General features: G+C 38.6%; 4 protein-coding genes and 1 long non-coding RNA gene across 22 annotated transcripts in view; 3 read left to right on the top strand and 2 right to left on the bottom strand.

Moving 5' to 3' along the window:
• Nucleotides 1-171,088, bottom strand: part of AKTIP (AKT interacting protein) — a 1,131,926-nt gene extending 960,838 nt beyond the window's left edge. Inside the window, exons 1-10 of one of the 5 annotated variants that reach the window (XM_030227469.2) lie at nucleotides 170,937-171,088; nucleotides 166,649-166,764; nucleotides 165,176-165,381; nucleotides 163,594-163,658; nucleotides 163,410-163,510; nucleotides 162,108-162,196; nucleotides 161,938-162,036; nucleotides 161,615-161,722; nucleotides 160,998-161,058; nucleotides 157,500-158,418 (exon numbers count right to left, since the gene is read on the bottom strand). In XM_030227469.2, coding sequence (XP_030083329.1) covers nucleotides 158,311-158,418; nucleotides 160,998-161,058; nucleotides 161,615-161,722; nucleotides 161,938-162,036; nucleotides 162,108-162,196; nucleotides 163,410-163,510; nucleotides 163,594-163,658; nucleotides 165,176-165,381; nucleotides 166,649-166,690 — 879 coding nt within the window. In that variant the 5' untranslated portion in view covers nucleotides 166,691-166,764; nucleotides 170,937-171,088 and the 3' untranslated portion in view covers nucleotides 157,500-158,310. Of the gene's footprint in view, nucleotides 1-106,718; nucleotides 106,762-157,499; nucleotides 158,422-160,997; nucleotides 161,059-161,614; nucleotides 161,723-161,937; nucleotides 162,037-162,107; nucleotides 162,197-163,409; nucleotides 163,511-163,593; nucleotides 163,659-165,175; nucleotides 165,382-166,648; nucleotides 166,765-170,936 lie in introns of those variants that run through there. The other 4 variants (XM_030227467.2, XM_030227468.2, XM_050978824.1 and 1 more) reach the window with 4 other exon arrangements.
• On the top strand, nucleotides 49,288-134,556 carry CHD9 (chromodomain helicase DNA binding protein 9). 7 transcript variants are annotated; one of them, XM_050978811.1, is made up of 41 exons: nucleotides 49,292-49,392; nucleotides 56,558-56,633; nucleotides 58,094-58,182; nucleotides 63,631-65,233; nucleotides 82,757-83,091; nucleotides 92,174-92,285; nucleotides 95,469-95,618; nucleotides 96,754-96,822; nucleotides 96,908-96,963; nucleotides 98,290-98,407; nucleotides 98,926-99,012; nucleotides 100,356-100,493; nucleotides 102,658-102,779; nucleotides 104,008-104,251; nucleotides 105,345-105,521; nucleotides 106,363-106,506; nucleotides 106,610-106,865; nucleotides 107,673-107,883; nucleotides 109,870-110,065; nucleotides 110,809-110,976; nucleotides 111,548-111,727; nucleotides 113,019-113,129; nucleotides 113,811-114,007; nucleotides 114,784-114,983; nucleotides 115,433-115,592; nucleotides 116,433-116,522; nucleotides 117,340-117,443; nucleotides 117,564-117,681; nucleotides 118,360-118,417; nucleotides 118,766-118,808; nucleotides 118,968-119,187; nucleotides 119,309-119,511; nucleotides 119,740-120,648; nucleotides 122,771-122,934; nucleotides 123,862-124,134; nucleotides 124,898-125,039; nucleotides 125,975-126,114; nucleotides 126,590-126,811; nucleotides 127,604-127,732; nucleotides 129,739-129,843; nucleotides 131,105-134,556. In XM_050978811.1, the coding sequence occupies exons 4-41, from the start codon at nucleotides 63,797-63,799 to the stop codon at nucleotides 131,966-131,968; spliced, it is 8,652 nt and encodes a 2,883-aa protein (XP_050834768.1). In that variant the 5' UTR covers nucleotides 49,292-49,392; nucleotides 56,558-56,633; nucleotides 58,094-58,182; nucleotides 63,631-63,796; the 3' UTR covers nucleotides 131,969-134,556. The 7 variants fall into 7 exon arrangements, 6 of the variants coding, with proteins under 6 accessions (XP_050834768.1, XP_050834767.1, XP_030083589.1 ...); XM_050978810.1 differs by having other exon boundaries at nucleotides 122,774-122,934; nucleotides 124,871-125,039; XM_030227729.2 differs by having other exon boundaries at nucleotides 49,293-49,392; nucleotides 124,871-125,039.
• RBL2 (RB transcriptional corepressor like 2) lies at nucleotides 138,117-156,132 on the top strand. Of its 2 annotated transcripts, XM_030227466.2 has the most exons (22): nucleotides 138,118-138,401; nucleotides 139,700-139,830; nucleotides 140,632-140,832; nucleotides 141,518-141,582; nucleotides 143,447-143,575; nucleotides 144,376-144,536; nucleotides 144,641-144,705; nucleotides 145,362-145,548; nucleotides 146,250-146,416; nucleotides 146,905-147,014; nucleotides 147,896-147,999; nucleotides 148,375-148,512; nucleotides 148,721-148,885; nucleotides 149,423-149,534; nucleotides 150,112-150,384; nucleotides 150,673-150,944; nucleotides 151,503-151,679; nucleotides 151,851-151,922; nucleotides 152,313-152,427; nucleotides 153,457-153,659; nucleotides 153,877-154,041; nucleotides 154,445-156,132. In XM_030227466.2, the coding sequence occupies exons 1-22, from the start codon at nucleotides 138,207-138,209 to the stop codon at nucleotides 154,613-154,615; spliced, it is 3,378 nt and encodes a 1,125-aa protein (XP_030083326.2). In that variant the 5' UTR covers nucleotides 138,118-138,206; the 3' UTR covers nucleotides 154,616-156,132. The 2 variants fall into 2 exon arrangements, with proteins under 2 accessions (XP_050834771.1, XP_030083326.2); XM_050978814.1 differs by lacking the exons at nucleotides 153,877-154,041; nucleotides 154,445-156,132 and having other exon boundaries at nucleotides 138,117-138,401; nucleotides 152,313-152,448; nucleotides 153,457-153,594.
• A 40,785-nt stretch (nucleotides 171,089-211,873) lies between the features above and the next one.
• On the bottom strand, nucleotides 211,874-241,248 carry LOC108962086 (uncharacterized). Of its 2 annotated transcripts, XR_001990588.3 has the most exons (5): nucleotides 241,181-241,248; nucleotides 237,985-238,124; nucleotides 224,751-224,933; nucleotides 215,274-215,391; nucleotides 211,874-212,891 (listed from the first exon to the last, which is right to left on the bottom strand). It is a non-coding gene; the product is annotated as an uncharacterized LOC108962086 (long non-coding RNA). The 2 variants fall into 2 exon arrangements; XR_003944780.2 differs by lacking the exon at nucleotides 224,751-224,933.
• A 16,387-nt stretch (nucleotides 241,249-257,635) lies between these two features.
• Nucleotides 257,636-479,846, top strand: FTO (FTO alpha-ketoglutarate dependent dioxygenase). Of its 6 annotated transcripts, XM_050978819.1 has the most exons (11): nucleotides 257,636-257,782; nucleotides 282,095-282,156; nucleotides 286,832-286,919; nucleotides 296,721-296,798; nucleotides 301,701-302,358; nucleotides 307,330-307,473; nucleotides 313,548-313,627; nucleotides 313,949-314,092; nucleotides 319,910-320,029; nucleotides 352,501-352,625; nucleotides 476,451-479,846. In XM_050978819.1, exons 3-11 carry the CDS (start codon nucleotides 286,893-286,895, stop codon nucleotides 476,602-476,604), a joined length of 1,530 nt encoding a protein of 509 aa, XP_050834776.1. In that variant the 5' UTR covers nucleotides 257,636-257,782; nucleotides 282,095-282,156; nucleotides 286,832-286,892; the 3' UTR covers nucleotides 476,605-479,846. The 6 variants fall into 6 exon arrangements, with proteins under 6 accessions (XP_050834776.1, XP_050834778.1, XP_050834774.1 ...); XM_050978821.1 differs by lacking the exon at nucleotides 286,832-286,919; XM_050978818.1 differs by lacking the exon at nucleotides 282,095-282,156 and having other exon boundaries at nucleotides 257,693-257,782.
• The last annotated feature ends 96,870 nt before the right edge of the window (nucleotides 479,847-576,716 follow it).

The raw sequence follows: 576,716 nt of genomic DNA on the forward strand, positions 1-576,716 counted from the left end.
GCAGGGGGTTGGAACAAGGGAATGTTCAAGATCCCTTCCAAACCAATCCATTCTATGATGCTATTACATACTGGTTTGTGTATATAAAAAAAACCAACAAACCACATCCACACACTACACTTATCCCAGACACATTCCTCTTCCCAACCCCTAGAACCTGTTCAACTCCTGAGGGTGGCTTTTTTCCTCTGAAACTGAAACTTCAAAGTTTCAGTCCTCAAAACCTCCACTGTCTCTTTGGGAGGTGGGGGAGGAGAAGTTTGCCCTCAGAATTCCACAGTCACTTTGTGTACAACTTCAGTGCTGGCACCCAGTCCCACCACAGAAATGCTGAGGCTGCACTGCATGCCACTTCTTCTGTACAACTGCAGCTCCACTTTTGTCTGCACACAACTAGAAGGCTGAAATTCATGTCCTGTGGGACATCTGTGGTGGGGAATACTGTGGAAACTGGAAGGAAAGTGAGGAGGGCAGAGACGTGCAGATCTTGGTTTAGGTATCATTATAATCTCACTGAAAGTCCATGGAAAAAAAAGTAGATTAGCTGAAAGTGTTATCAAGCCTGCATTACTGCTTTGCATTTAGTCCACAGTAAATAAAAACTCTTCAGGGCACATGAAGGATTTTATTCAAGTATTCCCACACCCAGACATACACTAGATAGAAAAATGACAGGTTTGGTTTTTCTTTTGTAACACAACACTAACAAAGTATTTCACAAGCATAATTGCATCTTCCAAAAACCATCCACTAGAGCCTTATAAAAAACCCACAGGCTTATAAATTTATTTGTCACTCAGGAAACAGTTTTCTCAATGTCTGGTTTTCTCTCCACCCACTCCTTGAAGTTACTTTCTTGAAAGACAATTTGTGTATATACAATAATGGTTCGCTCACCATTACTTCCTAGGCAAATCTAATCAGGTATTCATTTTCACCAGGTAAATTTCTGAACATGTACCTCTTTTACCATCTTTAGCAGTTATGTGAGTCAGCACAAGAAGCAGCCATCTGAAGTGAGTTTCTGTATAATTTATGGCACTGATGTCCAGGAAGGCTCTGAGCCATTGACCACCACCAAACCCTATGGATTCCACCATCCAACCACTCTCTTAACCAGGATCTTATCTACTCATCAAATCCATCTTGCTCTTATTTACAAACAAAAGTGCTGTGGGGGACTGTGACAAAGGCTTTACAGAAGGCCAGTTAAAATGGCATCTTCCCTTGCCCATGGGTGTGGTCACTCCATCCTAGAAAGCCACTGGGTTGGTTATTCCCCCACAAGAATCAGCAGCAATGATTTTAGGGACAGCTCACCTCTAACACTGATCTCATGTGCTAAGGACGGACAAACATAACTTGCAAAAGGATCTTAACCACAAAACATTTCCTGATTGGTCATGACACACACCACACTGCAGTATGGGATCATAAGACCAGCACGAGAAAATCTGTAATATCGATTTAAGGGCACTGTCCAGGGTTCAGTGAATAAAGGGAATAACTAATGAAAAAGGTGGGGAAAAAAATACCACAGAAAAAAGGCCACAATTAGGGCTACCTTGTGGAATGAAGAATAAAGGCTCAGAAAGGGGTATGTTTAAAGCACATTTATAAGTGTTTGAAACTTTTTTTTATCCTGCTCAAGTCCCAGTTTTTAATGAGACACTACAGACTAAAAGGGAGCAGAAAAAAATTTGAATGAAAAAAATCAGAGGAGTGCTTAAAAATTGGCAACATCTGAGGGGGTTTAGGGAAAATCATTTAACAGAAATCTCAGTAACAAAGGTTGAAAATAGCTTTCACACTTAATATCACTGTTGAAAAGCTATGATTTCAGCTGGATGTTTCAGACAAAACCATGCAAAAGAAAAAGGTAATATTGATCTGATAGCTAAAACACATACATCTCCCTAGAAATAAAAAGACAATATTTGCTTTGGCTCATTCAATGTGATAAGAAAGTACCCTAATGACTTGTAGCAATTATAGAAACGATACTGCAATTTCAAATTACAGAGAAATAATATGTACTTATTTATCAATTCAGCTTCAAATGTTGTCCCATTTATTTGCTCCCTGAGAAATGTAGTTTAGATATTGTATGTGCATATATTTTTCCACAGGTATTTCATTTGAAATGTGCCTTGCCTTCATTAGAATACAGCAGAGGCATGAAGTGCATAATCTACAATTCTTATAAGGCAAAGGGCACCTCAGAAGGAGATATTTCAATAGCAAATTGAGCTGGAAGAAAATGTGTCAGTTCAATTCACCAAATTGAAGAGATTTCATTTTAACCTACTTATCTCAATGCTCCATGAGAAAGATTTAAGAACGGATATAACAATAAACCCACCAGTAAAAAAATTAGATTCTCACATGTTAAGCATTCAAACCCAGCTCTCATGGTATTATTTATCAGCAATTTTAAAAGATCTGAGCTCTTTGAAACTGTTCCCTACTTTAAATCAGAAAATCTTAAAGAAAACTTATCCTCAGACCTCAAGATCTTGGAGATACTTGATATCAGAGTTGAAGGCTTTGCAAGCAAAGCCAGCAGTAATATCTAGTCATGATATCCAGCATTTCTCATGGTATCACTTCCAAACTCTCTTTAGGCAGTGTATTGAGAAACTTATTCACTATACAGGCTGCTTCTAAATTCTGTATTTGAATCATACTCAAATCAGATATCACTCCCATTCCCAGAATGTAGAACAAAGCTTAACCCTACCTAATCTGGCAAATGCATTCCAAGGCTCTACCAAAAATGCTCATTGACTATAAACAGCACCCTGCTCCTCTCAGCTGGCCAGCACACACAGACCTGTGCTGGGAAGCCATGGATTTTCTTGCTTGGCAGAATATACAGTTCTGGGAGAGGAAATACTGCCAACACTGCCTGAAAGAGTTTGGAAGGGACAATAACCAGGGAAGACTTAGAAATATACAAGTTTCTCAGTTAAAGACCTTAAATTTTTGCCTTGTTTTTAGTAAATAACTACAAATTGCAGAAGTTATGGAAACAAAATTTTACAATGTGTGACCTAAGGTGGAAAGATTCTCAGAAGCTCCTTGAAAAAAGCACATTAAACAGAGATTAAAAGAGAAGAGAGCCTGGAACATAAATACAGATCATCACAACTGTAACACCAACTCTGCCAGTATTACAATTTTGCCTTTGTAGTGTCATTTAACTCCCACTTGGAGAAGTGTCTCTACTTTTTATGGATTCTCTTCCTGACTTCCAATGGTTTTAAACACTGCCTGAATTTGTGTGAAGCCCACACAATGCAATCACTGTGCTGCTATACTGCCCCAGAGTTCACAGCAATGCTATTTTGTGCATCTCTTGACTGTTGAAAGAATGTGAAGGGAAAAAAGCAGTCCCAGAAGACAGATTTTAAAAACATGTTGAACACCACTGGTTACACATTGTGAAAAAACATCCCACAAGCATCAATCTCTATTAAAATTCTAGTCACAGCTCACCTTAAACCAGCTTATTCTTTTCTATTAAATAAATAAATTACTTGAACTCAGGAACTGTTGGTAAATCTAAATACTATTCCTTTGCAGAAGCTTTTTTATTGTTACTACAAGGGTTGGTCCTGACAAAGACTAAATTGCAGTGTTTGGTAGGTTTTTCCTCTTTCCATTGGGAACAACAGAGATCCAAGGGAAAGGGAAACAGCTGTAAGAGAAGTCTGTAGTTGAGTCACTCCAGAACTTGTTTTTGTCTTTATTCTCCAAGTTCTGTCTTTTATGTTATTAATTATGTGGCTGTATGATCATGGTAATGGGCTATGGCATTTCATTCCAAGAGACCAACCACAGAGCCTGCTGAAGACACCTGTGCAGTCTGGGGGTTGCTCAGAAAAGCCAGACTTGACTCACCAGTGCTGCCAGGTTATTGAAAACTGGTCCAGATTCAACAGAAAACCACCATTCATTCTCATCACAGAAAAAATAATGAACTTATCAAGTGCCATGAATTATGGAGTAGATTTAGTTCCTTCTACAGCTTAAACAAGAATTGAAACACTACCTCTGCACAGATTTGTAAGGGTCTTCAGGACCAGTGGAGAGCCATGACACAAACATCCCTTTATGCAAAGTCTGGTAGATAAACTTTCACCTCCCTAAGCTGAACAGGTTAAAAGAGTGCATCCCCTGTTATGGGCATCATCTCAATTCATTCAGAAATCAAAAGCTGAAGAACAGATGCCAAAAACTCCTGCATAATTCACAAGTGTGGAAACATAACTATGCATTGTCCATCCCTCCATGAAAAACAGATTTAAACACAACAATTCTGCAACATACTGTAAGAAGTATGAAGAACTGAGCTACCTTTTATAAGCCATATCCTATTTATGAAAAGGTAGATTCATATTTTGTTAACTGAAAGAAAACACAGTTCAAAAAGAAGACAGAAAAGGAAGCAATAAAGGAACCACTTGCCAAAGGTGCTAATATAGTTCTAATGTGGTTCATCAACACAGAACCAATTAGTAAATTACCTTCACTAAAATAACCTTTACAACTTCAGCTCACAAAAAAATAACTAAAACATACCAAGAGGGTCAGAGTGAAAAATCCTAGTGACTTTGATGAGAATCTTTTATTTTTCATAGTATTTTCTGAAGAGAATAGTGGAGGAGTCAGTAGCATTTGAACACGTAACATAGCATTTAGCAATAATTCCAGATAACACAAAACAGTATAAGAACTCTGCAGCACACAAAACTTAAAACAATTCTTTTCTCTTAACAGCTTTTATAGATTTTCACACCTCTGCTTCATCAGAGACACAACAGATACACAAAAAGCAGAATAAAGTGAAAAATGGAACACAAAGACATCCTGTTATGTTTTGCATTTAGTTTCGGGAGAGAATGTGCTTGCTTTTTTAAGATTCAACAATGGAATAAAGATAAAACTTAAATACAGCTTCTTTGTTCAAAACCACTAGCAAGTGCTATTGCAGTAACACAATGCAAATATGCTGGCTGGCAGCAGGAGACAGGGTTTCCCCAAACCTGCAGTTTTGCCATACCTCATTCAGATGTATGTTCTTAATTCCACAGACAGAGTTCTTTTAAAAATTGTATTTAAAGTTCCTTGTGAAATACAACCTTATTATGAAATCCTTCTTGTTCACAAGATATAGAACATTGGGCCCACTGAAACATTCAGAATTATAGCCCACAATTCCATTCTGTTTGTAGTACAGGCTTTCTGACACATTCAATTTTTTTTTAATTATTTTATTCTGAGGAACAGAATTCTCAGATTTATTGCTAAGGTGGACTCCAAAAGCAATATTATTATAAGGTGAATAAACCAATAAATTTCTTCAATCCATAAAGCAACCAGTAGCTCCTGGAGAAAATAGATCTGAAAGGCTGAAGCAGATTTCAGAGCCTCATTCCAGAAGTAGAGTAATAATGCAGAAAGAAAAATAACTATTTATAAATGTCTGCTCTGGTTCTAGAACATACCACCACCTGAAATACGTAAGATTATGTTCTAGCCTTGAACAATCAGACTTTTTGTAGTATAATACTCAACCTTTTCTTTAAACATTAAACATTGCAATTTCTTGTTTTCCTCCAGTGACATAGGAGTACAACTTTAAATGGCAGATCAAAGGGCTTTAATTGATCTAAATTATAATAGCAAATATTCTTGCAAATACTAATACTAATAGCAAATACTACACAGCAAATACTTCTTGCTCAAATAATAGAATATATTGAGTTAGAAAAGGGAGGATGGTTAATAAACTGGCAACATTTATGTGGTTTTATCACATCCAGCTACTATTTAGTATAGATAACAAAGGTACCACCATAAAAGGTACCAGCATAAAATCAATGTTTCATATGTTATAACAGCTCAACAGCTTATACATCACAAATTCAAAATATACCCTCAGAATCCCAGAAGAGGTAGGTATAAAATAATTCTGCATATGAGTAAAATGGAGCTACTTCTGGATTGAAATACAGCAGCAATTGAGCAGCACACATCAGTTTTTATGACAGGACATTAAAGATTACTGTTATTCATTTCAAATTGCTGTAGATAATTACAGAACTTAATTGCAGAGCTGGAAATACTCCAGACATGAAAGGTGCTAATACCTTCCATCTTACAAAAACTGCTGTGCTCTCTAATGATTGTAAGTATTATCCACAAGGTTTTCATACTGTACCTTCCAGCACTAAGATAAGGCACAAGTTTACAGCCCATTGGAAGAAAAGAACAAGGCACCTTATGACAGTATCATTACTGACTGTGAGGAGAATTTGCTGAGAAGTATTCCACCTCAGCAGATCTAACACCTAAATGCTCACGTGGATAACAGCAGCCCAGAGTACATGGCTGGGTTACACTGTCTTCATTCATAAGATAAGTAAATATATATTTTAACTGACCACAAAAATTGCCATTGACATCATGAAATTAAAAAGCAGCTTCTCTTGTTTGTTTGTGTTTTGGGTTTTTTTAAACTGAATTAATCCCACAGATTTCCAAATCATTCTATATATTCAGAGAACATCACTAAAATGCAATACTGAACAGTATTAAAATAATTGATTATTCTAATTACTGTAGAATATTAACCAAAAAATTAGATTATGCCTCAGCTTCTCCTGCAGTGCTACCTGCATGATCCCAGCAAAGCTACTCAGCCTATGCTAGAAAAAGCTATTATACCCCCTGTCATGAAGGACAAACCATGCATCTCTGCTTAGTCTTTTGAGGAAAAAACAACAAAAAAAAAAACTAATAAACCCAACCCTACTATAGGTACTAGAAGTTATGATTCTCCAATGCTTCCTCCAAGTTTGTATCCAAGGTCTGAACACTATCATTCAAATAGCAACATGCTGGTATATTACACTAACACCGTTTCTCTCTGGTCATGCTGTTGGGACCTATAAGAGCAGTAAACCACTACAGAGATATTCTGAAAGTAAATGAAATAAATACATAAATAAACCGCCCAACACAAACACAAAAAGCCTGCTAAAAGAAGCAATGCACTGTAAGAACTGACAGGTAGCCAAGTAGCCAGGAGATATGCTAAATTTAAGCAATGAAGTTCAACTTCCTCAAAAAGAAAACACCTTCACATGCCCAAAAAAACCCAAACCACAAACAAACAAAAAACTAAACACAGAAAACTTTAAATCATACATGTCTGAGGCAGGAAAACATAGACAACAAACACAACAACATTGCAAGTGATGGGTTACAAACTCAAGCCTCTAAATTAGTAAACAACTGAGTTAATTAATATCCTGCAGAGAATGGCAGTTTGAGAAATGAGCAGATCTTCAATATTTTGGTTCATTGACACTAAGCCCAAATGACTCCTACTTCCTTGATCACACACTATTTAAAACACCATCCTGGCAGCAGTTAGTTTTTCCATTTCATTTTTCTTTAGCATTCATCAGTATTCTGCCTTACAATTCCATAAGTGTGGATTAGTATTGAATTCTCAGAATTTTCCCATGAGGCATGGGTTGGGATTTAACATGAGACTATTCTTTGATTTCTCATCCCATTCACTGTAACTTTTCCAAGACAAAACCCTTTCTAACTACCCAGCCCTGACTCATCACCAAAGGAGGGGTCCTGAGAGCGTGGCACAGGTCTGGATGAACCAAGAGTGGGATTGTGGGGTTAAGGCAGTCCTGGTGCAGCATCACTCCAACACCCAGCTGGGCTGTCAGCAAAGGTAGAATTGTGGAGCCAGTGAACAGCACCAGCAAACCATCCCAGCAGAGAGACAAAACACACCTCAGAGGATTGCACCATTTTTCTGCTACCAACCATACCAAAACTCTTATTTATCACCCAGTTCTCCCCATGTTTTCCCTTGTGGTTGTGATTGCAGGTTTCTCTCATGAGCCTTCTCAGTTCTAAGTATCCAGTCCCAACAGGCAGGACTGATAACACCAGTTGCAGACTGTTCTGAAAAAAGAAGTTGTCTATCTGGTTAACAGAAGTGGAATCAACTTGAACAGGCAGGATTTTTTTTTTCTGTAATTCAAGAAATAAAACATACAATCAAATCTCACACACATTTCTACATGGCAGTTGAACTCACTGAACAGTAATGGTGAGCTCCAAAAAGCCAAGGGAGAGAAAACCAGCTCTGGTATTGAGTCTGCCTCTCTTTTATACAGAAATAAGTGGTCAATACCTTAACTTGACTGATATCAGTAGAAAAGCTCCTATTGACCTATGCAGAGCATGGATTTTACCCATGGAGTCAAATAGTGCATTAAGTCTCATTTGTCTTGAAGAACTTCACTGAAAGGATTATCAAAAACAATTAAAGCAGCCTGGCAACAGGCACGTTAAAGATCAAGTGTGGATGTAGCTGACATGTCTGCAAAGCCAGATAAAGCCTGGTATTGTAGGAACCAAAACCAGCACAATCGAGCAAGTGTATCACAGAGATAAGAGCATAATTTGAGTATCAATACTCTCAGGGAAGAAGCAAATAACCAAATACCAAAGGTCTCAAGAAACAGCTTTGTGAATCCTTATACAGGATGTTTAAAAAAGAAAAAAAAAGGGGAAAAAAAAAAAAAAGGCTTTTACTGCCCACAGACAAGATCAGTTATGGTGAGAAACCAGAAATTAAGCTATGATATCATCTTCAACATCTAAATACTGCTCTGGATAATATTTCAGAAAACTAATCCATGCTAGGCTCTTTAGTGCAGAAGACATTGAATTCTCAAAAAACTGAAACATACTCCTTTTCTTTTAAATAACAGTATATCAATTATTTCTATCAAAGCAAACACTTCATTGTTTCTGAAGGTATGACTAGCTGGGTGCTGGCACAAAAAGGAGATAATAAACCAAACAAACTTAAAGCTTTCAATTCATTGAAAACAATGTTCTGTGTACCACTTCCTCAGGCTTGTCACTGGAAAAAAAATAAAAGATGGTTAATTTTGGTTTGGGTGGTTTGTTCTGCTGGTTTTCTGGACTATTCAAAAGAGATTATTCACCTCTTATATCTTGAAAACAGGATCATGAGCTCTCCCCTATTTAAAAATTTTTAGGTATATTACATATACAATTATGAGATTTCTGTGAATAATCAAAATACTAATTGCCTTAATGGATTGTAGCTGCTTCCTTAAGTACTCCTATCTCTATTTGTCTATGAGCATGCTCAAATGAAGGCCTTATACTGCCGTTGGATAAGGAAAAACTGCAACTATCATTTACCTACAGCAATTTATTCAAGGTTTCATCACCATGCTGCTTTGAAGATGAAAATGAAGGCGTTTATGTTTAATGAAGACCATCTGAAGTGTCTCCACTGCAGCTGCAGGCTCTGTAGAATCTGTCGTGCAGGAGGCAATGTGCTGCATTGTAATGCAGATTTCCTTAAGAGTGCATCTGCAGCAACAAGATCATTTCCCATGGTCTTCACTGTATTTCTTCTATTATTCATAGAACACAATGTAAATGAAGCTATAAATTTTACCACACACTAAATGTAGAAAGCAGATAATGGCAATTGTGAATTATGAATGAATCACTGTTATTGTGATTCCTCAAGGATTCTGATGTAGATGATTACATGCATGCAAGGACACTGTAGCTAAACTTCTTTATATTGATCTTGAAAAATGATTCTAAGAATATTATCATTAATATACAGAACTCATAGATTTGTTTTTCATGACAATGCCAAATACAACTAACTGTCAAAGGCAATTACATATCAATGCTACCTAGGGGCAGGCAAACATACTTGTATTTGGAATTACTGAATTGGGGAGAGAAAGATAATAGCTTGCAAAAATGTGTTTCCCAGCTACCCACATGTGTTCTTTCACATTTAAATAAGCCACAGGCAAACCTTGTGGAGTATTCTGTAGTGAGCACATTCAAATGCCAAGTAATAAGCAGTGAGATAGAAGCTTGTCTTTTTTTTTAGGGAGGCTGAAAATGAAATAGTTTCTTCAAATGAAAGAAGTATTCTTCTACAAATTGCACAATCCAAAGAACTCTACAAGTATGAGCCTGTCTTTGCCAGTTTTATCATGACAGCAAGAGGCAGATTATTACCTTCTTACCCATTAAGAATAATTCTCTTAGTGATACGATCAAAGTCAGGAGCTGTTCTGGTTTGATAATGTTTATAAATTAGTAAAATCATTCACTAAAATTGGCCTAGCTATAATTAACATCAGCAAAACACTTACTAAATCCCACAAGATATAGAGAGTAGGAAATGTACATTAAACTTAATTGGATACAGAAATTCTCACCCACTGAAACCTCTGGAAGTTTGTTGATTTCTCACAGCCCCCTTTGGTCTGTTTGCAGCTACAGGGTAATCAAGTGGCTCTGTCACCCCTTCAAGCAGACTCTTTGACTTAAACACTCATCCAGGAAAAGGATGATTAAGACATTGCCAATATGCATCTCAGATGTTCCTGAGTTCATTATTTGGGTATCATAGGCAGGGCCCCTGAGTCCTTGTCCATTTTTTCCACATTAGAATCTGCAGCAAAAAGTCAACTTTGAAGTAGTGAAAGTGAGGGATAATAATGGAATTTGCACACCCTCTTTGTATTCAATACAGCCTCTTTAAGTTGGCAGCAAGGCATATGGTGTCAGCATGAAAAAAAAGACTTTGACATAGCCTTCTCTCCAATGGAAAAAAGAAAAAGACAGGAAATAATGAGGGTTCTTAATCTAAGTTAATTTTGAATAACAGAAAAAAATCCACCATAAAAACAGAAAAAACAACTACTGACACAATTATTTCTAATCAACTTAAAAATACTTTAATGGACAAGACAGAAAAACTTGAAAATGAACCAGTACAAGTCTCAGGATATATTTTTGGCACATTCTGTATTTCCATACAGGACAGCATCAGCCTACCATAATTGGGACTTTGAGGGTACAAGCTGATTTTTACACTTTCTATGATTTCTAACCTGTATTACTCATTCACTAGAACACCATGCTACTCATGTGCTTATATTCCTGTAGCAACTTTGTTCCACTTTACACCAATACAGATGAACTTTCTTTTATTCACTGCTATCATGTTCATATTCATTATCTCAATAATTGAAAAAGAAAAAAAAAAGCAATAACCAAAACCCCATGTTAACACACAGTATCACAAGTTATTACAAAAGTCAGAATTTCAGAATGATTTGTTACAGGATTCCTGTTGTGGCATGAACAACTTAAAAAAAAAAAAAGGTAGCTTATGTTTGTTAGTGTACCATTAAGCTGAAAAATAAAAGTGATTAAATAGATTTGAGAGCCTTATATATAGCAATATAGAACCACTAGTTGCTGCACTGCAGCAGGATCTCACTCAAACACATCATGAAATTCACTCAGCCAGATGCATTATGTGGAGTCCACAGGCTTTCTCTGCAATAGATTTTCTGGAAAAATAACCCCAACACACAAACCAACTAAAAAAACCCCAACAACAAAACAAGACAACCCAAATGACAAAGTTTAAGAGGCATCAGCCCTAAACTGCCCTGATGCCCCTCAGCATGCCGTGTTCCTAAATCATGGAAGGTACAGATGTAAATTAATAATACTCTCTCTTTTCAAGGTTTCACTCATTTTTATGCCTAGGTCATTACAGGTGAAACAAGACAAACATTGCTTTTCTACAGCATGATCAAGCCAATGAATTCCATGGATTCCAGGGATGCTAACCAGGCAAAGTGACAAGGAGACTGCACCCCCCAGCATAACCATCCTAAACTGCAAGCAGAAGATAGCTATTTGAAAATTATTATTACACAGACAAAGCTCTGAAGTCAATATTGCAAGACTTTGAAAGTGCATAATACAGGTTGTTCAAATCCTTCCAAGCCTGCTGACATCTAGAAAAATGAAGACACCAATCCAACATACCAGGATTCACTGTGAGCACAGAAAAAACCTTCTCTTCCATCACACATTCCACAGAACCTCTGGAAGCACAGCAGAGGATCTGCTCTGTCAAACACAGCATCTGGAGAGACAAATGGGGAAAAAGAAAGTGGAAGGTGCCCAACAAGGAGCTGCATACTGGAATTGGAGTTTGCATGAAATTATGGGAGTTAATTCCCATAACTGTAGTCTGCCATCTCTTCTGACAAACATCAATGACATAAAAGAAAATTTTGAACTGCACTGGCAAGAAAATCAGTTTGGCTTACAGGCAAAACGAAAACAAATAAAAAACCTCCCACATCTATCTCGACTGCTTTTTTATGTCATATATACATGAAGTTCTATAAGAAAACATTTCAACAATTGTTTGAGGTTGCTGAGTTACAACACATGAAACTAGCACATTTTTAAACTTAAAGCAAGGAAACTAATAAGTTGGGGACATCAATCATTAACTGTCAATGTCACACTAGTCAGTGTAAATGTGCATGTAAAAAAATCTTCAAGAACACATAAATCAGAGTTATAAAGGTTTTCTTTGTCTAAGAAAAAACTACTTTTCACATAAATAGCAAATCAACATATGCAGATCACCCAGCAACAAACAGTCAGAAGGGTCATGAGCCAGCACTGACTTAGTTTTAGTAACTTACAGGGTGTGGAAGGGGGAAGAACTTACTGAAATCTACTGTCAATTCAGCACATCATCTACTTTGCACCAGCAATCATCAGTCCCCCAGTAACTCAGGAGTCCTTAACCCTTTCTTCTGAGCATAGAATGAGATAACCACAACAACCTTTAAAAATGTATTGCAATATAAGATAGTTATCAAATACAAGTTGAGTTTTCAGATACTGACCCAAATGTTTGGAGAAAAAGTAAGAGGAAAACTAAAAATAAATATATATAAGTAAAAAAGCAAAATGAAATTACATGGATAAAACTTTGAGAAAGTATTTTTAGTAGCTTGTAATAGGAGCCAGTTCCTAAGATCCTTATTTTCTCCTTCGCTGTGATAAATGTTGAAAAGTTCTCTGTTTTGAAGCCAAATAAATCTCCAGTACAGCACTAACCCAGAGAATGAACACAGAAATTGGAAGGGCAAAAGCCTAAATATACAGAACCCTTTCTTTTAAATTTTATTTTAAAGTAGTTCCATCTTGATAATGTCATCAAAATGAACATTGCAGAAATCCCAAATACTCTCTTTGGAGCTCTGAATTGAAGCACAAGGATAGCATAACAGTGTTATTCTTTCACCTTGCTAGTCAGATGAGCAAACTGGAATTGCTGAAAAACCACCAAGTGTCTAAAGAGTTTATTTCTAACAATCCAGTATTTGCAGCTCTCAGTTTTGGAGGAAAAGGCTGTGAATGAAATATCTTCTCATGAGCCCCCTCTGTCTTCTAGAGGATACTTCAATGAGCCTTGTTCCTCTGACTTCAGCTAAAGCAGCTGAGCAATGGGAAGCCTGTGCAGAGCCATTGCCTCACATGTTGTAGGTCTCTTAATGAGTTAACATTTAGGTCACATCCTGCACAATCATGAAAACACCAAAATTCACAGGTTGCTCTTCAGTGGTGCTCCTGTTCTTTGTCTCCTTACCCAGCTGTAACTTCTATATCTGCTTCTTGCCTCATGACTGGTACTCCCTATTAGGCCACATTAACTCCTGACTCCAGCTCTATCCCCAGCTTTCCTGGAAATCATCCTGTTGTGTTCTTAGGACTAACAAAGGGTATAGAACATGTATGTGATGTGGAAACTCTACAGAACACATACACAAAAAACCCCTCCTTTGTGCCTTGTCAGTGTTATATGGACATGGAATAGCAGGAAGGCTGAAGACACTCTAGCTTGGCAATATTTGCAGAATGACTGAATGACAGCTAGAAAACTTGAAAGCACTTGACATCTGGTTAAAAACTTACATTCAATAGCTTTGGAAACAAAAAACTGCTTTTACAAGGCTTACAACTTCCCCTGTCCTGTGGGATACTATAAAAAGTAGCTGCAAGTCATATCATCCAATGCATTCTCTGAAAAATATTTTCTACTTCTGCTGGTTTTAAATCAAGTGTCAAAGATATTCTAGTATCTTTCTCAAAGTACCTTTTTTATGATGTTACTCACTGGTAACAAGCTACTCAGCTGGGAGGATTAGAAAAACCCTTCATTTCCATCTCTTGGTCTTCTTATCCTTAAGAAATATTGTCAGGCTAAGAAATAGCAATGGGGAGCCCCCTGTTAAAATTCTAGCAGTGATAATGCACATTAATTTTCACCACTGTCTTGTGAGTATCTTCATGCTGGGAAGGGAATCATTGTTTACACACTGATGAGAGCAGCAGAAAGATACTTCCCTGTAGTTTCACACAGGCAGTACACAAGAATGGGACTGCAGGGTTCTCAAACTCTTACCTGAAGTTTCTGTACAAAAAGGGACACATTTATAACCCCCAACTGCTTTACAAAGAAGAAGATAATCTGTTCTCCATGCCCGTTGTGAACAAGACTAGTAATGGGTTTAAATCACAATGAGAAAGATTCAGCTTAAACACAAACAAAACCCCTTCTATTAACAGAGACTGGAAGACATTGCTTGGAGACACCACAGTTGCTTTCATTTCTGTTCAAACTTGAACAGAAGCTTAGACAAACACCTGTTCTAAATCTTGAGCTTGCTGAGCTTTGAATTGTCCAGCACACCAAGCATGGCAAGGTTCCACAGGAGCTCTCCAAGGATTCACAGTGCAATGCTATTCAATGAACATTAACAGCCACTTAACAGTAGGTACAACATCAAAAACCACATGTTCTTTTACTCTCCTCCCTAAGAAAAGAGAAATACGTTAAAATAGCGCTGTGGGTTTGATTAAAACCTGGTAGTACAGCAATCTATCACTACTTCCTTTAATTTCCCAAGCCGTGCCTACAAACTCAGTATCTGTAACTATGTCCATAAACTCCATCAATGGAGGCATATTTTGGTCTCATTTGAAAAAACCTGAGTTTGACTTATGATGACATCAAAATTGTTATGATCTCACCACGTATTCACTAATGAACACATTGGGCAAGAGACAACATCAACTCAGAAACTTTATTTTAGGGAAAAACAAACATATTCAGATTTTCTTTTTTACATATGCTTCTGAACTCCCATTTTCTACTTTATGCTCTGTTGCTGAGCACAGTAATTATTTAGACAAACACACAGAGCACAAGAGGAGTTTGGAAAAAGCATGAAGTAAATTGTTGGGTGGAATCTTGGATTCTCGATAAAGTAATACTGGAGTTTCTTTTGTACTAAAAAGATAAAAGATAAATTCATTTAAAAGCCCTGTTTCCCAGCTACTCATAGCACATCTGAACACCCAGTTCACCAACATCCTTTTCCAAGTTTTAACATCAAAACCAGACACCAGCATTCTTCTTTTGGTTTCAGTAATGCAATCTGGAAAGGAATATTAGCTAGATATTTTCAGTACCTCTGCTTACTCATTGAAAAACATCCTCCACTTCCTTCAGGGTTGGTTTCATTTGAAAAGAAGCTTAGGGATATCTCTCAGCATTATGTGTTTGGTCCTCAGCAAGCAGTAAGTGGATTGAGTTCACTAATCAAGCTTACCATCTTTCTTGTCCTTCACATTTCCACTTACCACAAAAGTAACAGAAAAAAGGGAGAACAAAAAGTATTTTGGTTTTAAACATGTGGGTCTCTTTTTCTGACCTCCACTGAGGTTCTTATGCTGCCTTGGGACCATATCTGAAATTCCTATTGACCTTTAGATTTACTTGACACATTAAAAAGTGTTTAACTCCACTTCAGCTCATTATTTAATTACTCAGACATACACCCACATGCACAACTAGCTGAACATGACTTAAGAGCCTAGCCTAGAACTTGAACTTCTGAATTCATGTTCCCATTCTAATCTAGCAGTAAGAACACAGGAAGGGCAGTGAAGTCAGTAATGTGCATCAGCTGCTTGAGGCAACCCATGGTAAATGTGAAACCAGGCAGAGCTGCAGCTCTGCAGGACAGTTAAAAATGAGCATGGCCAGCTGGGAAAGGGGTTACCTTGTGTGCCATAAAAACTGCATGCACTATCTCCAAACACAAGTTGGGCAGGCTTCAGAGTACAGCTACTTGGCTTCATCCCTTTTATTTTGGAATTTAGGAAGGTGGAAGGATTAGTCAAGAAAGTCTGCAAAAGCTCCTTCATTGTTTGAACCAATCCTTCATGACTTGTAGACCCCTGACAGCATTCCAGTCCCTTCTATTGAAACTCTATCTTGTCATCAACTTAAAATAGACTCAATTCCATTCAATCCACACTGCAGGCACCAACTGTTCAAACAAATTATTACAGTTCATCACCACCTTGCATCCTTTTGGAAAAATTGATGTCATTCTCAGTAAGTAAAGCACAAGTGTTGTAAGATAATTTCCAACTTAGTTGTTACACAATACTTCAAATGGCCTTTTTACCCAAAAATGGGTTTTTTCCCCAGCTATGCTCTAGATGCATCTCTCATTCTGCATTTAAACAGGGTTTCAGGTGAATTAAAAAGGACAGATATGGCAGCCCTAAAGTAATATATGAAAGTCTTATTGTATTAGTCATTTTTCCTGTCATTTTGTATTAGTGTCATATTAGTCTAATGCAATACTAACATGATACTGAAATGTTAGCATATCACAGATTACTCAGTGTGTCAAGCTTGAGTCTGATCATATTACTTTACTGTGCATATTCCAGTGATGAAACTCTTCCTTTCCATGCCCTAAAACTGAGCAGGACTAACAGAAAACATGAAGCAGAGGCTATACAAGAGCCCAGGACTTGCATAACAGGTATTAACAGCTCTTGTGCCAAAGGAAAGAAGCAATCTGTAACAGATCAGATAATATTGATTGAGTCTAGGATTCTGTCAACACAAGATAGTCCTTCTCACTTTAAGAAGCTTTTTATTCTCTTCACACAAACTGAAGAACCCCCATCAAAACAGCAGCACTTCCAAGGGTTCCTATGATAGGAGATATCCCTTTTGAATCTTCTTTGCAGAACCAAGAATGGTTAAAAATATAAAAAATCTGCATTTTTTTAAAGTCTATTTTATTCCAATGGCCTATCATCAAACAGGAAGTTAATCACATAACTGAGAACTGGGAACTGTGTCTGGGTCAGGTCTGGAAAAACAGCAGAAATGCAGAGGAACTTCTGACCTAGGCAGTAATCATACCGGGGAAATAGCATGTTAACAAAAACAGAACAAAAATCCCATCCAATCCATCTCTATTACATTCTCTTTGGTGATAATTTGTTTGTTGAACCACTAATTGAATGTTTCTAATCTGGGTGAATACTACAGCCATTACAGTGTTCTATTTCCCCTTCAGATGAAGAGGTGCAATCTGTTTCAGTGGTCCCTGTGATTCTGTAATTTAAGTAACTACAGCATAAGTAAAATATTTAAATAAAGGGTTTAATGCAAACAAACACAGAACCCAAGAAAATAGACTAAAGTCCCATTCTAAAGGCCTTTGGAAATGCAGCTTCACAGGCATCTACAGAAGAACAAGTAACTTTCATAATTTGAAGTGGTCCTATGTGAAAACACACATTGTTAAAAATTAGGAAACAGTTTGGCCAAAATAGAGTCCACTTATTTAGGAATCAACTACTTTGATTTATTCCAAAACTGCAGTTAACTAAGGAAGCTTTCAGGGAAAAGAAAATAATTCTTCTCATAGTTTTGCATAGTGATTACCCTGCACTGCTTTTGCAATAATTACTATGGATTACATTTCAGTGAGATTACACAGCTTTCCTGTCTCATTAAGTTTCTTCATAATATTCTTTTACACGTCATCTCTAACTACCATATGATGACAATTAGTGCTGTAGAAGTGTACTAGCTGACCAATAATTATTATCACATGAGGTTTACACATGCAGATATCCACATGCACCCTGGCAAGAGGCACAAGAACAAGGGTTATTTCTAGTTTGTTCTTAAATAAGTGGGAAACGATGGATATAAAATCATTAGGTAATAACAATAACAAATAGCAGAACCATAATAACCCATAAATGCAGAATTATGCTGCAGTATTTAACTACATGTTGCAGTTGAATTTTTTTTGTGTTTTAAGTGTGCATATTACACTCACCTCTGTTCAAGTATAATAGTATGGTATAAAAACTTCTGTTCACAGTACACTAGAGAGATGTAGGCATGGGCCAACTTACTGCTCTACTACCATCAATTTTACTTTTCCATATGCACACACATGCAGTTATTTCTACATAAGCAATAATAAGCCCCTCACACATCACTTCCCAGCTACCCCAAATATAGACAGGCTTCTGCACAAAAATATATTATTCACAAATATCAAGTACAATACAACATAAAATCGCTGCTTATTGCTTCAATGTTTTTTAAGATTATTTGGGGCTCCCTGTTTACTGCAAGAACTGGTAAAGTTCCATCCTAATTTTACAGGTTTTAAGTCAAGACTCAAAAAAACAGATTTTACATAAACAAGCACCATAGAAAGCTAGACTGCCCGTTTAATGCATTTCAATGTACTGAAAATACTGTAAGCATGTGATTTGATGAACAGAGTTGTATTGAATTTGGTTAAATATTTAAAGCTTTTTAGAGTCCTATGTAAATTGAATAACACACATTTGATCAAGCTGCCATCTGCTGGGTATTCCTGGCATTTAAGTTGTTTGTTTAAACACACACACACTAAATTTGTCTGAAAATTTGTAATAAAAACGATGAGAGATTTTTACATTTTAATTATATATATATATATATATATATATTTATGGGGTTTTTAGCTTGGTTGGCAATAACCAATTGCCCTTGTTCCAGCAGAAATCTTGTCTGCAGTAGCTGTGTTACAGACATCCTGTAACCTTGCCCAGCACAATCCATCCTCCTCACACCAAAACTCTCATTCAGCTTGCTGGGCTCAGGGAGCTTCACCTCTGCAGCCCTTGAATAGAAGGGAGGATACAGCTAAATCCACATTGCCTGAAGCAACCCTTTTCTGTGACCACAGAACTCAGTAGAAGTCCTGACTGTTCAGAAAAAAAAGTGACAAGAAAAAATAGAAATTAATAGTAAAAGAATAGGAGCAAATTACTCCAATGAAAACAAGATGTATAAAACAGAATGCCAAATTTCCAACTCACTTTTCAGGAGTTTAAGGAAGCATTTCTCCTTGGAACCATCCAAGGTTATATCCATCAAGAAGCCAGGCCACTTTGTACCACTTGTGCTAAACAAGTTTATCAATCAAGTGCAAACAGTGTTCCCAGAAAATTCATGATAAGAAATAATGGCTATATGCATAACATAAAAGTAAGGTTTCAAAAACTGAGGTCCTGAAGACAGAAGCAAAACTAAAATCTGAAAGCTTCCAAAAACCACTAACAAAATAGGTACATTGTACAGAAGAACAATTTATTGCACTCATCTTCCATCTAAGAAGAGGATAAAGTTATGAAGCACAAGCACAGAACCATCAGTGGGGAATTGGGCTGATCTGAGAGGCACAGAGGTGTGAATTGAGATATGACTTTAACTTCTCCAAAGAATCTTGGTTATAGGCCCTGAGGCTTATCTGTTTTGCAAACCCACTGTGTCACCAGTGCTTCTTTCCTTGAGTCCCTGACTACATTTTAAAAATCCTAAGTCACCTTACTAAACACTTAACTTCTAGGACATTCAGAAGAAAAAGTTCAGGTACCACAGCTTTTCCTACAAGTGAAAAATCACCTCTAGGACACTGGAAGGTAGCAATGCCTTGCTATATAAAGTGTGAGGTGCTTGGGGGCACAGTTCAGAAGCTCTGCTTGGGAGGCAGGACTGCAGCTGACACAGTTCAACCTCCCCCTTGAGGCAGGACTACTCAGCCAGCTCAGCTGGGGCTTCACCTTGCTGATAAACCCAAGGTTCCAAAAGTCCATATGCACCTAAGTCTGCACAAAAGCATCATCAATAAGAAATAGAAATAGCCATGGTAGTTGTTGGGGGCCTTTCAACTGCAGAGGCTCTGATCTTCAGAAGGCAGGACATCAGCCAAGATCAGGTACTTGGGATGGGACTACACTGAAAATCATCAACCACAAACTCATTTAAAGCCCATCCTTAGACAATCCTTATTTCTATCTACTGTAAGGCTCCTTTGGGGGAACAGAAAGTGATGAATTGCATGCACATAGGATGGTAGGGCAGGACCTCAAGCTTCAGAGATTTTCCTCATCTTCCACATGAAAGAGGCAGCTGGAAGGGTAAAGGGAAAGGAACACCAACTCAGTTGTGTCTCATATCCTTCTGGAGCACAGGCAGGATTCAAGTATAGGAGAGGATGCTAAAATCACTCAAGACAAAAGGATGCTGTCTTTCCTTGGGTAGCCCTTAAAATTTTGCTACTTTACCTGCATTTGGACAATGTATGTCTAAATAAGCTAGAATTCACTGTTATTAAAAAAGAAAAAAAAAAAAAAAAGAAAAAAACCCCAAACAAGTCACATGCTTAGCTTTCCTGTATAGGGAAAAACACAGGAAGAGATGTAGACTTTCCTACTGATGCAACTCTTCACAATAAATTGTATTGATAAAAGTATTCTACACTAGAAAAATCATCTCCACAGTCAAAGTCAAGAATAATGTACACATTACAACAAAATAGAAATCAGTGTGAATCAAGCTAAAGCAATTTAACTGAATTCAGAACATAAGGTCAGGTGGCACTACACTCTAATCCTACTCAGAACCAAGGCATCTATGCATACTTGCTGGTTTTCAATAAAATGAAGCAGCCTCGTGGGGATTTCCACAACATTTACAAATGTTTGGGGATCCTGATGGGTGAAAATTACACAGAGACATTACTGTAATTTTGCTTCTATTTCTCTAGTATTTGTATTTTAAATCCACATATTCTGCAAAATTCAAATAACTAAGTAGGATACATTCAGAGAGGTGCTCCCTCATTTCATAAACTACTCCCACTACCAAGGATTAACTAAGAATTTTTTGCAAGGTGTACTGCTGGATTGTGTTGGTCCTTTGACATTTTTGTAGCCTGTTTGAAACTGCAGGCTCTGGCATTTTCTAAGAATTACAGGATCATCATCTTATGACAGATGCTTGCAATACCTGCACTTAGTTTAGTCATTAAGTTTTTTGGCAACTGCAGCAGGAGAAAATGCACAAATTGCAACTAAAAACACTCACTCAAGAAAATCAGTGCACAAGTCAGCCATGCATTCAGGCACCATATTTCAAAGGCCGATATGAAACAGAGCTTTGGCTTTGTCTAAGTGAGGCAGATGAAATACCTGGGTCAAAATTAGTCATTCCTTAGGGAATGCTGTCAGGGGAAGGGATGGTGGAACCAGCCAAAACCACCAGACTGCTATGAGAAGAGGATGATGCCATACCTGCATTATGGTATGAAGCAGAGGATTACAGTTCACTTATTAACCCACTTTCAACTATTTATTTATTTTATATCTATAAAGACTTAAATAGTGACTCAACACAGGCAGAAACAGAAGTGATTACAAGTATATATTATATACAATACTTTTCTATCTTTATCTTGTCATATTGAGGCAAAAAAATGTAAGAAATGTAAAAAAACCTCTAAAGCTCTGAAGAGGTACAAGCTACCTATGAAAATTGTAGCAAGTTGCATGGATCTTCAAGTTACTGGCAAATGTCTGCCTGACCCTGAGAAAAGGTAAGATTAATCAAAAGAACTAGAAAAGGAGATGTGCAGAACAGCAAGTAGAGATGCTTTACTTTACTGTTAGTCTTTGAAATAACATTCTGTGAATTAAGAACCAGTTTTACACAAGATTATCCAAGAGACATGGCTGTTACAACAATATCCTAGATCTGACCCTTTGTTTATCAATGTTTTAACATCAACATAGAGCCAGAGTTATCAGTTTACCTTCTCTGTAAACAGTGAATGCTTAGTGCTTGGCCTTCACATCACCCACATTGCATTAGCACAGTTCAGAGGATTATAGATCACTAACTATATTATATTTCACAATACTATATCAGCACTGCATTACAAAGTGTAAATTTAAGATGTATATAATATCAGTATTTCTAAACACTGTAATTGCCTGTTTTCCTCAGTTTGAAGGAGATGAGACAGCTCATTAGTGTATGGATCAGCTTACATAACATTAAAGAATCTGAAAGCTGTGACTCTGGAATTTGAAAATTACTAAAGCTTGAAAACCTGAAAATTTAACAGCTGTCCACAGCTGAAAAATTAAACAGTTGCTTATTAGACAGTTGTCATGCATCCATTTTAGATGCTGTAATACACACTAACCTGAACTCAGTGTTCCATCAGTTAAATACCTTCCTTCAAGTCTAACAGCATCACTGGAAAGATTGGCCAGGAACAACTTCAAAACACCACAAAATAGCATTCTCCTACTCTGTGTCATTTGTACTGCCTGTCAATTTTCTTCAGATCATCATTTTAGTGCACATTTTTCTTCAATTATTACAACAAAAGCTCCTTTCAAGTCATATCAAGTGATGTTATTTTCTTCTTGCAGCAAGCAGCTCTAACAGAAAGTAGCAGTGATACTAAACATTGTCTACAATTGTTATGGAAATATATTTATCTGTATCCTATTGTCAAAGAAGCCAAAGATCAAGGCACACAAGCTCATGCAATAATTTATTCTGATTTGAAAGAACATTTCAAGGAAACATTCAAATGTATAGCTCTAGAAAAATCAGACTAGTTTCAAAGGCACTAGTTACCCAAGGCATGATTCTGAGAGAGTGGTGTTTCAATCAATATCAAATTCATTACTTACATCCTCTAGGTTCTATTAATATCCACAGTACATCCAATTTAACAGCTCAGGCACTCTCAAACTTCCAGCACTTCTCTATCCTGGCATTAGACCAATTTTAGCAATGTTCCAAACTGCAGAAAAGGCCATTTGCTGACATTCCACATTTGTTTCTTTTTCATAAGGCAAGGCTGTTTACTCAAGTCTGTTGTTCTGCAGTTGACCAATCTTCTAAAATGGCAAATTCATGTGCAAGTTTGATTTCTCACAACATGGACCTGCTACTCTTTTCAAAGTTACCTTCAGTTTGTCCCATTTTTGCTCCTCAAAAAAGGAACACTACCAATTTTTATGTACTAACAAGTCTGAACACTTCCTTACAGCAAAATAGTGTTTTTCAAGGTGTGAAACACAGTTTTACCAGTCCACATGCATAATCACTGTTCCTGGAGAAACACTGAGTGCCACGTAGCATTGTATTTTAGAATCTTTATGCAGAGCAAAACATCATACAAATGCAGTTTTGTGAAATAATAATCCATCTATTTTGTTTCACCTGCTAGTCAGGAAAAAAAACCCCAATCATTAAGTCTCCTAAACCAACTTTAAGATTTTAAAAAAACCTCACCAATGGTTACCTTTATTTCCTGTATTAAACCAACTCCTTAGGGCTACTAATAAAGCAGAAATTATTTTGTCTCTTCTATTATGACTATTATGCCATCATCCAAATGAGAAATATTTCACAGACCTGCATTAGAAGGGCATCAGCACTTTGGTTAAGTCTACTTGTCACTGTGACTACATCTGATAATTGGAGAGACATAATTATTTGATCATCCCCCCATGCCCTGTCACTACCTGCCCTTGTGGAAAGTCCCTCTCCAGCTCTCTTAGAGAAGGTCCACACAAGCTCTTCCCAGAGAGGTCTCTTCAGGCTGCACAGCCCCAACTCTGAGCCTGTCTGCAATGAGAGCTGCTCCAGCCCCCTGAACACTTAACAGAGAAGGGCAAAACCAATCTAACAAAGCAGCCTGTCATATCCCAGTGCCAGATGTAACTACAGGCAGCTGATCAGTTCCCCTGTTGTAGAACACATAAATTGCCATATAATGGGAGGATGGGTGAGAATTACCACCTACTTTGTTGGTTTAGTCACTGACACTTGCCAAGATTTACCAACTGTTCTTTTCAAGCAAGAAGTAAATATTGTATTTGGTTTGTATTTCAGCACAAATACTCACGTGCAAATGTATGCACACATACTAGAGGAACACTGGGTTACTTACATTTGTTCATGTTCTGTAGTAACACAAACAGCAATATTGCACCAAAACAGTCAGACTAAGGAATAAACTCTATATCCTTCACATTTTTCATATGAAATGAGAAAATAACAAAGTTTTGCTATAGTACATTGCTTTCATCCTTGAGCTAGAGCATTGTTTAATTCCTACTCAGATACTGCATTAAAAGCAACACATAAGAGCATTTTAAGAGGGAAATCTTCCAATGAATTCTCATGAACTAAGGCAGTATCACCTTCATGTCTTTTAAGCCAAGCTGGCTTCTGATCTATTCACATGAAAAACTTCTGGGGCCTGATCATCTCAGACACAGAGCTGGTAGGAGAGTAAACTGCAAGGTTTGAGCTGTTGAAAAACAGACTCATAGCAAATAAGGAAAACACTCAACTTATCTCAACATCTGCTCATCAATAATCTAGTTTTACAGAAAGGCATATATCATCTGTAACATGAAAACTACTGAAAAGGAGGAAAAACGAGGGAATTGACAATTCTAGATGGCATGACCAAATCTTTTTTTCTGCATCCTTTTACAGCTGATAGTCTGTTAACTAAGAAAGAACGGAGAAAACTGGGACCAACTTAAAAAATAAAGCCAAAGTTCAAGTTATTCCATAAAAAAAAAGGAGGTATTTATTAGGGAGAAACAGGCTTTAGTAATTCCTAAATGCAAGCAAAAATTACTTTATTACCCTTACAGTAGTTTAAGAACCCAATACAATAACACGAATTACCAAAACACATATTTGTCTATGCTGAGAACAGAAAAAAAAAAAGCTGAAGGCTGTCTCAGTCCAGCTCACTGTGACCCTGATCCCAGTCCAGCCAGGGGGAGTGTGCTAAAAATGGAGGGACAGGAACCATGGAAGTTGCCTGAAGAATAAAGAACTTTAATAGCAAAACAACAAATGCAGAAACCACATGATCTGAGGGGCAAGATCCAAAGACCAAGGGGTGTGCTGAATGGAGTAATATATAGGGGTGTTGTGAGGGCAGGGCTCCAGTCAGGAACATGAACTCAGAACATGACCTTATGTGTGACAGGTCATGAACCAACTGAGAACAAGACCCAGAAACATGAGCTATTATAGAATAATCCCATTAACATACCAACTCCCATGGCCACACTCTTCCCACCATGACCTGACCAGATATCTCCCTTGCAGTACATCCCACTTGCCATGGTCTCAGGTTGATGCCACCAAGGCTAAACCACCATTCATCCCAGCAGGTTCCATTCCCATAGAAGAGATGAGAGAAAATGAGAAAATACAGAAGCACATTTGCCATAAAAAGGAAATATCTAAAGAAAATAGTTAAATACAATTCAGAGCCTGAGATTACAAGTCAGAGCTGATTAGACAACTTGAAATGACAATTCTTCAAGCTTGGCTCCAAAACAGGCTTTCAACTTTCATATATCAAGGACAGCAATTGTTTTTCTTCCTCTACAGGAGCCTTTTAAAATCAATAATTTTTACAGCACATCTGAAGCACCACCGCAATACACAATGCTCAAGTATAGGGGAAAACTGAATTTATATCATATCCCTTTATGAAACTCATCCACAGGTCCCAGAGATCTGTTGATTTGTATTTAATTGTGCTGGTACACCCTTAGACTCAACTAACTCAGGCTTTATCATCACTATTCCATACCTACCATCTACCCTACATCAGCAATTTATGTTAAATGAGATTAATTGAACAAAGAAGAGATGTTGCTTCCTGTATTACTTTTCATTCTCTTCCTTCTTTCTACTTTAGAGGTTCAATAGAGGGGGGATCTTTACATACACACACATACCATTTATAAATGCATACTTATTCTACATATTATACATAAAACATTTTATACACAGGAGCTTTTTTCTTATACCTGAACCTTGACTTTCTTTAAAAAAAAGCTCAAGGTAGTTCCAGGTGCTGGTTCCCAAAATTCAGACCTTAGTTAATTCCTGTCACCAGTTTTATAATTATAAAAACGTCACCAAGAATAGACAGAAACATTTCATGTGCTGATTTAACTGTCCAAGAGTCAGCCACAAGATTTTTGCCAGTATCAGTTAAAAATCCATGGCCACATCAGCTAATTTGTCAAAGCAAGGAAAATTCTCATTGAGTTGCAGCAGGTCAGTGCCCAGCTGCAATGCTCACTACAGCTTGATTCTGCAGCACTAACACAGCTTGTACAGCATTTCATACAAAGCTCCAAAGGAGAACATGCACATTGCATTACTAGTTAGAAACTGGAGAGGAATATTCAGTACCACAAAATCTCTTCTCTATGATTAATTCTCATAACACTGCACATTTTTGGGGGTTTTTTCCCTTTAACACATGCCATGGATTTTGGCAAATTCAATGTTACACAACAGAACTTATGGGCTCTGGTATGATGTGCCACAACACGAACTGTCAACCACTACATCTAAAAAGGTGCTTTTACAGAAATACTCAAGACAGCAGCAAGAACAGAAAGGGACAGCATGGACCAGGACAGAAAGGGATTTCAGAATACCTGAAGGGCTTCTAAAGTTTCCCACTGACAGCTTTAACCCAGATATGATTACAGCTCAGAGATCATTAGATCAAAGGATTTTCTGGCCATGCTGAATGAACAGTGGTGCCAGGCAGCTGCCTTAGCTTGTTCCATGACAGGCTGAACAGAAGGCACAGGCAAACACAGAACTAAATGGATGTGGTACTGAGTCAGTGATCCAGTGGCCTGTTGGGGTGGCTGCCTGGATTACATTTTCAGGGTGCACATACAGGAAAGCTTGCTCAGCATCTGAAAATAGTAATACTGGAAATAATTCTGTCTCTCCAACCACCAAAAAGAAATCCACCTATAAACCATAGAAGGAAAAGTAATTTCTGCAGTATAATCTTTATTTTCAAAGTCTCTGTTCTGGGCTCCCCATTCCCAAGTGAAAGATACTAGAAATTCTCAAAAAGGGAAAAAGTTGGCTTTGTATAATTTACTTGTTTGGGACATTTAACTGACTGGGGCCAAGGGCAGATGTGCTGTTATGTCCCCAAGCTCCTGCTGTCAAGAGAACCTCATCACTATTTATTTAATTCATTGGGTAGTGGTGGGGAAATTACTGGAACATCACTATGAATTACAAATAGATGCTCAGTAATATAATAACAAGGATATTTCCTTTGCATTTAATTGAAAATATAAACAACCTCAAGAACTCTGGAATCAAATAGGTACAAACAAGTTCTCACACTGCTGCCTCGTTAATGAGAGCTTTTAATTAGTACACAAATATTAACTATTTTGTCTTAGTCTCTTGTTTTTGTGTCAGATTCCACAAAATGACACTGATAAACTCTTAAGGTAGAGGAATGTAGAACTGGTATTTTGAAGAAAAGATAACAGAGCAGAAAAGAGAAAGAAATCTAGACATTCAAATCTAAATATGACCATATATTAATATTTAATACTGTTATTTCAAAAATCACTTTAAATGCTGATGTAAAAGAACAATAGCCTTGTTCAGAACACCCTACTCAGCTCATTTTCACAACTGTGGAGTAACTTTGAATATTTAACTGTAATTTTCAAGTGTTCAGCTATTTCCAGGCAGGCATAGTCACCTGATCTAGCCACAATTTTAAGACACAAGGCAGGAAATGGAAATTTGAACAAGGTATAAACATGCTATGCACAAGTCAGTCACCAACAGGATACTTTGTTTTTCTTCTCCTCAACAGATTCAGGTATCAGAATCAAATGCAGATCAAAGATAATGAAGCCTTAGGCTGGAAAGAAAAAAAAAATGACAAATCTCTTGCAGAAGATTTAGCTCCCTCTGACGAGCATTCAATAGAGCTACAGAGTGTGAGGAATTTCAGATCAATAACTGGATTTGCTACAGCAATTTAAAAAGCAAGAAGCTAGGGAAAGCATCAGTAGTAATAGTTTCCCTAAGCAAATGCCTACAGAGGTCATCTCTAGGAAGGACTGTAATGAGTTTACTCTTACTCCACCTAGCCCATCCATAGGGGTAGGCTACTAATGATTGCTTGGTCCTTTTGCAGCAGTTAGTGTCTTATGCCTCACTAGATTAGATAAATGAGATAATTAAGCATCATGGGGAAAAGCTTGCTAGTGATTAAAGCAGACATTGAACCAGCTTTCTGTTTATTCCTCTTCTATACATTTCAGTTCTACCCAATCTACATCTGCAGTTGTATAGCTGGGAATGATCAAATATCAATGGGCAATTGGCCTCCACCTCAAATTCTGTATTTGTCATACACAAGAAATGTAACTAACTCCAGGGTATATGGCTTGGCAGAGATCAGGTATCTGCTCAAATAATGGACAGTACAACTGATACTTGATTAGAAGGATGTGTATTTCTGAACAATCAGAACACTCCAGAGAAACAAACAGGTAGCAATACACCTGTAAGCTGCAATGGCTCAAGAGCATCACACACCAAAACATATTCCCTTCAAGGCAGTAAGTTGTTACAGGGTCACAGAACTCTTTCCTCATAAATTCTTTTTGTCAGCTGCAAAGTCTCTTCTATACATGAAATGCAAGACTGTGGCTTAGAGCATATGGCCAAGATGTTGTCCTGCAAGAAGAATGTATGAAGTTAGGTGACAAGTTCATGACAGTGTCTGTGGAGGCTTTCCAGCCCATCACCCAAAGCACTGAAAGCACTGCAGCAGTGTTAAGGGAACTCCTAGTTAATGCCCAACCACCCAGAGCCCACTCTGGCAGTCACACGTGCTGGGATTGCAGCCCCTGGCAGCTACACCAGCCCCACTCACATGGTCACACCAGGTTTCCTTACCAGCTTGACCCTGGATTCCCACAGCAAAGTCCCAGATCTTCTATCCCTTTTAATAGTTTCATCTCAGTGCAACAACCAAATAAAATTAGAGCTGAAGTTGGTCTCTGAGGAAGGACTCTGAGCAAAGGAACCTCTGAGCCCACATTCCCTCAAAGTTTGAGCATTTTGTATGGAAATCTCTTCTGATTTCCAGACAAGTCTGTCTACATTCTGAATATTAAAACATCTAAATGTAGAGGTGTACCAGTAGTAAAACAACTCAAAGTAAATTTCAATACAATCAAAATGAAAGTTTGCTTCAAACAAGTATCCATTTAAAGCTCTGGAAACACTGAAAAGATTTTTAAATCCCTAACTGAATTACTAATTTTTATTTTCTTCCCCCCTACATGACCTCATTTAGCACAGCAGAAGACTACTTTTCCTCATCTATTAAGACTTCAATGAAATAATTCATTTACAGTTAACAGCCACAGTATTCACATTTAAACCTGAATATTAATTGACTGATAATGAGATGATAAAACTGCTTTTCTCTGCAGGTGCACCAATCAATTTCAATTAAACTGAAGGAGTATTTTTCCTTACTGCATCTACAGTTAAAAAGTTATTTCCTAATAAAGTGCTTTACATTGATCTTCTGGAAAAGTATGGTTTCATTTTCACCTTTTTTGAATTATAATAGTTTTTTGGCATAGAAATTATTTCCCAATACTACTTTTCTCCAACTGGTGATTAGCTTCCATATGATTAGCTTTATAGAATTCCAAAATCACTCCAAAAAGCTCTCTAACTGCTGTTAAATTTCCTTCTATTGTCTGGAAATCTTAAACTTTATAAAAGACACAAAAGCATCAGAATAATTTTTAAGCAATATTTCTCTTGGACTTCTCCATTTGTACCAAATATTTACTGCTGGCCAAAGTGTCTCCAAGACTACTATATTAAAGACTTGTCACAGTCATCAATAATAGAATCCAGCTTGCAGCAACTCAAAGTGCTCATTATCTATCAACATTTTCTAACACATGTTTGAACAGAGCAATCAAATTTCACTCCAATAATATGATTTTCTTTCAAGTGCTAATAACTAAGGAGCAATGAAAAGAACACTCTATTCTGAACATGCTTTCAGATACCTGACTCATGTAGGGACCATGAAAATTTGGTATAAATTCTTTCAAAACCAGGAGAGAACAAGAAGGAAAATATGTGCTAAGTGTAAAACACATACAACTCTAGGCATAAACATTACTATCAACTTAGAGAAACTAAGCACAGAAGCTTGACCAAAGTTTGAACTTCAGAGGTCTGACACCTTACTGGGCATACCCAGTCAGGTTACAGATAACCTGACAGGATTACTTGGATAACCAAGTAACCCTCTGTCAGGTTACTTGGATAACCAAGCTGCCACTCATGGTATGTGTAAACAACATTGGTACTTGATTAAAAATAAAAGCTTAATGTTTCAGTATGTGCAGACATAGGGTCATTGATTATTAAGAATGGTCTGAGAGAGAAAAATGTTTTTCTTCATTGAATGAGAAATCAAAGCAAGAGACATCATCTCCAGCACTCTCTGTGACTAAAATGACTTATCACATGGGATTAACTGCTTCTGAAATTAGAAGCAATGTTAAATTCCTCTGTGATCTGACAAAACTTTTTAGAGCAGCAAAGACTAGACACCAGAGTCCTAGATCTAAACTCTGGATCTTCAAGTGACTGCCATCCCAAATCTCTCCCCAAAACAAATACCTCAAAACACAAAACTAGCTTTAGGTAAAACATGGAAGTTAAACAAGCCCATAATGCCCAGTTCTAACATTGGTTCTACCAGATGATTGAAGCCTGTCCAGATGGGATTTGATGTGAGCACTGTAGACAGCAGCTACCCCCGAACAAACAGAAGTGAACAACCAAGAAATGGCATTCTCCTGATCAACACTGGGTAAGGAGTCTGATAGATAATGGAGCAGAGACAACACAAGCTCTGGAAAGTTTAAATAAAAGCAAATAACATTTACTATGACGGCCTTTAAGAAGACTTTTACACATAATTTGCAGGCAAAAAACAAATACTCTCTTTGATTTGAGATCACTTCCACTAACTGCAGAACTGCATGATAAATACAGGAAATAGCTTTCAGTTAGAAAATCTCCTTTACAGAATTTATTACATTTCAAGTATTCTCAAGCTACATGCATAAACTCATGAATAAACCATAGTTAATTTTCCACTGATCTAAGTATTTCATTTGAAGAATTTAGTTTTTTTATGGTATCATCCAGCTATACCACACCTCTGTTCACTGAAAAGTAGTTATTTTTCTCACTGCATTGTAAGAGATTGAAATATGTTTAAATTAGAATGGATTTTAATTCTAGTATTTTCCATTACACACCCAAACTTATGTTTTCATTTTAAAAATCATCATCTAAAGACAGCAAGCCTAAACTCATTACCATTTAAGTGTACATACAGAATATTTTCTTCTCCCATTGAAGCACACAGCAGTTTGAAACATTTACTATAATAAAAACTTACATATCAAGCATTATTCTCAACTCTCCCCAGAGTGCCACCATCATATTTCTATAAATCAAAAATAGGTTTTTTCATCCACTGAAGAACAAAAGAAATGGTAAGCTCCAAGTCACTGTAGTTAAGAGGTAGCATGTGTTTCCTCAAAGGTTTCCCAACAGGATTCTCCACTGAGCCACTGACACTATCTTTCACTACTGCTTAGTTCCCAATTTAGAAATAATTTGTACCCTTTCAGAGTCATAATTGACACAACTTCAAAAACAATTTTAAAGAGCTCGACATATTGGAATCACAGAAAAAAAAAAAAAATAAATCTCAGCATAGTTCCCATGGCAGTGCTAGAGGTGCCCAAAGGTGACCAACAGGCCCTGCTCCCACCACAGCAAGAATGGCCACAGAAAAGTCTTGAGCACATAAGCACAGAAAGACTTAAAAATCATCAATTCAGAACCATGGCAAAAAATTAAATCAACGCCCTGACAGTTAAATCTACCAGTCTGAATGGCTCCATATTTTCAGGGAGCTATGCAAGGTTGGTGTTCTGCATCCTTTCTTCCCTGCTGACCCTCAGCAAGGATTCCCTAAGGTCGGACAGCTGTTAGAACTGCAATTCCTTTTACACCACTGCCCTCCAGTGGGCTTTGCCTGCAGAGATTGTCTTACCCAGCAGATAAATTTCTTTGTTTCAGAAACTCACAGAACAGTGAAGGGAGTCAGTAGGAGCATCAGGTCCATGCAAGGCCCACATGGGGATGGAACACACCACCTTGGCATCATTAGCACCACACTCCAACCAACTGAGCTCATCTCAGGGTCATAGCACTTTGGGAAAAATCTGAGAGGGCTCACCAAGTATGTTTGGAGGCACTAAGTGTCTTACAGCTAGGAGAGGAGAAGGCTATGGACATAAGATTTCACTTTTTTTAATCCACCTTTCATGGGATTTCAGTTAATTATAAGAAGTATTTTTAAGGGAAGATGGCAAGACTTAATTCAAAAAAGCCTACCACACCCATCTTGCCACCAATTTCAGAGTTCAACTGCTATTTATACCTAAAAGCCATTGCAAAAGAAACCATTTCAGATTCAGGGAGTTAAAACATATAAAAAATGTATATTTTGGGTTTTGTTGTAAAACAAGTAATGTCCAAGATTTAGGGCCCCATTGATTTCTATGAGATGACTGCAGCACAAGTTCCCAGGAGGATATGTTGATGGCAAGGCTTCCCATGCAACTTACATAGGCTTCCTTCATATTCTTGCAGTGAATTCACCAGCTGAGCTAGCAGATCTCACACCAGTGTCTGTCAATGCAGATTTCCTTAAGCTCCAATTCAAAACCTGCCTTTAGCTCCAGTGTCAGTAACATGAAGATCAATCCTTTCAAGCACAAAAAGCCAATAAACAAGCTGCTTACTTCATAGTTGCAGTGTGTATTTGGAGCACATCAATAACCAATTTCAGCCTGTTCAGTCACATGCACTATCCTTTACAGCATCAGCAGTTGTTTTTGTGCTTAATTTTTTTTCTCCTCCCTCAGGCTGGCCTCCAGACTTCTGGACAGATTCCACAACTCTTGTGCTCTAACTGGTATTGCAGCCCATTTGGTCTTAAGCAGTAAATGAAAAGATTTATTTTCTTTTGCAGATGTCTACAGAAGGCTCCCTGCATTGCAGGAATGAAGAACAAGGAAAGGATCTCCAAGCTAAACAGCTTTCAGTACTGAATTAAGATCAAGTATCTCAAGGTCCTATAACAACTCACTGATCCTGCCACTCAAACACCAGCTATTAAAGAGCCATGGTTTACTGCAGGTTGCAAAAGAAAAGTTTTGAGAGTAGGAAACTGTTCTTCATTAATATTTTTTCCCAACAGGGTAACTCACAATTTCCTTGCCTAAGAAAGCATATTTTAACTTTTAAATATTCTAAATCTCCATACTAGGAAACAGTGTCTGGAAAAGGGGAAAATGCATGTTGTCAAATTAGCAAGCCTGTACAATCTTGCAATCATCTTCAGCATGATAATTTATACTGCTATATCATTACAAGTTATTTTAAATGCACAGTAACACCTTCATGGTTTTGTTCCTGTTGTTTTAATGGCTTTGAGGCCAAGTCTTTCAAGTTGCAGTGCATGCTTTAATAGAACACCTTGACCCATTCATGAGGGATAAATAATTTGCTCAAGTCACTTATAAAATCTAATTTACTCAGTTAAGTCACAAAATCAGTGTTTCTTTATAAGTTCTTTAGGAAGAACCTGGGCTATTGGCATGTCTTTCCCATTGAAAAATTAGGCTTCCTTTTTGACACAGCTGTGAAGTAACAGTAGCATAGTGATTACTAATCCCATCACTAAGTAGATGATTTTCTTGGTTTAGCACCATGTACCAACTTGTGATTTTCTCAAGCAAACTCAGTTTTTTTTGTTGTTAACAGCTCCAAGAAAAAGCCTCAAGAATAGGGAGACACCTTGCTTGAAACATTTGTCTCTCAGAAGTGAGAAAAGTCCACATGCCCAAGCCCTCATTAAATATAAGCCTGAATCTTAGACTTAAATGCAAAAAAAAACATACAGATAACCCAACACCCCTCCTTTAAAAAAAGAAGCTTCTTAGCTCTGAAGTATCATGAAGCTTTCGGTTGAAAACAAGCCTAAACACATATACTTAAAACCCAGGCCTGTCAAATAGCTCATCTCTACCAGATTCTAAACCAAGAAGCTAACTTACATGGTAACCCACAAGAAATTTTCTAGGGAGTGATACACAAAGAAATCAAAGGGGCTGGCCCATACTGACATCCATCCATACCAACTAGCTACAAGCCAGCAGTACCCTCACATGCACATGGACCTCTAGTGTTTGGTTTGCCATGAGTAAACCTCTCTTCCCCATTTTTTAAACAGTTCACTACAAAGGTGTATTCCTCAGCTCTCTGTCCTAGATAAATGCTCAACAATACCAGAGCTTACAGCCACCTACATATCCCATGTGCTTCCACACACAAATTTAATTAAGAGGATCCTCCCTCCTACACAGCTCTCAATCAGCAATGCATTGTAGCTGAGCTGCAACTCTCCATAATATACCTGGGAATCTAGAGAGGACAACCTCTGACAAACCTTGATCATAGTAGGAGATCCCCCTCCCCCCCCATTAAGTCATTAAAGGATTTAGGAGGAAAGTTACAGAACCATTTCCCTCCTCCAGCTAGATTCACCTCTGACACTCAAAGGGCAAGCAGAATTCAGTTGCTCCAGTTCAGTTTTGTGTATACAAAGTTTTGTGTACACAAAGGGCATTTCAGCCAAATCCTCTAAACCAGGATGAGTTTCAGCTCACTTGAGTCATCTTGGCTATACTGGTAATACAGGAACATCCAGCCTAAGGGGCTTTTGGAGTGGCTTAAAATTACATGTAGTCATATATGAGGTCCACACAATCACAAGCAGAGCCTCCAGGGTTTTGATCTGCTGAACTGACTTAACCCAGCATGTCCATTTTGAAAATACAAGACTGGACAATGGAGGCATTCAAACACTAAAGTAGCACATATGGAGTTTTTGTTTTTAAGAAAACCCCAAGAACACAATTCTGCATTTCTGTTTCACCATTTGTATGCTTCATCCACTTCAGAATCCTTCCTCCTTTTAATTCAGGTTGGCTTTAGTAGTCAATATCGTCTCACTTGTAAGGACTACAGTCCAACAAAAACCTCAGCAGCTCCCAAAAGTGCAGCACCTGGACAAGTACTAATTATTCCAGAGTTTTTACTGGTCTGCATTTTCAGAACACTGTCTCAAATCCTCCACTAGATGGTAGCTGAATACTGTGTTGATGGTGCAATATTATAAAATCTGTGATAGCCCCAAGAGCCACACCTGGTGACTCTGATTTTTCAGGATTAATCACAGTATCTTAGGTTAAATATAAAACATGCTCAGAGATGACACCATCTTAAATACTTAAAAGGTAAGAGATGCCTTTAATTACACCATTCTGCTTTCAGTTCAGTTTTGTGTTTGCCCACTTTTGCAATCATGTTTGCCAGCCTTCAGGGTCATGCATTTCTTTCCAACATCTATTTAACACATTTACTTCCCTCATCTGTTGAAAGACGGTGGGGTTTTTTGTAAGGTTCTTCATTAGATCCCTGATAATGCTGAAAAAATTCAAAGCAGATCGCTGCACATTAGGAAATCATTCAACTGAAGTACTAATGGCCTGTTTGTCTCAGTAGACACTGAAAAAAAAATGCAGAAGCTCTTTACATCTGAGTATATGAAAATGGCTTAAGCTGTTATTGATTATACTTATGGCCCATTCTCTAAGTTTCTGACTCTCTCCACTCCAGTCTAGCTACACACTGGTTTAGCACCCGGGCAATAGTCCAGGTACTGATGTGCTACAAACTCCAAAAGCAACAACTATTTTCAATTGCACAAAGTTACTGTTCCCATAGCAACAATACTAGGTTTTTTTCTATCCTCTATTTCCTTTCCAAAACTGGAAGTACATAACAGCCAGAGAAATTAGAAAGTATTCCAAACTTAACCATGCAGTGGGCCACTTCACTAATTTTTAATAGATTAACTAAGACATTTTTTGTAAATGAACTAAAAGAAAACTTCTTTCCTTTGTCTACTTATTAGACAGATTATTACTTGCCAAGTACTTTTACAGAAGCATGCTGAAGAGAAAAGTCTGCACTGAAACACATTATTCATTATATTGTGCTGTTCTAATTAAGTGGTTTTGTACCCTTTATTTCTCCTGACAGCAAGGGAGATCATCTAATTAAGCTCATAACTAGTCCATCATCTCCAATATTTCAAGGCTGCCTAGTAGACCCCATTTACAAAGCAGTCTCAGGCTGACTGTGTTTCTCCCAGTTTGAATGGACAAGGTTTCATCTATCTCCCTCAAAAGCAGAAGAAAACCTTCTCTCAAACCTTTTGCTGCAAGTTCCATGCAAAGTCTAAAAATGAAAGCCAAATGCACTTCTAAACCATGCAGGCCACAAGCATGGCAGATTAACCCAGCAGAGGAGTTCCAGGGTTTGAGGAAGCCAAGGCACAGTGACTACTATGCTACCAGGTAGCCATGAAGAGTCAGCTGCATAAATTTCAAATATTCAGGCCAGTAATTGAAGAAACATTCCAAACTCTTAAAAGGAATTTTCCAGCACAATTTTTGAATAGCATCCAACACTTGAAAAAATTATAATTTTAATGATAAAGCAGTAATTGTACAAACAACACCTTGAATCTAACTGAACAATTTTACTGTAAAGACGAGAGAACAAAGGGGTTTGGGGTCCCAATTTACTTAGGATAGACTGAGAAAAGTTACAAGAAGGAAGAGAGACCAGCCAAAGAAGTCCTATCACCCCTAAATGTGAGCATTCCCAATTCCCCTAGTACAGCCCTTCTGCAACAAGTCTTCACAGCTTTAGCTAGATTCCATTTCAGAGGGTCACAAAATTATTTCTATTACCCTGTTCATGCTTTCTCTAGATCATTTCTATCTTTATCCCAACTTCTCACAGGAATTTGTTCTAATAAATTGCATATTTTTTACAGTGAAAAATTTATACAAACTTGGAGACTTCTAAAGACTTCTTCCTATTTCTTCATTAAAGAGGCCCACATTCATTCAAGTAGCATAGAAATGTTCTCCCAGTCTTTTTTTTTTTTGACAAAGAGGTGAATTTACTCACATACAAGGTCCTAAGTCAAGCATTTGACTGACTAGCTAAAATGTGGAATTGCTTTGGCACTAACAGTAACTGATCCACTTGGTCAAACCAAATTGTCTAATATGCCAATAGGCATAGTAAGCCTCTCCACCAACTAATCCAACAGCTAAACTGAAATAGCTTTTTGTCATTACCACAGGAAAGGAAGTAGGTTCTGCAAACATGACCCCTAAAAACACATGTCTGCTGGAAAGCCAAACACAGTGTTTAAGCATTTCAGGCTACTTCAATGAATCATACAGGAGCACATTATTGATTTCATGCTATGACTACAGCACACAGTAAGATATTAGACCTACAATTGGTTTTGAGCAGGAAGACTCAACTTCTTATAGAAAATCCAGCCATCTTCAGTTTCAACACCTATGTGGAAAGATTTTGTATCACAAAAAGCCACATCTTCCCACAGCAAGAGGATATGCTCACTGTATGCTTAGCACATCTGAAAAAGATTTCCATAACATGAAATAAGAGCTGTCCTCTGCCCCAGTGACAATGTTTACTCAGCACTGCACATTGATGACAAGGCCCATTGACACATTCTGGAGATTCACTTTCTCTCATGCATTCAGCTAATGCTTTTATGTGTGTTACCTCCTAGTGACCAGAGTTTGATAGCCAGCAGCCAGATCCACTGGTCAAGCATTTCCAGGCAAGAAGAAGAAACTAATTACTTGGCAGGTACACAAGATACTTGAATTTTGGGTGTACTTAATATAATTACTTCCTTCCCCACTACTGTGGCTCTGCATTTGCTGTGAAAATGCAAAGGAAGCATTAAATCTTCCAATGGCACATAAAGTATTTACTGTCATTCCTGCAGTTGTCAGATTTTTTTTTCTTATTTGAATGGCTAAACAAGGCTTGTAATATTCTCCATCTACATTGTGCTTCTCTAAGAAGTTGTCTTTCTACCTCAGCTAAGTAATCTTAAAAGATTTTTTAAAATGAAATTCATGTCAAGTACAAGTTTTTTAAGTTCCAAATCACAATAGGAAAAGATATCATTTCCTAATTATTTTTCATTAGTAAATGAAAGGATTAATTTAGCAGTATGCTCTTAAAGGAATGTCTATTTGCTATTTATTAACTCGTAGGAATAAAAAAGCATTACTGATGAGTGTTCTCTCAAGCTATCTTTGTGCCTCCATCCTAACGTGCTGTTCTGCTGCTGTCAAACACGCCTGTGTTTCTGTACACTAAAGGAGAAGGAACCACGACAATCTGTTCTCTCTTTAAAAACACAATCTGTGTTTGGCTGGCTGAAAGAAACAACAAGAACTAAATATGTTACAGTACTTGAAAATTCCACTGAACTAACTTTACGAACTAAGCTTTTAGAATTCCTAAGAGTTGTTGCTCCAAGATTTGTGTGCATGCTTTTTCAGTATCAGTAAAAGGTCTACTGCACTGAATTGTTAAACGCCAAATTTCTGCCATTTGTCAGGTAAGGGAGAAAGAAATAGTAAGCCTACAATATGAAATATTATAAAATCCTGAGATTCTAAGCTTTTGTCTATTTGCCAAAGATGTTACCTAATTGGTGACATTGTTTGCTGTACATACACACACTTGGTCAGCTCACAATCATTCTCCTGAAAACTATACAAAAACCCTCTGCTTAATACATGTTATAAATCTCACAAGAATCCCATTCTGACAAGAGAGAATAAAAGTTCTACACATTCCAGCAAGATAGGGCAGACAGTAACAACAGCCTGACCCAGTACCTCAGGAATCAGAAGCTGCAGAGCAAAACAAGGAGAAAGCCAGATGAAAATCCAGTGCAGGTTGATTGCAGTCTAAAGCCTTATTTTTATAAGTATCTAATCACTTAATTACAGATCTTACCACTTACTTTCAAAGAAAGACTGACCTGGGGTTTTTGTTGTTTATCTAGACATTCCCATTTAAAAATTATTGCTCTCCCTCTCTTTTAAAACTGCACCATAACAAGTCTGTCCCAATAACACTGTCTGCTCAAAATTCAAAATTTTGCCTACCTCTCATGAATCTGAAGTTCTTATTGTTTAAAACAGAAATTACCTTCCTTTTTGACATCACCTTTAGACCACTGTATAAAAACCAATTTTGAATTCTTTAGCTAAATCTTGTCCTGGAGATCCTCAATTCTTTCTGTTATCTGAAGCTTTCCTTGATCTACTGAAACACCTCACACCATTTCTTGTACTAATCTTTTTTTCTCACTGTACATTTGGGTGTTTCCTGTAGCTTTTATCAGCTCCATGCACCTTCTTCATAATCCTCTAGTATATGTGCTTTTCAAAAGCATAAAATAAATTACATCTAAGAACAGACTTTTTTCCATAGCTTTTTACAGACCCTTCAGCTATTTGCCACGTGGCTCCAAATCTACCTTGTCTATTCAGTGACAGAGACTTTTACATAACCAAGTTTTTGAGTGTCTGTGCCATTTAGTGAGAAGTAATATCAGAAGAGAAAGAGCCATTATGGAAAAAAGTAAACCTAGCTTCTTATAGGAATTTCTTCAGCAGGTAGACACTTCAAGCCCAACAGTCTTTGTGTTGCCAGTCTTTCATGTTTCCTCTGAGAAAAGACATCCTAAAACAAAAATTATTCAACAATTGTTCTTAAATACAATAAATGCATATATTAAATACAAAAAAAAAAAACCAAACAAAACAAAAAAACAAACCCACAAAAAAACCCCAAAAACACAGAAACAAACAAAAAAAAGCAACCAAAAGAAAACCAAAACCCCACAGTGCTTTACAGTCCATGCACTATTAGAGTTATATATTCACAACTTTGGCATCCAATCCAATACTTAACTTTGTTTCACTCAAAGCACAAAATTAAATACACACCAAAAAACTGTTTGCAGAATTAGAAACAATTCACCCACATCAACTAATTATTCTTCCAGGAGTCAGACCTTGAGGCAAGAGAATGCTATCAAGTGTAAAGACAAACATGTTCCTCCAGCTGTTTGACATACTTATTGGACATAATAAACTTGATATGCTAGAGGCTATAATTAATCTTTACTAAGTGAACACTCCTCTCATGATGACTTGCCTACTGAGCTGTCTAATGACACTTAAGACTTTGATAAGTAAATAAATTAGTTCATTACGGTCAGACAGTCTTCTTTTTTTTTGAATGAGATCACAGCTTTCTTTATCTTATTTGTCTCTCTCAGTCACCACCAGCTACAATACTCTGACCCTGAAGCTGACAAAAGGACATTCCATTCAAAGCTCCCAACTCTAATTTAAGTTCCGTATGACTTCCATTTCTGCTTAAATTAAAAAAAAAAAACAAAACCTGGCAATCTATACTTTCATTTTACAGGCAGCTTAAAATAACTGATAATATAGAAAATAAAGAAAAAATAATATAGAAAATAACTATATTATTTGCTTTTCTCATGGCTCACAATAAGATGTACAAAAGTAGAGCTGCAGTGCCCTCTTGTGAGCAGTCAAATCTCTCTTTTGCAGAAGTAGATTTAAAGATTTTATGAGGTTTGGAAGAATTTGCACTACAAATTGTCCCTTCTGAAGGCGTGGCACTGTATGTATACACTTTACATATACCCACCTTCTCCATCTAACTGTTCTGAAACTGACAAAAGAGGCTCATAGAAAAAAGCCAAAGACAAGTATTTTCCTTTTTATTAAGTTCCGTAGAATCTAGACTATTTCTTTTTTCCTAACTTCCAAATAGGGGAAGCAAAAAACCAGTTTCTTCAGAGCCATAATCATGGGGCACATTCTTTTTAAGTGCTACTGGGGAAAAAAAAAACCCAACAGAAAACTCAACAAAATAAAAAAAACCCACCAAACCAATAGCAAAAAATTCTTGAAAAAACCCACCAAAAAACTAAAGCAAAAAAACCCCACCAAACCACAAAACCCATGCATGTGCACACATCCACAATTCAAGTAGCCTTCCAATTTAGGCATTAAATAACTCAACTGACAAGGACTGGAGGGGAAAGTTTTAGAGGAACTTTAAAAACAAAAATAAAATAGTGAGCAGTAGGGAGAGCAAAAGCAATAAAGCAGCTAAGCAATCAAAACCAGTATAGCAAAAATGCAATCCTAAGTCCTATATGTCTGTGGGGAGCAATTAGATTATGGTGATAAAAGTCTGTACAGGTTTTGCATACCTAGTCAGGTAGAACAAGTATTTAAGATCTCAGTTTTTGTGAATAACAGAGGTTCACTAAGCAGTTAAGTCTATTACAAAGGTCAATTTTAGTGTCCCAAAGCATTACAAAATATAAGATCAGTTACAAATACCTGAAGAGTTACTAAAGTTTAAAGCAGCAATAGAAAACTAAACAAGTAACGGAGAAGCAGTACCTCACATTGATTCTGCTGTACAGGAACCATATTAGAATTCATTTTCTAAAAAGTGATGGCATATTATCTCCCAGGCAATGTTTTGCTATGACTCAAATTTCTCATTTCCTTTGCACAGATCTAGTTTGCTGTATGCAGTAATCCTCAACCATTGAGCAGACAACCACTAGTTACACACTTAGGCTGCACATTACTGCTGCAGTGATGTTTCCACAGGTAACTATAAAGCCCTTGAAGTTTCATTTCACCATATTTTTCCAGTTTGTGATTTGTAAAGAACTTCTACAGAAGGGAAGCTGAACATTTGCACCTCTTTAAAAGTTCATCTTACCATATTAACCAATCACTTGTAAGCAGATGTTAAATATTTGACTTCAGCCCAGAGAGTCAAGGTCCAAAGGAACTTCATTTGTTTAGGCCCAGATTCAAAGAACTATCTCAACTAAATTTAGACAGATAGGTCCAAATTACCACAAAAGACCAACAAACAAAACCTCTCTCCTAAGGCTCCCTAAAATCCCTGGCAGACAGATACATCTCTGTTCTGCCTCCACTCCCTCTTGGACAGCGTCAGTCCTGCAGATGGGCAGAACAGCCACAGCCTGTTTGTGTGGCTCTTACAGCACTCAGGATTGCCCAAAGCACTTCAGATTCAGCACAAAAGACTGCTGAATCCCACAGAGGTCACCTTGAAGCAATACTCAGGAGAAGAGACTTTGGGGCACATGCACACAAACTTCCTAGGCTCAGAAGTCTTACAATCAGTACCCTACTGCAAACCCTATGGCAGGCACAGCAGTCCCACAGAGCCACTCTGGAGATGCACTGCACAGACCAGGGAGATTCCTGGTCTGGAGAAGAGGATGCAAGTTAAAATATATGTGCTGCAGTAATCAAGTGCTCAGCTACACCATTTACTGAACTCAGTAACATGAGCAGTTACTCCATCATACCTCAGAAACTCACAAGACAACCTTTGACACAAGCTGTATGGTACTGATAAAGTTAACAGCAACAAATTTCTTTTACACGAGTGCTGAACTACAATCTTTCATCTACATGTACTCAGTTAAAAACAAAGAGAAGAAAGTTCACTTTAGAAATTATTAGTATTACTGACACCAAAAAAAATTTTTTTCAAACTTGCCAGGTGAGTTTTAGTCTCAGTTAGCAGTAGGGAATAATAAAAGAATTGAACTCATGAACTCATTTTCAGTTTCATGATTACTTGGTTATTACCTCAGTGGAAATTTGAGGTTTACTCATTGAAGCCAACACTGACAAGAGACTGAATCATGGGTTTATAGTTTCACCACAAATTTTGTGAAGCAACAAATTATAACCCATGTTTTTCATTAAATAAAGACTCAACTAGTTGGCTTGGCATATTACGTTATTTAGATTTATAAAACAGATTTCTCAATATGTTCAAGATACCACAGGAGATACCAGATTCCTAGAATGGGTTCAGATATTAGAAAACAAGCTTCAGGAAAGCATGTCCCTGCCAGTCTTGTCTAGGTCTGAGTGGCAGCCTTGCCATCCAGCATGTCACCTGGCCCTAGCCCCTATTCTTGTCACCTGCAAACCTCTCTAAGTAGCTAATAAAGCTGTTAAACAGAACTAGTCTCAGTGTGGATCCCTGGGGTATTTTTTCTGTTACCAGCATTTGTACACAGTATTAAACACTCTCCCATGCCTGTTCATCCAGTTTTCCATTTGTCTGATTACTTTCCCATTCAGAGCATGAAATCCTAACTTGGACAGATGAATACTGGACACGTGATGAAAAGGTTTACAAAAGTTGGGATAAGTGACAGTCACTGCTGTCCTGTCATCTACAAAGGTAATTTTACCACAGAGGAACATTCCATATACTATAAATAGCTCTTTCATACAGAATAAAGGCACCTTTCATTTTACAGGCTGTTAAAAATTCAGCTTTAAAGAAAATCAATGTTCCAGCAGCCTCAGAACAAAGCCGTGTCACTGGGAAGGACCACAGGAGGGCAGCAGGACCTTTCTGCACGGAGGAACAACGAGTGGGTTGGGCGCACCGGGCACACTCATTGCTCGGCCATACTCTGCTCTGCCTCGCCGGCACACACAAGTACTGAATTTAAACGTAAGGTTTTAGGGATTTATTTCATATGCTGCTCACATATTGGTATATGGATACCCACTTTATGTAAGACAGTATTTCCAGCTCAATTTTCACAGGCACTTAAATGAACTCTAATAACCAAGGAGAGATTCTATGTTTTCCCTTAAGTTTAAGGGATTCCAATGTTGCTTAGTTTTACAGCTAGCTGTGGACTGACTGAAAGCAGTCCCCAAGCTACTAACTCAAAAAGTTTAGTAGAGCTATAGGCACAAATCTTCAAAGTCTATTGTTTATTATTTACAATTACTCTCAACTATCTAAATCATTTTTCCTTTAGGAGGGTTCCCTCCCTACTACAGTACAAGAATAAGCAACTGAAAAATTAATAACTTACCTCTATTTTGTACATTCAGGCTCCTGAAGAGTTGTTAAACCTCTTTTTTGTCACAGCATACATCACAGTTGAGATGGCCACAATACACAGAGTATCGGCAAACAATTTCAGAAAGCTTCAAGCCATGCAGAATAACACCATACCGCTTCAGAAGGCTGCAAGCATCTACTCCTGTTGTTCTTCAGCCCAACCTTTTATACCCTCATATGAATGCACTGCACCTGTGTGCCCCTGACTGTTAATGCCCTGCACCTGTGTGCCCCTCATTGCTGATGCCCTGCACCTGTGTGCCCCTCATTGTTAAAGCCCTGCACCTGTGTGCCCCTCATTGTTAAAGCCCTGCACCTGTGTGCCCCTCATTGCTAATGCCCTGCACCTGTGTGCCCCTCATTGCTAATGCCCTGCACCTGTGTGCCCTGTGTTCCCTTTGGTGGTTGGTCAGTGCCCCTGGGCACTCCATGGCTCATTGCTATCAACGCTGCTCACAGCTGGAGCTCATTACAGATGAGGCTTGGCAAAGCCCCACTCCCAATGACCACAAACTGTGCACCTACACTATTCAATTATTCTGAAGTGTTGTGTGATCTGGTATTCAGAATTGGGTAATACATTGATTTTGCCCCACTCTTTACCAAACTTTTACTAGAGGCTTTTGTATGGAAAATCACACAATGACAAGCCAGTGTCCACAGTGGAGACAGAGGAGTCCTGGATCTTGATTTGAATAAAGGGAGAGAGTCCACTGGGGCACATGTCCAAATGGTTCTCTCTCTCGAGGTTTCAGAGGGCACACCCTCCTGTTATCCTAAACTCCTGGCCCCATGGTGCTCTCTTCCTTTTCCCATTGGCTGCAGCAATTGGAAGCTGTACAGCATCCTGAGCTGCCTACTCCATATTCCCCCCTCAAACCTGTCATTTTAGCGTGAAGTTCAGAAGCTCAGGCTTGTGCAGACCCAGCTTGTCTGTTTCAGCAGCCAGGCTGGCTGGGCTCTGCAATGAACCTGCTGCTTGAAGTTACCAGAGACTAAGCGAACAGACGTGAACACCCATACTTGCACCCACATCAGCATACATCTTCCCTCTCACAGACTGTAGAAACAGCAATAAAGCACATTTCTACAGCTATAATTGATGTCTTTCTCTCCTGAAAACTCCCCCCTACTAAAATCACTCTAAAGAAAACTGCAACGAGGCCTCAGTGCTGCCTTATGGAGACCAGAATCAGGTGACATGAGCTCCACGTGGTCATCAAAACTGTCAGCTGGGCTTAATTGGCCATTTTCTTCCTAACACAAGTCTAGAGGAGCTTCTGTATCACCCTTCTTCTTTGAAAGTGACCTTTACAGACTACACTTTAAACCCCAGCTCACAAATCTCAGCGTGCCTTGTTTCACAAACTGACCTCAGCCTATCAAGATACAAATTTCTATTCTTTCTAAAGACAATGCAGAAAACCTTTGCTAAAAGTTTTAGCAAAGGTTTAACTCCTGGCAGTGCCCAATTTTAGCACTGCCAGGAGTTACCCTAAAAAAAGTTTCTTAATGAAAAACATGGTGTGATAGAAAAATAACATTCCAGTAAACTCAGTTTTAAAATATTCTCCTTTCATGCCTCCTATTTCATGACGAATTTCAGTACTATCATTAGGGTTTCATCAATTGACAATGTACTTGTGGCTGTCATGGTGGTAAGCAGACACAGATGTAGGTGTTTGAGGAAATAGCAATGAAAATAGTTTCAGAAACCAGCATTTTGATGCCCTAACTGCAGGTTTACTCAATTTACATCACTGGTATCCAGCTGCCAGGTAAACTTTTAGGATATAGTAAAAGTAGAACATTCTAGCAGCTTTCCATTTTATAAAGCAGATTATTTGCATATATAATTAGCAAAAATTAGATCTTCAGTTGTAGTTATCACATTATGAAAGGTTTATATGCAGAATTCTAGCTTCTCTTTCTGATCCATATATCCTTGGATGCAATTGTTCTCAAGCACTGTGAAAAAATTAAATTCAGTCCTAATCTAAAAAGATTCATAATGATATCCTGGTTTACATCTGCCTCTGCTAGGACATGAGAGAAACCATCTGCTTCTGGGTACTTCCTTTGCATCTGCAGTGTTTCAGATGTGCAGGTGCACAGCTTAGCTGCTCCCTGCAGGAGTTCCAGTGTTCATTCCAGCTCACGCAAACCCACAAACTGCCACGTGACAGCAGAATGAAACAAGCAGAGCTCCCCATTTGAACCTTATGGGAACATGTGACTTTGAATATATTCACGGGCAAAATGGTGTGAGCAGAGCCCCTCACCTTGCAGAGTTGTTAACAGCTCCAGAAGCTATCTGGAGAAAGTGTTCTGTTCCCTGTTCATGCTGCAGTTTGCAGAGGCACAGACTGAGCAGCTGAACATCTCAGCAAGGGCTTGTTTTGTGTGGCACTGCAGGTCTTCAGCTGCATCCCAGACCCCAATCAGGCTTTTAGAGCACATCAGCAAAGACAGGGAGAGCTGCTCCAACACAGCAATCTGTGCACTCACTGCTCTCTGCTTTCCCAAGTCACACAGGGTGGCTACTGGAGAAGGATCAAAGCAGTCACTGTGGCAACAGCAGAGTCTCAGCAGCACAGTCAGTGAAATAAGAACTTGATTGCTCTCCCCAACTACCTGAAGGCTGCAGCCAGGTGGGGGGAGGTTTCTTCTCCTCAGTAACAAGTGATAGGACAAGAGGAAATGGCCTCAAGTGCCAAAGAAGGTTTAGATCAGAAACTAGGAAAAGTTTGTGTAACCTATTTGTTTTCTAAATTCTGAAAGGATTCATCCAAACATTAAGTGCTTGTGAGTTTCAATGTCCTTTTGAGCAGCAGAATAACCAGTCACATGATCCTATTTTTGGTCATTCATGTGATTTATGATTCTAAGCTTGTGCTCTCAGCGTATGACACTGCCATTCACACTATCCAGAGCTGAGAGCCCTTCACAGTGTTACACTGCTGTTGATAGCTTTATTAAGGAAGTACTACCACTGGCTGGCTAATTCTAATAAAAGGGTGAAGGCCAACTTTTTTCCATTAAAGTAGGTGCTTATTTCTCTGTGGGGGCTAGAGGAGCAGACATATAAAAGCCTTGGTTTAGAAGCCATTAAGATTAAAAAAAACCCTACCAAACAAAACCACAACTTTATTTATTTATTTATTTTTACATTGCTAATGAGAGAAAAGGAAATTAGAAACAAAAAGTCTCTAGGCCTGGCTAAAAGGAGAGTAAACATAGAAAGTTTAGTGTAAATATTAACAATAGTCTTCTTAATAGTCTGAGAGGAAGGCTGAAGTTTTTGTGATGAAGGAATTGAGAGATGGGGAGAAAGATAAATATACTGTAAAGCTAAAAGACTGAAGTAGCTTGCTTAAAGGCTTGTCTCTCTAAATTAACACTGAATAAGACCTTACCTTATGCTTCTAGCTACAGAATCTCAGTAGAGAAACTGTTTAGAAATTTTGTAATAAATTAATGAATTATAATATATAATTAAGCATATAAGATACCCAACCAATCTGATATTTTATATAATGACAAAATTTGCCTTAAATAATATCCTAAGGATAGAAGCAACAGGTTGGTGAGAATCAGAAGTATATCCCTCATTCCCTGCTAGCAAGGAATGGAAGACTTAGGGTGAGACTTCTGATTGCCCCTGTGCCTGTAGTCCTCACAGGCACAATATCCAAGTGCATATAATTCTGACAGGGAATTTTCTTGTATTCCTGGAATTCCTAATTTAGTCTTTAGGTCAAGTCAGAAGAATTATGTAACTGTTCAACTAAAGTGAGGTATTTTTTCTTTTTCTTTTTTTTTTTTTTTTATCTCTACTTATTTGCCACAGTAGATAAAGCTGTAGGAAAGACCCATAAAGGTTTCTCACTTCAGCTGTGCTAGAAACTCCCTCCTCAAGCTTTTTACTCTGCTGTCCTGCTACACCGAAACGAGTCCTGTAGCAGCTTTGTAGCTTGACACTTCAAAAATAAAAGTTATTTCAGATAACACTGAAGTGTCTTTGGCAATGATTGCTTCTAAACTTTGATTTTGAAATCAATCCTTGTGGTTTTATGTACTTCATCTTACTAAGTCTGAAAAAATATTATGTAAAAGGAAAGGCTTACAGTTAACTTTGTTGGAATGTATGTGCCCTGTTAGCGTGTTCACGAAATCTATTCCAAAGTGGCTAGATATGTATACCCGAGGCTACACTCGTCCTGCCTGGCATCCACCTTTGCCTTTAACAGGCGGGAATTCCCCTTGCTCTCCCTGCAAGCCCTTGGCTTTCAGTGGAAGACCTGGTGATGCCACCGCTGGTCAGACGAACTGAGCTGCCAGCCCACGGGCTCTGCCTGGAGAGAGGGAGGGGGAGAGAGCCTTGGCTAGCGAGCACCATCCCCAGCGCCGGTGTCAAACGCGCCCCCGCGATTTCCTCGAGCGAAGGCGGCATTCCCGCTGCTCCGCGCGCTCCCACGGAGGCACGGCCGGGGCGCCCAGAGCGGCTGCGTGAGCGCCTCGCCAAAACGCGCCGGAGCGCCAAGTTTCCCTTTCCCAGGGAAAATCCCCGCTCCCCCCGCCCCCCGCCGCCGCCGCCGCCCGGGGCCTGCCCCGCATCCCGGCCCGGCCTCCGCCGGAGCCTCCGGAGTAACCGCGCCCGGGATTGGCTTCTCCCAGCGCAGGGGCCATATTGGATGTGCCCAGCCCGCCACACACACCGCTCCATCGGCTCCGCGCAGCCCGCCCCCGCCCCGCCAGGGCTGCCCCTCCCGCGGGGGCTGCGGCGGGAGGGCGAAGGTGTCTCGGGAAGGAAACTCGCACGCTCCCGGGTCCCCTCTCCGCCCCCCGCGCATCCCCGCCCCGCGCACGCCCCTTCCCGCGCCCCGTCCCCGCTCCGCCCGCCTCTTCCTCCCCTCACGCCGCTCCCTCCCTCCCTCCCGAGCCGAGCCGCCGTGTCAGCGCGCGGCGGCGGCCCCCGCGCGGGCGGCCAATCAGCGCGGGGGTGACAAATATGCAAATGCGCCCCCCAGCCCGTCCCCGCGGGTTCGCTGGGGCCGCTGGGGTCGCGGCGCGGAGCGAGTGAAACTTCGCCCCCCGCCCTGCTCCCCCCCCGCGCGGGGCCCCTCCCGCGCAGCGCCCGCGGGGAGGAGCGGGGAGAGGCGCGGGGACAGCGCCGAGCACCGCCCGCGCCGCCCGCACCGCCCGCCGGCCTGCGACACCGCACGGTGAGTGCCGCCCTCGCCCGCCGGCTCCCGGGAGAGGGGGGGGACACGGAGGGAATCCCCGCGGGGGGGAGGGGAAGCCGTCGCGCCCGCCCGCGGCCGCCCCGGCGCGGAGCTGTCACAGGCGTGGGGCATCGCCGCCTCCTGCCGGGCAGCGGCGGCGGCTCCGTAATGGCGAACCGGGCGGTGAGTACGTGCGGAGGGACGGGCAGGCCACGCTCCAGGTGCCGGAGACACCGGGCGGCCCCGCCGGCCCTGCCCGCCCCTGCTGCCGCCGGGGTCGGTGCGACGCGGCCTGCTCGGCACCCGGGCTCTCCCCGCCGCCGCCCCCGCCCGCTTCCGCCCCTCGCCGACACCGCCGGGCGCGGGGCTCCGCGCCGGCCCCTCGCACCTCGCCGGCGGAGGTGGGAGGAGGAAGGGGGGTGGCGGCGAGGCGAGGCGAGGCTTTTCCCGGGGGCGGCGCGGATGGAGCGGGCAGGATGGAGTCGGCGGGGGCGCCCAGGGATGCGGGCCCCGCCACCCGGGGCCCCGTCACGGCGCCCAGGGGTGGCCGGGGGTGGGGGTGAAGTTTGAGGGGAGGAATTGGGCCTTCCCGGGGTCTCAGGGTGGGGGAGAGCCTGAATGTCCTGCTCTCTTACAGGTAAGAAGATGGCAGGGCGAAGGGAAGAGGGCTGGTCTCCTTAGGGAAGTCAGAGGAAAAGGCTGCATGTCCCTCTCCCCCACCGAGGAGGTGGCAGTGGGAGAAAAGGGTTGGGTGCATGAAGATAGGGAAGGCAAAAATATCCCCGGCCACCTTGTGTCGTTTAGGAAGGGAGTGCGAGGTAGGGAAGGGACGCAGAGCCTCCCAGGCAGAACAGTGGGCATGGCAGACCTGGCTTCTCATCACACAAGAGAATAGAGGTGGGTAGAGGGAGGAATTAAAATCATTTCCCCGGGTAATAAAGCAGTAAGAAAAAGAGGAGCTGAGTTTGGCAGCCCACTGGCTTGGATTGACCACAGCATGATCTGTGGGAGCAGGGGAAAGGAAGGTTGCAGGGGAGGATTGATAGGGGAGGGTTGACAGTGTCTGGGAGAGATGGAAATGGACATGCAGTCTGCTGTCCTTCTGGGCTGCAAAATTTCTGGGCTGAGGAGAGTTGGTGGTGCATGGCCACAGGTTCCCACTGCATGGGTGGAGACTTAAAAGGGGATTTGGCTGTCAAAATACAAGGTTAGAATTTATAGACTGGCATTTTCCAGGAAGGGGCTGCAAGCTGACCTCCACCTGGGATGTCGAAGAGAGGATTTTGAGGCCAGCTCGGGGCTGTTGGTAGATGGCACTGGGTAGATAGGTGGCATGCATCTTTATTCCAGTGAAGTGGAGAGATTGTCACATTTCTCACTGAAGCTTAACACACTGAAAGGTTAAAACCTCTTAATTTCTTCTTTACACACAATTTTTTGTGAACAGGGATAAAAACCAACTGGAAAGGATTCTGAATTCTCTCATTTTGGCTGGATAGCTTTGACAACAAGCTTGATGCACACACTTTCAGTTTGTAAGAAATGGTTTGCTCTCCTCACTGTTGTATCATAAGTGCCTTGAATCTTTAGCAGCTGAGAACTTCCTTCAGTTATGAAAGCCATTTAACTTCATCAGAGTGAGAAAATACAGCTCAGTCTACCTCCATTATGTAGAAGAGAGCCAGACCCTTCAGTGTTACAATCCCTGCTCATGGGGACAAAGTAACAATATGTGTGACAGGATAGGGTTTCTAGTTCTCTTGTGTATTTTTTGAGACTTTTAAGAAGTAGCCTTAAAAAGTAACTCTCCTCTCTCAGGAGAACTAGGCTCCTCCTGAAAGCGCACTGCAACTGTTTTTAAGCCTGGATCATTCGACACCATCAGGTTCCCAGTTGGCAGGTGTGAGGTAAAAATAATTATTTCATCTTGTTTTACATGTAATCATTTGTGTGCAGTTATACATGTGTTTATAATTCAAGGCTGAATATTAATATATTTTATAATATATTAAAATATATTAATATATTTTGCCAATTTTTGAGCAAAATCTAGATTTTTATCCTATCTCTGAATTTTAGTTTGTTGTTGCCCAGGTCAATTGATTGTTAGTTTCACAAAGTAAATATTTTTAAGTCAATAATTATTCCTATCTTAGACTTTGTGAACTGTTAAAGAAAGAGTAGAAATTAATAGCTTTTTGGTTTACTGGTTTCTAGACAGCCTCAACACCTTATACTTGTAACTAATAATGACTTTTTCATTCTTCCCACATCTGTCAGATGAGGCTTCCAACGTGCCATGGACTTCAATGCCCAGATTGTGTAAACCAAAGAGCAAAATTTAGTAGACATGTTTTTGAATGTTAACCAATTCAGGGATCAGTGTGCCAGGCCCTTTGCCCATAACTCAGGCTCATGGAGAAGTTGGTGGGAAGCAAGGTAGGATGTGAACTTCAGTTATCAACAGCTCTGTGGTTAAGGGCCATTGTGGACTCTCTTACCTTAAAGTAAAAGTGAAGGAACTTTTTTCTTTTCCTGTTAGTTAGTAAGCTGCATCAATTTCCTTTGCATTTATAAGATGACAAGGGCAGGCACCTAAGGAGTTACAGTGCATCTGTGCTGGTTTACTTTGTGCTAACTTACTTATTTGTATTTAACCAAATTGTTCTATTTATGCAACTTTATGCTGCTTTTTGTGGTGAAGCCATACTAATTCATGCCACTCAGAGTAAGGTTATCATTTTTACTGTAAAAAGAAGGGGAATTTGAAGCTTAAGAGTTCTTCAGGAATTTTGAGGAGTCTCAGCACATTCTCATTTCTCATGAACTCCTTGTTCTAAGTGCTCCTGAAGATTAGTCCAAGAATTCAGTATGCTAAAATGATGGTGAAAGTGGAGTGTGGCTTTTAAAAAGTGGTGTTATCTAAAAGATGTATGACATGAACCACTACTGAGAGACTATTGAGACCCCTAATCAGACAATTTTATTTTATTTGCTTTTATGAGTGAGATAAGTTAATGATGCAGGCAGCTTAAACCCAAAAGATTGACCTGCTGCTTTAAAATTGCCTTGTTCTGAAACCCATGAAGTAAGTATGTGTACATTTGTTCTCACTTGGTTTATAGGTTAGTTTTAAGGGTTTTTTTTAAATGTATCTTACAATAAAAATATTCCCTATATTTATGGTATATGTGTCCTTCAGACACTTTAAAAGTACAGGTAAGCTGGACAATTACATATTTTATAAGTTCAGATTCCTTACGGTGCATTTTTTTTTCTTCTGTATCAGTCTTGTAGAAAGAAGTGCCCAAAGTGCATTTCTTTGAAAATTTTCATGCAATTTAGGATGAACTCAAATGGCATATCCTAGTCATCACTGAATAGGAACTCATTCTCTCTGTTTCCACAATTATAGATGAACTGAATTCTCAGTAATGCTTGGTACTTGTGTTTATAAATCATCCAGCTGAGACATTTCTGTGTTTAACTGAAGTCTGGTAGCCCATCACACCCAGATTCTTTCCTAACCCTAATTTTGTCAATACTTTATATTCTTCCATCCACCTATCTAGAGTTGTCCTTTTAATGGCCTTGGTTCTATCAAACCCATTGAGCTGTGAGCTTAATGCAGACTTTGAAATCTCACACTTACTTTGGCTCCCATTCTAGTTCCCAGTGCTCTTCCTGTAGTCAGAAGTGGAGCCTCAGGAACTTGGGGTATCCAAGTACAAGGGAAGAGGTGATGGAGAAACCAGCTGTTTGTTTAGTCAAACCTCCAAGAAGTGATAGTTAACATGATTATATTGTTGAAGTATTCTCTTTCTCCTTCAGCAAAAGAAATTGTCATGATATGAAGTGATTATTTTGCTGATGAAATAGCAACTGAAAAGTATTTGCAGCTTTGGCTTTGGCTGAAGGAGCAGCAAGATTGCCATATTTAATCTGACCAGATCTTAAATGTGAGAGTCAGCTGAACACACAACTTTCTTATTTACAGTAGTGCAGGGAGGAAAGATAGTTTTTAAGCAGTATTTTTTTCTACAAGTGTTACAGGAGAAATGCATAATGTGGTTTACAGTGACTATGTTTTTAAGTAACTGCAGTGTTGAAAACTTGCAGAAGATCAATTCTAAATATTTTTTAACAGTGTGGGTAATGAAGATTTATCTTGACTTCAGAAACACAAGGACCTTAGGACTACTTTTTAAATGTGTATGTAACAGAATTCAGATGTGTGCTCTGCTACCACTAAGAGTGAGCTCTAGTGATGAAGTAAAAGGCTACTTTTGGAAGCACCTTGGATCCAAGTTCCACTTGCAGTGCTGACTCTACATTACATTCACTTTCTAAGCTGCAAGAAAAATGCTACAAGGTAGGAAGCATTTCTAAAAGTCAGAATTCAGCAGAAATTCATTGGTAGTTATGGAATCTGTCAGTGAACAGATGTGTTGAAATGTTCAACTTCATTCATGCAGATTATCCAGGTGCTGCCAAATATTAATGTCTTTAGGCTGGCAGTGTACATGCATCTTTCTCTTTGGAAGTGATATATTTCTGTTTTAATCTTAAATCAAGAGTTAGACTTTGCAAGAAGATGGAAAAATGTTCCCATCCTTTTTCTGGAGACAAATAGTAATTTTGACTTTGTTCTTTATCTGAGTCATATTAGAAAATGTAACTCTGGTTACCAAATTGTTTCCGTCTGCAGTGTTTTCTTGGGCACTTTCCTTGTACTGCATGAGCAGTATTGAAAAGTTTGTTCTCTCTTTCATACTGGTCACTAAAATTCAGGAATTCCTCCAAAATCTGTACTGAAAATAGCTTTTGAAGAGAAATGGTTTTATTATATTTGATACTTAACACCCTAGTGAAGAAACTTTTAAGCTTCAGCAAGACTTCATTTGTGTAATGCCATGAATATCTGATATGCCGTGCCCATCTGATATTCCATATGTTATCAGAAATCTGACACTTCAATACAATAAATATGTGTTTTCAATTACCCTGTAGTAAAGCTACTGTAGTTATGGCTCCCACCTACATGAAAGACTTGAAATTGTGCTTTTTTTTTCCCAATGCAGATTTCTGTCAATTTCAAGCCTTCACAGCTGTCTCTACTCATCAGTCAGGACCCATAGGCATCTGTAAAATAGGCACAATCCTTTGCATTGTTCTAGTTGGTGTTTCCAGGTTATAAACTTGCAGTAGTTCACTAAGATGCTTATCAGGGTAGAACATGAGAATTATTGGAAGATATTGTATTATCAGATTGTGAATTGAAAGAGGGCTGTGCTCTGAAATCTTCTCTTATGTTTTGTAATGAAATCATGATTTAGGCCACATGTGAAAATAAAAAGGTTTTTTTCTGATTTTTAATGCAAATGTTTCTGTCAATCTTAAAATGGCCTAAATGTTCCTGAGGAAAAATACTAGAATTCAGAAACGTATTTTGTTGGTCTAATTGCTGAAATTGATATTAAAACAATAGGAAGCCTGTAATGTTTACATCTGAAATCTCAGCAGCACCAGAGGATTTTTTTAAACTTACAAGGAAGTTTATGTAACTCTTGCTAGTGATCAGAAGTAAACTGCAAACTATAAATACATTACACTGAGTATGTGACAACAAAACTTTCAAAAGAGACATTTGTATTTTGTACATATACACTAAAAGGAAAAAAAGTTAGGTGTAGTGGAATTCAAACCTGAGGAACAAAACATGGGAAGTTTTTGTTATCGATATTAAAAAGAAAGTGATTAGAAGGAAATCACCAAAGTCCTGAAATTTATGAAAATCTCCACAGGTACACTTTAGAGAAACAAAATTGCAATATTGTGTGAGCAGTACTGGTTACTAATACAGATTCCTTCAGTAGTCTGGTGGCCAACGACATTAACTTCTTAACAGTCATATTCACTGAAATAAACTGACTTGGGGATCAACTTTGTTCTTTGCAATAAGCTATTCCAAACTCCTGGTATATTTCTAGATTTCTATCAATAGCAGGAGATTAACATGTTGTCATTCTCTGTATTATTATTGTCCCTTTATTGCAATTAATGTCCAGAAGATATAAATGACAAAATAGAAGGTATATATACACTTCTGTTTTCATGCAAAGTCTAATGGGTTTGTTAAACAAACAAGACAAAGGGTTAAAACTAAATTGGGAGACTAAATGCTGAAGCAGTAGATGCACACCTACATGTTTTGTTCTGCAGGTGTGCTTTGTGGGCAATAACCTTTGGCAGAAAGGTGAAGAAGGTAGTTGAAAATAATAATGTCTTCAGCTGGTGATGTTAAAGGTATTTGCCAAGACTGAAGAGATAAAAGCACACAAGGATGTTGTGCAAAACTAAACTGTTTTATTTAAATTTACATGATGTTTTTAAAAATAGAAATTTGTGTAGCTATTCTCAACTAATTGAAATGAGTTGTTTGTTTCCTGTTAGAAAATGTGTATAAAAATCTGTGGCTTATTGTCCAAAATAAGAATCACAGTTTGACAGAATGGGGCAGGTCAGAAGGGACCCCAGTGGGTCACCGGGTCCAACCTCCCTGCTCAAGCAGAATTCCCCAGAGCTCAGACACAGGGTTGTGTCCAGACAGTTCTGGAATGTCCCCAGGGAAGGAGACTCCACAGCCTCTGGCCAGGCTGTTCAGTGCTCGGGCCCTGCACAGCAGAGAACTCCTTGCTCATGTCCTGGGCACCATTCCTGCCCCTTCCTCCTGTTCCATTGCTGGGTCCCTCCTCTGGCACCTCCTGCAGATATTTAGAGAAAAAGCCAAAATATTGTTGTTTGCTTTTTTTTTTTTTTTTTTTTTTTTTTTTTTTTTTTTTTTTTTTAGTAAGAGTAATGCTTAACATTTAGAGTAATTTTTTTAACATATGCATATCCCATGTAACAGATACATATATATGTATATTTAAAAGTTCACATGCAACATAGCTTATGTGAGAATATGTGGAGATAGAACCCATTTTGGAGCTTATAAAAACTGTATATTCCTTATGTGTGGATTTCTATTTTGCACATCATATAATCATTAGTAAATCTTCTGTTTTCAGAAGTATTTTTTGTATTTCACATTTAGAATAATGTATTGCAGACCTGGTGAATATACATCTAGTCACATATGGTTTTTTTCTTCCTTTCAATGTAGGATTTTTCAAACTTAAGTATTCCAAAACTGTCTCCATATTGGAAGCTGTTCAAGCAAGTGGACACTGTTCTAAAGAGTAAGAAACATCTTTTTTTTTCTCTTTATTTTGAGGATTCAAGAACAATCCAGTTGAGGAAAGATACACAGCTGTTTTAACCAAGAACTTAAGATAGCATTTGTCTTATATGGTAGCTACAGGTGAATAAGGTTTCTTCTTTTACTGTTGAGCTATTACTCTGTTTGTATGATGGGATTTCCAGTATAGAAAAAGGAAACATCAGGAGCTAGTTTTCTGTCTGTTTTGATACAAAATTAATATCAGTTCACATAAATGGTAAACAAATATAAAGGTGTTTTAGCAACTTTCCCCTAGGTAAATATTGGTATGTGCGTATCTCATATGAATTTTATAAAATACCTCTCTGCATGAAGTGTCCCTATTGCAGAGCAGAGACATTTTATTTAGCAACCTTGGAAAAAGTCTTGGGAAGTTACTGAATAATAGAAGAAGGATAAATGTAGCAATTTATGTACCAAATTAGTACCAGATATTTTTTTTTCTGTAACATTGCAGGATTTGGTAGCTGCTATAACCAATTTATATCTTGCACATAGGTTACAGCGTTGTTTCAAAGATGTAGGGAGAGGAAATAATTGTGTTAAAATGTGCTTCTCAATGCAGTATTGCATGCTGTGTTATCTTTTAACAAGTTTAAAGATTGAGCTGCAGTAATAGTTCTGCAAAAGTGTTAAAGACTTTGATATCACAAACCTGTATTTAGGGAGAGGAATCTTTGTATTGGAATTGGAGGATGTTTGGTGCCTTGGACACAATAATCATGTTTTTGAAATGGAAAGACACACTGGTGTAGAATATCAGTTCATATACAAACTTTCTGTCTGTCTTTCAATGTTAGAGGGTAGTTTTGTGTACTTTGAGGCTTTTACACAGTGGCCCTAGGACCCCCCCCCGGCACTTTTTCCCTTAAACTTTGTAATGTTTTGAAGCCTCTTTAAGATTTCAAAGAAACCTCTTGAAATTGAGCTCCTCTACCTACTGCCAAGGCAAGGAACAGGATAAAACTGTCATGCAGGTATTCTCTCCCCAGAAGGCACTGTCAGTTCCCATTGAAGTCCACTGTCAGAGTGGAACAGCTCACTGCTGTTGAAAGACATGTACAGGGCTTCTCAGACTGACAGGTTTAAACCTAACCTCAAAACTTTTCTTTTTGCTGTTGCTGGTTTGAAGTACCTACATCCCACCTTAAAGTTAGCCTAAATCTTTTGGTATTGTGGCACAAACTGCCCTTCATCCTAAGGGGTTTGTAGACTTGGGTTATTTTTAGTAGTCCTACAAAATGAATATGTACCTATTCACCAGAAACGTACAAAATCATAGCTACTAGTGATTGTGTATTAATTTTGGTGTTCTTGGTTCTAAGCTATCTAGTGAGTTTTGGAGTTTCAGGTATTGCATTTGAATGTACACTCCTGAAGTTGGTTATTGGTGACTTGTTTGACATGCTTCATTTTCAGGTCTCTGATGATGAGGTATCCATCTGGATTTAAAACACAGCTCTGAGCTTTTCAGTTCTTCATTCAAGAGATGTGTTCTATATTCATGGGTAAGAATATTTTTTATTTTGACTTGGGCCATTTTCTTAATTAGCTAGTAATATATTTTTAATTTAGAAGATTTCAGCACCTTAGATTTCTCTTAAAGGTTTATCAGGAACTTTTACAGTATAGGGTTCATTAGGTGCCTGTGCTAGCTCTTAATTTTGACCCAAGCTAATAAGTAAATTTTGGAATTCATATGTCTAAATATTAATGCTCTAATTAAATCACTAATTCCTACTATTACAGACAGAGAAACAGTGGTATATAGGTAAAGAATTTATTAATAGGTCTGTAATTTGAGAGTAATTTTCTGATATATGTACAGTTCTAATGGCTTTAACTGTGCATCTTGCCATGCATCTTTGGAATTTGGAGTTTTGGAAAGAAAGTGATTCTAACTTGGAATGCAACCAAAGCAAAGGGCCTGAATTTTGTGCAATCAAAACAAACAACAACACTTCTTCCCAATAACACAAGCCTTATTTAGTCTGAAGAAACTTTGTGGTATTATACACACCTGCACTTCAAAACAACAGGAAAAAAAAGCCCCACAAAAGATTCTCTAGAAAATAGAATTTTTTCTAAAAGCTATTGGTATTTTTCATTTTTGTAGGTCTCTGAAGGAAACAGCTAAGTTAAGGCTATGTTTACTTCATAAATTACAGAATTTGTTGTTATGTCTTCTCTCCATATATTAAGTACAGCTTGCTGAAATATCATTTTGAGGCTTCATAAATTTACCTTGAGTTAAAAATTAATGTTAATATGGATCTCTTAATGAAGTATAGTAAGTAGCCTAAGCATTGCTGTGGGGCTTTTTGATACCTCTTGTTTTATAGAGTTCTGTGATCTACTTTCTCTTTGGGTTTTGCTCTAGTCAGCTTAAGTAAAGCTGTGCTCATGAAGGAAGACCTGCCATTCACAGTGAAGGCAGACATGGTTGAGAGTGGTAGAAATTTGCCTTCAGTTGCATTGGAAGATGGATTTTCTTCATAACTAAAATGTCATTTGTATTGTTTGCTGTTTGAAAATTCCATGAACAACCTTAACAAATAAATAGCTACTAATGTCCTTTTTTCTTATTTACATTTGTTATATTCATTTCCCAGAGTCTGAAAGGAGGAGAGGGGGAGGAAGGGAGTTTGTGCATGTCTGGGGAGTAGAGGAAGGGAAAGTGTTACATGGGGTGTTTGGTGCAAGCAGGATCAGTGTAGGTATGGCAACAGACTGCTGTGATTAGTCTGACAAGCACACACAAGCCAGTGTGCTCCAGTTCTTTGCTCTTACTTGGAGCTGGAACTGTAGCCATGGACTGGAACTCAGTTCTGAGAATTTAGTTTAAGCCTATATGTTTCAAATCTTCATAATCTTCAAATTAAAATTCAAGGTACTTGAGTGATCTTTTGAATATTTAGCATGATGTCTGTGAACTCTGTAGCAGAAAGAGAATTCTAAACAAAACCAGTATGTTGAGGGTATAATTTTACTAAAGGGATGGCTCATTACTTAAAAATAGTTAGAAATGCATAATTAGAAATTCACAGCAATGAAGAGTAATTTTAATCTAAAATAATGCATATGTATGTATACAATTGGATGTAAGGGTTTTTATTTGGGCTACCCAACCAAGTTTTATCCAAATTTTAGTGATAACAATAAGAAAATGCATCTTTTAAATCCATATTTAGCTACAAATACCATGACACTCCAGTAAAGACAGTCCTTTCTGCTAGGGAATAAAAGAGTTTATACCTACTAAATGTTCTTTTTTAGTCTTCTATATGACTGGGATATGTCCCTCTGTGCCTTTTAAATTTAACATGTACATTGATCTTTAAATCTGTGATAGAATATCAATTATATTGGCACATCAGCAGGAAGTAGCTTTGGTGTTATTTAATTAACTCAGCTTTTTGAACTTGGCCAAAGCTTTTGTTAAAATCTGACAAGTAATGACAGTGTAATTGTCTTTTAATATGGGGAAGGGAATATCTGATTTCTAAATATTGTGCAGAAGTGTTCAGTTTTTTGAGTGTCTGGGCATGCACCTTTTTTGATGCAGTATTCCATCTGCTAATAGATGGGCAAATCACAGCAAGCCACAAAGCTGTCATGCTGTTGCATGTTGCATAGAATTTAGCAAATACAGTGATTTTTTCAGTCTCTAGCAGACTTCTTGTTTGTTATGCCTGGTTGCATTGCTTCCCTAAAAAATCCCCAAAACTAAAGCCTTTGCAAGCATACATGTAAAACTCTTCCCTAACTATGACTGTGTCCTTTTCCCATAGGCTGGATTTCTGTTATGTCATGCTTTTACGACTTGTTTTAATTCCTTGTGGTTGCTAACTTGTCCCTAGCTTCTCTCTGAGATGACTTCTATTATTTTTCTGAATAGCCATGGTTTCAACTTCTTTTGAGAAAATATGGCCACCAAAGTCACTGATTTCTTTTATCTTTGGTACTGTCACACATCAGTCATGTGAAGCAGTGCTACCTCGTGTATCAAAGTTTGAATGCGTGGCTATCATAGTAAAGTGCTTAAGCTCCACCTGACTTACTTGGTTAAAACTAGAGTAGCTTGTGTTCTGTTGTCACTTCACCAAAAGTTGTCAAAAATGCCATAAAATAAATGAAATAAAACTCATTAGAATTTTTTATTATATTCTTTTTACTGCTATCTCCACTTTGTTTTCAGAGTGAAATTTGCTTTCTGTTCCCTTATGTTTTCATATGAGTTCAGGTTTTTTGATGTATTCTGTGAAATAGATCTTGTTTTCCTTTTCTTCTTGTATAAGACAGACATGAAGTTTCCTTGTAGACTATGAGTAAAAGTACTTCCCTGGTCAAAACCCAAACTTCTTGCAGCAGGCTATTGATAGTGGTATTCTTTCCAAAAGAAGTTTGGGTGGCTGGTTGGTGGGGTTATTTTGGGGTGGTTTTTGTCACTTCACAATCTCCACTTTACATAGAAGCTGTATTTCAATAAATTTATGTTGGTCTAATTAGCTGGGAGAGGTTTCTCGTGTATCTAGCCTTCAGATTTCTCAGTTTGGAAATTCATCTGTGCTATCCAACTTGCTTGGATCCTTGAAGCAAAGCTGACATCTTCAGGTTATATTTCCTATTTGTACCTGCCAAGATTTATTTGTTTTATAAAACCTTAGCATTTTAAAAGGAGAGTTCATATTATTTGTTCATTATTTCCTCTTTTGTTTTCCTTATACTGAAAGGAAGTAGGAAAAATGAAGATGGAAAGTGTTTCTTGGTTTTTGAGCCAAGAGGCCAGCTCTGAGTGTGCTGCAATAATTCCAGCTGTTTTGCAAGCTTTTCTCCATTTCCTTACTGTAAAGGGACACAGTCAGTAAAACAGGAAGAGATTGTCTGGTGTATATGACTTTAAATACAGCATTCTTTTAGTCCTGTTGAGTAGTTCTAGACTTCTCTAGTTAAGAGCATGTATACTAGTTAATGATTGTACATCCTTGGTATCTATAGATAGAATAAATATCTCTTTTTCCCTCTGTTTTTTCCACTTAGCAAAAATTGATCAGACTCAGTATGTAAACTTACTGATACAGACTTCAAATTTGAGATTGTGAGTAGTCCTTGATAGCCTGGAACATGACATTTTACCCATGGCTCCCACAATTTCCACATTTTTCTCCCTCAGGTGGGGTTTCTTGAATTACATTTGTTCTGTGATATTTCTTTCCTTGTACTTAATCTGAATTGGTTTTCTTCAGAGCTAAAATAGCTCTCTCCTGACTTATCTTTTGTGTTGAGATAAATTAGGATGAGATATCATTATATTAGCAGTGTTATAACCCATGCCAGACTTTCTGCCTGGATCCTGCTGCTTGTTTATCATCTATTGGAAGGTGTTCGATTCTGGGAAAGTCATCATTATGTTGCTTTTAATTGTAAGTAGACAGTGTAATCAGTGTTAGAAGATAATGAGGTCTAATTTATATTAATGCTTTCTTTAACTTGGGACTTTAGGAGATCCCAACTTTAAGCAATAACTTGCACATATATAATCTAGGGTCCACAGCAGCTTTGCTGTGCTAAGGTGTCATCTCCCTAAGCTTCTGTCAGTTCTTCTTTATCGTGCTTGTTCTCCTCCTCACTGACACCATACCTGATCTGTGTCTCAGGACGATACAGGATCCCTCTGCCCTACTCTGTACCAGAAGTCTCATATACTCAAACCCTAAAGGAGGTTTGTGGATTTAGGTCTGGCTTTATTCTGACTATGGCCACACCACCCTCAGTGGCCTAGGAGTATATGCAGAATGGGTTCTGATCAGCTTGCCAAGAAGTACTGTGGGTTTAGTTGGTTCAGCGTGAACCTTTTCCATCAGAGACTATTTCAGATTTACAAGGTGTTCATTTCTTCAAGGATCCTATACTCATTTTATTCTTAGGAAGATTCGTTAATGATGAATTGCAATTGAAGGTGAGCTTTAATGGGAGGGTCAGGAATTAAAAGTTGTGTTTGGTTTTTTTCCCTTTTTTTCCTTTTTTTTTCCCTATGTCAATACATATGTCTTTAATTAGACATATGTATTGACAGGATAATGAATGATTATTCCATGAAGGTGCTCATGAAGTGATTGCTTCCCTATTCTACAGAGTTACCAGTTATCTGGGGAGGTACATTATCACAGACACACATTTTCAGTCATTTCCCATTCTGTTTGATTACACTATAAATGTGGGAGGTTTTAGGCTAAAGTTAAATTTACCACGCTTTTCAATTCTCCTTAAATCCCTCACTGTAAATCAATTAATTGGTGATCACTCAGTGATACTATGAATAAATAGTTTCAAATGTTTCAAAACTAGGTGTGCAAACTCCTTTGAACCAAAGCTTGTTCTTTTTGTGTTTTCTTTGTATCACTGTATTCATTCTCTTGTCTTTCCTTCTAAGAAAAGTCTGTTATGTCCAACGTGTGATAAAATACAGTTTCTCAGGACCTTGTATAATGCAACTTAAATAGAAGAAACAAAGTATCCCACTTTCTCCTAATGAAATTAAGCCTGACTTAAATGTAGTTTATAACTTTCAAGGTTTTTTTTAAAGTATACAGAATTATTGCATATATCTCACATTTCTTTGCTATAAACAAATTCTAATCCTGGACCACTAAAATCCAATTCTGGTGCAATTTGGTAATTGCAATGAATATGACCGAGGAGAATCTAAAACTCTGCTTTGAGTGAGTAAAACAAATTAAAGCATTACATTTAAAACATATTTTTATGAGGGGCAAAAATTATAAAACCTTCACAGAGTATCAAGAATAAGCAAAAATAACTTACTTGATTTTTGGTGTAGCTTAAGTTATAAGCAAAGTATAAAATAACCTTAAAAGTGTTGGGAAGGAAGGATGAGGAGAGTAATTAAATTAAATTTTTCCTTTTTTTTTTCCCCCCTCACTCCTCTCCCTCAGGATGCTTTAACACCTGAAGACAGATGTTTCATGAGAAGCACTAATGGCTGTTGGCATGCCTTGGATAAGGTGGTGACCGCTGGATGTCATTTGTTTCTGTTCACTGTGGAGAGACAAAATTGACTCCATTTGGAGTTGAGAGCAAAAGCAGAACAGACCTCTCAAGATGACTGATCCTATGATGGATTTTTTTGATGATGCCAATCTTTTTAGTGAGACCTTAGAAGGTTTGTCAGATGATGCCTTTGTTCAACCTGGACCTGTTTCACTTGTTGATGAATTGAATTTGGGTGCAGAATTTGAACCTTTGCACATAGACTCACTGAACCATGTGCAAGATGCTCAAAATCAACAAAAGATGAGTGAGTTTGATCAGCTGAATCAGTATGATTCACTGAAGCTTCACTCAGTAAATCAGTCTTTTAATAGCTCAGCTGACAATGTCTTATCACCACACTCTCAGTTCAATTGTTCACCAGTTCATCCGCAAAACCAGTCCAATGGGATGTTTCCAGATGTGGCTGATGGTAGTCCTATGTGGGGTCATCAAACTGCCACGACTGTTTCGAATCAAAATGGGTCCCCTTTTCACCAAGGACATTCTCAGTCTATGCAGCAAAACAAAAGCTTTGTAGCACACCATGACTTTGCCTTATTTCAGGCTAATGAACCACAGCATCAGTGTGCCTCGCTACGGCCGCAGCAGAGCAGGAACAACACGGGGCAGGATGCTCTGAGTCAGCCAAAAGACTTCATGGAAGTTAACGTGTCTACTTCCCTCAGAGTCAGTGTTAACCACCCACCTTCAGTTTCTAATCCATCGACTTCACAGCAGCCTCTGTCTGCTCAACAGTTTTCTCAAACTGCAAGTGCTTCAATACATTTTTGTGGGAATCAAGAAGGAAATTTTGATGGACAGTCCCCAACTATTACTCCATGTTCTGTCAGTAATAGTCAACAATTTTCATCTCCGTATTCCTACTCTAATAATCATATTTCTCCTACCAGCCTTCTTCAGCCTACAACAGCTCTTTCTACTAGCCAGCAGACACACTCTATCTCTGACTTCACTGGAAGCGATGCCTTTACATCTCAAACAGGGACCAAGCAAGAAACAACCGAGCACATGTTGAATCCTAACACAACTTTGAATTCAAGTACTTTTCAAATGTTGCATTCTGCGCATCCTCAGGGCAACTTTAGTAGTTCGAAACTCTCTCCTGTGAATATTAATTTTCCAGCTTCTACTGGTTCTGCTTCTCAGATAAGCCATTTCACCGACCCTATTGAAAGCAACGGTTTTACATCTTTAGATGACAACTTACTTCATCAAGTCGAGACTCACAGTGAACCATTCACAGGACTTGACCCGGATGACCTCTTGCAGGAAGACCTTCTGCCACAGTTCGATGACTCTGCTTTTGTTCAGGATAGCACAAGCCATGTTTTAGAGCATGACCTAGAGCACCACATAACCCCGCAGCAAGTGACACCGTCATCCGAACTCATTCGGGCACCGTCTCAGACTCAGATCCATCCCTGGCATTCTTCAGTTTCTAATCAGCACCTGCAAGGCAGAAGTCGTGCAGCCTTACAAGGACAGGTATGTAGGGATTTGGGGAGTGGGGGTTTGAACCATCTGATTTGGTTGATGGGGTGAAATGAATAATAGTGACTGGTGCTTGAGTCAAAGCATGATAACTGAAATCTCTGAGCTGTTATTTGACCTTGAAGAAGTCTAGTTAACGAGGGAAAAAACCTAACCAGTTGATGCAGACATTGCTTTCTCCTGTTGTTTTCCTATCACTTCAGAAAGTAAGACTATGTGATCTTATTCAGATAAAATGGTGTTTCTCCTTCTGCTGCTTGTACTTCTGAAGTACAACAGAGAAAATTTACTGGTTTACGGTTTCGATGCAAATATAATGACTTATTGTCTTGAAAATTACTTAGAGAAGCATGTTTTTAAGACCTTTGGTAAGGTTTGTATGGCTAATTTCCTGCAAGAATTGCGGTGGTTATGTTGTTGCTCTGTCCTTTGCTTTGTGTCTTTGTGCTCACGTTCATTGCCTAAAAATACAGACTTATTATTCTTGATTTTCATGTGTTCAATAATAATAGAAAACATATAAAAAGCTGTGTGTATGTTGGATTTTGTTACTTTTGGCTAAACCAAAAAAATCAGCAGTTGTTTTAGTATAATGTGCCCATCTACTGCAAGTATTTGAGTCCTCCATGAGGAGGACAAGATGACATAAAAATTGTTCGCTATTTTTCAATCTGTGCATTTCAAAACAGATGCAACTCTGACAATCAAACATAATTTGCAGCAGACAGCTTTAAAAAGGTTTTAAGTAGCTGTTACTTTTGTATTCTTGCTACCAATATTCTCTCTACCTGAGAATATACAATGTTGTCTTTCTGGAAAAAAAATTTGGGAAAGGCAAGAACCTTAACTACTGACTTTTGCTTCTCTTAGTTTGTAGGACACGGGTCTGTGAAGGAGACAATGTAGCATTTTTCTTTTCCCCCCCCCCCTGTTAATTTTAGATCGTTAGTGTAGAGATAAGAGCTTAACACGCTTAATCTTTGGTCTTGGTTCAGTAGATTGCTTCTCTGTTATAACTTCTGCTTATGTTTATGGAGCGTGTAATTGTCAATTCCTACCAGTGAAACTTTTCCTTCAAACTGTGGGGTGATGTTAATGGAACATGGATATCCAGCAGTGCGGTTCAGATGAGCTTGATTAACTGAATGATGCAGTAGATGCAATCTGTTGGTTTTGATAAACATTTCCTTTCTCCTTCCCTGCCTACAAAACCAAAAGACAGTGCACCCAAGCAGCCACTGTTGTCAGAGGTCTCTGTAAGCTGAAGACACAGGCTGCAGCAGCTGGCAGGGGAAGGTGATCCTATCGGGGTGGGTGTGTGTGTGTGTGTGCAGTCCTGCCGTGGGAGCAGCGCCCCATTCCCTGCCAGGCAGCAGCTCAGGGGCTGGGAACAGGGGTGTGCAGGCTTTTGGGCTCCCTGAGCATACTTGGGGTTAAGGGTGAAGAGGAAATGGATTCCAGGAAAAGTGGGGGTGGTGAGAAACCCAGCAATTAGTATCATTTTTGAGGAGCATGTGGGATATAAGCCAGGCAGTGAAAAGCGGCTCTAATAAAACTTTCTGGTGCTGTGACTTCTGTGTTGTATTTGTCAGAACCTTTTCAGACTTGCTTCAATCTCACTGACATTGGTTCTAACATTTTGCTTTGTATCAAAAAATAGAGGGAAAGTTCTGAGATCCGTGGAGAGCCTTTAAAGTTTAGGGGTTTGGTTTTGTTTTTATCGTGGTGTGAAAACAAAACAACTTTGCAGTATTTGAAATTTTAATGTTTTTCCTCTTTGAAATGAAACAGCTGGAAGCCAGATAGTTATAAAACTGCTTGGTTTGTTTTTATTATTTTGGGCTATGCAATAAATTGTATAAATTGGATTCTGACCTTGAGTTTATCTGGTTGGACAGATGTTTAATGTTTCCTTCAGAAACTGGTTGTGAACTGGTAGCTGTCAAACTGTTGAGGAATGCACGGAAGCAAACCATGCAGAAGCCTCTTTAAATCAGTGGAGTATGTAGTATGAATAGTAAAGGAAAAGTATGGCAATTACTGAAGTGTTTCAGATCTGTCCTTTGACTGACTACAATTCTATAGAAGGGCTTTAGTTGTAATTCTCACTTCTATTCTTTGATCTCTTTTTAGAATTTCAAGTTCAAGATGAGTTTGTTCTGTTAGAGCTTTTTACAAATGTGTGCAGTTTAACCAGGGAGGAAAAAGATGGGGTAAAGGGGGAAGGAATTTTGATCTTCCTAAAACTGGTTGGCTTTAGGTAAGAGTCAGTTGGGAAGGGATTTTGATAAGCTTCATATGTAGTAGTTAAGGTGAACTTTAAATTTTTTAACAAGACAGTGCTTCACACTGGCTTTAGTACATATTGAGGAAACAATTAATAGTGAATTTAGTTGTTTTTTTTTTGACAGCTTGATAATGGTTGATGTTTTCTCAGAAAGAGTAACTTTATTTTATGGAATAGTTAATGAACTGTAGATATTGGAGCAGACCCAATATTAGACAACCAAAGATCTTTAACTGTATTTAGGCTGAGGTTATTTAAATTAAGGAAGAACATTAAATACTTGTTTCAGGATTTGAGAGCAAGCATACTCATAACATTTTTACTTGTATGGTAATTCTTTTGATGGAAATTAATTTAAAAATTAATACAATCTGCTCGATGTAATAATGCTGCAGAATTAAAAAGAGTGTCTTATAGTGCTAATATACTTTCTGCTGTAATTAGATCAGAATTGTAAATAAATTGCACCCTTAATTTTACATCATGCATTTTTCATCAGTTAGTTTGAGACCAGAAAGTAAAGTGAAATGCTGAAGACTCCTGCAGTCTTAACTTTGACTAATACAAGACTTCTGTTTTTTTAACTCCACTTAAAACTAGTTTGAGTTTGCTAAGGCTAAATAATCTATTTGCTTCTCAGAAGGATATAAAAAGACTTCAACATTGTTTTACATCTTTAGAAGAAAAAGGAAGTTGAAAAGATAATGTGAAGTATAAACTGTTGGAAAAATAATGTGAAGTATAAACTCTTGGAAAGATAAGTATAAACTGTCCTTAGGGAAGATTACAGCTGTCTCACTGTGTATGTTGTCTTCTGGTTGCACACATGAAAGCAGAGGAATTGAGATTAAAAATAATATGAAAATTAAAAATATACTGATGAAAAAATATGAAGTGCTATAGGATGAGGTGGTAGTCTTAGTTCTTAAATCACATAATTAATTTTTTTCCTTTTTGTGAGTAAAAGTTTGGCACCTAACTTGACAATTCAGTGCATTCATGAATTTGTGTAAAGACTGACTTGAAGCATGCAGATGCTTTTATGCCTGCAAGCCTGAGTTGTCCTACCACTTCTTTTATAGAAATAGATGACATAATTTTTTTTTGAAAGAATTTGTCTTGCCCTTGTTGAAAGTTTGGCAAAGTCTGAACCTCATGGATGATTGCTTGGGTGGTGTTGTACCCCACTTCATCTGTATATATCAGAGTGGCATAACCTCATATATGAGCTTATCATCAGAGAGGGAATTAACTCTCACCAGATCCACATCCAGATTTATGTGCTGCTGAGATGTCCTGAATTGTCACAGGCTGTTCATGTCTGACTGTGCTATCAGATGGCACTTTTATAACAACTCTAAATTCATTGTAGACATTTGGATTACTTGTATCCTTTGGATTACTCCACTTGTAAAACTCTTATCCTGCTATTGGTTGCTGCTCTACTTGTACATACAATCGTGGACTGTGAAGTTTTTCTGAGAGATACACATGGTAAGCAGTGATGTGCTTTCTTGGCTAACTGTGAGATCTAAGTCCAGACTGCTGCTTGATATATAAGCAGTTATGGAAATGTATCAAAACAAAGGATACAGGATTTGTGTGTATATATATCCACTATATTGTATAGATATAATATTGTATTGGAGTGTATTTCTTATATCCTGTGTGGATCAATTTTAAGTAGGCCTGTAACAAGGAATATATGAAATTAAGGAATTGATCATACTACACAAAACTTCTTTGTAGAAGAGACTGGCTATTTTGCATAATAAGTTTATAGGTTATGGCTCCTAAGTGTTGGTACAATACAAAATTTTTAAATTGTGGTGCTTCTATGTGCTTGGGAAGCAGTGAAGTATTCAGTGAGACTGAGCATAACAAAATACACATCTAAAAATCTGTTCTAGTTTGCCTCATCTCACATCTTTGCATCTAGTCAAAAGTTGGACTTGATGATTTTGGGAGTCTTTTCCAACCTTAATGATTCTGTGATTAGAAATCTAGATGTCTGTTCCAGTAAGCATTTGGGATCATTACAAATCATATCTTGTAATTTTGATATGTGCAAAACCTCCATACCCCTAACATGGAATGTTCTTCCTAAAGTGCTGATTAGTGCTGGTATAACTCCCACTAAGCATATCCAATGTTCTTATAATTTTCCTTTAATTAGGGTCAATTTTATGGGTGACATCATATTAACAAATGTAAATCTTTGCCTGAAGTTTCTTTTTAAGCATTTCTAAAAGTTGTGTGCACTGGATTTAATTTTCTGTGCCTCAAGAACATTTTTTACCTTCCTCTTAGGAATGTAAGTCCTGTGCCACAGTGAGGCAGCAGAATTCCCAGCACCTAATAAGTTTATCATCTATGCTGAAGTAATGAAAACAATCCCTTCACTGATCACCTTCATGCAATATTTCGCAGGGTTTTTTGCTTTATTTCTGTGATTTGAAAAAATCCTGCACAAACATGGGGGATTGACCATGGCAAAGCTGTGTCGAATGCCCAGAGTAAATGAGAAGAGTAGGGCAGCATCTCTGAGTCTTAAGTAGTGCAGTTCTTGGAATGAAGTTCTAAATTATAGCTGTATATAATATAATGTTTTCATTATTAATCTATGGCTTTTTGCCAATAACATATTAATCATTTAAAGAGAAATATTTTGATAGCTTTATTTATAGTTGAATGTAAAGCACTTGCTTTTGTATATATTAAATATGTTTTATGTAAACCTTTTATACATTTTATTTTTTTAAATTGCAAATTGCATGGGTTGGGGAAAGAAAGTACATATTTGTGAGATAAATTTGTTACACAGTTATTGATGAGTATATTATTGTCTCCATTTTCATTTCCCCTGTTTTGGCTTTCAAAATTAAACTTTGCAATAAGGGACAGACCAAAATTTCTGGGCTTTTCAGAACACTCAAAATGTGCCAGAGTTTCTCTTTTGCAGTTTTAAATGCTTTATGAGTTTCTTAGTAATTTCTGTTGAGTGGAATTAATTTTTTTCACAATTTTTTGGATCTTTTTGCTATCATGAATGGTTTTCTTAAACCTTTCTTGAGAAGGTCTCTCTCAACCTTCATCACTTGTCAAATAATTGGGCTGTCCAATTCTTTGTGTGTGTTTCCTCTTTAAAATTAAACACTTGCTGTTTTAATGATTGTCATAATATAATATTTTTTTCCTGAGATAATTGCACACTCATTAAATAACTACTATAATTGTCTTTGAAATGTGCCAAAAGAGAAGCATTTTTGTAAAAATTAGTTAACAGATGGCAGGCATACGAAGAAAGCTTCTGGCTGGGTCAAATTGCAGGAGTAAAATAGCAAGGTGAGACTAGTTGATAAAAATAAGTTAAATTGATATTTTTTTAATGACAATGCAGGGTAAGTGTGGTTGAATAATCTAATTATTTGGAAATAGGTGTCTTGTTAACATTGAAAAACTACAAAGCAATTCATTAATATGAGATACTGATACAAAATATTTGTGATTCGGCCTGCAGCATTAAATGCAAAGAGAGTGCAAGTGGACTCGTCGTGGCACTGTCCATTGGCTCCAGTAACCTGCTTTAACTAACACTGTCATCTAGACTCTGCATTTTTGAGTGGCTAAGAACATACCATTGCCTGTAAAACTTCCAGAGCAGCATTTTCTCTTGAGACATTTTATAGAAAATCAACACTTTAGGAAGTGTTATTACTGAAAGAGCAGCAGAACTTGTAAAGATGTTAACCAGTAGTGTGGTTGTGAAGCCAGAGAATCTATACATTTAGAATTCATGTGGCTTTTCTTCAGATGTCTGTGTGTTTTTTGCACTCAGGTTTTGCAATATTTTTTTAGCTGTTGTGTTACTTCTAAATATATAGATCAAAATTATTTTCAACACTTTGTTTCCCAAACAGCCTCCCACATCTGGAGAGGTATTGTTGTCTTTGTTTATTATTTGGCTTAAAAAAAATTGCTCAATTTCCTAGTTACACAGATTTCTAAGAGAGTGTTTATCGTCAGATGCTGAGTGGATTGAATTTGGGAACTCTTAAAGCTAATAAATATAAATTAGTGGGATTCTTAGGATGATGAGACCGAGAATTCTAATGCTGATTTCAGTAAGCATGATAAATGAAGCTAGGAATGTAGCTTTAGGCTAGAAAAGATGAGAAGTCTTACACTTTTGAAAGATGTGTAATTTGTAGCAGAGATTGATTTTTCTTTCATAAATGTGGCAGGTTTTCTTTTGTGTGGATTATTTGGCTTGTATTTGGACTTAAGTTTTTTGTTCCCTTGATATCTTACTGTGAAGGCAAGCATTTTAATTTATATCTCCTGAAATTGTTCCCATCTTTTACATACTGCCTGCTCAGGAGTTAGCCTGTATTTGAAAATAATTTCCATGTTAGTAGCATATCATGTATGTGTACATAATGCTGTTGAGCAGCATATTGAATTGCAAACCAGAATTAGTTTCATAGATTGATAGAAAGGCCTCTTTTAAGAGATACTCATGACCTCACAATTTAGTTTCAGTTGATATCCTGGAAAGGAAAGAGAAGCTAGCCTTAGCCTTAAAGAAGCCATTGCAAATATTGTGGTTCTGAGATTTTTGTGTATTTTCTTAGAGTTTGAAACATTGTTTCAAAACAATAGTCCTCCTGATAGGTTTTTAAAATAATCTTAAATAATCTTAAAGGGAATTGTTTTACTGTACCTTACTTTTTTAATGAACACTGCAACACAGAGATTTCTTTACTCATATTTTAGGCAAACTCACAAGAAAAGCATAACTCTTATGCTTTTTGAGACTTGCAACATGCTATGGTTTCCAGTACCTGTTTGTATTCCTCAGAAGGATAAGAAGATGCAGTACATGTGCATTGTTTTTTGAGTCATTGCAGCAGCTGTCCATGAGGCCTAGGTATGGCTCAGCCTGATGTGTAAACTTTATTGTAGCAGGAACTTTGGTCCTTGAAACTCTTGAAAGCAGAAACCAGCTGTTAGAGAACCCAAGCCATCACAGGGAAGGCAGGTAAATTATTTAAGGAACATCTGAGTGACAAAAACAGACGTCTTACTGTCTTTGAGTTCAGTAAGAACAATTTTTAAAAAAGATTAGGCAAATTTATTTTGATGTGTCTGTATTGTAGCTCTATTTCTATCATCCTTTGGAGGATTCTTTGACATGCAATCATGCAGTGTTTGAAATCTGATCAACTCCAAACACCACACAAGAGATGTGTTTTCTGGTGCCAGCCCAGTGTGCTTTCTGACCCAATGTGGTTTAATTGCAATGGTGTTCAGGCTTTGAGTGATTTTAGATTTCAGAAATGGTGACCCAGCCTTGCTTGTTGGGGACAAAGGTACCGAGGGGCCCCTGCTCATGATGGTGCTTGGGGATGCCCTTGGCAGCACACTGGTCTCTAACCAGGCTGTCACTCTGCTCTGTGCTGGTGACAGTTTCTGCTGACTTCAGCTCTGTTGAAGGTAAGAATTTCTCTTTTCTTGGCCTTTACAGTGGGTCTGCCAAAAGTCTTGCCACATCTGCTAGTAGGCTGACTCAGCTGAGGTTAGAAAAGTAACCATAGCATTAACCTTTTCAAAACCTGTCTTGCAACTTTTTTTTTTTTTTTGGTGCAATTTTTTCTGTTTGATCCTTACCAAAAGTTATTTTATGGTTTTTACTGTGAAGCTCTTGGATGCTATGTTCTTTCTCTAGAAATCTTAGAGATATTTATTTTGGGAAAAAAATAGTTTGGTTTGTTTACTTTTTGGGTTTCATTTACCTGAAATCAAACTGTTGTTTTCCAGTAGTATCCTCTGACTTGGGACTTTTTATTTTTGAACCATCTCCCTTTTTAATAAATTCCTTTTCTTTAGGCATCTTGTTTTACTCCTTAACTAGGGGGAAGGATTTTGTTAATGAATATTTAATTGAGAAAACTAGATTGAAGGGAAGTAGTTTCATTAGGTTAGCTTATATGCTAAAGGACTCTTTTGAACTGAAGATTCTGGCATAAATAGCTGTTAATGTAGTCCATTGAAGCTGAAACAAAAAATATGTAAGTTGTTTTGAATTGAAGTGGAAGAACTATGCCCCCTCTTTGATTTAAATGGAAATATGCTGTGCAGTCAGTACTGATATTAGTGACTCCCCAGCTGTTGATGTTAAAAATAATTTCCCCAATTTCTGTCATATATGTTTTAGTGTTAAGTGCTGGGTTTAACGTTAAGTGCTGGGGTTTTTTATTAATCTCACTGAATTTATGAATGCTGAAAACATTTTGGATATTCTGTAAGGTACTGAGTAATACTAAAAAAAAAAGCCATTTTCAAAGATTAAGTAAACTTTTAAACTTAACTGCTTAACTGCTTCTAGGGAATAAAATTATTGTACAGAGAGATGTTACATGCTAGCCTTTCTGAATATACAGTCTGTTTTGATTTAAAGATCTTTCATGATTGGTATTTCCCTCTTAATCAAATTATACCTATTTTACTTCTGTCATCTTGTCAACAATACTTCATTGTTCTGCTACAAACAAGCACTTAAAATGCATACTTTAAAAACAGGAAAAAGTTAAAAAGAAGGCTGCCAATACTATCATAGGATCATTTCCTGGGGACTGACCAAGACAGTGATCCATTGCATCATGTTTTTCCAGTAGCCTTTATACTTTGAATGAGCTGGTTTACTTACCTTCTAATTGAATTGGTTTTTACCATTGCACTCAATGTATTATAAAATGTGAACAGAATTTGGTAAATTAGGCTGTTGAAGCATGCTGTGGAAGAAAAGCTACCCCTGTGTTTTGTCCAATGTGTGGTTGTTTCTCTGACCTAGCCTGACTTCCCTTTCTGTAGGTATTTGCAGAAGTGAGGCACTGAGAAAAAAGGCTGGCAGCTTCCTGCTGTTTCTGGAGAGTTCTTGCCCACTTGCCCTTCCTTTGATCCCTTCAGCAGGTTCAGTGACTCCTCCAAGCAGCAGCAGAATAGAATAGACCATGGAAGGTTGTGCACTTTACAACCCTTCACACCTTGAATGTCTTATCAGTCTGGGCTGATAACAAACTGATAGAGAGTGCAACAACTGGGGGACAGTGGAAGGAAGTAGTGACAGCAGTAAAATTCCTAAGGATGAAAGTGGGTTTTGTTTAAATCAGAAAAATGTGTTCATACAAGGCCACTTCCATGAGAGATGTAGAGGGAACACTGTAACTGAAATTTTGACAAGAACCAGTGACCATTAAGGTCCTGTTGCTTTTTCTTGCTCAGAGATGGATGCTGTGCTGCTTTTTAGTGTGATTGGGACATGCATGCTGAAGCTATCTTGGATGTTGGGACTAAAGGGAAAGCTCTTCATGTGGTGTTCTTTCTGAAGGTAGTTTGGGTGGGTTTTTTCTTCTTGTCTTCTTCTCTGTTTGGTAAGAAAAAACCCATGAGAAAATAACTATCTCAGTGGCACTCAAAAGAGGTGGTCATATAGAACATGGGTGGGTAAGTGGCAACTTTTAAAAATTCAGTTTAATTTTGAGTTTTTGCAATTTTGCTTTCTGTTCTGAAGACTTCTGCAGTCAATTCTTCATTATTTTACCTCTAAATCATAATTTAAAGGGATTTTGTCCCCTTAAATTAGAGCAGTTTCAACTCAAGTTGTGTTTTTCAGGAGTTTAAAAGGCCATTAAAAGAAAAGCTGGGGATAGAAGCTATCTGGCTTTACGTGTTAAATAAACTTTTCCAATTGTAAAATCAGGCATATATATGTGCATGTGTTCCAGAAGAAGCAAATTCTTATCTGTACTGTCCAAGAAGGTGTTGGATGATGTTAGATTCCAGTGGATCAATATATTTTAGAGCTTTACCTAGGGATTTTGAACCCTAATGACTACTTTTTTAAAAACAGAAATATTTGTTTGATTTTTCTTGTCTGTAACTATTTGTTGAAGTATTTTACAGTTTTATTTCCAGATGCCCACATAAGACTTGTTTCAAACAGTGAACTGAAACCTGAATTGCCTTTTTATAGAGTAGAGAGTTTAGTCATCCTTGTTGTTTAGGAGTCAAGTAATTGCAAAATTTGTACAGTTAAGATTAGGCAAGAATGCAAGAAAGAAAGAGGTTTTTGCTGGACCATTTTGGCCCTTAGTTTAAAGAAGAAAATCTTAAAGTAGAGGTAGAGATATTGCATGACTGTGAATTTGGTCTGAGCTTAGGAACTCAAGGGTGCTGCATCCACCAGGTGCCTTGGATATGATGATAACATTTTTTTTCATAGACAGGAGCCCATGGTTTTCTCATGGTAAGTGTAGTGCTACTGCCACAGTGCACCACAAGGTGTGCCCTTAGGCATTAGCCTTACGTGCAAGCCTGTTCTGGCTCTGCCTGCGAAAGAGAACACTGAGAAGTTTTGCTGAGGCAATGGCTTGTGTTGGCATTGTCTGCCATTTTCCAAATAGCTCTTACATTACAGACTGGAACCCAAGAGAAGTGGGTACCTGATGGGCACAGAACACCAAGCCACTGAGAACTGAAACACATTAAATGCAGCAGCTTGGCAGAGCAAGCGGGATGAAGTTCTCAATTTCTTTCATTTCCTGGAAATTTAGCATGCTCCAGTATATAGAGCCTCCTTTAAGAGTTCCCGTGCAAATTACACACAGTTTTCATACCACTACTAAATATTCAGAAAAAGATTCTAACTGTAGTTGGCACTGAGCCCCAAAATACTTTCTTCAAACAATCTCTTCCAAATGGAAGCAAAATGTGTGCTGCAGACTCATCCTGTAACTTCCGACGCTGCCTCTGCTGCACACCCAGCTTAGCAGCTGCTTCCATGGACATGGCCTGATCTTCCCCCCATGAATGACAAGGCAGGTCACTGGTTAAGAAGCTGCTACTAATGACATCTATGGTATCTTCACTATATTGGTGGCAAAACATGATTAATGATACTATTACTGGGTTCTGTAGCACTGAGATGTGAAACAGCACATTATGTAGAGAGAGTGTGATGTGCCAACAGGTGCGTGTTTCAACTTAGAAACATGACTAGTTTAAGGTTGCTGACCCTTCCATTAGTGTTTTCATTTCCACAGAAATTTAAGATTTGGTTATAAACATGATGCTGAGTGCCTCGTGAGGCACAAACCACATTCACATCCCAAATCACAGATGTATGTTCTGAAGTGACTGTTACACAGATAAAAACTGTTGTCCGGCCACAGTACTGTAATTGTTAGCCATTCATTTGCCAACACTATAGAAAACAAGTATGGAAGATGAAAAACACTCTCACCTGGTATTTTTTTTTTCAATCTATCTGTACATGTCTATTTTATATTGGGGTAGGTTTCATAAATGTGTGTCCTGAAATTGTGTATCCATTAAACACAAGCAGATGGTGTGGGGCAACTGTTGAACAAGAAAATAAAAAGCAGTTCAGAAGGAACTCTGAAGGGAGCTGTCTCTGGAGAAAAGAAACCCTACTGTATATTTAGGTCATCTTCCTATTAGTTGTGCAGAAGTAGCCTGATTACTGAAAATCTCATTTCAGTTTACTGTCTAAAGAAAACTACATCTTTTGCTGGGATTGCCATTCAGCAAAGGTGATGTCTTTCTGCATGCATGTGGGGTGATACACATGGATATTGTAGGTCATCTTCTACAAATGGACTCTGTTAAGGCTGTGAATTTTTGGGATTTTTTAATAGATAACCTTTATAATTATAAATCCACATTAAAAGTCATGAGACGACGTATTTCTGCAGACTATTCTAGAGGAAAGAAGTTTAGAGTGCTAGTATGGAATTCCGAAGTGACTGAGTTGAGTTCATGCTTTGGGGGTTTTTTAAAGTTGCATTCCTAAGTACAATTTTATAATTCAAATGATGGATATACCTTTAAGATTTTTCACGGCAATGAGAAAAAGCAACTACAGTTTTGATGTGATTATAATGTGAAAAAATGAGAAGCTAGTTTGGACAAATTCTCCAAACTATTGATTATTGTAAGTCATGAAATTTATTTATCTGTACTATGGTTCTGATATTTATGCTGTTTTGATGACTCGACATGCACAAAGAGATGCCTTGTTTAGTAATAAACATGAACAAAGGTGATGTAGTAATGCATGAAGATCAAGTTTCCAGGTGGCTAATTTAGCTGCTTTTAGTGCAGTTGATGTCAAGGTCATCTTGATTTCTTGAGGACCTGACAGACTGTCAAGAACTTATTAGGCTTTCAAGGCAGACAGTACTTGGTGTGAGCATCATCCTGCAGGTGTGTACTGCTACGAGCAGGAGTGAAGCAGTCACTCAAGGCATGTAAACTTTAGCTTTCTGTTGTTAGACTCCTTAGGGTCATAATTTAGCCCTTAATGCTCTTAGCTCATGATTTAGCTGTTAGGTAGCTAATCTAAGTGGTTGGTAGATCCACAAGTGAAAAACATTATTTCAATGAAGTGCCTTGTATAATTCAATCACAAATGTGTGACTTGTTAAAATTTCAGAGAAAAGCATTGTTAGCTCCTAGAATATATCAAGAATAGGTGCGACTTCAGGGAGATACTTAGTCTGAAAGGTTTTGTGCACACACAGATTGAAAGTAATGCTACTCTATTGTGAATGGCCATACCTACTGTAGGAAAGGTATTCTTACAGTGGAAGCCATCTTTTAGTATTGGAACAGATAATGCAGGATATGGGAGGGTTTTCTAGGAGGTAGAAGTAGTTTTGGTGTTAAACTCGCCTTCTCCTTGGGGCTTCCTCTGTAGTGATATGCAGAGGATGTGAAGGAAGGACTTGTGGAACAAATGAAAATAGGTTTAGGCTTTAGAGGAAAAAAATCTGATGTCTGTAAGTTTGGAAGATGATGGTTTGTCCTTGCTGGGGGAAGGACTGTTATGCCAGTGAAGGTCTTAAAATGCATGTCCTAAGCAACCACAACAAAGTGTTGGAGGAAATGACTTTCTTTGAAAAGCCTACTCAGCAGAGTACTGTTTGCTATTGGAAAGATGCTGTCACAATTCTGCTTCTTGATATTGCCTGGTAACTTGACTGCTTTTACATTGTTTAACTAAGAAATCATTCATATATGTGTAGGGTCTACCTTCTACTCCTGTGAGACAGCATGTCAAATTCCCTTGAATAGTGCCAAAAAGCTGCTCCCCTGGCTGGGGATCAGGGCATGTGTGGGGAATTCTACAGCTGTTGTCTGATCTGTTCCCTGAGTATTTTTTGGGGCCAGCTCTGCGGTGTGAGCACCACCAGGGCCCATACCTGCTGCTGCTGCTAATGGCTTTTGCAGGCAGCAGCAGTGGTGTGAATTTGAGGTGATTCCTGCCAATTTCCCTGCTGCCCAGAGGATTGTGTGGAGCAGCAGGGAACTGACAGGAGGCTTGTTTCCTGCACTCTGCTGCTGCTTGGCAAAGCCATTAGCAGCAGCAGATACCCTGGAGCTCCCTCTGTGCAGACTCAAAAGACAACATTGCATTGCTTTGCATTCGCTCATATTCGGATGATTATCTTTGCAATCGTGAAAAGTATAAACCTATTTTTCCAAATAAAATCTTCAGGTTTTAAATATGTAGTGGCCTCAGGGTTTCCTTTTCACCTTCACCTATATGTTTGTCAGATAAAAATTTATTTCTTATTTGAGATGGAATAGGTTCGTGAGCTATTGGTGAGAGAGAGGATATATTCCTTTAGGATGTTTTATCTGTGTTCTGTCTCACTGAGGGGGAGGGGTGTTTTCAGCTTGCAAAAGGCTTTGCCCTTTTTTTCGTAGATGCTCGAGAACCTTGGAAATGGTTTTCATGTGCATGCAAGATTCACAACTATTCAATCATTTTATAGCTGTGCATGTTTTCAAATCATGAAATTATTAGCAGAATAAAAGAGCTGCTGGATTAAATGGCTTTTGTTGCTAAGTACATACAGATCCTGTCCTCTGTAGTGCAAGCATGTTTCACATTCTAATCTCAAAACACTTGTGTTGCTTTCCAGTTTTAGTTTTTGTGACAATGGTGACTTTCTTGATGAAGGTTTCATTACAGATTTATTTGGCTTAGACTGGCTGGCTGGTGCCTTCCTGCATCTTCATCAATGTCATTTCCATATAGTTAGAAATGTCATAGCAAAATCTAAAAACCCCATGGTCTGGGATTTCTAACAAATAATGTTTGTGCAGTGCAGGAGACAGAACTCAGAAGGGATAGTACAGAGCAAGACGCAGAGGAATTATAACATAGAGGAGCCTCGTCCAGCATACTCACAGTTCTACAGTAAGAGTGTAGTAAATGTTGCTGAGGAATAAATTGGGAAGCAGCTTTGAGCTCTGGGAAATGCAGCAAAGAAACTTTGTTTTAAAAGGATAAAATGTCTAGAAAGAGACTGTAAAAGGATTCATGAAAAAGCCACCATTTCTGGATTACCTACTTAATTATTAAGCATTTTTTGTTTGTTCGTTTCTGGCCCAGGAATGTTCAAGAACTGACCAATGTAACACTATTGACTTTAGCAGCATTTGGCTTTTAGAGCTAAAATTATACCCAGGGTACATTAGGAATACTTTTTTTTTTTTTTGTTTAGCTGATCTCAAAATGTAAAATAGTTGATGAGTTACCGTTTTTACCAAGATATAATCAATCACCCTTAATGATAAATCCCTGTAATTTACTGTAGTGACTGTAAGCAAAATGTAGAAACATCTTGGCTAGGGTTCTCAAAAGTAAAATTAAAATGTGGTAATTTTCCTTGTGATGCTGCTGCATATTTACAGAAATGTCCTTTAATTAAAGTCGTATTGTTGAAGAAATAATCAATTTAAAGTATTGGTGCCACTAGTGTTTCTACTGGACAAGGAACTTAATTTTGAAATTAATCTTAAATGGAAGTGAAATTACCCTTTAGAGTAATGATTAATCTTAACAATCTCAAAATCTTTGCTATATTTTAAATTTTCTATGGAAAAACATATATCTTGCAAAATGAAGTTATATGTATATATTGAGAAAAACAGAGATAGAGTCCTGATCTTTCTTCATTCTTCTTGAGTGGGCTTTTGAGAATCAAGGGTATTGCTAGGATGGAGCTATGCTGTCAAAAGCTTGTGCTTGGTTTTTTGTTTTTTGGTTTTTTTTTTTTTAATAACCTTGCAAAACCCCCAATCTTCTTTTTAGATTTATTTGATATGTTCACAATACATATTTTAAAACTTTTCTGTTTTTTTTAAAATAGCAATTTAACCCAACCTGGGAATAAAGAGGCGCTTACCAGAGAGCCGTGTCCCGAGGAGGTGTCCACCGCAGGGTCCCGCAGATCTGGACAGAGGCAGAGGGATAAAACCGAGCAGTTCTTCCATTTTCTGTAGGAAGCAGGGAAGCCTGTCAGCAAACGATTTATAGTCACTGTTACCATCGTATAGTAATGAAGTAAATGCAAGAAAAATAATATTTAAAAAAATCAAAAAGTATATTGGAGAGCAAAATCTGTTTGTAAGGCCACAGGCTGGGATTCGGCCGCTGTCCCCCCGTGCCCTGCCCGGGGCTTGAGCCGCAGGGTTGCGGTGCAGCGGGGTCCAGCGCAGCACAGCTCCCGGTTCCCACGGTTTTCCGAGGGAGCGAGCAGCCGCTGTGGGCGGCGCTGCGGGCGGGGAGCGGCAAGAGTTAAAGCCGATCCCCGCGGGGGTTAAACGTGGAGCCTAATGGAATAATGACGGGTAGCACCATCTGCTGGCCTAGTTCCGCGGGGAGCGGGTCTAACCAGCGCTAATATTGGCGCTGATGCCTTTTGATGCTTTGTGCGTTTCTTTCCGCGCTTTGTTGGGATCCGGCGGTCCGCGCACGGCGGGGCCGGGCCGGGCCGGGGGCGGCGGGTGCGCGCCGGGCAGGGCGCGGGGATGCTGCTGAAGCGAACGAGCGCTCGGGGAGGGCTGTGCGCGGCCCGGCTGCCGCTCGCTAAATAGGCCATTTAGCAATCTTCTCCCCATGCTTTTCTCCTGAGCACTGCCGGGGGTGCTGGAAAAGCGGAGGGCAAGTCTTTGTCTGACGCCAAAAATGTCTTCAGTGAAGAGGCCAAGAGGAAGGGTAAGTGAGAGCCTGAATGAGTGGGAGGAGGAGGGGTTCTTTGGGCTAAAAGGCTAATGGGATTGAATAACCTTCCTTATTACTGGCTGCTGCTGCGGGAGCCGCATCGCCATCTTGAGCTGTTCCCGAGCTGGGTCCGGCTGTTTGTTCCAGCCCCGGGGCTTTAAGGTGGCATCGGGAGCGGCCCCATCCCTGCCTCCCGCCCCCACCGCCCATGAGGCACCTCTAGAACATGTATCCCGGGAAGTGCGCGGGGTTTGGCCAGAAAATGTGTTTGGAAATTCCTGGTGGCTTTTCTTCCTGCTCTAGGCAGAGGCGCATTTACGGGTGAGAACGTAACATAACTGTTATCTGCTGGGGTTTTGTGTTTGAATAGGAAATTCTTTCCATTCCTCAAAGGGGGAGGGGAGGAAAGCAAAAACATGTCTTCTGGCTAGCTGCAGGAGAAGCTCATCAACCCCGTAAACAATTCTGCGTCCATGAAACTGGCATTAAAATCCCGAAGATAAAAACAAGTTACATCTTTTATCCGAGGCATGGAGTGTATGTTGATCTAAATAAAATAAACGCTGCTTTTTGATCCGTTTATGGATATAGAGCTGTGTAATTTTAGTTTTGGTTTTATCTTTTGTCTGTTTTTTAATCTTGATGTTGTTCGAGCATCTGTTGTGTTCATCACCGAGTTAGTCCTGTAGATCATTCATCTGCTTGAGGGGAACTGTGATCCTGGTATCCTACCAAAGGCAAAACACTGATGCTGTTACCTTCGGGACCTCTTTGCTTCTTCATATTTTACTGGAGGTGTTGTATGTGTCTGTCAAATGTATGGGAATGCTGCAAAGGTTAAAGATTGGCTTCTTTAATTATAGAGGTGGAGAGATGGCTGAGAGAATTTCAGAAGGATAATTTTTACTGACTTTGAGTACTTGGATTGGTTGTTTAAAACCAACAATTGATGTAGTTATTTTGAAACCCACGCCGTTCTGTGGTATAAATGGAATTCCTCATTTTTTGTGTCCACATAAGTCCCTGGCAGTTACATTTTTAAAAAATGCATATCCCTATCAAAAATGTTTGCACTTTTTCTTTCTCTTTTTAAAATAAGGGAATTTAATTTACTTTTTGTTTCTTGCTACAGCCTCCTTCCAAGAAGACTGATGGTTCAGGATCATATACTAAATTGCAGAATACCCAGGTGAGGGCAATGTCTGAAAAGAAGCAGAAGAAAAAAACAGACTCGGAAAGTAAACAAGAGAAGGCGAATCGCATAATATCCGAAGCGATTGCAAAGGCAAAAGAGAGAGGAGAGAGAAACATTCCACGAGTAATGAGCCCTGAAAACTTCCCCAGTGTTTCAGCTGAAGGAAAAGAGGAAAAGAAGGGTAGAAAAGTTAAATCAAAACCAAAGGATAAGGAGACTAAAAAGCCGAAAACTGGTTCCTCATCCAAAATTAAAGAGAAAACAAAAATTGGGTAAGTAGATTAAAACATTGTCTTCTCTCCAGACTGTATATCCTTGATTAAAATGGAAACTGCTTACGGATAATAAAATGTTCTCCTCTGCTGCCTACACAAAATTCTTCCTGATTAAGTCCATGTGTGGACTCTCTCATTCAGGAACAAGAATGCTCTGTTTTCTCTTTAGATAAAATCACTGTAGGAGTGTCCTTTTGAAAGGAATTATTTTAAATGCAGATTCTAAAATATTCTGTACTCACTTTGAAGCATAGACCGAATATCTTCTATCTAGTTTTGTAACCCATTCTGACTCCAAACTGAGTTTTTCTGGATTATAAATGTTGTCTTTATCAATTTTGGCATGTAGCTTCAATACAATGTGCTTGATAAACTACACAGGGAGAAATTGGAAGTTTAATGAACTTGTAGGCAAGAGAATATTCTTACAGATATCACATGTATCAAAAGCAAAGCATGTACTGGAAAAGTTAAATTCTAAGAACTTTGTAGTCTTCACTCATATCAGTTTAATCTGCCCCCTTAAATATTTTGCAGACTCAGCTGGGTCAAGCTGGGTCGATACCTTAGGGTGAGGAGCTTATGGAGTGATCCAGGGGTTTCAGGAACTGGCTCATCGTGGGATTCCCGAGCTAACCTATGTTGCCTGTTTACTTTTAAAGGAGAGTGTGTGATTTCCAATATTAAGTATGTCAGTCAGAACTTGAAATAGAAATCTTAGTTACAGTCTGATTTTTAGTTTCTTAAATCTGCTCTTTTTGCAGTAGCAAAAATATTAACTGGCATATCTCTGAAATTTAAATGTCTCATATCCATATGTATATTTTAATGTATGGAGCAGAAATGAATGTTCTTTTAATCAGCCTGTATCTCTGCCTTTTCTTGTTTTCTTGTGGAGATCAGTGCTTTTCTTACAGGTTAGAAGTAAATAGTTTTGAGTTGTTATCCTGTAGTTTGAAGGTTACTGCTCTATACACTACTGCATTCTCAATGTGAAATTTCATGGTGTTAATTTCTTTCTGTTCTGTTTATGTGTTGGCATTTGATGCTGCTTGTAAGCATCAAGTAGTGCTTCCTTTTTTTTTTTCTCCATCTAGTTTAAGACGGGATTTCAGATGTGTACTCTTGTGAAGTTGATTTCACTTTCATGTTTCTGAATTTACTCATGTTCTGTAACAAATATTTTGTGGGTCTGTCTAATCAGAAAACTTGCACTGTTGTTCAGGTAGTGTCAGTTTCATGAAATATTGGGATTTGTCCTTAGTGTGCTTTTTATTTGTTCTTTTGGGTAATTGACAAAGCCTGCCAAAATAACATCATTATGATATACTACATAGTTTCCATAACATTTTTACTTTTTTAAATGAAAAAAAGTAAACTGTTACCTACAATTTATGATTGTGCAGTCAGTTTTGTCTTGGTGAAATGCTTTGCTGTGCACATCACTTAAGATCACTTTTCAGGATTTCATCAGACGGCGTCAGTTGAGAAAGAGACGTTTCTCAAACTGTGTCTTTAACTGTGTTGTTTGTGTTTGATGCAGAGTACATGCCAGCTGCTAGAGGAGCTCCCATTTAATTATTGTCAATGTTTCATCATTTTGCATTGAGCTGTGAAGGTTTGTCTCCCCATTAGTTACCAGTTTGATCAGCTGATGCCCAGTAGCACTCTGCTAATGTAGTCATGCTGCCAGGTATTGCTTTCATTAGGAAGGAAGCATACCTAAAGATGGAGCAGTCAGGTCCTGGTAAGGAGCTGTAAAGAATCTTCTAGAACCAGCATGTATTACAGATTTCCATTCATTTTCACAGAATTCCATTTTATTTAGGTGGACAGCAGCAAATCAAATGCTTTGAGACATCAAAATACTTCATTTTTGTATTCAAACAGATTAATATGTTGTGTTGAATTAGCACTGTTGTATATTATTGATATAAATACACAAAATAATAACTGTTTAGCAAGGAATACCCCTGGGATTTTGCAGAGCAGCAATTGCAATAAGGCCTTGATTTTTTTAAAAAATAATCTTACCAAACCCTGCTTTCTATGCAAATCGAACTGCTGATAATAAAGCAGAATAATTACTATAACATCACTATACTTGTCTTTTCAACCATGGTTCAAAAAACTTTGTGATTAGTAATATTTTTATTTAGAGAAAACTAAAATCAAACAATAAGTAGTTTAAAAGACTAAACGGCTCTGGTAAAGGTTTTGTCCTATCTTTTGTTCTTAAAAAATATTTCTTAATGAATCTAAGCACATCCTTAGAATCATTAAGTCAGAATAGGATGGGGTTTTTAAGCGTGTGGGTTGCTCCATTGATTTTTCTCATTACCCTAAAATAAACTTTGGCGGAATCTTGGGAGAAAATTTTACTATGCTAAAATAATACCTATAAAAGACAAGAGCTTTATTGGGCAAGAAGGGAAGATCTCAGTTCAATGAAAATGTTTTTGGTTTTTTTTTCTGTGGATGGAAAGATTTTTGAGATCGGTTTAAAATGGGATAAAAAAGAATTTAAATTCTTTTTCAATCAATAATTAGAAAAACTTTATCATATAAATATATACATATTTGGTAAATATTGCGTTCCCTACATTTAATCAGAAAACAAAACCTGAAGTCCCTTCATGTTTTAAAAAGATAAGCAAACAGTTTCCAACTGTTAGAAGCCATTATGGACTAATTTTTCTGCAAGCAATATAGTTGTGAGTGAAACCTTGAAACCAGTGAAGTTTTACAACAAAATAAAATTTTAAAAAAGATAAATATACCTTTTTAACAGTAGTGGAGAATTTTTTTGAGTGTATCTCCGTTCCATTTTAGAAGGAGGTCTCCTGCAATATGTCCATCCCAGATGAGTCAATTTCTTTTCAATCAGGATTTTCTATAGGAAACTCATCTAACTTCCAGGAACTGTGAAATCTGTAGCTTCAGTTTGGATTTGGAGTGTCAGAGCAATGCAGGAGGTGATTGCAGAGTTGGGTGTGTTTGAGATCTGAAGTCACATGTATGTTTTGGGTGTCTCCTGTTTCATTTTTGCAGGCCAACACAGAGCTGAGTGATCTGAAACTGTAACAAATATATTGATTTCTTCTTTTTTTTTTTTTCTTTTGAGAAATGTTTGAGAAACAGTTTTAATCTGGTCCTTCATATCTCTGCTCGCAACAAGCACAGCCTGTTCAGTAAGAGCAGAGTTGTACTCTCTGTAGCCCAGAACTCAAACAGCAAACTCTTATTTAGATTGTCATCATAGACTTTGACCTCTTACAGGGCTTTATTCTGTGTAGCAAGTGCTGTGTTGCTCTGGAGGAGGATTTTCAGAGTTACAATTGAACTGTGGAGCTGGAACACTAATTGCTGAACAGACCTTGATAAAATTGCCTGATAGCCATCAGTTAAAAAAAAAAAGGTGCTTTAAATTGTAGTACAGCACAGCTTTTAGTGAAATTGAATAGCCCTCATCTGGGATCGAGATGAGTTTTAACTACTGTGTCTAGATTTAGGAGCAGAATGATATTTCAAGAGTTTCTGGTTTTTTGCTGCTGAGACAATCAGTTTGTGTTTGGTGGCTTCATGTTAACTGTTTATATTTTCCTTGGTGATGCTCTGAGATCTACATGTAGAGGAAAAATTTATAGCACAATTCATGCGAGTTTATCATTGCTCGTTAAAAATTGCTGGCAGCTACTTCCTAGGCAGGCTGTGGTTTCTTTCTAAAGGTGGGGGTTAAGGTTTTATTTCTTGGAGCTATAAAGACAGAGAAATAATGCTGATTCATTTCAGTCAAGTCTATTAGAACTGGATTCTGTGGTTAGCAAAGTTTCTGTGCCATAAGAATTGGTGAAGATAAATGACTAAATTATATTATTACCAATAACAAAAGGGTATGACAGAAATTATTAGAAGAATGTATGTATGACATATTTAGTGTTACCAAAGCAAGTTAACTAATTTGCCTTATGCACTGATAACTGATTAAGTTAATTCTTCAAAGTTTGCTTTACAATTACTCTGCAGACAGCAGAACCACTTTTTGCATCCTGCCTATTTACCAAGGTGTGTTGACATTTAGGAATCTATTTAAACCCTTTCATATTTTTGCACAGACCTTGTTTCTATTTATAAGCTCTTTCTAATTGATTCTACTTCTTCCATCTAAGGTGATGCATATTTAATCTAAAAAGTCTACTTCTTACCACTTGATGTGAAGATTTATGAATTTGTGAACATTCTCTTGTTCAAAAAAGTAGATTGGCATTTAGGTTTTATAGCTCTCAACGTATTCCCACCTACTCAAACATAAAATTAAATATCACAGCCCTGATGAAAAGCAACAGCTCTGCACTGGTGATGTAAAGGACAATATCGGTTGAATACATTTAGGTAATTTTTTTTTTCTCAATCACTGCATAGTTAAAATAAATAAGTCTCCCAAATTCTAAGAACTCAATTTACAAATGCTTGAGTCAGAGTGGTAGTCCTTCAGTTCCAAAGTGCTGCCAGAAATGGCTGTATTATTTCATGTGTTAAAAAAGCACTGGTGGATTTTGTTCATTAATCCTTGAATTATGTAGCAGTGAATCCAGCAAGTGGGATGTGATCCTGTGCACTGCTGAAATGACTAACTGTCCTTGTTGCCTTGGACCTCGAAATAGGTCTCACAAATACTGTTAACAAGCAGTTTTAGAACCCAGCACCCTGGCAGATAATGTTTGCTTGTTGATCTGATAGTGTTCAGATGGTTTGAAGCCCTTACAAACTCAGGTACTGCCTTGGGAGACCCGGGGAGAGAGGGGTGGAGAGGAGCTGCTTCTCTGTCACTGGTGCTGTGGAGGTGCCTCCAGCTGGGATGTCCCGGGGCAGGTGCTGGCACTTGTCCCCCTGTTCCCTGCCAGGAGGCAGGTGCTGGGGAGCAGCTCTGTGCTCAGAAAGGAGGGATTGCTGAATCCTGAGTTCTGTTCGATCTGTTAAGGTCATTATCTTGTGTCCTGATTAAAATGGCAATAAATTCAAGATTTGGTCATCCTTCTGGGATGTCATTTTGTTTATTATTTGACATTATTGTTTCAATGTAGTGTGAGCTGGAACTGACTGATGGTTCCAGAAAGACTATTAGGAGTTTTTTAAAATCCGTGCACAGTCCAGAAGTTAGTAATTTGAAATACAACTGGAGAAGGAGACAGTGGCTAATATTACTGTGTTAGCATTATTTATTAAACATATAAAAGGATAAGAGAAAATGTTCATATACCAGCAAATTAACTCTCATCCACGAGGATACAGTATCCTGTTAATGAAACTTCTACTTTATATTTTTAGCAAAGTTTCTAGTGATAAAGAATTGCTAATACTGTTAATAACATAGGAGTTTTATTGTTAGTAATTTAACGAAGTGCTTTGGCTACAAATGATAATATCTGAGTGGTGACTCTGGACATTAATAATTAGTTCCTTGGTGTTTTCTGTTTTGGAAAAATTGAAGTAGAATGATGTATTAAAGGCCAGCTGTACTTCCTATTCTTGATGTGCCTAAGACATATTTGCTGCCTTTTTCTTTCTGTCCTCTTTAATATTTCCTTTTCCATTCTTTGGAAGGCTTTGGAAAGTGTTTATCACTTTAAAGCTGTTCAGAGTACTGACAGTGTTTCCATCATGTTCCCTGCTATGAAACAGAAGGGGACTGGGCACATTCTTATTGGTTTTCATTTAAAAGAAGCAAGTTGCAATGCTCTTCAAATACTGGTTATTGGTAGTTTTAAAGCATGGTAGGAGTCCTATGCTAAGGATCAGAAGTAATACTGGCTCATGAGAAATCTTCTTTTTAAACCTTTTTTGTGGTGTAAGTTTCTCTACATCTTTAGTTTGTAATTATAGAAGAATAAAATATATAATGAAAAAATCTACAATGTCTAATTGTTGAAATATTTATGGATGTTATGTAATAAGATAAATATGAATTGAAAAAGGCAAGAGAAAGTGAAATTGGAGTGGAGTCTGGTGATATTATTTATTCCATGTCTACAGTGTGCTGTTAACTTTTCATAGAAACAGAATAGATAGTTTCTGTTCAGAACAGTTTGTTTCAGGGTGGAAAAAGGGATTTCAGCCAAGGATCTTTATGCTTTCATGCAGAAATTTATAAACTGGCAAGAGAACTTGTTCGCTCAATGAAAATTTCTCACAGAATTGATCCAGTTTACAAGCTTCTGAAAATCATTGTTTTCACATAGCAGATTTTTTTTAGAAGTTTTTGGCCAAAATATGAGCAGATTGCATTTTTACTGATAGAAATGTATGACTTTAGCACCATACTGTTGTGCAGCAACTTCTGATAGCAAGGAGCATTGTGATTCTGGGCACTGGATCAGAAAGAAGTAAAACTGCATTTGTTCCTGTCATTGGCACCATATCCATCTAGAGGAAGAAACATTCTGATCTACAGCATGCAGAGATGTGCAGAAAATTTCAGGGAGAAGCTTGTGAAGTACTGGGGATAGGGAATGCAAGCTCAAAGAAAGACATGAAAGCTGACAAACGGAATATTATGGGTAAGGCTGGAGGGGCAGAGCAAGAGGGGAACCCAAGGAGGGAATAAAACTGAGAAAAGGAGGGGAACAAATCTGCAAGGAAAGATGTAGCTAGAGCAGTCTAATCACAAAATACCCCATGATCTAAAACAGAAGGTCCTTAAAATCCTCAGTTATTCAGAACCCATAGAAACCCTATATCCCTTAAGATTGTGTTTCTGGAATATTAAAGGGCTCTTGAGCCTAAAATAGTAAACAGTGCATGAAGTGAGAATGAGCTGTGGTTGCACAGATACAAATATTTAACACAGCAACTTGCATTTAGGAATTGTTTTAATCTACCATTTCACAAAAGAGGATCAAAATTTGGAACAGATTGCCCAGGTACCTACCAGCTGTCAGCCTTGGAGATAAGTGGAACTTAACTGGGCTGAGCAACATAAAAGAGCTCTGAAGTTGGTCTCGAGTAGGAACCACAGGTTTTCCTGAGACTTCTTCCAGCTTGACTTATATCTTAACACTTGCTTGATTAAAGAACATTCAGTTATCCTTTTTCTTTGAAAGAATTTAAGAGCAGGGAAAACATATATTGGTACTTCCTGCCATTTTTCCAAACCCTGAAGGTGCAACCCAGGGACCTGGGGGTGTGGATATTGTTTCATGAATGATCTTCTAGGAAATTCTCACTCAGAAGTTTACCAGGTTTCCCTTTAAATGGATGTTAAATTTTAGCATCCAGAATTCCTTTTAACAACAACTTCAGAAGGTCAATCACAATGTGCCTCGTCTGCATCGTTTTGGAATATATTAGCTGATTTGACATATTAGTGACAAGTGCTAATGTAACACTTACATTTTATGAAACAAAGTGAGATAAAAATGGAAAAAGTGATTATCCAAGTCCATCACTAGAAAGTGTCACATTGGACAAATACCCCAGAATACAAGTCTTAAAATAAAAACCAAGAAAAAAAAGAATGATGATTCCTAATCAGAGCTTGAAAAATGTGGGGAAAAAATGCTCAAACTAACCTTGAAGGCAGTAGGGAAACCAGTGTGTTCATTGCTGAAATTATTTCCTGTGATTATGAAACCTGTTTTCTAAGTAATAATTAAACTGAGAACACCTAATGAAAAGCCAAGGACCAGAATTTACTTGTGAACAAGAAGCTCTGTGATTATGCTGACTACAGCTTCATTTCAACCTGCATCCATCAGTGCTGTTCACTTTGTGCTAAAAGTAAAAAAAAAAATTGGAGTGGAAAATCTTTTTTGATTTTGGGGTTTTTTAGCCTTTCCACTGAACATACACAGTGACTAAATATGGAAGAGCCATGCCAATATTCATTGCTTCTGAAGTTAGACCTGCAGTCTTTTGTAAGCGATGTTGCCTAAACTTTCCATAATGTTTTGGTAATTTAACATGCTTGTCTTCCACATGAGCTGTGAGTCTGGCCATAGTAAATATGTATGTGTTCTCTTGTTTGAACACGTGCCAAAAGAAGTTAGTTTTGTTTCAACAATTACATTCCCACCAACAGTGTTCTCATCAAGTGACCAGTTTATTTGATGTTATATTGCTGTAAAATAACATGTATTGTGTGTACAAAGACTAAAATCTTGTGCTTAATTTGTTTGTAACAGGGCAGAGGCACTTGTATGCTGGAACACTTCCCTCATTTTCTGTTACAGATCTAATCACAAGAGACCATATGAAATATATATTTTAGGACAGCTCTCTGTGATTTTCTTGAATAGTTTGTCATTCTACAATTATGCCACTGTAAACACATTTAAAAAAGTGTGTTTGGCACATTTCAAATATGGAAAAATATTTTTACACCCTTTAGTTAGAAACAAATCTGATGATTTACAGTGTAATTTCTAATCCAAACAGAGGAATAATTAGTGCTTTTTCATTAGAGTTTAGCTAATTTATTCAGCACAATGATGGTTCTTAACATGCTCTGATAGGTTCTAAGATTACTTGCAGATAAAACTACCAGATTTTGGATATAGCTTTGTTGGGTTTTTTTCCCCCCTAAGGAAAAAAAAAGATTAGTTCAATTCCCTTATTTTTACCACTGAGTAACTTATTTAAGCATAAAAGTTTTGCATGTCAGACAGCTTTGGGTGATTTTTAGATTTTCTCCACATTTGATTTTTCTAAGTAAAAGTAAGGGAAACTACATTTTGCAGTGGTAAATTTTTATGATAAATCATTTAGTGTTGTCGTCTGCAGATGGTGTCTCTGCTAACTTAGTGTAGTTTACCACTGTTGGTTGGTTTAAATGTTGGATTTTGTATTTCTGTTTGTCATGTAAAGATTTAAAATGTATATGATACTTAGGAATTTGTGATAGAGAAGCTCACTAACACTAGTGAACTGCTGTAAGGTATTTGAGAGCCTTTACTCGTTTTTCAGACAGTGGTGCTGTCTGAGTTTTATGTTGAGAATATGGTAATTGCTCGTGATTTGCTCCTGAAGTTACACACACTGGTGTGCAGCATTCACTCAGGAGCTGGGGTTTTGTTTCTGACAGAAAGCTGATCATCACACTGGGCAAAAAGCAGAAAAGGAAAAACGAATCCTCAGATGAATTGTCTGATGCTAAGCAGACTCCGCAGCGCCCACTGAAAGATGAAGACTCACAGGTAAGTAGTTGATACTTTTCCTTGATAAATTTCTGTGTTATGTCTACAGATCTTTTTTCACCTGTCTCCAGAAAGTTACACTTCCTTGGCTGCAGTGACAGTTCCTCTCACACTTCCGTGTATCTCACAGGTAGAGCTTTTCATCAGCAGCCACTTCTCTCAGTTTAAAATCAGAACATCCTCTAGGGTAGAGTCCCTTTTCCATAACAGGACATCAGTGCCCTGCTTGTGTCTGTTTCATTGCAGTACAGAAGCCCATAGATTGGAGACTGTAAGTTCTTACACTGAGCTGGCAGTTAGACCTGATCCTTACTTTGGCTGAGTGGAAAATGCAGAGATTGCCTAACAGACAGGACTTTTTTCAGTGAAGCTGGCTCTTTGAGAACTTTTAAAAGGGTTGTTTCAAGCTTTAATGTGTTTTTTTCTTTCCTGAGCTTTGCTTCTTTAGAAACTTAAAGAACAGATTTCTTGCAGTGTTGGATTTGAAGGAAGCAATGATCAATATGCTGATAGGCTCTAGTTGCTTGTGGAATACTTCTGAAGGAAGTGCCCAATGAAGAATTGAAGTGGTCAAGTCATTCCCATGAGGAATAGCTCTCTTGTAACTTACTTTCTGCAGTTTTTTCATAGATTGCCCTGAAATAATAGTAACATAGCTAATTATTCCTAAAACTCGTGCACAAACACACATGGACTGTTGATAAGAGATTATATTCTATTTATATTTGCATTAGTAACAGAGTTAGAACTTCTTGCTTTAGGGCAGTCTCCAGTAAGGTAAGGTTATGTATTGGAACTGCACAGATTTTTATCCTGTGGCATTTCATCCACAGAGGCAAAATCAGTATTCAAAATAAGGTGCTGTTGAATAAAAATTAATTGCATTAGTTGATGATAGTTGTCAAGAAACAATTATGAGATACTGAATTGCCCTCTGGTGTTTCACAGATAGTAATGCTGGAGGGGAAAAGGGATCAGGAGCCATTTCCCAGAATGACTTCTCATTAACTGAAGTGATAGCTTGTCCTAGGGAAAGGTTACCTGAAAGGATCTGTAACTTTTCAGTCGTGTTCTTTTATCAGGTAAACATAAATTTATAGGCCAAGAAATGTAATATGAAAGACTGAAGATCAGTTCTTTCCTGGGTGTATCATGAAATCACCTGCTCCTGGTGTGAAGGGAAAAGAGGGTAGGAATAATCAGGAGTGGCATGAGAGGGAAATAACTTTTATTGCAGGATGTCACAGCATTGCCCTGCTCTCTTTGAAGGAACTGGGGAGAAGCAGGAAAGACATAAATTGCTCTACTTCATTAATTCATTTTCTCTTTAGTTTTCGAATATGTTCATGATTTTATATTTAAAGAACTGTTTCAAATTTCTGTTGCAAATAGCTGCTTCCAAGCTCTGGGGGGCAATTTTAGGCCTTTTTTCCCCCTAATTCATTTTGCGTGCTTAGTTTCATATCAAGTGTCTTCCTTAAATAGATGTATTTTTCAAACTATTGTTTTCATTTTTAATATGTGGTGCTACTTCATTTTTTGTCTTAGAGCCATTTGTTAATGGCCTTAGTTCTCAACTCAGGGAAATACAAAAGTTTTTTTCCAAACAGCTCAGATTATGTATTAATGTGTTGGAGAACATATGTTGATGTTTTGCTAATCACTTCATACTTTAAGAAAAGACATAGTGAGAAGAATTGAAAATGCCAGTTACATAATCTTGCATTGCTCATGTTACCTGGCTTTTTTTTTTTTTTTTTAAACCTACTTCTGTCAGCAAACTGTTATTGATTTAAGTATAATGTGACATTAGTGTGTCCTTACATTAGAAATTCCTTATGGTGATAACACCTAACACCACACACATTTATGGAAGAACAGCTGATCTACATAACTGTGGAAGGCTCATGGAGGAGCTTCATTTTTGCAGCTTCTCTGGAGGAATGGTCACGGCCCCTCTTGAACTTGTGCTTACCTGTAGGTTACTGCTCAGTTTCTGCAATGTAGTTAAAGTACAGCTGTGTCATTTACCAGATACCAGCCAGAGCAGGGGCTGAATTAGCAGTCAGGAAGAAAAGTTCCTGTGCTGCAATCTCACTGTTACTTAATAGCTGCTCTGCAGAAGCCATTGTGACCACAGGATTTAGGGTTTTGTCCTCTTCACTACTTGTTCTCCCATCTGAGTACTGCAGAGTAATATAACATTGCAACCTGCAGTGGATTTTCTTGCACAAAAATACCCCTTTCTCTGTAGCTCAATATAATAAATTTGTTTTGTAGAGACTGGTTTTTTTTTTTGCTGTTTTCATTTTTGTGATGATCAGTTCTCTAAAGCAGATTATAGTGTTTTCAAATGTTAGCTGCCTAGTTTGATACTGCTATTTTTATCCAGTGAATCCAATTTACAAATTAATCTTACAGTTAAATAGACATTGTCTCATGTTGGTACTGAGGGCTAGGAAATGTTATGCAATATCCTAATAATCTTAAGTATTTGAAACTGTGAGTGAGAAGGAATTATTTTGTTTGACTGAACATTATTTCTTCAGCTGGAATTTGTTGTCCTCAGATTCTTGCAGAAACCAGAATGGAAGGTTAGAGAGAGAAACTGCAAAGTAAGCTGTGTAATGCTGTTAAACAAGCCTCGATTAAGATGAAGGAGAAAATACAGACATGAACGAAGTGACAGACTTTATTAGCCATCATGTCAGATTTCATCAGCAATCTGACCAATATGATCTAGTGAAAACCTTCATAATTTTTTGTATAGCACCATTTAGTAGAGACACATCAGCTAATTTTATATCTTCCCTTCTGTTGCTGGAGTGGATGGTAACACTCTGCTGTTACACTGCATTGGGAAATCACTGTTGAAATAGTAATGCTCGTGGAAGATCTGTTATGTATCAGCTTTGCTCCTATACCCTGAAAAGAGTGTTTCATGTTTGCTTTTGAACCCTAAAAATAAAAGTATTGTATGCTTACATGAAAGAGAAAATAACAATTTAATTAATTGAACATAAGTGGATTACAGAGGTATTTTATTTCATGTTTGTTATCAGATGTTGACCTTTGGCTGTAGGTACAGCTGAAGTATTGCTTAGAGTGTCCCAGAACATGCAGCTCAGGTTAGGGGAAATTTTGGGTAAAACATCCATCTCTTTCCTTTCTCCTGCATGGCAGAAGAGAAGATCAAATCGTCAAGTTAAAAGGAAAAAATACTCTGAAGAAGGAGAAGGGAAACAATCAGAAGAAGAAGCAGCTAAAGTTTCTGTTAAAATCAAGAAGAATTCTGCCCCTTTACCTGCTGAGCAGCCTTTACAATTATTTGTGGTAAGTAAAACTTGGCTTGGTCTGTGGGAACTTTGTCTCAGGCAGTTCACTGAATAAAACTCCTACCTTGGAATACATTATTATTTCTAAGCCACAGTTTAGTGTGACATTCTGCTAAGATCTTGAAAACTGGAAGAAATTACTTCTTACTATTTTTTTGTGTTCCAAACATCTGTTGACTTAATTGAAATTAAGAATAAGACTAAGGATGGGTATAGTTCAAGTAATGTTTTATGTGGCACAGGCATATGAAAAAGCTCTGTTCTAATGTTACCATGACTTACAGGAGCATCAAATTATTTTGGGGATCTCTGCTTTCTGAGGTATTTAAAAGGACACTCTTCCTCTCCCCACAACCCTTTTAGGTTTACACTTCACTGTTCAACTTGGAGACTCAAACTTACTGTCGAGCCATTCAAGGGAAACAGAGTGTCAGGGAAGAAACAGGAAAAAAGTGTTTATGAGATGCTTGAAAGAGTGCCAGAAGTTGTGAGGGAAGGAGAATGATGATATAATTGGGAACAAATCAGACAAGAGGGAAGGTGACTGACTATTGCAAGCAGCTTGTACAGATCACCTCTGTCTCTGGGACCAGAGCCCCAGTTGTGGCAGAGCCATGCAATCCCATCTGTGCCTCATCTCAGCCCTGCTGCAATTCTCAGCCACAGCCTCCTCTCTCTGATTCCACAGCATGTTTGTTGCCTGTGTGCAGAGTGGGTGGATCAGACTGAGTTTGTCACATGCAGGGTTTCTTTTCTCTTTTTCCACCCGTCAGAGTTCTTCTCCAGCTGTGTCTAACTGAGTTCTGGGTATGTCCAGTGCATCAGTTTAACTCAGCAGGGCATTCACAGTGTCTGGCAAGCAGCAGAATCCCCAGTGCTTGCACTGAGGGTGTTTGCCAGGTGAGCATTGCAGCTGTTGCTGTTTGGAAGTGCCAGACTTGCTGTAATTCTGCACATAACCCTTTCTGGATTTTTAATTTTACTCCCAGCCTGTTAGGGAATGCTGCTGGTGGAGGTCAAATTTACCTTTATTGCTCATCTTCTGACAAGCCACATGTGGTTGAAGGTTTTAAGCCTAGGAGAGAGGGCACGTGCTGCAGTTTTATAATATCATTGTTTTCATGTGTTTGTAGGAAAATCCAAGTGAAGAAGATGCAGCCATTGTAGACAAAATCTTATCCTCCAGGGTAATAAAGAAAGAAGTAAGTGATTGTCATGGGATCAAATAGTTTATTTGAAAAAGGGGGTGTCTGTCATTTTACATTTCCTCTGAATTTCCTTTTCCAGATATCTGCAGGGATGACAGTAGACACAGAGGAGTTTTTTGTAAAATACAAGAACTAGTAAGTATTAAAAAGTTGTTTCATTGGATGTGTTGACTGACTGTTTAGTATCATATTTATGTACTCAGGGTTTGTATTGCTTGAAGGTTATTTTGTCATGGATTGAGATTTTTCTTAACCAATTTAAATTTCTAAGAATCTATGATATGGTAGTGATAATTTTAAAACTATGAGGATTGTGGAACCAGCACTGTCTAATAAGCTAGCAGCCTTTATTTACCAAACAACAGAATTTTTTAGAGAAGCAGAGACTACATGCCTGAGGCAAGTTTTAATTTCATGAATTAAAATCAGAGGTGTTTTGTGAACCTAGATTAGATTTACAGTGTCATGAATTTAGGAGATGCTGATGTAGTAGTTGGATTTATTGTTTCAAAAAGAAAGAAAAACCTGTGATATAAATGAATTTACATCAAAAGCAGAAAACAAAAAAAATTCAGGAAGAAAAACAACTTTTTCCATATTTTATTATAAATTTCATATCTATTTTTCTGTCATTACTTAATTCTTGATGCTGAAAATCCAGGCTTATTTGAAATTTTACATATATGAATAATTTAATCTGATTTTTACTATAATAAATGTAATTTTTTTTAGACTGCATCCACATGTTGTTGGATACCATTTACCTTGTATTTTTCTGAAAGGGCAAAATCTATCTTTTTTTCTGAGAATGAGTAATCCACAGCTGTGCCTTATTTCTAGCATATCTTTAGAAAGCTTAAAAAATGATGGAAATATTCTAAAAAGGGGGTGTGAGGAAGAAATATGTGTACTTCTGTGATGTAATTTCAGTAAGTCTCTCCTGGGGACAGATAGATGCTGCAGCTCCTGGTGCTGCTGGTTCTGCCTCAGAGCTTCTGTCCCAGCCCAGGCAGGGCAGGTTCCTCTGCCTCGGGCTCTGCTGCTCCTCCTGAGCTCCCCCTGGGCTGAGCTCTGTGCTCCAGCACTGCCTGGACAGATGGTCCCAGGAGAGACATGGAAAAAACTGATCCAATATATGAAGTCATTTATATCTCTGGGTACTGTCTGGTAGAGGGGTCAGATTTTAAAGTTGACTTGTTTAAGCTCACTTGAAATAAGCTTGTTTCTCTTCTTGGGACACATGAAAGAAATTTGTCAATCTGTGGAGTTTCACAGATTCCAGCTCAATCTGTGGAGTTTCACAGATTCCACCACTGCCTTGACTAGGTGCTGCAAGATGATTATTTGGAAGACTACATCTTTGATCTTTGTGGTGGATTCTGTTATTTTAACTGTATATTAAAAATAGATAGTAAGCTTTTGCTTTCACCAATGTGTTAATGTCAATCTCTGTGATTTTAGCTCATATCTCCACTGTGAGTGGGCCACAGAACAACAGCTTTTAAAGGATAAAAGAATCCAGCAGAAAATAAAGCGATTCAAAGTAAGGAAAGCACAACGAGCTCACTTTTTTGCAGATGTGAGTATGAAATGAAAATTAAATTAGCTTTTTTATTTTCCCCCTTCTTGTAAAATTGGGAGTAGTAGTTTGCTTTTATATGGAAGAGGTGATTGTTAGAAACTAAAAATGAGCCATTGGTGTTGTTTGCAGCAGGGGGTGGGTTATTTAATGTAATTTAAAGAATAAGTCTTCTGGAGTCACTGAACTAACCTGACTTGTATGGTCTAAAAGTGAATTGGTTGAGTAACTACTTAGAAGTGGTAAGGAGGGAAGGATTGTGTCAGTGTGGCTGGTTTCTCTAGGACTTCCACAAGACAGCACTTTATCCCAGAGATCTGGTGTCAAATCCCTCTCCAGTGAGGGTTGCCCAAGAGAACCAAGGGGGTGTGTGCAGGGGCTGGTGTGCAGTTTAAGGTCTGTGCAAAAACCTCAGTAATTTCCAACTACCAAATTAATTTTGTGTATGATGAGACCAAGTCTTACCAAATACCAACTGGTTTTGCCTCTATTCTGATTCTATTCATCTTTCACTGCAGATGGAAGAGGAGCCTTTTAATCCTGACTATGTTGAAGTAGACCGGGTATTAGAAGTGTCTCTTTGTGAAGACAAAGACACTGGTGAGGTACGTATGTCTTAAAGCAAGTCAGGAAGGTACAGCTCCAGGTAGTGTTTGACAGTTGTAATTTTATCAGATCTCAGAGTAACACTGTAACAATTTTAAAGCTTCAGTAATATTTGTAATGAGACATGACAGTCTTGTCCTTTACTGTGCTACCTGTGGATTTGAAAGACAAGTCAGCATTTAATAGCTTATATTTTTATTAGTATTAATAGGTCACAGTAGGCAAAGCTTAGGTATTGACTGACATAAATGCCAGGTTCAATAATTGTCTTGTGAGTTCCATCAAAAGGCTGATCCCATATACTCTCTTGTCTCTCTGATGTTGGCATGGGGTCACTGGTAATAAAAGCTTTAGACAGCCAGTGATTTGAAGTGCATTGATAGCCACCAGTGAGCCATTCCTTCTGTATTTTTCAAAACTCATTTTTTTAATATAAAAGTACCTCTTCTGGAAAGCTGTTACACAACAAAAATATTCTGAGATAAAAAAGAAAACAGAAAAGCAAGTCAAGCAATTAAATTGCCAAAATTCAGAAAGACTTAGAAAAGTGGAGATCAAAGACTGAGAAGAAAGTTGTTGATTAAGGCTGTTGGAATATCTATCATGCTTATTCTGCTTGTGTGGATAGCAAAATGAGCCCACTTTTACCTAGTGATTTCTGCATTAATCTTCCTAAGAGTCGAGAGTTAGAATGACTTTTTATTGTATGCAGCAGATTTGTCATTATTAAATTTTTAGAAAAAAGGTGTTGTCATAAGACTTTCCCCTCAGCTTCTGAAAGGATGACTCTTTATTTGGTTTTTAAATATTTACATATTTTAAATATTTTAAATGTTTATTTCGTCTTGAATCTAAGTAAGATGATCTACTTTGGTTCCATTTTTTCTGTATGTTGTTCATCAGGCCTGTAAAGCTTCATCAGTTTTGTTGATAAGACCTCTGGCTTAGGAGCTCTAAAGCTCTGGTTTAGGCCTAGGTAGCATGATTTGGAGAGGGGAGGAAATATCCTGAGTGTAGCACTTCTGTAGTTAGTTCTGCCACCCTGCCCAATTTCCACAAATAACACAAATACTGCAATTTATCTTTCCTTAGACTAAAACAAGATTTACTTGTGGGTAAAAAGGATTGAAAAGCACTCCAGAGGTCTGTAGAAAGTGGCAGAGTGTTGGGAGCCAAGAATAAATAGGTAGATAACAGGAATCTGCATGGAACATTAAAAAAATTGTCAGAAATGTGATTTTGATTCCAGTTCTTGTGTAAGCAAGCTAATCTAATAGTAAGGCATATTAACAGTCTGTATACTAAATTAAAAACTGATAACATTCAGAATTTTCTTCTGCAGCCTGTTATTTACTATTTAGTAAAATGGTGTTCGTTGCCATATGAAGACAGTACGTGGGAGCTGAAAGAAGATGTAGATCAAGCAAAAATAGAAGAATTTGAACAATTGCAAGCTTCCAGGCCTGACTCAAGGAGATTGGTAAAATTATATCTAATTTACTTGTCTGTCTTGGTAAATCTGACTTAGTTTTCCCAACTTTAAGTTCCTGTGTTAAAACATAAGGCTTATTGACATTCTGTGTAAAGTGTCTGTGTGCCCTGTTACCTAGGAATAATAAAACAGTCAGGTAGGCATAGATAAATATTCTTATCTTAGTTGTTACTCTGAAACAATACAGATTTTTGCTTAGGGAAAAAACCTGAAGTGCTGTGACTTTCTGAGTTTCTAACTGAGCAGTGAGCCACAGGTTGAAACTGGCTGTCACAGAACTGAGCACCTTTAAAATGAGCAGAATCCAGGATGACGTGTTAACACCCTTTTATAGAGAAGAGAGTTAAATTTTGTGCTTCAGCACTGAAGGGAATTGGCAAATGAGATCTGTCAAACAGGTTCTGTATTTTTTTCCTGCTTTTATGTTTCTTGTTGTTAAAGAGCTAGATGAAGGGAAGAAAATAAATGTAATTGGGAAATGTGTTTTATCTTGAAATTATCAATCTTCTGTCTCTTAGAGCAGGAGAAAGCAAAATAGTTCTATTTCAAGTCCTGTATGTCATTGTCAGAGTAGGACATGTGTCCTGCGTGGTGTAGTACAACACTTGTTCTTACTTCTTTTACATAACTAAATATGCACAGTGTTTTAATTTGGAGGCTTTGGAATTTATTTTAATGGTTTTTCCATCTACAGATAATGACAGTAGTCACGATTAACATCTTCATATTATATTGAGTTCATTTTTGTAGTATTTATTTAAAATCCTGACATTTTGGCATGTGGGAAGAAGAGCTGTTATACCTCTCTTACCATATTTGGCTGTGAGAGAAAAAGATGATTAAAGCGCAACTGTACGACTGACAGTCATCTCAGCATCAGCAACAAGTATTTTTGCTTCAGGCTCCAGCAGCTACAAGAAATTATTTGCTGACTGCAGCCCTGCAAGCAGGAGCATGGCTGCTCCAGGAGTGGGGGAGTGGACAGATGGCAGCTGGTAGGAGAGGGGAGGAAGCCACAGCTGCTGGGGAGGGACAGCTCCTGCTGCGCCCAGACCTGGGCTCAGGTGATGCTGACGCTGGCAGTGCAGAGAGGGAGAATTCACATGGAAAATTCAGAGCTGCCACATAAGGCCACATGAGTCTCGAGTGAATGCAAGCTTTTATAAATGCTGGGAAATGGGGAGGGAGGGGGGGAAGTACAGCTGGTGAGAAAAGCTCCTGCTAAAATTACTTCACTTGAATGTGTGAGTTTGTTCACGTTGGGATGCAGGAGCTGTCAGAAGAGTTTTCTGCTGGAATCCTACCTAGTATCAGTCAAAAACTGCTTGATTCCACCTGTTAAACTAGAGGCCAGGCTGTTTTGGCTCCAGGCTTGGGAACTTGAGTGTTTGTTTGTGTATATATGTAAATATTTTATATGCAGTCTCCCAGCTTTCCTTAGCTCGTGAGGGCCCTGCAGGTGATACACCTTGGTACTCTCTCTGTTTTGCCTTGGCCTTTGTCTCCTGACCCTGCCTATGCTGATGCTGTTCTGATCAGATCCCTTGGGGAAATCTATTCAGGACACTAAAGCTCTCACAAGTTCACTTTTTTGTACTGCTGGTCCTGGCTTCATGCTTTGGCAGTGGGCCAGAGTGATCAGCAGTGCAGGGTGAGTGCAGGAGGGAGAGGACAAGATCACAGTAACTGTGTATGTCCAGACTGCTTCAGCATCAGCTTCCAGAGCTGCCTTAGACTTCAGGGATGTTGTTAATCCCAGTACTCAGTTGGCTCTCTTGTAGGTCAGCTGCCTGTTCTTAGAGCTGCCAGACGTCATGTGGTCTTGAAATTTCATATATAAATGATTTTGTGTGCCCTATTATTCCTGCCAAAGTATTTGTATTCTGTTTTTCAGAAATCAGTTGCCTAAATTAATTATCATATAGACTTAAATAAATTTTAAAAATAGCAAATCGTAGAGAAAAATAAATACAAATTTCAGATTTTTGCAGACTATTAATTAGTAAGTGATGTTAACAATGACATTTCACTTTTAAAGTTGAATAACAACATTTTAAATCTAAAGTGATACACTCACAAAATGGTGGGGTTAGATATTCTAGAAAAATAAAGCAAGTATCAATCTGTACCTATATTTATCTTTCCCTTAAAGGACCGACCACCTCCAAACTCCTGGAAGAAGATAGAACAGTCCAGGGAATATAAAAATGGCAATCAGCTCAGGGAATATCAACTGGAAGGACTTAACTGGCTCCTGTTCAACTGGTACAATAGGTATATGCATGGAATATTTTTTAATGTAGATTTTAAACAATATGGAGTGAATCACTTTTACTGGGGATGAATACTCTTTTAACTAAATTTATTGCAGCTTCTCTGCTTATAGCTAAAAGGATGTAACTGGAACAAATTTCTCTACCTTTGGGTGTGCAAGGATGTTTTATCCACAAAAATTAACAGAAATATTAAAATAATGCAGCTCACATAACTGAGGATAAATTTTCAATGGCTATGAGGAAATTAAAGCAAAACCAACAAAAGCACAAGCTTTCACAGTTTTTGAAACTAGTAGACGCTTGCATCTTTCAAAATGATTGCTAGAAATAGTATAATAAAGTTACCTCTCTTCAAAAGTAAGACTAGTAAATAATTGCATTATCTGTACTTTAAGCTGAAGTTAACTGCTGTGCATTAATGTTATGTGTTATGAACAGAAGTATGGTCACTTGGAAGACCTTTCCCAGAATGATGTATTTTCTCTAAGTTCATTTTCTGTTAATGTATCTTCTGCTTGCTGTATTTCCAAAGGACCAGTTGCACATCCCTCATAGAGATGATGGCAGTGAGTGTAGCATTTTACCATGTGTTTTACTGATCTGCAGAAGGAAATCTGATTTTAATTCTCACTGGAGCAGTGCAGAGCTGTGTGACATCTGCAAACAGAGTGAAGGGCTAGAATGTATGGCTGAGGGCAAGCATGGAGTGGTGCTTCATGCAGTAATTAAGTTATAGGCATCTGTGTAGCTCTGGAATCAAAAAGGGAAATTTGTTAATGATGCTCTGATGCACTCCTTTCATGTGGGCGTAGCTGGGATACTTCCTGTGTGTGATTTCTAGGGATTCTTCATTAATTTCTAGCAGTTTTGTCAAGGTGAATGTGCATGTAGGAAACCTGCCTAATTTAAATTCCTTTAATTAGGGCAAAGGTAGTCCCAAAAGAATACTTCTGGAATATTTTTGTAGGAGAACTTCACGGAACATTCTGTTCTCAGGTTTTGACAGTGCTAAACCTGATGCAAAGATTTAGACCAAGGTTTTGTGCACATTCTTTCACCGTAACCAGGGAATGCTTTCAGGGATCTTTTTGCAGTGCCTCAGCTTTGACTGTTTTTGTAAACTGGTATATTTGAGCTTTGTTTCTGTAAATTGTTCATTTTACTAACAGCGTTCGACTCTGTACTTTATTTGATGATAGTAACAAATATTTTTTTTTTGCTTTCAGGCGAAATTGTATTTTAGCAGATGAAATGGGCCTTGGTAAAACCATTCAGTCCATTACATTCCTGTATGAAATCCTCCTGACGGGTATAAGAGGCCCTTTCCTGATCATAGCTCCGCTTTCCACAATAACAAACTGGGAGAGGGAATTCCGCACGTGGACTGACCTGAACGTGGTGGTGTACCACGGCAGCATGATCAGCAGGCAGATGATTCAGCAGTATGAGATGTACTTCAGGGACTCCCAGGTATGGGAACCTCCCTGGTGTGCAATAACTCACCCTAAACATGGCTCAGGTGGCGGCAGTGACAAGGACACTTGACATTATCTGTCTTTTTATCTTGGTGAAAGTCACTTCACGTTCCAGGATGTTACATTTGAGCATCTTCAGCAAATGCTTACCGGGTAAATTTAGTGGCAGTGTTAGCAGCAAGATGTGTGTGTTGTTTCACTGTGCTGAGTAATTTTGCAATTGAATGGCAGTGACGCTGGTACTCTGGTGGAGATTAAAGTGTACACAGATGGTTGCAGTTGGGTCCTGAATTTGAAGAGCAGGGAGAAAAAAAAATAATACTGATTAAGCTCTGCTACCTTGATGAAGCTGTTAATTTCCTTTTGCTGGTGTTAACTGTGTGCAGTCTGAACTTGATTTTTTGAAATACACACCATTAAATGACATGAGAAAAACTTGAAACCTGACTATTTAAAAAGGGTTTTTTTTCTTTTTTTAATGTATTGTGCATAAATAATTCTGTTTAATTGTCATGGTATTTCTTCAGAATTTATAAAGCTGAGAACTTTTTATTAATTAGTGCTAAATATCAAAATAACATCTTGTTTGCCTAATGAGTTATTCTGTGCTGCCTTGCTGAAGGCCTAACATGTTCTCCTAGTGAGATCAATGGAGTAAAAAGTTTTCATTTAGTTACCCTGTAATACTGTGATTACTTACTGTATGATTGCTAACTGTATTAACATCATGTATTGTGATTGATCAACTGTAGAATTTTTCCTGTCACTCTTTCAGATTTTCTTAGCTTTAAAAATGGGTTTTTATCTACATGCACCTTTCTAACAGAAACAGTTCTGTTAGATGGTTATATCTGTAATTTAAAAGGGGTTACATTTTTTCTGTTGCTTAGATAATACTGGATTTGGGTCCATGAATAATTACTCCTCAGTATTAGTTACGGAGTTACAAAGATTATTAAGTGTCATGACAAAGCAATTTATAATGTAAAATCCAATGTCTGGCTCCTGGCAAAATTTCAACAAGGAAATGTGTACATTGAGCAGATGGGAGGGAATGTAACAAATTGTGTGTGTTGATGAATTTCTAGGGCCGCATTGTTCGAGGTACCTACAGGTTCCAGGCCATTATCACAACATTTGAAATGATCCTGGGTGGCTGTCCAGAGTTAAATGCAATTGAGTGGCGCTGTGTTATTATTGATGAAGCTCACAGACTCAAGAACAAAAACTGCAAACTTTTGGAAGGACTAAAATTAATGAACCTTGTGAGTAACTATAGTTCACTTTTTGGGGTTGATTTTAGTTCAGTATAGTATGGTAATAAATTAAAAATTTTATTTACATGTCCAAAAAGACTTCTCAAGCAGTGTTTCTTGAGGGATAACTATTCCTGATACTCTTCAAACATATGTGGTTTTGATAGCTTATGCTGGTATATTTGTGATCAAACAAAATGTGGCAAGTTCTCACTGTTAGCACAGTCTATTTCTGATGATACTGTTGTACAGTTTTTGTTTTGATTAGGATGAAAATATCGTTTAAAATTTGCTTTAGTTTTTGTGCAATGTGTTAAAATTTAGCAAGTATTTTAAGCAAGTTATTTAACAACAAAAGCATGCAAGTGGTAGAATTTTAAATAGACAGATTGTCTAGGCCAGTAGTTAAAATTTTATTTTATACAGCTAAAGATTTTTAAAAGCAGATACTACCATGTATCAGATGCACCATGACTAGTTTTGCATTTTTTTATTGCTTCATTATTACTTTCCAGTGTGTTCTCAGAAGTCCTCTGAGTTGCTTTCTGATGCATGCTCAGTGTATATTTTTCACACTGTAGAGAGGGAGGATTATAAATCTGTGAATATTATGGGCTAAGTTGAAGTGTTCACTCATTCCTTCATTACAGATGTAGGAAGAGAAAATTTAAAGGAAAGCTACTAGAAATACTTACTGGTGTTTTTTTAATAAATCTGCTTATTTGAATTACCTGTGTGCTTAGTGACACATACAACTGGTGTTTTCAGGTTTTCATGCTCAGACTTAACACAAACATTTTTGCAAATGTGTGCAGATAAGGTTATGCAAGGTTTTTTTGTCCTTTTCTAGGAGCATAAAGTGCTGTTAACAGGTACCCCACTGCAGAACACAGTAGAAGAATTATTTAGCCTCCTCCATTTTCTGGAACCATTGCGTTTTCCCGCTGAATCCACATTCATGCAAGAGTTTGGAGACCTTAAAACAGAGGAACAGGTATGAGTTCATCTGAGCTTTAGAGTTCAGGAGGGACTGCCTTTTCACTGAGCTACAGTATTACCTTTTTTCATGTTCCAACAAATGGTTGTGCTTCATTTAGGTTCAGAAACTACAAGCTATCCTGAAACCCATGATGCTGAGGAGATTAAAAGAAGATGTAGAAAAAAAGCTGGCTCCCAAGGAGGAAACCATAATAGAAGTAGAACTAACTAATATTCAGAAGAAATATTACCGAGCAATTTTGGAGAAAAATTTTGCCTTCTTATCCAAAGGAGCAGGGCAGGCGAATGTACCCAATCTGGTTAACACTATGATGGAACTCAGAAAGTGTTGTAATCACCCTTATCTCATCAAAGGTAAACACAGGATAAGGACTAGGGATTTTTTTTACGTATTTTTTTACTTTTATTTAAAATAAGTAAGAATTTTGTAATAATTCTTCAATGTTTTCTTCAGATTTTCCAAGGGTTGGATTAGGTGGAAACATTTTTTTGATAGATACAAGACAAAGTTGTGAGATATTTGCATATTTGAGGCCTGAAGCCTGAACTTATTCTGTAGGTTTTCACAGAACATTTAGAAGCAATTATCTCATGGAAATGGTACAGCTCTTTAAAAGCAGTGCAAACAAGAAGTTGTAGGTCTAATGAATGGTTCTTTCAAGTGATATGATCTCTGTCAGTCTTCATTGCTTTTCTCACTTACTATTAACTGATTTTTTTCCTGACTTGCAAGAAAATACACTTTACACTCCAAAAGTTTTGGCTGTGATTTCAGAAGTAGTATTAAAAATACTGGGTTTTTTTGCAAAGACTCATGACCCATTTAAAATATCACAAAGACATAAGAACTTTTTTTTAGTAGTTTTTTACAGTACTCTGGAATAAGTATTTCGGTTTTTGAAATTTGGAGGATGAGGGTTCACCTCATTCAAGGTGTTTTTCTGTGGTGTTCTGCTTAAAAACTTAAGACTTGTTTCCAAAGCTGAAAAAATAGATATTGCTGCTTAGGCTTCAGATCCATCCAGATCTCTGTTCTGTCTCCATCAGTACCTAAAGGGGGATATTTAGGGTACAGCACTGACCTTGGTAACTTAGATTTGAATGAATGTGGAGATATTTGTGCAGATACATCCATAGATATGAAAATACATTCTTTGATAGGTGCTGAAGAGAAGATCCTTGGAGAGTTTAAGGAAACATATAGTCCAAGTGCTCCTGACTTCCACCTGCAAGCAATGATCCAGTCTGCTGGTAAATTGGTTCTTATTGATAAGCTTCTTCCAAAAATGAAAGCAGGAGGCCACAAGGTCCTTATCTTCTCTCAAATGGTGCGCTGCCTTGATATTTTGGAGGATTACCTTATACATAAAAGGTAACATTCATCTTCTCTATCCTGTGGTATATTGCTCTGTGTGAATGGTAGTTCAGGATTAATGACAGCAGCCCACCAAAGCTGGGACTTCTGTTTTCTTTGTTTCTTAAGCAGTGTGTAACTGTGTTCTGGGATCATTTGTTCACAACTAATTGAAAACTTCATAGAAAAACTAATGAGAGCTTGTCCAATTTGAGTGAACCATGTGCCTTCAGTCTGTTACCTTTTCCATTAAGCATTCAGTTATGTATATACTGTTTTTACATCTGTCAGAAGCCAGGCAAGTTCAAGCTTACCATTGCTTGTCCAAACCCCAGGAAGCCCTGAATGTGTTCTTTACTTACATAGTGTTGATCTGGGACCACATTGGTCCAAGATACAGCTCCTTGCTTCCAAAGGAATATAAACACAAAGTAATAAACAACTGAGGATGTGGTTTTTATTAATGTAAAAGTGAAAATGTTCTTCCTATCTTTGCTAAATTGTCTGCTTTGAATTTTGCAGCAGAACTGAACTGCCAGCCATAAAACCTGCTCCTTAGGCTGGCTTTTGCCACCATGTGTAATTGCACCCTCCTATTATTACAGACTATTGACTCCATGGAAACTAAATGCTTTTTTGAGCATGTGACTAAATAATTGCGTAAAACCTTAAACTTGGTTACAATTAGTAGTTGCTGTATCAACCTGAAAATCCTTAATAAGGCATAGTTCTTGTTTTACCAGTGTTGCAATGTACAAACTGCTTTGAAGTATGTAATTGTCAGTGAACTACATCATAGTAATGCAGAGTTAACATGTTGAAAACCAAAAATTATTAATGTTAAGCCTTCTTGCAGTGGATACTGGAATACTGGATATTAGGTTCTTTTAACATTTGTTTCAGTCATAGTTTTATATTAAAGCTGTCTGTTTGAACTGGGAGTGCAACAGTTTCTGTTTGATTTTAAAAGATTAATTTTAACTTCATAGTGATACTTATAATTCTTCATGGAAAATGTTCCTTTTTCTGCAACGATGTTACATTTAGACCAGTGAATCATATCTACAGGTGGAATCTTTTGAAATCCACAGAAGCTGAAATTTGCTATGTGCTGCCATTTGATTAGAAATGTTGGAGTGCACACATGATCAGACTCAGCACTTAACAGAATTCAGGCCTGTAGGAGATAGATGGCTGCCTGCCAGAATGCCTGTGGTCCTGTGGATTATCTGCTGTGCCATTTTATAGCTGATGAGAAGAAAAATGGTTGTGAGGCTTTTTGACTACTGGGTGCACATTCAGCTTCTTACTCAGTGTAGAGTACAGAAGTATTTGCTCCCTTTTTAAGCATTTTTCTTGATTTCAGAAATTTCAAAGCAGTCTTTGTAATTGTCAAAGGTAACAAATGACAGTTTTACTTCAGGCTTGGAAATTTGCTTGGTTGAGTTTAGGAGGCCTTGATAAAGACTTTTAAAGGTGCTGTTATGTCATTTTTGTTCCATTTCTCTTAATCTTTACAGAATCAATATGCAGTTTGTCCAATGACAGCTCACCAAGTTCTGGTTTCTGCTGATTTCTTGGTTATCCTTAATGTGTTCAGGCAATCTGGTATATAATACAAGAGTCCACTGTCCTGCTTATGTGACCCTAGGCAGGGATCCAAGGATAATACATGAAAAGCTTGAGTGTCCACAGAGGACTTCAGGTTAGGGTGTGTTTTAGTAAGTAATTAATACAGGCATAATCAGGTAGTTGCTTAGTGGACAAATGCAGAAGAACTTGTCTTAAAATGCTCAGTGTTCAGATTTGCTGATGTGCCTTGGTACTACAGCTCTGCAAGTTCTGACATGATTCGTGGTTATGTTACCTACTGCTAATCAGAGTTTGTCTTTTATCACTTTCATTCTCTGCACAGAATAAGTCTGTGAGCAGCAGAGCTGTTCACAGCCTCTCAGAGCTGCAGACCCGTTAGTAAAGGCGTGTGCTGTGTCTGGCTGTTTGCAGGTACCTGTACGAGCGCATCGACGGGCGCGTGCGGGGCAACCTGCGGCAGGCGGCCATCGACCGCTTCAGCAAACCCGACTCGGATCGCTTCGTCTTCCTGCTCTGCACCAGGGCCGGGGGCCTGGGCATCAACCTGACTGCAGCAGACACCTGCATAATTTTTGATTCTGACTGGAATCCCCAAAATGACCTGCAGGTAGGTTTCTTTGAGAGTGGTAGAGAGCCCTAATTAAACCCGGTGGATAAGAATTTAATCTCTTTGAATATTGTCTCTGTTTGAACACACGTAGTTTTGACACGTTCATGTTTTTAAGGCATGTGTTTCAAGTTTTTTGATACCTTCAGTTCAGAAGAGATTTCATTTGGTTGGGAGGTTTTCTTTTAGTTACTTTTGAGCAGCATAGCATAGGTGAAGTCAGTGATAAAACCCTTAAGAATTGATGACACTGTGAACCCTGGGGCTATATTTTGCATGTACTGACTAACACAGTTTATGGAAATAGAGGTGTTCAGTTGAAACACAATATACAGAAAAGGATTAATATGCATTAAGAGAAAGTGAATTAATAGAATCTAGGAATTGGATGCTGAAATTAAATAACTCTCAAGTTGCAACTCCTTTACTGTTTGTATCAGGAGATCAGCTAACTTAGGAGCTAGCAGGTCTTTTTATCTGGTGTTACTGCAAGGGAAGTACCAGTCAGGAGCATTTAGCACAGGCCATTCATTTGCATTTTTCTTGCTACACTGTGTTTAGAAAACTGTTCACTTTGTGGAAAATGTCTAATAGCTTCTCTTTGCTTAAATGTATGTTGAATCCTTCTGAGTTCATGCTCCTGTTTTTGGATTGGGCTACAGCAGAAACAGGTTTTTAAAAGATCAGTATGCTATTCCTAGGCAAGTCTGAATTCTAACTGCTCTCTTCCCTTCCTTCCAAAGGCTCAAGCCCGATGCCACAGGATTGGTCAGAACAAAGCAGTGAAGGTCTACAGACTGATCACACGGAATTCCTATGAGAGAGAGATGTTTGACAGAGCAAGTCTGAAACTGGGACTGGATAAGGCTGTCTTGCAGAGTATGAGTGGAAGAGAAAACAGTGTTGGTGGTGTATGTAGATTTATTTCCTGAAATAACCTTCCTTTTGCTTTTGTAATCATGTGGGAATTACTTTAAATTACAGAAGCTGCCACTTTTCCCTTTTTCTGTCATTTGCATCTCCATTCTGTTTTCTGATGTGAACTAGCTGTATAGCTGGTATAATTTTAAATCCAGTCAGTTACTCTGATAAATCTTTCACTATTTCTTGCCTCATAAAGTTCAAGGTAGATAATGTCAAAGTATTAAAACAAGGAAAAAAGTTTGTTTCCTTGTATTTTCTCATACTAAGATAATGTGTTACTTTAATATAAGTATGAACAGGTAATTTTTTAAAAAGTGCACATCATGGTGTTCAGAATATTCAATTTAAAAAGAGGCATACTTTCAAAAATGTGTACTGTAAGCACCTAATTTATTATTTCAGCTACCAGCTAGACTTTTCTCATAGCTTTTTAACACTCCAGATTTAGGCTTACAGATCATAAGGCACAGTTAGGTTGTGGAAAGATGGGAAAGAGGAAGAGAAAAGACTTCGGGGATTTTTTTTCTTGACTGTCTTAACCTGATTTTATTTGCTCAGATCCAACAACTGTCCAAAAAAGAAATAGAAGATTTGCTTCGAAGAGGTGCCTATGGTGCCATAATGGATGAGGAGGATGAAGGCTCCAAGTTCTGTGAGGAAGACATTGACCAGATCCTGCAGCGTCGGACCAAAACCATCACGATCGAGTCCGAGGGAAGAGGCTCCACCTTTGCCAAGGTGCAGAGCAGCAGGGTGTTCTGTGACAGTGAGGAGCTGTAAATGTGACTGCATGTTGTAGAGCTTTAGGCCTTACTTTTAAGTTCTGTTTTCTTGTGTTTCATGGGGCTGTGTGTGAGGTGCATATTCTGGGTTCTTGCATCTGTACCCTTCTGTTAACATGCACATAAAAAGTCAGATTGCCACAGACAGAATCTGTAAAGGCCAGGTGCAAGGAGTGTGCTTGAGCAAAGATGAGTAATGGATCTGTGCTGCTTTGGGAAATGCTGGGGGTTGTGTGAGATATGATCAGCTGCATTAGCCAAGAATATTGAAACAAATTTGCTTATAGATCTGGTTGTATTTAGATACATTAAGGGCAGGGGAAAACATATATGGCAATAATTAATAATGTTAAAAATGCATAAACAAAGGATATATTTTGAATGTTGAGCTTTTTTGGTAAGAATTGGAGAAGGAAAATAAGAGGTGTCCTAAAATAGCAGTGAGTGGAGATACATATATGTACATGGGAAGGGGGCTGAGAGTGTAAAATATCAAGCAGTAAAACTGAGCTTGGGGTGTGGGCACTTCATGAATGCAATTGTGAGAATTCCAAAAGAATTAAAAAGGCAAAGAAAAAAGATGACTTAAAATATTGTTAATGTATATTTATATTCTTAAATGGCAATATTTAAAATATTATTTATTTATATGTTTATTTAGGTTTTCTTATATCTTGCTGATTATGCCTTAAATAAGAAATAGATTTCTAAAGATCATCATCACTGTCTTTTTATCAGAAGAGTTAGAAATTTTTATATGTATTTACTCTTTTCCCAAATGCAGTGTATCAGGGTTTTTTAAATGCCTTCTGAAATTAAGCCTATTCCATGCACTCAGGCTTTGATTGTTGGCAGCTTAAACACCCCTTTGAAATTTCCCTCCAGTGAGTACTTCTGCCTGAGATGAAATCCCCAAATGCTGATAAGCCTCTTCAAAAGATTCTTTTTTCTTCCATTCAAGTAATTTAGATTCAGATTTAGAAGTAGAAAAATCTTGCTGCTTAATGTTCTTCTCTCCTGATGGTGCATAAAAGTTCATTAGATTTTCAGATATATTATGGATCTGATTTTTAAAAATTAAGGGGGAGGAGAGCTTTTGAGTTGCTTTGCAGTGTAAGTAACTTCTAAAGTCCTAACAGCTGCTTGGGAGATTTTTGATGAAATAAGGTCATGCAATCTTTGCAGCAGAGACAAACTACAAACTTTTGATGTATGATGTTGGTAAGCTTTAGTTTTATGTATTACAGGCTAGTTTTGTTGCATCTGGAAACAGGACTGATATTTCTCTAGATGATCCCAACTTCTGGCAGAAATGGGCCAAAAAAGCAGAAATTGATATTGATGCTATCAGTGGTAGAGTAAGTATTTCTTTAATGTGTATTTTATTTCAAGCATGTGCTGCTGTTGAATTCTGAAATTCCAGGTATGGGATTTCTGGTGCTTTTCAATTAATATTTCAACAAATCAGACTTTTTGTGCTGGCTTATTTGTGCAGGAGCAGTAGGCCTGCTGATAGCTGGAGTATTTCCGGTTTCCGTCCTGTCCAATAAAAAGTTTGGACATTTCTGCTTTTTGTTAAAGACCTAAACATGATTGAAAGTGTGGAATTACTCTGATTGCCCCATTTCTTTGTCTGTAAATCTTGGACTAGAATCTGTAAAATAAGTGACTAAAACCTGCATAAATTTTACAATACTGAAATCTGCATTCTGTACTTGAAGACATTCCCCATGCATTTGATTTATAAAAGCTTCAGTGCCCCCTTTCTCTCACAAAGACTGCAGAGTAGTCTGTGTGAGTGTTCAGTTCAGATGACATACACTGTGTTGTTTGTAACAAGTGTACTGACATCAGCATATGAAACTCATTTTTTGTTGCCTTGAATACCACAGAGTGTTTTACTTGCTCCATGGGTGTTGAGTGTCCTCATGAAATAGCTGTGAATGACAAGAGATAGGAATTGTTTCTGAACTGGAGCTGTGTACTTGAGAAAAACTCACCAACCGTTTCTCTCACAAGGTTTGTTTGCAATTTTGCAGAACAGCCTTGTCATTGATACCCCAAGAATCAGGAAGCAAACCCGTCCCTTCAGTGCCACAAAGGATGAGCTGGCAGAGCTGTCTGAGGTGGAGAGCGAGGGTGACGAGAAGCCCAAGCTGCGCCGGCCGTGTGACCGCTCCAATGGCTATGGAAGGACAGAGTGCTTCCGTGTGGAGAAGAACTTGCTGGTCTATGGGTATTGTGCACATCCTTCTGCATTCTCTCAAGGCTTTTCAAAATACTTCCATGTAGTAAATTGGTTTTGTGGAGTAACAAAACTCTGTATTGGCAATGACCTGGAGTGTGTGCAGAGAATGTTTATAGAACAGGAATTTATCTTGCACCCTGTAATAAATCTTCCTGACAATTTGCAGTTAAAGAAACATTAAGAAAGAAGGGTGAAAATCTTTCTTCAAATGAGATTACAGCATTTAACATGGGCACTACAGGAGTCTCTCTAAAAATCATTACAGTAAGTGCTGCAGGGAGGCTCAAGGCTCCTTAAAAAATGTCTGAAATAATGCTTTCGTAGGTAACTTGATTTTCATAATTGTAGAACATCTTGCACGTCTGTGAGGCACAAATAGGAACTGAGAATCTAACCAGTTATTTTAAGCATACTGAAATCAGATAACTTGATTTGGAAATCAAATCTTAGGTGTTCTGTCACCCATCTTAAAAGAAAAATAACAGCATACTTGTCAGAATGAGTTCCCGTCAGTTTTGTGTCTTTGAAGTTAAAAACAATCATCCATATTTTTTGTCAAGAGGCACTTCTTGTTTAAAACTCTATTTTAATCAGGTGGAGTAATGTTGCAAATGTTACTTTATTATTTCTACTCAGTAACTTAAGCTGAAAGAAAAAGTTTAAAAGCTAAGTATTTCAGAGAAAAATTCTCTTTTGTAAGAGAAGTCTGTAGCTACCCCAGTGTTTCACTTCCAGGTGCTGATTTGTGTTTCACTTTGGACTAGGTGGGGCCGATGGAGAGAAATTCTGTCCCATGGCCGCTTCAAGAGGCAGCTGAATGAGCAGGATGTGGAGATCATTTGCCGAGCCCTGTTAGCCTATTGCCTTGTTCACTACAGAGGGGATGAGAAAATAAAGAGTTTTATATGGGATCTCATCACCCCAACAGAGGATGGGCAGACACGAGAGCTACAGAACCACCTTGGTAAGGACTTCATGTGTTTCTCGATTTAAACAGCTTCACATGTGTGTGCCTGTGGTACTAGGATAAAAAAAAGCAAAAAGCCCTCTCTGCTTGAAATAAATGGGGTTTATTTCGAGCACACAATTCAGCTGATGGGCAAAGAAATGTCATTGCTGCTTTGTCTTGGATTTGATGGCTTACCCAAATGGTGTTTGGTGTGAGCTTTCAATCCAGTTCAGAAGAACCTGTTCTGTTTCATGGTAGGTGACAGCCCACTCCTCTTTTCCCCCTCTCCACTTGGTCGTTACTGGTGATGTGTACTCCAGAGATGCTCTGAGGCACAAGAAGACTCACATACAGACTGACCTGTATGTGTGTCTGCACTGCAGATTCAATACCTATATAGGATATGGGAACTATCAATATTGTTGGCATCTATATCTATACCTGTAATATTTTACATTATATAGGCTTATCAGCTCCTGTGCCTAGAGGAAGAAAAGGGAAAAAAGTGAAGACCCAGGCTAGCACTTTTGATATACACAAAGCAGAATGGCTTCGAAAATACAATCCAGAGCATCTGTTGCAAGATGAAGGCTACAAAAAGCACATAAAACACCATTGCAACAAGTAAGCTGTAGCTGAAGTGTGAATGTCTTTCAATGCTTGTTTTTTCTTCTAGTTTCTCATTGTCTTAGACTTTAAAATAGTTGTGGCAGTAGGAAGACAGAAGTTTTAATGGTGTTAGTTTGATTAAAATAAATAGGTTATGGTGTATTTGGAGGAGAACAGATGATTTCACATGTAGAATGATTCTGTTAACAATTTTTGAAGAAACTGTTTTTCTCTAGGGAGGGATCTCTTGCTAACATGTTTGGGATGCCTTGCAGCAGCCAAGGGACTAAAGAGTGGGAGTGCTAATCAAAGAGACTCAAAGCACTGAAGTTGTTGCCCCTCAATCTCACATGCTGTTTCCCTGGCATGTTTTCTAGGCTTCAGAGAATCTGAGCTACCAGTTTGTGAAGGCTTAGTCATTCATGGCAGGGAATGTGCTTGGTTTAGATAAATGATTTTTCTGTAGCAAAACTTGTCATATTCTGCTTGGACAATTCATACAACTATAGTCAAGAATTGAGGTAAAGCATGGAGAAGTCATTGGGGTTCTGCACCAAATTGTGAGTGAGAAGAAAAGGAAAGGTTAAGGGGAAGATGTTCATTGTCAGCCCACTTGATCCTCTCTAAGGACATGTTCTAGGCAAGAAAAGGGAAATAGCACTTTGTTCTTATCAGTATCTTATGAAGCAAGTGAAGAGTGTTCTGCTGACCCTGGTCTTCAGGATTTGAAAGAAATAAGTATGTTTTAGGAAAATGACTTGAAATGTCTGTGATATAACAAAGAACAAAACCATCTACAATTATTTAAAGCTTTTTGAGTCCTAATATTTGTATTTCTCTTTTTTCTTTATTTAGAGTCTTACTTCGAGTAAGAATGCTATATTACTTAAAGCAAGAAGTCATTGGTAATGAATTCCAAAAGGTCTTTGATGGAACTGATGCCAGGTGAATTATAGAGAGAGAATTTTTACTTGTTTATTTCAAATGTCAGATGAATATTCAAGAATCTGCCTAGACCTAAATAAGAAATGTTAAAACTACATGTGTTTATCCTTAGGCTGTGAGGAACATGTTTTTGTTTTCTCTTTGTTTACTAAACACTTCATCAACTTGACATGAGGAAGTCCTGATTCCTCTTCATGAGTCTAGCTATATAAAGCAAAATAATATGAGTCAAAATGACTGAAAAAGTGAGTGAAAGATAGAATTATGTACTTGACATGATAATTGGCAGGTTTTCCCCTGCTTTTGATTATGTGCTGTGTATTCCATTAATGCCTTCAGGTTTTCTTTCCTTTTTTTTTTTTTTTTTTTGTTTTGTTTTTGTTTTTGTAAAGGCAACTATTGCTGTTTGGAAATTCTTGAACTCACTGCTCACAGGAGCTTGTGGCAGATAGAAAGTTGTAATTTGATTCAGAAATACTAGTGAGGAACAATCCCTCTTATGCTATTAAACACTAACAGAGATAAGCCTTGGTTTGCAATGTTGTGCAAGCACAGGCTGCTTGGGAATTGGTGAAGTTCACTTAGAGAGGAACAATGTTGTATACTGGTTTTGCTTTTGTATTCTTTCCCTGTTACTGGTCTCAAATACTAAATACCAAGCTGTCTGGGTGTTTTGTATTGCTGGCTTTACTGTATTTGTGTGCTGGAAGAGAGAAGTTTAAAGTCCCACATGAAGTCGAAATTACTAAAAATTTTAAAATATATTTCTTCCTCTGAATTCTATTGATGTTGGTATGCTCTTGGTGGTTGTCTTTAGTGAAATTGATGTTTGGGTTCCTGAGCCAGACCACTCTGAAGTTCCTGCTGAGTGGTGGGATGCAGATGCAGATAAATCTCTTCTAATTGGAGTTTTTAAACATGGTGAGTAATGAGGGTCACTGTGTATGTACTTCCCCACAGCCCAAAATAAAACCACTCTACACTCAATTTTTTTTGGTGTACTCTGGAAGTTGAATTTTTGCCACTTTTTTTCCATTTTAGGTTATGAAAAATACAACACTATCAGAGCAGACCCAGCTCTTTGCTTCTTGGAAAGGGTTGGAAAACCAGATGAGAAAGCAGTTGCTGCTGAACAGAGAGCAAATGATTACATGGATGGGTATGGAAGTGGAAGGGAATGTTTTGGGGCCTTAAAGCAAACAAATCTGAATTTACTTGTCATACCTTATTCTCTTCCTCACTGATTTTACATGAGTTGGGTGTCACTGTTGTAAGGGATACTACTTTGATTTTACTCCCATAGGGGGGAAAAGAGGATTGGTATAACAACTACTGAAGTTTGAAATTTCACTGTTAAGGGAAAAATGCAGCAACTTGTTATTGACAAGGATTCTACCTTGTGTTGATATGTTAAAAATACTAGTTAGACACTGAAGTGCAAAAGCATTCAGGGGTGGAGTGCTACAGACCTGTTCAACTTGATTTCAGGTCAGCTTTTGATGTCTTAGTCTTGTGTAGCTGACCAGTGACCCCAGTAGATCAACGTGACAATTACTGGTGACTGCTGGAAGAGAAAGCTGCTTTTATTCATTGCCTCATCACTGAGGTGTTTAGTTGTAGTCACAAAGAATATCTTTGGATGGTACAGTGACTTGGGGGGAGCAGGATTCAAGCCAAATCTGCCATGAAATACTTCCTTAATTTCAAACAGAAAATTAAATGCAGTATCTTATTAAATTTAAATCAGTTTTGCTTAATTGAAAAGAGCATAAGAACTTTTCAGTTAATAGTGTAAAATATTACTAAAATGGCTTCTTTTGTGTTGAAATTTTAACAGGGATGTAGAAGATCCAGAGTATAAACCAGCACCAGCACTGTTTAAAGATGACATAGAGGTATAGTAGGCACCAATTAATAGCTCCTTTTAACACTCATTCACTTAGACACTTCAACATACATTCACTTGTAATGTAATACTTCCACCTTTTTCTTGAGCAATTTTTTTTTCCTGTATTTCTCTAAACTGATAAAGCTTACTCCATGAGTTTCTGAAGGTGTCTGGGTGGGTGGGAATGGTAGGGAATTGTTGCATAGTTCTTTTGTATGCCCTGTTAGCCTTTTATCCAAACTATTTGTTACTTTTGTTCTTTGTCATATTCAGAAATAGTTGTAAGATGTATGTTTAACCTAAATCTCTGGAGGGGGCTGTGTTTTAAATTGTGCTTCACTTTTTTTTTTTACAGGATGATGTTTCATCCCCAGGTGATCTCGTAATAGCAGATGGAGGTAAATCCATAAAACTAGAAAATCTGAGCCAGTTGCTGTTGTCTTTTGAATTGTTAAATTCTTGTGATTCTTAGGTAAAATATAATTACCTAGTGTAGAACCATAGACACCAGCAGTAATCAACTTCTTTCTTTTTCCTATGACTTGGTTTTCAAATAGATGGACACATGATGGAAGGGGACAAAATCTATTGGCCCACTCAGTCTGCCTTAACAACGCGGCTGCGCCGCCTGATCACCGCTTATCAACGCACGAGTAAAAACAGGCAGGCCCAGCAGATCCAGCCAGCATTCCCAGTACAAACCAATATGATGCAGCTGCCGTATGAAGAGGCTGCACTAAATCCAAAGATGGCTGCTAAGATTGAAAGACAGCAAAGGTATGTGCAGCATGCAAATGTACTTTTCCAGTCTGCCCTTACATAAAAAAATGGTAAAGACATAATGTGTGAAACAGTGAAGAAATTGACAGAATCTCACATCTTTTTCTTGCTGGTCAAGATGGACAAGAAGAGAAGAAGCTGACTTTTACAGAGTCGTGTCCACATTTGGAGTGGTGTTTGACCCTGAAAGGGGACGGTTTGACTGGACCAAGTTTCGAGCGATGGCTCGGCTGCACAAGAAAACTGATGAGAGCTTGGAGAAGTACCTGTATGCATTTATGTCAATGTGCAGGAGGGTCTGTCGCCTCCCCTCAAAAGAAGGTGGGTTTGTATGTTTTTACTTTTTAAATTTGTGTTGTCAGTGCCTACCTTGAAAAGGTTTTTCTTTCATGTGTTGGAAGATAAAAAGGGGGAGGAAGAATTAAGGAAACCTGTTGAGGGTAAAATTGAAAGCTTATACTGGGGAGACACATCTTAACTCATTAGTCATCTACTTAAAGTACTGATAGGTTGGTTTTGGCGATTCTCATTTGTTTTGTTCTAATCCAGAACTCGTGGACCCAAACCTTTTCATCCAGCCCATCACAGAGGAACGCGCTTCCCGGACTTTGTACCGCATCGAGCTCCTGCGGAAAGTGCGGGAACAGGCCCTCAGGCACCCCCAGCTGTTTGAGAGGCTAAAGCTGTGCCAGCCAAACCCTGACCTGCCTGTCTGGTGGGAGTGTGGGACTCACGACAGGGATCTGCTTATTGGAGCTGCTAAGCATGGAGTCAGCAGGACAGATTATCATATTCTTCGTGATCCTGAACTCTCATTTATGACTGCCCAGAGGAACTATAATCAGAACAAAGTGGCTCTCTCAAGGACTTCTACTCCACTCTTGCACCAGTACCAGATGGCATTATCTGCTTCTCCTCTTACGCCTCAATCAAGACTGTCAGATGCTAAAGTGAATGCTTTTGAGGACACAAAAGCTAAAAATGAAAATCTGAAAGAGGACCCTCAGTCTTCTGAAGAGGAATCTATGTCTACAGAGGAGACACAGACAATACTGAAATCTGAACCTTTAAGTCCCAAAAATGGCACCCCAATACAAATGACAGACCACAGACCTAGCGTGAAGGCTGAGACAGACAGGCGCATGGTGGCAGCAAGGACAGAGCCTCTAACTCCAAACCCAGCTTCCAAAAAACAGAGAGTCAGCAAAAGGGGGTCTGACTCCAGCTCTGACTCAGACTCTGACTCAGATAGATCATCCTGTTCTTCCAGGTCATCATCTTCATCCTCTTCGTCTTCCTCATCTTGTTCCCACTCTCGATCTGGCTCTAGCTCTTCGTCATCCTCATCTTGTTCTTCAGCATCTTCATCGTCCTCCTCGTCATCCTCATCATCGTCGTCGTCATCATCATCATCGTCTGAAGAGAGTGATAGTGATGAAGAGGAGGCACAAAAACGTGGTATGTGTGTAGTCTTACTTCTGCAGTATAATTCTTTACTGAACTAGTTTATTCTTAATGGAAAAATGTCTTTAAAAGGCTATTAAACTCCACAGAAGTAAACTTTATTAAACATAATGTTAATGTAAATAAGCATATTTGCTTGATTCTTCCAAGTGAGTTGGAAGAATTGCAGGAATACTGCTTTTTGTTTGCTCCATATCAGTGTCTTGGTGAGGTTCTTAGGATCTGTTGTGATTCCTAAGCAAGGTTGCTGTGCATGTGGTTTGTGTGTAGGAGAGTGGAATGGACAGCATTTTCTGGAAATATGCTGTGTTTTTATACTGTGTGTATTCCCTCTTATGGGTTCTTTTTCTTTCTGAACAGATCCTTTAGATTTCCCTGTTTGTTTTTTCCACTCTTGCTCACCTGTCTATGTAGCTTCCTTGTATGTTCTTTCATAAAACCTGCAACTTCCTTCTGTCCAAACTTGAGTCATGTCAGCTGATTTCTGTCGTGAACTTTGCAGTGCCTGAACAATGTTTTTACACTGAAAATTTTCAAACACTTAAAAACTTTTCAAAAAATTCACTTTAAAAAAAATCTGCTTAGCCAAAACTGCGGTGGCTGCAGCACGTAAGACCATGTAACAGAGACACAGTGAAAGCTTCAAACTAGAAGCAAAAACCTCTGATAAAGTGATTTAGAATTTTTAATAAACCAACTATTCATTATTTAATACACTTCTTGCTTTGCTGCTGTGATGTGGTCTCTATTTTCTCCACTGAAACTCAATATAGAAAGATTTCTCTGGGTGGTACAAATGGTAATAGAGAAGGGAAGAAAATGAAGGCAGGCAGTGGGATTAAGAACCGGTGTTTTTCCAGGACCTTAGGGGAAAAGGCATTGTCTTAATCAGAGCGATCTCCTTGTCCATGGAGATGACATATGGGAACCATGGGGTTAATTTACTGGGGAAATGCTTACTGAGCAAGTAAAATTCCACTTAGAGAAAATTACTAATATGCTGCTGCCTGTAGCAGGGAAAAGACATTTTTAGAGGAAACAGTTGGTATGCAAACAGTAAAACAATGAGAGCAAAGGAATGCTTATATAACATAAATATTCAGATAGAGATTGTGGTTAGCATAAGTGTGCTACACGTCCAAATATTAGGCTTGTTTTGTATCAGCTCAGTCTGTTCAGGCAAATAATCCTGACTTCCTCAGACTGCAGAATCTCATAAATCAGTTGGCCTTTTTGTTTTGGAGGGGTTTTTTGGTGGTTTTGCTGTTAGTTTGAAGAGATGGGTATAGGCTGGAAAGTTCACTTAACTGTATTTGTATTTTAATTTTAAACCTGGGTTTTATTTTATTGCTTATTCAATGGCAATGACCCTTTGGTATACTTTCCACATTTGAAGCATCTCTGAAGGGAATGCTGGATTCCATTAGATGACTCAGTACAGAGCTATTGTTAAGAAAAAATCTAATTTCTGAAGAGCTGCCCCTCTTACTCCTTGTGCTACTGTAGTAGTTAGGTTTTCAGGCAACACTTTATTTTGTTGTTTCAGACTGTTTCCTCGTGTCATAGTGAAACTTCTGTTGTTGTCTGAATGGAGGCAAAAATGAAATACTAATGATGAAATTCAAGAAAGTCAGAGGACACACTGGAAAGATAATAGGGAAAAATGCTCAGTGATCAAAAATTGAACAACTGAATTATGCAGGCACACATGTTCAAGGCATGGAGCATTCAGTATTCCATGCAGTAAACAAAATGGTTCTTTAAAAGTACTCTCCCAGTGGATTTGCCATGTGCTGGTGATAGACACCTCTGCTTTCAATTTCATTCTATGCTTTACTGAATGTTGTCTTACCAAATAAATATGTCAAGTAAAGACTGTCTGTTTACAAATAGCTAAATGTTCAACATCTTAGGCTTCGAAATACTAACAGGAATATGTGTGCAATTTACACCTCTAGAAAAGGATCAGCCTGAAAAACCTAAGAGATTAATTCTTCAGTTTAACTTTGTGTTTGGACTTTCTCTGAACATTGTTGTGTGTGTTTTGTTCACCTGAACCTCTTACAGTGAGTGTTTAATTCCCTTACAGCATAATGATTTTGATGATTTTATTTAGCAGAAGGAACTCCACATATAAAAGCCTATGATGAAGAGAGTGTGGCTTCTCTGAGCACCACACAAGATGAGACACAAGACAGTTTCCAGATGAACAATGGGACACCAAATTCTGGTTATCTCCTACAAGGTGGATACATGTTGGCTGCATCCTACTGGCCAAAGGCAAGTTCATAATGCAACCTTGAAAACCAAAATAGCAGTTGAAGGTGGGCTTTAAGATGAGTATTCTGTTAAATATGTTAGAACCAAGATGCAGGGGAAATAGCTGTAGGATTTGAGCTTCAGGCCCTTTTAGATGTTATGTTGACTCCTGAAACATGCATTTAAATCTAGGTACTGCTTTTCTTAATTTTTGAAGGGGAGTATAACTGTGATGTCACAGGTCCTTGGCACACTGTGAAAAATGACATTCAAAGTGTAAAAAGTTTACTTATATCAAATATAGCAGAGAGCCTTGAACTCAGAAATAAGTGTTTGCTTACAGAACTTGTACTTTCAGCAAATATATTTGACAAATAACTGTGAAATTATCAGAAAATCCAGTAGTTTCTGTAGTCTTCTTGTGCTTAGCTGAGTTTATTGGGACTTGAGAACTATGTATTATGGAGGTGTGTGATTATCTGTGTTTGGTGCCCAAAGGATGGGAATGAGGTTTTGAAAGCTAAAAGGAGACATAAATAATAATCTGTAGGTTTAGTTTTATAAATGCTATTTGCTGTGTCTTACGGTGCTGCTCACAGGTTCAGATCCTGCTAACAGTGAGTCAAAGCCACACATACAAATACTGCTTTGGTATTTACCGTATCTTTTTTAATAATCAGGGAGATTGTGCTTTTCAGTCTTTTGCCAGACCCTGCACAGATGAGAGAAATTGCATAGTTGTTTGGAGGTACATAGTGAAATTAAATACAGAAATGCTTTCACAGATTACAGCGAATCAGTACAAATCCAGGAACTTCAAAATCTTCAAGTCCAAGTCCAGTGATAAAAATGTTGTCATTTCTCTTCTCTGTAGAATTAAGAGCTAATATACAAATATAACAGTGTTGGTAAGCATTGGCCTCACAGAATGACTTTCTCATCTTTTAGGATCGAGTTATGATTAACCGACTGGACAGCATTTGTCAGACAGTGCTGAAGGGTAAATGGCCTTCAGCCCGCAGGAGCTACGACAGCACCACGGTGGCATCGTTCTACACCACCAAGCTCCTGGACAGCTCAGGGGCAGCTGCAGAGTACAGTGAGCCCAGTGCACCCACACCCCCTCTGGCAGCTGTAAAAGAAGAATATGACCAATCACCCCAGCTGTCAAAGGTGAAGAAGCATGTACGAGAAAAGGAGTTTACAGTGAAAATCAATGACGTATGTTTATTTTTATTGCCCTAGGACCTGGTTGCGATTGCGGTGTGCGGCATGCTTTACCTGCAAGTGGCTGCCTGCTCTCACTCTCACTTCTTCACACACTTGTTTGTGGGTATTTGGGTCTGCTGCTTCTGGGCACTGAGTGTTTGGGGTTTGGGTTTGGTTTTTGGGGAGGGGGTTTTTCTGTGTTCTTTTTTTCTTTTATTTGCTTAAGCCCCTGAAAGGAATCTTTTTTTTCTTTTTTCTGAATTGAATTTTTGCCATGCTGATGCTTCCTCAGACAGCTTGTTTTATGCTGTTTCTAACAAATCTGATTAGTATAAAAAGGTATTTCTGCTGTTCAGCTTTTTTTTAACATTTCAACAAGCGCTTTATTATTTTGTGGTCTTTTAGAGGATTACAGGAAAATTTCCTGGTTCCTGGTCCAACATTTTTTTATCTGTAGTTTGAGACCTGTTTGTAGCACATGAAAATATGTGAGTATTTGCTCTTGTAGTTGGGTCTAGGACTGGATTCAGGAGGTAAACACCTTACCAGTGTCTGGATTTTTCTGTTCAGATGAAATTTCTGTTCATATTCGGGTTTTACATGGAAGAACAAGATTGTACAAGGTCTAACACAGTGTTTTCATTCTTTCTCAATTCTGCTGGAGTTAACTGTTTGTGAAAATCCTGATTGTGAAGTAGTTCTTTCTGCTTCAGCAGAAGCTCTTCTAATCCTGGCATTTATTTAACAGGAAGGTGGTTTGAAATTGACTTTTCAGAAGCAGGGACTGTCTCAGAAAAGGCCGTTTGAAAGCGAGGAGGGTGCATTGGGTCAGCAGCAATATCTGGCTCGTCTCCGTGAACTCCAGAATGCTTCAGAAACCAGCCTTGTCAACTTCCCAAAATCACTTCCCAAATCAGGTACAAAAAATGTCAGGAAGGAGAAGGGCAATGTAGTATTAAATCTGCTGGGTTCTTCTGTTGATGTCCATGAGTTGGCAATGGAGAGAGATGTTTGCAGTGTTGTTCTAAACTGCAGTCTGGAGAAATTCTCTCCGGTGTAGAGACATTCTCCAGTTTGGAGCCCCTGATACTTTATCACAGTGTCAATTACTGTAATGTTAATTTAGTAGAATGATGCCGTTATACACTGTCAACCCCCTCCAAAGAAGGTTTTAATAATTATAAAGTGCATCACTGTACACTGACAGTAATCAGTTTAACTCAGAACTTAATGTGGCTACTTTGTAAATATAGACGAAGAGTTCCAGACTTATGCCTCTGCCAATTTGGACTCTTGGTAATCTTCCTTGTGGCTCATGTAAAGAGGCTATGGAGGATAATTAGAATCAATTTTTGATTTATAGCCAAAAATTTATTGCTTGTTTCATAACTGGGTAACGGTATACTCTGAAAAATACAAATGAGCCTAAAGTAAGGAGTTAACATTTGGATTAAAATATTGAAAATTAATAGAAATGGGTGCTTAACTTAGACCAGCTTCTGCTTAAATTGCGCAACAAACCATTAAGGTCTTGCTAAACATTTATTTAGGGATGTCTGCCTCTCTGTGTATATGACATCAATAGTTTTCAATGGCTACCATCCCTGTACAGATAAATTTGGAGGGGGTGCAGGGGCAGTAATGAAATTTTCATAGTAAAGTGGCTTTCAGAACCTAATATTCATGATGCTTTAAGCAGTCATAAAACAAAGGGCAATTTATCTTATCTGTTGCATGTAGAAATTACATGCACTCGCAATAATTAAAATAATTTTAATTCCTTTTTGTATTCAGACATGTTTCTCTTTATAAAACAAGCATCTGACACAGGTTTGATTGCATCATTTATTAGGTACTTCCAGTCACTTAACAGCCAGTGCCAATGGAGTCATCGTTGACAGTCAGCCTGTAGTCAAAAAGAGACGAGGAAGAAGGAAGAATGTGGAGGGGGTTGATGTCCTCTTTATGAATAGAAATAAACAGCCTAACCATGTAAGTAAACTTCATACTGTATCCAAAAAATAAGATCAAAATTATTGTTATTATTAATGCCTTAACTGAGTATAACCAGCTGTCCCTGCTCCACAAAAGCTTGTAGTCAAAACTTTGAGGTTTGGGATATTTTTTGCTGATAGTTTATGATTACACAGATGAAAACTGGTGGAGTGTCATTAAATATTAGATGTATACAATATAAGTAACTGTTTTTAAAATGTAGCTTTACTTCTGATGAACTTTAACAATGTATTATTAAAAACTTGTGGCTTGATATAGCAACCTTTGGACGTACCTGCTTATAACATCTGTTGTGGGGCCTCATTGGGCACTGACTTGAAGGGATTTCTTTGGCATATGAGCAAGTCCTGGAGTGTGATCTGCAAAACTGTGCCTTTCGTTAAATCATACATGAAATAATTGTGATGGCTTGTTTTCAGTGCAGTAAAGCAGATGTTTTTAATTTCTCTAGGTTAATCCAGGTATTAACTCCTGCCAGGTTGCTGCAGGAATAAACCCAGCACTCAGTTACACACAGTCCCAAGGCATGCTCGATGCAGAGAGCCCAGTTCCTGTTATTAACCTAAAAGATGGAACAAGGCTTGCAGGTGATGATGCCCCTAAAAGAAAAGATTTAGAAAGGTGGCTTAAAGAACATCCTGGATATGTTGAAGATTCAGGAGCTTGTATTCCTGTGAGTATTACTTTCACCTCTCCCTAGCCAAATAGTACAATATTTCACATATTATGTGTTTTGGTTTGTATTCTGTGTTACAGGGAATTGTTTCTTTGTTCTCCTGTTCCACACAGGAAAAGGAAAATGTCCGTTTCTTTTTCCAGTGTGAGGACTCCAAGCCTTCCATTCATCTCACAAATGTAATTGTCCAGAAAAGCAATACCAAATCAAGACATTTGATCTTTGTATTATTTCACTTACTATTAAAAAAAATATTTAGGATAAGAGAACTCATATACCAGGGTACTGATAATAGGAGCTGAAAATATGTAACAGCGTGTTTAGTGATGTGCAAAAGGATTAAAGAACTTAACTGTGGAATGCATCTTATACCTACAGTACAGTGCTGTGGTAGTGGTGTTTGTGTGGGTATGATCTTTTCATACTGTTACTTCTGAATTTGACTTTTTTAATGTAATAAAATCATACGTGTGGTATCTGGAATAACAACCTTCCTTCTCAGTGAAGATGATACAAAGCAGTAGCAATCTTCCAGACAGTTAAAGCACTGTTTAAAACTGAAAATTAGTAAAGCAATGGGCAGAGGCATCAGAGAGATGATGTTCTGCTATTTACTGGGCTGCTTATGAAATGATTGTGATTAGTGGATAGGTACTGGTATTAAAATATTTCTGAAGTTGAAGTTGGCTTCAAATTTAATGCCTGACTCAACAGAATGCACAGAGATCTTACTGTTTTTAAAGCAGTTATATCAGAAGGATAATTGGCTTTTTAATTCCTTTGTAACAGAGGATGCAGCTGCACGATGGGAGGCCCAAACAAAAAAGACACCGTTGTCGAAACCCCAATAAACTGGATGTTAACAGTTTAACTGGTGAAGAACGTGTTCAGCTCATAAATAGAAGAAATGCAAGAAAGGTATTCATGATACTGTTCTCATATGAACATATGATTCTCATACTCTCCAAATGAAAGATGGAGATACTCCAGATGAAGAACTTGATATACCACACTTGCTAAAATTTTCCCGGTGTACAAATGAAAGTTTTTTGTTTTAAAGTTTTGGCACAGAACAAAAACGTCAATTCCAATCTTCTAGTGATTTTTTTTTTTTCTACTGTGAAAATACATAAGATACAGATAGAAACTTAGCCCATGGTTTATAGAACTGAACACTCAGTATGGTGCAGTGTTTGTGCCATTGACTCGGACAGAGGCAGGGCACTAAAATACATGTTAAAGATATGTGATCAAAGTGGCAACTTTGTCAGAAGTTTGAGATTTTTTTGTGATCTTCTCATTACTGTTTTTGACACAATTAAAATTGTTTTGGTAGTATATCTGGCATAGAAACTTGTCCTTTGGAATTGAGGCAATCCTCTGTACTGGATGATTTTGCTTTTTGCTGTTTTCAGTAATGTCTGCCATTTGCCCTTTATGGATCCACCAGTAGTATTGGCTGTCAGTCACATTTTTGGGGGAAATGGTAGGGGAACAGGAGAATAAAAGGAGAAGGGGAATTCTTGTGTGAAAAGGCAGCAGTGGAAGATGTGAGAGCAGGAGTTGAATTGAATTTTTGTGCAGGTGGTCAAAGTTTGGGAACAGCACAGTGCACTTGAACAGGCCCTGGGGAAGGCTAAAGGCAATATTCACGAAAAGCATGCAGAACGTTAGTGGTGTCTGTTGGACAGATCTGGCCAGATGTTTTTGATGGTGTCTTTGAATGTCTGTGTAGCACCAGAGCAGCAACCCAGGAGGAATCTTTGAGCTGTTGTGCCCATGTAAGGAGCATTTTCCCTTTCCCTTGTGGCACTGCCTGCTTCTCTTTTTGTTAGAGCAGCTACAAGGGAAGCAGGATGGGGTTTTTTTGTCCATCTGTACAGGAGAGTGAGGCAGAATTTGAGTCTTTAATCTCTTCAGTGTATTGAAACAGCAGCTCTGAAGGGGAACCAGAATGGTTGTGAGTCTCTTGAAACTGAGATCTTTGGCTGCTCTTCAAGAGCTGTGCCCTGAGGGATGTTGTCAAAGTTGAAGATCAAGGAGTGAGAGTTATGATCTCTGTTTACTGTGAAAACCTGTGTTTTTATGGTGGCTTTTTTCCTCTCAAATTTCCACTCCATAGTTGGTACTTGGATACTTAATTAAAACCAGTTTTTCCATATATAAGTTGTTTCCAATTTCTGTGTATCACCAAACCTGTTTTTTCTCATTTACTTTTTTAGTTCTGTCATATTTTTGAGTAGCAGGGAGTGAGGGACCAAAAGTAGCCTAGAAAATATGAGTTTAAGTTGCAGTTTATAGAGAAAGTTAAGCAGAAACTGGAAATTTTTATTTTTTTCTTTCTGGATCTGAATAATACCTCTCATTAATTTAAAAGCTTACTTTCCTGCTTATATGCTTTTATTAAGATGTGCTGTTTAGTAACTTTAATTTGGCCTTTTTTGCATGAAAAAAAATCTCAGGAACTTAATTCATGATGGTAGAGCCTCCTAAATATTTTTAGAAGTAGACTGAGATGAGAGAATAGGATTTATATACTGAGTAAAGGAAAAGCTTAACAGGGTTGTACTTACAACTTTCTTGGTACTACTTGGACCACTGTTCTCTGTTCATGTGGCTGCTCTTCCATTCATTGTGTGTCTGAATAAATATTAAATATTATACATCAGTGATAATGTCAAATATTGAAGTCCTGAATTGAGTTCAGTAGATGAGTTTGAGTTTAGTAGATTTAGAACAAATCACATACACATCACCAGGAGTCAGCCAAAAGCTGCATCATGCTCTGTGGTAATAATTTTAAGTGAAGCTTTATTTGTACTGTGTTATTCCAAAGGTAAAAATGAAACAGTGTCAGGTATTAAAGTTGCCTTTTTTCTTATCAGTTGCCACATATTCACTGACTTCTATCTTCTGCTTCTCAGGTTGGGGGTGCATTTGCTCCCCCTCTGAAGGATTTGTGCAGATTCTTGAAAGAAAATCCAGAGTATGGAGTGGCTCCTGAGTGGGGAGAAGTGGTAAAACAGTCTGTAAGTATTTGCAGAATAAGATAACCATGACATGAAATGTATCTGAAAGGAAACAAGGCAAACAGAAAAAAAAGGCATGCCAAGAGGTGTGATTTTCATATCTGGTATTACATTAACAGCAAACATGAGTCAGTGTCAGCTTTCTGCCAGCTTATTTATGTAAATGCTTTGCTGGCACAACTGGAATAGGAGAAAGGAGTGGAACAGTGAGTGGCAACCCCAAATTAGAGATTTTGTTGAAGATGCTGTAATACTGTGACTTCTCATGTCTTAAATATAGCCCAGTGGCTTTTAGGAAAGATGTTAGCCAAGAAATTATGCTTAATTTTAAACACTTATTTTACTTTTAGCATGCACCTCTGAGAAATCAGGATAGTGAGGATACTATCAGTCTTGCCTTGAAGATAAGGGCATATTTTGAACTTCAGGAAGTTGTATTGTATAGTGTATACCTCTGAATAGAGGTACATATGCTAGCAGAATTACTGTAGATAACTACTACTTTCTCACAGTAGAGAAGAACAGAACTTGAGTTCTGAATTTCTCTGGTTGCATTAAGGTAATATAAATCAGAGTTATTTGCTAGGAAAAAAGGCAGTTGTACTATGGTGTTGAGTAATATTTGATCTTATGGTAGCCTTTTTAAAAAGGAAATTTCAAGACAATGCATTTTGAAGGGAATATTGGTATTCATTGCAATTCTTTGTTGTTAGGTAGGAGGTCTTAAAGTGGTGAAGCAATACTATACAAATCCCAAATACAAGTACTGAAATTTAATTTAAATTCAAGTTGAGTCGTTATTGCTTTTTCCTCAGTTTATGGATGAGATGAAATATGAGGACATTAAAGAGACGCTAGCAAAAATAAAAAGGGCTCAGATTGTTGGTCTGTGTGCAATCACACATATTTAACTTTAAATTGAAAACTAATTAAACTGTCAAATGATTGCTGTGTGATAATATTTCAAAGCAATGCTGGTTTAGATCTTAGATTGAGCTTGCTCCTATAATTAGCTATATTTGGCTTGATGTGCCAGGACGCCACGAAGGGTGGGTTAGCAGAGGGTGTGAGAAGAGCCGTGTGTAGCCCTCACGATGGAGATGAGCCTTCAGACATTTGGGATGTGGTAGCACAAAGTCAGCCCAAATTCCAGGGAGCTGCCTTTGGCACTGCTCTGTACACTCGAGTTCTCTGTTTGCTTTTCCTTTGCCATCCCCAAGCTCCCAAAACTCACACTGAAGTGCGGCTGTGTCTCTCGCAGGGCTTCCTCCCTGAGGGAATGTTTGAGCGCATCCTGACGGGCCCGGTGGTGCGGGAGGAGGTGAGCCGCAGGGGGAGGCGTCCCAAGAGCGAGATCGCCAAGGCCACGGCGGCCGCGGCCGCTGCCTCAGCCCACAGCGTGTCCGTGAACCCCTTGCTGGCCAACGGGCTGCTGCCGGGGGTGGACCTGCCCGGCCTGCAGGCCTTGCAGCAGAACCTGCAGAACCTGCAGTCGCTGCAGGTGACGGCGGGACTGATGGGAATGCCGGCCGGCCTCGCTGCCGCAGGAGAGGCCAAGAACGTGGCTGCCATGTTCCCCATGCTGCTGTCAGGGATGGCCGGGCTACCAAACCTGCTGGGCATGGGAGGACTCCTGACCAAGTCCACAGAATCCGTTTCGGAGGAGAAAAAGGGAAACGATGCAAAGGAGATGGATGCAAAGAAGGAAAGGACAGAAGACCAAAACACGGACACTGGTGGTGAAAACTCTGTTTCAAGTTCTCCTTCGACATCCTCTGCCGCCGCAGCTGCCAATCCTCTCTCTCTTAACCCTTTACTTTTGTCCAACATACTTTACCCAGGGATGCTTCTCACTCCAGGCCTTAATCTTCATATCCCAGCTTTGTCTCAGTCTAATATTTTTGATGTACAGAACAGTGAAAGCAATGACATGGGCTCAGCCAAGCCCACAGAAGCAAAGGAGGAAAATTCTAGGGTTAGAGATCAGGAAGACAAAGGGGGAACAGAGCCAAGCTCTCACAATGAAAACAGCACAGATGAGGGTTCAGAGAAAGCCGATGCTTCATCTGGATCTGACAGTACATCGTCTTCATCTGAGGATTCGGATTCGAGCGATGAAGACTGACCCCAGACTCTGCACTTAAATTATAAACTGATTTTGAATTTATTCTTTAATTATTTCATTGTAAATAACCCAGTGTTGAGTGCATCAATGATTTACTGACCGAACATTTCAGTATTTGTTTAGAAGTGCAAACTGCTTTCAGAGACATTTTGCATGTAATATTTCTTGAAGTTCATAAGTTTCTGAACTTGTATGTACTATCAAATACACAATGGTGTAAAATTACAACAAAAGGCATTATAATTTTGTTGGGGGGTTAATTTTATGAAAATAATGCTCAAGTAAGAGCTGTATATTTAATATATTTGCAGTGAACACAGAATACTTTATGCATATTATTGATTTAATTTGAATATAGTTTTACAGCCTCCTTGACACTTATAATTTACAGATCAAAACTCAGCAATAATTTGGGCAGCTAATGAATGTCATGAAAGCTGTAGAATCTACATCACCATCCATTGCTTTAATTACATGAAAATGCTCTAGTGTTGTGATGCACTGCTGTTTCCAATTCAGGTACAAGTGTGTTTAAAAGAAGATAAATTTTTCCCAATTAGCCAATTAAACTGGCTACCTGTTACCTCAGCTGAGTTAGTTTAGGAAGTTTACATTGGTTTCTATTACTTGTTTTCAGGTTTTGTTTTGTTTTTTAAAGACATCCTGTATAGCATGTTAAAATCTGAGTTACTTGAGATAAGACTGTTGGGGTTTTCTTTCCCCCTTATTGCAGCTGTTCTCTTTGACAGCAGTAAGGGGGAAAGAAAGCAAAAACTGTCTTTTCTCATGCTACTTGGCACCATGTAGGTCTATTTAGTTTACACCTTGCAAAGTTTTGGGCTCCCTCTGCAGAATTAAAAGTCCCAAAATGAGGAGTAGTTTCCCCAAGACTCAGAAGAGGCAAACTGTCATAAAGTGCCACTGAAAAGACCTTTCAACACTGCATAATTCATGTAAAAATTGTTTGTTTGCTTTGTTTGTGTAGATTTCTATTTGTGTTTATGTCATAAAACCTCCTGGAGTTCCCAGTTAATAATGGTAAATAAAGTACAGATAGTTTTGAACTCCTTTTGAGTTTAAACTTCTCTGCACATTTAAATCCGACTAAATATTATCCAAAATCATTATTGGGATATCACTTCATATATTATGCTGAGTTACCCTCTAAAGAAAAAAGCACTTTGACTAGTAAGGAAAACAAATTATTCCTAGAAACCACAGTAACAGGGCATAAGGCATCTTGTTTCAAGTCCAAATCCTTAGAACCCTTTACTATATAAAATCTGTCTAAGATTTGATGTGTGATATGATTCCTCCTTCTTCTTAAGCTGCTATTACTCTGACACAGTCGAGGCCCAGATTCACATTTACAGAACTTCTGAACTGACTGAGACTTCAGGTGACCTTGGTTACATCATTTGCGGTCCAAGAATAGGCAAGTGTTAATAGAAAATAGATACAGGTACTAGTGAAAGTCATGGAAAAAGCTTTACAAAGGGATAAATTTAAAAATAAAAAACAAAACTGTATATTTTGATATAGTTCTGTTGCTTGCTTGTACAGTAAAACAACTGTGTTGTTTTTTATCAAGAACTTTACCAATGAAATATAAGTTTCTATGTGCAAAATAACTAGCCCCATGATTAGAAGCAGTATTAGATGTAATTACACAAATATACAAGTACCATTTGGATTGTGCTGGTTACGTATTTTCCCAGATAGTATTCTGATTTTTGGCCCTTCATGCAGTGTCTTAGCAATAGTGAAAATCAAAAACTGCCAAGAGAAGGGGGTAGCCAATTCTTCGTCATTAAAAGAAAAAGTATTTCATATTTAATATTTTGCCCTTTGTGTAATATAGCACTTTTATTTAATTAGGATGCATCTATGAAATAGCCAAAGTTTTACAAGCAGTTATTAACTTCGTTTGCTGATGGAGTATGTCAACAATACCATCACTTCCCACCCTTCCCCCACAAAACAAGTCCTAAATCTTGTGGCTAAAACCTAATTTATATCAGATTTATGAAATAAAGTATTTTCCTATTATGGTCAAGTAAGTTTGGTTACTGTTCTAGTGATTCTTTCTATGTAATAAGGCAATTACAGTTTCAAGTAATGAAGGCTGGTGTAGACTTGAACATAATTATATTTGGGTTATTTTTCATCAGTTTGGTCCAGAGGGGGAAAAAAGTGTCCCACTATCAGCTAAACTATATGCAAATACGGTTGTATAAAGTTAAGGGTTATAAGGAAACCTCAGTAGAATTACACTAATACTGAAGTTAAAATTAAAAGGATATCCAAGGTGATGATAAAGTGTGTGTTGGTAGTTACTAAAAAAACCTTAGCTGTTATTGCCTTGTATTTCTATCCCTTGTTTCAGGCTTCATGATCCAAGTCTTAGTCCAGGTTTTTTTTGGACATTTGCAATATTTGCCAGTTGTGTTCTGTGTAGTCTGAATTTGCTTTCTGTAGTTGAACAAGCGTCTTAAAAAGTCATTTGTAATTTATTGAATTACTTTCTATGATGTTCTATAGAGCAAATGGAAGTTTAATTATTTTTTATTAAACATATTCTTTGACTACCTGTGATGTCGGCCTCAGTATGTGAAAGTAATGCTGTGTAAGGATTAAACATGGATCTTCCAGCAGGAAAACTCAAGTTTCAGTGCTAAGTTTTAAAACTGAAATTATTCTTAAGACCTTAAAAAGCCCTGCAAACAAGCCAAGGACATAACACACCTACTGCCCAAGACCATGGTTTACTCTTGTATAATTTTACTGGGAATCAGTTGTCTCTAATTCTCTTATCTTACAATCAAACCACCCTTCAGTACTTATGGTTAGAAAAGAATGTATGGTCTAGGTTCTGGGCCAAAAGTTAATTTTAAGTAAGCATGTTGGCAGTGAAGTAAGTACCTTTCCAGTCTTTAAAAAAAAAAGCAACTTTGCATTACTTTCCACATCTTTATTAAAGCTTTTAATTGTGTACACAGCACTCAACTATTGCATGTATTTCACACAGGACACAGACATTGCTCCTGAACCCAAGTTGTCTCCTGCTTGTCATGTGCCACCTGGCATTGCATTTGAATGATTCAATGGTATCCTTATTTATTTCAGTCTGAATTTTGTCTTCATATCCTGATCATCCTTTTTGAGCTTCTGCAGATGTGTACACAGGTGATAGAACTTCACATATACATGAGCTCTGTTCTCAGCTTTTCCACAGAAATCCTGCAAAATCCCTAAAAGTTTTTTTTAAAATTAGTTTTAGAATCCAGTCTTCTTGGTCTATAAATTAAAATCTAAGGATCTATTTTTCAATGGAAATATTCCCAAGAAAGGTGATCTAGGCCCTATATTGGTGGTTAGTTCCTGACATTCCTTTGAAATTTTTCCAAGCAGTATGTAGAGTATGATGATTAGATAAGACTCTTAACAAGGTGTCCAGGGAAAAGTCTTGTCCTATTTGTTTTATTTTGTGTCTGAGAAAATGATTTGTGCCATGTTATTTAGTAATACATTTTTCATGGATTGCTCAGTTGACCGTGCTGATCACCCATTAAAATGAAGGTTTGATGAAGGTCTAATTCAAGCTGCAGCAGGATGAAATGTGCCTGGTGTGCAGGGTTAATACAAAGGGATCTACAGCGTAGTGTTACATTAACTTATTTGTGATGTGCAAGTTACTAACAGCTAGTTTTATAGGCAGTTTCTGATCTAGTTCTATTACACCTATCATTACCTTCCACATGAGCAGGCTGTTTCAGTGCAGTATGGGATTTACACTGCTGTAGCTGACCAGCATTTAAAATTTTACATTGCGCATTGTTGGACCTTGGGCTGATTGTGTTGTCTGTAGAGCAGATTAATTGTACTGGTGTAGCCACAGGAGTTTACAAAATAACTGTCCTGGCTTATCTAAATGTCCCTAATGTTACACAAACAGGCAATATAATTCCTTTGTTACATTTAGAGGAAAAGGAAATAAAGATAACAGCTTTCCAAGTTCTTTTTATGATTTTTTTTATTGAATGCTGCCTCCTTTCAGGTTCTTTCATGCAAGGAAGGAAGGAAAATGTAATGCCCAAGATCTTTCATGAAGTTAAACTGGAAAATGAGGATTTGTTTGCTCTGCCTCCTGTGTGCTTCCAGTGTGAACAAGACCTGACAGTGCAGTGTTCCAGGTAAGGTCTCATGAATCAAAGGGAGGCTGGTTTGAGAAATTCTTGGGATCCTAATGACAGATACAGTGTCATCATCTCTTTCCCTAGTGCTCACCAAAACTGGTAACAGTCCTCACACTGTTTTCTGCTCTCAGACAATAAAAACATTTCATTGTCAGCTCCTCTGCTTGACAGTGTTTGACCTGTGTGCAGCAGCTCAAAGCAGGGGGCAAGAGCATGCTCATGGAGAAGATTTCTGAGACTACAGGACAGTAAAAAATGTATGTTACTGGGGGGGCAGCCAAGCACCTGTGAGGGACTGGGGCTGAGACGGTGTTTGTGGCTATTACTTGTCATACTGGTAGATCTAGCATCTAGCAGTAGTCAAAATCATTCAAATAATGAACATGCCATATGAGGGTAACTATTATTCTTGCATCTTTTTAATGGGGGATGAGCAGGAGGGAAAGAGGGGAGAAGTGGAGAAATAAGTGAAGCTAAGTCCTCAGGAATAAAAAAGATTTCACTGAAATGTTTCTTGTCTGAGTTTTCAGTACACCATTAAATGAAAACTTTTCAAAAAGGTTTTCCACACAAGAGCAGTCAAGTTAAACCACTTCTTCATGAAGTCCCAATGCATGAAACCACAGGGAAGTACACAGGTGTAATCACAGCATAATAACCTTCCCTTTAACTTCAGCTTTATCTTTCAATATTGTGAGGGTTTGATCTTTTTTTTTTTATATGAGGGATTTTTAAGGAGCAGATTAATATTTCTCAGTAGAAATTAAATGCTGTAATAAGTTATTGCTGCTTTGTGTTTTAGTAGATACTGTAAATTTAGCTAAACAGAAAAGCCTCACATCATTTATATAATCTTCTGGGTGGCAGAGAGCTTCCCATCAATGCTCTGCATAACTCAGAGCAGGAACTTGGCCTCGCTGCAAAGTTCACAGGTCCTCTGTGTTATAAAAAAAGATGTAAGATTAAATACAACTTAATCTCTTGTTTTTAATGTTGTAAGTTGTTATGGTAGTCTGGGGGCTGCAGGTTTGGGGAGGGGGAGGACCCTGCTGGCAACACCATCTTCCAGTGCCAGCTCGGGCTTTCTGCAGTTCTCAGTGCTGGCTACCAGTGTGTATTTGTGTCCTGAATCACATCTCAGGTCAGTCAGATCATTTTTCTTAACATCTTTCCTTAACGTTTCTTTTATTTTTTTTTTCCCTGAAGCTTTCAGCGTTCATGAAATATTAGTAATACAAAATCAAGGTGACAGAGTCAATAAATCCTTTTAATCAAGTACAGCCCGTTTTACTGATCACTTAATGGACATCTACCTACACGAGGACTTAAATCTTATTTTTGGCAGCCTCCTCCCTGCTCGGCTGGGACTTGACCAGTGGGAGCTATTTCTGTCTCTCTTTCCTACCCCTCACTGCCTATGTACAGCCTGTACCTCGCACTGTGTGTGCACAGCCTGTACCCTGTGTACATATTTGTGTATATATTTGTGTACAGCCTGTACCCCGCACTCTGTGTACATATTTGTGTACATATTTGTGTACATTTTTGTGTATATATTTGTGTACAGCCTGTACCCCGCACTCTGTGTGTGCACAGCCTGTACCTCGTGTATATATTTGTGTACAGCCCATACCCCGCACTGTGTGTACATATTTGTGTACATATTTGTGTAGAGCCTGTACCCCGCACTGTGTACATATTTGTATATATTTGTGTATATTTTTGTGTGTATTTGTGCCCAGCCCCTCCCGCTCTCTGCCCGTTCCGGGCTCCCCTCACGGCCCCAGCCCCGCCCTGCCCAGGGCTCGCGCGCCAGGCGCGCTCCCGCTCCGCGCCGCGCGCGCGTCTCGCGGTGCGTGGTAAGAGCGCGCGCCGTGCGCCTGCGCGCGGGCGGGGCGGGAGAGCGCCCCGCGGACCAATGAGAGGGCGCGCGCACGGAGGGGGCGGGGCCCGTCCCTCGGTGTTTGGATTCGAACGCGCGGGGCGGCGGCGCAGGCGCGGTGCGCGGAGCGCGGCGCTGCCCCCCAGCGGCGGGGCGCGGCATGGCGGGCGAGGACGCGGCCGGGGCCGAGCCGGGTCCCGCGGGGGGCGCCGCCGCTCCCCCGTCCCCGCCGGGCGAGGACAGCGAGACCCGGCAGCGCTACGAGGAGCTATGCAGGAGCCTCAACATGGACGAGCGCGCCCGCGCCGAGGCCTGGCTGAGCTACCAGAGCATGAGGCGCAACTACACCCTGGAGGTGAGGGGGGGGTGACGGGGCCGCGGCCGGCCCGGGGGGAGCGCGGCGGGACGCGCGGGTGAAGTGCGGAGGGAAGGGACGGCGGTGGAGGCGCGGCGGCCTCTCCCTCGTACCGCCCGGGAATAACCATCGCAATTGGGAGTCATAGCGGCGGAAAGGTGTTAAAAATGGAAGAGCCCCCGTCGCTGGGCTGCTTCGGCTCCCCGCAGCTCGGCCGAGGAGCAGCGCAATGGCCTCGGCCAGCGCCGCTCCGCAGCCGCGCGGGGCCCGCGGAGATGCCCCGCGCAGGTGTGATCGCATTTGTTCGTTGTGTTTTGGACTTGGCACGGCCCGGGCTGGGGGGTGAAGGGTAAAAGGTAAAGGGTTGTCGCGTCGTTCTTGAAAACAGGAACACGCGGTGACGTGCCCGGGAGCTTCGGAAGCGCCTTTTATCGCTGCCTTCCTATGGCAAAGGTGGCGCTTGTGATAAGCCCCGGCAGTTCCCGGGGTCCCCAGCGCTGCCCTCCGGTGACCGGGCGGCTCTCGGGGCAGAGCTCGCCGCTGCGGGGCCGGGGCCGCCCGTGCGGGAAGGAGGAGCCGCTCGGGCAGTGCCGCTGTCACATCGCGGGCGGGCGGCGATGCTCGGGAACGAGCCCTGCCTTGTCCCCGAAGGTGTGCGCTCACCCGGGCCCGTGGCATCACGGAGACCGACGAAACCACAGCGTCGGATTCAGTTTGGCCCCTTGTTTTACCCGTCCTTTTCCCACTGAGGTGTTACTCTTTGATCAAAGACGGAGAATAAAATTTCAAGTGCTCATTAGAATTAATTTCTGTCTTTAGGTACCAGATTGAATAATTGTTCTGCTGTGTAACGCGGAGCAAAATAGAAGTGATGTTTTTCTTTTCCTACTGTCCGTTCAGGGCATAAGAATGTTTTGGCTGCAAGAACTGTGGCCTTCTTCTTTTTTTGTTACCTTTTGCTTTTAAATTCAAGCAGTATACAATGCTGCAGAACAACACTAAAATATATTTTCATATACTCAAAATATATTTCACACTTTGAATCAAATGTGAAATTTATAATGGTAGCTAGTAAGTTTAGTTTTGATGCAGTTCAGTGTTTAGTGTCTATTTAGCACCTGTTTTGTTGCAGTTAAAAACCTAAAGCACAACAGAAGTCTGAAACAGCGAATCGACTTTCTCACTGGTTGGACTTCATTTGTTCAGGACACAGTGCTTTTCCCTGATGTTGGGGTAGCTGAAAAGCATGTTTTTGTTTTCAGTGCAGTTTTTTAGATGCCTGATGTTTTGATTCACAGGGAAATGACATGCATTGGCTGGCTTGTGCCTTGTACGTGGCTTGCAGGAAAGCGATTCCGACTGTGAGCAGGGGAACAGCAGAAGGAAATTATGTATCCTTAACCAGAATCCTGCGCTGTTCAGACCAAAGGTAACTTTTCTTCTTGCTGACACTTTTATTCTTTTTAGACACTTATAAAATCTCAAAGGGTGCTTATCACCTTGTGAAATTAGAAATGGAGAATAAAAGCTAAATGTGTTTCTTGTTTCGTGCTTTTGAAGATAGACTTTATATCCCCAGAATGTTTGTGTTATAGCTCACTGCCACAGAAGTAGGACAGTTCCTTTGGCTCAGTACTGTGTTCATGAAAACACTGGTTTTCAAAATAAGAAATTGACTTCCTTCACTCAAAGGAGAAAGAAGCCAGTCACTGAAGAACAGTCAGTTTTGGGGGTGTGCAGAGAGTGAACTTCTCACACGAGAAACCATTTGTAGTTCACTGTGGAAATGTTCACAAGATTTATGCATAAGAAAACTTCACCTTTCACATGGTTTTGCTAAAGTCACTAAATGAGGTCAGAATCTGATGAACAAATTTGTAGATCTTACAGGTTGTTTTATTTAAATTAATAAATTATTCAGAAAAATGAGACAAGTGTGATTTTACATTAATCTAACTGCTGGAGTTGATTTTGTCTCTGTGAGAGTATGCCAGACCTGGGCGTACATAGATAGTTAATGTGGTTATCAGCCCAGGATCTAAAAATATTTCACGAGCTGTCTGAGCTCAACCACGAGAAGGACTGGCTCTGAGTTCATTGTCATGTTTGCAGTGCCACCATTTCATCAGTAGTTTGGGCAGTAGAAATTCCACTTCTGGTGAAAATGTAGAGTTTATTTCTGCAGGAGAAACAAGCGGCCTTTCTGATCTAACCCATTCGTTATTTGCAGCTTGATCGAGTTTTTTAACAAGATGAAGAAGTGGGAAGACATGGCAAATCTTCCATCCCAGTTCAGAGAGCGAACTGAGAGACTGGAGAGGAACTTCACCGTTTCTGCAGTCATTTTTAAGAAGTATGAGCCCATTTTTCAGGACATTTTCAGGTATCCTCAAGAAGATCAACCTCGTCAGCAGAGAGGCCGGAAACAGAGGTGGGCTTCTGTTATTTCCAGACTGATTGTAGAGCATTACTTTAGTGAAAATATAATCAAGTTGCTTGGTCGTCTTAGTTGTATTTTGACTGTATTTTCATAATATAAGAGTTGGTTTGTTCTTGCCTGCAGTAAATTTTTAATCTCTTTTTCAGTTTCAGATCTGACAGGGGCAGGAAATCCCAAAGCCGCTGAGTTTCTGATGATTTGGGGGATGGGGGAGAAGGGAGAGATTTCAATCAGCCTGTAGGCAAGGGAAGCACTAGTGTTGTAAAGATGGGAAATACGGGAAGAATCTGATCCTTGGCTTTAGTAACTCGTAGTACTGCTCAGTCTGTTTCATTGCCCAGTAACTCCCATGGATTTCTTCATAGCTGCAGATCTTGTGGATATTTTACTTTTTAGTAGAAGCTTTGTTTCTTTGTTACTGTTTCTATTTGGGGTCCTGTGGAATTGAACTTACAGACTGAAACAGGGGTTCCAGTTGTGCCTACACTAAACCTCTTTGAGGTTTGGTGCATCTTCCTGTATTTACTTTTGTCAGGCCTTTGTGGGAAGGGTGTAAGATTTTTGCCACATTGTAGTAAAGCTTAGTTTTCTTTTTGAATTAGTGACTCTTGTGTGATGTTTTATCAGTTCTGATTCATTGAGCTCATTGTCTTCTTGCTGTATTTTCCTCCAAAAGACGACAACCATGTACTGTGACCGAAGTTTTCCAGTTTTGTTGGGTCCTGTTTGTCCATGCAAAAGGTAAGGGACCTGAAAGGGATTAAGTGCATCAGACATAGTTTTGTTAGTCATTATTTTATATCAGTCCTTAAAACACCCAATAGGAGCAATGTAGATATAATCTCTATTGTAAGAGCAGCCTTAAAGCTTATAGGACCAGTAGAGAATTTCAGATGTTTTTCTTGATAGTGACTGTTGGGAGAAAAGGGAAGGAACAGGAAGGAACTCATTTTAGGCTTCAGTTGTTCAGTCACAGCATGTATAGTCTAAAGTCTTTCCTCCATCCTGTGAGGAAGATGCCTTTTTGTAAGGCTGCAAATTCCACCTTATTGGGCAAGAGAAGTCTTTCCTAAACAAGTGTGGTGCTTTCAGCCTGAAACACAGCATTATTTCATCCACTGATCCAGCAGAGTTTGTACTGAACTTATTTCCAGACAGTCAGGACTTCACTTCCTTAGCACAGGTAAGCAGCTGAGAGTAAGTAGGTCGGTCTGGAAAATCACAGGTTTTTATTTCCCTTCTGTAAACTCTGCACTTCTGTGGGAAGATTGGATGGTTGACAAGGTGCAGAGGGACTTTATGGTTCTTCCTGTTGCTAAGTTAGTGACTGATATGTTTGAGTAACTGCATCATCCATTGACTACAAGAAGTTTCAGGTATGGTAACTAACCCTGTGGAGAATTCCATGTTGATAACACATCCAAGTGAATTTTACAAGGAAAATAAAAAATTACAGTGCATAGAAGCTGTAAAGTTACTAAATGATTATTGAAGTGTGGCAGCACTTTAAAAATGGAAACTATTTGTTTGTGAAAGTGTTGACTATTAAGGCATTGTGTGTTGGTGTGAGGTTTTTTTTTTGTGCTGTGTGGTTTGGGGGTGGGCAGTAAATCCTTATCACAGCAACCACACAGCAGTGGCAGGCCCAGGCTTGTCTGCTCCTGCAGCCCATTGCCTTCAGTTCATGCACTGCACACTGAGGGAGCCCCTTGTTCAGTGGGACTGCTCTTCAGCACACTGTTTGTAAGGACTGCTCTTCAAACTCTTTCATTTCTTTCTTTGAAATTGATGGGGGAAGAAAATCTCTGGGTTTTTTATTGTTTGGTAGGAAGTCGTGAAAGGGAGCCTTGTTTGAAATGTCAGCAACAAAAAATTACTATGGAACTATTGGTACTGTGAAATTGTATTTATTTCTGTGCTGAAAGTAAGTTGTCATGGTTGTGGAATTGATCCTGTGTTATGACAGTTACTTTGAGAATTTTATTAATTAAAGGTTTGCTAATAGTATTTAGGATTTTCATTGCTTGTGCTGTGAACCATTAATGATTTGGAAATAACTGATAAGTGGATAAAGTTAATTAAAATTTCATCTAGGATCCATTATTTTAAATAGTTTAAATTATCTGCATTTAAATAATTTTTCTTTTAACAAACATGGAACCAGAAAATAGCACAAATTTGAACAAACTGATATGTCACTGGTAAAAAAATAACAGGATAATTGAGAAAAATTCCTAATCATATATCCATTTCAATGTATTCTAAGTGAGTTTACTATATGATAGATTTCTTCAAGAATTTAAACCTGTTCTTTATAGTAGGCTCAGCCAGGTAATTTGGAGCTTCCCTGAGAAAAAAGGGAGGGTGGAAAGAGTAGAAGAGTCATTAGTATTTAAGAAGGAAACATCATGCTGTGCATAAAAAGTGAATTGTGATTTATGTTATTGATTAATTTTATAATTTATTTTACTAAATTGTTTAAACTACGGACACTCCTCTAGAGGAATATCATAAACATAAATGAGTTCAGTAAAGAGTCACATAGAGTCTCTTGGTAAAAAGATTCTTAAATCCTTGCTAATTTTATGTCTTTCTAATATTGCAGGAAATTTTCCTATGATCAGTGATGACTTGGTCAATTCCTACCATCTCTTGTTATGTGCTTTGGATCTCGTGTATGGAAATGCTCTGCAGTGTCCTAACCGTAAAGAACTCCTGAATCCTAATTTTAAGGGTATGTTGAGGAAAAAGAACTTGATTTGAAATACATGAGAACTAATATTTTCTGTATCTGGCTACACAGTTCCATTCCTGTTAATGAAGTATGTAATAACAGACTAGTGAATTTTGTAAATAATACATTAGGTCAAGAATTTGATGTGCTATGGAAATACCCTTGAAGGAAGTTCCAGAGTAATACTTTGAGTTAATGAGGGTTTATTGTCAGTGAAAAAGTGCATAAAGACACAGCCATCACTGGACACAGTGAGATTGGAATGTTCTGTGGTGCAGCAGTTTGGAAAGACCCAAGGCTCAGATAGGAGATTTGTTTCTCTCTCATTTCTGGATTGCTGCTGTTCTCTTTGTGAAGAAAGTGGAAGTATAGGTTGACTTGATAACCACAAATTCAAATGAATGGTGAGAAGTTGCCTTTGAATCTCTGATGTAACTCTTCCCAGGCTTGCAGTTCATTTTCAGTTCTGTACAGGACTGGGCAAGTGTAGTGCTTCGGATGTAATCATTATCTCAAATAAATATTGTAGTTCACCAGTGTTTGATTTTTTTTTTCTTATTAGAATTGATATATGTAATTTTTATCACTCAGTAACTAATGTTTTTAAATCTCTAACTCAAAATTTACTTTTGATAACATTATCCAGTTAGTGGGCATTGTGTAGTTCTTTCTAGAGAACTAATTAGTTTGTTTTTTTAATTTCATATTACCTTGACTACACAGCATTGAAGAATTTAAGTTTAATGAGAAAGCAGAATATGGATTTGCAAAATTAAATCATACAATATTCTGAATTGTAGGTCTACCTGAAGACTTCCATAGTAAGGATTATAAAGTATCATCTGATCCTCCCTGCATCATTGAAAAACTGTGCTCTTTACATTATGGATTAGTTTTAGAAGCAAAAGGTATAAAGGAACATTTTTGGAAGCCGTATATTCGGAAGCTTTTTGACAAAAAGGTTGGTCAGTAAATTTGTAATTAGAAAAATCTCTCCTTATTTGTTACCTTCAAAACCTTTATAAGAAATGAAATGCCCATCCTTTGTTGTTAAATGTCTTACAGCTTTTGAAAGGAAAAGATGAGAACCTGACGGGATTTCTAGATCCTGGGAACTTTGGAGACAGCGTGTAAGTCCCTGTCTGTGGTTTGGTTTGCAGGAGTGCCCCTCTGTGGCCCAGCTATTCCCTGACCTGAGCACTGGTAGCAGCCATGCCTTGTGTGTTCACAATGGCCATCCAGCACTGCCTTTCTGTTCTGGCAGTGCTGGGGCCTGCTTGGAAGAGGAACAGTGCTTCAGGGTGGTGTTACCTGATGTCTGCCTTTATTCCTATGTTTCTCTTTCCTGGATTTTTTGTTTGTGTGTAACTCAGAGTTATTATGAAAACGTGGTTGGGAGCACATTGAGTAGGAAGTGGGAGGGAAAAAAAATGGGTTTGGTGTTTATGTGTAGGACTCACTTTTTTTTTAATTATATAAAAATGGTTCAGTGCATTTTATGATACAATGAGGAGTTTCCAGGAAATAGGAGTTCTCAGTGTTATATTATGTTCTTCCTGCAGCTGGATAAATGGCAGGGCTGGATATTTTCTCATGGATACATGGAGAAAATAATGTCCTTGCCACTGTCATGTATAAGGTACTGTAGATCTTAAAAGAGCTTCAGTGAGGGTCAAGAGAAATTTGAAGTAGACTTCCCCCAGGCCAGAGCAGTGTTCAGTGTGTGAGCAGATGAACAAAGCAGTCTAAATGAAGGGGGTTTGTGTGCCTTTCCTTTGTGGTGTAGCAAAGCCATCAACAAGGCCTATGAGGAGTACGTTCTGTCAGTGGGAAACCTCGATGAGCGAATATTCCTTGGCGAGGATGCGGATGAAGAGATTGGAACTCTCACGAGGTGCTTGAACACACCTTCAGGACTGGAAACAGCTGAGAGGGTACAAGTGAAGCATAATTTGCAGCAGCATTTTGACAGGGTGAGTATGGCATGGTCTGTGTTGCTGTTTTTATATGCCACCCTCCCTGGCTGCCATTAGAGACAGAAATAAAACACACGTCAGAGTGTGGGGAGAAAATGGGTGGAGTATTGGGAGCTGGACTTCATGGTGAAGAATGTAATGTATTTGTAAAAGAAGTTACTGTGTGGTTAGGTAATTAGAAGATGCATTGATTTTGCTGTGTTCTAATTGAAGGGATATCCTTGATGTTACATTATTGTAATGTGATATCTTGATCTGATGCAAATAAACTAAAATGCTGATCAGAAGGACTTCTCATGTAGAAGGTTAAACTTGCTGAAAGGAAGGCCTGGCAAGTATACTTTTGCTATGAACTACAGCTAGCTTTGTTGCTTAGGCTAGGAAGAGATACTGGGATTTAGGGGGGATTTTTGAGATTGGTCTAATTGTTTCACACTCAATTCCAGCACCTGCATTTCAGCATAGATCACGTCCCCTCTGTTTATACACTACTGTTTGATACAAACATCTGAGCACCACAGACAAATTCTTCGTTGCTCTTACCTGAGTCATGGTCTGGTTTGGGCTGTTTGATTAGGAGCCATTTTTTTTCCATAACACAGAGTAAGAATTCTGCAGATTGATGTTTCTAGGTTATGACCTTTATCAAAGTTCATAACAGAGTGCATATGTATATGTGCTTATTTTTTTATTTTCAGTCCAAATCACTGAGGATCACAACCCCCCTTACTGGCCGCAAGTATATTAAAGAGAGCAACCCATACGTGACACCTGTTTCCATAGCAACCTACAGCCTGAGCCGCCTGCACACGATGCTGGCAGGGCTAAAAAATGCCCCCAGTGAAAATCTGGAGCAAATACTCAGGTAAATTTGGTGTTTAGCCAAATAATCCTGCTTGCTATTCTAGTTTTAATAGCAAACGTTAATGCTGAAGAGTGTAAATTAAAAGGTGAGCCAGTCTTTTACTAATGGAGTAAAATGGAATCCAGAGAGACATTTACATTTTGAAGGACTGTTCTCTTTATTTAAATTCATCTGTCCCTAGAGATTGATGAACATCCACCATTTAAAACCCAGCAGATCTGGGATTCTCTAACTGCAAGCTGCCATATAAAATTTTCAACACTTTTCTTCTTGCTTAACAAATGGTACTACCTAGAAATCACTCCATACTGTAGGAGATGCAAACCAAACTTTATTCTCTAAACTGATTTGCAGTTAGATACATTTGGGTCTGTTTGTATTGCTGTGCAATATATTTCCATTTTTTATGCTTTCAACATATAAAAGAAGAGGGTGGTTTTGGTCTTTGTAGGAATAGTATATTGAAAATGTTTAGTTTTTATTTTCAGGTCATGCTCCAGAGATCCTTCTCAATCCATTGCAAACAGAGTTAAAGAAATGCATGATGTGTACTGTCAGAGCACTCAGTCTGAAGGAGAATTCAGTAATTTTTCCAAAGGTGGGAAACATTTTACTTACCCATAAAATGCATACACATCCATCTCTTATAATGAATTTTTACATACAGGTTATGCTTTAGCACAAGTGTCTTTTCTACTTCTCTTGCCTTTTCCTGTGTTCTTAAGACATAGCAAATTTCAATACTCTGTAAAATTTTATAATCAGCCTTAGCTTGAATCTCTGGAATTTGATCATACTTTCAGCACTAGAGAAGTGAAATGAAAAGGACTTTTAAGTGTACCACTTTTTCTCTCAAGTATAAGGTTATTAGTGATGGCATGGATTTCTCTGCTGGTAAGGAAAATCTGAGTAACTGTAGACTTTAAAAACCCAACAGCAACATTGGCTTACATATGAGGATGGATTAGTACAGGTATTAAAATCCTGCCAGTATAAACACAAAAACATGATTTGCAAAGTTGCCTTGATAGCTGAAGTTCCTGAAGATGTATTGAATATAAGGAAGGTGCTCTTGACCTTGTTTCTTAATAAGGCCTTCCTTTGTTCTTGTCAGCTTAGTTGCTTCACTGCTTTTTGTTGCACAGTGCAAGGTGGATCCATACAGGTGCATTTTCTGAATTTGCATCGTGTCTATTATAGCAATATTAAGGATTTTTCTTATTCATGGTGATGTAATACTGATACCCAAAATCTGGGTTCAGAAGCAAGTTACTCTGCTCTGCATTCATAAGTCAGTGCAGTGTAGGAGAAGGATTCCTACATTAACTTGAAATGTACTGGTTTAGTCCTGAAAATATTCTATCCACAGCAGCACAGAAATCCACACAAGCTACTGTTGCATTTCTGTATCTGAAGATGAAGAATATAATACTTCTTTCTTGCATTTTACAACATTGCTTCTATTTAAACTTCCTGCAGATGTTGCTAGTAAACATTTTCGCCTTGCTGAGGTGCTCTACTACAAAGTCTTGGAGTCAGTCATTGAGCAAGAGAGGAAGAGGCTGGGAGACACTGACTTATCTGTAAGGAAAACTAATCAAAGGGTTCCTCACTTTTAAAGTTGGATCTGCAAAAAAAGAACACAGATGTAGAGCAGAATTGTCAGCTATTTAAAATGAGGGTAAATCTCTGAGAAGAACCCTGTAAGTACACCTGAATGGAAGAAAAAAGGTTCAAGAAATTGTGTTTGCAAACACAAAGATAGATGAAATTTTTAATGGCTCTTTAATTTTTAATGAGCCATTTTAAAGACGGTTCATTTTGAACTCAGTTCTGTCCCTTAAAAAATAGCTTTACTTTTTATTAGCTTGAGAATCTTGCTGTTGACACAGTAAAAATTGTTTTATTGTTCTATAGTTACACTGTAAAATGAGCTTTAAAATTTGCAACTCTTGCAGGCAATACTGGAGCAAGATGTGTTTCACAGGTCTCTGCTGGCATGTTGCCTGGAGATCATTACCTTTACGTACAACCCACCTGGAAACTTCCCTTTCGTCACTGAAATATTTGACATTCCAGTTTATCATTTTTACAAGGTAATGTGTTTGATAGCTAGAAATGCTTACAAAGTCATGAGTGCTCATTGACCTGTATGACAACCTAGGATTGAGTCATAGTAATGCAGTCTTCATGTTTCTAATAGTCTCTTCTTCCTTAAAAATCAAGTATTGGAATCAGAGCTTTGTTTAAGAACAAATCTATGAAACAAGTACATTATGTTGATCCTAATTATCCACTGCACAGGTAATTGAGGTTTTCATCAGAGCAGAGGATGGCCTTTGTCGGGAAGTGGTAAAACACCTGAACCACATTGAAGAGCAGATCCTGGAGAGTATGGCATGGAAACAGGGATCTGTACTGTGGGACAGGATCAGAGAGAATGAAAACAAAGTTCCTACTTGTGAAGAGGTGAGCACATCTTTCTGTGTGTTACATAGCTTTCATAATCAGACAGGATGGCAGAGAGACAACTGTGCCCTGAAGGAGAGGCCTTACATGTCCCAGTAGCAGTTCCATCAGCGCAGGCAAAGCATCAAGCGCAGTGAGCTCTGACCTGGTCAGAGCCATCTCTGTGGAGACATCTGCAACAGAGACAGGCAGCAGAGATGATTCTCATCCAGTATTTTATTGATGTAGCAAAACAGTGAACAAAATGGTCAAGCAGGGAAGGTTTGGACCAGTAACTCTTGGAAAGATTTTTAGACAAGAAATGTGGTAAAAAGTACACACAGTAGCCATGGAAAGACTATTACAGTGTGTATCTTCCAGAGCAGCATCATCACAAATCACTACTGGTTTTGTTGGGCTTAGGGTAAGTTTGTCACTATTCTTGTTATTTTTCCACAAAGTTTTGCTGTTCAAAATATGTAGTGCAGCAGCTCTTAAAAATTTGCTATGAAGTTAATATGTGATACAGAAACTCTAACAAAAGGATAAATATTTTAGGTAATGCCTCCTCAGTACTTTGAGAGATCTGCTGGGAGCAGTGTTGTGGGCTCACCATTGACACCACGGCGAATAAATGAGGTTCGTGCTGAAAGCGGAGGGCTGGGAAAAGGTGAGATTTTCTAGAGCAGAATGTGCTGTACATTGCTCACTTGGATTGAATCATGTAAGGGAGGGAGCTGCTTTAATGCCACTGTAGAGTTAGCTGTTAACACACTGGTAAAGGGTATTGCAGCTCATAGAGTTGCATCAGAGGTCTAAGACTGATGGATTGATCATATCAGTGTGAACAGTACTGCTTTGATAGGGTGTTATCAGGGGATGGATATGAACAGCATGTGTCTGTGTGTGTTAAACTGTATTTATACATGCACACACACAGAGCTTCCACTCTAATTGGTTTGCTTTATTGTTCTACTAGAAAAGAAACCCTGCTATATATTATGTGACAACTCAAATGTTTTCCACTAGAAAAAATAAAATATAATGTATGAACTTAGAAAAATATTAAATACAGCATTATTGAAGATTAAGTCATCTCTAAAAGCCATCTGTATTTTTAAAAATTTTTTCCTGAAGAGCTTTGCATGACATATTTTGGTTTGCATTAGATTTCCACTGCCTTGTAAAACAAAGGATTATAAACCAAGAGTTAAATAGCTATCTCTGTGTGTGTTTTTCCTCCCTAGGCCTCTCCTCCCCTCCAGCCAGCCTGTATGACAGGTACAGCTCTCCCACAGCCAACCCCACGCGGCGGCGCCTGTTCGCTGACAATGACGGTGCCCCTGAGGGTGGCACGGCCGTCAGGGTGCCCCCACAGCCCGTGGTGAGCACGGTGCCAGTGCAGAACATGAGCCCTGAGGCTGTGTCCGTGACCCCTGTGCCTGGCCAGACCCTGGTGACAGTGGCAACGGCCACCGTGACAGCCAACAACGGGCAGACGGTGACAATACCTGTGCAAGGTGAGGGAAATGCTGCTGCTCAGCCCTTCAGGCTTGTTCCCATCAGGGGATTAGAACACAGCCAGGGAGAACTGCATTAGTATGGAAACTTTACTTCAGCTTCATTATCTTCTCATCTCGTGATGAAGTTTCCAAAGTATTTTGATTAAACAATTTCATGTATAATATACTAAATGTCTAGTTATAAGTAGCTAATAAAAGAAGTACGAAATTATTTTTAAAAACTCAACCCCCCCCCCCCCCCCCACAAGCTTGCTCCTATTTCAGACTCTTTTTATTACATTACAGGTATTGCCAATGAAAATGGAGGAATAACTTTCTTCCCAGTCCAGGTAAATGTAGGTGCCCAGCCCCAGGCTGTGTCTGGGCCCATGCAGCCTCTGAGTGCCCAGACTCTGGCTGGCACCCTGAACCCTCAGATGGCTGGAGCAGCACTGCAGCTGCCAGGCCAGCTAACAGTGCAGCAGATCTCCCCTGGAGAGCAGAGACAGACCCAGCACCTCAATGCCACAGCCGTCAGGCCTCGCAAGATGGGCTCACTTGCACTCTTCTTCAGAAAGGTACTTTTTGATCTAAGTTTGCTTTGCTTAGTTCTTATTTTGGTAAACTTGCAGTAATTTTAAAAATACACATTTACTGGCTGTAATAATGAGGGCATATTGCATTTAATATTCATACACACCTGAAGAGTGGTTTTCTCCTGCCACTTCTCACTAGCAAAGGAGTGTACTGGCACACCAGGATGTGGAAATAGATTCTGTACTTGGCCAGCAGGCTCGTAAAGGTGTCCCTTTTCTTGAAGGCTCTTCCAAAGAGAGGGGTTAACTTCTGAGACTTTCTGGTTTACTCAATACCGGGGTTGCTATGGGCAATGCAGTGCCCTTTCCGTGCTCAGGACACCTTGGAATTTAAGCTTCAAACAAATGTTTTCTTAGGTCTGACATCAGTACTGAGAATGTCTGTGCCTTGTAAGCAAAACAGTTAAATTTGAATTTAGTTATTCTTCTCTTGGCTTAGCCTTTGCACAAACTCTACAGGTGTGCAAGTCTGAGCTACTCTTTTGCTGGGTGAGAAGAGCAGCGTTGCTGTGGCCCTGAGCACAGTGTCCCATGTCACAGGTGTATCACTTGGCCAGTGTTCGTCTGAGAGACCTCTGTGCCAAACTGGATGTGTCCGATGAGCTGCGCAAAAAGATCTGGACTTGCTTTGAGTACTCCTTGGTGCACTGCCCTGAAATCATGATGGACAGACACCTGGATCAGCTGCTGATGTGTGCCATCTATGTCATGACTAAGGTAAAGTGGGAGCAAAGAAAAAGCAGACAAAAATCTCCTTTAATACTTAATATTCCCAGTACTCCTTCCTCAAAAAGCCCCAAACCAACAAACATACACAACCACCCCAAGCCAAACAAACAACCCAATAACCTGCAGAAAAACTGAACCTTTTCTATGCATCCCCCTTAGGTCACTAATGAAGACAGATCATTCCAGAACATCATGCGCTGCTACCGGACACAGCCGCAAGCCAAGAGTCACGTGAGCACAGTCACTATTTAACCTTGTGGGATCTGGTTTATTAAATGCCATCATTCTATTTTAGGAACAGACCACTTGGTAAAGCAGTATCTTGTGTTAAGGGGATGCAGTCTGTGAACCCTTCTCAAAAGATAGTGGTCATATCCAAAATCCTGCGCTACTGAAAGCTTTTTATACTAAACTGTACCTAAAATAGAAAATGTTCTTTACTTAAAACTGAAGGAGGCAGTGCCCATGGGCTATTACTCCTCTTAGGAGGCTGTATTTTGCCCTGCAAGAAGCAGTTTGGTACGACAGTGAAGTTCTGGCAGCAGACATGTGCAGGCAGTAGTTGCCTGGCGGGGTGACTGCTGCACCGTGCCCTGCTCACGCTGCCCCCTGTCCCTGCAGGTCTATCGCAGTGTCCTCATCAAGGGCCGCCGCCGCCGCCACTCGGGCAGCAGTGACAGCAGCAGCCAGCAGAACTCCCCCACAGACAGGAGCAAGGACAGGAACAAAGAAAGGAGTGAGTGATTCCAAATGCCAGGTGGTTGAATTTAATTCCATTTCCAAACTGTGTGTGTAAATGAAGAGTCAGATTTTGTGTTGTTTCACCAACAGTTCCATCCTTTGGTAAATGTAGACACAATTAAAAATACATTGATAACATTCTTGAGTTGCTCTAACTCAAGGTTTTTATTGCACCCACTCTTGAGACTTTCAAATCATTCCCCAAATGCACTTACCTTGGGAATTTGCTGTGCTGGCCTGAGCTCTGAGTTCAGCTCACACACCAAAGAACTTTGGAGTCTTTGCAGATTGAGGAAATCTGGGCTAGCCCAGGTTCACAGCTACTCTTCTGACAACCAGAGAGCTGCAGCAGTTTCTTTTGTAGCACTGACTGTCTGCAGAAATAGGAACACCACCCACAGCATTGATTTCAGTGAAGTTGACAGCTCTGGGGATTCTTCCCTTGATATGTGAACTGACACATTTTCCTTGAATTAACTTTATAAAGGAAACCGAAGAGGTGATGCTGTGTATTCCTACCCGCAGTTTTCAAGGTATTTAATAGATGATGGATGGTATATGCAGTAGGTATTAATATTTTCTGTCAGAGGGAGTGGCAGGGAGGGAAGGCAAAAAAATACGTAAATTTTGCAACTTCCCACATTAACTTAGCAGGAAGTATGGCCAAGCCAAATATTTCTCCTACTGACAGAAAAAGACTACCATTCTTTACTTGAAATGGAGCCAGGCAGCAGCAAGAAAGAGCTCCTGCTGAAAGTATAACACAAATGCTGAAAAATGGAGTTTCATCTCTTTTTATACCATCATGCAACCGAGCTCCTACAGCAAATCCCTTGCAGTTTATGCAGTAAGAAGTTAGAAATCAGCAAAGTTTTTGTGTAAGGGATAACGCTCAGGGATCAAAGCAGGCCGAATGCTGGTGGCAGCGAGTTCTAGTCCCTGTTTGCCAAGGGTGGCTGGCTGTGTGCCCGCTGGGCTGGCAGTGCCCGAGCGCTGAGCCCTGAGCTGTGGCTGTGCCCTGCAGGCAGCCGTGACTCCAGCCCGGTGATGCGCTCCAGCAGCACCCTGCCTGTGCCCCAGCCCTCCAGCGCGCCCCCGACCCCCACGCGCCTCTCCGGCCCCAACAGCGACACCGAGGAGGAGGAGCGCGGGGACCTCATCCAGTTCTACAACAATGTCTACATCGAGCAGATCAAGGACTTTGCCCTCAAGTACACTTCAAATGCAGTAAGTCATATTCTCTGCTTTTTCCTAATAAACAGAGCTTTATCTTCTGACCACGCAGTGAACTTTCCTTAAATTAAAAAAAACTAATCTGGCCGAATAACACAACAAAACTTGCATTTGTTGTACATTGTATGGTACCATCTGTGTGGAGAAGCCTTGCTGCAGTGAGCCCTGAGCTCAGGCTGCAGCTGCAGAGGTCTCTGTTCTCTCCGAGCAGACAGACTCCCCCCCGCTCTCGCCGTACCCGTTCGTCCGCCTCGGCTCCCCCCGCAGAGTGCAGCTCTCCCAGCACCACCCCCTGTACATCTCGCCACACAGAAACGAGTCTGCCCTCTCTCCCCAAGAGAAAATATTCTACTACTTCAGCAGCAGCCCCTCGAAGGTGAGACTAAAGGGTTTCAGTTTGATTTTTTAAATCCTTAACTCTGCTTGTTGTTTTTGGTAGTGAAATTAGAGCAGACTCTGCAACACGAAGTTTTGTTTACTTTGCCCAACACACACATCATCACCTAATGCTCATCAAACTGCCAGTGCAGCTGCCACAGCTGTAGGGCTGGATGGGCCTTTGAGCTCCGCCTGCAGTTACAAACTCCCTTGAGTTTAAGACTTACTTTGGTAAGGGAAAGACCAGTACAGTGATGAAAACAATACCTTGGTACAGTACAGATTTCCACAAAAGAGCCTGTCCAGTGCCCGTGCCATGCATCTAACAACAGTTCACATCATATTGGGGCAGTGACAAAATAGTGAGAGCTAATCCTTCTTCTGCCCCCTCCTCCCTCCAGAGGCTAAAGGAAATCAACAGCATGGTTCGAACTGGAGAAACGCCCACAAAGAAGAGAGGCATCCTCTTGGAAGATGGAACCGAAGCCCCAGCCAAGCGAATCTGCCAGGAGAATCACACAGCTCTGTTAAGACGACTCCAGGACGTAGCAAATGACCGAGGGTCCCACTGAGCCTGCACAGCTCCTCCCTCCCTGCCTGTGCTGAGCCTGGGCCAGGGCATGAGGGAGGAGAGCTCTGGGGACAGGCAGGATCCACCTCAGACCTGCAACACAACCCCAGGCCCTGCTTAACCTCTTCAGAAGGCAAGTGACCCCTCCCCAGCCTTGCCTGGAGAACACATCCCTAACCCAGCCGTGGACCTTGCAGCAGGTATTTACAGCTTTGCTTTGCTCTAGTCAGTGCTTCACCCTTGTCAGCTGTGGCCAGACAGGTCCAGGTGCCTCAGCATGGAGCCCTGCACCAAGGCACCCACAGACAGTGTCAGGGTTCCTCACTAACCCCCTCACAAACTAACAGCTTAGGGGTAACATTCTCACACAGTCCAGTTCTTCTTGCAAAGAGACAAGGGGCACATTTTGAGCCCTGCAGGAAGGTGGATGGATGGACTCTGTCCAGATTCAGGATGTTCCATGTACCTTTGAGAAGCAGCACGGTGTTGAGCTTTAATGTGTGGTCCTTTGCTGTACCAAGGGAGGTGATTGTGTTGATTGGTTTGAGCTGTGCAATGTTTGAAAGTGAACTCATGTTCCCAAGGTGACACTTGGGATGGGGCTGTGAAGCATCATGTTTAGAGCAGATGAATTTTGCTGTATATTTGCAATGGCACTTTCTAAATGTGAATAGTTTTTTCAAAGGCCAACTTCAGCTGTCTTTCTGTACTGAAACAATTTGACTTTTGTATTTATTTCAATCTGACATCCCATTGCTCCTCTTGTCAGCAAATGGCATTAAGAATTCATTGTAACTCAGCATATATGCAGCAATGAATGCAGGAAGCCAGGGATGTGTGCTTTTTTTCAAGGAATTTTATATACTCGTTGCTTTTCTTGATAGTCAGGCACTGAAGTCCTTGCTCACTCAGCAGCAGGAACCTGGTGCCCATCTCTTAAAACATACACTTAAATATTTTGTTGGTTTAAAGGACAGGGCTTGGCAGATTGCTTTTGTGTTTTGGTTTTTGTAAAAAGCCTGAACCAGGCTGCCTGGGAGAAATCCCTCCCCTCCTACCACAATCAGCAGGTGCTGCACATAAACTTATCACTTGCTTTCATTTAAAATAGGTCCAAAATACCAGACTTGTTAGGAAAGCATCCACCCTCTCCCACAGTACAGGATGCCAGTCCTCTGCTGGGGAGGGGATGTTCTTCATGTAAAATGTGGCACTCTCAGGTTGCAGAAGGCTTTCTGAGGCAGCAAAAGCTAAAAGCCCTGTTTTCAGTCATTCCTGCCCATCTGAAGAATAGGAAAATATAAGACTTAACTCCACTATAAATTCAGCTAAAGTAAAATAAAACCATGTTTTTCTTACCTTCATAACAAAAGCTGAAGTCCAGAAGTTGTGTAGATGTTTCTGTAAAAATATTTATGGAAGTGTCAGACAATTCTTGTTGTTACTATGTTCCATTAACTTCACTTTGTATGAAAATATTGCAATTGTATTTTTCAATAAAGACTTTATAGACTCTCAGTTTCCTGTTTGTGTGTGAAAAGCATTGTATGTGCAAAGTTAGAAAGTCTGCAGCAAGGACTTCAGTCCTTCACTGCAATTAAAGGTTTCAAAATAAATAAATTATCACATCTTAATCACACCACAAGGGAAAGGATTTACTCCTGCCCTGGTTTAGTCACTGTGGTTGTTCCATGTGTGTCCCCTCGGCTGCTCCATCAGAAGGCACCAGGCAGGGCCTGGGAGTGCCAGCTGGAGCTGCCCTGCAGCCGAGCCCAAAGAGCTGCCCAAGATTGGAAGGGATTTAACTTCTCTGCCAGTCCTTCACCTAAGCAGCTTAGGAAATGTGCAAGTCAGTAATTTATAACAGAGGCTTCTGAGCATTCATAAAAGTAAATAAATAGGAATGGTCACAGCCCAGTTTAGCTCCAGGCCTGCCCCTGTCCAAGCAGTTCATGTGCTCAAGAACAAGAACAAGACCAGCCTGATTGCACCAGGACTCCTTGAACTATAACCTTGCCCATGATAAATATGAAGCATTTCAGTTTCACAGTTTCAGCATTCCCAAAAAAAAAAAAGAGAATAGCAGCAACAGAACTCATTTCACACTATTTTAGTGGCAACACTCCAGGCCAGTACATGCACCCTCAAATTTCTCCCACATCCTTTCCTTGAAAGGCACACAGCAGCACTTTTCCAGACAATACAAACTCACCTTTGAATCAGTTCCTCCGTTCCTGTCCTCTACTGCAAATCTGATCAGGCACATGGCAATTCTGAGGCACTTTCAATTCCTCATAACCTGCCAGGTGTCCAGAATACTGGGGCTATTGGGACATATGCCACTCAGAACACTGACAGAGACAAGTGCCACAAAGCCACCTGGTCTTCCTGTCATTGAGTGTATGACACTACATGGGAAAGTCTCTATTTCCTTAGAAGCCAAGGAGTTGTTCTCAAACAGAACAGGTTGCAAATGACAAGTGAATTTAACGGTCAGATAAAAACAGAACACAAAAGAACTCAACACAAACCCCACATCACTGCCCACCCTCCTGAAACACCTCAAGTCACCACAGGCTGTTCCAAGGCAGTTGGCTGGCACTAATGCCACCAGTACAGGCAAAAGGAGTCAAAGGAAACGCAGCCCAGCTCCAAGGGGCCAGCGCTACAGGTTTTGATAGGACACTCCAGGGAGGCAAGAAGAGGCATCACACCATGCTGTGGCATTAGGAAAAGTAAGAATCTGTCCCAAGTCCACTTGAACTTCGGAGCTGCTCCTGGCATCCTATGAGCATCACAAACACCCGTGCAGACAAGTCCCTGTGCAGCCAGGTACTCCCACTCTTCACTAAGTGTCCACAGTAGAGACTAACAGGGACAAAAGCTAGAGCACAGTTTCTTTTTATTTTGTCACTATTAACACACATCAGTCAACTATCCTAAGAAATCCCCTAGACACCTAGGGAACCTAAAACCCTCTAAGATTTTATTAGCTCAAGAGACAACCATTAAAAGCTTTGATTTTAGTGTTTCTGTACTAAAAAGTCTAACAAGCCTGACATTCTGCTTTCACCCTGCCAGACTAATGTGCGCTTTAGTGACAGTATCCATTTACAAATCAATAATACATCATACATCATCCCCAGCTTTACTTCTGGAAAGTGCTAAATGGGGTCAATGAACCGTCTATTTACAATTTCAAATCCTAACATATTTACAATAGAAACCAAAAGTATTTAAAACCATTAAATATAGTGTTTAACTCTGCTATATTAGTTTACATGAACACAGCTTAACTCTGGCATCGTATTTCCAATACTAATATTTCCGCCAGTAATTTAAGATTCTTCTTTAAAAAATTGCTATTCCTGGAGGGAAAAAATAAAAGCTTAAAAACCAACCCAAAACCTCCAGGCATTCCAGAGCCCTGAGGAATTACCCATCCTAGACAGTCTTCAGGGAGAAGTACTGTAGTGTTCAAGAGAGACTTCCAAACTCCAGGCAAGCCTTTAAAACCTAATGCATATGTAAAACATTAAGAGTCAGTAATCCATTGAACAGGTTTACTGGAGTCACTGCTACCATTCGGGTTTTACTAATCCGTAGTCAAGAAGGAAACTGCTGCTTTGCCGTTTCTCCCTCCGTTACATTCCCTCCACCCCCAGAAAGTGTTTTGTGCACCAGTGTCCAGGACAGCTAAGTGGGCATTGTCTTCTCTTCTTTGCTGAAGGGCTGGACTGAGCCAGGCTTCACCCAGGACAGGCCAGAGACGTGCATGCTTTTGCAGTGCTGATCTTCCGGCTTCTTCTGGGGAAAATAAAGCTAAAGTTACAATTGTAAGATACCCAAACCCTCTCAGCTCCCCCTCCATCTATTTTACCTTTAGCAAATACAAGCACAAAAGAGACTTGCACCATTTCCTCTCCTCAAAGGGGAATAGTAAGACGGCCACTGGCTTAATTTCTAGGAATGTGTGTGGCATCTGCAGAACTACCCTGACAAGAGAGGAGTTTTAAGGACTTAACTTGGGTACAGCTGCCCTATCCCACCATAAAGACTCAAGGATACTCCTCTTGCTTAGAGGCCCCAGCACTGCACTGCTCTTCAGCACATTTCTTGGTTCTACAGAAATGTCAATCCAAACCTCGCCCAGCACTGCTCCTGGAGTTCTGCCGGCAATGCTGGGCATGCTGGGGAGGAACACCGCACTCCACAGGTGGTAAGGAACCCAAATTAATGTGCCAAAGTAGCAACTAATGCCTTTGCTAAACATCAGAGTTTCCTAATGCTTTCCAAGGATGGTCCTGTCCTTCCCTTCCCTGAGGATTTGTCACAGTTAAAGGCTTGAACAGCAACTATTACCCCACAGTGCAACATTTTGAACTCAGTATTGCAATTTAGAAGAAAAAAAATTAAAAGGCTTGAAATTGAAGAAGAAAGATACAACTTGGAGCATCTGTAGATTCAAAGTAGTTAGATATTAGTAAATCAGACATCTCCTCTAGCTGGCCAAAGCAGCAGAAGAGCTTGCAGAATTATTTTAATACCAGGAAGTGTACAACAACTACATCAAACCTGGAATGGTGTGCTGAGCTCTAGAAAGTGAAAACTGCATGAGCAGACTTGGTTATAACATGGAAAGTCTTTTACTTGACAAAGCAAATTAAGGCAGCAAAAGAGAGAACCTGCACTTCTGCCCCTCCCCATGCTTTGTGTCAAAGGCGACAAGTGTGACAGACCTGCCACAACACGCTGGACAACAGCAAACAAGAGGGATGAGTTAAGCCTGAGCCTGGCAGTGGCAGCTGCCTCTCCCATGCTGCAAAGGAACCACACCTTGGAAAAGCCAAGTGTTCAGCAGGGAACTGGGACATCACTGCCCTTCCTAAATGGCCTAGCTATTTCCCAAGGAACAAAATTCCGGGGTAATGAATAAGCATCCGGGGCTGTAGGAAGATTTTGGTACTTGTTTTTACAAGGAATGTTCTCAGCTACACTGACATTCTGGGACACATCTACAGCACAGAAGCTGGGCCATTCCTATCAACAAACAACTGGAGCAACACAGTACCATGCATGCAATAGTTACTGAAGATGTTTGTTTTCACCTAAAAAGAAATCAACAGGCATCACCAAAGAAAACAGGACAAAAGAAAGGTCACTGTTGGCTATCAGTCTCTGAGACAATATCAGACCCTTTCCATTTCAAGCACTCTAACCTATTATTTGTCTTTGATTTAAGGATAAGAAGGAAGAGAAGAATGAAGGAGAAAGGTATGAGAAAAAGAAATATCAAAAGTATTTCTTATGTTTTGTATGAACATCAAGAAGTCAATCTGGCCAAAATATTTTCATGTCTGTTCTAAGATTCTGATGTGACTCTGGCAGCTGCGAGTACTGCCACACTGAGCTCAGGCAGCATCCTGTATTAAGATCAATTTAAAAACTTTGTTCCTGCCAGAAGACATGCAAGAACATGAGGTAAAGCATGCAGTGTGGAAGACAAGTTCAAACTGACAAAAAAAAAAAATTTTCCTTACCCAAAACCCCAGCAAACAATAACACAGCTTTATGCCAAGTCAGTAACCAAAACACTCAGAGTGCATTTCCTTGCCAGTCCAGCTATGACAGCAGCCACTGTTTCAGAATCCCTTTGTACTACAAGTGGATTGACTTGTCAGGCCACTCAGTACAGACTCAGAATTGCTGTGTGCCTTGTCAAGTGCAAAGCAGTAATTAAGAAAACAAAACACATGAACAGTCTGAATGTCTCACATCCCATCACCCATCAGGTGAAAGCTCTATGAGCCAACACATTCTTGCTCTGTCAGAAAGAGCACTCAGTGATGGAAGGAACTCCCAGCACCTCGTGGTGAACTGATGTTGCCTCATCAGAAATCTGCAGCATTAGAGAAGTGAGCAAGAGACTGTGCTTGTCTTCTCTGCTTGAGAATCTTTGCAAGGAGAAGAAAGTGCTGAAGCTTTGATTCAGTAATGAAAGATCTCAACAGAAGAGAACAAAGAAGCTGGGGACTGTCAGGTAATGGAGAAATGGTAACAGTCATGACAAGTGCAGAACAAGCAAACAGGCTGCCAGTGAATCTCTTCATCCCTTCCATCCATAAACAAACAAACAAAAAAATCTGCTCTGTGCCAAGAGTTGTACTAACAGAGCTTTCTGGCTAAGTGACTAATTACCTCACATGCTGAAGTTAGAGCAGTGACATAACTGCTTCATTAGGAGACCATGGCAGCTCCAGCACTGCTGCTGAGCCAAAAGAGGGATGGGAAAAGGTCTCTCTAGTACACAGAGACAGAGAATCTTCCTTCCTGTATCAGACAATAAACCCTTCCTAGAGTGAGAATGGGAACTTTGCACGTACCTTCTGAGTCAACATCTTCTCTCTAGCTTCATCATGTATAGCTGGATTCCATGGAGAAAAACTATGGAAAAAGCATAGTTTCCTCTTACTTGGCATTTAGGCACACCACAGCACAGAGAGAGCAGAAAGCAGTGATTTTCCTTTGTTTAGTTCATTGAAATTTAAGTAAATAAGTGGTGTTAAAGCATATAGTTAAGAACTAAATTCATATTGTCATGGATCTTTTCAACAATAAATGTTTCGATTTTAATTTCTAAGAACTGGAAATTCAGCACACGTGACATGATAAACCACTCATATTCCCCATGAAGCTGATTATTCCATCCCCCATGCATGCAAGCTTTAGAAGAATTTTAAAATTCTGACCAAAGCTACAGTAATGCAAACTGAGCTCAGGAAAGCCAGAAAGCAATATTAATTCATGGGCATTTCTGCCTGAGGGAGGTGGGTGTTTAAGGGCTTTTTATTTTGTTCAGAGGTTTGTTTGGTTATTATTTTGAGATTTTTTTTCTATAACAAAATCAGGTCAGCCTGACAGAGAAAGGTTGCCACCAGCAACTACACCAAAACTTGCTCTCAAAACATTAGGACAGGGTGATTTTACTCAGAGTACTCACATGATTGCATAGGGGTCCTCTATTTTGGGCTGATCAAATAAATGACTACTGCATAGTTTGACACTGTCTACCACTTTACTTTTGAACAGCTGAATATCCTTTTCATACCTGCAAGACAGAAGTAAGTAGTGCTAGGTAACTGCAAGGAGCCACAAGTTTGCTCTAGAAGCACTGACTTAGCAAACCCCAGCTTGAGTTCCTAACACAACCAAGCCTGGAGGCAGAGACCACAAGTGAACAGAATTTTACAAACTTCTTGATTCTGTAAGTCTATGCTAAAAACATCTTAATAGGCCATGCCCATACACACGGAGGATACTCACAGCACTGCAGCCTCAGGGTTCAGAGGACTGGTTGTATCAATCTTGTAGAAGACTCTGCGAGCGTACATTAACACTTGCCATATGTGATTATGATTTCTCCTAAAAAGAACAAAGCACCATGAAGAATGGACCAAACTTGTCAAATTATCCATCAAATTGTCAGCACTAACCTCCATTTTGCAAATGCTCTTTTCACATCCAGTTCACCAGATAAAGGGTCCACTAGTGGGTGGAAGACCGGCAGGTCAAAAACCAAGCGCTGTAATAGAAAAAAAAATTCATTATGACAGCTTCAATCCTAATGCCAACACCAGTGGGTAAAGGTCAGTCAAATGTTGCTTCCTAATAGCAGTTAATTGATACTTTATTAAAAGACAGCAACTGCAAGTGAGTTCTACCAGCTGTGAAACTAACCCAACACACCTGTGTAACATGCAGGGTCTTGTCCTCTGTCACATGCTATCACCAAATAAGGAAACTAATCCAGTTAACTGCACAGGCACTAGTGCCAACACAGGTAATAATATCAGATAAGAACAGATTAAAGGAGTTTTTCTGGTTTAGCTATTTGTGACTGAAAGCTTTTTACATACCTGAGCTACAGTCAATAATTTTTTTTTATCCTACACACTTCAGTAAACTGTGCAGTAACACCTTGGTGTCTTCAGCTCTGTACAGCTTATTTCCTCCAGTGTTCACATGCTCTTCCAAAAGAAAACTGAGTTTCAAGAGAAAGGTTTCCTACTAGTTCTCTCATTTTAAAGATGAGAACTTTACATAAAACTTGACACCAAGCAGGCAGCTACCCAACACAGCAGTTGTGTGCACCTGCCATCAAGTCTCCCTCTTAAAGAAGTGTGGCCAAGAGGGTAAGCTGCTCTGAAGAGTCTGACAGCCACAAAGCATTTTTTTTTTTTTTACTTTAAAATTGGTCTAATAACTTGGAATATTTTCACTAAAGGGAAAGTAGAGATGGAATATAATACCATACTACCTATCTCCTTCTCCCTTTGCTTCACCTTGTTCTCCTCAAACTTTTAGTTCCTTGTTTCAATGTAACTTAGAAGAGACAATTAAGAAATCCTGCAGTATTATAGCAAGCACAGCACAGGTGTCTGGATTTTACATTCCATTATATCACTACTCAGAATTCTGATACTTCTTTAAGGGCTTCAATTTCAAGTTCCTGCAGAGGAAGTAGCAAATCAAGAGTGGAGGGAAAGAACTGGTTGATTACTTAACACCCTAACACATCTGACCTCAGGAAGTTCACTCCACACCAGTGTCAGTAATCAGAGTAATGCAATTCCTCCACAGTGGTTTGCAAATGTGTACAAGACATGGCAAATGAGCCCAGTCAAGTGAACAAAATGAGTTCAAGAAAAAGGGAAACTAACTGGTGTATCAGCTTTAACAAAAAGCTATACTTACACCACCAGGAAAGAAGAAAAAGCCAAGGCACAACCACTTACCGGGCAGTCTCCATCTGGGTAATTATCAGGAATATAGACAGTGAACTTGAACACACCATCCTGGTAGAGCCCATGTCTTATGAATATCACACCAAACCACACTGCAAGTGAGAAAGATTGCTTGAGTGAAAGAATTAACAAATGTACATATATAAAACAATTTAAATTTAAAGTTCAAACTTACTTAAAGCCGATCTGTACGAGGGCTGCACGTAGACACCTGGCAACTTCTGCTTCACCACCAAGGTACTGCAAGCAGAGTGAGCACTCAGAGAGCTCCACAGCACACTGACACAGCAAACTCAGCATGCACCACCCACAGCCCAACAGGGCTTTCTCCCACAAACTCACTCCCAATTCCCAAGGCTACTCACAGAAGGAGCTGACAAATATAGTGAAATCACACTCTTTTCCCCTCTGCTTTTTGCACCACTCCACCTGAAGACTTACTAGCAGAGAACACTATTCCTCCTGACAAAACTAGAGAAGCAGAAAAACTCTTCCCTCAGTTCATGCATTTAATATACACCAGCACAGAAATTTACAATTTTCTACTGAATCCCCAGTCTCAAAGTAAGGAAGAAAAAATAAATTCAATTTAGTAATTTTGAACACAGATTCACAATCAATTGTAGTTGCTACTGAAATGTGACCAAACTTCAACCTCAATTTTAAACAAGTATTTTTTTCAGTTTTAGATGACACTATGCTGCAGATCAAGCTAAGATTACACTGACAATGGCCAAAACAAACCAAAAACCAAATTAACTTCACAGGTTTTCCAGTTACTTGGCGTATGGGTTCATTAAACTGAACTCTACACGCTTGCATAAATAAGCAACAATCTTAAAGCAAAACACTAACACAGTTCTCTGCTTACCATTTCCCTAGTATTTGTTATTAGTTCCCCAATAATGAATTTGCATTTTAGTACCAATTTATTTACTCAGAAGAAATATATCTTTCCTGAATTAAAAGGCAGGGTCAATTCCTTGAAAAATAAATAAATGTCTTGAAAGTTCTCGCTTTCAATTTAACAGTTAAATACAAGAACTGAGACTCAGCGTTGCATAAGGACTCCAGGGATTTCATTCCAAAAGGAACCACATACTTGGGAATCCAGTATGTCTATTACAGAGGAAGTCCCTCCAGCTCTGTAGCACTAACCAGTTATATAACTAGAAAGTTCTCAAGACAGATTGTTATGCTCCCACAGCAGCCTACAAATCACTAGATGGATGAAATGCAACTCCTCCCTCATAAGTTTCACAATAAATATCACAGAAATGATTGCAGACTTCCCAACATCCACTTGGATCAAGGATCAGGCAGTGTTCAAGTGTTTCATGTGACTATTGAAGGAAGGTCCCACATCCTAACTCCATTAGATAGCACCATATATTCATGAGCATCTTCCCACCTGACATCTGCTTGCTTCTATTTTAATACTTGTTCCAAATATTTGGTATTTCTGATGAAAAAGCCATTAGGATAACTAAACTCACAACGTTCTTACTTCAATATTAAGAAATGTAGTAACTCAGAGAATGACATCTAAAAGCATCCCTTAAAGTCTCATCTTTCTTCTCCCTTCCTGTCTCAAGAGATCTAGGTTGCTGCTCCAGAGAAAGAACTCTGCAGACAATGTTTTCCTGCCTTCAAGGACTATGACAGATATCATACAAGAACTAGGCCCCTGCAGGGTGTTTTCCCCACTGAAGCATAAGCCCAGTGACCTAAAAAAGATGAAAAAAGTGAAAACCTACAATTCTGCAAGTAGTGAGTACTCCAAATAAAAAGGCCCATAGGAAGCATGTGTTCCATTAGTGGACTGGGAGGAGGTGGCAGGTGAAGCAGGCTTGGTTATTGGCACAGCATTCTTTGGGATAGAAGGCAACTGTTTCTTTGCAGATCCTCGCAGGGGACTGGTTCGAAGCTCTCCACTCAGTGTTTTCTCTTCAGTGTCAGATCTCTGTCAAATCAAGGGAGAACCACGAGATCACAGACCATATTTCAGACACATTTAAAATATGAATATATTTTAACACAGGTTTAAACCAAATTATGGTAATTAGAAGTTAGGCCGATGAAACATATCTTGGGTTTTGGTAATCTATTGCTTGAGGAAGGGCATGAAGGGGTGTCCCTTTGCATTTTATTTTTATATAGACTTTTGTTTAACTGAGCACAACCTACAAGTACAAAAGTATTCAATGCTGGATAGGAAATCTGCAGATTAGGTCAAATGCTTAAGGAGGCTTACATTTATTTAGAACCTGAAACCAGACAGTATATAACATCAGCTTACAAGTCAATCTATTTCTAGCACACAGTGCATCAAGATAAATCATTTTTACTGACAAACACCCTTACACTGCAGACTTCAAAGACTCTTTAAAGTAGTGTAGTAAAACTGAGATGAAAAAACAAGGTTTCATGTATTTCACTTCCTGCCTGTGCTTAAGACATCAACATTACACTTGGAACTGATTCTATAGCTCACTCCTACACTCAAAGAATCACCCCTTGGCAGTTGCACCAAGTTTAAATAGTTTTACTATAGGAACCTTTTTATGCCTTTGCTGTCTTTCCTTGGAAGAAAAGAACAAACCATTGCCAACAAACACTGTACTATTCACAGACCTCAAAATCATTCTACAGATTGCCAGGACAAATGTGCAGGCTACAGACTTGTGCTTAGGCAACCTGTGTTGACTAAAGCAGGATTTAAGCTGCGGTGCTCTAACCTGCCCAAGACCTGGACTAGTAACAATATCTCATGATCCATGTTACATAATTTGCTCTAGTACTAAACATCTGAGAAGTGATTAACCCTAGAACTCCCATGTTTTTATTACTGCTAAAACGTCAAAAATCAAGAGCACTACAGAGGTATGTTTTGTCAAAGCTCATTGCACGTGCTATGGCCAAGCTCTACACAAGACACTAAAATGTCTTAAGAAAAAAGTGTTTCCACCATTTGATCTAATTTGCTTCACATTTCCTATTTAAAGATGCTTCAGATAAAAAAAGCCAACAAATTCTGGAGTAGACTATGCACAGGCACATTCCAGTTAACACAGCTCAAAGCTAGTTTACACTTTTACTGAAGGTGATCACAACCCTCAGGATAAATGCACAATAAAACACTATTTGCAGATCACCTGATGTTTTTTCCCAGCACTGCTACCACCCCTCCCAAGCATGACAACCCTTCCTGGCATCCATTCATTACATACCTTGCGCACAGAACCTGTAGACATGCTCCAGAAAGGGTTCATAACGTGTATTCCAAATAAGGGGCTGGAACTTCTCGGTGTCTTTGGAGTGTCCTCAGGCCCTTTGGACTTGTACCCTAAAAGTACACAGAACAAACATGCATTTAACAGATAAACAGGACTCAATATGTAAATAGGATTTAGATCTAATTCTGCAGTCAGCATTATCTTTAACTTCAGAAGAAAACTTCATGTACGTAAGACCGACAAGAATTAAAAATGCCAAAGCTCTATTATATGCTCCAGAAGAACAACATGTCTATTTTTGCACCTGAATCTCTGCCTTCTTTCTGATAGAAAAAGAACATTCTACGTTCATTTTGCCAATGACAAGAAAAAAAAAAAAAGGGTCATCTCTTGGCTCAGCACAGTTTAGGAAGACTCTCTGCATGGGCAAATTTTAAGCTTATCACCTCCCCATTTCAGTCCAGCACCAGACAGAACCATGACCCTGCTAAGAACTGCCCCTCACAGACACTCTTAACTTTGCACATTTCTGAAGTGTCCCAGTTAGAGAAATTCTCTGTCATTCCCAGTGACAGAGATGATCCTTTCATAGAGTTTGCATCATGTATGTGTCATTTTGTTTTCATCGGCATTGGAACACCACCAGGAACAGACAAAGCCATAGAACACAGAAGTTTCTCTGTGGCTTATTTAATGGTTTCATTATTAGCACTAAGGCTTAGTGCTCTTTAGATCAGCAGCCCAATAACAAGGACTTCAGCAACATTTAGGGTTTCAGTGTCATCTACTGTGTATGTACTTACTTTCCTCTCTTTCTCTCTCTTTTTTTTTTTTAAGTCTTGCTATTCCTTGTTCAAGAACTCTGATCCATAGCACCTCTTGTCTGGCACAGCCTACTGCCTCCACTCTTTTTTTCCTCTTCAGTCTTCCTACTTTCCTTCCTCATCTCACCCTCCCATTTTTGACTCCATCACCTGAGGTTTTGAGGCACTTTACTCAGTTTCTTAAACAGAAAGTTGCACAGCATGGATCAAGAAAGCTAAAGTGGGTGAGAAAGACAGAGCCAGTGGCACAGGTTTCTACTGTGGTCAACACTACATTCTTAATACAGTAAGGAAGGCAGCATCTGTTCACCATTGGTCTGATTAGTTTATAGAGAAAATGGGAACCAAAAATAGAGAAAATTATGACCAAAAATCTTCCTAAAATTAACATAAATGTCAATTGTATTGAAAGAAAAAAAACAAACCCACAAACAAAACAAACCATACCCAGACAATTTATCCAGAGAAAGTCTAGGAATTTTAAATATTTAAGAGAAACATCAATCTCAATTCACAGCCTTCTAGGCTATGCAGCAGCTAACCATTAAGAAAAAATGCAAGCACCTTTCAGAAAAGTGATGAAAAATAATTTCCCCACCCAAAATCATCTCAAACATTCCACTATACAACAGGTTCCTCCAGGTGTTTTTTCCTCTTCAGCAGCCAGAGTTTCACATCATTCTGAGCCACTGAAAAGACAAAGTCAAAGCACAGGTCCTGCCCTGTGAGAGCAGGGAGAAGATGTTTTCACTTTTCCCCATCTCTTGTCTGGAAAGCAGAGTCATGCCAGAGGGCTGTGCCACAGGCCTTTTCCATCAAACCAGCCAGACTAAGGAAGGCAGGAAGACACTGGGCCAGGAAGGTAGGAGACATTTCCTCGGGAAACTCCGGTGTAACCAGAGGGTGGAGGAACTGACGCACAAAGAGCACCTGAGCTCCAGCCCTCACAAGAGGGAAAAGTGCTGCAAGTTGAGGTACAGGCTGGAAGACAATCAGCTGGAATCTGGTGTGATTACGGGATTGGGGTGGGATCAGTGTTTGTTTTGGGCTGGAGTTTTTTTACAACTAGGCAATACAGGTTGCATTATCCCGGAACCAGAGATAGGAGAAAAGGAGTCAGCAGGACAAAGAACAACACATGCATGTAAAAGCCCACCCAACCTACTCCCAGGGAAACAGGGAACTTCTCTAGCAGCTTGAGAACAGATGTTAGATGCAGCTCAGTCACCAGATCCACCCTTCAGAAAGCATCTATGTATCTCAGTACACTTCCAGCTTTGCCTACTTACATGCTATTAAAAGCAAATAAAACATTATTTGAGCTTTAGTTAAGCTCAGGAATAACTTCTACAGGTTGTCTTGCACAGATGTCTTTTATCCAGTTGCTTGCCAGTTATAAATCATACACAGCATCATCCTAAATTTATTGTTAAACTGCCTCCAGTCTCATACACCTGCTAAAATACTGTTTACAGGGGAGCACTCAGAACCTCAGAGTACAAGCTTCCCACAAGAGGGCCATTTAAGCAGCCTTTCAGGGTGTTTTAGAAGTTTATTTCTAATCACACTGACTCCTATGCAGCATGAAAGTGGAAAACCCTAGCTCTAAAGGAAACTTATCCACAACTGCTTATGATCTCTAGTACCTTCACCTTGCAATTTACCACCCATCACTAATCAGAGAAATTATTAAAATCAGTATTAAAAACAATAACCAAGTAACAGCAAATTTACATTTGACTGTCTATCCTTCTTCTCACTCTGTCTGCAGCAGACAAAGGAGAGCAAAGTTTTGATATTATTAAGTGGAATTTCTAGGCAGTTTAGCCATTCCCACCTACCCAGGGCACAGTGTCTACTCCAAGGCACCCACCATTATGGCATCTTCCAGTGCTGTAACCACTAAAACCATCAGCCTCCCAAAATAACTCAATACTCTCTCCTCATTTTTAGGGAATAAAAACATTCAAAACCATCCCACTCTCTCTCCTTTCACACTGTCAACACTCACAGTACCTCATCCAGAAGAGTTCAACAGTGTGCCACTCAGTAGTACATTCTACTGATTTCCCCTGCTTTAAGATAGCAAGTGACAGCAACCCTCCTGAGCTGTCCTCCCATGGCTACCTTCTTCTCTAGTGCTTTCCCTTCAGTAAAACACCAACTAGACAAAGACAAAACTTCTGAAGAAACACTACTTCAAATATTGCTTCTTGCAAAGGCCTTTTCAGTTATCCACAGCATCACACTGGGACCAAAAGCCATCTGCTGCCAGGTATAACTTCACATCCACACTCTCCAGGTATGCAATACACACCAGCAGTCAGAGCAAGTGTAAAGTCATCTGATACTTCATCAGCACTCTAAAGACTTCAAAAAACTGAAGTTATCACTAGCAAAATCATAACATTTAAATTCTTTGCTTTTGCACCTTTTCCTTCTCCACATTAGATATTCTCATAAAAAAAAGTCTCATTTTACCCACTGTTGTAGTATGTGTCATATTTTTCTCCTCTCACCAACTGAGTTATTTGATCAAACACAACACTAAAGCAATGTGGGAAAAAAACTTTATCTGCCTGGAACAGAGCACTCTTTTAGGAAACGTCAAGAAATCAAAGAGAGCCACTCCCACACCTGAGAGCAAACTGAGCTACTTCAGCAGAGCACCAGAGAACAGTGCATATTGCACACACAGTATTACACGCTTGTCCAGCAACCGTTGCCGTCAGTTCACACTGGATCTCATTTCTCCCCAGCACAGCCACTCCTGACCTCCTTTGGACCCGAGGCCCTCTTTCATCCACACTTAACCTGCCGGACAACACGGGAGCGCTGGTGGCGGCGAACAGGAGCACTGACCAGTCAAGCCTGTTCGCCAACTCTTCTTCCACAGGTGGGTTACACGTTCCATACCAACACCTGCTGCTACGAGCTCACTCCACTAGGAAACTGCAATCTACGCCAGCGACACCTGCTCTTAGACAGCAGCCTAAGGGACACGGGGTGTTGGCCGGCTGAGTGCCCCGGCACAGGACGCTCCAGCGGGAGCTGTCAGCCGGGGGTCACGGCAGGTTAAGAGCACTCCTGCGAAGCCGGAGCGGGCCCCGGGGTGTTTCCAGCCGAGGCCGCGGCCGTGCGGTAGCGCGAAGCCGCTCGCAGGGCGGGGAGCGACGGACAGAGCGCCGGCACCGCCGGGCCGGGCCTCGCCTGCAGCCGCCGAGCCCGCGGTGTCGCTCGCACCCGGCGCGGGGCAGCCCCAACGGGCCGCGCCCGCCCAGCCCCTCCCGGCGGCAGGTGACGGCACCGTGGCCGCAGACACCCCGCAGCCCCTCAGCGACAGAACAGCCCCGCTGCCCTCCCGTGCCGCGGGGACGGGACCCCCTCGCCCACCGACTCGGTTCCGCCCGGGAGGCTCATCCCGGGCAGGGCCGGGCGCTGTAGCCCCTGTCACTCACCCACCGAGGCTCCGCCGCTCCTCCCGCGCGGCCCAGGCCCCGCCGCCGCCGCCGCCGCCGCCGCCGCTCCCGCTACCCCCGGCACAGCCCCATTTACCGCCCGCCCCTCGGGCCGCACATCCGGGCCGCCCCCCGCGGCCAATCGGCTCCTGCCGCTCCCGGTACCGCCCCGCGGGGCGGGCGGCGCGGCCGCAGCCGCCACTCACAGCACGGGACGGGCCCTGACGCGCCGGGGCCGCCCCGGCTCCGTCACAGCGCGGGGCCGACCGGCCGGGAGCTGCGGGCCCCGCCTCGCGCACGGCGATTGGTCTGAGAGCCTGTCGGTCTCGTGGCGGGCAGACCAATAGGACCGCGCAGGTGCACCTGTCACTCTCTCAGCAGGCTGAACGCGCCCGAGGTGGAGCTTAGAGAAAAGTGCAGCTCTCATTGGTCGGTAGGCCGCGCAGGAGCGCACGCTATTGGCCAGCGGGCCCGAGAGGCCGCCTAGGGCGTGGCCTGAGGCGCGTCCGGCACTGCCCCGTGTCCGAGCTCCGGTCCCAGCGGGGCTGCTGAGGGAGGACGCTCGGGCTGAGCGAGCGGCGCGGCGGCTGCCGGGCTGCCTGGGAAAGCCCGGGGGAGGGCAGGAAAGGCGGAGCTGTGGCGATGCCATCCGCGACAGCCGCGGGGAAACGTTCCCGCACCGGACAGCGAGGGGCAGCGGAACAGTGGCACAGCGCTGCAGCGCGGTGAACACCGTGTGTGTGTGCCCTGAGGCAGCCACTCAGCCTCTCCAAAATTTTGCAGCTAACGCTGCCTGTATGAGCCAAGAGCTCCGACCTCCTGATGTCGGAGGTGACGCAATCAGTCATTGAACTTTCGTCACTCCTCGCAGGCTACTAAAGTGGACATTTAAAACACATTTTCAGTTTAATTTTTTTGTGGTTTTTTCCCTCACAGACTCACAGAATGGGGCAGGTCAGAAGGGACCCCAGTGGGTCACCGGGTCCAACCTCCCTGCTCAAGCAGAATTCCCCAGAGCACAGGCACAGGGTTGTGTCCAGACAGTTCTGGAATGTCCCCAGGGGCATTCAGAGACTCCACAGCCTCTGGCCAGGCTGTTCAGCGCTCGGGCCCTGCCCAGCAGAGAACCTACACAAACCTACATAACTTTACTTGAAAATTACTGATATTAACATGACTTGCTCATGTCCAGGTGCAACTTCTGGGCACCATTCCTGCCCCTTCCTCCGGTCCCATTGCTGGGCCCCAGGAGCAGAGCCTGGTCCCTGCTCGGAGCCCTCGCTGCAGACAGGACAGACAGGGCTGAGGGTTCCTCTCAGCCATCTCCTCTCAAAGGCGAGCAGCCCCGGCCCCCTCAGCCTTTCCTTGGAGGAGAGGCGCTCCAATCCCTTGGTCACCTTTGTTGGATGGAGCCGCTCGGGAGCTCCGTGACTCGTGCTGAGGAGCCCTGAGCTGCACAGCACTCCCGACGTGCCCGAGCAGCGCTGGATAGAGCGGCAGCATCCCCCCTGACCTGCTGGCAATGCTCTTCCTGATGCACCCCAGCATCCCGCTGCCCTTATTAGCCACAACAGCACACTTGCTGGCACATTTTAAAGCTCCTTTTTAAATTAATAATACCAGCTTTTGATACTATTGCTGAGCAGGTACACAGACACACAGTGTAAATTTATATTAACAATATGTAGACACAGATATACATACAAAATATACCTCTAAAATCTGCTGAAGAGAGGAAAAAAGAACCAACCTCAGGAGTTAGCTTTTATTTGTAATTAGACTTTTTATGAGCCCAGTAGAACAATTACAGAAGTGCTATACCAAAACTGAAGTCATTTGTCAAGGTTTGGAAGGTGACAACAAAATCCATGCTATCTCAAGTATAAAAATTACAGAAAATTTTAAAAATCAATGCATGTAGGGTGGATTTATTTTTGTTCCTAAGCTATGAGCAAAAATACCATGCTAAGGTTATCACTTTGTCTCAATTATTGTAACCTTCTCCTATCCCCCTGTCCTCAAAATGCCACTTTAAAGTCTTCAGTCAGTTAATAACGTTATTATTCTGGCTAAACCGCTGTCTCAAGTTTCTAAAACCCTTTGGCAATTTCCTGTTCTTCAGTGTTTCAAATGCAAGCTCTTTGCCCACACCACTGAAGTGCTGCACAACTTCCCTTTAGGCTCATATCCTAAATTATCTGCCTTCCACTGCTACATGCAGTAGTAGCAGTCACTTGCTACCTCCTTTTTTTCTTAATCTCTTTCCTGCTATTTTCTTTTTCCTCCTCTAAATCTCTTTCCACCAAGTCTCCTTTGAAGGCTGTGTGTCCAGAAATCTTTTTTTTTATGTGTTTACCTCCATCAGAGGGCTTTTCAGACCCAGCCATTCCTCAAAGTGTCTTGCTTGTATCAGGTGCTGTCCTTGCTGAGGAATGAAAGGTGATCATGAAATCCTCACTTACATGCTTTGCAGATGTCATAGATCTTATCCTACAAAATTCTGTGGCTTGAACATTTTGGTGTTGATTGCACATGCTCAGGATGTTGCAGTGGGAATAACATTTAAACTTTGGTATGAAGGATTGTGAGAAATACTTTATCAGGCCTTTGAACACATTATTAATTCTCCAAACTCCACTACAGTCCAAAGTTTCCTATTTTACTAACTAGAGGAACAATATTCTGACAAGAAAAAAGCCTTTGTCTATTAAATGTTCATAAAATCTTTTTACATTCCTTTCCTAGTCATACCAAATGTGAAATAATTCTACTTAATAAATCTTTTTATTTTGACCAGTCTAAGAGATTAATCAGGCCTAGAATGCTTTTTGTATATTATTTATCTCAATAAAGACTTCTTTCATTATGGGTGGTACCTGTAGCACACATTGTAAGATTAATGCATGTCTAAATAACCTTTAGATAGCCTTTTTCCTGCTTTTAGATACTCTGTATCTGTTTCACCCAGAATTCTAAATACTGTGAAAATTCTAATAAGGAATTTTCCTGCAATACCTGTGTTCATACCCCAAAACCATACATACCCATAATCCAAACCCCAAAATTGCCAAGCACCTTCCTGTACCTCTGTGGAGGAAGGAAGGGAGCTGTGGCTGTATAAGGCATGGTCAATGTGATGCTGAATTTTTCATTGTGGGAAGTCTGGATAGTGCTGAACGGACCAGAATTTCCCCTTGTGGTGGCTGTGGTTCTGAGAAGAAATCTGAGCTAAAAAGAGATAAAAATAAATCTGTAATTATCTGGGGCTCGGCACCACTAGATGGTGTCCTGCAGCTGCTCTAGTCACACATGGCAATCCTCGGGCAGGTGGAGGGACACAAACCCCTCCTGGCAGGAGCTCAGCGTGGGCTGCAGGACAGACTCGGGCTCCCCGCTCCTGCTCACCTCCCACTAAGTGCCGGTGCCTCTAGAGGGAGGCTGATAAAAGAGTTTTGACAAATAACCTACATAACCACACTAAGCGACACAAGCTTACTGGATAATTACTGATATTAACATGACTTTTTATTCCTACAATGCTAAGGTGAAATATGGCATTTTCTTTTTTTTCAAAGCTAAGAGCAGAATTACAAACATAGTTAAAACCCTGAACATCTTTTTTTTTGTTCTTTCAAGCAAAATTTGTTTGCGATTTCTGCACTACAAGAACAGGCTATCAGCACTTTATAAAGCAATCAAAGTAAAAATAAAAGCAGCTAAATAAAGAGTTTAGATTTTTGTTTCCTTTTTTACCATGGTAAAAATAGTGGGTTGCTTTTTCATAAAGAGATTGTTTTCAATTTCTCCATACTGGTCTCTATTTGCGTAATTGCTAATAACAAGACATATCCTGTCAGTAAACAAGGAGAGAGAAATTATCAGATCTGTAAAATTTGTTGAGAAACCAACAAAAATATTTAAAAAATGAGTGTTTTCAATTAAAATGTATCTGTAAAGCAGTGGATGGAAGGAGGTGATTCACAGTGCACAGCAGTGCAAATTATCCTTAAGGAGGAAGACATCAGGTCACAGTTCTCCCCTCATTCTGAAGGACAAAATACAAACAATAATTAAACAATCTGTGTGGAATGGGTACCTGCTGGTGAGGCTGGAGCTGCTGCAGGGCTCTGAGCCTGCAATGGCAAGGCCAGGCACAGGCCAGAGAGGCATTTGCTTTGGGAAAGCCTTCCTGAGACTCTGCCTGAAATGTGAATTCCCAGACAGGCCTTCACAGCTTGGCAGAAAATGCTGCCCTGACTCCTGCTACCTGTGCTGAGGCTTCAGCTGCTTTGGCACTTTGCTCTCTTTGGATTTGAAATTAAGTTAACAAAGTGTAAGAAAGAAAACATTCATTAGAAGCTCATTTCTTTTAAGGAACGCTATTGGAAACTCACAGCAAATCTAACACAAACCCCTCTTCTAGTTTACACCTAACAGTGTGGTATTTCTCTATTTTCTTTAAAACCAGCATAAAGATGGAAACTTTTTCTACTAGTAGTGTTGATCCAAGATTATGTACTCATTTTTCCTATTTTCCTTTTTTTATTACAATGGAATTGCTAGAATGGATGCAGCTATAACTGCACCAATATAAAAATGCTTTTGACTGCATATCTGTTTTCCCTGAGGAAGAGGTAAGATGGAAAAGCACTAACTGCATCAAAATTTGTCATTTAGGTCTGAGGGTAGAATCTCAGGACCTACTATTGGTCTCTGCTCAGTCAGCAGCAAACTATTATAACGAGGACAAAATATTAAATTTATTTATTCCCCCTAGAAAACCTTCTGTCTTCCTAGTCTCACTTAATATAAAAAGAATATATTTGTTTATAATATTCAGAGACTTTTGTATTTGCATGGCTGCAGTGTGTTTCACAACATGAAGGATTGACTGCATTAATGGCTCCTGAATAGCAGAAGCTCCTATCAATGACTAATTAAAGATCAGATCATACCCTTCAAACTACACTTTCTTCAACATGTCTCACACTGAGGAAAAAATACATTAAACATTTAAATCTGAATGTATTTCAGATTCCTTAATTTATGAACTAGAAACCTCAGTCACTGTGAGTCCAACTGTGCAGAATTCAGAACCATGAAAATTGTAAAACTGATTTACTGTACTCTTCTGTTCTTTTGCATTTGCTTTCCTAATAGCTCTTATTTGAATGGTGAGAAGCACAGTTCTAAGATGAATTTTGGTTCTGCACAGTATGATTTTGAAAGTAATTTCCTATTATAAGGAGAAAAAGGACTATTTTGTCACTAATTTTTTAAGAAGTTGAACACTTGAATCTGACTAGAGGCTTATAATGTCAGAATAAGTCCCAGAGGAAGACTTAGATCCCAACTGCACTGGTTATCTACTTATGGGAGTACTTGTTTCTAGGTGAAACATCCCAGGAAAGATAGGTCAATGAAAAGCACTCAATTTTTAGTCACACATTTTGAAAATATGTTCTTTAGCTATCAAAATTATATAAATCCTGCTTGTAAATGCTAAAATGTAAATTTAGTCTTTAAACTATGTATCCATACAACTTGTAATAGAGGCACTGTCAGGATAAAAGCTTGTATATTTAATTCCTAACTTGGAATGTGTACTGATGAATTAAAATTCCTCCTTTTAAAATTTTCACAACCATTCATTGGGAACTTTTTATAAGTTGTTAAGTAGACTGACTAGATTTACAGCTGTAATTAATATTTCCTTATGAATAACTCAAATCTTCCTTTCATGGAACATTTTGAATCATAATAATGTAGAACAAACTTTTAAACAAAAATGAATGTAATCCCACACTCTCAAGGGTAACTAAGATTACAGAGTAATCAGAATGAAGAATCTTTTTGAAAAATCAGTTTTGCAGAGAATAGTTATTAAAGTGCATCTGTATGAGACAACTTTGGCAAATCAGTGAACACAGTCCATGTAAACAAGCTTTGATCAGCAGTTTCCACAATATCATTATGAATTCCAGTGTTTGCTGTAATGGTATGATATGATAAGTGAAAGGCAGACAAAAACCAATTCATAATTTTCAGATGGAAAATCACAGTTAATTTGTTGACTGAAAAATAACTACATAATTTCAGAGATGATAAGACATAATAAAGTAGGACTATTCTTTTCTCCACTCACACCTTGAGCCATATTTCTACACAAAAGTCACTTTCCTCCTTTCATCTTCTTATTACTTCCCTGGTAAAGTGACATATTAAGCAGGTATGTAAGTGGTTGGTAATTTTAAAAAGCTGAATATTTAAAAAACTTAGTGGGTGACTGATCAAAGAACTGAATATGAAGAGTAAAGACTGGGAAGAGAGAGGGTGAATATGCAAAGGAAGTTTTCACATTCAAAGGGGAACAGCTACAAGCAGCTACCAAGGGTTGTAGCTCAGTTATTAAAGTTCCAAGCAGAAATGATGTTGGGCTTGAATCAAAGGCTGCCACTGAGCACCTTAGAGCCCACACTTCCACCCCCTGCCATAACATCCTGTCTCCAGGGCTGCTCCACCCTGGCTGATCCAGTCCTCATTTCCAGCTGCCCTGCCCTGCAGTCTGACCTTGCTGACCTCAGTGTTCCAATCAAGGAAAAGTTTGTGAGAAAGACACCTTCTCTTCCCTCCATCTCTCCAAACACAAACTGTAGCTGATGCTACTGGCTCAGAGTTTATAACTGGGAGCAGAGGAGTTACTTTGGCAAACATACAGGGCTGAATGGAAACTCAGAAACACCCTTCTGCCTCACACACCATTTTTTTTTCAGTTCTATATTCTGTATATACATTTCTGACTCAAACTAAACCGTGGAGTAGAGAGTATATATTTAGAAGATTGCATATAAAGAAAACATTTACCACATTAGGTCTTTCTAGAGCCAGACTGAGCACACAGGGCAGAAAGAAAGACCAGCAGCTCAGCATCTTCCCACAGGCTGCACACCTGGCACCTGGGGCAGATGTCAGTGTGGTAGGGTCATTCTTTCACTGGAACAGGCAGTTGGGAACTGGTTATGTCTCAGATTTGTTCTCAAATTTTTAGGCAGCACAAGCTGAACACAAAGCTGGGTAGTGCAGGGAAGTATTTGGGTTCCACTGCAAATGGATCCCTTCAATGAGCAGGAAGGGAGCCAGAACACTGGCTCAGATAACTGACTGTCTTGGAAATGACTCTGGACTCAGGATCTGGCCATCCAGTTATAGCTGAAGAACCTCAGAAAAATGAACACTGCTAGATGGAAAATTAAATATTTGCTCAGTAGGAAGGAATTTCAAGTCAAATGAGATTACTGTTGGCTTCTTCCACATCATAGCCAGGATATAGGAACCTCAGTCTGCCTCCCAGTTTGGACTATTCACAACCAGTTTGACTAGTCACAAATTAATGTTTTAGGGACATTACAGAACAATTTTAAAGAATCAACAAAATTCTTGTTAACAAGACTTCAGTTGAGATATTTCATCTATGAATAAGAACTTAGGTTGGCAAAAAAAAAAAAAATCAATAGAACATCTGTCCCCAACTGTTTCAAGTGGATTTTTTTTTCCTGATTTTTGGTATCTTTTTTATGCCATCTGCAACGTTTTCTCTGTGATTTAGTGTACTTTTGTATCTCCCATTCAGTTCTATTTGTTTCCTCAAAGTAGTAATTTAATTCAACCTTATCTTTATACATTTGTCAGTTACTAAATCCACAAGAGGTTGGGAGGTCTAATTTTTCTTCCTTTTTAAGGGACACAAGTAATATCTCTGCAGTTTTGAAATCTGGCTTGGCTGTTTGTGGTTTTATTACACAGCATTTCATTCTAAAAGCAATAGTGTGAACTGAGATTAGATTTAAACTCAGTCTTTCCAAACATCATGAGAATTCTTCTGTCAAATGAAACTTTCATCTTAATTATCCTTAATAATTTCCACTTTGCAAACATAAGGTCCCTTAATGCCTTTGGAAAATGAAGATTATGAGAAAGAGACTATAAAAAGATAAACGTCTCATTTTGCAGAATTTTAAATACCTTCTTTCAGATAGTAAATCTAATGTTAATTAATACTAGGGTATAATATTAGATTTCTCTCTTTTATGAAAATCCTGGATAGAATGTTCCCTAGTGTAGTATTTTCTGTGTTATTTTATATATTGGTTCAAATTTAAAGCCAAGAATATTGCTGAAAAATGTCAAGTAAGTTATTCAATAGTCAAGCAAAGAACTACTGTCACAATTTAATTAATTTTCATTATTTAATTATGGAGTATGTAATTATAAATCAATTTTATTTTCAGTTCTTCTGAAATCGTGCTCGTCAGAGTTCTGAACACAGGCATGTGGTTTGGGTATTTTAGCTGGACTGAAATTTCCCATTTTGTTTAATTTATGGCAGGCTCAGTGTGTATGTCTGTGTATGCAAATGCGCAGAGTGCTAATTCAAACACATCAATACCTTTCTTAAGCAATTGTGGCACTGCATACCAAGGCAAGCACTGTATTCTTAGATAAACTAATATTATGTTTCCTCCTGCAATACACAATTCAATATGCTAGTTTTTCTGAAACTGAGATATCTCTACAAAAAACACAGGCAACATTTTTGTTTTGTAACTGTTGCTACTTCCTGTTGTAAATTGCAGAAGGATGCTCTTGGAAAGGAACATGCAATGGGTTGTGTACAGAAAGGAGAACACGAGCCAACATCCAGACAATAGCAACACAGCAGCTGCACTTCCACGTGGGAAAACCATCACCCACACAATAGCCAACATTGCTTCCCAACACTCATTACATTTACAGAGCCACAGCAGCCACCATGACAAAATAAACATATTTAAAATTAAGATGTTTTTAATATTAGGGATTAGGAAGGATCAAAACCCACCATAAAGACAGGAAAATGAAACTCTCCTTCCTTCCTCTCTGAGTGTTTTTGTGATTAATCTGAAAGAAGGATTTTTTTTCAGGGCAATCTTTAGGGCATGTTGTTGAAGTTTTCTGTGGCTACAGCATGGCCTAAAATTAGCTAAGTAGATGTGCATTTTTTCCTTCCCTCATCAAAAATAAAGAGAATCAGCTAAATATACCAAACACAAAACAAAACAACAACAAAAACAAAACCAAAAACCTCATAGACAAAAAAATCTCCAAACCCCAGAAACAAACTAACAATTCCCCCCACAGACACATGATAAGGCAAAATAAAGTTCTTTACCACTGGTAAAGCAGATTAATAATTTGGTCTCACTGTAAAGTCACTTCCTACCAAACTATGACAATAGATAATTTTCTATGTTTATACCCTTTATATAAAAAACTTTTGCAAGTCATATGGCCCTTGTGCATCCTTGAATTACAGAAAGGATGAGTTTGGAATGATCCTCTGGAGCTTGTCTGGTCCAGTCCCCTGCTCAGCAGTGGGGCCATCTGGAGCAGATTGCTCAGGATCACATCCAGCTGTGGTTTCAATATCTCCAAAGATGGAGAGACTCTAAAACCTTTCAGACCAACCTGTTCACTGCTTGGTCTCCTTCACAAGACCTCAAGCTTCATGACCTGTCTATACATCCTGCTGTGTGTTTCCAGCAGCAGCAGGTCTGCAGTGAACAGCTCTTTGGGACAGAACACAATATGAAAGCAAAGATAAATTACGGGAGAGGACAGGATGGGAAACTGCTTTCAACAGAAGAAAAATATTGTGTAAATTGTAACAGCTATGCAGACTGCTGCAAAGATCTTTAGTTGTCTCAAGCTGAAGAGAGAAACTCTCATCTCCTTTTCCTGCTCACTCAGTCTCCAGCTCTGGGTGTTGAACTACCTGAAGGAAATGTAGGTGCTTTTACCAATTTCCTTTGCTGGACATTCTGTTATCCAGGAGGGATAATCAGAGTCCTGAGTTGGAATAAATCTGTACTGCTACCTGGAATGCACAAGGGGAGCATGCAGGACCATTCATAAGCAGAAGCACCTAGGCAAGCCATGTTGTGGCACCTGGCTGGAGTGTGCTTCTGATACCCACAGCACACATGGCATGGCTGGGCTCTGAACACAAGGCCCAGCTGAACTCCACTGTCACATCTGGAATGTTTTATACCATGGGTTGGTAACAGATCTAGTTCATTTTTCCCTAAGGAATAATTTACAAGCATACTTGGATAACAGAAATGTCTAATCCATTCACAGTGGCAAATAATAATCAAGACATGTAGCTAAAGGATGATCACAACTGCTTCACAGATATGCTTTAAAAATCCAAACTAACTCCTAAATGAAAAAATAAATGAAATCTTTACTTATAATTAAAAATACCCAACCAAGACAGAACTAAACAGAACTAAAAAAGCCCAGTATTAGCTACTCTTTACAACAGCTATGCCTCTGTCCCCTGGAAAAGAGGTTAACTTTATACAAAACACTGCCTATATAATTTATATCATTACTTACCTGTGAGAAAAGCAGAGAGCCCTGTACACATAGAAAGCTGGTAGTGACACCAGGGATGTGTTAAGGGATCTATTAATTTTGCTAAACACTACTGAGAAAGAACTCAATTACAAAACAATTTAAAAAGAGCAAAAATTCTGGGAGATAAATATTTTTAATCTAGTGTGGAAAGCCGTAACATGAACTAATTTTGAATAAGACATTCAGTAAATATTTTAATAGTGAGAGTGATTAGCCACTTTAGCTACTGAATGGAGTTGTATCTCTTGATTTCTATAAAGTGAGCTTGAAAATCTCACAGTATAATACATTTTTAAATCTTGCTACTTGGGTTCAGTGTCCCATTGACTGGATGAACTGCAATGGCCTACCAGAAAGGTTGGAGGTGACTTATTACCCCTTTTTTGGACTTCTGTGAATTAATGGGCTCCCCATTAACTGTCACTATTTTAATATTACAGCTCATGACTCTCTCTTTCTATATCTGAATGCTATTAGATTGAGTTTATACAAATAAAAATATGTGCTCAAGTTCAACAGCTTTAAAGCATTAGCACTTCCTCTGGCCTACCAACAGATCCAGTTAAGCTCAGTGCAGGACTTTAAATAAAAATAGGAAAGCTGAACATAGATATGGTCTCTCATATGGAATTTTAGCCTAGTTTTTAATTTTCTTTAAAAGAAACACTAAGCACTTGCTATTTGGAATGCATTTAAATATGAAGTATTTTAGGCTCCTAACAAGTATGCCACTGAGGTGGAATCACCCCAGAAGTATGGGCTGGTAATTATTATCACATGGCAGTGACTGAGTTATTAGCTGTGCAATGAAGGAGCCAAGGTTTGTGTTGGAGGCATAGATTCCTCATTTTTACTTCCACCATCCGTCATAATAGAATCTACTGGAAAATGGAGTACAAATCATTCAGGAATTTACAACAGTCAGTCGAGCTAGTTCTGAGCTATATCATTGCTGGAAGTGAATGCCTTTGTTTTGCACCCTAAGGGCTGCTCATACGCATAAATAGCCCCCCTTTTTCTGTTTCTGAATCACAGTGTCCAGCCAATACAAAAAAGATTATGAGGTATGAAAACCGCACATATCTCCACCACAGAACAATAACAAGATCTATACTTTGATTTCCTGGGAAATAAAAATTGTAGCTATACTTCCTGTCAGCCCATTCCTTTGAACGTGTTCTCTTCATAATTTGGATTTTGAATCAAGTTTAAATGGCAGTTAAAAATCGTATGTGGCAGTACACAATGAAATTTAGCTTGACAGCCTGGACATCAAAACTAAAAATAAATGACTTCACATCCAAATAATAAGTAATAACAATGTTAGCCTGCATAAGAATAGCAGGACTGGATTCAAATACAATATTAATTTTAGGGATATGAGTGACTAGGGAGAGACAGAGGCAAAGAAACAAATCCTTCATATAGCAATAGTCTCTTCTTATCCCCCAGGCAACTGGCTGCCTTTCACCTCGGCGGCGGAGCAATTATGTGGCATAATGACTGCAGTGCAAATAAGCAGAGAGATTTTATTAAACCAAATGAGCAAATCAGCTGCGTATTATTGCCATTTGATTGACAGTGACAAGTGTCGAGCAGACACGGATGTGAATATGATAAAGAAGCTTGCAGGAAAGCTCTTGATAATGTTACTCTTGATAAAGTTGCTCTGCAAACCTCTCTAAGTAAATAAAGGGGAAAGAATATGATGCATATTAATTCGCATAGTTTGCAACCTGCCACAGGACTAGAGGAAAAGTTGCAATAGGTTCAGCACATGGCATTTCATATGAATTCTAAAATTGCATTTATGAGTCTCATAGACTTTACAATACTATATTAATATTAAAAGTAAAGGTCATTCCACATAACAGTTAAGCTGCCTGAGCTGCAACCTTTATATCAAGAACAGACTCGGGCTGGGGGCACGAGGAGGAGGAAAACAAGTGGAACGATCTGAATAAATGTAAAATGTTACTCAGAAAGATTGCTGCCTTTTGCTGGGACGTCCATTTACACGTTTGCACTTCCAGTGGACAATTACATTCCTGACAGGCCTGCCATCAGAAGGATTAAATCAATACCTTTCATATGGGAATGGGATTCATTGGCATGGGCCTTCAGGCCGCCAGGTAGCCACTCTCACATTAATGACTGCCTTATGACATCATACTGCACACCCTCCAAAGCCTCCCATCATGGCAGGCAGCGTGGAACTTTGGATAATTACTTCTGGCACACAGAATGAATTAACCAAGGTGACTGGGAAGCTTTGACAGCAGCACCCATGGAAGAAAAGCAGCGGGGATGAAATCTCCTGGGCTGCAATGCCACTAACATCATGAATAAATTTGGGCTTACACGTCGAAATTGTTTAAGTGGATAAACCATGTGATAAATAGATCCCTTTCCTCCACTCCTTCATATTTTTTATTACTTTAAATTTGAATGTGAACAAGCCACAGCATTATGCCACACTTCAGTGAACATTCTTTTGCCATCAAGCACCATCAAGTTGAAGATTTCCACTCTTTGAAAAAGAATCATAATTGAGAGGAAATGTTCTTGTCATATGAAGTACACTGTAAAATGTGGAAAGCATTTTTGATTTATGTTGTAATAGTGATTTGAATATCTATTTGGACATATTTCAAAGAGATCAGCTTTGCAAGGTTCTGCATAGTCTGAGCTGATTCTTGTGCTGTGCTTTAACTGTGCAAGTAAACTTCAGCATTCAAGAGCTGACATGCTCAGAATAACTGTAGCCTGATAAAAAAAGACTTAAAGGATATCAGGATGCAGTATTTTTTACCACAAAGCAGTTGAACAAGTCTCTAAAGAAGTTTAATCATTTCATCCTAAAACTAAACTTTTTCTATAGAACAAAGTCTGAGATTTTACAACTAAATTAATTTTTAGAGTCTTAAGTTTTAAACATGAAGCAAAGTCTTTGATATTTAAACTAACTATTAACTACATAAAACAGTTTCAGAATTTATCCTAAATTACTTGTGAGACTTCTGGTGTAAATTATAGTCATATCACTGCTTTCACTTCCAAAATCGTGCATCTTATGTTGTAAAATACAAAATTTCTTTTAAGATAAAAAGACTTTTTAAGAGACAATTTAGACCCGAACACCATTGGAAATAAAAATATTAATAATGTATTCAAAGTTAACTGATATAGTGATGTCTGCTGAGACTACAGAGAGTGGATTTGAGAACACAGTGTTCATTTTTGCTCATTTTATTGGGATGCTGCTAATTGCCAGCCAAAAAAACCCCTTAAAGTCATTATAGAATATTAAAGCCTGGAAATGTATTAAAACATCTTACTAATATGTTTTCCTGTTGCCACCACAATGTGGAGAGATATTAAGCTGGAGTAGGAAAGAGTTTCTAGGTTTTGCCAGCCATTGAAAAAAAACCAAATAAGTATAAAATGGAAGGCTTTTGTATTTTTATTCTGTCACTTCCATCCCACCTCAGATGGAGCCCCTTTTGTCCAGAGTGGTGAAGCACCTTCCACTTTTAGTGTGTGGCTGGATCTGCACATGGCCCTCCTTGACCTAGAGGTAAAAAGCCCAGATCCCTGCACAGCTCAGTAAATGTACAGCAAAAGCCAACCACAACTTGCCAATATCTCTGCCCCCAGATCCCCAATATTTTATTTAGGCAAAACCTTTCACTGTTCTGGAGTTCTTTCAAACCTTCTTGAGCAATCCCAAGCAGTCAGTGCACTCTTACCGGCCTTGGCCATTGCTGGTAATAAAACTGACTCTGCTAGGTTGCAACCAAAATAACCTAATTTTAATTAAAAAGTCTGAAAGAAAGCACAGTGAGAAAAGAAGTACTAAATTGGTGTTAGAGAAAGCTACATATTGAACTGGACCTGGCCACTAAATCCTGGCCTGAATTCAGCTTCCCTGGAAGTATCAAAGAGGGGCAGCATTTAACACAGTTCTAACAGTAGATGGGAGAACTTGGCTACTGTTATGTAGATAAGATAATTAGCTACCAAAGTCATTTTTGAATGGCCTTTCTCACCATGCAGGCTGAGCCTGTTCTCACTCACAGTTTGTGGACTAATCTTGGCCACAAGAAAATGGAAATATAAATGCATTTCAAGTCATTTATGCATCATACTATCCAAGCTTAGGATCACATACCATCAGTCATAATCTGCATTATTATGACAGTCTGTCACCTTGCTGTATTCATTGTGAGAACTAAGAATTATGTCTATAATAACAAAAAAATTGCCACTGAAAAAATAGCATAGAAGCATTCAAACCAAATCTTCCACTGCACTTCAGAAATAAGGAGATATTAGACAGAGGAGGCACTGACACGAATCCCTCTGAGGGGAGGATCACAGTATTCATTAAAGTAGGCAACAATTTAGAATTAAAATAAAAACACTAAACAAAAACAAATTAAATTACACTTTAGGCCAGTAGTGTTCATCTGTTCTGTGAACTGTAGCTCTGCATCAGCTCCAGAGAGTTCAGTAATTTCTCTAATGATAAGTCACGATTAGTTTCTGTTTTCCATGAGAAACTAGGAAAGAAAAAAAGGGAAGTGCTGGCTCAGGGGGTGCAGTGATGTCACCTTCTGGGTGTGCCATTGCTCCCTGCTGGCTGTGAGCTGGGAGCTGCTGGGCTCTGCCAGGAAGGGTGGCAGGCTGCAGGCACAGCCCAGCCCTGCAGCCATGGCCCTGGGCTCAGCACCCTGCTGGAACAGCTGAGACAGAGCTCACAGACCACTCGAACCCAAACCCCACTGGAATTCATCCTGCACAACACAGAAAGTCTGTACAACTGAAGGCAGTCACAAAACAAACCACGAGATTGTCTCTCAACACATTCATCTGTCCCAATTCAAATAAATACCTGTAATGTAAGAATCATCCTTTAAAGAAAACCCCCTCAACCCTAACCTATCATTTATCCTGGTACATTCTGTGATACCAACACTATTGAACTTCAAAAGGCATGAGATTTTTCTATATTAATATTTTTGAAAAGCAAATACAAGGTTGTCACATAGAACTTTTGATAAAGTAGGAAAGCTGAGAACTCAACTGCACAAAATATAAGCCACAACTGCCTCTTTTTTAATTAAATGGTAAATATTTGGGGAAAAAACCTAGAGAAACAAAAGGATAAATACATGGCTCAAAGCTTCATTAAAAAGCAATTAGAGTCCTAGAATGGACACTAATTATAAGTATTTACCTCCAGCAGAAAAAAAAAAAAAAAAAAGAAAAAAAAAAGGGAATAATCTGAGATAGCAGAAATCCAACAGATTGTGTCAGAATGCCAGCATTGCCCCTATATCCATTTGGGACACAGGAAGGATCCATGCTGTGGCTCTCAGGCACACTCACACTCCCTGCTCTGCCCAATAAACCCCTTCACAAATTGCCCAGCTTGTGGGATGAGAACTTAGACAAGTAAATCCTGTTTAGATAATTCCATGTCAATGTATTAAACTTGTGTTCTGCACCAACCCCCCCCTAACTATTCCCAGTAATGTCTCAAAAGAACTGAAGTAGGTGGCTGGCAATAACAGTAAAAGGGTGTTGGATTTTTTTTTCTTCCTTTAATTCAAACCCTCAGAAGGAGGAAAACATGCCTCCAAACCAATGAACATGCAAACCTACTAAGCCCAGCATGTGCTCAGCCACTGGATGCATTTCTGTTGCTCAGGGTGGCACCAGAAGTTACATGTTGTATTTTTCATCCTCTGCAGTGGTAATTTCTTGGTCATTTACCTCCTCAATAATAATGTTTAGCTGAGTAAAATAATGCTTTAGGCTTTAAGTCTTAAAGGCTCTTCCCCCTTTGCCCCCCTCAGTAGGATGACTGATTTCAGCCCTTTAGAAAAATAAGCTTACTTATGAGACATTAGTGGCATTATTGCCTCCTTTAATATTCGTGACAGTCTCCAGCAAATGTATCACAAGTTGGCATTTATTAGTGCTAGGCACAAGTAAGGGGCATGTTATTTGATTTGAATAACAGCTTGGAGCTACAGTTTGAGTCCAGAAATATATTAGTCAGAAACAATCTCATTTAATAACACAGAAACTAATAAAAGAAAAGTATTCCAACTGATTCAAAATTGAATTTATGAATATTGCTTAGCAGGATTAATGATCAAAAACTGAACCTGTTTGTCATGTTATAACAGAGTTTTCGATTTAAATGCAAAACCAGGAGTCAATGAGTCCAATGGATTGTATATTGCTTTGAAGAAAACCAGTTCATTTTACACATAAGCTTTGAAATTGGCAATAAACTTTAATTACAGGGTCAGATAATCAAATTATAATCAAATAGCCTCACATAAAATCTGTGTTTGAAATTAATGAGATACAATTCTACTAGTCTGTAATATTGTACCTCTGAAACTTACTAAAAGACATTTCATTTTCATTTAAAAGTCACCTTAAGGACTTCTCCCTCAATTTCTTCTGCATAGCTCAATTTTATTTGGAAATGTCTCATTTTCAGACCACACATTTCTAAAGATTTTTGCATATGGAAAAATCATTTGCTGCTTCACAGATTTTTTTATTGATAGTAAGAATTTTAATATAGCAATATTAGAAATCCTTCAAGTAGATGCATATTTATGCATTTTTAGAGAAAAGCACAGTTCAGATAATAAAGTTGTATAGTTGTTCAAATGCCCATAATTATTAAAATTTTCATTTAAGATGAAATTTTTGATGACTGATCTTAACTTGCAAGTGCAAACATATATGCTAATGTACACTACTGCATAATCTACTTCTTTCTGTATATACAACCATGATAATTTCTCCCTGCATGTCTTACCTTATTTGGAAGAAGAAATATATCTTATATTTAAAACAAAAGATAGGAAGAATAAATCCAAACCTGCTCTGGCTTTCTTAAAGATTTGCTGCTGTGTGGCTTCAGGCAAGTCATATTATATTTTATAGCTAAGATTTCTCATGAAAAATGCAGTTACAGCTTAGTACAGCTTCAGTGCAACTTCAGTGGGCTTATTACAGGACCTTATTAATTGTGCAATGATTATCAAAATGAAGATGCAAAATTGTTGGATAGATAATGTCAGACCTCATTAAACATGCAATGGTAAAAGTACAGAAAAAGTCAAATGCTTCTAATTTGGATCTAATGCTTTGATTTGAATAATTCTACTCAATGGCAATAGAAGTGCTTGATAGCACACAATGTAATTTAAAAAACCACTATGCCTTGTACTGAAGTACAATTGTAAAATTTTACTACTAAGCAAAATATTTTTACTTTTAAAAATCAAGTTATTTCAAGTTAAAAAATAACAGTTGCCAAAAAAACCTTTTTAATACAATTTGTCATCTGCTTAGATGGACTACAGCAATGAAAACAAGATCCTTGCACAAGAAAACCACCACTTAGTAAACTTGGGCATGGCCTTCTATAAGAGTAGTTACCAGTAGTAACTGGTTACCAGCAGTAATCTCAGTTAGCCCCAGTGGGGCACTGTAGTGTGGTTACCTTCATTTGCCAAGAACTAAGGCCATTCACACACTCTTAGTGTGCACAGCATCTCTTCCTGTGCTCATGCCCTAAAACTCAATACTGACTGTTTTTTTGGAGTACACAAATGAATCTCTAGATGAGGGAACATTACAATTGCTTCTGTGCATTTGTCCCATCTAAAAAGCAACAAAGTCGTCTCCTTTGCATCACAACAGAGATTTTTAATGAATTGTCACAGTTGCTCAAAATTGTTGGTATCACTGATTATTACAGGTGATACTGTGGATAATAAACACTGAGATAGGGTAGGAACTTTATTCATTCATTGTTCAGCCTTGTCTGTCCCAGATTATGCATCATATTTGGGAGAGTTTTAAAATCCCTGAAGCAGTGGGCACTCCCTAACACCATGTGAGAAGTTAACCTACAACTTTACCCATCAGACCACTACCAAGTTTCTTGTTTTTCATGATGTGATCTTTTTCTGTCACTCGGTATTATTCAAATCAGAACTTACTTCTGTTTGCTCATAGGCATGGTTGAAAATGAACACATTTTACATGGTGTCTCCACCTGCCACAGATGCAAATGGCTTGTGGCTGCAGCCACTGTAAACATTTGTCTCCTTTATTTTCTGTAAGTGCATTTGACCAGAAAAGATCAATTACAGTCAAATTTCTGTCTGTAAGACACTAGATTGGAAATGAGGGAGAATATAAGAATGCTAAAATTATGCTTCCACTATGGCATCAATACAAATTCAGAGTAACAATATCAAGCTCAAACATGCAACTACTTTAATTCTGGTTGACATCTCCACATCATAAAACTTTTTTTTTAAACTGCAATGTTTTAAAGCTGTGTGTGTTCCCCCATCTCTCTCAGTTTCTGAGAGTTTTATTTCCTTGCAGAGGACAAAAGCCAATAACAGCAAATAACAGCTTATCTAGTAAACACCTAAGCTGCAAACAACTCAAATTGAACTTGACAAGACAACAGGTCATGAGAAGAAAAGAAAGAAGAGACAAAGTCAAGGACTGGCCTTGCTCATGAGACTTTTATGAATCCATTTACACAGCAGCACTGCCCTGGATGCTTTACAGAATGGAGAGAAAGTCCAGTCAAACACTACATGTGAATGCCTCAAACCTCTGCAGATGGAAGGTTTCACTCTGACAGTGACAGTGGAGGCTGCTTTGAATCATGGTGGCTAAAGTGGGAATTCTGATGGGGATTAGAATCAGCAAGACACCTCAAGTAAAAAAGTTTTCCTGCTTTTTCAACTCTAGCCTCTTAATTTTCAGCAAGCAGTAAAACTGATTTAGTGGCACAGTTTAGCATTAGCAGCAGTTGATGGTATATAGAATTTGCAAAGAAATAAAGCTGGAGTAGAAAGGATTTGTGAAGATCTCCTGTACCATGGTGATCAGGTGAAACTGCAGCTTTATGCACTGCCTGTCACACACTGTAAGAACAACCTGGAGCTTACAGGTAACTCTGCCAGTTGAAGACACCAACTCGTTCATTCTGCACAACATTTCTTTAGCTTCAAAGTTTTGAGGGTTTTTTCACATCTTAGGACTTTTACAGGGAAACACATGTTTTGGATAGGAATTCAAATTATTTCTTTATGGACACAACTCCAAGTTGTTATTATTGGACATACTATTGCCCCCCTTTTTTACTTTTTTCGCCTCAGTTTTGAAAAAAACATACAAGCAAAACTACCCCACCAAAACCACTCCAACAACCAAAAGTTTACTAAGTTTACTCCATTTATTTCCATCTGAGAAGAAACAGATGCCTAAATCAGGTGTTTTTTTCCTTTAATCCTGTATTTTTAAAGAATGCTCAACAGTGTTGAACAGATGGAAATTGTTTCTTTGCTTCTTGCTTCAAAGTCTTTTTTAGTCAGCAATTCATACAATCATTACATGGAGGCAATTTTACTGAAATCCTTGTTATCACATCATCTATTCCTTATGAACAGCTCCTAATAAAGTCTTGGGACTCAAGGTATCCCATCCATTACTTCTTATATGTGTGTATCAGCATTTTAATGGACTCCTCAAAGGAGTTCTGCTTTTCTTTCTCCTAGGATTGTCAAGTCATGCTTGGAAGCATTACACAGAGTACAGCTAAGAGTTCTTATCTGCTGCAGTGCTTCAATTCTTGCAGAAATGAACATGAAATTTATCTGCAGGTTTTAGACATAAACCAAATTATTTTCTTTTAGGAACTTCATCCATGAGAATAGTGTTTTTTCTGGTCACTACCTGACAGTGCATGAAACCCCCTGAGGGTATGTGCAAAGGTTATATCCAAGCTCTCTAGATTTCCTGTCTCTAGCAAATGATTCCATTGAAAAGGTGGTCCTTCAGGGTTTGCCTTAAATTCCTGATCTGAGTAATTTTGTAAATAACCTGTCTTTCTCTACAGACTAGAGAATTCAGAAAACTTACTAAAATGTTATATCTCTCACCTCAGCCCAAGTGCAACCAGTTTCACCTTGCTTCTTAAGGGCTCAGTGGTGAAAATATCCAGAGTTGGAAGGCTGTGGGAACCTCTCCCAGGTCCAAGCATAATGTGCAAAATGCCAAAGTTCCTGCAGTCCAGCAGCTTAAAAATCATGTTATCTCTTTATCTCCCCTGAAGAAATACAGTCTGATGTTACAGGAGCCCATCAGTGGAGAGGCCAAACCAGCATCATTAAAGTGAGCCCACTCTCAGAGGGGCCACACCCTGCCCATGGTTCTGTGACCTGGCATTCCAGCCCTGCTCAGCTGCACAGCACTGCCCTGGCCTGGCCATCAGCAACTGCTTTTCATCTCCTGTAGGATACTTCCTATCTCAAATAAGCCTTTTATTGTTATAGCTCAAAAAGATACTTTTCCAAACAAACAGGTTAACAACTGCTTCTTCATAGGCAGCACAAATCTCAACATCTTACTTCCAGTTTCAGCAACTCCTGGGTCTAAAATAGAACAGGCCTTTTTTTTATTTTTTTTTTAACATCAAGTTCACTCATTCTTGTCTATGGAAATACTGCAACTAGCAATCCAAATCCTACATGAATGCAAAAGTGGCATTGCCATGACTGTGCTCCAGTTTGTGGCAAAGTGTGGTAGATTTGCAACTGCTTGGCAAGTTTCCCTGAGAATACCTAAATCTACAGAACCATTGATGAGAGGCAAGGTCTACCCTGATCATAAATTTCCAATGAAGAAAATATTCCTTAGCCATAGTCACAAGTTAGTTTGGCAACGATTTTGATTTGGAAAACTCCTACCCCCTTGTGTCCTGGCCCTGACCTCCCACCCTGGTAATAAGTGAGCAATATCTCAAGCCCTTTGTGTTCCTGTGTCAACACTCCCCCAAACTGTAAGTGTTAGCAGCTGTGCACAATATGGAAGGGGGCTTGAAACACACAGCCTGAAACAGGAGCAGTCACAAGAGCCTCTTTGACTCTCAGAATGCTCAATCACACACTGCTGATCACTGGAATGGTTTCCTCTCTGTACCCAACTTATGTAGTGGTTTTGCTGCTCTGGCCAACCTACAAATGAACTTTTTATAACAGGAGGCCTAAAAACTCTGAGCATATGTGAGCATCCAAATATTTTGCAAGTTTGGACCAGTCTCAGCTTTCCTTTCTTTGTGAAATTTCTCTTCACTGAGTGTATGCTCGAAACAATTCATTTGTTTTAAAATCTATTCACCTTTCTTCACATTGAATTTTAAATTCAAATTGTAAGGTTACTGTGTTTGTAAATGTATTGGTTGCTGCTCACTAAAATTTTCCATGCTTCAAAATACATTTTAGGTAAGCTGAAAAAAAAATTAAAAAGAGTACAACAATGTTCTATAAGCCAGTAACCTGTGGTGACACTTAGAAAAAGCCATCACTTTAAATGACCAGAGGCCAGTCCTTCTCTGTAAGCAGGTTCTTTCTTGTCTTCCAACTTTTCTTCTATTTGTTATCATTTTTCTTAAAAATCCACTCCAGATGAGCAGGAGAAAGCTGCCACAGTGTTAAGGGTATTATCTGCTCATTAGTTAAAAAAAAACCAAAACAACCTGAAACCCAACAGAAAACCTCTTCAAAATTGTTTTACAGAATTCCCTGTAATTCACAAAACAACCAGTACTACGAGATTTGTCTTCAGCTGAACTGTTTATTTTTATATTATTTTTATGCCTCACTGAGTTGCAAAGGTATTTCCCTTCCCTCTGCTGGAAAATGCTGAGATACCTGAGAAATAGCTACTTCTGCCATATCTTCAAAGTGCCATTAGCTTGGTCTTGTTGATTTGGAGCACTGGTCCTGATTTTTAACAGAACAGCTTCTTTAATAACTTTCTGTTCCTCATTTAAGGGGGGAGCACTGCAGTGAAACTTGTCTAGAGAAAGATTTTTGTGCCAACATCCATCACTCTTTTCTTTACAGCACTTCCTTATTGCAGTACCTGCTCGAGCTGCTTTTCTAATTGGAAAGTTCAGTGTTAACAATTGGTAATACACAGTCCCACTTTTTAACACTCCTTTTGGATTTTGAAACATGCTTGGTCATGCTCAAGCAAATGCCTTTCTTAGCTGCTATGAAGTGGTAGCTAAACTGTCATTAGTACAGATTAATTTTACATTAAAATTCAGGTGTGATCTTTGTACCTTGAAGCCTTGTCCCACCCCCTTGATGTGTCTGTTTGCTTAAGTATGACACTTTCCAGTAAATTATGTCAATGCTTTGTATTGTCCCATTTTTAGCCCTTTTTATTGCTATTTTTGATATTTAAATATTTTCCCTGATGAACTACCTCCTTCTATTTGTTACACAAGTGAAGAACAAGATTTGGGTATTTTTGTTTGCTTGTTTTCACTTACACATGATCAATTATTCAATAGATTAACATAGAGACATAACAGGCTTGCACTTACATATTGCTCAGCTTCCACCTTCCTCACAAGTGGCTGTCTTCAATTCTTCTTGATTGTGTCTAAGTGGAAGACCTAATTCAAATTCCAATTCATATGTTGAGAGCAAAAGGTCCCAAATATGAGAGAACTATTTCAGTTATTTAGTTATAGTGCCCTAACTGTTTCTAAATGTTATTGGAAATCGAGGCTGAGGATTACATCCAATCTATTTTAACTCAAGGTCAACGGTGGCTGAAAATCAAAAGGATACAAGAAGTCCCTTAAATACACTTAGGCTGTCAGTGCTGGAATGGTGCTCATCATCTGAGGAATGATGGTCTTGAAGAGCCTCTCAAACTGAAATAGGGAGGAGGCAAAAATCCGAACTATTCAAAAAATGGAATGTGTGAGTGGGATTATATGATAACATTCTCTGTGCCTGTTAACCTTTTGATAATAAAATTACTTGAAATTTAAGCCAAGCCTACCAGAATACTGGCATATATAGTCAATGGAACCCTGCCTGCTGCTTTACTGGGAATAATTAGAGATCAGATACTTTGACTGGGGCTGCAAAGCAGCCTGAAGTATGCTGACCCAAATAAAAGGAGAGTTTATTATGGTAAACATGGCAAGATCACTACCATCCATGATCAGATTTGCTTCCTCATGACTGTAGATGGAGCCCTAACATAAGAAAATTCTCTCTTGGCAATACAAGTTTGGAATTTCATCGAATATATTGAGGCTTTTCAGCATTTTTACATATTGAGATTTTAATTTGCAGAACAAACAATGTGAGAGGCCCACTGTTTTTCTGGTTTCTCAATATGCCAAACTGGTTCAGCTCTCCTCAGAAATCCAGGAAGAGAGAAAAGCAGTTCAACTTTTATTCTCTCCTGCAATTATCACCTAATATAACCTTCTCTAACAATTTCTGTGCTTAAGGGCACCTCTAGGGTTGTCAGACCAGCTGAATTCATTTAGAAAATGAAATCCAAACCTGGCTACTCTTATTCATCCCCTGCACCCATTATTTTTTTCAGAATTTTATGCTACTGTACTAAAAGGCAAGGCAACACACATTTTGTGGATTTTTTTGTATTACATATGAAAGATACTGCTGAAATATGACTGTAAGTTTCTTGGTGAAGAAGGAGGGGTCTCAGCACCATCTGACTGAAAGATGTTAGATAAAAGAGGAGCTATTTATAGCAGTAAAATTTGTCTGCAGTTTTTACTGTGGCTAACAATGCAGGGTTCACCAGTATAATTAATCCTTTTCTCCCTATAACTAACTCATTTGTTCAAAAAACAAAATATTTTGTGATTCCTTGCTGCAAAACAAAGAAAATCTTTCACAAAACAAATAAGCAGAAATATCAAAGCAATGTATTCTTTCATGGTTCTCAAGATACTTTGTCTGTTTCATGCGTTAAGAAGCAATTGGTGTCACAAATGTTCTGGAAGTTAGAGATGCAAGGACTGTTGGTGTTGGATTGGTACTTGGCATCTAGGACTGAAAATGGAGAGCTGTAACAACCACAAACAGCTTTAGAATACTACTGCTTCTTTATTGTTATTTCATTTTTAAAGCTAGTGAAAGAGCTCCATTTTATATCATGGCTGGCAAATCTCACTGGTTTTAAAAGCTGCAGATCAAACAGCTCACATGGCCACAGGTCCCTCTGGAGGGTCAGAGAGAGAGAGAAAGGAAGGACCAGCAGAGTCACAGGTACAAAGGAGGTGTGAGGAGCCTGTGCTGCACTGTGGGAGGGGACTGGGGCACTTCTCCCCTCTGCATTCCCAGTTTAAGGTCCCTGAGATCCCACTGCCCTCTGCAGTGACATGGCACAGCTGCTGGCCAGCCCTCCAACACAGGGGAACCTCGGGGGATTGAAAAGACACCTATGGATTGCAAATACTTTCTATCCCTTCAGTCATATGAAATCCTAGGTGCATGAGTTTATTCTGAGACTGAGCTTGATTCTGGTAAGCATGTGTCAAACTCACAATTTTACATGCAGAATCATCAAAACACAATTTTTTTAGCACATGTTCATGAAAGCAAATTTCTAATTGTGCAGTAAAGTTGTGCAATTATCAGCTCATGCTAAAGTACATAATGATGGAACCAACACACAAACACTGAATTTAGACACAAAACTTGAATACAAACTAGAATTCAAACTAGTGCTTAGTTAGGTCAATTACACTTGCTATGCATTTCATACAAATTGTATATTTAATGTCAGTAATTGCCATGAAGATGATTTTCAGACAGAAAATTATTTGCTGATTCAATTAACATGTTATGTTAATATTAAAAGCTCTTGGGAATATCTAGGTTTATTGCATGCTAATGGCTTCTCAGACAATAAATATGATATATCTGATTAATTATAAATAGTTTCTTTCTGTTGGACTTGGACAAACAAAGGTACTTAAGTACCTAAATGTACTATACAGATTTGCAGCTTAATTTTGTTAATTTGTCTTATTTTGGAACCAAATACTTTGTGGTCATTTATAAAAGACAGAATTGTCTAAAAGTTTGGTTTCTTTTAGCCAGGGAGCTAAATGTTATTTTCTCATCACTCAGGAAATTTGCCTAAATGACTGATAATAACACTCCTCAGCTTCTTTAATTTCTGTATTCAATCATAAGACAGAAGTATCTTTTTACATATAATTCTTTACAAGTAATTTTTACATATAATTCTTTTTTTAACTCAAGGAAAAGCAGCCTGTGCAGAAGAATGAAATTGATTTTAGTCTATCCAGATGCTGAACTCTGCTCCAAGCTATACTGTATGAAATATCAAACATGTCTGTATGTTCTAGTTAAGTACAACTTTTCAGATTCTACTTGATTAAAATAAAATTAAGTTGCTTTTAAAAGCTAACCTGTCCAAAAGATGCCCAGTAAATTCCTGTGTGAGCTATTTATTGTATTAATCTGTAATCACTTCTGCAATACTAATAGAAGTACATACTGTTTAACATCAAGAGGTCTATTTAACTCTCACTCTTTATAAAGATAAATACAGAAATGAGCAGAGAGAAAGTGAAGACAATAGGTTAGATCTGTCCTCTGGTGACAGAATCAATATATTTAAGCCAGCATCACAGTTCAGAGAATCTCCCTAAGAGCTCCAGTGTTTCTGAGCAGCTATTTCAGCTGCTGCTTCACTACATGGACCACATATGGGAAGTGAGGAAACTGGATTTACCTGCAGCATCTTGGGGTACCTGTTGACCCCCAGACTGATTAATTTATCTGCAGCTTTTAAACCCTGCAGCTTTTAAACCCTACAGTACATAATTAGGTGCAACAAGACAATCTCCTATTTGAAGAAATTCATTAGCCAAGTAAAAGAATCCTCAAACTAAAACAGAGCAATTCATTTTATTAAGATCAACATGCTATTTATTTATTTCATAACTCTGCTAAGGCCTTTTTAAATATATGACAGTATAATTCTTTTTCTGGAGTTCTGGCTTACATTAGATAACCACTTTTGGATTTTATGCAAGACAGATGGAAAAATCCATCACTGATTTACTGCACATTTCCACACACAGTCAAACTAATATCTGATCACTCTTGAAGATGTAAAACCCTGCTTGGCAGTGAATACTTCAGCAAATCTCCAAACACATGGGTGTGCAGAGTCTTGTGGAAGAAAGCTTCTGATAGTCAAAAGGCAAACCATTACACTGCAGTATGTACTGGGAAAGATAACAAAAACCAAATATTTGGGATTTATTTTCACTTCAGAAACTACTGCAACAGAAACAATTGCAATAAAATAAAAGCACTGTAATAGCTACCTCCAATACTATGTATAATTCTGAGTTTCATAATGATCCATATGAAACACCTTGAGAACTTTTTCTTTTTTTCTAATAGCTCTAGAAGACAGCAGTTCTGAATGTTAGTCATGAATATGAATCTTTGGGTGTCAATTAAATATTTTTAATTCTGTTCATTCTTTTGGGTCACTGTTTGCAGATGCCTCCAAGAATAAAAGGTGAATACTCTACCTCAGCATTGTTGTCAACTTCTTGTCCTAAACTCCTTTTTTAATATATTTCAGTTAGGTCCTCAAAGCAGTTTTAGTGTTGCCACAGCAGGTGGAATGATCTGTACCCTGCTCCTATTTTACAATGTGTTTTGACAAACTCTTGACACTTTACTTCAGACCCCATTAAGAGGAGTACAATGCAGAAGTGATTGTCTTCTAAAAGTAAGATTGAATTATTTTCACATTTAATTACAGACTGAAAACTGAATAATTTTCAGTTAATCAGAAATGAAATCCATCCTCTCTTTAAGGACACAAGCATTTTTTTTAATTGGGGAAAAAGTAAAAAAGAAAACAAAACAGAGGCTGCTAATCCTAATTTGGAAATTTAACTGCAGGGCATAGTTCACAGATGATTTTGCATCCACAACAGTTTTGTGGGCAATATGGTTGATTTTGATTATATGAAAATGTCAAGACAAATTATCAGGGCAAAAAACCATCAAAAGGTTTTCTGAGGTTAAATGGCAATAAGGAGACACCTTTCTTCAAGAAGCAGAAGCAAGTTTAAAGCATTTGGATGAGCAGAGTCCCCTTGAACAAGGAGGAGCCCACTGGAACAGAGCATTTGAAAACCAAAATCATGCCTTTTGATGGATGCTTTCTGTCATGAACATAGGAGCTAATCCATTTTTTTAGCAAGATTAGCTGTCAGATTAACACACCACTGAGGGAGCCAGAGTTAGTCTAAACCCAGGATGTGCCTGAAGAATGATGTGCACCCACATGAAGGAGGTGTCACAGAGACTGGCTTACAACACCATGGTGGAATGCAAACTCTGCCTTTTTTTATTTCTTTTTTTTTTTTTTTTGCTAATGCTGACCAGAGCTCTGCAAACAGCCATTCTCAATTGCTGCATCATGTTGAGTTGATATAAGCCTTGATGTGGATTTTAACATCCAAGTGCAGCCTTTGCATCTGCCACACACATCCATGCAGTAACTCCAGGGCCTCTATTGTTCTGGACAATAGATATTTCTGTGCTTAAGAATTTACTTCATCAAAGTGCTTCTGAAATATACTGGTTTTATCCATTCAGGAGCATTTGACTTCTTCTGGAAAGCCAAGTTTAAGTAAATTTAATTTCATAATAGAACAGGATATGATCTGTGAACAGCATGTTTTCCAATCAATCAAGGGATCAGAACATTTCTCAAGCAGCTGATGGGTGTCAATATTCCATTTAAAAAATACATCCTGAGCATAGGGACCTATAGTTAGATCTCTCAGACACCAGGTAAAGAAATGCAATAGGATTTATCTCATCTGCATTGAATGATGGCCCATTTGGAATAACTTGCTTTTGGAGAACTCATCTTCTAAAACATTGCTCTATGACATGTGGCTGCACTTTAGTGGTTAAGGCCTTTCCTCCACAAATATTTTGTTTCACAATTTTATTTTACTCTCCACTCTTACTTAATCTGTGGCTCTATTTTACACCCCTCAGCAGGCCAGCCAAGCCCCTTTTCTGCACAGCCTGTAGCTGCATCTTTTTGTAATCTTCCAAAGTTAATAAGCAAGCTAAAAGAAGGCAAAGCCTGCTCTGGAACAAGCTTTGTCCCAATACAGGAAGATTTGGCAAGAAAAGGAAACCTTCCTGTGGAAGCTCCTTGAAGACAAGTCACAGCCAAACATTCCCAGTGGTGTCTGAAGGATTTGAGAGTTCTGTGCAGAGTCAATATTTGCTATCTATGGGAGCAGCTAAAGGTAAAGAGATAAAGTTTCATTTTCTTGCCTCAGCTCTCTGTGTTTGGTCATGAGCTCTCTAAAGAGGCCTGGCTTATCTTGCACATGGGCCAGCTGGTCTCTGAGGGCAGCCCCACATGTGTGACAGAGCCCAGGACAGAAAATGAACATTGCCTTTAAAATCTAAGGACACTCAGCTGGCATTTGAGCAGAGCTCACAGCTACTGAGCACGAGAAAAACTGCAGGAGTTAGCAGATTGAGCTCTAAAAAGAAGCAGCAAAAAAAAAAAAAAATCCCCAAACAACCCAAAAAAGTCTGTATGAACAATTTCATTAAGGAATTGAATTCACTCACAAATGAGCAAGCAGCAGATTTTAGACCTTGGGACACAGAACAGATGATGTCTCATGGTCTTTTGTATCAAAACACACTTCTTTTAGACAATTTACCTACTCAGGTCAAAAAATATTCTAAAACTAGATTTTTAAAAAATTGAGGCAAAGAACATCTTAAACAAGCAATTTGAATATAGAAAAAGTATTTTCAAGTGGCACATCTGGTTGTGCTTTTAAATTGAAGTACACGATACGAACACAACCTGGCATGTTCTTTGTCAAAGCAATGAATTCTTGATTGCATGAGAGTTACTTCAAGTCCTGAGTCTCTTCAATGTAACTAAAAAACTTCATAGGAAGAAGCAGGGGAAATTCCAATTGAGTATTAGCCTAATCATCCACACCCAGTGCACTGTAACAGGTAAAGAGTGTTAGAGGCACTCAGGGAACAGGTAAGCTGTTAGAGGCCAAGTGTTTCAAAGGAATTTCTATATGCTGCACAGTTTGTAAAATGCTTTAAGAAGTCCTCGTTGGAAATTGCAATCTTATTAGTAACAGGTCATTCAACATATCCAGCTAATTAATACAGATGCCTCACCTGTTTTGCATTCTCTCCAACACTAACAGCATGCCAGAGTCAATAAATTCAAAAACAATAACAGAAGCAGCAAGCAGGGACACAGGTTATGTTTGAAGATTTCCTGAATTCACCAGGAAATTCTAATCCCTTTTAGATCAAGATGAGATTCAGTATTGCCCTATAACTTAAGACCAGTAGTTCCTACATCAAGCATTTCTCTCCACAGAGAGAAACAGTAACTACTAATTCTATTCATTCTTTGTTCTAAAAATGAATTATTGACAGAAATATTATCTCAGTACAAATGCTGATGTTATTTCAGGTTGATAAATGAAGATAGTTCCTGCCCTTTATTTTATCTCCAAAGCACCAGTGTAAAGGTGGGGAATCATCTGATTTAATGTAGAAGATAATGAAATAGGAGAACAACAGATGAGTAATGAAAACTGACAGGTTTTGTATGTGTTTGAAGTAAAGGATTTTTTTGTCCAGTAGAAATGTTGTTTGAATTGTTTCCCCTTATTTCATTTTAAATTTCAAAACAACATTCTTTTCTAAGTAGACAAAAGGAACCAAAGCAAGAAACTGCATTCAATAAATCTCTAAAAATCTATCAGGCTTCAGGCTATCTGTACTTTTTCTTTCAAATATTTCCACGTAAAATCAGATGTTAACTCTCTGAGTGAACCCATGTGCAAACTCTTTATTCATCAGATTAATGGCTGTGGAGCAACAGGCAGCTGAGCACATTTCCACACACATAAGGTAATCATGACTTTCCAGAAAACTTCACATTACTGCAACTACTTTTCAGCTAAATATGTTGCATCTAGTGAAGAAGAAAATAAATTGCAACAAGGTTTAATGGGAAATGTATTGACACTAGTAGAAATTTGTTTCTTTAAACAGGACCTTGTTATTACTCTGACAGATGGATTTTTGCCTTTCCATACATTTGAAAAGGAAAACCAGCCTTTTCTCTGAGGTGCTTCAGATTGCCCAGGGTAATATCTCTCTCTGTTCCTGCTTTTATTCTGATCCAAGGCACAATCCATAGAAGAATTTAGTCAACTTCTGTGCTGCAGCAGCTAAGGTAGATGTGAAGGGTAGAAGAAACACAGAAATCAATTCAAGACTCTATTTCACATTTACATTTATACTGCACATTAGTACAGGCTTCTAAATTGATCCAACTCATGATCTCAAGTACACAGAGGGATGTCCAGTACTGATGGAAAGGTTCCACTGCTGGTCCCCTGGATCAGCAGGAAGGTGGCAGATAAAGACAGGATAAAACAGGCTGGTAATGATGCTGGTGTCAAGGGGAGAGCAATGAACTCAGTAACACTTGATGCAAAGGGGACAATATTAAAGAGGGACTCAACATTTGCACATGTGATAAAAGTGAAATACCATAGAAAGGTCAAGAAGCAAATCCCAGGAAATTTGGAAAAAACTCCTTTACAAATATCTGGTCAAGCTTCCTTTAAGATTCTAGGATTAAGTAGTTATTTTTATAATTCTTTCTGTGAGAAAGACATCTGCAGTACTGCAGGATGCCTGGTTTTTAGGTTGATCAGTCCACATCCTTTCAGAAATAGTGAATCAGATCTGTTACTTGCTCTGACCCTGTTTGTGGATTCTTATAAATATGATTGTTATGTTGTTATTTTTGTTTTTAAATTTAGCACAGATAAATTTACAGTCTGTTGGGATACAGTAAAACCTTGCTAAACAGAACATTTTGGGTTCACATCAGTTTGGATGAGAGGAAGTTCCAACTTGTGCAACACAGTGGTTGCTTGTTCAAGTATGTGTTTTTGCATATACTAAAAACTTCAAACCTTATGCAGGAAACATGCAATTCTTGAAATTATAACAGTGGTTAAGGAACAGTGAGAGTGGCAAGTCTGCAAACCACTGAGTGATCATTTGTTTACTGGGTGACAGAATGGTTAAGTCCCATTGTGACCCCAAACTGAAAACTGTGTACAAAATGGACTGCAAGGAATTCAAGAACAAAGAACCTGAGCTTTTAGAACCCATGACCTGCATCGTGCCTCAGCTTTCCTAATCTCAGTTCCTAATTTCTTTTTGCTCTTTTTCCAGTTTAAAAGTCTCTGCTGTACTGCTGTCCCAAGCAGGACAGAATGCAGTATATACCATTAAAAAGCTCTTTTGAGCGATGAAGCAGGAAGCCTAACAACCAGGACAAGGCTTAATTTCATGTTCTGATGTGGGGAAGTCACTGGGAGTGCCTAAATAACAACAGCAGGGAAAGAATATAGAACACATCCTCCTATCACTCTCTCACCCCCTACCCTTTTTCAGCTTGGGGCATTTCTGAGCCACAAGTGCCTTCTAATACTTTTAAGCATTTAGTAAGCCTCCATGGATTTCTGTTCCTTAAGCTTCTCCTGTTGTCCCCTGCAGGCATACAAAGCTTAACATTTAGAGCAACATCCAAGGAGAAGCTGCCTCCTGCTTGACATCTCCCTGACAGCACCAATAAATCCTCAAAAAGAGAAATGGGTTTTCCACAGAGGTGAAGTAGCACCAACAGGAGCACCAGGTACTGGGACTGGGAGGAAAGAGGGTGTGCCTTCAAAAATGGACCATTAGCTCTGCAATCTCATCCTTGCATGGTTGTGTTGCCACTTTGCCATTGACAGATCCTCAGCTCTCACCCACTGCCTTGAGGAAGGGGTTTTTCTGTTTCTCTTTCCAAAGTAATTTCTATATGCTACACAGTTTGTAAAATGCTTTAAGAAGTCCTTGTTGGAAATTGCAATCCAGAGATTGTATTTGAAAAAAACCCTGCATTTCAGTATCAAACAAAAATGGTATCTAAGACTTAATAATACAGTGAAAAAAAAGTTAATAATATCAATGTGATACCAGTCACCATCTGCTGCAAAGTTATGTTTGGCATTTATTACTGAATCATTTAAGACCTGTACATGCAAGTTGTTCTGACAGACAGAATTTGAAAGCACAAACATTGGCAGTTGTTTTGTTCCCACTGTAGCTGTTTCCAAGCACCATTTGTGCAGTGTAAGTAGGGACATACATTTACATTGTGACTGGGACAATGCTTTACAAGCTTCCCAGAGGTTTGGCATTTGTGATTAATGTCTTCTCAATCCCTAAATTATTTATGCATGTCAGGATTTTGACCTGCTAATTTTCATTGCTGACAAATTCTCAGAAAGTCTCCTTAGGTAGTGAAGCTGTACTAACTACTCTTTAAGGGAATTTACACTATTCAGGAAATAGTTTTTTTAAAACTTAAAAGCTTGTATGTTTGTTTCTTATTGTCTACAACTATTTGAACAAAAAGTATTTCTCAGCTAAACCATGTGTGCTTGGTGCATTATGAAATGATACTCTGCAATTACTGTATAATTGAAATAAGAGCTCACAAAGGGGTAGTCTGCAACAACTAAATAGACCCTGAAAATGAATATTTTAAACAAATTTGCTTTAAAGATTCAGGATACTATCAAGGACAGAGAGTCCCTCAAAATTACAAATGAAGCACTAATCATTATGTCAATAAATGTTTGTTAGCAAATGCTAGAACCAGGCTTTCTCTAGAGCAGCCTTTCAGCCCATTTTCTTCCTGTAACATTTGATCTTCTATGCACCATATTTCCACATCAAATTCTAAAATTTAGAATGAAAACATGCTCTTTTAAGAAACAGTGGACAAATGAGCCTCAAGAGTTGTGAATAACAATTCTGTATGCACAAGTCCCATCAGACAGCAGGGGGCAACTTCCATCCACCAGAGGGGCTCTGTTCCCTCTGCTCTGGAACACCCTGACATGCCCTGGCTACTTTCAGCACTTGCCTAAGTTTGCTGTGTGGTCTGTCTATATCAATTCTGAAAAATGGAAGGTTTCACTCTTAAATTTCCATTTTCTTCTCCAAGCAGTGTGCTGAGGAAATATCTGGTGTATTTACTAGAAAAATGCTGCAAGATAAAATAACAGCCTAGTCCCAAAGCTGTTGAGAAATGAAAGAGAAGGACAATTCTATTCCTCTAGTTTGCTGTCAAAGGATTTCTGAGAGACCAGTCTCAAAAGGATTGTTTTTCCACACATACATTTTGATAAATAATTCTTCCCTGAATAAACAATTTTTAAAAGCAATAATTTAACACCCTAAAAATCAGAACATGGATTGATACAGAAGTTGACATAAATAGAAAAATATTTATTAGTGATTTTAGCATGCATAATGAGATTTTGTTTAAGAATGAATTCATATTTAAGAATAAAGTCCTGTTCTATATTGTATATCAAGTTAGAATCAGCTGAAAAATGAGAGTTTTGCCATACATTTCCCCTGACAGTAGATGCTAAAATGAAGCATGTTAACAAAGGAAAAAAAAGTCAGACATAAAATAGTATTTTCCAAATATGCCTCACTATATTATACAACCATAATTTTAAATTAAAATATTATAAAATTGATATCATTTAATATGCAACAAACTGATTTACCTTTCAAAGTTATGTCAAATTGTTTAAATTATCAGATTGGTGAAAGTAAAGAAGTAGAGTAGCACTGAAAATATTTTTACAGCAAACCTTGTAAAGTAGAGCAGTAACTCTTGTAATAAACCCCCCAAACTAGGGCTGGTCTTGCTGTGAACTTCACACAATGAAGTGGCCAAACCTCAGGTGAGTTTTCAGTAAATTTGGGTGGAACCATGAGTTGAAATGAAGGATAATAATGGGAACCAAATCAGACAAAATATCACACTCAAGCTTCAGAACTGAGAGTAAACCACCCTGGATGTCAAAGTGCAGAAACAGAGTCAGAAAGTGACTGCAGACCTTCCTCCTAAAGAGGCCTGAGATCCCTCAGCAATTCAGGCAGGTAACTAAATTCTAAATTCAAGAGCCTCTGTTAGGGAGTCAGAATAATTCACAACAAATGTCTTGTCTGGCTTTAAACCCAAAGAAAATGAACTATATATTTGCTTTCCTCACTGATGCAGCTAAGAATTATTTCTTTAACATAATCCCACCTTAAAATATAAATCTCCCATTTCACTTACTGCACTTAAACTGTTTTACTTAATAGACAGAGCATAACATAAACAAGGATTACAAGATGTGAATAGCATCCACCCTCCAGCAGTTCCCAAAATGAACTTACATTTTCATGTTAATACTCAGAGCATGTGTGTAACTGGTATCAACAGGACTTTACAAGAAAAATTAATCATAAAAAGCATAGTAAAAAAAAAGCAGCCCAGACATTTTACCACAAGAGATTATCTCATGATCCCATAATTTCTGTTGTTTTACAAATTACTGGGTGGGTTTTTTTGGGTTTTGCTTGTTGTGGGTTTTTATTGTTTGTTTGTTTTTCTTTTTGTATTTTTTTTCTTTTTGTTTTTATTTTGTTGCATTTTTGGTTTTTTTTTTTTGTCTTTTAACTAATTCTGAGAAGCATCATGCTGCCTTTTTAATGTGTTTTGACAGGAGTGAATTCCAGGTGAAACCCAGCAGCTGCTTTCCAGCACTCTCTTTGTGTCCCCCTAAGGTGTTCCTGTCCGTGTGTCCTTCAGGAGCTGTGCCAGGGCTCCAGTTCATCTGCCTGCTCACCTGGATCCAGAGCTGGACTTAACAGGACAGGGGAGGATGTGCCTGGGGAGGCCCATCCTGGAGGGACAACCAAAGAGACTCTCAAGTTCAGTGGTGTCCTGCACCTTCCCCTTGCACAGAATAACCTCTGTGAGACAGACTTGCTGGTGAAGTCCTGGCAAGTCCAGACTTGCTGGTGAAGTCCTTTGTGCTTCCAAGGCAAAAATCCTGCAGGCATTTCTGGAAAGCTCTTTTTTCTCTAATGTAGAAGCTTCAAGAAATCAGGCTCAAGAGTAAAACAGGCAAATGAGCACATTCAGACCCCTCCAGGATCCCCACCTGGGCCATTCCTCCTCTTTGCATCCAACCCAGGCCTGCTAGAGATGCCGAGGAGAAGCTCAGTGGGAAAGCTCCCTTTGGATAGGACACCCACTTCTTTACCATGTTAACTTCTCTCTCCATTTTCCTTTTCATTTCTTCATCTTATTTTTTCTTGTTCCTTGTCTCCCAGGATGTCTCCCATGTGTAAATTCCTCATCCCCAGACCCACCTTTTCCCTCCCTTTCCCCACTGACATGCAGCAACCCCAAGAAGAACCCACGGTCCTTGCAGGCACTCAAAAATCACCAAATCCTTGGCAGCTACTGCAGTTACTCTCAGGGGGACATAGCTCTTAAATCTCTCAGGTCCCAGCTCTGCTTTCTCCTGCCCAGGTGTTCCTGCACAGCCAGGCTGGCCCTGGTGCTCTGTGGGTCCAGGGATTTTCCTCTTCCTCAGCAGAGGTGGGAAATGTTCTGAAAAGATTCCCAGTGCTTTCTGCTTCCTCCCAGATGAAAGGCACTGATGTGTAGGAATTAGCTGAAATACAGCACAAGGGTCACAAGTAGTTCTGCTTCTCCTTCATTAATTGTAAAACCTCATTTCTCACATGGCCAGAATGGGGGGAAGCTTCCAGTAAATGCCTAAATAATTTCAACTCTTATTTGAATAAAAGCCTTTCTCTCAGCAACATCACAGCTGCTTTTATTTGGGACCTTTTCAAGCATTGTTTCTGTCAGGAAGAAACAATTCTGTTGGATTGTCAAGCAAATCTGTTGCCCTCTTAACTATAAATTAATTCAGAGCTCAATCTCTTTTCCCTACATCTTTCTGTGCTCTGTTTTTTTTTCTGTCACCACTGCAACTTGCCAAAGTTCCCCAAAATTTACTATGAACCAAGTGCAAGAATTAAGGTTATGGGCCTGATAGAATTTGGACTTCCCACTTACTGCAGAAGTAACAAAAACAGTATTTTGGTTTGTAGCATCTAGGAAGGTCTTGTCAACTTTCCCCAGAGCCTTTCTTTTGATTGATTTTGAAACAAAACTCACCATTAGTAGGAAATCTGCCTCCCACTTCCCTGCTGTAGGGAGACTGTCCTTCAGAGAAGGATGGAAATGCAGAAACAGCCTGTCCCACATTTAGAGGCTTCCTGACAGCCAAATCCTGTGCTCCTCCTGAGCAGGCCAGCCCAAAAAGAGAAGGCACAGAGCAGAGATCCCAGAGTGAGTGCTCCCCTGACACAGAATGCTGCAGGATCCACAGAGAGCTGTACAGGGCCCCCATCCTATCTGATCTTGTGGGGGGAAATACAATCCCTCAGAACTTTCACCAATGTCTGCAAAAAGCTCTGTTACTACAGACTTTGAGTCAATCACTGCAAATTCCATCCTGAAATAAATGACAAGTTACACTGGCTTGTTTGCCTTAACTATAGCTGGGCCTGCCAATAGATATTGCTGCTGAGGTTGGATCTCCTGCATGGTGATACACAAGTGGTTCTGTTTTGGAAATAGATCCATTTTTGTGCATGGCATCTAAGATGTAAATTATACCACTGACAATACCAGCTGGAAAGTTTCCAAATGGGTCTGATTTTGGTCTACTAAAATAACTGCCTATTACAGAGGAAAGGTTAAGGAATATTTTCAAAATGTGGATTTTCTGTAAAGATTTTCTGATGTTTTCTTAAGTTTGCTATTTTCTCTTTATTGTTCCTGTACTTTGTGTTTGGAATCAGATGCTGATTGGTGTCTCCTCCTTTCATTTCTCTGGGAAAATTGCCCTGTATATCCTAGAACATCTTCTGGTTTTCATCATCATTGAAGGCAAAGACTATCAGCTACTGTGGCTATTTATACTTAGGAGTGGGTAATCAAAATAATCACTGGTTGATAACACTTCTTCATGAAAAAGAAACTTCACTTTAGTGATTTTTTTGTTGTTATTGTAGTAATAGAGGGACCTCATTTTTTCCAATAGTTTTTCAAGGAGACTTCAGTTCTTGCTGCTTGAATATGTAGGAAATAATTTTGCATGCAACAAGAATGACATTTTGTCTAATGAGGAAATAAATTATTTTCCAAATCCACGAACAGGTCATTGCTAGATCATGCTCAAGCCCTGTTCTTGCAGAGTTGCAGATATTGGAGTACAGAAGTAAGGCATATTTTGACAGCAGCAGTGGTCAGCTGTTGATGTTAAACCCCATTGCTCAGGGCTGCATCCAGCCTGGCCTGGAACCCAGCTCAGGAAAGGGCACCCAGACAGAACTGCTCCCTGAGCCCAGACTAACCCTGCACAGGCTGGACTAGAGACCCCCTGAGGTCCCCTAGGCCTGAATGATCCTATCCTGACATAACCTTGTGACAGAGCTACTGCTGTTGAGATCCATAAGCATTTCTGTTTAAAGGTTTGTAATGCTAATTTCCACAGACAAAACATCCTCAGCTGGTCATTTACAAGCTGCTCATGTTGGAGATGAAATTTTGCTAGGAGTTAGACTTTGATGCTGCCAGATGCTGAAAGCTTGAGGTATGATTCAGCAAGGACCTTAAAAATAAAAAAGAACTTTTAAAATGCTTCTAAAACCCACAGATTCATGATTCAAGCTCCTCAGAAGTTGCCTCGTCCCATTTCAAAAGATGGAAAAAGAATTAAAATTTTTCATAAATATCAAAGAGAAACAAAAAGCAAAAATCAGTACACATTTGGCTTACTGTGCCAAAAGCAAATTTTTATCATGTGAGTACTAAGGTACTAACCTGAATTCACATTCTGCAATTAATTTCATACAATTTCTTCCAGTATCAGTTGCAGTATTATTTATCCAGTATTAATTGCTAAAAGCTATAACATAAACAGTAACATGGGTGAAGTTGTATAAAAATGTTTGTTATCTCTTGCAGTATCTCAAAAAATGATGGATAAGTCACTGTGATCACCTGCAGAAAGACCTGCCTGTAATTAAAACATGTAATACTTCTCTGGCTCTGGAATTTGAAATATGGTTTGTAGCACACTTTTAAACCTTTATTTTAATTATTTCTCAGTTCCGACACAAAACAAAAAAGATAAACTTAGCAGCTAATATTTAATCTTGATATATCTGAAGACTTCTTGAACTAAGATAATGTCTCACTATGCCTTGAAAAAATAAGAAGCATTTTAAAACAATATTACTATTAACTTTATTATTGATATATGACAAAAGTAATAAATTTTGTTGTGTTATATCTACTCATATAATGAGATAAGCTTTGACTTACTCTACAGCAAGACTGATTGACTTTACAGAGCTGTTACCTGGTTCATGATGTATTTATTCTTACAACTTCTGTTCCTAGGTTAAGGTTATAAAAGGTTAAAAGCAACATTTAAAACAGATGAAGTTTATTTGAGCTAAAAATTTTCCATCCTGATGAGCATTCCTGGGAACCTGGAGAAGAGCAGTTATCACATCACACAGAAGATATCACAATAAAGCTATAAGCTGTAACAATAAATGGGAAAAGATCTAACAGCAAAACTGATCATTTGACACTGTCATTTCATTGTGTGCAGAACCACTGTGGTGGCCAAGTTACAGCACAGTGAAAATTCATCTAATCCACAAAAATGAATGTTACTGAGTGACATTTTAAAGCATGGTAGTACCCAGCTTTTATATGGCTCCTTTGTGCCTTAGCCTAGATATTACACAGATGCATGTTCTCTTCAAGCTATTCATTGCTAAAATCTAGACAAAACAGTACTAGGTTACATCTCCCAATTTCCCTGCACAAAGTAGCATTTAGAATTAAGATTTAAGAGCATTTTGGAAATACAGACTACTTAATGCAAGAACAAAACTTTCTGGTATGATCATATGTTTATGTTGCACAAGATAATACAATCCATCTGTTGGGAAAATCCTTGCTGAATATTATATCTGTTTTAGCAATAAACTTGAATAGAAATCAGGATTATTTTCTTAAAATCTGAAACTGAGTAACAGTGAGCCTTACGAAGAAATATGTCTAGGAACCTGAGGCAAATTATACATGTTAATGTTGGAGTCACTGAGAGCAGTTAACACAATGTAACCAAATGTCAACTGGAATATTTTGCAGTAACTTACTGAAGAGATCTGTGTTTAATGAACATATGAACCCTTGGTTTCTAAGTTTCCAACTTCAGATGGCGAAGATTAAGTGTTAAGGGTGTTACTGTAAATGTTTAAGTGAGATGAACATAGCTGATTTTCTAATTTTACCACATGGTTTATTTCAGAAGAAAACAAGCACCAGTTAACATAGTTCTCCTGCAAGTCAGTAAACAGTCACACACAAAAACTCAATACAATTTGCTTCTTTGTTTATGTGCAGGATATTTAGTTTGGTTTGCAAAGTATTAGAGGAATAATAAGAACCTCCTGACAGAATACCACAACTAAATTTCTAAAAAGCCACTCAGTTAATCTCAGTGTTGAATCTGGCTGTTTCAAATTATTGTAATGTATAATAACAGTCTTATTGACAATATGGATGCACAGAGCCAAAAAAAGCTAGAAAGAGTGGCCAAAAAGATGAACTAAGTGCCAGCCCAAATGACAACAAACATATGGCCATTAACTGAAGAATGGAGGGGCTCAGGAATGCAGCTGTCTGTGGTCTCCTGAAGTTGCAGAGGAATGAAACGCTGCGAGGATTGGCAAAGCCTGCCTGAGATGAAGCCCTACTGAAGATGGTAAGCCCTAAAATGGAGTCAACCAGCAGATCATGCTGGAATTCAGAGATTTCTGTGGTCAGAATATATTCATTCCACTGGCCTCATAATGTACATCAACAAATTAATATTGTATGGATGTCATTTCAAAGCCTGCTGAAGACGAAGAGCCATTACTGAAGGCATTAGAGCACAGATGGTTCAAACTATATGCAGATATTCATACTTGCATTTCTGCATTATAGCAGGGGTTTTTTTCTGTTGAACTGTAATGAATTGTCTCATAATCTATTCCATCTTCTTGCCATTAGCAGGCTTTGAATGTTCACAAATAGGAGCAAAGAACTCATTTTCCAGAGCTTTAATCACACAAAGAGGGAATGCCTAATTCTCTAAATGAAATGGTCTGTGATCACTGAAGCAGAGATTTAATATATCACGGCAAATTAGGTAGATTTTAATAAATTACTTATCTCTCTGAATACTTTACATATGCTTATGAAGAAACATAGCCTGTTTGCAAACAGTGGAAATCCACAGTCTATAAAATCCTTTGAAGAAAATGACAAATAAAAAAGTAAATTAAAAAATGAAATGTATTATATCCTCGTTCTCAAGAGACAATCCTTTTGCAGCATTGATTCACAGCTCCATTAAAAATATCAATTAAACCCTTCACTGAGATTGGTTAAAAGCTGTAAAATTAACTTTCCACACCAGACAGTAGTTATTCAGATACAACAATTTATTGTATACGTTTGATGTAAGTTCTAAAAGTGACAAAACCCAAATGAAAACAGTTGCCCATCCCTAAAGCCCAAAGCAGGTGAAGCAAAATCTGATACTCTTTGGCTTCTTTTTGTGCTTTGACAGATGTTGGCTGTGAGTAAATCATCTCCTGTACAGAAAATGATTGTGCCTGCCCTCCCCCTACTTCAAATTATGGTAACCATAAACAGCTGATTATAATGCCAGTAGAAGGGTAAAAGTTATTTTAAAAAAGGGTGCAGTAATTTAATAAGTCCTGCAACTAGCCTAATTTTTTATATTTAATTGATAGGAACTGCATGCATCAAAGAAAACACATACTGAGATTTAATGTGCATAAAATGGATATTAGCATTTTAAAGAGGCAGATTAACACATTAATCCAAGTAATTTTCATATATTGCTTTTAATAAAATCTTCACAGTATAAAATTCTTAATGAGGCTAATCACAGGCATTCCATTTAACGGGGTGATTAGGGATAACATAAAAGTATTTTTAATCAGTTTTCTAAGGCTTATGGTTTTTTTATTAAAAATTAAAATTTTGACTTGCATTTTTATTACTGTTTTATGTAGGAAAAAAAATCTTAAAAATGCAAATAAAGCACGTCGTTCAATCATGTAGGTATTAATTATTTACAAGACGTTGTCCATTGTGGAGATATTCTTAGCCTTAGGGGGGAAATATAAAAACAAACAGACTGAAAAGTATACAAAACTTTACAACTACAAATCAAGCGTCCTTTTCATATCAATTATACATTAAATATACTGTAGGAATTACAAAGATCTCATCTTTGATGCACTATCAAGCATGTATTTACACTGGGAGAAGGCTCCTCTGTAGGCAAACTTCCTTTCATGCCTCGTAGTCATCTTTGCATTCCCCTCTCGACTGAGGGCAGAGCATGGAGGGCTTCCACTGCTCCTTTGAGCTTTCCAATTACTGCACTGTCATCTTGGCAATCAAAAACTAGAAAGGAAACATCACAAAACAGCATTAGCAATTTCATTTAAGGTCTCACTTTTGTTCTGATCATCTTCCTTCAGCGTTTGGAAAGATTAAAAGGCTCCTAGTGTATGTTTAAAAAAAGAAAAAGGGGAGAGGTAAATAAATAGTAAAGAAAGCCTACTTTTCAGGTACTCAGCCTACTGGAAACTGAGCACTCTAAGAACTGGAATCTACATCAAAGAAACTATCAGGGCTGGAATTAACTCTGAAGTAAAACTATTTGTATAATAATTGTGTACATAAATTAGTAATTGTTCACAATGGGTAAATAAAGGTGTTCCAAGCTCTATTGAAAACACATATGCATAGTCAGAAATAATTTTAAGTAAAACATATACTAATTAATGCATTTTCTATACTGTGTGTATGATGAGTCCAAGTCAGCCTGGACAATTAGTATTTAAATAGCAAGTTGTTCTTTCCAGTTTCTGCAATGCAAAATATTTAAATTCCAAGTGTCTGTGTGTTGTAAAATAGTAAAGTATGAGCAAAGATGATAATTCCCCTAGACTAAACTAACTACCTTCATCTTTGTGTATGTGGGTTTTAAAGCAGTATTTAAAATTTCTATTTTACAGAAATTAGCTGACATGATTTAAAATTGCACTCTTTCACAATATCTAAGTAAGCCCAGAGGGCCAGAATCTCTGCTGCTGTGATTAAAACATGCTGCTAAGTATAAATGAGGCTCTTTCCCAGTCCTGCTCAAAAAGCAATGAGGCTGCCTAACGTGACTCTAGAAGGAATTTGAATAAAAACAAATAACCTTGACAGCATATCTTTTCAAAGCAAATTACACAGCTGACAAATAGGAAGGTTATGTATTTAATAATTTGGAAAAGTACTCTAGGACATGCAATGATGCTTCATGTTGCAACTTCTAGGCTGCTGGGATAGCTCAGAAGAGGTTGAGAGAAGGAAAAACTTTCCACCACTTACCCTGTTGAAAGACCTTTTATAGGACAGATTGGATGCTACTCTTAGAGATCCAAAGTATATATAAATATAAATATATAAATAGGAATTATGACAATGGGAATTATGGCCTTAAAATACAGAACCAAAACAATCTTCCAGTGAGAGACTACAAAATACCTTTCTAGAGGAGATGTGCTTTTGTACAATCACTTGGAGAAAAATCACTGGTGCAGAAAGGCTGAAGTGTTCAGCCACATTAAGAAGTTCATCAAACCCATGTCCTATTGTTCCAGGGTATGGAGATGTGATTCTTGGCATTTGCCTTATTGTGTTCCTGGAACTTTGAGTATTTATACTCTTCTCTGAGTATTTTAGCTACTGCATGGATGCAAACCATGCATGATGATGGAAATGGTAAGAAAGTCTGTTTCCCTCAGTACTCAGCTCCCCAGAGCTGAGGAATTTCTGCCATGAATAGAACTAGCAAAGTCCCACTGGCCTGGCATGCCGGCAGGGCTAACTGGAACTCCTGCTCTGCAAGGGTACCTTGTGTGCACTGTGTCCAGGCTTGGAGCTGCTTCATGCACCCACAGAGGGACTGCTTTGTCACAAAGATACTCTCAGCTTCTTCCCTGAGCTTCACCACAGCAGGAAAGAGGATTGAAATGAAGAGGGAGGAGAAAAATGCACCATTGGTAATGATGACCCTGCAACCACAGGCAGCAGGAAACTCAGAGCAAGGAGAATATTTTCCTTCTCTGTCTGTGAGAGAACTGAGTAGCCTTCTCCAGTCTTGCTATGAGCCCCACAAACACACTCTCCAAAGAGAAGATTCCCCAGCTCCTACTCAGCTCACTTGCTTTGGGAGGCCACAGGGAAGGGCTGGTGCCAGGCTCTTCCAGAGGGGTGCTCAGGCTAAACTGACCCCTAACAGCCCCCAGTATTCCACTCACACTGTCTCAGATACAGTTTGGTATGGAGGACACAAACCCCTGCACCACCCTGGGGGTTATACTTAACTTTAAATAAGATACAGACCTCAGCAATACAGAATTACTGACATTTTAATACATATATGGAGAGATATATATTTATAGTCCTATTACAATGAAGTATCTTGTACAAGATAGAGAATTACAGGAAGCAGACATGTCCTTAAAGTTCTTAGTTTTTATAAACTAATTACTATGAGCTGGGGATGCTGTTTGGTTTTGGTTTTTTAAAACATATTTCAAGGAATGACACTAATAGTTTCTGCAGACTTTTGCAAATAAATGTGGAAACCTTCAGTTAACAGAAAAGAATTTCTTCTTGACACTATGTCAAACAATTACTGTCACAGTAAATCTTGCAGAGAAAAGTAGAAATTCAACAAACCATTTTTAAGCTACAAAAGTTTACAAAAAAGTGGTCTCTAAAACTCACCACCAATGTCTTGTTCAATGGTATTTCTTTGCTTCTGGAATATATTTTTCAAACAGATTCAGCAAAATCAGTATCTTCACATTCAAGTTCTGCTCATCTTCTGGGGTATCACTGAGCGCTGTAAATTTTAGGGTAAACAAAAAAAAAATTGCATTGAAAAGGGATTAAAAATCAACTCTAAAAACCAGAAAAAAGACAAAACTGCATTCTGTTTTTTATTCTTCCACTACATAAGCAAGAACTCTTTATCAATTAAATTCAACATTTTCCAAGACAAGAATAGCCCAAGACCCTCTCTTTTAAACATTCCCTTCTTCTTACTGTTATTTAGCTGTAGTAGAAGGACAGAGAAGTTGTAGCCATAGATCCACAGGCTTATAGAAATGTTTCATTTTTGTTCCCCCTCCCATCACCCCATGGTACAATTGTTTATTTGGCTATACAAACAACTACACAGAATATATGCTTTTCTACTGTGAACTTAAATTACACCCACAGCCTCCAAGTATGGCTTTCCTTTCAAACACACAATTCCAGTATTGTGTTGGAGCTGGCTTGAGTTAGTGGCTTGTGCTGGGGCCAAAAACACTGAGACTGACAAAATGACAGGAATTTAGAGCTAACATTTGGTATGTCTTGGCAACATTGGTCAAACTGTGAAGTTTGTGAGCTTTACAACCTAAAAATGTTACAATAGGCATAATTTCAAATGGGTTAGCATCAAGTCATGATACATCCAAGGCTGCAGGAAAGGGTATCTTACACAAAATATGAATACATGAATAAAGCTATGGATAGTGTTACTCTCCTATATTTCTCTCTGGGATCCCAGACTTTCTCTCTAGCTGATTTCCACCTTTCTTTTCTGTAATACCCAGGTATAACTACACACTTCCTTGTAGGAATTCCAAGCCTACTGAAAAGAAGGAAAATGTAACATCCTGTTGAGAAGCACCATGTGAGAAGATAATTGCTAGGCAGTGCAGTAAAGCACAGAGAACTAAATGAAGCTTGTTTATCAAAATAAAAGTGAAAAAACAGTAAGTGCTCTAAGCTTAAAGCATGTTTTACTATGAAAGCCTGAATGATTATTTATTTTTGTTTTTAGAACAATACTTAAAGGCGTTATCACCAGCAGGTAATTCAGAGCAACTGGACAGAAACTCTTATACAGGCAAATTTGATCCAATTTTGTTGTATCCCAGAGATCAGAGTTTTTAAGCAGCAAGTAGAAAACTCTGTGCATGATTTCAGTATATTAATGTGCAGCTTACACTGTGTGCATGCTCTGTTCTGTAACATGGAGGAAGAGATTTTGTTACTTTGGGGAACAATGACTTCATATAGTCTGTTCCTTGGAATAACAATCATTTCCCACCAAGAAATGATGCACCTGTCAGGATCAGCCTGGAAGCCTCTTGCATAAAGCTGTTCTCTCTTGTTATCACAGCAGGGTGACTGTTAGGAGAATGGATTCCTCCATTCCTCACAAATGTCTCTGCTGACACTTGTCAGGAGAGCACAGACTCTACCTCCAGGTCTCAGCACTTCAGCTGCAGCCTGGCAGGAGGAATCAGGCAAGGTTCACTACATGACTGAAATTTCCACACTCTTAAAATGCTGAAAGGCAGCAGTGGGAGGAAAAAACAAAACTATGACACAGTTACAAAAAGTTCCATGGATGGCCAGAAATATGTCCTGTTAACTGATTAGGAGACTTGAAGGTGTAAGTAGATAATGATGGGGTTCAGATGCTGAAATAATAATTCTGTATCCTGCTTTTATTCCAAGGTTTCACAAATATTAGTAAGTATATCTTCCTAAAATTAATAAGGAATTTTAATCCCCATTATACAGAAAAAGAAACAAACAAAAAGGCTACCCATGTCACACAGGATACAAGTGACATATTCTTTTCTTATACAGGTATAAGAAAAGCAAATATTCTGACAAAATCTCCATATTTATGACAGAGACAATGACTGTCTGAAAACATAAAGAAAATCTGATTGTCAAAAGAAGAGAATCATCTTTGTGCTTTTCAACAATTACTAACCTTAAAAGGATTTCAAACAGCCTCCCTAGTCTCCTGCTACCTCATGCTTATGTATTTTACATCTCATATCATTCTATTTAACAGCATTTTTTCCTTGATTTTTTTTGATACTGATTATTTTTGCATTTTCTGCAAGTACAGCCATTAATTCAAATGTGGAACCAAAATTAACATTTCTAATAAACTTCTAAAATGATTTCATATCAATAAATGAAATTGAAAGCAGAGAAAATTCAATTTTATTTTCAAATATTATATTAATGAAGAGTGAATTCCATTCCAAACAAATTTTAGACTGAATATTAAGAAAAAATCATTGACTGAAAGAGTTGTCAAGCCCTGGAACAGGCTGCTCAGGGAACTGGTGGAGTCACTATCCCTGGAGATATTTAAAAGTGCATTGCGGGGTTAACAGTTGAACTTGATGACCTGAAAGTTCTTCTCCAACCTAAACAGGACTCTAAAAAATATGTATTTTTCATACAAACTCCAAGTAACTGTTAGCATAAGCTAAAAGGGTATAAAGCTGCAAAATGCATTATTTTCAAGGTCAAATTGGTTCAGTTTCAACTAGAGAATTAGCCTATAGTTGTAATTTTGGCTTAGCAATAATTTTATGCATTATAATAGTATATCTTTTTTAAGAGCTATTCATTAAAGTGATTCTTCTTTTAGAAGACAAAAATAGCATGTGATTTATCCATTTATTTATGTTCTAATATGGATCCAATCATTATGAGTATCATTTCGAGCAACATTCATTGTGACAGGAAAAAAATAAATTAATACACTGCTTAATAGACATAACACACTGCCTATGCTGCTATAATTTGGCCTAGCACAAACACCAATAAAGTGTCAGGCTAAACCATCTGCAGGCAATTTTCAATGATATTTATATCCTTGATAATTTGGTTTCCTGAGCTTTAAAGCATTAGTTTAGTTCAGTTCCTGTTTCAGCTGAAAAAGCTCTGATACTGGTTTGTAAGGCTTGTGATAGAAAACACGTGTTGGAGATGTAACTAGGCCAGGTTTAAAATGCACAGAGTTGGAAACTTTTGGTGTATGGGCACAATCTTTCCATCAATTTTCCTTCTTGGTGGTCCTCTTGCAAGGCTCAAGTGGGGAGCTGGACTACTGATGAACTTCCTTTCTTCCTCTTCAGCCAGGGCAGAACTGAAATTTCACCATGAGCCAAGGCAGACCCAGCACTGACTGCAGAGAACAACCCACCTACAAACACAGAGACAGCACCACCACGGGGAAGATGGACCCCTCTGCTCAGAGAAAAGGCTCACTGCTGAAATCTTACCTGCCTTTCACCTTAGGCCTGTAAAATAATTATTAAAAATATCCAAGGATGGAACTGCAGCACACTGACTAGCTATTTCCCTTTGCTTAATTTATCCCTCAGGGGAAAAAAAAAGAAAAAAAAAAAAAAGGAGTATTTTATCCTCAGTATTGTCAAATTTTAGTAAAACATTATCCCCTTTCCTACTCTATATGGTAGAATTGGTCATCTCCTTGCTTATTAAGTGAAGTATTTTTCAGTTTTTTTCAAAACTCCAAACCTAACCATTGTTTTGGTATGATATTTCCATCCCAACAAGTAATCATTTCATGGTGTTCCCTGCTCCATTCCAGTAAAACCTGTTTTCAGGCCAAGACATGAAACTCAGATGTAGAAATGAAATGAAGAGAGATCACTCCTCCTTAGTGTGGAGTGAATCAGTGATTTGTGAATAAATACATATTTAAAAGATTTACAAGTAACTCCAACATGTCAGATACTATCAACATGTATCCTATTCCTTCTCAAATCAAATGAATCTTTAAATTAGTGATTATTCCATTTTAATGATTGACCTCCAGAACAAAGGATGTCATTCATTCTGTATAAGTAATGTACATACTATCACAATCAAAAAAATTGAATATGAACAAATTTATTATTATTATTAAATGGGAAAAGAATAATTTATATTCTTTCTCATATGTATTCACATAATACCTGCCTACTGACTGATTTATCTATGTATTTATTTATTTATGGGAATTCTAGGGCCAAGGAACACTTCCTACACCTCTTAGACTCTCAGAGGTATTCTGAATTCAGAAAGCAACAAATGTCCTACACTACACTGGGCAGCTATGTGCTTTCCAGATTGATTAGTGATAGAGTACTGGTGATAGATCCTCTCTTTTGTGGAACAGATTTGTTAAAAACAAACCAACCAACCAACCAAAGTCCCAAACCAAGCCCCAAAGCACAGCACTAACCAGCATCAGGTGAGCTTGCAGCATTCCATGCCACATGAACCTACGCTAGGAAGCAATAAGAGCAATTGTCCCATCAGAATGCAGCTATCATTTCTAGCTGAAACAAATTTATTTCTAGTTAGTTAGGTGTTAACTCCTCAGTTCAACCTCCTCAAAAAGAGACAAAGCACAGGGTGAGCCACAGCATTATTTACCAAGACCTATGGCAGAGTTTTCCAGCACTAACAGGTACCTGTCAATGTGCAGATCTGGCTTTAGAACAGACCTGAGACCTCCTTCTGCACAAGTATCTGCCTGAACCACATTTATCACTGCAAAGCAAATCAGAATTACTCTTAGTATCAAATGTTTTCCACCTTTAAGAAGAGCATGAGGAAAAGAACAAAGGAAAACAAACATTTCTTTCTTTTTTCCTAAGGAAAAGCAACAATGCTAGAATCAGATTGGAAAGGTCATGTGATCTAATGGTGTGTCACTGGCAGGTTTATGTGCACACTGTCAAAAGAGATACAAGCAGCATCTAAGCATGCCACATAGCTGTCACTTTCTGTTAATGGCAATAGCACTCATGATTTTAAAAGCCAGTGGTCTTTATTGCTTTGTATTTGAAGTGATTTACTGCATTTTCTTCCACTGAGGAAGCCAGTGATAATGATAATGTATGGCAGAGTGCTTGTCCTTTTTGACAGCCTCAGTAATTTAATCCTCCTTTCCTGCCACAATATTTCAATAAGAGAAACCTCTAGACCAATGGACTGGAGAAAATCCACAGCCTGGGGAGTGTGAGTGAGTGCTCTGAAAGCTTTTCATTGTTTTAATTTAAAATACAAACACAAGGATCAGCTTTTAATTTTTGTACTACTAATATGACCTAGAGTGAAAGTTAACCTTGGTTTGGAAAACATAGTAGCAGAATGAGAAGCAGGGTTTTAAGAAATTCTTTAAGAAGTTTTTGGGCTTCTTATATTAGAGAAAGTGGCTGCATGCCTGCAAATGATGTCAGTCTGCAATATCACTAAACTACTGTGAAAGATTATAAAGACTGAAAAGGTGTTACAGGAATTCTTAAAAAAATAAAGAAAGCAATGAAACTGAAAGGTTTTGCTAGGATAGAACTAGAATGAATATAGCCCCCTCAGAATCAAACACAGCTCTTCAGAATAGTTTTCATTTGTTTTTGAGGGGAGAAGGTGGAGCTAGGAAATAGTTTGTCATTAAACTCCAACATTTTTAATATTCACTTTTTTCTAGTTACTCTGCCACTGTACTCACAACAATTCTTTTTGACTCTCCACCTCACAGTAAGGTTTCCACTTCCCCTGTGCAGACAGAAATCTTTAACGTTTCTCATTACTGTCTTTTGCTACCCAAAATAAACTCATTTGTATAACCAGAAAGTATCACCTCTGCTATGGGGTGAAAGATTGGAACACAGCAATATGAGGACATAAGAAGGCCTCAGTTCCTGTAGAGGGATTTATTGCAGGCACATCTCCATTATTCCTAGGAAGCCCATTTCCCAGGGCTGTGGATTTTTCAGTTTTGCCCAGAGCTGTTGCCCAGCCCCTGCTTGGGGTTGAAGTGCTGTTAGGAGGGGGTGACTAGCACAAACAGCCAGCCCAGTGCCTGAGCTGCTCAGTCACTCCTTCAAAGGAATCTGCAATTTGCCACCTCCTTCTCCACTAACAGAAAGCAAAGCACTGGCACTCTGTCTTTGAATCCTCAGTTTCCACTCACAATTTCTTACGTTTTTAGGTTATAAGAAGCTGTGATTGCCATCTGCTGTTCTCCTGGGCATGTGGATGACTTTCCACATGTGCTACTCTCATGGCCAAGTGCTCCTAAGGCCACCACAGGAAGTGATGGGGAGGCAGCAGGGAGACAGATGGACAGCCAGAGAACTTCAAAGGAAATGCCACATCAACAGATCCTTCCCTTCTCCTTAACATCCCAAATGGAATTTCCTAAGTTTACTAATACTGTATCTAAACCAATTTTAAATGCAAATTATTAACAAACCTAAAGAGTTCAAACTCATTTCACTCAATGGAAAGATTCACACTAGTAAGTAATACATTCAGCACAACTTCATTCAAGTCTGGGGAAAATGATTACCCAGAGTGAAAATATATTTTTAGATCCTGATGAATAACATGTTTTCATAGCACTCCTTAGTGCTGCCTGAACTTATAATCATTAACATTGCTGCAAGGCATGGAACATCTCATATTTCTATCCAATTAATTGCAAAAATAATTCAAAATTAACTTGTGATAGTTTGCCTCTAAAATTACAATTTTAAAGTTAGTCCTAAAGAAGTACTAAAAGCTGCAGATTACAATGACCCTGGAACCTTGTTAGAAATCTCAGTTTCAGAAATCTCAGTTCAGTTTTTTCATAGTTCACATTCTAACACAACTGAACAACTACATGATGAAGCAGATTTTCATCAAACGAAGAACAAAATGCTCCACAGTATTGAGCTTATTGTGGAAAAGGAATAAACACACAGAATTATAACAATGTTTCCTGATGCAAAGCCTTGATGTTTGAATAATCCAGTTTCAGAATAGGGATCTTCAGAAGTTGATTTTTAATAAAAGGCACATCCCATCTTTCCTACACCTCTCCTTCTCTTCCACAGTACTACAAGTACTTCCACTTGTACTTCAAGTTGTTCAAACAGTCATGTTTCTAAGAGAGAAAAGTTTTTGCTTCCCAATCAGATTTCATATAAAACCTTTGCCAGGTTTCATAAGCCTTTCTTCTATTCCTGCTGTCTGTTCTCCAGGACCACAGTATAATTTGGCAAGTTTCACTACTCCTTGAATGTATGGGTCTGTAGTGTTTGGAAGCATTCTTGGATATTCCAATAACTCTTTTCAGTGGCAGCAATCACCACAGCTCCTCTCAGTCACCATGGTCATCAGGAGGTACCACACAATGTCATGGGCAATCAAGAGGTTTGCACCATGGTCCTAAACTGTCTAAACTTCCTGTCTAAACTCCCCCATCCAAGCTTCTATTCCAAGACTCTGGAAGAAAGAAAATGATCTTCTAACCATTCTCAGTGAAAAAGTCATTGTTGAAAAAACCCAATTAATGCCAAGTTACATGCTTGAACCACCTGTGAAAATGGAAATTCATGGGATCTTGTACGTCCAGATTACTGAACTAACACTGAATATTGTTTTTCAACAAGGTTCTGTTAATTTTCTCTATCTCACATGCCAAACAATGACAGTGAAGAATGTGCAAAAGGTATGGGGAAAACTTCAAATGTTTTTAAAGCAATGAATCTCATGAAGCCTTCTGTAACAGTTAAGATGTTTTTAAAACAGTCGATCTGTTCCAGTTATAGATAATATAAAATGCTTTATTTATTATAAGAATTAGTGATTTTTTTAGATTACTTATGGACTTACTCTGATTTTCTCCATGCAGAAGTCTAAAAGACTATTAGTTTCCTTCTAAGCTCAAAGCAAATTTTGTTCTACCCATGTAAATCTCATTTTTATTAAAGAAAATATTCAATTAACCTCAAATATTCAGCATACTCAAATCTAATTAGACATGAATAAGAGATGCAGCAAGCTATAGTAAACACACATGCAGATTTCATTACTATTATCTTACTGGCTTCTCAACTGGTATTATCAAAAAGCAGACTCATTAGGTTTCTCCCCCTATATGCAAAGCTAATCTTGAGTAGAAATTAGACACCCAATTATCTAAGCAAACCTCTACAAATAACAGCCACATTAGGATAATGCTGCAGAATACAGTCCTGAAGCAATTAAGGCCAAACCCCACCTTTTAATATTGATTTGTTGGGATATTTTGAAGTTCAAACAGTTTTATAATCCATACCCAAGCAGTAAATAGAAAAAGCAAAGTTGCACAGCCAAGTTATACAGAAATAATAAAATACAGCACTGCTACATTGGAAACCCTTATGAACTACAGTCTCTCCAAAGCATGATGCTATTTTCAAACATCACAGCTTGAAATGTATTGAAGTTTCATAATCATGTTAAAACTCTGAGATTCTAGTCTGTTTTCACCATATCTTTCCTGCTTTTTTAGTTAAACTTTGCAGAGTAAATACCTAATATACAACTATGCTTAGCCCATAACTAGTATGCCCAGGAATCAGAATATTGTGTAAGACTTTTATACCCTCTGACTGTTCATTATATTCAAAGCAATGAGAATTCAAAAAGCAAGAAAAATGAAAAGCCTTAAGAAGCTTGTATTGGGCTATGGTATTATTTCAACAGGTTTGAAAAATACATTCCATTTATGTCAGCCTAACTAGAACATCTGGAGAGGTGCCTACCAAAGCTAACAAGATGAAATTGTCCAGCTCATACAAAGAGTTCTCCTTTATGCAATGTCTTATTTAGCACATGATGCCAGAAATCTCATTTGTCTGAATGGAAGGGAGCCTCAGTGAATTCAGGAGTTCACAGAACTACTGTTTTCTTGGTGAGTTTCTTGTTCTTTCCCAAGGCCCTCAAAGATCAATGTTCTTGGAGTCACAATGGTGGATTGAGACCGAGTGCTTTCAGATGTTCATTTATTAGAGTCTAGCATATGCAACATGCTGGACTCAGTATTCTCAGTAAAAAGCAATTTATTAGCATTAAATACAATTGAGTAATTTCCCATAAGAAAAATTTCTTATTAAAGGTACACTGAGTATTCACAAGTGATGATCAAGTCCATGACATATTTTTTCTGAATGTATTTCAGTTGTACATGGCTGGATAGAATGTTTTCCTTTTTCTGTATCGTGTATCAATAGAAAAATTAGTTTGTTGTGCTCTTTCAAAAAAATAATTAGTTATGTAAAGCCTAATTTTAAAATGTATGTACTACCAGCATATTTAAATATATTGCAGTTTCAATTTCTTACACAAGCCTACTTTTGTATTTTAGTTTATAGTTAATAATTGCATCCTGATCTCAGTTCTTAAAAACCATCAGTAGTATTTCCCAAAAGAGCTGTAAGAATGACAAATACAACAGCACAGTGATAAATGTAAATATAATGTATAGGAAATAGGCTTTGTTGCAGGCATTTTCATGAGACAGTTTTAGGGAAAGAACACACCAGCTCAGGGATAGGTCCCACTCACCAGTTCTATAGTTACAGTCACTCCTGTGACCACCTGCTGGGTTTGGAAGTGACGGTGGCGTGTCCTCTGCAGGGAGATTGCTTCATCTGCATTCTACACTCAGCTGCTGTATTCTTTCATCTGATGTAATTCATGACTACATAAAACCAAGTGATGTAATTTTAATCCAGATTTTTCTAATTCCTATTTAAAAACAAACCAAAACCCAAAATAATTATTTTGTGTTTCTTGAAGTGTTAACACAAACCAAACATAGCTGTGAGCCATCAGGCAGTTTGTACAATTAGCACTGATGGATTGATTTGACACAGACACAGTAAGAACCTGAGCCCCATGGTTTGCATTTAAGAATATCATTGCAACAGATACTGATTGACATTTGATGCTTAAAATATTTTTGCAATAGTCATAGTCTATTGGAGAAGATTAGGTAAAGATTATCTTTATGTACTAATGCTATCTGAACCACTAATTTCTGTTGCCATCTTTTTTTAGCCACACAGCAAAGTGATCCTGGAAGGGCTGGAAACAGTTTCAGTAATATTAGGTACCAAAATTTTCCAAATGGAAGAGAATTGTCAGTGCCTACTGCAGACTCTGCCCCATTAAATAAAAATCCACCAAGTAACCAAGTTGTTAGGCATATAAAGTGCAATTGCATTTATATGGAATTCAACTTCATATACTGAACTTGACTGGTTAAATCAAACATACCTTTAAGAGTTCAAATTAATAATATCATTCAATCAAACACAACTGTTCTTCAGCAGACCTTTTCTTATTCTCTTTTAAGTAAAATTACATTTTTCTTTTCCTTGTAAAGTTGTCTCACACTATTCAGCAAGGTCAATGGTATTGTGTACAGATACATTGTCATAAGGTTTCTGTATTTAAGTGTGAATGTCAGACTCAACAGAAAGTCACACTTCCCTAGGTAATTTGAAGAAAGAAAAGCCACTCTGGTTTCCAGGTGGAGTATGTAGGTAAGCATTCAAAGACAACATTCTTCAAAGAGCAAACACAACACGTTGGAGTACAGAAACGTCAAAAAAATTTCTTTTTACTTCTTTCATTTCTTTCAAGTTCATATCTTTATTAAAAATATTTCCCCTATGTGGAAATATTTTGACAATTTTTGATTTTATACTTAAATCACTTGAAGTATTAATCAGATGCAGAAGACTGGCTTTCTAGATTCAGTGTTCAAACTGCAAGTCAATACTCTAATTCATTATGGAGATAGCTTACATTTCCCCAAGCAAATTATATGATTAATCAAACTGAAAAGCAGGTGTATCCTATTGTAAAAATATCCATCATATAGAACAATTTCCATTGCTGTCAAGTCCTTTCAATATTTGATGAAGTAATTTTACCCCCTCCTTTCAAAAGACATTTCCTTTTATTATGTATCCTAAGACACTTTAACTAAAAACCCAAATCTGAATATTTCAATAAGGTTGTTTTATTATTCAGTAGATTCATGGAAATTTTACTAGGATGACAGAAAAAATTCCACACCATTCTGTCTCCACTAATACAGGTACATGGCTTCAGCTGGCAATATTACTGGGATTAGCATAGAATGATGAAATATTTAAAAGGAATTTTTTTTTCTAAAATCTAATAAATCAAATGACTGCCAAATGTCATTAAAGTGATGGTCTCTGACTTGAATATGCTTTTCATATTCAAATTTGAAAAGAAAGAGATGAAAGCCTGGAAAGGTTACTCAGTTTCAACTAATAACCTCAAGCACTCTACATTCACATGCATAAAAAATGAAATTGGCTCTATTGTCTAATTTTACTTCAGAAACAACTCTTTTCTTCTTGCACTGAACAGATGTATTAGCATCTGTATTTAAAGGGATATGCTGAGTGGTTTTGTTCACCCCAAAGTATTTAGCAGCTATGTCAGACTAGTTTGTACACAGACAGTAGCTTATGAATCAAGTCCAAATACAATATCCTGTATTATAAATTGCTCCTTTTACATATCTTAAAATTTGTTTGACATATTTAACACTTGTAATTGCATACAGTAGGCAAAGAATATTACATTTTTTCAAGGCTAGTGGGGTAAATTCAGGTATTCTGCTTTCTTACTTAAACTGAAGCAAATGACTGTGCCATACTATTAGAAAATTATTAGAAAAAATACCAAATTATCTTGGTGCTTAACAGCCAAGACTATTTTGAGTCCCAGTTTTATTGATATTAGACATGAATACAACATATACAAAGCAGAACACAAGCTGATTAGAAAAGATATTTACGAATCAAAAATATAGAACTGCTTAAGAACAGCATTAGCTCACATGTCATATTTCATCATTAATACAGACTCACATTATGTAGCCATGCTGAAAATATATGTAGCATCCAATATATGATATGAATTCATTTTTAAACAACCATTTATATTTCTATGATGCAGAGTGAAATATGTTATTTAAATCTATTCCTAAGCTGTTCTTTTTTTAAAGCCTTTTCTCATTTATTAGGTACTGTTCAAGTGAACAATGGATAGTTTGTACACTATTGCCCACAAATAATTCTATTTAATGGGAATAAAATCAGTCTTTACATTTAATATTTAAAACAAAATATAGTACAAAATTTAAACTAACACAGAGAATGGGCAGGTACTAAAGAATATTATCAGTTTCAAAAATGTCTCAGAGAAATTGGTTCAGTGTTTTCACTTCAGGTGAGGAAAACAATACATGGCTAACATACTTAGTCTATGTCAAAATGCTTTCTCTAGCATTTGATATTGACTCTTTGTAATGAATGCTACCCAAAGATTTGGAAGACACACAAAACTCCTTCAAAAAGCTTTAGGATTAGTGTAAGTACTAAATGCATTGGACATTACATCCAAATTCAAAATCTCAACTTTTCTCATCTTTCTGATTTCTAAGATTAAAAAAACTTTGGTTTAATTCTGTAATTAGTCTTGACTGCCATCTTCAAGTAGCTGTATATTCAATTTTTTTATTTCCTTTTTGGTTATAATAAAAGGCTAACACTTTGATAAGAAAAATAGAATTCCAACTGTATCAAATAGTCAACAACAGCATCCCACAGAAATATTTAAAAAAAAAAGTTTGTGCTTTCTGCACAGAAAAGCTGAGTTGAAAATACCTGGTTTAAAGGACCAACACTCTTATTTTTTACATCCACAGTTTTAGCTAATATCTTGCCTTGAAAAACTCAAAATAAAGGGAACTTCTAAACTGTAAGATCAGCTTGAATCCTGTATCTACCAATGCTCAAAAAAAAGCATGCTTTACTCCTTAGCATTTTATATATGTATTTCCAGAGTCCACTTATTCACTTCTACTTCAAGCAAAGAGCATATAAGATGAACTATAAGCTATTCTCCCATAATCACAAGTAATCATCCATTTGCAGTCAGTATTTCAATCACTAAGAATATTGATTACCAAATATATTACTGAATGAGAAATAATCCTCTTCCTCCATCAACTGCTGAATTCCTGTGATCATCTTATTAACAATGCCAGAACAGAGCCACAGAAAATGCTCTTACAGGAACATCAATGTAATTCAAGTGTACAGAGACACAAACATTACTCATTAAGTAATTATGATTAACAGGCAGCACAGAATCATATCCACATAAAAATACATATTGCAAAAAAATTACTCTAGTCCTGTATGCAGTGACTTTTCATGTGAGGAATAACATGTTCTATTTTTACCTTTCCCCCACACTGGGGTAGATGTGAGAACAGGAAGAGGGATACAGAAATGTTCCCTGTTCCTTCTCCACATGGATGGGACTTCATTAAAGTGCTTGCACCTCAGACTCTCCCCAAGACCTAGGGCAGAGATCCCTCCTTGTTGAACAGCTCTTGTGGAGCTGGGTCCCTGCTGAAGGGGGGAAAGGCACAGAAATCTCCCAGCATCACTGTCCTGCCATGGGCCAGGAGAAGAATGTAATGGCCCAAGATCACAAGGTTCCATGCAACCCCTTCAGCTCTTGCTAAAATGAAGAACAACACACTGAATAAAAGATCTATTTGTGACAATGAAGGGATCTCTGGTAGCTGCCTTTTTATCCAGTGCAGAGTCCAAATTCATCATTTTTCAGACCAGCATAAATTCATCTTTAATATCTTCTAAGGCATTAATTACTTGCTAGAGCTTGAGCCAATTCAATGATGAGGTACTGACTCTCTATGCAAACCTGTGATGTACCAGCCATGCACTCTTTTTCTTTCCAAAATGACCATTTCTAATTAGGCATAGAACACCAAACATTTTAGAAAATAGAAGGTTCTAGAGGGAAGTGTGCTTTCCACCACCACCATGACAACTTTACATCTGATCATGAAGTCACAGTTGCACTTTGCTCATAGCAGAACTTTTGATCACTTGCATAGTTCAACTTTTGATCCCTTGCTTTCTCTTCAGCTTGCCTCACACCCTTTCTGAAGAAAAACCATAAAATTGTTCAGTGTTTCTCCTCAAGTGTAACTAACAGATTTTAAAGATAAATTGTTTCTAGGGGTGATAGTATAAAAATATAAATATATCTGAACCTGTTTCATTGGTGAGATACAAACTTGCATAATTCTGAATTTTATTTTTTCCCCAAGAAGCTGGGAAAACTTCATAAGCCATACTGTTACTGTCCTGAATGAAGGTACACCTACTCCTGCAGACTGTCTCAAAAAGAAAACTTCACTGTTTTAAATGTTTAATCACTCATCTTCAATTGATCTATCTGAAAAAATAAAAACCAAACAGCAACTTTATCAAATCTCAAAACCACAAAACAAAGGTACCAACCAGTCACATAATTAAGACATTCAAAGGTTGTGTAGACTTACAACTACCTTTCATTTCAAATGGAAGCATAATTCTTAAGCTAAAAAAGCATGAAAGGCAGAAAATTGCTTAAAGAAAAAAGATCTATTTTTGGTACATTGAAGTTACTGAAATAAAATGAAATAAGTAGCAGTATTATGTAAAAATCTAGTTCAATACAAATATAATAGGATTTCTTCCTTTGTATATAGAACTAAGCATGTATATTTCTATACGTAGATCACAGCCTTCTGTCTTGATTTAAAAAACAAATTAAATTTTAAAAACCTGTATTTGAAAGTTAATCCATTTAAGAAAAAAGTACTTCTTAGTATGGGAAGAAAGCAGAAGTGTCAGAATAGCATCTTCATTTGCTAGGAGTGCATCTGTAGTGAAAAACTGCATCAAATTGCACATTTTTAATGGGATTGGGTTTCTAACTGAAGTTTTAATACTTAGTATTTGATACTGTGTCCTCCCCTTGTCATTACAGAATTGTGTGAGAACAATACAGACCTTCAAAGATGAACAGAACTTGATTCTTATATTATGCATAATGTGAAAAAATAATGCTTGGTGATATTTCTCACAAAGAATCAAACTAAAACTCAGGTTTCAAATCCTTTGCTTTTTAGACCTCCAGTTAGAACAATACATTCTACTTGTAAAGCCACCATAACTTACTCCTGTGTCCATGTATGAATAGTCTCTCCAGTAAGCTGCTGAGGAGCATTTGTATTCATAACCTCAAAAAAACTACCAGCTAGGTTGAGAGTGACTCCTGCTGATGCTTTTCCTGTGGCCTCACACATTCAGCCTTAAATCTGCCCTTCTACCTAATTTCATATTCTGACTAATTTGTTTTATTTGTTACCTAAAAAATAATGGGCAGTGACTTCAGATTCTGCAGTTTTTCAATAATTTTAAAAGCTGCTGTTTGGTGTTGGTTGGTATTATTTCTCCATCCTCTTTCATTTTTTCTGTCACAAAGAATGACTTGCAGTACATGCTTTCAATTACAGCTTCAAAGTGTCTTTGACAAGGGGTAGATAGAAGCTGTAAGTCCATCATTTCAGCATAGTGTCTACTCAAACTCCTGGCACCTCACACTTTATCAGTTGCAAAACACAGCTGAGGTATTTCCTGGATACTTTAAACTCACTTTTACTTTAGTTTCTGGATTATAGTAACCCCCCAGCAAACAACCACCTCAAAGATGGAGAATGGCAAATGGTTCTTTTTAATCTTAGACCAATCAGTAGTCTCTGAAAGTACTGACCACAAAGTTTAACAAGTTGCTGTTATCATGCTCTGATAAGATGGTTCTGTTTCATAGATTTTAGTTCTTGTTTTATTAAATATGCTGGTGCAGCACTTCTAATTCCCCAGTTTCTTACAGAAGAAAAGCACAAAGCAACAGAGGTTACTTCTATACAGGAGTAGGAGAATACAAAGGATTACTATTTCTGGCACATTAGAACTGAGTCAACTCAGTAACACAGGGTGATACTAAACCCCTGAAATTTAATTCTCTAAATTCAGATTAAATTCACAAAACAAGCCAAGTTGAGGAAAAAAAAAAACTGAACACTCAAAAATCTCCCTGAAGTACACTGAAGACATTCAGGTCCTGCAGAAAATAAATGTAAAGAGGAATCATATCAGCCAAAATATAAAACTGCAATACAATATCCAAATAATTTCCTTTTTTAATGAATACAGTTTGCACATAGGTGGAAATACACTATTCAAGTAATTGTACCCAAAAAAACCATAATAAAATGAATAGTTTTTATTGATTTGCTATACATAAGCTTGAAGCTTTACAACTTCTCACCTTAGCACAAGCTTGTGCCCTTCATCAGGAGACCCATGAACACTTGGTATTGCTTTTTTGCTGTTTAAGAAAGATTTTCATGTCAATATTAGTTACAAGTTGAGATCTTAACTTAATGGCTGCTATCAGTAAACTGCTATTAGAGCAAGAGAATGCACTTATGGGATCTGCAAGAAAAAAAGAGAGTAAAAACCAGAACCACTACCAAACAAACTGGGTTTGCCAGTAATTGTCTCATGGCTCATTTTAAGACAACTTGGAAGTTGACAGCAGTAAATTTTATTCTGAAAAGTGAATGCTATATAATATCCTGTAAGAATTTGGTGACGATGTGGGAGTGTAAAGGAGCAGGGGATGGAAGAGAAAAGATTTTTTAAATTTTTTTTTTTTTTTAATATAAAGACCATGCCAAAGAAAATGCAAATTCCCAGTTTTGATGTCTATTTTGAGGATCTGAAACAAGGCTTTTAATCAATGTATTATACATCAAATTGATAATGTTAACTTCTGATTATTCAAATGTATGAAATATTCATAGAGAACTGTCCAAACTTTTACATTTCTCAGACTTCTTTTCTCTATTAATTATCATGCCTGGAAGCTTTTTAGTAAAAGCAGCAGCCATCAGCCTGACTGAACCTGACAAGCTAGCAAGGCCCAATTACACTGGCACTCTGTGGCACTTTGATGTACTGGAAAGGAAAAGAGATAGGGGCAAATTGTATAGCACATTATGTTAATGACTTGATTTAATCCAGCCACTAAACTTTATGTAGCCTGTTAAAAAAGATGCTAACACTAATTATGCCACTTTAGAAAGGAGAGAAGGGGACAAGCATTTCATACCGACAAAGTGAAGCTCATAAATGTTGTAAATGAAATGAAACAAAATGAAGTAATCTATGATTAATCATACATCATAGACAAGAAGAAAAGAGAAAGAAGCAAGTGGTACAGTTAAGTACTGGAAAATCTGTTAGATACCCTTTGTGATCAACATATCTAAGAAATAACCATGAACTGTCTAATTTGCAACATGCAAAAAAACCTGAGTGTGATCTTAAATGGCTTAAACAGTTTGGCACACAACTCAGATCTAGGGGATAATTAGCATACCCATCTCCAAAAATCACAAGTTTTATTTACAGTGTTTGATTACCAGCAGGATATTTATCTCAAAAGATAAAAGGAAGTGATTTTTAATCTAAAAAAAAAATACAAATTCAGTTACAATTTTGACATGCTGTATTCCATAATTAACACAAGAATTTATATCAACCAATGCATTATTTTAAAACCCAATCTGTATCAAATACATTTTTTGTCTTAATAGTTCAGGTGTTTTATTGTTTCATCTACCCTTCATGAACATGCATTTTTGTTACCACAAGAACAGGTCAATGGAGAAAGGTAGAAATTGATGAACTGAAATGAATCTATACACAAAGTTCTTGCAGAAGTGCTCTTAAATGTGATAAAATAAAATACATGACCAGAAAATTATAGAACAAGTGTATTGTATTTTGACTTAATAGAGATGAGGAGCACTAATTTCAGTTCTCAAAATTACAGGTGTCAATTTTTTTAAAAATTATTCATATAAACAATGCAATTCCATCTCCAAAAGTACCTTCTGTATCTTTCTGAAGAATATAGGAGTGATAGCATTTCTAAACCACTTCTACAGCTTAAAAAAAGAACAGCTATTTTTCTCATACAAAAAATTGCTTCTTGTTGCTAGTTGTTTGTAGGGTGTTTCACAGCCTTGAAAAGAGCATTAAAAAAAAAAAAAAACAAGCTACCTCTAGGATATCACTCTGCAGAACATAACAAACCATGAAGTCTGATAGGATCTAACAGTACAGCCCTGGTCCTTTAAAAGAAGGCTGAGACAGATCAGAGAAGTATTAACTGTTAGAAGTACTGTCATCAATTTTACTTACTAGTTTTATATTTTTTAACATTCTTTAGTCAAGGTTTGATCAAAAAACTATGAAATATTCTTGATTTTTTGGTTTTTTGGTTTTTTTTCAGAACTGTCCTGCTGAAATACTCTTCAAAGAAAATTTTCCAAATTTGTATTAATGTAATCTTATTTTTTATATATGTCTTTGTGGTAATTAATTGCTGGTCTTAAGAATAATTCAAGAGAATGTGATTGGTGCACTTGCCCACAAATAATAATAGAAAAAGAAGTACACTGAAATGATTTGATACTGTACATACATAGCTTTACTGAAAACTGATGTTAGATACAGCAAAGTTGCTCTTTGACAGCTTTAGGTTTAAAATATTTTTTAGTCTGGCCAAATAATTGCCATATACATTCTGACTCAGCTGTTTAATATTACTGGATAATAGACTTGAAATAATACAGTCATTTCTGTCAGATTTTATTGCTTCAAGAGCACTATCACCTTGATGTGAAAAACATTGGAAGAATCAGTGTGGTTAAAGCCCTTCACTGGAGTGCATCTGAGTTTTGCTGAGGAGCCTGACAGCAATATAGGTGCTTTCCTAACAAATGAAGAATAAGTGCCAGGCAAATCTTCTCTTCCTTGCAAAAGATTAACCCTGCAAATCAATGACCTTTATAGTCATCTAAACTGTATTTTTTTCTGGTTTGTAAAAATAAAAAAGTAGTGCTTCCCAGATGAAAGTTGAGGACTGGAATGATAGAAGTCCTGTGATGAATTGAGGTATGAACAACTGTTAGCTTTATACAGGAATATGGCCTGAATTTGTGGATTTCCTCTCACTATGTTTAACACCATGCACATAAAGAATAATTTATCCTTTTTTTAAAAAGAAAAAAAATATTTCTGTATGCAGATGGATTATTTCAGAGCATTTTGGGTTTTTCTTCTCTGAAGCAAATTACTTAAAAACACAACAGGGATTCAACATCATATTTTCCAATTTTTCTAATGTATTCTTACATAGAAGCTGCAAACAAATGAACATGAAATTTTAGCATTCTGTTTGTGCTTTTACTGTAAACTTGGTATTGTGGACTTGGTTTATTTCAATGATAAACACTTTAAGCTCAGAGGTGGAACAGGATGACCTGCCTTTTATGATCTTTAAATAAATCTGCCTCTAACAACTTTAAGTCACGCATATGATAAGACATACTACCCCTGTCTCTGTCTGAAAGGATTTCCAATAGCAGCATTGGCTGTTATCTGCAGACAAAAGGAGCATATTCATTAAAATGGTCTTTAGAACAGCATAGTTCTAAGGGAGAATATAAAGACATTTAGAATAGAAGCCAGGTTTCCCTTAATATTTTATGAATCTAGGTCAGATACCAGATTTTTGCATTCAATTATGATACAGTTTCCATTTGGGAAGAAAATAACACCACCATATCCACTACCCAGCTTCAGCTATAAAGTACACCAGAATATAATTTCTGTCATGGAGCTTCTCATAACGAGGCAGCTCCCACTGCTAGGAAGAAATGCTTAGGAAAATGGAAAGAGACATAGATTTATTAACAAAATACAGTTACTTATTCATAAAGATGAATTCTACCTTCTGGTTCCAATCCTTCAGTTATTTCTCTCTCATTTCCAGAAGTAATTGATGTTTGGTCAGCTAACTGCTACTCTGACAGATGTGAGAGCTTTTCTGTCTCCTGTTAAATTTCTTCAGCCATCTCCACCTTATCATCTGCTAGCCTTTCTTGTTTAACCTCCTGTCCCATGTGCTACATAAAAAGATAAACTTACAGTCTTTATAACACCCCTTGAATAGTAAAACTTACTAAAGTTCAAAACTTGAAGAGTTATGGCCAACATTCATTATGCAAAGGCTTTAAACACACTGGAATTGCTTATGCAGCACAGGAAACAATGAGAAGTTGTCAACTGCAGTAACAAATAATTGATACAGTAAAAAGAAATTGTCTAAGGATGTATATTTGTTAAAACATAACTATTATAATCACTTGGTACCTGTCAACATATATACAGCCTCTTAGATTTCCAGATTCATTTATATTTCAGCTCTTTCAGTTCTACAAGACTCAGTTTAAAAAAAAAAAACAAACCAAGAAAACCTGCTCCTCTACTATCTTATTCAGTTAGCAATTTTACAACTAAATTATACACTATTTTCTATTTCAAAAGCAAACTAATATCATATAAAAAAGAATCAGCCTTGTCACATAATACAAACATTCTAAGGTAAAATATCTTTAGTACATAACTTACTCTGAGGTAATCTTACTCCCTTGGTTCTCTTTGAGTACAATTATGTACAACAGCACCTCATCAATGGATACAACATTGTGTCCAGGATGGAAATTCAGTGATGACTTGGTGAGGTCAATGATGTTGAACCCCAGAGAAGTGAGGCCCTGCTGTGCTCTCCTGGAGAACTGCAGCAGTGCCAGCACCTCCCAGGGCTCACCCACCCTCAAATCTGCCACTGGAAGGACCATGGCAGGCAACAAGGCCTGGGCTGATCCCCACCCAGACATTTCCAGAGTCTTTGAGGTCTAAACCCTGCTTGCTGGGAAGCACAAAGGGATTTGATGTGATTTATTCACTGAACCCATGGCAGGCACCTCTTAGGTTGATGAGCACCTGTACACACATAGAAACAGGTGCACCCATCACTGTACCTGTGTGGGGGACTGGATTATGGTGTGAATGTTACCATCCCATACCTACAGCCAAATCATTGTTATAATTGTAGTGAACCCTATGAGACTGCTTGGTAAATGTTAAAATAATCACTGATTAAGTGCTGCTCTTTTGCACCCTTATCTTTGCATCCATATCTTGGCACACTTACCCCCTTTGCATTCCTGAAAATCATTCCAAATTGTTTCTAATTCAATCTTCTTTCATATGCTTTAAATCTGTGTAGTAAGTGAGCCTTGCCAACAAACTCAGTAAAGCCATGTTTTCACAAATCCATATTAAACTCTGCTTTTGCCAAAACCTTTGATAGTGTTTCTTTAATTGGCCAAACCACTTGTTCACAATACCTATTTAGCTATATGCCAAAGTCATTCCATTTATTCATTATTTCCCTCTGCTATATACTGGTAATTTTTAGAGGGAAGGCAAAACAAACTCCACCCAAAAAAGAGCAAAATGTGCAGGGCCAGAAGCTGGACTTTGGTGATCCTGGTGGGTCCCTTCCCACTCACTATGTTCTACAATTCTGTGAGATGATCCCCCCGTGATCCCTTCCAACCTGAACCATTCTGTGATTCTGGGAATACGGCTGCAGTGGCAGTGATAAAAAGCTGTAATCAAATCCTAGATACACAGGGCTTGAATGGTATTAGAACATCTGTGCAAGGTGCAGCAACTTAATAGCAATTAAAATTGCAGTATCCTGGTGATACAGTCAGGGGTACAAGAAGCTATGAAGTGCTACTTTGGGGAAGGCAAAGATTGCCACTTAAACACTAGGCATGCTCTTAAAAGATTGCACTTCAACACAGAAGGACAGAAGATGGAAAGTGTTGCCTAATTTTCCAAATTTAGTTAAGCAAATAATAGTACAGCCCATGATATTTTCATACTCTGAATTTAATTTTAAATTTAGCATTATATAATCAAGCTATCAGTAACAACTTCCAATATTTTGTAGCTTCATAGCACTGTAGCTTAATGTATCTTTATTTATATTAGTATCACTTAAGGCCAATTTTGCTAACACTTGCTGTGGTCAAAAAAATGCTTAAATGTTCAATTTAGTATTAGATGTCAATAAAGCTACTCAGAATCTTAATAATAAGCACATGATGAACTGAAGCCATACTCATAAGAATTATTCACAACAAGTTGGTGCACTTCATTCCATCAGATTGTTCACAGAAACACACTTTTTAAAAAATACACATTTGAAGAACCAAGTCTAAAAGTATTTAGGTTATTTCCAGCTTGTGCTCTTCTTTTGTAAACTTTATATATTGCTACAGTATATAACATAGTGTTGATATACAAAAATAGATTGCAAAGTCTTAAATATTCAATGAGAAGTTGCCTTACAGCATGGGAAAAACACAGATGAAATAATCTCTTTAGTAGATTAGAAGAAAAAGGTATTATTGTAAATGTACACAACTGTAAATAAAACTGTATACTGAAAATATTAAAAATTTCTTAATCAATGAAGTTGAAAGACAATTAAACATGGCCAAGGGCCCATATAGGCTTCATGTAACTTTCCACAGTAAATAGAATAGTGGCTTATAATTTGAGGGAAACTGTCAGATGAGCCTCTTTTCTGTAAGAGCTTTCAAAGTAGAGGAGAGAAGAAACACTGAATAAAGAGTAAGTATTAACCCAACAGAAGAAGAATAAATGCAGCTGAAAAAATACGAGCCTCGTTCAGCATATAATCTGTATTTGGTGAATTTTTGAACTTAATAGCTAGTCATAACCTTAGCATATTGTACAAATGTTCACTTAAAAGGCAGCTTTGAAATCACCAGCAATAGAAACTACACTTTTCTGGGCAATATTCCTGAACTTCAACATAGGTATGACCTCACATCTTGAGAAAATATTAGATTTTTTCAGAAAAATACCTCTTTCTACTTTGATCTTGTCAAGGATTGCATTTTTGTCTGCTAAATCAGATTTGATAGCCATCTCTAGTTTAGCAATTTGCAGTTTCATTTGCTGTTCCTTTGATTTCCATTGCTGTTCATGGGTCATACAGAAGACACTGTAATAAAACATATGGCATGTGAAAAACTTTTAGAAATCAGCTTCAACAGAAAATAATAAAGAAAAAAGCTTTTAGTGGCACAGAGACCACTGTCATCATGTCTCAGGAATTAAGTAAACACATGCTGGTCTGCTGCTGTTGAAACCAAGGCGCCTTTCTCAGGCTGCGGTTAAAAAACATGAAAGAGTTTGTGGGATGAGCAAAGGAACTGGCCTTAATTTAGAGATCCAAAGTCAAAAAGTTGGCAGCATGCAACATTTGTGGGACTAGAAAAGGAATTCAGATGCATATCCCAGAATAATCCACAACTCCAAACCTCAGCAACTGACAACTAACAAAACCATTCTTTCCGCATACAAAACCTCTTAATGCAGAGCACTGGGATCATCCACCTGATTTCTTTTAAATCTGTGAAACATGCACAGCATAAAGTCAGTTGACTGTTCAAAGAAAAATGTTGACCACAAAGTGACAACGGCTTTCTCATACTGTAAAACAACAATTCTGATACTGATTAAGAAGCACATTTAAAGTAATTGTTCTCCTACTTTAAAGAAAAAAAACAAAGGTGGGCCAAGAAATTAGAATAACTTCTTTGCCTGTAAAACATTATTTACTTGTAAACTACCAATCTATGTGCAATAAGGATTGCATGGACACAGAACTAGAACTGCTGAAACCACAACAAAAAGTGTTACTCAGATTAAAACTAAATTAAGTACATTATGCAATTTACAGTGTAACTCTCAGTAGGCAAAAAGACAAAGCTATGCAATGAGTTTTCATATAAATTAGACAGTGAGTGGCATAGTCTTCATATGACTATATTTGCAATCTTATTTACTGGAAAAATGTTGATCTTCACCAAGCACAAAGCAGTTTATTCACTTTTGTACTCTGTGAAAAATCAGTAATTGTAGGGTTTTCTAAACCCTGAAAAAGTCAGTTCCTCAACTCTTTGGTGAAGCTCGTCAGCCAAAAAACTTTATATTTTACATACACCAATGTATTAGAAATCTTTTGATATCTATTTTTTTAATCCCCCATCTCTTCAAGAGATCTATGTAACAAGCCTTGACCACGAAAAAAGAGGAGGAAGAGATGCTGCAGGACAGCCCACCTAGGTTGACAGAGTCTACATGCTGATAGTTCTGAGTTCCCGTGAGTGCATTTATATCTCATAGATTTGAAGAATGACTTCAAGATTAAAGAAATAAAATATTAGAGCATGATTTGTAAACCCTGAAGTAGATAGGGTTTATATTCCTACATGTATTATTCATTAAAACATTGTAAATCCCTGTATTTTGTGTTTTTCTCACACTATATCTAACCTATGTACACAGTCCTCTAGGCATAGAGCATTTTATAGTGTGACTGTTTTCACAGCATGCATGACCTAAGTCCTGCAGTAACACATGCATCACTCTCCTATAATTTTGCAGGTAATATACAGGCAATATAATGCACTGAATCCACTACCACCCCACAGTATTGCAAAGGTACAGAAGAGACAGTGTGTTCTCTAATTGCCTAGAGATTGATTGGCTTCCATAAGGAAAACACAACGCTCTTCAAAAGAAAAGAAATACTGTCCGTTTCCACACTTCTGAAAATGTTTTCAAGTTTGAATGACCACAACACCCAATTATGTGAGTTCATCAGCTTTAGGTACAATTACTTCACAGAAGGATACAGCCAGGTATTAGTTCAGTTTTTTAGAAGACTGTGCTGGCAGAAAAATCATTACGCATTATTATTGCGGTTGTTAAGAATTTAGATGCTTAAATGAAGAACATTTTAGAAGGCAGGTTTTATCTGAACCCATATAATGGTAATGTTTATGTCAGTTTGAATTGAGTCCACGTGTTTTGCTTTCTTCTTTCAAATTTTAAGATTACATTTACTTGAATTCATGTGGAATTTCTTTCATATTTACTGTATTTCACTGGAGTTGAAGCCATCTGTGTAACTATAATGGTCAACCACATCTGGCACCATTTCCTTTGGAGGGAGTTTAAGCATTGCTAGATTTGCATTACAAGGTCATATGAAAACAATTCCTCCAAACCTTTCATACAAATGAATTGTTTTCTTGGATACTGACTAAATAATAAGAGTCAACTGACAAATTCATTCTTGTTCTTTGCAAACTTTTCAGATCCAGTTCTGCAGTCTTGGCTTTGGCGAAATTCCCATCAACGTCAAATAAATTTCCCAAAAATAACTTTAGCAGAGAATGGGTTTATGCATCTTTGCCTCCATTTAAAAATTGGGAAAAAAATTATTATTAATTAAGTGGCACCTGTGGACACTGGCCCAGGTGTCTACTGTAGCCCAGGTAAGCTCTAGTAAAGTTGCTTTGTTCAAATAGGCAACCAAAAAAGCTGACCATTTAATGGTGGCTATATAATCCTTCTCTTTCTAATTTATTGATACCTATACAATAACATGGAATGATGAAAGATGAATCAATGTTTAAATAATTGTATATGAAAAGACAGGTAATTTTAGTGAAAGAAAATCCATAGTATAGATTACAGTGCTTATATTCAATTTCTCTTGTTAAATATCTTTTTAAGTCATACCATTATGTTTTTAAGTAGAACAGAAAATTTCAAGCCAAGATATTTAAGTTGATTTATTAGTAAGAATTATTTCTCTGAATAAATGATTGAGAATAAACAAAAACATAATTAGAAATATTTATGACACGATCAAATTTTGGAGAAATCTCCAGCAATTAACTTAAGTGAGAGACAAGTGACCAACTTCTCCATGCAAAACTCTAAATTTTGTTATTATACAACTGTTGCACCTTCTAAGTAAAAAAAAATAAATTTAAGCTGTTAAGTTTTTTAACGGATCTGATGAAATACAGCAGAGCACCTGAGAGTTTCCACATTCAGCCACATGATGAACAGCAGCCTGAACAGAGTTACACGTGTGCAAAAGCACAAAATATATATACACACATTACATCACATAGTATATTAAGATCTTTTAAAAAAGGACCAGAATCAAATTCTCTGTGTGCAGAAACCCTAACTTACCTCAAGCTTATCATAGTTTATGTTCAAGAGTTCATTCTCTTTTTCTTGATGTTGATTCTTCCCTGAAATTAAAATGAAGAGAGAAGTTCCAAGTAATGCTCAGCACAAAATGAAATTACAATGAATGCGTGAACAGAAATAGCAAATAATTTTTGGGCAGTGTCAGGCTATTATTTGTTCTTTTAATACAAATGTCTCTTACAAGCTTTATAAGATAAATCCACATGGACTTATTTACATTAGCCCAAAGTCTTTTCCATGCTGTTCTGATGAAGCTGAGAGTAGCACTTGCAGTTAATCAACAGTTTCTAATCACATTCTGTCTTATGCAAAACAATATAAAAACCTGGAGTGTTATATTTTTAAATTTCCTTTTAGTCAGTGAATATCACTATTAGCTAGGGCATGGCTTTTGCATAGAAAATATTTTTAGTGACATTATAGAAACAAAACACCCTTGCTTCCAAAACACTCACTACAGTAGGATCTGGTTTAAAGACATGAGATGCTTACATAGAGAATATCTATCCTCCATGCATTACAACATTTAAAATGCTTGGCAAAAATATCTATGAGGTAAAATACATTTATTTACAACAGGTAAAGCAGGTGGCAAAAGTAAATATAAGTTGCTACAAAATGCAAGAAAAATCAAGTAGATTTTCACATTTTTATTCCTTATACATTGAAGAAAATGGGGAAGAAACCATTCCCCATCTGATGTTTAGCTCTGTATCTGGACAATTGTTAGTGAGTACAGAAGTCTCTCAGAGTAACCAGACAAATAAATAGAAATGAGTTATTTGAACTGCTGTGTAAGATGTAACACTGTACTCTAATTAATTCAGGTTCAAAGAATACTAAAAACTAGCAATACATGATCAATAAACCAAGTATTATGTTTTTTTTCTATTAATAAACCACTTTTTTACTACCAGAATTGACATTATGTCCTATACTTTAACTTCAAATATTGTCCAAACACTGGTGGTTTGGATCAGGTTCTCAGTTCTATGAAATACAAACAGTGCTTTGGTCAGAAGTTTTTCTTTTAAATAGGATAAAAATATATATAGTGCCAGGTCAGTCTTCTAAAAATGTTTCAAAGTTCTATTCACATCTCCTCCATTGAAATGCACCCAAACATTTATTTTCCCTTATCTGTATGCACTACCCAAAGTAAAAGATTCTAGCTCTTGCCCACAGCCTCTCCTCCTTTGTCCCTCTGTTTGAAACAGCTACTGATGGCAATTTGTTTTGAAGATGGAACAATTTTAACTGCCCCTCTTTAAGCTGTTCATTTCAGTTCATCACCTTTTGCTAATTAAGCATCATAGTTGGTCTTTAAGTTATTTAAGCTCTATGAAAAGGAAGGAATATCCAGAAAAAACCAGCATAAATCACCCTGTCCTGGGTTGTCTAGATGATGTCTGTGTGTGTTACAACACAGCATATTCCAACAGTGGCCTGTGTCCCTGGCAGCATTTAGTGTATAGATGCTCAATGTGGTCAACAGGAGACACTCTTGATCCAAGTAACTGAAGGCATGGCTGGGGGAAGGTGGCACTCCTGGTGCTCTCATCAACATTAAACCCTCAGTTCAGTCATGATGAAAACAACCAAGAAATACATCTGTTCAGCAATTAAAAGATTTTGCTGTGGTTATGGTGGTTAGACATGCTGACCAAAAAACACCGCAGCAGCAAGCAAAAATGAATGTTGACCACAGTTATGGTAATCACAGAGCTTGCCACAGCTCTGTTAACCCTTAATTGTAGATATATAATTGTTCCATAATCCTAATTCATCAGTTCTATTTTCCTACTAGTAGCCCAAAATTCAAGACTAAAATTCCTTCCTTCATTTGGAGCAGCTTGAGAGAAGTGCAATATGTGGTTGATTTTCAGGTACTCAGTATTGACTCAAAAAAAAAAATCAAGAACTGTGCATATTTTTTTTCCATTTACACTGGCTTACGTGATGAGAGTAGAGAAATGTACTGACCAAATTCCAACTATCTCTTGAAACTGGAGAAATTTCCATTCCATTGCTGAAAGAGAACTGCTTTTCTCAACCAGTTGTTTACAAACCTTGATAATTTTCACACTCCCAAACGTTTACTCTTCAAATTTAAAAAGAAATATATCATTGGCTTTTGAAAAGTTGAACTCATTTTGGAAACCAACTTTCTACATTAACTTTTTCAATTCCAAAAATGTGGGAGATTCAGTGGGTAATACCCAAATGAATTTCTCCTTCTACAACTGACATTTCAGAAGGTAGGTGAATAAACATGAAGATAAAGCAGCTTTAAAGAAACATCTTTGATTATTGTATAAAACAGGACATGACAGAAAAAACTTTCATCCTATACTTAAAGAGATTATTTGTTCTCCATTCACTTTTCCACCATCTGAAGTATTTGCTGCCAGCAGAATAAAATTTTTTAAAATTCTCTCTTGTAGTTTAAACATATAAAATTCTGTTAATAAAAGGGTCTTAGCAACTTGTAACACCTGAAGGCCTGTATTCAACATGCTGCAGGTGTGTCAATTACATGAAAATAATGTAATATTTATGTAGATATTCTTGCAATTCTAAGATTAAAACGACAAGATTTGATGATTATTTGTATTAATATAAATTATTATAAATAAAAAAACCCTTAACATTTAAAAAAGGCATTTTCTCTTCCAATATTTATCAATTTTAGCTGTATTGGGCATACGGTCACAATGCCACGCTGGAGCAAGAGAATGGATGACAAAGCTTACACATCTGTAAACCAGCTGGATACATGAAATATTTTCCTTTTATTCTTCAAAATATCAAATGCTATTGTGTTTTGGCATTACCCAGTTAATTGTCCTTGCACAGAAGATAAACACAGTCACAAATCTGAGATCTTCCCCAAGAAACAGGCCTAACTCAAAGCTAAAACTATCATGTGTCTAAAACATGTTATCTACATAAATTAAAGTTGTGGTGAGTATAGACAGCAGCAGTGTCTCATGCTAGCTATTTAAAAGCTAATGTAGTGGCACGTTTTTATTAATCTTGTTCCACACTTCAAACAAAAGGGTCTGATGCCTTCAAAGGCCCCTTTTTTTCCTTTCTTTTTTAAGCAGGGGAATTTTTTTTTTCTTTTTAAGTAGAAAAAGGAGCAGATGATAGTGAAATTTATGATGTACAGATGTAAACTCCATAGCTTCTGACAGACAACATTAACTATTTTTTCAACAGGGAATGAAACAGATTTTGATTCAAACAGGTTTTAGATATTAATATTATTGGGCAAATTATTCAAATTCAGACCTGAATAATTACTTTTTTATTTGCATCATTTCAATTCTTGCAATTATAAGAGCTAGAGAAAGCATGTGCAATTAATTACTTATTATGTGCATTACATTGATCACAATTTCTTTATTTATTTGAATAAAATATGCCTAAGAAATGTCCATTGCATCCAGGTATATGAAAAAGAGCTTGCTGTTGAACAGGGAGATCTTCTCAGATTTCGTGGGTAAGGCACAGTTAATTGAAGAAGACTCAGTTGGGAAGGATCATTTTTCTAGAAATGAAGCCACAAACCAGTAGAATAGAAAATGATGATCTACACAGACTTCTCCCTCTCAGGTAGGTATTCTGTTCCCTGAACATCTGCTCAGGTATTCAGGTATTATTACTTAAAAATACGGGTTAAATACAGATTTAATAGAAATTAACTAGTATTTTTCACCAAAACTAACACTTCCCTCAGTGTAATGTATAAGGCTAAACTTGTACTAAGATAGCTCAAACAATATTTTCTTTAGTGCCCAAAAAGTAAAAAAAAAAAAGAAAAAAAATTGCCACAGAACTTGGGCACATGGAAGCAGAGCTGAACAGATGAACAGAAGTCAGAAAAAGAAAAGGAACTAATATCCCATTGGAGGCAATAGCATGAATTAATGGGCAAACTGATCCTAGCTCTATGCCTTCTACCACAACTGCAGAAACAAGGAACATGAACTCTATCCTTCCTTTAAACCTCATCTTGGTGCTGGCTTTAAAATCTGAAATGGAAAACGAAGTTAGGAGAAAGTGACTCTTAAAAAAGCTAAGGATTATCTTTGGGGTTAATGTCTGAACTACACCAAAGACACAATCTCTCTTCCAGACCTCTTATCATTTGGATTAAAAGCATATAGAGTGGAGTCCCAATAACAGGCTGGGGACCAGCTGTGTGGGAATGGGGCACTGATAGCAACTTCCAGCAGAAGGAAATGATTAAAGAAAGGATCTTGACCTCCACTGTACAAATTTATGCCAGTAAATCCCAGATGGCTAAGCTAATAAAACTGAGGTCTAATTAAACCACATCCCTTGCATCTTGTCTTTGCTTCCATATGAGCAGGACATGGATACAATACTGAGACTACTCTTAAGGAGTCCTGACTATTGTATTTACTGGATTAGTGGTGCAAAAACTTTTACCCATTCATACTCAGAACTGAAAACCAAGCAAGTGAAATATGTACCACCACCAAACTTCTCAGGGTCACTTGCCCTCTGTCTGGCAAAATAAACGAAAGGCTTTTCAGCTAATTGTTCTCAACCACAAATACACCAATGTCCAAGACACAGCTGCAAGCAGAGAAGAACATGAATGTGCAGTAGTATCCAACAGATCTACATACATCTAATTGATTTAAGTAACACAGCTAATAGGTTTACATCTAGAGTAACAATGCAGTAAAAATTCTCAAAGCAATTAAAAACTGGCAAGCAGTTTTTAATTAAAAAATCAACTAAATAAAACACAGAACAAAAAGCACAAACATGCAAATACCTTTTTTACAAATGCAGTCTGGGATGGCTTTAAAGGTATTTTTGGAAAGTACAATGAGCTATTAGGTAATTTGAAGATACCTGCTTGCAAAATGATTTTATTTAGAATTAATGCGTTACTTTGTACACTGCGTACCATAGACATAAAATCACAAGACTGGTTTCAGCCATCTTGTCATTACAAACAGTCAAGCTAATTGTAGATAAATTTTGTACTTAAAATGTGTTTAGTCTAATAATCCATAGGCCAAGTTTGTCCCTTAAGGCAGATTTCTACATTCCTGAAAAGAATCCCCAAACAAACTCCAATTAAATGTGGAAAAAACCCAGTGATTGCAGCCACATTAGAATAATCATCTCAAGGAGTGCTGCATGTCAACTCAGCTCTTGTATGTAGTTCTAGTGTTAGACAGAAACTGCAGTGAAGCTGCAAAGGCAACTTTAAAATATTACTGGGTATTTGTGGATATAGGACTCAGGATAATCAGCACCTCCCTTCCTTATTGATGGTGGACTAATAATTAACTGTGGCTGCTCCACTATTTGGTAAATACAGTTATTTCAATCACAAGAACTTCTTAAACATGTAACAAAATAAAGAATGCTTTCCTAAAGGTTGGCAGAAATCTGACAGCAGGCTGACATCAAATGGTGCTGCAGCACAGATATTGGTGGGAGCCCAATCCTTTTGGCATCACACACTTCCTCATGAATTTCAACTCTGTCTTTACATGGTTACATAGAAAGATGACAGCCACGTGTTTTCTGACAAAACATGTGAAAAAGCTGCTAATAATAACAAAATTCAAAAACACAAGCTACAAAGATGAACTAAGATGACCTTATTGGTCACTCAAATGTCCACGTTTTTCTCCAGTATTCCAGTATTGACAGTTCCTTCTCTGCTGATACAAAAATTACAAATAAGAATGACACAAAACCTGTAGGGTTACTTGTGCAATAAAACAACTCATACAGGCTGTTCTAGATAGCAATTACAGCACTCCCAAGGAAGCAAGCTAATGAAAGTGTCCAAAATATAACATTCATGGATACTTTTAAGTTCTGGCTCTGTGCATTCATCACAAAACATACATGACTTGGAAAACATGAGGATTAAGAGTCTTCCATAAAGTATGCTGGTGGGAAAATTATAGAACACACACTACTCTTCATATGTACTGGTGGACATTTTTCAATTTATTTCCTAGTATTTTCACTCAAACACAACATCTCTCAAATACTAACATATCTTCTATCAGGTTTCAAACTAGAAATAGATTATAAAGGAAATACTTTCAGAACTTAACTCACAGACAGTAACTTAGGTCAAATATTATGGTTTGGATACAAGTTTGATGAACATCAATAAGAATCTGCACTACTTTTTAGAGTGTGGCTTTATTTGAAGATTTTTTATAGCTGAATTTGAAGTTCTTTACTTTCAGACTCTTAAAAGTTTTCACATAAATATGGTAGTTGACATCAAATCTAGATGCTATCTTCAGTTTCTGTCTGCTGTACTTGAAGAAGAGTGTTCATACAAAAATGAAGCACAGAAGTTCTTTGAAACAGATGACTTTCAAATAATGAAAAAATATTTAAAATATTTTCTATTTTCTAAATTCACTGTAGGCACAGACTGAGACATTATTTATGATAACAACTTCTTTAACCTATTTAAACTATATAAAGGAAATTCTGAATAGGGGAGACTTATGACTCTGTGAATAATTTAATAGCAAATATTATGATGTATTATTTATGTAGCACCACTGATGCACAAAAGAATGCTCACACATAATAATGGGGTCCCTCCCTTGAAAGGCAGCTAAAGAACTGATGACACCTTTCTCATCCAGGAGAACTTCCATTGAAACCAAACGAGTAAGGACTGCAGGATCATGCCATACTAGATCCTTAACACCACTAAAGGGAACAGTCTAAAACTGAAACAGTCAAAAAGGGGAAATAAATGCAAAGCTGAAAAATTTTGCATTTATTTTTTTGCAAAAGCAAAAAAAGAGAAAGATAAAAGACATAACTAATAGAGGTTTTATTATGAACACATTCTGCATGCATGTTTGCCTGACTTTGCTGCACTGCACAGCTACACCTAATTTCCTACTCTACCCTCATACAAAGCCAATAGTTCTCTGCTGTTGCTAGATTCCAAATTATTCATGGATAGTAATGAACATTAAATTGTTTGCTATTAACTTATACCTAAAATTTTGTAAGAATTATATTGAAGATCTTTTGGATCACTTTGCTATGATATTTTTAAAGCAGCCAAACATAAAGCAGACACAGTAAGGTATATTTATTCTTTGGGGATTTTTTTTGCTCTCTTCATAACCTAAGAGGCAGCCAGGCTCTCCTGAATTTTTCCAGGCATTTTATTTTTAGATAAATGTCCTGCATGTTTTCTGATCTGCACTAAAAATGATTTGAGAGGTTTGACTGAACAATGTAAGAGTTCAGCAGTCTTTGAAAAAAAGAGGGCACAAATCCAACATCAGTCTGTTGGGTTTATCATCATTGATCAAAAGGGCAGGACGAGGACATATACAAGACAAAAACATGAAATAGTCTGTGCTCAATGAATATTATACAAAGTACTCTCTGTCCTTAGGGAAGACAATGCTACTGTGTTCAAGTTCTGAGTATTGGTTACTAGATTTCTAGTAAGTCTTCACCTCAAGAAAATGTGTTCAAAAAATTGCATATTCAGAGCACTCAAATTACCAGAATCCCATCTGGTTTGGACAAGGCTTTAGAAAACAGACATCAGAACTTCTATGAAATTTCTGAACATTGTTATTTGAGCTGGACCTTCTGTGAACAACTTTTCCTTTTTTTGTTTAAGAATCTCTGCCTTAATCAATATGGTCCCAATCCTAGCTCTGCACAGGACATCTTAGATCTGGATCTATTTTTATACCAAGATAAGTCCTTCCACTCTGTCATGTTAACATTTGATCTGTATTCCCAGAAGAAAGTTGCCCTCTTCTATCTGGTAGCACTGGGCCTGAATAAATTTATTATGTTTCCACCCTATTTTTTCATTGTAAGGTAAAAACCAAACAAACAGATTTTGGGAATAAAACTGCCTAATCAATGATATGAAGTGTAAAAACATAGGTGTAAGAAAATCATCAAAACTTCCACTACAAACAGATTAGAGAGGCAAATTGGTAGAAACAAACACATTTTTAATCTAAAAACATGAGAATTGTTGCTGTTATCATAAACCTGAATCAATGTAATAAAAATGAAGACTGGTCTGAGGATGTAATTGGCCACCAGCTTGACCCATGATTTCTGGAAGTTAAGGAGACAATTCTGCTGACTCAGGTTTGAATCAGGGCTGTAGCTGTTGGGGTTTTATTTAAAACACATTATCAGTTCAGTGTATAGGTTAACTGATAATGTTCCTATGAAAATATCAAAGTTTTAAAGTGTGATTCAAATGTAACTACAGTGAGTAAAGGCCTGAGAGGGAGCCTGCCTTGAGCAGAAAGACTCAGCACTAAAAAGCACCATTTTGGATGGCTGCATTGCAGTATTTGCTTTTCAAAGCCCACACGTGTGAGAGATTTTTCTAGTCTGCAGTGCTGTGCACACATGTATCAAGAGACTAGAACAAACCTTGAAATTAAAAAAGGAAAAACATGTGCAAACAAACTACAGATGTGAAACTTTGTTATAACATGAAAACACTAAACTTTTTCATAGACTACTTTTATAACCCTTTAACATGTAGAGAAGTTTTACTAAGGAAGTCCAATGATTTTAACTATTAGAAAACTTGCCTGATAGCTACTGTCTTCTCAGATCTGTTTTTTTGTTTAACCCCAACTACTGTGGATTTTCATAATAAGGGCTTCAAAGGCAAGCAAGGTATCATGACTGCTATAAATACATAGAAGAACAAGGGGAAAGAACAATCTTTCTGCCTACAGGTACTTTTATTGCCCACTAATGAACAAAAAAGAGTATGGACTCGCTACAGTGAAGCAATTGTTAGGGATATAAACCATTGTTTTTAATAAATGTGAATTACACCTTTCCTTGTGTGCTCTGGCATACCAGCAGCCTCGCTCACTTTTCTGAGACCACTGCTAATAAAATATTGAACCAGCTGTATGGACAAGGTCTGTGGCCTAGAATCTGGAGCTGCTGGTCAGCTGAAAGGGGAGGCTCTCATTCTGTTTCCCAAGCTTGTGAACTTTTTCTTGTCAATGCACAATCCTTTCTTCCAGCTCCAGGCCTGACCCAGCCACTTGGGGCCGCCACCAACCTGTTCAGACTTTTTTTATCATTAGCAAGCTGTATTAACTTGGTGGTCATTCTGGGGAAAATAATAAAAGAGATGAAAAAGAATGTGAGAAGTCAGCATAAAAAGCATTCTGTTGAAAGGAACATAATCACTGTGAAGACTTCAGCATAGAACCTGAATAATAAATTTCAGGTTTTGATATAACTATTACTGCCTGTGAAGAACTCTTTGAAGATAATTGAAACCACTGTGCAGCAATCTGCTTTATAGCACTGACAAATAACAGTTTCCTAAGGCTTATCATTTAAGGTTAGTAAAGAGAGGACACATATTTACTCCATATGGTGCTTAAATGTAATTTTTAACGCATGACCTTATATAGAAACCTCTGCATGCAGTTAAGTAAAGTTACAGATTTGGGATGTGGTGGGGCAAACTATAAAAGCTCCAATTCCACAGAACATTCAACTACTGAAAGAATGCTAGTAATATGCAACATTCCAATTATATACAATTTCTAGTATTTTGGGATTTAAATATATATTTCATGTCTAAAGTGGATGAAATACATAGGTGGAGATATTTAAGAAGGTACTCTGGAAAAAAGAAAACAGTTCTCATTACCATACTCAATTTTATACTTGGCAAATATTTTCAGTGTGCTTTGGAGAAGGAATAGTTAGCTGCAGAATATAATTAGATACAGAGGGTACGGCTGTCATCTGTCTTTAGAAGGATACAAATTTTGCTTTTGGTATCTCAAGCGTTGTACCTTTGATTTCCCTTGGTTCTGATAAACATTGGTAAGCTAGAACAAAAGGCAGTGAGGGCACGTGGGGGTGATGTAACATGCATGAACAGAAAACATACCCAGAAGTGAATGCAAAAAACTTGGCATGTAAAGAAAGAAAAGGTGGCTTTGATGAGAGAGACAAGTTCAAGACTTTACAAAGTCGGTTGCACATCTTTGAGACCTGTACCTAGTTTACAGGAAATCTATTTTTGAGGGCCCAGAAAGAAAATTGAAAATAAGGACACACTTCATTTGTTTGAAGGGACTTGTTTTATTTTTGTATACTTGTGGACAGAAGCTTCTACTTAAAAGAACAAAAGTGAAACAAAAAAAAAAAAAAAACCCCTAATAACTTCAGGATGTCACAGAATGTTACTTGCCTGTAAGCAGGTTTTTTGTTTACATGGAGTTTTTTCAATGTTCTTCTACTGCAAATTCATTCCAAACTTCTAGTTAAAAGGCTTTTGGCAAGGAATGCTGCAAAAGAAATTCAACTTGAGGAGTTAAGTTTTTTCTCTAGCAAACACTGCATATTTTATTTTCTGTGCCATAAAGCACAGAAAATTCAGGTATTCCAATTTGAACATTCTGTGTAATGCTACCTAAGTGGATGATGAGTGCATTTGGTAAGGCATCTAACAGAAACACAGGAAATGCCCTTTGGAATAAGCAAACAATTAATTTGTTACACCATCTTGGATTTGACAACAGCCTGACAGAAAAGATGGAAGTTATGTCACGCTGGTCAATTTGTTCCTGACCCACTGAATACTGAGTCAGAAGGAAAGAATTCCTTGGACTTAAAAAAATTATGAAATAGTCCCATCTACAGAAGCAATATTTTCAGATGCCCTTCTATGAATCTTTTGGTTTCTGACACCACCTTGTTTGGCTGCAGTGTGACTTTATAAAGTACAGCACAATGTGAGCACAGTCACAGTGCTTTTGGATTAACCAGCCCTCCTCCAAGGCAGTAATACCATGAACACTTCTGCTGAGCCCACACTGGTTTGCCAGCACAGCACTAAGTTTAATAACAGGGGTGGAATCTCACTGTACACACAGTTTTAATTCTAGAATGAAATTCCTGATGAATCATTAGGCTTCCATAGCCTCTTCTACAGTCCCCAGAACACTCTAACAGCACAGCTCTAAACATAAGGTACCAGCTCCAAAGCGACAGACAGCACTGCAGCTCTGTGCATGGAAATCTAATACAGTTCCCCACAAAGACATACATACACAGACATAATGAGAAATTAAAATAATTCATTCCAAAGACTGATTTTTGCTACTGCTTAAAAAGTGCTCTGAGAGAAATCAGCATTTTTAATTTGTTGATGTTTTAAAGGACAACAAAATTACTGTAAGCTAAAATAAAAGTATTAACCCCCATACCTTTTAGTTTTCTCCTCTTGTTCATTTGCATGCTGCTTGAGTAAGATGTGACCATCATGAACATGAAGAAACCTGTCCTCCAGTTCTTCTTGACTGGTTTGTTACCTGGCTTGTTGAGCTTTTATTCTGTGCAGTTGATGATTCTACCCAAACCAAGACAGCTTTAAATCACTTCAATACATTCAACAACATGCAGCTCAAAGTCAAAACTCATTTTGAAATACTGAATCCCCCCCAACTTTTCAAGTAATTTTATACTTTACACTTGTACAACTCTGGTAAATTTTTTGGATTTATAGTCATTTTAATCACTTCTTTTTCCTTCTTCTTACAGATTAAAAAAAAAAAGCAATGAAAATTATACAGCAACCTGTTTTTATACTAGACAGCACAAAGGTAACAGTTTACCAAGTAACCAGGTTCTGCCAAAGATACTATCTCAAAAGAAACATTCTAATCTGTTCCAAAGTTAACATATTACCTCAAAGCTTGAAAATATTAACTCATAATTCTGTAAATTTACTCAGATACGAGACTAAGCCCAGTTGTTCCATTCTAATAGCAGCTGAGTAGCATAGCAGAATTGCATAATACTTTTGGTTCCCATTTTGTGAAATGGATTTGGCCTTGTCCTCAATTCAGCAAAAAAATCCTCTTTTCTTCTGGAAGTATGAATGTTACAGCTCAATGACATTTTCAGTTTTTACCATCTCACAGCAACTCCCCTCTTATAATAAGCAACTTGAACATAGAATGGGTCACAGAATCTTTCACAATTTAACCCAGATTTTGAATGGTATTTGAACTTAATTTTGTGAGTGGCAACATCAGAAACATTTTTAGAAAAAAACTAAAGAAGCCACTGATCAAAGTCTGTAGCTGTAATAAATAGCAGCTGGTACAAACCTTGTAATCCTTCAATTCCAGCTGGAGTTAGACCTGTATGTCTCACAGGCAGGTCCCCCACAGTTATATCAGCTGCAACAGACATGGCTTATCTAGGGATAACAAAATTCAAATGAAATTCCTCTTCATCTGTTATTTAAACTGAGACTAGAACAAATAATACACCATATGAAATGAAGGCAGAAGTTATGGCAGATGCACTGAAATTGCAGATTTCTGAATGCTCCTATCTCAATTACATTGCTCAGAGGACAATCTAAACTCTGAAGTTCTCAAGTTTAATTTTATGCCAATTTTAATCCATTCACAGGACACAACTTTGTTGTGCAATAGCTCCAATTCTATTTAATATATGTACAAATAGCTTTTTAAGCTCTAGTTCTGCTGTTTTCAGGAATCTTTGGGGTAAGGCCATATTTCCAAGTGGATGTGGAAAGGGGACCTGTGGGTTTTTTGCTTAACTGGGGTTTTTTAATTGCTTGTTCATTTTAAGAGAGGTAAAAGCTTTAGGCATCAAATGGTAGATGAGTAATGCCATCTTCCATGTTTTGAATGGAACTCTTTGACACAGGTGCTGGGGGTTATGAAATCATTCCAGTGTTGCCTGGCATTCTCTTAGTCTTCTTTCAATCACTGTCATATAAGAAATTACTTTTTAAGATAGAAACTCTCCTATGAATGATTCTCATAAACCTGAGCATGATTCTATCTTGCAGCAACAGAAAGCTTAGCTACATGACAAAGTGAGATTAGGAAAGTATTAATGTGAAAAAGTACTACATTTGTTTTGGTGTAATATATGAACATACTTCTTAACAACTGCTGTGTCCTTCTTGTCTTCTGGTGCAGAAAATTACATGTTGGTCACAGAGTCAAGTAATGCTGAAACAACAGGAAAAGGAGAGATGTGAAGTCCTTTTAACAATCTTACCCCCAAAACCATTGTTACGCTCTTCAGGTAATATAAATCCTCAGTCATCCCAAAACCATCTAGGAAAGCAGTGGGAAATTAACAGTGATGCTACTGGAGACTTGCATCAGAGGGCAGCAGCAACATGGTACAATCAACAGACATGCCATGAAATATCTGTTAATTCTATCATAATCAAAAGTGCTGCCTAAGCTTTTACTTCCATCATAAATAACTCCTTTTGGCTTTGTTCTAAAGAAACAAAAGGGATTAATAGAAATTTAGTTTCCAACGAGTCAGTCTTGCTTTTAATCTTTTGTTTTTTTCATCACTAAAATTTATGATAAAATATTATTTCCAGAGTTCGCTGTTTATGAATAAACAGGAACACATTTTTCTTCCATGTGGAACAAATGTTTCCTTATCATGACCATAGAAGTGAACTGATCTACAGTTGCAGACTTGCAAGATGGTTGTAGTTTCAGTGTTGTCAGGGACAGAGAATACTGCTCTGGGATGTTGATGTCCCCCCCACTCAGCCAATGGCACGACTGGCAACCACTGCAAACACATATCCACTGCCCTTGTAATTTGTTAAATTAGCTCTATCTGCAGTCATTGGCTTCACTCAGGTCTAGGTTCATTATTGTGGTTACTCTTATATGTCCCTGTACCAGTATGGCTACAGCACCTGAGATCAAAGGGAAAGAGACATTTTACCTCCAAGGCGTCAGCTAAATTTGGTTCATGATGGTAGCAAGGAGAAGATGCTACCACTATACATCTTTCTCGAATATGGTTGTCCTTGCTTTCACAGATCAAAAATGACAGAGGCTTTTTTTGGGCATCAAGAGCTAAGCAAGTATTTTATGAGCATGACTCCACAATGTTTGTGATCTATCAAAATCAGGCTTCAACAACTCCAGAACAGTAACAGGCACAGACAAACATTACTGGTTTTCCCTACTTGCTGAAGAAACTTTACTATGGATATCTTGCTGTTATCTTCAGTATGAGAGAAATCTACTCATTTAAAACCAGAGACAAAACAAAACACGTTTGTCACTCAAATAAACAAACAACTTCTGTCAGTAGTAATCCATTACTGGCTGCAGCAAAACCACAGAAATTCTTGAGCTGTAAGCAAACTAACATAGCAGAGGTGCACACAAAGCCAATTTTTACTGGCACCATGACATGATTTGAAGTGACAAAATAAAGCAACTTCAAATCTAAAGTGTCCTGAAAACTTAGAAGGTCAAATTTTCAAAATGAAGAGGAAGAATTATTTCATTTCTTTTACAAAGTGTCAGAAATTAAGCATTCAGCTATCTTTTCTGTCATGGGCCACAGAAAAATGAAAAAAACAACCAATTAATTGGTTTTATCAGATACAGCGGTTTTAGACAGAAATAGTACAAACATGCCTCCTCTCCTGGTTTTAAGGAGGCCAAATATAATTACAGATTTAGAATTTGGCTTGGCAACTTATTTGCCTGATTAGTAACATACCCATGTCTTTAATAATCACTAATAACCACCAGTTATTCTGCTTCTTTGAGAGAGAACACTTCAAACATCAAAGCATGTGTTACATATGTTACAGTTCCTCTTTGAATATTATCTGAGTGTCAATCACAAACACTTAAACAAAATTACTTTTCCTTGTAGTCCAGTTCCAGCGTTATTTCTAAAAGCATATGAGATTTCTCCACAGCATTCTGTACTACTTTTGAAACCATTTCCAAAGCAATTACATCTCACAAAACTGTACAGGAACATTGCTACAAAAGTTATGGTACTTAAAAGTGGAGCATTTCCTAAAATAAAGCATAACAAAGTGAGAGATATAAATTTGTATTTCCATCTGGACAGATCCACATGCCATCCTCAACCTCAAAAACTTAAACCAGGCTTTATTTCCAAGAAAGGATACCCTACGATCACTTCAGCACAGATTGTTAGGTATGAGCAAGAATTTTCAATATAACTACTAAGTTAAAGAAACTGTAACTCTCTCCTACACTTCACTACCTACAAAAGTGGCTCTATCACTACCTGTACCTGAAAACTTACGACAAAAAACTGCACACAACTTTGCACTGTTATACAAGTCTGACACTAATAAATATAACACTTATCAAAGCCCATGCTTTAGGTCCAGATTCCTATATAACTGACAGAAGTGTGCTTTTGTACCAACACCATTCAAAGGTAGCAAAACTGAGTGGGGATTACTTAATCTTTTCAAAGTTCTCAGCCAATGGGGCTATAAGTGACTTCCAGTGAGGGGGTTTCCAGTGAAATCAGAAGAATTGCAACTTAATTGTTTCAACATGGTTTTTGAATTTGAGTGTCAGACATGGCCAAAATGATCCTTTAGTTACAAAATCCCACTTCCCTGGTAGAGGGAATTTAAAAAATGAGGTGGGAGGGACCACCCACCTATCTTAGCTTATCATAATGTATTACCAGCCTATATTCTCCCTCTATTGAGTCTTTAAAATATACCTGTTTGCACTTTATTGGTCTTGTAAGCTAAAATAATACCATTTATTACCTGGTAGAAATACACACATACTATCTTTCAAATATCACGTGTTGCAGAGCTGTGTGTTTCGGGAGGCGGACAGGGAAAAAAGGAGAGAATATATGGAAGATATTAGAAAATGGGATCACAACATCCTACTGTTGCCTAAGGGAAGAAATATCTCACAGACCCGTAAGTCCTCCTTCAACACAGAAAAATCCAAACAACCGTGTCTTGCCTTCAACCTATTTTACAAAGCTTCCCAATTTTGATTCAGCCGCGCCAGTTGCGGCGGAGGCTGACGGGGCTGGAAGGGGCAGGCTCGCAGGGCAGGCAGCGCTCGCCCCTTACAGGAACGCCTACACCGCCCGGGCCGGCCCGCCCTCGGGCACAGGAGCTCAGCTCCCGCTTCAGCCCAGCAGCCCTGCCCGGTACAAAACACAGGCCTACAGGGCTACTCTGATGCGAACGCTGAGGCTGCCAGCCTCTTCCCACGGGCACCGAGCGAGGAGCCTCTCGGCTCTGGAACCGCCGCCCGCAGCGCGGGTCCCGCCAGCCCCGCTCCTCGCCGGCCCGGCCGGGGACCGCCCGCCGCAGGACACGGCGCCACAGCCCCGGGCAGCTCCAGCGCGCCGCTCCTCCCCGCGCCGTGCCCGGAGGAGGATAAGCTCCCCCCGTACTCACAGCCCCCGCCAGCCCCGGGCTCCTCAGCGCTCCGTTAGCAGCTGTCGCTGTTACCACCCGGGCCCTTCCCCTTCCGGGCCGCCCTGGGCCTGCCGGGACTTGGAGTTCGGGGCGGGGCCGCGCGCTGCCCGCGGAGCCGCGGTCCGGCCGCTGCCGGCGGAGCTGCGCGGGGCTCCCGCGGTGTTCGGGGCGCTGCTCCGCTCCGGGCGGACGGCTAAGGCGGCACCATGAAGAGGAGAGCAGGGGAGCGGGAGAAAGAACTGAAGGTACCTTCCGTTTGCTTCCTGCTCCCCGCAGCCCCGAGGAGTGTGTGTGCCCGTGGCCAGCCCTCTCCGCCGCTCGTGGGGCTGTGCAGGGCAGAGCCCGCCGGGGCTCCGGTAGCTCCGGTGCTGGAGCCCCGAGCGAGGGGACTCCGAGGCCGCCGTGAAGTTCATTGTGAGAAGGAAGGAGCCCCGGCCCGGGCTCGGCGCGGTCGCGGAGCCGGGGTGAGCTCCGCACGGCCGCGTGTGCCCAGCACCGCCCCGCGCTCCGCCGGGCTGCCCGGGCAGGGGGCTCCGCTTGAGCTGGAAATGCCCGATCCCCCTGCCCTGAATGAGGGGCACCTCGTCCAGCGTTAACAGGAGCTAGTGGTAAAGGCGTGTGCCATCTGGGCAAGATATTTCAATTTAAAAGAGAGTTCTGTGGTATGTGTAAAAAATGATGCGAGAACTGTGTGCATTTGTCGAGACATTCGCAGTGAGATGATGCGCTGTGTAACTGCGCCTAATTCTTAAATTTAAAGGTCCTCTACCCTAAGCCTGACCTAAATAAATATTTTAAGTCTCTTATACCGCCCAAGCTTTATAATGTTTCTTTTCTTGTTCACGTGTTTAGATGCAATCCTGTTACATTGAAGATGCTATTTCACTGTCTGTGGAAGCAAACAGGAGTGCTGAATGTTTGCTCTTTCAGGTGCCTTTGAAGGGCTTGTTTTACTACATTGTACAATATTTTACTTCAGCTGTTGATGGTTGTTGTACTTCTACTGATTTTGTTTACAAAACAGTAATACTGAGAACCAGTAAGTGACTTGTTTGAAAGCATCCTACCGATATTAGAGGTGTTAGTGAAAGGAAGGCTAATTCCATTATAAATTTAGAAAATGCCTTTGAAAATGCTAATCTCATAGACCTGAACAGGGAACATGCTGGTTTTGGTATTGCTTTTACTTTACTATGCAGTATTAAATATACTATTCCCTGCAAAGGCAGAGGAAAGGTCTGATGTAAGTTTGCAACTAAGTATTTTACTAGAAAACTTTCGGGCCTCTTTGCCCTAGTAAGTTTCATAACAACTCCTTAAGGAGTACCTGGTCATTTTGTAATTTGTCTTTCTGCTATCCCAAGTTGCTGAGGGACAGCAACTTTAGTGTTACATTTGTGTTCTGCCCTTTCCATGTATGTCAAAACATGTGCAGATGTCCCATCCAACACATTGCAGAAACAAACTCAACCCATTCTTTTTTTAGTCTGTACATTTGTGCTGTCCATCCAAGGGCCTTTGTCTTGTCAGTGGGTCTTCCTGAATGTATTTGGGAATCATTTGCATTATGAGAATAATGGCCCTTGGTAAGATAATAGCTCAAGGATACCTGTGGAAGGATGAGAGGTGAAAGGATGGTGCTGTGAACTACATTGGCAAAGGCTCTAGAAGGAAAGGCACTTGAAGAGCTGTCAAGAACAATGCATGAGAAGAACTTGAGGTCAAGTGCAAGAGTTCTGCTGTAGACACAACTCAATGTTGTGGGTGCACAGAGAGAGAAGGATGAAAGGTAAAAGATTCTTACATAGTTTAAAGGTGTCAATACTTATAGAACGTCTTAGATGGATGTGGTAAGCTTGAGAGAAGCTGAGTATATTGATAGTGAAGCAAAATGAGCCTGTAGAGTGAATATAGGCTGCCAAAGGAGAAAGCAGCAATGGGAAAAGGAGGGAATATGCTAGACGGAACATAAGTGGGTTTTTTTCCCATGGAAGCATCCTCATACTGATTGTTTTCTACAACTTAATTGGAGATGTAATCTCTGGGCTCTTGGCAGAGGGCCAAGTCACCCTTCAGTCCTTGGCTTTAGCCATTCCCAGCTTATGTTGATCACCTGAGAAATGCTGAAGACAAAGGAACAGTGTCTTTATTGGGGTAGTTCTGCCAAGACTTCCATTTAGGTACTGATTAAAATATTTTTTAGCAAACCAGATATTAGTGAGGTTAACCCAACCTCTTCTGGAGACTAAGATTTATGAGGCCTACTACTGAGAGGGAAGTGGTTGGGTAAAGAAGCTGGTTTGGATTATGTGTCTTCTGGCAATGTCTCTTGTTTTCCAGAATTAAATCCTGAATAAAAGTTCTTGTTTTGCTGTAATTGTGTACAGTTAAATGCTCTCTGTCAGAATCCCACTGATTGGCTTTTGCTTTGTAATTATGTAGTATGTTTCTTATATATGATAAACTTTTCTCTGGCTCGAATTTTCTTGTATATAGCAAGTTTTGATTTATGCTGTTACAGAAGAACATTTCTGTTCCAAGTACATGTGGTAGAAGTTCTGTAGAGTGCAGTGCTGCCATACAGCAATTTCCACTTTGCAGATCACTCAGTTGGGTTGAGTAAGATTAAATGTGAAGCAGAAATGAAATTGTTTGTGCTAGTATTTGGTGTTCCAATTCAAGAGGAGGAGGATGCAAATTCATTCTTGGGAAGAGGGTCTGAAAGAAATGTAGGAAAACCATAGCCAGAAGTCAACTACTCATCTGTTCTAAACACCATATTGGGCATGCTACTGTCCTGTAGAATGTTTCTCTGAGTCTTAAATGGACAGCAAAACACAAATATTCTGAAATTTCTAAAGATGCCTTTGGAGCTGTTGCAAGCCATCAGCTACTCTGGTCTTCCCCATAACAAATATTACTTCTGTGTATAAAACCAGAAGTGTTAGAGTAGATGTTGCTCATTAGCTGAAAAGGCATTTTTATGAAACAGTCTGTTGTGGGATTGTTCATGCTTGTTTGTTTTAGCTTAGAATTCCATCTTTATTAATACAGTTTATAGTTATTTTGAGTCTTTTTTCTTTATATTGTTGATCGGAGTTGGTCACTTCTTTTTCACTGGGTGTAGAAATGTATCATGCAAAGTAAAACCAAACAAACTTCCTGTTTGGTGATCTAAGTAGGCAATTTGCTCCTTTTAGACTTGGGAAGAAAGCTTTTTGCTTTTAGAATGTTCATTATCTTGATTGATGAGTTTAAGTCTTACATTAAATAATAACTTTTTAATGTTCTTGAGACTTATTTATTCAAAGTGGATTTTTTAAAGTAAGTTTCGGTATGAGAGAGGCCAAGTTCTAGTTATTTCCTGTATATGCTTCCTCTACCACTCTTTGCATGTTAACACCCTCTGCCATTACCAGGTGAAAGAGAATACTCAGCTAGTGTGGAGTATTATTTTCTTTTAAAGTAAAGGTATTACCTTGATGGGTCTTTGGAATAGACCACTAAAGCCAGCTCACAATTACCTTATGTAGCTGTTTATGCAAATTTACATTGCTGTGAATATCTACTGCAGAGAATGTGTTCCACAGACACTACTGTTATGTTTGTGCAGCTCCCTGCACAGCTGGGACCCCAGTCCAATAAATTTATTGCTGTACAAATAATAAATGCATCGATGTGCACATATCTGAATATTCACAAGGGCTTTCACAAAGATATTCTATGCAGTATCACATTTGTGAGACATGTTGGACAAAGTGGGAAGGAAATATAAAGCTTTAAAGAACACAAAGCTTTGTATGTATTTTATTTACAAGGAGAAAAAGAGAGTTTCAGCTGAGATATCGCTGAAGTTTTTTTTTCCTGCATCATCCTCGTTTTTGCTGCCTGCAAAATAATACATCTTCACAAGGTAAAACAGGTTGCTTCAACATATTAATGCTCAAGGAAAATTAGGCAAGTATTCTCAAAGCCCTTCAAAGCATGATTAAGGATTTGGTTTTAGAATTAATGCTGAAAGATGGTGCCTGTACCATACAATGAAGTTTAAAAACTTTAACCGTTGTTATCATTATGTGTTCTAGTATTACAGTGATTTATTGTTTCTTGTGATTGTTCTACCACTTTTAGATAAAAAATATTATTAAAAAGAACCAAAGAAAACAAAATTTTCTAATTGACAGATTAAATTCTTTTAGAAATTGTATTTAGGAAAATTAATGAAACAGCTTAGATGCAGTTAAATAAGCTTCTTGTCATGTCATATTTCTGCTTAGGTAAATGGTGTGCAAGTTTTAGCAGAATCAGCAACCAATATGCCAGTAGCAATTTTTGTGGTAATCACATTATTGGACCTTCCCATTATTAATGGGACAATAATTAAGAAATAGTGTTGATAGTCACACAACACATGATTTGTATATTGGAAATGGTCAGGTAGAAGCCTTGCATATGCAGAATAAAATACAAGAAAGAATGAGTGGCAAATGTTTCTTGCTTTTAAATTCATCACATTCCTGCTGTTTAAATTGCCTCAGCTGCTAATGCTGGAACCATTACAGTAATGGACTCGGCAAATGAAGGAGAACTGAGACACACACTTTATTACTGGAGGGGTAATTTTCTCTTCATCTGTAATAGCAGCAGTGCCTAGTATTGATCAGACCATCAAGATACTAATCCTCTGTAAAATTACTTGTTATAACTGAAAATGTGTTAATCCAAATCAGTCTGTGTCCTGACTTTCTACTTACTATTGAATACAGACTATTAGATGGTTTATTTTTTGTGATTTAAAGCCTTTACATCGATAATAGTCAGAGCTTCCTTTGCAAGAGAATGTGCTTAATCTTAGCTATGGCCCAGGGTTGTCTTTTTGTTTTAACTAGAACATCACCCACTTAATTAAGAAGTGCATGTCTATCTTCCTGCTCAGAATTATATTGGTACTTTAGGCTCTGCAGATTTATTAAACGTTGTTTTACGTTCAGTCACTTGTTTTTTGCTGTAAATAAGGACAGATCTATACTTCACATATTGGAATCTACCAAGACCTTGGAGCTGAGGATGTGAGGAGAATGGCTGCTCAAAACACAGATGGATGGTGGGTGTGGGTGATGGCCTGGGAGGCTCTTGTGGATGGGAGCAGTGTAAGGGAAGTTCAGTGCCAGGGATCTAAAGGTCTTCAGTCTACTGCTACCCTGGTGGGCCACTACATGGACAGTCATGTGGTGAGCTGTGCATGTCCCAGTTCTGAATATGGGAAGGCTTCTTTTTCCTTCTTTTTTTTTCCCCTCTATTTTGTCTATTTTTTCACAGTCTGCTATGTTTGAAATGGAAGCTCACATCTCTAACTCACACAGCCTCAGTGCAGTGGCTGTTCCCAGTTCACAGCACCCTGTGGGACCAGAGTGTGGGAGATGGTTCCATGAACCCTGACCTTTCCCTGGGCTCACTGCTCTGGCACCTGCTGGGTGACAGCCACGGGTGTCCTGCCAGCTCATGGTGGGCAAGGAGCATCCTAGAAGTGAGGCAAGCTGCCCCACTGGTTGTTTATTTTAGAGACCATGAATAGGCCATGCATTTTAGAAAATTTTTGTTGTTGTCTAAATTAGACTTTTGCTCTGGTAAAACAGTATTTTTACCTATCTAATTACCCCTCTGCTTTATTTCTTCATTATACTTTAACCAATTCAACTTGTATCATTTGGAGAGACTTCACAGTTCCTAAAAGGTATTGGAGTATCAGTACCTTTAGAGGGATTGTGATTCCTTGTCTGTCTCAGAACACTATATTTTCCCCTCTGTTCTAAAGAAGAATATGAACACAGTATATGGTTCTTGCTAAGTTCCACTTTCCCTGGTAAGCAGCCTCTTTACTCTAGTTTTCAAGCCTAGACTGTTATTAAACATGAGTATGTTCTCAAACAGCAACACTGTGACAAAGAAAACAGTCATTTAAAAATCCAGTGTTAGACATGAATTTCTAAAAAGGTAGTGATAGTTCTTTACATTGTTTATAAATATTTCTATAGCATTCAGGAAAATTAAATTTGCCCACAGAAATGAGGAAAAGTAAGTTTTGAAAATTCTTCCTGTTTTCTGTAGAAAAATAAAACTTCATGTGAATTGAATTTTGGGGTTTGAATCAATATCTTTTGGAAGAGAAATCTTGAAAAGCTTGTTTGCAGAGTATTTAGTTTCAGAAAGCTAGGTAGCCACCCAAACCCTTTAGTCTTCTGGTTCTGAACTGAGCTTATAATCTTAGAAGTTTCAGGTGGAAATTAGCATTTTTTAAATAAAGCTGTAGTGAAATGTCTCTCTGTAGGTGCAGTACAGGGCCTACTTCCAATTTTATTTTTATAATGAATTGATGAATAATTATCATACTTTTTTTCTTTTGCATCAAAGAAGATTCAGTTTCAGCTGACCAAGGTTAGTGAAAACTAGACAGGTCAAACAGTGATTGCCTGAAGCTTGTTTCTATTCCCTTGCAGTTGATGATCAAACTTAAACAGTCTTCAGCCAAAGCAGGGTTGGGCTGTCATGCTTTTAATAATTCATCCATATCTTAAATTATTTAATTACCTGTAATGACCAAGAGCATCCAAAAGATCATATGATTCTCTTTCCTCCAGCCAAGGCTGAAAAGCACTGTAGTGTTTTACTGTTAGGTTTTACTGTGTTCTGTTAGGTTCTCTGGTGAAGTGCAAAACATGGTTATGAGCATTTATTGGCATTTAAAGTATGGCCCAGATTAAGCACATGTTTGAAGCCTTCTGGATAGAAAATTATAGTGCTGTAATTTCAAATCACTTGTGATTATTTACTGGGGTCTGATTATGGGAAGAAACTCTGCTCTACCTTATTTAGCTTAGCAGTGTTTTGCCTTTGTATACATGCTATCCCAATTTCCAAAAGAATTACATCTTTATCTCCTAGAACTTGTTCAGCTTCATTTTGCCCTTTTATCTGCTGCTCTTCCCACCATTTTTATTTAAGACTGTAAAGTTACTTTAGTGTAACTGCTCTTGTCACCTTTGCCCTCAGCTAATCAAATAGTTTACCTTGAGGGAAGCATTTATCTCCCACTTTCATTATTATTATTTTCGTAGCTGTAAAGATAGATATTTTATGTCTGCAGAAGGGTGTAACAGTGAAACGAGGTATTGATCTGCTGGATTTGGCAATTTCTTTCCACCTTGCCATCGATATCATGTCAGCCTCTGTCTGTACTGTGGTTGACCTCACAAATAGCTCTTTATGTTCCCATTGGATTCAAATGATATACTATGCTCAAAACTAAATCAATGAATGATTATAAAGTTTTTAGTATTATTTCATAACCCTCAGGCAACTGGTACTTCATGCAGTGAATACTTGAAAAGGTACCTGATTAAAATACGTTGTTGATCCTGTTCTAAGGCTTAAAACTGTATTGAAATCAAACACCTTGTAACATTAAGAGATTTCATTCTATGCTGGCATAATATTTTACTTAAAATATCCCACATCTCATGGATATTCTATCCTCTGAGTGCAGAAATTTCATGCACTGGATCTTGCCAGTGATAGATCATGATCATACATACTCTGTATATGTTTATCAAATAAAGGTTTTCATCTCCAAAAAGTAGGTTCAAGCAACTTGTGGATTGGAAAGCATTGCTATTACTGCTATGTAAACCCATACACATAGGTATCATATTAGCTGGTATAATTTTAACTGGTAAAATACATAAGTGCACATTTAGGAGGGTTTTTTTCACTCTGATGGAAATAGGTAGGATTTCTGCAAGCAGTTAAAGATCTTTAAAAGCCCAATCTGACTGATTTTGAATGTGCACTCAGGATCTGGAAAAATCTTCAGACTGAATTCTGTGCTTACTTCTAGTTTAAATTATGTCAGTGCAGCAGGTAATGATGCTCTTGTGCTTATAGGAAATATTTCATTGTCTGATAGCTAAACCATGTGATGGCAAACAACTGCAGTTAGTAAAATACTGAACTGAGCTATGATGTGTATGTATGGATATAATCACTGTATAAAACCAGAACAAACTATTTAGTCTAATGATGTTAGGTGGGAGAAATTGATTTTGGGCCTTCATTGTAAATAGTGCACATAAACATCAGGAAAATGACCATCTTTCTGAGTTGGAAAAGGTACTTAGAGTCAGAGTCTAAACAGAAATTCTTAATAAGCTGTTCTAAAGAAAATGAGCATTTGTCAAACATATCACTTTTGCAAGACATTTCTGCAAAAAAAAAAGTGGAAAGATGTTCCAATTAGATAAATTTCAAGTGAAATATTTTATTGTTTATTCTGAGACCATGTAAGTGTCATATTTCAGTATATAATATAAAACCACCAGAAATTATACGAAAGCTCTGATCAGTTTGGAACTGTTTCTTTAAGCCTGGATGTTTTCTAAAATGTAGCAGAACATTTTTTTCATGTACTACAGCTATTATGAACTTGTAAAGAATCCAATTCTGTCTTCTATCCATGTAGGAGCCAAAAAGTAACTTTTTACTAAATTTGTTATTTCAGATACTACACTTGTTGAGTATAATGTGTCTGTCTTGACAGGAGGTAAGATCAAAAGGCAGTTCCATTCCCCACTTTCCAGCCATTCCCATGTCAGTTATTTAGAATAAGATGGGTTCAATCAGTTATGTGGTTCTCTGCATCTGTGGTAATGGGGAAGGGAAACTGTTTTGGTTTGGATGTTTTACTGTGATGATTAGTTCAGTAGTCAGTTATCTTTTATGGATGTTCCGTGCTCTGCTTTCTCGCCTCTGGCACGTGAAATATAAAATGGGTACCATACTGGTGGTTTGTTTCCTTTTAAACTTCATGCAGAAGGTGGTAGTTGAGGAAAACTACAGGAACAACTATTGGTTTGTGTAGACTTCCCCCATTCTTTAAACCAGAAGCCATTAAGCTTCTGCATTGTCAAGCTTGGGACCATCTGGTATGTGCTGGCTGTCATTTCTTGAGCCTCTGATGCTGCTGTCCAGGAAAATAGTCCGTGATATATTCATATGGACACTATCAATCTTGGTTCAATAGGAAGTGTTTATGGAAAGCATTTATAAATAGGCATAAATGAAATAATAGCAGATTATGAGTACAGCCAATGTTTTTATTTCACAGTCTTGTATTCCATTTTAAAAACCTTCAAAAATCTTTTACTTGCACTAGTAAGTAGGGTGCCTAATAGCATGCCTGTTTTGCTTGAGCGTGCCATGGGGAATCATTTTAAAAAGGCTTTATTCTTCTGAGTTTCTTTGCATTCTTGATATGAATATTTTGAAGTTAGATTCCATTAGCTTTTCTCCAGTATTGTTGAAACTTGTAGGAAATTTTCCACATTACCATGGGAACTGGTACTTTAGAAAACTTGTTGTAATCAATTGACTGTAGCAAGTTGTGCTTGATGAGAGTATATGACAAAGTTCTTAGTGGTGTTATAGCTTAAACTTTTGTAATGAACTGTAGATATTGGTCAGCCCTTTCTGAACTGTTTTAAAAATGCCTTATGTTGCTGAGGTATTTCTTCACAGAAAGAGTGATTGGGTATTGGAGGTGGTGGAGTCACCATCCCTGGAGGTGTTTTAGAAAGGGCTGTCTTTGGCACTTAGTGCCTGGTCTGGTTCACAAGGGGGTGTTGTCACATTGATGATCCCTCCCCATATTTACCATTTTAGATAGGACCATCTTGCCTGTGTAGAAAAGCTTTGAAATTTTTTATTCAGTCCTAAAAAGTTAAAATTCAACTTTATGGTTCTGGCTAACTGAAAGTACTTTGGTGTGATCAGGACAGTAGGTTGGTCATTATCTGTGAATTCTGTGATTTGGTAGGTGTTGATATTATGTTGATATTCTATTGTGCAATAGAACATATGAATGTAATGCCTCCCTAAAGGAGTTTGTGCTCTGGGTGTCTGTATATGTGACAAACACATGGGTTTGTGCTTTATGATCCAAACATATTCCTCATAAATAATGAGAATTTATTTTCTCTTCAGTTTGCAGAGCACAGTTTGTGATTAGGGTCTTTAAAGGCTTGGTGCCCTGACAGAAGGTGGTCAAAGCAGTAATGTCACAGGCTGGAGGATGCCAGTGACCCAGTGAAAGCAACAAGCACTTTGCATGTTCACTCTTTTGTGAGAGGGCAGTGTTTGGCCCTGCAAGTGCAGGAGAGATGGACTGTTCATGAAAAGGGCACGGAGAGCTTACCCATATGATCCTTTGTCAGCCTGATTAAATTTAGTGTCAAGTGTTCATTCATATGAAAGATGAGACACATCACTGTTTATCTAATAAAAAAAGTATTTCTATTTTTCCTGAAGTCTTTTATATGTTAATAGAGGCAAACAGGACCATGATCACATAATTTAAATATGTATGTAAAAAAATATACATACTGGCAATGGTTTAAAAGTAAGATGTATATGTTTTATGCAAAATAATGCAATTTCATTGTTAATCATGCTGTTCAAGCCATAACTCCACACAAAACAGTGCTTTTAAACAAATAGAATATACTGTTATTGGGCCATTTATAACAGAAATGCTTAGAATATTTAGAGACTGATGCAAAATATTTATTTGGCATGCTTTAATGTATACTTCTATTGTGATATTAATATATGAATGCAGAATTAAAATTCCGGGTATTAGACCTAGTTGTAAGGTTTAGACTCTGTTTTTTGATACTGGAAGAAACACCAGTATTTAGAACAAGGTTTACAACAGATGTAATTTTGGAAATAAATGCAGGCATACAAAAAATTGGAAGAATTTCTTGTGAAATAATTTAACTTCTAAATATTTAAAGAACAAGAGGGGGAAAAGTTTAGATGTCTTTCCCTTCACTCTTCCTACCCTGCCAAATGTGGCTTGCTTAGAAGAACTGCTGGGAGTTTGCTTAATGTTATACTTTGCATGCATTTGTGATTTGAAATAAAAAAAAACCAAAAAAAAAAGCTAAATTTGAGAGAGACAGTTTGAATGGCATGCTGTCAGTTTGGCTCTCCGTGAATTGGCAGTGGTCTCATTTAGGACCTTCAAATACGTGTCTGCCTGGACAGAATGAGAACATTTTGCATGTTCTTGAGAAGACAACCACTCCTTGCTGCCTCACAGTACTCAGTGGTGCATGACAGTTGCCCTTCATCGCTGTCTTCTTCGAACTTAACCTCTGACCGCCCACTTTGTTGCCGCGCAACGGTTGGAGCAGGCCAGGATGTTGGGGAATGACGGGCATTGGCCTGCAACGTGCTTGTCATTATTGCACTGTCAAAAGTAGCCTGCCATTGGGCTCCAGCAAGGTTTGAAACCTATGTGCAGCAGTCCATATTACTTAACTTCCAGCACTGTCAACAGGACGACCGAATGTGCATAAAAAATGTGCGTTGAAGATGTCTTTGATCATAATATAGGGAGATCTTTTTTGTGTGTGCTGAATGTATTCATATGAGTTTCACGGGGCCAAGAGGTTGATTCTGCTGCCATGGTGAAAAGTGAACTGTTGTCTCCTGTGGTCTAAGTTTCAAATAGCACAATTTAGATTTGAACAGCTCTGCCAGTTAAACTCTCAGCTTGTCTTGCGTATCCTATCAGCTTTTCAGCCAGCAGTATAAGCAGCGAGATACCAGACCAGTGGTGCCTGAGGTTAGCTGTCAAACTGGAATGTTATTTTGGATCTTGCTGTAATGTAATATCATAGAAGGAGGTCAGGCTGTGTGATTTGTAAAGCAGTTGTGCAAACTTAAAATGACTGAAATGTTTATTTCAGGTACTTTTTTTTCCCCCCATCTAAAAGCGTTGACAAGAAAATAGAATTTATCATAGAAACCCAAAGGCAATATAAAATGGTCATTTTTCTCTCGAGTACAGAGTACAGCACATAAAAGAGCATCAAAATCCAACATGAGGAGTCAGGCTGAAATTCACTAAGTAATAAATTCTTGACATTGAAAATATTTAACAGGCAGATATCCATGTATTTTCTGAAAATTAATCCCAAAGAAATTTGGGATGAACCCCGTTCTTAATTTAATGAATGAGGATTGTACCCATCAATTAATTGTGAATATAAACTTGGTGTGTAGGTAAATCACTTATGCAATCTATCATATATTAACAAATACTTTGAATGGCTTCCTGCTTGGAAGTGTCATATCCTACTCTAGTGGAATATTTGCTATTCGCTTTGGCAGCAGCTGTCTGTAACTGAAGTTTATTTTATTGGATTTGAAACTTGTCTGTTTTCTCTCAAAATGTATCAGTTCCTTTGTAATTGAAATGGGATATTAAAATGACATCACAAAATATCATCTTAAAACCAGAGATTCACTAGAGCTTGTTCATAATGACCGTAATGACTTCTTTCCAAACCAGAAAAGTAGCATTATCTTGCAAACTGGCTATAAAGTCACTTTTCTTTTTCCCTTCAAGTTTCAAAACATCTTCATGCTAATTAAGTAAAAACAGTAGAGTCATAGTAGTGGTTATTGGTTAGATTGCCTAGAAACAAAAAAGTATTATTTTCATAATAGTTTTGCCCTCAGTGTATTTTCAGAACCATATTTTATTTTTTTCTGCTCGCAGTATCATTTGCAAGAGACCTCAGTTCAGAGTCCATGATCTAAAATACTAGATTGTGTCATGGAGATCTTTTTGGTCTTCTGCTCTTAAAGAGAAATGCTGTTGCTGTTTAATAGCCCAACTCTTTTAGTCTCTGCCAGCCTGTTGACATGTGGTAACTCTGAAATAGAGTATAAAATGCTCGCATCAGGTGTTTTTTTGTGCACATATATGCACCCTTGTGCCATAAATGTGCAAAATTCTTTGGTGAATGGTCTGTTATTAGATGTTAAAACTATTATCTTCTAAATTCTTTATTCTGCCCATGAATTTGCTGTAAGTTTTGGTTTGTGTTTTCCCTTTCTGGAATAATGTATATATATATGAAATATGCTTTTGTGAAGAAGGACTGAATTTCTGAAGTGTGTAAATATGCAAATGTGCAATCATTTAAGTGCATTTAAGCAGACAACTAACTAGCATTTAAATAATGAGTCTTTGTGTTGGTTAATATGGTCTCTAAATTCAGAACTCTTTTTCTGCCTCAACAGTTAAAATTAACAGAAAAACTGACCCAACTATTTTAAAACTAAAGGAATTTTATTTTTCCTTTCAGAAAAAATGTTGCTATTTCTTTCACTGTACAAATGATGGTTTAATTTCTGCTGGGAGTTAATAATACTCTTTGTAGTTGTGTTACTGAGGGAGAAAAGTTTAAAATCTTCAACCACAAATTTATTTTTTCTCTTGAAGTGTGGAATGCCTATTTCTTCTCTCACCAGAGGCTGCTTCTTTTTCCTATTTTGAAGTAACATTTTACACTCATGTGCAGAAGAAAGTAGGCATCATTATGCAGTTTATGCACGTTCATATCTTTATATTTTTCCAAATGGAAATACTTTTGTGAATTCTGTCCAGTCTGTGTCGTAACTAAGAGTTTGCAATGTTTTTGCTCTTGCTCTGCAGATCTTTTTATCACTGGTATAAAAAGGATATGGAGAAACCAGTTTATTAACATAAAATGAAATAAAAAGTAAGTTCTCATTAAGTATTGGGAGCTGATGTCTTTTCCCATTGCCTTAAAAGATAAAAGGAGCACTATAAAAGTGTTTTCTAACTTTCTTTAGACATTAGAATTTGAAAGTGAAAGCACAGTGAATAAAGATAACAGCAGTTAAGTGTCATTATTTTGGTTTGTGTTCTGAATTAAGAATATCCCAGCTGAAAGCAAAATGTTTTAATCAAGCAAAGAAACTTCTGAAGTGGTTCTCAGGATGGCAGGAGGTGTCCATGGGCTTTTATTTCAACTTCCAAAGGTGTTCCAAAGCCACACAAGTGTATTTGAGAGGTTAAGCATCCATGGTGCTCTATGGTGTTATAGGAACAAAATAAATCCTATTACCCAAAATAAAAGAGAGGTAGATACCTTAAGGGAAGTGCTTTGTTGTCACCTCTACCCTCTGCAATACAAAATATCGGCTTGTCACAGAGGTTGAGACCTTTGTAGTGCATTCTTTCAGGGAACAAATCTGTTTTCTGGCTTTAATGTAAGAGCTGTGAAATGTCTGTATTAGGTAAAATAGAGGTTAAGGCACCTTAAGGGCACTGAATTCTTATCTCTTTTTACTAGCAGGGGTGTCAACATGTACTAAAATGTGATGACCTACTCTCCTCTTTGATAAAAAGGAAAATGACCTGTCTACTGTGGATGGTGATGGAGTTGCCTGGGGCAGATTACATTGTCACCTTCTTTAGTACTGGTGTGTAGGAAAATAAAAAAGGCCAGGATAGTTCTGTTTACCACAGAAGTATTTGACATTTCTAGCCACTGATAAAATGTACTCAGGGGTAGAAAGAAGAAGCTGGTTTACCGTACTAAACAAGGTTATGAAGAAAGGCAGAGATTGTTTGTTGTGTGAGCCCTTGGTATCACAGGATGTATGATCCATATCAAGAGATTCCTTCTGACCCCTTCAGACACTCAGGGTTCAAGCTCTGCATTTAACCCTGCTCTCCACTTGTCCAGGGCCTTTGCTGCACAAAAGGCTGACATGGCTTGAGTCACGTCTTGAAATCCTGATGTACCAGTGGGCTCTGCAACTTAGAGTTCAATCATGGACTTGGTTGATACAAGTAACAATATTTCTTGTATTCTAGAAATAATTGGTGTCCCATTCCAGACCTTTTCTGGGTAGCATTCCAGAGCATTTATAATTTGTAACAATTAATTTGGAAGTCGTTAGTCATTGCCTATTGCTGTGTGTGATGAAATATATATAACTTAGAGAGTTGATTTAAATTGCAGAGCTGGAACATCTCAAACTGTTAAATGAACTTTAAGCTTTAATTAATACTTCTGTGCAATTCTGTAAAGGAAGGTTTGGTCCCTGCTAATCAGAAACTGGAATTAAGGACAGAGGAAAGATTTCTGTTGCACTCTTATCAATATTTGAGTAGAATGGGTTTCAGCATTTCTTCATGGTTTGCATGATGGCAATGAAATTTAGATGTCTCTTATCTGAGTTCCTTGCATAATAATCTTCTCTCTTGTTCGCATAAATAAATTTTAAAAGTTTTGTTGTTAGAGGTATGAGACTCCAAGGGATGGGAAATCGGCATCCTGTTGTCAAAGAGATACTGGTTTTTATATTGTTTAAAAACTGAAATCTATGCCCAAAATATGCCCAAAATGAGTGAAATCATAAGTGAACATTCATGAGAAAGTGAAAAAGTTTCTTCAAAAGGCCTGGGAGCCTTTTTAAAAGAGCATAAACCCCATAACTTTGGTCTACTTTTGGCTGTTTGCAGGTCAAGCTCATTAATGTATTTTTGGCCTAAAGCTCTAAGTGTTCATGAAGAAGGTAGAAATCTGTTGGTATTGGGTTTAATGTCAATAGAAGATGAAATTTAGAAAATCAATGTTAACTTATTTCAGTCAGGTCAGTGAAGTGTGTCTTGTTAGATCCTGAAAATTCTGACATTATTTTCTTCTGAAGCATAAATAATTAACTTGGTCTTTCCTAATTATTTAGATTTTTTTATAAGGCATGTGAAAGAGGAGATAACTGTTAGACCATCCTGTAAAAAGGGCCTTAAGCTGACAATTATTTTCAACTTCTTGAAATGGTACTTAAGCTAGGGTAATTTTGCCTCAAAAGTCCAGTTTCCTTAGAGTTAGGGCAATGCTGATTTGTGTTTCAAACAATTTTGAGACTGATGAGCTGATTAATTAAATCAAGGTTATTTTAAACTATTGAAAGTATAGCAATATCCATGGAAATATCAATTTAATTCTTCATCTTTTGGTATGGTTATAAACTGATTTCTCTATTAAAAACTGAAAGAACAGTCCAGGGAATTTGGATTTATGAAGTGTTGTAGAATGTCTCTGATTATATCCCAGAAGGTTAGTAGCCAGTTATTGCTTTACAGAACTTTCCTCTTTCAATTTTCAAGTGTTCAGTATTGCATTGGCTCATACTTAACTGCCCATGATTTTACCTGCATTTGTGATTAAAGAGCTTTTAGAAATTTGCATTAACAAGCCCATTTATTTATCATTTTTATTTGTTTGTTTCATAATCAGTGGGAGATTTGATATTGTTTTCTTGTAAATATTTTTATTCCAAGGGATTTAAGTAAAGAGCAGGATATAATCCAGTTCCTAATCCTAATTCAATTCCTATTGCAGAAAAATTGGAGAATGAAGTCAGTAGTGAAGGTGGGCAGTGAAGGAACAGGATAACTCAAGAAAGAGAGACATGCTGAAAGATGATAAAATACTAAGGCAATGAAATATTTTGGGAGGAAGATTAGATAAGGAGAAAAGTAACACAGAACTGAATGATAGAGAATCAATAAAAAGTGATTTACAAAGCCAGACATCTAGTGGATTCCTGTGTAATATTCTAGCATTTATTTGACTGAAGTGTAATGAGTGACTGTTGTGTACTGTATATGTAAGTGAATTTACATGTGTGGTTTGCTTTTTAAGAGATGCTCTTTAGCAATGTAGGTGCATCAAATTTTGTTTAAAGCCAAGTTATTTTTCACTTGGGCATCTGCTAATTCTTGTTTTGTGAGGAGTAGTGAGGGAGAATCGATACTGAGGAAAAAAATGGAAATTTTTTTTAAAGCATGGAGTGTTGGCATAGCTACAAATAATAAAAATGAAGAAAAATCCACACAAATAGTTGTGAAGAGCAGATGACCTGCTCATGCATAAGTACCTGCTGGGCCTTGGCCATTGAGCCCTGTAGAGAGGTACCTGGCTGAAATACTCTGAACTGCTTAGAATGGATTTATTATTCTTAGAAAATCTCCTTTGCATGTGGAATCTTCTCTACTATTGTGGCTCTAGCCTAATCTCTCCTTTCTGATTTAGTTTTGAAATTCTTTGAGAATTCCAAATTTCATCTGTGTGTGCAAAATGGCAGAACTGTGCATGCATAATAAAAGCTCAGTGACTTCTTGACAGTGCCAGTGGTGTGATTAATTCCCTTGCATAATAAATTCAGTCATCCTATGCATATGCAGGGACAATATAAGCAAAGGGGAATGAAGGATCCCTATGGATGATGTCTGGGGGAGAGCTCTTGTCTTGCTCTTGTCAAATATGTTTGTCTCTCCCCAGAAATCTGTCCCCACAGAGTTCTTTCTCCTTGGGCTTTATGCCAGTTGCAGCATCTTCCCCATCTGGTCAGTATCAGGAAGGTGGGCCACACCTCAACCTCTTCCATCACGTGCTGGCAAGTTTGTGTGACTCTTGGTACAGAGGCAGAAAATAGAAGGAAGAAAGCTGGCATTTTCCTAAGGAGCCTTTCTCTAATAACCCCTGGTGTTTGCCACATTGAGTCTTTTCCTGTTAATAATTGCACTCTTTGCAGGAAGTCATGCCAGGTGTTTGACTGAAGCAGTTTTGTATCAGGTGAAATAGTGCCTCATATCCCAAATATCAGGCCTTTGATTGCATTTATTCTTAGGAGTGATCCCAGCTTTTCTTGGGTAACCTTACAGTGTTAGTCAGTTGTGTTTGTAGCATGCTACATGATTGTTTTGTGCTTCTACAGATAATTTCTAGGCATTATTCCATGAACAGTAGTAAAAATATTAAGATTTTTAACTAGGATCACCAAAGCTCTCAAACTAGAAAGTCACCTCAGTCTCTTTACTGACATGATCAGTTGCTCCTGCAGGCTCTAAACTGGGATTATGTGGTGCCTGTAAATATTAACAAGAAGCCTTACAGAACTTCTACTGACAAGCCAGTAGAGCTTTATGACATCTTGCTGGCAAAACTCTGTATGTCATGTTTGTATCTACACACGTGGAAAGGTATAGTGCATTTTTCTAGCTGTAGTTTTTAGGCAGGTATGGTGATTCGATGTCAAGCTGCACATATTTCTGTATCATAGTAAACAAAATACTTGAATCTTGTTAAATTAATAAATCAAGTAGGTTTTGTGTTTTATTAACTGGATAAAATATAATTCAAATTTTGGCTGGTCACCAATGTTTATCAGTGATGAAAAATTACAGATTAGTCTGTGTTTCTATAATCAGACTATTTACACAATGGATATATTGTTACAGTTGTCGTTTTAGTTCTGATAATTACTCAGTATGTCTATTGCCATTTTCTCATTTACAGCTGTTATTGAGCTCCATGTGTAATAGATGGAATTACTGTGCCTACCATTTATTTAATGAATAGCCTACAGAAACATTAGTGTTAATAATATTATCCACTTAATGTACACAACAGTTTATAATATGGATAGATGAATAATGTGTTGCACTGTTTAAATTTTATGGGAATGAGATAAATAGATGTTGTGCATTTTTGTTCGTAAATGTGACGTTAGAGTCATCTGGGGGATTTAAAAAAAGTCAACTCTTAGCAAAGTGATTGCAACTAGTCTGTTATCTAATATAGAAATAAAGTAGTTTAGACTTAAAACTCTTTTTGGGGGGGTGGGATTTGAACCAAGAGGAAATTTTTCTTATTAAAATAAGTGAGAGTATCAGCTGTTCAAGTTCATTCCTGATGGGGATATTCTGCTAACAAGGAGAACTGGGTTGGAAAGCTAACAATTTGGTTTCTTTGCTCAGTAGCAAGGAAGTGTGTGTGGGACACATGTATTAAACAGAATTAACTGAATTCACCAATTTGATAACTATGACATGCAGTTCTGATTAAATAGCAAAAATAGCAGCCTGTATAGTAAGCACAGTCAGGCCTTGCCCCATGCAGGCAGCTTCCTAGCTACTCTTGCTCTTTATCTGCTTTTTTGGCTTAGAGCAATATAGAAAGGTTTGATTTTGAAAGCCTAAGAGGAAAATATTCTCCCTGCCTCCATTTTGAGTAATTTTGATTGTATGAAAGAGGAACTCTTTGGCCTGATTTGTCAGACTTAATAGGGCTTCTCTAAACTGACTCTTCAAGATACTATTTTTGAAAAAGTTGTTGTATTACAGGTAATAAGGATATACTTTGGTTTAATGAAAAAGCACTGTAAAATGAAACAAATATAATTGAGGGGTTTTTTTTTGTTTTTTTTTCCTGAATAAATAGGCACTTAAGGAAATTCTCCAGTAAATGTTATGTAGAAGTTACACTGTTTGAGTCAGAGAATACAAATTTTGAGTTTCTTACAGCAGTATTTAAATTCTTGTATTTTCCTTGCTGTGTTGAGACAAATTTGATAGGTAAAGGTTAATAATACATTAGACCAACTTGTAAGAGTATAAAAGTTAGACAAGCTTATGTGTCCTAAAGCTCAACTGACCTTGCCTAGTGACTCTGGGTGGTCTTACAAGGGACATACCCATGGCTGTTGTAGCCCAATGTATTTTGGGTTAGTTGCCCCCACACCCCCAGAATGTTCCTTAGAGCAGTCAAGCTGTGCTTGCAGACCAGTGAGTCTTTGCTGCTGAAGAGACACAGGTCTTCACTGTTCAACTGCACAGAACTCCGAGGAAATCTGAGAGATGTTGGCATGTTCACTTGTGAATTTTAATGATTTCTTTAATTATAGTTTTAACTCTGTGGCAAATGGTTCAAACTGAGTGTGTACAGAAGATGGTCTGTGCATTTAAATACATCTGAGGGGTTCTGTTACAAAATAAAATACCTACCAAGTCTTTCTGCCATAAGGCTTATGTCCTCATAGCTGTGTATCCATAAATTCCTTAACATTACCAATACTTTGCCATTTAAACACTCTCCATTCTGAGCTACACTGTAGAGCAGGGACTCAGGAGCAGTGACCTGCCAGCATTTCAGGACCACCAGAGGACTGCAGAGAGCTGTCTGGGATTTTAACTCTAGTTCCCCAAAAATACTTGGTGTTTCAAAACAGGTAAAATGCATTGCATACACATGCTTTTCTTCTGGCCAGTTGTGCAAAGCTGTGACTTTCTTCCTTAAAAGAATGTCTTATGTGTTTCTTACTTGGGGCCATCTGTAATTCTATTGCAATGTAAAGTAATTTACTCCCAGCTTTTATGTGATTATTTTCTCAAAAATGCAGAGCTTTCTAGAAGTGCTGTAACATCACACATGAAGAATAGCACAAAATTGATATCTTAGCAGAATAAATAATTTTGATATCTTCAATGTTTTCTCTGGTTACTCTATCAGTTCTTTTCACAGATTTTTTTTTCCTTTTTTGCTTACTACAGAAAAATTACATCAAATGCAGGATAACAGAACACTGTCAAACTAAGAAGGTTTTATATGGACAGCATTAGACAGGAGCAGAAAGATCCAGTGCACTAATAGGCACGCTCACATGAGCTACCTAGTCCATTGACAGTTTCTTCCTTTGTTCTCCCTCTCGACCCACTTTCTGCCAGTGATTTGTGACATATTTTGTAAGAGATCAAATAAGCCCTTGACACCTGATTGCAATGTAGTGCTTGTTTACAGTTGCATTTTTGAAGGACCTCTAGACAAGATGGAAGGTTTAACTTAAAGTAATTAAATTTGCATCTGCTCTGTGACAGGAATTTTCTTATGTGTGTATCCTGTTGAGCAACTTTTACTGTAATTGGCCATGAAGTACCAAAAGAAGGATCCAGGTAGACAAAGTCATTGTTGCCTACTATTAAAATCTGTCATGGTATTTCTTAAGGACTGGCTTGTACTTGGCTTGTGCCATGTTCTTTGAAATATAGTAATGCCTACTTTTCTTTTTTTTTTTTTTTTCCTCTGTTATTTTTAAGGTGGACCCTGACTTGAAACACAAATTAAGCTGAACTTGATGATTAGCATTTTCTATTCACATTTTAAAATCTAAAGAATTATTTTATAGCTGCTTAAAATTCAATATTATTAATTTATATCTGTTTTTTGTGGTTTATTTTGGCCAGATTGATATTGTTGACTTACCTCTGATTAGTGAGATTCCAAGTAGCATACCAGGATGTTCTCCTAATACCAACTGAAGTGGTTTTTTGAGGACCAAGAATTATTTGCATCTTGCATGACCTGTCCTTATGGCTCCTTTTGAGTACAGTGTAGGTTAGAAGAAGTTATTTGCAGCCTACTGACTACAAGGGAGATTAATAGCTTTTGAAAGGGCTGTAATGAAAGGCTGACCCAACTGGCTTTTGTATTATACCTTGTTTATCCTGCTCTCATCTCTATCACCTTTGGGCTACAACAAAATGTAATTTATGTTAGCAGGGCTTCATTGGAGGTGAAAGGTCACATTTTTAATGAGGGTGGCCCTGATTGGGATTCAGGTTTTAAAATGTTGTGTGGTGGAGTACAGTCAACAAAGTCCATGTAAAGAAAACTATTGCAGAAAGGAGTGAGAAAACATTATTTGAGGGGGAAATAAGACCATTTTCTTTTATTTAAAGTTCAACTAGCAGAAGTTAAATAGCTAGGAAAAGGGATTTACCAAAGTATTAGCAATGTAATGCTCAAGTTTAATAAGCCTTTATAATTTTGGCAGAGTGATGAGTTCTTTGTACTGAGAAAAATACTTTGCAAACAATCAATTTCCTCTTATTTTGGTGCTGTCTGCTAAAAACATTTCTCTCTCTCTCATTTCTTTGACTTGAGTGGGACAGAAATGAAATGACCACCTGTGCTTGTTCCAGAGAAAACTTGTCTGTATTTGGAGCAGTTAACTATAATACCCAACTGGGTTTGAGTTTTCCCTTTAGAAGGCAAATTTGCCTTATGTTCATGAGATTGAGCAGTGGTGGCCATTAGTGGTATGCTTTAAAAACTATCTGCTGTATTTTTGTTGAATGGTGTTAATGTTAGAACTCACTAAGTGACTTACATAACCAATGTTAGGAAACGTGCATTTTCTCATAGGAGCTGAAATTTTTTTAAGATAGGTTAAAACTTTAAGAGAATTCTAGTCAAAAGAAGTTTAGCAGGTACCTGGGGAAGTTTTAGGGTATAAGCATCAAAGTAGTCAATTTGAAAGAAGTTCTTGGATTTGGGTTTTCAGCATTCAAATTCTTACCCTTTGTGACTGGTGCTTGCCATGAATCTCACTCCCCTCTTTCATTTATCTGTGTTGTTTGTGAGTGACAAAGTGCTTCAGTTATGTTCAAGAAAGGAATGGAAACACATTAGGGATTTTGAATTTCTTTACTTTTTGTGAAAACAACTTCTAACCTGAGTTTAGTTCAAAGTTGGCATAGAGAAGAGTGGTGGAAAGAGCCTCTTTGGTTCTTTACAGCCAAATTATCTTCCATGGAGACACAGATTATCAAAGTGCAAGCTTTTATAAATATATATTTTTTTTAACTGTATATATAAACTGTGCAACAGTAACCCCTATGAAAAACCATGATGCCCATAGGATTCACCTTGTGAATGAAAGTTTGGGAGGGCTGCAGGTTAGATTGCAAAAGAGCTGCAATACTTTGAAGAGGTGCTGATGTCAGAAGCTTTTTCCCCCCAGTTTTGGATTGTTTTCTGTGTATCATGCTGCATCATAACTAAATATTGGCTTGTGCCCCTATGTGATAGGAACTCTTTATTCCATGGTGAAGCAATCTTCTGAGGCCCTCAGTTCAAACACTGGGTTTCCTTTCCCTCTCCCCAACACTCCCCACTCCTGTAGCTGCACTTGACTCTTTGGCAGAGGTCAGCCTTGCTGTGCTGCTCTTGCAATGCCTCTCCATCCCAGTCCTCCCTTCTGCCCTGCCACAGCACTCCCCTGTGCCTGGGCTCCTGCTGTCTCTTGCCAAGGAATAGAATCACACTGTGCTTTAAAGCAACACAATGTTGGGATTCCCCTTCTTTTCATCCGTGTCAATAGGTCTCGAACTATTAATGCAAATCTTCAAAATGATTCTTTTAAATTTACACTTGTTTTACATTCTTTTATAATTAAATTTTAGTGTTGAAAGAGAAGAAAGGAATAGAAGTTTTTGAAGTGATTAAATATTAATTTTATTCACATTTAACCCTAATTTGCATTAAGGATGTTAACTGAAAGGCAGATCTTTTGAATCCAACATTTTCATTTCCTTTTAGCCTCATTGATGAACAGATCTTGTAATATAAAGTGTAAGGGTCCACTGGGATAGAAGGAATAATTGTGCAGTCTTGTACTTTTTAGGATGGTCTGTTTGTGATGCTTACTGTTTCCTAACAAAATAAACAAAAATCAAATTAAAAAATATTTTTTTTAAACTAAAACTGAGATTTGAAACAAAACAACTGCTAGAGAGACTGTTCTGCTTGAGGACTCTGATGATTCTTTTTGTCTGTCACAACAGGACTTCTGTGACTTAGAAAGCTGATTTCTGTAATGTTTTAATGGAAGTTATATCAAGGGTTAATATTGGTGATGAAATCTTTTATGACATATCAGATATCTATCTATCTATATCTATATCTATATATATATAGATATATGTATTACATGCAGGGCTGTGAATTTAGGTAAATACAAAAAAAATTGGGCTGCATGCAACTACAACTAGGTGTGAAATTGACCACTGATGTTTGTTTCCTTTCAGAATATTAAATAAACCACAATGCACTCAGTATCTTTCTGTTAAAAGCTACAGTTCCTACCTGAGAGTTCAGGAAATGTAGATTTTCTTTCTTGGATTTCAGTTGCTTACAGAACCCTGGATAAAAGTTCAGTCTTGGTGTAGTAAAACTGCTGCAGGATTTTGGGTGCATTTGGTGCTAACACTTGCACAAGTAAAAGCCTGCAAATGATACAGGTCTTTGTGTTGTGTTTAATAAATCATGGGACTTTGAAGAGTCTTTGAGAAGTGGGGCCTGCATGTGACTGAGCAGCAGTCATGAATAAGTGTTATCCTCAAGTGGATCTAGCAGACAGTAATAGATGCTTGAACAGACAATGTGAGCCCTGAGTGAATGATGGTAACAACATTAAATATTTACATATAGCAAAAGCATTTTGACAGCAGAAAAGAGGCTGTCTCTGCAGCAAGGTGGGTAAACCCCAGTGTGATATAGTACACCTTTCTATAGGACAACTTTTTATTAATAACTAGCAGTGTTTCTCTGTAAGACTGATATATGATCTACTGTCATACAGAACAATTTTCAAGACTTTATTGGTGTAATCTCCAGCTGCCAGTATCACTCCATACCTGCCATAATGCAAAAACAACTACTCTGTTCAGAAATAAGAATTGATAATTGAATAATAACTAAATGGTTAATATTAACCAAAGTTGATTTTAACCTGTTACCAAAAGCCCAGAGTCACTCTACTTTGCCTTACCTCAGTTTTGCATTGAATTTTCCAACATAGGAGCTGTCTGGAGAGCTGTGTCCTAAAGAATGTTGTGCTGTGGCTGTGCCTGAAAGAGTTGATGAAAGCAAGGAGTCCTCCTGCCCTCTCCACTGCTGAGCAGTTTCACAGGAGTAAATCCATTTTATTGATTCTGGAGTTCTTGAAGTGCAGGATTTTTGTTTATGTGCCCTTGTTTTGTTTTTCAGGGAACCTGCAAATTATGATTGTAGAGCAGTTGGTATTCCTTGCACTGGACTTGTTAAAATAGGTAATGCTTTATTCACACATAATTTTAAAAGGAAATTACTTTACCAGAAGCATAGGATAACAATTTTTATACTGAGGAACATAGGAATTTTCTTAGAGGTTTTTATCCTTCTAAATGCAGTTCAAAAACCTTTCACTTGTATGAAAGAAATAAAACAATGGTGATAGTAAGTTGAATTTTTAAAAATACTGTCTGAAGCTTGTATTGCTATGATGAGCCTGCTTGCATTTAATGATCTGTCATATCAGGTAATTAAAACAAATTAATATTGAAAATGAACTAAAATTGAGTGCTGTCAAGCCCCTTTTTCATATATTCACTTTCTTGTCACAGCAAAAGAGAGCATCGTTCTAGATTGTGTTGCTTTAAATAACCAGTAAGGTTGGTTTTTGTTTTGTTTCAATATTTTAGAGCAAAAATAATTCTTTGGAAGTGGATAAGGAAAACTTATTTTTGAAAAGTTGCTTGGCAATTCCTTTCTTAGCACTGGCTTCAGCCACTGGGGTTATCCAGTCAATGTCCATGAGTAATCAGCATCATTTGAGAATATGAATAACTGTGAATATCTGGAATATCTAAGGCATATGGCCAGTTGGGCTTTGGTCAGTCAAACATTTCTTCAGCTATAAGGGCAAATACATTTTTATAGCTTTTAAGGAAAGAATCTTAATCCTATGGAGGAGAGGGCTGGTATATTGCAAGAGGGAAAAATGTTATATTCCTGCAAATATGTGAATGATATGCTTTGCAAAAGGAATGTGACAGAAATTTCATGTGGTGTGTTGTCTTCTTGGAGGAGTTTTTCTTTGGGGGAAAAACTTTTGCAGGTGATAGCTGTTCTGAGGAGCATTCCTCTGTGGCTGTGAAATGGATGTGGGCTACAGAGCTGGAATGTGGATGACCTGATGCCAGTGGATGTGAGCTGAGATGTTTTGAGTGGGGACTGCATTGAAGATAAACCCAACTGGGCTCATTTCACTGTCTAAAACTTGAACCATATTCCTTGTTTGTTTCTTGAATATCAAGAATTGGAAATTATGCAGCATTTACATTTCAGATTGAATCTGGAATCTAGAAAGCCAGCATGACCCTGGCTTCAGGGGGCAGCACATCTCTGGATCCTTAAGAAACAACACCTGTTTTGGAGTAGATGATCTATGTGTGTTTTTCAAGGCAACTACTAGTTTGGCATCTTTTTGATTAAAACTTCTGACATGCTGATCAGGAATTACTCTAGTTTAAATCCTTTTTCTTTCTAACACATCCTCTGTGTTAGAAACAAGGATGTATTTTTGTAAAAACAATAAAACAACAGGGTCTTAAAAGCTTGATGGTCAGTGACCATCCAACTTTGGACTATTTTGTTCATTGCTTTGGTAAACAGGGGGTTGAACTTGGTTTTTGCTGATAATGCTGCCTTTGTGTTGTGGTCTCTACACTCTCACCATTTTTCATTGCTTTGTATCAGCACATCTTCCCTCCCATCTGCTCATTTGAGCTTTCCAAGGTGTCAGAGCAGTGAAAGTGCTCCAGAAAGTACAAACATTTTCTTTGAATCTGGAAGGGCAATTTGAGAAGCCATGAGCAGAATTCTGTATGATGCATAAGGAACAAATTTGTCTTCCTTTTTTAACTTTGTATTTAAAGTAGGAACAATGTTGATTCTTGTGGCAGCAGTTTAGGTCCTAAAGTAGGGTATAGATTCAAATACTAAAGTGTATTTACAGTAAAGGTTTCCAAACTTAGAGTTACAGTGGGCTGACCACTCCTCCCATTTGGATTTCTGAGGGTTTTTTAGCTGTATTTCTGCACTTCACATCATAACTGTATGCCTAATACAATGGAAGGTTTAGTCCATGTGGTCATATTGTCCTAATTTAACCATCAAAATGAGAATTCTAGCTTCTTTCATCACACATAATTTCAGGGTTTTCTGATGCAGATACTTAACTGAGTAAGATTCTGTGTTCATCATGTAACACCCAAGGTCTAGACCATATAATGGTCAGGACCTGAGAACATACAAAACTTTACTGCAGTTTTATATTTCCATTTCACTGAGTTTGTGGTGGGGAAATTAAATTAGACAAACTCCTCAACTGTCAGTCTGTTGCAGCCTGAATAATGTTTTCATGAGCAGTGGTTTGAAAGCTGTTATTCCTTCTCTTCATTCTCACCCCTCACACTTCTTGCGGCTTCAGAATGAGGAGAAATCATTTTTAAAACAACCTCTAAGCACCTTGTGATACAAGTTATATTTCAATCAGAGCAGATATTTGGTGTCTTTCTGTCGTAGTAACTCTGCCTGGTGTGGTTTTTTGATTTTTTTTCTCCTTGTTTTGTAGTATGCAATTCTACATACACTAAAGTACATTATTTTTGCTTAGTTTAATGAAGCACATGAAATTGTGAGTCATGAGATTGAGTCATGGCAGTTTAATGCCAGTAATAGGAAGCAGCTTGGTTGAGGGTGATTTTCTGCTGAAATTAGTACTATAAAGTATTAATAAATTGCTATTCATTTCATGATGATAGATGTGGGGTGCAGATGTAGCATTTTTAACTTATTCATCAATATATATAGTGTCCATAAATAAATGCTGTCCATGTGGTGAATGGCTAGAGAAATAGACTTCTTCTTGCCTTTTCCCTTTAAAATGTTGTGAAATAAAAATGTAGGAACTAATGGCAGGGATTGTACTAGCATCCTTTTTTGCAATCTATGCTTTTAACTTGATCTAAGCATGTAAGTGAATCTTTCTGCTTGGTAGACAGTTGTGCTGGTATTCACACATTAATTTATATTCATTATGAAATGTATTTTAACCTTTTCATGGCTTTCCATGAGCGAGGTTGTGCTGCAAAGTTTAGTTTGTTTGCATAAACTTCAACACTGAGCTGCAACACTGATCAGCAGAATAGAATCAGGGTAACAGAGATGGGGGATGGCTGCTACTCCATTGTAATGACAATAAATGTGATGGCAGGAGTGCACATAGTGTCAACATGCAAGCAAGGAAATGAAGAATGTGCAACTTTGCAGGCTCTAGTACACTTTATTAAGCTGTGAAAGCACTCCAGATAAAAATAGTAGTGATAAGAGTCCATTTAAAAAATAGGGGGGTACAAAAAAATTTTTAATTGATGAAATATTTTCCTAAAATCAATGATAAAAACTGTCTAAAACTTCCAGTGCATAGTATAGGCTTTAAGATACACTGGCTTGGACAGTAGCAGCGGGCTGTAATAAAACTGTGTGTAAAACGTTATCAGCTAAGGGCACGTGTGTTGGAGGTATGAAGGAAGAAGATTTCCCCCTGCCCCCGCTGTGTCGGGATTTCCCTGGCATGGAGGGGCGCTCCTGTCCCGTCCTGTCCCGTCCTGTCTTGTCCTGTCCCGTCCTGTCCCGTCGTGTCCCGTCCTGTCCCGTCCTGTCTTGTCCTGTCCCGTCCCGTCCCGTCCCGTCCCGTCCTGTCCTGTCCTGTCCCGGGCCGGGCGCGCTGCCGCCGGGCGCCGCTGGGTGGCGCTGCAGCACCGGCCGTGCCCGCGCCGCGCTCGCTGCGGCCGGCCGAGTGTCGGGGTATGGTTTATCGGCAAAAGGGCACGGAGAAATGCGTTTAATGTATTCATCTCCGGCCCAGGCAGCCATTGAATGCCCTGCAACATGCCCTCTCACAGCTCTGGCCTGTTGACTATGCTTATTTGGTGTAATAATTAGCAGAAATTCTCGCTAACAGCGGTACTTACCAACACCTCGCGTTTTCCTCTGTGTTTTTGTACGTGATGGATTGTGCATTCTATGAATAAAGTTAAGCGGGTCACAGCCTAAGCCCTGTACAACACAGCTATTTTCTGCACAATAGTTCTGAATAGATATATATTAACTCCTTTTTAATCCCCGTGGTGTGTAATGCAAACAAATTCGAGTCTTTTTGCAATAGGCTATTGAAAACTTGTAAGCACGGAACACTTAACTTGTCAACTTAAAGAACAAAAAAAAAAAAAAAAGAGAAAGAAAGAAAGAAATGAAATGAGGAGCTACAGAAAGTATAGTACAGTATCTGTTACCAGTGGCTTCAGGAGCCTGTTCTAGTGCTTCATGAGGTTTGGTACAGCTCACTGTCCCTTGCTCTAGAGAAACAGTTCTCATCTCTTAAAGGTGATCTCTCTGCTGCTGTGATGCTCAAAGTTCATCTGCTTGGTATGAAAGGGAGGGAGCCTGAGTTAAACAGTACTTGAGGTTGTTTGCACTTTCCTAGCTAGAAGTGGTTGTGATGGAAATAAAAAGAAAAGGTTCCTGAATAAATGCTGTGGGCAGGGATCCGCATCATGGTTCTTTCCAAATGCAGGGCCTGATGAAGTTAAGGGTTCCCAAAATTATTAAGTAACTCTAGTCTTTTTATTTCAGCTAAACTCCTAAGTAAAAATTTAGTGGAATTCTTATGTAATGAATTTGCTCAACTAGCAGTGGTTTGAGGCATATTTCACATGGAAGTTCAGCTCTGCATGGAGACTATCAAGCCTTTGTCACTAGTTTAATTGGGAATTGCAGCATGTGTAGTGCCAAATGTGGGTCATAAGCTCTTGCAGTTTTCTGTTATTTAATTTTAAAATCCTCCCTTTGAATATTTTTTTAAATCCTACATTGTTCTTTTTTTTTTTTTTTTTCATTCAGCCCTTCTTGAATTCTAGTTACTGCTGAAACATTTCCATTGTAGAAAGGGAAGTAATACAGCATGTTAAGCCAGCAAATAAGAACAAAGGTGGGTTGGCAGCTTTCTTTTAATGTCAATTCCTTGCCCTCAGCCTTCCTTATTAATGCAACTGAGCTGCTGTCACTCAGATGGTTTTACACAGACATGCAGGCTATGTGTCAGAAAGGGTGGCCTAGATTTTTTGAGTTTCAGGTTGAGAGTACTCCAACATACAAAACCACTGTATCAATTTATAAACTGGTTGGCTCCATCCTTGTAGGCATTCTGAAGGAAGTGAAATTTATTGTTGTCTTTGACATATCCTCTAAGGAAACAAGAGAGTTTAGATTTTAAGGTGTCTGCAGTATTTTCAGTTGGATGGAGGCTTTCCTATGTGCCTTTAAAATTATGATTGCTCAGAACAATCCTTCTCTTTCTCAAGTTGTACTTCCTCATTAGGATTATTTTTTGTGTGCTTGTATCTCTTTACATGAAAGATTTTTGTTTGCTCACTGTTCTTATACTTGTACTTATTTACTGTGGGCTTTTTTGATAATGCTTTTATCATTAGATTACAATATCACATGCAGATATTTACTTAAAAATACAATCAGAAGTTATTTGGTGCTTTTTTTCTTTATTGAGTCATTAATGGATTCAGTTTTGATTTTCCCCACACAGTTCATTGAACATGTCTGCATTTTCATATCAGCCTGCTACAGCATTAGTATGTAGTGGATCAGTATGGCTGCCCCTCTTCTTCCTTTGTTTAGACAACTAATCCAAGCCATTCTAGAGTCAGTACTCTTGGCAGGAATTGTTTATTTATTAAATTTGGCAAAGAAACATGCAGTAGTGTAAGGAGAGTTGAAATGGTTGAAATCTGGAATGGTCCTCTATGTGCCAGCCTCTCTTTTTCACCTCCAGAAATCCAGCCGGTGTTTGAGAGCAGCATGGAGAAGGGAAGAGATTATTTTGAAAAGATTTGTTATTACTGTACTACTTCACATTCTCAAAATACAGGCAGAGGTAGCAGCAGGATTATTCAGAATATCAGACCAGTTGGAAATGTTCGTGTGTGGGAAGAAAGGACAGGCAAGAGTTTTCCCTGAAAAAATGTACAAGGAAGATTTAATAATTTTAATGCATTTCTATTTTGAGTCCTGCTCTGCAAAATAATACCTGAACATTGCAAGTGAGGGGGAAATTTAATGAGAAATAAGGTCTGTATATGCAAATAATAGAAATGAAAACTGAAAATTAAGTATTAGCCTTTTCATAAGTCAGAATAGCTTTATTAAAACAGCGTTATTTGAAACTGTTGGAGTTCTTAAGTTTGTTCAACAAACATATTCTTAAGCAAAATGTTGATTTGCATTATGAAATTTGCCTGGATTTGGCACAAAGAAAATGTCTTAACAGAGATTTCCTTCTTTCAGAGCACATCAATGTTCTCTTGTATTTTACCTCTTAGTGTACCCTAACATTATTTACATTGTGCAAAAATGGCTTAAGAATAAAATGTGAGTAGCCTTTCTTTTAGCTGTGGTTTTTTACCCTTTTGATAGTGCTGTAAATGTTCTCAGTACTGTGAAATTCAGATCCCAACTAACTCCTGGTTTTTGGATTCTGAGCCAATAGAGAATTTCTAACACCAGGGTCTCCTGGTTCACTGACCACTGGTGACTGGCAAAGTGATAAATCAAAACCAAACTGAGGAATGAGATGCATCTACCTTTCAGTCAGTGTGGCTCTGCTGCCTCCAGTTTATTTAGGCTGTATGTGCAGAAGTTCTTAAAGAAATAGGAATGATTCTTTGAAGTCTGATGGTCTAAACAGTTTGGGAACCACTCATTTAGAAAAACTTCCAGACTTGATATAAGAAAAAATTCCCACGAGGGAGAATTCAGGTTTCACAGAGGTGTCTTCTCCAATCCTTAATTATCCTTTCTTTTCAATTGTGCTCCCTGTTTCTGGTCTGAACTTGTCCAACATTTCAGACCCTGAATTTTGCCAATTGTTGGCTGCCAACTTAACATTTAGATGTTAGCTTTCTGTTCCCCATGTGGCTTATTTTGGAGACTGTGAACAAAGCAAAACCTTCAAGCTTCAAAATTTACCAAGTCTCAATTGTTCACTATGAGATGTTTCTTTAAATGACTTTTGTTGAAAAAAATCCCTTTTTCCCAGCAAACTATATAGCAATACCTTTCTTTAATTTATATGCCAAAATTCAATCCAACAGTATTTCATTGTTAGTTGTCTTATTGCAAAGTTGACTCAACAACTGTAGTATTTAGGTTTTCTAAGTGAGTGTTTCCATCATTTAACTGATGGTGTAGTGCATGCAAAGTTAGGAAATTAGTATGTAATAAATACAAACCAATGTCTGTGCCTTTATTACAAGATTTTATGACTCTTAGAATCATAAAATACCAGGTTGGAAGGGGACCTCAGGGATTCTCTGGTCCAGTAGTGTAAAATGTTACAAATTGCACTGCACGTGACTGAATACACTCATCTTAATTTTATGTTAAATTGATGTGCATAATGTGATCTCTAATTTTTATATCCCTTAAAATACATTGTTAAGTGATGCAACTGTATTAACATTGTTCTCCTGTGTGTCTTCAAATCTGAATTCTCAGTTGTCCCATCATTTGGGAAAGATGTTGAGAGTGAATTCACTGTAACCATGATTACACATCAGTGATGGTTACCTCTAAATTGTTTTGGGGAGAGGAGGAAGAATTCCACAAAGCTTCTGCTCGGGGCCTCCTCTAGTGAGAAATGTTGGAAGGAAAATTTGAGTTTATCATGTCCTTGAAAAGGGCAAAGCACAGAGATGGAAGAGCAGAGGCAAGAAGCATGAGGCAAGAAGTCTGGTGCTGCTTCTGCAGCAGGAGCCCAGGGAACTGGCATGGCCCCTCCATTGGTGCATTTTTTGGCAGTGATTTTGTTAATTGTGGCACATACTCTCAAGAATTATCTTGTAAATGCCTCCTTTAAAATATACATCACCTCCTTTAAAATATACATCACCTGTGCCTGGTGAAATGTGGCTAACAGAAAATAAAGTGTTCCTGTAATACATTTCCTTTTATCTGTATGGCTTTAAACCATCTTCCTGTCTTTTCATTCTGCAGTGAAGAATACAGTTATGCATTCTGCAGATAGGTCCATATGATATCTTGGAGGGCTCTAAAGGACTTCAGATTTCACAAGTTTGTAAGTGCTTTTAGACTTTCATAGTGCTTATTGTGCTAATAAAACTCTGGAAAATAATTTGGTTCTCTAAAAAATACCAAGAATCAACAATTTTGTAATGGCCTGCAAAGATGTTCAAACACTGTGTAATGGGCATGACAGCTACAGTATGTGAAATTTAATGCTCTAGCTCCTTATTGATCTTCCTTGTAGCCCATTGCATGGCACATGCATTTGCACTTAACACCTGCTCTTTCTGCATTAACACTATCTTCTGCACTGTCACCAAGGGCAGGCTAGAAGCTGCATTTGTTGCTAACCTGAAGTATTTAAGGAAACATCTATATTTTTTTTCATATCCTTTTTACTTCACTTTTGATTGCTTTATTTTCTGGGCAATATTTTAACACTTGATTTTCCCCCTCTCCCCTTTTTAAAGTGTTCTTATTAAACATTGGTTGCTTCTACCACTACGTATCTATATATTGAGACCAGCAGTCATGCCAGGCTTGTTATTTTCTGGAAGTGATGAAAAGCTGCAAGAAAATTTAGTTTATCTTTGTTTTGCTGGTAGTTCTGAAAAATTGTATCAGTGTGACCTGCCAGTGTTTGTGTTGGAAAGTTCTTTGTCTATATGTGCAGAAGTTATGAGCCTGTTGCAAAGGTTCTAAATCTACATTTTGAGCTGTCAGTCCTTGGGTTTCAGTTTGGAGATCCTTGTCTGTTCTGTGGTTATTGGTCAGTGTGTTTGCTCTTTGTTGCATTATTTAGATATTGAATCCCAGTGAGGTTTGTACAATTCCACATTGCAGATATGCAATATTTCCCAAAATAAGGTGGAGATTCTTAATGTTTCTTTCTGTTTCCTTGAGGCCTTCAGGGATAAATAGCACCATGTCAGCATTATTTTCCATTCTTGAGCATAATATGCAAGTATATATATAAGATCTAGTGCCATGTGTCCTGCTAATAGATTTCCATGGGAGTGAGGAACCATCACGTTATTAGAACATGAAATGAGCAGCAACACCAAATGTATCATTGTTGTGATATTAACCCTTGTTATAGTTTTTATTTTATCTGTCTTTAACCTTTGTTCAATCTTGTCTGTCAAGTACTGGTGCTTAGTATTTCACAATTGGTCAAACCCCCTTGATTTCTTGGGACTGGGTGTGTAGGGGTGTTTTCCTGAATGGTGCAGAATCAGTTATTGGTAGCAGTCACTAAGGGTTCTACCTCCTGACTCTTTGGGGATGAGCTGATTAAGAATTGCTAGATTAAGAAATCTGGTCTCAGAATCCATTGGCTATCTTTTAGAAACTATGCAAACAGTGACATGCAGACATGCCTCAGTGTCCTTATCTGTTCATAAGGATTCACAGCCATGTTGGGCTAAACACTGTCCTAACTGTGTTTCCTTCAGTACATGTGTGATCTTGTGTCCATATGTATAAGAAACTAAGAACTGGAGATTTGGTTAGAATTTGATAATTTCAAAGTTTGAATGTTTTTACTTTTCCCCTAATACATAGAGCTGACCCATTTGTTACTGGTGCCTGCTGCAAGAGGATGCACAAATGCTAGTGATGTTATCAATGTGCTTGCAGTGATGGTTGGAGAAGTAGAAGTTTATTCAGAATTATACAGAGGAGCCTTAGGGACATTTTGTCAGCCCAGTGTCTGTGTTTGAACTATTTATTACTTCATATTTTTGTTATGATTCCTTACAGTGCTAATCCATGTGTGACAAATCTACAGTCAGCTAGGTAAGGAAATTGCCAGTTCTGTTCCATTAACAGCCACTGGCCAAAGGAACAATGTTCCTGTAGGTTAAAACAACAATTAAGGGGCCCTTAACACTTCAAGATGGGGAAAGAGGGGATACTGGCAGCAGACATTTTCACACATTGCTAAGCTGCTTCAATGCATAAATTAACTCTTAGTTCAGTTACATCAATGGAGTGTGCTGTGCATGTGCATGACTGGTCTGTGTGTGTGTGAACCAAAACCTGGGCCTGTTGATTTATGAGAAAGGGTAGGAGAGGTTGAAATTAGTAAGCAAAGCCTAACAGTACCTTGGCAGCAGAGAATATCAAACAGTCTTTGTGACAGCCACTCACAGATGCTGATGTAAGACCTGAGGTCTTGGCATGGCAGTGGATTGTTCATTACGTCATTTTTTTCATGCCCAGGTCACTTGAACTGCATTTTGTTACTTCTGTAGCTGGACCTGTTTGTTCAGTGGAAGAACAGGATTCACTGCAGTTACATTAATTGACAAGTATAATTTATTGTAGTATAATTAGCAAGTGGATATGTGGGGCATGAAATATTACTAGACCATCATAGATATTTTTAATATGAGCTTATATAGAATAATAATAATGATAGTCATACATATTTTTGCCCTTCATTTAAAAACGTTTTTGATTTATATTAGGGGGGCAAGGAGATCAGCTTGTAGTATGCAGGGTGGTACAGTATGGTCAAATGTCTACCAGTATTTTTGGGAGGCTGTATTGTCAAATGTGGCACAGACAAGGTTTTTGCTAAGTCCCAATTGTAATGAAGAGTTGACTAGCAGTATAACATTTTCATGTCAGTAAATGAGGCTGTAAAATTGGCCAGTCCCTTAAGATCTTTTGATGAGTAGAGTTTACAGAAATAATTTGAAGAAAAAAAAGTCTGAAATCTAATATATGTGATAATGGAGAAATAAAAGCTGTAATGGTACATTTAGGATGTATTTTTTATTACTCTAGGTTCATTTCTGACATAACTTGTTTTAGTGAACCACTTGAATGATCTTGGTAGCTATGAAGTTTTAATAGCTAACACTTGGAAAGCCTTGTAGTTTAAACAAATGTCAACTTCAAAATCACATTCCTTCCTTAAGAAACTATCCCAATTTTATTTTTTATAAAAACCCATACATGTGAAAGGCCATTAGGAGGTAATGTTTTAGAAGTTCCTGTAAAGTGGTGACTTTTTTCTTGATGGAGTCTTAGTACTGTGTCACAAAATTTTTGCTTTATGTTTCATCCTCATCCTTTATAAAATTTTTTATTAAGCATTTTAGAGCACTGGCCCTCTGCTACATGCAGGATTTGATAGAAATCCCTTTTACTAGAGTTCATTAAAGAGAAGAATGAAAGAGAAGCACAAGCCCTAATGGACATTCTTATGTTGGTAAAAATGGTAAGGAAGGAGAGATTTTTGAGAAACCAAAGGTTTGTGTATGAACTGTGATTCAGATCTTTCTTTCATGACAATAGGCATTCTCAGGCATTCTAAACCTGGTAACCTTTTGGAAAACAAAAGACTATTGGGAAAAGCTGTTGGAGAAGGAGGTGCTACTTTCTTATGCTTTCAATAGTGGCTCTATTTTTATGATCTATCCCTGAAATTTCTGCAAAACCATTGGGCTTGTTTTTAAATGGTTTTTAAAACCATTTTAAAAACAACCAAACAAATCAATTGTTTTACTAGTTCTGGTCACAAGTAGTCTCAGAAGTGTAAAAACTGCAGCAGACGGTTAGCAAACTTTTTAAGATGAAAAATTGGGCAGTGTTTTAAGAACTTCTGATGAAAAGAGTTGATGCAGAGGAGCTGTTGTAGGCTGGGAGTGGAGTTGATGTTCCAAAGCTGCCACACCATCCTCTCTGCACTGCCACATCTTTGCTGTGTTTCTGTTACTGCTCTTGCTCTGTGACAAAGCACCACATCTCTTTCCAGGAAAAATAAGCAATTACATGTATGGTGATTGAGAGATTCCAACTATTAATATTCCACTTGCTGAATTTTACGACCATCTCATTAATAATCTCATTTATTATTAATTAATGAGCAGAGATTCATGTCTGCAGAATGTTCATGGCACACGCTAAAACTGGGCAATTGTGTTTCTGATCCTCACTGCAGAGTCACCTGAAAAAGCTCCACTAACTCTCACAGCAGCCCACAAAATAAGTGTTTGCAGAGGTTTTTGCCTTTCTGAAGGCCCAAGATGAACACTTAACAAAGTTTCTAAAGCAGTGCAGTGTGTGGTGACAGGGATGGTGCATATCAAATTGTCTTTCATGTCTTGGCATCACTAATGTCTGTGTAAAAATCACATTGTTTTTTAAAACATTAAAAACATAATCTTGCTATCTGAATAAACTGTTACACTGTGGATAATTTTTAAAATTTAAAAATCAGATCTAGGGAAATGCCTTTTAAGAAGCCTGACACCTTCAAGTAAAGGCATTTTTTTACTGAGGGGGTTATGTGTTTTTACTGAGGGGGTTATGTGTTTGGAGAGCCAATAAACAATGCTTATGTAACACTGCTTAGACTTTCACATCAGCCAGCTGGTATAGCCAGATACTCAGTTTTTCTTTTTTTTTTTTTTTTTTTCCACTTTTTGGGTGTATTAGTGAGTAGCTTGATGTTTTTGACATCTGTGTGACAGCTTCTTGCATAAGAGATGAGCAGCATGTTCCACCACCCAGCTGTGTGTATTAGTCTGCACATCAAGCTGAAGAGCGTCACTTAGCCAGATCTGACAATCAAATGTGAACTACTACTACCTATACACAAGAGTGCATTTTAATGTTGTGTGCTTTTTGCCAAGAGCCTTATACTTGACAAAGAAATTGTCAAAATCTCTCTTCTTCCTGCCTTTTTTTTTCCCCACTGATGTGAGTCCATGTTAAAATATTTTATTTTTTCCCTGCAGTTTAATATGGTTTATCTTACAGATAACAAAGCCAGTTTAATGTTTTCAGCAATTTCATGTAATAAAATTGTGGTAATAGAGGAGTGTAATTGTTTTAGAAAATGCAGGAAATCAGTGTGTCATTTCCTGCCAACTTAATCTGAAGTTTCAATCTGCTGGGTTTCACCAATGACTTCATGTCAACATCCCAACAACCTGTCCCCAAAGAAAAGTGAGGATATAAAGAAATTACAGCTCTAGTTCAGAAATGTCAGTGCTGTTCTTCTCAGGCTTGTTAAGAATTGGTGCTCAGCACATTGTGAGCGTGGAGATGAGTGGGAGTCACCTGCTCTGATTGTAGTTTGACTGATCTATGAACCCTTAAATCCTCTACACTTCCACCTGACTTTGAGCATCTGTTGCCTTTCTCAATGCTTAAATTTGAATAAATGGAATTCATTGCACAGAATGCACAGTTATACTCCATAGTTCAGCTTTCCTTGTTTATGTGTTTGCTATAAGCCAGGTGTTAGTTAATACATGAGATGTTTTCCTGCCTATTTTAAATAGTAGTCCAGAATAGTGAAGATCTGGTTTCACCTTGTTTTGAACTTGGTTTTATGAAAGTGTTAGTCATACCTTTTTATTTACTTACTGTTTCCCTTTGTATTATACCCTTAATATTCTTTTAAAAACAGTATTCTCTTTCCATCTGGTCTTTCTCTTATAAGATAAAACTATTGGGTTATTTCTTGTGCTAGTGTTTATGTAGTTGAAAATATTGCAATCAAAATAAGAATTTGAGTCCGGTTACATATTTAAACATTATGGCAGATACAGTTTTAGGATCTTTGAGTTGCGGGTAAGTTGAAATTTGTTAATAAAGAAAGTTTGTAAAAAGCAATCCTTGCAATCTAAAAGAAAGAAGAAGTAGAGGAAGGAGTTTATTAATTTTCTAGGCCAGAACTTCCACTGTAATAATTTTTTACACTGTGGTTAAGCTGTACTTACATTGAGTTAGTGTTGAGTAGATAAGTGTGAATGGACCTGTCATGGATCAGGGTTGTTTGATTCCAGAAATTCTGGTGGCATGTTTCACACATCTCTTGCATTTGGCAAATTATTAACACAGTTAATTTTATAGTGCCACAAAAAATCTATTTTGATTAAAAAAACCCTGAAAAATACAGTTTGGAGAGACATCAGGCTTTTATCTTACCAATTTCTTAGTGATCACATTGACTAAATATTGGTGGAGATGCTCTCAGTCTAAACCAGAAGTAAAAATGGAGTTAAGAGAACAAGGGGACAGAGGAAACCTGTTTTTACAGGCAGCTGGTTCTTTGTGGACTCCCAGCATCAGACCAGATTTGTGGCTGTCTCTGGGATGGCAGGTCTGGAGGATGGCATTTGAAATATTGTCAGGCTGTGGGGGCTTTGGGCTACAGTAGATTGTGCTTTCCTTTTCTTTCATAAACTATTTCAGGAAATATTCTAGAGTACCCCAACACTGGGGCTTGTTCTTTTAATGAAGTGGGTTATTGAGCCATTTGATTGAATATGAGCTTTGTACCCATTGGCTGCACAAATTGAAAAGAAAAAAGAAAATGGAAGGAAACAATAAATTAATGTGTAGTTATGAAGTAGGCATAGGTCTGAAGAACATAAGGCCAAGATGAATTTTGATCACTGTGGCAAGGACTGATATCTAAAAAAGAACTTGTGAGTAAAAGAACTCATGAGCTCTAAAACTGTCTAAACTGAATTGCTGCTTTGTAAGCAGAGAAGTTCCCCTGATTATTTTTTTATTTTATTTTACTTACTCAATTTTCCAGAATTGAAGGTAGTAAGAGAAGTAATTGCACCTGGTTTTGCCATTTAAATACGACTAATTTTATACTTCTCTCTTTATATCTTGGTTTTTAAGTCTAATTTTCTGTTTCAATTTTGCTCCTCCAAAACAGAAGAAAAAACTTCTTGAAGAACTTGGGGAGAATAGACTTCCATATCTGACACCAGCCGATGCTGATTTCCACCAGCTGGTAATGTATTTCTCTTAAATCATTTTAAACTAAGATGGCTGTTTGCACTGAACAACAGATAAATCTTCCTTCAAAGAGACACTGTGAAATCTGATGTGTAAAAAGGAATCCTGATGGCTGATAATGCACTTCCAGGTGATGTGAAATAAGATCTCTGGAACTGGGATGTTCACAAATGAGAACTTGGTGAACTTTCTTTATTTTTAGTGTGCCCTCACTACAAATAATGTACAACATTTAATCACAGTTTTTCATGCTTTGTTTAAGCAAAATACATGTCACTATTCCTTTAATTTATTTTTTCTGAGTGGTGAAGGGAACTTTATAGCATCTGTTTGGCAAAATAGGGGAATATTTACATAGAAATTTAAAGTTCGAGGGGCTTAATTCTACTTTCCAACAATAAGTAATTGTTAATTCTTGGCTTTCAAAACAAGCTGTGGAAACTGGAATGTCTCAAATGAAACCAAGCAGAAGTAAGATCAGGCCTAGTAGCCACATTAGTAGTAAACTAAGTGAGTGTATGCAAGAATATGATGAATAAATAGGATTTTCTTCATCTGTCTTGGACCTTTCTAGATCAGCTACAGAACTCAGGGTAGGTTCATTCAGATCAAATGGGATCATGGTAAGAGGAAAAGCATAAAGAATAACCTGGCTGTTTGAAGAGCTCCAGTGACCGTGCTCACATTACACAACACAGGAGTGGTGCCTGCCTTGTGTTGATATATGGCTCAAAGATGTGCAAGTGTAGAAGAGCTGGGAGAATTTATAAGAGTGACAACAGATGGATTTTATTATTTCTTCTTTCTTTACACAAAAACCCAAACACGTTCTTTTCAATCTTAATGCTCATGAAGAAACTCTTCCCCCTTTTTTTTGAGAAGTGAGCAGCTGGCCTCCCTCCTTCCTGGTCCTGTTACATCCCCTCCTGTTTGTTCTCTTCTGCCTCTGATGCTGCCAAGAGCTGCTGTGCCCAGCATCTTTTAATCATCTTTGAAAATTCAGTGTTTCCTGGAGCTGATGTGAAAAGAGAAGGTGGCATCTCATTTGCTCAGGGTCAGTGACCCATAAATACAGAAGACAATGGGAACAAGATAAGCAGTAAAATCACACCTGTTCAATCCTTAGTAAATTTTCAATGCAGTCTTTTTGCAAATATAGAATTATACTTTTTATGTAGTGTATGTGTGCATGCTAGATATTTTTAAGTGTATAGAATAATCATGAGCATCACAAACACCTTTTGAAGTCTGTGGTGGTTATGAAATGTTCATGGAATCACAGCTGTAGAAATTGCAAGTTCCATGATGCTTAAATGCACTACAGCTGGAGAGAAAAGAAGGGTGAGAGCTTGAAGATAACAAATCAGCAAAGTAAAATATCACATACAGTTTAGTTTTATAGTCTGTCTTTCCTGGACAGGCCTGCCTTATTCCTTGAAAGATCTACCTCTTATGAAACAGTATTCTTTGAACATGTTGGAAAAGTTAGGTAGGATGCAACAAAAAAACTGTCTTATCCTCTTGGGTATGGAAATGTACAGCCTGAACAGAGGTAAGAAATTCCAACACAAGCAAAACTTCCACTGACATCCTCTTTCAATGTGTTTTTCCTGATAAAAGATTTTGGAAATGAGCCCCAAGCCATCAGCTGAAACAATGTAGTGTTTAAAGCCAGTATGGAACAAGAAAGGGGCTGTAACAAGGTAGTTCACAAATATTTGAAGTACAGACTATAATTTCATGATGCACATGGCAGTTTGCTTATCAAGGGTCATTGTTGCTGATTCCTAACTTTATTCTGTCACTCAAGTCCATAGGGTGATTCTCTGTGTTGAGTATCACCATCAAAAGTGAAAGCAGATTTAAAATCTTGTGTGTAACAGTCACAACAAGGTTTGAACATCAAATGTGGTTGGTTTTTTCCTGTACTGTAGTAGCCTGTAATGCTGCCACTTCTTTCAGAGTGAGCAGTGAGTTGACCTTTAATACTGGCTGTCAGAGTTACAACACAGAGTACATGATTACTGCCCTTCCCCACCCCCCAAAACAACAAGGTGTCCAGTGTGAACCCAGCAGTCACCCCATGTTCTGATCCTGTAATTCTTTCCTTATGGAGGGCACAGCACAGGCACTGGCTGGGGATTTAAAGAAGACCAGGCTGTTTTCATGTGATGTGTCAGAAATGTGTTTCCACTTCCTGATTTCTTCTGAGATACCTTAATGATAAAATAGTTCTTAAGCATGTGATCTTAAAGCACAGCCCAAAGGTAACAGGCCTCTGACTTGGCTGGCAGCAAAATGTGCAAGGCATTACCTCTGCAGCTCAGGAGGGGAATACAGTGTTGTTTCCTTTGTAAAATCTGTGTTCTTCCTTTCTAGTGCATGTGTTCAGGGATTTAATTGCTTTACGTCATATTGGTATTTCCCTCCTTCTGTTTCTAATAATTGTTTGGGATTTCATGTGTGTGATTCATGTCAGAAATTCAGTGTATTTATATTTTCATATAAATGGTTTAAAAATGTATACTGTTAGTGACTGTTTAAATACTCTATAATAGCATATGTAATGTGGTATGAGTATGTCCAGTATACAGAATTATTTAAAGAAATACTGGGGAACTGCTTTAGAACAGTTAGAGCTCTTTCATACAGGGCATTTGCACAATGAAAGAAATAATAAAGTAATAATCTTTCTATGTCACAACATATAATATTCTAGCATTCTTAAGTAACATTATGAAAGAATATTTATGATTCCCATCAGCCTGTACCTTCACATCTGACTGCAGCCTATAGCTCCAAGTCCTGAATTGACACTTACTGATTTCATTAGTTGTTGTTTTTAAGGACTTTTTTCACTGTACTGTTCAAAGGCTGGAGATACACAGCACTGATAGAAACAAAAGGGGCAGTTCAGGACCTCTAAAGGAATCATTTCAGGCTTTTGACAAGCTCAGGTAAATGCAGCTTATCAAGTTTGGATTCACTTCTTTGAATGAAAGCTGTGATCCTGTGTTCTGGGCAGTTGTAGAGGGACCTTCACACAGGTCTGGGACTGTTTTCAAGCTTTGGTGTTTGAAGCAAAGCATGTAAATACAATTGTCAGAAATTATTATCTGTAGATACTGTTACAGGGGTTCATTTTCCTCTCTCTAGGAAGCTAGTTTTTGGATCCATAAGAATGTATAAAGAAAAGGAGTTAGCTTCACTGTAAAAATTTACAAGGAATAGTGGTGAGGTTTATAGATAAACCAAGATTTATTATATGTAATCATTATTTTTAAAATAGGCTTCCTTTTATGTTCTCCTTTTTAGTAGAAACAAATGATCCTATAAAGCCAGCTCTTCAGTGTTATAGGATAACAGTGCATTATGATGCAGAAGTCTGTTTTCATGCACTGGAAAATGTGAATACTTACTGCCTGGTTTGTATTTGTTAAGGGCACGTTCTTTGGATTTTAAAATTAATTTCCTGAAAGGCAGGTTCAAATGAGACTTGGAAGTAGATAGTACTAGAAAAGGGGGTTTGAGTTGTACCAGAAGGAGCTCACAGATGGATTGTAGGTCAGTGTGGTGTTTTGTGCCGGTGACTTTTATTTGTCTTTTTAAGAGCACTTTGAACATAAGCTATTAGACAAATAAAAGCTTTGGCAGATCAGTTTTAGGCATCCATGTGCTTTTGACCCATTGCCTAATGCCTTCAGATTTCAGTCCACCTTAATATGTGTCCCCACACCACCATCAGTACCTACCTTTTCTCCAAACTACTGACTAATTTCTGGACAGAAGAAAATAGGTGTGGGGAGTCCTTAGGAGCTTCACAAATGCTAATTGATGCCTGACACACTCACATTACAGCCCCTCCCTTACTAGGCACTAGTGTGCATCTGTTTCTTTATTTATCTATTAATTTTAATGAAATACGTAAGAACCCACTCTTTAAAAAGAACTTTTTCCCTAGCCTTTGTCTAGTTTGCCAAACAGTCTCAGCAGTAGTTCAAGCAGATTTACAGGCAACCAATAAAAGGTGTGATTATGTGATACTCACTTCCTTAGAAAAGCAGATTAACAAAATAAAATTATCCAAGCCTTCCTGGAGTGGGAAGCAGTATTGTGCATACAAAGCAAGAAGCTGCTGATTAGCAGTGTTATACCTTGCTGGGAGCTGCTGCCTCCACACTCTGCTGGATTCTGAACTCCAGCTGATACCAGAGCTGGTGTGGTCACAAGAGGATGTGAGGGAAAAGGACACTACAGGTAGGGAGCTGGGGAAGCAGTAAGTGTGGACATTTTCTGTTATCAAAAGAGAGCTTTTATATAAAATAAAAGAGAGATAATTGGTGGGTACTGAGGAATGTAAAAATAGAAAGTACCAGAATGTTAGCAGAACATTTTTAAAAAATGTACGTTTTGATTTTGTTATTTTTTTTCCCTGTAAAGTATTCTTATTTAAAGCTATTGGAGTTTATCCTGTTGCCCTCTAGATTCTGTACATCAGAATGAAACTGAGGGGTCTTTGCAACCTCTTTACAAAAAGAGGAATCACTTTCTTACTGCTTGATATTCTATTGTTTATATACTTAAAAGTGGCATTATCTACAGATTTGTCAGATGAGCTGGATGTTCTGCTGAATTGTTCTAGAGTCTTTGTATTTATTTAGTTAGAGATTTGCTCAGGTTTAAGCCACTGGTACATAGCCACAGCTTGTGCAATATACTGAAATGTAAAAATAAAGTAACAAGTGATGGCATCCATACCTTCACCACATTCTAGACTCATTCTTGTTAACTTGACAGCTTTGCCTTGTCTTGAAATATCTCGACTCCTGTAAAAAGAATCATTATTTTCCTCTTTTTGTTGTTTGTTTGTTTTTGTTTTTTTTTTTTTCTCCTTTAGTGGAAGACCAAGTATTCCAAGCTGATTTTCAAGAAATCTGATGCAGTACCTGAAGAGCTCCATCAAATGGTGCAAGAAAGCTTTCTGGCCTTGAGAGAACACAACTGTTTCTTTCAAGATCTTGTAAGGATCAAAGGAAAAGACTTTCTTACTCCAGTGTCTCGTATATTAGTTGGAAACCCAGGATGCACTTATAAGTACTTGAACACAAGATTATTTACAGTTCCTTGGCCCACAGGAAGTCATGATATAAAATATTGCAGTCCTGAAATACATGATGCTTGTAAAGCATTAATGAGACTTAATGACTACTTGCATATTGAAACAGTCAAGGCATTGCAAGGACAAAATTTGCTTGAAAACAAACAAATTCAAGATACTACTGTAATAGAGAGGAAGGAAAGTTTTGCTACTTCTCTTACAGAGCAAGAGTCTGTTTCAAAAGATCAAAGCAGTGTTTGTGTACCAGAGGATGACAGAAGTCTAAAGAACAGAACATCTTATAATTTGACTTTATTAAATTATATGGATCCACTACAAATGCTGTGCTTGAAACAAGAACCTTACTTTGGAATGGGGAACATGGCAGTGAGCTGGCACCATGATGAGAACCTGGTGGAAAGGTCAGCAGTGGCTGTGTACAGTTACAGCTGTGAAGGTGAGTGATGGCACTTTAGCAGTCACAGAAGTCCCTGAAATCCCTGAAGCTCTCCTGAGTTCCTTGTGTGTATGCACAAAGCACACCTGCACGCTGGTCTAGACTTGTCATGTGCCTCTGAATGCACTGTGGTACCTTTTGTATTGAAGTCTTATCTTTATTTCCACCAAAACCTGAACAAAATACCTGTGTTTGCTGCAGCTGAGTTAGCAGTTGTTCTTTAACTAGATTTAAACATTGGTATCATTAACTCCCTAAGAGCCAGGAAATCAAAATCTGTCAAATACCTTTCTCAGGTTAATGCATATGCATGTTTTCTATCCTGTAAAATGTTTCACTGTGGTTGGGATGGCCATTTTTATACTTTTATTTATCATATACAGAGTTGCTTTGCTTTATGCTGATTTTACTGCTCTTCTTTCTTTGGAAAGATCATTTTCAGTTGATTTGGGATAGAAGTATTACTCTATTTACTTAGAAATATATGCATTTTTTCTAGGCATGCTGTAGTGTTCATGTGTGTTTTATGGAGGACATGCCAACATTTCTCTAGCTGGGAAAACTGGACACTTTGCATTAAAATAACTCTGTCTGACATGCTTTGCAGGCTCTTGCTTATTTTAAAATGGATTGCATACAGCATTTAGGGATAGTGGTGGTACAAGTGCAGTTGAAGCATCATTAAATATTTCATTTCTGGTTTAAGGTACCTGCCCCATTTTTATAATTATTTAAGAGTGAACATGAGGATTTTTTGTTTGTTTTTTCCCCTAACAATGCTTGAACAAAGGCTTGGATTTTTTTTTAATGACTCTTAGTTTTGCAAACATAAGATTAGAATTTATTCTGAACCTTGGCTTAATTTGCAAATATTCTGTTATGTTTCATCATTCACAATGGATTTTTTTCTTCCAAAAATCCTATGATGTTTGCTTTAGAACAGGGGAAGAATTTGCATTGACTTTGGTAGGTTTCAGCTAAAGATTGTGATATAAAAATAATAGTTTATCTCCCACATGCATTCTTTTATTGGTTTTGTTAGTAGTTTTGAAACTCAGTGTCACTTTGTTACTTAATGTACAACTGAAGTCATATTATTTACATTTTCCTGGATATTAAATATTTCCCATATTACCAGGTCTCCATAACATAATGAGGATCTCAACATCTTCTTGAACAATATTGTTATAGCTTTGTGGAATCATGTCTTGTTTTTTTATTTTCCATAAATATGTTTAGTTTTTATGCTGACATCTTTTATTAGCACTTCATTCATTTAGTATTGAGTTAGCATTGAATTCTCAGTGTAGTGTAAAAAGACTGGCACAGAATCACTACAGAATACATAATAAAAAGAGTAGTTGTGCTGAGAATTTTTTTGTTGGAGCTCTTTTTCCTTAGAAGATGTAGATGAGCTGGGTTAGTAATTTTCTGGGAGAAAACACTGATTCAGTGGGAAATGCAAACACAAATTAAGCATGTTGATTTTTGTTGGAACTGGCTTGATTCTTTTTTCTGCCAGGTCTTGGATGTTTGTTTTGTCAGCTCTCAATTCCTCAAATCCCCAGTGGACACTGAGGGTCTGTGGCAGCCTTGGCTTGTGGGAGCTCAGGCTTCCAGAGCTGCAGGGCTGGTACTGACCTGCCTGTGCAAAGGCACAGTCCCCAGGTTGTCAGATGTTGAGCAGCAGCAGCCCTTGGAGTCAAGCAGTCTTACTGAGCTCTGGCAGCTCTGTCAGACTCCTTAGAGATGCACAACTCAGGTTTTCTTCTTACTTTCATTTACATTTTTATATCAGTGTTGGTTTTGTACCTACTTACTGGATTAAATAGTATTAAAACAGATACTACTGTAATTGAAACAACTTGTTTTCTTGTTCATTTGTTCATTGTTTGATGCCATAATGAAAATTTCATGTTTGAAACTTTGATCAGTGTTAATTGGAGTAGAAGCAGTTTTCAATATGCCAGAGAAGAAATTTAGACATCAACATAAAGATATTGGAACAAGCTGATATTATAATTGGTATCAGTGTTTATTTTCTTGTTTCCAGTGTAAAACTCTTTCAAAGCAACTTCAAATGAAGTACAATTCTAACTCTAAAAAAATAATATAACAATGGTCAGTTGGATTTAATGTTGATGTAAATGCTTACAGTCCTTGTTCTTAGCAATGTGTTGGCAGTGATTCTATTTTCTTAAGAAATGGTATGTAAGGTTACATTTAGGATATAATTTGGCATTACAGTTTGACTTGACTAGAGATCATTTAGGTTTCAGAGCATCAAAAAGTCTCAAACTCTGGACGATTTTGGAGCCAAATAGCAAAGAAACCTTTCAAAGCTACTTTTACTTTCTGTGCTCTGAAACAATAACCAAAGTAGTTCCAGGAAAACAAGTTTCATATTGTTCTGAACCTAACCCTGACCCAAACCTGATAAGATCAGATCTTAGTGCTGGAACATCTCTGAAATTTGAGCTGTCTCATTAAAAGCATAATGCTGTGGCCAATTTTCTGCAGCTACATTCTCTCTTTCATGTTTCTACCATAATTACAGGTTTGATGAGGTATTGTTATGTTGTGGTAAGATTTTAGTTCATTGCACCATTTTATTTGGGATTCCAGCATAAAGGTTTCTTGCAGGCCCAAGTCTGTAAATCTCTGCTGACCAGAATTCAAATCTGCACATAGTTTTGTTATACTTCCATTAAGTACTTGTATGCTTGACCATTTCTGTATGGCTTACTACAAAGTGCATTTTCTTAAGGTGATGGGTATGTGATCCATGATTTATTCACATGATTTATTCTCAAATACTTATGATTTAGATGCATCCAAATGTTTTTACTTAAATGGCAGCTGTAATTATATCAATAAATATACAGCATCCAATCATTCTTGAGGTGTCATAGAAAATTTAATAAAAACTTCTTTTTATGTAAGAGTTTGTCAGTGCTACTTGGGGATATGCCACAAATGTTAAGGTGTCTCTTTTCCCCTTGCTCTCAGTTTCAGGGTAGCTTGCATTTAAAAGCAAGTAGCAGCTTGCTTCCATTTGTTACCAAAATAACATGGTAGGAGCAATCAGTTTCAATTGCTGCTGATAATTATAAGGTGCAATAATTGAGAATATAGAGAAAAGGAGACTGTGAGCTGTATTTGAACTCAGTACTTAAGCAATAAAAAATTTATCAAACTGCAAAAAATAAGTCATTTTAACGAGCACATTCCAAAGGTGCTGGATTTATGAGGAGACCCCAGGAAACTTTGATTGAAATTGCTGTCTCTGATTGTAGTTCTATATTTTATTGGTGCCATATTGTGAACAGTGCTGCTGCCAAAGTGAATGGGAAGGCAGCATAACAGAGAGAGTTAACCCAGAAAGGTTACTTCTTTTTATAATATCCATGATGTATTGCATTAAAAATGCCTTGAAAGCCATCCTATTTGCAGTTTTCAGAAAACATTTTTCTTAAATTAAGTTACGATTTATCTGAGCAGGGTAGAAAATATGAAAGGCCCTTGAAGAGTTTAGTATTGATTTTTCTGAGTATTTGCTAGCTCTTGTTTTCTCATTTGTGTGCTCCTTGATGGAAGGGCCTAGAGCTGCTCCAAGAGCAGAGCTTCAGCAGAGCACTGCAGCAGTGAAGGGAGGGAACCTGGGGACTGTAGGAATTTTCACTTAGGAACATTTAGATTGGCTCTTTAATAGGCTTTGTCTCTCTGCTTCCTGAATTTAGATAATATTTCATTAACATAATAGTTAATATTAATTTTCTGAAGGCTGCCCCCAGCTAAACAACCTGCAATACCCATGTGAGATGAATGACATGAATATTTTAAATTGTGAGCTTATGGTCACACTTTGTGTGTGCCTCTTATAATAAGAGCGATACAACTTCATATTTTTCTTCTAGAATTTACTTAAGACAAAAGTTTTAAAAGTTATTACATAGAAGCACATTTCAAGTGGACAGTGAAATGGACAGTTGCTGAGTTCTAAGCAAGAGTTGGGCATGGTGCATAGTTAATTTTTAACTGTTCTCTACTGTTCTGTGCCAGCTACTTATTAAAACTTCATCCCTCCTCTGTCAAAATGCACTCTTAGTTTAGCTGTAAAACTGTTACACCATAGCTCCCAAATACCTTGTTATAAATGCTGACTGTATCTTTCAATTTATACTGCAGTGAAGTAAGCTTATGAAAATAGTTCTGAGGGATTAAGCTCTAAATACTATTTCTATGCAGTGGATTATTTTTTCCCCAAGCTCAACACATTCATGTTGCATAATGATAAGAAAAGTGTTGTGACAAATGCATTGAAGCTTCATTGGCTCTTGCACATGTTATCTAGCATGTTTGACTGGTAATTTTGAGAAAAGAATGACAGAGATGGTTCCAAGATTTGCTTTGTTGATCTAGACTGTGTTTTGCAACCATCATTTCACCTTTGCCTCAGTTTATGATTTAGTGAAATTGCAAGTACATAAACAAATGAAATTTCTCCTATAATGTTTTGTCAGTTTATGACTTGAAATTCTCTTAGAAGTTATCTATTGTTATATCAGTGTTGTTGCATTTTTTTGATTTTTTTCTTCCATGCTTGTAATTTTAGTAATGAAAGAAAGTTAGTGATGCTTAACTAAAACTCCCCTTACATGTGCTTAAGAGTTTCAGAAAACCTTAAGTCCATTACAAGCCTTGATTTGATTAGCCTTGGTAGTTAACTTAAAGTTTTCATCTAGGTAAGGTTGGTTGCAAAAAAAATCTTGATCTCATCTGGCTTTCTTTTTCTTTTACCTGTTGCATCCTTTTGAATTTGGAGATGATGATTGTAGCAAGTGGATACTATAGAATCTTTAAGCCTTTTAAGATTGTACCAGTGTGGGATATCTTTAAGTCTAAACCAGATTTTGTTTTTATGATTCTTACCCGTTCCCTCATTTTTGTGGTCTCTTTCTCTCTCTCAAGATTCATCTGTACAAGAAGGCAATGAACAGGAACTGAAGGGGAGAGACCCAGCTGTTTGGCACGTGGGCTTGAAGGTGGCATGGGACATAGAGACACCTGGCTTGGCAGTGCCACTTCACCAAGGAGACATCTACCTGATGCTTGGTAATTTTCAAGGACTAAAATGTTTAACTGTCTGTTGAAAATAGAGAAAATTACACTTATGTTAAAATAAGTTACCATACCTTCCTCACAGTTAGGACTTTTCTTATTTAGAAAAACATGAAATCTGGCTGGAGTGTATAGTAAACTCTTCCTACTCTGCCTACTTCCAAAATATTTAGTGGAACTTTTTTTTCTTACTGTTTCTTCCAGTGTACAGCTAAGAGAGAAATAGTCTTTTTTTCACCTTTTCTGTCTGTTGTGCAGTCAGAATTACTAATTCAAGTTAGACTTCAGGCCAGAATTTCCCCAGATCTTGCCAGCAGTTATGCTGTATCCATCCCATCCTTGTATTTCTAGATTCCTTTTGTAATCTTAATGCATTTTTTCTGAGCATCTCTTGTTCAACAAATAAATTCCTGTTCTTCAGCTTGGTTTATCAAGTGACACCTGTATTATGTAGGATGTGAATGAATGTCTAAAAGTTTTCTGGTACCACGGTCCTTGAGGTTTCAATCATGATGCCAATCTGTGGATATTTTATTAGTCACCAGTTTCACACATGACACTTCTCTCCTTCTGCTACTATGTCTACATTCAAACATGCTGTTTTCTAGCAGTGGGATTATACTAAGATCATAATGAACACAGCTGTCTTACTCCAAGAATGAGTCTCAATGTCTCAAGCGTAGAGGATTAAGAAAAGAAAATTAAATTGAGTTAATTTGCTTGAGCAGCTGAGCTCATGTGCTAAGGTTTATCCACTGAAAGAAATGAAGTGAGAACTGTTGCTAAGGTTTGTTGACACAAAATCTGTTGCTTTCTCTTTTGGCTCCTGTTTCTCTTGGTTTTCATTTTTGTTAAAATAAATTTTGTTGTAAATCACACAAAAACAATTACAAGGTTTCTGACAACATCATGTTGGCTTGTTTAGTGTCTTGGCTTGACAGACATCATCTTTGAAGATTGAGAGCACTTGCAGAGCTCCCTGCTTATGTGATTGTAACTTGGAAGGCATATTCCATGGAATGTCCCTAGAATGACTGTCACACTCCCAGCTTTATGGGCAGAACAGTCTTTTGAATTTTACCTTTCACAGTTTATATACTAAAACCAATTCCTTTATAAACCATCATAAAAACCATGTACCACTCCTTGTTCTTAGTTATCTCATCAAATCTGCACTTCTCTCAGGGAAGTGTTGTGTAGAAGTACTGGACTAACTGTGCTCTGGAGAATGTTCAGATATGGAAAGATCAGGTGTTCAGATGTGAGATCCTTTGGCATAGTGTGGGATGTGCCTCTCTTTTTTGTAAGGGTATGAAGTAGAAGTCTAGAAGGAAAGAGGGACAGTGCAAATGAAGTTTAAGTGGCAGCTAAACATTCCTAGAAAGGTTATTATAATAATCTATTTTTGTGCAATAGTAGTTAGGGCATCAAGTAAACTTCTTATCTAATCTGTCCTGACTGGAAACTTTGAGCATATAGAGCAATGCTGGCCAAGAGATTCAGAAGGTATTTAATAAAAGAAGGGGACTAACTTTAGTATTTTTATTGCAAAATACTGTCGATTGTAGTTGATTGAGTTACCAGATCATAAGGGTGTTTTTTACTCCCTTGTGGAATTTATATAGTGGCTAAAGTATTTTCAGAGATTCTATATGAAGGGTAGATCAGAAAGTTAGTTTATTTAATGAGTAACATCATGAGCGTGTTTAGATGGAAACAAAGGATATATTAAACATTCTTTTGAAGATGATGTGTAAATCACTTTCTTATTAGTACTTTTGAAGAGCTACAGATTTCAGCTCTGTAGGCCAGGTGTTTTTTTAATCTCTTCTGCATTTCCATAGTCTTTGTATTTCGTTTCAATTACTTGGGAAAAAAAATTACTCTTCTAAATAGTCTTAGAGTGTATTCTTGAAATGTCCCTTTTATTAGGTTTCTTTGTATTGTGTTTCTTTGCAGCAGAATTGCCTTTATAATTTTGACTTGGAGTGAAAGACAATTTTTATTTTTATTTTACTGCTCAGATATTTTGCACTAACTTTTAAGAGGGGGTATCTTGAGGATGCCAACTAAAAGACAAAATATGAAAACTCTGTAAAAGAAAGAAACTTGGCAATAATAAAAGCAGAAGATTCATTTGTTTTATGCTTTTGTACATGCTGTATTCCAGAACCTCATTTCAGTAAGCAGAGTCCTCTTGCTGGCATTATGTTAAAAGCAGTGGCAGAATGCAAGACATCTAGAAAACAGAACATGGAAGAGTCCTGCAGCTGGTGGTGGTTCCTGTACAGGCACTGGTTGATAGGACTGGGAGGACTGGTTGTGACCACACCTGACTCACCCACCCTAGCACAGAACTCAGCTACTCTGTAGGTCTGTCCTTCCACTTGTTGGAATGGTGTCGTGTTACTGCTTTATATGAAGGTTGAAAATGCTGAAACATCACGTTCAATATGCTGCTTATAATTTAAAAGTCAGGTCCTATCAATTTCTGTACCTGTAATACCACTAGTATGTCCTGTGGTACACACAACTCTATATAAGAAATTGTGGTAACTGGATATTTCTTACAGTAATGTGCAATTACAGTAACTTGTAAATCAAGATCAATGGGTAGAGCAAAGTAACAAAAAAAACCATTTTTTTCTTTTTAGCATTTCTAGTAGACATTTAATACTGTTTCTGTTCCTCTCTTCATTGGCTTTATGAATGTTTTTTGTTATTCTGGGGAGAAATTAAGTAAATGTCTTATAATTTAAATTTACATCTTCTTTCTCAGCAGCCCTCTTCAGATGAAATCATGAGCTGTAATTTAGGTGTATGCTAATACTAAACATAAGGTGATCACATCCATTCTTCTTTTGAGCTATTAGAATAATATGTCTTTTATTAAGCAAAACCAACAAAAACTCAAAATCACTTTCAGTAAGACATATTTTTTCAAATAATTTTTAAGCTTTTTTTAATATCAAGAAAAAAGTCTGGTGACTGGCTGCAAGTCTGCTGCCTAAAAATTCAAATCTCAACTTTATATCAGTCATGAAACGGAAACAGTTTAGCTCAATTTAGAATAAAATATTGGTCTGCAGAGGAAGTGCACACTGAACCCTGCTGTCCCAAGTACACAGGCAAGGGGTGTCTAATGTGAAACGTGTTGGGTGCGTGCAATAAATCCAAAACGCGTGGAGGTGAGCACAGGGCCCCATCTGCTCTGTCCTAGAGCATGCTTAACTAGGCTTGTCATGGTCCTTCTATTAAATTGGAATTTTTCCCCTAATCTTTGAGTTAGACATGACCAGATTTGCAAGCAGATTTACAATTTTCACTAATTTTCCTACCATGACTTCAAAACATACTTAACAAAAATACATTCTGGACTCTTTCAAAGGCAGATTTACTTTTCTGCAGCTGTTTCCCATAGATCAAGCTCTTAGCTTGAAGGTTAGGGTTTTAAAACAGCATGAAGATGAACTTTGAGTCTTAAACCACTCCCCACCCCCAGCAAATTATAGTTTGAGAAGCATCAAAAAATTATTTTCATAACCAACCAGAAGTAGGTTGCACACATTGCAGAGGTTGGCTTGTGGTTAAAGATAAGTATTTAATGGAAACACTTCCACATGTATCAAGTGAACTCATTAAACTATTTCTAGATATTTAATCTGCTTCTATTTTTCACAAACTAACTTGAACCCTCTTTGCTCTCTAGCATCTTGAATGTGTTGGAACTTTTCACCCCCTCCTTTTTTTGAGTCCACATTTAATCCAAATGGTATATGCCCTGCTATTAAGACTTAGAACTCCAGAAATGTATTTGTCATTACCAAACTTTGATTGTGAAGTTTGACAGCTCTGACATATTTCTCTCTGAATTTCTTTTAAGTTCATTATTCTTCTAGTTTTTAGACTTTTAATTCATTTTTATTTGTGCATGGTTTTCTTGTTTGTTAATGGTAGTTAAGAAAACGATTAGCAAAAGTCCATTCCGTTTCACTTTTGTTTGTAGATACTTGTGGTGGTTAGAATAGCAAAGATTTTGCCAGTGCTTTAAACACCACCGTACCTTTTATTTGCCTCTTGAAACAGATAAGAGACAACTGTCTATAAAGTTCATGAGGAACACTTTAGAGAAGATAGAAAAGACTATATAAATCTCTTTTGGTAATTCTGGGAGCCATTTTTTGTTGTGGTTTGCATTTTCCTGGGAAATACTTTACCTCCAAGTAATAAGTTTAGGGCCTTTAGCCTCCACTTCTTTAAGGATTGGCTAAGACTTTATTATCTTTCTACCTTTTATTTGTTATGTTGCAATAGTCTGCAGTGACATGGGTGTCACAATGTTCCTCTTGAAGTGCTTTGGCTCCTCAGCTCCCTGATAGCTCAGCAGTAGACTGAGAAGTAAGTGTCTGTGTGTTATTTCAGTGTTTGTACACAGCCATATCCATTAGTCTGCTCTCTTGACAAAGGCTGTGTAAGCACAGGGCTTTCAGTGCTGCTGGGGGAGCCCAGGTAATTCAGCTGTCAGAAGAAAGCCCAGAGGGGACTGAGAACAGGGTCAGAGAGCAAAGGGAGGAACTGGCAGCAGTTTGAAGGAGAGGAGAGGACTGTCATGAGGTTCTGTGCTGGAGGGATGTATTTTGAGAAAACAAGAGGCAGAAAACCCCAGATGTCAGTACAGTGCAGGGAGAGGCAGATGTACCATGTGAACTTGTCTCCACAATTAAAAATTGAATATGCAACATCCAGAGTCCAAAATGTATCTGCTATCTGTAAACAACAGGAAAATCACTGAGAAGGTTTATTGATGGGGGGTCCCATGTAGAGAACAACAGCCTGCATTCTGTACTGGAGAGTCTCTGTGTTGCTTCTGCAGACCTCATGGATCAGTGCTTAGTCATGCAAAACTGAGGCTGACTCCTTAGCAGTTGTTTTTTACTGAGCCCTACAAGAGCACCGTGGTACTTCCAACATGAGTGACCAAGGAATGAAACAGCTTTGGTTTGGCTCTAGAACCAAAATAGCATTCTGGGTGTAGTGCTCTGTATCTGAATAAAAGCTTTTAATGCCAGATGGACAATGGTCAATTTACAAAGAGTGTTTTTTTCTTTTCAGTTAATAGATATTTAGGAGAAAAAGAAAGGAAATCTTTGCCAGAATCTTTTATGACTTAAAATGTATTTTTTAATATCCTTTGAGGCATGCAAGCAATGAAGCTTCAACTATTTTTGTACAATTAGAGTTTTAGATTTTTTGTCAACTCTTAAATTAAAATTACAGGCTTCTTTTTGAGATTCATAAAGGATTAGAGACAGTTGGAAGGAATTCTAAGGTGCAACTACAATGAAAGTTATGCCAATGGTTTGAATAAAGGTGCAAATCCAAATGTAGTAAATCTAATTCTATGTTTGCTATATACAGCCACAAAGAATGGGCACTGAAAGGGGTAGTGGAAGTGTTTAGGTTTGCTTTCTGACACAATTCTTGTTGAAAGTGATTGTGGTATTTAAATATTGTGATGTCCAGAGATGATAATGTTCTGTGGCCCTTGCAAGATGGGGTTCTGTGCAATTGATCCTCATATGTGTCTGTAGGAAATAGTTTTTTCATAAGTTTGGGTTTTTTTGGTGGGTTTTTTTTTTTTTTGGTTTTTTTTTTTTTTTTTGGTAGCATTTTTTAGTGATTTTGGGAAAAGAGATTGTAACTTCTGTGTGGTCTCTTTAGTCTCCTCAGTAGTCTAGACTTAGTAGTCCCCTCAGCTTTGGAGGAGTTAATTTGTTTAGTCAAACTTTCCCTATGAGAGTGGGAAAATGCCACTTCCAAACTGTATAGGAGAAAGCTAGTGTAAGTAGAAATATTTCTGACTCCAGGATAGTAAAGTTATTGTGCTCTGCAAAACATTGGAGCTGTGTGACTGAATTCTCTAAGCATTAAAGCAAGAAACGTGTGAAAAATGTACTTAATTCATATTCAAGCAGATGAACTTTTATTAAGTATAATTAGTATAATTTTAAGTATAATTTTTAAGTATAATTTTTCCCTGTACTTAAGGTTTTCTAATCTGTCCCTAGATGATCTCAATATGACCCATCAGCACTGTGTTCTGGCTGGTCTGTCACCTCGGTTCAGCTCCACTCACAGGGTGGCAGATGTAAGTACCAAAACCATTTCACTGTTTGGTCCCTTGCAAAGCCAGCAGCTGGTGCCATCTATGCAGCACCACAGTGTCTTGTCAGAATTGTGGTTCCTGTTGTGCTTATGACTCAAAATCTTTTCATTCACTGCTGCTGTTTATTTTAGATTGAGGTGCAATTGCTTCTGTATTGGTAGTTGGCCTTAACTCCCAGGCAGGTTTATCAGATGTGGATTGTGAATGTGCTGCACCACACCTCATGGATTGCTGATGAAATCTACTTGAGAAATACAAATTTTCTGAAGTGGCTATATGTAAGTTTTTATTGTATCTTTATAGTCTTCAAGAGGAACGTTGGAATACATACTTGGACAGTGTGAACTGGCACTCCAGAATTTACAGACTGATTCTGATTCAATGGCTTTGTCTTTGAAATCACTGGAAGCTGCAGTGGTGAAGCAAGTAGAAGAAATACACAATGAGGTGAGATGATCTACACTGAACATACTTCAGCCAGGTCTGAGCAGTGCAGTCTCCTCGTGGAGTTAATGGCAATTAAGTGTGTTCAGCTGCTTACAAGGCATTGCTTTTTATGAGTTTGCAATGTGGCTTTTATGACTTTTGTACTTGGGTACAGTAATTGGGATTATCGTGGAAGTTTTCATTTTTCCTTCTTAAGATCCCTCTGCTGGTAAAGTGAGAGAAGTTTCACAAAGTACTGCACCAGAACTGAGTGTGGTGGTCAAACAGACTACTCTGGCACTTCTCTAACAGAAAGGAAGAGAGAGAAGGAATTAGAGGATTAGAGGGAAAGGAGCAGGTAGATTTTTTCAGTTATTCCTCCCTGGTTTTTGTTGATCCAGGTTTTTGCATAAGTCCATGGGTGGCACAATTGTGAGTGTGGGCTCTAAAGTATGTTCTGAAGAAAATACAGTGGAAATAATTGTGAGGAACATCTTTAAGCAGGTCATTTAGTGCTACAAAAGATGCAGGTGTACTAATGCACTTGGACAGGATTCCACTGAAGCTGGAAGTGCTTTCTTGCTTGGAGCTGTGCTGTATTTCTACTAAGATAAATTAGAAGCTGTACAAAGGTCATCTGCACTCGAATTAGAATTGTGCAAAATGTTTAAATTTCTGTCTGCTGGGGAATACAATATTGTGTAGTGCTACTAAAACTTTGTAGAACACATTTTTATCTGTGTTGTGTTTACAGCTGGTAAAATGGAGCGTAGTGCTGGCAAAAGATTCGCGCCCTTGACTTTTACCAAAACAGCTCCTGGGGCAATTGCAAGAAGTCTGATGCATGCAGGGGTTTACAAAACATTAATCAGGCTCAGTCCATAAAACTGCACGCATCTGTGGTTTGCACAGCGAGGGCCACAGGCACAGCTGGGATAAATTTGCACGGGTCCTTTAACATCAAAGCCGTGTGCTGTTTACATCAGGTGAGAGAGTAGCCCCTGGTGTTTGCAGTCACCTGAATAATTTTGCAATGTGACATACAGGGATGTTTCCTGTTACACATATGGGATGTACTGTAACAGCAATCCTTGTTTCACTTGTACTTATTGTGCATTTAGTAGACACACTGGATATATATTTAATTTGAAAAGAGACTACACATCCACCTATTTTACTGTTATTTTCTTTTCTTTCCCCTTAATTTTTTATCCCAAGGTCAAATCTTTACTTGCTATTAGAATGCTATTTAAATTTCATTTATTGCTGCACAAGTAGACAAAATTTCTAGGGGCTTATCTCTGTGGTAAATGCCTATTTTTTTTCAAACATCAATGAGCTGAAAATATAAAGGCTTGTGAAGCTAATGCAACTTTTCTTGTATATAAAAGCTTCCTACCTTTTTGTATGATAAATCTTTGTCTTTTCAGGCACTAATGCAGGTTTTAGGTTGAAACTTTATGAGGCAGATGGAAGAACAAGAGACTGTGTTGTTTCTTAAAAGAATCAAACTGATGAAAATCAGCCTTTCATTAAACTCCCTTAATTTTTTAGCAATTTATAATGCAAACTCAAAACAGCACTAAAATCCAAATGTCCATGGGATTAAAGAAGAACTGCCAGTTCACCCAGTTTCCCAGTTTTGCCTGTGTATTTCTGACATACAGCTTTCTGTGCTATTCATAAAGCTCCTTGCAGGTTTTTTTTTCTTCCTCTGAACGAGAGATCATGAACTTGAAATGAGATAGTGTCTAGAGGTGATGATATTTTATTTTTAAATATTGTCATACTGAAGTTCTTTAGTTTTAACCCTTACAACAAGGTGCAGCCATTCTTCTTGGTTCTTTATCTTCCTGAAACGCTACGGGTTCATTCTTTTTACCCCCTTGCTGCTAGCTCCAAAGCAATCACCAGAGAACATTAACCAGAGCAGAACCAGCACAGTACCAAGCTAAAATCTACTAGTTTAGCAGATTCACAGTCTGTGCTGAAATTAACTGCTCTGCCAAATGAGGCCTGGATGAATTATCTGTGTCTGCTCGAGGGAAAAAGGCTGAGAGCGGGTCTGAAAGAATGAGGAATGGTTCTGTGCCTTCACTTTTGTACTCCTGGGCAGGAAAATTGACTTGCTGTGCTGATAAAGTGTGTTTGAACTGAGGATCTGAAGCATAGGTGGAGACTTCATTTTTTTTCCAGTTTTTTGGTGGGCAGAGAAACCTCTGAAAGAGTATCTGGGGGGTGTCCTTACTTGATGTTAGATTTCCCAGAGTTCATTTTTCAGAGCCCTGTCTTGGATGTCTTGACAGAGGTATTCCTGTTGAAAAAGTGAGATGCTAACCTGAGGAGGATTTTAGCATCTCTAGTGGGCAGCCAGGTGGAAGTTTAATTTAAACCTAGCTTTGTTGTCATGGTCTCCCTCACTAAAACATCCTTCAAAGGAATATCTGAGTAATTGCAAGGTATGTGCTGTGTGTTAGATGTGTGAGTCACTTCACTCCCAGTGTGTGCTTTGTAGTTGTAAGTAAAGATAACCTTAATTAAGGGTGCTCATGTGCAGTTTGTCTGTGCAGCTCGTGGCCTTGCAGCCTGCAGGGTGTAGGGGGTGAGCAGATGCAGTTACCTGGCAGCTGTGGAGTGCAATAGCCTGACAGCTCACACACAGTCACAGCCAGGTTGTTGTTTGGTCAGGAATAATTTATCCCAAAAGAAATGGTCTTGCACAATTCTCTGAATGGGAACCTCTTGCTCCTCCTCCTGCTTGGCTTTCCTAAACATACACAACTGCTGAGGACATCCCAAAGAGAGCTACAGGGCAGCTGGGAAAACCACTGGCAACTCAATTCTTTTTAAAGGAGCTAAATACTGCTGGACAGACAATGTAAATGCTCATACATATAAGAATAAATCTGCAGAAAAGATCTTCACCAGCCTCTTCTTCACATTTCAAAGCAAATTTTTCTTCCTCTGACTAATGCAAAATCTGGTAATAGTTCATGTTGGTGTGAGGTACTTTCAAGGCTTCTGTATTTGCCAGCACCAAACTAATATCCAGATGTCCTCAGTGGAGTAAAACACCAGAGGCAGTCCTTTGTGTCATGGGATTGTGTTGGAAATATGGCAGGTTTCAAACTAAGATCCTAAATTTGAAAGGTAGGGGTTTGTTCACATCAGCTGTGACAATCAGATCCTGATCAGCATCATTAAAACTAGAGACTGAATTGGCTGCCCTGCTGCTTGTGAGGTACAGTCACTTTTCCTACAGCCAGTCTGTTTTCATGGCAGCAGGAGATAAATTGAGCTTGGAGAATGCATGGGAAGGTAGAGACCTGGGCTGGCTGAGTGGAAGGGATGTGGTGTGAGACACTGAGGTCATGGGTGAGAAGGGAGAGGTGCAGGCAGCCAAGGGAAGGTTAGCTTGTTCTAGCACATTACAGTGAGCTCACAGCATGGGGGGTGGCTGCTAGTGTGGCAGAGAGAAAATCTAGATCACCTACATGTGTGGCATTGAATAACCAGTATTTTAAATAATTGGCTGAGGAGCATTGCCTCACAAAGTGTCAAATGCTACTGTTGGCCTTTACTACCCAGTATTGACAATAACCTAAAATTGGCCTTTAATCCTTGCTTAAAGGACAACTTGAAAACATGTTGAGAGTAGACACGAGGCCTGATTCTGAGCTGACTTGCACAGGTGTAAGTCATAAGTGAAAACCAATTAAAAGGTGAAAATTATTCCTCAGACCCTTAGCCTACATATTTTTATAAGTAAATATGCTTAAGCTGTGTCATCTTCAGTCATGCAAAATACTTTCTAATGATAACTGAAGTTAGTTCTCATCTTTGGGAGTCTCCAAATTAAAACTCTCTGACAAAATCCTTAGCAAGAGCTGTTAACCTGAGAGTTTTGTCACAGAGGATGAATGTTCTCTAACTTCCATTCCAATAGGGCTAGAAATGAGCTTTTTGTGTCTCTCCAGTATTTAGTGTTGAGGGTTTTTTACTGGTACAGCTTCTCCTGTGCATGGAAGGAGACAAGCCAAGAGGAGTGAGTTCCTGCTGCAGAGAAAAGTTATAACAGAAGAGAAATCATGTCACCCTTGCCTCATCAAGATAACTGTTGATTCTGAGAAAGGAAATTATCTGTTCAGAGGTCATAGTTCAGAGCTGACACTTGTCAGGCAGTTTTGTGGCCAGCTTGGAGGGTGAAACATTTTCTCCCCAGCCCCAATTTGACCCAGGTTAGAGCTAGCCAGAGATGCTGTGAGATGAATGCAGAGCAGAGTTTGATAGCTGTGTGAGATGGCAGTCCACATCATTAAACAGCCTCTATGCAATTAGGTACACACTGACCTCTGATGAGACCAGCTAATCCTGCAGAAAATGAACTAGCTTGTTGCTCTACTTTGTGTCTTAGACCTAAAAAATTACCCTTTTGTGTCAAATTATATATATTTTGTATGGGATCAAGATACATTTAAGTTTTGGCCAATATGCCAGACTGCAATTAGAGTGAAATATCATAGATTATTGCAACAAATCAATATGGCTAGGTAAAAATCAGATTGACTGAAATAGATCTATGATGAGTCATATTTTAAGATTGATTTTAATAAAAATATTTTTTTCATTGATTAATGGCCTTGTGATTAATTTCATGGAACCTGTTTGCCAGACAGAACATGGTAGAGGCCAAAGAACTCAAAAAGAAGTGAAGAGAAAAAAAACAGTTCTTAAAATTCTATTTGAAGAATTGTATGCTCAGCTTTCCCAAAGCTGCATATACTGGTTTTGTTGGGTTTTTTTCTACCAAACCATAACTGGGTCCTTCATACCTCATTAATATTATAGAGGAAGCAAAGTTTCCTTCAGCTCTTTTTTTTTTTTTTTTTTGAAGGATATCATCAAACTTCTATGCTAAAAAGTCACTGGCTAGCAGTCAGGATTTTGTAAAGATATTTTAAGATCTGTGTCTGCCAACTAATCATGTTATATTTTACTATAATATTCTTTTTATACACTGAAAATGTAAATATTTTTTTTGCAATCTTTAATGCGTGGACCAAATCTTTAGTTAATGTTACCTGAACCACTTTCAGATTTGTGTAGCTGTTCAGTTTTCTCTTGCAGGAAAGGGAGTGTTAGGTGACAGCTTTGGGCAGTTTCTTTATTCTTTCACCTTGGTAGGTTGTCTTTGTTTGCATCTTCAGAGCTGAGCAGGGATAAACAAATCTTCTTTGTGGTACAAATAGTGATTAAAGCAGCTTTGAACTCAGTGTGAAACATAACTACCACAACAAAGATAAATATGGAATTCTAAAGACCAGGACTATGGATTACTCTTAAAGAAAAGCAGCATCTTTGCTAACTGGGCTGGCTGGTGAAGGATGAGAGGCTGTGATCCCTTGTGTGCCACCCTCTCATGCCAGAGCAGCTGGGCTGCATTCTAGCAATGTTGTTACTGCAAGTGTTTTTCCATCTGCTGTGACTGGAACAGTTTGAAACCCACAGTGTTAATCACAATAAGGCAGACTTGGTGCTGGAATTTTTAATGTTGGTTATTCATGTACAGCATGTAAAAAATAAGGGGGAAAAAGAGTTGAGTTTTGCACCTCTCTGGGTTTGAAGAGAGAAGCTCAGGTCAGAGATGATGTGGAATAGAATAAACAGCTGGGTGTATTTAGAGGTGGACAGTAAGGGTGTGTTCAGAAATTACCTGCTTTGGTAACTCTCTCCTTTCCTATGGGCATGCTCAGGTAGGGCTGGATTCCTGCATTGCCCCATTCCTGCCCCAGATAAGGACTGTGGATGTTTATGGTGCCATGTGTTTTTATCTTGCAGGTTGAATTTGAGTGGCTTAGGCAGTTTTGGTTCCAAGGCAAGAGGTATTTGAAGTGCACTGATTGGTGGCTTAAGCCTATGGCTAAATTGGAAGAATTTTGGAGAAAACTGGAGATTATGGTAAGCACTGGTTTTAAAGTCTAAAGCCTCTAGGGCCTAATTCTGAGAGCACTCACAATTATGTTTTTAATTGTACTGTAGTAATGGGCTTTAGACTTTATTCAGAACATATGAGAAGCAGAATCAATGTCAGCCTTTCACTGTCTCCTCTTACTTTTATCCCCCAGTAGCCAGAAAAAATGTGAGCAAAATCAGATCCAAAACCCCAGGATTTTAGTTAGTTCTTGACTTTGCTTGTTTTTAAAGTTTGAAAGCCTCATAAAAGCCTCATATGAGCCTTTTAGAGCCTCACAAGATGACAGGCATATATTGCAATGCTGTGCATTGTCAGCTCTTTTGTACAGCACCCAGGCACACACCTCTGCTAGTGACAACAGTGGTGCATGTGTCTGAGGAAAGCTGAGAACAAAACTGGTCCTCTGGAAGTACAACTGACTGTGGTCCACCTGCACTCAGACCAAAGCCAGAGTCTGCAAGAGGGGATTGTTTCAAGAATAAAAAGCAGTAAAGATTTGTGGGTACTCCAAGGCACATTGTGCATTCCTTGAAAAGGGATCCAGTGCCAAGCACTGTTATCCTGCTGCTGTCCATGTAGAGCCTCAGGTGAGGGGCTGTGCTGTCAGGGTTTCAGAGCAGTTCCAGTGTGCCTCTTTCTGGGCTTGCACTCAGAAGGGGCTGTGCTGGCAAACCCATTGCCCTCCTCTCCATCCAGCTGCATCAGAAGTTTCTTCTTGGTCATTTCTGCTGGCCACAGCATAAACTAGCCTCAGTTTTTCTGTACTGGCTTGGAAGAGTTTGTGCTGTAGCTGAGGATGCTGAGTGCCATTGGTGTCAGGCTGTGTTTGAGGTGCAGCAAGAACCTTGGGTGTGACAGGCAATGCTGTGGCTCAGCTGCAGGAATTCAGTGTGAGCTGCCCCAGCAGTGCCTGGGTCAGACTCAGAAAACACGCCCAGAAAAGTGGATATTTCAGTTGTGGCATCAGTTGCCACAAGAAATCACTGAACACTGAATTTTCCTACAAAAGGAGAGAAAATATAACTTGCTTATGTGTTGGGGTTTTATTTTTTTCTCTTTTTTTAAAATGTGTTTTTATGTGCTCACATTCTTGAACAACCCTTATAATTTAAAAAAAATCTTTCGGTTTGTTTTTCTTTCAAATGACAACTTACTCTCTTGTAACACAGGCTTAGATGAGGCAGAGACAAGAATGTTTGATATTTTATATCCATTGTGTGTTGAAAACATGGAAAAACAGCAAACCCTGGAACTCTCAAGGGTTAGGTTTTCTGCAATTGGTGTGACATTGCCATGTGTCTCTAATTAGAAGCACGGTGGCGTCAGTGTATCTCCTTTCAGCAAGCCTCGGGATGATATTTATCAGCAAACCCAAGCTTGGGCCAAGACAGAAGCTGCTTCTAATTTATATTTTAAGAATCGCTTTAATGTTTTATGACTTATAACATATTAATCACAATTAATTTCAGCTATTGGAGGAGACAGAAGAGAATGTTAATTGAGAATGTCTGTGTCTCTCGGTGCCGTGTGTTGGGGGCGGAAGGCGCGGTTCGAGCGGCGGCCGCCAGGGGGCAATGTTGAGCCGCGGCTGGGGCGCTGCCGGCCGGGCGCTCCCCGCCGCATCCCGGCCATCCCAGAGCGCAGGAAATCCATCGCTCCTTAACAAATTCAACAGCAATTTTACAGAAAAAGCACGCCGCTTTGGTGCATGCTTAGCTTCCACAGCTAAGTTAAATCTAAAGGGTATTTTTGAAGGTACCCAGTAGTCTGCAGTTCGATGGGTTTGGTTTTTTTTTTCCCCCCCCCCTCCAAATTTGTAACTTGAGATGGATGATTCTTTAAAAAAAAAAAAAAAAAAGAGAGAGAATAATTTAAAATGCTAAAAGTAAAATGTCTTAGAATTGTTGGTCTTGTTTTGGAAGGATTTTGCTGCTTAAAAGGAATTCTTTCTTAAAATATTTAAGCATGTATTTTTCCTTTGTGTGGGAGCTGAGCAACTGTTGACGTAGCTTTCTAGAGTAATACAAAAGTCAGTCTCAGGGACCTTCTGTGTGTTTTTTTTTAGGTTTTCCCCTTGTTTAATAAAAAATAACTACAAAGAAGAAAAGTTTCAAAAATCATCTCTGATTCTGCTAATTGTAATTACTCTTCTGTCACGGCACAGTATGATATTGCAGGAAGTTTAGCCCAGTGTCTTCGAATGTGTGGGCTTTATTAAATATTTTTGTACCTTATAGCAAGCACACAATTTTATCATACTGTTTATTCCTGGCATTTCTTTCCCTGAGGATAGTTTTACTTAGAGCTCACTCTTGTGATGTAAATGTTAAACCTTTCATTTGAATGACATTCTGATAAAACATCACATTTCCCACAATATTACCTCATGAATTTATGAGCCATTAAATCCGAAGCAGTTTAACCAATCTTCCTTTTTTTCTCCCCCTCCCTTGAAAATATGAAGGCTATTCATATGTTGGAGAGGTTTTTTTTTAAAAGTCATCCAAGATTAACACGTTATCGCCTGCAACATCAGGATAAATGCTTGCAGAATTCAAAGGGAGAGTTACCATTTGAAAAAAGACTGTACAGGCTTTGCTTTCTGGGTAAAGAGAAGTCTGAAAAGCTGAAATCTCATGTGATGTGAGCAAGTCTTGCTGTAGCTGTTCTGAGATTCAGTAGAGAGACAATTTGTCTCTCAGGGTCTGATATCATGCAAACCTTGCAATCTGACATTTATTTTAGCTATGAAAATCTGTAACCACCACACCAAATCTGTAAGAACTGCAGAAGTCCAACAGTCTTTCTTTGGTTATTTTGTTTTAGGTTGATTCACATGAGAAAAGTAAAAGGTAAATCAGTGAAATTATTTTTGTTTGTGGAATGAAAAGTAAACGTATTTGGCTACACTTGCATGTTGAATTTTTGAAGGCTTTTTTAAACATATCTAGTGTTCCTTAAAAAAATAAGAAAGGGCCTTACAGTGCTATATGGTGTGAATTGTATTTCCTGCTTTGACAGTCCATTTAGCAATGTAGCAATGTATTTATATGGCAGTTGGCCTTAATAACCTTTATTGACTTTAGTGGGAAAGAGCCAAGACTGGCATTATTAAAATGTATCAATTTCATTGCAGTGTAAAATCACAACATATATAATTATGTTTGGTAGGCTCCATTTAATCCCACCTATTTATGCAGGAATTTGGCAAGAGGAAAGAGAGCGTGGAGCTGAAATGTAGAGAAAAGTGTGAGTGGCTTGGAGCTGCATTTAACAGCACAACTGCTTCACTGCCTCCAGTGAAGGCACTACTTAAAGGAATGAAACATAGATCTTGAGGAAGTAATTTCTTAATGGGATAACTGAAGCACAAGTAGTTGTGACACCATTTGTTTAATTTTTTGGCGCCTTTAGACAGAGCTGAGGATAAGGAGATGCAGCACACTTTTTAATCTGTGCAGTGCAAAAGCAGAAGTGTGCACACTCAGTGTAAGCAGAATGGTCAGAATGGCATTTCATGCAGGCTGGTGTCTTTCTGCACAACTTTCATCTTGATTTGTAAAACTTTTTAAAAACTATCTTTAGTGTCACTATTACTGTTATTCTCAACACCAGGCTTTTTATCAGTTTACAGAACTGAATTGAAATCAGAGAGCAAGGCTGGGTTTTTGTAAAATTATGTTCTTTTCTTTTTGAGGTCTGTTTCATTATTTGCTCCTATTGCTCTCTATGAAGTATGTCATAGTTTCAGCTGTAAGCCACTCTTGTCAGGGGCTCACAGCCTGACAGTTACAATTGAGTCTGCACTGAAACTTGAGCTACAAAATCTCAGCCCAAAGCCTTTTTTTTTCCCTCCCAAATTAAAGCAAGGGTTTAAATATGTATTTAAATCAAGAGCATTTCAGTTCCCAGATAACCATGAAAAGCTCTCAGAAAAAATATGCTTTTACAAGGAATTCCCCCAGCTTTTTTAGACTCTGGCACTTTAAACAACTAACCAATTATTTAAAAAAAAAATAGATAATGGGATCACAAATAGGCTGCTTGGTTGTTTAGCTTCTTTCAGAAATTGCATAGCAACTTAACTGACACTTGAATTGGTTTGACCTTGTCAGCCAAAATTCCAGGAACTCCGAGGTATTATTTTAATTTCTCTTCTGGTTTTCCCGTGGTGCTTAGATATTGCAGTGTCACACTTTATTGGAGGGCCATGTGGCCATGGGTGATGGGATTTACCTAATGAGCTGTGAAATGCAGGAACAACATGGCAGCTCCAAAACCCAAATTTTACCCATCTTTATTGTCTTTTGGGGCTCTTCTTATCTGTTTAGGCCAGAGCCTTTAAATAAATCTATTTTTGGCTGATTATATTTTGTGTACACTGGAAGTCAGATGTTTCTGGAAATGTATTTTTTATCTTAAACAACAACAACAAAAACTGATCCCTGATTCTGGAGACTTTTTTTTCTTTTTTTTTTTTTTTTTTTCTGGCAATAATTTCTATGACCCCAATATTTTTAGCTGTCCGAAATGGGAGAAAAGATTTAGCATCATCTGCAGTAGAATCACAACGAAACTGTAAAAAGAAAAAAAAAAAAAAAGTTGTATTGCACATCTTTGAGGAAAAAAATTATTTACAATTCTGAGGGAATTCAGACTTAAGCTTCCAAAACAACATGTGTGCTGAAAGCACAAAAGACTGTGTTTATGATTCTCTTTGAAGTGTTTCTGCAACAGGATAAGGAAAATTTTAGAAACTGTCTGATAGTGTTCAGGGTAAATACTTAAACCCCTTTAGAGAATTTCACACACAGATACTGTGCAGCAGAAAAAAGGATACTTATGTTTCCTAAAGCTGCTACAGCCTACAGCTTTGTACTTAAAGACAGAGGTGTTGAATAGAATTCTTCTGAGGATACATCCAGTGACAATATCTCCTGGAACATCAGAGCAAACCAGTGGATAGCACTTTCTGGTTTTAACCCTTCCGTGAGCCGGCTGAGATCTGAGCTGCGTTGATATGAGCCACTCTAACAGTTCTGTTGGAAACTGGGATTGTTCAAAGGGCAGCCTCCCACTCAGCAGCACTCTGGGAGAACCACTCTGACAGCATGCAGGTTGGGAGGCACACTGGTGTGACCAGGAGGAGTTGGGGACCCTGTATGAGCTGTGGGACAGAGCTGCCTTTCTGGGGTGGGTGGCTGTGCCCTGGTGTGCTCCTGCCTCTGCCTTCCCCTCGGCTGGATTTGCACCTGAGCTGCAAGTTTGACATTTGTAGGTGTTGCAGGTTTGACATCTGTAGGTGTTCTTGTGCACACAACTGGATCTTGGTGAGCTGCAGTTTTGGATAACTAGACTTCTGTGCTCTTGTGCTTTATTCTTACTGTAACAGGGCTTCTTTCTGTGATCCTCACTATTTTATACTCTTAGATGTTCTGAATACCTGCACTTTGCTTGTAAAATGCCATGAGTTCTGTGCTAGAGTTTAAGGCATAAGTGCATATACCACAATCAGCAGAAATCAAATTTGTTCTCCCAAAACCTTGGATGGGTATACACTAAACTAACAAAAGATCTTTGTATTAATGGTGTGTTTATTGAGGCTCATTATTTGCTGTGGAAATAATGATGTTGTAGTATTGAGCTATAGTTTTACCAGTCTCATTATTCTTTGCAAAGTCTTTCACAAGGGCATGGAGTGACAGGACAAGGGGGGATGTTTTAAACTGATGGAGGGCAGTTTACTTTGGATATTAGGAAGAAATTGATTACTGTGAGGCTGTCAAGGCCCTGGCACAGGGTGCCCAGAGAAGCCGTGGCTGCCCCATCCCAGCAAATGTTCAGGGCCAGGTTGGACAGGGCTTGCAGCAACCTGGGATTGTGGAAGGTGTCCCTGCCCATGGCAGGGGGGTTGGTACTAAATTGCCTTTAAGGTTCATTCCAACCCAGAAGATTCTGTTATAAGCTTTAATGTTCTCAGAAATCTATTTCCTGGGAGAAAAACTTAATAAAAGACCGTATTTGAAGACTGGGAATAATATTTCCTGAAAAGAAATGAATCTTTATTTTTAGGATTTGTTATATGCTATATAGAAATTGATTAATTATTGCCAATATTTAAAATTATTTCTAGTTCTTATTTATTCAATCCTAGAAGTGATCAGATACAGAGCTTATGCATTTGTATTTGTATATATATGTTTATGGACATGCTACGCAGAAAAAAAAGGATTTGGTTTGATGTTAAAACTGTGAATTACAGTGGTTTGGCAGGGATAATTTGTACTGTGATTGTTATAAACTAGGGTAAGTTGTGATTTTGAATGAAAGTGAAAGCAAATGGCAGCATGACTGAAATGTCACCATCTACATTGCTGTATTTTTTTAATACAGCCAGTGTTGCTAAATGTGGTTTTATTGCTATTGTATTGTAGTGGCTCTGTAACCACTATAAAATAGAACACAGCTGCTTTGCTTTCCAAATGGCTTTGGTAGGCAGAGGAGGTGACGTCTTCTGAAAAGCTGCTGTTGCTGCATTGATGCCTCTTCTTTCCTGTCTGATCATCATTCCTTCTAATTCCCAACAAGATCATGGGTGAATAGTGTTTTTGTAATGTGTTCTTTAACAGTTACTTCATCTTTGCTCGAAACTGCAGCTTTCATTTTGTGCATAAAGAAATATAACTTGGCTGTAGAAGTTGCTATGGAGAGCATTATGCCCTGATGAATTAGGTGCTGATTCTTTTACTGACCCTCTGTTTAACTTGTGCAAGTAACTTAGGTGTGGTTTTCAAAATCAGTCTGGCAATCAAAACATTGAGGTCTAACTTTGGGTTTAGATTGCAGACAATTTCTGATCTTAAATTCCTCCTCAGTTAAATGAGGCTATGATTTTTTCTGTATCTGACAATTAGTTGTTGGCTATGTCCTAGGGAGAGGACATCCTGTATTTGAAGGGAACTGACAAATTTCTGCCTCCCCATATCATGACTGGAAAGTGTAGAAGGGGCCACATAGGAGCTTTTATTATTTTTTATTATTTTCTGTCAAATAGGCAAATTCTGTCTGTTTAAGAAAGGGCTTGCTGTGTTTTGGCTGACCCTGATTGTCTCCTGGAAGCTCCCAGGTCTTGTTCTCAGGAGCTTTTGTGTGAATCTTTTTTGCACTTTCTGTTTGTCACTACACATGCTTCTGCTTAATGATCCTGAAGCTGTAGATATAATAATGTTTACTATTCTGCAGTAGGAAGATAATTACTGGCTTTTCTCAGATGTTACAAGTGAACATCAGATTTTGGCAGTTTTCCTTGGACTGCTAGTCAATCTGAACTCCATATAATTTTCACAACAGAGGCACTAATAGAAAGTTTAAATGTAGCAAATCTTTTAAATTATTCCAGTAAAATAATGTGGTTGTTTATCACAATCAGAGTGGTTTTCACAGGACTCCTTCTGAATGTCTGTAATAGAGTAGAACAATGAAGGGGATGATGAAACAGGCTGGATTGTTGCTGGGGGACAGGAATGGCAGCAGTGGAGCTGTGCTGGAGATGAATCCAGCTCTGTGCTTAGCATGCAATGATCCACAAAGTGCACTGTTAATAGCTGGGAACAGTGCATCAGTTCATGTTGTCTAGCTGCCTAGGGATCAATAGCATTGTGTAATAAACTGAAGTGGTTATTTTTATGTGTCTGTGTATATATGTATGCATATACACACTGCTAATAATGACATTTTAGCTCCATCTTCAAGCTGTGTCCTACATGCTAATGGATTAGAGCTTCACCAGCTAGCTAGAAGGTCAATTGTTTTGTGATGTTGTGGTGGGACTCAGCTTGGATAACTGAATTATAAGACTTTTTTACATGGCAGAGTAAGTTAACTCATTGTGATCCTTTTGGTTTCCTGCTGTCCAATGCCATGCTTCCATTTCAAGAAATATAAGTTTTTGTGCTGAAATCATTTGCAGTAGAAGGACCACAGAATTCACTCTTTTGCTCAGAAATAATGATTGGTTGTGTTGCTGATGGATGATAAAATTATTTTAAGATTAGTCTGTACAAAGCAGTTGATGGTGATGCTGTGTAGTACCACAGAGAGATTGTACTCTCCAGGCTTCCATGAGGTGATAGAAAATTTGAAAATCAGCAGGGCCTTGCATTTCTTCATGTCTTCTCTTATGGGCAAGAGGAAAGAGCACAATGGTGTTGCATGTCCAGTGGTAATACATCCATGCCCAGGAAGCAGGGCTGAGGCAAGAAGAAATTAGTTCTGTATTGCATTTATGTGGGTGCTCAAAGCAAAGACCAATACAACTCCTGACTAGGTCCTACTCCAAAATGTTACGATGCTTTTGAAAGGATTAAAAATAAACAGAATTAAGATTTTAATATTTCTCACTTTCAAAAGTCTTCTCCTGTAGGTGTTTTCTTCATTAATGCAACCTTGCAGGGACTGGTGCTGTCCCTTAGAGGAAGGAGAGCAGAGAAAGGAGAGGCTGCCATGCAGGTACACTTGTACAGTCAAGGCTCTTCAAAACATTTTTCCATGACTGATCTTATGTTGGTTTTCATGTAGGATGTACTTGATACACTTACTTATAAAATATTTATACATTCATGGGTCATTTCCACTGGTGGTTGTTATGCTAAAGGAATTGTGAATTTGCAGTAATTACTGGGGAGAGGAAAAGATGGTAAGACAACAGATGAACCAGTCATGATAACTCTTAAAATTTGTGGGGATGTTGAAGAAAACAAAAAAGTCTCACTGGTTCCTTTAAGAAATCCTAATGTTAAAAAACTTGATAACAGGGCTGTTTTCTCAAGTTTTTTCTTTGCTTTTCATCTTCTACGTTTTCTTTAATGTAAAATACTGTAATTGAATCACAGCATTAGCTGGCTTTTCCCAACAAAACAGCAGATTTAGGCTCTTTGCTGCTAGTTTCAAAAGTAATATGTATGGAGAGAGAGCGCGAAGACAAAAATTGAGCACATAGATGTATAATCCCAAAGGAATAAATTGACTTCTACTAGACAAGCTGAAAGCTGATTAAAATATTTTTCATCCTTTGGGTATGCAACAGCTTTTGATGATGGAGAGTGTATTAATATTCAGCTTAGCTGCTTGTCGACACTGCAGACAGGTCCCAGGAAAGACTCTGATACTGACCAGGTTTTCTCACTCTGCCAGAAATCTTTATGAGACACAGAGCAGCAGCCTTGTACCAGGAAAAGCCAAGATAAGAACACTGCTATGTCTTTATTTTAGAAATTGCTTTTATAGATTTTTAAAGGATTGAAATTTTTAAAGAATTCTTATAATGATATGAATGCATTTAAGTACCGCAAAGGAGAAAGATTATTCTTAATTATTTTAAAATAAAGCTGCTGTAATCTATTCAATTTTCAATTTGTCTGAGTTGTATGTTAACTTACAAAGATCCAAGTAATAATATCAATGATCAGGATTTTTGGAGAATGTGTTCCTACTTAAATTATTTTATTAGAGTAAGATCTGAGGTGGTGGGGTACTGTTCTCTTAACTTTGTCTATTCCCTTGTAATGTAATACCTGCCTTCCAGACAAGAATGAGATGTAAACAGCTGCTTTATCAGCTGGTACTTCTTCTGTTCTTTTGTTGGCATGCTGACATATAGGGTGTTTGCTATTTCCCCTTCCACAGTGACTAAATATACACAGTATCTCTGGAAAACATGTCATAGGCTGGGTGAGGTGCCTTTAGGATGGCTCCAGGGCTAAATACTTCCTGTAGTAGGTGAAAGAGCATGGCTTAATCAGCTTAGTTAACTTAATTAAGCTGTGCTTTTTCTCATGGTACAGCTTTAAAGTGTGTTTCATTTAGAAACTGTATTTCATAGTTGTGGAATGACACGAGGTTGGAGATTTTTATAGTGGGCTTGAAAATGATAAGATTTGCTAGTTGTTCTGCAGTGGGGGGAAGTGGACTAGAGGAGTGTGTCCTTTTTCCTGAAGATTTAAAGGGGAAACCAGAATGCAGTTTAGATTGTATATGCTTCTCAGAGTGAGAAAGTCTACTCTTCTTTTTATCCCCATCTAAGTTTAAGGCTTTTATACATGGCAAGAGCTGTCCATTTTCATCCCAGCCTTGGCTTGCCTGCTGGTAGATGTGTCAGCAGATTCCATGATTCTACATTCTTTTATTGTTCTTTTAAAGAAGTAAACTAAGGCAGTGTGGTTGTGAGAATGTGGATCTTTTCTCCACTGATCATTGAGTCTCAGCAGAAAAAACTATTACAAATTAAAGTAGCTTGAACTCAGTTGTTCTTTCTTGAGATGAGTTGCTCTTTCTATTCTTCATGAGGTACTCCATGTTGAGGAAGAATTCTGATTTTCCTCTTGGACAAACGCTGGGGTCCTAGTGGAACCCTTGTGTGTGGATGGAGGAGAGTGATTAGCAAGGCACAGCTGGAAACAGTAAGTGCTGAGTGAGTTCTCCTTGCCATCCCACTGGCTTCACCTGGCTGGTTAATGTCATTTCTCACTTACCTCCACAGGTTTCTGGGAGAGTGAGGGGTGGGGAAGAAGCAATCAGGGAAGCAGGTGCAGCTACCAAGGGGAGGGTGGCAGCAGGTCCAGTGCAGCCATGGGAAGAGGTTTGGGAGCCTTCTCTTGGCAGAATGGCAGGACTGAGGGCAAGGTGAGTGAGGACCCCTGGGACAGCAGCTCTGGAGTCAGTGCAGAACTGCTTCCAACCTTGAAACAGCATGTGTAGGTGGAATGGACCTTTGGGAGCACTGGGAATAGAAAACAACCTTGGCAGGAAAAGCTTTGGAGGTTGAGACAAAGCAGGAGAGGATGGCAAAGGCTCTCAGACAAAAAGGAGTGGTGTGGTTTGAGAGAAAATAGGACGGAGAGGCTTTGCAAGTGGGAAGTGGTTATGGGGAAGATGGCAAAAGATAAGGGTGGAGCTGTGTGTCTTCTTCAAAACCAAATACTCTGGGTAGTGATTTCTTTGATTTTTTTTTTACCCATCCCTTTAAAAACTTAGGGTTTTGATAGAATTCTCTTAATTGGTACCTCTGTGCTATAATAATACTACATTTAAAATAAGGGAGAGATAATCAAATAAGGGAGAAATAATCTTTGTTTAAGCAAAAGATAATTATGTCAAATGCAGAAAACTATTTAAATTATGTTGGAAAGTATTTTCTTTTGGTTCCACATACATAAAATTATTCAGAAAAAAAGAAGGAGATTATGTGTGCATAGATTTTTTTTTATAATGGCACATGGATGCATATATATAAAAGTATGTATGTGTATACAGCCATATGCACACATGCAGGGCAAAATATTTGCCCATTTAAGTACTAAGCTGTTCTCCATAATGCCTGAAGTTGCAGAATCTCTCTTGACTGATACAATGTGTTAAGTTTCTCATATTAGGACTTCTCATCCCAGTGCTTGGGCATGCTTGTATTATAGACTTTAGTGTTTCTTGATTATATGGGGTGTTATAATTTCCTGATGACTGGTTATGTTATTTATAATACAGAGGGTGTTAATCCTTTGGTGATTAACACTCTATTTGAATTACCAGAGGTCAAAGGTACATTCTTTTATTTGGAGTTGGGTTTTTTTGGTGTTTTTTTCCTTTGATTTTTTTTTTTTCCCTAAAGGTTGTTTCCTTCTCTGTTTTATATGAAAATAGTTTTGAGACAATTTGGGGTGAGGAGAGGAGCATTCTTCTTCCTTAAGGACCCAAGTCTCTTGGAGCTATAGGCATTAAAACATAAGTTCTCTTTGCACTGAACAGCTCCTCCAGAAATCCTCCATTTAAAAATAATGAAAATCTCATAATCAGAAAAAAATCATAGTAAAAAGCACATGGAAGAAGATTCTCTCTACTTAAGCATGTGAAAAGTAGATACCTACCTGTGTCTCATTCTAAGCCTTTTTGGAAAGATTTATTAAAGATTATAAATGTGTGTGCATATATATATATATATATATTTGTGTATGTATACATATAAACACACACTTTATGAGGTATAAATATAAATGGCTGTCATTTCAGGTGATGTGGAGATTTTGCAGAGATTCTTGTCCAGCTGCCAGCTGTATCCCAGTAATTGTGGTTTCAGTATTGAGGAGCTCTATCGAAAGCCTTCAGTTGTTTCAAAGGCTGTGGCTTTGCAGAAGTTACCCTTGCCCTAATATTTCAGTCCTTTCTGGAAATACCATGGGTTTTTTGTGTTTTTCTTAGCTGTGTTCCTTAAAGTGCTGGAGCTGACTGAGAGGGAGGCACCAAAGAATTTTTGCTGTTTTGTTTTTTGCACATTTCTGGGGTTGTGAAACCATTCCCACAGCTCCAGCAGAATTCAGTTCTGTGTCCAGGTGTGCTGAGTTTGTGTCCACCTGCAAAGCCTTTACAGTGGCCTACAGCCCTTGCCAGTGTACACCCAAGTGCTGTGACACTGGCTTTGCTCCCTTCTGGAAAGGTGACCACAGCACGTTCCTTGACTGCTGATCTGAGGTGCACGTTCCACCTGGAGATTTCTTCAGGCTGTGATGATTTCCACCTACTCCAAATCTGGAAAAGTGTGGGCATGATGGAAGACCTGCAAGAGTTCTCTCACTGGAGTTTTTCCACTCCAAAACCTCTCTGGTAGTACCTGAAACTGCAAGAAGACAGTTAGAGGAGAATGATGTTGGTGCAGCATAGCCCTCTGCAGTGTTCAGGACCTGCATGCAGAGAAAGGAGATGGTCAAAGAACAAAGGAAACACTACATAAAGCTGGGAAGGCAAACACAGAAGGACATTTGGTTGGGGCAGTGTTTTGAGCTTGTAGATTGTTCTCAGATCAAATGATGCCAGCCTTGGAAGCTGTATCAGGGTATGATAAGCCTCCCTCTGCCTTTTTCAGTAGAGGAATAACTGCTCCTGACTTGCTGCTTTAAGAAAATTCAGCATCAGACTAGTCTGAACAAATGTTAGCAGTGTCTCTTTTGCAGAGCTGGGACCTGAGTTCAGTGGTGTAACAAAGCTCAGTTTTAACTCAGTTACCAGAATGGGCTTCCTGCCTGAACTGCTGGATGAAGTCCTGCAGTCTGCCAAAAGATGAAACATATTGTAGTAATTCTGAAACACTTAACCTGGGTACCAAACCTGTGGGTGTTTTCATGTTGCTCTACAGCAGACAGGCTGATGGTTAAATGAGTGGAAGCACAGAGGCTGGGAGCTCCTGTCTGGCCACTCATCTGATGATTGTTTCACTGTCTGTGTGTGCTGGGTTTCTCTCTGCTCTGCTGCCTGGTGTTTTGCTCTGAGCTCAGTGAGGTGCTAAGATTAGCTGGTTTGTTTTTGTCATAATCTTTCATGTTTGCTGTGACGGATAGGTGAGAAAGTAGTATTTGTTCTGCTCCAGCTTGCAAGGAATCCAGCTCAGACACTGAGGGCAATTAGTTCCTATGTTGTGGGATAAAAAGCAGACATGCTAAAATTTTAGGGGTACTTTTTTGCTGTACATGCTCCAGGGGGAATGCTGCACACTGCACTGTGGCTTCCTACATGATTTCTCTGTTATAAGGTTGCTTAAGTGCTGACTGCCATTCAACTGCTGGCCTGTGGTTAGTGGAAATATTCAATACTCCACTGGCTTCATTCCTTGTGCCTTTAATGTTTCACTTCCATTTTAATAGTTTCATTTATGCTTAGAAACGTGGGTTTTTTTCCTACTTTTGTGAGTAGTCTGGCACCACAAAATGTATTGAAAGCATTTGAAGTAGTTTGGTAGGAGGCAGAATTAAAGGTCAAAGTGGTTTTGTGAGCAGAGCAAGAAACTGGGAGGAAATAAGTTGCAAAAAAGAGGGAGTAACAATAATCAAGTGAGAGAAATAGGAATAAATATAATGGAAGTATAAAGAGTCTTGGAAGTGCAAAGGATGCTAGGGTTAAAAGAACTGAAGGTATAACACGATGATCTGAATTTTCATCTCTTAAACTTTGTGCAGCATTTAATAGGGTCTTGCTCTGGGGATATTAAATATATAAAGTACTAATATAAATGATGCAATTAGTTAGAAATGTGAGTTCTGTGTGAATGTATAATTTCACTTTATATGTCACAAAAATAGTTTTTAGTCTGCTGACATAGTCCTGAATCAGCTTTCTTGAAGGAGTGGTTGTGTTATGGCCTCACAGTAGCAGAACATTGAGCTTGAAAGTCTGCAGATAGAACATTTGCAATAGTGTGTATGTGTGAAATTATAAGTGATGAACTGCATGATTAAAACAAGAGTATGTTTTTACTGTAAATTGTTATTGGTTTTGTGTGAATCCATTTTTAATACTAAAAAAGAAAAAAAAAAGGCACAAGGAGGGAAATAAATTAGTAGGTAGCAAGCAAGATTGAAAGAACAGACAACTAAAGGTTGAGAATAATAACCAGCTTACTAAATAAGATTTGCTTCATGAAAGATGGAAGAAGTTGTTTGCTGATTTAGCTGGTATAGCGAGGACAATGTACTTGGCTGTTTTTATAGTGAAGAATATGTTCTGTACAAATATATAATACATTAGAATTTTGGTAGTCCTATTTCAAAGTTTGCTGAAATGTTTTTGATTCCTTCTTACATTTATCACAAACAATAATTTATTTTCTTAGAAAAATAAATTATTTTATTTTAGAACCATAAATATTTGTAGAAGTGCTGTAATCTTTTTTAAAAAACAATAATTTGAAAATTTGCATAATGGGCTTAAGTAAATAACATGACTTACAAGTAAGGCTATGAATCTGTTGCCTGCGATGCTCTTTTTTGGTGACTTGTTCCATAATCAGAATTTATACAATTAAATTCATTCCTAGACATTCAAATTAAAGACATTAATATATGTTATATTGTTACATTACTAGACATTAAAATATGCTTAGAGATTTACACCAGAAATATTAATTATATCCTGCTTTCATTTTGCACCTACTTTTGCCTTACATTTGTACTAACCCAGTCAATAAGCATATATAAACCATGTCAACTTTTGCTGTTTCGTTCCATTTTTGCTGTTTAATTGTATTTTTCAAATAAATTTTAATCAGAAAATATTTTGCTGCTGATTTGCACCGTACATCTCCTAAATCTAAGACACCACTGGGGTCAGAAGATAACAGATAGACTATCCAGTGTTTGAACTGGTACTCCAGTTCCTGGTTTCCTGAGGATAAATGTGATTGCTCCAATATAAATGTTTTAGATCACAGTGACAGCTGTGGAAATTAAACATAGCCAGGAAAATCTATTTTCTGTCTAGCTAAGTAAAGGAGAGGACAGATGAAAAAACTCCCTGGGCGAATGAATTCTTATGAACAGTGATGAATCTTTTCCCTTTGCTATATTAATTTTATTGTATTGTTAGGAAAAAAAAATCTAACTTGGATTTCAGTGTATGTTTTTCATATTCAAGTTTATGAAATTGAGGTGAAAAATTTAGAATATCTCTCCTAGACTAGCACACATTGGAAACATTTTTCTAATCACAGGGAAAAATTAGCCTTTAGGATAGTTTCCAGGGAGTTGCAAAGGTTTGTGAATGGAATAGACTTTAAAATTCTATGAAAATTTGGGGTTTGGGGAGAGGTGAAAAACTTAAAATTTCCCAGGAATTTCCTTTCTCCCAATTGATTATGAACGATATTTTGTTTTCAGAAGCTTTGCCTTATCTTGACTTCAATTATCTTAAAATTTTGAGTCTACAATTCTGTTTCTTAAACATAAATTTTGATACCTTCTTCACAGGCTACTGTTGTGAGAAAAATACAGAATTTTCTCATATAGACTATGCAGCAGGTTGGGCACTGAGGAGGAATGAGAGGAGAGAGATTTCCCTGCCAAGCAGTAACCCTTTGAGTCACTTTCATCACTGCTTTATTTTCTACCTGGTCATGGTCCTGGCCTGCAGTTCTGGAGGATTCCTTTTCCCTCCCAGTGAAATTGCTCAGCCTTGACCCGTGGTTGGAGTCCACTGTTTGCTCTCAGAGGAAACAAAACAGCTCTGCCTTTTCAGGTGCTTCTTGCAGCTGGGACTTGGGGGCTGTTATTAATAAGCTTACACTCCTCTTCTCTGGGCCAATTCTTTCTTGTTTCCACAACTACTTCTTAAGTAACTCCCTTAGCAAAGTATGCTATGTAGAAACTCACCATTAGAGGCAGTTTGCTAGTCCTTTTTGTGAACTGTACCAATCACTGGATATTTGTTTGGGCTGAAAAGTAAAAATGAGCTATGGAGTGCTCAGTTGTTGCATTGTGATTTAGTTTTTTCTTTGAGGTGGAGGTGTTAATGTAGGTTATAGCTCAGAAGTGAGGCTATGGAACATTACTTGTGTATTTTTTTTTAATTAGTGTATTGTGACCCTTAAGATATACAGGCTTTTTTTTTTTTTTTTTTGATTGGGAAGAAAAGCAGCTCTCTTTAAAAAGTTTATTGCAAGTGAATGGCTAAAGCGGAGCTGCAGTTACTTGAAAGAGACAAATATACATTCATTATTTCCTGAGAATGTTGTTTTTACAGGAGAGCAAAGGAAGCAATGGCTGGCTGTCATTAAGGAGTAGCTGGTGGAAAGCGGTGAAATGAGCAATGAGACTTGTAAAGTGTCATGAAAACTGAAACACCAGGGTACAAAGTACTGCTTATCCTCCCAGATATGGATACCATATGGCAACACGAAGGGAAATAGAGAGTAGGAGACAAGAATTCTATTATTCTTCACACTTTCATTTGCTTGCTATTTGCTTTGGGCAAATGACTGAAGAAGTTGTGCCTGAACCTTCTTCTGACACAGTATTTATTGACAAGACACCTGTGTTTCCTGTCAGGCTCCTTGAAGTTTCTTTGGTGTAATTCCAGCTTTGGCACTTCTGATTATAAACTTATTGTTGTTTTTCCTGTAGTGTTGAAATAATCTCTTATTGACTGTTCCTAAGTTAAAATCTATATTAATTTTCTGGTAGGAGATCCCGTTCTTCTCTTACAGCATTTCACTTATTTTCCTGAAGAAAGTCTGTTGTGGTGGTTTCTTGCTTTCCTTGAAATCTCTGCCTCCTCCTTTTTTTCTTTATCTGGAGATTGCCATTTCTGGATAACTTTCTGCATCTCTCTTTTATGTGTCTTTGGGATCAAATGGGCTGATTGGGAGTGCTTGGAAAGATGTGGAAAGGATCTGGAAAGACAGTTATGTGTCCAGGTACCTTTGGAATGGCAGAGAGGAGAAGAGACTTTATCAGCTCTGGGAGGATTCTGTCACCTCCTCCCTTACCCATTTTCTCCTTTCCACCTCCTGGGTACACACCTGTCTACCACCCAGTGTTTTCTTCATTTATAACAACTTCAGAGTAATATGAAACTGCTGTGAAACTAACAGATCTTCCTTAAATATTGTTAAACTAAGTCCTACCAATATACTGTACAGTTACCTTCACTGTAATAGCTTAAAATGACAATTCTGGCAAGTTTCACCTTTGCTCTTCCAGCTTCATGTCTGTAAAACTATAATTGAGAATTTCTGATGGCATCCCCCAAAGTTAATGGCTGGTAGATAAAACCAAAGCCAAAAGCATTGCAAGACCAGGGGAAGCATCCCCTCTTTCATTGTTACTTACACTGAAACTTTCGCCTATTTTGCCTCATACCATCTGAGGGGATCATTGATGTATTCAGCTTTGCCTTCACCTAAGGCTGTGGGAATGAGCAGCTGTTTGTGTTGCAGCAAGAAAATGTGATTTTAAGAGCAGGTTCTTTTTGTCATGGCAATGGGAGCTATGTCAAGAAGGAACAAGAAAAGCTGCTCAGAAAGATTGTATGGGAGGTCAAGAAAATGGTGCAAAGCTCAACAGAAGATGTTACAAAGGGAGCCCCTGATGTCTAAGGTTTATGCTTTTTGTGTTGTAATTCTGAAAATTAAGGCTTCGTGTGTCATGTCAGACTGTTGTGGGCATGAAGTGGTGAAATTACAGATAATAAATTATTACTCTTTCTCTTGAAGGTATTTAACCTATTTCTTCTAAATTTAGCACCACAAGGAAATGCAATTTAGTGCTTCTCTATGCTGTGGAGTTTAGTGCAAGTGTTTGAACTTTGATATACTTCTTAAAGTGCCAGGTTTCCTAGACCAAGGTTGCATAGGTTACCATCTCAGTATTATAATGACTTTGCAGTGCTTTGTTCAATAGAACACTAGCCTATTTGTGGGGGAAAATGTCCAAAGGACATCCTAACTTCTGTTCTCTACAGGAGTGTTTGATATGACACAGCATTAAGGGATAGAATCAACCCCATACATTCTCAATTTCAGAAAGAGGGGGGGAAAAAACTGAAATACGAAGCTATTCCCACTAGAAATGTTGTAAATCTTACAAAATATATAAGCTTTCCTCTTGAACATACATCAAAGGCATAAAACTTGGGAGATTAAAATATGTTTTTAATCTTAGTTTGATGAGCAAAACTTTCACTGTAATATTTATTATGAGAGGCTCTACTTGTGTTGCCTCTTCCCTTTGTTCTGTTTATATATGACTTCCTTTCTTCCAAAAAAAGTAGGAAGTATCGTTTTCACAAAGCCCAAGGATATTGCAATGGTTTGTTCATTTAAGCTGAATTGCAGGCCCACGTGGCAGACACAAACTTTTCTTTTATTGTCCTGGGTCCCAGAGGACAAGCAATGCTTTCTGATGGCTTCCCATGAATGCCTTTCATTTGTGGAGGAGTTTCAGTGGCTTATGCTGACTGTTCAAAGATCAAACAGGCAGGAAAATTGTGGTTTTATGAAACTTAGCCAAGATCTTTGTTATTTTCTCAGAAGTTTTTCCTCTCTAACCCTATTTTTTAAGGACAATATTAAGACAATTAGTTTTAGCGACTGATGGGAGAAAAAAAAGATTGTTCTATCATTTTCTCTTTAAAATTTAAGTATTTTATTGGTTATTAGAAAATTTGTAGGCATGTTTAAAGAAACTGCTGACCATAATTGCAGTCTGTCTTTATTGCATTTGGAATCAATGGTATCCAAAATTAAGCTTCAAAAAATGTTGTGGCTGTTTGGTCCTGCAATTTGATCTATTTTGGGCCACTGCGCCTGCCGAGCTTTGCTGAAATCACCAGGTTGGGTTTTCTTTCACCTGGGTACAAAGGTCTGTCAAACAGATTTAATTGTGATTTGACCTGTCAAAATCTCATTTGTTTCAAGAACAGTTTTTTTTCTCAACAGGTTCTCTTAGCATTCATTACAGAGATTTCCTTTTTGCTCAGCTGTTGGCAAGCTTAAGTATTGGAAAGAGATGTGCAGACCACAATGTCTTTTTAACTGCAGCAATGGCATGTTTTGCCAGCAATACATAATTTTCACTGTGTTACTCATATAAAACCTCATGTTTTTCATAAGAATTCAGTTTTTGTTGAAGGATTACTTTAATAAAACTAAAATGTCCTAAGTTTCTGAAGTGAAACCTGCAGCATCTTTAGGGTCAGCCGTAGCTGTAACTTGAACAGCTGTACAACATGCATCCTAGATTGTTTTTAATTGTCTTCCCTTTCTCTAACAGCAGTAATTCTTGTTTATATTGTCAAGAACCTTTCCACTGAGCACAAGAGCACCATACTTTAAGGTCACATGCTTAACCCCACTGCGGGGTTACAATGTAAATGGGCCCCCTTTGTTTTCATTAATGTGTGAGGGGTGGGTGCAAGGCAAGGCTGTTCACAAGGCTTAAATAACTTATTGTAAAAGTGCCCTAAAGAAAGCATATTTTGTCTCCATACCACAGTTGTTTAGCATTACTCTTGTGCATCCAACCGACAGCCAGTTTGGCAATGGATTTTGTGTGTGTCATTTTGTTCTTTTGACCTGTGATACTTTTTTTTTCTTTTTTCTTTTTTTTAACTGAGCTAATGGATTCACCTCAAATAATACAAAATGAAGAAGCTTTTTCTCCTTCTGTTCCTCATAGCCTGAAAAGTAGCAAACAAAGCTGGAACTGCTCTTTTCCACCCCAAACCCTTTACATAACAATTTGCCAGCTACTGTTTTTGTGTTGATGAATAGGTTTAAAATTAAGACTTTCTAAAAATGTCAAATTAAAATATTATTCTCAGTGCTTTTATCAGTTAACAATTAACAAAGTGTAGCCTTTTGAAATGGCTTCAGGAGTTTGAAGTTTTTTTCCTACCTTTCATGGATGTACGAAGGAATAAATATATTGAAATATTACAGGTTGTTTTGATTATCTAGAATTTGCCCTGAAATCCAGGGTTTCACATGATTTCAAACCCAATGATGATGGTAATTTTTGGCTGTCACTTTTAGTTGTGTTTTTCAACTTCAAAAAAGTTGAAGTCATGCTTTTAATTGCTGCACAGGGTTATAAACTGAGCCATTTGGGTGGGGGGATATCTCACTTTTTACTCAGGATGAAAACTCTTCAATATGAACTTTAGTTCATAGTATTTGGTTGTTCTCTTTTAAATGGAAATGCTGTGACAAGTTTTCACAAATGCTTCTTAAAATACTTCTTTTCCTCCTAATAACTGCTATGCTCTTGGGCTTTTGGCAGAGTCATTTTGTCTTGGGGTTTAATTTTCTTACAGTACATCTCTAGTAAGAGCAACTTACTACATCTGGTGATCTCTCCAGTATGGCAATAACTGATTTGACTAGTTGTAAACAGGATGAAATCTGACAACCTTAAAAGGTTATGTAGAACTCAAGAACATAGTGGTAGTTAGATATTGAAGGAGTTCTGTTAATAAATATTTAAGAAAAATTTCCTTGAAACAACAATAAATGTATATCATTTAAGATGGCAGTAAATATGAGTCTTTCAGCATGCAGTCCTGACAGAGCTGTTGCTGAATAGAAAAAAATAGTCAAATATTGTTAAAAAGCAGTCCATATCGCAATGAAAATGTTTTAGCTTTTTTTTTTTTTTCCTAGAGGAATGTACTTATCCCTGAAGATTGATTTGGTACACATAAAAAGATTGCATTATGACTTCCTAAATAAAAAATTTAAAAGTGCAAAAAAAATAAAGAACACTGACTCCAGAATTCAAGTGCTGAGGAGAGACACCAGTTTATCAAATGACATGTTTTCCTCTTTAAGAAGATAAATATTATTTATTAATAACTTTATTAATTTAACATGAATAGTTCAGGTGATTGTTTGCCTAGGCTGTACCTCTAAGATGTGCTCTGAAGTGTGATTTGCCCTGTAGCATCATGGTAAAGCAGAAGGTGAAGCAGGTAAACAGCGACAGTACGTGGAGAGTTTTAGAGCTCTGGCACAGCTGTCAGGATGTATTTTAATGGTAGAGGCTTTGTGTGAGAGAACACAGGTCAAACCCTTCTCCACAAACTGCTATTTTTCATTTCTGCAGCAGCCCAGGAGACAAGCTTTTTTGGGCTGGTGGAGAACATGTCCTTTGTGGCATGTCCTCAGTACGTGTCTGTTAAGGATGCTCAGGCAGTTGGTGTTAATGCATCCTTGACATTGCTTTTTTACCAGTGGATTAAGGGTTCCTGCTGGAAGAGTGCAGAGGTGATTAGGCAGCCACCTCTGACCTCTTTCTTAAGTTGGACTTTGCAGCTGAACTTGAGAACCCATATCTTGTTTCACGTGCCTGTAGAAGGAAGAGTTGGTGAGTGCTGAGGCAGGAGCTGGGAATGTCGTGGTGCAGGGTAACAGAATTCACTGTTACAGGGTGCCTGAGCTGTAACAGCATCGTCTGTTTTCCAAATTATATTGTCATGATTTGTGAGCACATCAGGCACATGTCAACTCTGTTGAGTTGCCAGAATCTGCAGCATGTGATTTTTGTTTCAGAGAGAAATCAGTGTGCACAGGTTTGTGTATGTTTGATCTGGTGATCACACTGTTTGTTTTCTTTGTTAGGCACATGAATCAGATTATTAAAGCTTATTTTCCCTGACTGAATGCTGTCATATTAATGAAAATTGTCTGTATAATTTTTTTGATATACTGAAATTTTCAAATAGTTGGGCATTCAGTCTCCTTCAGTGTTGTAGCGTGGTGTTTTACTGGAACACAGCTCAATCAGACTAATCAATAGCTGCCTACAGTTGGCATTAACAGCCTTATAAAGTGTAGATTTTACAGATACACTGCATTCAGAAGAAAAATAAATAGCAAAATATGTTATTGAGTTCCTGGCAGAATGGAAGTTGGCAGCTGAGGATGAGAACCTCAGTGGGAGTTGATGTGTCCTTGGAAGGGGTGGAGGTGTGCCTGAGTGTTCCTTGGGTTAGTGCTCCAGATCCATGATGCTGCCCTGAAATTAACTGGAATGTGATTAAACAGTAACTGTGGGTGTTTGGTATCCTGGTGTGTATACAATACAGCAAACATAGGTTTACACATATAAGATTAGATGTAGTTTTAATATTCTTTAGTTTAGGAGAAGCTGTAGTTTGTGTATTTTTTTTATTCTGGAAAATAAAAGTGTAGTTTTCTCTTGAGCCTACAGGATGTAAAGTTTGATCTGACATATTAATTATAGTTCAACATTGTAATTTTGCAATTATCTTTTTTCTTGCAACATTTGTGTTGTCTTTATATACTAGTAAGATATTCCCCTTTATAACTTGTAATGGAAAATTAGTATCCCTATATAAGGGGCATATATATATTACAGGTTTATGTAGTTTTATGCTCTAATTAGTCAGAATGACATGTGCAAAACTTTATTCCTGAACATGCTCTGAATGCAAGAGAATTAAGAGTAAGGGCTTGCCTTATTCTTTCAGAAGGAATCTGTATTTAGTGTAAGTACTGAATTCAAACTAGTGATGGCACATATTTTGGGCAACTGTTTGAAGTAAGTTCAATCAGTAGGCTTTTCTGATAGTTTTCCTTTGTCAGCTCCACTGTTTTTAAAATTTGCTGTTACGTTGCATTTGGTTGTACATTTTACACTGCACATCATCAGCATTTTCATGGCCCATATGTGAAGTACCTAGCCCATGGTTTCATGTCAAATATTGTTCTGTACTGTAACAAAACTGGAGGAGAATGGGACACTGAAATCAGACAGCCTAGTTTTCTGTTGAGGAACGAGGATCATAGCTTCCAAAAAAGCATATTTCCTAATGCTCTTGTCATCAGCTACTGGCAATGTCTGGTGTTGTTCTCCTTGCTGCTTGGCCATGTCATATTCCCCATACATTAAATACATGTAGTGTAGCAGGCTCTGTTTTTGTTTTATTTCCTATGTTCTTCCCAGCAGTGTGCTCTCAGTTCTCTGTCTGTTTTGCCATGACAGCTGGTATCACTACTGCACTTAAATGATTCTGAATTTTAAATCTTCACAATGGTGTGCCATGGTGTCACTGGGGGTAATGAAGTTGTTACTTGAGCCAAGTGTGACAAAACCTCCTTTTTGAAAAAGCATGGTGAGAATCCCATTCTCCCAGGGATATCCACAGACCTGGTGCCTTTAGTGCTGTAAGGATGGTATTGAACCCCTTATGTCATTTGAAGATATGATTCAGCTGTATGTGGTTATCTTGCATATGTACTAAATTGCTATTCTGCTGTGGCATGTGTCTTAGACAAAGCATGCCCACAGGCACTTCTGGACATGTGGCTTGCTGTTTCATTTGATTGTGGCCTGCAGCTTCTTCATTCTGCAGTGTTTAACCCATTCTGTAGCTTGGCTTTCTGTTTTAAATTATTTCAATAAAAATAATGACACTGGAAATACACTTTAAATTTCTGCACAACTATGTTTTAGCCAGTGTGTCAAAATGTATTGTGACTAAGGCAGTAAGTAGCTTGATGGCAACAGGTAGTGGCTTCAGTGGAGGAAAATGCTGGTATTCTAGGATTTTCCATTCTAAATAGATATTGAGATGGGCTGTTCAAGAAAATCAGTAATGTGACATGTAGTTAAACACTAAAAAATAAAAATGTCATCATGATTTCAGAATCTAGCATTCACTGTTTTCTTTGTTTATCTTTGTAGCTTGTCTATGTTTAAGATGTTTTTTGGTGACTATTGCTGTTACCTTTAGAGATTCCAGTTTGCATTTTGAGTGCTACAAAGAGCAGAGATTTAGGTACAAGTTTGCATCTGTAAATATTTTAAGAGAAGCTGGTGTGTAGTTTAGCAGATTAGTGTGGCCTGTTTTGAAAAGTTCTCAGAACCATTCAATTTATTAGGGCTTCAATATTAATTAGGTGAGTCAAAGCAATACCTCACATCTCGAATTATTTCATTGGAATCAGTAAAATTATATGAGTATTTAATTTGAACTACAGTTCATTTCAGTGCCTGTGAGATAGTATTACCTACTTCTGGCTTTGAAGCCCATCATATTTTCCTCTCATCTCTCCTCCACCCTAAATTATTCATAATAGTTGATGATGTTAATTTTGAGATGCTAAGAAAATTACTGGCTACTCTTTTGAGTTCTTCTGAATGCATAAAATCATTTGTTGTATAATTCTTCAGTGCTTATTAGAACTGCACATAATTGCTGATGATGGAAATTGAGAGTGCTGGCTGAGTGAGCATGTGCAGGTTGTACTCAGCGTGGTTCAGCACTGCAAAATCTGAGCTGTCCAGAGTGCAGATTAGCCAAGTGAGTCTTGTAGTGCATCTTAGCTCAACTGATTTCAGCCATAGCAGATAATCACTGAAGCATACACTGCTGTGCAGCCCTTCAGAACTTAAGTGTTTGGTGTAACTACTGTTTGCATGTGACCAAGATGGAAAAAGGGAGGTGTATACAAAGGAGTGAATTATAACAAAGAACACTTTCTGCTTCAGTTCTTGTTCAGAAAACATATGTTCAGCCATGCAGGCAACAGTTGGGGCAAAGACACTGTAGGTTTGGAAACAAAAGGCGTGTTCTTTTCTTGCATTCACAGTGTTCTCAAACATATTCACTTGTTAGGGACTGGCCTGTCAGCTGGATCTTCTTGCAAGCGTGATTTCTTTTTCCTGACTTCTTTCAAAAGCTTTTTCCCCACAATGTTTTACACTTCATATAATCCACTATGTGTGCTAGGCCTGCCTAGTCTTTGTGCTATTGATGATTCAGAGGTGGAGGGGCCATACCCTGGGAGAATGTGGCTGTAGGGTAACCTTTCAGTCACCCATACATCTGAAGATGCTAAACCACTCTTATTCCAAGTATCCTAAGTGGTTTGGTTGCTCTTTCATGATGAGGTGGCTTATACTTCACCTTTACAACACTGTCAAACCAGTTAGTGCAGCAAAAATATTTTGAAAATGTTTATCTTTCTACCTTTTTTAGTTTGTAACTACATACTGAAAATCTTACAGAGACTCATCATAACTGCTTAAATCATCCAGTAAAAATAATTTTTTTTTTCTTCTCAACTGGAAATTCATTCAGTTGTGGCATGCCAGAGTAACCAAAAATTACTTGGGCATTACTTCTGTTTGGATTCCTTTTTCCTAAATACACGGTTCAAGACCCTGATATAAATAATCTTATATAGGCATAAAGGTAGTGCTTATTTCCAAATTAGCTCAACCTGGTTTAATTTATGACTTTCAAACTCATATAGCTAGAAAATGTACTGCTTTAGCTCCACAGGTATAGATAAATGGAACAACTTTCTAGTGCAGACAAAACCTGCAGTTTCTTTGGAAATGTCGAAGTGATCTACTTGCTGTAGGTTTTTCTAGGTCAAACTACTCATCTATCAAGTCAGGTATTCATCCTTTGTTGTCAGCAGTGAATACCTCAAAGCCAGGCAGGGCTGCCTACATTTTAATGCATGTCGACTTGTATATAGAGCTTAAGCATATGTCTGACTTTAGGCATTCTGCTCTATAATTGGGTTATGTACATGTTTAGTTTTGATGTGCACCATTGAATATAATGGTAGGGGAGAATGTATAATCTTTGTGGTGATGGTTTCACACCAACAACCTGAGTCTCCATTCCTTTTATGCTACAGAAACGACGTTTCTTTTGTAAAATTCTCTAGTCTTAATATTTTATTTAAAAACAGATGTAGTGTTTGTCTTAAAAACCCGTGATGTTATGTTGAAAGTCCTCAATCAATAACCAGAACAGTTAGGGAGTTTTGTGTTGGCTTGCAGATCATTCATTGTGTTTTGTTGCAGTATTAGTAGTGTTATCTGAATTCTCAGCCTGGGAAATTACCACTGATGAATGTCCAATGATTAGAATTTCCCATATAAGACCCTTCAGACCATGAGGATTATTTACTCAACTAGAAAATCCTCAGACAAGAAAACTCCATGTAAATATTTTCTATTGGAAGGTGCCAGCAAAAGCATCCTTGCCAACGTACGTCAAAACTGCCAGAAGATCTGCGAGGATGGGGATTAACATTTTAGCACTGTCATCTTAAGAACTTTGACAGGGAAACATTATTTAAATGTCTTTTCTTTGACTGCATATGACTGAAAAGATGTTAACAGTAGATAAAACTAATATAGAGCAGTTAATGATACTGACATATATTCCAAGTCTGCACCTTTTTCTTTTTTTGAGGTCTATGTCAGGAATCCTTGAGAATACTACAGCTTTAAAATAAATTGTCCTTCCTTCTGGAATGAAATTTGATGATTTGTCTCCAGTCTGATAAAAGAAAGCACATGCTAGTATATTGCTTCTTTTGAGGAATTTTTTGTTTTATTTTATAGGCTCCTTAAAAATAAATTGGTTTAGATGTTGCAGTGACTTTTCTGAATCTCAGAAAGAAAATAGTTAATAATAATTTCTTTCCTTTCAGCTCCCGTGAGCCTACCTTCATTGCACAGTTTGCATATAACAGCTAGTAAGAGTAGAATGTACTGAACCTTAAACAAATCTATTAGGATCACCATGGCAAGAAACTGGGAAAATGGCAGGAAAAACGAACAATGATTTTGTAAACCCTCCAAAGGTCAGAAAAAGGCTTTCAGTAAGTATGCAGAGGCTAGAAATCAAATCCCATTTCCTATCATAAGAAACCAGTTGTTGTAGCAGCAGTGGTTAATGTACTGTATGTGAAAGATTTAAGACTAGTTGGAAAGCTTTGCTTCTGTTTTATTAGGCTGCTATTGAAAAGCCAACAGCATAACTTCAACTAGGTGCTTTGAGATTTCTTAATGGGCTGTCAAGGGCAAGACACCAGGTCTGTGCTATACTAGCTCTTTCCTGTACATTAAAACAACAGGGGCCAAATGATCATATACAGAAGTATGAATTACTTGATGCTTTCTCTGTTCCATATGGTCAGCCATGTCTTTGGCAATTAATCATGTACAGAATCAGTTGAGTGCTCTCTGAAGCATTGAAGTCAACATTTAGTTGTACCTGTGCCAGTGGGGGCAGTGGGGGTTGCGAGCGTAAAATAGCAGGATGAGGAGCTGCTGGCGCCGAAGCCAGAGCAGCTGGCTTCTATAAACAACACTTTTTTCCTCTTTACCTTTTTTTTTTTTTAAACTTTCTTTGACAAACATGACTCATTTTTCAATATCATCCAGAACATGAGGGTTGCTGAGTGAAACTGTGATATCTGGCATAGTGAATTAATAAACAAAAGGCAGAGAATTGGGTTTAATGTGCCCAAATTACCGGGTGATAACTTAAACCATGCTGGCTGTTTCCATCGTATCAGTGGAAATGGGCACATTTGCTCATGTTTTAAGTAGAAATTTTAAAAGTAGAGAAGAAATGAGCTGGGTTTTGTAATCAATTACTAGCTTTTTTTATCATGGAGGAGTTACAACATGTTAAATTAACGTGGCCTAATAGATTTCAGGTTCTTTTTCCCTCCCCTCTAAAAGGGACCATGTTCTAGTTTCATAGAATTTCATCAGGAAACTTCTTTCACTGAAAGCAAATAAAATGACAAAAATAACAGGGAAAATACAGAATAACATTTTAGCCCTACTTACAGATTTTACTCTTTGTTTTTCCTTTATGTATTAGTTATTGATTTTTTTAGAGATGACTGCTATGTTAAAGTAGAAGTGATTGGTAAAGATTCAGAAGTTTATCCTATTTAAACTGGTGGTGAGTAAATGAAATCTCAACTTAGAGTGAAAAATCTGTTTTGTTGACCCAACAAAGTAGGACCAAGAGGCAAACTGTCCCAAGTGCCACTTTAGCTTGGACTGAAGGCTAATTTGTTTGACAGAACACTAAGCTTCGTGTCTCCAGTTATTCAGTGTTTCTAACCTTGTGTCTGACTCCTCATGAGGTCTGTATTGAAGGAAGGAAAAAAATCTAGCTTTATAAGAGTGAAAATGCACCAGTGTGGGGTTTGGAGTGTGTTTAGGTGTTGGGTTTTCTTGCTTGTCTGTAGGCATGTTGTGATATTCACCCAGGACACACAGTTCAGCAGGGTAGTGGCCTAGGGATGTTAAAACAAAGTTTCTTCTGCTGCATATCTAAGAAAAATTATTGTAAACCTGTTACAATACCTAGATAGGCTTTGTAATGGATCTAATTTTGTGTGTATATCCTGGGTGAACAGAAAGACTTGGTTTTAACAGCTTCTATTCAGTCCTCTGTCACTGATATATTTTGTTGGTGATAATGAGAGAAATAGGGTGTTGGTCTCTTGAAATCTCATCTTAGAACCTTCCTTTCTTACATAATGAGAGAAGATGCTCTGATGGCTCTTGCCTGATATGCCTAAATTTAGTTCTGTTGCTGTACCAGGAGGAAGGCAGTTTCTTAAATACTATGTTTAATGTAAAAGGCTGGATTTGCTCCTGTTACATGTGGACATGCACATATACATGCATATGTGTGTATGTAGTTTTAGGCTTTTTGAGAGGTGAGCTGTGTGTTTGTTTTTTTAAGACTTGTGCTACTTGGGTGTTACAAGGAAAGCCCTAAATACACTAATAGATCTGTAAGGAGAATTGGGTAAGATTTACTGAAAATACTAGCAGTACTGCTTATTAAAGAGGTATGCTGGCCAATGAGACAGGGAGTTGCTTCCCACAGGTGATAAGCAATTTGCGTAATCTCTTTGCTTAGGTTGTCCAGGATATGTTTTTTGACAGCTCAGGAAGCAGAAGAAAGAAAGTTTCACCAGTTTGTAAACATTACCACCCTCAAGAATCTCTGTGAACACAAGGATGAGATAAGACAGGCTGTAGGGCTGGTTGCATTGTTTATTTATTCTGCTGTCCTGCAGCCCCAAGTGTGCTGAAAACCCCTGAGTCAGTGCTGAGTCCAGTTCAGAACTGTGAAGGCTTCACTCAGCATTGGGCAAAGGGGGCCTCTGCAGGCAATTATCTGTCATTAAAAGAATTGAGACACAAGATCAGATTTTCTTTGATGGGATGTGCAACTGTAGTGATGTTCAAAAGAAGGTCATTCCTGCTCTTTGGAGCAGGGGTTGTATCTGCTGGGTTTCTGATGGGTTTTTATCAGTGTTGATGTGAGGAAATGGCTTTCCCAGCTGATAACATCTTTGACCGAGTTTCTTGAACCCTTGACCTTTATCAGTTGAAGTATATATTGAATCCCCTTGTTAAAAATAAATCCAAAACTAAGTTACATGGAAAAGACAACTTTCAAAGGAACATGCTTTATAATATTATTTTTATTATTTTACCCAGAATGCTGCTTTTTTGTTACAATTTGAGATTTTTACTATGATTTTAAGAATAGCAAGTTATTAAGAAATGCCTCTATAGAAGCTACACATCAAGCACTGCACTGACATTTCAGGTGACCTTACTGCCCTTTCAGCAGTGTTAGAAAACAAGTAAATCAGTTAAATTGCTATGTATTGTTGTTGTATGTTGCTTAATAATACTATTTCACCCTCCAGGTAGCTGTGACTGTACTCACAGGGCTCAATAAAGAAGCGTTTATGATGTCAGTGTCAAACTATGCATTTGACTTGAGCCATGTACATCACCACATAAATGAAAGGTGTTAACAGAAGGCAGGAGCAATATAATTATATTCTCAGGAAAAAGTAAATTATGTTCAGTTTCCGGAATTATGATGTTTCTGTAGGTGGAGGGGACTTTACTTAATGAAACTCGGGTCCAAACTTAAAATTTGACCAGATCAACAGAATTCATACTATATCACATACAGTGTGACTGTGAATACTTGGAGAAGTGATCACCCATCTCTGATAATACTCCATTGAAATCATCTTTTCATCTGATTTTAACTGAAAATTCTGTAGCAGCTCCCAGGTTTCCATGCTCTGCACTGTGTTAATCATTATTTTAGGAGATCTTGATGTTTGTTGCAGCAAATAACTGTACTTTTAACTTTGTGAGGCATGGCATCATTAAACTTGGGACTTTTCCTGAAGTCTGGGGTAGAAGCAGACATCTCACCATCACCAGTGGATTTTCCTGTCCCTCTGTGAATCAAATGGCCATCCAAACATTCTGAAAGGGAAATCATGGTGGACTGTGGCCTTGCTGTATGGCTACAGTCTAATCATCCTATAATACAGAGAAAAAGTGAAAGCCTTATTAGGTGTATTTATTGTGAATGACAAGGAGTGTTAATTTTCACCTTTAAAGGATGTACATCAGCTCATGTGAGTGTGTTTCACTTGCTGAAGTCCTCTATCAAATCCTGCTTCAAACTGTGCAGCTGCTGGAAGTGAGGCTCTAAGGTCAGGATTGTTGAAGTTGGCGGATATTAGAGCTCGTGGAAAAGATGTTGTAGGTCAGTGCAAGGGAAACCCATGTCATGGAATCCTTATCTGAAAATGCTCTCTGGCTTTTTGTTTGCTTTGCAATGTCAGGGCAGGGTCAAGAATGTGATCTGTACAGACAGAGTTTTGAACATTTGGGGTTTTTACAAGAAAATGTTCTTTTTGATGTTTAAGTCCCATATGATGGGCTAATGCCTTTTGGTAGGCCAACTGGTAGAACTGGGCGTGGGGAGAGAGATGCTTTTTGTTGTTTGCTTGTGATGCTGGGGCAATAAAGTTTTCTCTTTCTGTGAACCCTGTCATGCTTCTCTCTTGGAACGATCATAGCAGTAACAGTGCTACTCCTGCTTTACATAGCTTAAGAAATGTATTATCTGTGTGTTATAGATTCTCATGGAAGAAAACCAAAAACCTATCAGAATGAGGATAGATCTCTCTGTTTTCACAAACTGAAGATAATAACAATAATTTCTCTCACAGAATTCCCAGAGGAATTTTAGTTAGGCAGGACAGAATGTAATGTGTATGTGATGTTGAAGAGGAGGCAAAATTCCATGTGTTTTGTCACCTTGTTTGTATTAGGCAGGTTATGCTGGGAATAGGAATTGCAGCTCTTGATTTTGTTTGGTTGTGTTTTCAAACTCACGTGCGCAAGTTCTCAGGTCAGAAACTTATTTTTTTGCCTCCTTTTCTGTGAAAAGAAAGCAGTTTTGTTCAAGAATTCCATCTGCTCTGTCATCCTTCCCAAAAACATTTAGATGCTTTGATACGTTTGCAGAACATGTGACTGGAGGTTAGAATATAAAAAATAATTCCATGTGTATTGGAGGCTGTTTAAGGTGAAAAAGGCAGTATAATATCCTCACTTTAGGAAAAGACTCTCGGTCTCTGCCCTGGAGACACTTGTGCCCATGGAGGAGCACGTGGGTGCTGGTGGATATAGGACTGGTTGGTAGCTGAGCATCAACCATTTCCTTCTCAGCTTGGCAGACATGGGGGAGTGCAGGGAAAGAAGAGGAAAAAATGGTGCAGGAGTGAGTAGGCAAAGGTGGAGCGAGGGAGCTGGAGTTAGCTTGGTGGGAGGATGAAGGGTGATAAGAACATCCTCTGTTCTCTTACATCAACATTAACTGTCAGCACAATGTTTGGGAAGGCCACTAACATTTGATCTGCAGAGACTGAGTGTCATCCTGCTTCACAGATTATTTAAATCTATTGCATGTGTATATGTATATTTTTGAGCAGTTTTTAAAGTCTTTTCACATATGGAATAAATTATTTCTTGTTTATTTGAAGTATTTAATGATAAAGAGAACATGTGGGCATCAGCAGAAATTCCATTCAGCAGATACAGTGCAAATAGGTATTTTCTTCAACAGCTTTACCAAGGAGCAAAGAGGAGGGTGAAGTCCCCCAAACAAATGCTACATTGAGGAAAATACTTCTGATATTATTTAATACAAGATAATATTTAGAAAATAACTATGGCTCAAGAAAATGTGGGCTGGAATGCACAGTGTCTTAGTGAGATACTTAAAGCAATGAGATTTTAAGGTTTACCTTATGTGCCATGTATATTGATTTAATACCAAATATATGGTGGCCATTTCTAACCATCATTTACTGTATTGATTTGTCAGCAGTGGAACTGTAATAAAAAAAGCTATTGATTTACTGTCCTTATTTGCTTATGGGCTTTTTATTAATTTTACACATTGTTTCCTATTTCTAGATTATAATTTTTATGTGTTTCCTCCCTTTAAGACAAGTCTGGTCCTCTCTGAGGTTAGAAAAGAGCAACAAATTGAGGAACAAAGGAATGAGACCATCAGCTGCTTCCTGCTCCTGCTTAAGGAGAGACAAAAGCTGCGTAAAGAATGGACAGCAAGGTGAGAAGTACTCCTATAAATCCCCTCGAGTGGGGAAAAGTAACTTAAATTTTTTTTTTAAGTTTTCACTGTTCAGACAGTAATTCCTTGAAGAGGATAACCCTTGTTTCTGTGGGTAGGCTGCTCTCTTACTCATACAGTACAGGCTACTGATAACAGCTTGGTGGGCAGCACTGAGGTCTGAGGAGTGGTGCCACCTAAAATGTCCTCAGGTTTTCCACCTATTGCTGACAATATGAGCCATGCTGTTTGCTGGAATGCTGGGCTAAAACTGCACTTCTTGGCTCGTGCCCCTCCCATTTCCCTGAGCTGTCCTGCTGGAGTTAACTGGATGGTGCTGGGTGAGATGGGCACTCGTGTATGAACTGCTGGAGTTGGTGTCGTGGGGCTGTTTTACTGTACCCGAGTCCTTCAAGAGAGCTCGCTGCCATGCATCAGGAGGTGCTGTCAGCAGTGTTTTACAGTTGTTTCTGTTTGTGTTTGGAAAGGTTTGCATTGCTGGAATGCAATCAGCTGAATGCGTTTCAGAAGCACCAGATACCCTGTACTTTTATTTTGTACAGAAACAGGTGAATGAAAGAGGATTTCCACCATGTTCCACCTTGTCCTTCTCTTAGGCTGCTTAATGAGTTGATGCCACCTTTTTTCACACCAATGTCTAAAAGTTATAGGTTTATACTAATTTTGTAAACTATTATTTTCTTTTTTGATTTTTATATAAACTGTCTAGCAATCTGTTAAATTTTTCTGCCAAATATACAGCTTTTATTTAAAACCAGAAGATGTTCCTTACTTACAATTAAATACAGTTTTTAGTCAAAAGTATTTTTAAGTCATATTTTTGTTGTTTAAATTTAGCATTTAACTGGCATGACTTTTTTTACCTGCACTAATTAAAGTTGAGGGAGATCTCTTGTATTTTGCTGGTGTAGTTCCTGAAGTCTCTGAAATTGCTTTTAAAATGTTATCTGTAGATTTTGGGTCTGACACTTGGGTATCTTTTCTGCCGCAAATAATTAAACAGCAAAATGAAGCTGGAACATTTTAGAAACTTTAGATAAAAATTGAACCTAATTACACATAATTATTTTACAAATTACAGGTTGTGCTTAATAAGTTTGTGTTCCAGTGAGTATGGAATGTATGCTACTATTTTAAGATTTCAGAGTAAGCTGGCTCTAAAATATTTTCCATATTATCATGTGGGATATACGTTTTTCTTCTTGAACAATTTAGGTGATTTTTTTATGGTGGCTTTTTTTTTTTTTTTTTTTTTTTTTTTGTTTATTTTTGGTTTTTTTGCGGGGGGGGTATTTGTTTGTTTTTTTGCCTTCCATCACCATGCTTACTAAATAATGCAAATATTTTACATTGGAAAGAGAGGAAATTACTTAAAGCTTTTCCTTGGGACTGTGCATCTTTGTTATGAAACAGAATAGAAAGCTTCTAACGAGTGGAATACCTTTTTAGAGTTCATTTTGTCTGACAGTGATTTCCTAATACACCAAGTCATCAGCAGTCATGGCAGTAATGAGTAATTTAGAAGTGCTGTGGGTCTCAGTGTGCCTGGCCCCACTTGCTGCTCACAGGGAGCTCTGGGGCTGGAGCCAGGGCTGCAGCTGGAGACGTAGCCCAGCCTCTGCCACAGCAAAGCTGCAGCTCTTGGTGGTGGCAGAGGCACAAGCAGATGAAGTGCAGGCCTCCTTAAAACTAAACACCTGAAAGAAAATTTCAAGAGCATTGTGCCTTGAAAGTTCTGAAAGAAAGTGTGCTTTGAGTATTAAATATCCATAATCCTTTTTCTTTCTATTTGATGTTTCCCATCCCAGTGCCCTATCTGGGAGTCTCATCCATATGATCTGCATAAAGAGGCTGTTACCATACACCTCACTTGGCTCCATCAAAGCCTCAGCTCGGGGTCTGGAATGAAGCACTGGCTGTGGCAGCCATGGAGCACACGCTGCTGAAAGTTATAAAACGTCCGCTGTGCTACGAGCAGGGCTGCCTGTGTTTTAGAGATCAGTCTATTGTGTACTTTGGAATTACATGAGAAAAATGTGCTTGGACAGGAAATAATTAGCACTTGTCAAAGGGCAGGCAATAGGTTACAGTACTTTACTTTCAACAGGCTATCAGGGGATCAGCTAGATTAGATAATAGAATTTTTTTTCCTGTGGAAGTTAAATACAGATGACTCTAATTACCTTACATTGTGCATTAGAGAGCAGATTATGAACAGTACAACTTCAAGAAATTTAGGTCAATGAAGGGAGGGCAGCTGGCAGAAAACTTCACTCTGCACTTGATCTTTGTAGAGTTACGTAGTCAATCTGTTCTTTCTTGTGTTTTATTTGTGTCATTAACACCTGACATGAAAAACAAAAAAAAACAAAAAAACCCAAACCAAAAGACAAACCAAAAACATGTTGGGAACTGGTAACACAAACTGACTGAACTTTTGGAAATTTAGCCTTTCCCAGAGAAAGGCACATGAACTCTTCTGGTATGGACTTACTCAGTTAAAGCACATTCTTTTGTTATTTACTTTAATTTGTACCAGTGTTTCTGGCTAGTAATCAGCTGAAATGACTCTTTAAGATTTTATTTTTATTTCAGCTTCACAGCCCAAAACTCATAGCAGTGTGCTTAGTGTTGCACTCACCATTTCATAGACCTGTGCTGCAAAGATGTCATCAGTATCTTAAGTATCTGAGCAGGTCTTCCAGGGATTCAAGTTGTCCTCTGAGTGGTAGTGATCCAAAATACTTCAGGTAGGACTCGGTGAATGTCCTCTGAGTGTTAACAGAAATGGTCCAGAGTTTCCAAAGCCCCAGATTTGTTTATACTGCGTGATAGTGCCTGATGGACAGGTTGTTATAGCTGTTAAAGAGCTGCTCTAGCCCTTTGAACTGACCCCTTCTTGACCTCTGCTTACAGAAGGTCACTGCTCAGCTTATAAAGTGAGGGGAACCTCAGATTCTACTGTAACAAACAGAGGGTGAAGGGAACAGCTGTGAATTTTGGACTGACCGTGCAAACCTGGATAGACTTTTTAGGGTCACTGTATGATAATGAAAATTGTTACCAAATTATATGGAAATTTAACAGCAATAGTGGGAAAGAGAGGGTGGAGTCTAATGCATTGGGTTTGATAAATGAAGTGTGAAGTTACCCATCTGGCTCTAGACAGCCCTCTTTTTCTCTACGAAAGGGAAACATTTAAAAATAACCATGGTACATCTAGAATCAATGACCCATACAGAGAGCTGGAATAGATCAAGATTTAATGGTGGCTGTGGAAGAAATTATCATTTGAAAAGTGAGACAAAGGATGAGAAAGTACAGTTCAATATCTGCACCTGATTCATTTTTAAAAAAGGCTTTAATATTTTCCCCTGTTGATGATGTTATTGACATATTTTATTTTACTTTCTAACTGGAACCAGAAAAGTTGTTATATCAGAAAGAAACAGGGGAAAAAGCAAAAGTACTCGAAATTCAAGAGTATTTGCATTTTTCCTGATCAGGAAGTGCCTGAGCTAGCTGGGCTATAGTTAAATAAAATTGTAGCTCTTATTTCTCCTAATAGAACTTGTATCATGTTATAATAGCATTGTCTTTAATGCTTGCATGACACACTGCACTTAATTGGTACTAGGTTTTTGTTGTATTTTTCATAGACATACATTTAGTACCAAACTAATTTGTCTTCAATAAATCAACAAGAGATTAATTTAAAGGGCAGTGTTTAACTGCATTGAAAATATTGACTGCTAGGAAAAAATATGGTTAGTTAAAGCTTTGCTAAAGTATGGGGTTTTCAAATGGAAAAATTGTATTAGTCCAAAATGGTTTTATTATAACACAGACTCTGATGTCCATTTTGCTATTTCCCTCAGTGAAATTGTGCCATTTCTCTTAGGGGAAATTCAGCCAGATACTGAAAAATATAAAGTTTTGGAGACAGACATAATTTTGATAAAATTATTTATGATTGTTGAATTTTCATAGTTGTGCTACTTATCCAAATTCGAATTACCAAATTCTGAAACCTTAACTTCACTCTAAATAATCATCTAATGACAAATTGACATAGTGAAAATAGAATAAACATTCAATAAAAACCCATACCAAAGTAATCACAAAATTCTTCTGGTTCATGAGATAAACAGCAAAAAAGTGTCAATTGATTATATCTTGTAAAAATCAATAACTTATAACCTTGCATCGTTAAAATAACACAGTAAAAAATCTCTTTTTATGGGGTCATTCTATAACCTATAATATTTTGTAGCCTGGGTACTGTATTTCTAGAATTTTTATATTCTTGCATTTTGCATGGCAGTGGAAAAAGAACCTCTTACTTGTGACAAATCATGTTAGTTTCAGGTTTCAAGTCAGATGTGAGCTATAATTCCTCAGCATTTTTTGCCTTTGTCAAACCCCTTCTTAGATCTCACAATTTTTTATAACAATTTAAAGGTATGTATTTTTTTTCTAGTTACAATAAACACTTATACTGCAGAGGTAGTCTTAGCTCTCAACAGTGAAATCTGGATTTTTATGTCGATTTTTATATAGGAAAATAAATTATAAGGACCTGGTGAGGAAATTGAGTCCTAATCTGGATGACACTCTTCAGTTCTATAATAAGAAAAATGAAGAATCTTAGAGTGGAAGCCTAAAATAGTGTGCATGTTAAATAAAATACAAAGTGGAAGATTTTATATATTTTATTTTCTGATTTGAAAAAAAAGTTCATTTTTTCTTCTTATGCCTAACCTCCTTATACCTTGGAATTTTAGATCATAATTAAAGAGTAATTTAAGTAGATTTTCCTCTTTTTAGCTCCTGGAGGAGAACGTGGTGTTGATTTAAAGAGGGACAGTGCTTCCTTTGGAGCAGAGGAAATGTTGATGGGTTAAGAAGTAAACACAGGCTTTGGCAAAATCAGAGCTTTTCTTTCCTTTCTGCCACAGGCTTTGTGCATTTTCAGGAACTCATGAATGCTGTTTTTCAAATCAAATGTGATAATACCAGTTCCAGGACTGGTTGAAAAATATGGAATCTTTTTTAACTCTCACAGACCTGGCTGGATGATAAGTATATGAAATAATGTGAACTCTTCAGAAACTCCTACAATAGGAGCTACACCAGTTCCCAAGATTTTGCATCCTACAGAGGTATCAAAGTGTGTCAGAGAGTGGGGGGAAGTACTTGTGTTAAGACTTGTGGTTGTTTAGTGTAGCATCAGAATGACAGATTTTTGTTTTGTTTTCCATGTTGTGGAATCCAGTATCCGTGTTTCTGATATTAGTAAGGATCTCAGTACATACAGCTGCATGCTCTCCAGGGTGTTTTTGGTAACAGCTGTCCTCTCTGGACAGTGGGACTGAGTAAGTTAGCAATGAGCATACACCAAAAATTCTCATTGATCATTTTGGAAATCACAGGGAGAGAAAGGGAAAATTACATTTGGATTCTTTGAGATCCATACTTTAGATGTATGTGTGTGAACACTCGTTACAAGAAGAAAATGAAACTGTTCAGCACCAGCAGTGTAAGCTAAACCAGGTTTTCAGAACATAAATATATTTAGACAATATGTAGAAAGTAAATTGTGACTGAGTAATCCTGAATACTGTATGTTCATCAGGAAGATGCTTTGAGTCAGACTGAAAACCAACCTTGCAGCTTTCAGATGAAGGAAGAAAACACTGCAACGTGGATGAAGTTGTCAGGTCTCCTGCTGTAGTTATGTTTAGACATCAGCTGCCTTGATTGACCTTTGACTTTTCTCCAGTTGCTTCTTGCCAGATTTCTGTAGCTCCTCGTGACCCTTCCTGTTTTCTGCCTCTGTCTTTCACCTGTGTTCCTTGTATGGAGGAGTCTTTGAAGCAGCCAAGCTTGGGATCAATAGGTACAAGTACTCTTCAGAACAATGGAAATGCAGCTTGATTAAATGCTGCTGTTTAGCTGCTCCTTTGAAACTGTCTTGACCCCTTACCCTTGGAAAGATTGTGTTTACAAGCTGTGGCTACTTAGAGAAAATCCTGCCTCTTACCTTGTGATGTCACTTTATACACAGATATATGGTGCAAAAAAACTTACATGGTGTAGTAGCCTAAACCAAATGGTATTACAGGGCAGGCTAAGAAAAGCTGCTGAACTTCATCTCTGTGTCTGTGTGTGGCTTTTGTTTGTGTCACTCTCTGTCATTAAGGCACTCTTAGGGATTGTTTACTCTGTTTCCTTTATCATTTTAGTTTAATTTTAATGGTTCACTTCTGAAATCCATAGACAATGCATCATCCTATACCTGAGTAACTACCAAATGAAACTGCTTTGTTATTTTTCTTTTTTGATTTAATGATTTTTTCTTCTTGTGCTAGATGAGTTTTTCAAATAATTCAATAGCACTTCCAAAACTGGAAAATTACACAAATTTAGTCTTTATTTATAGTGCAATCAAAGCTTCCAAAAAAATGTGCTAAAGAATTTTCCCCCTCTTTCAGAGATTATTCAGTTATTTATGATTTTTGTGTTTGGTTTTACTTGGACAGGCTTTTAAAGTCAGCATGGATGACATTTCCTTATTTATGTAAGCTTTCATAATTGCAGTACAAGAAAGATAGATAGTGTTGTTTTTCCAGTGGCTTGACAATGATTTGTTCACTACCTTTGGGAGACCTGAATGCTGGAAATGGAGATTATTGCATTTCCAGGCTGCAGGGTACTGGAGATTGACTAGATCACAGAGGTGACAAATTTATAATCTGTGGAGACCAAGTGTTAGCCACATCATCAGACAGTTGAACCACAAAGTGGCATTAGCATCTGCTGTCATCCTTTCTGTAGGAGAGAATGGTCTACCAGAGTCAGGGGAAAAGGAGAAAGGCTGGGAGGGTTCAGTGTGTTTTATGTGCTCTCTAGCTGCCCATATTAGATAAAGGGCTGGTGTTACAAACTAGGGTTAAGGTATGAGTGGCCCATTGAATGAAAAATTATCATAGATTTATTTTACTTTATCCACTGAGGTCTCTTTCTTCTGCAGTATCCATCTGTTCTTTCCTTTGCCTTCAGCAAACTGTGCTGATGTCATGATATGTAACATCCATTAAACTACTGGCAAACTTATTGTGAACTCAAAACTATGTCTAAAACTAGACATTTAAAATTAAAAGAGTCTGAAGACAGAATTCTTTTTTCTGGAAAAAAAAATAGAAGCCTTATCTAAACAGGACTTTAATGATTTTTATTACCATTAATGTCACAGCTTTACCTGTCATAATGCTGAATTAAATATTTAATTTGGAGGTGAAATAATCTGTATGCATTACCAATGGTGACAAAACAGAGGGTAACTTAAATGGTGTACCCAGCCAAAGGGTGCTGATCATGTCATACCACGAGTGCAAGTGAGCAGATGCTTACATAAGTTCATGACTTAAGTCTTAAAGGCTGTCAGCCTTGTGTTATTAAAGTTTTTCCCCCTATATGGAACTGGATGGCTCCAGGGATTGGCAGTGAAATACAAAGCCTTTTGTGTTCAGGTCAGCAGTTTGACTGTGGTTCAGGTAGGTAGTGCCAAAGATGATTCCCACTGGGTGTCTGTGTTTGATGGCCTATGTAAAATGCAGAGGTCCTCCAGCCCTGGTAGGCAGGTGTGGATCACACACAGCAACTGCTGCACTGACACTAATTGGTACCCTTGCTGGCACTTCTGGAGCAGCCAAAAATGAAATGGATGATGCATCTGAGCAAGGTGCTGTCAGTGCTCTGAGCAGCCTAGGCCATGGTGGTGATGAGCCTGTGAATGTCAGGGATTGCTGTGGATAAAAAGGAGGATCAGGCTGTTGCATTGCTCTGCAGTTGGCTTGCATTAAAGTTATGGCAGCACATGCAGATAATCATGTGCTGGGAGAGAGGGTGAATTCCTGGGCAATCTTAACAGGATTGGTGAGAGGGAAGTGCAGTCCATACGGAGGTCAGGGAATGGCTTGGAGATGTTTCAACTAATCTGAGAAAATAAGATGAACCAGAGACTAGGATTTGATTTACCTGCTTATTTTCACTGCTAATGAGATCTTTTGGGCATTTGAAGAGTTTGATTTGGCTGCTATTATTTGTTCCATTTATTTTATATGAATTTTCAATACCTAATGGATCATTGCTGTGGAATTATTAAATTATGAACTATGCTGATGTTTTAATATAGCTAAAAAGGGAAGTTGGCATTTCTTAAGCTTAAGAGGCTCTGTAAAAACAGAGAACTTGGGGACCTGTTACAGAACATAAATTGTTCTCATATTATTTGTCTTATTTTGATAAATGACAACAGCCCCAAATGTGGACAATGCTTAGAGCATATGTAATAATAATAGAAGAAATTATAACTCTGTGCAACTTACTTGAGTAACTTGGCCAACTGAGAACTCTGTCAGAGATATGCAGGTATATAAGAAATAATTGAAACAAAAAGGTATTTTGAACAGTATCAAAAAGATTGAGAAACAGGGTCTCAAAATGCAGTTTGTGGGAGAAACCAGGAAAAGTCTATTGAGTGTTAAAGTGAGGGCAGTAATACTAGGAGAAAAGAGTGTTCTGTTGGAAAATGAGAGTTCTGAGAGTTCTAAGAGCTACCAATAAGAGCATGTTCTACTTTTTCTGCGAGGGTAAGCTGAATGGATCTATCAATTATGCCCATGATATGCTGGAATTAGATTTAGTGCCAAATAATGCTGGAGGGTGTTTTTTGTACAAGTTCGGACAATACTGTTAAAATTTTTGCCAGTTGTTTTTAGGCAAGTCAACATTTTCTAATTTTTATTTTCTCATAATTATTAATATCAGCATTTGGTCTTCCTGAGATGTAAAGAATATTTTTATCAGAATTATTTTTGACAAGCTAGTTAATGTGAATTTGAGCAAGTGCTCAGGAGAGATGAAGCAATCCAAGTCCCCACTCCAGTGCAGATGACTTGCTGGCTGCACAGCATGTTTATTGTCAGGCACAGTGTACTGCATAAAAGATCTAAGTCTTTTATATTAGACTGTCCTGAAAGCACTTTAGGTATTTGCCCTTCTTTTTCTACTTGGAGATATGGCTAATCCCCAAATCCAGGTGTGTATTATTAAGGATTGAGGGGGAGGTTGGAGGAGGGGAAAGCAGGGGAGGAGAAGGATTTGAGAGGTAAGAGGGTGCAATATAGGAGGAGGTTTTTGCCTGTTTTGCTTGCCTGTAGGTGACACTGTTGCATCATTTATCTGTACAATTTCACTCATGTTGTCCAGGGACAAAAAAAAAAGTTTCATTGAAATAATTTTTGAAATAATTTGAAAGATTCAAAAAATACATTTCACTCATGATTCTTTAAGCCTTGGCTAGAGAGTAGTCTTGGATACAAGTACATGAATTGCATGTTCACCTTCCCAAAGATGGCAGCAGTTTATAATATTATTTCTGATTAACTAGCTCACTAGCATTGCATCTTCAGTATTCCCTTGAAAGGTGAGATTCTAAAAAGATGGCTCTGCATGTTTCTAAAGACTAATGTAATAAACCAAAATGATAATATACTGATAAAAAAAAATATTAATTTGCTGCTAAGTTACAGCAATATAAAGTTAAAATGTTTTTCTTTGCTCAAGTCATTTAAATTAATAATGTGTGTCATTAAGTGAAATCTCACAGAGGATTTTTTCTTCTTTGCCATTAAGTCTGCTGGCTGCAGTGAAAATGAAATATTCGATGAGGCTTGAGCAATCATCTATCTCTGAGCTACAGTGTGCCTGCTGCCAGATGTTCAGGTGCTGGTGCTGCTGCTTTGACATGTATATCTCTTCCAGGCAAAAAAAAACAATATATACATCAGTCCAGGTGCAAGGTGGCCTTGCCAGCAAACCTGCCTCCTCCTAGCTGTGACACTCATCCACTCCCCGTCAGCGTGTGTACGTTGGAAGGGGATTGTAATTAACCCCTGGAAAGCATAGGTTTCACTAAAGTGATGTGCACAGTAATGATATTGTTAGCTTCCTTAATTTCCAGTTTCACCATCAATTATGCCATGTGTTTCATCCAGTTGGTGCTACCCTCCCAGTGTTAATTATAACCTACAAGACTGTTACAGTTAATTTTATGGCAAGCATATTGTCTCTTCAAGGCTCCACAGCAGCTCATAAATTATCTTGAAGGTAAAATGTAACTTGGGGAACTAGTTATGAAAATTCCATCCATCTCGCTTAGGAGGTGCAGCTGCTACTGTCAGCTGCCTCGCTGCTGCATTGTGAAGGAATTATGGTGGGTCAGGTTTAAGAGGCGAGGCCCAGGCTGTCACTGAGGAGAAAGGCTGTCCTGGCCCTGTCAGACAAGTACCTTCTGCCAGTCCCTTGTGGTTTCACTTTGCAGGCAGTAAAAGGCAGGCAGTGCAGGTGGATAGTCCCCAAGCTGTCTCTATTCATTACTTTACAGAAACTTGTTTTAGGTAGGCAGGTACGGAGACCTTTTCACTGTTGTCATAATGTTAGGCATCATCTGCAAAGTGCAAGATAGATAACTCTATAAATAACTCCCTGTTCTGTTGGGCTGGGCTGGTGCAGAAAGGATGATTAGCACTGTAGAGGCACATGAAATAGCTCGCTGGTTTGTAAAATGACTGTTGGTTTAATTGTGGCAATAGCTTGGTCTGGAAGAGCACATCTGTTCGCCTTTATTTCGCATACACAATGAGAGGAGGTGCAATTTCACTGCTAAGTAATTTGTGTTGGAGTTTCACATTAAATAAATTAGCATGGGTTTATATGGGCATTATTTATGACATCTGTGTGTGTGTGTGTCCTGGTTTTTTTGCTGAAGGAATTGCAAGTACTCATTTCTTAAAAAAGAAATAAAAGTGAGGGGGAATGATAAAAATAAAGCAGCCCATTGCTCAGAACAATGACATTGGCATTCAGTGCTATTTATATTTTAGTAATAGACTTTTATTATTGCTATAATGCCTTATTCTGCTCTTTGTAGCAGTAACACAAGACTACCATAGAATGTGATGCCTTATTCTGCTGTCTCTTCCTTTAATATTTTGTATTTCAATAGTTTTAAATGCTGTTAAGCTTTGGGTGTTCCTTTAAGAATAAAACCCAAGTGCAAATCAAATTTCCTGAGAGGCTTTTTATTCTTCCACTCTTTTACCTTTCGAAAGGCCTTCTGTGTTCCTGGTGTTGTTTCCTAACCTCATTTACAGCTGGGAGGGCACATGAGAAGGAAGACTGAAAGCTGATACTTTTCCATAGGCAACCACTGTGCAGATGTGAATGTACAGACCCATTGTGAATGAGTAAATGTTATGAATTCAATTGAGGAGAAAATGAACAAACACAATAATGAAAGACAGTAGGATAATTCATCTAAATTTATATTGTTTGTTTGTTTTGACAGTCTTCATTCAGTTTTAATTATTTCTGATTATTCATTATGCAGGGAAGAAAACATTTTCAAAATAGTGCTGACATTGTCAATTAGATTTGTTATATGTTAAAAAAGGGGGGAAAAGGCTCATTAGAGTCCTAAAAATCACTACACTTCTAATGTATGTTCTTTATTTCTTTTCCCTTGGAATTTATAGTAAATATGCCTTGTGATATCTTTTAGTGTTCCATCATTTTCCCAGAGTCAACAGCACACATTTTGGTTTATTCCCAGAAGAAACCACAAGGTTTCAATTGACCAGAACCCTGCATTTCTATTTGTTTAGTTTATTTAGAGGGAAGGTCTGCATTAGGCAGAGCCTTGGGCAAAGTGTACAAACAGGATTGCCTCAAGAGCAGACCCAGAGGTGTTGTTCTCCAAGTTCCTTTTTGGTGTCATCCTTTCCTTATCTCCCACAGAAGAAAGGGGGAAATTCTAGGTGTTGCTGGAATATCCCATTTAATGTGGGGTTGCTTCACCTGGTCATGTGTGTTGTTATCTCCTACACTGTAGGATGTCAGCCTATAAACAGAGGTTATCCATAAATATTGCCAAGGACACCCTCCCTTGTGGGGACCTCCCAGTTAGGATTCTGCATCAGCCAGGGGTACCTGCAGCCTCTGTAGTGTATTTCTCATGAGCTTGTGCATGCACAGAAGGCTGGGGACAGGAGAGAGGTCTGAGAATTCAAATACTGGTTTCTTAGGAGATAATTTCACTGCTGAGTATCCAAAGCTGTGACATTTATTTTGTTTAAAATCATGTGAAAGTATCTGGATTATTGCCATCATGGTCCCCTCCCAGCTTGATTTTGCACCATTGCAATTCTGCTGAGTTTGAGAGAGTTACTCTTGATTAGAGTTAGTGGGATTGTGAACAGAATTGGAGCACTGGTGCTGATAAATATCCTAAACATTTTTTGGTGGTGGAATCTCAGACTTGGTTTGTGATGCTGTTGCAGAAACAGACACATCTGATTTGAGAAATCTTTGTGGCTTTATTTTGACACATAAAATAGTCATTGCCAAAGTAATTCTCTTTTGAATATAAGATTTTTTTTATGCAATTGAATGAGAAAACCTTTTTTTTTTTCCAGGAAAAAAGTGCCTTTATTTTTTAGCTCTTGGTCATCTTTGATAGGAAATATCTGCATTTGGAAAGAAAACTATGAAGCATTAAAAAATTGTTTTTTACAAAAATTGATTGAATTACCTGTAACATAATTGGAGAGGGAACAGCTTAAGAGTTGAATTCAAACCAGTTCATTTCACAGGCACATTTAAAAAATATTGCTGTTTTTTGCTTGACATGACTCAATATGTTCTATTATCAAGAAAAACTGAATTTTCAAAATAGCCTCAGTATTAGTCACTGGATTCCAAAACACACTTAGAAAACAAGGATTTGAGGGATTATTTTTTACTTTATTCTTATTTATGACACAGAATTTAGACTTTTGTTTGGTGTATAATAAGTCATTTAAAAGAATACTAACTCAAATGTTTGCCAGTTAAGTGCATTTATCAAGCAAATGAATTTCCAAGGATACAAATTGTAGCTCAAATATACATGAACATAAAAGGGATTAAAATCTCTGATAGGTGGTGCAGATCAGTGTTGAAGCTTGATGCTTCAAAATGTATAAAAAATTGTGATTTTAATATTGTTGTAATAAACAAAAGAATGTGGGTTATAATTTTCTGCTTGTTAATAGTTAATTCTATGCTCAAGTAGCATGGGGGAAGGTCATTGTGCAGTTTAAATCTAGTGAAACCATTGGAGTGCTGAATGCTGTTGGCCATTTACTTGTTCAGTTTGCCCATGAAAACAAGTCATCAATACTGCTCCTGTCTTATTGTACTCAAATATAGAATATTTTGGTGTGAAATAGATTTTATAACATTTTATTTCAAAATGTTCCCACACCTGACTCTTTGTAGACTCTTGAGAAGGAGAATCACTGTCCTTAACTGCCATTTTAGGGCCTTCTGACCTATTTTTTCACTAAGACAGCCATTCTATCATTTGCCTTGGCTGAGAAGTGTAAAACTTTGAGTAGGATTGCCTGACTACCATAGTACTGTGCAAATTTAATTGTGTATTCACAGTTACATGATTAAGACACAAGATGTTGGTATGCATTTGGTTCCTGACTCAGCAGAAGTGTGAAACAAGATCATTTAAAGAACATTTATAATTTCTTCAAAGGAAAACAGCTTGAAACAATAGAAATAAAATCATGTGTGTGAGTTTTCACACGTTCTAAGCCAGCTGCTCTGTTTCTCTGACTTTTAGCATGAATTCAGGTCCTCTTGTCATTCAGTGTGACTGCAGCCAGAATTACTTTGTTGAAGACATTCTATTGATGGAGACGGTCTGTACTTAGGATTTCTTGCTGTGTACATTGTCTGCACAAGGAAATCCTCTTGGTGTCTCATCAGAGTATTTTAAAGCAACCAAAAAAAACTGGCCAGAACCAACAAAAAAAATCTAGCCAAAGAAAACCAACTTCCCCTTTGAACTTTGACTTACCTATGTTTATGAAATGTGTAACTTCTCTTTTTTCTCACTGGGATCTATTTGCATATGCATTAGCATGCTAACATAGATGGTGATCTTAAAAAGTGTTGACTGATTTTTCCTGCACTCTCTTAATTGCTAAGTGATATGGAAAAATCTTCCTTCAAATTTTGCTAATTCCTATTTTTATCCTACAAAAGAAACTGTAAGAAAACAGCATGCTGTCAAATATTTATTTTAAAAATTTTAAGGGAACAATTTAAAAAAATGTATCAATTATTATGAAGGGCAGTTGAAGATGAATGCAGAAAAATAATTTTGTTTGCCTGCTCATTTTTTGCTCAAAGCCTGGGCTTTATTTAAGCATATTATTTTTCTGTGTCACACACAAAAAATAACCCTACAAGATTTATTGGCGTTTGTATGGAAAAAATGAAAGGATTTTCGTGTTTTGTAAGAAACTTAATACACTCTCACAGATGGCCCAGCTCAGGTGTGATTTTAATTATGAGATAAAACAAAGCCCAACACAGTAGGAAGTAGTCTTAATAAACGGCCTGAAGCTTTTGTCTTCATGTGTCAAAAAGCCTTTTTATTGCGTGATGAAATTTTTTTTCTTAGCTGGTTCTAAAAATTGGTTGAAAAAAAATGCAAGGGCTTCCAAAGTTCAAGTGAATTATTTTGGTCAAGTTAAAAATAGGAATTTCTTTTTTGTTTTTTTTCATTTTTTCTCACAACAAGCTCAGACTTCTGTTAAATGATAGAAAAAATGTATTAATAATAATTAAACCTGCAAGTACACAAATGCTTTATTTATAATTAAAATGTTTTTCCAATTAGATGTTATTTTGTATTGCAGTTTCACATTGCTTAGTAGTAACACAAACTGAGAATTTGCTAAGCTTGGCTTAAACTGTACTATCAGAAACTAATATTAATTTAAACCTGGCTATGGTGTTCAGCCTTCATTATTAAAACACAAATAGTATGATCCTGTTGCTAAATATTACTAATATATTATAATAATGTTGTACTGTCTTTCCCTTAGTGGGGAATTATGAGGACCTCATGTTAGGACCTCAGTGTCCTGACATAGTTAATTATCCATAGATAATGGTTTTCAGCAGTGGCTGTTCTGAACATCACAACCTCACTGTTAAGGGCTTAATAAATATTTGCAGACTCAGGTGCAGAGCACCTACGTCCTCCTCTGCAGAAGCAAACAGCTGTGGTTGCCTTCCTGTGCCATACATCACCCCCAGCCCCTCATTTGTCCTGGCAAACCTAATGGTGCAAATGGCAAGTTTTATGTTCTGTGCTAGACTGGGGTAATGTTTGCTGCAGAAATGCTAGCTCACCTTCCAGGAGTCATCTGTCTTTTCCAATGCAGAAATATCTTAGGAAGCTGAGACTTCTGGGGTTCGTTACTTGAATGCTGTGTGTATTGATAAAATTATTTAAAACTTGATTTTAGAGTGTGTGGCTGCTATCACCACCCGTGCTGGAAAGTGGAAAACTACAGCCAGATGGTTCACAATGGAAATCTGTATCCACCAGCTTACTTTTAGGGGACAGTTATTTGTAATAATTGTTTTCATTAAAGGACAGTGAAGAGCTTAATCATAATGAGCTTTTACAAGTAATGCAGATTAGGGATTTTTTTTTTCCCGTGGTTGAATGCATCTCATGGGAGGAAGTACCCATAAACTCCAGGTAGCTGTGTATCACCTTAAATTGGGGCTTGGGACATTGGGTGGTTCTTCCATAACATCCCAGCTGTAATTGCTGTTGAATAATGGAGTGGAAGGAGGAAACTGTAGGTTTATGTATGTGGAACTGAGCCACAGTCAGACAGAGACATTCTAGAAATGGAATAACTAACATGGTCTTTGGTGATTAGTAGTCAGTGAGCTCTCTGGCTGACCAGTTATAATAGCAGTCATATTTGAAATGCTACTCAAAAACTCTTTGGCATTCAGTCCTAAATAAACCCACCAGCTTAACTTCTTCCTATTTTTCTTATGGGTTTCAATGCTTTCAGCAAAGGCCCTAAGGGGAAGTTCTTGGGTTTTTTCCCTAGAAATTTTTATTGTCTGCATCCTCCTTGCCTTGCCATCTATGCATCATTGGTCCTCATTCTTTTCCATTTTTGGATTTTTAATTAATCTTGTCTGGTCATATTCATCATGTATTATGAGGGGGTATAATATAAAGAGTAACTTATAATAAATTATTAATGATGTGGTTCATATTTTTGACCATGTGCTGATTGGGGGAGCATTTGGAAGAACACTTTATGGTCCATATTCTACAGAATTTATAGTGCAGTTTAGGCACTAAAATGATCCTTGTCTGTCCTGTTCTGTGCTAAGCACTCTGATTCTCAGATTTTCTATTAACTCAGTTATTGCTGAGCAGGGGAAGCAATCATGGTTGGCTTGTGTGGGTTTCTGTGAAGCAGGGATCCTCAGCATTGGTTACCCTGGTCTCTGGAACACTTCTAACTGGTTTCAGGTTGTCAAACACACAAATTTTCTTTTTCTCACCATTCAGCAAACTGTAGTGACTGTAGGAAATCAGTGTTAATAGTACTGTGAGCTTTATGTTTCAGCTGAAGCTGTGATTGTGGTGTTGCTTATTCAGTTACGAGTTTGGTACCAACCTAGAGGAAGGAATTTTCATTCTGATGGGTACTGATTTTCCTTCCTCCTGGTTAATCCAGCCCTGGTGATTGACTCTGGGTGAAACACAACTGGCATTACTGGTCTGTGCTGCACTCACAGATGCTGCATTCTCCTTCTGCTCTGGATGTGAGCAGTGCTAACATGTCACTAACCTGGCCTGGCTCTCTGGCCAAGAAGTTGTTAATGTCACATAAAAACCCCAAAGGAAACAAAGGGTGCTGCATTCAGTGGTGATAGACTGTTACTCTTAAGTGTCACTCTCCCCATCAATCAGAAGATGCAAGGGCAGTTCTCACTTTCCCTGAACTTTTAATGGTACAAATCAAAAGTTGCATAAAAACCACAGATGTGACTCTAGGATTAAAACTCAGTGTTGGATTAATTTAATCATATTCCTTTCTGATTGTGTGCTCTTCAAATCCTGCTCTAACTATTCTGTTAGTAGCCTGGGTCCCTTTGAGTCATTAACAAAATGTAACTGATCTTCATCTGTTTGGTTGGAGAGGGTGGGGGGGTTTAATCTTCAAAATAATTGAGGCAAGAAGCTTTTGGCTCATGAAAGTAAATGTTTTCGATCCTTTGTTGTCAGATACCACAATTTTCTCCACAGCAAACTTAGTTGAAACAGAAAACTGATACACTGAGCCACTGGAATTGCAGTCTTGTAATTTAGAAATATCCACTTTATCCTTTATAATTCACTAAGATTCTTCAGTCTGAATCTGATATAGGTAGGAGCCAAGACAAACAGTAACCATTTATAATCCTTCAGAACAGTTTGGATTTCACTAGAATGTAAAGCCAAAGAGTTCTTGGCTTTGTTTCATGTGTCTTACAAGGCTAGAAAGTGTATTTAAATTGTAGTATTCACCATAGCTGCACGTTTCTGTAGTACCTGCACACTTTTATTTTCAATATTATAAAGATGTGAAAATATTGTACACTAAAATTTTTCTCTTTAGCAGCTGAAGGACTTGATTTTAGGTCCTTTAACTGGCTAGAAATAGTGTATACAAAAAGCTGTCTGCAATCCTTGAAGCAGGAGTGAGAATGCAGTGACACCTGGGTGCCATACATGTGCTTATATGAAGAAAAGGGCAGGTGTGCATCCCTTCTGTGTGGGGCATTGCCCTGGAGTGCTGACACCTATTAAGAGTTTTGATCCTTCAGAACACTTCTGGATTCACAGCTGACCTGCTGGGCTTTTAAAGAGCAAGTACTGCAGCAGAGAGTATTTGCAGGACTGAGCCATAAAATTGCTTTTGTGATTTACTTGTTTTAAAGGTATTTGCCAGCTAGCTAGAATAGCTCTGAGTGAGTGTTCCAGTTGTACAGGACACAAGTGGAAACTACATTTATTTTGCCTGGGGAGTTTTAGTCCTAGAATGATAAAAGCTATCAAAATAGACCCTGCCCCTCAATTTAGGATGTTGCTGACCTACCACCCAACGTGCAAGTGCCTGCACACCTGACTTCCAGGTATGAATGTGGAATTGATACACAAGGAGTCCTTCTAGTCAGGAGAGTTTGCCAGAATGTCATTCAGAATTGGTCTTGTCTTGTCCTTCTGATTTATAAATAACTTAAGAATCAGAGCAACAGTGGAACTGCTCTGTACCTCCAGAAAGTTCTTTTTAGTGTAGGTTAAACTGTGTATTCTACCTTATTGTACATTTTGAAATTTCTAGATGAAATTGCCAATATATATGACAATGAAAAAGAGAGAAGCCTCATGTTTACAAAATCCATGCTGGGAAAGCATTATATGGCAGAAACACTGTAGTATCTTTACAGCTGAAATTTGTGACATGTTTTGCCCTGGATGTAAGTAAGTTTATGGTGAGCTTTCCACATCTGGGGTCAAGCACCAGCAAGAGTTGTGTTTTCTTAGACATGAGCTGGGCTGGCATTTCTGACAGACGTGTAAACAGATGCAAGCCTTGTTGCTAATGACAGGTGATTATAAGTGGCGTGGGTGCCAAGGTAATTAAACCATGCCTTGACAGGAACATTTGGTGAAATGGTATTTCAGCATTAGAAAAATTGTTGCAACACTTTTTTTCCCCCTGCTAAGCTATAACCTGAATATCATTCATTTTGATTCTTTGGCCACAGTGCTCCCAAACCTGCTCCCTGCTTTATGTGTAGAAGTATTGAGAAATGGCTGAATAGCACCAGTACATATCAGTGGGGTTTTGGAGCTTTGAATTGAAGCATCTGCTTCTAAGAAGGCTTTTAGCATATAAATACAGTATAAAGTCCAGCATGGAGGGATTGGTGATATATTATCTCACTTTATGACAAGATAATGGTTATTGTGCCAGATTTATTAATGGCTGAATTATTGTGCTACTGTTTGTCATATATTTCTTATTGGACATCTTAACTGCTTTTACTGCTGTGAATTGTAGTTTCTAAATCTATTTAAGATTTTTTTTGTACTTCACAATGAAATACAGTTTATTCTTAAAGTGAAAATAATGGTTGCTTTAGAAGTAATGCACTTGATATTAGAACTTTTATGAACTTCAGGCAGTATCTTCTCAGCTCTTCATACTGCAATTTCATAGTTCAAGATGACTTTATGTTTTCCATTCCTATTTCTGTAGCTGATAGTGAATAATGCTAAAGTTCCTTATTGATCTCAGAATTCCAAGCAACCCTTTATTTAAAATATTCACTCACATACTGCATCAGAGCAGTGCAAAAATTCAGTTTAATCCTATAAATTAATCAAAATTGATTTAATAAAATATGAAAGATCTAGTTTAGGGATATTTTTCCATTATTCTGTGTGAAATTCATTATAATCTTAGGATGGAATCTAACTGTTCACATTATTGATGTTCCTTTGGTTTTTGCTTCAGCCTTGAAGCAATAACTGTTTAATATAATAATCTCAGCTGAAATTCTGGGCTTCTACCAAATTTTGGAGCAGAATTTAATCCTGTTTATTTTTCGTTCAGGGCACTCAGGATGGAAAGAAATTATTCCTCTCTGCTGGTTGGTCAGGACATCATTAAGCAGTATAATAAACTACTACAAATAATCAGTTGTATGGCTAACACAGTCTTAACACGTGGGCTGGGTACTTAGAAAAGGGTCTTTGAAATCTAGTAACTTTTAGTTTAAAGGTGGTTCTTAAAAATGAAATTTCAAATATGGTGAAATCAGTTTTCACATTGTTTACTTGAAGAGACACAGTTAAATGATTTGTTAATACCCTTCTCTACATTCTTATGAGAAGGTGAAATTGAGCTAAACCCATCAAGATGACAGTGAAATTTTCAATGTCTTTTGTTGCCTTTTTTTTTCTTTCCCCTATCGCCCAGTTCAAGTCTCTCAACTTTCCATCCCCTGAATTCTAAGCAATGTGCTAATAGAATGTTGATGTTCAGTTAATACAATTGTAGGATTCTAAGCCTGAGAAAGATCCTGCAAATAATTTGTGTGGCCCAAAGAAGCTGGCTTGGATGTATCTGATGAATTCAAGTGTGCCAGAGGTGAGTGGTGTGCCTGTCAAATGCTGCAGCAATGACCTAGCAAAGTGAAGTAGTTTATCTACAGAGAAAATAAACCAGGGGATCACTTGTAAGGATTGTAAAGCTGAGAAGTGAGAAGGTAACTGGCAGTTTTGAATTTACAATTTCTGTGTACAGGAGGGTTTCAGAGGTTAAAAAAGCTTGGCTCTTTTCCATCGTCTTCAGTGAAACAGAAGGGTGTGCAAGTTGTGCTCCTGTTACTGTTTGCAGCTTGTAAGTAAAAAAGCAGTAGCAGAAAGAGAAGGATTTGGATGCTCATAGTTAAGGGAGGTGTAGTAGTTGTAAAGCCTATCCAAAATAAAATCAGTGCCATATTGAGGTCTGGAATTAAGTGTGTGTTTATACATGCAGCTTTTTCAAAGGATTTTAGTGTTATGTGCAAGTAACCTTGTATCTGCCAGTTCATTTTGTTTCTGATGTTGCCTGCTAGTCCCTGAAGCAGATAAACTATGGATTTTTTTTGATCTTCCATTTGCTAGGCTTTCGTTATATTGTGGTTACAGTCACAATGTCAGCACATAAAATGTTAAACATCACTGGTCTGAAAGAAGCTTCCATTGTCTTCTACTTCTGGTGCCTGGGGATTCTTTCCAGCCTTGCAGTGGTGGTTCTGTCAGTGTAATATGTCACGAAGCATTTCTCAGTAATGACAGACATTGAATATGAGTGACAGGAACTCTGACCGAGTGAAATGGGTTCAATTACCAGAGATGTAGGGTTACCTGAGATAAAACCAAATGGTCCAATTGTGCTCGGTTTTGACCCTGTGACTCCCAACTATCCAGCAGCAAAGACAAATGGCTGATTAACCATCCCCTAACCCTCCTTTTCTGTGATAAACTTGTTTGGATTTCCTTGTCTGAATAAAAATCTAAGTGTGGCATGTTTCTAAAAGGAAATATGATAGGAAAACAATGGGTACTGGTGCTAGTCATTTTCTTCTCTTACCGACACAAAACAGAAAGCTGTCATTCTATCTTGGAATGTATCTAGGACATAGTGTCCAGAAATCAATACAAGATAAATGATTGCTCTCTTAACCTCACCTTTCTTCTGCTGCAGCGGTTACGTTGCTCCTGTTCACCTGTAGCCAACCTGACGCCAGAATAAATGAGAGAACCTGCCATGAAAAGTATCTTCTTGGGGTTTTTTGTGTTGGAGGGTTTTTGTTGGCTGAGGGGGCAGGGGTTGCTAGTCAGTATTGAGTCAGTTTTACACTTGTTCTAGTCCAGTGCCTACAGCTCCCAGATAGAGTTATAGCAAGCTCCCTAATTAAACTGTCGCTGTCTGCCCTCACTTGACTGCCTTTACAAAGTCATTTAACTAACAGACATTCCTGACTATTAAAGCTGGGAGCTGCGTGTCTCCAGTGCTGGAGATAAAATGAATGAAATTTGTTAATCTCCTCTGACACTTGATCCTAGATGTTGAACTAACGCTGTTGCACCTGAACTTTTTCTTTATTGTAATTACTTCTCATGTTATTATTTCATGTAATAAATTGGAAGAAAATTTCAACAGGTATTAAATTATTCAAGCCGATTTATGGATGCTGAGTGAATATGACATTCGTCTTGTGCATTCTTCAAAAGCACAATTCAGCGGGTGTTCAGAGCTGAATTCAAGGTTTGCAGTAATAGAAAACTGTAGTAAGAGGATGTATTTCCTTCATCTGAAAGGAATGCCACTTTAAAGCCTCTACCTTTTAGCAACAAAGATAAAATTTGCCTTTGTGATTGCATCTACACATAATTTAAGCAAATACTTTGATTGAAAATTTAATACATTTTCAAATAGCACGTTAAAAAAATTGCATGCCATTGGTAGAATTAGGAGGGCTCAGGTTACAGAGTAGAATTCATTTCTATTTGGAGGACCAAACACTTTAAAGGAAGATTTGTAGTTTATTTTCCATCTTCTCTGTTTGTTCAATGTTCTTTTTCTGTCACAGATTTTAAGTCCAGAAGGCACATTTAGACCATCTGGTTTGAGCTCCTGTATATTTTAGGGAGTTGTGTTTCCCTTGGCTGTCCCTGTATTGAGCCCAGTGGTTTTTCTTTGGGTTTAAATGCATTTTCCAGAGTGGTGTCCATTGATTTGAGGCTAGTGGGAAATGAGAATCTACCATTTCTCTGGAAATTGAGTCAATTGCTAATTAGCCTCACACCTTAGAAGTTCTTCTTTCTGTTTCTTATTGGAATGCTTTGCTTCAGCAGCCTTTCTGTACTACTTCCTTCCTATGATTTTGTTCTGCTGGGAGTGAAAAACCCAACATTTGTGTCCAGTTCTTTCTGCAGAAGTATGTGTGAGCTGCAGTCATTTCAGTCTTCTCTCATTCCCAAAGTGGGCAGAGGTCTAGGAGGGTGTGTACTTCATACAGGCCACAGGCAGAGCTGCTGCCACAGCTTCACAAGTTTGTCACATCAGCTCAAGGCTCTGCACCACCTTCTGTTGAATACTTTTAGCCCTGTATTTCCAGTGTTGTGAAGCTTCTATGGGATCTTTACTGTTATTCATCTAAAAGGGCACAGCAAGCCAAAATGCTACTATTATAATTATAATTATTATCAATAATTTTCTCTTCCTGCTCTTTAGGAACTCTCAGATTACCTACTTATGTTGTTAATTTCAAAATCTTGTGCAAAACAGGTGATAATTTATAAAGCTTTCGATTCCTACTGACCTTTTACAAGTTCATCACTGTCTTCATCACTTGGTTGTGCTCCTCATTTCCAGGTCAGAGAGTTATATTTTGAACCTTTCTGACTTTTCTGCACAATGCACTAGTAAAGGTATAAATGCTAGGAAATTTGAGAGTTCATATTTCAGCATAGGGGTTTTTCTTGCTGGGTTGGAGGGAAGATATTTCTTTAAAGCACCTAAACACTGCCTTTCCACCCTAAAGATAATTTAACTTCCCTCTGCTAAAAGCAAATAATAATGCCAGTAGATGCTGAGGCTGCAATTTGTTGCTCTAAACCAGTGGATGCAATTTCTGAGCTCAGGAATTTGGACGATGATATAAATCGTCAATCATAGGTGGCAAAATGTCGTTTATTTCCTTAAAAAAAGGTTTCCTTAAAACAAGATCAAGCTGTGTTCCCTTCTAGATAGATCAGTAGTAGAAATATTATTTTGTTATTTTTAAATAATACCTGAAAGCTTTACTATAAACTCTATTGTATAAAAGAGTATTTTTTTAGCTTGCTTTTAATGGCTTCTTGCATCTGCTGGCTGGAGCAATGGTGTGATTTACTTTAGTCCTGGAAGTAGTGGATAACCATGAACTACCTTGTTTACATCTTTTTTTTTTTATGTGACAGGTTGTGTATCTGGTGCAGTTTATTTTGCTTTAAAGAACTGTGTTTTTCCACTTACAAATCCTGTTCCTACCACGTATAAACAGAGTTCTAGAGAGCTTCTGCTGATTGCTAGGTGTTATTTGTCCTTTACAACTAACAGCAGCCAATAAAAATACAGTCTGTTTTCTTTTTGGAATAGGATTTGGTCATATAGGCTTGGGTTTCCAATGTCAGTTCTGTTCATGCCAGAAAAAGCTTGGATACAGCTCATCTTTTCTGTTATATTTTTGCAGTAGAGACTAATGCTGAACTCGAGAGTGACTCAGCAAAAAGCTGTGTGTTTATCTCCACAGTCTGCAGAAGAGACAGGCATCTCCAGGAAAGTCTCACGGTCTTTCACCTGGTCATAATAATTTCCTAATTGCTCACATCTTTTAATGTCTGGGAATTTGCATCCCCAGTGCAGCTTTGGTGTCCCCATTGTGCCCACCTAAGCAGTGGTTTTAGGTGAGAGATGAGTGGCTGCAAAAATACAGTGCAGTAAGTTTAGTGGTATCTTCAGCCAATGGTACTGTTTCTTTTTCAAATAAATAAATGGTTTTTTTGTTTTGTTTAGTTGATGCCAAATCCATCATATTTTGAGTTGAATTTACTCTGTTTTAAGCTCACATTGTAGCCAGGCCTTTAGGGCTATTCACAGAAACAGGATGTTCAACAAATGAGCTTTTGCAGCACCAAAATACTGAACATCAGTAACAGCAGTCAGAGATGGATTAAAATACAGGTATCTTTATTTACAAATCTAAATAAAATATGTATCTGTTAACTTCTGTATAGTATCTATCCAAATGTCTAGATAGTAAGCAGACTTCTCTGAATACAAGAAATATTTTACTAGCATTGGAGTTTGGAATAGTGCAAACACTTACTTACCAGTTATAAATCGACATTTATTTCCTTAATTTTATTACTATGTTGTGATAATGCTTCTATGACATCCTTCCTTTGCCTCCCATTTCCTATTTTGACCTTTTACTCATACCATTATAATATATTGTAACCCACAAGATAAATTCTGTGAAAAGGAGTTCTTTGGTTGGTGTCCATGCTTTCTTACCCTCACGTTCCACAGCATCCAACATATTTACCAAATCTCCATCAATGTATTGTGCGTTGCAGTCCCATGCTGTTCTTGCCTCTGCAGCTATCCAATGAAAATGCCTTCCCCAGCTGCCAGGATGGAAGTGTGCAGGAAGGCAGGCATTGCATCCACTCGGAGCCCTGCTGGTGCTCTGCTCCCCCTGAGCCTGGCGGGCTGCAGCGAGCAGTGGGAGCTGGTGATCGATGGAGAATGTTCTCTTCCAGCTTCCACAGCACCTTCTTCTGAGGCTGACTCATTCACCAGCTCATGCTCTGTGCTATGGGAAGTCTGGGAAAAAAAAACCGGTATTTTGGCACTCAGAAGATTTAATAAGATTGTGTGTGTTGAATTATTTTACTCTGTTGTGTAAAGAGCAGTGACGCCATGTCTTAAAAAAAAAATACATGTGTCCAATAGTAACTTGTCAAGATTTAATCTGAGCTAGCAAAATCACCCTTCAGTGCCAGGTGTACTTTTGGGAGGGTAGTTTGCACATAGTGGTTTATTCACTATTTTGGAGAGGTGTGGGGGTGTGCGTGTGTGTGTTGTTGTTTTGGTTTTTTTTAACCAGTTGATCTTCACTTTAATAGTTGTCTGTTTTATTACTAGTATTCTTGGGGTAGTTGGCATGTATTTTATGAGTATAAAAATATGTATAGAGCAGGTTTTTCTCTCAGTTCCTAGAGGCCTGTATTTAAACCAAACTAACCAACTAAAGCAAGCAAAAAGCCTCACCCTCTGTTATTTCTTAAACTCTGTGTCACAGGCTCTGTAAAAGAAAGCTCTGCTTAATGTAAGGTTCAGGAGCACTGTGAATTTCCTACATTGCTGTAAAGGCTGCAGGGTATAGTCCTTTGTGTGGCCACTGTAGAACTGTCAAGTGAAAAAATTTTGTAGATATTTATTGTACTGAAATTTTTTTGTACATTCTTTTGCAGTCCTCTGAGTGGTCATCTACCTCAGTATAAGATGACCTCTTGGGTTTCTTTCACTTCATCTTCCCTTAGAAAGGTTACCACAGTCTGGTTTATAGATTTAAAAACATAATCCACAAAAATATTGGAAAAAGATGGTCCATCAGATGCAAGTTCAAACAATGAGAATTAGGTTGAAGAAGTATTAAACTGATGGACTAGATATCTTATTATATAAATGTTGTATTATGCTGGTTCATCAAATGTGTATTTGAGAAGGATATGAATTTTAAAAATAAGTATATCTATAGATAGAACTACCAAGCTTTATCAGTGGAATGGATTCCTTGGTACTTGGGCTAACTCAAAATTAGTTTTTACTATTGTAAGCTATACATTAATTAAAAATCATAGTGCAAATATCCTTTTTCTAGAATGTAATGATATACTTGCATATAGTAAAATTTTGTGAAAAATAGCATGAAGTCCGTCTTTTGGAATCTAATAATGTAATTTTGATATTAATTGTATTACTAGGAAATACTCTACATTTCCCCAGTACATTTAGTAAGAGTGAAGTTTCTTTTTTTACAGTTTCTAAGACAGTCTTGTGGTCTTAGTGAAACTGCTTTAATAGCACTTCTGTAAGGTCAAATTCATTTCATTAAGGGAATAGGACCTTTTGAATGCTACATTTTCTGTATAACCATGAGACTCAGGGAGGATGGGGGGGCATTTTCCCTCACAGAGACTTTGATCTCTATAGCTCTGCAAACTAAACCAGATCTTGGTGCATCTTTGTTCGGTGGGTATGCACAAATCCACGCAATTCTGTTAATTTTAAAATACTTCTGCTTTAAATCCACGTCCTCTCACACCTCATCTGTGTAAATAAAGCTCCTCGTGCAAGGCGGCCAGGAAAACATATGATACCATTTGCGATTGCAGAATGCGGCATGCTGTTCTTCTGTAATTATAATGGCCTGAGCAGTGAGGGGTTGGTTAGCCTTCCTTAGCAATCATTAATCTAGCCAGTCTGAGGAACAGTGGCCCATCTTGGAGAACAGCAGTCCTTGGCATGAGGCACCTTGGGCTGCGAGGCTGCCGGGAGCCAGGGATGGCCGTGTTTGTTCCGTGCTGCTGCTCGCCGCTCCCCCAGGAGTCTGGGAGGAGGCTGCTGCTGTCTCTGGGCTGCTGCTCGCCCTCTGCCTCCCTCATCCCTTTATTTCTCCTTGTTGTGAAAGTTTCTTTCTGTGTGGCTGGGAGTCTGTTTAGCAGACCATATTGCAAGTGAAGGTGCATCGTTTGTTGCCTGATTTTGGCAACGCTGGGCAGTCAGCTGGGATGTAATTAAGACTCTGAGAACAGGCTGTCTTCTCCACAGGAAGGGCATGTTAGATGTTGCTGGGATTTGGGGCTGTCAGTTTGGCCAAGGCTGGAAACTGAGAGCTAGGGACAGTGATCTTTTCTTTCATTTATAATCCCTTTATGTACAGTGTATGCACTTGGCAAAGTTTACATATAACCTAGTGGCTGGAGCTTGCAAGCCAGTGCGGCTGAATTAGCATATGTTACATGTATATTTTAGTAATATTTTAAAGCAAGTGCAAATTTCCAAAGTGAATTATGCATGTATGACAGAAATAGGGTTGTGTTGCATTGGGTGTCAAATCCCACAACTTTTTGTCAAGACCGTGGATTTTACATTAAAAAGGCAGAGAGACTAAACGAGGTAAAACAGTTTTAATTTTTAACAGTTTGGTCCAGCCCAAGGAACTGCTCTCTGACAGTTATAACTGACATTTGAATAATTGGATTAATTCAGAGAGGGGCAAATCCTGTATTGATGGCTGTGCTTGTTCTATATATTTTTTAACTTAGGGAAGGAGCCGAATCCTTTAATTATTTAAAGGACACTTCTTGCAATATAAAATACTGCTGTTTTCAAACTTTGGTCTAAAATCAAGGAGGAAAAATATTTGCATTATTTCATTCTTTACATTTAAAAGGTTAAGGGAAAAAAGAGAAACTCACTGCTTTGTGGTTTTTAAGCCAATGTAAAGAAAAACGGGACAGGCAGAAATGATCATTTGTGACCCAAAGCACCAGAAATGGAGATGAGCCTGATTTAGTCAAGTAGATTCCAGGATTTTTTAGGGAAGTGTAAACCCTCAGTAATAATCACATTACTCTGCAATTGCAGGATATTCAACTTCATTGCAAAAAGGACAGCCTCTAGTTTCCTTAAACTAATATGATATTTCTTATTTTATTCAGACTTCTTTGGTTTTGTTTGGTTTTTGTTTGTTTTTTTATTTCCTTGTTTAATGAGAAATTTAAAATTTTGAAAGTAAATGGTTTTACTCTGCTGAAAACCAAGTGTAGTAGAAAGGCTAAATCTTGTCAGGGACAGTTCAGAACACCAGTTTGGTTCTGGCTGTTTACCCAGCAGGACATAAAGAGTATTAACACTCAAGGAGAAAATATGGATTCACAGCTTACAAAATTAACACCCTGCAAATGAAGTATGAGACATGCCTATGAAAAGTCACATGCATACATGGATGCATGTGTGATTTTAGACAGGCAGAAGTGTTTTTTTGAAGAATTGTGTAGTCTGCTTTGGTTTTGTTAGTTTATGTTGCAAAACAAGCAACACCTTTCCTAAGCATTCCTGGCTTCCAGGCTGCATTCATATGTTGTTCTATCTGAAATTCTGCTAACATAATTCTGTTTTTCAAATGGTTTGTTTCAAAATATTTTTTGTATAAATAACCAATTGAAATTGAAAGTGTGTGAGTGAATTTTAAGTTTTTATTCTTAGATGGCAATGAAGTATTATGTAAAGTGAATTTTATAAATTGGCATCCCTAGGAGTTTCTGTTCAGTCCTCAAATATTTTATCATTTGCTTTGCAAACAAGACAGTTTGGCTTTCCCATGTCCAGACTATCATTCCTTTGGGAATATTCAAAGCCTTTTAAAATTATGGGGGTTTTGGTGTTGGTTTTGTTTTGGGTTGTTGGTTGTTTTGTTTTTGGTTTTTTTTTTTTCCTGGGGCAGTCTAAGGAAGTCCCAGGAGTGAAGTTGCCATCTGTCCTCTATATTAAAAGAATCTTCTATATTATATACCTGATGTTCTTGTCCCAGAGATAAATGCTGATAATTAAAAGAACAGAATTTGTCCTTTATTGTGAATTAAAAATTCTTTCTTACAAACAGTTACAAAACTTAGGAAAAAGTTTTAGGTTCTTTAAGCTCTTATTTTCTAGTCTCTGTCCTTTCTTATCATGATGGAGTTTTGATAAGTATTGGCAAGTAAATTGTTTATTTCTCTAAGCGTGTGCATGTATGATTTAAGGAAGGATTCAGCAATTCTGCAGTTCAATTGTAGATAAATTACTGTTACAGATAACTCTGTCTTGTGGTAGAGAGGAGGGAAAGCCATGGGTTGAGAATGAGAGATTTACATAAGCCAGACACTAATTTTGGGAATGTTTCCTCCATATAAATTGCAAGTTAGAGACTCCACCTCCCCCTTCAGGAAAGGAACCCTCTTCATTGTATGAACTTCCTTCCCCAGCACACATTTACCCAGGAACAATTCTGCATCTTTACACTTGAGCTGTAGCTCATTAGTGTCCATAGCTGCTCCCAGCAGTGCCTCCTTTCAGAGCATCCTGGTGCATGCATGGCCTGAATACCAAGTACTTCCAGTCTGAATATCACACTCATGCCAATCAAGATTAATAATTTTTAAGTAGCATCCTTGTTTGTTGTTTTAATAATGTCTCCATTTGTGGCTTTAAGACACTAATGTAAAGTATATGTCTGTCAATTGGAAGAGTGGGGGGAGAGGAATGCTGTGAAGTTTCTGTAATAATCTGTTGTGCTGCTCTCTTTCCCCCATGGTGAGCAACACCAAGCCAGGTCAGACCAAAAACCTTTCTAGCTCAGTGCCACACAGTGAGGGACAATAGCACACAGCAAGAGAAAAGGAAAAAGAAAAAAGAATAAGTGATTTTCTCTCTGAATATTGCCCTAGCCCTGATAATTTGTGGCTAACAGAATTTCTATAGCCAAGGTGGTATCTTAATGGTCCTGCATAGATGCTTGTTCTCAGTGAATTTATGCAGTAGATTTTAATTTATGTGGACTTTTAACATCCTTGCCGTTCTCTTCTGAGCTGTGGCTCTACATACTAAAGATTATAACCACAGCCCACCCCACTCCCTCCCTCCCAAAAAAACCCAAAACAAACCACCAAAACCAAAAATTCCACAAAGCAAAAATCCCCCCAAAACCAAAAATTCCACAAAGCAAAAATCCCCCCAAACCAAAAGTTCTATCTCCTTTTGATAGCTTGTTGCTAAGAAAAGAGTAAAAACTTAATTCCCTAAGTAAATTGGGGGTTCAGTTGAATTGTGGCTTTTTGTTCATTCAAGAAATTAATTAATTTTTCAGAGTCCTCTATGCATCATTCTTTTTTTTTTTTTTTCCTTTCTTAATTGTATTGTATCTGCTTTGAGGCAGGGACCAAAACTGTTTAGTTCTTCATGTTTTGCCACCTAATCGTATCCAAACTCTACTGTATTCATATAAATGAGTTCATTTTTCTTCCTAGTTTGAATGTGGTTTTTACTTTCAGTTTGTCTAAAAGAGCCAGTGTAGTTTTTGTGAAGTGAAATGTCAGACACAGGATTAATTATTGTTGTTTTCACAACACAGTACAAATCTAGTATCTGCCATTCAGATCTAAAATTGTGTCATTAAGCATACAAGGTGGAACTGGTCAGATCAGAGTTTATTTACCTGCCTTAGGTAAAAGAATGAAGACATTTATGATCTCTTTTCTATTCAGAATACTGGTGTCGAGATATCAGTGTACATGTAGAGAAACTTCACCAGTATCTGTTCTAAACTGAGGTTATATTCTGTCTGGCATACATTGGATATAGAAGAAATGCAGAATTTGAATTCAGGAGCTGTTCTAACCAGACTCCTCCTTTAAACAGGCCACCGAAGAATTATATAGAACTTTATATTAATATTTTGTTCAGGAGGCTTGTTTGCATACAGTGAATATAATTTCATTTTAGTGCCAGACCGTCAGCAATGAAAAATTTTATAGTGACTTTAAAAACTTCTGTGCAGCAGTTCTGTATATTTCTGTCACAAAGCAGTCTTTTATTAAGATAGCAACTGTTGTTAAATTTTAGTTACTAAAGATTTTCTTTCAGTAATTTTTAAAAATTATATTTTTAAAATGTTAGTCATCTGCAAAGCATGGAAATGTGTCAACATTCATTATTGCTTTCTTACTTGCTCTGATTGCCATATGTAGCCAGTTGCTAAATTTTGGGTTAAACACTTTGCTTCATATAAATATAAAATATTTTGCATGGTTCTTAATGGCGTAACATTAGGCAAATGTATGCTGTGTACAGATCCAGCTATTCCACCTTTGACTCATTTCATTCCCTTAGAGGATTCCTGCTTAGCAATTTTGGGTGCAGTGACTTTCCTGCTGATGATATGCACACATGACACATGTATTTTATGTAGTGATAAATGGCTTAACTCCATCTTGCTTCTTCAGCTCCTTAAGAGTTTCTTGTTCAATTTCTGATAGCAAGTTTTGGTTTAGTGTATGTGAGGTGGCACTGCCTAAGTGATGAATGACCTTCCATTGTTTGCCTCTTCTTAAATTCATTCATTACAGATATTCTTTTAGACAGTGTGCATCTATCTGTTGCTATAATCTGTATGATTATTGAAAACTTAATTTAAAAAAAAGTCCTGCTCCCCAACAGCTTCTAATGCACCAGGTTTTGTCACCTTAACATTTTTCTTTCATTAATATTGATTAAACTGTAAAGGGTTTCATTGCTGTTAATGGGGGGCACATTTTAAATTTTAGCTCATTAACATTTAAATAGATTTTAATTGTTACATTCAACAAATTTATGCAGGTAAAGATTCAATTTCTTCAATTAATTTACATTTACACATTCAGAGATCTTTCGTTAGGGCTATTCTCATAAAACTTTAAGGGTCCCAGAAGGATCTCTCTATACTTATATTCTTTTCATTTTATCCCTGCTACTCTCTCCATATTATGTCTTTGAAATTACTAGGCTTATTTCCATGTGCTACTTAATAAAATAACATTTCTTTTAGCCTTTTAGAAGGAGATTTATTTCTATAGATTTATATTTAAAGAATGAAGTGAAATTTATGTGTGTGAGTGAATTCTAAATTTTACACGTTTTGGATTTGATAATCTTCTCCATTATGCTGTACATGGGGAAAAACAAATACCTGCTTGTTTGATGTAACATGCAAATCAGTCACAGAAAAAATTCCTGGGATTCCTTTTCCATCCTCACAGGTTCCAGAAATCCAAATGAAAATAGGTAAACTTAGTTTGGTACTTTATCTCATACAACAGAGGAAAATTGAGAAAGGTGGTGTTGTGGCTTCCTTGACCTGGGTCTGGCATTTCTCTGGAAGCATTTTGTCCTGAGTGTAGCCACTTTCTACATAGGATAGAAACTTATATAGAGTAAGTTTCTATCAGTTTGGTAAAAAGTCACAGGTTTCACTTTATCAAACCAATGGACTTGCATGATATCAAAACAAAGCACAGTATAGAGCAAGGACAGGAAAGACAGGGGTGGTGAACATCTTATGTCTTATGAGCAAGAGTACAAGTATCTCTTGCAATATTGAATTTCACCAAGAAGGGAGACAAATTTCATTTTCTTAGAAACAGCTAGATCAGCTTCTAATTGCATAAGTGTGCTCCCAAATAAATTACTAGCTAGCATTACATGTGACACATTTTATATTTCTAAATTTTATTGTGTGTCTTGAAGTAATTTTCTGAATTACCTCACCCAGCATGGAAACACAGGGACTTAAGGGATTGTAGAAGATGGATCAGTCATTTGAAGTTTTTAATTTGATAAGAAATTTGCGTAGTTGTCAGGGCATGATGTGAATTTGACAGTGGGGTCGTGTACAGCAAAGTGTTTATTATGCTGTAAAGCAAAAGTTTAATACATTCCATGTGAAGGAACTGGTCACTTGAGGAGAGGAGAGGACCAAGAATGGGACAAGGCAGGACAAGAACCTGCTAGATGAGAATATCAAATGAATATCAAATTAATCTTAAATACTCAGACACAACACATTTTAGGATTTTGGGCCCAGCAAGATTAAGGGCAATAAAAGAGAATGAAGGTGCATGGAATAGTAAAGGCTCCAATAATTTTCAAAGCAATTATTATAGCATTTAGTGGAAGTGATTTCCGTGGACAAAAGGTGGTCCAAGCAGAAGTGATCAGAAAGGAAATGGATAGAAACTTGACATAAAGGTAATAAATGGATATTCAGTGTGTATAAGAGGAATAAAATTGTAAGGAAACATTGAAAAGGAAATTGAGACCTAAAATAGCTTTTTTACTCATGGTAATAAAAATGTTTTGGGAGGATTTTGCTGATAAGGAGTGAAAAGATGACCGAAACAAAAAAAGAAATTGATGTGGGGGAAAGAAAGAACTTGAACAGGATAGGAAAGTTCATATAATTGTTAATTGACATAAAATATGATCAAAAGGACACACTATTGGAGTATACTGACCATTAATGAACAAAAGCATATACATCTCTTGAGGATGCCTTGTCTTAGGAAAGGCAGCTTGTGTCAGGGGTGGAGTGTTTGTCTGGGTGTTATTTATCCTGTCAGGCAGTATTGACTTTAATTGTGTAGGAGGCTCTAGAGAAAAAAGCCCAGCAGCTCCACCATGCTGGCACTTAGTGATGCAAGGTTACCTGAGTTCTATGAAGAACTGTTGGCTTCAGCTCTGGCAGCATTCAGAAATGTAATTCTTGTTTGTGAGGGGCAGAAACTCACTTGAAAGTGTGAAACTCACTTGGAAACTGCAAAACGAATTTTAAATAATTCTTCACTGGGTCAATTGCTTGACTTCCTGATAATCAGTGTTCTACATGGCCCCCTCCAAAAAAAGCAGTTGCAGAACTATATATTCATAGAGGAAATAGAGCTAAGTTGGAAAGTGATGTAAATTATCTCACAGCATAAATACAATTCAAAACAAAGAATATTTCCCTCCCAGAGACAAGAATACAAAAATGTTTTTTCTTCAGCTTTTTGCTGAAGAATTTGCTTTTTCGTATTTATGGTTCTACATCTGCCCATTACCAAATGCAGACATGATTTTATGCATTTAAGACAGGAGAAGACAATCTGATTTTCACAAAGGAAAGTCTTTCATATTAAAGCATCATGTTAGTCCTGGGCTTCTGCTAATGTGAAAATAAGAATGTTTGCTGCTGAGGGACTGAGATCTCCACATAAAATATCTATGAAGGAAATAAATATTTTAAAATGCAAGCACTAAAGTGGTATTGGCACTTCAAAATAGGGTCAGAGGCTGATTCTTCCTTCAGAAGTGTCAGTGTTCTAATGCCTGTGACTGCATACACTGAACCTTTCACAATAAAGTAACTCCTGTTGATTTTTCCAATGGAAAAAACACACAGTTTGTTTTTTTCATTCAGATCACAGGTTTTCCAAAAATAGTAATGCAGGGCCTCATGTTATGTGAAAATGGTAGTTCTTATAAAGCTGATTTATTCTATCAGACTGCACAGAATAACCTCTGCCTGGCAAGTTAATTCATGTTTCTTTTAATGAAGATAATTTCAAATGGGCAAAGAATAAGCTGTGATTTTGCAATATGTGTCTTTTTCCAGATGATCTAGATCCCATACTGAAGCATGTAAACATGTGCTTCAGCCTGTATGTACTCAGCCTCAGTGCACAAAAGGAGAGGTCCTTGGAAGCCAGGAATTTCTGCAGCCTGCTGTCATCCCTCTGACTCCTCTTTGTTCCAGGCAGCATAAAGGATGCAGGAGGAGACCAAAAAAACCACAAAGACAAACCCCCCCCAAAAACTGCTTGCATGTAATATTGGTGATGTTATTAAATCTATCTTTTTAAGGCACCCTGATAATAATAATGGGATTTCCAGTAGTCCTCTCTCCTTCTGATGAACAGCAGCAACAGGGAGTACTCAGCTCTGCTTCCTGACTTTGCATATTCCCCCAAAATTTGTTTGCACCTCAAAGCAGTTTTGGTTTCAAGGTCACATTTTTGTACAGAATCAAAATGTTTATTATTCATTAAGTAATTTTCTGTAAATATTAAACTTCTGGTAGTCATTTCTGGATGCATAAAAGCAAGAGAAGAGTAGACTATTAATAAAATAGAAGATTTTGAGGACCCTAAGTGGGAATTTCACTTGAGGGTCCTGAGCTCAACACATACTGAGTACCTGTAATTAAATGCTGAGCAATCTGAACTTCTCTTGACCCTGGAACTGAAGCTGTTTCAAATGTGTCTCTTATCATTTTAACAACCCCCAAGTTTCTCTCGGAAATTACATATGGTTCTGGGTTAGTGAGGGTTGAATACCTTGTGCTTTTACTTGCCTTGTCCTGCTCTCAAACTGCTGGCAGATGAAACACACATTCTGACAGTTGTGTTCCTCCCTGGAGTTTGCTCTGGTTCAAGACTAAAATAGCCAAGAGGACAAGAGGGTGGTTGGGCAGGGAGTGGCCACCTCCAGTCAGTCTGGTGAGATTGCTGCTGCCTGCAGTGTCAGCAGAGCCAGCTCACAGGCAGAAGCGCTTCCCAGGTGACATCTGGGTGTTTAGATCAGATGTTAGGAAGAGATTCTTCCCTGTGAGGGCAATGAGGCCCTGGAGCAGATTCCCAGCCAGTCTCTGGAGGTGTTCAAGGCCAGGCTGGTGGGACTTTGAGCAGCTTGGCACACTGGAAGGGTGCAGGGGATTGGAACAAGATGATCCTTGAGGTCACTTCTAACCCAAAGCATTCTATGGTTTTATGATTTTATTACTATTCTAAACTGCTTCTTTAATAGAAAAATAATTTGTTAGGGGAAAAAAAAGGCCTCCTTTGGCATGTTCCTACCAAGCTCTGCTTATCAGCTTGTTGAACTTTGATTAGCCATGTGCAGCCTAACAAGTACACAGGATACAGAGAACAGTCTAGGAAAGAGTGGAGGTACACACAAAACCAACATAAGAGCTGGTTCATGGCAGTAGATAAAAATTTCATAATCTTGTTATCCACCTACACAAGTCTGTACAAGTACCTTGGATGGAAAAGCATGCAGATGGCAAACTCTATAAAAGTGTGAACAAATAAGGTAATTAAAAGATAGGTTTTATTGCAGATAAAAATATGTGGTTGCTTTTCCCCTCGAGTGGCGCTCCAATAGAAGTCACGGGTATTTGCATGCAATGCAAATATTTTAATACAAAACATTACCACTGTCTAAAATTCCTGAGCATGACAGTAGGAATACAGAATGCTGTATTTGTATTTCCTTTTCCAGACTATCTCACGTATGTTTAGATCTGCCTTAACAATGCAAGTCACCCGTTTGTGTCCAAGCTTTGAAATTTTAGCCCTTTCTGGTAAATAAGTTTAAATGAAAATTAGATTTATTTTCGCTTCATTAAATAATCAAGCAGAGTTGATTCTAGTCTTTCCACTGCACTCACCATATTATTATTGTTATTATTAGTCACTCAGATTTATGTTTAGTGAATTTATGTTTGCATACATGGAAATAATAGTAAATATGGTATCTATTCTGAAGACTGCAGTTCTCTGCTAAAACTCAGGTTAAATGTTAGGATTTGATTTCTGAGTCCAGACGGGTCTGCCTAAAACTATAATCAAGTTGAATGCATTGCATTGGTATTCTAATTTCCAATTTGGGATTTTGCTACATAAACTCAAGTAGAGTATGTCTAATCTTTATTAGACCCAAAGTCTCTGTATAAACTCCCTGAATTTTCCTCCATGTGTCTCTGCTAAACTGAGATGTGTCTTCTGGCTGAGTTGTAGAGACATTAAATTACTGAGTAAATCAATACACTGCTGTTATGTCACTGTATCTTTTTCAAAGACTAGCTCAAATTTTGTGTGCTGTAGCTTTGATCCCTTTCATTTAATTCTAAGAACACTTGTTATTATAGTAACTGTTGTTTGTATGTTATTTTAGCTTTTTACTTAAGTAGCTATTTAGCAATTTAAATGAAAATGTAATTGGGTTACATCTGTTTTACATGCATGTAATACCACGCAGATGTAAACTTATATTAAAACCATATTTTCTTTTTGGCAAAAAGACATAAAAATAGAATTGTAGCAATCATGCAATACATCTTTTTTTTTTTTCTTTTTAAGTAGTGTACACAAGATGTATTCCAGTGTTTATGTTGTGATGGTAACAGCCCTTTCTATTTTTATGGGAGCTAACTGGTGTAGCTGTACCAGGACAAGCTCACTGTTATGCTGGTGTAAATCCAAAGGAACTCCATTGAAGTTAGTTAAAATTCCTTACCAAACTTATCAGTTTCAATAACTGACTCTTTCCAGAGTCAAATTCCACTCCAAGCATCTCCACTGAAATAAGGAATCTTGTGAGGCTACACAGTTATGAATGACCCTGATATTTGCTTCCAATGGCTTTCTTTTAAAGAAAGATGAACTTCTTGCTGGCTGATCTTACAAAGTGCTGAGTGCCCTCAGCTATTGTTGATTTTGACAGGGTTCTTTTCTATGCTATGGAAAGAGAGATAAGAGAGATGGATTCAATTCCAGCATTCTCTCTGCTTTTTTATAGGTATTTAGGGAAGGTACCTAATGTCTCTGCACTGCTGTAACCATAACACAGAATTCCTCCTGCCCTATTTGTCCTGGGTTTTTTTGGTATAGTTTTTTTTTGGTTTAATTTTTTTGTCTCAGGATTCTTCATAGCTGATTCCTGTTCTTTGTTTTTGTGGTGTCTAGCACAACGTCAGAATTGTGAGTAGTATCTATTGGTACAGGTCTAAGTCCCAAGAGAAATATGGGAATGAATTAGGGCACCTGGCAATTCTCTAAAATAACTGGGATCTTTAAAGACTTTGGAATTTATTTAGAATAGTTCTTTTGTCTATCAGCAGGCTTAAAATATTATGTTTGTTCTGTAGTCTGGCACACAGCTTTTTCATAATGAAATGCCTTAAAGCCTGTAAGGGAAGACTTCTTACTCCATTAGTTTCACTTATATAAGCATAAGTTCAAAATAAACTATGTATATTTAGCAGACTTTTGTTATTTCAATATATGTTCCTGTTCAGTAACTCTGCCTTTTTAAAGAGTAACTGTGAAGGACACACAACAAAACTGCTGCATGTTTTTCTTCTTACTTTTTACCTATGAACATTTGAGGCCCTGATTCCACAGACATGAACATAAACATGTGAGACTCTATGGAGACAGAATCAGAATATAAATTTAAATTTATTCCAGTTCCTCATTATTAAGTGCTTCTAGACTAAATCTTGTTGCTCTGAAGTGTGAGTTTGGCCCAAGTAAGGAATTCAAGGTTGTCTTTGAAGAGTGTTTGAGCAGGTAATTTGCAAGTGACCAATAAAATCTGATAGGATGCCCCAGAGAGTCACTATTAAGGGATTGTTTCTCAGCTGTGCCCAGTAGCTCTGCTGCAGTTTATGTTTGTTACAAGGTTTGTGTTTCAGGAGTGGGTAATGCATTTATTCTGAACAATCTGTAATGATCCACTCAGAGGAATGCTCTCCAAACACTTAGTTTGTTTTCCCTTATTTGTTTGAATTAACTAAGCCTGGGACTTCAGGAGAAGTCCACAATCCAAGTCTTGGTTAAAAATTATTGCAAAGCAGTTTTGTTAATATCGACAAATCAGATTTTTGTAAGCATATAGAATAAACATCTACTTTAAAAATATTTTTGCTACATACACAAACTCCTACAGTTTGTCATTTCACAGTTATTATCTTTTGCTTTTGTGTTAACTGAGCTGGCCCAGTTAGAGTATCTTACTTTTCTTCCTGAGTTTGCCAGGGAAATGGAGGGATGCAGAAATCTTTATTTCCTATGTGCACACTTCAGTTAATTGGTTGTCTGTTATGCAGCTAAGAGTTGGACTCCAAGAGCCTTGTGGGTGCCTTCCAACTCAGAATATTCTGTGATTATACCTATGGTATGTACAGGGGATGGTACATGATATTAACAGAAAAGAATCACAAAGAAGTTTTGTAAGTTTTGTCAGGTAAAGACTGGAAGCTGGGATGCTGCACACATTTCCTCTTTCTCTTTCTTTCTACATGGAAATAATTTTTTTCCTTTTCAATGCCATTCTCCTTCCCTGTGGACTGGGCTGTGAAGCACTTGCCCTCGAGTTGAGATAATGATTTATAGAAACAGATATATATATATATATATATATATATATATGTATATATGTATATATGTATAAATATACATAGAGAGATGGATATATACAGATGTATAAATATCTATCTAGGGAGATGTATATATACATTTTTAAAACCTCTTGAGTGGTAGGAATTTTTTGTGGCCCAAAGCCATGCTGTCAGTGCTGTAGGAACTGTCTCAGTTTCCAGACCACTGGTGCCAAGGACCCTCAGCTGCTGCTGCTGGGGATAACTCTGCTCTCTGCACCTCTCATGGTATTTGCAGACTGGGTAAACTCTGCAGAGAATGATTCAGTGTTAACTCACATGGTGACTGCCTGTATGATTTATGGAGGTTTTCAGTAGGAACTTAGTATGTACAGTGGATTCTTTCTATTTCTGTCTCCTTCTGGACAGCCATGCCTCCATTTATTCCATGTAAAAAGTGCCTGTGCTTGGCAAAGAAAGCCATCCCAGAGATGTGGTGGGAGGCTTAGAACCTCAAAGTGCTTTATCCTGGTACTCAAGCATTGCTACTCAAGCGTTCCCTCTTTTGGCAATGTGACAGAAGATTCCCTAACCTGCCCTTTTATGCCAGTGTGATGTAATGCTTGTGGTAAATAAACATCATTGTAGTTGTGAATTAATGTTAGCTTTGGTTACTGACACCTCAAGTTGAATAAGACAGATCTCTGATTATTAGAATTTTTAAAATAGTCTTACAAAGATAGTGAATATGTTTTCAGTTCAATGTATTGAGTGGAGGCTGAGAACAGTTACATGATTAATAACAATTATTAAAGCACTTGATGTGGCGTGTAACATCTTTCCTTTTTTGCTATGACAGCTTCCTTTGCTGAAGAGGTAAATGAGTGTCTGTTACAACTGCCAGAGTGGGAAAAGAGCACAGAAACTTGGACTCAGTATCAGATCATGTTTCACTAACAGAGCAAGATTGATTTATTGTGTTACATCAGGGTTAGATGGACCTAGTACAGCTTCACCACATGCTATTTCATTCCCTTGTCTACTAAGTATGCAAGTACAAACAGCTTTAACACAATTCCTTACCTAGAAACAAGCCTGAGGCTTCATCCAAATACTTTTAACATATGAAAATTGAGCTGCTTTGAACTTGTATGTTTTTGATAACTGCTTGGTATGCTTCCTGGAGGATCACCTGTAGGCTTTTCTTTCCAAATCCTAATCCCTTTGATTAAGTGCCAGGACAGATAGCTCTCATTGAATAACTCCAGTCTCGTAATTCTTCCTTCATTCAGAGTTGAAAGGGAGCTGCTCAAGCTTCAATAGGTAAATCCTCAGATTTAGTTAAAGTAATTCAGACACTTAGAAACTGAAATTGTTTTGTTCTGAAACGGGGTTCAGATGGGCTACTGAACATTTACATACCACTTGCTGCCAGAAGCTGTAAGATGAAGAAAAAAAACAAAACAATTTTTTTTAGCAAGAAGGATTAAGAGTAGGCAAACTTTGAGAACCAGACATTAAAGACAACCTGGCATGGAAATTTAAACCCAGAAATAGGAACAGAGTTACTTTGCTTGACTGCTCTTGTGGGTTTTTTTCTGCAAGATCAGTCTGTGATGCTGGGCTAAACATTCCATTCCTTCCTTGGCCCTTCTTGTTAGAAACTACCAAAATAGGGAGTAAGCAAGGGGGGGAAAAAATTCTTAGTCTTTTTATCTTTACAAGTATGCCTGCTGGGAACAAACCTGAGCCAGTTCAAGATTCTTCTGTTTAGAAGTGTTTGTGGCTGACGAGTATGACGGGGAATTAAAACTAAACCTGTTAGCTGCTGATATCTGGGGAAATGGAGCTATCTCTTGCACATACAGTTGTGCACACGTCAGTTTGCCTATGTGCATAATGAAGCAGTTTTCTCTGTGGAGGACTTGCTGTTCACCTAGGAAATGAGAATATTTCCACATGAATAATTTGCCTTGGTTAATTCTAGTACAGCCAGAAATGGAGCAGAACAATTAGAGAAACACTCAGTTCATGTGATACAGATTTTCATAGCTCCTTCAGCCTAAAAATTTGTTCTATTTAGCAGAATGCAACCTGCCAAAACAGTACATGAAACTGGGTATCATGGCACTGTCCTTAAGAACTGCTCACTCTGAACAAGAGATGGAAATGCCATGGCTTGAACAAAGCCCATTGGGTGACTGGGCACCTTGTTAGCATTATGCTTTCAGTCAGATCCCTTTGTCTCTTTGCCACCAAATTGTTCCAAAAAATTCATATGCAGTCATTTACTCCTGCAGGTAAAAAAAAAAGATAAATTCTTAGAGTGCCTCCCTTCTTTGTTGTTGTCATGGCAGGCAGCAGTGTTATTTCTGCAGCTCTTGGGCAGGTAAGATGTGTGGGCCATTTGAGGATGTGGCTTTACCATGAAGACAAACCAGCACTGGAATTAAGTATAGACCTTAAACACTACAAGATTTGACTAAAAATTAGGAAATATGTAAAGAAAGCCAGCCCCATGAGTCTGGGGTAGTTCTGACTGTTCAGGTTGCTTTCCATTGTGACAGCAAAGTTCAACTTGATTTTTTTTTTTTAAAGAATACTGTGTTTTTTTCTAATCATATCCCACATATCAAGAGATCTGTAATTGAGCTGCATCTCAGCTGCATCAAATGCAGTTAGGTCTGGAAAAAGAATGGAATGGTACCCAGCTGCAACTAATAAGCAAGTGTAAGTAGGCAGGATGACATAAATGAGCTGGAATTTATAAGGACACAAGTGCTAGTTTCTTTAATGTAGAAAATAATTAAATGGGGTAGAGGATTAGGAGCTCGGTCTTTCCTGGGAGATCTTGCTGCAAACAGCAGAGCAGCACCTATGGTCTCACATCAGTACAAACTCAGTGTTACATCCAGACAAGTTCTTCTCAGTCTAATACCATGAGGTTTTTAAAGTTCTTAGGTGTAGCTTATTATTTTTTTTTTCCTTAGCTAATTTAATAAATTAATCCAGTAGGTATTAGAATTGTTATTAGGGCAATGACAACTTGAGGGGTCTGATTAATAAGATAAAATTAAAGTAGTTTGGTTAAATAAACTTTGAAGCAGAAAGCCTGAAGGCCTCTTGTTATTACCTCATTAACAAGAAATGCCATTAAGTTATTATTATTATCCTGAAATGGTTCTCCTTCTTATCACTCTTGCATTCTGATCAGCAGGGATATTTAATGAAATAGCAATAAATTTTAACAAATTACATGTACCCAAGCAAGACTATAAACTAAAAATGGAAATAGAAAGATTTAACTTTTGAACATACACTTTTGAAATGGGAAAAGATTCTGCATGTTCTTTTAACAAAGCTTTGGAATGAAAGCAAAAGTTTATGACACATTTTATTAGACCTGTAAATCTGAAAGCTTAGCTGTAGTTTTTAATTTTTATTTTGCCTCCATAACTATTTTTATACCCTCTTTATAGTTGACTGGTCCATATAAGTTCTGCTTGGAGTCTATGCCCCATTAGTCTTCTATAATAAAATGTGAACCTGGCTAAAATAAAACATGATGCCTTAAGAGCAATTAAGAATGGTCTTTTGTAGATAACTGTAACATGAAATACAATCACTGTTTTTATTAATGGATTTTGGAAAAGCAGCTCAGTGATTTATAGCACAGAAAAGGGTTATTTTACATTTTTATTTCTTTTATTTTATATCTCACTCTTCAGAAAAACCTTTTAAGACTCCTGAAATAGTCAAAATCTGTTTTTCTAATGTTTATCATGTTACTGTGAGCCTTGGTATCCATTTTATTTAGGTAGTGCTATGATGTCAGCTAAGAAGGTGTCCTTTTTGTGCTCTTACTCCATTCCAGATAGTGTTGGTTTTGAAAGAAAATCTTGTTGAATGTTTTATAAGAGTGATAAAATGTAAAAGCTGTGCATTGTACTTATGGAGGCAGGATTTGAAGGACACAGACATAATCTACTGGGCGTTGTCTGAACACAAAGCACAGCATTTAATTTACAAATAGTTTCTTAAAAAGTCTAAACACGGTTGACACATGTCTTTCTAATTGTATAATAATTGTTTCTTTGTGATTATTACATTAAGCTTCTAATAACTTGAAGTCTTTAAGATCAGAGTTTAATATGGCCGGAAATAGAATCAGCACTGTTAAACATGGAGATGATGTTCTTAGGTTTGGCACATTGAGAAAACTTCTATTTGGATTTACATTGTACTAGAGAGGGTGTTTGCAAGCCAAAAGTGTAAATTTGCCATCACTGTGAATGGGGGAGAAGGACAGAGAAGAAGGAAGGTGTAAAATGGACATGTCTTTTCTTATCTCCTTGAGACCATGAAGGCTGCCAGTGTTCTGGGGGCTCCTTTGGAGGCCCTGCTCTCCCCAAGCCCTGAGAGCTCCTCTGGGGGGTCCTGACCAAGCAGGAGCTGGAGGCTCTCACACCCTGTCCTTTACATCCACTCCACATCTGGGGGGGCTGGCAAGCTCCTGAGGTATTGCAATCTCGGTTACACAGATTTAGGAACGTGTTTCTAGACTTTGCACTAGTGTACTGGTATCTCAAATAAGAAATTTATTATTATATGATAGTAGGTGTTTGGAAAAAGGCAGCTCATTTGGTCTATGAAACCTTTTTCCATAGCAGAGCTGAGTGCATCTTTAAAAGCCATCAGCACAGGAGAGAAGGACCACAGCAATATTCCTCACAGGGTGACTGCTGGCATTTAGCATATTCAGGATCAAAACAAAATATGCCTGGTAAAGAATGGAGTACAAACTCCTTCAGACTAGGTAAGTCTAAATTCTAACTGATGAAACCAAACTGAAGTTCTTGTCTGATATCAACATTTGAAAAAGCATCAAAATCACATTGGCTAAACTTGTCTTTAACTAGATTTATATACAGTGTTTATGTACAGATGTGTGTGCATATCTGTGTGTAATTTATACATATATATTAGGGTGGAGTGGGTATTTTAGTGTACAAGAGTCTCTTTATACTTCTGAAGGGTAGTAGGGGTATGATCAGTGACCTTATTGTACTCCTTGTTTCACCTGCCCTAAGGAAGGGCAAGTTTTAAATGAAGTTTCTTCTACAGGAAATTCTGCTTCCCAACTGTGGAAGTGCATGATAAAAATCAGTAGCCTTATGCTTCTGCACTTACAGTAAAGTTGCAAATGAAGCAATTTATTTGATTTGTAAGCACATTCAGATGTTTTGACAACCTTCTAGTTTACACCACAAATGGTGTGGTAGCAGTGACTGCTGGGGTTAAACCTCCTGGCCCAAAACCAAGGATGGCCTTGACTGTCTTTGAATGCTTGGCCCAAAGTATTATTTGGTAGGGACAAATAGGAGCTGAGATTAGTAATAGTACAGTACACTGTGTTAGTAATATCCTCTGTCTGCTGTAACAAGATCCTTCCCCAGCCAGTGCAGTGCCCTATTTTTGGGATGTGCTGGCTGGCAGCACAAAGTGGGCAGTTAGTCACCTTGAGTTCCACCCTCTTGACTTTCACTCCCCAGGGTCTCAGCCCCGTGCTCAGTGCTAGCTGCTGTTGGCACAGGCCTCGAGTCAGTCAAAATTCTGTTCATTCTTCAAGATAAGATCTGAAATAAATGTGCCTTTTGAAAACTTGTGTGGTTGCCATAGCCATAGGAATGCAGTCTTTATTTAAAATCAGCAGCTCATCAGAGTCCCTGTGTCTTTCAGAAAATGTTTCATGGGGTTATTCAGAGTCTAGAGAATGAGGAGGATGTGCATTTCCTTAGCTTAGCCTGCTTCAGAAAGCTAGCAAAGGAATGTTAGACTAAATCAAGACGATTTAAAGAATCTGGTGTGTGGGTTCTCTTTAAAACTGATAGAATTGTGCTCTGAACTCAGCTAGGACAGCTCTGAAATGTGTCACAGAAAGTCAAACATAGCTAAAGGGTAAAGTGTCCCAGGAAAAAGACTCCATTGTGACTCAGCATCCACCTGTGCAAACCCATTTGCCCCAAATCCACCTCCAGAAGAGGCAAGGAATCACCAGGTTCTGTAGGAACTCAGGGGTTGTTGCATTGTGCTGCATCATCTGAGGTAATTTGGTAATGAAGAACTCTGTTGTGTCTCTAAAAAATTTGAATATAATGGCATTCATTTGGATGATAGAATGATCCCCACCAAATTCACACAGGGATGTAAAATTTGAGGGACAATATTTACCTTGGCATCATACCACAGGAGCATGAATGTACTATGGTTTTTACCAAGGTTATATGCTAGATATTGTTCTTTTCTGTGGATGGCTCTGAATTGAAATGAATGATAATTGTCATTTTGCTATAGCCATTTATAAGCATGAATGTAACACTTCTAGTCAGCTTTCCCTTCTAGTGTCAACATGGCCAGTTTCCAAGGGTTTGTCCATGGTTGGTGAAAATGCACTTTCACGTGATCTTTCTCTTATTGCAACTGTCAACACAGTTGAGATCCGGAGGATAATTTTATTATCACTGTTTTTTTCACATTAAAACAATTTAAAACAACTTGCAGAACAAGTCAAACAGCTAAATATGCTCATAAAGGCAAAGAAGAATTCTTGAAGACAAATAGTTCATATTTGGAGACAGGAGTGGCTGTGGCTGAAGGGAGTGTGTGATTACTGTATGGTTACTGCTCATCACAGATGACCAGCTCTTTCTTCTTCTGTCTTTTTCTCTTTGCTAAGACAGTTACTAAATAGTTTATACAAATGCAATAATTATTCTTTTTTTAGCTTTTAGTATTTTGAAACGCTTCGGACATTTTTGAAGGACAGTATGCAGTGGAAATACCATGGATTGCATTAAACAAAATGGGTACTTTGGTGTCTTAGTAGTAGTATTGACTTGAGAGTGAATAATAATGAGATTTAAGATGTCTAAATCCATTCAGGGCCTTTGCTTGAGAATTTGTGTCGATGCAGTTCCCATGTTTTTTCATTCTATGAAAGTAAAAGGCTCAAGCCTTTTACCTTCAAAACAGGCAGCAGGATTCAGGGATTAGGCTTGTTTTTTAGTTTTCATTGGAATTTGACAGTTTTATTAATATTTCCATCATTTGAGTTTCCTAACATGAAGAAAGTCATGGATGTCTGTGAGAATGTTGCTATTAACAACAGCAGGGGCTGGGATTTCATTCAGGAGTTTTATAGAGATTTTGCTTGTAGCAGGTGCAGAGGTTCAAGTACTGTCCAGAAAGATAGAGAGTGTGTGTATCACATCTCAGATCAAGTGACTAATAATCTTCTGGAAAATTAGATGCATACTAGAGATCAATTATGTAGAAATGGGTATTGGGACTGGTCAAGTTTAGAATTCAGATTCTAGATACTTGGTTCCATTGTTTTCTCTTCATGCACATACCTAGCCAATTATTGTGTTTATGGAACATTTGATAAGGTGGCTGCTCACAGACTAGTCAACAAAAACTGGCATCACTACTGAGCATTCTTGGCACTTTCTGTTGGCATTTAATATATTTTATATGTTCTAATGTGTAAGTATTTATTATAGTATCCCAGCACTATTTTTTTAAGATAACAAAAGAAGATGGAGGAGTGTAGGCAGAAATGATGTTGCTATGTAGAATCAGTAAATATATTTGTATATTCATTAAATTCAGTTGTATCTTAAATTCTGTTGCTGTGAGATATTCTGTACTGAAAAAAAGGTTTTTTTACTCTTTATGAACAGCTATTAGGTAGGTGAGCTTAGTTTGATTTTGATTTATAGGACCAATCGTTGAAATTCATCATTGATGCACAGTAAGACATGCCTTCAGCTCCCTCTATCTATAACAGGTCTTCAATTAACTCTGTGCTAATTTGCACATATGCAACAGCTTTATTTTCAGCTGACTGTTTTCACTCAAGTCTCTTCCTTTAAACTTAGTGGTGGGATGGTATTTTCAATATTTGCTAGTATAGAGTACTTGGGGTAAAGCTTAACTGTAAAATAATGGTTCATGAAAGACCTGTACTGGTATATAGAAAACTGACAACATACATTTTCCTATCCCCTTAGTTGCTGAATAGAAGAAGAAAAAATATTTTTAATCAACTTCTTTCAGGTGTTTGTGTTCTCTGCTAAGAAATCATTTTGCTTTTTGGTAATTCACAGAAGTTACTTTGTGCTTGTGTGTGCCAGTGTGTGTGACACTCAGGTCTGCCCTGCTTCTACTGAGACACCTAATGTTGTTTATGTTGTCCTCTTAAATACCATAAGTGATATGAAATATGCACTAAGGACTTCCATGGAGAGAGAAATACTTCCTTAAAATTGAGTTTACACAGGTTTAGGCTGAAGCAACCCACAGAGCAGTTGTTGGGATCTCATACACAGACATTGTGCCTTCTGTAATTTTTAATTGCTTTTTAAATTATAGACTAGAAGCTGTTTGATGTCTGGAAAAGGGCTGAGTCTTTCTGTGGTTCATGCTCTGGTTTGGGGGCTCTGGCTGAAATTTCATAGTCCTTTCAGGAATTCCCTCAGTGAGTTTGGAGGAGTCTCTTCATGAAATGTGAGAAAGCACTAGTTAGCTCACTGAGCAGAGCAGCTTGTACAGACAGGAGAGTGGATGTCTCCAGCCTCCATGCATAAGGTATATTTAAAATCACGTTTACTTACAAGCTAAATGGTATGTTGGCACTACACTAACAGATTATGTTAAATGGATGCTGGAAACACCACCAATAATCAAAGGATTTTTAGTGAGATGTGTTAGTGCATTGAGGCTGGGTTAAGATACTTGAGTATGAGCATTCTTTCAGCAGGAGATATTAAACTTGTTTGTGTTCCTTCATTTAAGGCCAAATGTCAGATCATCTTTCAGTAATTCTAGATATTTTTCTTTTTTCTTTTTTTTTTTTGCTAGTGCGGATAATGTTGTGACAGTATTTCAATCCTGTTATTCCCATAAATTACATACTGAGTGAAAATGTGTCAAGAGTATCAGCTGTTTGCTGTAAAGGTATATTTGCTCTGCTTACCTGAATCCTCCTATTTCCCTTACAAAACTTCTTTGAAAGTTTGTAAAATCATTTTGTGTATTGCCTGTAGAGTATAAAGAAAAAAGTACACAGAAGAGGGGGATGAAAGAGCATTTCAGTAATGTGATAAATAGAAAAGCTTATGTCCTTTTTGTAAAAAAAAATCAGCTGTGTGTATTTTAGAGTATATTACTAGAGTGGCACGCTGAGAGGTTTCCTGCATGAGGGTCAGTTTAATCTTTGTGTTGTGTTGGACACTGCCTAAACTGGCTCTGAAAGCTGCTTTTTGGAGAATATAGTTGCTTTCAGTCAAATGGAAAGGGTACTAGGAGTGCAACAATGTTGGTAAAATGGAGTTCTTGGGAGCACTGCATTATCCCTGCTTGTGAACTTTTAGTAGTTTGATTTTCTATCAGAATAACCAAGAGTTGAAAGATGACTGGGTTGCACTGATTATGTGCAAACTCTGTCACTCAGCTGTTGCCACCTGAAGTCCTGTGCAAGAGCTGGGGACGTTCTCTGCACTGCGAGCTCGCCCCATTTGCTGCCCCAGAGCTCTGGCTGAAGTCAGTCTGTGGCAGCTGGTGTCAGAACAGACCCAGCCCCTGTGTTAGCTATCTAGCCTCTCCTATGCATCTCTGCTAAATCAAATCAAACTTTTTCTGGGCATCTGCTTTGTATCATCAAGATTTTTAAACTGCTAACACTCATAACCATGAGCTGAGTTGTCTTACTGGAGGACTGAGTAGCTGCATGTGGGTTTCCTGTGCTTTGGACATGAATTTCCATGCTGCATCCACATGCCTTTGAGGAAAGAGGCATTGTGCTGATCTTATTGGGCTTGTGTTTGTTTAATTACTGCAGATGCTTTGAAGAAATGAAATTTTCTTGTGATTGAAATTGTGAAGTTAAGGAGACTTCTTCACCTCAATTTTAAAATTTATTTGTGAGAGCTGCCTGCTAAAAGGGCTGGGCAGGGCTGGCTGAGAAAGCTGCAGGAAAGCATTTTTTTGTTTGTCCTCTTCAGGTCCTGTTGAAAACGTACTAGGAAAAAATATGTAGAGAAGTAAGGGTCTGTATTGTTCTTAATAACTATAAAAGCAAGTTTAAATATGTTAAATAGAAGTTAGAGTACGTAAAAATAAAATCAGTGCAAAGAAATGAATAGACACTGATATTTATATATGCATCATTCTGCTTTAAAATAAATATGTGAAAATCAACATGAGGGTGCACAGATCTGAAGATCAATGAAACCCAGAAATGAAGCAGCACACTTGTTTACAGCTCAAGTGTTGAAGTCAGATGGCTGAAGGAGTTAAACACCTGGAGCAAGGCTGCCAAACTGCTAAGCTGGCTTTTGGCAGCAGTGGCAGCGTGCAGAGAGAGTTTTCTCTTCATTATGGTTCACTGACTAATTCATTCAAAGCTGAGAAACCAATTGAGAGTTGAAAATGCAGGAAAGCTTCTTTTCCCGTTCCAACCTTTATATATATTGGTATGTAAGAGGACGTGAGCTGCAGGTTTTAAATGCTTGCTGAATGTGAAAGACAAATGAATTAGGGTTTTTTTTCATAATATATCCTTTTATTTTAATTAAAAAACAACTATTCAAGAAGTTACCATATTGTACATTTTCAATTTTTCCTAAAGGTAGACCTAAATAATATTTTTCCACTTTTATTAAATGTTTAAATAGTTAGTAATTGTTTCCAAAGTAGTAAAATATATAAAATAGTCTAAACAAGTATGTATTATGTAGAATTGACAAAATGCATTTCTATCAAGTACAGTAGTTATCATATTGAGCTGTAAACGAATTTTTTTTAATAGTTACTAGTCAATTAGCAGTATTTTTGTAAAAAAACAGCTGAAAGTTTTAATTAGCACTCCTTGCTTTTTTTTTGGTGCTTCCATTTCTATTTACTTTGGATTTCCTCTAAAACTATTCTTTCATTACAAAATATAAGGTTTGTGTGTCAGATCTTGAGCATTTACAGAGAACAATAATTGGTTTATGAAAGTATCTCAAGTTTGCTACTTGATAGTAAATATTTCTTTAAAGAGACCAGAGGTCGTATATTTTTTGATAAATAATATTTTTTAACCAGATCTTTTTTATTCTGCCTATACTTGTAAAGGCTAGGAAGAAGTCTCATGTATGTTCTCAAATTCAGCTTAAGCCCACTGCCAAATTGGTTGAATATGTTTGAGAAATTTGGGATAGACTTTTGGATAAACAGATGGACTTAGAGAGAATTGAATTACAGGAACTACTCAGTTTGCAGCTTTAATTTTAGTTATTTCTCACCTTTTGATTCAGGAAGTTAGACATAAGTTAGAATACTTTTAATCTAATATCTGCTCTTGGCTGTGATTTTTAGTTGCTTAAACAGAGACTTTGAGCAGGGTTTATTGGAATGCATCAGGTATTGGATGATTAAGATTCCAAAGGTTTTTGTAGTTGTTTTTTTTTTCTTTTTAATAGAGGATTGCAATTGTAAATAAATATTTTTCTAGCTTATTAAGCTCTATTTCATCCCTCCACAATTTCAAGTTTCATAACCTTTCCCTCTTATTTCAAGAGATATTTTGTATATGAAAAGATCATGTCAAAACTTAGCCCTACCCTTCATCAGGCTTTTTAAAATCTGAGTTAGAATTCTGTTTCTAAGATAAACAGATTTGGATCAGAAAGATTTTCAACTAGCTAGTATTCATTTTGGCTGAGAGTTCAAGCAACATCTTTAATCATATTTTTGTTGATTATTTATTAGTTTCTGTGGGAAATCAAAGGACAGACAACCTAAAATACGTCTTCCGTAAGATACATCATGAATCAGAAGCTGTAGCAAAGAATTTCTAGGATGTGCCTTTCATGTACTTATAAGAACTGATTGAGAGATAAAATATACATCTTTAGTGTGTGTATAACATGCAGATGAAGGCTGACCCAAAAATGGAAGGCACCAATATCTGGCTGGAGTAGGATTTGTATTTCATTACCAGAAAAAAGAAAATCCGTTGGGGGAGAAAGCAGTATTTCTGCTCTGTTCCTTGTCATCTGAAGAACAGTGGTTATCACTAATGCAAAACATCAAAGAAAATTGGCATAAAAGTGCACATTAAGATATTGGCTACCTTTGAAAATCTCTTATGCAAAACGTGTTTCCTTATTTGACATGTACTTGTATGGGGTAGGAATAAAATTTTATATCATCCCAATCTATCTAGGAGACCCCCATCAACTGTTAGCAGTCACTGTTGTTTAATTTTGAATTATAACAGTTAAAGGCTGACCTTATACTGACACTAATGAGGAGACAACATTCTCTCCTTGGAAAAGAAATACTCTGTTATTGCATTTTATTGCACACATCAGTGGTTAAAAAAAAATATATAAAAAGTTAATAGAAAATATGATTGTGCAAAACTAATTCTATGTTTTGAATCTGCTGCTGAAAAATATATCATTCTGAGATTTTTACAACTTTAGTAACCCCCATTTCATTCAGGAAGCTCCATGGCCAGGGAGAAGCACTCTAACAGAACGAGTCAGAAGCATTTAGCCCATTTCTAGCTGCCAGTTCTGAGCTTTTGTAGCTTCTTCGGCTTGCAGGGGATTTGTCTCCTTCCTGCCTTCCCCTCCCCAGTCTTTCTTGGGGAACATTTTCTAGGTTTCCTCCTTCTCTAGTAACAGGGTACCTGTCATCAGTGATGCAAAGTTTTGCTGCAATAATTTGTTGATAAAAACTGAGTGGACAGAATGCCCATCATCAAACGCTCCGCCAGGATGCTGCTGGCTGCCCAGAGAAGGATTGAAACATTGAAAAAGTCATGTGTGCCCCTAGCAAAAATACTAGAGAAAAAAGAAATGGTGAGCAGATTCATGCCAACTTTGTGGTGGAATGTGCATTTGCTTCCAAAATATATTGACAGTTCCGTAAAAATAATTTAAGTATGGAATTTTATCATTAAAGACAATTGTTTTTTTCATCTTTGTTTCCAATGGGAGTAAAAAATACATTTTTATCTGTGTATACCAGTTGGGCAGTAGAAATAATTCTATTTTTTTCCATCCAACACAGGATAATAGAAACCAAAAGAAAAATATAATTTTTTATAAAATAAATAACATGTTCTTCATTTTTTATTGGAAAGCAATCAAATATCTTGTTACAAGAATATTTTTCTTCTGTAAAATACATTGAGCCTTTTTTTTTTTTCAAAAAGCTGTTTCTTATGGGGGAGAGGTAATTTAGTTTAAATATTTGGCTTTTCCTTGTGAAGGTTTCTGAAGGGCAGAGTCTGCTGGAGTATTAAAGCAGAGGTTTAGTCCTGTATTTGGAATTGGGTGGCATTTGGCAGTCTGAATATCAGTGCTGCCAAAGAGAATATGATTCAAACACCACTAATAGTTTCTACTTAGCCATATGTGTGATTCTGTAAATGTCTATGGAAATTGTGCAATACTCATTTCTTTGGGATGATCTCTACAGACAAGCACAAACTGTGTCCTCATTCTGCATCCTAAGGCAAGATTGCCAGAGAAGAGAAAGCCACTAGCCAAAATACAGCATGGCTTTTGTTTTGAGGGTTGTGTCATCTTCAGTGTAGAAGTTCTGTCTATCCAAAAAAAAAGTTCATTACCTTGTGCTTCATTTTCATCCAATGAGCCAAGTCCTTGAGGAAAGCATCAACTCTTCATTAGAGAATTAAATAAGAATAATTAAAGGATAAATGAGGTACAGCCCCATGTTTGCATGCCTTTGTCAAGAAGGTGAGAGAAGCTACTGCAGTTTACTTCACTTGCATCTTAAAGTGAGAGCAAAGCCTGCTGTGTTTTCCCCTGCCCTTTTCATAAATCCTTTTTTTATTTTCTTTATTGAAGTGATTTAAGGACACTTGGGACTAAGAATTATTTTTTTTTAAGAGTCATTATTTAGTTTCTAGATGTATTGGTGAGGAAACAAAGATTACCTTGTTCATAAGGGAATTGGTGCCCCAGGTTAATGTCCAGGTGTTCTTTCAACTGATGGCTGAGACTAATTTCTTCCTGGCCCTCTGGTAACCAGCTGAAGCAGAGCCCAGCTGGTATATCTTCACTCTTGCATACCAACATCTTTCACTGATTCACAGATTTCCTTACATCCTCAGTACTTCCTCTACTGTTTAACAATCTTTGAACAGTAGTTTGAAGATAAATGCTGTTTTGCCTTGCAGTGGCTGCATCTGAACCAAGGAATGAATTATTTTTTTTTTTTTTTTAAATCATAATCTCAAAATGATCCTCGTAAGCTCCTTTTGTTAAAAGGTCATAAATTTGAGAACCCATCAAAGCTTTGCTAAAGAAATACTTAACACTGAATATTATCTGGTTTGAATCTTGTGAGTTTGGATGGCATTTCAGCAGGTAATGCTACAAAGAAGAGTTCCTAATGTGTTTAAGCCAAGCGTTCAGTCTCTTATTTTCTCACACATACACAAGCACACTAATCTACTGGCACATGTCAAAATTCACAATTTGAGTCAGATTTTGCCTGCTGCACATAGACTATGTCAATCAAAAATAACTGAGCAGCAGAGGCATCTGATGTTCTTTCATTACACTCTGAATTTTTGGGTGCATATATCGTGTGCTTAGTTTTTAAGCTTCCTTGCAAGGTTTACAGTTTTTCTGTATTCACCATTTGGTGAATGTGCTCTGCTTGAATAAGGAAGGTAGTAAATGTTGGGTGGGAGCAGGCAAGGGGACAGCAAAAGGGATGCCATCGGTTTTAATTGCATCTTAGGAAAGAATATGCTTACCCTGAGGGTCCCTGGAAAGTGGAAGCTTCAGAGTTGGAGTTTCTCATGGGAAAAGATGACAAGCAAAGTGATCTTTGCAGGTGCTGTTGACCAGTGCAGTAGGAAGAAGGCAGCATCTGTGTTCTGGAAAATGTATGATGGGAGTGCACAGAGTAGAGAGAAATAAATTTAACCTCATGCTGCAAACACCAGCTTGAGGAAATAGACTCTGAAGACCATTAACCAGGGCAAAACAGTACAGTCACAAGGGATTCACTGTAGTAAAATAGCTTCAGAGCTTTCCTGTGAGCCAGGATACAGCTTGACAGGGCTGAGTGCTGCTCAGCACTTCTGTGGAGATGCTGGTGTGATGTTACTTGGCTGTATATGATGGAATATATACAGTGTATTTGGACACTTAGACCAAATTGAATTCAGAGTGAATTACACATAACTGCACCAGCTATGAAGGACTGGTAATTAAGATGTGGAAAGAGAAGGAAGTCCTCATTCACCAGAATGTCCATTTAACACCATTTCTGCTTTCACTGCAGCCATTCAAGACTTTTCCATCCCTGACAGCACAAGAAAGATTTAAATTTAAATATTGACAACTGTTGAAGGGGGAAAGTGGAAGCTACTTATAATGGTTTGAGTAAAGGATTCTTGTCTGAACAGCTCTTTTGACAGAACTTCAGAAATTATTCCTTTTGTGTTGTCTGTAAAAACTAAAGTGCAGTTCAGTGAGTTATGTGAATTCTCTCAGGTCTGTGTACAGATTCTTCTGGGGAATCTTCCATTCCACAAGGACCTTCACAGGCACAACTACCTGTTCTAATTATATAATCACACATTTACACCACTTATGTCATTAAGCATAATTGCACTTGCCATGTGAACATGCAATGATAGAGCAAAATTTGCTTTTAGAAAATGTAGCACTTACCAAAATATAGGATATACTAGAGGCTAAAAGCTCCCGTGATGCACAAATATTTGCAAAATCTCAGTGTTTTCTCATGCAAGAACTTGTGAAACTTTTGCCTTAATTTGGGTGTGGTTTTTGTTCTTAAATTCATCTAATATCTGTGCTACATAGAAATAATACTGGTTGTTGAGAAGTGTAATTCTTAATTTAGGCAGTTAAACTTTTTTTGTACAGATTCTGCCATCCTATTTAGCTAAGGAAATATGAACTAAATAGCTTGATCATTTTACAAGACTTGAGTTACAGAAAAACATGGTGCAAGAGTTAGTGTGGCACAAGTGTGCAAGTGGTGCCCTCCATTCTGACCCTGGTGTGCTATTGTCAGTGGGAGTTGTTTTTCCACTGCTGGTGGAACAACAATATTTTGGATGAGACTCAAGTTCTGTCTTTGAGGTGTTGTGAAGATTCCTAGCATATATTCCACAAGCACTCCAGGAAGAGGAGAGCCTTGGTCCCAATGGCCATGCAGATAGGTGCACTCAGACTCATTCCCCAGACTTTTTCATTTGGATCCCAATTTATCTTTTCCTGAAACTGTTGATTTGTGTGAAACAGATGTTGCCTTTTATTCAGTCCTGGCTGGAGTTCAGTGATTTACCTGAAATTGTGAAGGTAGTTTAAGACAACTCATCAAAGGCTCAGCAAAAACAGCTTCTTAATGGGAAGTAATTTTCCAATCACCATATAACAGAGCTATAATAATACATGGGAGTACTCTTTGATGTAGCTGAAGGCATACAGTTGCCTAATAAGAATGCCTAATTGTGTAGATTTCATTGTACACAGCTGAGGAACAATTTTTAATAGCTTCTAAGGTATTATGAGGTACTTTTGACTGAAATTTAAATTCAAGATTATATCATATAATGAAAATGGAGACATGGTGCATTAGCATAATTATACATCTCTAGTTGTAAATATTTATATAACAATACTGCAAAGACCAAATATAGTTATGTGCTTTTATTCTAGTTGGTCTAAACATTCAAGAAAAACTAGTTCTTCTGCAGTTCTAGGAATAGTTTACTTGTCAAGTTACAAATAAACTTTTACAGAATTTTTGTTCAGCTCTCTAACATAGATTTATTTTTTTCTCATTTGCTTCAAATATTTCACTTTTTTTTTATGGTATCCTGTGAAATTTCTTGTACTTTTGAGAAGATTTTAAAAAGTAAGCCACTTTAAAGTGAAAGTTTCTGTCAGAAAAGCATGTTTATCAAGCTCACCTGTACCTTTCTTTTGAAGAGAAGCCCAGAGAAGGGACATTGTCTGCTAGGTATCTCTCTGAACATATGGGCTGAATTACTCAGCAAAGAATTGAACTACACTGTTTCAGATTGGTTACGGTGGTAAAAACTGCCTCACACTGCTCTGCAGAAGAGGGATGGATGAAATGCTCTTTGAACAGCCAAGATTTTTTAAAAATGTCAGTGCAGAGGGCTTGCATTTGTGTTTGGCTTTCTAGACCTGCCTCTTGACCTTCTAATTACTTGATTTGAAACAGCACTGAGGGTATAATAAAACTGGAGGTTGTCTCTCGTTTGCTTTATCATAAATTAAAGCTGTTAGTTTGGTGAGGTGAAAGTAAAGGCAGAGTGTTCATTACTGCTCAAGTGACGGCTTGTCAATAGCACTGCCTTTTAGTTTGTTCTAGTCAGCACTTGCTGTGCATTTTGTTGGACCACTGGGAAATAAATACAACAAGATTATACATTTGGAATACCACAAGAGTTCATGAAGGGAAAAACCAAAAAAAAACCCAACCAGATGATAAATTATACACTTGGTAGAAAGTGACATGCTATCTTGTGCTATTAACAACCAGAGATAATTGCAGTGAATTGTAATTGCAGTTTGCAACTTACAGTACAGTGTGTCCAACATCAATCTTAATAGTGAACAAAGCAATTTATATTAAAAGTTAATTCACTTGGTAAGTTTCGGCTGTATACAAGGGAGCTAACAGATGTAGCTTTTCAGAAAGTTCAAAGGCATTTGGAACATGGAGAGAAATGCTAATGGAGTAAGCCTCAGAGAAATATTGCATTACTACTTGTAATGAAAACAAATGTATGCCATTATATCCCAGTTTGTGTTTATTTAATAAACCATGCAGTTTTGTACATTGAAGAAATTCTGGTTTTGAATGCAACAGAACCAGATTTTTACTCACAGATTACGCAAGAATAGCAATTACATATGTATATAGCAAATGGGGGTCTAGATTTTCATGTATTTGATTCTATATTCAATTTGAACCTAATCCTTTTATGAGTCAGTACTAAAAGGAGTGTGTGTGTGTGTGTATGTGTTTATACATACGTATTACTGCAATTTTTAAATCTAGGCCTTTATTATGGAATTATTTAGTATTATGTTAGGTTGCCTGGTCATGTTAACCCCAGATTTTGAGTGATATCTATAATTGGTTTTAATTAAAGTGAAACTTTATTTTGGGAGAGCCTAACACCCCTTCTCCTGGAGATGATAATCTAGCATTCACTGACCATCCAGTGGTGCCCTCCTGTCTGGGAGAGCTTCCGCATGCCTGCTGACTTTGTTTTGTGGGCTACAGCACTTCACATTTACTTTAACAAGCATTGCCATCCTCTGAGTGTTGTGGTCAGTCCTTGGTGGTCACCAAATGACAGAGAATTGCCTGATCTGCAGAGTCATGTTCCAAACACGTAGTGGCTGCTGTGCTCTGGGGCTGGCCGCGCGTTGGTGGTGACCATCGATACCGTTTGGAAACTCGGGGGAAAAGCGCTGCCATTTTCCATAGTTAGGTGGCAAAGCATGAAAATCTCCAAATTAAGACACGTTCTATTTGCCTAATATATTTGCCTGAATAATTGCTATGTTTTTTTAGAATGTGGAAGAACATTGAGAGGGATGGGGTTGAGGAGGATCCTTTTACTTACAGATCCCCACCTGGTTCAGAGGGTTCATCCAACAGAAGGAAGCTCTGCTCCACATTTTGTACCATCTTGCTTTGTCATAAACATCTTGTCCTTATGAGAGAGCAGAGTTAGTTTGTATGTCAGTCTTGTCTAGGGTTTCACCCACTGCCAACTGCTTTAGTTCTACTGAAGTCAGTGGAACAAAGGCATTTAACACTGGCTAATGATTGAGTCTCAAAGGAGTTTGGGGAGTAGCTGAAAAGCTGGACTGAGGCTATTTTTCTTCTTCGTGGCATTATTTTTGTTAGGTAGGTAAGAGTGTGTAATTCAGAACTAACAATCTTGTTTAGATGGCTAGCTTGGAGCTCTGCTTGTCTCTGCTCAAGGAAATCCAAGGCTGCACTAAATGTCTGATATGTGTATCTTACAGTGTCTCTTTTATACACTGTACCCACATGTGTTAGGCAGGGGTTTGATTTCAGCAAAGATTTAATGTCCTATTAAAAAGACAAATTTAAATTATTTGATCATTGAAGTTTTAATGTGCAGGTTAACTCGTTGTATGTAGTAGCACACTTTTAAATTTGATTGTAAATACTTGGCTGGAATTTTTAGAATGATATAAAAAATAAAAAAATCCTTTGCTCTTTTGCTGGTAATTAATTTTCTCATGTATAAAAACATACTGAATCTGACATAAATTGACAGGAAAGGTAATTTGAGAAAAAAAAACCTAGAATGTTTTATAATTTTCCATTTGTTCCAACAAAAGTCATCTGTAGATCTAAAGGATGTTTTGACAGCCAGTCATTCTGGATGTACATTATCCAGTTCAAATTATTTTTGTTTAGTTTTTCATAGGTAATAGTAGAATTATTAAAAATATAGAAAATTATGTTTTACTTGATTTTATCAGGAGCAAGTTTCTGCATATGTGAATTACACTCTATATTGTAATTCATATTACAGAAAAGGGCATGTCGTGCTGCCTGTACATATATATGCGTATATATTTTATATGTCATAGTAGGAATTGAGTTCTTTCCCCTAGCTTTGTGACTGTAAGTGCATGTTCCATGTATTACTCTGCTAGCAGAACTCCTATCCAAAAAAATCAAACAATTCAATCCTAAAATATATGTCTAGTCTGTAAGCTGTTTTACACTGAAGAGCAGAGGGAAGTTGGACAGGAAGATGTGCAGCATCTCTGCTCCTGGCACTGCCAGCAACATCTGCCTGCCAGCACGGGCATGTGGATAAGCACAGGAACAGGGCTGTAAGTTCAGAGCAAGGATCCATCCAACTCCTGTTCTGCCTCCAGGTGTGGCCTCGTGCAGGTACGTCGGGAATAAGAACAGGGCAGGTACAAATGGGGTTTTTTTCAGTCTAGGTGTGATTGAAGGGGATTCTTATCCATGGTGCCAAGGCCCCAATGCTGTCTGAGCAGCTGTTCCAGGTGTGTGCTGCCTTGGAGTGACCAACTCCTGCACAGGGGCAGTGGTGGAGTCCTGCCCACCAGGGATTGCCTTCCCTCTCTGCAGGTAGCTCTGGGATACAGCAGCAGTGCATGAGGCTGGGCAGCACAGGCTGGAATGGAGTAAGATTGCCTAGCAGGAAAAAGGCATTGGAAAACAAATTTAAAAAAAAAAAAAAGGAATCAAATTTCTGAAAAGCTCAGCAGTTAAGACCTTCTATTTAAAAATCTGGTTAAAGGAGACAGGTTTTCACAGGAGTTCACGTTCCATGTATGTATTTACTCTCCTTATTTATATACATTCCATAAAAAGGTGTGCCTGTCTTCTTCCCCAGGCACTTTTTGAGAAATGTCAAAAGTACAATTATAGAAATAGACTAGTTGGGACCCTTCATTCACCTAGAAATTAACATAAATCATAATCTGGGAACAAACTGTATTCCTAGGTTTTATTGTCTCCCACCATAGCAGTTAAATGGCCAGACATCAAAATTACTGAGCTGTTAGAAACTCTTCACCCAGAACAGAATTTATTTGGTTTTTGCACATGCATATCCGTAGACGGAAAATTCCTGAAAATTAGTCTTGTGAGTCAGATGTGGTTTAGTGTTGCCCTTTCTTTATGTAAATGATGTCACTTTGTCCATTAATGAGAATGTTTAGCATTAATTTGTAGTATGTTTAGCACCTACTTTGGAGAAAAAGTTGCAAAGTGTTAAAAAAAGAAACTTAGTGTCAGTAATTTATTAATGATGAAAATGAGCGACATGGGAAAAGCCTGAAGCATTCTACAAGATAAGTAATGGAGCATGCCATGAAATACCTTTTAATGTAATTGAAATTGAAATCATTTGCAGTATTCCTGAAACAGAAGAATATAAGTAACAGAAGGATCTGTTATTTTGGTATGATATTTTTATTTTTTCAAATATGGTATGATATTTTTATTTTTTCAAAACTGAAATATAGTAGGGTTAAGGAGAGGAACAGAAAGCAGAAATGTTGACTAGCAACTCCTTTTTAGGGTACTAGAACTAGATTAACTGATTTGCCAGTGGAGTTAGGGAAATAAAAGCAAAAAATTTGATAGTTATAAATTTTAAGTTCCTATTATTTCTTTGCAAGATTCCAAGAAATTGCATGAACGTTCTTGCACGTTTTGGTAAAAATTCAGTACCTTCAATTATAGTTTTGTGTTTGCATTCTGTGTTCACTGATGCAAACATCATTGTTAGTCCTTCCATATTACTTTCTGGCACTAGATCTCTGAGCATCTTACTAAGATATATATATAATAATGTTACATTTCAGGAAACTGATGAACAGAGAACTCATTCAAAGTGACTTTGAAATATTGTGGTGTGTTACTTTATTTAACAACTTTTAATTATCCATTCAAAGAGCCAAAGCAGTATCCTATTTGGATAGTGTTCCACATAATGGAAATGAAAAATACACACTACAAAAACAAGATTACTGAGACCGTTGTCTGAAAACAATTTGCTGAAAGCATTTAGGCCATTCTTGCAAAATAAGGATGTGTTAAAAAAAAAATTTATATTCCTGTAAGGAATTTTAATAAGATCCTCTTCGAACTTGAACATAGTTCCAGTTCTTAGGACTTTTGTGGGGAAAAACAAGTCTGACTCTGGTTACATCAAGACAAATGAAACCAGGTCAGGAAACCCAGCTCCTCCACCACTATAGTCTGTGAAAACACGATCCAGCCTGAATATTTGGTGTGGTGTCTGTGCTAGGAAGAAGCATGAACAATTCTGGTAAAGCAGTGAAAATAGGAATTTGGGGTTTGGAGGGGTTTTTTGTTATTATGAAATATGCAAAATGGGTGAAGTTATTGCAAGCTGGATGTTTGCTGCAGTGCATTTCTGTTTCAGGCTTGCAAGGAGCTCTCTGGTTTTAGCCATGAGAAAAGAGATGTCAGTGGGGATTTTTTTTCAAAGTAAACACACGAGTAGCAGGGTTAAACAAAGAAAAGTTTAGGTTATTAAATAAAGTTCCAATACTTCTTACTCGCTCAAGATATTTGCAGCAAGTTCTCTGGAGTAGAAAATGAAGGGAATATGCCATGCAATTTTTCTTTAGCCTTTTTGCAATGCAACAGGGCAATCGATACAAATCTTTGCAGTAATCATATATTGATTTTCCTAGAATATAACTCCATTTAAAGCATTTTTATCCCCAGGAGTGAAAGCTTTGGAGGCTATCAAAGGAGGAAGTAGCTTTCCTTGACCCCATCTGCAGTTCACATTGATTAACAGAGGCTAGGTAAAATAAATAAATATGTGTGAGAGAGAATAAAGAAGAAAGAGTCACAGAAAGGTTAATACTGGCTGGGGAGAAACATAATTATAGTGCATTAGGGTTTTTGTAAAATTATTAGGGCAGGATAAGCTAACAAGTGACTTGGAGAAGGTGGATTCTTCATTAAGTCAGAACCAAGTATTTCAATACCTATTTTTCACTGACTGTGCTACAAATTCAGATAATGTGGAGCTTTCTAATGATCTGCCCTGTGCACACACAGGTATCAGGACAGTGAAATTGAGTTGAAACTGGTAGGTTTTCACTGTACCCTGTAATGGAACATCTGTTGTGATGTACTGAACCTGGGACAAATTCATAGGGAGTGTGCAGAGGTGCCATTGAAAGAAGCTTGATGAATCCATGACATTTTATTTTCATTAATTGTACAAATACTGTGGTTGTAGATGGTTTCTAAAAGTTTCAAAACAACAATAGATGTTTTCTTTTCTATTTAATTTTATGAAACATTAAAAATAATGCAAGATATTATTTTAGTATAATTTTTGTAACACTGAAGCAAGTCTCTCCTACTTTCATGTGCTGAATACAGTTTTCAGGTTTTCACCACTTGCTTTATTCACTGGGACTGCAAAGTAAACAGTGTCACATCTCATATAAGTGTCACACTCTCCTAGGAGACATTAAAACCAAGGACATATACCAGAATTTTGGAACCAGATTTTTCTCAAAGCCAGGAATTTTGGGATTTTGTGATTCACCTTAGCTGCCCCAAAAGTCCCTGTAGCCCATCCCATGCATCTCTCTACTTTCAATCTGACAGTTTTATCTCCTTTCCTGCCACTTTGGTAATTTCCTGGCCCTTATGCTCCCTTCCCTATGTTTTTGTGGCTGAAACTAAATCCTCATAGATCAGACTTTATGAAATTAAAAGGTGTGTGTAGCCTCATTATCCTCTGCAGTGTGTTGTAGTTGATACTGTTTGTTTTACCAGCAGCTTCAGAGCTTTTTTTGCTTCAGGCAAAGCAACTACTACACATTGTCAGATAAAGTACCTTATCTGTCAGCAGCACTCTCGTGAATTAATCATAATTCAATGGGTTTGCTAATCAAGATTTGAGATGAATGTTTTGATAGAGCAATCAGATTTGTCCAATCTATCATGACTTGACAGCTGCTTTAGGCAGAGTGCTAACTTGGCATTAGGACCTGGTTTGGATCAGTTTGGTGTGGCCCCACCAGTCAGTGGCATCAGTTATTGAAGGGATGGACTTCTGCATAGATACCAATTGTAGTTCCTTTTCAGTTTTGAGAGAGACTGGAGTAAAGCTGAGGTCAGGCAGCTCACACCTACTCTGTTCCACATAATCAAAACATTTTTGAATCAGGAGTTCACTTTGTAATTTTCACAAGTAACAAAGCTACTCCAAGCTCGTTGACAAATCTGAGACATGATTTATGGTAGCATATGCAAACATTGCTCAGGACTGAAAGGGTCACTGGAATAGAAAAGAGATAAAATTAATATATTGTTAAATGTTGCTAATTATTAATCAAGTCACGTCTGATGTCACTAAAATTTGTTCTTTATTTTGCCCAGTTAAACATTCTTGGGGGTAATTTACAACATAGCTTGCAGCAGTTTCCTCAATTTGAAAGCATAAATGAAGGCTTTCATTGTATATTGACACATTTTTCTTGTTAAGCAATGTTTAAAGTACTGATACAAGGTGCTGTAATAGTGGGTTAGACTGCAAGTGCAAGTTTGGTACATTGTAGTCAATAATGCATTAGTGTGGGAAAATGAAGAGGAGAATTGATGTGTTTGGGCTTCTTTTAACGTGGGTGGAGAAGGGAAAAAAAGTCTTCAAGCATCCACAGGTAAATATAGACCTATTTTCCTAGTTAATGTCATTTTAGGCTATGTGTTAGCAGTATGAACACAATATATGTGTGGACCTCTAGTTTCATCAGCATTTCAACACATGTTCTTTCTCTTATGCTAATCTTCTGGTACCTGTGACTTTGGGGAGAGCATGTACATGGTGGTCTAATGCTCACCTGAGCTGTACTGAATCTGTGGCAGACAGTGAGGACAGTAACTCCTCCCAGTACTGATCAGTGAGGTCCTTTTCTGGTTAACTTCAGCACGAGTGGAATGCCTTCAGTATCTGCTCTTGTCAGGGAGAACGTTCCTGTGTCATCTTGTAAAGCAACACTGACTAGTGAAAAAACCCCAAAGTGATACTCAAGTGAAAGGAAAAATGAACCTCTAATTTTAACATCTTGGGTGTTTTTTAGCATAGCCTGCCAAATTAAAAAAGAAAAATACGCCATTTTATGACTTTTATTTTAGAAAGAATTTTTGTATTTTTGCCAGTCACTGCTGTGCTAAAAGCCAAAGTGAATATTATTTGTACTCACTGCTCAGAAAATACCATAGGCCTGTTTCTGTGGAGTGATGAGAATTGCATTGACTTTACCACCACAGGATTCCTTCTAATATCCTGTCAACATTCTCGTGCCCTGCATTTACTGCTGTGCTCAAATCCCATCTCTCCATAACATTTAAAAGGAATAATGAAAGAACATCTTTGCCAATACCAAACTACTCCATTGTTTCATTTGTGCATTGAACTGCAATGTTCCCTCTACCTGGAATACTGCCTGGGTGAGAATTTTTCCTGTGCAAATTTAGATGAAGAAATCTTTTTGATGATCAGTGAAGTACTATGTATGTAAAGTGGTTAATTAAATTTCTTTCCTTCCTCCATCAAACTCTTCAAGTTAAAAATCCCATTCTGAGGTTCTCCACTCACTCAAAACCCTAGTGCCTTGACAGCCACCTTTGAGTTAATTTTCTTCTTGATAAAATCTATCATGACACGCTAGAGTGCCTTGCTCATATGAGATGAATGATGGTCCTTCATGCTTACTACAATAACATGAGATTAACATAGATCAAAGATTTCCTAGAGTTATTAAGAGTAGGCAGTCTCCACATACTTAATATATCTGGACTTTTTTCTCTTTTGCTAGTTAACATATCGAACTAATAAATAGCAATGAGTCATTCTGCTTTTTTCCTTTAGAGTGCTAATAAATGTATATGAGTTGACAGTTTTATAATGGTGAAGAGATAAAAAATATTCTTGGTAAAAAGATGCTCTGTGTGAATACTTGTATGCATTTCTGTTCACATGGTCATATATCTAACACCTGTGTGATCCCTCAGGCAATTCAGTCACTCATTTTTCCTGCCAATTTGCTTGCTTCATTTTGATCTATGTTTGCTATCATTTGTCAACTGACACCTTTAGCATGTTTTCACATCAGTTGTTTTGAGAACATAAATGCTGATAATTACATCAGTGCTGCCCCATTGCAGAAGTATAGACCAGACAGTCACCTGGGACTGGTTTTTTGTAAGTTATTTAACAGTTATTAATTTCTGATTTTCCTGTGTTGCAGAATTGCTGGTTGCTTATCCATTGCAGGTTTGTAGCAGTAACTACAACTCCTCGATTACGTGCCCTTAAACAATGGCTTCAGTACTGGAGCTTTTTGGTTGGGTCTTTTCCCCAGATATGTCTCCTGCCTCCCCTCAGATAGATGTCAAAGACCTAAAGAATAGTCTCAGGTTTCCAGTGCCTCAGTTTTTCTCAAATTCCATAGTTTAAAGCAGAATTCCCCAGAGTTTGTGCATGCACATGGCCGCCATCTCTGCATTCCTAAATTTCCATGAAAAAGTCTTTTTCATTACTTACTTAGATTCCCTAAGGGCTTCATGCAAATATTATTAATAGGTGTCAGGTATTCCTTGTAATTTTTGCTTTTTTTCTCATTACCATGGTAGTTCCATAATGCAGTTCCAGGTGCTGGTTGTTCTTCCTTTCTGTGAGAGCAGTCTTCTCTCCAGCTAGTGTTCACTTTTAAAAATGAGTGTAGGTGAGCTCGAGACTGAAACTGTGGTTCCCATGCATATATGGCTTTGCACAAACAAGATATCCCAGGAAACTCCTTGCCAATCAGTTGACTTCATTTTAGTCAACTGATTCATATGGTTTTCTTCCTTAAACCTCATGCCTTGAAAAGTGTTCACTGCAAGGAGTAACTTGCCTTTCTCTGTATATGGGACTAAACATTTCACCTAACTGTTGTCTTTATTTAGACAAAGATCTAAAGACATTATAAAATAAGCCAGAAACTCATTGAAAGAGAATTCCATCACTGTAACAGAAACACATTTTGTATCTAAGCAGTAGGTGAAGCTCCTTAACACAAGTTTTAAATAAAACAAGAATTGTTCCAGTAGTGTTAAACAGTGCTACTGCTTTCAAAGAGGCTTACCCCAAAGGGCTTATTACCACAATTTTCCAAGTCTTTAATTTATTATGTGCTCGGTGTTTTACTGCCTTTCCCAGATTTTAGTTATCTCAGCCCCACTCTTGAGTGCTGAAAGGTCAAGAGGTGCACTGCAAAGGCTGTGAGTGGAAAGGCACATCAATGCTAAAATGTTTAGACTTTTTGAAATCAAGGAATACAATATAATGCTCTTTACTTCTGAAGTGCTTGTGCATATTTTGAAATCCAGCGTAAACCCTCTTTACACTTTATAATGCATAATTAGCAATTACCTTTGTATCTGTGTATTTCTTCATAAGTGTCTAGAACAGGATTTACTGGGAATTCAGTATGGGTCCATCAGGTTTTCAGACTCAAATCTAAATGTGTGGGTTGTGGGGTTATGTTTTTTAATTTCTTTCTATTTGGGTTTTTTTACTGAAATTTTGGCTTTTTAATGTATCTTCTTCAAAGTGACAAAATGATAAGGCATGCCCAACAACAAAAATGCTGTCTGCAAACATCTAGATGTTCATGTGTTATAGGGGCCACACAATTTTGTTGTTTAAAAAAAATATATAAATATGTAAATAAATTTATGTAGCACATTTTATCCCCAAGGATCTCACAGTATTTTAGAAAACTCTTAACATATGTTAAATCACGTAGCATACAAACTAGAGTTTTGGGAACTGTGGTACAGAGCATAGTAAAAGAAGGAAAATAATTTATAAAAATATAGATATAAAAGGTGATGAACATCCTGGTCAAATGCCACTAAAGTCTTCCCATCAATTTTGGGCGTACACACAAAAAAAATCAGGATATGTCACCATTTTATATGGTGGATTGAAAAAGAAAAGCATTTTCCACTTTTCTACCCCCAAAAATCTGTAGTTTTACAGGATCATTAGTGTATTGCTTATGATTTCAGATCCTAAGGAGACTTAAAAATCATCTCAGTTAAACTTCAGTTATGTGTACCTAAATTTGCCCTGGCTGGAGCTAGGAGCAGGTAGGGATAGCATGATCACCCTGTGGTGACACCAATGGTGTTAACTCTGTTCTAGAAAAAGGATCCTTTATCAAGAACAAATGCTCTTGGTGAAGGCCTCTGACAATATCTAATGCATTGTCATTATTAAAAATATATTTCACTTGATTTGTTGTAATAACCACTTCTTGGAAAAGGGATGAAAAATACTCTCCTGAAAGTCCAGTGGATTTAACTTAGCTTTGAGAAACTGGGTATCCAGTAGCAGTAGCCAGCCCAGGCATGTTTTTAACTCCTGGGAAACATCTGTGTGAAAGAGGTTTTTAATTTCTGGTGTAATGGTTTTAGTTAAGAAACCTCATTTTTTTGGCAGTAGCATGAATGATTTTAATTTATATAATTAAAATACTTTGATTAATTTGTTTCATTTCAGTGAAAATGTCAACAACATTGATTATATTTAGATTTTTTCAGTCTAAATTAAGTTGTAAATATTTTTGTAAATGAATTCATCTGTTGTTTAGAGAACTTACAAGTGTAAAAGAAAGCAGATTTGTAAGTAAAATTTGTTTCTTACCCTATTGACCATCCTGCTAGTACTCACCATCCCTCTGTAGCACAAGTTACAACGTGTTTAATACCTTAAACTGAAAACTGTGCTGGCATTCTTACAGGGCCCTTTTAAATATGTCTGTGGCTTGGGAATGTTTCCACACCCAATGGGTCTTCCTCAAAATATCCCAAAAGTAGTTTTAAATCATGATTAGTCTTTATCTAAGACCAATGTTTAGCAGAGTGGGATGGAAGAGAAATAATTCCTTAATGTCTGTATATATAATATAAACCCAACTAGGAACCTAAAGATGTGATTCTTTTTTTTTTTCCCTACATTATTCTCCTGACAAAGGCAAAGAGAAGGTGGGAATAAGGCAGCCATTGCTCTGGGAAATAATTTAAGAAATATCCATTATTATTCTGTATCTGTTTCATTGATTTCATGCAAACTAATGGCTTCTGCATGTTTTTAGAGAAGCTGGTTGGGTGTTATAAGAAAATAATATGCTTTGGAAGATGTCCAAAACTTTGATAATGCCCTTTTATTTTAATACTAGTTATTAAATATTCAGTCGTTAAAATAGGTGACAGCTGAGTGTTGATTAGGGTAGGATAAATCAGAGCAAATATTAATATGGCTTGCTTGTGTTCTGCATGGGCAAAATTTCAAGTCAATGATAAAATATTGTTAATCAGTGGATTGATTTGACCATAAAGCAGTTGTGTATTGATGCAATCGGAGCATTAAATTTGAACATTGTCATCTCTGTGTGTCTGGGATCTGAAAGCCACATGGCACATCATGAATTCCCCAGTATTGATGGTAATCTGAGGACTTTTAATGGAGATATCCACCCTCTGCAGAGTGGAAAGGGTAAAAGTTATCTAATGAATATGGTGCAAGATGATCAAAGCTGATCATCAAAGTATGCAGGAGCTACTGTACCAGTCACAGCTCTACTGTGGCCCTTGGTGTCTGCCTGTCACTGAACTGGAGAGAGAGGGAGGGGAAAAATAGTTCAGAGCACAAAGTAACATGGTGGGGAGATTATTTTCCCAGACACACTCATGATATTTGAGTCCCTGAATCTGAAATGGTAAGTCAGTGCGTTAAGCATTAATTTTAGATGTATGACTGTTCCTGAGCTGGAAGCTGTAGTTCAGGGGACTCTGAGGTCCAGGTTTAATTCTCCAGAAAGTACTGTTTGGATATTTACATTGGCATGAGCCATCCACTGATTCAGAAGCAAAAGCTTTGTCAGTTGTAAACAGCTGAACTTTTCCTCTTAAAAGTGGGTTTTTATCAGGTGGTCTCATGACAATGGAATTGTACTGAGATTGGAGAACTTATTCTTTATTTCAAAATAAAAGGACATTTGAGTCTAGGCACAAGGGAAAATGTCTACTCTTTGCCTCTTTAGCACCTCTCAAATCCATTGGAATTTTTTTATTAATTCTCTGAAGACTAAAGAGGCTTTGTATTGCCAGTGGCACATGTAGAAAAAGTGTAGAGAAATGTGAGAGAAGCTGGAACTTTTTTTTGACTGACACTTGCAAGGCATCAGCTAAGTGAAATGCAGTATGTGATACAGTAGGTTGCTGTGAACAATTTCCTCCTCCTTTTTTTGTGTTCATATTTTATTTACTATAGCTTGCTCTCAGTGCTCCAAATAATCTTAAAATAAATCTGATCCTATTTGATAAGACCAACAGTTTCTTCCCATCTTCTCTCTCCAAATCCAATCAAATTCCTTATCAGCCTAAAAATAATCAGAGCAAGTCTCTTGAGAATTCTTCACAACCATTACCTGACTTTGCCCAGAATATTTCCTCATCTCTTAGGGAGAAGGGAGTGCCAAAAAAAATGCCAATGGTCTGGCTTCAAAGAAAGAGATCTCACTCACTGATTGGTATTGGCTCTCCTGGGGGCTTCTTCTGTAAGCAGCTGCAGCAGTTTGCTGCTGTGGTCATATTAAAAAGAGAGGAAGGGCATCCAGACAGGTAATTTCCCAAACATTTTGGTAATACACAGGGAAAACCACATTTAAAAAGGTGCTTAAAAGCCAGCAGTAAATAGAAATTTCCATTGCAAAGCTTTGCAATGTTTGGAGAACCACCACTTAGGCAAATTGCACACTGGTTAAGTTTTTCAAATGGACTCATTATAGATCCAAAACATTATGGAATTGTCATTGCCGTGTTTTCTAGTGTAAATGAAGTGATCATTCAGCAGAAAACAAAACCAAGCAAAAGCAGGTGGTGTGGTGTCCATTGCTAGGGAGCAGTTCTGAAACATGGCACAGCAGCTTCAATAAGCAGAAAAGTTGTGTGGTATCTTAACCCAGCAATGCTCTGTTGCAAGGTTAAACATCTCAAATGGAGTCAGAACAATTAAAGAATGAAAAACTGGGTTTAACTGTGTTTTTTCAAAATCTATGCACATTATAATAAAATATAGAACTTAATCTCTAATTGGGGTAATAATGCATGGTGATGAACAAGATGCCCAAGTGTCTGAAATGAAATTCTTGGTCCTTTCAGTAGTCACAAACATAAAGGAAAGAGAGACTTACTCAAGGCCATCTAGTGAGTTCCTGGGCATGCCAAGGAGAAGCTTGGGAATTTCAGCCCAGAGAATTCTGGACTGAAAGCTTGGGAATTTCAGTCCGCAGCTCTGTCTGCTGGGGCTCACTGCTCACCTTGGATGGAGTGATGATCCATCCTCCTCCAGGTCAGCTCTTTGATTCATGAGCTCTGACCATAACTGTGTGGTGCTGTAGATGTAGGATGTGAATTCTTGCCTTTTTACCTTTATAAAATGTAACTCAATGAGAGAGATGAACTGAATGGGAAAGCTGCCACTGAGCTCGTGAAAGCTTGTTTCCTCTTTTGGGCTCAACAAAAACAACAGCAAGGGCCAAGTCATTTGATCACAATTATGTGTAGTAATTTCTCTGAAGTTATTTTCTCATTGTGCTTCAGAAAAAAACCCAATGGAACAGGGGTAAAGGGGGCAATTTACAGCTGGTTTTAGTAATTCATTTTGGTGTTGAAATGTGACAGAAAAATCTCCATTTGAGCTCAGAGGTTGAAAGCTATTTCATAGCAAAAGGAAGCGACTTGTTTGCACTGGTTTCTTAATACAGAATGCTTAAAGCAGCAGAAACTCAATTAGTGAAACTGCGTGAAATAAATACAAATATATTGAGGGGATTTGGGAAATGCAGTTTGTGAATGAGCCTATGTGAGGACAGAAATGAAACCCGTAGTATTTGGGTGGAGATTGCCCTTTAGGCTGCAAACTGCCTTTAGGTCCATGTGCTTCTCTCATCTGCAAGTACAAAGGAGTCTGTGCACAGCAGAGGAGAGCAATGTGGCCCTTTATGATGGGTGAATTGAGAGCTTGAGTACACATAAGCACTGTTCTATTAGCACAGCCCAAGACCAAAGGTATTGCAAATTAATTGAGCAAAAGAATTTGTGTACAGTAGGCATGTCTGTTCTTACATGAATCAAAAGGAGAAATTGGGCAGAGCTCCTTTTAGGAAGAAAAGAAAAACATATGTTAGTTATTGTATTGAGAGGATGTTTTTATGGGAAAAGGGGATGCTGCTTCATTAATAACTGACATGTCACACCAATTCTGGTAGGTCTGATAGATTAAACATGAACCTCTCATTATTCAAGCAGCTGAAATGTATTGGCTGCTTTACCCACCTAATATTTATTCCTTGCACAGTATAACTACAAAATTGACATCTTCTTTTAAAATTATTTGGCTGTAATAAATATAAAACTTTCACCGCTGATGTAAAGCATTGCTAGCTGGCATAATTTCCTATCCCTTTTTAATTATTCTTGACACTGTGGAGAAACATCTAATATAAATCTGTAATGTGCTCTGATGACAAACTACACGGTTGGAAGACCATGTAATCTCTCCACAATTAATTAAAGTGCACAGAGCTGCTTTTTTTTCCCTTTTTTTTTTTCTCCTTATTTTCCACCCCCCCCAGCAACCAGATGCCACTGACTGGCTCAAATAACATTGCTGTCAACTGTAAAAAATTAAGATCCAAACCCTAAGAAAAGTACTTAAATAAAGAAACCAGATGCCAGGTTACTTTTTTGATATTATGGCATACATCTTGGTGGAAGGCACTATTGTTCAACATGTGTAGCTTTACATACTTAATTACTGACACAGCAAATCTGTTGGCAGTTTATTTCCACAAGTATCTGTCACTCCAGCAGATCCTTTATTGAAAACTGAACGATGCCAATCAGTGTGAATAGTTCACCAGCACGCCTGGAGCAATGAAATTAAGGAGAATTTGGCTGCTGTTTGTTCAATGGGCACAGCCTTTTGTTTTTGAATGGGTGCGAATCTGCTTCAGAAGAGCTTCAGCTCTGTGCTAGAAGCACTTAGCACTCCTGTAAGGCTTGTGGACACATGGAGTCGATCAAATGCAAATTAATAACAATTTTTAGGCCACGTAATAATGTTCTTGTAACATTTATTGACTGTAATAATACTGTGGATGGAAGACAGGTTAATAAAAAAAGTGTTTATTAAATATTATTTTAGCACCATATGACTTTTGGTGGTGAAGTCTATAGCCACAGGAAACTGCAGGTGCAGGTTAATTTGCATGATAGCAGCAAAAGTCCAGAACTATTAATTAGCATTACAAGAAAGAATTTCATAAACACAGTAATTTTTTTGTTGACATAACAGTATGAAAAAAATCACCTCAAATTTATTATTTAATGTGGCTGTTTTGATAGAAATGTTTGAAATGCATTAATGTGCTTTCTGCTGTTTCTGTAACAATAGAATGAAAAGGATGAGATGCTGGTGTCTGGTTTTCCTACTCACCTGGCAGGTGTATTTTTATCAACAAAGTAGAATGTTTTGGGGTCACAGTTACTGGGAGAAACTCCCCTATGCTTCATTACTTTTCAGTTAGGGTTGTTTTATTATTAAAAAGCTTTTCAAGCTTTTAATCACAGATTAAATGGTTGTGGTTGTTAGTGGGACCTTTTGTGGGTGCAATGTGCGACTGTTGTGGCAAGCAGGGACTTTCCCATCTCCAGCACCTCTGCCCTGAGCTGGCAGCACTTTGGGACCGACTGCGGGGCGGATGTCCCACACCTGCAGCTCCACAGCTATGGAGTCTGTCCCAGCTGAAGTGCTGAAGGCAATGCTGAAAGCTTCAGGTGCACTAGGGCTTTAGTTTTGTCCTCTTCTGGGGAGGTTTCTTTTTACGGAATAGTGTCAGTGTTCTCTTAACTCACAACTCAGCTTTTGATTCAGTGTCACTTCAGGCCACCATTCACTCACTCCTCACAGGTGATGTAAACCAGCAGGATTACAGACCATTTCCTTACTGTGTGGTGTGGTTTTTTTAAAAGAAATTGCTGCTATTGCTAGAGACAGAAGTTTTGGGTTTGGTGTTTTTTTTTCTTGCTCCAAGACAGTTGGCACAGCTAGAACCTAAGCTACACAACATGTTAATGTTCCTCTTGGAGAGGAAACTCCTTTTCAGTGAACTGTACTGACTCATCAGCTTTCTGATTCAGCTTACAGTGCTTCCACTGAAAAGTTTTTTAAAAATAGAGCAATCAAAACTACAGAGCAGATCCTGTATAGGGAATATGGATGCAGTGTGGTGGTGTAAATCCATATGAAACTGATAGAAACAATAAACTTTTCTGTGATGGTTATTTTTGCTGTGTTTTTAAAAATACTTTGTGTTCTGTCAAGGGGTTTAGTGTATTCTCAATGATGAACTTTTTTTTGAATCATCTTATTTGGATTTATATACATCATAATAATGTTATTTATACTTATATTATAGTTGAGGAATTTGAAACTGTTACAAACTATGGATCAAATGTCACTGTCAAGTACCTCCAAGAAATCCCATTAGTTTCACCCATTTTAGTGGGCTGTAACTGAGAGCCTGTAGAGATCCAGATAAATGTGTTCACATGCAAGACAGTCCTTGCAACCATTTGAGGACTGGACACAGCAGTGTGCAGAGCAGACAGGGGGCACTTCTCCCTGCAGAAATTAGGAATAGACCATAAAACTTGTGCATTAAAAACATTCCAGTTTGGGCAAAATCAACATTCTCCGGGCACAGTTATTGCCAGGGGATTGTGGTGACCACAAATGGTTAGGAACTTGGTTTTACATCTCATCTGACCAACAGTTTGTGACGTGCTGTGGTTTTTGCTGTTCTGTAACAACATGTTTCTTGGATCGTTTAAAGAATTTGGCTTGCAACACCTCTGAGGCATGGGTTAGCTCGCAGTAATGCATACTTTGATGTGTCTTATTGTTAAATTATATAGTGCCTACAATATTTCATTTTATTTAATACAAATCATTTTTATTTACTTAAAAGGAGCAAGCTGTCTTATTATATGTGTTTGGCTTAGAAACAAAGGAATTATATTCTTTTAAGAGGTGTTTTACGTTTTATGGTTACTGAGAGAATAAATGGCCTTTTAATAGGCATTTATATAAGTGGGATCCATGTCTCCACTCTATTATATATTTTCAAATAATTAAAAGTGCTATACAAATGCTATATGATAGCCTTCAAAAAAAAAAAAAAAAGAAGGAAAACCCATGTGGTTTATGATATCAGGAAAATAATCCTGTTTCTTGGGGAGGGGGGAGGCAGAAAGGTTTATTAGGGTAATTTAATTTCTACTGATGCTACAAACATGCATGGGATGGGGATGTGGGAGTTCAAACGTGGAGGCTGCCTGCACTGCTCCCTATGGTGACCTGTTCTTCATTGAGACAGTCAATTGACACAGACGCCAGTGCATTTATTACTGAGTCTACTGCAAATGAGGCTTTCAGTCTTGCCAGGGATAGCTGGTTTAGATGTTTTTCCTGTGTTCACCACTATCACACATCACGTTTCGAGGACGGGGGAAAAGGAACTTTTAAAACAATAATATCAAACAACTTGGGGAAAAATGTTAAATATTACCATATGAAGAACTGATTAAATTTGTATGGGTTTCTTTCAGTAAAAATTGATATGTGATGAAACACAGTGCAGCTGGATAACTTGTTTTGGCTAACGTTCCAGTGTTCTCTGATCTCTTTACCCAGCTCTATATAAAAAAGAAACCATATCAGCATCCTTGTTCCTTTTGTACAGGCTCTGACATAAATGCCCCCTTTTGGTTTGCCCTATCCCATCTGGACTGTAAAAAACCTGACATGAGTTTGCCAGCGAGGTAGTTTATCTACATATCTTCTTCATAATCAGATCTACTCTCAAATATCATTTTTTTCAGTCTACTCATTGCAGTTTTCATGCATTTCATTTGTAGAAACTACTGTACATTGCTATTCCAAATCCATCAGTGCTGGAGAAGCAAGGAGCAGATGCTGCTCATGTTTCCTTTTCAGTGTAGCCCAGAGAAAAGCTTGTTCTGGTAGCTGGGAACCAAAGACCAGGTTTCATACTCGGACATTGTCTTGTTCAGTCCCTCAGGCTTCATGAGGTCTTACACACAGTCATTACTTACTGAGAATGCCACAGCCTTTAGGTACCTCTTCCTGCTTCATTGCAGTACAGTTTTTTACTTGTTTGTGCAAATGCTGAGTTTGTGATTGTGGTATTTTCTGTGTGTTGAGGAAATTCAGGAGCACTTCTTCCATGAGGATAATGTGTTCAAAATGTCTGCTCATTTTTGAACAGGCATTAAAGCACTGCAAAAGTAATAAACTTGTGCTTGTCAATATCAGAGGTTATTTAAAAATTCATATTCCTTGTGAATATTCCTCAGCACCTGAAATGCAGGATTGTGAGTTTAGGCTAGTTTGCTTACTTTAAACTCCTTTATTCAGCCAAATGTCCTTACATTGCAGGCTTTTTGGCTGGCACTGGAAGATCAGACTTCCTGCTCATTGATGTAAATAGAATTTTTCTTTTATTTTGGGAGTGGCAGGGGGTTGCTACAAAGTTTAATTTTCCATTTTGTTAACTAAGAACATATGCCAAGGGTCTTGGACTCTCTGAAGTACTGACTGACATAAAATATAATGGCAATCCAGCATGGGCTGGGGCTGAAAAATTTTGGATATTGTCCCACTAGATACTGGAAGACTGCAGTTTTTTTTAACTGGGATAGATAGCATGGGTAATTTGCTCTTCACTTTGGCACGCTCTGTCTAATTGCAACTACAGCAGAGCAAAACCATCTGCTAAAGTGATCAAGGTCGTGGGTTTTGAGTTATGAACATTAGAGAAAGTCATAGATGCAGTTCTTCTTGTCATTTCTTGTGGTGGAGCCCCGTGGAGAGATCCCCCATCCGTGGTCTGGAGCGGTTGTCTCTGCTGTTTGCTAAGTGCCAGCCACGTGCTCCATCCCCTGCCAGCCCCGTGCTGCTGCAGCTGCCACCACACTGTGCTGCTTCTGCTTGCTCTGCTGGTCAGTGTTGTTCCTAACTCTTCCATATTTTTCAAGGGTGTTTGGTGCATCCCTGTCTTTGAAAGTAGGAAGAAAACAAAGGAAAGCTTCGTAACCAAGTTAGGAACATCTGGAGCTACGAGATTTTCCACACTTTGGAACAACAAAGCTCTGTTTTAGCCATTTTAATCAGATTTTCTGCCTTTGATGCTATCACAACATTCTTTGCTTAGCAAAAGTTTGTGCCTGTGGCATCCTTGGACTGTCCATGAAGACTGCAAAAGGAATGATTCCTCTGTTCCTGTGTTTGTCACTGCTCCTCATTCTCTGTTGGCTTTCAAACTGCTCTTTATTCTCAACATAAACTTGCTCTGTAAATATCTCCACAAATTTATTTTTTTATGTATTCAGAATGGAAAAAACTTCCCTGGGAAAAATAAAAATCTATAAGGCCCTCAACAGAGAATTGAATAAGAATGGGAGTTTATATCCCTGAAAGAATTATCTGGATTTAAAAGGAGGTATCTGCAGTTCATATACTATTAACACACTAATTCTAAAGCAAGCTTTCCATTTCTATTAATTCAATTCAGTAAATGCTAATGAACTTTTATAATAAATTGAAAACATTTTCTCTTTTAAGTGAGGAAGGCTTATTATTATTTGTTGAATGGCAGGACAGAAAGGATTGCAATGTAGCTTTATCCCCAAAAAAATAAGAGCAGAATTTTGGCATTTGATGATGTTCTCTTTGTGTTTAGCCTTCTTGAACATGATTGTTATAAAAGGATTTTAAACCTCTGGTTTTGTGACTGCAATACACAATTATACTTGTGGATTGTCTGTGCTCAGAGCTCATACTGTGTAAATGAGAAATGTTACAGAACCAGCTTTTACTGTCCAAACTCCCAGCCATGGACAGGAAGGCTGATATTCTGAAAGGAGCAATCAGGAATTTCTACTTCTTGAACAAAATGTGGTTGGAGCCATTTTCTGTACCCATAAAGGAAGATCATGGCCTTTTATGCGCTTTAAGACTTGCTTGTTTCTCTTTTCTGTCTTACCAGTGCTACCACAGCTCTCTTCCAGTTCACAGCAGTTAATGTTACATTTGTGTTGCCAACTTAACCTTCTAGGGTGAAGAGTATCTCAGCCATAAGATTGTAGAAATGGGTATGAAAATTCAGGGGAAAGGTTCACCTAATTCAGCAATCCACTGAGAATTGTGCCTAGTCCTGAAAGCATAAAGAATGGAGAGAGGATGCTTGAAGGCAAAAACTGTTTTTCCACATCTCAAACTTGCTGGACGTTTATTGTATTGGCATAACTAAGTGGGAGTTAAATCTGTTGAAATGCAGTAGAAATTTGTAAAAATAACTTAAAAATTCAGGTACCATTCTGTGCCTATAATTCATTTCAGATGTGTCTGTATTAATTCTGATTTCAGCATGGTGTGATGTATATGCCAAGTTATGACTGACAACCTAAAATTACAATTGCAGTTTGTACTAAGAAAAACAAATTATATAATAGATGTACAGAACTGAGGAAGCAATTATATGAGTTCTGTGATACCTTTGTTCACACAGAGGAATACTACACATTCTCTGTAGTAAGGTGCACTATTTAGATTTCTAGGTTAAATAGTAGACTTTATGAAGTCAATAATTTTTGCAAGGCTCAGTTGCTTCTTTCCATTAGAGCATTTTCTGATCTGTAAACTTCAGAACCAAAAAAAAAAGTCAGAAAATGTTCAATTTTTAGACTCTTCTAGAATACCTTTTACATTTTTCCTTTAACATTAGTCCCCTAAGTGTAACTCATTGGAAGGAGCATGTTTAAAAATGGTGTATATGTGGTCCTTAACTTCTGAGAAGTGGCTACTGCCTGAGCTTTGTAGCCACTGCCTTGTTTCAGTTGTAAAATTCTGGTTCTGACATGATACAGAGACAGCAGAAATGACCAAGAGAAGGTAGAATCAGCTAAAACAAAGGAAAACAAGTGCAAGGGAGCAGTAAAAAATGTTTTCTTCTATCAGTTCAAAGGCTTGTCCATCTGCTCCTAATTTACTGTCCTGCAGACTTTGGATCTTTCACTGCTGTTGGGCCACACAATGAATCAAATCCTATTTCCTAGTTTCCACCATTTTAAGCTATGTTCTAGGAAATGGAATTCTGCAGTTTCTTGCCTCTCTTCATGAGAGCTGGAGGAAAGGAATGAGGTGAAGAGAGGAAGCTGGCAGTGTAGACCTTTCACTTGGGACTCACCTGGGTCCCTCACTTTGGCTTGCAAAGTGCTGAGGTTTTCTATGTCTTTGACAGCCTTTAGGTGAGGACTTTCTGTGGCCATTGCATCTCCCTTCATTTGGATACAACTTTGCAGAATTTGTCTCATTTTTGCTAGATGCTATCCAGTGTTTTAATGGTATTTCATACAAATAAAGGTGAAAATGTTCAATGGCTGAATAGAAAAAGAAAACCCAGATGGCTTGCTTCATGCATTACTTAGCTGTCCTCTTCCAATAAAGTCAAAATTACATTAAAACCTTGGAGTATGCCTTCTCAGATTTTATTTGATGATTTCAATATGCCTGATTTCTTTATTTCAATTATGTTGAATTAAGGATATATATATATATATATAGTTGGGAAAGAATTTTAAATAAAGTTTGGGCTCAAAAAGACTCCAAGTTCATGGATTTGCTTAAAGGTTAACTGCTTTTCATAAGATGTGAGAGGAATTTGGTATGTAGTGACAGAAGTCTGGGTATTAGGCTTGTTCTAAAGATATGAAGCTGCACTAAAAAGTGCAGCACTAAAGTCACTGCTTTATTGTGCTCTCCAAGTGTCTGTGCATCAGGATTTGCAATTGCTGCAACTTTAGAGTGCCCACACTTCATGTGCTGACTAAATAAAACTAAGACAGACTTTGGATACTTCTGGATGACAGAGCAAGGGAGCTTTTGGCAGATGGTATCCAGGTCTGCTTGGAGTGCCTGTGTATTATGTGTGATGCTGATGTTTGACTTCAGCCTATAATTACATTGGGAGGTCATTATCTGATAGCTTTAGTTTAAAACTGTCTGTTTTAAAATACAGATAGCCTGGTGGGCAAAATTGTGGACCACATCACCCCACTTGAAGCCAAATAAAGGCTGCAGAACAAGGAAAGACTTTGAGCACTTGTATTATGTACTGCAGTGAAGTACCAGCTATTGTGAAATTGCCATTTTTGTGGTGAATGTCTGTAGCAGACTTCATTTCCCCAAAAAAGCATGTTGAGATGTTGTTGTCTCAACTCTCAGAAGAGCTTTTCAAATCAATTTTTAAAATCTAAGCAATTAATTTACTTATTATGTTACATTTATGTGAGCTATTAAATGTAAATGCTTCACTTTCAAGGGGAACCTAAATCATTTGTACATTGTGGTGTAGTCATTTTCCATCAGAATCAGAAGAGTTTCCAGCTAAGCTTTCTCCCACACAGACAGTATGCAGCCCTTCTTCTTACACATCCTGGTGTGGGTTTTTCCATGAACACTTTTTGCTCTTTAGTTATTTGTTGTAATTATCAAGTTCATTTTTCTCTAATAGATGTGATTAAGTATATTTAGCACTGTGTAATGAGTTTTCTGCCTGGTTGCATTCTGGCTAATAAGGAATTCCTTAGAGTCTCTTCTGACAGCTGCTGTGGATCCCAGGTTTGTGCTGCCACAAGAGACCTCTTCCATGAATTGCTAACATTAGAGAAATTAACTCGGTTAGACTAACCATAAAATCTGGGCTGAAATTTGATTACTAATAGATCTTGTGCTAGCTTTCAGCAGCACCGATAATTGTGGTGTTCTCCTGCACAGAAAGACCCAAAAAAATCATCATAATTCAGAAATACTTTTGCATTCACACCTAGTGAGTATGTAAACTTCTTTGTGAAGGCTGTAATGATTTTTTTAAAAAATGGTTGAAAATAATACTGCCAATAATTGTTCAGTGCTCCTGTTACAGTAGTTTGTTTGGTTTTTTTTTAGCTCTTACGATCCATCTGCTAACTTACCGGTCTATGGATAATGGTTTTGTTATCCATACTACTTCCTATTATTATACCAGCTCCCAAATTTGTGAGGCTGAAAATGATGGGAGCAATCTGTACTTGGTGATGCAGTGCTGTGGCTGAGTTGCTTAGCAACAGCAGTGGCTGCAGCCCCTGCTCTCCGGAAGGGGGATACAGAGACAGGGAGATGGAATAAACACACCTTCAACGGGGCTGGCTTGAGGAGGGAATGATGAAGGCTGGAAGTTGTTTTTCTGCCAAGTGCCAGTGAGTGTGGGAAAAGTCATCTCTAAACAGGTCTTGTGAAAAAGGGAAAAAAAAAAAAATGGAAAGTGGTGACTTGACTTTCTGAATTACTGGAAGAGAATGAAAATCCAGCAGTAAATGGGTTTTCTTGCTAACTGTGAGCCTGTGCTGCATTATGAGGTCTTTTCTACTGTGGTGCATAGTCATTACAGAAAATATGTAATCATAACCATGTGTCTTCTATTTATCACTACAATTGAGTACCAAATTCATGGAGAATAGGGATTGAAAATTAATGCCAAGTTACCTCTTAAATTCCCTGCTGGTATGTTAATTACATAAAGACTATTCATAATAGGGTTAGTGGTAATGTAATAAATATGGATGGGTCTACAGTTTTAAATTCTTTTGAGATCTGAACAACTCTACATTTAGGATCACACAGTAATAATTGCTAGGAACTATATTTCAATCCTCTTCTGGTTTCCAGTCAAATATTTTACAAAGACTTGTGTGATCACTGAAGTATCACAGTGTTCAATGTTATTTTCAGTTCCGTATATCCCACACCCTCAAGCCTTTGGAAATCATCTGTGCTCGAAGCCTCTCTGTAGAGTGAGGTATCACTTTGCTATGATATTTAGTACAAAATATCAGCCTCTAGGAAGCATAAAATGTAGAAGGGACTAGGAAGTAAGTTGATGCAGATGTACCCAAGTTTGTTAAGGGCTCTTATCTGCAGTCACCAGCATCACACGGGATTTTTTCCAAGTGCTGGTTATTGCTGCTAGTCAGTGCTGCTCTGCAATTAGTGTTGGAGCACCTTGATAAGGTGGATATATAGCAACTAAGAACAGATAACATAAATGCAAACAAAGAAATTTCAGTCTTCTCACCTCCTTTACACTTATTTCTGAACTGTCTCTTAAGCAATCGAACAAAATGGGGTTCCTTTTTTCAGTTCCTTTGCCAGAAAAATCTGTCCAGAAATTTAAAGACCTAATTATTTACGAGCTTTTGTTGTTTCACTTCCATATTTTGCAAATGATGCTGCACTCATCGTAAGCCTGGTCCTAAAATTCATCGTAAGAAAGACAGTGCTTATCATAAAAGCAGAGGTTTTGATCTAAGTGGGAGTCTGTGGGCTCATTTTTAGAAGGTCAGATTGATAGACAATATCTCACAGTCTAGATAGTGACTCTATCAAACTAATTCTTAAACACATAGTAGTACAATGAATTATTCCTGTCTTGGAAGTATGGTTTATGACCTTTCTGCCCCAGGTATTATTGCTGATTATTATCTGAGAATGGGTAGTAGCATGCTTTTTGTTTCATTGGATTTTGTGGTTGATTTGAGGGTTTTTTATTTTAACTCAGTTTTGTTTTTTAAGCAAATCTATTTTATGAACCCCTTAATGCAGCAGATTTATGATAAAATAAATTTATCTTATGGCATGGTAATAAGGAAATGCCCTTCACCTTCCTTTTCTCCTAGAGGTTATTGTTTAAACTAATATCTTGTGTTGTACAGATTAATATTTCTATGGCCTTTTATTTTCCTTTTTTTTTTTAACACCAATTTGCAGAAAAGTGTAAGGATTTTAGTATATTGTAATTTATTTTGCAAAATCTACACTTGCTAATTGCCAGCTTTTCAAAAACGAAATGGCTGAATTCTTCACACAAGGCTGCATAAAAGATGGACCTATTTTGTATATAGAATATTGCCTGTCCTTTAGATCTATGTGTTTTGCTTATGGAATAAACCAAAGTAGGAGAGATAAACTAATATTTTGTATAAGCTCAGCCAGACAATACACATGATAAAGATGTTTCATCTTCTTATGTATGCAGAAAATATGAAAAATTGTAGTTTACACATATTTTCTCAATTCAAGTGTAAAATTGGGCCCCCAGATTGCCCTGGGCCACGGTGGTTGTGTTAAAGAAGCACTATTTACCTAGCAGCTGAGTGAAAAATGATCAGAATATTAGACTCATCTAGGCCACATTAAGAAGCCATTGCATTTCCCGACTATTTTATGCTATCTCAATATGAAAACAGAGCAATTTCAGCTCATATCAGGTTATGATCGGCAATTACAGTTGCATAATTCACCTAGTCGTCTCTTTTCAGGGCCTTTATTTTCCCTCTTGGTGACATTCCTGAGAAAGTGCCTGATAAAAATGTCATATATCATCCTGGCTTTAAAACTCGTAAGGGGGTAATCTGCTATGCCTTGCTGAGCCTATATTCATCACTAGATTTTTGACTTGGAGGGGTCATGACACTCATAATTTCCTTTTTGATATTGTCCTCAGTAGATATGACAAGGGGCTGTAAAAGCTCCGTTGTAGGCTGTGGTTAAGAGCTGTTCCAGTGGGGCTCATCACCAGCAATAACAGTGCATTACTGGGGATTGTGCAGGACTTGGCCGTTTCCAAGATAATTAGATTTGATGTCAACATTTCTTTATCACCTGCATCCTTTTGTGCATCTGCGTGTCAAGTTGTTATTTCCGGATTTATTAGCACCCTCAGAGCTACTATCTATCTGTCAGCCTGTGTGGTGTTTGTGTTGACAGTTGTAAAGTTAATTACTAGTACTAATGAGCATCGGGCTTTTGGTGGACATGGCATTTTGGGCATTTAAAACTGTAATTAGATTTTTTTTTTTCCCTTTGTGTACAGCCACAGGAAAAATGCAGAAAAAGGAAAAGAAACTGAAAACGAGCACCCTGACCTCAAATCTCCATCTCCAATTTGACATTGTTTGCAGTATCTCTAATTCAAAAAACTCACACAGGCAGTTTGCTTTGTGCTGCGTTCTCTTCTCATCGTTGACTCCATGAATATTTGTTTTATCATGTCATCCAAAGCCAGATCTTAAGAGAAAAAAAAGTTTTGTTTTCAGATGACTTTATTAAAAACATGTCCATATAGTGTGTGTATCAGCCTTTTCTTTTTCTGTAGCAGTATTTGTATTTTAGCCCACAGACAATATAAGTATTGTGGTTAAAAATATATTTGTAACAACATCAAAATTAGCCCATCTTTTGATCCTTCTCCTTTTAATATAATAATGTATTAAACCCAGTGAACACATAGACACTTCTTGTTTATTATACAATTGTAAATCCAGAGTAATTTCAGTGAAGTGGGATTAACAGAAATGTAACAGAAAGAAGAATTTTGATACTTATTTGCCTTGCATACATGTTAAATTTCCTATCCTGTAAATCATATTACCAGCTCTTTTATGTGATGTTCCAAGTAACATATAAGTCATAGGATTTAGAATAATGGCACTTATATATGACATATACTTTATGTAAGTATATTGTTTATTCCGCTGCTGCAACTAAGAACCACTCCCTTGCTGCTGTTTCTATTTGCTTTCTATTTATCATTATCTGCCATTTTGTTAAACAACTACCCTTCCCAGACATAAATCATCTGTAAAAATACTCTGGCTCAGAGAAAATTTCACCCTGGCACTGAAATGATGAGATAACCATTTTCATCTCTTGTTGAAGCATTGAGATTTATTGGGCTTTGATGGGCTACAGACCAGACATCATTCTCTGCTAAACAGACTCCCACTTGCATTTATTCTTATTGCATTTAGCAATTCAAAATGGAGCTCCTGAAGTCCCTGCAGAGCCCCTTCCCAGCTTAGGTGGGGCACAGGACGTCAGTGTTATTACTTTATATTAGATAAGGAAGGGACACACACTGAAGCATGTGGTGATTCAGATGATTTTTTTATTTCCGTTTAGCGGCGATGACAGAATGTCATAGTGAAATGACTTCAAAAGTCATTTTTCCCTCTGCCCTGGTTCTGCAGCCTTGTCCCTCGAGGGCACTTCCATTGTACAGTTATATTAATTCTGCTAACTTTCAGACTTCATTGCTGACAATAGGCCTTTTGGCTTTCTCAGACTATTACATTAAATTTCCCATCAAACCATGTCAGCCTCTGAGGTCAGAGATTCCAGGAGAAGCTTTAGATATTTTGCCTTTTGACTTCATGGGCAGGTATTTCTAAATTGCTTTTAGCTTTGTTTTTCCAGTGTCAGAAATCGTATTGAACCTATCTGAGAACTCAGACAACGTGTGTTTGTCAGGTGAAGGACAAATGGTCCGAGGGGTGGGGAGGGTGTGCAGGGACAGCCAGACACGTGTTGGTGGGAGCACTCCTGTCCTCAGCTGTGGCAGTGGCAGCAAGGGTCAGGTACCCTTGGTCCAGCTGCATTCTCAAGGCAGCACTGCCTGACTGTGCATTTCACACACACACACCCTGGGTCATTCTCTAAATGTTTATCTTCCCCCCCCCAAAAAAAAGCTTTTGTTTTAGCTCAGTATATTTTTAATGTTGACTAGTTTCACTATTCTGCAGGTTTTTTGGCATTTTTATAGGAAAATTTGGTGTAACAATCTTCAGTTCACAGCTGGGGAAACTGAGGCACAGAGAGATGAGCTGATATAGCATGGTGATGAAGGGACAGAAGAATTAAAGTACAGTGGACTTGAAGCAGCTTATTTTCATAAACCACAGTTCATATAAGAATCACCAAAATCTTAGATTGTACTATGTGACCATTAAGTAGTTTTTAGATTATTGAACAAGCTTTGCTGCTGCTGCATTTTTTTCTCTATATTTATCAAGATTCTCAGCCTTCTTCAAATGATATATAAATTGTTATAACTTGATGATTTTTTTTTTCCTCCTAAATTTATCACAGATAAACACCCAATATAGAACTGGAGAACACGTTATTTTAAAAAAGGTGTTACTGTGTGCAGAATACAATTAAGTAAAAAATGCAGCAGAATTATAGGGAAAAAAACCCAGGCTTTCATTGACAATAAAACACGTGAAAACATTAAGAGCATGGAAAGCATATAGAATTCAGCAAAAATCAGTGTTTGCAGATTTTTAGCCACTATTTTGAATTTGTAATCATGGTTTCTATATTTAGAAAACAGGAATTCTGCAGCATGTTCTTTCCCCAAAAGTCTACTATTTAATACAGCAAATGAACAGACTTTACAGAGAAAAATATTTCACCCTGAAAGGAAACTCTGCTCTCTTTTTTTTTTGGTGGTAATTTTAAAGCACCAAAATTAGAGCTGCCTGAATTCTTAGCTGAGGTTTCCATCCGTAGAGGGGAATGTGTGTGCAGAACAAGAGGCAGGGCTGGAGAAAGATGAGCTGAGGAAGGCAGTGTCGATGTGTTACTACCTGCTCGCAGCCAGAAGGCCGGGGAGTCATTTGTGACACTCTGGGGACAATTTTGTCACCCTGACAGTAATGCTGTTATGCACCAACTTGACACACAGGAAGAATCCATAAAGACAGATAAGTAACTGTGAAAGTGGCTGGGGATCAGTCTGAGTGCTACCACTCACCTGCAGTGACAAATAGATAGTCATGAAGGATTGCAAATCCTGCCCAGCACGGAGAGATGTCAGTCCAAAGCCAGAACACTGCCTGGTTACATGGAGGCTGGAGTAAAAATACACACAAGGCACAGGCACACCAGGGCCCCAGGCATGAGCATGAGAAGGTTCACTTCAAAGTATATTAGTTCTTCTTTGTAGCTTTTTTTCCCAAGAAAACTTGATGTCTTTCACAACTGGACCAAATTCTTATATTAATTGCATTTGATTGGGCTCATTCCTGCAATTTTAATTGAAGTGGGTATTTGTTAATGTTAGTGTAATGAAAATGAGAATTTGGCCATTGTGATTTTTGTGGGAGCCAATGGGTCTGTTTCCAGGTGTCATTTTTTTAGTAATTATTTTATACCAATAGAGGTCCCCATCTGCAAATCTAATGAAGACTTTGTGACTTAAGAAATACATTCTGCTTTTAAAAATAGCTTAGCTATTACAGTCAGCCATAAGTGCTAAAAATCTGTGCCAAAGTGTTTGCTGTTTCTTATGTTCAAAACTGTGTTAACTCTTACTGCAAATACATTTCTTTTTGTAAAGAAAAAGAAAATTATTTATAGTTTAAAAAATATTTTTTAGAAAGCTAATGGTAGTTTTATTGCTTTTTTGGTTTGTTTGTTTAAGACAAAGGGATGTAATCTAACCTTGAAGGCCGGTTCTGAATTCAGTCACTCTTTTGTGACTTCTATTTCATTATTCATGTTTGATAATTTGAAGTTTATTTCTCAGGAAAGAAGTGAGTTACAACCAAAGACAGATTGTGTACTGGAGTTTCTATTTTGTTTACTTTATAATCTCTGCTTTTCTCCTTTTCTTCTCAGTCTAGCCACTGGCTTCCACTTTTAAGGAACTTCCCTTTGTAGGCAGTCTCTGAAGTAATTTTGATCTTTGGAAGAGGGACTAGAAAACCTGTCAACCATGCATTTCCTCACATCCCACTGCTCAGGATTAGTTTTTTTCCATGTGTTTTCTTTTTTTGCTCCGATGTACAAGTTCCTTGTAGTGTGCTCAGTCCCTTTCCATGCTGGCAGCTTTGAGCAGAGCCCTGGGGTGCTGCCTGCCCCCTTCAGTCCCGTGTGCTGGGTCTGATGCTCAGCCCCGAGTGCCAGTCCCAGCCTCCTTGCTGAGCACTTCCACACACCACAGGCACATCTCCCACTGAACTATCTAGTTCATGCATTCCCAGTTTCTTTTCCATCCTTTGCCTCTTTGGCACAGTGTTTGGCACAGATTGCCTGGATGGTTTGTGCAAGGTGGGGCTTGGTGTGTTTGGCCTCCTCTCCATGTGATCTCCTCCAGCCACCCTTTTCTGAGCTGCTCTGCCATGAGCATTCTGTCCTCTTGGTAATGCCCTCCTCTGGAAGCCCTGGAGAATAAGAGTTTGGGTTAGCTGGGGAAACAGTCCCAGTAATGACAAGTCACATAATAAACTTTTGTGCAGTAAGATACACTGGTCATTATTATCAGCACTTTCAAACTATTTAGCAAATGCCTAGCTGGTTTCTCCATTGCTGTAATTTATTTGGAGCACAGATAAAGTAAACCTAATAAACCAAAAGGGCAAAATCTATTTTCTCCCTTGCCCCTGCCCTATCTCAAGTTCCTTGTTACAGAATGCTTTTTAGGCTTCAGTCAAAATATCTCTGCCCAGCTGGATCTTATCCCTTACATTCCTGCACTGTTTTATCCTTTGCTGTTTGGTTGGTTCTTTTCTTTCCTTCTGCCCACCCCTTGTGATAGGGTACCTGTTCAGACAGGCCTTCCATGGCTTGCAGGTCTTCTCTTGTGCACTGCCAGCCTGCACAAGTTGTTCATTCTCTTTACATGCTTCCTTCATGTCCAAAGCTGTAACAAGTGTTGCATTTGTTAAGAATCACGTGTAGCCACTTTAGCCTAGTGTAAGGCTTTTTTCTGACTTTTTCTAGTTGTTGCAGAAATTTGGAGTACCTAGAGAACAGTTTTACTGTAAGAAATATCTCAAGAGAAAAATGAGTTTATAAATTTGGATTAAACAGACGTTAGTTTATCTCACAGCTGTTGCTGAGATGGTGTCAGCCTCCCTGTTCAGGCCTGGCCTCATCCCCAGATAGACATTTTTGGCTTCTTTAAGACCATTTCTACTGTGTCTTCAGCTTCTATTTTTGAGCAGGTAGGGTTTATATTTCCATTGCAATCTTGAACAGTAAAGCCTTTTTAAAGAAATCAAGATTCATGTCCTATTCAAGTATAGGATTCATTTAATAAAGGTGTAGGAAATACTCTGAAAGTTCTGTGGTAAGAATTAGCACAGCAGTGCCTAACTTGCAATTTTACCATGTTTTTGCTGAGTCACAGTCATTTGACCTAATCAAAATTAAGGTCAAATACTTCTTCACCAAAAAGTGCAATTTTCACAAAGCTAAAGCTTCTCATGATAAATGTCTCTGTTTTATTCAAACAAGATCTTTTTAATTTTTGAATTTGATCTTAAGTTCGAGTTTTTGATTATTTAAAAAAAAAAGTAATTTTGTGTCCCTTGAAATCACCTTTTAGAAGGGTAGAGCAAACTCACAATGTGTTTGGATTGTTCAGCTTCTTGGCAAAAATACCTTATCTTTGATGTTTTTTGGACTTTATAATATAAAGCTGTCTAATGGCCTGCAGGAGTTAAATGACTGCTGAATAAATTATGGCAGATGTCAACTCATCCCACCAGGGATGTCAGCTATAGTGTGAACGTGAAGGTCAGGCTCACCTGCCATGAGTCCCACCAAGCTGAACATCAGCACAAAGAAAACAGCCCAAAGTTCTGATGGCTAAAAACCAACTGTTTCAGCTCAGTTCTACGAATCAGATTGAGTTTTGCAACTTGGAATTATTTGGCCATTATTTGATAAAATAAATGCAATGTTAAAAAAAAGCAATGGGAATTTCAGATTTTCCTCTGGCATGGAGATTTGCAGTTTCACTCGGCTTATGTGCAATATGCCATTGGCAAAGCAATTCCATTCTATAGTCAATTGCCCTGTTGGTTGAACTGAATGCTAATGTAGGAGCTTTCATCTCATTCAAAACATATTAGTCAGAACCCAGAGAGCAAGAGGATACTGCCAAAAGGTGTCTTGCATTGACAGCAAAACTTCTAACTTTGGAGTTCATCTCTCCCATTTCCATTTTCTCATCTTGGCTCTGATTTGGGTGAGGAAAATACAGTTGTTTTCTGTCACTGCCTAGGAATTCCTTTTAAAAAAGTTTGTTTTCTTCATGTTTTACTTCTCTTTTTGTAGTGCCTCTACCCAGAAGGTACATTATTACTGCAGTGTTTATGTTTTTGATAGTGTTAAAGCAGTAGTTGTGCTTTACTACCTCATGGATTTGCAGAGGGTATTGGAAGACTTTTTTTTAATACTGTATTCCATGTCTTTATGAAAAAAATGAGTGTATTAATTCAATGGATTAGAAACATTGCTTATCCAAGATCTTTTTATCCAAGATCTGAAGTCTGGATCTCACAATGAATACCACTTCAGCCTGGACTGGAAATGAGTAGAATGGTGTGGTGATTTGTCATCAAGAGGTAGAAAATGATAGACTTAGATAACCTGAAATTCAGTATGTGTGGTGACTGCTACATCTCCCTTTGTTAACTGTGATGATTCTGTATTTCCTTGGTGATTGCAAGCAGACTACTTCCACTTTTGTATTTTCTTCTTTAAAAAAAAGGTAAACCTTTTTAGAAGGTCCATACTAAACTCATAGGTCCAGTGCTTTGGCTGCTACACGTTCTTCAGGCAAGTGTAAGTTGAGCTGATGGGAAAACAGTACAATCCAGGAAAAGCATCTCATCTTTGACTGACTTGATCCCAAGCAGGGCATGTTTACTGTGCTCCACTGACTACCATGATACTATGTGAATTTATGTCATTTAATGTCACTTTCAGGGTTACTATGAAATCTAAATGAGAAAAAAATGTAGGCTGCACCCTCCCTGGAAAGGCAATGTGTCAGTAATGTTGTGGAAGGAGCCTTGCAAGGCTAGATGGTTTTCCATAGCACTCCACATTTTTGCCTTTTATACACAAGGAAATAATACCTTGAGCCATTCTGCTTAGTCATCTGCTGCAAAGCTCAGTATCCAAGTTCTTTACTGTCCATGCTAATCTAGGGTTCTTCCAGAAAGGAAGAAGCATAAATTGGAATCAGGAGAATCTGGATTGTGTTTGTTTCTACACTTGCTGATCCTTTGATACTTCAAGCTGCTTTATCAACCATCTTGAACATTTTCTGAAAGACACCTCAAATCATATTTTTTTATTTGTGTGGGTCTATATTCATTGTCTAAAGAAGATACCAGTGGGGTCACAAGTGACAAGTGTACCAGATTTGTTTGGTTTTGGTTTTTTTTTTAAACTAGCAGATGTTATATGTTAGCTACTATGGTGTGAAGGTATATATATAGTAAGCCTGTATACTATAGTCTTACTATAGATCCTGGTTAGTAAAGGAGTTGTCTGTGAAATGTTTCCACTAAGAAAGCCTGTGTCCAAAGGCAAGGAATGGAAGGAAAGCTGGATTTGTGGAGGTTTGGTCAGAGAGACCTGTGATAGTTCCCAGCCAGCAGGACATGGGATAGCTGAAAATTCAGGAAAAGTGCTGCCCACTAAATAAGCAATGGGAACAGGAGGAATTGTTTTGCAGGAACTTTTGGTGGGAATTGAAGTTAGGAAACACCACAAGTGTTCTACTGCAGAGAAGGCAGGAGCTGTGCACAGAAGCAGGAAAGTCACAGTTTTATGAGAAGGGCTCACAGAGGTCAAACCCTCCGTTACAAACTGAATAGATTGTAAATAATACACGTAGGTCACAGACATATCTCTTTTTCCAATGATTAATTATGCAAATCTGGTGTTCTGTCTCAGGTCAGATCTCTGACCATTTAGTTCACTCCTTTTTTTGTGAAAAAATTCTGAGTTTTACCCTCTCCTCCCTTAAAGGAGCTACTGGTAGAGTTTCAGAACTTTTAAGCTTCATTTTTTGCTAATTTGTTTCAAGCAAAGTGCCTTTTATGGGCTTATCTACTATTTTTTGGCATTAAAACACAAGCAGAACTCAACCAACTTGAACAGGTTGAATACCACATCTGTGCAGAAGATATCAGCGCACTTATTTATGGCTCAAAGAAACACAGTCGAAATTAAAGCAGCTATTGCTACAGAATGGATAAGGGGCCATTATGAATTATCCATAATTACAGTGATTTCCTAAACTAATAAACCTGCTAAATCTTTTCTGCAAAGGTTAGTTTACACAGTGCATATAAAATCCGCATGTGCTACGCATCAACCACCAGCTGTCTGACAGTGTGTTGCTATTGCAGTGAGTGTTCACATAAATTTTATGTTGGTTATATTAACAGTCAGTCCATATCACTACCCACAGATGCCAGTAGACATAAAAATTGCTCTCCAGTGAGCCTAAATATCCCTAGAAGCTAGTTGTGTCTAATGTTCCATGTAGTATTTGTACGTGAAAGCAGCAGATTGAAAAGTTATTTACAGATGAATATTTCAATCGAGTTAGTTCATATTGGCCTACTTAGGCTTCTTTGCTGGTTTATTTGTATGCTAAATAATTCACTAAAGGTTCTTGTTTACTTTCAAAAGTAGTTTCTATGAAATGCAAACAACAGAGCCAACTTTAGGTGCTCTGAAGGCTAAGCAGCCCTGCTTTAAATGCAGGTCAGAGCCACAGACAGCATCTTGCAGATGGGCTGTCACTTGCAGTTTTACCCTTTTAGTTTCTGGGTCTTTAAAGAATTTACTGGGATTTGATGCTTTAATGTAAATATTTTGCAATAATGGGGGTTTTTTTCTTACTCAAGCCTTTTCTATGGACAAATGTGAAGTCCTTGAGGGTCTTCCCATTGAGCAGACAGGGCTGGCCTGCTGTGGGCTAGTTCGATGGATTCTTGACAGTGCACGGGACTAGCAGGTGCAGTAGGTTTGTGATTCCTCCTGCTGTAGGACATAAGTACATTTTCATATGAATGCCTGTGGTCTAATGTTTGCATACCACTGGCTGTATACTTTGATTTCTTGATTAATCAGAGCACTGGACAAATGCAGTCATTGTCTGTTCCTTTACTGAGATGCAGGAACTTAGGAACACTTCTAACACAGCACTGCCTACATCACAGTGTTCATCTGTGTACTAACCTTTTTATTTTATAATATTGATTTTATCATTTTTACTGTTTGTAGTAGGAGTTGCTTTATTGATATTTACTCAACCCCTCTTTGTGCAAACGCTGTGGAATTCTTTGTTGCAGGTATTGACAGACATTTGCTGGTTGCTTCACCAGCATCAGCTTATTTCACCCAAATGGTATTCAGATGCTGTAATTGTTTCTTGCTATTGATTTTAGATTGCATTTATAACATGCTTCCAGAGACCATGGCACACATGCTGAGTCTGGCTATAGCTTTAGTTCAACCTTTTCAACAAGAATGTAAATCATGTATTAAAATTGAAACACCATAATGTTTTAAGTCTTGATCTGCTTTTCAAAGATCTCTCAAAAAAGATGGAGACCACTCAGTTATTGATAGATTGTAAAGGAGTATCTTACTGCTTCCTAAAGAATTCTGAGCTATTAATGGATATTCTGGCATAATACTAGGGATCATATACTGTCAATGCTGATCTGGTTTTGTACTGTCATTGCTCAGGCATAGGTTCATAAAGACATTTAAGAGTGATTTATTTTGTTGCCTTCATGTCCCACAGTTTGTAAAATAAGGACTTTTGGGCAAATCATTTCTTCAGCAATTACTGTGCATGGGTGTTGAGTGCAACATGCCTTCTGAAAGAGTTTCTTTAAAGAATCTGTGATTTCACTTGACTTATGCTCAAGTCCTGCTCAGTCTTTCCACAGAAGTCTTTATGAATAAGTTGACCTGCCAAAGTGCCGTGGAGGCACAGGCCTTTAGTGGCATCCCCCAGGAGATGAAAACCCCAAATATCAATTAAAATAGTTTCACTAGGCAATACCCAAGGATGAAGGAGAAGTTTAAGATATCACTTAAGAATGTAACCAGTAAAACATGCATAACATGTCCAGTGACTTTTATCTGTTACATTTTTAATTTATTATTAGCCAGACAACAGCAGACCAGAATGACAAGTTTAGATAAAATTTGGAAACTTGACATAACCTCCTAAAAATAAGAGTAAATCTAGGTGCTATAAAGCATAGGAAAATTTCTTCTCTTGTGACCCTAATGTATGAAATGGCTCCTGATTTATTACTCATTTAACTGGTGGTGCATTTTGCACAGCAAGTGCTATGTTCCCATGCTGGTATAACTTTATGTATCTATAGAAATCTCTTTGAAGAGCTGAATAGTATCTTTTAAAATTAATTTGCATTTGAAAACTGAGCTGCATTTTAATATAAGAAGCATGGTACATTAAATACAGTTAAAAACAGATTCCCTAGGAAGGTTCATGAGGGTATGTACCAAAAAGAACAGATTGGTACAATTGAGCAGATTTGAAAATTTCACTTGCATTAAGAAGAATTTGAAAAGGAGCATTTCATAAACATGCAAGAGTGTACGTTTATGTGGAGGGAAACTTCATTACATGGGGAGTTAGTTTTCCCAAAAGATGAGTTGAACATTGTTGGCATTAAAATACAAAAACCATTTGCCAAGATATCAGCAATCAAATGCCGTTCTCATGTGATTGCATCAAATGGAAAACTTGGCCCCAGTGTGTTATCTGTGAGTAAAGACAAATCAGCAGCTCTTCTACAGCAGACAGGCAAGGAAAAAAGCCATTATGAAATATTAGTGAACATGTCATGAGACATCAGTAGTTTGCAGCAGCTGTCCTGTTTGTCAGTGCTGCCCTAGTTGCTTAGAATACATGCATTGAAGAAATATTCTGTATAATTTTTATATGTGGAAAAAAAAACCTGAATTCATTCCACCTCATCGAGAAACACAAGTGCTATGAAAGGAATTAAATTAAATGCTTTGTATTTAGATAAGAATGTAAATGTTTGCAAGTGTACTAAATATTTGGCATGCAGCATTTTAGTGTGGAGAAACTGTGGCATCTTCAGAGCGATTCTCAGCTTTCTGCTTCCTGAGAGCTTGTCCTGAATCCAGGGGAGGTTTCCCTGGGCAGGGAGCTCAGGGCTGGGCTCTGTCATCGTCAGTTAATTGGGCAGAAATCTGCAAACAGCAGTGTTTGAAAGAAGTGTGTGCACGAAGGCAGACAGGCATCCTGCAACAACTCATTCACCCACACAGCACATCTTTGAACTGTCTAAGGCATAGCTAACTGTTTACATGCTACCAACAAGAGTAAATAGTCTGAACAGAAGGAAGAGACAGAGTTGCTGTGAATAAAGAAAAAGATTACAAGACAGCCCATCTGCTAGAGAGTACCTGTCACCTCCAGTTACAAGCTGGAGGCAGCCCTACCTCGGAGCAACTAGAGAGACCAGTTTGTTATTCAAACAGGAGAGAGGGAGAAGCTAACTTAGACCTCCACTTTCTGTCTGATACAGTGTCAAAATATCAGTTTCAGGGAATTTTGTGGACAGAATAGTGAGGATGAGTTGAGTCTAAACACTAACAAAAAAAAATAGCTAAAAGAACTGCTTCAGCAGAGCTAAATGGCTCTCCTAGCTAACAGCTATGCAGGGGATTGAACACCCTGGCTCTCAGGTGTAAACAAGAATTCTACCAAGGAATCTACTACTGGCAACAAGGAAAAGAATTGTATTAATAGCTAAGGCAATCTTGTTATCCTAAAGAACCCTGATTATAGTAATCTAAAAAACAATCACCTGGTTGTCATTGTACTGCAAGCCTGACAAAGGCAATTTTAGAGGGCCTTAAGCCACATAATTTCCTTTTCTCTTTGGAATACCTATTGTGTGTGTATATATATATATATATATATATAATATAGCAGGGATTGGAATACCTATTGTCTTTGGAAACCTATTCTTGTTGTCTACAGCCAGGTCAAGTTTCCCTCCACCCATTACCATTGTCAAGACCAGATAGGGTGGTCACAGGCATTTTCCTCTTCTCTTACAATGTGAGAGCAACCAATTTAATTTTTATTTATGCCTCAACACTGTCTGATTTTATTTCTCAAACTGTGGGTTAAGAATCCATTGCTGGGGGACAATTCTCCTGACTAGGCAATGGCCATCCTCAATGGATAGGACTATGGGAGGAACCTTAGCATATAAAAAGCAATTGAATAAGTCATAACTGGGTGTCATCTGGTTTTTTATTCACTTTTCCATTTGTTCATGCCCTTTTTGCTCCTGTTCTCACCCTGCCTGCATCCTGTCTTCCTGCAGTCCACCTTGCTTTGTCCCTGCTTGCCTTACCTGTCCACACCTGCTCTCTCTGCCCTGCTTCACCTCTCCACAAGCCTGCCTGCCACTGCCCACAGCAGCCTGCTGCTTCCCTGAAAAACCTCTTCAATCTGTGCCACCTATGGCTGTGAGGACCTCAATCCCAGCAAACTGCCTTCAGGCTTAGGCTTGAGACAGGCAAGGAGCCTCCAGGTCCAGGAACACTGGGGCTGGGAGTGGCATGCCACAGCAATCCCATCACTGCTCCACCATTGCTGCTCCTACATCATTCTGATCTTCATCTCCTGATTCAGTCTGAGGATGTCACCCAGGATCCCCCCATTCCAACCAGGGTTGATGGGACCACACACTCACAAGACAGTTGATTTGTGCACAAGGTTGGCAGATGGAATCCCAAGAAATCTAATGGATGCTCTCCCCATGGACATGTTAGAGAAGGTGGTATTGGAATGTCAGACAAAATGTGTGAGAAACCAAGCTCAGAGAGATGCAGTGTGAACCTGAGCACACAGAGACTGAGGCAGGGGAGAAATTGTGCTGCCAGGGCTCACAGCACACACATTGCTGGTTGGAAGCCAACAGTGCACCCTGGGATTCTGGTGGTTCTATCCCTGTCTTTCTTCTTCTCTCTTGGTCTCTCTTCCCCCCCACCCCCCCTTAGCTTTCCCTTCCTCTCTAGTAGGGACACATCCTTCATTATCAATAAATGGTTTTCAGATACAATGTTTGCCTAATTTGTGCTTGATTTCATCCAAGAAATCTGTTAAAAAGAATCCCTTCCATGATGTTGCAGAATATTAAAAAGAATCCTTCCCTTACAGCAGAATGCAAAACAATGTTTTTGTTTTACCTATTGTCCCTTGGGGAATGGACAAATTGGGTGCAGACATGTAGCAGGCCATCTTGACATTGATTTTTGAAGGTTCATTAGATAAATGCTGACATCATAGATTGATGTCTCTTTAAAACAGTGCCTGGCACAGAACCATTGGGAGAATCAAAAATATCGACTTATCATGTTTGTGCAGGAGGCCCATGGAGATCTCCTGCATTAATGGGTCTATCAATTTAGGTATTCTTTAATTATTCTAATTGTGCACCTTGCAGCTGGAAAGTGGCTTTATTAGGACTTCTGACTAGGTAATCACACCTTTCAAAGAGAAGAAAGAGCAGTGAATTATCTGCTTTGTCATCACATCTTGAATTGTTCAGGGGGTGTTCAGTTCGTCTCTTTTTCTTTATTATGTGCTAATTTGCCTGTGTAATGTGGTGGTAAAAATGAATAGGGATGCAGTGATGGGCCAGTGCAAAGGACAAAATGCTATGTGGGTAGTTCAGAGAAATAGATGCTGGTAAAATAAAGTTGATGGTTTTGTTCGTGTTTAACCCCTCACCCTGGCACCATCAATAGATTGAAGACATCATTTGTATCTGCAAGTGTTTGTTTAATTAAGACCTCCTAAAAATCTTTGCTATTGATTCATTCCATTATCTTATTGATTAACTGCACTGGATCATGTACTTGCTCTTTAGTGGAAGGCAACAGTTTCAGCCTGCTGTCATTTAGCCACAGATGTGAGCAGTAAGCAATGTTCAGCATCCATGTCTGCCAAAGTGTCTTGTGTTTTAATGAAGTACTGGCTGCAATTCCCTGTATTACATGAGGAAAGCCAGTTGTCTCCTGCTGGTGGTGTGACCAAGCATAAAGGTTTTCTTCCAGTTATTCATAAAGCAGCTGCTTACCAGGGAATGTTAGAAAGTTGTGCTTTGCATTTCTGTGTTAAAATCTAGAGGTTTGAGACAGAGCAGCAAATTAACACAGATGACCTGCATATCTCATTTTCACGGTTTGTGGTTTGGTTTTTTCTCCAGTGGAAAATAATATAAACCAGGGCTTTTTGTAATACAATGCCATATTTGTGCCTTGCAGCTTTACCTTGTGGCATTTTCTGCATAACCTACTATTAATATGTGATAAAAGCATCTCACCACTGCCTCTCTGAAGGTTTTTCTCAGGAAAATGATTCAGTAGAAATATTCTGACTGCCCAAGAATTGCACTCTCTGGCTACATTTGTGCAGCTGCATGTGCCCTTGTTTGTCAGCTCTTTTTCTTTGCTTTTTTTTTTAGAGAAGAATCCTTTCCTTATACCATTGTGACAGCAGTGTGGCTTGTAGTACCTTATTCTACAATTCCAGAAATGAGTTTCTATGTTGGAAGTGGGAGTCTGATAACTCCAACCTGGGGAGCAGCTGCCACAAGGTCACACAAGTGTAATGACCTCAGCTGCTTGTCCACTCTGGGGTGGGCTGAGTGCTGCTCTCAGAATTGCTTGTGCCACCTCTCAGATTTTTAGGGAATACCATTAGTGGCAAGAAAAAGGTGGTGACTGACAGTAAAAGTATTGGTAAGTCTAAAGCAAGGGAAAAAAACCCAGCCCAGCATTTTCTCTTTCTGTCCTGACATTTGAGTGACAATCCAGATTGGACCAGGATAGCAGCCAATATTTCAGTGGAAAATTTTAAGACATTATGCATGCCATATTGAGGTGTTCCATAGGAAATAGGGCACACATTCTTTATTTTCACATGCAGCTCACTCTTGACATTTCCAATGTACTATAGGTGCTGTGGGTGGTCTCCTAGCAAATGCCAGTGGGTTCTTTGCTGCCCTTGTGAAGGAGGGGCTCAGAAACTCTCACCATGACAAAATCACTGCTTTTGCCTCCCTTTTTTATGTAAAATGAAAACTTCTCTACTTGAGCTCCTTGAAAATTCTAGCTCAATTGAGACTTTTATGTGTAGTTAAGTTTATATATCTGCTGGCATGCTTTGTTAATTTAAGCCAAACCCTTAACTTTACCTTGGCAGGATCACTGATTTTGTTGGGTTCCCTGCACCCTAATAAATGAGTTAGCACCAAAACAACATCCAGTGGACAGATGACTCTGATTGCCTTTCAGGGTCTTTGATGGCAGCAGTTGGTCCTGACTCAGCCTTTTTGATACCTTACCATGGCAATTTGTAGTGCCTCAGGTTAATTGTAACTGCATAAATGCTAAAATTAAATCACAAAGTACAAGTTCTTTAAGTTCTTGTTCTTTAAGCTATCTCTCAGAAATGTTGTACAACCTTTTTTCTTCCTTTTTTTCAGAATCCATTTATGTGCAAATAATAGGTTCTTGTGTTTGCTGTCATAAATAACTGTAATATTTATGATTTAGATATGTAATATGTATCATATATGAAAAGTTGCTAGTCAGGTTCTGGAATTGTGCAAGACAGGGTAGAAAGGATTACCTTGTTACAGGAATCATCTTTGTTTCCCTTCTGGTCCAGAATCATTAATTTTTTTCATGTTTGTTTAACCCAAATAACTGCTTCACTTTGGGGTGGCTGTTGTGGGAGATCCTGGCAATCTCTTAGGTGGCTGGTAATATCCTCTGAGACTTTGTCTCAGAGCAGATCTAGAACTGAAGTTTGTATTGGTGGGGAATCAGTAGGAACACAAATATTTGCCTGACGGGCCCACAGGAGGCTGAAGGACCAAGACAGCATCCTGCAGACATGGGACAGGGTGGGACTTGTTCCTTCCTCTGATCAGCCTTTCTCAACTGCATGGGTTTGGCATCTGTGTGATATTCTTCCTTTCTGTGCCATGTTTGGCTTGGAGTTTTTCCTAAGCTGCAATCTGCTCCTTTTCTTAGGTTCTGAGCACTTACTGTGATTAGAGGACACTCAGCCAGAATGGGCTCTGTCCAGTTCTTACCAATCATGGGAGAGAAGCTCCACGTGTCCCTTCTTATTCCGTCTGGGTGTGCTGGTCAGACTGCCTGTCTGCAGCAAATTCACCTTAGATACTTGTACCCTGGATGGCTTTAAATGGGCTGAAGGAGGTTTTGGTGAAGCACCCCATGTCCATCACCTTGTTGAGGGCCCAGTTTAATTGGCCAGATCAGAGAAATACACTTTATTCTGGGTCCTGCTGGATAAACTGTTCAGAGTATCCTGGCTGGCTCAGGGATGCTTAGGGAAGTGGGATCACACCTTTGGATTGGGAGTTAGGCTTTATTCATTGATGTTCACAGAAGCATAGAGCAGTACAGTTTCCATGTTTTCCAGAAAACAGAATAGGTTCATTTCCCACTGTCCTAAGATCCAATTACTCTGTAATCTTAAGTAATTAATTTATTTCTACTGAAAATATAAATAGTAGCAAGGAATACTGATACAAAGGGCAGCTGTAAGTCCTGGGGAAGATGTCAGTACTTGGGACAGTTTCTATAGGGACAAAAAGTCAAATTCTTAAAAATTTACCATAACCTTCAATTCAGAAGACACTTTAGCAAAAGTTAGTGAAGTATTTTGTGTTCTAAAAATATGTATGACTTCTGAGAGATCTTTTGGATATATTTAGTTAAATATAAGTTACTTGTTTCAAATATGTTAGAATGAGTTTTTTTACCATTGGAAATGGCTTTCCAAAATATCCTTGAAACATTTAATAAATTGGAACCAGCCCATTCCATCAATTTCTATGATTTCAAGAAATTTGGATTTTCTGGTGAAAACATGCTTCATTGAAAAGATCCCTGCTAAATCTATTGAAGATTTATTATTTATCAGGGACCAAATCTTGCTTTCTGTACCTACATAAATAGTTAATGAAAGTGCTTCCAAGCATAAAGCATGAACTATCTGGACCAGTGTTATAAAGTGCTTTGAGCTGGGAGAAACAGAAGCTGAAACATGGAAGTTACATTATAAGTAGAGTTATTTTTGTTCTGTAGAAAAACTTTTAATTGTCAAAGACTTTAAAAGAAAGTATATTTTCCCTTTTTGAGTCCTACAAGAGTTAACTTCAGCACATGTCTAATATTATATTGCAGTTGTCAAAAATTCAATGCTGCTGTTTTGATTACTGAAGCATAGGTGGAGATCAACTGAACAATTATAACCTCCAAATAACTTTTCAGGAATTGTCAGACTGAGCATGAGCTTCCAGTGGAAAGGACTTATTTTAAAGTTGAAATTTTGTTGTATAGTGTCTTTACCAGTTTAAATCTTTGCTGATTGGAGTATACAATGGTATTTCACAAAACACAACATCTTGGTATTTTCTAGAGATTGAATTTACTGCATTCATATAATAGAAGCTCATATATCTTTATGTAACATGCATTAAAATATGTTATTTTAGAAGAAATAACACTTATAATTGCTGAAACTGGCACAAGTGATTGCAGCACTTTGAAATCTGAATAGGAAGAAAAGAACAGTTTGAAGTGAGGTCTGCATTAAAACACAAAGGTAATCCAGCTTTTTTGGGAAAGAAAATGTATAGGATCAATCTTGCTGGATTTCTCCCCAGCCATTTGATTTCCTATAGAACCTGTACACTTCAAATGCAAATTGTCACTATCCTTGTATCTGGCATGTTTGCCAAAACATGACCTAGAAAACTTTTCTACAGAAAAGTCAGAATTTTCACTGCTGTGGGTGACTTATACTGTTGGTGAACTTGCCCTTCCAGAAGAGAGTTTGGTAGGTCATTCCACACCAATGAGGAAAAAAGTGCACAACAGCACAATCTAAAGGTAAATAAACAAAAGCCTCAGTGGAATTTCTGCTCTGTAAAACACTGTGTTGTGAAGATTTCTTTCTTTCTAACTTCCCTTCTTTTCCCTCCATCTGAAGCCAGCTATAAGTCCATTAGGATTTTTTGGAAGGCTAAAATAACCCTTGCTGTGATTTCTGGTGCCCTTGAGCGGTTCTGTCCCTTTTCCCCTGCAGACAGAAATGTAGATTTTTCAGAATCTTTGACCAGGGCTACTCTAGCAGCCTTCTGTAAATGGGAGATACTTTGGAAGAAGGATCCAAAGGTGTATAACTGCATGTTGATTTTCATGCACCCCAAAAGACTGGACTGTTTCTATTTTCCCTTGGCAATTACTCAATCTCTCTGTAGGTAGGCAAATAATTTCTCACCTGGAAATGAAACAATGAGCAAACTTGTATGAATTGCTTTTTCTTCCTGACCACTTATTGCTAAAACACTGAAATTTAGTTTTAATCTTGTCTATACTTCTAGAGAGTCCCCAGGGGAAAGGAGCTGTTTTATGTACAGCTTAGCCTGAAGCACTTGCGTCACTGTACAGTTTTGTATTGCTTGTTTAATAGACCACAAAAGTCAACATCTCTTTGGAAGAACAATTTGTGCCTAAAGTAGTTGCAAATTCCTGTTGAGGCAGGATGTTATGAGAAACCCAAAGTTGGAACAAAACCTCTTGTTCCCTAATTATAATCTTAAGACTTGGGAAAACTTAAGCCAGTCTGTGTTGGTTTATGTCAATAAAGGTTTGGGTTTTTTCTTTCTTTCTTTCTTGCCCATCCTTCTTTGGGAAGTTGGAAGTAAGTCAACATTTTTACCTTCAACGTAAGAATGTTTCAGTTGCATATTATTATGGAAACAGATTTCATCTCTTAAAAGACACAATCTGCATTAAAAATATCTTTAATGAAAAGAGGTCAAAAACTTTAGTTCACAGATTTATAGAATAAGTGAAATTGAAAGAGATTTCAGGAGCTGTATAGACTAACCTTTTGCTCTAAACATTATTATCAATGAGGTCAGATCAGATTGCTCAGGGCTTCAGCCAGTCAGAGCTTGAAAACTTTCAAAGATAGAGACAGTGCAATCTCTTTGGGCAACCTGTTCTACTACTTGGCTGTCTTCATGGGAAGAGTTATTCTTTTTAATATCTCATTAAAATATCTCTTGTTTCAGTTTGGATCTGTTACCCCTTGTCTTCTCTGAAGAGCCTGGCTCCAGTGTTTCCTTGTGAGAATCTCTATGGTAATTTGTTGGTTTTTGTGAGGCAGGTGGAATGCAAACTATTAACCTCTTTGCTCTGAGCCCCAAGCTGTCAAAGTAATTTTTGTTTTGCCTTCCTAGGTGTCCATTCAACCTGGGATAACTTTACTTTTTCCTGCAGTTGTAGGTGTCTGTCAAATAAATCCTACCTTTGGTCACAAGCACAAAAATTTGGTTGTTTAGTGTCTTATTTAGGTTCTTTACAGTCACTAAGTCACTAGTTTTCGTAAGATGGGCCATGTAATGAATGCACTTACAAAAGTGCACAGTATACATTTACACAGGAAATTAAGCAATGGAGCTAATATAAGATTGATGAGAAAAAGCTCTCTGTCACATGTCATAGTGTTACAAGCAGTATCAGATTTGTGTGCTCAGCATTAGGTTTAAAGAAAGCACATTAAAAGCAATGTATGGTTGCCTGGTTTTTTCTTCAACTATCAAATACAAAGCCACACATGAGCAATCTTGAGAGCTGAATATAACCCCTCTGACAATATCAAACTCTTGAGTTCCTCTGACAGCTGCTGGTGAAGCCAGCTGATTTGTAGAATAACACATTGTCCATTCCTTCAGACAAGTGAAATTACTGTCCACACCTGGCCATATTCAAATGATTTAATTGATTTCAGGGAAATCCATTTCTAATCACCTACAACCTTTTAGTAGTTTCTGTTGTGATAAATAGTTTTACTGATTTCAGACAGCAGCTAGAGCTTCTATCCTCCTGTGGAAGGGCTGAATAGTTCTATGTATACACTCATGTCTGTATTACATGTGTTTCATTGCTAAACCTTCCAGGCCTGCTTACACAGGCTGTGTGTAAGAGAATCAGGAGTTCTGTGGAGAGCCATGTCTGGCAATGAGTGCCTGGTGAATGACTCAGAACCAGGCTATGCAAACATTATGAGATTGTTAACAGTTTGAGCTCTACAAGATCTAGATGTCTAGATTTCATATTGATCCTAAATTTTCCATCAAAAAATATTTCTGCAATTGTGCTTTCACTCTTTTTGAAGGGAAAAAACAAGGTCAGCTTTTAAAAGGTGGCATGACCAAGCTAATCATGCAATATAGTTCATGCACCTAGAAGCATTAATTACTGACTTAAGTAAGTAAATTAAGTAAGTAAGTCTCCTCAAGCTTAAGGAGAAGAAAGTACAGCACCAAGGAACAGCAGTGTTCAGCCTCTCACTTTTATTTTCTGAGACTATTTAGTTTCAATAACCAAGGTAAAACAAGGTGATCATAGGCAAAGCAAATTAAACAGAAAAAATCCCAAACAAACTGGTTTTCATCTCTTTGAGGACTCAACACTTATGGCAAAGGAAATCAGCAGTCCTGTGGAATAAAATATTAAGGCACATTTTTTAGCTGGACCAGGGTGTGGCTGATGTACTAAAATGTGATACCAACCTGAGGGAAATGTATAAAAAACAAGCTGTATGAACATGAAACCAAGTACAGTTGAGGCTGGAAGAAGTAGCAAGTAAAAGTCAAAGACCAGTGAAGTGTCTCTTGGAAGCTCATTTCTTTGGACCTTGATCTTATGCTGGACAAACTGAACAGGGACCAACACTAATTGGGTTGAAGATACTTGACATGAATTACAGCAATAGTCAAAACATACTGCTGATGTCAAATGGAGCAAATCATGAGTTTTTGGATATTTAGTGTTCATAAGACTAATAATATTTTTTTATTATTAATAAATATTTCTGTTTTTTCCTGCAACAACATGCAGAGTTTTCTATCATACAATAACATTTTTTTATCCACAACAAATTGAATCCATTATCTACGTCATTATAGAATACATGGAAGGGGGAAATTTATGAAGGACATTATAAAAGATATTACTTACTTGGTCATTCCAGGTTGCTGGGATCAAATTTGAAAGCAGCTTGCTCAGATTTCTAGGCTGCTGTGCCCTAGCCCCTTGAAAGGTGCCTGTTATTTCCTACCCATTTGTTACAGTATCCTGTTCTTGGCAGGATGCCTACTATTTAAGGTTACTTTCATTAATCAGCCATAAGTTAATTTCTTCTCAGGCAGAATCTCTGATCTCATTATGTTGTATTTAAAGCTGAACACCTCAAGTTGTTTTATTTTTACTTTGATACCACTGTAAAAAGATAGACTTACGTTAAGGAATTGTGTCTCTGAGGAATCATTTGGTAGTCATTGAAAAAGTGACAAATTGGACAATCATGGAGCAATATTCACATCTTAAGTTAAATGTTACAAAATTCAGTGACTGATGCATTTCTGGAATGTGGATCATATCCTTAAAATAACCCTCACTCTATGGATTGCCTTGCAAAGATACATAGAATTATTCTCACAGGCTGCCTGGTGTCAGGGCTAAACACATAATTAAGTCAGTGATAACATGAGAAATTCATTTTTCCTGCCCAGTGACACGCAATTCTTTTTCCAGTGGTTATGTGCATATTTTCACTTATAGCTGTGATTCTCTTTGTTGTACTTTTTTCTGAATTTTTTTAATAGCATTCAATATGTTTAAAAGTTTGTAGACTGTTCCATGACTCCTGTAGCACATTTCTACTTTGAGATGGTTTCTTTTTTCCTTTCTTACAAGTTTTCTTTTTCTTTTTCTTTTTCTTTTTCTTTTTCTTTTTCTTTTTCTTTTTCTTTTTCTTCTTCTTCTTCTTCTTCTTTTTTCTTCTTTTTCTTCTTCTTTTTCTTTTTCTTTTTATTTTTCTTCTTCTTTTTCTTTTTCTTTTTCAAGATAGGTGGCCATTATCAGTACATGGGAACAGCAGTCTGACTTGATATGTTGCATATACTATGAGTTTAATGTTTTTTTTCCATTGCACTTCATTTCCCTAATGCTACCTGAGGTACTTGGAGACACATGCATCCCTGTCTTCTGTCTTTGAGAGTTAACTTCAACCGGAGCAATAAAATCTGGCTGCTTTTTAGAGCATTAAATCTGGCGAGTGGATATTTGTCACGATGTCTTTCAGGACCACCAGGTGTATGTCAGGGAGTGGGAAAGTTGCTCCACAGGTAACTCAAATCTCTCTGAGCAAGGCTGGTACATGAAGAAGCCATTTGTATCCCACTGAGTCCCACGGTGCTGAGAACCTTGCTGAGATTTACACGAGTCCAATCTCTGCAGCTGATAAGAAGGGTGGCTGCAGCAGGGCTGCATCCGTGTGACCTGAATCCCTGCTTCTTGTGCTTCAGAGTGGCACTGGTGGGGTTTTTGGGTCTTTATTTGCTTTGGTTTTAGCTGGGTCAGGGCTGCTGTGAAGGGTGCATTTTATGAAAGCAGGCAGCTGGAAAGCAGTTACGTGGGAGAGCTCGGGAAAGGGAGCCCCGCTGCCTCTGGGGGATGAGGTGGGAATGCTGGGTCAGAGGGAATGCACTGGCAAAGGCCCTGAATGCCTTTCCCATAGCTTGCTTAGGGTTGCCCCAGTGCTTTTAGACAGAATTGTTGTCAATGGTATTGATCAGATGTTCTGATAATCCAGCGAGCTTCCTGATGTGTTAAATTCCCTTCTTTCCCGTGGTGTTAAGTGTGGAAGAAGTTTATGTAACTCTCAGTGGGCACCACCAGATGACTGCTTGCCATCAATTGTGCTGCACATGCCAATTCCAATTAGTCATTTACTAGCCACTTTTAACACTTTCTAGCAATTCTGTGTACCCTTCAAATACGCTGTGCACTTCTGGAGTCTTAATTTATGTTTTTATCAGAAGAATTACACAGAAAGTTTTTTTTTTTTATTTTTTAAATTTCTGCTACCCATGGGTTCTTAAAAGTGTATATTCAAACTGAAAAGAGGACAAAGAAGCTACCAGGTCCAGAGGGGCAAAATGTTGTATTTAAAGCAATGTAAATACAGCAAACAGGACCAAATGTAACATTTGAATGGAAGCTAAAATTTGCAATGCATCTTGGAAGGAAACTTAACTTTGCTTAAGCTTCTGATTTCTTTTTCATAATTGCTTGATAATTTTATGAACAGCTTCTTTCTATAGAAAATACCAAGTTTTCAATCTGCTTTAGCTTGTGCTTTGAATCAGTTGCAATGTGAGAGGAAGGGTGGGATTTTCGAGACCTCCTCCTTTTTATTTGTGTGCATGCAAGCACAGTAACAGCTTCCAGGTTTTCCATTCTCCATCCCCAGAGCTCAGAAGAGCTGTTAGTGCAGACAGGATCAGATGTCATCACCAGTTTTGGCTGAAGGGTCATGTGAGATGTGCCACCTTATCACCACCTCCTCCCTTGCTCTGCAGTGGAGAAGGGCAGCAGTGCAGCCCATGGAAGGCATCCAAAATTCCCCTTCAGTCAAAGTAGACTTAATACAGCAGCAAATGGGTTAATGATTGCATCTCCACTTCAGCAAATGCACAATAAAGAGGTAGATTAGGAGAAATGAAAAATTTATTGCAAAAGTGGCACAGTATTATGAAAAACAAAACGATTTCATTGAGCGGGAGTTCTGTTACCATAATCCTAACAATAAACTCTGTTACAATAATAATAGGAGAAAAACTAATTGCAGCAAGGACAGGACAAATCTTTTTTAATCCTCCTTGTCATCTCAACTAAATCCAAACCTATTTGTATTAACCTTTGCTGACAGAGTCACATGATGGACATAATTTCTAGTAATTTACCAGCAGTAGATCTAACCTTTCTTCATCAAATATTCATAAAGGCATGATTCTCAATGATTTTCTGTCTCTTTTCATATTTACAGCTTGTTGTCTTCTTCCTTTTTACTATAATTTGAACACAATTGAAGTCAGATGGAATTAAAGTGGAATTGCTATAGTGGCTACAGTACCTGAAAGCAATGAATAACTAATTGAAATTTCTTATAAGTCGAGTTCATGCTGTACTCTGATGGGACTGCATTAAACAGTCCACATGTCCTTGCCTTTTGGGGGGTTAAAAACTCAACCCAAATTAAATGGCATCAGTTCTTGTCATTTGCATAACTGTTTAAAATGTGTGTATCATGCATCTGCATAAACACACGTGGAGTTGAAAGTAAGAACATTTACTGAATCCTTGGACAAGGTGTTTGACTCATGAAAAGAAATGCTGTGGGCTCACTTCTTTCTTTAGGTGTAAATAAGACTGACCATTGAACTATTCAATTATGCTGATATAAAACTGATATAAATGTTTAAAGATAAATCAGTTAGATTGAGGCAGTGTAGAACTAGCATGAAATTTGGACTATGCATCTCTTCCCTTCTAGGAAATGTAAATCTGAAATATGATTATTTGTTACCTGTAAAATGATCACACATCACAGTAGTTTTTATTTCTAATGAAGAAATTAGACTCAATGCAAATAAAAAGTGTAGTGGAAAATATCAAACAAAGATTCATATACATAAAATATTATGTGATAAATTCTCAGAAATACTTTAGACTGGTATATTTGAATTTATGATTGGCCAATTGCTGTAAACATCCTTTGCATCATGCAATGAACCAAAACTGTGCCTGTGAGTAGCTCTGATAGACAATGTGGTGTCACTGTGGTCATTCTCACCAGAAGAGATTGTGGATAAGTGGAAACATTATAGATGATTTGAAATAAGCTAAAGTCCTCTTTTAGAAAGTACAGTGTAGAGAAAGTGCAGATTTTTATTTTTTTTCCTCACTAGTTCAGGTGCTGATTTCTCATGCGTTGAGAGCACATTGTTGTGACATCAGAAGGGGGTTTGGTGTTTGGATAGAGCAGTGATGAGGGCAGAGAAAGCAGTTAAAGATGTCCTAGAAGGAGATGAGCTTACAGGTAAGTACTATCTACTGGAGAAGTTGATATGCTTTAATTACAGCATTTGGTATATTTAAAGTTAGGCATACAGGTTTTAAGGAATTCCTTAAATGAAACCCAGTTAAATACTTTGGAGAAAAATACAAGAAAACTCTCCTGGAAATAGAAAAATTTATTTTAAAAAGGCATAGAGACTTATACAAAGCTGTTGCTTCACTTGAGCTTTGCAGAGAATTAGACCCAATTGTATGTGCTACTTCAGTTATTCTAGCCTTTGTCAGAGAAATGCCCTTTTTATATTCATAGCAGTTATGAAATAAGAGGAATTATTTCAGAAATTACATCTATGCTTATTTGAATGCTCAAAATTACTAATTTTCAGAAATAAAATTTTTTAATTACCAAAATTAAAAGCTGTCTAATTTTATACTGTTTTAGAATAAAACTGAAATAAGTGCCCTTGTTCATATATAATTAGAACTTTAAATTAACTGTATAGGGCTTTAAGTAAAAGAATTTTATAGGAATATGCAAAACTGCATTTCCTTTCAGGTGACAGCTTTAACTGTTACAGATAAAACATTTATAAACTCCATAAGTAACATTAATGACATTTTCATAGGTTCTGATTTCCTGAGCTCACAGCTGGTTTATCTTTAGAGATACATCCAGTGAACACTTTAAAGTTCAGACTGCTTTAGAGAACAGAAAGCCAAACAATTAAACCTAACTAACATCCTCTAATCAGTTGTTGATATGGAGCTGTTTATTCTTTACAGTTTAGAGCACTGCAGCACCATAAAGTTCAATGACATGTCCCAGATCATCCTCAAATTTGGGGACAGAGTCAGAAGTTACACAGACAGTCCATTAAAGGAGGTGTGTAGTCTCTCACCATTATTCAGTATTTGTTTCTTTCTCTCCAATAAATCCCCAAAACTCATAAAATAAACCACATCCATTTATTCATTGTTTGTGCCTAAATTTGTAGAATTCTACTGAGACAATTATAGTGAAAATACCATATTTTACCTTGACCAACATAGGAAGAACTTCAAAGGGCTTTTCATAGATTCACGACAAACAAATTATCTTATTTTGGTAAATACAGAAAGAACCTCATTAATCACTAGCACATGGGATGGAATAAAGAGAATCTGAAACCAAATAAAGGTGTGGAAGAACTGGTTGCAACCTAGAGATTCCCCCCTCTTTTCCATATCACCTTCTCTTATGAGGTTCTGGCAGTCTGCAAGTTTACAGGAACCAGTTGTTGGTGCAGTGAAATGGGCACCAGCAGTGACCATTCCACTGACCATTCAATCAACTTCTAATGCAGTTGATTACTCAATCCTAATAAAGGAAAGAAGGAATAATATAGAAGGAAACTGCACTGGGTTCTAATACATTTTATATTATATGTGTAATTTGTTTTCTGTAGTGAGCTAATTAGGTTTTAATAAGTCAAACTGCTTCTTGCTCTCGTGGGAATATGGGAAAGGATTCAGTACAGGGAAAACACACAGAGTTTGTAATTTAGCCACACAGTGAAAGCATGAGTTTAGTCTGGACTGTGAAGACAATGCTTTAAAGTGTCTGGCATGTTATTTACAGGTTATTTCCAAGACCACTTCCTCCCTGGTTTCTGTGCCAGCTCCTCTTTAGCTGACAGAAGTCTTGACATGGACTCTGAGTTTAGACTGTCTTCATGTTTAGAGAACTTGTGACTGTCAACATGATTATAATGCTCCTGGTAATTCCAGCAGACAGTAGTGAGTGTGCCTTAGTGCTGCAGGTGAATCTCAGGCACCTCCTCTGTGTCACTGCCTCTAAAGAGTCTGACCACCAGGTCAGAGCTTCCTGAAAAACTGGTTTTTCCATCAGTCCCTTGGCAAGGGCAGAAGGTTACTGTGACTAATCAGGTTGGTCTGGTGGGTAGCCAGGGAGGCTTTGTGGCTTCCCAGGTGACCTTGGTCCTGTAATGTACCATAAAGGACTGGCTTTCTCCATTAATAGTTTGTTTGTGAGAGCTGGAAAGGCAACTTGTAATACAGCTGCTTTTCCTGCTCCTTCCATAATGACATTCTGAACAAGCAAGATGATGTCCTTTGATCCAGTGTGACCTTGTATTTTTGGTGATTCTATGATATCTTTAGAGAAAATAAGTAAATGAAGATATAAACATGCTGCTTAGTTACATATATTCATATATTTCATTTTTTCACAAATTGCATCACAAAATGTAATATTAAATTTATGTGTGTACATACCTTTTGGTCAATTCTCTTTTCAGTTAAATTTATGTATATTAAACATTAGACTTATACCAGTCTATAACTGGTAGACTTTATATCAGTCTATAACTACTGCAAGGGAATGGGGAATGTGATGCTTCCTAAAAGGTTTTTTTCACCTGCAGAAGGGTTTTTCTCTCCATGGTGGGGTTGGGTTCAAAGGCTAAACTGATTCTTTTGGGCTTTGAAAAGAGAACTCTTCTGTCTTCTTTCATTCTCCTGGAGTATGTTTTCCACTTAGAATGTATAATTTTATAGGAAGTCTATTACAAGGAGTGTTGAAAGTGTTATTCAAAGCAAGCTTATGAAAGAATGGATACATAAAAGTTTGAGCATCATTGTATTTGGGATTTGTATGTCAGTTGTTTTGACTTCTATCACAAGCTACTAAATTTTGTTCCTTTATGCCTGTGCTAGCTGTGTAACTGCGTGGTTTCCAGGCAGGAATCTTTTCTTGGTGTGAAGATGTCAGAAATTAGGAAAGTTCTGTTCTTTTAACAGTTTTTCCCAGCATGTGATTGACTTCACTGTAAAAAACAGGCGTATGCAGATTTCTCTGAATTCTTTTTTAAATTTCAGCCTCCACTTCTAGACAAGGGAGCTCTTCCATATAAGATACTTTCTCTCAGCCTATTAGTTATAAATCTGGTAAGTTAAGCAAATTGAATAAATCATTATCATGTGTTTTTCACCTGTCTCCTCAGTCTCTTTTCTCTGTTTTCTTCAACCTACTTCTAAAAGTCTGGAAACAAGGCTATACCTTGTTATTCTCATTTTGTTTGTCCATCAATATTTGTTTTCCAGAAAAAGTGCACTGATTTTCATGCTTTATATATTCATGTTATCTGTCAAATGAGTGCTGTACCAGATTTTCCATTGCTTGATGATCTGCTGCAGAGCCTGTGGATCCCAGGAGCATTCCATCTCCCTTGTCATGATAGTAGCACTCCAGCAGTCTGTAATTTCCAGAATTCAAATCAGCATTATTGGGCCACAGAGTTCTTCAGTCTGGCCCAAATTAATTGCCCAACACAGACCAGACATCACCATCTCTAAGAGGCTGTGTTCAAAGGTGGATGTGGTTTGTGTGTATGTATTCTGGAGCAAGTTGAGATAAATCAGGTTTGAACACTGCTAAAAGCTTGATGGCACAGCCCTAACTGACTTCTGCCAAGTAGGGGTTTTACATGGGTAGTAGAGTATTTAATTCCTAAAATTCAGCAATGCAGGGAAGAACACACTTTGTTGCTGTTTAATGCAAAGGTGTTCTCTTGAAGCTATTTGAAGCCTTCTAGTTAGAAAGGTCACAAATATATCAAGAAGATTGGTGCCTAATTTAAATTACGAGACAAAATGTAAATAAACTTCTTTTTCCTAGTATCTTGTCAGGAGGAACATAGAAGAAAAGGAGGAAGTGCATGGAGCATTCTCAGGTAGAGAAGGGCAGGTAGTTCCAGTGTGATTGCACCAGTGTTTCACCCTGGCTGTGCAGACAAGCCAGCATTAGCTAAACTGGACCTGATGAAGTCATTGTGTCTTGGAGAAGGGAGGTGAAGCTGGTAGTTCTTATCAGAAATAGCTAAGCCAGGCCTGGCAGTGTTTGGGCAGGCAGCAGTGTCCTCTCTGCTCAGTTGTGGTGGAATGCTGGAAGAGCTCAAGTGAAAGTGCAAAGGACAAACTCTGTAGGAGAAGGTCTAAGGAAATGGGCTTGTCATCTTCCTGAGGAATGTCATTAATTCCCTGAACATGCCTACTGGCACTTCAGTGAGCAGCAGAGAGGGTGAAATTTCCATGTAGAACTGCACTTATCCAAAAAATATAAACTACAGATTAATAACTCCTCAGGAGCACTCAAGAGTGGAAAAAGGAAAAAGGGACACCTGCTGTTTGGACTGAAAAGAGGAGGATTATGAAGCTACTGCCAAAACCCTTAAAGTTTACATTCATTTCTTGGCATTATGACAGGCTGGAGTAATAGCATTTCAGCAGAGAAAAAGGTGACCACACTGTATAGTAGATTGATATGGTCACAATTTTATTTGAAATAGCAAACAACATGGGAGGGATATTAGGTCAGTTGCATACTCAGAGAAGCAATGTTTCTTGTAACAGGAAGAGAAAAAATTTCATCAGCACTTCATTGTAAGGAAGCTCAGCTGGCAACATATAAGCTGGGAAAAATGGAGTCTGAAATACAACATTCCTAGACAAAATAAAACATATAGAAGGCCAAAATCATCCACTTTTCTTAGAGTTTAAATAACTGTTCTTTAGCAGACACAGAACAAAGGAAGACAAAACAGAAGGTCACTTGTGAGAGTAGTGAAATGGATACTTTCCATGACACATATCTTTATTTTTCATGAATTTGCACAAAATATGGAGGGATGGATAGTCAATGGCGCCCAACAACAAAAGATTTCTGTTTCCTTGGCATCAAAAAATTACACAATTATTCACCTTGGACTGGAACCTGACAGTGTTATGTAGGTTACTTTCAGAAACCCCTGGGAAGTTCCTCTGGTAGGTTCCTGAAGTCCTGCATTACTTCAGGAATGCCCATGAATTTTTGTCCACGAGTTAGAATGTTCAGTGCAGCACAGGAGCTTGAGACTAAATGCAGAGTGAGGCATTGGGGTAGGGACAGGATGGCTGCCTTGGGTCCTTAAGAAGGTTGCAGATAATCCTGTGTACGTGCATGGCTGTGCAGAGATCACCTCCCAGCCCCAAGACAGTGGAGCTTTCCAGCCTGTGCTGAAACCACAATGTGTTTGAAAGTTCACTGAGCTCAGTGAGATTTACATGTGTGTCTATGGATTTTGCTCAGAACTGAGAGAAGATGGAATCAGGTCTTTAATTAACTAATATAAGAGGTCATTGGAATTCTGATGTGGTGTTTTAGGATGAATTATAGGATAAAATAAAGTGAGTAGCCTTGCAGGTCAGTCAGCAGAGCAGATGTTAGCTTCTCTTGTTAGCAAACTTTGGGTTTTGTTGCCATTTCATGGTAAAAAATAAGTCAAGGGAGAGCACATAAATGAATTTGAATTTTGCCTTTCAAATACCATCAAAATAACCCATCTGAACTACTCGTAAGGCATTAGCAGCATATACTTTACTATGATTGGACTGTTCTCTGTGGCAATAACTTCAAGAAGAATTTCAGGAGTCATTGCTTTATCTGTTGAGAAGCAATTTTTTACTTTCTGTGGAGGCAAGGTAGTTTTACGAGTAACTCTGAAGTTTACTCTGAAGGCCATTTCAGTCGCCCATAGATCTTAGGATATTATGTTACCTTCTTTCGTTTCAAATTCACAGCATAAGAAAGAAAAAGAATGACATAAATTGGATGTTAGAAGAGTTCTGAAGATAGACATCAGAAGAATTCAAGAGTAAGAAGAGAACTCAGCATTATTTGTTATTTTCCATCCTAAAGTAAAAAGAGAACAAAGCATCAAAAGCATCAGTAGTGATAGAGAGAGCTCAAAGCCAGGACTATATATCATAGCATATAAAACAAGGGAGTTGGCACCACCAGAAGGTCTAAAGTCTTAGTCTGTGGTTTAAAGTCATTGATATTGCAGTCAGAAAGATCTTTCAACTGCAGAAGTAAGATGAAGAGCTGTATGTGTTTGTTGCAATAGACATTTTGGGTTTTGCCTGCTAGCAGCATCTTGGTGCTCACTAGGGTGAATAAGTCTTCATGGTGCTGAGAGAATTCAAGTCCACTGATAGGATGTTATAGATCAGAATCTTTCACTTTTTGTAAGTACATCTGAAAATAATGGCTGTGGATGTAGGCCAGCATCAGATGTATGTACTTCATCTTGTGTTTAAATTGATTGAATGCAATCATATTCCATAAACTAAAGCATAGTCCAGTCTAGTAACTTTAAGTCATCATCCAGTCTGTACTGGAATTTTAGTTGGTCTTAAAAAATATTGCAGATTACCTTGATTCAAAAATTTTGAGGTACAATGATGCTGAACTTGAAAGTAAGTAAAGAAATATGTTTCTTCACCTTGTATTTGGGCAATGATAATTGTTTACAAGTGAAAGTAGAAAAGGATATTTCAAATCTCTATATAATGTTAGCAGTTATTTGAAATCCAAATGGTAATAGAAAAAAATTCTGAGGTCTTGCTTGGTAGTCAGAAAGATTTACTCCACTTGTAGAGAAGCAGCTTGTTGAGCATATTGTTGCCATATTATTTTTATTTGTGGCTGGATGTACTGTAGCATTTCCTGGGATATCAAGTCTATTTGTCTGCCAGCACTGGATTTTTTTGTGGCATATTTTTATAGTGATTTATCCATAAAATATCACTGAATAAAGCAGTAGCCATGGAGAAATTCTGCAGTGGTTGAAATGTGATTAGTTACATGAGGCTTTCTTTTTTTATTCCTAAACCCCTAACTCTTCTTGGGCCTCTCTGTCTTTGTGGTATCTGTTTTCTCATTTCCTTATTATTTGTTCCCTCCTGCATCCATTTCACCTCATGTTGACCTTAAAGAAACTGTGTTTTAGCCCACAGGATTGCATTGCTCTTACAGTAGGAGTTCCAATATATGTTATAAACATTCTGGTTGCAGGCTACAGCCAAGGTGCACAACACAGGGAAGACAATGTCTTTCTGCAGCACAATAAACCTTCAGTTTTGTTTGTTTCTTTGTTTCCTAAGCCTCTTAGGAGTTCAAGGCCATAGCTCTTGATAGAAGAGGTGGTATAAGCTCCTCTTACATGTGTGTGTGAGTATATATATCTATATATATATATATATGTGTAAAGAGAGAGATGTCTGTATGTACATACATATATTTGTGCCTCAGATTATAGTGATAAACAAGATTTTAATTTCAGTCTTGAGAGAGTCGTGGAGTTGTTTGGTGCCTATTATCCATCTATCATAGCTTCTTTTTGGCTATTGAAATGTGCAAATTCACTGAAATGGAGCAAAGCAGGCAAGTGGTGCGTCTTAGGAAGAGTCTGAGAGGATCCAGGTGGTTTCTGGGGCAGGATCTCCAATTGGTGTCACCCTCCCTTGTGAGCCATACATGCACAAAGCACTGTTCAGTGTAAAATCATACTTGGAGTCCTTGCACAGTGCTTACTACAAACATCTAAGGTCTGCAGCTCCATTCAGCTCCCCTTGTGGGTCACCCTTGCTTTGGTGCTGATGGAAGCTGGGGGATTTTGGGGGTGGGTTGTATTTGCAGCCAGCAGGAGTGGTGCAGGAAGGATTACATTGCTTTGATGCTGAGATACAGACCCTTTCTCTGCAGACTGATTTAAGGATCAGGTAAGGTGGTTGCTGTTAGCTGCATTCAGTCATGTTTCCTTTGATTTTACTTTCCTTATATATCAGGGATTTGTCATACAGCAGTTGATTTTTATTAACATGAAAAGGTGCCTTATGGAAAATCATACACTCAACAAGGAAAATGTTTTAGCTTTCTTGCAGAAGGGCAGAGCCTCCAGATCTGAAGTTCTTTGGAAAATGGGTTTGCTTATTTTGAATGAGGTGGCATTAAATGGGAAGGCCATCCTCCTTCCGTGTCATTTTAAAAGTTCCTATGTTTATATTTTTGCTTACCTAGATGACTTTCACATAGAAAGAATACAGAAGATAAAGTGAAAGAGTAAAAGATGCTGGAAGCATCATTAACTTCTCAGATGACATTATTTTGGAAAACACAGTGTCTTTCAAAAAAATGTGCCATATGCATGGCTGAGCCCCAGATCTTCCAGCAGTCTAATACTGGCAAGGGAGGGCATCTGTAGCCCCCTGGGAAGTGGGCTGTGGGGATTTCCTTTTCTCCTCTTTGTTGGTTTTTATTTCCATTTCCTTTTCCTCTCTTTTTTCAGTCATTTAACGCTGTTCTGCACAACAGAGGGGAGCATCTGGCCCCAAGTAAACACCCAATAAAATAAGTGGGGGAAATTCACAGCTCCCTTGGTGCTATTGCGTCTGTCTGTCTGGTTGTGGACTCAACAAGATAACCATGCATCAAATTACATTGTCCAGGCTATCTTCACAACCAGAAGTGCTTGAAACCTTATTTTAATAGAAGCTTAGATTCTGGAGAATACTATAAAATCTCTCCAAAGGCTCCAAATCAGCAATTCCATCTGTGTTTCTGCAAATGTAGAGGAACAATGCCCCAGCTGATTATGCAAACAGAATGAAAATAGTTATTTTAAAAGTGCATAAAATCGATACTTTGGGGAAAACAAGTCAGCTGTGTTTATACTCAGCATATAGCAGACATTTTGTTTCTTTGTCTGAAAAAAATCATAGGGAAGCAAGGATTGCAAGTGAAATAAAACAGCCGATCACACAGTGCAACAGAGGGAACTGGAACATCAGATGTCTCAGCAAAGGCTTAGAGAATTTTAGGTTCCTTCTGAGAGAATATAAATTATATTGAGGTTGATATATTTGTACGTTGTTTGAAGTCAAAGCCAAATATTCTTAACACGGTGGGAATAACTCCCTTCCCATTGCTGATCATGAAAAGTATGTAACTAAATCTATGTCTGTGGTGCTGAAAATTTCCTCCTAAATGCTGTCTCTTCTGGACTAATGGGATTTTTTGCAAGTATTGGTGTGAAGGGGTGTGCATATAAATATGTATAAACGTGCTTCTCATACAGTCAGGATACATTCCTTGTATACACATTATTCTAAAAACAGGAAACAAAAGCATCTGAGAAACAGGACTGAAAGGGAGCAATTTTTAGACCTATAAGTTAAATTGGATTAAACTTCATCTTTCAGCAAATGCCGTGTTATTTATTCAGTGTTTCTCTGGGGGATTTCCCTACCCCCTACACTTTATAGTGAGTAGTGATGTTTCTTAATTAAAAAATCAAACAAACATGGAATTGAGGCTGCCCCACACAGACATTCTCCTGTGGGAATAGGAGGTGCACTGATTTTCTCACGGACAGTTTCTGGGTCTGTTGGACACAAAGGAGGGGAAAAGCTGTGTCTGGAGAAGTCAAATCCACATCATGCATAGATGCCAGGACTGTTCTGTGCTCCTGGGCACTGCCCTTTATAGGGGAGAGCTGGTGGACATGGTGAGGAAGGTCACTGATAAACTCATCACAAGTCAGGTAGATTTCTGTTTATTAAATACCCCACAGTAGAGATTACTGCCTTGGAGAAAGGAAATTATTATTTCCTCTTTTCTTTCATTCTTTCCACCCAGAGCTGGAATGTTTTGGAGGTTTCAGGACTTTACAATCCCCACTCTGTAGCTGAAGCAAAAGTTTATCCTTTTCCTTGGTCTCTGACCTAAATAGTTTAGAAAGACTGATGTACATTTTGACAGATTTTAATTGATATTGTGGAGGGGAAGTATTTTAAGTTCTTTACAGTTAAGACGAAGCAAAATGGTTTTTTTAAATGATTTCGAGTTTAATTTCTTTCTACAAATGCATGTGAAGCACACTGGTGCACCACTTGAAAAGTCTTTTGGTTGGACTCCACCAGTGCTTTGGTTGCTGTTGTTTCAACATCTGGAGGGTTTTTCTCATATTTACCTGGTTTACTATTTGAGTAATAATAGAAACTCTGACATTTTCAAGCTGATGCAACTGTTGTTTCACCCTGTTTAGTGTCAGGTTCATTGATCTCTTCCCTGCTTTTCTGTGGAACAGCAAAATGCACTCTGCAGGCCAGTGTTAAAGATGGGCTCTGCTATAGATTCACGCTGTCAAAGTGCACACAAGGCTGGCTGTTTTCAGGCTATCCCACTTTGTCACCAGTGATGCCTCAGGATATTGCAGCAGTGTCCTCATTTCCAATGGAATGGTTTATTTTGAAGGTGTGAAGCTCTTGAGGCAGTGACTGTAAAGGTTGGTTCTGTGGTAAGGGCCAAAAGCACCAGTGACATGAACCATTATCAATTTTTGGAAGAAACAGGCAGAGATCATCTGATGTGCCAGCAAATGTATTTGTTCTTGCATCTTTGTGCAGCTGATACTTTTTTTTTTTTTCCTTAGGTAAATATTTAACTGGTATTGCCTCTGTCCCTTTCCTAAGACTGGCATTCTCTTTTCAAGTTTCTTATCTGGAAACAAACTCTTTTTGTCCCTTTTATAAATGCAGTCCTGGTCTCAGCCATTATTTCTGGCCGAGCACGCTGTAGTTACAGCACATGAAAGAACATCAGTGATGACTTACTGTAAATGGGACAGACTTCTTGGGAATGCTCTGGGGATTAGATGTCCAAAAGAATGAAGCACTGTTCTCTTTCCATCTGGCCACTTCATTTCACTGCCTATCTGGGACCAGCGCTTCTAAAATCTAGTTTGCAAAGTCAAATATTGATTTAATTTGGTTTTTTTTTTATTCTTAAAAGGTAGAGTAAACCTGGGAAGGTTTTACTTGTGCAGAGTCACAGGAGGGACAAGCAGGGAAAAACTGAAAGAAACGATTTCTGTCAAAACTGGCAATTTTCTGATTGGTTAACTAAGAAAAACTAAGAAAATATTTTGTCTAGATTGGACTCAATAACTTTCAAAATGTCCATTTTGGCATGAAAAATTCGAATTTTGTTGGTGATATAGTCATATAAAAATGGTATTTCAGTATATTCATATTTTCTCCATCCTGTAGGGTTTTTTAATAGTCTTTAGGATGCAAACTAAAAAAGTTAATACCAAGTGAAGGATTTTTAATTATTAGCTTCTTTATGTTTTACAGAGTTTGAACAAAGAGGTCAGAAAGTATTCCACCCTAACCTTGTGTCATGATGGAGCATTAGTCAACCCATTTTCCAAACACCCCACAAAACACCTTTGGTGAAGTTCCAGCTGAAATACTGATTCCATTTATGCTATTTCTTCTAAAATAAGCTAAATCAGAAGTCAAGCTTTCAATATGTCTTGACTATAAACAAGTTAAGTTTCAACTCCCAGTGTAGATCTCATGTCTTGGATTAGTTCTGCAGAAAAAGCTCTGGGAGAGCATAGGACTGGTTTCCCTTGGATACAGGTGGTCCAGGCTGGAGTAAGGTCTGTCTTGTGTATTCTCTGGCAACCTAGTGTCATCTTGAAATGACATGGGATTATCCCAGCACTGAGGTTAGAGTAACTACACGTGGTTTACACAATAATTTCCATGTGGAGTAATTGTTTGAGGAATGAAAAAAAAATCCAAACCTAAAGGCAAATCTCTCTGTCCCAGGTACCTGTACTGGTAGGATTTGTGTTCCACAGCAGAGCTCTGTAGCATTAATAACCCATATTTGATCAGACTCATATTGCAAAGTCATTGTGAGTTTTAAGAGTGGAAGATGGTGTCTAGAGAAGTTGCTGCTGTTCCCCTTACTCAGAACAGCAGCAGAGCTGTGCCATTTTAGGGAATATCAGTCTGAGTTTCAGGAGTGCATTTGTCTTAGTTAAGTGATCCAAATGCTTCTTTTGCCTGGGCCATTGTTTTAAAACTTACCCTGAAGTTTTGAATACCAGTACAGTAACACCTTCATTCCAGCATGAATGGAGGGAGAAAATAGCTCCCCATATAAAAAACATAAAATTTCAGGAGTGCTGGAGTAAGCAGGTATGGGTGAGTGTGTGCTTTTGTACCTGCAGGGCAAATGTCCCATCCTCCCCTTCTGACCATGTCAGCATGGGGAGATCAGCCAGACCTGTTCCTCATCTTACCCTGTGAATTTCCATGTTCATCTCCACTGGTCCATGAACTGCTGGGCGTAGGTAAATAAATTAGTACTATCTCAGAAACAGGGCTGTTTTTATCCTCTCCTCACTCTTAATATGCCTGTGCAGTCTGAACCACTGATTGACCCCTATTGATCTGATTTGACTGTGCTCCTGTGGAGTAGACAAACAGTGCAGGAGAATCCAGGGACTCTGATTCACAGTACCTTATTTAGGTTCCTAGGTAATAATTCTTATTTGCATTAATCACTCGCATTAATCACGCAGAACCTGAGGCTGCCTCTTGCCTTCTATGCATTCCTGTTCCTGACAGTGGAACAAAAAGGTATCTGCTCTGAAGAAAGAGTGGTTTAAGTATATTGGCACTTGATGTTTAGTAGTTGCAAAACTTAACTGTTAGAAAAAAGACATTTTTTCAAATCAATGACTCACGCATTACTGTAAAATATATCGATTAAAAACAAAGCATAATGTTAGTCATTTAGTCAGTAGAGTGATGCAATACTGAAAGAAATTTATCCCTTGACTTTTGCATTAACCTTTTATTGACTGCTTGCATACTCATAATTAACACACACTTTAGCTAGCTTGGTTAATTTTAGCATTGTGATCAGTGTCCTCTAATGTAGATGACACCCTGATGATCAAAAATCAGTGCAGCCCAGGGAACCGTGACCAGGCAAGTGTCTGTCTCAGTGGATGCACACCTGCCCAGGGAGATACCAGCCACCTTCCAGGGAAAGCATCATCTGCTGCTATGCAAATAGTCAAACAGTCAAACAAATGCTTGTCATCACTTAGTTGAACATATTAATAAATAGCAATAAATATTAATGAGCAAAGTCCGTTTTGTCAAAAACAGATCAAAAGTTATGAAAAATCGGAGAACTTTAGAGGGTAGAGGTAGTGAGAACGTGCTCTTCAACAGTAACTAAAAATGGAATTTTTAAATTGAAACTGTCACAAGTCTTGATTGTTTTAGGAAGAAAGTAGGGACCGTGGAGTTTTGTGCATTCCATAAACAAACAATTCTTTCTATAATATGTTATTGAACACTTACTGTCAAGGCGTTGCAGCTAAATTGCTCTGAAATATATCACAGCAGTTTTCCTGTTCTCCTGCTGCAGATAAAGTATTGAAGGAATCTATTCTGTATTTCAAAGTTTGTGTGATTTCCACTCTTTACACAGTTTTTACATATAATATGCAGAGATGAGTTCTATTTTCTTTTGGAGTTTTGACTCTAGTAACTCAAATAACAGTTTTAAATTGATATGGAATATTTTCATTTAACTTACAATATTGTAACTCTTCATACTTTCCCGCTACCACCACAGCTCAATGTTTGCAGCCTTCTTTTGTTTTTCTTTATGTATCAGGAGGTATTGTTGCTAACTCATTTTAACTGTCAGATACAAAGAATTTAAAATCATTCTGTGCAATCATTTAGATGCCTTAGATTGTTCTGATTCAGTTTTAAATGTTGCTCTGCTTTTGGCAACATCTTCAGCTCTGTTCCACTGCTGCAAATAAAAGACCGTTGTAGGAACAATTTCTCCTGTAAAATTTTTTTTTTTAACTCATCTAGAAAGGTCTGGTTTTTGCACCCTAGTTCTGAGTGAGAAAGAACATTTTTGACCATGTTCCAGACTGTGGGAGCTGTTCAGGTGGATTGCTTATTGAACTGCCAGGTGCAGTGGAAAACCAGCCCCATAGCTTTGAATATGAAAAATTTAAGCTGTCTTTGATGTCAGCAGATCCGGCACAGGGGTTGGAATTTTGGTCTAAATAGATGATTGACAAATTATAAGAATGTATCATTCCCTGCTGTTCCTGCTAGTGTGGAGCAAAGCTGTGGAAATCCAACAGGACAAAAGCACCATGGGATCGCTGAACTTGGAGTGCTGTGGCACTGCTCTCCCTTTTTTGTATTTTTACAGCACATTGATGCATTTCTGTCATCAGACTGGCACAGCAAGTCTGAGGACCTGACACGCTTCCATTCCTCTAATCCCTCCCATGGAATATGCTATGGCTAAAACTTCCCCAACTGCGTGATCTCCTGGAAGTTGAGGCGCGTGCTTGGCTGTGGGGAGGCTTCTCAGCAATGGCTCTGCTGGTAACAAATATAGAAAAGGGAAAGTAGCAAGCAGGGGCTCTTGGGCTGTCCAGGCACAGCACCACTGTGACTGCCACCACATTTACAGCAACACAAACACCCACGTGTGAGGGAAGAGCTGGTCAATCTGTTTGTGTAAGAGAACAAGGGAAAAAAAGACATGAAAGGTAAAAAGAGGACTCTGAAATGCTGAGGAAGCTAAAGGTTGATATATCTTTTCTCTCAGTGAAAACTGTTGTTAATAGATGTGGGAGAGAGAAAATGTTTATTTTATTATTATTATTATTAGCTGAGTTTTGCAGTATTTACTGGCTGAGCTTTGTGATTTGTCATCTGCAATAATCACTACATAGTTAATTTCTCCACTTTAGGATGGAAATGCTTAAACTGGAATGTCTTATACTACCCACCAAACTGAGTGTATTATTTGGTGCCAAGACAGAAAATAAAGCAAGCTTTTAAAAGCCTTATAGAGTTATGCTGTAATTAGTTTCAGCTTCCCCTGCATATTAATTTTCTCCTGTTCCTTTATATAATTTGGAAAATGTCTTCAGAACATGATGGCACAATCAGTTAAGTACCTCTCAGAACTCACACACTAAACTGCATTTGCTATAACAACTATTATAAAGCAGCCAGCAAAACAAATCCTCTGTTATTCTGTACAGTGCAGCTTATCAATGCAAACAGTTTAATATTTATGCTAAGAGGATTGTCACAAGTAGCTTCTGTTCCTTTAATTCTTGTTTTAAATAAATAATGAGAACATTTAAACACATTACTCTTCCCAGGGCCCTGAGGTCGGCTAATCTTATTATTTATGAAGTGATGTGCTACATAATAGTACTTAGTGCATGTTAACAGATGCTATTATCAGGGGCTGATGTGGAGAGCTGAAGATATATTGGAATGCTCTGTGTTAATACTGTCCTTGTGGTGTAATGTACGATGGATTGAGTGCCCAGGATGCTGGTGCAGCAATTAACCACCCACCAACATGGGTGTAAAGCTGAAGTATGTTTTCTCATGGGGATTACACTGCTATTAATAATTCCCAGGAGAAGAAGGCATCTTTCATTTGGCAACAGTCTCTTCCAGAAGGTCAGTGGTGTGGACAAGGAAGTTGAGTGTGTGTCAGTGTTCTTGGAGTTCAATCTGCTGAGGTGAAAGATGCATATATGTTTAAAACAATATTTAAGTTCTTACAAAAATTATGTGCTTTATAGAAGACACATTTTTAAAAATGTCATACAAGAGATAAAAGTGCATTCCTGCAATTTGGTTTTTATCTCTTTAAAGAGCTATATGGACATGCAATATGTACCAAAATTAAGGTAATTCTCAGCGTTTTTCCTTTTTTTTCCCCATTGCAAATATTAACTAATTAATCAGCAATGTGCAAATTATTTGAGGGGAAGGGAAAAGAGGAGGGGAGAAATATCCTCCTTGAGCTGTGACAATGTTCTTGACGTGGCATGTATTAGTCTAATCTTTAGAGATGTGATGGTTGCCACTTATATAAACTTTCCTCTTCAGGCTGCAGTTCAGTTGAATATTATAATTAGACTTCACTAGTATTGATTAATAATCCATTTAATAAAAAACATTGTAATTTAAACATTTTCTCTGGGGACCAACATACACTAGCCTCTTAATTTAATTTTATTGAAGTTTTGCCCACCCATTCATCACTGGAAGTTGTTATTAACCTCTATTTCCATTTTTCTTTAAAGAATTTTCTCTTTTTATAGTGCCTTTTTCACTGCTAAGCAGGTTGATACACTTGTAAATCTCCAGAATCTACAAAGCTAGTCTGGCTTCTTTAATGTTGTTTAATCTATCCCCCCTGACCTTAATGCAGTAAATTCAGTTTAATCTTTCTCAATAATCTAGTAATACATTGGATACCAGCAAACATTTAAATCTGATAATGATTTAATCACATACTTTAAATAACAGCTGAGATAATGAAAAAATAATTCACCATATAAAGGAACACAAACTGAGTTTTCTCTGTGATTGGCTTTTTGAGAAATCCCTATAGAAAATACAAAGCCTACAACAGAAATCAACTTTACTGGAGATGTGCAATCCACTTGGTGTCAGAAGATGTCGTATTTCTTTTTTTTTAACATCTTTTTCTTTAAATTAATGCTCATATGTATCCTTGCTGAGTATTCAGTTTCTTGAAACACTTTTACTTAAGTGGTTTATCTGCTTACCTTTCTTTGCAGATGCCAGTCAGACGCAGCAGAGAGCTTGCCAGAGGACCAGAGACCAGAATGCCACCCCTTCTGGACAGATGATGATGAATGTAATATGCCTCTGCCATACGATCTAGAAGAAGTAATTGCTTATCTACAAAATCTTGTTCAATGGATAGAATAACAAGAGACCTTCCAGCCTAGAATTATTGATGCTGGTCATCTGGGGAGAAGCTTTGTCGTTGTCCTAAATCTTTTCAGCTTTATCTTGATTGTATGTTATTTTATGTATCAATGCAGATTTTACCAGTCTTTACACAGTAGCTTAGTTACTGTTTCATAATAAAAAAGACCAGCCCCAAATTTACAGAAGTGTGTGTTTGTAAGGCCTGAAGTCCAGAACACCAGCCTGAATTCCCTCCTCCTCCACTCTAGTTCCCATTGACCCTACAGCCCAGAGATCTCTGTACTTCACAGAATCACAGACTGGGTCAAGTTTGAAGGGACCACAGTGGGATCATCAGGTCCAACCTCCCTCCCAGAGCACAGGCACGGGGTTGTGTCCAGACACTTCTGGAATGTCCCCAAGTGAGGGAGGCTCCACAGCCTGCACAGAGCATTTTTCAGATGAGGAATTCTGTAGGAGCATTCTAACATCGATCCCAAGACTTTCTTACTGTTTTGCCTCATGGCAACAGAGTACTACTAAGAGAGATTTCTGATATGAGTCTGTATCTCCTGGGCTCCCTGGAATTCAGAATTCAGTTCCTAATCACTGCTTTGTTTCTGCATGTTGTGAATCCTATTCTGAGGTCAGGTTTCCCAGTGCATTGCCTAAAGAGGTGATGGACCTAAGTAAGACCTTCCATTTGGGTTGTTTGGTCCCCTGAGAAACTAGATTTAGATTGTGTGCTACTGGGTATTGCAGCATCAAGTGAGATCTGTGAGCACAAACCCAAAAACTCTGAGAAACAAAGCAGTTTTTGATGTTTTGTAGTAACATGCTATAAAAAGAACAATTATGTGTGGGACGATACAGAGTTCCCTGAATGAGACAGAGAATTTTGATTAGGTAAATTGCTATTTTGTCTGAACTGGTTGGACTGGTGTCCAACTTTGCCACAAAAAAGCAGAAAATCATTATGGTGAAAAAGCACTCAGGCTGTGTTACCAAAGAAGCCAGTAAGGTTCAGAGTTTGACATTGCCACCAAGAAATGAATATGCCTCCCGTGCTAATGTGCTGTTTAAAGTCTCTGCTGAGGCTGAGCTCACCCAGAACACACCAGCTTCTGTACTGGCAAAGTGCTGTGTGTGTGGATGAGGCTTGTACTCCTAAAATTGTGCTTTTGACAGTATAACATATGCCAGACCTCCCTGGAGTTAAGGAAGCTGTGCCAGTAAAAATTCAGTTTTAGTGGTATAAAACTGTGTCCACACCTACCAGCTTTTGCCAGGACAATTATTTCAAGTAGAGGTTGTACCTCATAAGACTTTAGGTAAAGCTGTGCCAGCAAAAGTATAAATACTTGAATCTAGGGTTTCCATCATAGTCCTGGGCTTCTGTGAGAACTTTTTGCTATCCTGTGGAATGTAAAGACTCTCTGAAGAGTAAGTTATTACTTAAACTAGGTTTATAATATTACCATGATCCACACATTTATCTGTTGTCTCTTGTGCCATAGATTTCATAACATTTGGAAATACTGCTATGGGCATAGCTTTCTCTTCCCTGCACTAGTTAAAGCTGGCTTTACCAGTGGCATATTTGGATTGGTGCCACACTAAACACTGTTTGCTTTGGAGATCACTTAGAGAAAAGCTAGCTGGAGATGTGGGAATTCTGCCTTTGAAAAGGCAGTTCTCAGAAACAGATATTGCTTTGGAAATGAGCAATATGAATTCAGACAAGCTAATGTTGTAACAGTGGTAGCACAATGTTTAGGGGGACTGTTTATTTATGCTGTTATGTTACGATTACTTTGTGTTTAATTAAGCACTGCTAAAATCCATGGGGATCACACTATTGAAAGAAATCTGACCGCCACAAAGGGGAGAGAAGGCACATCAATGATGTAGTTTGTAGCTGAAGTGGAGGCAAAGCTATTAAAAAAATGATTGGAAAATAATTATTTCCAGCAGCAGTAAAAATAAAACCAAACCAAAACAATCCCAAATCTATTAGGAGACTGCTGGCAGTAATAACAGAATTTTTAGAATACATGTACCCAGGTCTTGCCTGTGCATGAAGATTTAAGGTAGTGAATTAGCTGAACTATTATTAGTCTCAGTGCAGTCAGATAGCTCTTATCTAAGCCATGGTTATCATTGGTATGGATAAATGAACACCTTTGGAATAAGACTGCCAAAATACCAATAATCAAGTGGTTTAGGGCTCAGTGTTGCATTCCAGTCTTGCATCATCTAAATCAGTATAACCTGATTGTGCTCAGTTGAAATGCAGAAGTATGAGAAGGTTTCATATCTCCAAAGCCCACAGGAGTTGATAGCAATAACATGAGTAAGATGGTGGAACTGTTTGAAGCACATAGTAATGCCAAAGGGTACCCCAAAAGGAGAACACAGTTAAAGGTAAATATATATAAAAAATCTGAGAGATCAACCATAAATGATTGCTGTGTTTGGATTATGTGCTAGCAGCTGACAAATACTTTGAAGATTTCTTTATTTTATTGAAGTAGTTATAATTTAGCTTGTTTCAATGATTCTTTAGCAATCCATTTATATTCCAGCATTAGATAACCCATTTCCTTTTTGAAAGAGCTGGAAGACACAGCCTCTAGTTAATGTTCTGTGTATAGCAATTGTTTGCCAAGCCTGGATGCTTTAGAAGCATGAAGACCAAGGTCAAGTTTTTTCAAGGAAGAGGTGAGAGCATAAATTAACTTTTGACATTAAATTCAGTGGCTCTTTTAAAATGGTGAAGTTCACGATTTTGCTTACATTTACTTTTCATCAGCCAGGACTGAATTGAGGTAAAATAGTTCCCTTGCACGTGTGTGTCAGGCTAAATGGATTGCAGAAGATACAGATCTGTTTGCCTGTCTGCACTTGCCTTTAGACAATATTCATCAATTTTACAAAAGCTACTGACTAAACATGGAACCGGTACAAATGAAATGCTCAAGGCAAGGGCTTTCTTTTATAAATCTGATACAGAGTTGGTTTTACACTGATAGAAAGAAAATGTTGGCAGAAAATGAAAAACTTCTATTGTTTCTGTAATTTTGGGGATGAAAGATACAGACTGTTTTAAAGTATTTGATAGAAAACTGCTGTGTTATGCAACGTAATTAGAGATGTTTTTATAATGCTTTGTTCATATCCGTGTATATGAAAATATTTTATCCCATAGGTCTTTTCTTCTCTTGAAAAGGTTATGTAAATAAATAAAATTAATCTCAATACAGTAGATTTTAAAGGCATAATACTTATGTTCTAAGCTTTACAGAAGGTTCTGATTATTTAAAAGGTAAATAAGAATGCTATGAGTAATCACTGACTGAAAACTCTGCAGGATGGGTAGCATGCACCATAACAAATATCCAAATCAGTTGTCTTATTATCACCTGAATATGGTTTTAAATTCACTGGTAATGGTACAAGATGCAGTATAAAATCATGCTGGACTAATTAATGCAGTGGGGCAGATTCAGGGATTCCATTCATGTCACAGCACAGAAATCAAAATATTATTAAAATCCATCATGAAAGGTGACTCTTTACACACTACTAAAATATTGCAGTGTGTAAAGAGCTGGCATTGCTCCTTTCTCAGTTATAGCAGTGCTGTTCTGTTAGTCCTGTGCCATGCAGTGGAGTTTGGGCTGTTGGCTGTTGAACCAGGCCAGGCTTAGGCTTAGGTCTAAGTTGGACTGAGAGCAGGGCAAGAGAGATGAGGTGGGATGCACAGGAGACCCAAGGGATGTGATTTTTCAAGGCCACAACTTCATTAACTGGACTCATATGGGAGTCATTGAGCTCAAACTCGTACAGTGCAGGTCAGGCTCTCTCCCTTAATTGTTACCACCTGGTGCAAAGTTAATGTTGGCTCCCTGAACCCTTCCTGCCCCTGACAGCCAGTCCTCAGCTTTCTGCTGGGATCTGACCACTCTCAGCTCACACCAAGACTACAGAGCTGGGAGCAATGGTTGCTCCAGTGTAGCAACAGGGATGAGAAACTCTCATCCCCAGCTTCAGCCTCCAGCTCTGTCCTGCCACAGCTCCACAGACTGAGTACCTCCCAACATTCTGCTTCTCATTTGAGATTCAAGTTGCTGCAGCTCATCTTCTGTCCTGTCCCACCAGGACAGTGATCTGACACAGGGAAGGGCCAGACAAGAAGAATTCTGTCTGCATGGGGTTCCTCATCAAAAACAGACACCCACTGCACTCCCCAAAAGAGTGAAAAGTTCAGGACTGCAATAATCTGCCTTTAGAGGGTGGGAGCTGCTAGGGAGTGATGAAGGACTCTGGCCAAACCACCAGCATGGATTGTTCTGTAGGACTCCCATCCTGCCCTGTTCTGGCTCACCCCACCTGCACAGGCAGAGGCAATCCTGAACAGAACCTCTGCTCCCTGTCTGTCCAAACTGACTCTTCACCTTCAGTGTGGCTGGGCTTGCACCTTCATTTACATCCATCTGTCCTCTTCATCTTAGCCTGAGGGCATTCATTGAACAAAATAAGATAATTTATACAATTACAAAAAGACTGTACATAGAAAGGCTCCAGAACTGGCTGAATAATATGTGAAATAAAAGCCAAGAAATAACCAATAAAATTAGCACATTAAAATGCTGATATTTAGGCATGAGCACTTTGCATATCATGGGAACTCCTGTTTCTCTTCATGTTGCTTGGGAGATAACATTCATAATCCAAAAGGGTGTATTATGCTTTGGTTTACATCCTCTAAATCTCCAATGGTTTTACAGGGCTTGTCCATGATGATCAAGAATTTGGTCACAAAAGTTGTTCTCCTCCCCCTCCCTATCGTCAAATACTTGCTTTCATGCCAACACATCTTGGTCTGATTAGTCCCCTTGATTACAGGCTAAAGTAAAAAGTCAGGTGTATAAGATTCCCATTATCCTTTATTCCACTGCTTCTAAGAACAGGTCAGATAGAGCTATTTCAGTGAAAATGTGAACAATCAACTTCTGTTTACCATTAACCTTCAGTTTTCTTTTCTTAAAATCAAATCAGGGCTTGGTAGGCAGTTATTTTCATACATGTCCCTTGATCAGTGGAACAATCTGTCAAAAGCCATTAAAGCCTCTATTAGGTTGAATTGCATTCAAAGTTAAGCTCTCCAATCATTTGAAGGACTGTGATGATTGCTTTTAATATAGTATACATTGATTTCTCTCTTGGAATAGCAACATAACTTTGAAACTAAGCATGTGTGACTTGAGCATTTTGCTCTCCAGTATGTCTTGAGAAGATTTGTTTCTTGTGGAAGATGAATGTCTACATTTAAAAAAAAAAAAACAAAAAAGAAAAAACAAATGCAGTGAAATCACCTCTTTATTGTCACAACTTTTTAGCTTTTCCTAGTTCATTGCAACCCTCAAGGTCTAACATATGACAAGAAATTTTCCAGGGTCCCTTTCCTCAACAGCTTCACTGATTTATCCAATTGTACTGTTATTGTAAAAGTGGCTCTTTATCTTAAAATAGCAGGATGCTTTACACAGAGAAACTGAGGCAGAGGTCAGAAGTGCAGCTGGGATCTGAGTGCCAGCCCTGGAAGGAGTGTTATGTAACCCCTGTCGCTGGCATATCTCTATCACTTCCAGAAATCAGCTCATTTTACAGAGTAAAGATGCTCTCATGGAGCTTGTTGTCCTCCAAAGTTAGATCTGAAAGTTGAGCTGGAATCTGTCCTGCTCGTGTCATATTTAGCACATGATTTAATTGCATAACATACAATAATATATCTCATATAATAGAGACCTTTCAGACCTCCTAAGGTTGGATTAAAACTTTCCAGTGAATCTTTTAGTTACATTCCAAGTCTCTGAGCTCTCAATGGGAAAGACAGATTTTACTGGAATTAAATGATTCCATGGAGAATATGATACAATCTAATACTATCCCCACTCTTGTAGATCTGTTTTAAGTATTTCCACTGCATGCCCCTCAAGGTGGTACAGCTGCTGTATTAGGAAACTCCTAAGAAAATACCTGTTTCTCTTAAGAAAATAAGTATTTGTGCTGTTTTTACCAAGGTGCAGGTGAGTTGCTGAAGCAAACTGGAATGCTGGTTTTGCACCTGTTACCACTTTGGTCTGGTACTTCTTTGGTAGCCTGCTAGTACTTTACTGAGAGCACTGTGTTACCAGCTATTTTGATGAACATCCTAATAAATTATCATCCAACATCAAAGAATTCCACAATTCTTTTTTTGCTGTTCTTTCTCTTCTATTGACTGATGCCCCTTCTTTCCCTTTTGTCTCAGTATTAACAGTAAAGTTATTAACAAGTTTTATTCTATGTTAGGCTGGTGTGACCTTTAAGTGAGAAAACTTTAGAATTATGTATCAGATATTTCCTGAAGTACATTTCTTTTCAAACCAATTCTTTAGGTTATTTTGACTACTTTTCCATTTGGTACTGCTACTTTTTATTAAGACCTATTTATAGAACTCTGCAAGATATACAGTGATATGTAGTTTGTGTTATGTATTTATTGATTTACTGACATTTATCAAATAAACTGCCTAAAGAATCTGTTTGTCTGTCATTTGCCTTTCAGAAGGTTTAAGTTCTTGTTTTCAATACCTCATAGTTGCAGTGCATGGAATTTCAGGTGCATAGGTGACAAAACTGGTTTCTGTAAGCTCTCTATATGCCAAATAGTGAGAGATAAACTTCATCAAAGCAGCACACTCAGAGATGCTGAGTCTACTCCTCAGTGGCACATTGCTCACAGCCTGGACTGTGTGTCAAGTCCAAGTGCACAGTTATCCTCACCTGCCTATGCTGGCTAGTTAATAGTGGTCAATAGATAAAATAGATGGTGGAGGGATGGTTTTTATTCTTGAATTGATATAATTAAATACTAGTTATGTTGCAAATCTAGTGAGGAAGGCAGCGTAATTTCTGCGCCTTTGGTAAGACTCATATCATAAATGAGTCTGACTGACTTCTACTCCCTGTGTTTCCTTCAGCAAAAAAGTGTGGCTCTGCTGGGTTTAGAACACATTCTTCTGTCAGAGCAGCCTTACACTTCCCATGTCTGCCACAAACTGTTACCTACTGTGAGTGGCAGGAACTCAGTGCCCACCACCAGCCATCAGCCTGTCTGAGAGTATAAACTGTTTGTTCCATGGTTGCTGCAGTAGAGCTTGCAATTTAGAGCATGTGTAGTCATTATAACGAGGCAATGTCAGAGAAATGTGTCTTGTGCACAGACTGAGAGGTAGTGAGGTCTGGGATGTCTGTTGTTTCTAAAGAGTTTCTTTTCACAGGTTTATATACACCCACATCTGATTTTGTGAAGGGTCAGAGGAATAGTCATGAGGTGTCTCTCTCCCAGTGGATAGCTGTGTCCATGCTACCCCAGATCAGAGTGGGAGAGCAAGGCCAGGAATGATACTGCAGATTCCCTGTGGTTCTGTGGCAGGAGCCACTGTGGAGATCAGCAGAGTGATTTGATGTGCCCATGGCCACGTGGCTGAGGTGCACTGCAGTGTTCTGTAATTCCTGGAGTTCCCTTAAGGCCAGAGGCTGTGTGTGCAAATTGTTCTGCATTAGTAGATTCCAGCCAAGAGGTGATGGAAATGTGAATAAAATTGGCCAGGATGGAATGGAGTCTCCAAGTAAAACAGGTGACAGAGAGCATTATTAACACTCCAGCTCAGAGTCAGCAGGGCATCCAAGAGATGAGAAATTTGATTTCTAAGCCTAGAACATTCTTTCCTTGGCTTTAGAAAAGGTTTAATTGATTTAAGTAAAAGCTGTGTGGAGACCCATTTGCAAAACCAGTGTTAGTCTGAAACATTTCTTACAATTCATTGTGATATATCTTATACATGTCTAGAAAGATTAGGATGAGTGTCCCTGAGATCTAGAGTGCCTTGAGCTGTTCCTTTTTCCCCCTTTTTTTACTCTCAGAGTATACTTTTCTTTTCCTTAACTTTTCCTAAAAATAGGTAAAACACATGGCAGAAGTGACCTTTCAGAAAAAAAGAAGATGCAATAATCAGGGCCTCTGCTGGAGGGACACGAGCACAAGGAGACTCAAGAACATCTTCTCTTGGGGTTCAGGTGCTCTCCCAGCATCTCCATTCAGGAGCAGCTGACCTTAATTGAGGCAGAGACTAATCAGGATTCAGTGTTTGCTGAATTTTGAATTTGACCCTAATTCCATTCTTTCTATAGGAAATCTGTCATGAGAACTTAAATTCTCCTTGAGGAGACAGACTTGTTGTCTTTTCACCACTTTTCAGTGGGTCCAGAGTGTGATTTTAGAGTGTGTAACTGAATCAGCTTCTCTGCTAAAGACATGTGCAAGTTTTCATTTAACCTATATGATGCCTTCTTTGCACAATTATGCTTCATTTCACTTCAGACATTTCATGGTCTGTATGAAACTTGCTGCATAATTATCACTAAGGTTTTGGAACTAGCAGCACTTCATTCATTAGGTTTCTGTTACCCTATTCCTAGTTACATGTTAATTGTTAGGGTGAAAATAAAGGGTGCTTTTCATAAGGCTTCATATTTTCTGTTTACAAGTATTTTGCTAAGATCTAATAAACTTAATGGCCTCCAACAACAAGAGGAAGTGAAATCCTCCTTAGCAAATTCATGGCTTTTCAGTGTACCTCGTGGCTTTATGGCCTGCCAAACTGTAGGAATGTAAAAGTGGTTTAAGGAGCTGTTACTGGGTTCTGCTAACTGCAGAAACTTATAAGTTATTTTTGTTTCTCCTCTATTGCTTAACCTCTGGGACCTAAGTCTGGGCTACTTGATAAAGCAGTCATTCAGGAACTTGAAACTATACAAGCTTTGATAGACTTAGAACAAGATCTTGTATTAAACATATATTTAAAAAATAAAATTTCAAATCCGGAAATTGATTGTGGCTCGATACTGAAGAGCTCACTGTTCCTTACTTTCTTTGCTTTACTGATGTTATTAGATCTGTTGTTCTCTTACCAGAACTCCCAGCTGATAGAAGAAAAATCAATGAAGAGCAAAGCATATTGGACAACAGCACTTTCATTACAGTCAGGGCCACAACTGACTAACTAAGACTAAGTTATGACATTTCCACTTTTAAAGGTTGCAAATACTTGTATTATGCATTTTCTGGTATTCTCAGGGGGCCAGAGTCAAATATGCACTAAGCAAGCTTGGAACAGAGCAGTTTAAAAAGCAAAATAAATTCAATATAACACAGAGATTTTTTTGTACATGCCAATATGGGATTATAAATCACAAGGAATTTCTCTCCAATGCTTTTTTTAAAACAAAGCATACACCCAAAGTTGCACTTCCCAGCATTTTATATTTATCTGCATACCCTTAAATCCCCTCATTTCCATGAACTGCTGGACAGAGTGATCTATTGCAGTGTGCATTCAGCCCTTGCCTGGTACAGAGCAGGATGCAAAGGGATCTCTGAGGATGCACCCCCTCCACCAGCACTGCCTGAGCCAGCCCAGGATTGAGGATGCTCAGAGGTCTGCAGTTCAAACACACATCTGCCCAGCTAATGGGGTCAGAACATCTCCTTCCAATAATGGATTGCTTCTCTCTGGGGTAAAGTGCCTCTAAGAGAAATTGAGAGGAGATCCATCCTTAAATAAGATTTGATGCAGCCCAGGAGAATGACAATTACATCTTTTGCTAACACTGTTTCTAAGGCAAAGTCATCCTTGTAGGAAACAGGATGATGGAGTACTTGGGGAGATTTTTGTAGTGTAATGAGTAGTAGATATGTCCATGCTATAGAAAGGTTCTGTGAGAGAGAAAATGAAACTCATCTAAGGGGCTGCTCTGCTGCAGACAGTGAGAAGCATCCCTGTGTGGGTCACCCTAGTAAAGTCTGGGTTATTTTCTCCTTGGACTAAGTGCAGCTGGTGACAGCAGCAGATATTTTTATGCAGCAGGTGAAACACACAAGAGCCACTCCTGGGGTTGAAGTCCAGGGACCCAGCTGAGATGTACAGTAAAAGAGGCACTCAGAAGGGGCTGCCAAAATCAAGTTAGAACTGCAATTTGAGTTCAGAATTCATCCATACCTGGATGATTCTTTGCTGTGTCCCATGGCAAAGGTCTCAGCTGAGGGGCTGGGGTAGGGCTGGGCAGGAGGGATGTCATTGGAGACACTGGGCTGTGTCTGCACCTGACCTTTCTCCCTCTCTTGCTCACAGGTATTATTTCCCCACACTGTGCAGGACTGTGCACACTCTGGCAGCAAACCTGCCCCAGAGTGACCAGCACAGGAGGGCACCGTGGCTGGGCAGCAATCCTGGGGCAGGGACAGGAGATCCCAGCAGCTGGAGGGCATTAGAGCCACCTGGAGCTCGTGTGTGTCTGAACAAGAGCAGGGTGAGTTTGTTTGCCCCTCTGATTCCCAGACTGCTGATTTACAGAAAGGCATTTCAACCATTATTCTTAAACTCAAATCCTGATTTTCATGGAAGGTCTGTGGTTGAAATATAAATTGGAGGTAGGGACTGTAGCTGAGATTTTGCCTGTCTCTAACCACCTAATTTCCTATTTTGTAATTCCACAGCCCTCTGCACATGTCAGTTTTAGATGCAAGATGTAGCAGTAGGCTCTCCAGTCATTGATCCTGACTTAACTGATGTCAATCATCCACTTTGGACACTTGCATAATCCTCCTGGCCCAGACTCCTACATCAGCACTGGCTCATCAGAAGTTCAAGTTGCATGGCAGCACCTGAACCCCTTCTGAAGGGTGGCTGCAGCCCCCTGCTCTCACCTTCCTGCTGTCCCCCACTGTGGGACAGGGCACAGTTCTCCCTCTTACCCTCCTGGTCTCTTCCCCAGCTTTTTTACAGGTACTTGCACTCCCTGCTGGCCCTGACCCAGTGATGAGGGTGCCTTTCCTTGAAGGAGCATAACTCAGGGGTAGTGATGAGACACTGGAATAGGCTGCCCAGAGAAGCTGGGAATGTCCCAGCACTGGAAGTGTTTGAGGCCAGTTCAGGTGGGTTCTAGGGGAAGGTGTCCCTCCCCAGTGCAGGGGGTTGGAACATCTCTGAGCTCTCTTCCAACTGCACCCACTCTGTGATTTTGAGAGTCAGCTGCCTCTGGTCACTGTGACAGCTCTGCTGTGATTGCTGGTGGCACCCAGCTCTCTGCTCCCCTGTGTCCTGCCTGCCCTCACCTGCTGACTTCACCTAGCCCTGTGTCCTGGCCCGTTTTCCCACTGACATTTTCTCAGTTTATTTGGCTGCAGCTGGTGGTTCTGGCAGCAGCAGGGTGGTGGGGCAGTGGAGGGGTGGCTGGGGAGGGGCAGGCAGGCACTGCTGCTGGCACATCCCCTTTGCATCAGTTCAGCACTCAGCTGGCAGTAGGGGTGAAAAACACCTCGACATCAAGGCTGTCTTTGTGAGATGGTTTGACACAACGTGGCTGGTTGAACTGCAAATAATGTTTTATGCCTTTTATTCCCCTTTGAGAACAAACATGCAGCTTCTTGTTAGTGGTTAATAAACAGTGACAGAAAACTCTCTCCAGCTATACATTCAAAAGTTTGCATTCAGTGGCCAGGGAGGAGTTAAATGTACAGGTATCTAATGGAGCCATAAAATGATTACAAAGAGCTGCTTAAGCAAATGAATCTGCATGTGGCTCTTTACCCCACAGAACCCCAAAAGAGAACAAAAAGGGGCTGATCTAGAAGTAGTTGCAGGCTGGGATTTCAACATACCTGTGGAGTACCTGCCCTGCCTCTGCCCATCTGCCAGTGCCACTTGTGCTGTAGCTCTGCAGCCTCCATCCTCTGCTCCCTTGGTGTTGCCAGGGGTAAACATCAGTGTTTGCTTCCCAGGGCAGCCCCTGATTGCCCCAGTCACCACCAGTGGCAATCAGCAGTGGATGGGCTTTGCTGAACACTGTGTCACTCCTTCCTAATTCTCCTTTGCTGTGTGTACCTTTCAGAGCCTCACGGGGCAAAAGATAAAGGAATACAAGCTCCTGTAGTGTAAATGAAAATCCCAGTGCTAAGGAGCAATCCTGAAATGTACTGCAGGATTTTCTATTATTTAGAAACGCTGTAAATCATTATTTTATGGAGAAGTAAAATATGTAAAAACATTTCTGTGTAGTTCTTTTCTAAATCTAACAGAGAAGCTTTTGCCCCATTTTTTAAAGCAACCATTTAATAAAGTCTGACACTTAGCAATGTTTTGAAATAATTTTTGCTGCTCTGCCAGCAGTTAGCTTTGCTGTGAATCTCTAAAGACAAATCCATCTACAGTGAATCTAGCAAAATTCAGCTCCGTGTTGTATGTCAGGGTTGAGGACTACTTGTCAGCTCTGGCACTGTCAGATTTTATCTTTAAATATGACAGGCAATTTGTTCAGGGAGCACTTCTGAATGACAAGATATAGTGGTGTTGTAAAACATGGCACCTGTGTGGTATGCCCTGCCTCTGTGGACATCAGAGGCTATTGTTTCCTTTGCTATTAGACAGCCACAGTCACACAATAAGGTGTGTAAAATGTTCACAGAAACCTTTTAAATAGAGTAGCAGGAAAGTAGATACCCTGCGGTCATTTAAGTCAGGCCATTTATCATTTTATCTTCTAAAACACAGCATTGGCTAAAATGTGATGGGAAGAGAACAGCAAACGCTCTGCTGAGCAGTGTCAGTGCAAGCCAAGGGTTTGAGCCAGGCTGTAATAAAAGAGGGTTATCTTTAAAGTGAAATGCAATAGAAAAATTAGGGTTTTAACTCCTTCCCAGTCAGACAGCTAGCAAGAGCCATGCAGAGGGCTGCTGTTGGCATTTGGGATGAATTGGGTCCCACTGGATCAGTAGGGATAGGATGGGCTTGGTAGTTAGAAAAATGCAGAACATGTACCAACAGATCCCTCATTAGGAAGGACGTGCCACAGTTTAAATATACTTTTTTGTTTCTTATTATGAAAAGAAATTAAATAATTTCTTTTTACCTTGGTGTAACCACAACCAAAAGGAAATTCTCTACATGAAGAAGAGTGGTAGCCTGTGCTGTTTCTTTTTTGGCAGACAAAACTATCTGTCATGTTCACTCTTAGCATGACTTCCCCATCTTCAGTAGAAGAAAATAATACTTTTGTTTTTAAAGTGTCATAACTGTGTTCAGAAATTTATAAATTCTCCTCAGAAACCTTTATCTATTTTTTTTTTCTCCTTTTTTATATACAAGGTTGTAATTTTAGAACCACTGGGAAAATGAGCATTCATCTTATCTGAGCAAAGATTTTTTGATGATTAGCTCCATATTCTGAGATGGTTTCCATAATGAATGAATAGCAAGAAGCATCTCCAGAGGGTTAATCATTCCTTTGGTATTTATTTCATGTTAGCATGGACTGTCACTGAAGAAGTCTATCTTTTCTCATTGACTCTGGAGAGAGATGAGGTAACTTGCTTGTGTAACTTTCAGCTAAATTTGGCTGAGGAAAGTCATCTTCAGTCACCTAAATCCCTTGACTTTCTCCCTGACACAGCAGCCTAGATAGATCACAAAGGTGTTTTCAAGAATGTTTGCCTTCTCCTTGTCCACCAACATTTGACCATCTGTGATGCAGCTTCACAATGGAAGCTAATTCAAAGGGCTTTTAAACACAGGAGAAAGATTTTTTTTTAAATTAATAGTGATGGATGACTGGTTTGGTCACACAGAGCAACATAAATCTTCGTGCCATGCCCAGTGCTAAAAAGCAGACAAACTCTAGCCAGGGAACTCAGGTACTTAACCATAGGAAAGTCCTACAGGGAAGGGGGTTTAGACCTCATGTCCATTAGGAGGGCAGATAAACACCAGTGAAGTCATTTTGCCTGCCCATCATTGAATAATGTTCTCTGAAAGGAAGGGCTGCACTTCAGTTCCTCCTCCAGCAATGGCCTTGCCAGCAGTTTAGAGAGAATGCAAAAGTCAGAAAGAAAGAAACCCCTCAAACACCAAAGAAGAGCTACATACATCCAAATAACTGCCCCAAATCAGAGGCAGCTGTCAGTAATTATCAGTTATCTACTAGTGGGTTTTCTTGAGGAATGAGATCTAAGATACTTCATATGTATTTCAAATGCTGTGTATTTACTGGGTGTACGTTATAGAGTTGCACAAGAAGTACTAGTATCAAGGAATAAAGTCTTGTATTTAAAGGTCAAAATTGAAAATTTGGGATACAAGCAAACTGACCAGCAGTGATAAAATACAGAGACATCTCACAAGCTGTGTGCCAGTGTATAATCTTTGCTGCTACAGCAATTTCTCCTCTTAAATACTTTCATTTGAATATTGCTGTTACAGGAAACCTGAGATGTGCCAGGTAGGAAGGAGTAGTTAATCATATCATGCACTCTACCAATGGTGAACGTGCTTTATTAGTTTCTTCTATAGATAAAATTAAGTGATATCTGGGAAATATCTGCAATAAAGGTATTTTGGGTTATATTTTTGCTTTAGTAGTCTCCTCATGTCCTCAATTTGCCTTTTCTCAGCCATGAAGGTGGTTATTATAGAAGCTGGGCTTAGGTAGGAATCAAAATAATGGCATCAAATAGACAGGAACAGATTTCTTTGTTATGGAAAATTGCAATTGATTGATGCACAAGAGGCCACCCCTCTGCAGGCCCAAACCACAGTGGACGTGGTTATCCACAGCTGGAGCTAGTCTGAGATGACAAGAAATGGGAACACAGGTGCAAAAACTTCATTTATTTCCCAGCTGCCCAGGAGAATGGCCTGAGTCTGTGGCAAAGAAGGGAGCTGGAAATGTGGTGGGGAAGAAGTCAAGGAGCCTGGAAGAAGCTGATGGACGTGCCTGAAAGCAAAAAGGTAAGTGGGAGTGTTTCTCCATGTTTCTGAGTTTAATATGGTGTTTTGCACAATGTCTTGCCTTTGGTAGAGTAAATAATTGAATGTGTTTTGTGATTAATAGAAGGATCAAATTCAGGCATGGACACTTTTCATCAGCACTCCTCCATCTGTAGGAACGAGGCTTTGTACCCTTGGCTGGGGAGCTCTGTTTGCTCTGGTGCTTTTTAACTCTTTGTCCTTATGGCTGTTGAATTTATGGTAACTTTAATCAAATATGAAATAAAAATACAAGTCTCAGGGAGTGAGGTTCTGAAATTGCTTTGTGAAGTTTGGAATGATGTCAAACAAGAGTGAGAGACAGCAGTGTCCCTTCTGAGGAGGAGCCAGCAGGAAGTGCCCATCACTGTCCCTCTGCTCAGTCAGGGCTGTGTCCTGTTAGAGGGAACACTAAACTACAGCTAGACAGCAGAACTGCTGTGGGGAGGGCATAGGGTTCTGGGGACAAGAATTTGAATTTATGGGAAATTAGCCTTCATTAGTTCTGCTGTTCACACAACCTCTTTCTGGTAAACCTGAGAAAACCAGGGCTTTCTCTGTTTTACACTAATAAAACCAGGGTCATGTTATTTAAAATGCTTTGGCTGTACAACAGTTTCCCATAAGCTTCCAACAATTATCCACAATGGATGCACATTCTTAACTCATGTTTGATTTTAATAGTCAGTGTGACACTGAGTAGAATTGGATTGGGCATTGAGCTTTTCAGTCCCAAACCACCAGTGCACTTGGGGGTATATTCAGATTTAAATTGCATGAGTTTCAATTGGGAAAATGTGTAAGTGCTTTGCTGGATCCAAGCTATTCCTTGGTATCTCAGTTTTGTAACTTTTTGAGCAGAGGTTTTTCATAAGAATAAATCATTTCACCTGGTTTCCTAAAGAAGTGTGTCTGCAATTGTGCTATGTGCTCAGACAAGGACCAATTTAAACCAAAATGAATTGAATACCAGAATGAGTTTCTGGTGGTTTTATGAGAATGGAAGAGGGGCATTATTAATGCCTGTAAAGAAAAGGCTATTTTGAGACCCTCAGTCCTACTAGGAATCACCTCACCTACACAGGTGTGACATTGTGAGCCTGAACTCCATAGCAAGTGGGAATTCATGGGTGTTGTGGCTCAGGGAGCTACCTTGGCTTTTACTGTGATGAAGTTTTGAAGGCAAACATTGTAGTCAAGACAACTGTTCAGCATGTTTCACCCAAAATGAGGATCTTTATCTTGCTAAGGGACATGTGTGGCAGGCTGCACATTAATGCACACCTTGGTGTTATCCAGAAGCATCCCAAGAACCTCTGCAGGTACTGAAGGCTCATGTACCAGCTGGCCACAGCCCTCCTCCCTTCTTCACCTTCCTGAGCAAAGGGAACACTGGAAAGAAGGGTGACCCAGGCATGCTAATGTGAGTGTTAGGATGAAGAACAAATACCTTGTCAAACAGCAGTGTTATCTGATGTAATTAAACAATCATGGACTTAGTTGGAGAGGGAAAGACTTTTAGGATTGAGTCCACCAGTATCCCCAGTGCTGCCAAGCCCACCACTGACCCGTGTCATTAAGTTCCACGTCCACAGAGCTTTTAAATATCTACAGGAATGGTGACTCCATCACTTCCCTGGGCACCCTGCTTCTCTTATTCCTGCAAAGAGTTGGCAATTACATTGCATCTTTATTTTATTTTGCTTTTTTTTTTAAATCAACTGGATATCAATCTACAATCAATAAAGAAAGTTGCCTATAGGCAGTTCTACCTTCAAATCTACTCCATGGATCAGCTGCTGGTAATCTATACACAGTCAATAAGACACATTTCAAAAGTGAGGTTTTTCTCCCAAAAGGCAAAACTGCTCTAATTTACAGTTGGATATGAACTGGGCAAACAGTATACACCTGAAGTAAATGTAATTTCCAATTTACAAGAAACTCTGGTGAAAGATTAGATCTGATCTTCTCTCTATGCAAGTAATCTATGGATATTTATATGATGATAACTGGAGAGCACAAATTGCTTTGGTTTTTCCTTTTGGGTATCTTTTTCATTTGTTTGTTTAGCAAAACCTGCAGGGGAAACTGGAACAGCTATAATTACAGTCACAGTTACAAGTTGTGGGGTCTGTAGATAATAAGCTACAAGGCATTTTTATTGTGCTCTTTTATTATTATTTGGTTAAAGAATGCTTTTCTTTTTCCCAAGACAATCCATCTGTGTTTTGTAGGAAGGAGAATCAAAGCAATAGCTGTCAAATATCAGTGAGATAGCAGATTTACAAATTAATCCCATTGCTTTGTATTTCCACAAAGGTTGAAATCTATAATTGGTGCTAGAAACTATAATTAACTTATTGGAAGCACTCAGGCAGCTAGGTGTGCAAAATGGCAGCAGGTGTGTAATATCATTAGAAATACACTGTATTAAAAGCACCTCGGAGTTTTATCCCTTTAGTTTCCTGCTACCAGCTGCCAATTTGATTGGTTAAGTAGTTTTGGGCCATGCAATACTCTTTCTTTTGGATTGATGTGTTTATTACTTTTTATGACAGGGGATCCCAAGGCAGATGTTCAATAAAGAAACAAGCTGCTACAGACCAGAGTAAAGAGATAGGTGGTGTAGATGCAGGAAATTGGGAAAGTTATCATATGCGCTAAGTTGTTATTGAAGATTTTGCTCCCAGCATTTGTAGCAGTTGTGTTATGTGCTCTTCCACAGACAGTAATCTAACAGGGAATTATTGAAAGCCAAGTGCCAAGATTTCAAATTGCACTGTGTGATGTGGGGCTGCTGCTCGAGCAGGGAGCTGGAGGTTTGAAATGATAAAGACGTGGCTGTGCCATTTTTGGGGGCTGTGTGGGGGCAGTGAGAGCTGCTGGGTTTGTGCACAGCCTCTTCTCACTGAAACACAGCTGAAGGTCTGGATTTCCTTTGCACCTTTGCAATCATTGGTGAAATCATTTACATTATTCCCATTATATCCCCATTACAAAGGGAGTGAGAATTGTTACTGGGAAGGAATCTTGTTCAGAATTTGGATAAAGGGTGAGGAAATTATGGTTGCATAGAACTGCATCAACCAAATTCTGCTCTGTCTTCACCAGTAAAAATACATGCTCATCATATTTAAGTGAATGGGAACATACAGATGGATACATGGGCAAAACAAAAAAAAAAGACAGTTTTTTATTTCCTATAACTTTTTTCACTTGGTTTGTTTTGCTTAGTGATAAGGAGGAGAGAAAAAACAAGTTTCATGGCTTTTGGAAACTTCTGAACACTCCTGTAGGGGAAAAGCAAATATTTTATAGAGAGGCTTCTTGGCATAAACCATTTCTTTTACAGTGTTTTAAGAGGAAGCAATAGACTGTGATTGACATAAAAATTTTCTCTTTAATTGATTTAGTACATTTTGCTGGTTTTGTGACTTTAATTTAATCTATTACAACCAGATATGAGAAGAGCTAATAATTCATGAGAGATGTTATTTTCTAATTAGGTTTTTATGAATGCCCCTAAAGCTTCTGCCCAGAAGTGGAAGCTGGCCAAAAAAATTGAATTGTATTGAGAGCAAACTGTTCTGCTCTGTCCATAATCTTTAATGTGCTGCTTTCCTTTGGTTTCTTGATGTATTAGCATCACCCCTGAAATAATATTTATTACTTCAAATAATATCTGTATTTGGAAGGGATGTGTATCTCATTGCTCCTTTCACCACCTCTGAGACCCTTGCTGTCCTACTCCTGCAATCTCCTCTTGGCTTTCTGAGGCTCAGCTCTCCAAACTGCACTGGGCACAAAGTGCTGCCCTTGCTCTTGCAGACAAGAGGGTGTGACTCGTGCTATCCCAAACCTTCCCACTCCTATGTGTGTTAATAGTCCCTTGAAACCTCCCTTCTTTGGTTCCAAGGCTGTATCTTTCCACACCCTCTGCCTTTTCCTGCTGTTTGTGGATTGTGGTGTGGCTGCCAGGCAGAAAAAGGAGATGTGTAATGGGCTCCTGCTGTCTGCAGGGAGGAAAGCTGTTCAAATTGAGACAGCCCTGTGATCTGCAGGACTTCTCATGGTCTGAAATGGCAAATTTCCTGGGCTGAGCCAAGTATTCCAGGTCCCATCTCAGCTATTCCATCTTCTAAGCTTTTGAAGCCTTAAGGAGAGAAGAAAAAGAAGTTATCAAATTTAGGCTATTAGACTATTTGTCAGACCAGTCTAACCAACAAATTCCAAATGCTGCTCTGGATTTCTGATGGTTGCAGTTCAGTTGGCAGGAGGCACCAAGGCAGGTCAGGGAAGGCTGAGGCTGTGTGGGATCAGCTGAGAGAAATGCCAGGGATGTGTTAAACGTGTGAGGCAGAAAAGAGAGACTGTGACAATGGACTTGTGTTAGAGCAGGGGCTGAACATAAAACTCAGGAGCACTTTCAGTAACAGGATGTGTTCTGATGCACAAACAAAGGCACTGAAAGAGACAATGCAGACCTTGGGAGCTGAGGAACATGGGAAAGGGGAATCATGCTAAAAAGCAATATGGGCTATTGTGGGAAGTGACGTTTTAAAAACAAACCACAGTGGTTGCTGCATTGTACAAACCTAATAAGACATAGTGAAAAATATTGGATTTATTTTTACAAGTTAAAAGTGACCTTGTTGGCCTTATGAATGGATTCACTTCTCACAGTACCTCTTAAGGGCATTAGGGTTATGACTAACTCATAAAAATAAATCCAATATTTTCCCCTTGGCCATGTCATATCCAATGTTGGAATTCAGCTGTGAGAACTGGTGGGGCTCTGACTTTCATTTAGTTTGACCTCCTATTATGAGAAGTACCTGGCTCTCAATCCTGGTGGGCTCCAGCATAGCTCCAACATGGTTATATTGCATACAGAGTGGAAACAGAAAACATCCAAGAAGGCCTGGAAACAGAGGGTCGTGCAACACAACATGTAACTGAAAAGAACATGTGAAAGGAATAGGTGTTTCAAATACAGATAGGTTTTCTTCCTTTCCTGTTTTTCATTTGACCAGCACAACAGATCTAGGCAGGACTGTCAGTTTAGTCCTACACTGAATATGGGGGAGGCAGAATCCAAGCTGTTCATTTCTGTTGGAGTCAAAGGAGCTTTAAAATATCCAGTCAAGAAAATAACCAGATATAAAAATGAGTTGAGCTCTTTAAAGGTGACAGACACACCTTTCTAGTACTTGTAATAGCATAAGGCCTCACCTGAGCAACAACCTAGTCCAAAACAGTAGGAAAAAATAGGGCAAACTGTTTTCAGCACCCATGGATGTCTACAGGTGCAAGTTTGAAGCTTTGTTGCTGCAGCTCAGTGGGCTCTGTTAATCACTGAGGGCTTGTTGTGGTTCCACACTTCCAGGTGACTGCAGTGTGAGGTGGTCACTGACACATTCTGATGAGGAAATGTTCATTTTAAGTGCATACCAGGTGTGCTCTTTTTGTAACTCGTGTATTCTGCTTATCTGCTCTGCCTGATAACCATTCCCTTTCCAATAGGCTCAGATGAGTTCACCTTCCTTTTGGCTGAAGAACTGTAAAAGGTCCAGTACATGCACCTGAGGGTGGTCCTGGGTGACTGGCTCCATGTGGCCTTGCTTGAGAATGGGGTTTGGACTCCAGCCCCAACCACTCAGTGATGCCATGACCTTAAATCCAAGCTGTGACAGCACAAACTTCTGTATAAGCTCATTCACCCTGTCAAGAAACGTAAAGTGGGCAAAAAAACAGTCAATGACATAGGAGTGAAGGTGCTATGGGATTAACAAGAATGTTTTCCAGGTACAATTAATCAGGCTGAGCTAAAATAGAAGCAGAATGAGATCAAATATTTATTGCATTGTGAGTGACCTTGCAGGGGGAAGCCCTTAGCTAGTGTAATTTGGATTAAATATAAACTCAAGTGCAAAGAATATATAAATCCATTTATCTGTGTTTATCTGAAGCAGAGTTGGATTCCAGCTCTGGTTACTGCAAAGTTAATTTTGCCATTGTTCAGTGTTGCCTTTTGTCTCCACCAATTTTCTCCCAACAACTTGAGCAGCACGATGAATTATAACTGTAGAAAATCATGAATGACATGCATATGTTGTAGGCATTTCTGAGGTTGCAGGGCTAGCAGTAAATATTCACACTTAAAATATTGAATTTAGGTTTATATGCCATGGAAATGTCGAGTACCTTCTTTGCTTTGTTTCCTCTGCCTCTGCTTTTCCCATGATTCTTTTATTACACTGAACAAGTTCCGTGTCTGTAACATACAGAAGTTGACGTGCTCTCGTATTGCATTTCCTTATTTTCTCTGAACAAGTTTCAATGAGTATTATTTTACCTGCATCATTTCGGTGTCCAAAGTATTCCCATAGTCAGATCAATCATGGGAAAATTTTCATTCCTTAGAAAACACATGGGATCCAGAGGCAGGGGGTTCCCCAAGTGTGTGAGTTCCAGCCCTGCCCTGCTGTGCTCTGCACAGCACGTGAGCTGTTGGCTCTCCTGTGGAGCTGCCCCAGCCCTGGCAACCCCTGCTCTGAGCATCGTGGCCACTGCTGCAGTACTGCACACACTGAAAAGGTGTGTTGGCAAGCAAGCCACAACCACAGATTTAAGATTTCTTTTTTATGAGACAGCTTTGTCAGGATTTAAAGGTGTTTCTTCCTAAACATGACAAATAAGCCTGCTGAAGCAGCTAATAACACTTATTTATATAAACTGGCACTGATGCTACCTTGTGTAAAATATGTTTAATTTTAGCCAATGCATATTTGAGTTACAGTTTCCATAAATATTTGTGAATACATTATGATAAAATCTAAAACCTTGGCAACAGTTAAGAGAAGAGTTTGCAGATAAAAATCAACATTGCCTGCAGTATCCCAGGAGATCATACTGCTAGTGAAGTTTAAATTAGCTTTGCCCTAAAATCTAAGGCATTCCTGCAGCACACTTTAAAGCATCTTAAAGTGTGAAGGAGTTAAGCTAATTACTGTAGCATTTGAAGACAAGACATTTGTAAAATTAATAGGCTGAAGTTTGCAGTCTTTCATTCAGCAAAAATTCCTACTGCAATTGTGCATTTCTTGTGGGAGAGCTGCACGATTCAGTCCCTCAGTCCTCTGTTTTAAAACAGTGACATCAGGACAGAACACAGCCCAAATGCTGGGGGTCAGGAGAGCTGTGTGATTTCTGGTTACCCAATGAGAAAAGGAGCAAAATGGACCATTTAACTTCTAGCATCCCTTGATGTTATCTCCCTGTGATAGCAGAACCCTATCCCAATTCCCACTGAGCAGACTTGGTCTCCTCAGTGTTTGTCCTTTGCTGTCCCTGGGTCCACAGTGCCAAGGCTACACAAATGAAAGTCATGAAACCCACTCAGAGCATCCCTGTAAAACAAAGCATGTGGTGCTAAAGGCCCAGAGGCCACACTGGGGCTGTGTCAGGGAGCCTACTGTGGGTCAGCTCAGGGCTGTGCCCGTACCCCAGTGTGTGCTGGTAGGTGAAGAACATCAGGCTTAGCTTCACCTGAGAAGATGCCAGTTCATTCTGTGGCTTTCTGCTCCAGACAGGAGGTGCTGATGATCAGGACAATCACCCCAGCAGTGAGCTCCCCATGTGTACAGACACACCAAGGCAGGAGTGTCCAATGCACTAAGGGTACCTGCAGGGGCTCCCACTCACTCTGGGTGCTGTGGCTTCTCTGCAGGAATTGGGGTGTCCTCACTCTGCAGGAATTGGCAGCATCACCTACTGAAGAGGGTGGTGAGAGCAACAGGATCCCAGGCTCTGCGGCTTCCCCAGTGCAGGGGAACCTTCAGATATGTCTGTGCCCTGCATGGAAGGAAGACTGGGCCATTGCTGCAAGGTTTCTGTGTCTCCCTGGACACAGGAGAGGGGAGCAGAGTAGCTGCTGGGAGGACAGGAATGCTTATCAGGGGGACACAAAGTGTTTGGTTTGAGCATGAGCTCTGTTCAGCAGCTTTGCTCTTTCTTTCTCAGCCTTCGGAGTTCTCACACAGGGACACGGCCACAGAACACAGATGTGTAGGAAGGGATTCAGTTAACAGTTTCCTTTGTGAGGTGTTAGAAGGATGCAATTCTCTGTTAAAGTATTTACAGGGCAAAGCACTGGTCCCCTGCAATTCACTGTAAGAATCACTGAGCTCAGGCTTAGGAAGGTGAGTTGTTTGCTATTCAGTTGATCTCAGTCTGTTTCTCTTATTAACCAGTTCAAGTCAGCAGTGCAATTACAGAGAAGACTGAAACAACTTCCATTGCCCCCTTAACAAGAAGTAGCTTTGTTCCTTCCAGGCTACTGAGACATTTCATCCACAATTGGTTTTTAACTGAAGATTTTTTACAAGGCATTCACAAATGTGAAAAAAAGAATAGCATGTTATGTGAAAATTTTTCCAGCTGCATCTTGACAAGATTTTATGTTGGTTATTGAAGCTGCTGGCTAGAAATGGGCCAGTAGAACTGCAACAGACTTCCTGGTTATTGCTGTTGGACTGAAAGAGTCCAGACTTTGCTCACCTTAAAAAGAGCCTTGCTTTGATTTCCTGGCTGAGGTAGGACTCAGTTAATGGAAGAGTTGGTTTGAGGGTGAGTAGCTGGACTGGGGGAGAGGGAGAGGATTGCTGCTTGAGAATTTACAGCATGGTCTCTGTTGGAAAATGCTAAGGTATGTTTCACATTTTTGTCAAAATATAATTTTGTTACTGAGTGTTGGCCAGATGAAAAGAAGCAGTGTACCAGATGCAGTTTATACACACACACACATGTATTTGTGCCTTTGATCTTTACAGAAAAACATTGTCCCTCCAGTAGATTCATTTTCAGATGAGTTTGCTTGTCTTTTTCCAATTCAGGGTTGCAGTCAACAACTGAAGTTAGGCTGGAAGAGATGGTACTGAAAATTGGTAAGGCTCATGAGAAAAGTGTAATAATTGCATCTTTTATAGCTGCCATCCAATGCAGTTCTCTTTCACCAGACCAGCAAATGGAGTAGTTGGTAGTATTTCAATTCTTTCCAACTGCTATTTGGAGAAATTTTTTAAAATAATTTTTTTCAAGTGTTCCTTTGCAAGCGTTTTGCAATTTTTTTTTTGTAGTTTAGTGCAATATTCCAAATAACAAGACTTTATTATTTAAAGTCACTTTAGAAATTGCTTATGCAGTGGCTATACAGCCTCATCAGCTTTTTGCAGGGCACCTTCTGTGCCTGCTCACTTAGAAGTTTATTGATTTGAACCACATTCTGAATCTGTCCTTTGCCTTTAAATTCCTTTAGCATCTCTTGATGTGCCATTGACATGTGAGTCTTTTACCTTTTTTATTGTGTCTGCCCCATGTCTCAAGCACCTTTTTGGCATGTTGTAGGAGCCTTCAGGCTTCTTACAGACAAGCAGCTAAAGGAAGGTGCAATAGCAAAGGCTGGGACCTGGAGCCCTGGCAGGCTCCTCTGCTCATGCCCAGCAGCTGCCCTTTCAGAGCAGGTTGCAGAGCTCTGTCTCCTTGACAGACTCCTGTGTGTCCTTTCTGAATTGTTTCTTCCCTGGGGCAGTCTGAAGGAATATGCCTCAGATGACCGTGTTCAAGCAAATCTCACCCTTACATTTCACTTTAGTCAATTTAAATCTCACATTTATGCTGTAGCCAAAGCCATTAGCCCATGTCATCCTTCACTGTAATGCAGATCTGCTCCTATCTCATTACAATGTGCATAGCTCTACCACAGGGCCTGATGCACACCTCCAGAGCTATACTGAATTATTAAGGGCTTCACTTAAACCAGCATGACTGGGGAAGTTTTGAAACTCTGTCTTTATTGTGACCTGTAAGGTTGAAGTTCTTGAGGTCTCCCTGAACAGTTGATGTTTTTAGTACACTCTGTGTGACACTTCAGATCTGTATAATTACATGGATTTTGGAAGAGAAATATATATTCTGACTTTGGACAACTCTGACTCTATTGTAGCTTGGCTGCAACAAAAAATCCAAAGACCTTTTCCTCTTATGTACATAAACAATGAAATCCTTAAATCTTCCTTGTCAGATGAAAGCCTGGGCATTCCATAATAATATTTTTCATGTGCTTACAGTAGGAATTATTTTGAGTGCTCAACTTTGACTTAGTAGGTCAAAGATGATATTCTTTTTATACAGATATTTAATATAAGCAATATTCTCTTTCACCCCTGACTCATAATACAGCAGTTTTCCTTCAAAGCATAAATTAAAGTGAAGCCACAAAAGGGTCATTAATGGACTTGGTAGAGTCAATACTGAGGGTATCATGTACTGCCTGTTTAATATTAAAAGTGAAATCAATGGAAGTATGGCCTTAATATATATGGGCTTTGTGAATGCTGAGAGAGAGCAGAAAGTTTGAATTTGGGAGTGTACAGAGAGATGAAACAGCTTGCAATGCAGTGTAATGTTGGGGTTTGTTCCTGAAAACCCAGGAGAATATATGGCTGCAGCTAAAGGTCAGAAACTATTAGTGAGGATTAGGATGGTGTCGTGCACTGTATTTCGTATGTGGAATTTAAAAAATAAATTCTCATGGAAGGAAAAGATTTGTAATTCCAGAGCTACCAGTTAAGCAGTAATATCCAAATCATTGGCTAATCTTTTCCTTCAAATTAATGAATAGAAAGGCCAGAATGCCAGAGCAAAATCCCCTCCAGAACATACTTTGTGAGGGCACTAATAAGACACACACTGTATAACTATTCTGCTTACAGTATGGAAGACTTTTAAAGGATCAATTAAAAGAGACTTAAAATGCAATTAAAGTGGAAATCACTTGGCAACAAGGCATTAGCCATCTCTCCCATCAGCCCTGCATTAGTGAGCCTTTAGCAAGAGATTTGCTGGTGGATAACATATTTGTGAAGCATAATAGTAGGACTGAGCCCAGGCAACAGAGAGAAGGCTAAAGAGGAGCTGACCTCCAGGGAAAGGCCTGGGACTGCCTCTTCTTGCTGTGCTGGGATGTAAATGGTGGCAGGTGATGGGAAAGAGAAGCAGTGTCTGAGAGCTGGCTGCACTGGAGGACAGAGGGCAAACCTGTGGGAGCTTTTTCACTCTCTGATAAGTGGTGCTGCAGCAGGGAGCCCATCTGTTTCCACAGCTGACAGTGCAGATTTCTTTTTACCACCAGTCCCCCTTTCCTTGGGAGGAGGCAGGCAGCATTGCCATGGCTTGGTTCTGTCCCAGGGGATCCCTCACCAGGTGTGTAAGGGAACAGCCAAGCAAGGAGGTGAATCCACCACTGGTCAGTGTGTGATCAGCTCTGATCCTCAAAGTGCACCTTTTATTGGGACAGGGGGATATTTCTGGTGTACTTCAAGTTTGTGTGTTGGAATCTGAGCTAGGGAGCCAGAAAATACAAGATTCAGTGGAAGGAAAGAAGAGCTGCTTGTACTAAGAAAAAGCCAGTGGCAGAAAGTATATGGGGTTTGCTTTTTTTTATTTAAAGAACAAATCAGTAAGTAGTAGGTTTGTGTGTGCAAATCCAGTGAAAAGAAAACAGGAACTTTCTTTGAAATAAAATTAGAAATTGCAGCCACAGAGCTGAGTTTGAGACCTGGAGACCTGATCCAGGCAATGCTTCTTGCCTGTGGGAGGGACTGCTGGCACAGGGCCTTAGGCTAAATAATGTCTAATATTCTCATTAATGTTGGGTGATGAATGCCCCAAATGCAGCCACATCAGTAGATGAGAAATGTCATTTTAAATATGTGCATGCTGCTTGGGCAATTAAAGATAAAGTGTGTGTGTGTGTGCATGGGGGCTTTTGGGTGCTCTGTGTTCAGAGCCTTGCTCAGCCAGAGGTGTGGCTCTGCTGACTCAGCCCCATGCCAAATGTGTGTCTGAATAAAGCAGTTTGAAATGTCTGTAATGTGTGGCAGTGAGTCGTGACAACGACCTGCTTCCAGCCACCTCGTGCCAGAGCTGATCCCAGAGCAGGCACAGCTGAGCACAGCCCTGGGTGATGGAGAGACAAACCCCTGGCTGCTGTATGGCTGCATGGTGCAGGGGCTTGTGACAGGATTCCTGCAATGCTATGAGCCCAAAGGCTGAGCAACTGGTCTGTGTTATTTACAAAAAGACACCTTAGACACGCAAGCCTGGGATTTGTGCACCTCCTCTCTCTTTTAGTCGTGTTCTACTGCTAATAATTTTCAGAAATGAACATTAATAATTTATTTTTCTTCTTCCACTGTTTCAGACACAACCTGAGTGTCTCTTAGCAAAATGGTGCTACAGATTTCCATAATTACAACCATGATTTGCTTTCAAATTTTAATAGTTGATAATTAGATTGCTTTTTTGTGGAGGGAAATGCCTTAAGAGGAGGCAATCCAGAGCTTGGCCATTTTATGTTAAGCCACATGGCATGGACAATGAAGAATAACTGAGTCACCCAGGCTTTATCTAAATGTAAGAAATGATGGGTTAATATTCCTTGTCTCACAATGCAGCAGAGCCCTGAAAGGCCTCACGTTTAACCAAAGCACTGCAGGCCTTGACTGCTGAAGCTTCTCCACAAAGTGTGGGGCTGACATTCCAATTTAGAAGCATCACATAAAATCTTAATCAGTGCAGCCAAATTAGCAGAGGGAAGCTTTCACACCATGTTCCTTGTTTACGCTTATCATTCTTAATAAATTCTAAATGCTTTTACAGGTGTGGAAATAGGCCTATTACCAAGATAATTTTCTTAATCATAGACATCTGAGATTGAGATGTGACATTTGCCATAATTCCCTTGCTCTATCTCATAGCTTTCTGAAAGCTTTCTACATTTCCAACACCATCTCTGTGGTGGAAGCGGTCTCTTGACTGATGTATGTCCAAATAAGCCTTTGAATACTTTTCCATATTGGCCTTGAAATAATTCAGATGTCAAATTACCTCTCTCCAGACTTCCTGACTCCACCAGGCCCCTTGAATATGTTTTCTAAAAAGTATTTAGGGGGAAAATATTAAATTTTTCTAAGCTGGGTCAGGGTTCATAGAATTTGCTAATAAAGAGGCAGGCAAGGAAGATATTTACTTGGGGAAGGCTTTGAGTATATTTTGTGTAACAGCTGCAGGTTGAGACAGCCTTTAGTTTGTGTTTCTGAGTTTGCATGCCTCCAAGCTTTTGGCATCTTTGCATTTTTTTTCCCTCCTGTTTTCCTTTCAAGACAAATAAGGAAACGATTTCAGTCTTTTCACACCAAGTCTTTTAGCATGGTCCACATATTCAAGCCTCAGGTTGAACCACTTGACAAGAAATAGTCTCATTTTGTTGTTTTTTTTCAAGATGCCCTTACAGCTGAAATGCATTGAGAGCACAGAGCTGGGAGGGTCCCATCAGCCAGGTGTGCTACAGCCCCCAGCACCTGGGCAGTTGCTCTGCTTAACATTTGTGTGATAGAGCTAATCAGGAGAAATGAATCCTGGTTGTTTTGGTCAGCAGAGTCAGCTGTGTCTCCCAAAGCTTTGGGACAGATTTTTGCTTAATGTTTGTCTAAATTGCCCATTTGTCTCTCTCACTGGACTTTGCTATAAATTCTCTATTACTTTTCTGCCCAAGGACCAGATTGTAAAATTGTACTGCCCAGGGCCAAATTTTGACTTTCAGCAAAAAATCCCAGGCATGTTTTGGAAGCACTTTGCAGCAGTGATGGCAATTGGCCTCTGCTTTTTTCTGTGGAGGATTAGCACAGCAGCCCCTCAGCCCCAGCTGCTGCCAGGGCTCTCTGTAGGGTGGCTTTGCACATCCCCATCAGTGAGCAATGTGAGCTCAGGAGGGAGCAGGGGCTGACTGGTGTATTAAAAACTGCCTCCAGATAAAGGTGCAAGGTGAAAAAGGCTTTTACCTCCGGATAAAAACTTTTCCATGCTGTTCCCTCTGGATGGGTTCACTTTGGCAGTTCCCATCTGAACCTGACACAGGCACAGGGGTCTTCTCCTGAAGGGCCTGGAGCAGAGCTGGGCTTTCCCTCATTGCTGCCCAGGAAGCTGTCTCAGAATGCTCTGCTCTTTGGGGTTTTGTTGTTCTTAAGTGAGAAAAAGATGATGAAACAAATAAGTTTCACAAGGATGATGTTCTCCAGCTCAGTGGTATTTCTGCTGAAACCTTGCAAGCAGGCCATGTAAGCCAGGGGGTAGGAAATGTCAATAATGTAAATAAAATTCAAACCTGCTTTCATCTTGTCTGTGTTAAGATCATGATATTAAAAATACTGTCAAATAAAACTATCAGAAGCTTAAGTGCTTAGAATTAACTATTTCCAGAAAGATATCAACAAGGTTGCTAATTGATTAAATGCTTCAAGCTGGATAAGAAAGTTCTAAGGTCCAAGACAACAACATAGGACTGACTGATGATATACTCAGATGGAAGCTGATGCCTGTATTTTTAATAAAATGAACACAAGAACCTATCTGGGGTTTATTATCTTTAAATGATGCACTAATAATGCTGAACTGAAAGAAAGGTAACATTAAGGTAATATGTGTGGAGCAGGGTAAAAATTTTTTTTGGTATTTTCCTGATTTTAATAACCTGCAGTGTGATTATACATGCATAAGGAAATGTGCTTATTTGCTATGTCCATTACTAAATTTTGTGTCCCTATATTCAGGCCCTTTATTTACTTTGCTCTGTGTTTTGCTTCTACCACTTGAAAAATGAGTTAATTGCAATTTATCACTATTAAGAAGGTGTTTGCTGCAAGCATGTGATATTTTTCGGGTGGTAGAGAATTTGTTCAGAACCATTGACCTAAAATGCCCACAAGTATTGTTTCCTTTAAAGTATTAGCCTTATCTTACAGTGTGGACTCAAGCAATCTGAAAGGTAAATAATCAGAGAAAAGCTATTACCCAAGACTGCTTACTGTTCTTTAAATCAGGAGTCTATGCAAGGCTAGAGATGCTGGAGGTAATTTTAGAAACAAGCACGTGACAGCAGTTACACACTCTAAGAAATTGTTTAAATTCAATGCTTGTAAATAAAAAATAATTATACCCAGCATTGAAAAGGGACAGTTCAATGTATCTCAGAGATCAGTTACAACCAGAATCTGTGAGCAGGAGGAGTGAGCTTGTATGACTGTCACGCAAATCCCCCCCAAATTACAATTGCCTTCGATTAACTCTCAGTGACCGTGTCTATAGGCTGCTTGGTTAATGGTTTTCTGTCAATACTGTAAAAATGCTAACCTGTCTTTACATCTAATCAATTTTGAAATGGCTCTTTACATAAATGGTCTATTCCTTTACTTCATTAAAAGAAAAAAACAAAAAACACCCAGAAGCAATCAAACAGGATTGAACCGAACAAGCATTTGTAAAAAAAATGCAATAATTAGTTTTAAGTCTGTATTTTGAAGTAGTTGTCCTTGAGTATTGTCTTCATCACCATTTTTAAGGGCATTGAAAATCAATGTTTCATTTTACTATCATCCATCTTTATATATAGTAATAAATTAAGTGGAGAGTATTGATATTTTTGACTAAGCTTTTAAAATTTCCATACTAATGACAATTGTACCCTTGTGACTTTTTATTTCTGTTGCTGTTTACTGCCACTGACTAGAGGGAAATTTCAGTCGTCTGGGGACCATTTTTCCTCTGAAGGAGTAAGACAGTGTCATGTCTCTGGTTTTAGATTATGCTTGAGATCTTAGCCATGGTATCTCTTGCTGAACTTCTTTTCAAAAAACAACGTAGGCAGCAGAAGTGGTTGAAATGCTTATCATGTCAGTCAGTCATCGTGTGTTCCAGCCACAGGGATGTACACTGCGAGCACAGCCACAGGAAAACCAGGCTGTGTGGCAGAGAACTGAAAATAACAACGCTGGTGACAAAGTAGAGATGCCTTCGTGTGCCTTTGGAAGTGCAGCTGGTCTTGGGAGGAACAGGACCCCTATCCTGGCATGTGTTTGGATGGGGGATTGAGGAATATGAAGCTAGGCTTGTTGGTCAGATCTTACCCTTTCTGGCTATTTTTCCTTTGTATGCCAGACTCATAAGCAATGTCTGGGTTGTATGATAGCCAAAAATCCCCTAAATCCAATTATAAGGGAAGGAAGCCTTTGTGAATTCTCTGATCCTTTTAAAATTTATTATTTAGAGTATAGCTTATGAATAGAGCAGGAAGTTCAGAAGGGTTATTTTTAGCTATGTGTGAATACTTGAAAAAAAATTTTTGTAATATTTCAAATGAAAGCTGCAAGTGACTTTGGCAGTATTTGCTCCATCTTTGTTCACTTCCTGGGAGCATTATGAGCTCTTGTCTGTGAATGAAAAAATTTTCAGACAGAACTCATGATTGTAAATTAGTGGTGTCAAAGGTATGTGGTTATCTAGTGCATTCCTTGCTAGCATGGGAATCTGCTAAGCCCATACAGCAGAGAGAGGGGGGAAATGCTACCTGGCTCAGGTGAGGAGGTGCTGAGCACAAGTAGTTGATTGCCTAAAGGACAAATATTCAAAGTAATAGTTGTGGTGAGAAACCTGACAGCGAAGCCCTGGCAGCAGTTTGCTGACACGATCCATTTGCTGAGTAATTCCAAACAGCAAATAGATACACGAGCTCCTGCTCTGTTTGTGGATCATTTGTCAGCATGGAGTCACATTTTTTTGATAACTAGTTCATTGCATGCATCTCACTAATAGTTATTTTCCACTGTTTATTCTCTACCAAAGAATTTCTACAACATTTCTTCTGCTAACAGCATGATTTGCTTAGACAGGCAGGATTTATTTTCACTTTTGAATATCTTCTAATTAAGGTGATGAGTATCAATTCTTAGTTTATTGACTAAAATGTCTATTGCTGTATTAGCTCTCCCTCTTAATAACATACAGGTAGAAAACAAACAACTTTACACTGTACAATAAAACCAAATATTGACAGGGCAGTCTTGCTGGATATTCTGAAAAGAAAATGCACCTATTTCTGGATATAAGTAGGTGTGTTCATGTCAGAGTGTGCAAATACTCTACTGGAATATGTTAAGTGACTACAGAAGTTTAATGACAAATAGTATGCCAAAGGCCAGATTCTGAAATGCTTTTGCATGAACCTTATTCCAAAAATCTGTCTCACTGAAGTAAAAGGGTTTCCTGTGAATAACTCATGAGGGGTTTGTAATTTGGGTAGGAAAGAGTCTCGGGAGGTCTCTTGTCGAACCTCCTGCTGAAAGCAGTCGTCTGTGGGCTTTGAAGTGGTTATTCAGGGCTTCTTCTTGTCAGGTCTGGAAAACCTTTAAGGCTGGAGATTGTATAACCTCCCTGGGCAACCTGTGCCCTTGCTCATTTCTCCTCATTTCCAGTCCTTGTCATCTCTTGCCCACGGTGCCTCATTTTCCCACCATGTGCCACTGTGGCCTGGCTCTGGCTCAATCTCCTTGCTAACCCCCTGACAGGTTCTGGGTGCTGCTGTCTGGTCCCCCAAAGTCTTCACTTCCTTGGGCCAGGTGAGTGCAGCTCCCCAGGCCAGCCCTTGCAAGGCAAGCCCTCCATCCCCAGCTGTCTGCTGGACCTGCCCTGTGTCCTGCCAGGGCTCGGGCAGCTGGAGGGCAGGAGCAGAGACCTGCTGTGCCTGCTGCTCTGGGGTGTGCCAAGCACCAGCAGCACCTGCTGAGCAGCACCTGTGCCACAGCAGCACCTGTGCCACTGCTGGCTTGGCAGGGAGCTCGCTCCTCCTGCCAGGGGATGGCTTTAGGCTCCAGGGCAAAATCCCAAGTGGTTAATTCAAGTCCTTCACAGTGCTGAGTAGCTCTCTGAATCTGGTGCCACTTTTCCCTCAGGTGGGTGCTAAACCCTCTGGAGGAGAGCCCCGGGACACGAGCTCAGTGTGGTGAGCTCACAGCAATGGTTTGGTAGCTGCACTGTACTCATACCAGGTTAGGTTTTTTTTCCCTGTGAGCAAACAGTGGCTCAGTCATAAAGGCTAATTTTCACAGTAATATTGATTGCCTGCAACACGCTCAATTCTAGTTTAGATTCCACAGGATAAAGACGCAGCAGCACTGATGTGTTTTTTTCCCTCTGGAACTTGAAGGGTACTGGAAAAGACAAATACAAAAGAAATTGTGCACCAAGGTACAGACAAACCATATGTTAGCTGCAGCTCTCCCCAGGGCAGGGTGCTAAGTTTTGTTTACATTTTGCCAAGACAGCAATAAAATTGTTTGTTTACAGATGACAGGGAGAAATGGGATGTCCTTAAAGGCAAGCTATGCAGGGGGATGCAAGCAGCACACAGAGGCACAGCTTGGAGCAGAGTGCAATTAATGCTCCCTTCCTGGGCAGCCCTCGACCCCCTCCATTTTGGGGGGTTAGCCAATCCTGCGGGTCATTATGCAGGATTATAAAAATATTAGGGCTGATGAAAGTTTGCCTTCTCCAGTTTCCCAGGGAGCGATGTATTGCGCTATTAGATCCCACTGCCCAGGATGTGCCTCGCAGCCCTGTCTATGAGCAGAGGACAGAAAATATGAGAGTTGTGGAAAAGGACTCACTTTCATCAAAGTATCAGTTTCCAGGATAGTTTGGAAGCCCACAGCATTATTGTATTACACATTGCACAGAAGCGTGCCTTGTTCATTTTTTTTAGTGTTTTAGAAATAAAAGACTTTTCTTCCAAATTGCGCTGGGAGGCAAATTCTTCAGCAGTGTAATAGAAAATGTTAGACAATATTCCTTACTGGAGCTATTGACATTTTTGGTAGTCGTGACACTTTGATTTTTTTCTCAAAACATATGGATCAAGCCTGAGTGTGTTATTGGACAGGAAGACCTGATGAAAGGCCTTCCTTTATCTTTCTTTGTATTTCTTTCCCCCTCTGTTTGTTCATGGCTTTCTCTCTGAATATAATCGCGGTTTTCTTATGCTGCCCAGGGAGTCGTTATTGCCTTACTAAATATTTTATAGTGCACAGTGCACCATACCTGCCAACTGGTTATTATTTGTTATATGAAAAAAATCAGGGGTAGCATCTGAAAAGGAGTGTGCTTTAAAATTTCAAAACTACACACAGAATAATTTTAAGCCCTTAAATTGGATGTCAGGCTGGGTTTGTTTTTTTGGCTCAGGTTATTTTTTGTTTGCTTGAAAAAGATCTTTATAGTTTTTGGGAGGTTCCCTTCTCTTTTTGGTATGTGTGCCTCTCTGATTCCAAGCACTTGTTTCCTCACAGTTTCACTTCCTATTTGTTCAAAAGGGAAAAGTTCAAAGCCACTCTGGCAGCTGAGGGAAAAGCTTGCTGAATACTTACCCTCAAGTGTCTGTCTTGTCCTGACCTTGAGAAAGTAGCAGTAAACTGTTCTATTGCAAACACCACATGTGTGTTTTGTTAGACCAGGTTAGGAGGGGTCAGAGCTCACCTGAGGCTTGGACTGCAGATTTAGACTGCTTTTCAGCAGCATAATGTATTTTTAAAAAGGGACATTCTCGCCTTTGTATGGGCCTAATATAGGCTCTGTTTAAAAACCTGTCAAAATCCCAAGCACACACTCCATAAAATATAAATAAGTACTTACTGTTTGCAGATGTTGCTTGTTTTTCATAATGTTTGTATTTGAAGTCCCGAATCCCCGCTTCCTGTCAGAGCTGGCCCTGTTGCTTTAGTCCATTTATTTCTGAAGGAATGGGAAGAACTTCAAAATGCAATTTCTCAATGAAGACACTTTCTGTCAGACCTGTCAGCATTCGCAGCACAATTACCTTTTTTCAGACCAAGGCTAGCATTTATGGCTTTGACTGTGTGCACAACCTCTCTTTCCCCAGCTCAGCTAAAGCAGTTGCTGTTTTTAAAAAGATTCCCACTTGCCATAAATTGTGCCTTTAGGTTCTTTCAAAGTAACAGGATAACTTAGCAGACCTTTCTCCTATTTGCATGTTTTAATTCCTTTGATAATGGATACGAAGTATTTAGTGGGGAACAATTCTGTCCTGGGAAAAGGGATAGATCAGATTTTTTCATGTGCAATCTATCAAGCATCTCCCTGGGTAAGGTGAGCTCTGTCGAGCCATTTCTCAAAAGCTGAGAAAAAAGACAGGGGAAAAAGAATTGTTTCAGAAACACAGTGACCAGCTCACCTCCAAAGAAAAACAGCATTTCCTGACCTACTGTCTGTCTGAAGAGTAGGTATAGATCATTTTTAGGGGACCATCAAACTTAGTCCCAAGAGAATTTTCTCAGATTTGGGTTTAGCTTCTGTTCTGCCCACATCATAAGAAATAGTGGTTGTGGTAGTAATTTACCTGGGATTATTTAAGGTATCATTTGGGTTATTTCGCATACCAAAAATTTGAATCATCTGGGTAGAGGACTTCAGAAGTATTTCTTATGCTCGAGCCTTTTTGTGTAAAGGGTGTGTTTTCCTGTGTGATGGGCTGATGTGAGCAGCATGACAGGTAATTCCTGGGCATCCCACTGCTCAGCTCTCCTCCAGAACCCCACGGCACAAGGAGTGTGTTTTATTTGTAATGTGTATTTCCCCATTCAGTGAGGAAACCTTACCTTCATCTCCCTGCTTTAGCCACCATTTTTTTCCTATTAAGTTCCTTTCTATAAGTGCCTCCTCTCCTGGGTTAACCTCTCCTCTAGCAGGAGGCTCTTTAGTGTGCAATGCCACCACACTGCTGGCAAGGAGAGGGGGAGAAGAAAAGCCTCTCCTTTGTATTACAAATTCAAAGGGTCATTATTCCATCGTTCCCTATGGACAAATGTGTGAAGATTATTGTGGGAAGTTAGTATTTATTCTGAAGCCCTAATATGATCCTCTTGAACATTTTAATAATGCATTCTCTGGGGTCCATGCTGCAAGTGTTTAAAAGGAAGCAGTATGCGTTAGTGCTGGATGGCTGCTGCTTCGCTGGAATACTCTAAGTTGTGGGGTTGCTTTTGATCAGTCCCTGCTTAAAAAAAAAAAAAAAAAAAAGGCAGAAGTCCCTTTGCCCCCTTCCTCACCAGCCTAGAGTTCTTTTATCAGTTACATTGATCTAGAAGCAAGAACAAGGCCACAGTATTATATGTCCACGTTTCGTTACACTGATTTACGAGTTTCTTAATTCGAAGACCCTTACCTTATCAATGGCCTCAGGAAGTGCTAAATCCCTGATATTAAGCAGAGAAAGAAAACACTTAGCATCAAAATAGGTGGTGTTTTTTTTTTTCTTGGAGACAAATACAGGATAAATAATACAGTGTTCACTTGCAATTTGCTGCTTTTGCTGGAATTTTAAATCTTCCCTAATATGCGTTGTTTCTGTAGGGTCTGATTATAAACATATGTGTGGGACAATGCACATGCCTGCTCAGATCAGGTCAGTGGAGTTTTCTTCATCTTTAAAGCTCAAAAACCATAAATCAAGATGAAAATACTCCAGCCAGGAGCTTTACCAATTGATACAATTTTAAAATAGGCCGCTGCTAAGGCTTGGGGGAAAGCTGACATGATGACTTTTATAATAGCAGAACGTTTAAGGTTATAGAAATAAAAGGAAGAGGATGAAATCAGTCGCGTTGATCTTAGCCTGCAGGCTCTCTCAGCTAACTCGAAGCTCCAGCAATTATTTCTGCTCTGGCTTTTCCCCCTTTTTTTCAGCAGTCTGTTTGAAATGAAGCAGAACCAGGCATGGCAAGCTTATCAGTGTCGTTAGCTGACAGGGAGCACATCACACCTGCTTTTACTTGCTAGTTTTTCAGGCACTTTATGCCACAGAAGAATGTTGATTTTGTTCTTATAATGTGTAAAGATTCATTTATTTCACCTTTTGAACTTGACAGAGCCACTCAGTTTTGATGGGAGTTTGTTTTCAACCTGGCATTTGGAAAACCCTGGCAATTACTGGGCTGTGGCCCAAGGCTGCCTTGATAAAATATAGAGATGATCAAACCCAACAGACTATGGGTCTGGCCCAGCTAAAGCACCCAGCCCACTGAGGGCTTGTGGGACTGAGGCTCAGATGTGCCAGTGTCACCCTGGTCATGGTACAGCTGTTCCCAGGAACACTCACCAGAGCACCAGGACACAGCCAGGGCTTGGAACCCTGCTGGACCAGTGGAAGAATCCTGGGCAGAAGTGATAACAAAGACAGGGCCAGGAAGCTTCTCTTCATACTTGTCACCTTTGGGAGTTTTAGTCTTACCTGAATTTTCTAATTTCTCCTTATAGAAAAGCTGGAGTGTTACAGTTGTTGTGTAGTTATTTTAGCAGCTCCTGCCCAGCTTGCTATGGAATTGTGCAAGATGAGGAGGATCATAATCCACAAGAAGAGGTCTAACCCATCTTTTCCAAAACCCTGTTCCCATCTGTGGTACAGATAGGTCATTCTTTCTGTGCTTTGCAGTCAGGCCCATCTAATCACACTGCTCAAGGAGCAAAGGAATTCATTCACCCAAAGGGTCCCATTACAAGATATTCTGTCATCTCCATTTTAAACCTGTGAAAGCCTTATTTTGAGTGCCACTGCCAAATGTGATAACAGGAGTCTTGCACTGCTGAAGAGAGCTCAAGTATCTGGGATCAGTGCTGTGTAATTGTTCTTACACAGACCTACTTTCAGTGGCACAATGATGCTTGCAGGATTTGAGCTTGTAGCATTGAAAGCAGTAGGATCCTCTCTGCTGACTTTTAATGAGAACAGCTCAGACCTTCACTAAAGCTGGCACCCAGGCAAAAGATTTCAAATGTTTCTTGCAGCTATTGTTGTTTTCTAACCAAACAACCTACTGGTGACAATTTTGTAACTATCAAATCCTTGCAGATAACTGGCTAATAGACAGACATGCCATGTCTAAATTCCAGGTGCTCTTTCAAAGCTGGTACTGTGTCAGAGCTCTGCTTTCCAGATGCAGGCAGTCAGGTTCTGAATATATCCATCCTTTCTGATGTGGTCCCTTTACATTTGGTCATTGGGAGTGAATTTCATTGAAGAAGTTCAGAATGAATCTGGACCTCTGTAATGTGAACATACCCAATCACTGTCTCTAAATGGTGAGAAATAAAATCCAGGGAAAGTGCTGCATGTAGAAGCATTTCTGGTGATTGCTTAGAGAACAGCTAAATTTTCACATCCATATGAGATCATTTGGTGGGCCTGAGATGGCATCCTTGGCACAATAGAAGCTATTTTAATAAATTCCTGTGTTCAAATATAAATTACAAAACCAAGTGCTCAATTGTTTACAGGAGTGAGGGAACTGATCAAGGGCTGGGCTGTGCCATGAGCTGCCAGCTCTGTGTTGTCTTGGAGCAGACAGGGAGGAGCCTGGCTCCCTAAACCATCTTCTCCTCCCTCTACCCCTCTCTGACAGACCCCATCTGCAGGTATTTTCTGCACAGCCCCTGTGGGCTAGGGAGGAAAGAGGGAGAAGCCTGAGGCTGTAGAAACCCTTGCACACTCCCAGCTTCACTACATGGGGCATAATGCCCATCCTCCTGGGCAAGGATGGAGAGAAAAGGAAGGGCTGAAACTTTGGAGCTAAATTTGTGGAACCCAAGAAAATATTGCTGAGAACAACCCCAGGGAGGTGTTGAAAAATCTGGGCTTCAGGAAGGGCTGTAGTCTGTGTAGGCAGGATTTGGCTCTTTGTCTTAATTTGAGTGTCTGTGACTCCTCCTAATGCTTATTTTCCTGAGTCCAGTGATAAATATCTCAAAGGACTGTATGATAGACGTGCAGCAGAAACAATTTTAAGTGCTCCTTATAGTGTCATGAAACAAAACCAAATTCTCTGGCAGCTGCTTCCATTATCAGCTCTTCTGGGAAGATTTTCCTGTGTTTTGAAACACATGGCTGTTTCTTAAAGTGCCAAACAAGGGTTTTTAATGAACCTGGATAATTTGCTGATTTATTTGGTAATTGTTGGGATCAAAATCATATTGACAAAACCTCAAACCCAAAAATATTTATTTTAGCAGGTGATAATTCAGCAGTATTATTATTCAGCAGCATTACTATTGTTCAGCTCTATTACTTAATACATTATTTTTCTGTTGGCAGAGTATTTTAATCTGAAACAGTCAATCCAGAATGTCTGAAATTGCACCATCAAAGATGTGATTATGGATGAAATGAAGTTTGAAAATGGGAATTCCAAGGTTGCTTATTTTCTGGACCTTTTCCCATCCTCCTTGAAGAATGCCTTGTGAAAAGAACTGGGCTGAAATGCACAATATTTACTCCCTCCTTTCCCCACCATTTACAAGCATTCAGACTTTCTGGACTATGTATAAGGGATAAAGAGACTGTAAATATGCTGGAAAGCTTTATAAGTCTGCTACCATTGCACAATCAGCTGTAACTGTCCAGCATAACATATTACACACAGGCATAAAATATGCTCCTATGTGCCTTTATAGACTATGTCTTGATGAATATTTATTATACCTCATTATTGCAAAATGTTCCTGCAAAAGCATCTGATTGACAATTAGTTTATTGCTGTTTTGTATCATTTTTCCTTTGGCAGAGCCCTAAAAACTGACATTTTATCATCTATATTTGGTTTCAGAAAATTTGTTGATAATGTATACATTTAAAAAAAAATACCCAAAGCAAAGTAATCTTTGTTTGACCCTAGGTTATGTTTTGTGGTATCCTAATACCACCTCCATTATTCTCTTTAGTTTAAACTAATGGGCTGATATTATGCTGGGCAACTTTAATTAGGGTGTCTATTGCTTAGTAGGCAGCATTTTTGCTTTCAGGCAAGTATGACATGTACAGTAGAGACTTAATTCCTGTTCAGGGAGAAACCATAATACATCTCAGTTGCCAAGTGCATCATAAGCAACCACTCTTAGAGAAAAAAAAAAAGAAATTTAAAATGTATTCTCTCCTAGATACAAAACACCCATAATCCCATTAATGTAAGTGAGTGATTACATGTGTGCATATCACTGGGAGAATACATTGTCAGGAGATGCCAGAATTTTAGATGAGATAGAAATAGCTCATGGTTTATCATTTAATGAAGAACCCAAATATTCCTGAGAAGAAACTTCTGTGTTACCGTCAGGGCTGAATCTCTGGATTTTTATTTTTATTGTCTCATTAGAATTATAGGGGAAATAATCTCTAAGGCTCTATTTCTATATTAATAATTTTTATCTTCAGCTTTTCTTTCATAGCTTTTTAGATTTGCCTTGCAAATTCAAGCTCACATTTACTGGAGATGACTTTAATGAAAGGTGAATTTGTTAGATGACATTGTGGGTGCATATATATTTCTGGAGATATTTTGTTGAAATGTTGCAGTCCCTAGGACACATCATACAATTCAATATCAGTGTTACTGACATATCTGTGAAAACAATCACAAAGATAAAGAAGGTGCTCCATCATGTGTTCATTTCCATCAAATTAATAATACATGAAGTTCACATAGTACAAAATGTCAATTATTTATTTTTCGTATATGCAAAAACCAAAAAGAACTGTTCAGGAAGAATTTTTGTTGTCAGAAAAAGAATATGAATTTAAAAGATCAATGGTAATCGTTCCATTTAAAAAAAAAATTATTATTTTTGCAATTCAGGAGAAGATGCTATAAGAATGTTTGTTTGCACTATATTCTGTGGGACATTTCGTGGATGCAGACAGAGATTTATGCTTTAGTCCTTTCAGAATATGCATTATAAAAAATTAAGATATACACTGCCATATTCCTAACTTTCTGCATGAAAGGAATAAGGATGGAATATTTCAGTAAAACCAAGCTGTGATTTTTAAGTTATAGTAAGACATTAAGACTGGGAAAACTCAGGTGAAAAAAAAAACCCACTGTAAACATAATGAAGTTATTGATTTTAATTTTCTGCCTTTCCCATTGAAGAATGAAGCATCTGTGCAGGGTAGCTGAAACAGAAAAGTGAAGGAATTGGAAATCTAGAGCAGATCTACTGGGGGGGGGGATTTCAATAGCTTTAAGGTAAATAAATTGCTTTTTTTCCATATGCTTGACTGGGAACAAAAAAAGACTGAACAGAGCATTAACTTAGTTGTGTTTCCACAAGTATTCATGTTTGGCCATATTTCTCATTGGTATTCAAGTATGTATATGCCAGTCAGTTCAGACCATTTAGCAGTAAGGTGTTATTCTGGAAATCCAGACTCCTTTTCCTGTTCACAAATGAAAACAACCACACAAAAGCTCAGTCCTAAGGAAGGTTGGGGATTAAGTGTTAATTCAATGACCCTGCCCTGGATTCCTATCTGATCCTAATCTCACAAGTTATTTAGTATCTTTGTGCCAGTGAAAGAACAAATAATTTCTTGCCTATAAATAGATTTGTTGGAAAGTTGTTTTTACTGAAGAGGTCATTACTTCCTACAATGAAGTCTTCAGCAAAATTATATTTTGCTTTGATAGCTCTGTTGCCAAAATTATTATATGAAAAATGTTGACTAAACCAGTTTCTTTTGCATTGTATTATGATTTTCTGTGGAAGTTTAGCGTTCTGTGCAATTGAAAATAACTTTTTTTTTTTATAATATTGAAAAGTTTCAGTTCTGGTACATTAAAATCTATGAAGGAATTTAAGCCAGAAGTCATAGCAAAATGTCTGAGCTGCGATGCAGACACATGAACATCAAGGAACTGGAAATTCTGGGGTGTTTTTTTTCCATTTTTTACTGTGTTTCTGACCTAAATAGCAATTTGCTTTTTCTCTGTGCTTTTGTCTTCTATCTCTACAACAGTGCAGTGAAGATTAATCCATTAGTGATTGCAAAGGGCTCATATTAGTAGTGCTGGTGTAGCCATGATAGAATAAAAGTGAGGCAAGATACTTGGGGAAGATTCAGTATCTCTAATTAGTTCTAGGCACTATAGACATTAGAGTTCTTTTAGACATACATGTGGAGGAGCAGATAAAAAGTGGCCATGCAAGGCCAGGGTGCAGGTCTGAAATACAAGCAGCAACCTTGGTGTGTTCAGATGAGATGTTCTGGAGCTCACATAGCTCCCCCCTACCCAGCCAGCCCACAGCCTTGGGGGGCCAGGGCTGCTGAGAAAAGCTGTGGGGATGCCCAGCACTGCTGCTGCCAGAGCCTCCAGAACCTTGGGGAAAGGTCCTGGCAGCTGAGACAGAAAAAGGCAGTGGGCAGCAGGTTAGGGGTCTTGTGCTACAGATTCCTGTGGGAGTGAGAAGTTAGAGATCCACTGGCTAAGGACAGTCAGTGGAAATTGTAGCTCCTCTAAGGTCACATTTGCAAGCTCTTTTATCCTAGGTGTTTGGACAAGAAGTAGTCTCCAGTCAGATAATTTAAACTTTTCCAGGTGAAGAGTTCTAATCTGAAAATGTTTTCTCGAAAATGCAAAGTTACAATTCTCATGTCATTCCCTGGCTTCAGAAGTTCAAACAAGAACAACAAACATTACAAGACCCTTGATGAAATGTTAACATTTGCAATATTAGCTTAATCTCTTAGTTTGCAAATGAAGCCTGGCCTGGCTGTTCATGGCAGGGGCCTGCTCTGGATGCTGAGCTCTGGGGAAGGGGATGGCAGAGCAGCCCAGCCCCCAGGCTCAGCAAGGGTACAGCAGGGGAGGATGGGCAGGCAGCTGTAACCTGGAGCAGGCCTGCTGGCACAGGGGGAGGGCAGCAGCAAGCTCAGGTGGTCCTGTTTCTGTCCAGAATTTCCTGGAGTGAGATAGGTGCTCATGTGCAGTGCAGATGCTCTGTGCATTTGCAGCAAATCCCTGGCACAGCAGAACTCCAGCAGGTGCCCTGTGCTCGTGCTGGACACTTGGTCCATGCTTGCTCAGGAGCCACTGGTTTGGCATTTCTGCATGTCCATCAGTCTGGGAGTAGTTACTTATGTCTGAGTTTCCAGAAATCCAAGAACCAGAGTGTTTTCATTCAGCCCAGGAGAAATTTCCAGGGGAGAAAAAAGAGGACAAGTCCCCGGAAAGGCTATTGTAGCCTGACATAAAAACTTCTAACATCTGAAAAACGTTCATACTTTTAAACATATTTTTATTTTTATGGAGGTAAACCACCCCCTGAATGGATTTTGCGAATATAACCTACTATGTGAAAGAAAAGCAACTCTTTAGTCTGAAGTAACCAGGTAGAGCAATTGTATTAAGGGATTACCTGCTCTCAAGGCACAGTGTGCCAGAACCTGGTGCATGCTCCACTCTAAGCATAGCTCCCCCAGTGATCTGGGGTTTCTTACTTGTGAAATTGTACTTACTACACACCCCATAAAAAAAAAAAAAAAATCCAGTGATTTTGAGAGGATCTTTTCCATCCAGACTGAATGGGCCCTTCTGTAATACCACTAAATTGCCTCTGAGTGTCTCTACAGTTCATCTCCTTCTAGGAGCAGCCAAGCAGGAATAATGCAAGAAAAATGAGTCACTGAAATTTATTGGTGTCAGCTTTGGTTTTGTATTCATAACATCTTTTACTGTTATTTTTAAGGATATTGCAGATTGAAACAAGGGAGGATCAAGTGTCCAAGTTGTGTTTAAAGGAAGTAAATCTTTAAGAAATTACTGTGAAACAGATGTTAAATAAATGATATTGAGTTCAGATCTGTGACAGAGCAGTGTACCTAGGGAGGCTCTTTAACAGCAAGACTTAGAGTGATTTAGACCTATGGCTGATGAAGGGAAATCAGACTTTTTTATTGTTATAACTAGATAATGCAGTGATTTAACATGCAAGTAGAAAAATGGGTTGTTGAGTCTCCCACATTATTTTAAGCCAATGATCACTTATTTTAAGAGAGCATCCCAGTATCTGTCAGGTGCAGAGCTTCATTAAGGATTTCAGGTGAAATTTCAGTGGCTTTTGGTCATGCATGACACTGAGATGGGTGTGTGGGTAAGACTGGGTAGAACTGGGAATTGTATGTATCTTTATCAGAGTGGAAATCAGACTTTGAAAACCAGTACCTTGAGCAGATAGTAAGAACTTGCTCTGTGGTTGTTAATGAGGCTTTGATGTGCACAGTATCTACACAAAAAAGGGAATATTGTGCACATATGTAATTTGTACAAGTGACCTATACATATGATTGTTCAGCAACACAAAATTGAATAAATGCCCTAAGGAATAACCAAACCCTTTTTCCCAGGGGAAAAAAAAAAGCACATTAAGCAGACAAGGCATACTAGGTTTTGTCTCAGAGCTTCACCAGTTCCTGTTCTTTCTGCTCCATAATACTTATATCCCCATGCATGGCAGGGTTTACAGCTTTGAGACTGAAGCCTTCTTGGTCACTGTTATTCAGACAAGTTTATCCAGAAGGCATTTCATGACTGTGTTTCTTCAGGACAGTTCAGTTACATTGTGAGCCTTACAATTGAGCTGGCCATTCACAGGCATGGCAGAAAGTCTTTCGTTTAAAGAGGCAACTGAAGTATTAACAAAATGGAATTTCTTTCTATTGAGAGATTTTGTTGCTGCTGTATTACATATTGACTCACCTTTGTGTCATGAGTTGTATGCAAAGATCACTATGGAGAGAAATGAAAGCTGAATTTGTGCTCTTTGGTCTGATGTTTACAGTAGAAATATTTCTCAACCTCAAACGTGAAGACTCTCATGAAGGTGAGGAACAATTGATGCATTCAGTCAAACCTGGAGAGTGGAGACACTTGTGCTGTTACAGCTCTATGAATAGTGTAATGGAACAGAGGGAAATACAAACATTTACCTTTTGCATGGTAACAACACTGGCTACAGTATATACAAAAAGGGAGGGAAGATGATGTAGCTTGTCTCACTCTGATGATGAAGGCTCAGTATTTTGAGGTTATATGGCAGAATAGCAAGTAATTTTTAGACAAAACACCACTTATTCATTCCTCTCTAGGAAACTTTTATACCCTTCAGTGAGGGAAGTGAATTGGCTTGTAGTATATTAAAAGATATCTTGTTTTGTTCTCTTTGAAAGAGCTCTTATGCTTATTGTTTGAGGCAGCTATGTGTTCCTTCCCCTGAAAATAGAATTTCATTGATAGTAAGTTTGAGGTTAGACTCATGCTAATAGTTTTACATACTTGTCATAATAACAACATGGCAAAAATTTGGACTTTAAAATTTTATTTTCTTGCCATATTGTTATTCTTATTATGGCAAGTAAATGAAATTTTAGAGTCCTAGGCCTTAGAAAATGGTTTTGTTATTCCTTATCTTGCACCTTGTACATCACTGCATGTATAAGAACTTTGGGGAGTTCTCAGTGATCTCTGATCACACATCTGTCTTGGCAATGGTATCTCTGTCCTCAGCATTGGCTACTTGTGCCTGGAGAAGAGGAGCCTGAGACCAGAAAGGGGGCTCTGCAGCAGGCTTTTCACAGGCACAGTTTGAATAGTTGTCCACCTTGCTGCTGAGGTGTGCCTGTGTGTTTTCTGTGGCTGATAGAGTCCTCCATCCTGGTCTTCTCCATCTCTGCTACGGAGGGACATCTGGGCAAAACTCTGGGAAGTGCTCCCTGCCTACCTTGGACTGCAGAAACAGCCTGGGAGATGGGGACTTGCAGAACAGGGGCAATCTCCAGCATGGATCTGTTGGAAGTATCAAATGACAGCGCAGCAGAAATGGGCAATGTTGTAACAGAAGTGCAGGTGAGCTTTCCCAAAGGGAGCTGCGTGTGCTGGAGCAATGCCCCACGCGCATCCCCTGCCGCGCTTTGCGCAACGGAGCAACCCGGGGATTGCAGGTGACCAATCTCTTACTCACCTGCCTGGGACAAAGGTGCTGTGTGTGCTTTGGGGTTGTGCAATGCACAAAACATTGTGACTCAAGCGTGGAATTGAAAAGGAGGAAAGTGAATTAAGAGCATCTGCAGGATGATAACTGCTTGTACCTGCCTACTGGAAAAGGCTTCCCTGTGTTTTCAGAGGCCACCAGCTGCTGATCCACTCTGCTTAAAATCTGCAAAGCGTTTCTGAGACAGATTTGTACTGAGCACTGAACTTCTCCTATTGGAGTTGAAAACCTTTCTTTGAATCATACTTGTGTGGGAAAACTTCCTATGTGCAAACCTTGGCATGCAAGTTTGCAAGCAGTCCTTGTGAGAACCAAGCATCAGGTTGGATGCTCAAACCCTCCAAATGCCCGTGTGACTCAATGGCCCTGTCCTGCACAGGGCAGGGAAGGACCCTTCTGTTCCACCTTGAATGGCTGTTGAAAGCAATGGGAAATGTAATGGATAAGGGGCTTGGCACTTGAAAAGAGGCGGCCTAATTTGTGCACACAATGGCAGTCATCCAAATATTAAGCAAACATGTCAGAGATAAAGTTTGCAGGACGCAAATTGTAAAATTGGAGAAATATATTGTACAATGTGGAAAAAGAAAATTCAGACAGACTAAAAAATGTGTGCCATAATAATTTATATTCTACTACATTATGATGCAATCTATCTTTTTCTAAAAATGCAAAAAAAAATCATACAAAATAAATCTGCTGAAGAAATTAATTACTTGTCAAATTTCAGGTTTGAAACACCAATCATTTGATTACAAAAGAGCACTTCAATCCACTGCTGTATGTTATTTGCTTTGCCTTTGCGTAATTTAAGAACCCAATTGACATGTCTTAATTTGGTATTTTATGAAATTCCCTCCAGGGCCAAGCCCTTTCTTTCCAGATTTCCTCCAAGTACAAATTTATCTATGGAAAGTTCTAAGCTCTTAACACAGGTTTAACAGTAGCAATACAAATATGTTACTACGAGGATCCCATTCCCTTTAATTTTTCCCACTTTCATTACATTGCAAGCACAGAGGGAAAACATGAGCTTCCCCATATAGAATTTTAAAGAGACAAAGATGGAGCCATGTCAGTTGAGATGCTGCTGAGGACTGAGATGCTGGGAAATCTCAGGGCAAGAGTGTGCCACAGCTGTTTTAAAAAAAGCACTTTAATCCCATACATTTTAAGTTTTGATTTTATTCCTCAGATTTTCCCTTTTGATCTGAGCAGAACAGGATGAGTCAGGAGCAACAGACAATAATTGTGTGATTGTATGAAAAAATAGTGATTTTACTTGTTAGCAGTATTGTGACTGTCATTGAGATATTCTTGATTATTTGGGCTTTGAAAAATGAGTTCTGGAGCAAGAGGTCTGTCTGAACAGAGACAGAAAATCCCCAAAACTGAGACTTATGAGTGAGACTTTTACCAAGTTACCTGCAGCTAGCTCTGCTTTTGTCTTGGTTCATCATTTAATGTGTGTGCACCATCTTAGCTGAAATTAGTATGCAAGAAAAGATGCATCAAAGTCAGCAATTAGAGTGACTTCATCTAACTTGTTGAGACAGTTGAGTAGCTGTGTTTGATTTTGCTTAGGAAATCATTAGCACCTTAACAGAAAGCAGGAAACTTTGATAATGATGTGATAGATGCAGATCAATATAATGTGTAAAGATTTTATTTGGCTCTGGTATTGACACCTGGTAAAAGAACTGGCTTATGGTCAGTTCTCTTGGAAAGTTTGTAAAATTGTTCAATGCTGGCCTAGTGTTTTATGTGGGAAATGACAAAACCAGAACTTGTGTTACAATTGGTATGACTTCTTTTTATTCCTGTGAAGACTGTTTATCTGTATTTCAAGGGATTATCCATGAGTAGGTACATAGCCTGTTCTGGTCAGTGGGGATAGCTGCCCAGACACACAGACCTTGGCATAGGAATATGGAAACAGCCAGGTTATGAAACTGGGGGGCACAGCTGGGCTGAGCCATCCTGTGTGAGCTGAGTGGGGTTAGGAGGATCCACCCACAGGCACTCTTGCCTTACTAAAGGTCACTGTCCATCACATCTCCTGGCACAAGGGTGCCCATTTCTCAGTTGTACTTTGCCAGGATTATCTGCTTTAATTTAGCTTTATTTTCCTAAATCAATGACTCAGAGCAGAGGAGGCAGCAGCCAGTGGGCTCAGTGGAGGTGAGCAGTACAGGGGAACCCCCAGGCTTCTTTGAGACCATCTGTAATTAGCCTGGGGGAAATAAGCAGGAATTTTCTTCTTTTCAAGCTTCCTTTCTTCCTTGCTCTGTGCTGGTCTGGTTTGGGTGCAGAGGGTGCAGCCCTGGGGAGGATATCTGTGCTCATCAGTGTTGAGGCCAGCCACCTGCATGCACCCAGATGTGTCTTCCAGCCCTGCACACCCAGCTTTGCTTTTACTCCCTGATGGAGCTGCCTGTGCACATATTTTGATGGATTTAAAGGGATTTAGCTCTGTGTAGGGTGGTAGTTGCACCATCCATCACAGAATTGTAGGCTGTGTTCATATCTTCATTGTCCTTCAGCTTTCTCTTTGCTGCTGCCTGAAGCTGTGAGTGGTTTGGAAAGGTCCTACAGCACTACCTTGTTCCTCAAATCACTGACTGGAGACCTTGTGTGGTATTCCCATAACAAAATGCTGAAAGTGTTTATTTACCTTGAGGATGACAAAAGGAATTTTCATTTTTTAAATGCACTCTAAAATTTTTAAGATTTTTGAGAAGGGACAGGGGATTCTTGACTTCCTTCTCATTTTTTCCTGTCTGTATTGCTTTAAGCTGCTCTCTTTTATCAGGGTCCTGTTAATGTAGTTCCCTGGCTGTGCTGGATCTGTACAGCATTTCCTTTGGAAGACAGGCATTTGCAATTCTTTATTTAACTTTAAGATACGGTCACGTAAGAGTGTTTAGTGTTCTCAGGGGAAGGAGAGCTTAAACAGAGAGTTGATTTATGTGAATAATCAGGTTGGCATGAATAATTATGGTATTTAATAGAAGAGAAACTTTAAACACCTTAGCAAATGTGTCACTGTGTGAAGTTATACAGCAGTTTGATGACTTGTTCAGGTCTGAATTTATGTTGGACTCGGCTCTGCAGAGCATTGCAAGGGAGTGAAATTCCAGGCTGGCTGCAGTCAGCAGGAATTGAAGACAGCAGTGCTTGGCTCAGTAGTACTCACATCTCTTTCTGGATTGAGCCCTTCCCACTATGTGAAGATAATACTATTTACTGAAGTGCATATTGCAATGATTACTTAACCTTTACAATGTGCTTCTAGGGTGAAGAGTCCTTCTCTGTCAGCTTCTATGAGTTTCTCTATGTCCTATGGTAGATGAAGTTTGTTTGGACCCCAGCTTTAAGATTTCATTTAAAATACACACAAAGATTTTTAGCCTATCTGGTTATGGAGAAAATTCCAAAATAATTTCAGTGTAACAGAGTTACTATTGGAGAAAAGGGAACAAGATTCAGGCTGATGATATTTTTCAGAACTATGGCAATGATTAAAGGGGGGATGGTAGGGTTGACATCAACAGAGCCCAGAGACTATAATGAGTATTGCTTAATATAGGGAATCCATACATCCATATACTTAGACTAGTTAGTACCTATTTTGAAATCATGCTCAAAGGAGCCAGGAAGTTCAATAATCCAGTAAGCCTGACACCTTGGAGAGGCTTGGGATGGGCTGAATTCCTTTTCCCTAGTAACTAGAGGAGGGTTTAGATGCACATATACTGCATCTTTTCAGAGAATATCACGGCTCAGCTATGATGTGAGCAGGCTGACCCCTGAACAGGGGATAACATCCACACCCCCTGCAGGAGGGATGGTAACACATCCCCTCCTGCAGCCCAGAACAGGAGGGCTTTCAAAGCAACAAAGGACAAAACTGCATTACTCCAAATCCAGTGCCCTAATAATGAGTTTACTGGCACTTGAAGTGAGAATAGCCCCATCACTTTTAAATCTGTGTGTTTTGGCTTTTCAATCTGAGTAAGATCCAAGTCTCAGATGGAATGAGTTCAAGAATGAAAGAAGACCAGAAGTACATGAATAACACACACGCACACAAATCAAGTTTTTCTCCAGTTCCTGGTTCATATCCTTTGAAGTATTCTACTTTTCCTCCCTTCCTAGAAAAAGCACTGGGGACAGAAAAAGAGCAATAAAATATATCCAAATAACCCCTCACAGCTACAAATTATAAATATTTCATATTTTGAGTTATTTCTGTTTCATGTGTTCCCAAATAGCATTTAATTTCTTCCTCTCTTCCCGCCTCTAGCTTTAATTAAGTCTCATCCCTTGCCTGTCAAACCTTGATGCCCCCTTTGTAACAGCTTGCTTCCAGGTGAGTTTTCCTGGGCTAATTCAGCCCTTGTTCTGTGTTTTCAGAGATTCATGGTAAGACTCTCTGTAGCCCAGCTCTGACCAAGTGATTAGCAAAGAATTTCCAATTCGTGCTTCTCCCTGACTCACAAAATTGAGCTGGTAGAGAATAAAGCAAAATAAATAAGAAGCAAGCCAAACAATTCAGAGGAGGGATCTCAGTTTGTCTTAAGTGTCATCTGCCTCATATCTGCTATGAAAATGGTAGGTCTAAATTCCAGTTTAATGTGCAGACTGCCCACACACTGGATTTTATTTCTCTGCACACATCTGTTGTTTGGCAACAGATTCATCTCCAGTGCTGAGCTCACTCCTTGAGCTGGAGCTGCATGTGCTCAGTGTCTCCCCAGCTGGTTGGGGCTGTTGTGGCCCAGGGTCCCTCCAGCTGCTTTGCTCTCTCTGGAGAATTTCCATTCTTGTTTGTGGAGGGACTTTGGATTCTCAGTGCTTTGAATGATGATCCAAATCACTAATCTGTACTCATCTCAGAATATTAATTAAATTATCTGTCAGGAGTAATTTAATAAAATGACAACTGAATTTCTGCCCCGTACATTCTGCAGTGGAGAGCCAAATTTTTCTGATTTAGTAGCTTCTCCCACTCATGTGCAATCTCAATGGGATGTCTTGGGGTCAGGTCCTCGATGGTGTCAGTGTGTTCTCAGAGGCAGGACAGCTGTAATTCTAAATGTGAAATACAGAGCTTTGAACTACAGCAAGACAGACACTTCCACAGGGAAAAATTGCTGTACATAGAAATACAGGATTTGCACTGTAATTTTAATTGCACTCCATTTCAAGTCTGTCTGTAATCCTAGGTGGGCAGTCCCGTTTCATGTTGCTTGTACCCAGTCTGCTCACTGTGCTGCAGCCCACAGGTGCTGCACACCCTCCTCCTGCTGTCTTACCAGCCAATTCAGACCTGTTAAAGGAATATCCAGTTTGTGGTCTCACAGGTGTGTGAGGAGAGTGGGGTCAGGGGGGAGAACATAGAAGGGATGGAAATTGTTGACTAAAATTCCTTTTCTCTTCTGGCTCCATATGTTTTGATCATCTGGGGTCCAATAGTGCTTCATGTTCAGAGCCATACTGGGCATAGTCTCCTCTTAAAAAACTAATGTCACAAGTGACTCTTGGGGGTAAAAGCTGATAGGAAAAGCTGACTGGTATCTTCTCCATGCTTTGTTTTTCCATGCCTCCATGGGTGTTGCTACATGTAGCAGACTAGTGAAGTGAACACCACTTTTGCTCAAATATTTTTTCTCAAATATAGTTTTACTCTGTTTTACAGCTCGTGTTCTAAACAGGCTTGTCCAGGGTGAAAGTGTGGGTTTGGACCAAAAAGGGAGCAATCCATGGTGGGCTGAAGTGAAGGTTTTTAGAAGTGGTGTAATTTGTATGCCTCACTGTTTCATAGTGTGTGTCATGTGCTATGTTACACGTTAAGGCTTCTCAGTATCTTTTCTTTGAAACCCCCCCAATATTTTTCCTGATTAGGAGCTGATGCTCTTCATCACAAGCTCTTTGTACCTCTAATAAAGCCTGCTTTCTCCCAGGCAATCTTGAGGCATGCTGGGACCATGCAGACGGCTGTGTCCTCTCACTCCAGTGCTGGCCTATGACCTTACAAGTAGGGTCAGTCAACATGCTACAAAGCTTTCCTTGCCATTTATCAAATAACAAAGCAAACCAAATTACATAGTTTCTATAGCAGGCCACTACAGTATGTAAACTGCAGAGAGGGCTTACACTGCTCGCTCATTCGGAGGTGCCGACAACATGAAAGGCCCTTTCGTTCCAGTGCCCAGAGCCTGTATTTGCCTATCTCACCTATTACCAGGAAACAAAGGGGCTGCAGAGGTTGAGCAAGCAAATGGAAAATGAAAATGGAAGAAAAAACAACTGCCTGTCCTCGAAGAAATGTTTGTCTAAAATGTATGCAGCCGTGTCTCGGGCAGTGTGTAGGTGCTGAGGGCCCCTTTCTCTGGCTGAGAGCTGCTCTCCCTCTGCAGTAATAGAGCCAAAGAAAGGTTGAGGCAATGTCTCCTCTAACTGTATAATGTATTTATCCTCCCAACTGGTGAAATGCTCAATAGCTGTCATGATTAATCAATGGTATTAGTATTTCATCTCAGCCAGGCCCAGTCATGCGTATCACTACAGATGTATTTTCTGAGATGTGCAGCAGCATTGCCAGTGCTGCCAAAATCAGCTTTCCTAGTTTTGGAGCAGAGAGACCATATCATCAGATGAAATTTGTCATTATTCAGAAAGTCTGCTCAAAGCTGTGAATGAATTAAGCTGTGGAGAGACCTCCCCTTCAAAATCTATCTGCTTCCCTGAGAGAGGCTGCTGCTCCTGGATATGGATTTCCATTCCCTGTCCGCTCTCAGGCTTTACTGCCTTTGCTGCTCTGCCAGGGAGCTCAGTCCATGTCAGGTGAGCATGGCTGGATGGGCATAGGCCAGTCATGTAAACAAGTCCTCTTCGTGTTTTCTGAGCTCTATGAAGTGCCTGTATCCTCCACAGGGAAGGGGTCACAGGCACTTAAGGTTTGTCACCTGCCTGCTAGTGGAGCTGCACTTGGAAGGAAAGGTGTGCTCGCAGTCCAGGACATGGCTGGTTGCTAACTTTTGTGAAGGACAAACTGATTTGACAAATGGTGGTAAGGACATGGTTCCCCCTCTGCTCAGCACTGGTGAGGTCACATCTGCATGGTGTGGGTACAGAAATGGTGGTACAGGAGAGATGGGTGTGAGCGAGCCCAGGAAAAGGCTGACAAGATGATGGAAGGTGTGGAACATTTTATGGTATGAGGAGAGGCTGAGAGGGCTGGGATTTTCCAGTCTTGAGAAGAGAAGGCTCAGGGAGGGCTCATACTTGTGAACAAGTACTTGATGGCAGGGGAGTAAAGATGATGGACAGCCAGGATCTTCACAGCAGTGCCTGGTGAAAGGACTGGAGACAAGGGATGGAGAGTGAAAGGAGTTTGGTTTAAAAGTAAGATCTATTTTACCATAAGGATGATTGAACACTGGGACAAGTTTCCCAGGGAGGTTGTGGAGTCTTCACCCTCGGAGATGTTCAGAAGTCCACACAGTCCTGCACACCCTGCTCAAGTGGGCATGGGCAGAGATGGTTTACAGAGGTCTCTTCCCATTTCATCTGCTCTGGGTGATTCTGTGGTTTAGTGCCCTACAGTGAGCATGGAACCTCCTCTGAATCTGAATTTCTGAGCTGCTGAAGAGCTTCCAAGGATGGAAGGGGTGGAAGTTCACTTTGGGAAGGAGCTAATATGTATTGGCATGAGGATATCTGCATACATCCACAGAGAAACTTTCCCAACTTTTTTTTTTTTTTTAATTTGAATCAGCAAAACAGTTGTTTTAATGAAAGGAGCTTATCTAGGCAGAAAGTAGGAAAGAGAAGCAAGGGATGAGTGCAGTGAGTTGAATGGTGATTGCACAAGAGTTGGCAAATGCAAGTATTTCCAAATATAATGGCATTAAGTGTTCATTGTGAAATTAGATCAGCTTTTTAAGAGCTGCAGGGTGAAAAAACACAGTATTCAGCTAATTAGACAAAGTAAAAAGATAATGTTAAATTCTTTTCCTTCAAAAAGTATTTGTCTGCACTACCATGAATTTTAATATAGAACTGCTAGAGATGGCAGTGTTATCGAGTGATCTGCCATTAAAGGAATTATAATTCAGGTCTTTTTAATTCCCTATTGTGGAAATCTTTAAATTAGAATATATCTAAACTGTACAAATCTGTAGTTCTCCTAGAACAATGCTGACACAGTTCTCTGATGTTCATTAAAAATTTTTATGCCTTGATTTCTATATAATGGAACATGAAGAAATTTAACTACATTTACTGGATTTTGTGCCCAGTCCAGCTAATTACTAAAGCATCTGCCCAACTTTCAGCATGTAAGTAGCTTAATCAAAGTTGGTAAGACTACTGACATGCTGAACTGTACTGAAGCTGTAGTTGTCATTCTTCACTTGGAGTGTCATGAGTCAAAGGCTATCACTCTTAATCCAAGCCACAGCACCACAGAATGTGCTGAGCTGGAAGGATCCTTGAGTCCAGCTCCTGGCCCTGCTCAGGACACCCCAGGAGTCACCCCCTGGGCCTGAGAGCCTTGTCCAAACATTCCTTGATCTCTCTCAGGCCTGGGGCTGTGACCACTGCCCTGGTACCTGCTCCAGCACCCAACTGCCCTCTGAGCGTTTAGCTTCATTACTTTTTCCTTAGTCATGAAGTTAAACATCAAATGTATATCATGTTGGGACTATTAGAACTGAAATCAAGTGGATTGCTTTTGATAACTTACATCTGTACATTTAAAACCACATTACTCTTGTATGTGTTTATTGGCAGTTAAAAGTGCTTTGCTCAGAAACTTTGAGGTTCTTTAATAGACTCTAGCAGCAAGAAAGCTTGGTGATCAAGCTCCTTGAAAAGTAAAATTTTAAAAATCCTATTTATCAGAGACAAAATTGTTCTGTGCTTTCAATGGATACTTTATAGTCTTTCATTAACAAAGCAATTAGACCATTGTTTTTTCCTTTACCCAAGGAATATAATATTAACTACTGTAGCATAAGTATATACATCCATTCTGTTTGGCTTTTGACTTTTTTCTTTCTTTCTTTTGTTGCTAAAGCTCTTTGAAATTGAAAGGGTTGGTGCAGGAGTGGGGCATAATTTGAAACAGGCATTTTGTTAGTATTGGAAGTTTATTGTCTAGGGATATTTTTGAGCTTGGATGAGATTTGCTGTCCATCTCCTAAAGATACCATGTACCCAAATTGCTTATTTTGCTCCTCTTATCCTAGATTAAAAAAAAATGAATGATGCCCTTATCCTTAAGCATGTGCTTACATATACCCTTGTGTAAGGATGTGAGTGTGTACTGGTGTAGCTTGCTGAATTAAGGGCCAGAAGCACATAGTAATTTGAGTATAAAATGTACTTGTCTGTCCCTGGGGGCCATGGGCATGCTTTTCATAGTTAGTACAATATTTCCATTATTTGCTGCAAACACTGTCACCACAAAAGAAATCTGAAAATGACGTCACAAGTGGTGCCATTGCCTGTGTTTGCACATGTCATTGTCCATGGGGAGGCCACGAGCTGCTCCTCTCAGAGCTGAGAGCAGGGCAGTGCTCAGCCTTGGCTCAAACCTCCTTGTGATTGGGGTCACCCCATGCTCAGGGCTCTGGAGAAGGTGCCCAACTCCCTCACAATCTGTCCCATAAGGAGCCACTAAGATGTGTTGGCTCAGATAATTAAAAATATGTTTTTTCAAGCAATAATTCTGAGGTCATGCACTGCCATTCAAATATTTGATTTCATATAAATTGAACAGTGTGTCACTGTTCCTTACAAATACATTCTCTCTTAAGATTTTTATCTTATTGATTTTATTTGGGCCATATCTGGAGAATATTGTGCCTGGCATGGAAGTTAGTTACCAGATTACTGGAACTTTTTTCCAGAGTTGTAAGGGATTTTCTTAGTCTGTCTCAAATTAACGAAGTGTACTTGAAAGAAACTTGCAGTTCTTTGTCTGCAGATGGAAAGACTCCCACAGGCTTCTGTAGAAGCTAGTCTGGGTGTAGAGATGAAAAAGAGTCTTAATGCTTATGAAACCTTGCATATATAAAAACATTGAAGAACTCTTTTTGTAAATGATGTGCCCAGTGCAGTCCTGAATAAATTAGTCCAGGCATAAGTAACATTACCAGTGAGCAACAGCTAAAACCAATTGTTTGCCAGTAGTTCTCTATTATTTTTTAATTCAGAACAACCTCACACCAATTTTGTAATGAGTTTACATATTAGATTTAAAAAAAAGTGGTTGAGGATTAAGCTTCTTTATGATTTTTTCTACAATTTTCAGATCATCTCTAATGGATTGATAAAGTGTTTTCTGAAGGAAAAAACCCCAAATGTGTCCTGGGCAAATGGTACTTGCTTTGGGACTGTTTTTATTGTTATTAAAATTGCAAGTAGTTACGATCAGTGGTCCATGAAGTTTCAGCTGGGAACAGAAGAAATCAGAAGAATTTGCCTGTTTACTAAAGCTAGATTCTCTCCAACCAGAAATGGGTTCTGCTAATGTGAGAACAGCCTAATGTAAACTTGCACAGTGTGTAAATAACACTTCATTAAGTTCCTTTTTCCTTTTGAAAGTATCTTTTCTTGAACAGAAGGGCGAATTCTACCAAGTGGAACTGCTTTCACCTTTGCATGATAGGGATGTAATTGAAAGTAGCCCTAGGTGTTCTTCTTGTGCTATTTATTTAAGGTATTTATACAAGAATAAAAAGCATTGAGATGAAACCTTACATATCTGGAGTAGTCTGTCTGCAGTAAGGATAATATTGATTGCTGTGGCAGAAAACTCTGAAGCCAGGTCACCTTCCAGCCATTGATTGTCTTCTTTCAGACTGCCAATGATGGCTCTGTTAATTGCATTGCTCAACTTAGCAATTTCTTATGTTTTTCTTATTTTACCTCCATCCCTTTTCTTAAAATGATTGAAATGTAGTAGTTAGAAAAACCTTGAAATAGAAGCTAGAGGAGTTTTTATGAAAATTACTTTTTGAATGCTAATCAACAACATTAAATAAAATCGCTGTCTTTCCATTGGCAAGCCATAGCCCAATTTGAGAATACCTGCAGAAAAGAAAACCAGGAAGGAAAGTACTGGGCTGCTAGGGGAAGATTCCTGGAACATAGAAAAAAAAAAGAGAATTTGATCTGCAGTTCCATATTGACTGTTTTAATCTGGCAGTTTATTTCATCTAAGGTAGGGCTTGCTGATATTTATCTGTCTTTATTGCAAAAGTATTTACATGCTTTCACTTATTTTAGCTGTTTTTCTTCATGTGTTTGTGTGTGTGTACACACTTAAAATGGATAACATGGTCTGTGATTGAAAGATGATTGTTCAGTTCCATAAATAATAATGATAAAGGAAAAGACTTCATATTCTTTGCAACAAAACAGCTTTACTGCCAGGAGATGTGGCCGGGGTTTTTACAATCTGTTGGTGTTCCTTTAAAATTCATATTAAAGAATAGGGTTATTCCAAACCTCCAGTCTTAGATCCAGTGATGGGTTTTAAGTTTTAAGTTTTTATCAGAGTTGATTTAGCATAAGTGTCAGCATGGAGAATGGCTTTCTAAAGAAGGGTGGTGAAGAAGGTCTCCTAGAGCTTTCCTCAAGGTTTGTTCAAACCCACTGCCCAGCTATCCAAGGATTTGTGTCCTATCATCAAACCCTTCTCACCAATTACCGCTGCAACCATGGCAGGAAAGGACAAGAAAAGGTAACTCAGCTGTGTTCAGCAATGTAGCCAGAACCCCCAGAACCTCCACAAACACAGCTGTGGATTGTGTGGATGGGCAGCACTGCAGAGCAGAAACCTTTCCTCAAGGTGGGAGACTGCCATGGAGTTCTCAAGGAGAAAAAGCCAGAACACAGCAAGGCTCCAGGAGACACCTTGGAAAAGATTTTTTAAGTCTTTTGCCATCCTTAATCCTGATGTTGGCAGTTGATATGCCCAAATCAAGATGTTTCTCTGGGTCAGTGCTTTTAAAGCCTGAACAAGCCTCTGATAACCAGTTTATAGACATTTTCTGTTAACCTTCTCCAGCTCACCTGTGGTGCTGCACCATCCTAAAGTGAGCATTGCATTCCCAAGCAGACCTGGAAACTACATCTTTATCTTTTTTTCCTCTTTCAACTTGTCAGCTGATTTCAGCTGTGATAAAAACTGGCTCTAAAATTAAACAAGTACTATTAATTGGCAGCAATGTTGACAAAGTGTCTCATTTGAAAATATCAGGACATTTATGATTCCATGCAGCAAAATAAAATCACAAGTTTCTTTAGCTATTGGGTTTATTGAATTGGGTGCAATAAAACACTGATGTTTCTTTTTACTCAATTTCCTAATTTAGGAGAATTTGACTTACATTTTTCATACTAATGTATTTATATGTTCATTTGACTCTTAAAAAGGAGGATAAAAAATATTAATTTTTCTTTTATATGAGCTCTTATATAGAGGTCAGGCAATATTTCAAAGAGCTTGCTATGCCAGTATTATAAGTCCAGACACCTTACACATGTCAGAAAAAGAACATCTGTAAATGCTGTTACGGGGGCAGATGTGCCATGAAGTTTCAAAGGCTTGGAGAGGCATGTGGAAGCTGCCTGAGATAATACACAGCTGAAAAATTAACAGTTTCTGGTATGAGGCTCTTTAAAAAGGCTTTTTTTTTTTATTGACATGTGTGGAGAAAGTACAGTTAAAGAGCTGATAATTTGGGTTATTGCAGTAACAGTTCCAACACCCAGTGTGAAAGGCCACCTCCCCTTTAAATGGCTTGAAAAATGGAATACATTCCATAAGCACAGTGGAAAAGAAAAAGTTCTCCTCATGCCTTCCTTTGCCTCGGTGAAATATTCCTTAGGGAAATTTGTCCAGTGAGAGTGCTTTCCAGGCTGGTGCTACACAAGAGGTGTGCTTGCTACATTCACTTCTTTTCCATAGTCTTTTCTGCATTGATCATAAACCAAAGGTAAGTCCCTTTGTATCCATCCCTCTTACAGGCTGCTGCAGCTTTGCTGTGGTGTCTTGTTTAGGAACAGCAACAGCTGCCCAAGTGTCACAATTTGCCTATTCCTTCAAATCATACACTCTACATAGAAAGGGGTTTTTTTGGCAGAGGATTTATTAAATAAAAATGAGCATGGTAGTATTGTTATCTGAGAAGATCAGATGTGTCATGTAAGCTGTAGAGTCAGGCACCTGCATCCATCAAATATTTAAGAAAACATCTTAGGATAAAATGTAGCACATTTTTTTAATTTTAAAACCTTTTCCCACAGTACAAAAGCCATCCTCATAGATAGTTTCTAAAGGAAAGAAGACTAAAAACTATATTTGATAATCAAATTTCTCCACCTCTATCCTTGCTCTTTAAATCTATATTTTAAAATAAGCAAGAATACATTTCCCCAAACTTCAGTCAGTATTTTAACTTTATAAGATGTTTTTTTCAACACAACTCAACCACCTTCAATATTGCTTGAATTTTTTACAGCCAACAATTTTATATGTGGGTAAAGCACTAAAGTGCTGCTCTAGTGTTACATATAGTGCTCTATGGAAACATAAATTCAGAATTAACATCACGCTAAAGAGTATCTGAAGGCACCTTAAGAAATTTCCCAAGTTACTTTAGGGTTTAGTAGCCAGACAGAAACAAAAATCACACACATGGCAAGATTTTATGAACCTTTCTAGCAAAAATAATAAATGGAGATGTTTGCTAAGGTTATAGCTTGACACAGAACACTGCAAAAGAGATTAGATGGGGGGAACATATTCAACAGTCCTGTTCAATTACATCTAGCTACTAATTGCAGCCAGTTAGGGAAAAGTAAAAGGTCCAGCTCTGTTTCATCTGATTTTGTAAATGAACCAAAAATGGGGCATGATTTTGATATAGAAGGACATCTGTAAATGACAAGAGCTTTACTGAAGTATTTCATGTCAGTAGCAGTAAAAAGAGCCTACTGCTCAAACCATTAAGTGGCTAAAAATCTAGCATTCTTTTGGAAGGCTCTGCAAGTTTGCATTAAGCATGCTTTCAGTTGTCAGGCTCCTGTTGTGACATATTGTTTGAGTCAGACTTCATCAATCTACAAAGCATTACTTGAGGTCTGATGGCATGTGCCTACACCCAATATACTATGTACAAATGGAAGTGATACAGGATTCTGTAATTACTACATTTCTTTTTAACCCATAAATATTTGGTGCACTAAATTTCTGCCCAGAATTTTTTAGAAAGCAATTAGTTGGCTGCTTTATCTGCTCAAAGTAGGTAAAATATTGTGGTATTGATGATTTTTCATGTGCAGATGTTTTGATTTTAGCACATCTGTGTGCAATAAATCTATTTTCTGTGTAGAAATCGTATTTTATTATATGATTTAGTATGGAATGTTGAATAAATAATTTAAATTGAAATTCTTTCTTTGGGAGCACACCAGAATTATTTGCAATAGCTGATCATACCACATATATCCTCCTTTGCACATAAATATATTAGCCAATGCTTTAAAATAAAAGCACCAGTTTTGATAATATTCCTTTACACACAGCTGGATAAATGTAAAAAATGGTCTTATGTGTAGTCTGCCTGGATTTTAGCTGTTTCTTATGTTTCTCTCATTATAGATGTGCTAGCCTGGCAGACTGGGTTTGCTGCTAGAATGTGGTGTTGGCTGTAAGGAATAGAAATGAATGCATGGAGGGAAGAGTGGAAATGTTGGCTTCCTTCTGTCTGTCTTCTGTTAGTCATCTGTGAGCCAGGGCAGGGCTTTGCAAATGCAAAGGAAAGCCTCCTGTACTATAAACCCCATGTAAATTAGCCACTAAGGACAGATTTTGTGCATGGAGAGTGGGGTGAGCAGTGTAGGCTCCCAGCCCTGGCAGAAGACTTGGCTACAACCCACAGCCTGGTAGTGCAGCCATGCCTGACCCAGACTGGGTTTTGAGTAGTTTTTCATTGTAATCATAAGCATTAAATGCAGAGAGACTGAATCATTAGGCCAAGGCAAGGGCTGCAGGATGTGGGAGCAGCACAGGGAGGCACCGTGCCCGTTCCTCTGCAGGGTCTCACAGGATCTGTCCTTTGGGAAAGCAGAACTCCTGCTGCCTGCTTGTCCCTGCTCTCAGACATTACCCAAGGGGCTAAAGCAGATGCAAGAGGGGCCCTCCTTCAGCTGCCAAATTACAGGGTCTGTTACCTGCTTTCCCCCTCTGAAGAGAGAACTGCACTTTCTGGGGAGGAATTGCTTGGATCCAAGTAAAAGGAGACCCTTCTCTGACAGTCCTGGCAGTTCTGTCTGTAGGAAGGCAGGGTAGGCCAAGAGCAAGTATTTTTCTTTCTTCAGCTGTGGAGTTTCCATTTTAAACAGCTGAGTGGACAATGTAGGTATTTTTCTACATGTATAAATACACATGCACACACGTATATATGTGTGTATATATATATATATACACACACATATATACATATATATATATATATATATATGTATGTATGGCCTGTGGACAATAAATTGCTTCCTGAACAGATGACTGTCCTGCACGTAGTTACATAACTCTTGCACAGGGTTTTTTAAATTTGATTTTGTTGTTCTGTCATCAGCTTCTACAGTCTCAGCCATCAGCTAGTTTACTTTATTGCCAAGCACAACACATTTATATGGCTATGGATTGTTCACAGTCTTTGTCACTTGTTTCCCCTACTAATCCATCCAAAATGAGGATTATTGGGCAGTAGTGCAAAGGTTTTCTGTCCTTGTCTGTTTGTCCATGAGGGGTCATTGTGGGTTGTTTACATACATAAATATATGCATGTATATAAGTAAATGCATTCAGAGCTGAAGCAAATCTATTCAGAGCTGTTTGCTGGGTGTTTATTTCTGCTGATACTGGGGGTCAGGTGTTTTCTAAAATATTTTATACATAGTACCTCTGTCCTGGTGCAGCCATGTTGAGCATATATATTGCAAATATCTATTTTTAGACATCGTTCCAATTTTTTAAGTAATGCCTGAAATCCTTGTAAACTGATCTCTGATAACATATTCAGTAGTAACCCTAGGCATCAAATTATTTTTTGAAAACTATCTATGGTTTAAAGTGAAAACATGTGCTGCTTTCCAAGTTTGTGATGTTACCTAGTGCTCCTGACTACTGTGGAGTGACACAACCACTCTGACTCTTATTCTGTGTGTCTATCCTGCCTAGCCCAAAACGTGCTCTCTGTGACTCTGATCTCTTCCTCAGCTGAGCCACAGTGAAACACAAGTGACATCTGTAGTCACTGTGGCCAGTGCAGCACATTCCAGGGCCAGAGCTCAGAAACCTTTGGTACCAGTCTTGCTTCCAGCATTGAAGGCTCTGGTTTTGTGGCATTTCGTTGGTTTGGAGTTGGGTTTTTTTGGTTTTGTTGTTTTCATTCTATCTCCAGTTTTTAACCCTGTGATGAGTGTGGGACTGGACAACAGAAACTGGGAGCCCAGGTTTAGGAACCTTCACATGTTACTCAATAATGTGTGGGCTGGTAGCAGGGAGGTCTTGTAATCTCAGACATAAAGGAAACCCATGGGTTTGCAGAATATTGCATTTGCACAAGAGACACTTTAAACTGTTTTAGGAGAAATACAATGGTCTAGTAGGTGAGGAGCAGGCTAAGGCAGTCTTCTTGGTTTCTAGCCCTGGCTCTGCCAGCTGCTTGCTGTGTGACCTTGGGTGAAAGACTTATTCTCTCGGTGTCTCAGTTTACGCATTAGTGAAATGAGAGTAATGATACTTACCTATCTCACTGGGGCTTTTTGAGGCTTAATTAATTGATGTTTGTAAATCACTTTGTGATCCTCCAGCGAAAGTTGTTAGAGATCTGCCAAGTATTTATCCTCTTAGATTTTTTTCCTCCTGCTTGTCTGCACTCATCCATCTAAAAACATGCTCACAGCTAGCAAGAGATACTAGCCAAATTGCTCTTAACAGGAGATGTATGGAAACTTTTACAGAATTACTTTTGCAAGTTACCATGCTTTTTGAAGTACCACGTGCAGGGATGTAATGAAAAACTGTGTAGACAAGTGTCTGTGCTACTCCCTGAACTGACTGGGTTGTGATTTCTTTTGTAATATCTTTCAGCAGTCCCAAACATATAGGACTGTTTTGAATTTCAGATGTGCCTTTCTTTTAACTGATTACTCCTTGGAAAATTCTTTGGCGGTCCTAAAACTTTTTCTTATGTTTTTGATTTCATGTAGACTTGGCAGTAATTGGGATGTATGTCTTTTCCTCTAGGATGGCAGAGGAAATACAGGTTCATTACTATTACTTATTTGCAGTTTCCTCTCAATTTGGGAGGAGCTTACAGACAGTGTCCTTCAAGAGGTTTAGGGTGGGCAGACTCTTCAAGTGCTATAAAGCCTTGTGGAAGTACAGGGCTACATCCTTATGCATACAACTTTGCCATAAATTCAAGACCCCGTTTGCTTTGAAACTGCAAAGGAACTACATTCTGTCCTGGGGAGCACAACCGAAAATGCAAATGTGAGGAACCACAACCCCTCCCCAGTCAAAATTCCCTTTCAGAAGCAGGAAACTTTTTCCACTGCTGCTCTAAGTGGGCTGTGCTGTGCCTGGAGACTGGCAGAGTGCAGGTCTGAGCACGTGGCAGGGAGGTTATCACTGGCCATGAGAAGCTGCTGCTCACAGTGGTGGAACTGGGCATCAGAAAGTACAGCTGAGGAGTCTTCGAGGAATCTGAATAGAGGATGTTGCAATAAGATGGGAAAGGATCCAATTTAAACATAGAGTTCTCAGACATCATATTTCTTGTAGATATCAGTGTGAAGGGAGGAGGTAATTCTAGAGATACTGTGCCTGTTTAACAAAAGAAAGTGTGTGTGTCGCTGCACTGTATTGATGATGTGCATTCCTGTATGGAGGTATAAGGACAGGCTCTGGCAGGTCCCTCCATGCCAGTGAAGAACTCCCACCTAATTGATAAGTCATTTCCTGGGGAGGACATAAGGGATTGTCTCTGCTCAGGAGGTGCTCATTTCCTGCATTGGACCTGGACCTTTGTGCATCCAAGACAAATTTCAATGTTTTGCAAAGGGAAAGGCTTTGTGTGTGCATTCATGTTTGCACACAAAGTCCTATTAAACACTGCATAAAACTGCCCACAAAGAGACCTCAAAAAGGGCATCCCAAAGTCTACAGTGTTATGGCAATGTTTTGCATCAAATTTGATTGTCAGGAAAAGTCTGTGAGGGAAGAGCAAGGATAAGATTATACAGTGAATTAGGCTTATACATAGACCATGAACTATTACACAAACAAGAGAGCCCTCCTCTTGAGGTTTTTTCTTTTCCCCAAGTATTTCTGCATCTTGATACTCTGCTTACAGAGATCTCATGGGGGGGCATCTGAGCTCAAGGACCTGACTGCAGGACCAACACCCAGCCTTGGCCAGGGCGAGTCAGGTACTCAGCAAAAATCTTTTGTTACCATATCTGGCCCAGTATCTGGTTAGAACATATTAAAAATAAACACTCCTTGAGAAATGGAACAGGATTTTTATCTGTTGAAATTTATGAAGCAAACAGCAAATGTGTGGGTGTGCCTGCTTCTCCAAAGAGCCCTGCTTAAATGACTGTTTGCAAAGTTGAATAGCTATCGGGAATTCACTTGGAAGTATGCTTAAAATACAATTACCTTGCTTTGCAAAAGCCACTATAATACCTTTGATGCTTTCTTATTGACAGAGATTGCAGTGGAAGCAGTAAAATTATAAAATAAATCTACAGACCAACTTTGAGTATTTATTGAAAAGAGGACATTCAGCTACAGTTCCAAAATCAGTTGCAGTATACACCACTGAAGTGCTTGAGCTATAATTAGTGAGGTCCTAAATGAGATAAGCATGGCAATTTAATTATCAGATAACTTTAAGATATGCTTAAGAGGATTCCAACTTGATAAGAATTGTGATAATGTTTTCTACTCAGGGAAAATATCAACATCTAAATATTTAATACAGTCACAGGAAATTTAAATGAAGTAAATTTTCAGAGAAAAACGAGGCGAAACGCTTCCTTCAGCAATGTGGTTGAGACAGGATTTCCTTTTAATTTTTGATGAGTATTTGTTCTTCTGAGGGTTACATAAGCGATATCACAAATTCTAAGCCCTCTTTTTCCCTTCCTCCTGTGGTACAACTAAAGGCACATTTAGCTTGCGTGTTAATTCAGAAATGTGCCTGATAGCTCTAGTTAACAAAACTGCCCTGCAACTTTATGATGGGAACTGATCTTGAGCTGAGCATCCTCTCTTCGTTTTGCTCATGAAATCCAGCCATACTTTATATAAGAATGCAGAGAAGAAAGACAAATGGTTTATCCTCTAAGCTACCCAGCATCCTGTTCCTGATATTTCAGTAACATATGCTAACATATGCTTTCCTCAAAAACTTCAAAAACATGCTTTTAGCAGCAATGAAAATAGTACCATACATCGAATTCAACTTTAAACCTCATAGTTTACCTCTAATACCATTACCTCATGTATAGAAGAAAATGTAAATCTAAAATATGCTGGTGATTATAACCTTTCTTCCTGACAGACACTGCAATATAAATGCACATAAATTGAATTTCTTCTTTAAAGAAATTTGAATACCTTTGGAGCATTTTAGCAAATCATCTCCAGCCCTTATGGCACAACTTCAATGGACTGTGGAAAAGTGCTCTCCCTATGGCATGACTCCTGCAATAGGAGGACATAGCAAGGCAGAGAAATGCCAAGAAAAATAGAATGTACTCCATTGATATTCAAAATTTATTTTATTAAACTTGCACAAAAGACCAAAAAAAATGGAAGCTGGTTTTATTAGAAAAGGCATTCAAATATTAACTCTGTGAGTGCCATTTGCCTTGCTTGTCTGGAAAAAATAGGAATTGAGAATACATAGTTTGACTTTGCTCCTTAGAAGAGCTTTTTGATTCTTTGTGTTAACCATTAAATCAGAAACTGTGAGGGTGTGTAAGTCGTGAGTAGGAGATTCTGATGCACCAGATGAGAATTCTTCAGAGGGATTCTCCCTTGGGGGAGAAATTAGTGTATTTGAGCAATTTTGTACTAATTAGTAAAGATGCCAATTGGTGGATAACAGCCATATTTCAGAATTCTATTTCTAGGGGAACATATGGCAACGTTCCTGAATACCATCAGCTGTCAGTGTTTATCTTAGAATACGGATGGGATATGAAGATGCCAAAAAAAGTATTTTTCAGAGCGGCAAATACTAATATTTCCATAATATGTTGGAAGGATAAACTAACTGAGGGTTCATAAGTGTTTGGTTGAGTGGAGAATGGCCAAGTTTGCTCTAAATTAGTTGGATCACTTTCCTGTTAATCCAAACAAGGCAGGTGTTTACTTTAGCAAGGTGAGATGTTTCAGCCTATTACAGATTTTTACCTCTGTCTGCATAGTGCAATGTGTATAACTTATGGTAATACTGGGGATTGAAAGAACTGCTCATTGATGTAGTCTCACCACATGATATATCTCAAGATGATCTACTGCCAGGTAAATTCATGGGTTAGGATAGTTACCTCAGTGGTGAAATATTGCCCTTAGCCTTTGGCTCCACATACAGTGCAGACTTTCCAGCTTCAGAAAATTAGAAATTGGTGAATGCTGCAACTTGTCAATAAATGTGAAATGTGTGTGTATGTGTCAACACTGTCCCAGTCTGCCATTACAGGTTATGTTCTGGATTGTTTTCATTCTTCCTATAACCACTTATATTCAGAACTTTAAAACTTATGCATAAACATTTCCTTGTAACAAAGATCTAGGGTGTGACAGAAGACAAAAACTTTTTTTTTTACCAAACATTTATGACGCAAGTTTTATGAGTAGAAAGCTATTCTTTGTATTCTGAAGAAATAAATTTTATAGAAAAATTATGAATAAGGGCTTAATTTAGTCATTTTTCTGACTGAGTGTGTGTAGGAATCTGAGATTTATATGAAGTGGTGCAGGACAACCCTGGTGTTCCTTTACAATCTTTTTCCATTTATGCAGAATCTTATTTTTCATTATAAAATATGTCACCTCTTCATTTTTCCATTCTAGTTAGAAAAGAGGGTGGGTAAAAATGTCAAAGGTCCTCCACGGCTTAGGGCCAGATGAGAGCTAAGACTCTAAATGTCATTTAAAACCTGGTCATTAGTATCATTCCAATAAAGCAACAAAGGCACTGAAGAGCCTGAGTCTCACTGAGAGTCACTGGGATTTAGAATCCTACAGACTACAATTAAAGATTAAAATAGTCAATTAAATTGTTCTTCAAATGCACTTAGACATTTTGCTGCTCTTACAGACACCTGACCACATCTGGGGCTCCGGCCCTGAGTCACGTCTGGTTGCCCTGTGCTCAAAATGTGAGCTGCCAAGTCAGCTGGAGCAAGGCATTGTCTATGCTAGCAATTTAAAGTAAAGCTTGTTGGAGTTTTTGATGTGGCTATTTAAATTTACATGAAATCCCCATCAGGACTGTAGCAAGGGAGGAGATCTAATGCAAACACTTGAAGCCAATGCTCTGCTTCAGTTGCTGCAAGGAAATTGCTGGTGGAGACTCAGCAATAGAGCTGCTGTAACAGTGGCCCTTCAGCCAGGCAGGGAAATGCACTGCAAGGGATGAAACCATGTTTCATCATTGTGCTATCCTGCAGTGGCCAGGAGAGCAGGGATCAGGGATGCTCAAGGCTGAGAGTTGCCTGTGATGCCAGGACCATAAAAGAAACTAGCACAGAATTTGGCTGGACAAACCCTGCCTGGAAGGTTTGCTTGATTTCCTGATCCTTCTGTGTCAGTCTGTGGTAGAAACTAAATGCATCCAACTGATGAAATTCCATAGTCTATGGCCAATGATTGTTTTATTGATAAAGTGGAGCAGCTGTTGCAGGGCCAGGGGGACAAGAAGCTTTCAGAGCTCCAGGGCTGCACTGCAAGTGCTGCCTCACAAGGAAAGCACAGCCAGGCAGGAGTGCTTCTGGAAAGAAATTCATAGTGTTTGGAAGCACAGACTAGAAAATGTTTGAAATGGCTACCTTTATTCTTCTGACAGGTATAACAAAAACATAGAATAGAAAATTAGAATGTAGTGTGATACAGAGCTGGAAACCTTCTTGCCTTTATCATGACTCCTTGCTTATGTAGGTTTATCTCCTGCATTCAAGGGATGGAGAATTCTTTGGTTAGGAAATGTATAGCCCATACAATGCCAAGAAAAGCTAGAAAATGTTGAAGTTGATAGCTTCAAAAAAATAAAGGAAGATAAAATGATCTCTAAATTTGTAATCTTTAGGTCTTGTGATTTTTAAGGAAAGCTTCTAATTTTGGGACCCAGGTCATGATATGAATGTTTGGGGTTGGTGATGTAAGGAAAAATAAAGACATTTGAGCATCTGTCAGTTCTCACATTTGAAAGATCAGTTCCTCTTGAAGAACACTTGTTCTCTGCCAGTACTGACATATTGATTAGACTGCTGTGTCTTTGGCAGCCTGTTGTTTCTTTTGGAAATCTGAAATATGTTTAAAAAATAAACACAAAATCTTCCCTTTCCATGACCCCTGTAAAGAAGGTCATCTGAACATAATGTCTAATCACAACTGCAGGCTGTGAAACTGGGGCTTGCAATAGAAATGCCAACAAAATTTTAACTGTGCCATAATACAATAGTTGTGCAAATGCAGTACATCATACACTTAATCTCTGAAAATCAGGAAGCAAAATCTTTCTGGAGCAGAACTCAACTATGACACTGCAGCCTTTTGCTTACAGAAAACAGTGAATCAGCTGCAGAGCCTGTAAGGGTGAGCTGGTTCTTCTGGTTAGCCCTAGCATTTCTGGGAGAATGAACAGCCCTTCTTAATCTTCACTTCAACCACTAGCTGCTTTTTTTAATGGTATGTCTTGCCAGTTAGGCTTGAATCTGCCATGTTTTTGATGATTTATTTTTGTTTGACAATAATGTAAAATACAAACCATCTGATGCTAGGTTTTAGCTCCATTAGCTGGGAACCACAAACCTATGCCATGTCACTTTTTCTTTTTATAGTGCTGTTTAAAACTTACTGGTATAATTGGTCGATCTTTCTCTTTGTCTGGATTAAATGATGGTTTTGGCTGGAGTTTCAAACCAGGATGCCAAATTTTCTTACTCTTATGACTCCCATCTCTGTGCTGCACAGGACTAACCATATCATATTCAAATGGCTCATTTGTAAACACACAATTATGTACACAAAGAGTGCTTCTTAATGTTTCCCCAATTTGGCTCTGCTGTTACACTAGTGATGGCTGCTGGCATGCAGATCAGCTAATTTGTGCCATGCCAGCACTCCAAAATCTGAATTAAATTGAGCCTGGATAATGTGCAAATACTGCAACCTAATGCTTTTTAAGAGTCAGTCCCTGAAGATCATACATACAGATGGGCTTCTGTTCCATACATGTGCCTGTGCACTCACCTCTCGTGCCAGTGTGTGGGTTTTAGTGAGGACCCAGTTAGCATGGATGTTGGCACCTTGTTCCTGAAGTGCTTCTTCCATTACGTAATGGGGCTGCCTAGACATAACCAAAACAGCCCTCCTCAGCCTTGTTGGACAAAGGGATCCCAGCCAGCCCTCACCCTCTGCTGGAGGTGCTGCAGAGAGACAGGAGGACAGCCTGGCGTGTGCAGGGGGCCCATGGAGCCATGGAAAAATGCCTTGCTGGAGCCCAGGAGTCAGAGCAGGCTGGGGGGGCCAGGGGCCATGCACAGGACTGGAGCTGTGCTCTACAAATGCAGGTTTGCAAATGTGCACCTTGTAGCTGCAGTAATCAATTTGCTTATCTTTGAAAACAGAGAGACAGTTTCAGTTTGTGAAAATTTCTTATGAAGTTATTTCTCACCTTGACAGAGGTGGTTTCTCAGTATCTACCTTAGTAAAGTGATAGAACCTTTTCTGAAGGACAGTCACAGTTTTACCCTCTGTGAAGCTCAATGCACAAGTCTCAGCAGCCACATGCCAGGTCAAACCCCAGAGTGTGAATCACTAACAAGTCACAGTGGCTCAGCAAGGATTTCTTGTGGAAGCAGAGTGTCCTCAGCCACCAGAGTATGTCAGGCAAGAGAAACACTTTCAGTCTTTTCAGAAGTAAATTTGTGGTGTTTAACAGTCCCAGGTGTTTCTGTCTGGCTTCCTTCAAAACACAGGAGACAGCAGAGGTGTGGCTCTGTCCAGGTAATGTTTATTCACCTTTTTTGGATCTATGCACTTGAATATTTTCTGTAGTAATGAAAGAAAGTAGGAAAATAAAAGATCTGAGTGTGCAGCAAAAACAGAAGGAAACTGCACTGTGAAAAACTTTTTTGATGTTTTAAACCTTTTCTTCACATCTGTAGGCTGTTGGGATGTGCTAATCACAAACTAATAGCTGCTTCTTTGGAAAATAATAGGATGAATAGAAGCTGTGGAGGAGATGCAGAATAAAGAAGACCTGCTGAATTTTAAACTTGACAGGTGTCTGAAGAGTTTTAAGTGGGAGAGGCACTGGAGGTGATTGTTGTCACCATGTGCCAGGGGAGAGGAAGGCCACTGCTGGTGCTTTGTGGCCAACATGGAAAGCTGGTTCAGTTTGTGCAGGCCTGCAGATTTTGGCTAATTCACAAAGCAAAAAGTTAAATCAAAAGGAAATACCGTTTCCTCAACTACAAGGTATTAATATCCTGTTCAATTTAATTTCCACCTTTTGTTATTGTGAACCCTTTAATATGTAATGTCAGCTTGGCAAGGATTTTCCAACAGTATCAAAAGAGAATTTACCCCTGATATATTGTCACAGGAATTGCTGCAGCTCTCAATAACAGAGTGTCTCAAGAAGCAGCCATGGAGTTGGCTGCTGCAAGGAGAATAAATCCCCCTTGAGCAAAGCACTGCCCAAAGACCCCAGGAGCCCAATAATAATTTCTGAGACAAATTAACATAATCAGGATGCTTTAAGTTCCTCCCAGTGTGGATATAGCTCAGGGTGAGCCTGACCAGCAGGAGCACAGGGAGGGGTAAGAGCTGGGCTGGGCACTGGTGGTTCCAGGCTGCAAAACCCTCCTGGACACTGAGATAACTCGGTGTGGGACAAGGAGGCACAACTGCTGTGCAAGGAGGCTGCTCAGGCCATGCCTAAACACATTCCTTGGTGCTGGGAGGTGAGGCAGCTCTGTGCTGCAGAGCCAGAAGGGCTCTGTGCACATCCCTCATATTCTTATTTCAAGGATAAACATTCTCCTCATCCCACACATATTGATTTTTCTGATTAAAGAAAAAGGGCATTTTCACAAATGTATTTCCTACCTTTAAAATATGCTAGAACTCAAGTTAAATTGCCCAGCACTTTTTTCATGATATATTACTGTTACTGTGTGTTTGCTCCTGCTCAGATGAACCACAGATGGAATTTGCCTACTTTCAGTCTTAGGTTGGTCATAAAAGCACCAAAAAGATTTCTTAAACTGAGACTTGAGAACAGAGATGAATTCTTTTCTGTAGTTTTTAGATTCTGAGTTTTGGGTTGTTTCTGGTTTATTTGCAAGCCTGCAGGAATTGCTGCCTTCTCAGCAATCACCCATCAAGACAAATGATAAAGCAAAGAATCTCAGTGCTTATTAACATTTATTTAATGAACAATTTCTAAACTGGTCTCCCAGTGTTGAAAAATGGGAAAAAATAAGTGAGAATAGAATATGTTGATAATTCTTATCTAGTTCACAAATCCATTTGGCTCAGGTATGAGATGTATCTTTCCATTTGAATCCTAGAGAATTAACTAAATCAATATTCCTTGAAAGCCTCTTTCCCCCCCACTTTATTAAGATATTGCCCCACAGTGGCCCTTTTTCCTTATATCATTAAAATGCTTCCTTTGGAATTATCTCAGTTCCAGAGATGACCTCTGGCCTCAAGTCACCAATTAATGACTTCAGCAATACCTTATTTCCACTGAGCAGCAGCTGAGGTACCTTTAGTCCTTACCAAGATGCACAACCTGGGTATTTAGTATTGACTGAACAGCAGGAGTTACTTCCATTCACCCTCCACCCCTGTTTTGAAAGAGAAAAAAAAAATTAATTATCTGGGCTGTGTCATCACCAAACCATTTTAGTATCTGTTATTGTTTCCCTGCAATGAGTTTACAGGATGTTGCAAAATATGAAGATGTGGTTTCGAGCGCTCGAGTTCCATGCTGTATGTGAGCAGTGTTATACAAGTCATGTGGCAGCTCAGACATGTGTTTTGAGGTTTTTGGTGTGTCACTCAAGGCCCTTGGCCCTGTGTCCTTTGTATGTCTGGATGATGAATTTTATACTGGCAGAATATGCTGTTTGTGGAAAATAGATTTTTGTGTGGAGGAGCTGCCAACATATTTCCTGAGACTGACATCAAAGTACAGCAAATGTTGTCAGGGAAGCCTTGTTCTAAAAGGCATGGGTTTGTGCATTAGTGTCTGTGGGAACCTGGGTATCTACTCAGGGCTTTCCTCATATTTAATAATAATAAACTCCCAGACATATGTATCTGTAACTCAGCTCTCTCTCTGCCCCATCTGCAGCCATCTCCTTAGGATCTTTTATCTCAGGCTAATGACAGTTGTGCCTTCAGCAGTAAACAGTCCCTGACAAAATCCTGGAGTTGGCCAGCAAGACACAAACCAGAACTCCTAGAAATACCTAATATTCATCTGACTTATGGCATTATCATCACAGAAACTGTTCATTTTAGATTCTGTTTGGCATCTCTGAGACCTTAAGATCACCTGACAGGATCAGGATCAGTGGGAGTATCCTCTTAATTCCAAAACCATCCAGCTTTCAGTCAGTTTCACATTTTAAACCTCAAAATAAATATATAACCTCACTGATTGTCACTTGTCATATGACTGTGTGGAAGCTTGTTTAATTGCTTTGTGCAATTAGATATTGTTATATAGAAATACTGTAGATAAAAGAGTGAAATTTGCATAAAAGGTACTCTGTGCTGAAAAATATCTTACCTATTTTGCTTCAGTATTTTATCATTTGAAAATATAAATTCTAGGCACCCTCTTACGCTAGTGACTTTAAAAAGGATAAAATCAATGCCTTCTCTATTTCTGACTTTTATTAGCCTAAGAGAGGGAGAGTAAAGCATTTAAAAATATGTACAAGTTATTTTTGTCTTTGGGCTGTTGAGAGAGCTTTGCTTTGCTTTTGCCCAGAGACATGGGAAACAGTGATGGATAGTCAGAGTGGGCAACCCATCTCTTTTATTCCCACTGTGCTCTATAATTTGTAATCTTTATTGTCTCTGAAGCCAAATCTGAGGCATTCCAGAGCCTCAATGCTGCTTGCACCAAGGTCCAGCCCTCAGCACTCTGAGCTGGGAGGCAAAAGTCCTGGAGCCAGAGGTCAGGGACTGGAGGGGAGCTGAGCCCAGAGACCAGTCCTCTGCGGTCTGGAGCTTGTGCAGAGCTCTGCACCAAGAGAAATGGGGGATAAAACGCTGCCAAGGCAAACCAAAGCCTCTTGCTTTCCTTGGCACTGGTAAGAAGTGCTGCACAGCAGCAATCAGACTCTTCTCCTTGAGACCATGCAGTCGTTCCATTGCTCTGTTTTCCCAGCAGCCAGGTATTTATAATGATGCTTTCCATACTTGAGATCTGGGCTGAAAATTTAAGTGACTTGTTAGTGATGTTTCTCAGCTTTTGGATCCTGCATAAATAACATACTGATAATGGTTTGTTATTTTGCTTTGGTTTCCTTTCAAGCATTGTCAAACTCTAGTTCTAAAGTACATTAAAAAGAAGAGGGATGATTTTGCAGTCAGGTATTGCTCTGTTAGAGGGAGGTAAGAGGGAGAAATGAGCTTCAACAGATAGGCAGGCAGTTGTCTTGATGGTACATAGGTTTTAACTTGTGAAAAGACAAAAATAGTCTTCATGCCAGGGATGTCTAAAATCTCACTGAGTTGTCACCTCAATAAACTATCAGTCAGGACCTTTGTCATTTTGTTACTGTCTGTCGTGTGGCTTTATTCACCTCTCCCTGCACTTTATTGCAGGGGAAGTCAAGAAAGTCCTGGGTGCCCTTTTAAAAATTTTATTTTATTTCCACAGAGTCTTTATCTGTTTTACATCTGTATGTGACTGCAGAAAGGCAAGAAAGGGTGAAAATTGTAGCAGTGGGAGAGCTACTTACTACTATTGAAATAACTCCTGTCCTACCCTGACAGATCTCAGAGCTGCAGCTTCAAAACCACTAGCAATCCTACAGAGTGTTTTTTAAGTGAAGTGCTGCTATTCCCTCTTGGTACATTTCTGAAACTATACATATGTAGGTATGCTAGAAATATTTAGCAGAAACAGCTGGACATTACAAGAAAGCTGTCTTTTATACTTAATCTTTTTTATATGACCCAGTTTATATTTATAGCGTATTTTCCTTCAGCTTTCCTCCTCCTAGCCCCCATCTCCTTAATCTTCTGTGCCTTACATTTGTGTCTAAGCATACTTTCAAAGGAGGGGTCAGAGAAGATTGAGCAGTTTTGTCAGTGCTCAGTAAGGGCCTGATTCTGCTCTCCTGATTGATGTCAGGAGTGTAATAATCAAAACTATCAGGAGGCCCCCACTGTTGCTTGGATGAGGAATCAGTTTGGCATCACAGCTCTGGGAGAAAGCCCCTGTTCTCCCACCCTGCCATTTTATACTTGCTTTTACAGAGATAAGGTGTGAAGACTTGTGGCTGCCTCGTTTGTACCCACAAATGTGTTTGCAGCCACCTTCAAATTAGCCCTTCTGCAGCATTCCTGAATGCCTGCTATGAATAGCCTCCTTCAGGATAAAGTTACAAGCACAACATGGTCCAACAGAACATCAGTGAAATGCCACGTTACCTCTGAGTCACTTAACTGGGCTCAGAGCAGATAAACAAATATCCCCAAAGTCACTGCTGCTATTAGATCATTGTCTGGCCAGTGCATGGAGAATATGGAGAGTCCTAGGAGGGCTTTTTTTCCTTTATTCTGTGTTTAAATATATGGGACTGAACAGTTGATTCTAGATTTGGACTGAACTGAACCTTTCAATAACTTGTATTTTAATCAAAATCAGATGTGTGTGTGTGTAGCTTCCTGCAACCTGCCCAGAAGACTTTTCTTTAGGGTGTTTTGAATCATAACACCTAATGGGTGATGTGGTGCCTTCTGACATTCTCAGACAATATTTATCTTCATTACAACAAAATTATGTCGTCATTGCTGTGCTCTAAACATTACAAATTCACCAAGTAATTGTTTGCAACAGGAAAGCTCTTAGAAGTATCAAGACTATAAGGATAATAATGTTCATTTTTTTGAAAAAATGTGTACAATACAAACAAAGATCTCGTCTCACCCACCTTTGTTAGAATTCAGTTTGAATCAGTCCCTGAAATTACTGTTTTCTTATGAAGAATGGGCTAAGCCTAAGAACTTAAATTTTCATATTTCCTTGAGTATGAAAATTGCATCACTATCTTTAGTGATGACCATAGCCATACATGTGTGACATTATGAGATTAAAATGAGTTCCCTTTTGCCAAAGCAGCCTTTTCAAATGGGGCTGACCTAACCCCATCAAGCCAAGGGCCAGCATCTGCAGTTACTGTTTGCCTTTCACCAAGATGCAGAGAGTCTGGAGCTTCCTGAGGGAAAGGCACCCAGCCCAGCTGGCTGGGACTCACCAGTCACAAGCCTGCAGCTTAATTAGCAAGTTTCTAGTCCAAAGCAGTCTGAAGAGCAGATCAGTGTGATAAGCTGTCTTTTGGTTCTCTGGGTTAGAGGATGAAAGTGTATTTTCCTGGAGAACGTGTTACATAGCTCAGTTTATGACAATCCAACCTGACAATATTGAAGACATGAATGTGGGGCTGTTATCCCAGCAGGAGAATCAGGAGTACAGAGATTGCTTCTGCTCCAGTGCTCAGTACCAAAGATGGATTCAGTAAGAGCCAAGAGCAGCATAATATTTTAGCAGTCCTGGAGAAGGAGCCCTGCATGTGAAGGTTAACCCATGTACTGCTTCTTTCTTCAGTGCTTTCTCCTTTCAGCCAGTACTGGCTTGGGAGGGTGTGTTCTAAGCCAGCTGTTCTTCATCCAGATTCCAGCCTCCCCCATGCACTCAGAGGCCTGGAAGACAGTGCTGGCTGTGCAGGATATAAAGGATATTTCTTGGCCCAGAACTACTGGGCTATTAGTCCAAATCACTGCATGGAGATGCCTGGAGATGGCAAAGGACAAATGGACTGGCCAGTAGTTAGCAGGTTAGAACCAGCTGGGACTGGCCACTAGCTAGACAGGTTCTTGGCATGGGACCCAGGTTCCCTGGTGATGAACCAGGCTACCTTGGTCACAGAGTTTGTGTTCTTGCCTTCACAACCTGCTGCTCCAAATCAAATAGATTTTTCCCTTTCTTTTCTGGCATAAATAAATCGTACAATTAGAAGAAAAATCAAGCTGCATGTACATTCCATGAGCCAGCCAAGTAAAAAAATCTGACAGAGAAGACATATCTATTTGTTTTCCATTTTTAAGAGTAGCAGGACTTTCCCCTCAAAATTACAATGAATCCACTGGCCTTTGGCTTTTCAACACAGAAAACCCCATGATGAGTCTGTTTTAAGATGAGAAAAAATTTCTTTAGTTACCTTTGCCTGCTGATGTCACAGCACACCACAGCAGGCTCTGTATGGCTGTGCAGAAGTTTCCCAAGAGAATTCCTCTGCCACAAACCTGCCCTGAAGCTGTACAGCATACAGGAATGGGGTGGAGATGTGTATTCCCTTTTTAAGAGGAAAAAATCTCTGCATTACAGGTTGTGAATGCAAAGGTGAGATTTGGAAGGATTGGTGCTAGAATAGTCTGTTCTTTGACATCTCTAACTGTCCTAGGACAAGAGAAGGCCAGCCTGGCCCCTTTGAAGCTCTCTGTCAAGGGAATGCCTTCTGGAGCTCTCTGCTTGACACTTATCCTCCTGGACTGGGTGGTGGCATGAGTGCCACAAGTTAGCTCCTGGATAACTTATAGCTTGTGTCTAAGACACTATTAGATTTAGAAAACAGAATCATTTCCCAAAGCCCAGGGGGAGCAGGAGGGGAAGCAAAAGGGAATGGTTCTTTAAAAGTCTTATGTTTCTCTTTGGAAGAAAATTACCATCATCTATCTTTCCTTTCTTGCAAGCTCCTGGAACCTACTAGTAGTGCCCTGCTGCTGGATTTTCAGGCTCCTATTTTGCTGAAGAATATCTCTCTGATGCAGGTGCCAGTGTCATTTATCAGAGGATGATGTCAACATTCCTGTGTCATACATGACAAATGACAGCAGAAAGGAGTGCCCCTTGAATTCTCTTACTTTCACTAGGCTCTTTCCTTTCTCCAGTTAAATGACATTTTACTTCCTACAGTGTTTCAGTTTAGACTTGGGCTGCCTCTGGAGAGTGTGGGTTCAAATTGACTCAGAATGAGTGATTAGTACCAGGCACTGAGCTCCAAATTCAGTATTAGTGTAATACAGTTGCATGGCAATGGACATAAACTTTGCTTTCATGCTTGTGGGTAAAATTCTGCTTTGTCTTACACCTCAGAAAATGCCAGAGTTTTTCTGGTGTTCCCCAGTGGCAGAGCTGGCTGGATGTAAGAGCATCTGCCTCATCCTCTGTTTCTAATGCTTTTAAGGAGATGAAAGATTTTGAGTTGGTGAAAACTACCGTATTCAGAAGAGTTTGCTTTGCAAAGCATTTACCTGCTCATGTACTAGGGGGCACTGGGCTCCAGAAATCCATGCCTTGACCATGCTCTGCATGAGGGCCTGGTTTGAAAGGTCATGCAGAAATTAATTGGGTCAGCATCCAGTGGTACTAGTAAGTGGAGCAATGCAAAATAAAATCTTGGGAAGTAAACAGGCAAGACAGAGCACATATGCTGCTTCTAATCCTCTTTTTCTGCTGCTTCTTTCTATTCCTCTTGCTGGAAGAAGGGATTTTGGACTCTTCTCTCTTAAGCCATGCATGTACAAAAAGGACTTTATTTTTAACTCATGTTAAAATCCTTTCTTGGACTAGGCAGCAACAGTTTTAACATGTTAGCTGACTGTGACAACCCAGAGGGGGGAGCTTAGGGTTTATCTTGACCAGTAAATGCCTGTTAGAACTGCTACTGCTTTTACTAACGCTTGTTAAAATATCAGTATGGACAACATGTGTTTTGAAAACCACACACCTGTACTCCTAATGACAGCAGGGCCTTGGGGGAGGAAGTGATTCACAGAACTGCTGCTCCCTGCACTTTCCACCCACTCAACATTTCTTTATAGTGTATTTGCCTCTGCTGAAACACACACAGGTCTACCAACCCTCTGATTTTTCCAGTCCCAGTCCTTAAAGCTAACTAGCAGCATGGCTTCCCTCTGCTCAGCACCCAGGGAAAGGGCTGGATTTTCAGGACAGCTCAGTATACAGCAGCAGCCAGGGCACAGTTTGACATTCACTTAAATCTTCCCAAAAAAAGAAACTTTTTCCAATCCTGCTGCTTCTTCCAACTGCTCTAGTCCAAACATTAAACCTGATGAACAAAAAATTATTTAGAGAAACTAATCCAACTGAAGAGGACCATAAATAACTTGATTTTTCACTAGTACTGCCATTTAGTTGTTGCATTTCACACCTTCCATATAAAATCAACAGAAACAGCAAAGCCTCTTGTGGACTTTGAGAAGTTTCTGGGTCTTTTCTTGGAACAGAACAGGTTTTTTTGGTTTTTTTTCATTCAAAACCAGGCATTTCAAACAATTTTCCTGAAAGGACAGGCTTGTTCCCAACATCAGAGGGAGACAGGATAGTGACAGCAGTTTCTTAGATGAACACCATTCATTATATTCTGGATTTAAAATTTATGCACAAGTTTGCATTAGGGCAAAAAAAAAACCTATAGTGACTTGAAAAAACCCTGTAGTGACTTTAATGGGAGAATGATACCTGCATGGTGGCTTTGAAGGAACTACCTAAGCAGAGCATAGTTCCTGGGAGAAGCTGGGAGTAGAGCAGCCCTTCCTGGTGATACTGGTGAGAGCAGAAGGGATCACTCACTCATGGATGCAGAAGTGACTCCAATGTTTTCAGATATTTATATTTTCAAAGGTTTCTTCAGCAGGAATAGATTTAGCAACATACCTCTCTTTTCTTTTTAATATGGAAACAGAACTTTTTTTTTTTCTGTACACTTCTAGTGTTTCCCAAAGCAGGGGTCTGCTAGCTCCAGGCTCCAGCAGTCCCACGGGCTGTGATCTTATCTTGGGCTGCCAAAGATCATTATGCACATCACTGTCATGTTGCTGGGGTGTCGGTGGAGCTTTTTTCTTTCCTTCCGTTTCATTTTATTTGTTTTTTACAGAGGTAAAAAAATGGTAGTAGGGTTTTTCTAGCCCCCAAACATGTAACCCAAGACAAGAGGCCTCCATTTCTCTCACTCTTCCCTTCCACCTCTGCCAGCTGAAGTACTGTTTTTCACAGGATGAATTGCTGATATTCCTACTTACACAAACTAAGGGCTGCAACTGAGTCTCCCAGCCTGTAACTGTCTTAACTCAGACAGTACCAACATTAATATTCCTAAGGGTTAAGCTTTTATTTTGGTTTCTATTCCATAGTCTAATATATATTTCTCATTCTCTAGTTACTGAAATATATCCAATGTGCCCAGCAGGTAACTTCTAGGAGTCACAGTAGGTCAAGCTTACTTTAAAAAAAGGAGGAAGGGTAAAACCTGGAAAGGATAAAAATTATGAGTTTCTAATATCCTTCAGTCTTGACTTTGTTCTGGGGTTTTTTGGGGGCCACAGTAGCAAAGCCTGTTTATCAAAACTGTTACAAGTTTTCTTTGCTATTTTAGTGGCTCAAAAGTGACCCAGGATGTTTGTCCTAGTGATTCAGGATATGTATTCTCTGTCTAGGTTCATCTTGGCAGCTTTCACAGACCTGCCAAAGTTCCCAGGACACCAAAACTCCTGTGCTGAAGGGGGCACATGGTACTGCTGGTTGGAGACAGAGGTGATAGCGAGGATGTGGCCAATTATCCTTCAGTTTGCAGAATGTATACCAAAATTCTGCAAACCTAAAGGCACTGGGCAGGGACCTGCCTGGCAGGCAGAGGCAGAACCCTGGAGGTGTGAGGTGCTAGAACTGCCCAGGAGGATCTCAGTTTTGCACTGGGGCACACAGTAGTCCTGGAATACCATTTTTTTTTGCAGTTACAGCAACCCACAGCTGAAGACCTGAATCACCTGGAGGGTTTTCCAGCAGCACAGTCCTGGTGCCAGACATGAAGTGTTTCAGCACAGGAGCTGTACATAATCTTCTCATCAATGCCACAGGTGGGCCATTCCCATGGAGGATGGGATTGGCTTTCTCACCTTGCTCCTTGTATAACACCTCTGCTAAGGCCATGCCTGAGCTTGTCTTCCTGGTAAGGCTGTAAGAGGGATTCAGCCAAGTCAGCTGTCTGAGGCAATCCAGAGAAGGAGTCACAGAAACCTGCATGCTAAGGAGATTTTAGGGGGTGCTAAAGGGAGCCCTGCTGGAGTTGTGCCCTTCTTGGGTGACTGTGTGCCTAACAGAGATCCTAAGCCAGAGCAGGATTTAAATCTCCCAAGCTTGAGGCCCAAAGTGTCAGAGCAGTGTCAGTGCTCCATGGCAAACAGCCTCCAGAGGAGGCAGAAATATGTCCAGTCCTGGAAAAGACACACTGATCATTCTAGTGCTTTTCTGGGGTGGATGAGGTGGGAATTTGACCCCTTCCAGCCAAGCAGATGCCACATCTTGAGAGAGCCTTAACCAGCAGCTGTCTTATTCTAGTGCAGGTATACTTTGTTCTTTTCTTTGCCTTCAGCACAGTGAAAAGGAGTGAGAGACAAATAATGGCTCACCTTAATTTAGCCTGGATTGTTGATACAATTTGCTTTGTCTCTCCAGACTGAGTTTGTGTTTTTCATCTCACAATATGGAAAAAACCCTACTATTTAATGTAAATTAGGCTTCTAGCAGTGAACAGAAAAGACTGCAGAAGTCTATTTTCTCACCTGTTGCTCCACTGAGGTATGACTGCTTCTCTAACCCCAAACTTATAGCTAAAATCCATGATGGTATATTGTAGGTGGTTGTGCTGATGCTGGTGTGTCTCCTAGGATAGAATGAGGGCTGGAAATGTCAGTACCATCCACTCCTCACCACTATTTTTATTATTTTCAAAAGTTCCTAGAGGCTTCATCTGAGATCAGGGCCTCAACATGTCAGACAAAAAGGTAACTAGAGTTTGGCTCCTCGTGTGAAGAACTTGTGTCTAAAGAAGCCAGACAGGCAAAAGTAAGAAGAGAAACAGAGCAGTGGAATGATTTATCCGGGGTCACGGGGCGGGTCAGTGGCAGAGCTCAGATCAGAGTCTGTGTCTCCTGGTTCCTGCCAAGACATCACGTAGAACATGTCCACACAAAGGAATGTTTCAGATGTACACGTGGAAATTGCAGCAGCTCACTAGTATTGGAAATATTTCCATTTAGAACAGGAGTGTTAAAGATTAACCTCCTTTTCTGCTGTCATTCAATTCCTGCCTCAGTATCTTTGGAAACCTTGGACAACCCACCAGCTCTTCATGTTGAGGCTTTCCTCTGCTTGTAAATGATACCAGGGCTTCCACAGGGTAGCAACCTCTTATGATAGCAACCTTTCATTTCCCACATCTTCAGTGAGATGGCACACAATGGGAGGAAGTCGGATACATTTAAAATATACTTTGTTTTAACAGCACTGAGACACTTAACTTGTCAGCAATCCAATTATTAATCAGATTAATGGACTCTAATAAATCCACTGCATCCTTAGGACAATTGTCTGGTTAATATTTCATGCATACAGAATAGGGTTTCTCCTGAGCTATGAGAATTCCAATATAAAACTAAAACTGAGAAGTAATCCTTAGCTTACTGTGCTACCACACCTTGCATGCAAGAATGCTGATCATTGCCTCTGTAGGAGCATCATTTAATTATATTTTCTCACTTCTGAGCTTAATGCTACTGAAGGACATCAACCAGCATTTAATTAAAGACTAAATACAGGCAGTCTTTCTATCTGGTTTGGTACCCACTTAGAAATACATTTGATACCTAGACATCCAAAAGGATACTGGAGGTAACAGCATTAGAGAAGGTTTTGTAAGAGAATGGGAATTTAATTTGTATCTGGAAATTAAATTTATATTTGAGATTTTAAAAAACCATTTAAGAGATATTGAACCTCCATCTGGGTTAGAAAGTAATGGAAATAAGTCATCCAGTTAGGTCTTCAGCTTTCTATGGGAAAGGATTTTTTAAAAATAATTTTTAAAGTTTTAGATTTAGATTTTAGATTTAGATTTTAGTCCAAGGTGCTTCCAGTCACTAAAACATACTGCAATGAAACAAAAACAACTCATACTGCAGCATTTTCATGCTAGCCTCATACACAACTTGACATTTCTAGTTGAACATGCTATATTCTAAGTACAGAATTTAATTCTGATATTCTACTTTATAAACTGAACTTTGTAAAATTCAATTTTTCAAAAGGAATCTGAGAAAAAAATAACATTGAGTTCTGACTCCTAAAAAGAAGGCAGGTCCAATGCAAATCATATGAAAGTAAGTAAAGAATTAATTCATTTCAGTTAATTTTAGATCAGGTCTGAAGATCAGTGTGTTCAGAATAGAACACCACAGAAGTCACCAATGTCAATGTCATGGTGGCATTTTCCCCTTGAGTGGGGATCATGAACAAACAAAATTAACAGAGGCTTTATTATTGATTTAAGAAGGTGCAGGCAGGGGGCCCTAAGGACTGCTTAATGTTAAGCACAGGCATAAGTGCTCTCCAGATTATTTTTTTTTTTCATCTGACAGTATGTAAGTCAAAGGGAAAAGCATATCTGTATCTCTGTGGAAATGAACTTTCTCAATAATAAAAGCAAAGGCTGTGAAATGTCTAGTTGGTGTGAGACTCCTGAAGTGAAGCAAATAATAGAGGTTTTATTTGTAACCTTTTTAGAGGTTAAATTAAACTGAATTATAAACTGGTTTTTACTTCAGCATTGCAGTACTGAAAGCTACTTATACACTTTTAGGCATTTGTCTTGTTCTGTAATTCATGTGGTTGGGTTTGTTACCTAGAGAATAGCCTGCTTTCCTGCTGGGGGAAGGCTCATGGGGGCTTTTAGAGCAGAAATAATAAATAACTGACTTCTCTTAAGGAGCCATTAAACTTTTTCCATGTTCCATGAAGTAAACAGGTATTGTACCCAGAAACGTAGAGTCTCTGTCAAGTTTGTGTGTGTGTGTGTCTTTAATTATGGTATATATTTCCTCTGGCATGATTTATTGCTTTCCTTTGTAGTTTTGTTGCAGAGTTTACTTGCCATTTCAATCTGAAGTAGCCATTACATTTCAATTTTTTTCCCCTCCTCCTGGTAAGAAGTAAATCTGTACTATTTGCTGATTTGTTTATTACTGTCTGGAAACTCAGCCCTGCTAAAAGTCAGAGATTTTAACTATGTCAGACCATCTCAAAGGCACTTTTACCATAGCTGCATGGGCGACGTGATATGCGCGCAGAGAAATTCATCTCAACTGCTACAAATGAGTCCTTCAGTAATACCCAGGAGTCACAATGTGTGTGACATACTGAACCCTCCTAGATTACAGCCCACACTAATTAGCTCAGTTATTGCTCCATTCCAGTCCCTGAAACGATTTGCTCAAGCAGTAGTTACCTGTGATGAAAGGAGAGAGCCCTTCCCCTGCGCCGCGCACGGGCCGTGCTCCCGCGCCAGCAGCTCCTTCCCGCTGCCTCTCCAGCGGAACCAGCCCTGCCAGGGAGGCACTTTATGCCTCCTGAAAAGTACAGTGGTCCCTGTGGGAAAGGACAGTGGTCCTGTGGAATGAAACATTTAGGTTTTCCTGGTTTTATTGCCATTTATGTTTATTCTGCAGCTACTTCTCCATGTAGTAACTTTTGTCTCTTTGTTGTGTCTTTAATTCCTTTTAAGAGTCCAGAGATATTTTTATCTTAGTAGTATTTCTTTATTTTAATTCACATAAGGGAAGATATTTACTCTTTCTCCCTAGTGTTTGTACTCTCTCCTGCTGGTGCAGAAAAGAAAAAAATAACCAAGCTGGGACAATGTTTCAGACCAAAAAGCACATGAATCTTGCTGGGGAGAAGCTGTTCTGGACTCTGTGCCTAAGCAAACTACTGTCAGTAATCTTATTGTGGATAGATGTCAACCATTTATTTATTTATTTAGATGTGGGTTGGTTAACCTGCTTTTTCACTGTGGTGATTGGTAAAAATTTATGAGTAGTACAAACTGTTTTTTTAATTAGTTTATATTGCTGAATTGGAAAGGGAAGCAGAGAAATGTGGGGTTTTTTTCACAAATAGATTATACCAAGGAAAAACCTTTAAAAAGCCCAGTGCAAATTATGAGAAATTCTACGTGCATGTTTTGAAATATGGCTAAAATGCCAGTGATGAGAACTGTGGCAACATGTTACACTCAGTTTTTCCTTTGCTTGCTTTTACCAGACATTTCTCTAAATGTCTGATCCTGTGTTCTGTGCTGAAACTGTTTGATTTTTGACTTCCCTGACACTGTCACAGAGTTGAGAGCCAGCATGGTTTCAACAGCACTTGGGTCAGGGGCATTAGGAATGCTGGTCCATGGAGCTGGCTGCCTTGGAGGCACTGCATGGACCCTCTGCCACGGGACACCCCCCTGAAATTGTCCTGGCTGGGAATTGCCTTGTAATGTTCTGAAGCACCTCTCTGCCATCCACAGGGCCATGATCCTGACTTGTGCTGCTCTGCCAGGCACCTGGGGGTCAAACCAGCTACCCTGGGAGGAGAAAAATCAGCCAGAAACATCTGATTGTGGAGGGGCTTAACTGCTAACCATGCACTGCCAGGGGGAAGAGACCTGACAGAAATCCTCAGTCACTGTCAGAGGTGTGACCAGTGTCATTCACAATTGAAATATTCTTCAGCAATGGTCCCACTTTCTGGAAAAGGCCAAACAGGCTTGATTCTTGCTTTGGGCTCTTTTGCTCCTGCCTCACATCCACATGTCTGTGTGATGGAAGGGCTGTAATTCCAACTCAGTAATTCATCGCTTTGTCATGGGACAGGAGCCCCACGAGCTCAGCTGTGAGCTGCTTGCATCTGCCTGGCAAAATTACTGAGACCCTGCTGCCTGCTCCCCCAAAGCCATCTGGAATTCTCCTGCACCCACCCATCTCCCAACTGCACATTTCTGTGTCTGCCTTCTTCCCTACAGCTGGGAATACAAGGTGCTCATTTTGCCTTGGGAATGTATTTTGCACAGAGGACACATCTTTTTCTCCTCTCTCTTGCCATGAGATCCTTTTCACCCCTCTTTAGGCATTTCTTCCTTTTTTGAAATTTTATTTCTAAATTTATTGTCACCTCTTTGTCACTCTTTGCTCAACACACTGAGTGCCTCTGGAGAGGAAGGGGTAGCAGGCCCATAAAGAATGTTTTGGTTTTTTTTTTTTACTTTATTTACCTCCTGAAACTCCTGCTAGTTTTTTCAGACCATCCCATGGCCAACCTCTAAACATTTTGTAGAACAGAAAGTTCCTTGCTTTTAAACATTTGACTAGAGGGAGGTGTGTTCTTGTTATCAGAAGGGGTCAGGAATCCCCGAGGGCCATTTAATCATGATCTTAGAATTTTGTTCAACATTTACTCTGCAAGCAACTGTGGCTTCACTTTTGTCTTTTTGATTTGTAGGGGAAAATAGCTCTACCTTGACACAGGAACTGTTTTGCTGGGCAAACACTGCTGAGTGTTATTTCCAAGCAGCCAAAGCAAGACCATTGCACAGGTTTGTTTCATTTTTCCAATAGTTGTTGTAAAATAACTAGCCAAGAACCTGCAATACTTAATGAGCCTGACAGACAGGGAAAGGTCAAAAACAAGCAGGAGACCTGTTCTAACTCATTCCTCCTGGACTTATAACTTGTTTCTTAGACCAAACAGTACTTTTCTTTTATTAAACACAAAAAAAAAATAGGAGGGGAAAAAAAGGAATTAGGAGATGACAGGGTGAAACTGCCTACTTTCCTTTCAGTGTCAGAAGACATAAATAGTTTAAGTTTGCAGTGGTTTCTGATTGAATATCCTTTTGAAGTAATGATAGCTATAATTTAAAGCAACAGTTACCATATTTTCTTCTTTTGTGACACTCTTTGATGCCCTAAGTATAAATCTGCTTAAAATAGCTATAGCCATGCCTGGGTATACTACCAGGATTTTTGGAGGTTCTGCCTCTAATTGCCATCATATGTACCTAATATCACAAACATAACTGCCTAATGACAATGTTGCTGCAAATACTTTCTTGACATAAGAAGAAAGGTAAATTCAAAGGTGCACATTAAGTTTAAATTGTTTGCCAAGACTAAAAATTTTGCAAAGAAATTAGTTTTAATTAGCATAAATACTATTCCAGGGCTGCTTGGCCCCAGACGTGTATTCAGCTTTTAAGGGGTATTATATTGTGTTCTAATACAGCATCAGAAAATTGCTGCCTTTCAGGGGCAATTACCAAAATATTTTGGTATAAAATCCAAACTTTGTTGTTGCCTCACACAAGTATGTATATGCTCAATCAAGTAGATTAGTTTTTTTCCAAAAGATTAGATGCAACTTTAAAGAAATATATGCAATTTGGGGATAAATGGAGGTTCATTGGCATCTTTCTCTGTCTGGTAATTTTGTTAAATCTTTCTCTATCTGTTAGTCTGTTAAACAGTTCCTAGTTTCCATTCTGCTGTAGTTAGAAAAAAAGTTGAGCCTCTGAATATATTCACTTTAATATCATCTCACTTTTATCCTGGTGCATTGTGCAAAATAATGGAAAAACACAATGGATTAAAAATTAAATGTTTTAATTTACTAATCTGGTATTTTCTGTTTTAATAATAAGCCTTTAATTATTTGAATGAATTTCCACATTTATTTTTTGGCATCAGGGAATAGAAATTATTTAAATAAAATTTAAAAAAGAAAACCAACATAAAACAAACCAGTACAAAAACCCCCAAACCAAAAAATGGAAACAAAACAAACAAAAAAGCAAACTACAGAGGCACCTCTTTGGGGACCAAGCAAGGATTACCAGATCAAAGAATACTTACAGGGTTGGAAAGGAAGCTGGACAGATGGTAAAAGGGAACAGGACAGATGAGATAAATTATGATAATGTTGTAAGGCCCATCAAGGTGGGTGTTACAGTCACTGCAGTTTTTGCAGTTTATTTTTGAATATACTTTCTCTGGTTCTGTGTTCTTCCTTGCAGTCAAGACCACCAAACCCTGCCTCCCTTGCTAGGACTTACTCTGCATTTTTATCACCTGATGCTGCCTCCTAATTACATGGAGTTCAGATCTGTGATAGCTGTGCTGACTTCCCAAGTAAATGTATAACTTTATAAACAAGGTAGGCTGGAAGCACAAGTGATCTTGCTGCAGCAGCAGGATACTTCTTGGCAAGGGCCAGTTCTTTTGACTTCCTTGATAGCTAAAATACAAGACAATTTGCAGTGGTGTCACCGTAATTCTCACAAGTGCTCCAGATCTCCAGTGCCTCTCAGCCTCATTTATAAGGGAGCAACAGCAGAATGACACTCCAGGGTGATTTGGAAGTGTAATGAGTAATTGTCATGCACGGCAGTGGAGGAGTTGGGCTTGCACTTCTGGAGTATAAAATTACGGATAAGCCATTCTCCCTTTTCCCGCTCTCAGATGGAACTGAGATATGGAGGATGAGGTTTCAGCTTTGTGGCTCTGTTCCTGGACTCTGGCCTTTTACAGTATGCAAACTCATGGTCTTGCCTCTCAGGGAGTTGATTTCTTCAGAAGTTCTTCAGAGATTCAGAGTGCAGATAGGACAGTGCACAGAGTGTCCTGCACCTGAGCTGATTGCAAGCACATTCAGATCAGGGGATGGGAAAGTCTCTAATGTCTTTGTTTGCTCCCAAAAGGCATTTTCCCCACTCTGGTGTGATGCATCAAGAACTGATTTTAGTGTTTGGACAAGAAATCCTTCATCCAACTCTTAAAACTGCATTTGAAGAGACTCAGCCATCATCCCTGCCCAACAGCAAGGTAAGGTAAGTGTCAGCTTTGAGGTTACAGGAATCAATGGGCAGGTTTTGCTGTCTCCAGGCACCTTCTGGATCTATCTTGAGAAGGCAGTGGAGAGAACTGTGACAGCCAAGACTTCCTGTTAAAGACAATCTGGCAGTCTAACTGTGATCTGAGGTTCACTGATGACCCTACACAGTACCAGTAAATAATTCAGGCTGCCCATCTGTGAAGGAGAGAACTGAGTAGCACTTAAAGAAACAACAAGGTTGTGATGCAGTCTCTGATGTTAATGGGAAAGCCTTTCTGCATGGGAAAACACAGGAGTCAAGAAGACCATTTTATTATTATCTTGTATAAATTACATCTTACAGTACACATTTGTAATGTCTAAGAGTGAGATCCTAGAACGACAAAATTACAGTGGCAAATTTACAATTTATCAGTATCAGTCCACATCCAATACAGCATGTCCTAAAGGAATATGTCAAATACCACTTATGTGACTCAGTAAAACTGAGTATTTTGATAGCAGAAAATGTGGAATACATGGAACTGCTGGGAATCACCAGTGACTCTGTGTACACTCTCCCTCTAAACAGATAGTTAATTCTGCTTTGAATGAGTAAATAGAATAGATTGAGAAAGTTGTACAGTCTTGGGGAGGCAGTTGCTGTGCCTGTGCAAATGCAGTGCTCTGTACCATGTCTGCTGCAGTGGCCATGACTGCAGCTGTCATGCTAGCAGAAGTTTGTTTATCTCTTTATGATCACAACTGGAAACAAATGTTCTCGAATTCTACATGCTAAAGAAAAAGCACTTGTGATTTTCATGGTTAAAATCTGTGGGCAATAAAAAGAGAAGCAGAAAGAAAAGTACTGTGAGAGTCTAACCCAGCCTGTGCCTGGGTTAACTGCTAATCCATGCCCAGGAGCCCCAGTCCAGGGAGATACAGCCCTGCCCTTTTTTGTTCAGGAAACGTTTCTCAGCTGTTATTGCAGAGGCTGGATGGTGATTTTGTTGAAGGCAATGGGAAGAGTATCTTCAATGGATCAGAATCTGGCCTTATTTCTGCTGCAGGCTAAATGGGAAATTATCGTGGTTTTTTTTTTCTCTTCATATTCCTAAAAGTACTCAAACCAGCATTGTATGGGTTTCCTCCTTATTTCCTTCTGTTCCTATTCAAACATCTGTCTGAAGTAGTGCATTACATACCAATTTGGTCAGAGCTCTTTATTTGTTTGTATGGTTGGGTGTGATTACAGCCATACACTCCACTGTCATTATTTTGCTTCATTTATTTGCTTTTGATCTTTTACAGAGCCTTGTAGTGCCTGTGTGTGTGAGAGTGAACATGTGTACGTGCATGTAAACAGGGAACATTTCTGCATGTGCTTGTCTTTGGACTAAACCCCTCTCTCAGTGAGCTGGCAGCAGAGCTCTTGGGCTACATCTGGTGCTTGTCCATGGGCCTGCCCCTCCTCACAGCAGCATCCCACCCCAGCAGGGCACTCCCACCTGCCTTTGCCCCTGCCCTGTGAGCAGCAGGATGAGAGTGAGCCCACCCAGGTATTCCTGGGGGACACCAAACCCCTCCTTGGAGCAGAGCTGCCCTGTGCTGCTCTGGGATGCTCTGGGATGAGGCTGCTGGCTGGCTTTCCCCACTGGCACTTGTTCTGAGTTTCTGCAGCTCAAACATTTCCTGTAATGCTCTCTTAGCAGTCTTCAGCCTACAGAAAGGACTATAAATATGTGGATTACGAATTGAAATAAACACACACATTTCAGGGTCATTTCTGGCAGTGTCCAGAACTGATCTGTGATTCTTGCAGGCTCCTGCTGAGTGAGACAAAGGCTTGGCTTTCCAGGAGCAGCCCTGAGCACCATCTAGGACACAGGGACTGCCTGGCCACCACAGATTCAGCTCAGAAGTGCCCTGCTTGTCTTCTGCAGAGGGACACATCTCTTTGCTTCTCTTGCTTTGGGTTGTCCTCACTCCTGATAGCATAAGCCTGGTGATAGGGCATTGGCAGAGGATTCCTTTCACCCTTCCTTTATTTCCCTGTTCCTCCTATCACAGAGTGTGTTGATACATGTATTTTGCCCTGATCATTTCCTGTAAAGTTGGAGGGTAAAGCTCTCCATCACATGTCATCGTTGTCTATAATTACTGTTCTGTCATTGTCCTGGAGAGGAGCTGCTTGTGTCACCCATCAGCAGCTTTCTTCTCATCTTTTTGAAGCTTCACTTTCTCTCCTAGGTACCCAGGAACAGACTGATGATAGACTCTGTGATGTTTTTTGATCTTTCCCCTCATACCCTTGGATCTTACTCACCAATCTTCCTTGCCTTTCTGTCATTGCTAATAAATTTTCATTCTGTTAATGTTATCTGTATGTTAATATCCCTACAGGAAAAGATACCAAAGTAGGAAATACTAATTCCAGGGACAAGAGATTTCACTTTGGTTTGGCCAATGTGCATATTTTTAGCAGCAGTGGTCCATGCAAGTCTTCTAGGTATGCATCCTCCCACAAAAGCCACATTTAATGGGCAGTTACATGGAATGGCAAAGGAAATGTTTTCTTAATTAGTAAAACCTTGTGTTTCTAAAATAATTTTTAGTGTCCCGTGCTGGCTCTATCAAGTTGTGGTCAATAAGGTCTGGCCCTGCCATTGTTCTTGTTTCTCAAGCAATGTGTTTTAATAGTCCCTGTTATTCCTTTTTCTTGACATATTTTATATAAATATTATAAGAATATGTTTGATTTGTACCATCTCATCTAGAACCTTTTAAAATTCCTTCCTGAACTAAAAGCATACCAATGCTTGAAGAAAAATAAGCACAGTACCCTTATCACTCTGGTACTGTTTTCTTCTAAAATATCTCCCATTTGGAAGTCTTTACTGTAATAACTGGGATATGAGCACAAAGGCTGGAATTTTCCCAAATAAGAAAGCTTTAAGCTGTAACTTCTTAGTACAAAAGCTTCTTTTTTTTTTAATTATATATATGGGCAGGACCTCCTATGCACAACTATGTGGTGAGCACTCCATTTTGCAGTATCAGCTGAAAAGTATATCTTCTATACCATTTACATCAATGTCACTGTTAGAAACAAATCTTGCTTTAGTTTAGAGGGTGAGGCAAAGGTATCTAGTCAGAAATACATGCACAAAATGTGTGGCTGCTTTTTAGTTTCAGGATCATTGACCTCTGATCTCACTCACCTCTTTTAATGCTGTGCAGGAACACAAACCCTGGATTACAGTCTGGACAAAAACACTGGTTGGGTGTGAATGAATCAATAGATTCCCCACACAAATGAGAACATGCAGGTTCTTTCAATCCATGATACTGCCAACTGCAGACTCAGAGTATTTCCTTTCTTTTGCCCCTTTCTGCACATTTACACCCACATTAAAAAGAGTGGATCCATCTTGTTCTTCAAAAGAAAAAGCTTCTCCTATAATGTGTCACTAACTTCCACAGCTGATATATTTCAGAGGAAGTTTCAGTGGGATTTGGGTGCCTAACTGCTCTAAATTCCTTTGGAAATCCCAGTCTCATAGTCCTATATGGTGGTGTAAAAACTGCCTTCTGTAAAAAAAATTTTGTTTTGCATCTCTCTCCTGGGCCAGCTGGGACACACATCTCAAGCAAAACAGAAATCACATTTCCAGCTTCCCCTGCTCACAAAAGGATAGGTTTCATCCCCCAGCAGCACTGGTGCCTGCTGGGTCTGGGAGAAGGAACCTGATGATCACACCACTGCTGGGGTCAGTGGTATGCTACACTGCCTACATTTTCTTTTGAACTCTCAAAAATGTGTTTTGCCTTCCCATTGGCAGTATTCCTAAAACACTGATGAGGCTGCAAATACTAAGCTCTTTATGGTTCCAGTCTATGTCAGTTAGGTGGGTTTTTCTGTGAGTTTCCCACGAAATTTTTGTAACGGGTGTGTAAGAAATGCCTGATCAAATGAAGAAAATAGCAACTGATACATTTGTTTTTCAGCATATACATGCACAGTTTAATTTAGCACAGAGAAGCAATCAGGTATTGTTATGATAAAACACTTTCTTTCATCAAGAGTTATATGTGATCCCATAATAAATCCAAATGTACACAATTGTGTTTCTAGAAAGTGAGATTTTAAATTAACAGTGGGGCTAGTACTGAGTTCCACTCTCTGCCATTATCTCAGTAAATTTGAGTTTGTGTAACATGAGTATTCAGAAGCAAAACCTGCATGAAATCTTCCAATTGTGAACGCCTTTTCCTTATAAGAATTTGCAGTGAATCTCTGGAAACTTGCTAAGTCCCCAGGGGGATAAGAATTCACAGATCTAACTAACCCTGAGGGTCATGTTATCACACAGATTAACTATTCTCAAGCAATTTCTGAAATGCATTAGGCAGTTAAGGCTTTCTATCAACATTAGTAATGTGTACTTTCTTTTTTTACCTTTTTGTCCTTAAATATATTTATTAGGTCCCTGACACTCAGGGGCCTCCTTTCTCTTATTAATCAGCCTCTCACATGTCCCTGAAGAGGCATCTCTATTTCACATGTTCAGCTAATTATTCTTCTAATTATTCCTTTCAAAGGAGTCACTACACAGTACCACAAATACATTGTGCTACTCCACAACACTGTATCTGGAAAAATAGTATCAATAAGTATATTTTTTCAACCCAAACAAAGTTCTATTTCTTTTTTTAATAAAACAAGGGGTGTAACGTTTTCCAGAAGCTGTGCTATAGACTTGATAAATCAAGGGAGGGTTCTGTAGGAAGTCACTGAGAGTCAGATTCATGAGAATGAGGACTTTTACAATATCTATGCCTCAGATAAGGGCTTTCCTGCTTAAAATGATACATACCACAGACAGTGGTTGTACATGAGAGTGGCCAGGACAGCTGGGGTCAATCCCATTATCTAGCTATTTTCAGGAGAGTAAAGCCTCACAAAAGGATTGCCCATGAACAGAAGGCTGGAAGAGGCTTTCTCAGTCATTGAGTCCCATCTCCAGTTCATACAGGCACCATATCATGAAACACCCAAATTATCTATCAAACTGATCTGATGAAAGTAAATAAGTTCTTGTTTTGGGGTTGGGCTGGGTTGTTTTGGTTGGATGCTTTGGTAATTTGTTGTGCTCCAAAGCCTCCCTATTCTGATGGTTTAGGACTTTCTTTTAGTTCCCAGGTATTCCTGGTTCACTTACATACACTTCTTCTTATGCCAACACTGTCCTATAATTTCTAGCCTGTAAAGTGAAATACCAGCTGCAGGACAGGCTAACTTGCTGGCTCTGTAGTGAACAGGTGGAAATGCTTCTGAAAGGGCTTGAATGTTCCTGTGAGGATAGCCCAGGTGACCCTCACCTTTAAATTGAGGGAAACATCTCTGAAGAAAAGTGTTATTTCCTTCCCAAGCAGCTAGGGCATAAATATTTTTTCTGTTTCAGAAAGCTTCTGCAAAATGATAGTCTGCTCTTACACCAAACCATTTAATAAGTTTAATTAAATGGAAGCTTATGATAATTAAACCAAAAGCCTAAGGGCCCTGTTCTGTGAGAACTTACTCCTTGCATAAGACCAATTTCCATATAATTTAGACAACAAAATAGCGGAACAGTATTCTCCCATCTAATTTATGTGAAATTGGTAATCTCCAAACCTGATTTATATTTCCTTGTAAACATCCTTCTTCTTAGCAGAAGTGCAATACCTCCAGTACAAGTGTTCAAGCAGAAGAGAAAGAAAAGCTTTTTAAAAGAGAACCCCCCCCACCCTTAAAAAAGGCAAAATAAAACAAAAAAAATAACCAGCCAAGAAACCCTGAATGTGCAAATTAAACCACAATCTGATAAACTCTGCATGAGGATCAAATATCCTTGAAGAAATTCTCTAACATAGCGGGTACTTGTAGGTTCTTCTTTCATAACAAATTTACATATTTACTACTTCTGGGTGTTTTCTTGAACTAGTGTGTGTGATCAATGCTAGGAAAAAACCCACACTCCTTATTTTGGAATTCCTCACTGTCTCCCCGAGTGTCCCAAAGGAACGGTACCGTGCATTATCTCCTCTGCCACCTGTATTTTTATTGCACTTCAAAACAAAGCTCCAGTACTACAAAGAATCAATGGGGCCTGATTCTCCACTACCTTACTCCAACTTTGCATACTCCCACTGCAGACAAAGCCATTCCTCTTGCTTACAACAGAAGCAGTGGGAAAGTTCCCAGCACTCCCTACCAGCTTGACAGGATGGCAGATTTTGGTCCTTTCCCCGTCCTCTCCTGCAGACACAGGCACAAGAAACACAACACACATGGAGGGGGGGATGATGACCCTTCCTGTTCTGCCCCCATGCGCAGCACAGCTGATAACTGAGACTTTGGTGACTTTACTGCACAAGATTCTCTCTTTTGGGGAAAGATTAGTGTTTTGTTTCACTGGGTTTTTTTTTTCATAAGTGACTGGAATTGGTGTGTTCAAAGAGGTTGATTTTGTGCCTGTTCTTGTCTAAACAAAGTAGTGGTCCCACATTTGAAGAAAGCTATATGCCTGATGGTTGCAGAAAAGGTGAAAGCACTGCTGGGAAGAGGCTGGGCACCAAAGGCTGCTGTGCACAGCTACTCTCTATTAGATGCTCGTGATTAATTGCTTGGGGTTAGAAGATAACCAGGTCAGAGCCTTATGAGATATACACTTCCCACTGACAGTCAAACAGTAGACACCCATATCTAAAGTCTATTTGTAGAATTAGTGGGGAGGTGCTGTCCCTTGTACCATAAATGACTTGATCATTACAGTATATAATGCTCATCCCTCAATTTCTGAACCTTTGAGACACTGACAGTCATAATTCTGACCTGCTGCTTTGCTTGCACTGCAGAGCAAGTACAAGACACAAGGGTTAAAATTCAGCCCAGATGAGCCAGGATTGTTCCCTGTAAGACAAGGCATCTGGAAGATCTCACCCTGTTGCTGACTGCCCTACCTATTTGTGGGCTTTGACCCAAGCACAAAGAGAAGCGTTGCATCCTGAGGGTCACTTTTGACAGCACTGAACATGGAAACCCATTTTCTTTACAATCTTCAGAAGTGGCTGACAAAATATCTAAAGTATTCAAAATCTGTGACCTTTTCCTCCAGGCAGAGACTTCGTCATGGTGATCTATGTCTCTGTGGCCTTAAGGCCAGATTAATACAAGGCGTCCCCCAAAGCACCTGCAGGCTGGAGCTGCCAGGGAGGAGAAGTCTGACTGCTCAAGGGCCCTCACCTGGGGAAAGCTGGCCAACCCTGTGCTCAGCTACTGCATTTGCAATTACCATTCAAAGTCTTCTTAATTATTGGTGTTTAAAGCCTAAAAGAGGAGACAGCCAGACTCTGTGACAAGTTTGAGGCTCAAAAGGTAAGTGTGCTGTTTGTTTTTTATGCAGATTTAAAAAGAAAGAAAGAAGTAGAAATTGTCAAAGGCAGAAATGGAAGGGTTGCAATAACTTCCCTAGATTATTTCCATAGCAAAACATCATCACTTTCCCCATTGCATGTATCCCAGGGTTTTGCCAGATGGCACAAATACTACCATTTTTCAGAGTAGTCAACTTCCTACTATGTATGGAAGAGCTTAATATTATAAGCAGGAGTTTCTTATATTTCTAACATTATTGGCAGGTTTGCTTTTTCTTAACCTGGCTTTTTAAGATTAGATATGCTCTTGGAGTAGACCAGCCCATTAGAACCTAAACCTATTTTAAGGTTTTTAACCCAAACCTGAACCTAGGTCTGTACCCTACAAGTCCTCCTCTCTTTATTACAAAACGGAGTGCACCAGATCCAGGTGCACATTGAAATGAATCAGACACCCTAAAGCTCTTGGAGGGCTTTTAAACAGTGGATCCTGTTTGGACAGATTACTGGTTCCCAATTATGTGTTGAGTTCCAGAATAACTGAGATGTTCCCAGACTGGAGGAAGGTTTAGAGGAAGAGGCAGGGTATTTGAAGCACTTGTGTGAGGCTGGAGAAGAAATTTGGATGTGTGAAAGGGAACTAGGGGAGGAGAATGAGGAGAAGATAAGAGATGTGATGGTCTCCAGGGGTACCTTCTGGCACTCCACTAAGCCCAGCTCACATGAAACTTGTTACACCTTTGTAGGCAGTGCTGCACGTTGCAGATGTGACATTAAACCTTCTGCACACATCATGGGAAATATTTGTATTACTTTATTGTAAACACACATCTGTAGAGGTCTGAGCTGGGTTTTCATTCTTTTAAACACATTCACGGTTCAGAGGAATTTTCTGCTCCTAAATTTGCAAGCCCTAACATCCAGAAACACAAATCTCTTTGTGCTCCATGTTGCTAAATATGTGGTTTAAGGATCACTCATAAACCCTATAGAGAGAAAAAAATGTATTTGTATCTCAGTTACAAAGCTCAGACAAGAAGTCTTCATATTTCTACCAAGTTTTGGTGATGGTGGAAAGTCCACATTTTATGCCAGACCCTGTGTAAGTGTACATAACTTTCAGGGACACCAAAAGTATCTCTTCCCTCTAATACCAAGTCTGAATTTGGCCCATAACATTTGTTAACTGGCTCAGAAAAACACCAGTTTATCTTAAAAGAGCAAAGTTGTCTGATACAAGGAAAGGGAGTAGAAAGTGAAAAGAGATGTACAGAATCAAGTTTCTGGGCAAAACTGGTCACAACCTGCCCAGCTACAGGTCTCACCACCTGGTTTCAGACATATTTACTTCATTAGTGTAGCAAGTAAGGTAAAAAAAAAATGTCCTCTTAGTTCACATGCAGCATCAAGATTCCAAACCCCGATGATAAATAATGTACAAAGGTGTGAAAGTACAATTCTGTTTGTGCTGGGCCTCCTGTTAGGGACATGTGAGGGATGAGGGGCACGGTGCTGCCGTGGAGCTGCCAGCTGCACTGGTGTGTCAGGGCAGGAGCACCCAGGGGGTCACTTGGCCAAACACCTCCATGCCACTGGCCAGCCCCCACCCCAGAGCACTGAGCTGCTTTTCATGGGAAGCATCTCATGTTCTGGCACCTCACACACACAGAACCTGTTTTCTGGGATGTTGTTACCTTGGTGCTATTTTACACTTCCTTCCCAAAATGCTCCAAAGTCTATTTTTAACACATATTTATTAAAACTTTCTAGCACTATTTGAAAGAATATTTGAGTGGCTGCTCAAAACCTCACTGCCTAATGACTGCCAAGTTGCAGAAGAATGGAGGCAAGGGAGGTTTCCCTTTGGGTGGGGGGGAGAGAAAATAAAGAGAAATCGGCCCGGCTTCAAAGGGCGCATTTCCATAATTGCCCTGTAACTTTGGCAAAATAAATCTGAAGGGCTGAGAAAAGCGCAATCTCTCAGATGAGTGCACTACAAAAGCCCCAGAGATCCCCAGTCCCACTTGTTACTATTCTAATTCAGTGAGAGAATTCGGTCCCTAACCTCAGCAACAAAAGCCATGAAATCACCATCCTCCCATTCCGATAGCCCATTCCCAAAGAATAAGACCTTATCCAGCCTTTGTCTCCATCCTGCCCACAGACACTCAGTACAAGTTAGGATAGCATTAGGAGGAAGAACAACACATAGAGGTTTTCCAGACTGGCAATTTAAACCCTCTGTCTCTGGCTCTGGGTTGCAAATGTGTGCTACTCCTGCGTAGCAGGGGGACATGGGGTCTGTTTCTGACTTGTTTTGTAATCACAATAAGCCTTTTTTGTAGTTTTTATGCAGTTGAATTTCCACACAATCTGTCTGAACTTCCCAGATGAATCATGCACGTTTTAGTTATACAGCAGTTTTCTTTGAAAAGGTGAAAATACCCTCCACAATTGTTCCTAGGATTCAATGTTTGTCCTCAGCAGTACATGAGCTATTAAAAAGAAAAAAAAGTAATTATAAAAGTAATTATAAATAAAAATTTAATATGAAAGTGTCTAAAATGGCTTTGCTGGCACGGTCGCAATTCCAACTTTGCAATTCCTTGATGAAAAAATGACTGCTGAATGTGAATAGTAGGTCTTTTACAGCAAAGGCCCAATCTCCCATCATTTGGCCCCTCTCTGACTTTTTTATTTTCTCAATAAGACGAGCTTTTGTGCGATGTGCAGTACGGACAATCAGGACAGCCTTATAAAGGGATTGAGAAGGGCACACAAAGGGCTGCGGCAGCATCAAAGCCAGCCCGGCAGCACAATAGAGATGACATTTTTACATCCCAGGGCTGGGGCGGGCAGGGACTGAATACTGTGTCCACAGCAGTGTCAGTAAACAATGAGCAAAGTGGGAAAGGGGTGAAAACACAAGTCAAAATCTTTTTATTGAAGCCCCCTACACATTCATTGGGCATTTTCAGCCCTGCATTTGAAAGCTCTTCCATTTACTTACTCTCTGGATTCCCCTATTTAACCAACTGACTGATGATGGCTCCATTTTGATATCTGAAGAAAAGAATGGGAATTCTTCCCGAAGTGAATATATTAATTCATGAGATTTAATTGTGTTTTATTGGCAGTAAAGAAAATATTAGCTGCATGGTGCTGTTTTTAAAGGAACACTGCTATCTTTAACACCATATTTGAGACCTTTGTTTAAGAAGCCTTACCTAAGGTACTAGTCCTGCCTGTGGTTCTTGCAAGCAATATTTTTCTTTTAGTTTACCAGATCCCTGCATTTAGGTTTTGTTGCTTGAGTTTTTGCATAACAAAACCAGGCTGGACTCCTGTTTAGCTGGTTTCTCATTCCATTTCTTGTACCCAAGCCCAAGGTCTTGGTGTGGTTCAAAGTACCAGTATGGAAAGTTTAAAACTAGAGCATTTAACCCTGGTCATTTAGCCAATTCAGGTGATCTCAGCAACTACACCAGGTGCAGGAGGGCAGGAATGAGCACTGAAATTTTCTTTTCTGCACATTTTTTCCCCCTGTAACTGCACAAAAATGTTTCTGTTAGTATCAGGCTATGATTTAGCACACCAGAGGAATCTGTCTGTCAAGCAAACATTTCTAGCATTGTCTTCTGTAGGAATCACTTGCAAAAGTCTCCATCTGAGAAGACCTGCACTGGTGCCGCTGTTCAATAGCCATCTCAAGTGTCCTTTTTCATTAAATTATTTTGGAATTGGACTGGTCTAATCTCCTAGTGAAGCTTTATCTTTCTTGGAAGCAAGTTAGACTGTAACAGAGAAAATCAATGTTTTACTCCTTGTATCTAATTTCACATTACATCTATGTTTTTAGGCACTTAAATTTTACTGCTAAGGTATCTTGAATATTGCAAAGTCCAGCGTGAATTATACTAATGATCCCTGAGAAATCCAATAGAGTGAGTCTTGTATTTGAGAGAGAGTTATTTTCTTTTCATTGTTTTGCTTGAAAATAAGTATAATATTTATGTATTAAAATCTCAGGTTTATGCAAACCCAGTAAGTAATTTTATTCTAGTCTGGCTAGCTGGCCTACTGACATGCATTTTCACCACTGCTAAAAATAATGAGGAATCCAAGTGACACACATTTATGGCTGGGAGTGCCATCAGATCCCTTGACCTAATTGAGCATGCCTACACACCTTAGAGTGTTTTGCATAACCAACTTAGACAGCAGGAACATTTCCAACCAGATTGATTGACATATTTTATTTCTAACTTAAGCTTAATCAGGACCAAGAATGATTCATTTTTACCTTTCAAACTTTAGGAATTGACATGGGAGACAACCAAGCTGCAGACTCCGGTGTAAGCAATGATGCAAAGGAAAAAATATAGATTAATATATTTTATTAGTCTACTTAGCTGCTGCCATTTGATGCAATAAAATTAATTAGCTGGTAGGGGAGTTACTTTATTTTATAAAATAAATGCCAAACTGGATTTTTTGCAGGAAAGGTTCTGTCCCAAATCCCTCCTCCACTAAGGATTTACCTGAAGTCATGTACCAAATGTAGAGCTATTCTAAGGTGCAGTCTGATATTTTTCAGACACCAGCTGAACCAAGAGCTCATCTCCCAGCAATAACCACATTGACTCTCAAATTGAAAGAGTTT

This window comes from Serinus canaria, chromosome 11 (genome assembly GCF_022539315.1).
Source record: "Serinus canaria isolate serCan28SL12 chromosome 11, serCan2020, whole genome shotgun sequence".
NCBI classification, from domain to species: Eukaryota; Metazoa; Chordata; class Aves; order Passeriformes; family Fringillidae; genus Serinus; species Serinus canaria.

Excerpts from the sequence above, each read along its gene's own strand:
- CHD9 (XM_030227729.2), top strand. The coding sequence starts at position 63,797 with ATGACTGATCCTATGATGGATTTTTTTGATGATGCCAATCTTTTTAGT. Across the intron at positions 100,494-102,657 it reads GGCCTGACTCAAGGAGATTG|GACCGACCACCTCCAAACTC; the intron begins GTAAAATTATAT and ends TTTCCCTTAAAG. Across the intron at positions 113,130-113,810 it reads TTGATGCTATCAGTGGTAGA|AACAGCCTTGTCATTGATAC; the intron begins GTAAGTATTTCT and ends GCAATTTTGCAG.
- FTO (XM_030227636.2), top strand. The coding sequence starts at position 290,034 with ATGATATCTTGGAGGGCTCTAAAGGACTTCAGATTTCACAAGTTT. Across the intron at positions 296,799-301,700 it reads ATGCTGATTTCCACCAGCTG|TGGAAGACCAAGTATTCCAA; the intron begins GTAATGTATTTC and ends TTTCTCCTTTAG. Across the intron at positions 313,628-313,948 it reads CCACTCACAGGGTGGCAGAT|TCTTCAAGAGGAACGTTGGA; the intron begins GTAAGTACCAAA and ends GTATCTTTATAG.
- RBL2 (XM_030227466.2), top strand. The coding sequence starts at position 138,207 with ATGGCGGGCGAGGACGCGGCCGGGGCCGAGCCGGGTCCCGCGGGGGGC. Across the intron at positions 139,831-140,631 it reads CTGCGCTGTTCAGACCAAAG|CTTGATCGAGTTTTTTAACA; the intron begins GTAACTTTTCTT and ends CGTTATTTGCAG. Across the intron at positions 148,000-148,374 it reads TGGGAGACACTGACTTATCT|GCAATACTGGAGCAAGATGT; the intron begins GTAAGGAAAACT and ends CAACTCTTGCAG.